The sequence below is a fragment of the Eretmochelys imbricata genome, chromosome 1 (genome assembly GCF_965152235.1).
Source record: "Eretmochelys imbricata isolate rEreImb1 chromosome 1, rEreImb1.hap1, whole genome shotgun sequence".
Lineage (NCBI taxonomy): Eukaryota > Metazoa > Chordata > Testudines > Cheloniidae > Eretmochelys > Eretmochelys imbricata.
The window spans coordinates 163,108,463-163,601,394 of NC_135572.1; the positions used below are offsets into that span (position 1 = coordinate 163,108,463).

At 41.4% G+C, this 492,932-nt stretch overlaps 3 protein-coding genes across 6 annotated transcripts; 2 read left to right on the plus strand and 1 right to left on the minus strand.

Moving 5' to 3' along the window:
• Positions 1-12,824: 12,824 nt before the first annotated feature.
• Positions 12,825-228,603, plus strand: HLCS (holocarboxylase synthetase). 4 transcript variants are annotated; one of them, XM_077818620.1, is made up of 11 exons: positions 12,825-13,076; positions 26,378-26,530; positions 31,974-32,136; positions 36,427-37,391; positions 39,942-40,124; positions 82,007-82,275; positions 201,812-201,879; positions 209,185-209,345; positions 218,375-218,489; positions 222,035-222,248; positions 222,958-228,603. In XM_077818620.1, exons 1-11 carry the CDS (start codon positions 12,825-12,827, stop codon positions 223,127-223,129), a joined length of 2,715 nt encoding a protein of 904 aa, XP_077674746.1. In that variant the 3' UTR covers positions 223,130-228,603. The 4 variants fall into 4 exon arrangements, with proteins under 4 accessions (XP_077674746.1, XP_077674756.1, XP_077674763.1 ...); XM_077818630.1 differs by lacking the exons at positions 222,035-222,248; positions 222,958-228,603 and adding an exon at positions 220,921-221,028; XM_077818637.1 differs by lacking the exons at positions 218,375-218,489; positions 222,035-222,248; positions 222,958-228,603 and adding exons at positions 210,837-210,931; positions 211,512-212,168.
• A 1,452-nt stretch (positions 228,604-230,055) lies between these two features.
• Positions 230,056-301,001, minus strand: SIM2 (SIM bHLH transcription factor 2). Its single transcript, XM_077818660.1, has 11 exons — positions 300,827-301,001; positions 289,198-289,280; positions 284,609-284,698; positions 276,639-276,747; positions 261,735-261,820; positions 259,399-259,598; positions 252,616-252,722; positions 246,708-246,855; positions 245,034-245,202; positions 243,088-243,496; positions 230,056-233,352 (listed from the first exon to the last, which is right to left on the minus strand). Exons 1-11 carry the CDS (start codon positions 300,999-301,001, stop codon positions 232,625-232,627), a joined length of 2,304 nt encoding a protein of 767 aa, XP_077674786.1. The 3' UTR covers positions 230,056-232,624.
• A 157,240-nt stretch (positions 301,002-458,241) lies between these two features.
• Positions 458,242-458,952, plus strand: CLDN14 (claudin 14). Its single transcript, XM_077807248.1, has one exon. It carries the CDS (start codon positions 458,242-458,244, stop codon positions 458,950-458,952), a length of 711 nt encoding a protein of 236 aa, XP_077663374.1.
• Positions 458,953-492,932: the final 33,980 nt, after the last annotated feature.

A 492,932-nucleotide genomic window follows, 5' to 3' on the forward strand; every position in this document is an offset into this window, starting at 1 on the left:
ACGGGGAAAGGGGGGGTTGGGTAGGCATGGGAGTCCCGGGGGGGGCCTGTCAGTGGGCAGGGGTGTGGATAGGGGTCAGGGCAGTCAGGGAAAAGGGAGCAGGGGGGGTTGGATAAAGGGTGGGAGTCCTGGGGGGCCAGTCAGGTGACAGGGAACAGGGGGGTTTGGATGGGTCAGGAGTTCTGAGGGGGGCAATCAGGTGGTGGGAAGTGGGAGAGGGTGGATAGAGGGTGGGGGCCAGGCTGTTTGGGGAGGCACAGCCTTCCCTACCCGGCCCTCCATACTGTTTCGCAACCCCGATGTGGCCCTCGGGACAAAAAGTTTGCCCACCCCTGCTCTAGTGTTTAATTGCATGAATACATAGCATTTCTCAAATAATGGTGTGTGTGTGCATATATAATATTTTCTACCGCTTTAAATAGATGCATAGCATCTTGTTCTGTGCACTACACTTTGTATGCCAATAAAGGATCACTAACAACTTGTATGAAAAATACAGTGAATGGTATTTAAATAACAATGTATTAAGTATACAACATGAAATAAAAGCAAAAATCTGCTGGCATATCTAGGCAACCTAAAAAAGCACTCAGGGCCCCTATTCACAAGGTACTTAAGTATTGCCTGACTTTAAGCACATGAATAATTTCATTTATTTTAATTGAATCAGGGTCTAAATTAGCTTTGTTGTCAAATGCCTACTAAGAGAAGTTGTGCTGCCAGTTGAAAAGGATAGCTGATGACTAAGTCCTTGATCATGCAATCAGATCCATATGGGTAGATGCTTGGGTTCATGTGCCCTATGACGTCAGTGAGACTTTAGCTCAGGGGTGAGAAACTTTTTGGCCCGAGGATCACATCTGGGAATAGAAATTGAATGGCGGGCGATGAATGCACGCAAAATTGGGGTTGGGGTGAGGGAGGGGGTGAGGGCTCTGGAGTGGGGCTGGGGATGAGGAGTTTGGGGTGTAGCAGGGTGCTCTGGGCTGGGATTGAGGGGTTTGGAGAGCGGGAGGGGGAACCGGGCTGGGGCAGGGGTTTGGAGCACAGGGAGAGGCTCAGGGATGCAGGATCCGGGCGGCGCTTACTTCAAGTGGCTCCTAGAAGCAGTGGCATGTCCCTTCTCCGGCTCTTATGTAGAGGTACGCCCAGGCAGCTCTGCGCGCTGCCCCGTCCGCAAGCACCGCCCCTGCAGCTCCCATTGGCTGCAGTTTCCAGCCAATGGGAACTGCAGGTTCAGTGCTTGGGGTGGGGGCAGTGTGCAGAGCAGAAGCCCCTGGCTGCCCCTACGTGTAGGAGCCAGAGGAGAGGCCATGCTGCTGCTTCCGGGAGCCACATGGAGCAGCCCCCATACCCATTCCCCAACAGGAGCTCGAAAGCCAGATTAAAACAGCTGGCGGGCCGTAGTTTGCCCACCCCTGCTTTAGCTGGCAGCAAGAGTCCCCCAATTTGGATTTTACTGCAGGATCAAGGCCCAAATTATTAAAATACAGTCCTTAGCATGAAGAAATGTTACCATAAAACAAATCTCCCAACGATATACAGGACTGCTTTGATTACAGTGGAAGTATGAATTTTTAACAAATCTATTACTCCGTGCTAGACATCTGTATTTAAGGTTGTAGAAAAATGTGAGGTAACATTGCCTTATAGCACTGGTTCAGCAAAGCACTTAACTATGTGTTGAACTTTAATTGCATGGGTAGTTTCATTGGCTTCAGTGGACTATTGACATGCTTAGTTAAGATTGCCTTTGCATTTTGCAGCCTTAACTTTGCATTTCCTGACTTTTGAATGCTTACTTATGCCGCCATAATCTTACTGCATTTTTAGTATGGATTTTAGTAGTTAGCTTTGCTAATTCAGAACTTTTGTTAGTGCTGTTTCCTAACCCTAATTTATGAATCTTCAAAAGAAAGTCAGTCTGCACAGGATGATTGTGGAGGGATAACTAAGGGCACTCTTGAGCTCTAATTGGCTGCATAGTTTTTTAAAAGTACTTACTCTGTTCTCACAGATAAAAGGCAAGTAGAGTTCTGCAAGTGCAGGAATCGTTGAAAGAAGCCGAACCAAATCAGCAGAATTTGTAGTCTGAAATACTGTATCTCTTTAGAAATTGTAATTTTATTTTAGAACTATGTTGTGTTTTGTTGATATACAGCTACCATTTTTTGCCTTGACACATAAACAGTAAAGATGTTAACCCCTAGGGTTTCCTGCCTACCCAGGAAAGCACCACTAAAGCCCAAACATTGAGGGACTAGACTATTGTTACATAAACAGCGCTGAAGACCTGTAGAGTAATGATCAATTCCTTTACTTTGTGATGTGAATAACAGGATATACTATCTGCCTAAACAGAGGTAATCTACCCCTCTGAATTGTCTTGTATATGCATCACTTTCTTAATACCAATATTTTCTTTAATTCCTAATAATTTTTGGGGGGCGGAGGGAGGGGGGTATGGGTCCAAGAGTGGAATGTGTGGACTGAGGAAAATAATTTAGTTCTGTAAAATGGTACTAGCTGTAAAAATGCTGGAGAGTTGGCTTTTTAAAAAAGTCAGCATTAATCCATTAGCAGTTTTCCCATTTTTAAGAAGGGAATATCATTACAATGTAACTATGTTTCATACAAGTGTTAAATTTTGGTGAAGTCTAATGAAGGTAAGGATGTGCAATCCCCATCAAAAGCATTTTGATTGTTACAGTTAATGTTTATCTGTTCATATGCTGTTCCATGCACTGGGGTGGGGATGGGGCATTTCCCATACTTTTGATATTGTCTGAATGTAGCTTTGATAGAAGGGTCTGATTTTGACTTCATTGGGATTTACAGGTGCTCTGTACTTGTCAGGATCAGAACACTGTTTTATTGGTGTTTGGGGACTTTGCTTCAGTAGGTGATTTTATTGCCTTTGAGGAGAAATATGTAAATGTATCTACATTCTTTTGAATTTACTTGATGAATATGTTACTATCCACATCTTTGCATAAATCCTCTCTACTCAGCATCCTTTCTAGTGAAAAAAAATATTTCACTGGGGAAAAGAATGCCTTTCCTCAAATCATGACCTCAAGGACAAAAAAGCACCGGATTTGATTTGGGAGCATCTGCTGCTACCCATGTATCTCTTGGGTGCAGTATTGCTCAGTTTCAAGGTGCAGATTCTTACTGCCTTCAGAATACATACTTGCTCTGAGGTGGGTGGATTGGGGTAATCCTTTGGCTTCAGTTTCTCATAAAAGAATTAGAATAATTTTTGCACCTGGCATTATTTGATAGTAGTTGTACTGTAGCTATAATTGTTCATTAGGGCTCTGATCCTGCAAACCCTTATGCATGTCGAAAGGTCTGAGTGGTAGCTGTGTTAGTCTGTATCAGCAAAAACAACGAGGAGTCCTTGTGGCACCTTAGAGAATAACAAATTTATTTGGCCATAAGCTTTTGAAATTTATTTGGGCATAAGCTAAGGTGCCACGAGGACTCCTTGTTGTTTTTACTTATGCATGTGTTCATCTTTATGCAAGTGAGTAGTCCCATTGTGGGATGACTATTTACATGTATAAGTCTTTGCAGGATTGAAAAAAAAATAGGAGTAACCAAGAACAAAATATAGCCCTAATGTGTTGTCTTAGTCTAACAGGAATTGTAAAAATTTTAAATAAAGATATAGTTTTGAAGACCATCATGTATTAAACAGAAGACAGCACAGAATAAGTCTTTATAGTCATAAATTGCAGACCAAAAAAAAAAATCTCAGGGACAGCTTTTGGCTTCTAGCTCACCCACAGAACTTAAAGTATCAGTCCTGTTCAACTTTATCAGTTTGTAACAACTTCTCTTTAAATACTCTTCTGTTCTCTGTGTCCTAATTGTCCCATAATCACATGGCCTTCATTGTTCTCTGCAGAAGGGAGAGGCAGTAGATTACTCACGCTGGCTTCCAAGTCCCTCTTAAGGCTTGTCTACATTTGGAAATTTACTGGATTAGCTATTTCAGAATAATCATTTTGGTACAAGCTCCAGTGTGGACACTCTGTGTGTATAAGACACACATACACAACACCAAGGAACATAAGTGCGTGCGCATGGGAGCTTATACTGAAATAACTATTTTGGACTAATTATTACAGAATAGCTATTATGATAAATTTCCAAGTTGTAGACAAGTTCTTAATTGCTATAAAATAAAAAGGGAAGCCAGTCTAATTTATTGTTCATAACTTTAATTGATCAGTACTTCCCTGCTTTGTCTTGACAAAGTCTAAACTACACTATAATAAGGCTGTGAAGTCACAAGAGCTAGTCTGGCTTCACACTTGTATAAGTGAGCAGAATTTAGCTCTGATTCTACCCATTTCTTTCCTAAAAGGAAAGTATGCACTTCTAGAAACCAAAGCTTCCAGGCTGCTTTTGGTATTGATATTTTCCTCCCATTCTTATTTTGTATTTTTTTGTTTATTGTTTCTTTTTTCTCTCTTAAACCTCTTTTGCTACTCTATACAGGTATCCTCTTGCCTGCTTGCTAAATGTCTGACTTTAATATCCTTTTGTAGGGAGCCAGGGTGGCTTCCCTCTGACCCAGAGGGTAAAGAGCCACCCTCTCAGCCTGAGTGGGTGGGGCCAGGCCAAGCTTACGCCCATCCCCAGAAGGGGAGGGGTGGGATAGGAAGTATAAAGGGCGGGGCCCTTTGCCCAGTGAGGAGAGCACCAGGCAGGCTGGCAGGCTGCTTCCTCGCGATCCTGCTGCCGACCCAGGAGGAACCTGACCGGGAGGAAGGCCTGTGTCGACCAGGACTGCCAGCCGCTGAATACCCGGAGGACCTGGAGGGGCCCGGCTGTAGGCCAGGCCAGCGTGAGTCCGACACAGAGAGGGAGCTGGAGCTGCCAGCAGCTGAATACACGGATGAGCTGGAGGGACCAGAGAGACCCACTTGAGAGACCGGGTAGGAAGTAGCCCAGGGGCAGAACTGCACCGTGGGGTGGGTGTGTTTGGTCAGCGGGCGCGGATGGCCCCCCGCTGACCAAGCGGTGGGACCTTCGCCTCCTGCCTTGGGTAGCAAAACTGTGCGCTACCAACCCATACCAGCGCTCCCCTGCCTGAGGGGCGCGCTGTGGACTCTGGCCAGCACACCTTTCCTGCTAATTCCCCAGCGCCCGAAAGGTGTGACCAAGGCCTGCCAGTGGGGCCAGAGCTCTCCATCGCCCCCTAGGGGCTTGGAGGACCGACTGAAACCTGTCACACCTTTCCTTATTTTTTTTTTTTTAACGGGAAGAGGGTTTGTTCACTCTGTACGATACATGGGATATCACAAATGAGCAAACAGTGTTCAACTAGGAGACATTTTATTTGTGCACCCTCCCTTAGAAATGACTCCAACAAAGAAAAATCAAACAATTTGTACTTCCTGGACATTTCAGGTATGCTATACTATGGAAGCAAAACACATACACAGATAGGGAACAGGTTGGTTTTGCTTGAATCTCTATTGTATCTGTGTTTTGATTTGTATCTGGTTCCATGTTCTGCTTTTAATATGTATTTTATTTATAATGAATAAAAATGCCATTGTTGACTCTCCCAGGTAAAAAAAAAAGTTAGTTATCAAAACATAGCTGATCACATTCAATGTCACTGAAGGATTAACCTCATGGTTAAACAAAAGTACCTGTCCCATCAAGCAAAGATTAAATAAACAGATGGGGTTTCACAATGTGCTCTGAAGGTCAGCAGAAACCACCCTGTTGGACTAGTGTGGAGGAAGTGAATTCCAGAGTTCAGGGCTCTCCCCGAGAATGTATGCTTTGCTTGTTTTACTCTCTTTTGATGTGCTTATGTAAGTGTTTTGACCTGCGTAGCACATTCTGCATAAAGTAAAATCTCCGTTTCAGAATTAGTGTAGTCCTCTAGTCACAGAACAAGGACGGGATGGGCTGTGGGAGTGCAAGCCCAAGTGTTCCTCCAGTTTGACCTAGTGGGGAGAGAATAGTTCAGTTTTCATGTCTTGGCCTTTCTACTGAAATTGCCAACAGTTTCAAAAGAGACACAAGGTGAGTGAGCTGCTCTGTGTAAGCTCGAAAGCTTCTCTCTCTCACCAATGGAAGTTGGTCCAATGAAAGATATTACTTAGGGTTACCAGACGTCCTGATACTGTTGAGATGGTCCCAATATTAGGGGCTTTGCCAACTATAACCCCCCCTCACAAAAAAAGTGTCCCGATTTTTCACACTTGCTATCGGCTCACCCTAATATTACCTCAGTCACCATGTCTCCTTAATATCTTGGGACCAACACGGCTACAACAACACGGCATACAACAGTTTAAACAGTTTCAACAGTTTGTTGTGGGAGTCTAAAGTTATGTCAAAGGTGCTTTTTTTTTTTTTTTTTTTGCTCCTTACTCTTCATTCAAACACTCACTTTTAGACTGTTAGGATCGAGCTGTCCATTTGTGGTACTGAAGGGCCAAGGTATATGCGCTTGACTGAGCTGAGTGCTGTTACAGCAGAACAGAGAAGCCTGGCCTAGTTGGATGATGCCTGAAACTATATCCCTTACTCCTGCGGGGCATTCTGTACCAAAAAATTAAAAATTCTGTGCCAAAAAAAAAAATTCTGTGCACAATATTTTAAAATTCTTCAAATTTTATTTGTCATATAAATGTGGAGGATCCAGCATGGCATTGGGGAGTACAGGCCACTGGGTGCACAGAGGTGGGAGATCACTGTGCAGCTCCCCCGCCCAGGACACAGACTCATCAGTGAGGCTGCACCCAACCCTGACATAGCGCAGGCCCCAGAAACACCCCAGGGACCTGTGCCTCTGTGCCAGGTGCACCAGGTGTGCGCAGGCAGGCTCAGCAAGGCAGGATCCAAGTGTGAAGGGGCTTAGTGTGGGGGGGATCCAGGTGTGTGTTGAGAGGTTTTTGTGTGGGGCAAACTGGGTTCGGGTGGCTCAGTGGGGGATCCAGGTGTGTGTGGGGGTTCTGGATGCAACAGTAATGGGAATCTGCAGGGGGGTCCAGCTGAACATAGTTGGAGCTCAGCCGGGGGGGGGGGGGAGGGGATAGAGCTTGGCAGGGGATCCAGGGTGTGCGGGGGGCTCAGTGGAGAGTCCAGATGCTGGGGGAGTGGGGCTCAGTGGGGTGGGGATCAAGGTGCAGCTCATTGGGGCTTGGTAGGGTGGGGATCCGGGTGTAGGTGGCTCATCGGGATGGTCCAGGTGCAGGGGGAGTGGAGCTCATTGGGGTGGTCCAGATGAAGGGGGAATGGGGCTTGTTGGGGAGTCTCGGTATGAGGCGGTCTGGATACACAGGGGTTGGGTGGATGGGGGAGCAGCTTCCTGTACAGTAACCCCTTCCCTGCAGCTGAGGAGTGATGGGCGCAGGAAGCATGGGGGTGGGGAAGAGTTTGCAGAGCTTCCTACAGCCGGTGGAGAAATCTGGGGGTGGGTCTAACATGGCCTCAGATGTTGTGCAGTGGAAGAGGAAGTCTCCCTTCCCGTCCTCCCCAGCCAAGCCAGGACTAGCAGCTGAGACCGGTGCCGGGTAGGAGCCACCAGCCGGGTCTTCCCCAGTCCCGCCCTCTGCCCATGGTGATTTACCTCTGCCAGCTGCCCTGGGCACCCGAAACATATTGCTGGGGAGGATCACATGCCTGCTCTTGTGGCTTCTCTTTGGTTCCCTGTCAGAAAGTAATTTTTCTGTGGGGAAGCAAATAAATCTGTGGGGGACATTAATTCTGCGCATGCACAGTGGTGCATAATTACCCTGGGAGTAATCTGTGTACACATGAGCTACTCCTGAAGTAACTAGCATATTAGAATCTACCACAGGAATAAGGAGGGCTTTCTAGGAACCCACCTGTTGCTTCACCTGCAGCTAAAGGAGCATATTTGTAGCATATGCACAGGCAAACTTGGGGTCATGCAGCTTTCCTCACCCATGCTACCTTCCCACAACAGCCATCCTGCACTTTCATTCAGTGTAGCAAACTGACTTATATGTATTGCAACCCTATGTGAAATCAGGCTTATCAGTTTGATTGTTTTGCCCTCTAGTGGTTGGCCTAAAAAAGACTTGGATCTTTAGCTAGATGTAAAGTCTATGATGATGGAGACGCTGTTCCTTTAAGGAATAATGATGCATACTGGGATAGGGCCAAGTGTCATTGTTGTATCCATTTTTAGCAAGGTAAGAGTCAATCCGAGTACCATGTAAGATCTCATACTTGGTAAGTACTTTAGCTATAAAATACAGAATACATTATTCTATTGTGCTTGAGTATATAAGTTGCTATATAACACCAGTGACAGCAAATAAGACTTGAGTTAAAACTGACTTAGACAATAGAACTCAATCTTCTATTCTAACTCTTGCTTACATGTATATTATGCATGACTAGTGTTTTATTTACATCTGTGCTGCACAGACCTAAAGGTGAGACTCTAATCTATTAGCGTGCTGAGCCATTAAATCCCCTGTACCCACACAAAATATTGTATATCAGAATAGTGATAGCACATCCTTACTGAAAGCAGAAGTCAAATCATTCCTTTCTCTCTCCCTCAGTTGCCTGGAAGAAGGAATGTTTGGAAAATAGAATCCACTTTCTGGAGATGTGTTAGTGTTTATGGTTGATATAAAATGTCATTCTTATAGTAATGGTGTTATCCAGGTAGCTGCAGTGATCCGTATGATCGCACCTTCTCCAACCTCCATGGTTACAATGGTGAAGGGACTGAGAAAGAACAGCTCTGAAATACCCCTTATGTTTACTTGATATGGAAGGAGCAAACTAGTAGTCGTGAACCATTCATTAATGGTGAACCATTTGATATACTTGCTGTATGTATCACAACTAGAGTTGAGGAGAAATGGAGGAAAAATGTAAACGTTGGGAGAAAAAATTAGGAGTGGAGGGGCCTCATATCAAGAGAAGGAAAGATGGCTAAGATGGTGGGACTTTAGAGATTTGGGTTCAATTTCTAACTCTGCCAAAGACCTTGGGCAAGTCACTTAATCTCCCTGTATCTAAATGTCCCTTCTATCAAATAGGGATAATACCCTACTAAGTATCTAGTGCGAACAAAATATAAGATGCTCAGATACTACGGCAATAAGTACCTGACAGAGAAACATCGAGCCAATCTAGGCTATAATAGGTAGAAAGGGAAGCATACCACCACTTTCTGTTTGAATTCAAGCACTAGTTATGTCATCCCTGACATCGTATCAGATAAGCAGTAGGACTAAATGTTGTCCTTTTCAATTCTGCTTATGAGCAACCTGTGCATTAAAACAGTTTTCCTCTACAGGCTTGTAGCGTTATTTTAGCATCAAACATCACTTGGCTTGTTGTGATGGGGAGTTCACCCCCATACCAGCCTAGGAAGGCTTAATGAAGCTGAGAAGGGGCCAATTAACCAGGTAGGCCCACATTTTCCCCTCAACTGTGGCTTAAGTAACCCTGGATTGATGATGGAGCCCAGCAGAGAAGGAACCAGTGAGGCTGGTATAAAGCCAGTGTCATAAATATAAAGGGAAGGGTAAACCCCTTTAAAATCCCTCCTGGCCAGAGGAAAAATCCTCTCACCTGTAAAGGGTTAAGAAGCTAAAGGTAACCTCGCTGGCATCTGACCAAAATGACCAATTAGGAGACAAGATACTTTCAAAAGCTGGGAGGAGGGAGAGAAACTAAGGGTCTGTGTCTGTTTGTATGCTGCTTTTGCCAGGGATAGAACAGGAATAGAGTCTTAGAACTTTTAGTAAGTAATCTAGCTAGGTATGCGTTAGATTATGATTTCTTTAAATGGCTGAGAAAAGAATTGTGCTGAATAGAATGACTATTTCTGTCTGTGTGTTTTTTTTTTTGTAACTTAAGGCTTTGCCTAGAGGGATTCTCTATGTTTTGAATCTAATTACCCTGTAAGGTATCTACCATCCTGATTTTAGAGGTGATTCCTTTACTTCTATTTCTATTAAAAGTCTTCTTGGAAGAAAACTGAATGCTTTTTCATTGTTCTCAGATCCAAGAGTTTGGGTCTGTGGTCACCTATACAAATTGGAGAGGATTTTTACCAAACCTTTCCCAGGAACTGGGGTGTAAGGGTTGGGAGGATTTTGGGGGGGAAAGACGTGTCCAAGCTACGTTTCCCAGTAAACCAGTTAGTTTGGTGGTGGCAGTGGATATTCTAAGGACAAAGGATAAAATTAATTTGTACCTTGAGGAAGTTTTAACCTAAGCTGGTAAAAGTAAGCTTAGGAGGTTTTCATGCAGGTCCCCACATCTGTACCCTAGAGTTCAGAGTGGGGGAGGAACCTTGACAGCCAGGAAGCTGGCAACAGAAAAAGGCTGCAGCCAGGGAGCCTGCAGTCACTTTCTGGATATTGGAAAGAGAGGGAAGGAAAGAAACTTTGAGGAGAGGATGTAGGGGAAAAAGCTTGGGGAAAGGGTAGTAAGGTTTAAGATAGTGCAGACCTTGGCTGCTGATTAGAAGGTCCCTGAGATAGAACCTGAAGTAGAAGGTGGGCCTGGGTTCCTGTGCAAGTGGCATCATCTGGGCAGTGAATGAGAAGAATGGTGGAGGCAATCTCTATGGAAAGACATTAATATCCTGGAAGGAGGAAATCAAATAGTGACTTGGATGGAGGGCTAAACCACAAAGGGAGAGCACCCAGGGTCTCACAGAGAGGCAGGAGAACACACAGCAAGTGGCAGAAGTGGGTGTCGGACCTGGAAAAAGCTAATCCCCAGAACAACTAGGAAGAAGTGCCTTAGCAGTGAATGGAACCCCATTACACTTGTGCATGTAGGTTCATATTAATTTTGTCCTATACTTTGTGTCCTCAATTCAGTATCAATAGCATCAGTGATGTGGCATTTAGCATGACGGGAGTTACTCATGTTGCCACTCATTGTCTTTATTCTGCCAGATTTATCGGTTTCTTTTCACTGTATATTGCTTTTGTTCCTCTTTTTCCTATGATCTGAGGAGGAAATCACTGAATAAAGACAGGACTGAAACAAATCACTATTATTGACCTGTTCAAATTTCCTTGATACATTAAAAATAAACTTAAGTAAAGTGCCCAGAGAGGTGGTTGGTGCCTCATAAATCCAGTAAAGATATAGTCACCATTCACCTGGGCTGGAGAACTTGCAAACTAAGGCATCTCACAAATAGTTGCATACATGCCTAACTTCATGCCTGTAAACTTCGTGTCCCAATGACTTGAATAGGACTTCTTACAAGTACAAAAGTGAGTATGTGTACAAGTGTTCACAGGATCTAGGCCTATCCTTTCAGTCCTGCAATAAACTCCATGTGGACAAACCCCTGCATCCTCTCAGAGCTCCATTGAAGCCAGTGGGGTTCCACAGAAGTTTAGTGGTCCATTTATATGGATCTGCTTGTAGAATCAGGTTGGGTCTTAAAATCCAGATTCTGCAATCAAAATCTCATGCCTCTGGTAAAGCCTAAATCCTAAACAAAGACCTTTTTTTAGAATTTGCTTTTAAAACACTATAGTAGCCTTTTGTATTGGAAGGAGGCTTGAATATTTTTCCAACTTCGTCTCCTAATAATGTTTATATTTATTTATGGGTTTGTTTGCTTTTGGTCAGAATGAAATACACAAAATAGTGAAAATAAACTCTCATATTAGAATAGGTCAGCGTTTCTCAAACTGGGGGTTGGGACCCCAAAGTGGCTCATAACCCTTTTTTAAAGGGGTCACCGGGATTGGTGTTAGACTTGCTGGGGTCAGGGGCTGAAGCCTGAGCCCCACGGCATGGGTCCAAAGCTGAAGTCCAAGGGCTTCAGCCCTGGATGGTGGGGCTCAGGTTACAGGCTCCTCCCCTGGGCTTCAGCTTTGGCTCCACTGGGCCTGGGCTTTATACTCCCCGCTCCTGGGGCAGTGGGACTTGAGTGGGCTCAGGCTTTGGTCCTCCCTCCTGGGGCCCTGTAGTAATTTTTGTTTTCAGAAGGGGATCACAGTGCAATGAAGTTTGAGAAACCCTTGAATTTAATTCCTTCTCCTAGTGCCCCCAAATTAATTTAGTTTAGGTTTGATATTAGGAAAAAACTTTTTCACAAGGAGGGTGGTGAAACACTGGAATGCATTACCTAGGGAGGTGGTGGAATCTCCTTCCTTAGATATTTTTAAGGCCAGGCATGACACAGCCCTGGCTGGGATGATTTAGTTGGGGATTGGTCCTGCTTTGAGCAAGGAGTTGGACTAAATGACCTCCTGAGGTCCCTTCCAACCCTGATACTCTATGAATGGCTGTTACTGTACTTCTTTCCTTAACGCCCCCTTCGGGCGTGCTAGACACGTACTTCCACTTTGCATTTTTTGCAGGATTTATTTTTCAGCTATGAAACAAAAACGGGACGACCACACCTGTGCTTACACGGCAGCTCAAATGTGCCTTAATCCACCTTGAGGGTGAAATCGGTTCACAGGGGCGTGGGGCGGACAACAGCTGTCGCTCCCCGCCGCCTCCCACAGGAGCGGAATTGGCTGGCGCCTCGGAAAAGACTGGGCACAAGGGCAGAAGGCTCCCGCTGGCCGCGGGGCGGGTCGGGTCGGGGCGGGGCAGCGGCAGCACAAGCGGCGCCCGAACCAGCTGTTTCGCTGCCGCTCTGCGCAAGGAAGGGAGTGGGCGTGAAGGCACCAACCAATCAGCAGCCGCTTCCTTTGGGGCAGCCAATCAGAGCCGCAGTTAGATTAGCCAACCGGCGAACGCCTCTCTCTGCTGAGGGTGGGAGGGGGTAGGGCAGCCAATCGGGAACGAGCCGGAGCGGGGCGCCGCCGGCCATGCTGATCACGCTGTGCTACCTGTACCTCTGGGCGCGCTGGGGGGCCGGCTGGGCCGGGCTCATCCGACGCACCGTGCGCCGCCTGCACCGCGCGCGCTGCGCCTTCGTCTTCGGCTGCTGCCGCGGCGGCGCGGGCTGCCCCCCTCCCCAGCGGCGGCGGCGGCGCAGGCAGGGGTCGCCCGGGCTGGGCGAGGAGCCCGTCTGCCTCCGGCTGGGGGACAAGGTCTTCTTCACTGAGGAGACCCCGCAGGTACCCGCCGCGCCCGGCCTCCTGCGTGGGCGTCCAGGCCTGGGGTGGAGAGGTGGGGCCTGTTGTGGGTGGGGTATAGATGGGGCCAGGCCTGTGGGGTGGGTGTTTGCGGAGAGCTGGGAGGGGAGTCACCCTGGGCTTGTCCTGGCTGTGACAGGGAGGTCGGCGGAGTGGATAACTCGGCTTGGGCCAGCCTAGTTGGGGGTGGGAACAGCCATGCTTCCCGGGACCACAGGCCTTGGATTAGCAGCTGAGACACTGTAAATTCAGCAGCTGCATCCCCATTGCTGTATTAGTCCCTCTGCCTCACGCCCTCGCCTGGCTCTTGTAAAGCTTAACTCGAGCTGGGGATTTTTGTGTGTGGAGGGGAGTAAGGTTAGGGCCAAAACTGGAGTTAACCTTAAACCGACAATAGAATGAAGGGAAGCTCTGTGTTAACTTTCTAGTCATCTGAATCCAAAGATAATATCCCTGCTCCAGGGCTTCTCAGAAATAGGACATAGGGCCGTAAATATCCAGGATTGAGCATCAGTCTCATAGCTGCAGCTGCTGTTTTTCTAACAGAGAAAAGGTGGGTGAGGTAATATCTGTTATCAAACCAACTTCTGTTGGTTAGACAGATGAGCTTTCAAGCCACTCGGAGCTCTTCTTCAGGTCTCTGTCTCCAACAGATGTTTGTCAGTAAAAGATATTACTACACCCACCTTTTCTTTCTAATATTCTGGGACCGACATGGCTACAACTAAGCTGCATACAACAATATAATTCTAAGAGTCATCAATAAGTTTGGTGCTGTATAAACAAAAGGCTAAAGACTATCTCTATTTCAAAGATCTTGCAGTCTCTCATCAAGATGTAAATAGAACACATTAGTGACTACGGTCTAGTGTATAGTTACACATGAACACCTACTACTGTGGTTGAGTTAAAGCCTAGTGGGGACCCTGGGTTTTAACCAGACCAGTTTAGCCCATGTTAGGCCATATCTATGTTAGGGGAAAAGATGTGTTTTTAATCTGTGTGCATTGAATGTGTTAACATTTTAGTTCAGACAAGGCAAACTATTAACTGGTCAAGGTAAACCACAGAGACAAGATTAAGGGTTACTTCAACTAATTAACATATGTTAAAACATAACTTGTCTTGTGTGCTAGTGTGTTAAAACCCTCGTGTAGATGTGCTTTTGATAAAGTCCAGATCACATTCTCATAAGCAAATTAGGGAAATGTGACCTAAATGAAATTACCACAGAGAGGATGGACAACAGATTGCAAAACTGTATTCAAAGTAGTTATCAATAGTTTGCTGTCGCACTGGAAGGCTATATGTAGTGGGTTCATTCAGGGATTTGTCCTGGGTCTGGTATTAGTCAATGTTTTCATTAAAGTTCATAATGTAATGGAGAATATGCTTACAAAACTGCAGAGGATACTAATCTTGGGGGAAGGGGTTGTTGCAAGCACTTCAGAGCACAGGGGTAAAATTCAGATACAGTAGAACTCCATTTATCCGACTGTCCATTATCCGCCTCTCTGTATTAAACGAACAACCAGCATGCACCAGTCCAGAAGCGGATGATCACTTCTGTGGCCGCTAGATGGTGCTGCAGCCTCGCACTTTCCCATTCTCCAGATTACCTCAATTTATGATGATCCAATCTGACCTCGGTCCCAATTAGATTGGATAAAGGAGGTTGTGCTGTAATCTTGAAAAATTGGGGTATTGGTCTGAATCAATAAGATGAAATTCAGTAAAGATGACAAGTGCAAAGTTTGATACTTCTCAGTGTTGTGAGGCACCTTGCTACAACTTGCCTTTAGTGTGAGGAAGCTTTCTCTGAACTGTGGTTCAGCTCCCCAACTCCATATTTTGAGCATGAGTCTGAGAACCAGGAACTCCTGAAGTCTGTTCCTGGCTTTAACGCTGATTCTTAATTTGAATTTGGTCAAGCTCCGGCATCCCTCTAGCTGTAAAACTTACAGAATACTTAACTAGCCCATATTGGGCTAGGTCAGGGGTCTCTAACACGTGGCCTCTGGGGTTATTTTCTGTGGCCCGCTAGCTCCCCACTCCCTCCAGCATTTACCTAGAGCAGCTCCAGCCTGGCCCAGCACGCGCTGGGGGCAAGGGTAGGTTCCCCGCCTGCCCGCGCTGCTCTGGGAAGTAGCCAGGACCTGGGGGAGGGGGAGCACAGGGGTCTGTGTGTTGCCCTGGCCATGCCTCCAGGCACCGCCCTGAAGCTCCCATTGGCCATGGTTCCCCATTCCCAGCCAACGGGAGCTGCGGGGAGCGGTGCCTGGAGGCGCGGCCAGGGCAACACACGGACCCCTGTGTCACCCTGCCAGGTTCCGGCCACTTCCCGGAGTGGTGCGGGGGCAGGGCGGGCAGGCGGGGAACCTGCCCTGCCCCTGGTGCATGCTGGAGCCCGTCCCCTCAACCCCTTGCCACACCCCTCCTGCACCCCAACCCCCTGCCCTGAGCCACCTGCTGCACCCCTCCTGCACCCTGAGGAGGCGGAGTTGGGGTGGGGATTTCGGGGAAGGGGTTGGAATGGGGGCTGGGAAGAGGTGAGGCAGGGGCAGGGCCTCATGAAAGGGGTGGAGTGGGGGCGGGGATCAGTGATACAGCCCTCAGGCCAATGTACTAGTCCTCATGTGGCCCTCATGGTCATTTGAGTTTGAGACCCCTGGACTAGGTTTTGTGCGACTCAGTTAATGTTTCTTCAGCACCGTATATGAGTGCTAAATTTTATTTATAAATATCCTATTTCTTTCCCCGAACTCTGGTGATGTGGAAGAAGTATACCTGGCATCCTCAGTGCATCCCCCATTCCAAAACGTTGAACACAATACATTTTTTTCTTTATTTGATTCTTGTTTTCTAACATTTCAGGGCAATGTAGGTGTATTGAAGGGAAAGCTTCCTGTGACAAATTTAGGTAGTTTTGTGTTAGTCATATTAAGAAGAAATCTTTATGGTTTAAATGACATTTTTGAAATCTTTTTTATATTTCTAAATTAAATTAAATTAACTATCCTTGAAAGATGCTGGCTTAATATCCATAAGGGTTGAAGACCTCTATAACCACAACAAACAAACAAAACAAATTTTCCTGAACTGCCCCAATTTCAATCTTGTGGTGGCTATCTCTAATGGCAGTTGTTTCCATGTCATTTCAAAATGTAATTGTTTGCAGAGTCTGTAAGCTGTGAAGCCAAACAATGGCTTTTAGTGATTAAATGTGACACAGACACTCGTTCATTGGGAATTGGACTGAGATCAGTTCGTTTCAGACACATTTTTAATACATTAACTACTAAATGTTGATGGTGAGTTTACAATAGGACTAGTTAGCCTGAAATTTTGATTGTAAAATGCAACAATTCAATTTTTCCAAGTTATGTTGTTTAATTATTTATACACAAGGCTACGATTTAGACAGGGAGGTCACGGAATCTGTGACTTCCAGCGACCTCCATGACTTCAGCCTGTGGGAGCAGGGAGCTGCAGGATCCCCCCATTGCCTGTGGGGGGCAGGGAGCTCCCAGCTGCCTCGAATGCTGGGGGACCCCCCTGAACTTCTGGCCGCCGCGGGTGGTGGGGGCCCCTGGAGCTGCTGGTAGTGGGGCAGTCCCCGAGCTCCTGGCCATCGGGGGCAGCAGGGGAACCCCTGAGCTCCCAGCTTTCACAGGCCCCTGCAGCTGTGGACGGCAGGGATATCCTATAGCTCCCCACCCCCGCAGGGGCACCTCCCAGCTGCTGTGGCCATGGGGGAACCCCCGAGTCCCTGGCCTTCGCGGGCCCCTGGAGCTGCTGGTGGTGGGGGTACCCTGCAGCTCCCAGCTGACACAGGAGGCGGGGGCATTCCATAGCTCCTGGCCCCTACAGGCAGCGTGGAACCCCTGGAGCTGCAGGTGGCAGGGGTATCCCGCAGCCCCCAGCTGCTGCAGGCGGCTCCTAGCCCCTGCGCAGCTGCCCCACTTCGGGCACTGTGGGGACATGTACATCCCCATTGTGTCAGGGATATTTTTATTAAAAGTCATGGACAGGTCACAGCTTCCATGAATTTTTCTTTTTTGCCCGTGACTGTCTGTGACTTTACAAAGAATATCTGTGACAAAATCCTAGCCTTACTTATACAGTGCTAAAAGTGTGCTAGGCACTTTACAAACAGGTAGGAAGGCAAGATCCATGCAGTAAGGACCTTAGTTTAATACATTACAGAAAAGATAGATGGGACAGGAATATAAGTTAAAGCCATTTAAGTGGTTTAATTTTAGTCTCTATGTTGTTAATGCTACTCTTTTTTGTTTTGCTTTGTTTTGAATGTTGAGAGGGGTTTTCTGATGTTTTTTCTGCTTCTTCCCTTTCAGGTAGGTACTTGGGACCTATAGGCCTAACAGAAGTATATTGTAAGAAGAAGAGGGTGGAGGCATGGTGAATGATGTCAGATCGAGGCTCCTGGTATAGGTGGGCCATAATCGAAGAAGCTACAGACAAGTGGTTGAAGGATATGAAGGGAGCAGTTACTTAGGCAGGTAGTGCCTTCTTAGTTTAAAAGTGTCTATACTTGTGCTTGCTAAGTGTTAAGAGGTTTAAGACTTGAAGTTAGGTGTGTCTAATTCATTCGGTGGAGAGGTCTGGATTTCTGCTTTGAGTTGAGGTCTGTGGTTGGTCATCCTGTAAATTTAGGACTACATGCTACTCAATCCAAAGTGCTGCTCCAGCTCATAACAATGGGAGGATTTCACAAAAACTGAGGAGTAGAATATAGCTTTTACGTAGTAACTAAACTTTTAAGCATTCATTTGTTCAGTGCCTTATTGTCACTTTCAGCATCACTCAGTAGGGAAAATATGCCCGCCTTTAGGACCAGCATTATTTCTGCCTTTTTCTCACTCTGTCTGCCTTTCTCTGTTTTGCATCCTCTATGTTTTTGCTTCTGCAGTTTATTTCCTGCAATAGCTTCACTCGTGATCCATTTCCTAAAACGATCAGCAATGGAAGAGTTGATACCCGTATTTAAATTCCCTCAGTGGGCTTAAGGGTTCACCTCCCATTGACATAAATGGGAGAAGGGAGAGTTCACATTTCTGAGCCATAGTCTATACGAGCACTTACGTTGGCAAAAATTTTGTTGCACAGGGGTGTGAAAAAAACACCCCTGAGCAACATAAATTTTGCCAGCAGAAGAGCTTGTGTGCACATTACTATGTTGGTAGGAGATTCTCTGCTGTCGGCGTAACATGGCTACATTGGCGCTCTTAAGCTGTATCTACACTGCACTTTCATTGGTAAAACTTTTGTCAGTCAAGGGTGTGAAAAAAGTTTTACTGATGAAGAGGGCTGGGGTGGACAGTGCTCTGTTGGCGGGAGGCGTAAGATGCACAGAGTAGACATAGCCTTATAGCGCCACAGCCGTATCGGTACAGCTGTGTCACTGTAAGCTCATAAGTGTAGACGTGGCCTTAGTTTGCAGATTCAAATGATGGTAGTGCCTTGGTTTTAGGTCAGTTCACTTTTGGAGGGTTTTCTTTGCAGCATAAGGGCTTGAATATTTTTTTGTTTTTAAATGAAAGTTAGATTTTGCAGAATCTGTCCATGCACTATAAGTAGAAAAATTCATCTAGTAGGCTAGGTTAGGCTGGTGGAATGGTTGTGTTAAATTTTATAATTGCATGCTTAGATATGTCCTGATGTTACAATTAGATAAAATTACTGTACAAAATGTTAGGTAAGAAATCACTTTTAAAAATTCAGAGAATTTATACAACAAAAACTAATCCAAAGAAAGATATTTAACACCCAAAGCAACAAAATAAGGGAAAACCTTAATTAAGGAAATGTAATATACCAAGCACAATGGGAGGTTGCCTCAGTTACCTTACCTCACAGTAGCTAAGGTTTATGTCTGTCTTTGATGTTCTTTGCTTTTATGGGTTTGTCTTTATGACTTAAATTTGGGCCCATGTTTAAATTATGTCAAAACAAGTTTTTATAAATTTAAAAGCTAATAGAAATGTTTTTGATAACTTTTTACTGACATTCAAAAGGCTTATTTTAAAACATTTCTATTTCTTGCGAGATTTTTGTTATTTGTTTTGTCTTAGGGCCTAGGAGTCCTGGTAAAGGACCAGACCCCATTGAGGTATAGGTGCTTCACAAACACAGAATAAAAAGAGTATCCCTGCCACACAGAGTTTATAATCTAAGTATAAGACAAGAGATGACAGGAAAGTACAGGCAAATAATTTGATGCTATTGCTCAGCCTCACCACACCAGCAGCCTAATTATTAAGTTTTTTGTAGGCATCGCAGAAATAGAGGGTTTAAAGGAGGATAATGATGTAGCTTTGCGGATATTTATGGGCAGCTTTTCCATAGTGTTAGGGGAACATGGGAGAAAGTGTGAAGGTGCTTGTTAGAAAATTTAACAAGCGGACATTGGAGGCTGGCATCATGGGCTGATCAGAGAGGTGGGAATTGACAACAATAGTAAATGAGAAGATAGGGAGGTTCATAATCTATGAATGATAGGTTGAGGGAGGGATAGGTCAGGAAAGGTGTTGAAAGTGAAGACAAAGCGTTTTTATTTGAAATGCAAATAGTGCAGCACTAAGAAACTTACTTATAAATAATACTGAAAGTAAATTTTTGACATTCACTGTTCAAGCTAAGATTTGCAAACAGCATATTGGTTTTAAAATTGGGTTTCTAAAATTATTTTTTGTAAACCTATTTCTGTATTGCATATTAAAATGATTTAAAATGTGAAGTGTCCCTTTAGCCATTAATGATGGTTGTGTCTGCTTTGATATAGATATATAAAAATGTTTAAAATAGTTTGTGTAGTGGTTATATATCCTGTTTATGATACTGAATATTATATATATGTGTGTGGAAAGGAATGTTTCTTAATCTCTCCTTTTTGGTAGCATTCAAATGGTTCTCTGTACCTGGATGATCACTTCTGGTACTGTGACTGTAGTTGTTGCCAACCATTTAAAAAGGAATGTAACTGAAGTGTTTATGAAGCATACTATTGATTAGGTAGAATTATAGAACTGGAAGGGACCTTGAGAGGTCATCTAATCCAGTCCCCTGCACTCAAAGCAGGACTAAGTATTATCTAGACTATCTCTGACAGGTGTTTGTCCAACCTGCTCTTAAAAATCCCCAATGATGGAGATTCCACCACCTCCCTAGGCAATTTATTCCAGTGCTTAACCGCTCTGACAGTTAGGAAGTTTTTCCTAATGTCCTACCTAAACTTTCCTTTCTGCAATTTAAGCCCATTGCTTCTTTTCCTATCCTCAGAGGTTAAGAAGAACAGTTTTTCTCCCCCCTCCTTGTAAAAACCTTTTACATACTTGAAAACTGTTTTCATGTCTCAGTCTTTTCTCCGGACTAAACAAACCCAGTTTTTTCAGTCTTCCCTCATAGGTAATGTTTTCTAGACCTTTAATCATTTTTGTTGCTCTTCTCTGGACTCTCTCCAATTTATCCACATATTTCCTGAAATGTGGTGCCCAGAACTGGACACAATACTCCAGTTGAGGCCTAATCAGCGTGGAGTAGAGTGGAAGAATTACTTGTGTCTTGCTTACAGTACTCCTGCTGATACATCCCCGAATGGTATTTGCTTTTTTTTGCAACAGCGTTACACTGTTGACGCATATTTAGCTTGTAATCCACTATGACCCCCAGATCCCTTTCCACAGTACTCTGTCCTAGGCAGTCAGTTCCCATTTTGTATCTGTGCAACTGATTGTTCCTTCCTAAGTGGAGTACTTCGCATTTCTCCTTACTGAATTTCATCCTATTTACTTCAGACCATTTCTCCAGTTTGTCCAGATCATTTTGAATTTTAATCCTATTTTCCGAAGCACTTGCAACCCTTCCCAGCTTGGTGTTGTCTGCGAACTTTATAAGTGTGCTCTCTCTATGCAGTGGTGGGTTAATGATTTTGCCGCTCCTACGCCCTGAAATAATTGCCACCGCCACATGAACTTGTGAACGGCACTAATGGATACAACAAAGGAATCTATTTTGCGCATTTTTGCTGTCATTTCTTTTTCCCTTTCTTTTGTATAGCATTTTTTTAACTGAGAACTAATTAATTTCTTCCTTCGGGTCATATTATTAATGTTTAGGATAGTCGCAAGTATATTTACTAAATGGCGTCGTGCCATCATTGGTGGTTTCAGTATGTGCTCTGATTGGTAGAATCGCGGCGTCACTGATGCTTCAGTTTGGTGGACAGTTACAATTATGAACAAACAATGATACAGGCATCCGATGGCCAGTGGGCTTGTGCAAAAATGCCATGATTACAAAAGTGCTGCTATTATAAATTTGCCGCCCCTGCAATTTGCCACCTTAGGCAATAATATGCCATTGTCTCTATACCATTATCTAAATCAGGGATCAGCAACCTTTGGCATGCGGCCCACCAGGGGAAGCCCCCTGGTGGGCCGGTTTGTTTACCTGCTGCGTCTGCAGGTTTGGCTGATCATGGCTCCCACTGGCTGCGGTTCGCCGCTGCAGGCCAATGGGGACTGCGGGAAATGGCGTGGGCCGAGGGATGTGCTAGCCGCAGCTTCCCGCAACCCCCATTGGCCTGGAGCGGCGGACCGCCGCCAGTGGGAGCTGCAATTGGCCAAACCTATAGACGTGGCAAGTAAACAAACTGGCCCAACCCGCCAGGGGGTTACCCTGGCGGGCCGCTGGCCAAAGGTTGCTGATCCCTGATCTAAATCAATGAGGATATTGAACAGAACTGATCCCTGTGGGACTCCACTTGTTATGCCTTTCCAGCATGAAGTACTTTTCTCAAGAAGCAGAAAAGCTTTCCTCAAATTACATGGGTCAAGAGGAAATGTTTTCAGTAAGCCATGAAAAGGCTGCCAAATATTGACTGAGTTGGTCCATAGAACAGTCTCTGTTTCTCTGCTCCCTTAGTTGTGAACAGATGCCTTAATACTTGAGTTTTTCTCTTTCAAAAACCATGGCAACAGAATCTCAGGAAAGTTTTATATAGTTGGTTCAGGTTCCAAGAAAGCGTATTCTCCACTTGACTAGAGGTGGTGGGAGTTATGTCTGTTGATTCACAAGATTATTCTGGATTTACTTGCACCATACATTAAGCTTCTCTTAAACAATGTCATTTTTGTCCCCTCTTTGGTTTGGTTTTTGGAAACACAGATGCTCTTCTGTACTTAAATATTTAAGACGGCTGTGTTATAAGCTTCTCGTTTTTGCATTTATAATTTTAAGAGGTTCAAAAATTTGGTCTCAGCCTTCCAGAGAAGTATGTTTCTTATAAAAAAATGTTTTTAAAAGTTACTTGCCATTTTTGAGTTGAGTTCCAAAAGAGTTATGACTTTTAATTAGCTTGTCAATTCTTCAGGACATGGGACTATTTCTACCCATGTCTGTACGGTGGGCCCTCAAACCTGATTGTAGTGTTATAGCCCTCAAATTTTCAAATGAATATTTCTAAATGTACTCTTTAGAATGGATTCAAATATTACTTAACACTCTTAAAGAGAAAGCTCTTTGCAATCTAATCACTTGTGTTTTTTTCTACATGATTTTTAAGTGCTGATGATGTGACCTATTGGTCACTATCCTCTCTCTCGAATAGTTACATCATAGGCAGCAGCAATATGGAGTTCTCTACATAGTCCTGAACCTTATGGTGAGGGTAGTTCAATCCTCCTACCTTTGACTCCTCTGAGGCTTTCTGTGGTGGGGTGGATTGTCTACTGGGCTCTGAACTGTGATCAGTAGCTTCCTTAATACAAGATATCATAAGGTCGTAAATGGCAGCTTCTAAAGATTACTTCTGACCTTTATCAAACCAAGTGCTTAAGATAATGAAAAGCTTTATAAGCCAATCCTTGTTGACTTTAAAGAGTAGTTATATTGACTCTGCAACTCACTTTAGTAAAGCAGGCAGGCTTTGGTGATATAACCCATTACTAGTCCCTTCAGTTAATTCTTCATTAGACAAGTAATTAAAAATGTTGAAATATTTTCATTTGCATACAGATTGATTGTACACCCTTAAGGCCTGTGTCAGGGAAGTTCACACTTACTCTATTATGTGAAATTAATGAAGATTCACAGCACCTTGTTTGACCTCATTTGCTCCCAGTATGGTTTAGTGCCAAAAAAGGTCTGTGTAGTTTTGTAATATTAATTATATATTCTGTAAATACAACTGAAAAATAAAGTTATTTCAACCACAAAGAAATTTTAAACACAGTTTTTGGTAGAATAATAACAAATATTAGATGGTTTGCTTAAGTGTTCTGATGTTTCAAATCATTTTTCTACATTGCTTGCTGCTGGATGTAGTTACAATATTTATAAACATGCTCTCAATAAGTTGTAGGATTTTTAAATATTTTTTGCACCTGAAATCATGTGATGGAGAAAGGAGAGAGGATAGAGCGTAGTATTGGCACATCAGGAAAATGTTTGGCGATTTTTAAAGATGTGTTGATATAAAAAGAGCAAGCCATATTGTCCGGCTATGCTAGAAGAAGGACAGGGAGGCTGGATGTGGTTTTAATTAGGCTGCAACTTTATTCTTAAAATATCTGGGAGTACCTGGCAGACAAAATTGTACAGTGCTGGTAATTCCATGATGATTTCCCTAGACTTCTTTCTGTTCCATTCTGGTTCCAGTCATCCTGATGATGGGACCCTACCAACCTCTCATGATGGCTAAGAGCACCAAGAAGAGGGGAAGGGTTTGACTTTGCCTGGATGAGGAACTGCCAACTACCCTTGACTACATATGAACGTAGCCACCTCCTTGTTAACATACGTCCTACCCTTGTTGACCTGAGGGGCTTCAAGACTCCCCACCATACTGTGTTGCAACATGTCAGACCAAATAATTCGGACTCCAGGGAAAAGTTCTATCCATCTTCCCCAAGTCCCTCTTGGCTTTGAGCATCAAGTCTACCCCTTTGCACATTCCCAAATTGTTGTCCCCAAGATGAACCACAGTCACATCCAGTGCCTGCTTGTGGGCCACCACAGAGTGTAAAACGGGCATCAGCTGGTCCTATAGCGTGCCCATCCTACCAGCCAGCTCGGGATTGCTTTGTCACTGAGCCTCATCTGTGAACCTCCAGGCAACCCGGAAATCTGCCTATGTGTCCAGTAGACAATACTGTGCCCACAGATCCACACCACCACCATTTACTTAGCCTGTCTGTAGGTGTCGGAGAGGAAACATGAGAAAATTATACCTGATTCCCAGCCTGGGGTCTCATGTCCGTTAGAGTGCCTGTGCCCAATTGCTTGAACAGCCCCAGCCCCAGCCCCAGCCGTGCTGCTGCCCTGATCCAGAGTGAGTGAGAACCAACTTCATGGAGGACTGGAAGCCCCAACCTCGTCAGCCCCTGTCTGAAAATTGTAACAAACTGATATGTGGTTAGTAGACTTGTGTCTCCATGAATAAAGAGGGGCCCTTCCTTAACTGGTCTTATTTCGTAAATGTCGTCACAGGGCAGATCCTGACTGTGCTGCCTTCTTGAAGCATAATGTATTTACCCCAACCTCCCTGGTCTGTCTTTGACAGCCTCAAGGCTCAATCCGTCAACTCCAGAGCCCTTCCTGAAGTATCCATCTGTAGCCCAGCCACTAGTTCGCTGATCCTAAAAGCCCCAAATATGCTTTAAGGAATGCAGCCCTGAACAAGGCCACCTCTTGTCCACAAAGACGTGCTCAAGAATTTGCACCAAATCCCTAAGCATATTAACAGTGATGGGACGATGTGCATCACCTGTAAGGGCTATGCTTTGTGACTGACCCATTATACACCTCCGAACTAAAAACCCGCTGCAAGGATCAGCGTGACCATGAGGCCTACTGACAACTGTAAGAACCAATAAGCAACTGGAGATGGCTGATGATGGCAACACAGAGACTGCCAACGGCCCTGTATATTGAAACACCTGGTCTTCTGGAATCAGCCACATCATGGACAGGCCCACCCTCTTCTGAAATTGCACAAAATTGTTAAAACTTCTCTCGTGGTTCTTAAATGTTCATGGTGCCACCAATCTCTGCACTATACTGAATGGCATCAGATATCAAGGTTCCGGAGTGCTAGCAGCGTCCATTCAGTTCTATTGCATCATTAACTAAGCTGCCCTGTGGGTATGGCAGGGTATCAAGTGATACTCATCCGGGGCTTTCTTAGGGACCAAGCCCAGGAGAGACACCCACAAGTTCTTTATAGGTAAATGATTGAATGGCCCTGCTGTTCTACTAGCCTTCAGTTCTTGTGCAATCTTTTTCTTTACAACATGACCTAACCCCGCTAAGGATTTCAGAGTTTTGGACATGACATTATTTCTTTCCCCTGTATAGGGGATTCTGAACCCTGAAGTAAACCCTTCCCAATAAATATGTCCTATCTGTCTTGTTAGGTTAATTCCAAAGGCGAACTCATAAAACCCCAAGCTTAACCAGAGATGGGGCTTTTGGCGAGCCCCCCCCTTTCAGCTTGCTCCCCCCTTTCTGCACCTTGAATCCCAGACCCTGTTTCTGTACCTGGGGGCCTGTGAGAGGGACATGATTTACCACCTTCTGCAATCTGTCACCATACTAGGGTCTTCCCCAACCACTGACAGCACACACATTGCTAATGTGACTTATAGCACATTTTGCAAGCATGTTATCATTTTCAGATACTCCAAAAACACCCACCTTTGTTCAATGCCCAGCAAATGTCATTACGTGTTTCCGGCTTCTGCCAGGGTTGCTGAGGAATGAACAGACCGCTTTCAGTGTGAACACTAACCACAGCATATGATGCAGTGTGTCCCATCTAATCCTACTTTGCGTTGCAGCCTTCAACCTAAACAGTTCATTGTAATTAAATCATTATATTATATGCCTAAATGATTATATCCATATATTTGAATAAAGCTGGGATTCTGCCTCTGCAACAACACCTGCATAAATCAAAAAAGAAGCTTCCCAATTTTCCCATGATCTAGCAAACCTTGACCTCTTGGTGTCATTACCTGCCCTGCTTGCTTTTTGTCACTACCTTCCTATGTAGCAGGAAAATAATAGGTTGGCTTTAAAGCTGTGTTGATACAAAAAGAACCCATATAAGTAATGGGTTAACTGTTTAAATAGGCAAGTTACTGGAAAATTACTGTAATTGGTGAAATCTTAAAAGCTAAATACTTGCTAATTAATGATTATAAAAATACTTCAAAGCAATTTCCAAAATATATTGATGCTTCTTTGTTTCCTGTTTCTTTTAGTCCCTTGATGATTTAAACAAATGGACTCTACTTCTCATATCTCCTTTTATTTATTCTGATAAAATACTTGATGCAGAACATATAGCATTTGTGACTGAAAGTGTTTCTGCCCAGGCAGATGATTTACAGACTATATCTAGTTCCTCAAAAAAGGTGAGTAGTTCTGTTCATTTTTTAAACAAAGTTGTTCTGACAAAGTGTGTTTAAACTATTTAATACATTTTGAAATTTAAAAGAAGTTTTATCACATGATATAGGTGGATATAGAAATAGTGCAATAAGGAACAAAATATAACTTCCATCCAGATGATCATACCTATCCTTATTCATTGGATTTATAGCCCACCACTACTGTGTCTATGTCTGGAGCAGCACTGTATTATATTTCAGGATAAAAATCAGAGGCATTTTACTAAGACCTTTAGTTCTCAGCAATGCTCTTAAATAGGCTTGTGGATGGTAATTGTAAAAGCAATAGTTTTAAAATAGGAAGAGAGAGAGTAGGTAACAAACAGCCTGATAAAGCTGGCCATCTGGTTATTGTGTTCTGTTAAATTGTAAGGGAGCTAAACACGTAAATACTAAATTTTGGGAGAAATTTGTTCCCCTCCAGGTATGGTGAAGCCATGTAACATGAATGGTAGCACCCCACTTGCACTTCATTGGTGGTGCCTTCTGGTCCGTGTGCCCTCTGTCAGTTCTATTAGGAAAGAAAGATGGTGTTATGATTAAAGCACAGGACTAGGAATCAGGAGATTTGAAGTTTTGTTCTGGACTGCCAGACTTCCAGCATGACCTTGGGCAAGTCAGTTAAGGCTTGATTTTCAGATGTGCTGAGCAGCTACAATGCTAGTTGTAGTAAATGAACTACATACAGTGCTTGGAAACTCTTAAAGACCCCTATTCATTAAGATACTTAAGCACGTGCCACACTTTGAGCCTGTGAGTAGTCCCATTGAAAATGCTGAGTTTAGGCCAAAATCAGGCTCTTAATCTGTCCCTCAATTTATCTTTCTGTAAAATAGGGGTAATACTTCACTCAATCAGTCAATTTTATTAGCGTGCATATGACATATATTTTGTGAATACAAACAGAGAAACATACACAATCTAAAACAACTGCAACACCCATATAATACTTTAAATTGTCAATCAGAACCTAATTAAAACACTCTCTTCTTCAGCACAATGCTAAAAGGACAAAAATTGCCACTGATTAAATTACTACCAAGGACTGAGAAAATACTAAAAACATTCTTTTTGAGATGGTGATAAAGATTATTTTTTGTACCAGACAGGTAAAATCCAGCCTGCTCTCAGAAGCTGGAGAATTCTACAATCCAAAAGATGAGGTAGATTTTCCAGCACTCCAGATTTACATGGCTAAAAACAAAGATGTGAAGGAACTTTTCCATATCTACGTTTTATTGAAACAATTTCTAGTGCTGAAATTTGGCCTCTGAACCAAACTTTGGCTCCATAAAAGATCTGCGATATTGCTTTAGCATTAAAAATTCTTAGCACTGGGGCTGTTCTGTTCCCACCGTATGAGTGTGTAAAACAGAGCACACCTTGAGCAGAGCTAAGGATCTTTTGTTTAAGCCTTTATGATAAGGGGACCAACAGCCTGAATGATGAAACTTTATTCCTAAATAAGTAAAAGCAAAGACTTGTTCTGCAAGGTGATTTTCTGTCTTCAGCCCAATATGTGGAGGGATAATCCAAAAAATCATGACCTTGGCCGCCTTATAATTGAGAACCATATATTGAGAATTACAATAAGAAGAAAAATGAGGTAACAGTTGGAGGCCTCTTAAAGTTTGCAATAAAACAGCCTTGTCATTAGTATATAACGCTGGGATACCCTTTATTTGCAGTGGAGAATAATTATCTTCCGTTAAAACATACATCACATTGTGAATATATACATTTGAAAAGAAGAGGTGCTAGAAGGCATCCTTGACTTACTCCCTGAGAAGCAGGGAAAACATTAATGTATTCAATGTTGACTTTAGTTCTTACCCTAGCTATATTGCCTTCCTGTAGATTCTCCAAAATATACTGAAGTTTTAGATCGATACCCATCTATCACAGGTATCTGGTCTTTGTGAATAGACTGAACCCCTGGACTGGATCAGTTGAGCCCAATCTAGCTAATTAAAGAGGGCTGGGCTATACCTGGGTCTATAAAGGGCTACTAATAGGCAGCTGGAAGGAGAAAGGCCTGAGACAGGCTGAGCCCTGTGAGGGAAAGCCACAGTGGAGTGGAGCTAGCTCCTGTGATAAGTCCCTGGAGCAATGGGCCAGGAGCTCAGGGAAGCAGCCCTCTGGCTTCTGTTCCAGGAAGGAAGCAGAGCTGACTGACACTGGGAGACTGCCAGGAGCTGGCATGCCAGAGATCCCTGGTAGGGTATCCCTGAAGCCTGGGGCCAAGGCCTGAGTTAAGACTATTTTCTGTTTGTTTGATAACCTGTATTTAAGAAATAAACCTCCTTGAAAGACTGGTCATGGCAGTGCATGCTTTGGAACTTGGAGAAGTGAACAGCCAGGTGACACGATCATTCTTAATTTCACCCAAAGATTATCTTGGTTAATAGAATCAAATGCCATCTTTAGATCTATGAAAGTGGCAAGTTAGTACCCTCAACCACAGTATAGTTATAAATAATATACACTAGAATAAAACAATTATCAATTCTGGCTCTACCAGTCCTGAAGTTGGACTGTTCTTCATGTAGTAAACAAGCCTCTAAAGCCCATATTTTCATTTTTGGATAGTAAATATCTAGACTAAATTTTCCCTGCCACATCTAACAGATCGATAGGTATATGAAGCGGAAATCTTTCTGTTCCCTTGTCTTAAAAATAGGAACTATGATACTAAACTTCCAGCCAGCCTGAATCCTTCTAGTGTGATTAATGACTGTCAATAATTTAGTTGAGACCGAAGACCACCAAGCAGGAGTCTGCTGAAGGACTTCAGTGGGGAGAAGATCTTCCTCTGAAGCTGTTTTCTGTCATTGGGCTAAAATAAAAGACATCGGTGTCTGCTATTGAAGGCCAGAGTAGTAAATCAGAGAGAGGATTCCTCCTTTCATCTACTATAGTAGAATTAGGTTTAAAAAAAAAAAAAACTGGTTGAGGGGCATCATTAAAGACCTGGCCAAAGTGTGCTGTTCAGGCTTTATCATTAATATGGGTTCCTCAAACAATCTCTAAGACAAATGCCTACCCACTGCAAGACCACACACAACTGAGGGAAGGGTGGAGTAGAGCTTTGTCTTCAAATCGGGGCCATCCTGCTATTCTCAAAAAAGTGGGAGAGAGGACTCCTTCCTCACTCCATCTCGTCTGCCACTAAGCGATCACTGCTGTGATATTGCAGCTGTCTACAAAGGGGAGAGGGTGAGCTCCTCTCCAAATCCATCAGTGCCAACCACTCTCAACTTCAAAGTTCTGTTTAAACTTCATGAACTCCCACTAGGAAAGAGAGACTCCATACCAATCACACCTCACTCCAACATAGATGATATTACTACCTGCAGAGCTCCCAGGGAGGGAGACTCCTCCCTAAAACTCTTTTCTCCACAGTCTTCACCTCCTCCAGTAAATTCAAACTCCAAGGTTCACTATTTTTGCCATTCCAACTCTCCAGACTCTCCAAGGTTACAGAGCATTATTACTGCATTAAGGAAGCTTCTGCTTATTCACTCAGAGCAGCACAGATTCCCAGAAGCTTCTCCACTACTTCCTGCCTGTGTGGTCTGGGCCCCTCAGATGCTGCTCTCAGTTTACCCCTATGGGCAGCTCCTCCTTCCTGGCGGTGAGCTCATCAGTAATGAGTGGGTTCACTTCACTTCCCATCCTCCTAACTAGTGGCTTCTGAGTCTCAATTAACCCCAGGGTCTGGTGCACACCTTCCCTTACTTGGTAGTTTAAGGCAGGCTACCACACACCAGGGCTCCTGTCTCCAGTCAGGCTTCTGCCCTAATGCCCTTTGTAAGATAGATGAGTAAAGTATTGAAGCTAAATTTGTAATGTTTATAAAGTGCTTTGAGGTCCTCCAGGGATAAAAGACACTAAATTATAAAGTAGAAGTATTAGAAATGTGACAGGGACAATATCCTGTGATAAAGACAAACCTTATGGAATTAAGATAAACTTTATTGAATTAGGTTAAATATCTTTGGGGTCCATTGTGTTAAAAATGCAGTTGTGTATGTGTTATTTTAGAGTTTTATGTAACTCTTTTAGGGGGAGGGGAATGCTAATATAATTCCGCTGGTTATCAGCCCTTTGAAGCCAAACCCTGGGGAGATTTGCATATACTAGATCAAACTGGATTCTACAGGGACCAATAGACAAAAGCCAGATTTTTGGATAAATAGCCTGGTTTTATACAAGTTCAGGACCTTCTTCCTGATCCAGCAAATGGACAGGACCCCTGGTTTGTGGAGGGCCTCCCTCTTTAGGGAAGGGTTTGGAAAGAATGGACCTACTGAGGCCCCCTAAGACTCTATGCTAGTGTTGAGCTTAAGCTGTGATGAACTTGAAAACACAAGGAAACCCCTTGGGTAGGGGTTTGAAGGACTGCTCCTGCCAGAGCCCACGTTAGGGTTGGAGTGAACTCTGGTAAACTTATTAACATGTATGTAGGGTCTCTTTCTGCCTTTAATATGTTTTCTCTGTAGTGCTTTTATCTTAAGAATAAAAGAGGCTTGAAACTGTGGGTCTTTTGTGTGTTAGAATTTTTCTCCCTTTGATAGGAGATTTTTCAAAAGTTTATAAAATGACTTGCTGACTAATTTAATCCACGTGGCTTACTTTTTGCTGCTTGCCCCTGAATCCGTTATGTAATTTTTTATTTGAAAGGCCATGTCAGTGGTGTATTTAAGTGTTAGAGCAAGTGAAGAGCTTCAGCTGTAGAATACAGTGCTTTCCATGCTGCTTACTCTAGGAAGTCCTTTTGTGTGTGCTACCCAGGATTTCCGAAGCTTTGATCTCTGGGAAAGAAGTATTTGTTCCACTCTTCTTTCTTCTCAGAACTGTTTAGAAGTGCTCTTGTTTACCTTTGTCAAGACTGAATGGAAGTTAGTTAACACCTGATACTTCGTACAAGACGTGACCCTTCTTTGATAAGGTTGTTTTGGATGTACTTTTGAGCTTATGTACTATGTGCAGAAATGTCAGTTGGAATTGGGAACTCTATCTGTGTTTATTCCAGGGTAAAATTAATTGCAGTGGTTACTTTTTTTTTTTTTTTTTTTTATTTAGAGACAACATGGTTTTAAGGAAACTGGTTTTGAAAATGATATATTCAGTGATCTCCCTTGGGATACAGAATTTTTTTTTAAAGATCAGTCCTTTTTGAACTGATGTTTGTCACAGAGTGTTTGAATTGTGCTAACTTTATTATTTATGTTTAAGTTAATATTCTCTGTTTCTGCAACAGAGAATATTTTAGACTGTCTCTTTTTAGACTATAAACTCTTCAGGGTAGAAATATCACCTTTGTTTAGTAACGCATGTTCATGGAATTGTATTTTTTTAATTGACCTCTCTTTAGAACGGGAAAATATGTTTTTTATCTTCTTAGGTTATAAAGTGGTCAGACTGTTGTTCACCTTTGGCCTATAAACCCGGAGAACCTTATAAATTAATTGCTGAAGCAAGCGTGGATAACTTCAGTAACCTTGGAATAGCATTCATGGAAGACAGACTTCAAATGGATAATGGAATGGTGCCACGGAAGATTGTTTGTAAGTATCTTCACAGAACACTTCAGTTTTAGTGAAGTATCTTATTGTTTCACTTATTCTAAGTCTCCTAATGAGTTCAGTGCATCTAAACACAAAAAAATATATGCTTTTACTTTGGCATAGGAGTAATTGTTACACTGTCATCAGAGGCAGTCTCATTTTAAAGGGCAGCTGTATTTTAAATTTAATGCCAAATATAAAGAATGTTTAAAAATGTATTTAGACTGCTGTTTCTGAGGTTTTTTTTATTTTGCATTTGTAAAATGCGTTGTCAGAATGACAGTTGAAAAAGTAATTGAATATCTTTGAAACTGTATGTAAATGTTTTTCTTATTCTAGTTATTACTGCTTCATAAACAAACCAATAGTTAATGCCACCATTGACTGCAAAAATTTAAGCTTATTAAGGTAAAGTCCCAGAGTATCCCAGGTATTACTATATAACTCTCTAGAAAGGTTAGTATAAACATCACAAAGATAAGGAGTACTTGTGGCACCTTAGAGACTAACAAATTTATTTGAGCATAAGCTTTCGTGAAACCTATCACAAAGATAGTAACTTTTCTTTCTCTTTTTCCCTTGTTCTTCCCATTTCGTCTGCTCAGAAATACATTTACTTTCTTTGCACTTCCACTTTTTTTTTTTTTTTTAATTTAAACCAACTTCTGTTGCTTTTTTTATTCCTGCTTTCTGGGTCCTGACCTCTCTTCCAGCCCAAGACATTTGGGCTATGCTGCTCCTCCTGCAGACCAGTGGCAGTTCAGATTTTTCTATCCCCTTTTTCCCTTGTCAGTTTTTTGTTGGTTTTTTTTTGCCTCCATCGGCATAAAGAAAGGTGTGGTTCAGTGCTTCCATCTTATCCAATATAATCCTAGGTTTTGTCGGTCAGTTTTGAACAGCAGTGAGCAATGTCTCTGTCCCTTTTCTCCCTCAGGGGACTGATATTTTTCTAGTGGTACTTTTCTCATTTTTCACCTTCCCCAATCATGGTGTAACGGCTGAAAAGATTATGCATCTGGGAGGAGACTCACTCAGGAGTAGCAGAAGAGATACCATGCTAGAGCTGCTCTCAACCTGTTTTGTCAGGAAGCCTTGTTTTCTCAGGAAAAGGGGTCCAAAGCCTGGATGGCTTGCTGAAACCTTCACATTACCCTCATATGGAATTGAAATCCTGAGTACCCACAATTAACGCTGACTTTTGTGGAAGTTATGGTGGTTTGTTCTCTCTGAAAACCGCATCTTAAGTGTTTCAAGTTAGGCACCAGAAATCTAAGGTTTTTGAAACTAGCATACGCTTGTGAAAATTTGTCCTGTATGAATTATCAAAAGTTACAATAAACCACTGACAGAGCTGGGAACAGAATATTTGACTCCTGATTGTGGTAAGAACATAAGAATGGCCTTACTGAGTCAGACCAGTGGTCCATTTAGCTCAATATCCTGTCTTCCAACAATGGCCAGATACATCAGAAGGAATAAACAGAACAGGGCAATTTATCAAGTGATCTATCCTCTGTTGTCCAGTCCTAGCTTCTGTCAGTTGGAGGTTTAGGGACACTCAAAGTATGCGGTTATGTTCCTGACTGTCTTGGCTAATAGCCATTGGTGGACCTATCTTCCATGAACTTACCTAATTCTTTTTTAAACTCAGTTATACTTTTGGCCTTCACAACATCCCCTGGCAGTGAGTTCCCCAGGTTGACTGTATGTTGTTTCAAGAAATAGTCCCTGATGTTTCTTTTAAACCTCTGCCTATTAATTATTTCAGGTTCTCGTGTTATGTGAACATGTGAATAACAGTTCCCTATTCACTTTCTCCACACCATTCATGATTTTATAGACCTCTATCATATCCCCCCTTAGTTGTCTCTTTTCTAAACTGAACAGTTCCAGTTTTTAAAATCTCTCCTCATATGAAACCTGTTTCATATGCCTAATCATTTTAGTTGCCCTTCTCTGCACCTTTTCCAGTTCTAATATATCTTTTTTGAGATGGTGTGACCAGAACTGCACACAGTAATCAAGGTGTGGGCATACCAAGGACTTTTATAGAGGCATTATGATATTTTCTGTCTGTTTATATATCACTTTCCTAATGGTTCCTAACCATTAGTCTTTTTTGGCTGCCACCTGCACATTGAGCAGATGTAGATAGTTCTCTGAAAACTATAATTCCAAGACCTTTTTTGAGTGGTAAAAGCTAATATAGACTCCATCATTTTGTATGCATAGTTGGCATTGTGTTTTCCAGCATGCATTACTTTGTATTTATCAACATTGAATTTCATCTGTCATTTTTTTGCAGTCATCTAGTTTTGTGAGATCCTGTGACAAAATACACTCTGCTGTAGTTACCTTAACAAGGCATACTTCATACAAAGAGATCATTTGAAAACTCATCATTTTCTGGTCATTATTGTCCTGGTAAAATGTGTGGCAACATTGTATGTGAACTTATAAGATTTCCCTATATGGTGGTGGTAATATATGTTCCAAACCCCAGTGCCCTGCCCTAACAGAATTTGGCAAACGTGTCTTTCCTAAACATAGGAATATGTGCTCTTCTTAATTTTGCATTTAGAAGTAAACCGTGTTATCAGGCAGGAAAGCAAAATAAAGGAAGTTCAAACAGGTGAAAAAGCCAGCAGGGAATATCCTTCCACACAGACTGTTTGGCTCCAGGTTCTTAGCTGGAATTGTTATTCAAGTGAGGGACTGAAATTATAAAAGGAAGGTACAAACATCCCAAGGTACACCTCCCCCCCCCCGCCATCGCATTTGCTGTACCTGAAGAGACAAAGGAACCGCGGTTGGACTCTGAGGAAGAGGTCCTCACCTGAGAGTTTGGTCAGTAATCTGCTGGAGCATGTGGTGAAAAAATTTTGTTTTGGAAGTAAGAGAGTTTCTTAAGTAGATACCAGTAAGCATTTTATCTTTATTTTTTCTTGTAATCATTTCTGACTTTTACGCCTCATTACTTGTTGTTAATAAACTGGTTTTATTGCTTTATCTAATCCAGTTTGTTCAGATTAAAGTATCTGGGTAACTCCATGTGAGGTAACAAGTTGTGTGTATGTTAGTCCCTTAAGGGAATAATGAACTCAATACATTTGCCCTGTCCAGGAGGGCGCTGGGCGGCACAGGACATAAATTTCTGCGGGAAAATCTGAGGCTGGGAGTGTGTGGTGGTCACCTGTTGGTAAACTTTAAGGCTGGTAAGAGCCAAGATCTGGCTGGCTGCAGCACCCACTGACCTAGCTGGGAGTGCCTACATGCTGGAGGCTGTTTGTGAGCAGCAAACCATAATAAAGGGCACCACAGGTTACAGGGCAGGGGTGACACAGCTACTCATTAGTCTGGATTGTACCATGGTGTGTCACAGATCCCTGTGTACCTCTTTGCTTTCAGCTTAACAATTTTGAGTAATTTTGTATTGTCTGCAAACTTTGTCACCTTATTTTTTTACTCCCTTTTCCAGATCATTTATGAATATGTTGAACAGTTCAGTTCCCAGTACAGATCCTCAGGCACCCTGCTGTTTACGTGTCTCCACTGCAAAAACTGACTGTTTGTTCCTATCTTTTTTTTCCTATCCTTTAACCAGTTAGGGGTCCATGAGAGGATCTTTCCTCTCCTCCCATGACTGCCTACTTTGCTTAAGAGCCTTAAGTGGTCTCTAACTGCCAGATACGTTCTCCTAGGGATTTACAAAATAGACTTACTCTTTACGTTTCAGGAGAAGTAGGGCCTTAGTGTCTAAAAGGAGGCAACTTTTTAGGAGTGTAAGTCTGTGTTTCTCAACCTCTTCAGACCACTGTGCCCCTTTCAGGAGGCTGATTTGTCTTGTGTCCCCCCACATTTCACCTCACTTAAAAACTTTGCATAGAGAATCAGACATCAAAATACAAAAGTGTCACAGCAAACTGTTACTGAAAAATTGCTTACTTTCTCATTTTTACCATACAGTTATAAAATACATCAACTGGAATATAAACATTATATTTACATTTCAGTGTGTAATATATAGAGCAGTATAAACACATCATTGTCTGTATGAAATTTTAGCTTGTACTGAGTTTTAGTGCTTTTTATGTAGCCTATTGTAAAACCAGTCAAATATCTAGATGAGTTGATGTACCCCAGAGGTATGCATACCCCTGGTTGAGAATGACTAGTGTAAGTGATTTATCAGGAAACTAAATCTAACGCCAAATTGCATACTAGGGGTAGTGACATTCAACATTGCTATTTTTGTACAGCTTTTAACTTTTTTCTTTTGAAATCTCTCAGCTATCCATTTACAGGAATCTGCTCTAAAGGAGCTCAAGCGGATGGCTGCACCTACAGAAGAGAAGAATAGCACTAATAGCATACACATGGATGAAATGACCCCTGCTCCTCCATTTGCAGCTGCAACTAAACAAGGATCAACGTCAACTGATTCTACAGGAGGTGGTGACCAGGAGGTGAGAGAAGAGAAATCCAGGCTGGAGAAAAGAAGTGAGTCTCATGATGAGCCTAATAACCTATGTGAAAGGGAGACAAGTACTGGTAAACATCACCACCTGCACCTTTCCAGCTGCCATGAATGCTTTGAACTTGAAAACAGCACCATTGAGTCAGTCAGATATGCTTCATCAGAAAACATTCCAGAACTTCCTGATGATTGCAGTGCTAGCGTGGAAGAAGTTACTGATGGCTGTCTGGCAAGAGAACTAAGAAGGATAAACCTCACTGGGAAGACTCCCAATGTTTTAATTTATGTGGGCTCTGACCCTATGAAAATCAAATTTGAGAAGATAAAATCCGTGCTCAAGGAGTGCATTCATACAGACAGCTACACCATCTACCAGCTGGTAGAGGAACAAGTTCTGAAAGCTCCCTGGCTTGATAACTCATTGTTATTGGTTATTGCCACAGAGGAACCCATTTCTAAGGACAATCACAAACAGTTCCTGACCTACTTGTCAAGAGGTGGGAAGATTTTAGGACTTTCTGCCTCTTTTACATTTGGCAGTATACAGATAAGGAGCAAAAGTGAACTGAAGAAGACCATCCAAGAATTAGTGTTCTATAAAGCAGATAACAGTGAAGTTAAATTAAACCTTCTGACCAGTGGCAGTGTTTTTGAGCAAGAGGCTAAAGAAAATCACAGCCAAGTGAAGTCGTTGAGTCACTTAAGTAATACAGATAAAGATATGATCATTGTTCACCTGCCATATGGAGATTGTGGAGGAGAAGCCATTCTGTGTCAGGTACTGTGTGTAAGAAGACTTAAGTTGTTTATTGCATTGTATAACATGCTTATTATGGTGTGCTCCTAGATTTCAACTGACCTCCATTATAAGTTCATTTTTGATGCCTCTCTGAAGTCCACAGACAGGAATACCTGCCTCAAATTTGGTAGGCTAGGCAAAGGACTGAGGCAGAGTTTTTTTACCTAGTTTGAAGTTATTTGTACACAGGATTCCTGAATTATGGGACTCGGGTCATTAGAGTAGGAAAATAACCTTTTGTCCATTTGTAGCAAAATAGAAGGAGGGAAATAAAAAATGTAGTTTATTGGGCTTATCTTGTTGAGTTCTGGTGCAGAGAACCAAATGAAACAGAAATACAAGAATATAAACCTTAGAAATGGGCAACCTTTACCCTTATTTTAATTATAGGACAGATGTTTTTGTGGGACTCAAGACTTAAGTGTAGATGTTTATTCTTCTGGTAATATGAGTAATCTTGCAATTACTCCAGAAAACTTCATCAGGGCTTCTCCAAGGTGCTTTCCCCTCACCAAGGCTCTACAGGATGAAGAGATGACAAATTTCTTTTGAACTCACTGAGCCAAAGGCAAATCCCAACATTCCTTGTTTACAGTAGCTGTCAGATTCGCCCTTAGCGGTTTTTAATCAGTCACCTTCCCATATGTCTTTTGTCATAACTTTCCCACCTAAATGTATGGAAAAGGGCATTTTGGGACATTTCTAGTGTCTTAGGTATGCAATGATCAGCTTTACTCCATGTCTCCCAGTATTAAAATATCCTTTTTAAAGCTGTACACGTTTGCCAGTATTACTCCTGAGTGTCACTGCCAAAAGACTATGGCATCTTGGGAAAACCAGGTTATGTAGATCAAATGTTACAGTTTTGTATAACAATTTCTGTCACCCATGTGTTGGGTACTTGAAGTAGAAAATTGATTAGGTACTGTTACTATCCATTTCTTTAAGTTGCATGGTAAAACCTGTTTTGCTGTAGCATTTAAATGACCCCTCTCCTCTAATAAAATTTAATACTGCAGTGAGTTTCCTGAGAAAAAGGGCAATGTGGGGTAGCTTCGGAAATCAGATTAAAAGGATTAGAATATCATTTATGATTTTTACTTGAGTTCCAGTCTGCATCTGAAAAGGCGTATTGTTGTTCTCTTCATGGCTATATTGATAAGAGTATTGACAGTGACATCAACCAGTAAATATTCAGAGTCACAGGGTAGTTATTTCCCTCTTCTGCACTGGTCTAGTTTCATAACATTACCTCTTTAATTCAATAAATTTATTTGGCTGAATGATAGAAAAGTGGATAATGCATACTACAGAGAGAAAATAAAAAGTGCAAAAATGTATGCAAGCACAGTATAAGTAATTTTTATGCCACTTTCATTTAAATGTATTTGCATATAGTAGAATAAAGCAAATGTACATTTTGTATTCTACTAAATGTATTAAACATCTTGGAACTTCTGTGAGATACAATATATAATTTTAGGAGGGCTAGGCTGGACTCTGCATTTCAGCTCTGCTTCTTAAGGCTTGTACACATGGAGAGTTAGTGTGCAGGAAGGTAGGATATGAATGTACAACACTCTAGTTTGCCACGTACTAAATCTCTGTGGATCCTGCTACCGTGCACTAAAAGTTTTGTGATTAGCTTTCATTTATTGGTCTTTGAAGTACTGCTAAATAGTATTTCCAAAGTGCACAATAGAACTTTTACCGTGTGGTAGCAGGGTCCACATGGCCAGTTAGTGAGCAGCACGCTGGAGTGCTGTATATTTGCAGCTTGGCTTGCCGATTTGTGTAGACAAGCCCCCAAAGTTCACCTCTAGTTTGAAAAGTGATTCTGTATAAAATGGCATTGTAGGTTTCTGAGTCAGTGTTCCAGATATAATCAGTGCAGTTCAAAAATAAAAAGATGTTTTTCTAATTTCAATCCTGTGATTCAACTTGGAATTAGTCAGGCTGGGTTCTTTCTACCTTGTTCATCTCTACCAACAAAAATTCTGCAATCAGAACTGAATTCTACTGGCTCATGAGCCAGAGTGGAATCCAGAGCAGCTTCATTTATATAGTGCTAACAGAAGAAAAAAGTAGCAAAAACTTCTTTTAGTCAGTAAGTAGATATGGACTCCAAATACATGCGGGAGACAGACCAACTGATTAAGAAAGGGGCATTTTTACACACTTTTAAGAGAAGAACTGTAGTTTACCAATAGCTCTAGTCTCCTCCTTGGAAGTTAAGGATTCATTGGTCTCTACTAGTATTTGCTACACCTTGGATATATATCTGTTTGACAGGCTTTTAAGATGTCAAAGCCCTATTCATTAATATGTCTTGTTTCTTCATCGTATAAAATATAACCTTATTTCTAACACACAAGTCAAACTGAATTTTACATGGCTCTTGTACTAAATTCAGCTAGTAGTAAGTGAATAGATACCACACCATTTTTAGGTCTGCTTTGCTTTTTCTCTACATCAGCTGCTGTCTTTCGTGTTAGTGACTTCTTTCTTTTTCTTTTCCCATCTCCCCAGATATACTTGGAAATGGATATTGCCTCTCTGACTACCCAAACCCAAGAAGATTTTAATTTACTCAAAATGAGCAATGCCAAGAGATATGAAGTTCTTAAGGAGATCCTGACCTTACTTGGCCTGAGTTGTGAATTAAGCGAAGTTCCTTCACTAACTCCTATTTATTTGCTTTCTTCTGATGAGGTGAGCATTCTACTTCAATTGCAGACATAAGAGATTTAAACTAAGTAGCTTGATGCATGATTTAAAAAAACAAAATAATATTTTTATAGTTCTGGGGTAGAAAGGTCTGCCAAGTTGTTAGGGCCAAGTAATTTTAATATGTACCAAAAATTACTAAAAGTTCATCTAGAGAGAGAGTGTCTCAGTGCCAATTTAGGGATGTGACTTCCACTGTTCGTCACATGGGGTTCTTCACCATGTCTTATGAGACATCATGATTAAAAACAAAACCATCAAATTACTAACTTTGTGTTTTTTGTTTTTTTTTTTTTTTTTTACAAAAAATTGAAAACACAAATAATAAACCATTGTGACTTCAGTTACAGTCTCTTTTATCTGTCTCTCCATGAAGAGTTTTTAACAGAGATTATGCCGTAGAGGGTGGGCCAGTTTTTGGTGGGGGCATTCTTCTCTGGATAAGTCAATACTGAAGAGATATTTTCAAAACTAGTATATGAGTCCTGTTTTAGAGTATCATACATAACTAAAACAGTTTATATATGGGCAAGGGAATTTCATTTAAGGGTAGGTGGGTCCTGCGTGGTTTATCATGGATAACCTAAACTGTTCAAAAATAGGCAAAGGTGAGTGATCTTAATTAAGTCTTATGAAATACTTAAATACTTAAGAAACTTAAATATTTAAATTCAATTACTTTAGAGGCCATTCTAGCAGCTGTCTTGAGTCAGACAAATTAATGTATATTAAGAATCTTAATATTCAAATTAAATCTGTTTCTCTTTTTACTAAGATTAGTTTGTTTCCTCTCCAAGAATAATAGTGTAAACCACTTTGGTGCTTAATGGGAGAAGCTGTTACTGTCTTAAATTACAAATAGCATTTCCATATCTCATTAAAATCATTAGAAGAAAAAAATAAATCTGATTCCTTGGCAGTGCTTTGGTAAACTTTCTCTCATTCTTCGTGATATCATTACGTTGCAGAAGCACTGTTGTGTTGGAAGGCGATTGCTTCTTGATGCTGTATGGTTACTGCTTCTTTGTCACACTACTGACGTTTGCTTGCTTGAAAGAGGTGGCATGACTAAGACCGGAGTGACATTGAGGTTAAGAAACAGAAGCAGGGTATGCTGCTTGCTTAATTCAGAGAGATGTATAGTCTTCACATTTCACAGTTTCACTGGAGGTGCAAGGCACACCCCTTTTAGGGCTCATCTGGATTTAAATATTGGCTGCTGTCACCTTTTCATTGGTTTAAGACCCTCATGGGACAGTTCAGATAGTATCTTCAGCTCATAAATATGAAATTTGTTTGCTATGGAACAGGGTAGTAACTATATATTGTTCTTGTGGAGGGAACTCAAATATCCTTTGTTTTAACTCTTACTTGTGTTTAGTCCTTTAGTTTTATTAGGGTTTAATAGGAGTTTAAATTCTGTTTTAAATAAGTCAAACTTCCTTACTTACATATCTTTTAGCTTTAAAATAGCCTTTCTAAGCTTAGATTAACTTAAAAAGAGTCTTCAATTTAAATCAGGGGTTGGCAACCTTTCAGAAGTGGTGTGCCGAGTCTTCGTTTATTCACTCTAATGTAAGGTTTTGCGTGCCAGTAATACATTTTAATCATTTTAGAAGGTCTCTTTCTATAAGTCTTTAATATATATCTAAACTATTGTTGTATGTAAAGTAAATAAGGTTTTTAAAATGTTTAAGAAGCTTCATTTAAAATTAAATTAAAATGCAGAGCCCCCTGGACCGGTGGCCAGGACCCGGGCAGTGTGAGTGCCACTGAAAATCAGCTTGTGCACTGGTTGCCTTCCCCTGATTTAAATAGTCCTCAAAGAATGCATTGGCTCTTCTTGTAAATTCTTGGAGTAGTGGTTTTTGTGTGTGTTTGAATTTAACTAGAAAGTTGCTTGAACACTGTCAGATCACTAATTCCCCAGTTAGCATAAACATTCTGAACTTAAATGACTTTTTATCGTATTAACCAGTGATGATGATAAATGACCATGTTATATTTATAAAAATATAACAAATATTTTACTAGTTATATGGCAGTTGCATCAGGCTTACTTTTAAATACAGGTCATTTGCAAACAAACATCTCAACGATGCTTGTACATTTCTGAGCATTTAAGGAATAAACAAAGGACTGCTACAAAACATTTCCCAACTTTATATATTTTCCTTAAACCACATGAAGGCCTTAGAGTGTTTATAAAATTTTTAATAAAACTATTCCTCAACTATTTTGTTAGAATTTAAAAATGAAATTTTTCTTTATGAAGAGAGAAAAGGGTGAGAAGGGGGTGAGGCAGAGTCGAGTCTCCTGAATCAGCTTTTTATGGCCTTGGCAAACCAGGTGCTATATATTGCTTACCTTGAGATCCTAGAAAAAATATCTTCACGTTCATTAACAAGGGAGAGACTCTTTGAGCAGACACTCCTGTTGGGTGTTTTGCCTTTTAATCACAGTTACCAAGATTTCAGTCAACAGTCTTTTTACCTGTAGTTCACAATTAAAAACTCTTACCAAACATTCTGTACAAATTAAAAAAAAAATCACGACTAACACTTCAATGTTTTTCTAACCTTATATAAAATAGTGTGTAGAATATTACAACCAAATAAACTTTAAAAACTGCTTTCCAGAGCCTGCGATTAGACCTGGTGGTGATAACATATGTATGGGCCAGGAGGAGGTATTCACTTTGAAGCATTTCATGTTTGTCATTTATTAGGAAAGCAGAAATTTCCTAATAATTTTCTTTAATTACCCTGAATACTTAATTGAATAAAACAAATAATTACAAACCAATATGTAAGCTGCTATTGTCCAAAAGCCATGTATACAAAAGTACTTACAAATATTTTTTCAAATTTAAAAAAAGTCCAGGTAAATGTATAGCAATCTAACATAATAAATTAAAATAGTTGTATTCACTGAAGTCAATATTGAGGTTTACCCCTTATATAGCAAGTAATAAAAATGTCTAAACGACTACTGCTCTTTTATGGTTCTTTAGCTGCTAAACACACTTTTGAGATTTACATTGGGGAAACTGTGGGACTTGAACCTTTTAAGAATTTGGCTTATTGCTGATGGAACATTTTAGCCCCTTGTTAATAAGACATGCATTGTACTTCACTTGTGTCCTTGCACAGTATCAAAATGCTCTACAGAGCAAAACTGTGCTAAGCTATAGTAAGAAAAGGTTTTTAAGAGATTAAAAGGCGTAATTAACTTTATTTCTACTAGAGATAGAGAATTCTGCATATACAGGGCAACACAAATGAAAGAGCAACCCCAAATTATAGAGATCTGATTGGGAAGTGAGGAGGTCAATACTGAAGGACCATAATATATGGGAAAGGCAATATGAGGAGTAGGTAGTCAGAAAAGTGAGAAGGAGATCTTTAATAATCCTGAAGGCATTTTTAATATTTGTGTGAATATTAAATTAATAATCACTAGGAAACCAGTGAAGGTGCTGCAGGATGATATATTTTGTGCAGTGAGAGAATAATCTGCCTATTACCCATGCCCCCTAAAATTTTAGAGCATTGTTATGTATAGGCCTGATTATTACTTGATACATTCTTCACAATTTCATTGTAGACAGCTTTACAAAAACATTGAAATGTGACACCACAAGATCAAATGGCTTAAAGTAAAATGAACAAAGTTTAAACTAGTAAGAGTCCCTGGTTCACAAGCAAACAAAACTATAACTTACATTCTGTTCATTTGCCCAATATTAATTGTAATTTAATATCTAAAATCTCTCAAGAGGAGAACTGTATGGAGAGGATCAAGTTGATAGAATTTTCTCTAATATTGTTGCTCCAATCTCTATATCTTTCTCCCTTCACACCCAGCTTTCAAGTTGTACCATGTAAGAATCCCAACAGTGATGCTAATTAATTTTTGCCAATGCTTGCCATCTAGTGGCATATTTTACATTTGCAGTTTCGTTCAGTATGTTTCACAAGAATCTATTTGACAGTTACATGGTTTAAATTAAGTTTACAAAAAGCAAGTGGGAAATGAAGGGTCATTTGAGGGTTATTGGTTTTGCTGTGATGTTAGGTTTCAAAATGCTATAATCTTTGTATGTGCAACATCATTCTTAATGTTTTTTTAATATACATTTTCAAGCTGATAATTTAGCACATTTCCAGAATAGTATCTGAAAGGAATTTGCAAGTATTTAAGAAGCAATTAAACATCTAAGTATTAGAATAAATTAAGAATAGATAATCACTTAGAGCTTTCTGACAGGTTATTCATTTCTCTAGATGTATTGTGGCTTTCACTTACATAGAACTTTTCATTTGAGGTATTCAAATCCTTTAAAATAATTTCTGATTAAGATTCAGCACTTTGGAGTACATATGTGTAATCTGAAGAATAGTTAAGTGACTAGTTTAAAGTCACACAGTGAGTCAATGGAATGAGAAACGTAGGAGTCCTGACTCCCAGGCATTTGCAGCATTACCAACCTCAACCATTTAAGTCATGAGTCAGGCCCCAAAATAATCATGAGCTGTTGTTCATCGTAGATATTTAAAATCTGTGGCTACTCTTGGTTTCCTTTCTGCTGTTTTGAGGTTTTAGGGTTTACGGTTTCAAACTTTATTCTGTACCCATGAGGATGAAAAACTTTTATGTTCTTTTAAAGTAAGCTGCGATTCTTCTGTGGGAAATGTCACTATGGGTGCTCCATTTCAGGTGCATGTGCGCCACCTACGCCTTTGGGGATTTTTGGTAGCAGTGCCTGTTCGGCCTGTGCATGTGCTCTACGCATACTCGTGGCCTGTAACGAAAATTACTCCCGAGGGTATTCTGTGCCCCCCCCCCCCAAAATAAAATATTCCGAACACAATATTTTAAAATTCTGCAAATTTTATTTGTCAAATAATGGTGGAGGCACCAGCCTGGCATTGGGGAGCAGAGGCCACTGGCTGCACAGAGGTGGGAGATCACTGTGCAGCTCCCCCCTGGGACACGGGTTCAGTGGTGAGGCTGCACTCAACCCCGACACAATGCAAGGACCAGGCCTGCCCCAGAAACACCGCAGGGCCCTGTCCCTCTGTGCCAGATGCAGCAGGTGTGCATAGGCAGGCTCAGCAAGGCAGGATCCAAGTGTGAAGGGGCTTAGTGTGAGGGGATCCACATGTGGGTTGAGAGGGTTTTGTGTGGGGCTGTCTGGGTTTGGGTGGCTCAGTGTGGGATCCAAGGGCTTGTTGGGGAGTTCTGGGTGCAGCGGTAATGGGACTCTGCAGGGGAGTCCAGGTGCAGCTGGTTGGGGCTCAGTAAGATGGAGATCCAGGTGCAGGTGGCTCATCGGGGTGGTCCAGGTTCAGGGGGAGTGGGGCTTGTCAGAGGGGTTCTGCATGTGAGGGGTGTGTGTGTGTGAGGTTTGTGGGGGGGGTCTTGATATGAGGGGGTCTGGATGCACAGGTGTTGGGTGGATGGGGGAGCAGCTTCCTGTACAGAGACCCCTCCCCCGCAGCTGAGGAGCAATGGGTGCAGGAAGTACTGAAGTTTTCAGGGCTTCCTACTGCCAGGGGAGAAATCTGGGGGTGGGTCTGACATGGCCTTGGATGTCGTGCAGGGGAAGAGGAAGTCAGTCTCCCCAACCCAGCCAGGACTAACAGCTGAGCCTGGTGCAGGGTAGGAGCCACCAGCCGGGTCTTCCTGAGTCCCGCTCACTGTTAGGTGGTAGGTAGTTCTAGGTAGGTAGGTTGTTTGTTTGTTCTTTCCCTGTTTTTTATTCCCCCCTTGCCCCCCCCCCATTTCAGGGTTATGTTCGGACTCTTATTACTGGGGTTTCCTTGGCAGTGGCGGAGCCAGGTGGAGTAAACAGAGTGGGAGCGGAGATAAAAAAGGCACCACCTGCTTGTACTCACGTGGTGGCGCTCCAGGTCTTCAGCGGCACTTCAGAGTCAGGTCCTTCACTCACTCCAGTCTTTGAAGGCACCGAAGGATCCCACCGCTGAAGAGCCGCTGAAGACCAGAGTGCCGCCGGGTGAGTAAAAAATAAAAAGGTGCCAGTCCATTAAAAAGGCTCCACTTGTGCTCGGTGGGGGAGCGGCTGCTGCCCCGCTTCCCCCCGCCCACCTACGCTACCGATCCTGGGACTCCCAGGCTTTAAATATTGCTCTTCCTTCCAGGAATCCTTCCTGGGTAGGGATGGACACTCTGGAAGTGCTTTGGGGATATCTATATACCTTCAAAGTGTAAAATCTGGTCTTCATTTAAAAGCACATTCTGTAAGAACCGAGAGATAAAATTCAAGCTCCTCAAGATGGAGCTAGCCCTGAAACCAGCTTCTGATCAGAGCTCCAAGAATCCCCATCTACACAGTGTCCCGTCCACCTCTGGACCCTGGTCATTAAGAGCTTCAATGGGTAAAACTGTTGCTACCCCATTAGCTGCCAGGCCCTTGTCGCTGAAGGCTACCAGGGATAAGATGGTCACTATCATGTCCACCTTGTGGTCTGGTTGTGACGTTCCCCTCTGGTGTTATCTGGACTGGTGATCTGCTAGGTCCCTCCAGTCCTTGACTCTGGGAGCCAGCCTTACCCTGCTCTGCTGTGAGAACCCCCACTCCTGGGCTGTTCAAGCTCAGCCTCTGGCATATTAGCTGCTTCTTGGGCTGTGCAACCAAATGACACTAGCCAATATCTCTGGTCCCAGACGACCCTAGGAATCTCCATCTTGCAGTGTCCACTTATGCCCATTGGACGCTACAAGTTTATGTAAGTTTGTCAGTTTAACTAAGAAATTGATATGTACCAGGCTTGTTATGCCATGGGGAGTTTCTGACACGCTTCAAATCAAATGCACTGCTTCAGGGAGAATAAACAGATTTATTAACTACAAAGATAAATTTTAAGTGATTATAAGTCAAAGCATAGCAAGTCAGACTTGGTGAAATGAAATAAAAACAAAACGCATTCTAAACTGATCTTTGCACTTACAAACTTAGATGCTTCTCACCCCAGGCTGGCTGGTTGCTCTTTAGCCAGGCTGTCTCCCCTTTGATCAGCGGTTCAGTTGCTTGGTGTGGTGTCTGTAGGTTTAGGTGGAAGAGAGAGGAAGAGCATGGCAAACATCTCTTCCTTTTATCATGTCCTTTCCTCCCTCTTGTCTTTGCCCCCTCCCCTTCAGAGTCAGGTGATCATTACTGAGGGCTTGTCTACACCACGCAGCTTTTAGCAACAAGACTGTCAACACAGCCTTGTCACTAAAAGTCAGCGTGTGTGAAAGCTCTTTGCTGGTGCTGAAAGACAAAAGTTCTGTCAGCAACTTTGCAGTGTAGACATACCCTGAGTCTCTCCAAGCAAGGTTGAGCAATTCCCCTGGTGTGGCCTCATGCAGGTGTGTCATTGCATTGTAGCTCCCTTGCTGGACAATGGCTGTTGATGGGTTGTATGACACCCCGCTCGGGCGTTGGTTATTTTCCTTGCTGTTGCCTCTGGGGAGCTAATATCTGGCTGATTCCCCCAATTTACAGCATGTTTTAGTGACAACCATACTACACAATTCTCATAACTTCATATACATTAATGGTACGCATATATGGATAGAGAAATGACTTTCAGCAGATCATAACCTTTTCCCTGATACCTTACAAGGCATGCTTTATGTGTAAGATCACGATTATATGAAAATGAGGCATATGGGGGTTACAGGATGCTCCCCCAAGGTATAGAATGTCACACTGGGTCACCGAAAGCCTTGGGGGGGATGAGGGATCGACAGCTGTGCCTGCAGTGCCAACAGCTGGTAAGTACCGTTAATAGGAGCATGACTTACATCCCCTTTACAAGAGGTCTCTGTCACTGGAGACCTCTGACCCCAAGAGGAGTGTTACTGAGGCTGCAAGTGCGTCTGGTACCACAAAGGTGTATAAGGCTGTTTCTAAGAGCCATGCCCCTTCTGTACCAGATCTTTTTTTTTTTTTTTTTTTTTTTTTTTTGGAGGACCACCTCTGCTAGCTACTGTATGACGAAGAGGTCAGCACAGTCTGGTTCCTCACTACCCTGGGTACCTACTTCAGCACCCTGGACTGCTCCATCTGAGTCTGTACGTGCTCCAGCACTTTTCTTCTGGTACCGCAGGAGTTCCAGGACTTGACAACTGTTTGTACCCAGTGAACCGGAGTCTCCTCTACTGTCCGCGTCTGTACATCTTTTGGTACCGAGATCCTCTGGCTCACCGATGGTACTTTTCTTGTTGACACACACCCGCTCCTGTGATGCCCTAATTTCTGTCATCCAGGGAGAGCACTTATCATTCCCATGGAATATATTGAAGGAGATTCTGACTCTCGACTCTGGGGATCACCTATTTATTCAGTGGGATGTTACTTCTCTCCACTTGTGGAGGAGTGGTGACCTCGACCTCTGACCACCTGGAGTGACCAGTGGTGACTGCCTCCTCTTATGCCTTATGGCCTTGTTGGGATCCATGGGTCCTGTACCTCCAACAGTTTCTGAGGGCCTTAAATTCCTCCTACAGGGAGCATACACATTCTTGATCTCCCATACTTTCACTCCCTCGTCATTTTGGCCCGAGGGCCACATCTGGGTGGGGAAATTGTATGTAGGGCCATGAATGTAGGGCTGGGGTAGGGGGTTGAAGTGTGGGAGGGGGTGCAGTGTGCAGGAAGGAGCTCAAGGCAAGGGGTTGGTGTGCAGGAGTGGTGTGGCAGGGGGCTCAAGGCGGGGCTGACAATCCTGTGGGCCAGATAGAAAGCCCTGATGGGCCAGATCTGGCCCGCGGGCCGTAGTTTGCCCTCCCTTGATGTAAACTCTGATAAATTTAACACCTTTATTGACTATTTCCAAAGGAACATCAGAAACAATTTAAGGCCATCATAAATGAAGGTCAGCTCTTGGCCACAGAGGCAGTTCCACTTCAGCACAGTGGAAAGGGTTCTAATCCAGGTACTTTCTGGTCCCCCGTAGAGCGAGGGATAGAGGCCAATGTTAGATCTCAGGTATCGTAACAACTATGTGAGATTCAGAATAGTGACTCTTGCACTATTGACTATAATTTCTTCTCTAGATTCTGGAGATTTGGTTTTTGTGACTCTTGATCTTCAGGACTTGTATTTCTGTGATATGATGCAGCTCTCTCACAAGAGGTTTCTTCAATTCACAGTTAACCACAACCACTTCCAATACCAAGTGCTCCCTTTCGTCCTCTCCTCTGCCTCAATGGTATTCTCAAAGGTCGTGGCAGTCATAGTCTCTCATATACATCATCTAGGCATAATTGTCTTCCCTTATCTCGATGATTAGCTACTTGGGTCAATTATGTCAGGATGTCGTAGCAACAGTATCTAAAAACATAAAAATGGGCATACTGGGTCAGACCAATCGTCTCTCTAGCCCAGCATTCTGTCTTCTGACAGTGGCCATTGCCAGATGCTTCAGAGGGAATAAATAGAACAGGCCATTTAGAGTGACGGTCGTACAGTCCCAGCTTCTGGCATTTGGAGATTTAAGGATACCCAGAGCATGGGGTTTTGTCCTTGACCATCTTGGCTAATGCCATTGATGGATCTGTCCTCCATGAACTTATCTAATTCATTTTTGAATCCAATTATACTTTTGGCCTCCACAGCATCCCCTGGCAAAAAGTTCCAATAGTTGACTGTGGGTTGTGTGAAGAAGTACTTCCTTTTTGTTTGTTTTAAATCTGCTGACCTGTTTCATCAGGTAATCCCTGTTTTTTGTATTATGTGAAAGGGTGAATAATACTTTCTTGTTCACTTTCTCCACACCATTCATGATTTTATAGACCTCTATCATATCACCCCTTAGTCATCTCTTTTCTAAGATAAATAGTTTATTAACCTCTCTTCATATGGAAGCTGTTCCATAACATTAATTATTTTGTTTCCCTTCTCTGTACTTTTTCTAATTTTAATCTGTTTTACTGAGTTGGGACAACCAGAGCTGCACGCAGAACTCAAGGTGAGGGTGTATCCTGGATTTATATAGAGCCATTGATATTTTCTGGCTTATTATCTGTCCCTTGCCTTATGGTTCCTAACATTTTGTTAGCTTTTTTGACTTCTGCTGCACATTGAGCAGATGTGGATAGTTCTCTGAAAATGATAATACCTTTCTTGAGTGATAACAGCTAATGTAGAGCTCATCATTTTGCATGTATAGTTGGGATTATGTTTTCCAGTGTGCATTATTTTGCATTTGTCAGCATTGAATTTCATCTGCTATTTTGTTGCCCAGTCACCCAGTTTCTGTGAGATCCCCTTGTAACTCTTTGCAGTCTGCTTTGGACTTGACTATCTTGAGTAATTTTGTATTGTCTGCAAACTTTGCCAAGTCATTGTTTATTCCTTTTTCCAGATAATTTGTGAATATGTTGAACAGCACTGGTTCCAGTACAGATTCTTGGGGGACCCCACTATTTACCTCTCTCCATTGTGAAAACGTGATCATTTATTCCTACCCTTTGATTCTTATCTTTTAATGAGTTATTGATCCCTGAGTACAACAACAAGGTCTTTGTTTCACACTTTAGGCCTCCAGATCAATCTCACAAAGTCTGTCTTGATCCTGGTTTGATGGCTAGCTTTTATAGGAGCCTCTCTAGATGCTGTGACAGCCAGGGTTTACCTACCTGTGGACAGGTTTATGAATCTACAGAATCTTATTGCAAAGATTCAGTTAAGCCCTCAGATTTCAGCAAGGAATTGACTTCAGCTGTTGCGCCATATGGTGGCATGCATCTTCTGACCCTGTATGGCAGATTACATATCCAGTGTTTCTAGGGATAGCTCAGGGCAATGTGCATACCAAACAAACACAGTGTCAACAAACAGGTCTCTCTTCCCTATGAGGTTCTGGACTTGCTCACTTGGTGGCAGAACCCCTCCAAACTCTGTGCGAGAGTTCCCTTCTTTCAAGCTCCTCCGGCCATTATCACTTAAGACACATCCGTCTTGATATAGGGCATGCATCTCTGTGCTCACGCCATCTAGAGCAAATGGTCTTCCCATTTGCTCTCTGGCATAGAGACTTCTTCCTCAACAGAAGTGCAACAGATGGTGATAAATAGTAGAAAGGAGTCTACACATCACACTTACCTACAGAAACGGCAGAGGTATCACTTCTGGCATACCCATTGAGAAGTTTCTTTTGCCTGATCTTCTCTTTCTGCTGTCACAGACTACCTGCTGGAATTAAAGACCTGGTCTTTGGTCAGTGTTCACTTGACAGCTATAACAACCTTTCATTTACTGATAAAAAAGGTTTTTCGATTTTTGCTCACTCCACTACGTTGAGATTTCTGAGCCATCTGATTTAACCTTTTTCTGCAAATTATAGAACCCGCTTCAATGTGGGATTTGAATCTTGTCCTTAATTACCCTGTAAAACACTCTTTTGATCTACTAATCACATGTTCATTGGTTCACCTATTGATGAAAACAACTTTCTTGGCAGCCATCTCTTCTGCCTGAAGGGTTGGAGAACTGGGGGTTTTAATGCTGGACCTCCTATTTACAGTGTTCTTCTGGGAAACGGCCTTCTTCTGACCAAATATTAAACGTTTACCTTAAGTGCATTCTGAGTTTCATGTTAACTAGACCATTCATCTCTGTTTTTTTTTCCCTAAACCACGTCACACTCTTCAGGAAGCTGTCTTCTGTATCCTGGATGTTATAAGGGTATTAGCCTTCTATTTGGATGGAACCAAACCATTCAGAAAGTCACCAAGGCTATTTGTTTCAATTGCAGACAGATCCACAATTTCCACGCAATGGCTTAAGATGGATCTCTGGTTGTATCATTTCATACTATGACTTTGCCACCATTCAACCCCCTTGTAGAGTGTTATCCCATTCTACAAGGTAGCAGTCTACTTCTGTGGCATTACTTAAGAATGTTCTAATAGTTGAAATTTGCAAAGTGGCAACCTGGACTTCAATACATACTTTTTCCAAGCACTATGCCTTTGTGCATGCCCCTAGATCAGACTGCAGTGGGCAATGCAGTTCTGTCTTCAGTATTAGATTCTGTTCCAGTTTCCCTCCTCCTTGTGGGGTTACTGGTTGGGAGTTACTGAAGTGGAGCACCTATAGGGACACTACATGAAGGTGGATAGGTTATCCTATGGGAGTTCCACTATCTTGCTTTCTGTTTTAGAGTTTCGTCTGTGGGAATTTGCAGTAGAGAAGGAACTGAGGGCTATTTGCCTTCGCAGACATATATATCTTTGCTCCGGGGCACGCGGATGTGTGGAGCACATGGGGGCTGAACAGACTTTGCTACCAAAAATCTCTGATCAAAGGTGTAAGGGACGTATGCGCACCTGAAGTGGAGCATCCTTAGGGGGACATGTTTTGAAGAACTCCAGTTACTGCACAAAGCGAGTAACCTATCTTTCTCACATAAATGCATCACTGGGGCTTCAGGAAAAACACCAAATACCTCAAGTGTTGGCACTTTCCTTCTGAAAATCAGGACACATTAAAAGAGCCCAAGTTGGGCACACAGAATTGCTAGTCATTTCAGCAAACCTTGGCATGTGCCGTAGTTGAGTCTTGCTAACAGAGGGCCTGTTGGTTTTTATACAAATCTCTAGACTTAAATTTGGAGTTCGGTTAGATGTTCAGGCTTCCATAGCTGTAATCAGATTGGCGGGATTAGCTTTAAATGTGTTATGCACAGTGGAAAGAAAACAGCGAAGTTTTTTTGAATGGATGAGGAAACCAATGAGATGTACACTTGTACACAATTCAAGTAAGCTACATAGTTTGAATGGAGCACCCTTCCTCTGAACTGAGACTTGGAAAGACAGTACCTGCATTTCCTGCCTTTTGCATATGCAAAAACTGAATTGATCCAGCATCTGAGGGAAATTATATTAGGAGTAATCCGTGTATACCTATGAAGTTGAAAGCACTGCATGTAGAAGAGCAGTGTAGAAAATGGGAAGATTTGGGGAAGAAATATCTAAATATTAAAAGTGGCGACATTGAAACTTGCACAATTTAAATTTCATCACTCCAAGAAAATACACTAGGCCTGTGATGACCAAGTTTAAGAAAAAATGTTAAGTGATGGGGTCAGTATATTACAACGTGGAATTGTTCATTGGTTCAGACACTCTAGATTTATGCACTGATATTCTTCCAAAACAAAGCCCAAGGATTCAGCTGTCCCATGTCCAAGTTGGAGATCAGATGAATTGGAGGCTCTCCTAAATAAACAATAAATTTTATATTGTACTGTATTGTTAAAAGTAATAATTTTACATTCTGAAAATTAGATCAAATTATTCACAAGACTGCGGGCAGTGTTCTTTGGTCATTTGTCCGTGGGCAGCTAAGATTCAGAGTTAGGTGTCTGACAAGAAAACATGGTGGTTGTATTTTTCATGTTGTCTTGTTTTGTCAGGTAAAGGAAAATGAGCTACTCTTGCTGCTGTGATTGTCTAGAAGCATTTGTTTATTCTGCCTCTGTTTTAGACTAGTGAAACTAGCGATTGCTGGGTGTACACACTCTTGTTCTTAGTCAGTGTGTGTGTGTTGCTTTTGGCCTTAGGTTTTAGCGTTGTCCTTGTTTTAATACAAATTAAAATGCTACTGCCACTACTAGTCTAAGACTGCGAGATTGAAATAAATTTTAGAAGGGAGACAAATTTACATAAGTTCTAATACCTAAATATTATGGATAATGTCAATCTGATCATATGGACTAGAGCTAACATAATCCTCCACTAGTGCTGCTTGCTGTTGAGTGATCGCTCTGCGTCCACAAATACGTTTTATCCCTTCTCTCTCTTTTTCTCAGTAAAGAATAAGGTAATGGGGACTACTGGAGAATATCAGCACTAGGACCACTTGCGCCTCACAAATCAGACTCCTTATTAAGTTGTGAAGTGTGCTTTGCTTCATACACATAAATGCATAGGCTGTTTTTAATTAAGTTCATTTTGGACAACCCATATTCTGCCATTGCCTTGCTGTAGGACAGTGAAAGCAATATTTGCAGCAAGAACAATATATTATGAAAGGCAGGTTACTTGATAGCTAAAAGTGAAATATGTGTGTGCGCACTGTTTGTTAGTGACTTGGTGGTTTTAAATGTCATTTTAGAGACGGCCATTAAAACCTTTTCCTTCAAAAATGTATAAAATAAAATGGCAAATTGTCAGTTTTAATGTTGCTACAATGAGCAAATTCTTTGTCACTAGGCAGCTGTGTGGGATCAAAGCACTGAAATAATGTGAATGGTGGTTGCTATAGCCTGTTGAATCTGGCATCCACATGTTCAGTTTCAGCTTCATGTATGTAGATTTGTGTGGGGTTTTTTGTTTTTTGTTTTTGCAGCTTTGCCTCTAAAGACTCAGAAATGGTTAAAAGATATTTCAGCTGTAAAGACCAGGATTGTCTTTCATTGCTGTGGGTTCCAGTACGGCATTTTCTGGCTTTTGCAAAGCCTTACAGCAAGAATATTCTCCTTGAAAAGATTAGAGAGACTTCAGTCACAATGGTGATTTAAGTCCATCTTGAAATACAATATGTCAACAACTAAACTTCTTAAAAATGCTCCCTAACTCAGGCTCCCTCAGCCTGACTCAGGTTTGCAATATGTTCCACATGGGTGATAGCCAAATGACAATAATTAGTCATAGCCTACATTAACCCAAAATACATGATGGATTCTCCCATTCTCTGTAGTACAATCTAAATTCAGGACAACCCGTTTTGACTTGAGTTTTTCTGCCTTGAGCCTCAATTCTAAATATTTTTGTTCTTGTGATGCTATTGACTGTCTCTGATTTTAAGTCTTTTTTTGTCAGCGAAAGGAACGTGAGGCTTCCCATCCTGAGAAAATCTAAATTTGTAGGATGGAAACATATATGCTTAGCAGGCATTGTAATAAACCTAGCTTTCTGTATACATTTTTGAGACAATAGCCTCTATAAAGTCTTTTCAGCTCATAGATATTAATATAGATTATAGAACATGAGATTAAGACTTCTTCTGATCTGCAAGTTGTGAAGTATTTAAAAAAAATCTCTAAAACTAAAATATTTAGTGAGTACTAGCTGTGCTAAAGGAGGTTGCAATTTTTTTATCTCCTCATATTTTATTTTACAAAACAGTCCAGTAATAGTAGAGACAAGAAAATAAGAATGGCCAGGCTGGGTCAGACCAATGGTCCATTTAGCTCAGTATCCTGTCTTCTGGCACTGGCCAATGCCAGATGCTTCAAAAGGGAATGAACAGAATAGGCCAGTCATCAAAAATGGGTTTACTGTGGATTTATACAGAGGCATTTTGATATTTTCTGGCTTATTATCTATCACTTGCCTTATGGTTCCTAACATTGTTAGGTTTTTTAACTGTGGATGCAAGGTGAGTGGATGTTTTCAGAGAACTGTCCACAGTGACTCCAAGCCATCTTTCTTGAATGGTTACAGCTAATTTAGAGCCCATCATTTTGTATGTATAGTTGCTATTATGTTTGTTTACTACTTTGCATTTATCAACCTTGAATTTCATCTGCCATTTTGTTGCCCAGTCATCCAGTTTTGTGAGATCTCTTTGTAAGTCTTCGCAGTCAGATTTGGACTTAACTATCATGCATAATATTGTATCATCTGCAAACTTTGCAACCTCCCTGTTTACCCCTTTTTCTAGATCATGCATTTCACATGAATAGCAGAGTAACACATGCAAGGAGTATATGCTAATGGTCTTGAACAGACTTGGAAGGGACCATCCTTACCAGTAAACTTTTTGCACATTTTGATAATTATGCAAAACATTTAGTCTTTCTTACATGACGCAAATGGATATTTAGCTTTCTGTGAAATCTGGACATTTCATTTTAAGTCTTAGTTTCTTCATACGTTGCACTTGCCTCTTGCCATGTGCTTTATGCCTTCTTGGTTTAAGACCTTTAGTATTCTCCTCCTCCAATTAATGATGGTATTTTTATAAAAAACCCAAACACCAGTGTTGTTTAATGTTGTGCAAGCACTTTTACACAGATTTTTAAAATGTTTGAATGTTGTAATCACAACACATATAACCATATTCTAAGTAGAGATTTACTACTCTTCTCCGATCACCCCCAAAGTGTCATATGTAGGCAAGAAGAGGAAAGTACACCTCAGTCTCTTCTTCCCTCTCCTCCTCCCAGCCAATATGACAAAAAGCAGCAGCCCTTTAGAAGTGCCTGTTCCAAGAAGGGAACATGCTTTCTGGGTAGAGCTGCTCAGATTTTTTTTATGTAACTTTTTTTTCGGTGGAAAATGCCATTTCAGTCAAAACTGAAACTTTTCATAGGAAATGGTCAGTTTTGATGAATCCTTTGTTAGGAAGTTTCTCAGCGCTAGGATGGAATTTGTGTGTGTGTGGGGAGATTATGTATAAAGTCATCTCAGACGAGTCAATAAACTGGTGGTCAGGGCTGTCACCAGGCATGTGGGAGACTCAAGTTCACATCCCTGCTCTGCCTGACTTGGAGACCTGGGACTTGAAGCCAGGCTTCCTACATCCTAGGTGAGTTCCCTAGACACTGGGACTCAATGAATATTGAATTATTTATAGAAAGTAGAACAGCTCCTACGGGGGGAGAGCAAAAAACTAACAGCGATTGTATGGCTTGGTGGTTAGGGTGCTCACATGAGATGTGGGAGACCTGGCTTCAAGTCCCTTCTTTGGATCTCTCTCCCTGGTTTTTCCACACAAAGAAAAAGGTCTTGATTTCATCCCAAAGCAGAATGCGAACATTTTTAAAATCTCAGGTTTTTTTGTGGGATGGGAAAATCGTTTTCCACTCAGTTCCATCTCTGGGTGGGATTCAGTAGCAGCAGGCAGTCTGAGAGCTGTGATAAGAATGATGGATAAGGACCAGACCAGCAGGCTGTTTCAGGTAGGAGCTGCAGTAACAGCAGAATAAATCTTAAACAGAGCCTGTGGGAAAAGAACAGAGACTCTGCCTGACTCCCGCACCTTCCACTGCCTTTTTATGTCCTACCTAGAACTCCTGTGGCACTTCCCCATCCATTGTGGGGGAGGTGAGTAAAGCTTGGGCTGCAATTGAAACCTTTGGATTAATTTCTTTTTTCTCCACATACTTCAGTCCAATAGGGTAACCTACCAATCTCTGACAGATTGTTGCAATGATTTACATTTTACCTGTTTTCTGAAGTATAGACTTGGTTTCAAATGAACAAGATAGTTTTTGATACTGATAATAGATGTTTGAGGGAAAAGTTGGGCAATAGCAATCTCTTGCTTTTGTTACACCTGCTTTTCTTGTCTATTTCTTAGGCTTGGACAGGTCTTTGACTAGCAAATAAAACACCTTTAAATCCTTTCTCTTGATGGCCTGATTGCCCTTTGTTTCTTGAACAGATTAGTGGATTTAGTATGATTCTACTCAAATGTATACATTTGACCAGAACAGCATCCTGCCAACCTTTTGGTTTCCTAGAGGCATTATGCATTATGTTGCTTGATTTGTTGAATGAAAACTGTTTTAACCACCTCAAGAAGTAACAGATATGGGTTGCTTAATGGAGGCGGCCTTCTTTAAAATAAATTAATTAAAAATAATAGAGTAGAACTGTGATCAAGTTTTTTTGGGGGGGAGTGTTTTGAGTTCATCTTAAGACAAGAGTGGAAAATTTAGACGGGACCAAAAGTAGTTAAATTTAAAGTTCTTAAAAACAAAAAATACCCCAACCCATTATTGCTTTTTTAAGATGTAAAAGGTCAAAAGATCATGCAAACTCCAAGGAGTCACATATTCCAGCTACACTTTTTAAAGAGACTGTAGAGATAATATCACACCTAATTGCATTGGCAGTCTAACAATTGTTTATAAGATGGAGGGTGAGGATACAAGCATAATGCGAAGCACTTAAGTACTAACTGTTTTTTCCTGCTGGGCCCATCTCTTCTATTCTTGCATGTGAGCAGTAAAGTGAAACATTTTACAGGACTCTTGCTTTTCAGAGCATGTCAGTGAAGTGAGTTCTTATAAAGTTGATTGCCTGCATACAAGAGAGTAGGTGGAGAGCCTGTGGTTACTATTTATGTGTCTGCTACCTGGTGTCAAAGTGCAAACTTCTGATCCACCAGCCTTGATGTCATTCTGGATGCATTTTTATTTAAATTGCAGTTCTAGTACAAAAAGTGATTACAAAAACGGTATCCTGAAGTTCCAGGTTTACTTTCTGACTTCCAATAGAAATTTGCTAAATTTACAAGCAGAGATGATTTTTCTAGTTGTCAGCTGAACTGTACCTCTTTCTGGCTTCTATCATATCAGAAGGCCAAATTCTGTTCTCAGTTATCTGTCCAAACCTGTTGTATTTCAGGCTTCGAGTTGGATCTGCTTTAATAACTAACCAAACCAATAGCTAATAATTAAAAAAAAAAAAGTTAGAGTACAACATTGCAGAATGTTTGATAGTGAATTTCTCAAGGCAGAGACTATGGGCATGTCTATGCTGCCTCACAGTTTGGACTAAGGAGGCATGCATAGCAATGTGCGTCAAAATACTGTTCTATAACTCCACTCTCTTGGTATGAACCTAAAGGTCCTGAGTTTGCATTAATGTAGTCCTCTTCATTCTACTATGTGTGTGAACTACGGGCCTTTAAGTTGTGCCCAAAACATCAACACAGGATTTACAGCGCAGCACTTCGATGTGTGCAACTTTTCATGCCCCCTTAGTCCAAAGTGTGGGACAGTATAGATGTGCATTTAGTCTACTCTTGCTTGTGCAGTGTCCAGCACAATATTTATCAGAACCTCTGGGCACTGCTGAGGGCATTGCGTTAAAATAGCTAGATATCTCTGTAATTTGGGAAAACTGGAGGCAATTCTGACCTGTTCATTTAGATGTTTTATCTGAAGTTATCTTACCACAAGGTGTCACTTCTGAGCTGGATTTACAGAGTAGTTAGTAACAACATTGTAAAATAAGGAGGGAGAATAGAATTATTTCATGATGCATTGTGCATAGGCTTACACATGTTCACAGTGGCGGAAACATTTAATTATATTTGACTTTCTCCAATTGTAAAACTATTGAAATATCACAAGAATTCATAGGGCATGTAATATCAAAATACAGAGAAACCTATAGGAAAGGCCATCTTTATTAAGCATCCTCCTGTCTTAAGAGTTTATCCCAAATGTGGAACTGGACTGTACTCAAGAACACTACCTTTATTAAACTATTTATTGTTGGTCTATTGAGTGTTCAGTGGAGAGAGATTCATTATAATTAATAAGAGAATTGGGAAAAGCTCCTATGATCTATTTTTTTGTAGCTCGGGGAAAAAAGCAAGTGGTGGTTTCCTTTTGAATGGCAGTAATAAATGTATGTTGTATATTAAACAAATGAGAGAAGCTGCACCTTGAATTCATGTAGTATTAGGTATTCGTGGTTGTTTGTATGCCATATATTGGACAATACTTGTAAAAATATATAGCACTTTTTGGAGACATGTTACTTTGGTATATGTTTGAATAATTTGGAAAAAGTAAGGACATCTTATTGGAGCATATCTACATTATATGTAGCAATTTCCAAAAATGCTGTTCATGATACTGTAAGAATTAACATGTTGTTAATACATTTTATCCAAAGTTAGCCCCAAATATTCTTATAGATTTATCTTTGATGTTAAATTGCTACATGCTGACAGCTGACCAAAGTGAGACTCATTATAGATACTGTACTCTTACTGCATTTCAAGGCTTGCTCCAGGTAAACATGTACAGTATAGTGTTTCAATCCTCATTCTCCTTTGGTAGCCCTGTTCTTTACACTTTATTTTAAATTGGAGGACAGAAAATATTAATATAGTTCTACTAATAGCTCACAAGGGTGTCTTAAAATAAGGAAATGTGAGTGTCACGCTCAGGTTTCTATTAGTCAATCACATCCACAATATATAACTATAGTTCAGAGAGTGAATGCTCTCAGTTCCTGAGCTTGGATCTCTCAGATAGTGTGCTGTGTTGTGAGCCATTATGTTGGGCTAAGTCTTCTTGCATTCAGCTTGTCTTTGTTGTGGTTGCAGTGGAGATCTAAAGAATAAAAAAGAATCCACAGTGACAATTAACAATCTGATCTATACAGTCTGTGGTTCTGTGTCACATAGATGCACATGGTTCTAGTGTAATGTAAAGAGAGTAAGTAATAGAATGCAAAATAGTCAGTTTACAACTTTCAAAAAGTCATAACTGAAAAATATCCTTTAGAGTCAGAGTTTTATGGTATTGCCCTAGAACAGATGGGTGGCTTTAGATAGGTAGGCTCCATGACATGTGAAGAACTGTCTGGAGATCCATAGCAATTTGGCAGTGGTTCATTTAACTATGATATCACTGGTAAAGATCTGGCAGAAATGGAGTATTTCCAAACCGACTAAGCTTAAGATTCCCTGGCCTTCAGTGTGACGTGTAGCTAATTTATGTGTGAAAGACCTGCAAAATGAGAACAGGGTTGGCATAATGTGGAGTCTTGTGAAATGCTATTATATTGCCATTGTTCATAAATAAAGGTACAGTCCTGTAACAAGAAAGATCAGTATTTCAGTTCTTTAAATATATAAATTACTGCTTAGATTGTGCCTCTTTAACTAAGATATTGTATAGAACTTAATCAAAACAAGATTTATAAATTATATGCCAAATTAAAATTAGAAAATCCAATTTTATTGTCCCTATAGACTTGAAATATATTGCTCCCAAGAAGAGATGTAACTTAGGCATTGTCTTTATTTTAAACAAACACTTATGACAATGGGGATTTGCTGATCACAGTGAACGCACTTCTGTCTCTGACACCTACCAGTTCTTTGGTAATTGATTTATTCATGCCATAATGAGGAGTTGATTTGATTTTTTTTGAGGAAAAATATCAGGTTTTAGATTGTGGCAAGAATTTGTCTATCATTTTAATCTCTTTAGAAAAAAAACTGAACCTATCCTGGAAAATTATGATCAAGGTTAATAAAAACCTTGCATGACTTCGGAAATGTTAGCAATATTCTTTCATTACTGGGTGGGTGGGTGCGGGGTGGTGGTGGTGGTGGGGATTTAAATCTAAAGTTTTACACAGCGTAATGTTAAGAAGAGATTGAAAACAGTTTTGGATTCTGTTGTATCGATCGCTTGAAGGTTCATTTTAAGAAGTAATTTGAGCTCCCTACAAATTAAGAAAATCCTGAAATTCCAGATGCACTGTGAATGGAATCTGGCATATGGTTGTCTTGTTGGCATGGTGCAAATCTTACAATGAAGGGCTAACTAAATAGCAGCTGTTAGATTAAAGCAAATGTTAAAAAGCCTGGGTACAGTTTTTACAACTATGAATATTTGTAAATGTCTTTTAGCTTTTTTTAGCTTTTGTTGTATTTGGCTTTCTTAACATAAACTGGAATACTCAATTATCAGATATTGAACTGAGGACAAATCTAACAGTGACAACATTACAAGAAAATTAACAAGGAGGTTAACACAAAATAGCATTGAATAAATGTTTTTTATTGTACAAGACTTTGTGAGGCTTTCAGATCCGTTTCCCACCATTGATAACACCAGTTCATCTCTGATATTACACATATTCCTCATAGAATCATAGAATACCAGGGTTGGAAGGGACCTCAGGAGGTTATCTAGTCCAACCCCCTGCTCAAAGCAGGACCAACCCCCAATTTTTGCCCCAGATCCCAAATGGCCCTCTCAAGGATTGAACTCACAACCCTGGGTTTAGCAGGCCAATGCTCAAACCACTGAGAGATTGGTAACCCCTGTGAAAGTGATAAATTAGGTAAGGTACAGTGGACACAAACATTCTTATTACTATATTGTATAGACCTGCTCTTTACAGGATTAAATGACCTGGTACCTAATGCCAGTGACTGGCTTGAGACCTATCTATTCTAGCATTCTCACTTACTAATACTGATTCTCCCCTCCCTCTGCACTCATTCAGTTTTGGCAGCTTTCTTGGTGTGGAAGCTTCATAAGAATAGAAGACCAATGAATTCTGAAGCGTGTGTACCAAGGAATGCTGCTACATGATTGGTGGTGGTGTGAGAATAAAAAGCTTCAGTGAAGCAACAAGATTGCAAGTGATAAACATAAACTGAATAGGCAATCAGACCATCTTAAGCACCTTCCATTAGATCAATCTGGATGGTGCTTGATTTGCAAGAAGGCCGCATCCATTTGGAATTTGCTATGATGATGACTGGCATTGCCAACCTCGAGTATTCAAAAATCATGAGTCAAGTCTCCCAAAATCAGGAGTGGGTCAAAATAGGGTGACCAGATAGCAAGTGTGAAAAATTGGGATGGGGGTGGTGGGTAATAGGAGCCCATGTAAAAAAAAAAATGCCCCCGATATCGGGACTGTCCCTATAAAATCGGGACATCTGGTCACTCTAGGTCAAAACCACATGAAACTTTTCTAAAATAATAAATTTTGTGTTGTTTTTCTATGCCTTCTGGTATTTGAGCCTTTAGGATGCACTTGGGTTATGTTTTCAAGCTTTTCTAATACTCATGGTTATGGAGAAAATTAATTTTTTTAAAATGAAATCTGAGATCTCACTAATGAGTTAAATCCAGGAGTCAGAGGTTTAAGAAACACATAAAATATTATGTAATAAAATGCATAAATTGGCAAAATTGTATTACTGTATGATAGTCTTACTTTGTTTTTTTGAGTTTCTGTTGAAAGGATTTTTCAGTTGTAGCAAGTATGTCTAATGAATCATACCGATACAGTATAATATTTGAAATGGATATTTCAGGGGCATATGTGATTTGGATGCTGTTGCCTCTGCTTTCGCTCAGCTCCTTTGGTGTATGTTTTGGCTACTGTTCTGGCTTTAACTATTGTATTTAAGAGACCAGCGAGTAAATGAGTATAGAAATACCTAAGCATAAGACATTTTTCCTACAAAAAGGCTAGAGACAAATCTGAGGATTAGTAAATGCTGATCAAGGTTAAGTCTACCCTATAGTAAAGGGTCTGCAGTGCTCATGGCATTTTGCAAACCCTTTGGTCTTGGAGAGCTTGTGGTAGCTGGCAGCTTTGTAGCTTCTGCTGCTGCCTCTTACTCCTATGCAGTACCAGCATGAAACAAATCTACCAGTGAACTTTGGCTAAAGAAGACGTGCTGCTGCAATGGGGCCCTACCTGGGAGGAACAGGTATGTGGTTGAGAAAGGTATCCCATAACTGCCTATTGCAGAGTATCTTCCTCTGAAGCCTCTGGTACTGGCCACTGTTGGTGACAGCTGCTCTGGCCCACTGGGGGTATTTCCTGTGTGAAGAGAAGAAAGGAGCGTCTGCTGTAGACATGGCGAGAGGGAAACTGCGGGATGAGCAAAACAGGAGGATATTGGCTGGAGGAGAGGGAGCAGGCAATCCCACATGAGTGGGTTCTTTTGAAAAATTAATCCCCAAGCTCCCAATTTATAGATTGTTGAGTCCCTGAGAGGACTAAATCCAGTGTGATGTATATCTATTATTTTAAAACGTCACTTATGAAACTTTTGGAATTCTATGCAACTGTTTTTCCTTTATTCTTTGAAAACTGAGAGAATGCTTTCAGTCAGGTACGTGGTACTGTCTGAGGTTTTGGCTCTAAAGAATTTTGATGATGCAAGTCTATTGGGAAACTTGGAGCTTAATAGGTTCAGAGGAGGTACCTATCTTTAAGAAAATGGGGCAGGACAGTCAGGAGAGATTTTTTGAGAAAGAAAAGAGAATATACAAACTTAAAAATTGCATTAATTTTGAAATGAGACCAGTTTTTTTTGATGATGTATACTTTTTCCCAGAAAAAGTAAATGAATTTAAAACAAGAAGGGCTGAAGCAGAGAAGGTGAAGGAGGAACAAGGGCATTGGACATGTTGGATAATAGTAAAATAAATGTGATGAAAAATCTAAAACTAAGAGCTGTATATTGTCAATACTAACAACAATATATTTTACTAAGCTTTTAGTTGTTTTACTAATTCTGTCACTGTTTCCCAGACTTTCAACAGACAATTTTATCTTTAATAAGAAACCTTTTTGCTCATTCTTGCTGTAAATAAAAGTACCATAATACTATTAATTTATTTTAACAGAGCTGATCGTATCATATCTGATTTATTGGCCATATTAACTGGGGGAAAAAATTCCCATTCTGTATCTGTATGCAGTACTGCTTACTTTAAGTGAGATATTTAAGGTATCTGTATGCTGTATTAATTGCTTTATATTTTTATCTTAACAATGTTATTTAAAAAAAGCATACTAATCAAATTCTTCCACAATTCTTTACTTTTAAAGTGTAGCAAAAACACTTAGTGATCAATTTACAAGTTTGGAAGGTTTGTGTGCTTTTTTCTTTATTCCCTATGTGTTCTTCATATATTTTTGGGTGTGATGTGTGTATGCACATACATTTGTTTTGCAGTAGAGTTACTCTTCAGAAAATAACAGCTTCACTCTTACTACTACATAGGTGTTACTGCTAAAGAGTTGGTTAATACTTAAGCAAAAAAGAATAATTAGAAGTTATGGAGCTTCTTGTAAATGGGCTTCTTGTTTTCATGGTACAGTAATGTCTGCTAGCCCCTCTGTAGTTAATGATCTGTTGTTGTTGTTTCCATTAATTCCTTATTTTTGGATTATTAGATGCCATGTAGTGGAATTCTTTGCAAGGTAGACTACAGTTGTTCTTATCCTTCATATCTTTCCAATAAAAATAAGTTTTAAAATCTACTGCAATAGATTTACCTTTATTCATCACATCGTGCTCTGTGGTATCACCGCACTTGTAGAGTATGCAGGATAGACAATCCTCTACTAGTTAGTTCCTGAAATACATAGGTGGGAACTGCTGAATGAGGTTTGCGCATTAATTCTTAAATTCCTTTAATTATCTTTCCTTTCAGTTAAAGTAGTAGTATGAATGTGTTACTTGTCTAAGGCACTAAACAGAGTTACCTGGACATGCAGTATCTCGTTCTTCTCTCACTTATTTTTGTTCATGTATTTAAAGATTGTCCAAATGAAAAATATGTTCATAATTTGTTTCAAAAAAATTGCTCTTGGTCTAAAACTTTGCATATCACATTCAAGCCTAGGATAAATCTTTACAAGAGATTTATGAATGCTGGGAGAAAAGGAGATTTACCAACAGCTGAACTTGTGCAGCTGTAATTAAAACTTTTCAAACAAGATTTGAAACTGACTTTGTTTGCTTGACAAAGGATTAAATATCCATACTTTATGTATGATACCGTGTATGATACCTTATTTAGTTAACTCTGCATTAAGATAGCTTTTATATGGAAAAAATGTCGGACTTAAATCTGTATTTAGAACTCCATAAATAACACAAATTGATGTTGACTTCATATTGTATTCCTGAAAATCCCTTCATTATATGTTAGTGAGAAACTGACTTCTCATTCAGTATTAATTAACTATAATATTCTAAAATATCTAAATAAAATTATGTTGCCTGTTAGAGAGTAAAACATAGATTGTATATTGCCTTTTTATACAAATATTTTTTGATAAAAGCAGCCATTTTTGGGTAGTCCTCAAAATCATCATAAGAGCAAATTAGCAAATTTTGCTCATTCAGATACAGGAGTTCTTGTTCAAATAGACTTTTGGCCTTTCAGAATTGAGTATGGTTCTCTTTTATACATAACATGCTGTTTTATTATGCATGTACGGTATTAATTTTTTTAAGGTATGCTTTCAGTTCAGGATGATGTTTAGCCTTTGACCTAGCCACTTTCTTACAATAAACAGTTTGTTGATGAAAGCAGCTGCCAAGAAGATTGCTTCCAGACTATTCTAATGTAGCTGAGGGAGAAAAGTAAGACAAAATACACCTTACAAGGTTGGATGGTGCTGTGTTATCTCTTCTGTGCTTTCATTTTAATGACTGTCATATTTTCTGTTTAGAAAACTCAGTGTTCCAGACATTATAAAATCAGTGTATTTCTCCAACTTAAAAAATTAGCCCTTACAAGGACCTTGATTTCTATTACTTATATTTCTCTGTCTAAACAATAACAAAGAACCTTTTCAGCTTAATATGCCATGAATTCATTAATTTTTGTGCCTCTTAATAATAAATTCTTCATGTTTGGCCTTTTTTCAAATGGTAGGTATTTATTCTTAGTACACTGGAAAGGAAGAGGTAGGATAATAACCTCTTTCTTGTATACATTAAGGAGCTGCACTTAAAGGAATTGTGAGAAAGAGGAAAAGGGTACTGACCTGAACAAAGCCGGGGAGCGGGGGGAATAAAGGAAAGAGGCAGGACCAGATGCAGGGGTGGGGGTGTCATCTTAGCACATGTACCCACGGGTGGGGAGTATTTATATCCCATATGCCTCGGTAAGAATTCTCTTTCTACCTTGGGTTGGCATCACCCACCTGCCCACCCATGGGATCAGAGTAGGACTGGGTTTTGATGATCAGCAGTGAGCATTGTCGTAGTTGCCTTGTTCCTGTGGAGCAGGGAAGGAATTTTTCCCACTCTGCCAGGTTGGGTGGAGTTTTTGTTTTTTTTGTTTTTGCCTTCTACCCAGCTGTTTGGGGAGAGAAAGAGAAAGGAGTAGAGACAGAGAAAGGAGTTAGGTCAGAAATGTTACATCTTAATAGGTAACAGATGCAGCAGGTGTCTTGTGCAGGAACTCATTACAGAAAGGGTATGGTAAACAGAAGTTGGAAGAGGGTTCAGGGGCAAATATCCCCAAAGGAAATTGGGGAAAGAGGGATTGGGGCTCCTAACATCAGGTACAGTGGGGGACCTTCCCTCACTCCTTAAACTTCATACAATAGGAGGAAGGAAGGCAGCATTAAAATCAGTCCAGCAGTTATCTTTTAATGCTTGGTTATTTGATTAGAGAGAGAGAGAGAGGCCTTTGCCTCACAAACAGGAGCCAGGAGATTTGAGATTTATTCACAGCTTTGGAACAGCCTTACTGTCTCTCACTGGGCAAGTAAAAGGTGGCTGCTCTCACTTTACTTGCCAGTACTTCCCTCCGCAGAGAAACAGATGGGAAGAGTAACTTTCCTTCCTCCATTCCACAGAAATTTCTGTGGAATGGGGAGGTCACAGGTGGCCTAGCCTGTCTCCTTTTACTATTCCTTAGAGTTAAGGGTGCTTGATTCAGAACTTTTTTTTACCTCCAGACGAACTGAAGAGGGCCTCTATTTCTTCTCCCTTCCTCAGCTAATCAGCAGTCCTGACGCTTCTTGCTGCGTGCCACCTGCTGTCGTCATGAAGTTGTTACTGTGTCTGACCCTTCTTCTTTTATAAAGTGAGGGTCAGGATATAGCAATACTTGTACCTTTTTAGCGCAGTTTTCCCACTTGATAAATGGAAACGGTGGCTGTGAGGCTAAATTTATATTGTGTATGAAGTATTTTACAATACTTCAATGGAAGGTATTATAGACATGGATAGTTATTTACTTTACTAACATGCAAAAGTGATCAATGGCTCCATGTCTAGTTGGCAGCCGGTATCTAGTGGAGTGCCCCAAGGGTCGGTCCTGGGGCCGGTTTTGTTCAATATTTTCATTAATGATCTGGAGGATGGTGTGGATTGCACCCTCAGCAAGTTTGCGGATGACACTAAACTGGGAGGAGTGGTAGATACGCTGGAGGGTAGGGATAGGATATAGAGGGCCCTAGACAAATTGGAGGATTGGGCCAAAAGAAATCTGATGAGGTTCAACAAGGACAAGTGCAGAGTCCTGCACTTAGGACGGAAGAATCCAACGCACCGCTACAGACTAGGGACCGAATGGCTAGGCAGCAGTTCTGCAGAGAAGGACCTAGGGGTGACAGTGGACAAGAAGCTGGATATGAGTCCAACAGTGTGCCCTTGTTGCCAAGAAGGCCAATGGCATTTTGGGATGTATAAGTAGGGGCATTGCCAGCAGATCGAGGGACGTGATCGTTCCCCTCTATTGGACACTGGTGAGGCCTCATCTGGAGTACTGTGTCCAGTTCTGGGCCCCACTCCAAAAGAAGGATGTGGAAAAACTGGAGAGAGTCCAGCGAAGGGCAACAGGGATGATTACGGGTCTGGAACACATGAATTATGAGGAGAGGCTGAGGGAACTGGGATTGTTTACGGAAGAGAAGAATGAGGGGGGATTTGATTGCTGCTTTTAACTACCTGAAAGATGGAGCCAAAGTGGATGGATCTAGACTGTTCTCAGTGATAGCAGATGACAGAACAAGGAGTAATGGTCTCAGGTTGCAGTGGGGGAGATTTAGGTTGGATATTAGAAAAAACTTTTTCACTAGGAGGGTGGAATGTGTTACCTAGGGAAGTGGTGGAATCCCCTTCCTTAGAAGTTTTTAAGGTCAGGCTTGACAAAGCCCTGGCTGGGATGGTTTAGTTGGGGATTGGTCCTGCTCTGGGCAGGGGGTTGGACTAGATGACCTCTAGAGGTCCCTTCCAACTCTGATATTCTATGATTCTATGAAAAGGGATGAGGATGATAGAATTGTGTATAGCTTCTACATCTCCTGTATATTAATAGCAAGATTTTTAGTGCCATTTTGGCTTTAAAATTAAAAAAAGTATCTAGGCTTGTCTATTCTGGCTCAGTATGAAACATGCTTTTAAAGAACCTGGTTTTAAGGTTGTTTTATGATACATTTTTTGCCTAAACAGGATGACAGTGTACCTTCTTTACAGGAAATTAAAACCTATGTGGCATCAGTGCATCAGGCATCTCCTTGGCCAAAGACAGCTGCCAAAACCTTGACCTCGTGTGCCAGCAGTGGACTTTTTCTGCTGCTGGCTGCCTGTGGGGCCAGTGTTCTGGGCTAGAGTTGCCATCGCCTTTTCTTGGCTGGCACCAATCTCCCTTGCTGCCATATCGGACGCTGGTTTGTTTCTGTTGGATTCAGGGGATGATATAGGAGCCCTCGGGTGGCTAATTTAACACCTTTAAATTTGTGTGGCTGTTAAGCAAAAGCACTGTGTAATGTAGTGGATAAAGTATGTGTGTGTGCATGCATGTTTTTTGTATTTTAAAGGTATTGAGCTCAAATCCTGTAGCCTGTAGTTTTTTATTAATTTCCCCCCCATCAAGGCTATTATAGATGAATTCTTACTCCTTTTCTAAAATGAAAATATAAAAAGGTGATACCTTAACCAAATACTTCACATGTGGAAATAGCCAAGGTAGGGGAAAAAAACAGTTTAACCATATGAAGGTGTGATGTCTATAAAAATAGCTACACTAGAAATGGCTCATTCATACTCTCCTCTAAGCTACTCCTGCTTTTTCCCTGTGCAGTCTTCACAAGCAGTTAAAAATTGTAATAAATATACAGTCTTACACAATATATGGTATGCTCAATCAATACTTCTCAAATATAAAGGCACACACTTTATTCACTAGACAACACTATTTTGGCTTAATATCCATGCAAACCTAAATGTGTTAAACTAGCCATTGGAGGGCTCCCATGTCATTCCTGCAAGCCAGTGGAAACCTATTGAATTACAAGAGGAAAAATAAATTTATATAGGGGCTGTAGAGTTTCAACAGGGTTCTCCTAGTTCACCATTTCCCAGCTTTTTTAAAGCTGAGTCTCCCCTTTTCCCCTTTCAGGAGAAAGAAACCAGTCTCACACCCTTCATCCTCACCATGTCTTGTAAAAGATCTACCCATTTTAATTTACACATCATCCGTGATGCCACTCTCCCCCCTCAGTAGTCCAAGTGTGTCCCACTTTTTGGGAGTTGCTGGTGTAGATCTTCATAATATGCTGCTTTTTTTAAAACATACTTTAGTAAGCAGTGAAGTAGTTCAACACTGACATTTACTATCATCATTGGGAACCTGGAAGTGGTGGGTGAAAGTGCTACAAAAATGCAGCACAGCAAATTACATTTTTAAAAAGGGCTTTAAAAGGAAGTTGATAGTGTTACATGAAATACAGTAACACAGCTGTTTTATTCCTTTGACTTGCAGATGGTGTGGGTTTTGGGGGAGGGGATAGTGACACAGGTGCCCTTTTCCCCAGCCCAGTAGTCTTAACCTCAGGCTAATAGATGTTGAGTAGGGTTTTTTCAAGACCAGAATGTGCCAACTTCCCAGCATTTTTTGTAAACCAGTGGGCACGAAATGGATTTGGGGGGGGTTTATTAGTTCCATTTTGTACGTGTTTGTTTAGATTTCCTTCACCTGTTTGTTCTTAACTGACTTCTGTTAAATTGTAAGCCACTTTACAAAACATGGGGTGTAAAAGTAGCCTTATTGAGTTGTACCCATTACAGTTGAAACTCATTTGATGTGAACTGAAAAAACTGATTTTGGGTGTAGGAATGCCTTTAAATAGGGATTAAGGTTGAATTTAGAGGGTCACATACAAGGTAGACATCTGTATTAGAGCACTAAAGAGGAGATGTGTATCTGGAGAGTACAGTTGGCACTTTTTACATGGTGAATTATAACTGTTTCAGTGAGGTTTAGTTTAAAAACTAAAACATTTAAGGAAATGGGTAAGTCTGTTTTTTCTCACTGAGTTCCATAAGAATAGAAATATTTGCCTGGGTTATTTTATATCATCATTTCTCAAATGTTGCCACATGTGGCCGTCGGGGGCTTTTCTTGCGGCCACAGCTTCCTGGGCAGTGACTGGGGGTTGGGAAGGGAGAAAGCAATGGCTCCTCCTTCAGGGTCACCAGCGGGCATTAGGCCCTGCCCCCCTCTGGAGCCACAAACGTCGTAGAAGGAGGCAGCTAGTGAGTTCCCCATCTTCCTGGGTGTGGTGAGGCTAAGGCTTCGGGCTTCAGCCCTGAAGTGGCAGGCAGCAGACTCCGGTCATGGGGCTTCAAGCTCTGGCCCTGGATTCTGGCTGCAGATGCTGACCTTTGGCTTGTCTCCCTCCTCTCCTCCCCATCCAGGACTTAATTTGTGTGGTCTTTAGATGTTGCTTGTAATTATTAGAATTAGGAGCACTGGCTGTTGGGAGTCTGAAAGGACAGGAAACAGGAGGGAGGGGGGAGGAGTTGAGAGGCTGGGAGAAAGCTACAGAGCGTGCAGCAGCAGCTTGGTAAAGAGGTTTCCACTTTGAAAATGAAGTCCTGTTGAAGCTTGTTAGTACTTTGCCTGGTTGATACAACAGTTTGTCTCCTGGCTTACCAGGGCTCAGTAAGTCTGCTGTTAAAAGTGATATTAACACACATACAAATATTACTTTTTGCTACAGCAGACTTATTAGCTAGCAAGTTTTATTTTTAAAAAAGCAGCCAAAATAGCAAAAGAAACAACAACAAAAAAAGACAAGAATGTGCAAAGCACTTTATTTGTGTTTCTATTCTGTTTAGGTCCAGTAAAGAATAGAGACAACTATACATTATTTTTTATCATTGAGTCTGCGAAAAAACCTACATAAATATCAATAATTTGGATGCGTATAAGTGCAAATTTATCTGTTTTTCCTAAAGTTAATTAGGTATTGTAGGAAAAATTGTGAGAGCAGCCACCAGCAAGAGTTGGTGGCCACACTCTGAGGCCACAATAAAATTTGTTGTGAGAACCTCTCAGGGTGGATAAAAATCAATTATTTAAAAAAAAAAATTGGATTTTTTTGGAAAGGTTTTTTCTCAAAAAGCATTTTATTTAAAGTTAGTTTTAATGAAGATACATTATAGCTCAAAGATATCTCAGAGACTGTTGAAGTGATACTCTCACTTTTAACAGCAGTAGCTTCTTAACAGCTTCTTTAACAGCAGTAGCTGGCGATTGGGGGAAGTCCCGGATGACTGGAAAAAGGCTAATGTAGTGCCCATCTTTAAAAAAGGGAAGAAGGAGGATCCTGGGAACTACAGGCCAGTCAGTCTCACCTCAGTCCCTGGAAAAATCATGGAGCAGGTCCTCAAGGAATCAATTCTGAAGCACTAAGAGGAGAGGAAAGTGATCAGGAACAGTCAGCATAGATTCACCAAGGGCAAGTCATGCCTGACTAATCTAATTGCCTTCTATGACGAGATAACTGGCTCTGTGGATGAAGGGAAAGCAGTGGACGTGTTGTTCCTTGACTTTAGCAAAACTTTTGACACCGTCTCCCACAGTATTCTTGCCAGCAAGTTGGAGAAGTATGGGCTGGATGAATGGACTATAAGGTGGATAGGAAGCTGGCTAGATTGTGGGGCTCAACGGGTAGTGATCAATGGCTCCATGCCTAGTTGGCAGCCGGTATCAAGTGGAGTGCCCCAAGGGTCGGTCCTGGGGCCGGTTTTGTTCAATATCTTCATAAATGATCTGGAGGATGGTGTGGATTGCACCCTCAGCAATTTTGCAGATGACACTAAACTGGGAGGAGAGGTAGATACGCTGGAGGGTAGGGATAAGATACAGAGGGCCCTAGACAAATTGGAGGATTGGGCCAAAAGAAATCTGATGAGGTTCAACAAGGACAAGTGCAGAGTCCTGCACTTAGGACGGAAGAATCCAATGCACTGCTACAGACTAGGGACCGAATGGCTAGGCAGCAGTTCTGCAGAAAAGGACCTAGGAGTTACAGTGGATGAGAAGCTGGATATGAGTCCAACAGCGTGCCCTTGTTGCCAAGAAGGCCAATGGCATTTTGGGATGTATAAGTAGGGGCATTGCCAGCAGAACAAGGGACGTGATCATTCCCCTCTATTCGACACTGGGGAGGCCTCATCTGGAATACTGTGTCCAGTTTTGGGCCCCACACTACAAGAAGGATGTGGAAAAACTGGAAAACGTCCAGCGGAGGGCAACAAAAATGATTAGGGGACTGGAACACATGAGTTATGAGGAGAGGCTGACGGAACGGGGGATGTTTAGTCTACGGAAGAGAAGAATAGGTGGGGGGGATTTGATAGCTGCTTTCATCTACCTGAAAGGGGGTTCCAAAGAGGATGGGTCTAGACTATTCTCAGTGATCGCAGATGACAGAACAAGGAGTAATGGTCTCAAGTTGCAGTGGGGGAGATTTAGGTTGGATATTAGAAAAAACTTTTTCACTAGGAGGATGGTGAAACACTGGAATGCGTTACCTAGGGAGGTGGTGGAATCTCCTTCCTTAGAAGTTTTTAAGGTCAGGCTTGACAAAGCCCTAGCTGGGATGATTTAATTGGGGATCGGTCCTGCTTTGAGCAGGGGGTTGGACTAGATGACCTCTAGAGGTCCCTTCCAACCCTGGTATTCTGTGATTCTTTGATTCTTCTGCCGGTGTAGAAAGAATATTTTCTTCCTTTGGGTTAATTCATTCCAAATTGAGAAATCATTTGGGACCTGAAAAAGCAGGAAAGCTTATTTTTCTTTTCCAGATTATGAACAAACAGGAAAATAAAGGTGAAGATGACTGAGTTAGCTGCAGAAGCCAATATTTTAAGTTTCTCATGTTGACCTGGCTGACATAGTCGATTTAATTTTTGTTTGCTTTTAAAAAAAAATTTCATTAACTATTTTAGTTAAAAAGAATTTTAACAAAAACAAACCTGATTTAAAAAATCTTGAATGTTTAACTAAATTCAAAAATTCATATGCTTTTTTTAAAATATTATGTTTGCTGTTGAAGAAAAAAATACAGAATACATAACGTTGTTGTTTTAGTTAAATAAAACACTTTAAATGTCTGTCTGGTGGTGATGTCCTCCCAACACAGCCTGGCAAGAAAATGCTCCAAATATTAATGATAGTTCACCTCCCAATGACTTCATAAATATCTGCTTCAATTACCTTTGGTAAATGAAATAACCAAACAATCATTCATTTTCTGATATAGCTGTAAAACTAATCTGAAAAGTTTTCAAAATAAATCACTGTTTAAAAATGTATAGTGTGTACCTTCTAAAAATGAAACCTACATCTATCTCTGAGTTGTGAAGAATATGTATTAAGGTTATAACAACCAACAAGAATACATTTTTATGTAGAAACCCGTGATTAAATCGAGTCTTCCTGACTAGTAATTTAAATCATGATTTAAATCAATTTAATTTAAATCAAATCCACCCTGGAACCTCTGTTTTATATAATGTATAAACTGTGTTTATAAAGCTTATAAATTATCCACAAACGCATCACATTTCATCTTATTGATTTTCTGACTCATGCGTAACTAGTTGCCTGGCAACTGTATTGTTTTGACTGTAGCACAGGTAATCTAGTTATTTACAATGAGGCAAGTATGCGTATGTGATATGAGACCAGTTTCAGAAATCTGTTCAGTCTAAGGTCAATACCTGTGTTTTCTGGGAAATGAGCATTTCAGCATGAGAGAGAGAGACCATGTTGAAAGATACAGTGAAGCAAATATCAAATTAGAAGCAGATATGCTCTCTGAAAAAGAAACAGAAATCATTAGTTGTGAAATCAAGACATTGACTTGCCACTTAGGTCCTTTGGAAAGGCTTATGGCATACCATAGCTATATGGTATAGGTAGTTCATGAAGTGGATACCTGGCTTTGCTTACCATGAAGCAGCAGCTAACATGATTTATTATATGCATATTATTGAGGCATCTGGTAGTTCAACAGTTAGAAATTTATGCCATATTTGAAATCTATGTTAGAACACAAACCTAACTTCCTGTTTTTTTTCCAAATATAGGTGGCCAGTTGATGTGAAATTTCTGTTCATTTTTGTGACGTTTGAATCTTGTGTAGTTTTTTGTTTGGTTTCTCCTCATAAATTTTTATTAGGTAGCTGTATGTGTGTGTTTCTGTCTGAAATTTTGCCTTGACAGTCCTACATTCCTTTGACAATGGATATTGTTTTTAAAAATTGTCTATAGCTTCGTACAACTTGGTAGAAGGAGTGGCTCCCAACTATATCTGGTTCCAACAGGTACTTTAAAAAAATCTTAGTTTTAGGAGCTTTTAAAGCCATTATAACTTGAAGTTTGTATGTGCTGTTGCATAAGTCTCATTGGTTCATGGGGCCCACATAAAACTTTCACATAAAGTGCATATAAAACTTTGTTGCTCAGAAGCTATAATTTTCTATCATTTTATCCTACAACAGAAAAGGGTTCACATGCAGCTGCATTTCTGTCCTTCTTGTGTCTCTCCCTTTCCTCCTTGTTCAGTCCCAACATCCTACAGGCATTGAAAAGAAACCTAGGAAATTAATACACAGAAAACTCCATTATGAAGAAATTAGAGTTGCTGCACATACAGCAGACCTGACACAAAGTCTCAAAAGTGTGGAAATGAAAAGTTAAACCACCTTTTATTCCTCCTGCCGCACACTCACAATTACCACTGCAATCTTAACTCTGCTCCTTTTTCCCCCAGGGATGTCAGCCTTCCATCTCCCCCTTTAACTACCTGTCTGTACACAATCGTAATGGTAAGGTGTGTGCTTATGAGTGAAGAGGTTGAGAGTACTCTTAGGTGGCTCAACTGTCCATTTCTAAGCTTTCGTGATTTGTGTCAGCTATGTTACCCTAACTACTTCCCCCAAAGTTTTTTTATATAGTAATATATACTGTTATCAAATATTCAATTATTTATGAGTCTCTTTATCACTGTGTTATCATTTTAGGTTGTTTCATCAATCTATATTACTACATCCTTAAACTGACTTTTTAAAAGGTAACATTTTGAAAGGATATTCATTAGTTATCCAGAAAAATCAGGTGTTTGAAATTTGTTGAATGGTTTATCTTTACCTTCATACTTCTGATTACTATTTTGTACAGTATTAACCTATAAAACAACACACATTTTTAATTGTATAAATAATTTTGATGGTGGGGGGGGGTTAATTCTTGTAGTTGGCTGGCTCAGAGAGTCTGGAACTGTGAAGACCTGGTTAGGATTCTTGTCATAAGTTTATACGGTGGAATTGTTGAACTTCCCATCTTTTCCCTCTTATCAACTTTATTTTAAGCAAGAAGAGGGAAAGGAGACTTTACTTTTGAGAATGTAAATATCAAATGTGATTTTTTTTGTGTGTGTGTGTAGGAACAGAATTTAATATTGCCTTCAATTTAAATTCTTTCTGCCTAATCTGCTACCTTGTTGGGAGATGTTCTACCAACTTTCGGATGAGTTGGTATCTGTGTAAAGATATCGTCTACCTGTATGTTTAACAGAGCATTTAACAAGGTGTTTGCCAAGTGTCTGCTTCCAAATTAGGAGGTAAATAGAATTTTGGTTTGATGGCATGTGCAAGTAGCGGTAGCTGTTTGTGTCCAAATGTGTTAATTGGAGAAAATATGTGTGTGTGTGTGTGTGTGTGTATATATATATATATATATAATATATGCAACTGCTGTTTATTGCATACGTGCTCATTTAACATGTAGATCTGCAAGTACATGTTTTGGAGTCCTTCCATCATGAACTGCAGTTCAATGTAAGTGTTTGCAAGGAATTTTAAGTAGTATCTTACATTGTCCCACAATTTCATGCTTTACACAGCACATCTGATCTGGTCCCAGAGGAATGTAAGTTCAGATATTTCAATAATAGAACCAATACCTTTCATTTAAATGGCCACCAGTGGCTGCTACGGAATGGTATACATCTCTGGAGATACGTTTGCCTTTTGACTATAGTCAGTAGGCCGAAAAAGTGGCTAAAGCTTATTGCTTCTCTTTACAAAACTTCCAAAAGATTGTGTTATATTTGAAAGCAAACGTTTCAATCCTGTTTTGCTCTATATATGTGACAAAATAAGCAACAGCACGTTATGAACAGTCAGCTCTATAATTTAAGAGGTTTGTGTGCGTGGATGAGAAGATAAATTAGAACAGTTGTGACTTTAGAATTGCTGCATGTAGTTTTAAACAGTGAGCCTGGTTTTAAAAAATAACCTAGAAATTATGAAAAAATACCTTGAATACACTCTCTTCAAATAGGTAGAAAGTGTATGACAGTGTGGTGCTCCCTGGGGGTACCCAGGGTTGTGAGGCACTTCACCACTACCTAATCTTAGCATGAAGTAGTCTTGTCTGTGCTTGATGTGGATCAACTCCCTGAAACCACTAGTTTCTGGGAGCACAAGTGCTACTTTCCAGGCCTCGCTCCACCTGTAACGCTAGGGATAGATATAAACCAATCCCCTGAGCCTTCCAGCCATTTCCTATAGTGTCTAGCCCTGTATCCACTGAACACTCACAGCATTACCAGGCTTGCTCTTCCCAAAGGAACAGTACACACCAGCTTGTAAGATTCAGTGCAGGATCTGCACTTTGCTTAATACTGCAGCATTTAGATATATTTACAGTGAAAACAAGAATAGAGATTTAAGTGATAGTGGGTAAGAGTACTCAAAACAAATGGTTACATAGATTACAGAATCATAAGGTGCTTTCTACAGACTCGACTTAACTAACAGGTTAACCTTCTGTCTAAAGAAACTTATCTCAGCCAAAGTCCTCTGGCCTGGTTGAGACCCCATTTTCATGCAGTAAACTAGCTGTCCATTTACTTTTTCGGTGAAACGTGATAGGATGTCGTCATTGTCTCCCAAAAATAGTAGAGCAAACCTTTTGAAGAGCACAGAAAGATAGGATTCCCCCCACGCTCACACTGGTTTCTTTTCTTCCTGTTAGTTTCTTTGTTTGAAGTACACAAAATATTTCATGTGTATTCGGTTTAGACTGGTGAGTGGTGACCCACTGTGAACTATATAATACTTAATTTACATCTAAACAGCCAGATAGATAAACATTTCTTGCCTGACAGAACCTGTTTTTCACCTTTGCTGGTGACCCAGTCCCTAAACACAGACTTTACCAACATATTTTCAGTACATTTGCATAACTCCTTACATACTATCTGTACATACATTTCGTGATATTGATGATCAGAGTGACACAGGCTTTTATTGAAGACCTCACATGATACTCTTTGAGTTTGAATATAAATGCTAGACTCAAGAGATTTCTGTAACCCCTATGCACCTCCTTGTCTCGGCATTAGGAGGTTCTTGAGGGTCACATACATATTCTGTGGAGTACATGGAGTAATATGCTGTTGCAGCTGTGTAAATTCAAGGATTCTTTTTTGTAAAGATTGAGATACTATGAAAAGTGTGCAGGGATTTATGGCAACTAATATCAGTCACTTTGAGTAGCTAGCTAGAAATGTAATTGTACTGTAAGTATGTTAAGAATTTAAGGTCTAACCCTATACACCCTTGCTCAGTGTGAGTTGGAAATATTTTTTCTGAGTTGTGATTTTGATACTTATATTAAGGTGAATATTTTCCTTGGATTTTGTGATAAATGGAAGGGGTGGGGGGTAGTTCTCTTTTATGGACATCCAGCCAGCCAGTTAGCTATAAAATCCCTCTTAGTAGCTGTTCTCTACTTTCTTTACCTGTAAAGGGTTAAAAAGTCTCCCTGCTCTGCACAGGTAAAAGGAAGGGAGTGGGCACCTGACCAAAAGCCAATGGGAAGGCTAGAACTTTTTAAAATTGAGAAAAAACTTCCCCTTTGTCTGTCCGTGTTCTCGGGGAGAAGCAGACAGGAAGCAACTATGCTGTAAGAAGCTTGGGGCTAGGTATGAAAAATCATCAGTATCATACCTAGAAAGTACTCATTTGAAATCTCAGATATGTAAGTAGATCAGGAAATGTCTAGGAAGACACTGTTAGGTTTATCTCTTTTTATTTCTTTATGGCTTGTGGATTCCTCTGTGCTAACCCCAGGTGCTTTTGTTTTGCTGGTAACCTTTAAGCTGGACCTCAAGAAAACTATTTTTGATGCTTAATCCTTATAAGTGGCTTTTTAAATCTAGCAGCAGCCTGAGTTTCCAGATGTATTTTCTTTTTTTGTTTTTAATAAAATGAATCTTTTTTAAGAACTGTCCTAAGAGGTTTGTGCACATGTTGTTTAATTAGCTGGTGGCAACAGCTGAATTCCTTTGTTTTTCTTTCTCAGGCCTTCCATTGAGGGGTGGGGGTGAAAGGGCTCGAGGGTACCCCACAGGAAGGAATTCCCAAGTGTGCTTTCCTGGGTTCTCAAAGGGGTTTTGCATTTAGGTGGTAGCAGCATCTTCCCATCCAAGGTCATACAAAAGTTGTAACCTTGGGAGTTTAATACAAGCCTGGAGTGGCCAGTATTAATTTTTAGCATCCTTGCAGGCCCCCACCTTCTGCACTCAAAGTGCCAGAGTGGGGAATCAGCCTTGACAGATGTCTAGAATGCGATCTAAAATTACATCTGTTTGTAAGAAATTAAAGCTAAGTATTAGTAACAGATAATAGGTTACTACATGTAACCCATGGTAATGGCATATAAAGACTTTATCAGCAGGAGTTTGGGAGTACTACATATTACTTTAAGTGAAGTCATAAGTGCATCACAAAGATCAGCCCGAAGAAGCACTGCTAAAAACTTTTATGCCACTTCCTCATTATTTGTGTATATGCAAAAGCTAAGCATTTGAGAGAGTTTGAAAAACATTATGGGAACTGTTTTTGTATTCTTCCATCTGTAAAGTCAGGTGCCTTCGTTGTCTTGAAGCTCAGTGGGCAGAGTTTAGAGGAGCTACAAAAATCTAAAAATGACAAAGTAGCATTTCTGGACCTAAACATGTCACTATTTAAAGCCTGTTGTCTCAAGACCTTTTGTGGCTAGAAGCTAGTGCTGAGTCCCATTGGGGAAACAAATTTTCCTTACTGCATAGAATAAACTCAAATTTTTCTTGCAGTATAGGATTTCAAGATAATGGACTTCAAAATCATGACTTTAATATAGAAAAAGCTGTAGCTTGCACAGGAAAGAATGGTCCATCCTGAGATTTGAGCAGATGTAAATTTTGGGGAAGAAATTCCATAGCTTGAGCGTGGAAACGGATCCACTATTATTTTTTTAAATAGACGGTGGTATTTGGAATGTTAGATTAATTCCTTGGGAGAAGAATTAGTGGGAAGTAAGCATGTGTCATAGCCAGACATGTATTGATTGTCCTGCAGTTAAGACTCTGGACTGGGTCTCAGGCCAATCGGAGTTCAGTTTTAGCTCAGAAAGGTGCTGTGAAGATAACTTAATAAATGTTTGAGGCACTGAAATACTGCCGTAATGGGGTTTGCAAAGGTACCTAGAGATTGATATCTGTCACCTCTATACATACCTAGTTACGACAGATCTGTGTGCTTTTAAACTTGCTAACTTTGCAAGCGCTTTCCGTTTAGAAAAGATCAGAGCAAGAAAAACAAATACTTAAGCATTTTTGTTAGTAAATAGCGTGTGATTTTTCTCAGTGTTAATTCTTCTGTCTCAGGATGGATAGCATGACAGGAGAGTTTGCTGGGACTGAACAAGTAAGTAGGCTTAGTTTTGAATCTGCTCATTTGTATAAATTGGGTTATTATGCTCATTATTTAATGTCTTGGGGAGTCATTTGTCCACAAGTTTCAGATCTGTACCTCCTCCTTTCCCTGGTGCACCAGAAATGTGTTATGTATAGAGGATTTGAACACTTGGAAAATTGCTTACAAGTTACCATTTTCTTTAATCAGTAGCTTTTACTTCCTTTCCTGCCTTCGCTTCAGTATGTTGCCGACTGGTTTACCTGTGATATAGCTACTTCCATTTTATCTTCTGTTCCTAGCTGATTAATAGATATCTACTCCAGTTTAGATTCATATTTAATAAAATGAGTGGAGAAAAATACAGCAAAAAGACTGTTTTTTGTGTGTGTAGGTGACTGACTTTTTGCTCCTTGTACTTGGCCTAGATTTGGAAAAGTCCCAGCATCTTCTTTTCTTTGGCTGTTTAATAATAGTAGATGTTTTAAAGAGATGGGAAAACATTTCATATAAATTCCTCTACAATAGCATTAGATAAATCCAAAAAGTTTTATTAATGTGGAGTTGCTGTTTCAGGATATCTCACAGGACCCAATTGGTCCCAATCACCCATCTCCTTAATTTTGTCTTCAGTATAATTTATTTCACATTTCTAAAGCTCTGTAACAAAAGGAAGAAAGCTGAACATACAGGAGGCTCTGGGATGAGTGTGTGCTTATACTTTATACTACTTGTGTCCTGTTTGAAAAAATTTTAATTCACAAATCTATATAAACAGCGTCATGAGCTGTGACAACAGAGCAGAATGGTAAGTGCCTTCTGTACACTGAGAATAGAATTCTCTTAATTAGGCAAATGCTTTTATAATGTCTTGCTGGCTTCTTTGTTAATCTGTTTTAGCTAATTCCTTAGTTCATAGAATCATAGAGTATCAGGGTTGGAAGAGACCTCAGGAGGTCGTCTAGTCCAATCCCCTGCTCAAAGTTACCCCCTCCAGTTACCCTGGCCAGTTCAAATAAGGCCTTACCCAGGTTGGATTTAGCAAGATTTAGGTCCAAACTTATCAGTAGTCACAACCTCTTCTTCCAGCCTTCTATTGAGGAATCGTTCACCATTATGGAAATGCTTTTTACTAAGTTGTTGCAACGTTCTCAGTAAAGTCTGTCATAACTCTGGGTCATATGACCTGTAGCACAGAAGCCTAAGTGGTTAGGGTGCCAAATCGCCCACTCAGTGTGGGAGTATCCATGTGTTTTAGATTGGTTCCATACTTGAGTGGGTGAGGCAAAGAATGTCTGCACAGAGTCATCAGCAGAGGCCAGGAAGCTGCAAAGGGGGTTGGGTTGCAGGTCAAGGAAGTGACAAGCAGGCGCCAGACCAGGGCAATCAGGCTGATCCTAGGGAGGGAAAGCCTAGAAAATGTAAGCTAGTTTTTCCGTACTCCTGTAGGAGTGACGCTTTTGATATAAACATTCTCAGAAGAAAGTGTGTGTGCATTAATGTGCAGTTGTGCATATTTCTCTCATTTTCCTCTGCACAGGAAAATCATATTGCTTTTCTGAAGTGGCTTGGAAAAAAAGTAGATGTTGAAGGATTAATAAAATCCAGCAAAATGACCCTTAAGTTTGTCTCCTCTTACAAGCCGGAAATTGAGATAATGCCATCTCTCATACCAGTCGTCACTGTGGGAGGCTTCTCATCTGAACACTTCAGCCTGCAGACATATCAACAGAATCTGCAAACAAAGAAGCTTGGCAAGATTGTTCTGTTTGCTGAAGTCACATCAACAACAATGAATCTTCTTGATGGGTAAGGTGCTGGTGTAGACCATCTCAGATAAACATTTTGAATTGTGATTCACATATAATGAAATACAGTAACCATACAATGTACAGAATGAAGTTGAAAACTTTTCTCTTTGACTTAGCTTTTGCTCAATAACCTCTATATACTGTGACAGGGTCAGGCCAGATGGCTACAGGAGAGTGATAGAAGACAGATATATTAGCCCCAGGTTAAGTAGGTCCCTTTTCACTGGGTAAGGTAACAGGGAAGGTTCCAGAACAATCAGGAACTTTCTGGAAACAATTAAGGCAGACAGGCTGATTAGAACACCTGCAGCCACTCAAGAAGCTTCCAGAATTAATTAAGACAGTCAGGCTAATCAGGGCACTTGGGTTTAAAAAGGAGCTCACTGGAGTTTGTGGCGTGCGTGCAAGGAGCTGGGAGCAAGAAGCGCAAGAGGCTGAGAGTGAGAAGGTGTACTACTGGAAGACTGAGAAGTACAAGCATTATCAGACATCAGGAGAAAGTCCTGTGGTGAGAATAAAGAGGGTGTTGGGAGGAGGCCATGGGGAAGTAGTCCAGGGAGTTGTAGCTGTCACGCAGCTGTTACAGGAGCCACTGTGGACAGCTGCAACCCACAGAGCCCTGGGCTGGAACCCGGAGTAGAGTGCGGTCCTGGGTTCCCCCCATCCCGCCAACTCCCTATTTGATACCGGAGGAGTTGAACTGGACTGTGGGTTTCACCAGAAGGGAAGGTCTCTGGCCTGTTTCTCCGATCCACTAGGTGGATCAGCAGAGACTGCGTGGATTGTTCTTCTTCTTTCCCCGTGCTGGCCAGTGATGAGGCTAACTGAGTGAACGGCAGATTTGAGCCATGAAAATGGCCAAACTGAGGGCTGCCATGAACCTCTGAGGCGAGCAAATCTGCCAATAAGCGCAGGACCCACCAAGGCAGAGGAGGAACTTTTTGTCACAATACACATGAGCTATTTCTCCTACTGACTGAGAAGTAAGAAGGAAAGAGACTGATTGTTTATTTGTAAGTACTTAAGAAATGCTCGATTCTGTGGTAATGGAAGCCTTACAACTATTTAGATGTCTTTGAGAAGGAAAATTTATTGTTCCAATTACTTTGTTGATAATAGGACTTCACCATTGTTTCTCCTGTAGCAAAACGTTAATTGTAATGTTTTGTGAAGGCATAAGCAGATATAGAAGACCCTCGGGATTTTTCTAAACCTAGTTGATAAAATGAAAAACAAGTTTTCTTATTTAAAAAGTAATTTATTTCTTTGTAATATTATATAATTTTTTACATTCTATTAATACCCTTTTAAGTTATATGAATATTTCACTGTCAAATTTCTTTTTTCCCCCCAAACATTCATTAGAGTTTAAAAATACTTTTAAGCAACACATAAATGACTTTAGTAACACCTATGCAGGATGTCAGTTGAGGAAAATAGTTCATTGAGATTTAAAACAGGATTAGAAAAGTACATGAATAACACTAGACCCGATAGTTACTCTAGCTAGGCTACCATTTACAAGGACTATAATTGTAATATTTCAGAGCACAAACTAATCAGATGGTTGAAGAAATACCTCCTCCCCACCCCCTCCATGTGGTGATGTGGCACAGTTGGCCAGATATGCAATCAGTTAAGTCATCTTAGCTGTGGTCACAGTTCATTAATTAATCAGCAAGAAGAGCTGTTGTTCTTCCGCTATAGAGCCCAAACTGTAGGTCTTATATAAACTGAATTTAGAGTATATTTTCTTGGTAAGGGAATAGGTGGATTTGGTTTAAAAAAAAAAAACACCGTATTTTAACAAGAATGAGTCTGTATTAGAATAATTTTATAGTAGTTCAAATTTTATGCTTAAATAGCTAGTTGACAGTGTTCATTAAATGCTAGCAGTCTTTTCTGTGGAATTTAATAGTAATAGATCAAGGGATATTTTTAACCCATGAATTTTTAATACATTTTTCCTGAAATATACTTTAATCTGATTCATAAATAGGATTTACAAAGTTTCTTAATTTATCCAGAAATCCACAATAAGCTAGAAAAACTCAGAAGCAAGTTTTGAAAATTTGAAAGCTTTAACGCTGTTCAGCTAAATTATTTTAATTAAACTATTAATTCTATTAAGTAATTTAATGAAACAATTCCTTATTAAGATGGAGACAAAACCTGTTAATTTTTCTCACTAAGTGTGAAAGATATTGCTATTGAATATGTTTTCCTTTTTTGTTTTTGGCATGCTAATTAAAAGTTAGCTTAAATCTTGGGAGAAAGAATAACTTTATTTTGGCCCCAGTCGTGCAACTGGATCTGTTTGTGGAAGCCCATGCACCTGTGTGCATCCCCGTGGACTTCGTTGGCAATCCACAGAGACACAGGGGTCCATTCTTCTGGATCTTATGCAGGATTTGGTTTTCAATTTTTAGTGTGGGATAGTACCTTTTGTTGTATAACTTTAAAAAACTCACTCCAGGTGAAATAGCAACTCCGACCTGTTAAGATGAAATCAGAATCATCATTGTGTCTGAAGAAACTAAAGACATGATACTTCAGTTAACAATTAGGGATTACATCATGGTAGGGGTCTACGGTAGACCACCAAATCAGGAAGAGAAGGTGGATGAGTCATTTCTAGAACAAATAACAGAAATATTCAAAACACAAGACATGGTACTAATGCAGGACTTGAAATACCCAGACAACTGCAAGATCGGAAAACACAAAATTTCCAGTAAATTCTTGGTCTGTGTTGGGCAAAATGGTTTGTTTCAGAAAGTGAAGGAAATAACCTGGCGGACAGCCATTGTAAACTTGATTCTGACCAACAGGGAGAATTGGTTGTGAATCTGAAGATAGAAGGCAAGTTGTGTGAAAGTGATCATGAAGTGATAGATTTAATTGTAAAGAAAGGAAGGAGTGAAAGCAGCAGAATAAGGACAATGGATTTCAAAAAAGCAGGCTTTAACAAATTCAGAGAATTGGTGGGTAAGGTGTAATGGGAAGATGGTGTAAGGGATAAAGGTATACAGGAGAGCTGGCGGTTTCTCATGGAGAAAGTATTGAAGGTGCAACTGCAAGCTATCCTGATGTGAAGGAAATATAGGAAGAATAGAAAGAGGCCCTTGTGGCTTCATCAGGAGCTCTTTAATGACCTGAAAATGAAAACGGATTAAGGTACAAAATGAGTTACACCTACCAAGATGTATAAAAGGCAGTAAGAAAGAGGTTCTTTAAATACATTAGGAGCAAGAGAAAGACAAAGGAATGTGTTGGTACTCTACTTAAGGAGAGGGAAGGAGAGCTAATAACTGGTGACCTCGAGAAGGCTGAGGTGTTTAATGCCTATTTTGCTTCAGTCTTCACTAAAAAGGTTAGTTGTGACCACATACTCAACACAATTAATATTAACAACATTGGGAGGGGGAGAGGAATGCAAGCCAAAATAGGGAAAGAACAGATTAAAAAATATTTAAATAAGTTAGATTTATTCAAGTTGGCAGGGCCTGAAGGAATTCATCCTAGGGTACTGAAGGAACTAGCTGAAGCAATCTCTGAACTGTTATGAATTATCTTTGAGAACTCATGGAGGACAGGTGAGGCCCTTCTCATGGAGAAGAGCAAACATAGTACCTGTTTTTAAACATTGGAACAAAGAGGACCCAGGGAATTACAGCCTAACTTTGATACATAGAAAGGTACTGGAGCAAATTATTATACAGTCAGTTTCTAAGGGCATAATAGGGTTATAAGAATATCCAAAATGAATTTGTAAAGAACAAATCTTACCAAACCAATCTAATTTCATTCTTTTACAAGATTACTGGCCTACTGGATAGGGGAGAAGTAATAGGCCTGATATGTCTTGATATTAGAAAGGCTTTTGACAGTCTCACATAACATTCTCATACGTAAACTAGGGAAATGCAGTCTAGATGAAATTACTGTAATTTGGATGCACAGCTTGTCAAAAGACCATACTGAAAGAGTTGTAATCAATGGTTGGATTTCAAACTGGGAGGGCATGTCTAGTGGGGTCCCACCTCAGTCAGTCCTGGGTCTAGTACTTTTCAGTATTTTCATTAATGACTTAATGAAGTGGAGAGGTTGCTTATATAATTTGCAGATGACAGCAAGCTGGGAAGGGTTGAAGTACTTTGAAGGACAGGATTCAAAATGACTGTGACAAATTAGAAAATTAGTCTGAATTCAGAAAGATAAAATTCAATAAAGACAAATGCAAAGTACCTTGCCTAGGAAGGAAAAATCAAATGCACAACTACAAAATAGGGAATAACTGGTGGTAGTACTGCTGCTGAAAAGGATCTGAGGGATTAAAATGGGTCACAAATTGGATATGAGTCACATTGTTATATGATGCAGTGGTAGAAAAAGGCTAATATAATTCTGGGGTGTATTAAAAGGACTGTTGTGTGTAAGACACAGGAAGTAATTGTCCTGCTTTACTTGGCACTAGTGAGGCATCAGCTGGAGTACTGTATCCAATTCTGGGTGCCACACTTTAGGAAAGATGTGGACAAATTGGAAAGAGTCCAGAGGAAAGAAGCAAAAGTGATAAAAGGTTTAGCAAACCTGCCCTATGACAAGAGGCTAAAAAAAAACTGGGCATGTTTAGTCTTGGGAAAAGAAGACTGGGGGGCGACCTGATAAGTCATCCAATATGGTAAGTGCTGTTACAATGAGAACAGAGCTGGGCTTAATCTGCATCAAGGGACATTTAGGTTAGATATTTGGAAAAACTTTCTAACTGTAAGGGTAGTTAAGCTCTGGAATAGGCTTCCAAGGGAAGTTTTTAAGAACATCTGTCAGGTATGGTGTAGGTAGAGTCCTGCCTCAGTGCAGGGGTCTGGACATGATGACTTTTCGAGGTCCCTTCCAGTCCTATATTTCTGTGATTCTATACATATGCACTGACATCTGTTTCAGATGATGCAATGACAATAGGAGTATCTTCACTTTTGAATGTTAGGTGTTGTATTGCTCAAACTACAGTTGGGATTTCATTAGCTATCACGTTAAGTAGGATCAGCCCTGGTCAGTATTTAAGATCTTCAAGAAAAAGATCAAGGTGTTGCAGGAAGTGGTGGTGGCATTCCAATGAATGCAACTTTTCCTTCTGATTCCAAACTTAGGCCCTGATCCTGCAGACCCCTGGGGAACTTGAGTTCGTTAACCCACATTTGTCTTTGGTCATATCAGCTCAGCATGATGATGGAACTGAATGAAGTCTTTCCGACACTTTCTGGTTTGTATCAGTGTCACACTGTCTGGAGTGGCTCACAACCATGAGTGCCTGCTTCAGGGCAGACTGTCAAAAACAGGGCAGACACCCCAAACTAGTGGTATGTTCTACAATTAGATTTCACCAATCCAATAACAAATGTGAACTCCTGGATCACTATAACCGTCTTAACCGTGGAGTCACAGACAGTCCCCTTAGACCAGGGGTGAGCAAACTTTTTGGCCCGGGGGTGCGAAATGGTATGGAGGGCTGGGTAGGGAAGGCTGTGCCTCCGCAGACAGCCTGGCCCCCACCTCCTATCTGCCCCCTCCCATTTCCCACCCCTGACTGCCCCCCCCTCAGAATCCTTGACCCATCCAACCTCTCGTGCTCCTTGTTCCCTGACTGCCGCCTCCCGGCACCTCACCCCCTATCCAACCCCCCCTTCTCCCTGTCCCCCGACTACCCCGACCCCTATCCACACCCCTGCCCCCTGACAGGCCCCCCTACCCATCCAAGCCCCTGCCCCACTCCTTGTCCCCTGACTGCCCCCTCCTGGGACCCCCGTTCCTAACTGCTCCCCCAGGACCCCTCCCCCCTTGCTCCCTGTTCCCCCCTTCCCGGGACCCCCTGACCCTCCCCGGGACCCCACCCCCTACCTAACCTCCCCCTGCTCCCTGTCTCCTGACTGCCCCCCCATCCCCGAACCTCTGCCCATCCAACCACCCCCTGACTACTCCCTGGGACATCCTGCCCCGTATCCAACCTGCACTCGCCCTGCCCCCTTACCATGCCGCTCAGAGTGGCAGGACATGCTTATTGGAAAGCCTGGGAGGTGGGTAGGCGCAAGCTGTGCTGCTGCTGCAGGGGAGGAGGAGACGGGGGGGAGGGGCCGGGGGCTAGCGTCCCCTGGCTGGGAGCTCAGGGGCCAGGCAGGACAGTCTGGCTGGCCGTAATTTGCCCACCTCTGCCTTAGACTCTCAGTCTATCTTGTCACCCAGGCAAGCTGGACTTAATTATAAATGGTCCTTTACACTGAAAATCACTAAATATTTAGGTTGCTTTCAGTCCAGTCACTTACCCCAGATCAATTGGCACCCTAAGTCTTACATTAAAGACATTGCCGGTAGCCAATCCTGTAATGAACTATTTAAAGGCATATTAACTTGGAAAAAGAAGTAAGTGTGTTATATATAGGTTAATGCTAGCAAACATATACACACAAATAAGTTTCAATCTATATCCTAAAAGTGACAGAGTTGTAGCTATCTGTCAATTCAAAATGTCTTTCCGGGGAGACCCAGGAGTAACTGCCAGGGATCTCTGCCTTAACTGCTCCGCTGTAGTGCTTTGATGAAGACGCTGTACATCAATGGGAGAGAGCCCTCCCATTGGCATAGTTACTCCATCTCCATGAGAGGCCATAGTTATCTCAGTGGGAGAAGCTCTCCTGCTGATATAGTGCTACTTGTACCAGAGGTGGGGTGTGTTAAGGTTGGTACATAACTACATCGCTCAGGGTGAGAGTTTTTCACACCTATGAACGACGTGGTTATACTGAAATAAGTGTGCAGTCAGGTCCTGGCCTTAGTTTAGTGTCTCTTGCCCTGTGAGAGTTCAGACAGATTTTTCTTGTGATCCTGTTTTATCTTTTGCATTTGGCCTTCCAGTCCAGGAGATGAGCTCTCTTGCATGTAGCATTTCCAAGGCGTGATAGGGCCAATCACCAATCCTTTGAAAAACAAAAAACAAACAAAAAAAAAAAAAACAGGAGGACTTGTGGCACCTTAGAGACAAACAAATCTATTTGCGCATAAGCTTTCGTGGGCTACAGCCCACTTCATCGGATGCATAGAATGGAACATATAGTAAGAAGATATATACATACATACAGAGAACATGAAAAGGTAGAGTAAGAGGCTAATTTGATGTTTCTTAATGGCCCATTTAATCTTGATTGGCCTCCTTAATAGGTGCAGGGGACAATTCCAATGCCTGGATTCACATGTTCAGAGCAAACATTTTCAAAGTTATAAAGTAAAACTTACATTTTTCCTTATAGCATGGCATACAGGCATTACAAGTGAGATTAGTGCATGCAGCTACTTACAAGCATTTCATAGTCTAAACAATAAATATATTCTTATAAGACTAATGCCAGTTTTGAACAAAACTAACATACAGGTGAGCTAGTTTGATTTCCAGCTATGAGTTTGTCAGTTCTTAGCTAACACCTGCAGCCTTGGCCAGAGCTGGCACTTGGTTTACCAGCATCACAACCAGCTTCATGGATTTGTTCATTTTTAAACCTTTTTGTTCTGTGTCACTGTGTCTATCCTTTGTCTTGATGTCTAGGTTCTGTAACCATAGGATGGCCACTCTATCAAGGGAGGCTAGGTATTGTAGATTGCCCTCCAGATATGAGGCTGGGGACAGTCTTCCACCATATGAGGAGTTGTCTGCAATGCTGGGAGGAAACCAGCACAGCGTGGTGCATGGTTGTGGCAATTCTGGTCGAGCCAGAGAATAGCCTGTTGAGCCTGTGATCAAGGCAGCAGGTGTACGATGGACTCCTGACTTTACTTAATGAGTTAGACTCTTTCCCACCAATGCCTCCAGTCTGTAAGGATATATCTTTCAGCTCCGTAGCAATGCTAATTGTTCATGTGTGGAAATGGGCCAGTAGCCCTCTTGTCCAAGAGTGTGTGAGCTGCTGTAAAGGAGTGTTGAGCCGTCAGGTGGGGTGTTGCATCCCGGACCAAAGGAGTAGAATTCGTCCCTTAAATACAAGCAGACCTTTGAGTTAGTACTGGAAGCAATAATGGAATGGCTGTAGCACTGAGATATGAAACAAGACGAGTCATGTTGTTTGTGAGGACAGTGAATAACCTTAGATTTGCAGGTAATCCTGAACTCATAGCGTTGACCAAGGAGGATTTAAGAGAATAACTGATGAGGGAGATTGGGAAAACAACATGTTTGACCCACATGAGTAGCGTCAATTTAGTCAACTACTCATATGCTTAAGTGTCTACAGGGCTGGATCTACAGGACTTTTCTTCGCAATGATGCTATTTGAGGTGTTGGCTTTCAGATGAGATGTAGAACAGAAGTCCTCATCATTAAATAGCTTTTTGTTGGAGAAGGGTGTCCTCCCCAATTCTAGTATGGGCAATTAAATTCTGCCTACTGGAAGCTGCCTTTTTAATTAGCTACGGTATATGTTTTGAAGAGTGTGGCTGGTATTATTGTGGCTGCATTGTTGTAGTCGGTGATATATTCCTTATACATACGCAGCTTGCAATTCAGTGAAGCGCTTTGAGGCTTTAAAAGCCAGCCATTCACAAGTGTCTATTCGAGAACTATTCTGGTGTCTTTAATTGAAAACATAATCTAAATAAATCAAGTGTATATGGTACTTAGCACAGATTCCCAATGAGTCATTATGAAGTCAGTAGAACATGTAGTGTATTGCTTTCTTTTAGCCATCACTCCTAAGTAAAACAAACAAACAAAAACAAAAAACAAAACCAAAAAAACAGTTCCTGGAAGCAGGTTTTATTGGAGGTCCAGGCCAAAGGGAAATCTCAGAAAAAAGGATCTCCTTGCTTGCAATAAAAAAAAAAAGTAGCCATGGAAAACCCTGATAATGCTAAGAGTTCCATTAAAAATAGTGTGTGTTTCAGTTCAGGCTTGCATAAACAGACAAGTTTTATAACTGCAGATACTGGTTTTTGGCACTTTCAAGAAACTTTATCCGATGAAAGCTCTTGATTTTTTTTTTGTCATGATCTAACGAATGCTTTGCACAAGTATTTCAACTTGCCTTTATTTCAATGATTATACTTCTACGTAATACTATTTGCGGCCTGAGTTCTTTAGCTGTGCAACAAATGCAGAAAGGTGTCTATCCTTAGAATAAATGTTTCAAACTCTAGAAATGATAGCTCTTAAAATTTGTTAAATCTAAGTAGACTGAAAAGGTGATATAGAAGTCACTTCATAGGCATTAAACTATGATGAATTAATAAATATGACAAATTGTTAATATGTTGATCACAAGTATGCCATTGAAGTTTCAGAATGTAAGATGATTTGAGGTTTTCCTTTACCTTTTCCACAAGATGAACCTTAGTTTTTCTTCCTTCTCACTCCCCTGAACCTACATATCCACCAAAAATTAAGACATAGAAGGAGAAAGTAGGCTGGAACTAATTTAATGGCTGAGTGACCTCACAGTAGAGAAACAGCCGGAGCCTAATAGAGGTCTTTGTCTACATTTCCACCCTGGCTGGTAACGTGCCAGTCAAAAGTCAAGCAAAAGAAACAGGTGGAAACTATTAGACCTGTCATAAAGTTTGAAAAATTGATTCTGGAGTTTAAGTGAATAGATTGAACTTGACAGTGTTGTCCTAAAGATTCTAAGGGAAAAATCTGTAGTTTAATTTGAAATCCCTTGATTATTCATTAGCTCTCCAGATGGCTTGTATTGATGTTTTACATATATTAATATACACACTGTATTATCGTTGGCATAAATTTAAATGTACTATAGTAACACACAAAGTGTGCATACACCTTTAAGTACCTTAAATTGAAGGGTATTAGACTAATTGTAAAATAAAGATTTGTTTAGATATTTAGACTAATCAGTAATGCTTTTATGGTTTTACATTAGATGTTACTGAATCCTTGGAAAATATTTAAATTTTTTTTACTATTTTTTTCATTATTTATTAAATTAAAATTTATAATGATCATCAGTACTGCAATTTAAGTCCCATTCCAGAGTTTTTGTCTGTTAGTCAAGAAGATCCATCACCAAGTCACCCGAACAGGTTATCCTTTTCACTCTCAGGCCCCACTAGCATGTGTGGGATTGTATGATTTAGCATGGGCTCATTATTTTTAAGGATGTAGCTGGAATAGTGATACAAGTAATGTACTGTAGGGACATATTTGACAGGCCTGGGGCACTCAAGAAATGATAAAGAAATAGGTCTAGCACGCTTTTATTGACTGGAGTAGTTTGGTCAAAAAAAGTTAGAATATTAATTAGGCATATGTGGTGAACTTATAGTTTTATTCTTTAAAATGTTATAGTTGCTATCGGTAATGTTTTATGTTGTAGAAGGGTTGGTTTTCATGTGTATAATTCAACATATGATCTATATTAAATGCCTGAAGATCTGTGTGTGTGTATATATATCTATATTACTAATAAAAATGCTATTGTAGGACATACTCCACTCATATATAATGGGAAGAATGAACTTAAAACACTCAGTATGGTGCAGTAGCTGTGGACAGGACACATGACTTTATTCACACAGCAGGATAGTGAATTTTAGTGTAGGAGCAGAGAGAACTAAATTGTTCTCATATACCTGGTAAATAGGGATATGTAATTAAAATGACAAGTCAAAATAAACAGTGCTCAATGGTTTAAAAAGCCCTGGGGGAAAAAATCCTCTGCATTGCTGGGATCTCATTTGAGTTTTTCTTTAATGCCCTTTTGGGTTCACATAGCATGAAGTTCACCAAATTGTGACTTCACTTGTGCTTCTGATTTTGAGAGGTGATTAGGACTTGAAATAAATTTTAAAACTCTGTTGCAGTTATTTTATTTAAAGAGAATCAACAACGAAAGGTGTATACAATAATGTGTTGCTGACACTTCTGGGAAACTGATAGTGAAGTGAAACTGAAGCAGCAGTTCAAAAGAGATAATTTTTAGATTGGGAGAGAAAGAGTGATCTACAAATACATGGAGACCCCTTTCTGTCTGCCCTCTATCATGCCTTTAGCTTCACCTCCTTTAAGTCCTGTCCTAAAACATACTTATTCCCAAAAGCCTGTAACTATTGCCTTCCCTGCATAGGTAACTGAAAACTTGAAAAGAAGGTAAAACAAATTGTGGAACTAAGATGACCTATGCAAGACTATGCCATACAAGTGCACTGTTTCTGTCACATCCTGTCCCTTGTGCTTACCTGTTTAAGGCACAATCTTGCAGACACTTGCAGTAGCTCTCCCTATGGTTCTATCTACGTAGGCAAAAAGTGTGTCTTTCAATAGTCATCTTAACATGACTAAAAACCTCCTTTAACACTCATGTAGACATAGTTTGCTATGTTTTAGATCATTAGAGCTGTCAAGTTATAGCCTAAACTCAGCTGGGATTTGAAAAGCACCTTTGTCTATGTAGATAAGGCATTCCATAAATAGTTCCACTGATCTCCTACCTTCCCTCCCTTTTCCCCCATAGACATCTTGCAGGATCTAGGCCCTTAGACTGTAAACTCCACAAATCCAACTTTGTCTTCTACCCTGTTTGCAGAGTGCCTAGTTCTTTGATAGTGATAACTGTCATGAAGGTGACAGTTAAAGTGTGGGGTTCTTGTTTAGGGGTAGACAAGGCTAGTTAACTCTGACTGGTTTTTTTTTAAATTACATGAGACAGATTCCTTTAGTCAAATTTAAAGCTTAGATTACCAGTTCATACACTGAACTGAATCTACAGCATCTGTTCTAGAATTCTAGTTAGTACTAAAATATACCCAAACTGTCTCATTCTTGCTTGTAACTGTGGTCTTCCACAGTTACATGATTCTACGTGATAAAGGACTTGGTCACTTTGCAGTTCCAAGTTCTTCATTTTTTATGCATTGCACAGAGTTATTCATCCTTTTCACAGAGTATTGTCTTTTTTTCCCCTTCCATAAATGTTCAAGTTAGTGAGCAGGAAAATGATGTCATGGCTGGCAAAAGGGATAACTTTTACTTTATATGTACCGAAAATGTGCATTTTTACTGGATATTGCCCCTAAACCTCCAGTTTATTCTTAGTATTCTCTTTAGAGTTCTTAATAAAATGTTCAGTGAAGTGCAACTAGAGGAACATCTGATATATGCAAAATAATAATGGAAAGAGGGAGAAAGGTCCCTGGATAATTGCTAGCCCATGGTTCTATTTTAGAGTTACAGGGCAAGGTCACCATGTAAGAAAGAAATGTGTGTAAACAGAGTGGACATTGCAGTTGAATGTCTAGAGGTACATCATTTTAAAAACTACTGATTACTAAAACCCTAGCAAGTTTTAATATTCTTGAATGTATTCTACAAATAATTTAACTTGCATGTAGGGTATGATTGTATAACTTGATTATTGAGACAAGAATCCAACAGAAGTTGGTCCAATAAAAGACACTAATTCACCCATCTTGTCTCTCCTAATACCCTGGGACCAACAAGGCTACAGCTTCACTACAAATAACCTGATTATTGTAAAACACTAGAATTACATATTTATTGGAGGGGGTGGGAAGCACCTTTTGAAGATTCTTAAACCACCAATTCACATCCAGCCATCTTCCTCATTGTTTGGGTCATTATTTTTCTTCAGTTTTATAATTTTACATGCAAGGCTTGTATTTTTTTTATTTTCAGGTCTTTTCTCTCAGAAAAATGTGTGTTTAATACTTCCCTTTCCTGGATTCAGGACAGCTGCTTCCATGTTCTCACTCCAGAAGGATTTTCTAATTTTGCACCCACTTTGGGTGATGCATATTAGATCAGGGAACAGAAAAAGTCTGTTTCCATTTGACAGGTCCTCCTGCTGTTATCCAACAAGCCTCAACAGTAGCCTGTTTGTCCCTTATTGGTTAAGACAGTTCTAAAGGTACAGTATCTCCTGATTTTTTTTTGCTCATTGGTACTCCAGGGCATCATTTGACATTAGAAGGGGCTGTCCTCTCATATTGATAATTAAGAATTGTGCAAAAGTTTTTGTAATAGAGCCAAGAGTCATTTCTTTCCATGCTGGTAGGAAAGCCAAGAATTCGGATGTTCTTGGCTCCGATTTGGTTCTGTGCCATTCCCAGTCATCTTTCCATGACACCAATGTTTTTAATTACATGCTTGCTGAAAGATTTTGGATTTGGATTTGTCATCTCCACAAGCATTTATCCTTGGGTTAATTTTCCCTGCCTCTTTCCACCTGTTTGAAACACTCAGGGTTTGTTCTTAACAATTACATCCCTATTTTGCTGTCACGTACCTTGTGTGTTTGATTTTTCATGGAATTGGAATCCAACTATGTGCCTCTTCCTTCTTACTTTGTGTAAAGTTAGTAGGTTTTCTTCCAGTTAATAAAAGGGGGCCCAGTTTTATGGGTTGCTGAATATTTCGGAGGCAGGTTTGAGGTTCCCAAAGGGGACTGGATCATGAAAAATAGATATCTATTTTGTTGCGCAGAGCAATTATCCTACATTGTACTCCTTCCCTACATTACATTACCCTGATGCTAGGAGTTCTTATGTAATTTCTTGTTTTAGTATGAATAAGTAGGGGTGTTTTGAGAACTCATCATTCATGAAATGCAACTAGTGTGCAGTTAAGGCTGCACAGTTAAAACAAAGTGAGAGAATGCAAAAAGTGTGGTCCCAACAGCAAGGCTAGCTTGGCTGCATTGCACAGTCTTATGTTTTATTCCATATGTCATACAAGACTAATTGTGCATATTAAGCTTTGTAGCTAGCCTTATAAACCAGAGCAGCCTTTCAGAATGAAGGAACCTCAACTTAGTTGGAAGGAACCTCAACTTATTTGCACTTGCTGACTTTTTGCGATTTATCTATGTATGCAGCACTATGCATAAACATTTTCTGGCTTTAATTTCCTTCCTTTTACAAAATCAGAGGAAAAGAGAAATTGCCTGTGTTAACCTAATTGGGACCATTTACATAATATGAAGTTTATACCTCACTGAGATGAATATGGTAGATGAGGAGGACAGAAAGATGGTGTGAATGGCAAGAAGGAAAATCCCATTCCAGAGTTGTTGTTGTTTTCTCTTGTGGACACTGGTCCATTATGACTTTGAGTGAGCTCACCAACTCATGTGAGATTGGTTAAGGGATACACCTTTATACCCCAGGTTGGTAGTGATCAGAAGACATTACAATCTAGAGGGTATTAAACTCGCTTTGAAATTATTTGATTGTCTAGGTCTAATTCTCAGTGGAGAGGTGTTTACGTAGCGAACACTATCCTAATTGGCACTGCACGTTATCCATTGTTTATAACTTCAGCAGAGATACAAAGGTTTAACTCGGGGGGGGTGGGGTGGCCAACCTGAGCCTGAGAAGGAGCCAGAATTTACCAATGTACATTGCTAAAGAGCCACAGTAATATGGCAGCAGTCCCCCATCAGCTCCCAGCGCCTCCTGCCCACCGGCAGCCCCGCCGATCAGCGCCTCCCCCTCCCTTCCCGCACCTCCTGATCAGCTGTTTCATGGCGTGCAGGAGGCTCTGGAGGGGAGGAGGAGGAGTGAGGGCACGGCAGGCTCAGGGGCAGGGCCAGGAACGGGTGGGGTGGGGGCAGGGCCTGTGGCAGAGCCAGGGGTTGAGCCGTGAGCACCCCCTGTTCCCATTGGAGAGTTGGCGCCTGTAGCTCCAGCCCCGGAGTCGGTGCCTGTACCAGGAGCTGCGTATTAACCTCTGAAGAGCCGCGTGTGGCTCCGGAGCCACGGGTTGGCCACCCCTGGTTTAACTGAACAGATCTTTCCAGTGCATGCTACAGCTTTTAATGCAGTTTCATATTCCATTATATATTGTGAAATTACATAGGATGAAAGTCAGTGTAGAAATTAGTTCAGAGGTTTTTTTTAAGGGCACTGCCCTAGACAACAGTTACTTGAACACTGTGATCCCAGTCCACTTTACTCATGATTTCTGTGAAAATTTAGGCTATTCTAAAAAGTGTCTAAAAGCTTCCAGAAAATGTCTTTCATCTTCATCCAACGTATCTTTATTTGTGTTTATTAATCCTTTAGAAAATTGTTTTCTACTCAGTTGCGTTTGGCTTTGATGTTAAACCAACACCTCCCTCTCCTTAAGCTTCCCAAACTTTTGAAAACAAAACATTCTGAGAAAATGGCCAAATTGCAACTTGTATTTAACCTTTCCATATATCTTGGAGAGATCACATAATTTGTGTTTCTCTCCTGTGTTTTTTTAATTATGTAATCTTCCCTCTGTTTTATAACTCTTGCATTGGTAAAGAGGAACCTGTAAAGAAAACGGAAGCCGGGCTGCTTGATTTAAATAACAATAAGAAAATATAGCTGTCAGGTATTCAAATATCTTATGTAAAGAGGATACCCGAGGGCATATCTACATCTAGGAGCAAGCCTCCCAGCCTGGGTCCACAGACTTATGCTAGCAAGGTTCTTGCTAGCTCTCTAAAAATAGCTATGTAGATGTTGCACCTTGGGCTGGAGCCTGGTGGTGGGGAGAGGCTTAAGAGCTCGTGCTCCAGCCTGAGCTGCAATGTCAAACCAACATCAGCAGAGATATTTTTAGAGCTCAGCTGGTGCAAGTCTGTGGACCCTGGTTGGGAGGCTCACTCCATAACTGGCAGATGATATATTGTGCTAATTGGGGAATTCTGCCCACTTTATCCATAGCTGAAAAGGCACTACTTGAAGTGGAACTGGTGAAGTTTCACTGCAGACTGGAGGCTGTGTGCGGGTTTTCCAAATCTTGCTCTACCTCACAGACAGAGAATATCTACTCTCCACATGCAGCAAATCTCAATTCCAAGAGAGCTGCCTGCTTGCCCCAGGCACACTAGGAATTTGGGAGTTGGGACTGACTGGAGGACAGTGGAACCAATGTATTTTTTGGGAGGGGGAGCTCCATCAGCCATTAATATTGCATCAGGAGATGCACATAGAGGCTACTCCAGCTGTTGGAGTAAAATAGGATCTGCAGGCTGGTTATGTTTAATGTTCCATGGCATGGAGTTGGGTGGATGGAGTTGGGTGGGAGGAATCTTTCCCCCAGTCATGGAGGAAGTCATGCTGTGTGCGGAGGCTGGGATTTTGGTCCATCTTCATTATTGGAAACTGGAGTTAAAATCTTTGCTTTGGACTGAAAGGAAGTGCACTTGGTGGCTTCATTTTAGTCTCTCTCTTGCATGTATCAGAACTGCCTTATATTCTGTCACAATATTGTATGCTTTACATTCTCTGTTAAAGAGAGACTCAGAATTACAACATCATGAATAATTGCAGATCAGGAATGAAGTGTGTTGGCAAGATTATGTGTGGAATGGTGCACAGCACTTGTTCGAGCACTGTATCTGGCTAAATATATTGATTTTTGTGTGTTCTTCTGCCAAAAAGTCAAAAAGTAAAGATGAATATTGCTTCAGATTAATTCAATGTTTTTAAAGTTTACGACTTTCAAAGATTGTGTGACATTTGCCTTGAGCAATAAAAATTAAAAAAAACCACAGTGAATTGTTGTTTACCTAAATCCCAGTGCCCTAATTTATTTTCACTTGTACCCATAGTTAAAATATTTTAAAAATCTGTTTGCATTCACAGGAAGACTTGCATTTATCACACTTTGTACCATTTAGCCTGAAATGCCATGAACTGTAGAACAGTGTGTACAAAATGAGGGTTCCCCTACTACAGTTTTGTGATTCCCAGGGTTGCTGTAAAATGCTGCACCTCATGTTTTTTTCAAAAGAATTTACTAGCATTGTTCTTGTTACTTATAACTGTTGGAAATGGATGATCCTCCAGATGTTTTCTTTGTAAACCTAAACTGATTTTTTTATTGATCGTATTATTTTACAATATACATGGCAAATATGTTTAAGGGTCAATTTTAAAACATAAAAAGTCCCAACTCTATAAATATACATTAAAATAGTGATCACAATTCAGTGGATGCCTCCCCTCCTATTTGTGATTGCATGGCCCATCTCCTCTCCCATTCACAATTGCTACTCCTGTGGGAATTGTGCACCAAAAAATTTAAAATTCTGCACCAAAAATATTAAAAATTCGGCACACAATATTTTAAAATTCTGCATATTTTATTTGTCAAACACAATATAATCATGCCAGTTTCAATTATTTTGGTAATTTATTTCAAAATATCTATCAGCAAGTATGTCTGTAACAATACGGACAACAAAAAAGATTCAGGAAATATTTTTTGACAAATAGATTCCTTACTAGGTATATTAATACAGAACTCTGAGTAATAATTTAAACTGCATTATAGAAACGTATTTTCCGCACCCTTCAAAAGCAGTGCAGAGGCTTGGGGGAATGAGGGGGTAACAGAGGAGCTGAAGGTGAGGGAAGTAATTGCTGGGAAGGAGCCTGGGTGTGAATGTGGAGCACTGTGTTGGGTGTAGGGTGGGAGAAGTATGGAATATGTTTTTTTGAGGGGTAGGGAAGGATTGTTAGGGAGCCTGCACCCCTGGCTGACCCCTAGGATCTCTCATTCAGTCAGGCACATCTCCCCCGTCCACGTGTGTCCCTGCACCGTTACTCAGCCACCCCTCCCTTGTCCCCATGTGTTCCTGCATCCCCCACTCAGCCACCCCACCTCCCCCATGTGTCCCTGCACCACATCCTCATGTGGCCCTGCGCCCCCCAGTCAGCTACCCCATCCCCACGTGTTCCTGCTCCTCCTCCCCTGTTCCCATGTGTCCCTGCAACCAGTCACCATTTCTGTGCACCCCCACTACCATTCAGCCCCCATCCCAATCTGTTCCCTCCTTCTGAACTCCTGTCTGTGCCCTATGTTGTCTGTCTGCCCGTCCCTATATCCCATGTCTCCTGACCTGGCCCCAAGGACAGGGCACTGTGAGGAAGGCAGCTTCTTTCTTTTCTCTATTCACAGCTTGGGCTGCTCTTGCCCAGGAGCCGCTGTTCTCTGTTCTGGCACCATAGCAGCCCCTGGTGTGTGAAAGGAGTAATTGCAGTACCTGTCCAGAAGAATGTATTTTCTGTGGGGGGGAAAAAAATTATGTATGGCACATGAATTTTGCATGTGCACAGTGGCTCAGAATTTCTCCAGGAGTAAATGCATAACATCTCTGTTGACCAGATACTTTACCATGTAAACAAACTAACACTAATACATTTTAGTTGTCTTATAATGTGACAACGCATTGAATATGAAAGCCATGAGGAAGGAAAGAGGAGATGCTACTTTTCAAAGAAAGGAGGAGAGTGACGGGGAAAAAAATGAAGAGCATGTAGAGAGAGAGACAGAATGTGCCAGGGATTAAAGAAGAGAAAGGGGATAAAGATATGGAAGTAGGGGGAAATTTATCTTTTATTTATGCTTTTTATATGTCCTTGACAAATGTGCACCATTTGAGGGAAAGAAATTGAACAGCTCTCTTGAGCACTTACGTTAAGTTTAACTATACATCCAGAGCAGACAGCAGTATGAATCAAATAAAATCAAGTACAGCTCACATGTATGCCTACACAAACCACTGCTGGCTGGAGGCGTAGAGGCCCATTGTTTATTTGGTAATTGCCAACTCTTGAAGTATTCTTCAGTGGACATGGGTGTGCAATGTCATGGTTTCACATCTCCCTCAGTCGAAAAGGCTGGTGACAACAACTCATATGATGTGCGGGCGGAGGGGTTGTTTTTTGAAATGGGATGGGGTAGGGAGATGACTGACTTCCTTTTGTGCAGGCTGAAGAATATTCATATTGGTTCTACCAACAATCTTAAAGCTGATTCTAGAGATCACTTGTGTCTGCTTTGCTTTCCCTTCCCCTGTTTTGTGCAGCTGTATGTTGAACTCTCTCCTTCCATCAGAAAAATTGCTGAATAAATACCTAGGTAGAGCTACTTACACAGCTAAAGTTTTACACTTAAATCTGTGCAGTGATACTGTGTGAGAAAAAAGCTACTTAGTAACACGTTATTGTTCGTTTAGAATATCACACAAGGAGCATGGAAGAGTGGTATAAAGTAGAGTGGATTTATGTGTAGGGTTGATCCCACCAGGCTCTCACACTTTCCAACCTGCTAAATGATTAAAAAGAAAAACCTAAAATAGATGCAATTATCAAAATAAGTTTTCATTAACTGACTATTTAAAAAACAAAACCTCATAACTTTCAGATAAGGTTCTGTTGCTTGGGGTGATGTTCTTTATATTTGTACTCTTGGCTCATCTTTTTAAATCAACATATTTCACTAATGTTATAATTAAACACCTTTTAACTCTGATAACTCTTAAAAGAAATAGATTGGTTAAAGTAAACAAAGGTATCTTCTGACTTGGAATGGTTATTACAAAACCAGGTAATGTTCTGGAAGGTGGTCTCGACATTTATACTGTAGTTTACCCTTGAATGGTGAACAACAGCATAGAGTTTATAGTATTTAGACGAGTGATATGTTGTTTAAAAATACTAAGTTGTTGCTTTGCTGGATCAGGTAATTAAACATACATACATATATATATAGTGTTGCCATGGAGTTTGGTTTTCCAGCAAGAGACCGAACTTGATTCTGCTCATACTTGTGAAAATCAGAAGTGGCTGCACTTGAAATAAGGTAGGTAGTTAATGCACCAGTGTAAAAGCAAGTATAAGTAATTCAGTCAGGCCTACAATCTGTTGTTGAAGTGCTTCGTGTTGGCATTGGATGTGAATATATGTCTGATAAGGTTTTTTTTTTTTTAATACCAGTAACATCTCATTCAGGGTATGTCTACACAGCAAAGAAAAATCTGTGGCTGGCCTGTGCCAACTAACTCTGGTTTGGGCTGCAGGACTGTTTCATTGCTCTGTTGACTTCCAGGCTCAGGCTGGAACACATGAGCTCTGGGACCCTCCCCCCAACAGGATCCTAGAGCCTATGCTCTAGCCTGAGCCGAGACGTCTACACAGCAGTGAAACAGCCTGCAGCCTGAGCCCTGTGAGCCTGAGTCAGCTAGCACAGGCCAGCTGTGGGTGTCTAGTGGTTAAATATGGACCTCATCCCAGGTCTAATGGTGAAGAGATGACTCCTCAGCCTTGCATCTATTTTCTTAATTTCCTTGGCTTTTTTTCCCTTCAATGTATTAAGTTAGTGCCCTTGATCTCCAAATAACTTTGTCAAAAACATACAGCTGAGAAATGTAAAGCTTTGCAGAAAAGGCTTTATCATCTCAATAAGCCATCTGTTAGATTTTATTTTTCTTTTACCAAAGAAGCCTAACATCATCGAACAAGTACTGTATGTGGAGTGGAAAGAATAGCATTTTACAATAATTTTAGGATTTTAAGAGAGAATTAGATACAGCAGTTCTAAAAATATTTTTTACTTGAAATATTGCAAATCAGTTCTTCCTTTTATGTATATAAAAATAACCCTTCAAACCTTATATGGAGTACCATACCAGATGTGAGATAAAAAAGAAATTGCTGGTGGCCACCTGCTTAATGCGTATTAAAATCTTGTGTGGTAGCTGATGTCATACAGAATGCATGTGATATGGTCTACTAAAAATTATTCCCGATCAGGTTAGTAAGGGTCAATGCTAGAGGAATGTTTAGAATTTTCCATCACAATATGTCCATCTGTTTTGAAAAATGAGGGATGAAATAATCACTTTAGGCCAAGGGATTTGAAAAAGCAATTGAATGAGTGGGATTTTTCCTGTGGCAGTAGCAAGGACTCTCAGAATTTTCAGTTGAATACAGTACGAGTGCCAAAGATAAGGTTTTGCAAAATCAGCAGAACATTAATGATCTCTTTTCACCTTTCTTTCTATTTTTATTTTAACCTCTTTCTTTGACTATTCAGCTGCTATTTTTCCTGTGGGTTACTCAGTAGCTCTAAGAGTAGTGATTGCTTCTTCTGGAGCATGTTTCTTTTTTTATTTGAGCACTGACAGGGAACAAAATATAAGGAGGCACTGTCAAATAATGTGGTGTGAGTTTGGTGTAAGTATGTGTATATAATAGAAGCTTCTTCTCCAAGGAACTTACTATTTTAAAAGGAGCCCCACACACTAAAAATGCTTCCATAACCAGTTTCAGTTTCTAATGCTGCTTGTATGAAGAAACAATTGTCTCAAACAGAGAATGTCATCTTTCTAGTGTGTCCAACTGGCTAGCATTGACCCTGAGCCTAGGGATTCAAGTTTATTCTTGGATTCCATCTCCCACAAAACCATGTGCTGTAGCCCTGCCACTGGAGACTGATTATGGAACGCTTTGTCATAGATACTCTACTTCATGCTATAAAACTTTTTTCCCTATTGATGAATAGGAAATGAAGTAATCGTTTTGCTTAACAGCCCAAGGAGAAAATGTTTAGTGCTATATAAAATGTTCTTCGTGCTAGCAAGCAATTTGCTTTGTACTGTAGGTGTAAGATTAGATATATGGAATGTAGGAAAATCTTCTATGAAAACTGATGCCATTCCTTAATGGCTGTGAATCCATTGACAAAGACTGAAAATTAATAGCAAATCCACATTTTGAGGAAATGTGTGTCTGCCTGGTTACGTGATTGTAAGATGTTTTATTTCCAGTGCTTTTTACATGTAGTGGTCTGTTCATTTGCCCATTAATAGTAGTAATATGTATTTTGTTGCAAGTGTTTAGCTAAGTTTGGTGTTTGGGGTAGATGAGGCACAGGCTAATGTGACCAGCAGAGAATGCATTTATTGACAGCTCCTGCAGAAACTGCAGGACTCTTGACTTTGTGTTTTTAAAGCACTTTGAGATAGAAAATATTGTGACCATTGTTAGCTGATGTGTAAAATATCACTGAAAATGCTTGAGAGAGTCCAAATAGCCAGAAACAGATTGCCTTTTCCTATGCAATAGATCTCAACCTGGCAAAGAACAATGAATGCTTCTGTCAGCCTCATTGCATTTGGGGGTTTCTTCACAAGGCTGTCTTAAAACTTCTTTTATATTGGTATACTCATTATCATAGCAGTTCTAACTATATCTTGGAATTAGTATTAATTCCTAATGGGTAAATCATTTTTAAAAGCCCCTCTGTGTAGAGATTAATTACATCTCCCCTTTATTGTTCTGCAAAAGTCAAACTGACTTGAAACTTGAAAATTATGAATATAGCTGGTCTGTCACCATGTGTTCACATTCACTTCTCTGCTGTTTATATCAACTTGTGTGCCCAAACTCTTTGGGGTAGGGACCGTCTTTTATGCTGTTTGTAAAACACCTTTCACAAAGGAGTCCTCATCCTTATTCAAGCTACTGGATGCTATTATAATACCAACAAATAGTAGTAATATTGCAAATGAAAATTGGCACATTTCCACAAGCTTCTCTCAGAAAGAGGTATCAGCTGAACTGTGAGGAGTGAATGAAATAATGGACTCTTAAAACTCTGTTGTAAGCAAAAGGTGGTGAGACCAGAGGAAAGGTAGTAATAAAAACTTTACTGCACTTGGAAGTTGCACAAACACTGGGAATAGACAGGAGAAAGTAGTCATAAAAGTGTGTTTGGTATATCTGGTAGAATGGAGGGAAATCTTGTTACATTTAATAATGGTAATAGGTATGAGCTATTGAATGCTCCTAGGTAGGACCATCTTGTGGTGAGAAAAGAATATAGAATACTTTTATGGAAACCAATTGGTACAGAGAGCATGGAAGTCTTTAATTTTGGTGATTGTGTGCAATCATGTCACGTTTTGAGAAGAATGAGAGGAAAAGGAAACCTCTGCAATATAAAGGATTTTTCTGTGAAGTCAGTATTGGTCACTGAAACAAGAGCCTTGTCCCTAGGTATATAACAGTGCTGACTGGAGCAACATTCAGTTTACGTGAGTGCCTGTTGATCATTGCTACGTTGATGAGAAAGGGTTGCTGAAGTTCCACACTCCCCATTTTCTCTTTCATTAGAGGGATATAAAAGGTGGGGGGGGGGAACATTGAATATGCAGTATTTGGGAAGAGAGGAGTCTGTTCAATAGCCTGCTGCCCATCTGACATAACATATGCAGGTTCCAGCATTTGATCTTTCACTGTGGAATTAACATCTAATCTCTGGCTTATTCTATACGACCAATGAGCTTCTGGGAGCAGCTTGGGCAGACCCTTCTCTTCCTCCCCCCCCCCCCCCACCCCCATTCCCATCATGTGAGTAAAGAGATGCCTGTTGTGTAACCAGTTGAAGCCATTATGCCCAAAGTATTCACTACAGTAAAACCATGTAAAAATTAATGTATTTGTATTAGGTTCTAGTTTTAATAAATTATGGTATGTGACTATGCAGGGTTGAAGACTGAAAACTGGTTTTTTTACCAGTTTCTTCGTCCTGCTGTTTGAGAACATGAAATATTGGGAACATGAACAAGATAAGATAAACTTTCAAACAGAGGTTTTTTCTATGTATTTAAAAAAATTCTTTGTCAATTGAATGATAATTTATAAGTTGCAAATTGTTAAAATAGATAATTACCTTCCTCCCTTCGGAGAAATAGCTGAGCCAAAATCTGAAGTATTGAGGTGTTTATTTTAACACTGGAAAACACTTATTACTGTAAATATCCCCCTGCTTGTACATGGTATCTGTTATACCAGATGTGCCACCTACAAATTAGACATGGCTCATAAAATGTGGTAATCCCAGGTTTCTGCAAGGTTTTCCAGAAGTAATTTTTCCTTTTTATCTAACTGTTCCCTATGCCCAAATTAAGGGTTGAGGCGTATCATTTTACATTCCTTAATATTATAATTTTGTGCAGATTTTTCCATTTTATTAACGCATACCTTATTCAGTTCATAACTTAAAAAATTAAGCCCTTGGATCGAATGGTGATGAACACCATGGAAATAAAATTTAACTATGAATGTAGATTCTACATAATCTAAAAACAAGTGCGCTTTTGCACTGTCTGGTAAGTATGCAGCTGTAGGTGTTACCTAGAAAACATTATTCCCAGAAAAGTGAAGATGACATTTACGCTTCTAGTAAACTCATGAACAAACTTGTCCTAATTTCAGGCTGTTGAAGTGTAGGTGGAAAATGGATAAACTTTGACATACAAGAAGACTAAATCTGTTCAGAAAGAGTTTATTTTCCAGGGTTTATGTAAAGATATTAAAATGATGAGCATACTGTAGGAAGTACAGTACAGCCTTGTGTATTTGAAGGTCCCTGACACCTAAAACCAGATCATGTACAATAATTTTGATAAAGGGAGAGGCGGCTTTTGACAGGCTGTGCTTCAGGCACCAACCCTGGAGTTCAGTGAAGAGCCAGCAGCCAGCTTTGCAGAAAGGCTTTGCTGAATATATCCTTTATTGCTGGCTAGGTTGTGAAGCCAGCTGGCAGTCTCAACTAATATGGCCTCTGGTGACGTAAACTAACTGTGGTTAACTGGAGTTCAGTAAACTGGGATTGTACTGTACTTGATAAAGTCAGTTGAACCCTGAATTTCACAAATCATTTTGTGAACATCTGTAGAGGTGACAGGCACTTAGCTAATTAAAAAGTAAAATTGGGGTGATCATGTTAGCTCCCAGTGACAGACTAAGCACTGCACTTTCATTTAAAAACAAATCCAGAAACTTCAATTGTTTTCTTTGTCATACATTGCAATATTTGCAAAGGCCTCTTTTCATAGTGTGATATTAAAATCATTCAGGGAATGAACTGTTAGACAGAAGTATTTGCCTAGTCTGTGTTTTCAATTTTATGTGTTCTAATAAATCTGAGGTGCTTCGTGCTGGTTTTAAGGTTTCAAAATACATTAACTATGTATCCATCACATGCATGGCCCATACCGACCTCATTACAAAAAGGGTAGGAATCTGATCCCACAGTGTGGTTTTCCTAACTAGCCTGCTATTGGTGTGGATGCAGTAATGTGCATAGATTTCTGTAATGGACTGTATTACCTAGTGTATTTGTTTTTCCTGGAGTTGGTTACATTGTAATGTGCTTTTTGTTTGTATTAATTCAGTCTGGAACATTTTGAAACACTGATATTTGTGTTACTAGGTGTGTATATATAATGTAGGGTGTGCATTATTTGTAATTAGTAATTTGACTTGGATTATTGTTTCAGAAAATCTGTCAGAATTATAGAACTAGTTGTATGTCGATTGTAATTCTGCCCACATACATTCAACAACACCAGCTGCATTACAGAAAATCACCATAAGGTTTGATGCTGCAGATACCATCAAGAAGCTCTTGTGTGTCACCTTGCTTGATACACTTTTTTCGTACTAAGGATCCAGATCATCTAATCTCCTGTCAAAATCATAATAGTAAACCACCTCTCCATTTTGTGTGTGCCATTTTCTGCCCTTGTGGGCCATAACTGGAGAATCTGACCTACAGTAGATGAGGAAAAATATTTACTGGCTACTCATCCCTATCAAGTCAAATTTAAATCTCTTGTCACCACTTTCAAAGCTGTTTCACAGCTCCCTATTTATCCTCCTTTGATACTGTGATACAGAGGCCCATCGGTGCCAGATGGCAAAAAGGGTTCACTACTCTGTCAGCAACTCCAAATAGGCCTGAGAAACTCACTGCACCCAATACATTGCTATAATCGTATTTATCTTACTCCTGGGGGAATTTTACCAAAAAAAAATTTCTGCACGTAATACTTTAAAATTCTGCAAAATTCTGCATATTTGTCAGCATAACAATGTAATCACATCGGTTTCAATTATTTTGGTAATTTATTTCAGAATACCTGTCAACGAGTATGTCTAACAATACAGACAACAAAAGATTCAGGAAATGTTTTTTGACAAATAGATTCCTTACTAGTATATTAATACAGAACTCTGAGTAATTCATTTAAACTACAATATAGAAATGTGTTTCCTACACCCCTCAGAATCAGAGGAAAGGCTTGGGGGAGTCAGTGTAACCGAGGAGCTGAGGATGAGGGAAGTAATTGCTGGGAAGGAGCTTGGGGGTGAACCTGGAGTGCTTATTGGGTGTGGATGGGAGAAGTATGGAACAGAGTTTTGGGGGTTGTGATTGTTCGGGAGTTGTGGAGCCTCCCTAATGCAGACCTTGGCTGACCTCTATCCTTTCCCATTGTCAGGCACATCTGCCCCGTCCCCATGTGTCTCTGCACCCCCACTCAGCCACCCCATGTACCCCCCGCCTTCATGTCACCCACGCTCAGCCATCCTCCCCGCCCTCCACGCTCACCCATCCGCTCTCCCCATATGGCCCTGCACCCCCATTTCCATTCAGTTCCTACCGCAGTCTGTGGGGGACATGAATTCTTTCCATGCTCAATGGTACAGAATTCCCCCAGGAGTAATGGAAAGGGTCTTGTAAAGCAGCGGTTCTCAAACTGTGGGTTGGGTCCCCAGAGTGGGTCATGACCCCGTTTTAGTGGTGTTGCCAGGGCTGCTTAGACTTGCTGAGGCCCAGGGCCGAAGCTGAAGCGTGAGCCCCGCCATCTGGGGCCGAAGCCTGAGGGCTTCATCCCTGGGTGGCAGGGCTTAGGTTACAGGCCCCCTGCCCGGGGCTAAAGTCCTTGGGCTTCAGTTTCCTCTTCCCCCCCCCACCCCCCGCATGGGGCTGTGGGGCTTGTGCTTTTGCCCTCCCATCCTGGGCTGCAGGGCACGGGTGGGCTCAGGTTTCAGTCCCCCCATCCTGGGGTTGTGTAGTAATTTTTGTTGTCAGAAGATTGCTTTAGGTGAGAAATTCCTTTAGACAAGTATTTTAACCTGTTAAAGTTATGATTAGACTCTTATAAATGTGCTATATTTGTGCTTTATGTGTAACCATTGTGCTTCCAATATTCTTACTCACTACTCATTTGAATATTTGAATCTCTGTTCTTTAATAAATTACATTTAGTTTTTTTACTATAAATAGATTACAATGCTGTGTTATAGTGGAACTGATACTCTGTTGAATCAGACAAGCTGGTGTGTGTACTATTCTCTTGAGTAGTGAACCTGGTAATGGCTGTGAGTGTCCAGCAACAGGAGCTGGACACTACAGAGGGACACTTGGGAGGATTTGGGGACTGGGGTACATCAGATGTTAACCTGGAAGGCAAAGTAGGTGCTTGCAGAGTGAATGCTTGAGTGGCTGAAGGGCCGGTAGTATCAGGGATCTGACATGCAGCTTCCGCAAGAAAGACTCCCTCAAATTGAAGGCAAGAGGGTAACAAGGTGACTGTCATTCCTGAACACCCTGAGAAAGCATCACAGTTACACTTAGTGTTGTCCATTACTCTACCCATGTTCTCAGCTTCTCAGTCAATCACCTCTGTGTCTTCTGTGCAGTCCCTTAAGAATGGTGTGACATCTCTGAATTTATAGTCGAGGCCCTCTACCCATTTTTTCTGTGGTGAATCTAGTTGACATACATAAAAATTCCCAGCTTGTTGTACCTCTTACTTTAACCTTGGTCTACTTCACCTTTAATTGTGAAATCCAGGACCTGATTTGCTCAGATAACATAAATATATGTTTAAGTTGAGTAATTACATGTGAAAATGGACTAATAAGTAATGGGCAGAAATGTGGTGGTCATAATACTGCTAGGCATAACTTTTTCTCACTAAGTTGGGCTGAATATAATCAGTGACTTAAGAGGAGGCCCCAGTGCAGCTTTGGGATTCACACCTTACTCCCATCTGGAGTTACTCTACTGAAACTATGTACAGTATTAACAAGTGGATCTTCATGGAGGATTAGGGCTTAAATTTAACTACTGCATAAGGGCCATATTCTACCCTCATCCTTTTTATAAACCTCCCATTATTAACAGTGGGAGATCTGCTGTGAATTGAGAGGAGTATATGGCCCAGACTTTATAAATCCAGCCCATGGACCATAAGTGAAAATGTAATTTGAATTTCTCCACTGCAGGAATTTGACTGTTCAGCTTCTTCTTTGTTGAATACCTTTTTTCGCCATTAGTTTCAGAATTTTGTTTCTGAATGAAATAACGTCTTTGCTACAGAGTAAGTTTCAGTCAAATTTATTCGTTTCATTAAAATATTTGAGACCTGATTTTAAAATGTGCATATATACAGCTGAGCATTAAAGTTACATTTGCAGTTGAGGCTTAATTTGAGCATGCAATTTCCAAGATGAGGGAGAGGGGGAATAGCTGAAGTGAGAGATTGAAGAATGGAATATCTTTGTTCTGTTGCATGCTGAGCCAGAGTTCTTATGTGACCAGGGGAAAGTCATTTAAATTTCTGTTTTCATATCTATAAATTGGGGATTATACTTACAATACAGGAGTACTGTGATGCTTAATTCCTTAATTTGAGTTCTTTATAAACATTGTTAGGCGCAGTAAAAGTGGAAAGGCTTATTGCATAAGTCCAGCAGTTGGGTGACCAGTTTACTTCAAATTATGTCTACAATTCTGATAATTCCAGTGCAAATTAGGTGCACAGCTGTACATGCACATTTTGTATTGACACTATTAAAATCAAGGCCTTTATATGAACAGTAAAATACTTTTTCTATGTTGGAAGTGTGTGTGTGTATGTATGTATGTGTGTAAAATTTACATTTGAAAAGTGTTGGCCATCTATGCAGCTAAGTTAAACAAGGTAACGTGGGTGAACTTGGTCACCTCTCCCTAATTCTGAGTTCTGCTGCATAAATTTATTGTCCTACTAAACTTAACCATTAAAACAGCTGCCCCTTTTCTCACATGGCCAATTTAATAGGTATTGCATTTTATAAGGCTGAACTGTTCTATTACACACATGCATAGGGTTTGAACCGAATACCTTGTAGAAATCAGGTCAGTACCATACAATAGGGGTGAGTCAGTATAATGAACTTACATGATCATTACTTTTTACTGATGGACTGTGTTTGTTCCGATTTCTGGAGAAAAGCAATTTTCCAGCTATAGCCCTATGTACTGTAAGTTTTTTAATTATATGTAGCAGATTCATGATGTAGACAGTAATGTTGTTGTGCTAGAGAGAATGCCTCAATATCCCCTTGATAAAATTCTGCTATTAAATAGATAGGAGGCTTAGGGTGACTTCTTGCATCTGATGGAGTTCAACCCTCTTCCAGATGTGGCTTATAAAAGATCTGTCATTTGTCTTTAGTATGGATGAAATTGCACCAAATTATAAGTACTAAAAAGAAAAAAAAACCAGAAGAACCTCAATTATTGCATTTGTCTTTTTTCACCCAGAGCCCCTATTTCAAAGGATAGATGTTGAACGCTATGATATGCTATTGATAGGCTGTGTTTTACAGGAACAAATTATAAACAATTTTGACAAAGTACCCCATTTCTTGATTGCAAAGTATTTGTTTAAAAAGGAAACAAATTATTCTGTTTTCCGGACCTTCACCCTGTGTGTCTGCAATCCCGTGTAGCTCTGGTTCACAAGGTTTTATCGTAGGCTAAAGAAGGACCATTTTGTGGGAGCACTTTCTTAAAATACTGGCTGCACATCACTGAGAAAGTGCTGAAATGTTGACAGTTTGTAGGTTATGACCCATTTTGATTCAACATTTTAACTGTGAGCTGGAATATAAGAATTCTGGGGATTTTTAAACAATTTCTGAATTATTTCAGGATAGACTTCTTGGCATACCTGTTGTTTTTCTTTATAGGAGATTTTCTTGTTCCAGTTATAAGATACATCACTTGAATAAAAGTGGCAAAATTTAGCCTCTGCTTAATCAATGTAAAATGCTACTGATTGTGAAGGCAGTTCTTGCAGGGTTAGGAATGAACTTACAACTTTTCCCCGATACTGTTAACAAAGGAACCAGAGTTGATGCCCTGGCACACTTGAACAGAATACACGAGATGTGACCATATGAAATTATGTTCAGGTTGTTGTTGTACTGCACGCATCGCCATGGTACTTGAGTGCCAAAGGGAAAAAATTCTCTTTGTGACTGAGCTTCCTAATGGTCCTAAAACTGTAGCAGCTTGAAGGGAGATCCATGAAGGGGAGAGTGCTCCAGAGGATGGTGAAAAATTGGTTTTGGGTGGGTTTTTACTCTATAATAGCCAAGGTAATGTGCTGTTATCTCTTATCTAGACCTGGAACATGATGACCCTAAATTTAATTCATAATCCAGTGGTGGTACAGGGAGTAGGAAGTTGATTCCTGTTTATTTCTAATTTGGATAACTGTCTGGCTGCTAAACCAAAAAATAAACAGTTGTATTCTTTAAATACTCTTATCACAGGGTAGAAGGGAAAAATTCACTGGCTGCTCAAGTGTAAACACAAATTCCTTTCAAACCCCCCCCCCCCCGGCCCCCAATCTTGGGATAGGGTTTTACTACAAATATTTTAATTTAGCTCAAATAATACCAACTTGGCAAAAATGTCTCTTTGTATTCCTTCTGTCCAGTTTTGCAAGCAGTAAATTCAGCTCCTTTGATTTTTAGCCAGCACAATTCTCTGGTCTTCTGCTATTCTGACAGCTTCTTTTAAAGTGATGACCTTACATAGGCTCAGCTTTACATAATTTAACTCCCACCTGGGTGTCTCTTTGGCTGGAAATTAACCTCCCAGATATCCTAGGTATCTGTGTTGGTAGAGCCTTGTCCTAGGGACACCTCTGGAACAACGGGTTTCAGAGTCCTTTCCAGGGGATGCCAAAAGTTGCCATTTTGTTATAATTTCCTCATTCCATGTTCCCAGATAGTGATGACTGCCATATTTAGGAAGAGCTAAAATACTGTGTCTCTGGGAAATCTAGCCTCAGCCCCATCTGGAGCCATCTTGACACACATGAGACCTCTGCATAAAATAGATGTGTATGGTGGGCCAGGTTGCAATGAGTATAGTTGATGGTCTGGTGAGGGTTACCATTGATTGTTTAAAACAGCCATACAACTTCTACCAAGCACTTCCGACAGAATTATGGAAGAATGCTGTCCTTGAAAAGAGGCCTAGAGATAAGAATTCCCCAGAGCAAAAAGTACTTCCCTACTGTGTTAGGTGAATTGATAGCTGAAGACGACTACTCCATCTGCATCATGTTAAGGTATGTGCTGACTCAACTGGATGGCTCATTTAAACGATTGGTGCAAGTTTTCTGTCCACAGTGTTATCCCTAGTATAGATGACCAAGTTTAGAATATGTGATAATGGCTGCTGTGTTAATGTGGACACAAATCAAAGCCATGCAGTCTTTTTCATGGATAAACAGCACATAGGTGAGCCACTGTTTTGAAGGCATTTCTCGATGAGAAATGGCACATTGCCCCAGAGAACTATATGGACAGTTTCTTTGGCAGTGGAACTAACTAAAGGCTTTTAATGTCTAATGCGTACAGCTTGATGTTCTTGGTATATACACAGTAGCTCTGCATACAAAATAATAATTATTAGAACAACTGCTTCATAGGGAACTCAGTTGTATTGAGTTGGTGGTAGATCAGCCGTTGCAAGCTGCATGCTAAACAGTTCTATAGCTGGTTCATAATGTTGTGACCAGGTGGAGAACATTACTTTCAACAAACTAGACTCCTGCTGGGAAATAACGTTCATTGTTTGGAAGATCTTGGTGTCAACCTGCTGGCTCCATACTCATAGAGACTGTAGTTGTAACCCTGAAACTGTTGGAGCAGCTGACCTTGGAGAACAGTTCTGAGAGCCTGGATTTTCATGCCAATAACTGAAAGCCTAGATAATGTGCTACAGAGTCTTTCACCTGTGTAGATCCTGAGTTTGAGTCCAGCCCAGTTCATTCTGGATTAAAAATTCTCATCTAATGAATGTTTGATCATCCCACTCTCAGATGAGTTTGATTGGTCTCAGTTTCAGTTCCCACATCAGATGGTCAACTGCACTTTGTGCTAATTGTCAGATACAGCAGAGAGGCAAAATTGCATGGACCATGAAGAAAGAAGTACCCCTTTTACACCCAGATCAGGCTTGAGGCCTACTGGCATGGCAGTATATGCCAGAAGCTTGCTCTGCTGCTGCCCTCTAAATAAACAAGACTTTATTTACCAGGGGGCTCAAGCTGATGCCTTTCACTACCACTAAAGTCACACAATATTTTAAAATGAAGTTGGTCTTAAGCAAAAGTGCCAACTAGCTCAGAATTTTCATGAAGTGTCACATATGGAACTTTACAAAACTTTGTGGCAATGCTGATGATGGTATCACAGTCATGCAATGAAAGATTTTTAGGATTAATTTCACCTTGTTCTTTAATTTTGAAACAGAGCAAGTATATACAGCTCCTCTGTGCCGGACCATGGTTTTAAAATCTGTCTGTTTTGACCAGCTACCACCTATGCTGCTGGGAAATCATGTTATCCAGACACTAATGGGGGAACAAAAGCACAGAGAAGCCAGAACTGGAGATGCTGAAATGAGCAGGCAACAAAAAATTTATACAGGTAGACCAGAGTGGACATAAATGTGTGGAGATGCTGGGAAGAGAGACTGATTCTGTCTCCAATTAATAAAAAAGACAGTGGCCTGGGAATGCTTTTGTTATCTGAGTAAGGCTGCCTGTTCCTTAGGCCTTTAGAAGCAAAACGATTGGAATTCCAGTTCTTTCTCCTATTGTAGTGTTTTTCTTGGAAGTTGTACCTGGCAGTGGTACTTACTGACAGATTGCTCAATAATACAAAGGATATCTTCTCTAACTTGGTAAAATATTAGTATAGTTTTCTTTATTTTAGCTTTTAAAGACCTATTGTAACTTTTTTTCCAAAAAGACGTGTTTTAATATCCAAATTTTATTTAATACTTTATATTTCAGGGGTGATAATAGGTATTTAAACCCTATTTGTCACAGAAGTAGTCACTGCTGTCTCTTATTTCCTCCTTGGTAAATCCAGCCCTGCCAGGAGGTTAGGCCAGGTTATATTTTTTTATGCTATCGAAATTGTTCCAAAACAAACCGTTTCCAAAACAAAATAGCTGTATCATCCTTCAAAGTGAGAAATATATTTGACTGACATCTGACAAATGTTTCTCTACGGGAGTATTCAGTGTAATTTGCAGTGAGCAGGTAAGTACCTAGTGGTGTAATTTGCAGTGAGCAGGTAAGTACATAGTGGTCTCTGTAGAACTTCATCTTTTCTCCCCTATCCCATCCCTTTCTAGAGCAAGTCCTTTTATCAGAAGTGTACCTGTTTCTCTTGCTTTTTTGTATTTGAAATCCAGGTGTTTCTCATGCCATCAGTTTTGTTTTAGGAATCCTGAGGTTTGGTTTTGAACATACGATTTTTTAAAAATTTAATGCTTATGAACAATGTCAGATAAAGAACTGATACAATGAGGGAAGATATTTCTTTTTAATTATTGTAAGTCACCACAGACTAATTGCAGTCTCCTCATGTTTTGCTGTAATCCAGTGTTTTTCAAACCTTTTGTCATTTGCAGACCCCTAAACATTTTTGAAAGGAGGCGAGGACCCTTTTGGAAATCTTACATAGTCTGCGGACCCCAGGGGTTATGTGGACCACAGGTTGAAAACACTACTGTAATCCGTTCAAGTCTCATAAACTGCACAGGGTCATCACTGGTTTGGGGAGACCTATAAAAAATATTTTGATGCGGCTGAAGTGAGTATTGTTGATTCAGTAGGCTGTATTCTTCTGAGCTAGTACTGAACTGATGCCTCATGGTCTGGGGTAATCCTCCCACTCCACAAAAAAAATTTCCTAACCAATTTAATAGAACAGTTCCGGCCTCCTAAACCTGCTCTGTCGTGGATCCAAGTGGTTTTAAAAATTGTTAGAATTTTGGGGGAAATGTCTTCTATATAGACAGGCTGCCAGAGTGTTGGTAGAACAGTCCGTGCAAGTGGAGCCTGCCTTCTTTTGAATGAGACTTAACTGCAGTCATTTTTGTAAGAGTAGCAGTGTTAGCCCAACTACCCTAGCCAAACTCCAGTTTAGGTAATCATATTCTACTTAGCTAAATCTCATTTGACTTTTTTTTTCTTCAAAACAAAGTTGTTTTACAGAATATGAATGATAATCTCAAGGCTCCTTAACTGTAACAGTAGTAGTAAGCCACCCACTTCCCTTACATGAAATAGAGAAATCCAGTTTGTTTAGACTCTTATAAATGCTATATGGAGGTAAGATGATTTGCGGAAAAAAATCATAAGCCATTGAAAATACCCTTGCTACTAAGTTACAGTCAAGATGGATGGGGTGATCTGTTTTTAAAACAAGTGATAGTGGACCAAGCTGAGTAAAGACAAGTCTTTCTTGATTGTTTTCTGGAAGCTCTGTTGTTTGCTTTCAGATTTAGCTGTTGTTTGGACAAGTAGGACTCATGTTACTTGCCCATATTTGAGAGAGCACAGCATCAAGGTTGCAAATACAAAGAACTTTTACACTGTTTTCTCTACAATGGATTGAATATATTTCTATCAATTTTTGAACTCTGTAAGCAAGCTGCGTCGCATTGACAGTTCCATCTTTGTAGCTCTCCCAGCTCAAGAAGCAAGAGACTGAGCTAGAGCCTCCTAACTGGATTTCAAGCAAAACTTGTGAAAGTCACAACATTCAGAGGCTTTCTTCACTTGTAATATTACACTGAGAACAGTTTCCTGTAGTGAATCATAGTAGACAGGAGTAGAATGTATCTTCCAACCTGCCATAAAATGTTGCTTTTTCATGATCTTGATAAATAATACTTAATTGATTTTCAAATGTCAAGTCTTACTATTATATGCAGTGTAGTTGTAGATGAGTCAGTCCCAGGATATTAGAGAGACAAGGTGGGTGAGGGTAGTATCTTTTATTGGACTAACTTCTGTTGCTGAGAGAGACGGGTTTTTGAGCTACACAGCGCTCTTCCTCAGGTCTAGGAAAGGTACTCTGAACATCACAGTAAATGCAAAGTGGAACATATTGTTTAGCATAAGTAGTTAGCACATATTCGAAGGGACCGTTCAAGGTAGAGTGGCCTGTTAACACCTCTGTAGTCTTAGGACAAAAAGAGGTGGTTAGTGGGTTACAGATTGTTGTGATAAACCATAAATCCGGTGTCTCTCTTCAGTCCATGTTTTTTAGTGATTAGCAGAGTAAAAATCATGGGCTGAAGAGAGACACTGGATTTATGGCTTATTACTACAATCTGTAACTCACTAACCCCCTCTTTTTGCTCTGTGACTGAAGAGGTGTTAACGGGCCACTGTATCATGAATGCTTCCTTGCAATATGTGCCAACTACTTATGGCTAAACAATCTGTTCCACCTTGCATTTAGCTGTGAGGTTCAGAGTACCTTTCCCAGACCTGAGGAAGAGCTCTGTGGAGCTCAAAAGCTTCTCTCTCACCAGCAGAAGTCCAGTCCAATAAAAGATATCACCTTACCCACCAGGTCTCTCTGACTCTAACTATTGAATTTACTGTACTTATCAAATTATAGTCTTGCCAGGAATTTTCACTGTTAAATTGTACATACAAACTTCATTTTTTTTATTTACTGTACATGGTGGTGTTCTCCTCCATCCTCTTTGAGCAAGTGCCATATCTGTATTAAAACCTTGAGGATTTCTGTTTTACACCCAGTCTCTCCCACTTACAACCAGTACTTTTCCAGATGGAAGACTCCCTTAATGACTCAAGGCTTGTTCAGTTTTTCTTCCTCCACACTCTTTATCAATGGCTGAATAGAAATGCTGTTAAATTCCTGAATACAGCCAGTTTGAAGACAGCAGGATGAGACTTAAACTAAGGGATGACCAATCATCAGGCTCTGTTTTTAGATCTGTAGAACATTAGCACATTTAGCTTTTTCCTCATGACCAACCATCAACTTTCACTTAAAAGGTGATTACAGCCCGTTGGAAACAGTGTGTGTACCACAGTGCTAGATTTTTATAAACAGTTGTGTTCATCTTTTCTCCAAACAATGAGCACAGATTCTTTAATAAGATACATGTTTTGATTTTAAAAACAAAATCAAGCACCTATGTGTATAACCACCCTACTTATAACCCCTTCCTCCCGCCTTGTGCGTCATCTTATAGAACCTCAGCAGTGTGCTGTAGGTAGGTACAGATGAAGAAGAGGAAGGAAAATGGGTTGTTTGGTGAAGCACAGGGCATATGATCAATGTTTGTTGTTGCATGAAATCACAATCAAAATTGACACAAGTTGCTATTAAACTCTATTTCCTGTGTTAAAAAAAAGTCCGTATAAGCTAAAAAGAAACCTGCAGGAGTAGATTTGCACATAGACCTTAATTGGTCCAATTGACCTTCTGTGCTGTATTTACAATTGCCTTAAAATTGTAAGCAGATGTTTAAGAAACTTTCGTTAATAGGTCCCTAACATCTGTTTCACCAGTGATATTGCCCACCAAAGCAGTTGTAATTAGTAGAGCACCCAATGCACACATCTTTTTCTTACTGGCCTAAATGATCGTATTTCTCCCCTAGGTATTAAAGCAAATTCTTGTTGGCAGTTTTAGTTTAATAAATTCTGCATCATTTCTTTTATACAGAGCAACAGTGTGTCAGCCAAGTTGTGAATAATGTAATAGCTTTTCTCTGTGAAGTATAAAAAAATGTGCAATACACGATCAATACATCCACTAACACTAGACATAATTCTGGATAGTGAAAAATGCAGCTTGAAACATTTGATAGTGGTTTTTCCATTGCTGCTGCTCTTATATATGTTAGAATGTGTTTCAAATCATAGAATCAAGGAATCCTAGAAGATTAGGGTTGGAAGGGACCTCAGGAGGACATCTAGTCCAACCCCCTGCTCAAGGCAGGACCAACCTCAACTAAATCATCCCAGCCAGGGCTGTGTTAAACCAGATCTTTAAAACCTCTAAGGATGGAGATGCTACCACCTCCCTAGGCAACCCATTCCAGTGCTTCACCACCCTCCTAGTGAAATAGTTTTTCCTAATATTCAACCTAGACCTCCCCCACTGCAACTTGAGACCATTACTCCTCGTTCTGTCGTCTGCCACCACTGAGAACAGCCTAGCTCCTTCCTTTTTGGAACCCCCCCTTCAGGTAGTTGAAGGCTAAATTAAAAGAAAAAAATGTTACTCTGCTTCAACTTAGTCTCCTTTTCTGCGAGACATACAAACCTGCTTGCTTGTTCAGTTTATGAAGCAGCTTTTTCAAAGAAATTATGACAATCTGTGAGGATAAAAGTTCAAACTTGTATTATTTGCCAGGCATCAGAGCCATCACAGCTACCTTTTAAAAATAAATTGAGTTGAAAGTTATTTAACTTCTACTTTATAAATTATATTATGAAATGTATAAATTGGAGGAAAGCTTCAAAGCTGCCTATACCAACTTGCTCTCCAATTATTTCCATTGGGATTTAATTGGAGATGAGGGTCTCAGAGACTATTGGCTCCTTTCAAGAAGAACAGGATTTTTATGGAAGTGCTCAGCTGGCTCCTGAAGCAGCTGCTCACTTTCACCAAGTGCAGGATATTTCTTTAAAAACAAAACAAAACCCAAACCTGGGAAATTCAATCATACATAAACACTATATCGGCTATCAGTTATAGTCAGTCTACACATAACATATTAGTTAGTTAAACTAACATAACAGTACGTAACCTCTGCTTTTCCCCTTAGTGTCACGGACTTTACTAATAACACAACCACAAACCATACATCACAACGTTAACTCTGTCCTCGTGGGGAGGAGGAAATTTGGGCAAAGGGATGCTGAAAATCTGACCTCCTACGGGGCAGTGCATGTCCTGTGGTTATTTGTGGGCATGTGCTGTTAAGGGACTCTCTGTTTCTGGATGGAGGACCAAAAGGTATGTACTGTAACTTGAACTGGCATGTTATGTACAGGCAAACATTAGCTGATACACAGCATTTTTTGAGTTAGAATTACATTTTCAGTTTATGTATGTATTATGTAGTGTCTAACAGCTAGTTATCCATCTTATAATTTTAACTAAGAATGTTAAGAGAACAAAAGGGTAGTTCTACTCATTTGGCTAAAGAAGGGAAATATTTTGGTTGTCAGTATTAACAGTCCTCTGTCAAGCTTCCTGATGCTGTAAAGGAGAGAATTTTACACCTTCCCTCAATCCTAAACTGGAATAGTCCCTGCCAATATATTAATTAAGACCAGTATGTAAGAGTACCTTCTCTTTTTGTTTATTTTTTGTGCTGTTATTTTTACAAATGGCAGAACAGATGAATCATGGCTGGAAACAGGTGTCGATTATTGTCCACCACAAGTTCAATTTCCAAGTTCTGTGAAAGCTGTGCAGGTGTGTTGTATCACACTTCAAAATATCTCAATATAACTTCTTTCTTCGCCTTCCTTCCCAAATGTAAAACTGGAAAGTAACCTATTTTCTGATTTTTATGTGAATAGCAGTGAAACAGGTTTCCTTCCAAAGATGCCAAAAACACTTCATTTGAATTCTGGAAGGAGAGACATTTCCCCTGCGCGTACACACACCCATGCATTGACTAATGTGAAAATTTTAAAAATTAATATGAAAAAACAGCTAATATTTGGTGGCAGTTTTGAGACCTTTTTTTTGGGGTGTAATGATATTTTTATTGATGCTTTGGGTGTTATGAAACCAATGAACTGCATATGTGTACTACAGTACGTCACTTCTGATGACTGAGATCCCTTGTCAAATTAAAATACCTTTTTAAAATAAACTAATTTGTTCTTAGAAGACTTACAGCACACTCAGTTTGGATTTTAAAACAGATATTTTTGAGTTGTATGAGCTCAAAGAAAGTGACAACTTGTTCAGGTTTGGCAGGTCTGTTACTCAAAATAGGGCAAATTATATTAAATCAAATTTGGCAAATAATAAAAATTCCCAGACATAGAAAAAGCATGAAGTTTCATCATGAAAACCAAATAAACTTTTGATAAAGTTGAATTAAGGGTCTTGTTTAGGAAACCCTTCTTAATCTTTATCTGTTGCCTGGAGAGGGGAAGATTTTACAAAAGGGCCAAAGGGATATAAGAGCACAGTCAATGGGACTTGTTCTTATAATCTAATAGGGTATGTAGATGTTGCTTTGACTGTTGTGGCTCAGGTTGGAGCTGGGGCTCTCAATCCCACCCTTCCTCGAAGGCCTCAGAACCTGAGCTGCAATGTCTACCCAGCTATTGTTAGAATGCTAGCATGAGCCTGTGAACCCAGGCTGAGAGGCTCACGCCCAGATGCAGTATAGACATGTCCATAGGCATTTTTTGAAAATCTACCCTAGAGTTTGTTCATGTGGCATGGTATCTATTACTTTAAAGGGTATCTGGATTTTGTAACATTTCCGATTAGGATTTCTCTGCAAACTATACTAAATCTCTGTGAAGAAAATCAAATGTTAAGTTGTCATAAATATATGTAAATATTTCATAGAATGTCAATAAAATTCCTTTAAAATGTTTTGTTAAATCTTCTCTATAGATGTATGTAAATGCCATGAATAGGAATATAATTAATATTCTGGAATTCTGATTTTTAAAAGTGTTTTAAAATTGGTAGATTTTTTATATATATATATATATATATATATATATACACACACTAGCAACTCTGGTTTTAAAATTGAGACTGGGTTTCTATACAAAATCACTGCATGTTTCACTTTTTGTGTGTTCTGATAGCTGAAACAGCTTAGTTTACTAAATTCCGAAGCTGAGGATGCCTTTAGGCCTGATTAGAGACAAGGTAGGTGAGGTAATATCTTTTATTAGGCCAACTTCTGTTGGTGAAAGGCACAAAGTTTTGAGCTATACAGAGCTCTTCCTCATGTCTGGAGCAACATTTAATGCTCGTGCAGTTTCATAAATCTGAAGGGACAATGAAAACATACTCATAATATCAATCCTAATGTAGAAGCCAGGATGGCCTCTAAATATTCCAATGTCAGTCATTTTCACTGTCTAAACTTTGATTTATTTGTCAATATTGAAGATTGTGTGTGTTCTGTCATTTCACATTTGTATAAAAAAATTGCTGAAGATTATTGGTGAGAAATCTGAAAACTTTGAAATCATGTAGAAAAAGAAAGTGTATAAAGTAAAATCTCTAATGTTTAGAAATAGAATTTTTGCTAGAAAATAACAGCCCAAATGAGTGGTATCTTTTAATTAAATTTAATTTAATTTTAATCTGTTGTATTTTGAAGATGAAACTATTCTGAACCCTTCTTTCCTCTCAATATAAGTGTTAGTGTTGATGTATGTTTCTTGATGATCTGCTGCTGATATTGAAAAGGCGCTGTAGGGAAAGTTGGGGATAGACAGTCAAGAACACCTGTTACCTTAATGCAAACACCTCTGTCCCCTGGCTGGCCCCACCTTTGCTGGAGCCGAGAGGCCCCCTCCCCCCGTGGCCACCAGCCCTGCCTCCCCCCCCGACACCAAGCACTGGGTGGGCAGCATGTGCTCCCCCCACCGGGCAGAGAGCCCCCCCAGCACCGGCAACCCCCCCATCCGAGCACAGGGGGGCAGCCCCAGTGCCGGCAGCCTCTCCCTCCCCCCCCCCCACATGAGTGCTGGGTGGCGTGGCCCCAATGCCCCAGGACCCCCCAGACCTGAGCAGCCTCAGCTACTCCAAGTCCCAGCCGCAGCCATCCTAGCCGCCCACCCCAGCATGCATAGACGGCAAATTATATGGGCCCACGGTGCCTGTGCACCACCAGTATTTAGAAACGTGGGCCTGGCTCCACCAATGTTTGGGTTTACCACGCTTTGCGGGGCCCTGCACTTCAGGGGCATATGAGGTCCAGGGTGGCCTGGGTGGTTAGCGGGGGGCCTGGCACCGGCAGCAGCAAGTGACCCAGCCCAGCCCGGTGGGATGGGGTGGGGAGGGGGCAGAGCAGGTGTGGGCTGGGGCCGAGTTGCTCGCTGCTGCCGGTACCAGGCCCCCCGCTAATTCTCCAGGCTGTCGTATGGATGGGAAGGCTCTCCTTGGACCCATTATGGGCACCACCAAAAATTATAGAAAACTGGCGCCCATGCCAGCATGGGCAAGCAGGAGGAGGCCTTCTGGGCAGAGCGTGAGCGGGGCCACACTGAGCTATTTGGGGAAGCATAGCTCCCCCTGCCTATGATACACGCCACCTATACTATCCTTCCTTTTTGCCATTTTTGACTGAGTATTAGACCCACAAGCTCTGTGCAGCCACCATTCTGCTGCTTTATTTTTAAATATTGAAATAGCGTTGTCATGCTATCTTTCTGAGAGTGATTGAAAGGTGCAGTATAAAACTAACAAGTGCCAGACCCAGTCTAACTTTTCATTTTGTGAGTATTTGTTGTATAGTGATGGCTATATCTTACTGTTGCTGGCATGAGTGCCATTATACTTGTATGTATAGTCACACCTCTTTATTTGGAGAGTGCCAGGTTTTTTTCCCTTATATTTATTCCCCCTTTCTTCTTTGTCACTTCAGCACTTGCCCAGTTAAACAGAATAGTGAATATGCTATTGTTTCTGTGAATTTCTGGGGAGACATACTAAAGCCAATAGGGGTGATGTGGGGGTTGTATCTCTTTATCTACACTGGTTATTCCCTCTACCGCAATTTTTTTAGAGAAATAATATATAAACCTAAAAGCTTACTGGAATATAAACAGCATCAATATAAATCACCATTTCAGTATTTCCAATCTGAAGTGTGCAAAAATCCTGAGCTAGGTTGCAAAAAATTTATGAGTAGTTTAAAAATCTTGAGGCATTTAAAAATACATTGGGTTCTCTTTATTTGCTTTTTGGTATCTGAGTCTTTAGGTCTCTTGTTTTCAAACTTTTCTCTGCAATTATGAGGGTTGGAAACTTACCGGGTTTTTTAAAATGAAAGTTAATTTTTTTTACATAAAAACCTATCCATGAACTGTGGCTATAAGAAAAACACCAAATTCTGTTAGACTGCTGATAAAATCACAAGAGTTGACAACACTGCAGTTTCCATTGATGCAGCACATCTAGATGAGGTTTGAGGTCAACATTGTTACATTGGTGCACCAATGTCTTAAAAACCGCAGTGTGGACAAGGCCTTCTGAGGAATGGGAAGTAGGAGGAAACTCATACATACTCTTTATAATTATTTTGCATGTGATGCTCTTCAAAATGATCATGGGCCCAGGTTGCCTCTGCAGCAGTACAGTTCACCATCGGGGTGGACTTTGTTTCAGGGATTTCTGAAGAAACTGAATCAGGTGGTAATAAATAATATACTGAAGTCAAAGAATATTCAGATTAACATATTTCGGGTTAAATAACACTATTGTTCTTAAAGTCAGGAAGCAATAAAGTATATAAATAAGCATCGTACAGGTATTGTTAAAGCTTACTTTTCTCTATTTCAGGAAACATGCTAACATTTTGTTTCCAATTTATATGTTGTTGCTCTTTTAAAAAAAAAAAATTGCTGTAGAGGGAATAACCAGGAATCTTGAGTTTACTGAGTAAAAGCTTGACTGATGTATAGAATTTCATGGTTTCACATTGGGCTGTATGGAAAACAGTAGCATTCATTATATAGCTTGACAAAATGTTCATAATTGCAGTTGACTTGCAAATTTCTCTAAAATTACACTTCTGTGAGAAAACAACTCCTTCAATGTGTAAAAATTACCATTCATTTCTTTGGTTTTGACCTCTGTTGATCTTACTAATACTTAGTTATTCTCATATGTTCTAGTCTTGCTGGGAGGGAAAAAGGGACTTTTAAATTTTTTTTATTACATTCCTGCCAGAGATTTGGGGAGATTGTTTTTAAGAGTTGTTATAACAGCGCCCATTAGCTACGTTAAGGATCTATTCCCGCTTCTGTTATAAAATCTTTTCAGGGATTTATTACTTGGCCATTTGAATTCTCTTTGGAATGAAACTTGGCATGGAAGCCCAGATGCTTTTGTGTGTGTGCACGGGTGTATGTGCGCACGCATGTGTGTTTAAAATTGATCAAATTTGGTTAAGCATTTCTAAACAGTATTTAATACAATAATGTTCAGTAAACATTGCTTTCTATGTAACTGTTCTTTAAAACATTCCAGTTTTTAATTTATAACATGAAAACAATAGTCTCAAAGTAATTAAAATAAGATCCTCATCTTAAAAATAATCCCTGATTTTGTTTACTTGGCCTTCTAATGTTCACAGTTTGGTTGGGGGAAATATTTTGAATTACCGCAACAACACATGTAGGTAGATTACAGAAATCTTCTGACCACATTTATAGTCATTGTTTTTGTTTGATTCACCAAGTGAAGTTCATCAATTGCTAAGTCTTATTCTTGAAATTGAGCTTTGCTCTTAGAAGAGCCAGTGTTGCATACAATAAGGGACAACTTAGGGTGCATATTTTGGGCCTGTCTTTGAAGTTTAGTTCCAAAATTGTGGATTTCAAGTAAGCACTATCTGAACTGTGAACCTCTATTTTTCTTGCACTTTTGTATTCTTGTGGAAACAAATCATCTTGGTTTAAGAAATGCATTCCTATTATCTGCCTCTTTCCGTTCCTCTCTCTCTCCTTAGAGAGCCTTTCTATCCATTACAGTGCTTTAAGGACCTGCTATTCCCCCAACCCTTTCTTTCATACTTGTAATTGCTCATTGGAACTACCATTCTTTTTTCCAGAAGAGGACTTAAAAGGGATTCACTTCTGATCTTGTTAACTCTTCTCTCAGTCGATGGACACGATGTTGTTGAGGTCATGTCTACGCTACACCTATTGAATTCTGGGAAAGGGTCCATGAGCCCACCCTTATCAGAAGGCCCCTCCCCCAGTCTATGGGGAGGAGCCACTAAACCCAGGGTTCAACTGAGCAACTGGGACAACCAATGGTACGCTACAAACGTACGTTGACTCAAGTAACGTTTCAGAGTAGCAGCCGTGTTAGTCTGTATCCGCAAAAAGAAAAGGAGCACAAGACTGGGAGTGTTTGTGTCATTACACAAAGTAAAACTATATCCCCATGTTTATTTCCCCCCCCGTCCCCCCCCCCACGGTTCCTCACACGTTCTTGTCAACTCCTGGAAATGGCCCATCTTGATTATCACTATAAAAGGTTTCCCCCCCCCCCCCCCAGCTCTCCTGCTGGTAATAGCTCACCTTACCTAATCACTCTGGTTATAGTGTGTATGGTAACATCCATTGTTTCATGTCCTCTGTATATATAAATCTCCCCACTGTATTTTCCACTGCATGCATCCGATGAAGTGAGCCGTAGCTCACGAAAGCTCATGCTCAAATAAATTGGTTAGTCTCTAAGGTGCCACAAGTCCTCCTGTTCTTTTTTCAAGTTACATTGGCACACAGCCACTGCAGTTAGTACATGGCTGGTGCCTGTGCTTACTTGGCTCCTTGCGTTGGTGGTACATGCACTCACCAGTAGTGCTTGTATCAATGCAGAGTGCGGTGCACCATGAGTAGGTATCCTGGTATGCAACTTGCTACTGTCCACCACACTGCCTTTTGGCCCCATCGTGCATTTCCAAAACTTTCCAAAACAAATGGCACAGGAGAGACTGAGAGCATGGGGTCAACTTCCCAGTTTGCAAGTGTCTCCATCCCATAATGTTATCTGTATCCCATAATTTTCGTGATTTTTTTTTTTTTAAATCCCACAAACCCACATGGCCCTCCTCACTGTTCACCATCTCTGACAGAAGCATGGAGCCTGCATAGCTGTGTGCTATTGTCATGAGCATTGCAGGCACAGGGTGTGCGATCCTGAAATTGCAAGAACCACCGAATGAGTGGGGAACATGACAATTCCTTGGAGGATAGATTGCTGTGGACTATAGCGAGAATTGGTTTTGTTGGTGGCGTTCACGGAGCAACTGCAGATGGTGGGACACTGCTTTTGGGCCTGAGAAACAGGCACTTACTGGTAGGATCTCATTGTAATGCAGGTTTGGGATGACAAGCAATGGCTGCAGAACTTTAGGATGCGCAAGGCCACGTTTCTGAATTTATGTACCGAGCTCATCCCAGCCCTCTAGCACAGGACACCATAATGAGAGCTGCACTGATAGTGGAGAAGTGAGTGGCAGTTACACTGTGGAAACTTTCAATGTCAGATTGCTACCGGTCAGTCAGGAATCAGTTTGGACTTGCGTCACAATGGCCCCACAGTGGATTTCTCAAGTGTGCAGAACCATTAATCACCTCCTGCTACGCAGGACTTTGTCTCTTTGTAATGTGCAGGACATAGTGGATGGACTTGCAGCAGTGGGGTTCCCAAGCTGTGGTGGAGTGATAGATGGCACCAGACCACCTTGCCACTGAATAGATCAACAGAAAGGGCTACTTTATATAAGCATTGGTAGATCACCGAGAACACTTCACTGACATTAGTCTGGGCTGGTCAGGGAAGGTGCATGACACTCTCATCTTTAAGAACACCGGACTTCTCAGAAAGCTGCAAGTAGAGACTTTCTTTCCCAACCAGTGATTACCATTGAGAATGTTTGAAATGCCAATAGGATCCTGGATGACCCAGCTTACCCCTTTCTCCCCGTCTCATGAAGCCAAACTGCCGCCTTGGTAGTGCCAAGGAATGGTTCATCTACTGGCTCACCAGTTGCAGAATGACAGTTGGATGTGCTTTGGGTCATTGAAGGGATACTGTTGTTGTTTGCTCACAAGATTGGACCTCAGTGAGAAAAATATCCCAATGGTTATAGCTGCCTGCTGTGTCCTACCTAATGTCTGTGAAGCGAAAGGGGAAAAGTTTCCACAAGGGTGGAGGTGGAGCAGCTGTCTGCTGAATTTGAACAGTCATATACAAGGACTATTAAAGAGCTCAACACGGAGCTATATGACTCGGAGGCTTTGGAAGACTGTTTTAAAAGTGAGCCAGAGTACTGTGTGGTGGTGTTGTGTGCTCTACCTGGCCCTCCTCTTCTGTGGCCTGGAAGGAATTGTGTGGTGTTTGCTGGTTATGTAGGAATACAACATTACCAATGCACCTATTAGTTTTGTTTGTGAATGATCCTATGAGTTGGAATTGGTTGCTTTCAGAACTGCTGAGCAGTCAGCAATATATGTTTTGAACTAATAAAGATGAATTATGTTCCAAATAATATAAATTTATTCTGTAACAAAATCAGTGCAAAAAAAAAAACATTAAAAACTTAATAAATTAAGAGAACAGAACTTATGGGGTAAAGAACATTCATGTCCATTTCAACTGCATGTTCACCAACTGTGGCTTTCACAGGTCAGTGTATGTGAAGCTGTGATTGTCTTTAATGTCCCCTGGGGTGGAGTGTAGGGATAGTGCGACGACCTCTGATGCCATATGGAATGTTGAGGAGGTGTATAGGGAGCTCCTGATACTGAGTTCTCTATGGGCTGCAGAAGTGAGTCTGGGATTGTTGAATGTGCAGGTCCACCAGAGTGTGCAGTATCTGTTTGCTCCCTGAGAAGCCACCTTGTGTCCGGGTGCATCTTCCCTCTCCTTTTCCTGCTGGGGCGCCTGGGTCTCTCTCCTCTCCATTCTTTCCTTCTCCACTCTCTCTTGTCATGACCGAGGCATGGACAATCTGACTTACTGATCAGAGCAGGAGTCAGGCTGGGTCAGATACCAGGAAGTCGGAGTCAGACAGGCCAGAGCGCACACCAGGAGGCAGGCAGGGTCAGGTTACCAGGCAATCAGGAAGTAGTCCTAAGCAGAGAGATCCAGTTGCATGGACAACTTCCTGTTCCTGTGCTAGGTTTTAAAAAAAGTTGTAAACCAATCATGGCCCCCAGCGTTCTGTCAGTTGGACTCCTCTGTCAGGGTTCAGCTTTTGTTCTGGTAAATTGTTAGCAAGTCATTGGGTGGCAGGTTGGAACTTATGAGCTCCTAAGAGCCCTTAGATCAGGATTTAAGACCTGCATTCCCTGATATTAGTGTTAATCCTTGAGGCCTGTGCTCAGGGTCCAATGCAGCACTTGCTTACAGGATCTCACTGAACATATCATCCCAAGTCCTCGTCTTTCTCCTTATCTGGGTCAGATGTTCTGTGGGTATAGAGGGGGAGACTCTGGAGGCCAAATAGCAGCGGCCACAGATAAAACGCACAGAGAGTTATTGTTTTCACTAAGCAAAACTTAAGATGCTGGAAATCACTCCCCTTGATATCCAAAAGCTATGAGCACTACCTTCTCTCTATTGTTTGCGATTGCTTGTGCACATCGCCAGTCAGAGTGCTAGCCATGGTGACTATGGCCCACCGGGGGTTGGGAAGTGAGGAGGGAATTGCTCAGTTTCATCATTCTAGTAGTGTAGGGCAATGGTGTCTGCTGAAGTTATCTGGCATGGAGGAAGAAATAAGGGAGCCCTCCCTGGAAGTCTTTGGGAGAGGATTTCACAGTACCGCCATGAAAGTTTCTTAGCAAATTCTAAGGAGGATTCAAGGGACACCCTTGTGTACATAAACAGGCTGTTCTTCGAGGAGCATCCCTATGGGTTCTTCACTTTAGGGGTCTTGGCACCCTGTGCCTGTAATAGTAGATTTGTGGTAGCAGTGCGAGGTTGGGCTGCACATGTGCCGTAGTCGTCTCATGCCGCTCTGAGCGGTTACATAGCGGTGTGCAGCCAACTGTTCCGCAGTTCCTTCTCTACTGCCTTTGGCTTGAGTCAGAGCAATCAGTATTGCCCTCTCTTACCTCAGATAAGATTTATAGTAGTCAGTTCGTTGTGATCGTGTTAGCTTACTTGTCGTTAGTTTCTACATCTATTGCCTTCCTTTAATTTCCTAAATTAAAAAAAAAAATCCCCTTTATCTTCCCTATCTATCCCTGCGTCTCTGGCAGGCATACGGCCTTTGCCTCAACAGGATTTACCGATGTGTTTTTTCCCTAAGAGACCAGCTCCCTCAGGCATGCCCGGCTCACCTGGCTTTAAATGCTACCTGACTTGCAGACTATCCAGGCTGGTCTCTGATGGCCACGCTTAGTGTGTCCCCTGCCTCGTCGAGACATATGTTACTCAAAAGTGCCCACAGTGCAGAAAACTGGTAGCTAAGACAAGAAAAGCCAGGGATCTCCAACTGAAGCTTCTCATGATGGAGAAATCCCTCAGACCATCCTCTGAGCCGGAGTCCAGGTCACCCCCTGGCCAACTGCAGCCTCTGACAGGGATTCCGTTTACACATCGGCTGCTAACGAACCTAATTCTAGAAAGGCTACCAAGTAGCGGGCGCAGACATCCCTGCACCGAGAATCGCCTAAACGAAAGCAATTTCCAACAGAAAAATCTGCCCTGGTACTTACGGCTCTGAGAGCATCAGACCACAAGGTACTGGGAACGTCTGGCACTGAGAACATCCGGCACCAAGAGTTCCCAAAGAGCTAAAGATCCTGTGCGGGCAGGCTCTAATGGAGATTCACACAGCAAAGTGAAACATTCCAGCTTGCCCCCACGGAGCCAAAGAAGATCTCTGCACTGAGCAGTACAATGGCGCCACCTGCTGTACTGCACAGCTCTAAATCTTCAGCACCAGTAGCTTCAACTCATGATCCCGGGCTGTCTACCATGCCGTCTCCGTCACCAAGCCTCACGGTACTGTAGCAGTTCATGAGACATGCGGACCTGGTAGTGGCTTCAACACCACCTCTACTCAGCACCGAGTTATCCCCCCATCCTGATTGGTACCTAACCAGCTGACTACTCCCTGCAGGTCAGCCCTCCATCTCCAGTGACGAGGAAGAAGAGGATGATACAGTAATATATACTCATCATTCCTCACCGAAGCCAGAACCATATCATCAACCACCACCTGCAGATATACGAGGATTGTACGGTCACCCATGGGCACCACCCGTATATCATTCCAACCTAACTGGTCATACTGGGATCCATGGGCAATGTATAGGGCCCAAAACCACAGGTCACCTAGCCTGCCTAGGTCCAGAACAGCCCTGGCCCCTTCACCTACTGTCCTTGCACCCTCTGAACCACAAGAGGAAGACACTGAGGAACCTGAGGACACAACCAAACAGTACACTCCACTGCCTACTCACCTCTGATCTTTGTCACCAGCTGAAACCATAATGCCACCACCCCCTGCTACAGGGGATGATTTCAAATCCTTTCAGGACCTCTTCAAAAGGGTTGCTGACTCTCTAGACATTTCATTAGTTCAGAAGCCCAACATACACTCACGGACATACTCGAGGCATCCCCATCAGCAAAGATAGCCCTGCTGATAAATGATGCTGTTGTGGAGCCTGCGAAAATCATCTGGCAGACTCCAGCTACTACACCAACCTCATGTAAGAGGTCAGACAGTAAGTATTATGTGCCAGCAAAAGGAGCTGAATTTTTATTCACACATCCTGAACCAAACTCCTTAGTGATGGAGGTGGTCAATCAAAGGGGGAAAGAACACGAGTCCCGAACAACCGCATACGATAAGGATTGGAAAAGATTAATAGACTTTTTTGGGCAAAAAGCCTATTCATCAACTATGCTTCAGTTCCGCATAGCTAATTCTTCGGCCCTGCTGGCTAAATATACACACACAATCTTTTCTCCAAAATGTCAATCTTTATTTGCCACATGACAAAAAAGAATGGTACAAAGCACACATTTCTGAAAGGGGTCTTTTCTCCAGGGTAGCCCTCCAGGCTTCCCTTGACTCTGCAGACACGGCAGCATGATTCATCACCACATCCATTGTCATGTGCCATGCATCCTGGCTCCATCTCTCCCGATTCCCAAGTGAGGTCCAGGCAACAGTTGAGGACTTACCCTCTGAAGGACAGAAATTATTTGCAAACAAAACCGATGTCTCACTATACACCCTAAAGGACTCAAGGGCAACCTTGAAAACCCTTGGCATTTACGTAACTGCAAACGAAAAGATACAGAGCAGGTTTTACAATCAGAGATTCCGGTCTACACCATACTCCCAGCCACAAAGACAGTACGACCAATGGCATGAACAAAAGCAGAACAGACGTCGGCAGAACCAAGATCAACCTTCGACGTCTCAACCATCCACCTCCAGACAGTCTTTTTGAAAGTGTGGTCAAGGGCACGAGACCTCCACACTCTCTGATTCCAGAACCAGATATGGTCCCCCGCCCATTCAGAGACAGTCTGTCACTTACTACCCAGTCTGGAACACCATCACAACAGATAAATGGGTTTTAGTGATCATCCAGAAGGGCTACTCCATCCCCTTTATTTCTATCCCACCTACCCGCCCACCTTCCCCATCCCTCTTCAGGGACCACTCTCACGAGCACCTGTCATGACAGGAAATACACCACCTCGTACAGTTAGGTGCCGTGAAACCTGTACCATCACAACATGGGGAGAGGTTTTTGTTCCCGTTACTTTCTAACTCAGGAAAAGACTGGTGGGTGGAGACCCATCCTGGATTTACAAAAACTCAACAGATTCATAAGAACAGGACATTTCAAAATGGTGACTCTTAACCACAATAATTCTGGCAATAGAGAAAGGAGATTGACTCTCATCCCTTGACCTCCAGGATGCTTATTTTCATATTACCATTCACCTGTCACACAGAAGATTCCTGAGATTCGCCCTAGGGAAACAGCATTTCCAATACAGAGTACCACCCTTCGGCCCTTCCACTGCCCCAAGAGTTTTTTCCAAGGTTCTCTCTGCATTGCTGCTCACCTCCTCAGACAAGGGGTGATGATATTTCCATACTTAGATGACTGCCTGATAAGTGCACCAATGCAGCAAGGAAAAATAAATGCCATGCAGAGCATGATAACCCTGATCATGGACCCAGAGTTGCAAATAAATATACAAAAGTCCACACTGGTTCCTGTCCAGAAGTTGGAATGCATAGGAGCCTACCTCGAGTGTCTCACAGCAACAGCAGTGTTACTCCAGCAACGCTTCCTCACTCTAGTCAACCTAATTTCAATGGTGATGGACAGCCCACAAACATCATGCTTACAACTCTTGGGGCACATGTCACAGTAACGTTTGTTATAAACATGCCAGACTCCACATGAGATGCTTACAGGCCTGGCTTTGAACAGTGTATATAGCGCACAGACACTCTCAGCAGACGCCTCACAATGCCACACAGAGTAAAAGACCCGCTGACATGATGGACGAAACCACAGAATGTCTGCTCAGGAGTCCCTTTCCAACAAAAAGCTCCAACCATGACAGTCATGACAGATGCTTCCCTAGTTGGTTGGGGGGCACATTTATGCCATAATATGATCCAAGGCCACTGGTGCCCAGCAAAGTCCAACCTGCACATAAACTTATTGGAGTTAAGTGCAGTCTGAAACGCATGCGAGCACTTTCTTCCTTGAATCAAGAACAATGCCATCAAAATCCTTACGGACTATAAAGCATGCATGTTCTATATAAATTTCTAAGGGGGAGTATGCTCATATTCCCTATGTACAGAGGCAATATGCCTTTGGATTGGTGCATCACCAACAACATAGAGATATCGGCATCCTATCTGCCGAGATGTCAGAATACAACAGCGGATCAACTAAGCAGAGATTTTTTACAAACCCACGAGGGGGAGATGGATCCTGGAATTCTCAAAGCTATATTCAAACTACAGGGGTTCCCCACCATAGATCTATTTGCAACAGCTCAGAATGCCAAGTGTCCACAATATTGCTCCCAGGCCGGATTGGGACACCACCACTCCTGAAATGGGAGGCATCACTGATGTATGTATTTTTCCCCGAATCCACTCCTAAACCAATTCACAAGATGAGGCAGGACAAATCCAGGGTCATTCTCATTGCACCCATGTGGCCCAGACAAACGTTCCATACCTGCACCAGATGGCAGGGAAACCGCCTCAAACCCTTCCCTTAGTGCCTCACCTTCTATCACAAGATGTGGGACACATCCGTCACCCCAGCCTCGCAGTACTCCACCTCAAGGCCTTGTTACTCCATGGCTGATAGGGAGTTGAGAAGGACTGTTCTGAGGAAGTGAAAGATATGTCTTTCCAACTGTTTCAGTAGTATATCCATAAGTGGAAACAATTCTGCACCTGGTGCCAGGAGAAACAGATCTTTCCACAGATGGCCCCCGTACTGAAAATCCTCAACTATATACTGAGGCTTAAAAAATTGGGGCTATCCACAAGCTCCATCAGAGTACACTTGGTGCCATCACCTCCTTTCATGACAAGACGGACAGTGTCACTATATTTGCTCACCTGATGATTAAACACTTCCTTAATGGCATAGAAAACACTTATCCCACACTAAGAAACCCTACAGCCATGTGGGACCTCAGCCTTGTTCTAAGCGGTCTTATGGGAAAACTGTTTGAACCCTTTGCAACTTGTTCTGTGTTGCACTTACCAATGAAGGTGGCTTTCCTCATTGTCATCACGTCTGCAAGATGGGTGGGAGAATTAGGTGCCCTAATGGTACACCCATTTTATACAACATTCTGTAAGGATGAAATAATTATACGACTGCGTCCTAAGTTTATACCCAAGGTCATCTCCCCTTTTCATATAAATCAACCTATTTACTTACCTGTATTTTTCCCAAAGCCACATGCTGACAGGAGGGAGGTCTCACTCTACACACTAGATGTTCACAGAGCATTAGCCTTTTACATAGCAAGAACAAAAACATCCAGAAAATCACCTCGACTATTCATTTTCATAACAGAATGCTTGAGGGGTTAACCCAGGGGTGGGCAGACTACGGGCTGTGTCTGGCCCCCGAGCTCCTGTTGGGGAGCGGATTTGGGGGCTTGTCCCATTCCACACATGCCGTGGTTCCGTGCAGCTCCCAGAAACAGCAGCATGGCTCCCCTCCGGCTCCTACATGTAATGGCAGCCAGGAGGCTCTGCATGCTGCCCCGCCCCAAGCGCTGGCTCTGCAGCTTCCATTGGCCGGCACTGCGCCTTTGCGTAGGAGCCAGAGAGGAGACATGCCACTGCTTCTGGGAGCTGCTTGAGATAAGCACTGCCCGGAGCCTGCACCCCTGACCTCCTCCTGAGACCCAGCTCCTTGCCCCAGCCCTGATCCCCCTCCCGCCCTCTGAACCCCTTGGTCTTAGCGTGGAGCCCTCTTCTGCCCCCCAACCCTCTCATCCCCAACTCCACCCTAGGGCCCGCACCCCCAGCCGGAGCCAACCGCCTGCCCCAGCCCGGAGCCTTCTCCCGCACCCTGAACTCCTCATTTCTGGCCCCACCCCAGAGCCCTCGCCCCCTCTCTTACTCCAGCCCCCAATTTTGTGAGCATTTATGGCCCGCTATACAATTTCCATATCCAGATGTGGCCCTCAGGCCAAAAAGTTTGCCCACCCCTGGGTGAAACCATCTCAAAACAGAGACTATCCAAATGGATATGTAGATGTATCAATTTGTGCTACCAAAACCACAATCTGCAACCTCCAACGGGAGTTAGCAGATACTGAACGAGAACGTTAGCAACATTTGTGGCTTATCACTGACCATTTCAAAGCAGCTAGCTGGGCATCAATCCATTCTTTCACTAAACACTATGCTTTAGAACAACAATCAGCAGCAGATGCTCAGTTTGGACTTATGATGTTATCTACTGTCAATAGACTAACTCCAAAGCCCCTCCCCTCCACTGAGGGGCACTGCTCAACAGTCACCTAAAGTGGAGCACCCACAGGGACGCTCCTTGAAGAAGAAGAGAAGGTTACTCACCTTGTGCAGTAACTGAGGTTCTTTGAGATGGTTGTCCCTGTGGGTGCTCCATGACCACATTCTTCCCCACCCCCCATACTTTGGAATTTTCATGCCGATTCCCTGACGTAGAGAAGGAACTGGGGGGACGGTTGGCTGCACACCACTATGTAGCTGCTTGGAGTCGTGCGTGTGGCCCAACCAGGTATTGCTACCACAAATCTCCAATTACAAGCACAGGGCGCCAAGACACCTAAAGTGGAGCACCCACAGGGACAACCATCTCAAAGATCCTCAGTTTCTGCACGTGCACTTCCCCCATGCTCCTTCTGCATGTTCTTCCTCCTGCCCCTCCCCCATCTAACACTATGAATGAAAAGCAGATGATAATGCTACCGGTCTTGGTGGTATCAGTACTTCCTCTCACATGAGTAAATGAATGAAAAGTCAAAAGATGTGTCCTGCTACTTTGGGGGTGCCATCTCTGTAACTGAAAAATTTTCTACACGCTTACCCAAGGTTTCTTCCCCTGCATTGGGCTTGATTGGCTGGACTGAGATGAAATCAAAAGCAGATCCTGGCTCACTGCACAGCTGGATTGCCTGGTCTCCTGTTCCCCATACTCTTCCTCCTATTTCTTGTCCACGTCCTCCTTGCTGTTCATGGCAGAGACCTGTGGCTCAAGCTCCTCAGAGGTATCCACAGTGGGGGGGTGGGGGTGGTCTCTGCCAGATATCGTACGCAGCTCTTGGTAAAAGTGGCAAATCTGCGGCTCAGCACCGGATTGATTGTTGGCCTCCCTGGCCTTCTGGTACATCTGCTGTAGTTCCTTGGCTTTCACACGGCCCTGCTGCTGATCCCTGTCACTCCTTCACCTGCATCCCCTGAGCGATCTGCTCATAGATGTTATTGTTTCTAGGGTTAGTTTGGAGCTGTGCCTGCAGAGCCTCTTTTCCCCATTGGCCCAGGAGATCCAATATCTCTTCTACTCCAGGCAGGAGCACGTGTGGAGCGTGTAGCTGGTATGGTCAGCTGGGCAATTGCACTCAATATCGAAGAGCTGCTAGGTATGCTCACCAAGCCAGGCAATCAGGAAAAGGAATTTTTGAATATTCTCAGGGCTTTGAAAGGGAGAGGGGCTTCCAGTCTCCACGACAGATGAGTAGTGGAGTTCACAATGGTTACCAGAGTGGTCAGTGTGGGGCATTGTGGGACAGCTGCTGTTGGATAGTTAGGGTCGACATAAGTAATTCGGTGTGTATGCTCACACTGCATCAATCTAAGTACAATGACCATGGGTCTGTGCTGTTCAGGGAGGCGGTGTAACTTGCCAGTCCAACTGGGAGTTTACATTGGTGGAAGACAAATTTAAGTGTAGACACATGCACAATTAGGTCAACGTAAGCTACCTTGCATTGACCTAATTTTGTAGCATAGTCTAGGTGTGAGTATCAACAGGTACTCAATTCTCTTTCCTTGGTGCTAAGCATGCTACTTCTGCAGCGTTCTGAGAACTGGTTGGCCAGTAACATACTGGTACGGGCAATGAGCTGGGTTTCCTATACTGTAGTGCAGATTGCCACCAATAGGCAGAAGTAGTTTTTTACATAGCCAGATGCCTAACTTTTAAACAGGGACTGTTATGACTCTTATACTCTCTTTTAGAGGCACACTGGATTGAGTTGAATCTGTATGAACAAAGGCTGTATGCAGTGGTGTTGTAGTCGTGTTGGTCCCAGGATGTTAGAGATACAAGATGGGTAAGATATCTTTTATGGGACCAACAATCTGAACTTTGAATGTATTCCCTTTTGTCAATTTACGTTAGATGCTTGTTGTTATAACTTACGGTGAAAGACCTGGGGCTTTTTTCCATATTTGAAATACGTTCCCCTTGTATAGGAACCTTGAATGTCATGGTAATTCTTCTTCTGCTTAAGCAAGGCAGGATTTGATATCATTCAGAGCTTGTCAGCTCCACTGCTGAGTCCTGTCAGAGTGGCTATTGAGTAAAATGAGGTGGTGTTTATCCCTGTCTTTGACTGGAACAAGGAAACGTCCCAGTTGCTTCAGGAACAATTGAAGAATAGGAAGGAACTTAACACTTTGACTGTCTTACATTTATTTAAATTAGTATCTATATAGTTTAACTACTTTTAAGTTTTTTCTTTGAGCGATTTTTCAGATTAAATTATGCTTTTTCAACCCATAAAGAAGTGTCATCCATACACAAAACTAAAACTGAGGATGTTGAAGCCTGTTAACCTTTACGTTACTCATAGCTAGGAATATGGTGTTACCTACAATTACAAAAACTTGTAATTACTAACAATTACGTCTTGTTTCCTTTATTTGTTTCCTACTACACTGCTGTCATTCTCACACTTCAAAACTACTGCAAATTATCCATAGCACTTAACTTCTGAGAGTTTAGAATCTCACAATTTACTACTACTATGCCCTGGTCTAAACACAGTTTTGTAGCGGTTTTGGGGATACTTTTTTTTTTTTTTAAACTCGTAGTTATATTGGCACAATCTCTGTTCTGGACACTGTAACATTGGTATAAAGGTATATTCCCATATGGGAATAAACTGTACTGATACAAGCACATCTATGCTGATGTAACTGCATCCATATTTGGAAGGTTATACTACTTTAACTATACTAGTATGATTAAAGGAGAACAACTTTTGTATGTAGACAAGTCCTTAGATTAAAAAAAAGAGATATTACTACAGGTCACGTGTGCTGCTTACTTCATTGGCTGGTGAAGCAAATTCACTATGTGGGTACTCATCCTTGGGATTTTTGGTGGAAATTTCTTGTTTTGATGAACTCACCAAATCATGAAGTTGTTGGATTTCTGAGTAAGAGTATGTTGTTGAAGTTCAAAGAAAAGTAGTGATTTTGATTCACTTATCTAAATACTGATCTTACGTTTTAAAGTGTTTTCTTCAGATATAACCAAGAATGGGTTTTTAATCTTTTACTTCTCATATTTGTAAATTATGCTTATGCTGTACTTTGGTCAACAGGATTTACTCAATTAATCAAATTTACAGATTAGTTTCTTTATTGATCACAACTCTTTCATGCTGAAGATCAATGCTAATGTACTTTAAATCTTTAATTGCTAATCCTTTTTTTTTTAATTAACATTGATGTTTGTTGGTATAATCCCTACTAATATAGAATTTAATTTGTTTGGTGCAGTGAAGTACTTTCTGATATCACTTAATTCATTTATGGAAGTAAAAGACCATTAAGAAAGCAATTATTTTTCTATTAAAAAAAATGAAAATGGTGCACTTTAGCAAAAGAATTCATGATGAGTTGAAGTTAATGTGTTCAAGCAACCATATTTTTGTGTGATGTATTTATTTATATATTCTATATAATGTAGAAGGATATAGTGTGTATGGCAATAAAATCATTAAAGTTTGAAATAGGTGGACATTAATCCTGGTTTCACTGAAAAGCTCAATGCCACCTTAATTATGGAGTTGCAGAAGACACCCCGATGACATGTTATGTAATGACTTTGTCTGTTATGACTTGTAATATAAACCCTAGGAGTTATCAGAAAGTACAACTAAGAACATAATAGTGGATAGGGTATTTTTTTTGTTTTTGTTTACACACCTTCACCCCAGCTTGCTCTGTTTAATGATTGGGTAAACTGTGCTATTTTTACATTTTGTAATATATACAAGAAAATATACCACATTTCCATTCTTTTAAATGTATTATAGGTGGGCTAGTAGCGAGTCCCATATTTGATTGCCTAACATTTTCCATTATCAAAGATTCTTCCCCTTTTTTGGGGGTGGGGGAAAGGAAGGAGTTTTATTTTTGTTTTTGAGAAGCTCTAACACTTTCATGTTTTGCAGCAAACCATTGAAATTTGGTGGTAATAAAGCCCTGGGCCTAGACAAGTGCCCTTTCTTTGTCTCAGGAAATTCCATTTGGGCTTAGCTAGGTTTAAAAGTGTTAAAAACAATCATTTTTCTTCTCTCTCTTCAGTTATTTTGGCATCCTTCCAATTTTTTTTTAAAAAAAGGAACTGAACATGGACTTTGGAAAATGCCCGGCCCATTCTGCCACCAAAGCTATAGCAGCAGTTTACTGGGAATACTTGGGATTTATTTTTACCACTGTCCCTTTTTTTAAGGAAGACTTTATGTACATAATTATGTTAAAAGAAAGTTATTTAAGGTTGCATAGTCAAATGCTTGAAGCCTTATAAAATGCCAAATTTACAGTTGCCCATGCATCTTGGTTTATTGCATCCCTCCACCAATTGTCTGGGGCTGCAAGTGTTATTAAATACAGTTTACTATGTAATAGAAACTTCATCCTTAGACTGGCTATAAATTCTTTTTAATACATTAAATAGAACATCTCTAACTGATTTTATTTTTAATTTTGGTTTCCTAAGCGCAGTCCTACTTATTAATTGTGTAAATATGTTTGAAATCTATTCAGTTATCCAAACCTGTGGAAAAATGTTTCACATCTCTGGTAACATTGGGAACACCTTTGTCCCAGGACCCCTCTCTCACCGAAGACACAGCATAAATTGGTGGTGCAAAGGCCACTCACTGCTAACTTCTACCTTGCCTTCATTACGAAAAAAATGTATTAGCTAACTTGAGATCAAATCTTAGTGCAGTGGTTCACAACCAGGAGTACGCGTACCTCTGGGGGTACGCAGAGGTCTTCCAGGGGGTACATCAACTCATCTAGATATTTGCCTAGTTTTACAACAGGCTACATGAAAAGCACTACTGAAGTCAGTACAAACTAAAATTTCATAGAGACAATGGCCTGTTTATTCTGCTTTGTATACTATATCAGTGTTTCTCAACCTGGGAGGGGGTCGTGATTTATTTGATAATTATATGGTAAAAATGAGAAAGTAAGCAATTTTTCAGTAATAGTGTGCTGTGACACTATTGTATTTTTATTTCTGATTTTGTAAGCAAGTAGTTTTTAAGTGAGGCGAAGCTTGGGGTACTTAAGACAAATCAGCCTCCTGAAAGGGGTACAATAGTCTGGAAAGGTGTCCCTAGCCTCTGTTTGTCAGAGGGTGGAGATAGGTGGCAGGAGAGAGATCACTTGATCATTACCTATTAGGTTCACTCCCTCTGGGGCACCTGGCATTGGCCACTGTCAGCAGACAGGATACTGGGCTGGATGGACCTTTGGTCTGACCCAGTATGTCCATTTTTATGTTCTTACGTAAGGGCTGAGAACTAGTGAACACAAGGCAGTTTATAGTTTTGTTCACATGAATTATCAGGTTGAGTTAAACCTTATTAACACACGTGAACACTACAGACTGCCTTGTCCACTAGTATTTTACTTCGAGTTGTGAACACATTTTTCATAGTAAAGTTAAGACTTTTGATAAGTCCCACTCTGGTTACAAGCTTTCTGTGTCAGCAGCACTTCTTCCCCACGCTGGATAGTGTAGGCATTGGTGTCTGCTGCGGAAGATTTGATCTGAGATGGTGGGTCACATTCTATTATCTCCTTAGGCTGCAGCTGCTGTAGAGCTTCCTTTGCACTTCCATAGAGCTTCCATAGCACTTTGTGGGTCATGACAAAGCATGTCATTTTGTCCTGTGCAGCTTTAACAATCTGATTGTGAGAGGCGGGGAGTGACCTCAGCTCCTGTTGAGTCCACTGGGATTTGAGGCTGCTTGGCATCTCATCGGAGGCATTTGGCACTTTGCAGGATTTGGTGCTAAACCAGAGAGGGTCTGGACCTGAGAAATGAGGTGACAAGTTGGTTTAGGTCAGTGGAAGAGTCAAGTGCCTGACGCATCTTAAATCAGATGTTTAGTGGTGGATATTCCTGGATACAATTTTTTAAAGTTTAAGTTAGTCAGCTTTAGCTTCTGTTGGTTCTCAAGCGTTAAAAATAAAATGCAATCAGCAGTACAGGCTTTCATTTTATTTTATGGTTTAAATTATCACATGGAAAAAACAGCCTTATGATATCTAGTTTTCTATATACAAAATATTGTAGATTTAGGTATTGTTTGAGGTGGATGAGAACTTTGCATGTGCTGAAGCACCTACCTAAAACCTCTTATTTCTAGTGATAAACAGCAGACTTTTGCTGAAGTGTAAGTTGCTTGTATTTTAATGGCATACTTGTCAACATGTAACCTTAGAATAGAGACACCATAGCAACAGTTTTAACACAGTCTGTTTAAAAGCATCATTGTGTGGAGCACAAATAGGAACATCTTGACTTTTGTAGTCTTTTACTCTACTTCAAGAAATGCTTTTCAGTCCAACAAAAAGCATATTTTTGGATCTTGTTGAACATCTGTCTGTCTCAGAACAACTTGGAATAAAGAGAAAAAAGTTACAGCAGCTCCTCAGAAGCCATTCTAGTAGCTGTAAGGAAAACATAAGTCATTCAGTCAAGACAATTGTAGACCTTTAAAGCCGGCATGTAAACAGCATTAGTATTTTAATATTAGATTTGAATTAATAAATTAGAGGACTTCTGAAAATATGGATACTAAAAGTTCACATTGCAGTGTTCTTTAACAAAATGTGTTTTGTTTGAAGTGCAGTCTCACTCCAATACAGCGAGGTGCTTAAGCACATGCCTAACTTTAAGCACTTGAATAGTGCATAGGTGTTAAGGTCCATGACTTCAGAGTCGTGCCTAAATTCCGTTCATTGATGAGTGTGTGGCATAATCACCCTCTAATCAAGTGAAAACAAACACACCCAATCTACTTCTCACTCACTAGTTGCTTCGATGTCAAGTGCTTTAGGGCAGGGGCCATTTTTCTGTTACATATATGGGCACCATGGGGCCCTAATCTGTAACTGGGGCCCCTAGGTGCTACTTCAGTACAAATAATGATTCTTCTGATTTTACCAACAAGTAATTCTAACTAAAGGGAACTAATGGCACTTTTTAAATTGTACGTGTAGATTATCACTTAAACATTTAAATTGATCTTGGATAAGGAGTATGAAAATATGTCTGAAATCCTTTTTAATTTGTGGAATGGACACCTATAGTTGTATTTTACAAAATGTGAAGTAATGAATAAACTAATATTCTGCTTCCAGTGAGTCTCTCAAAACAGACTCGTCTCTCTATCGCCTTTCTCACCTCTATACCAGAACCAACTTCCCTAGAACTACTGGGAAGAATATAAGAAACTGAAGGATTGTATACCGCTGATGGCATACAATGAGAGGATACTATCACAGACTGTCATTCATTGTTGAAAGCCTTTTGGAAAACTTGGAAGGAGCGTACAACAGTCTGTTTCATGATAGGATGAAGAGCTAAAGGAATTGGAGACAGTTGTGAAGATGAGGGTCATTATCTACTTAATTGTTAGCAAGAACCTGATGAAGTATTTGAGGGTGAGATTTTCAAAAGCGTGCTTAGCTTTTGCCTAACTGTGCTCCATTGAAATTGAAGGGAGTTTTACCTCTGACTTCAATGGAATCAACAGGCTTTTGAAAATCCCACCCTTAAAGTTTTTTGCCATGTCAGACTGGCAAATAAACCTGTCTGCAGAGTTGATCGTAGGTGACACACCTCAAGAATATTCCCAGGATCAGGAAAGAGGCAGTCTGCCCACACACATTTTGTTCACAGAACATATTTAGCAGTGAGCCAATTTCCTGATCTGGCACAACCTTCACAATTTTATTTTTCACTGGAATCCTAAAGCCCTTCATTTTCTTTTTCTTTTTTTCAAATGTACTGGGAATTTATCAGTGAATATTCCCAAATTTTGAAAAATGGGTGAAAATGGGTAAAAACTGAACAAAGGGCAGTGAGTGAGGGTGGAAGAGGGGTGGGATTTATGATGTAGCAGTTGAAGAAGACTTCTGCTCCCTGTGGCCCTGTCACTACAGTGGTTGGGTGGTCTCAGCTGTTGGTACCTGGCTCCCTAACCATCTCGTTCCCCATTAAACAGAGAGAGCTGACAGGGCCACATTCAAGGGCTGGAGTTTGGAGTGGAACAGAAGGCTGCACCTTGTAAGTACTGGCCTCTCTTCTGGACATAACTTTGTTCTGACCCTTCAGAATACCCCTGTCCATTTCCCCTATGCGGTCATGCTGAAGGGCCAGGATCAGGAGGGGAGCCGAAGGTTGCACCCCATAACCACTGGCACCTCTGCTGGCCATTGTCCCCTGCTGACCTCTGCCCCTCAGCACAGTCCTATTTGCTTCCCCTGAGAAAAATTCCTGGGACCTGAAAAAGCCAAAATCCAGGTGAAAATCAGTAAAACCCAAATACCAGCTTTTCGAAACTTGGGAAATTTTTGGTAAATACAGAAAATCCGTTAATACTAAAAACAACAGACGTTCTTTTAACTGATGATTTTTGACTTCTCTGTGTGCTGCTTTAGTTCTTTTTCTAATACAATTTAAAGTATCTAAATATGTTCAAATATTCAAACACTTCAGTCTGTAGTTTTAAAAACGTGGTCTCATTACCGTAGCGAACCACTCTTAAAGCATAAGATAATGCTTCTTTCCAATACAACCACAGAAATTTTTTGACATTGGAATGCTTGGAAATCCCAATGAAACTTGTTTTAAATTAATCTTTGTTATGCTGTGCTGACAGTTTATATAAAGCCCTTAAAATCTTAAACTGTCCATGTGGGCTGAAGTTTCCTTAAAGGGTTTAGTGTAGCTAGGGTTTAGTATAGGGCAGTAACCTCCTGAAACTTTGGTAACTGCAGCTATAGAATGTGTCCATCCAACTGACAAATCTCTCATCCCAACTGTCTCTGTGGTTCCAGACTCTAGGCCTTCCTGCATATTAGGCTAGTGAAACTTTGCACTTGGATGCCAATGAAATTTCCTTTGCTCCATTGCTCTTAATGAAGCACAGTCTGGAGAAAATTCCCCGAATCAGACTAATGTTGTGAATTCAGTCTACTCTCATTCAACACTTTGTCCTCCCAAGGTCAATGGACGGACTGCAAAGAACTTGCCCTAGTGGCTGGAAAAGTTTCTTTTAGACTGAAAATAAGGGTCTGGTTACTTACCTTCAACTTTGCTAGTTCAGTCCAGCCATGCTAGCAGAGGTAAGGGCCTCTTGCTAGTTAGGATCTGCGGCATTTTAGGAATCTTTATTTTTGTTGCATTGAGGAGGTTTGACAATCCAGGCTATGAATTTGGAAATGTTGTTCTTGACCTTCCCAGTGGACAGGTCATCTACCACAACCTGATGCAGCAAAGTTTTCTGTTCCTTTAATAGATCATCCTGGTAAAGTTGTATGGGTTTGGTACTCTTATTCTGATGAACTGGTACTCAGTAAAGGGATAGTGTGTCACCTGTACACATACCATTTCTGGTTGGGTCTCCGGCCTTTGAGGCCACTTTATCACAAGGAGTCTTCCTTTAGCACAGGAAGGAGATAATGTTGGTGATATTGATTAGCACTGTAAAATAAGATGTTTGAAAACTACTTTGTTACAGCAACAGTTACAGAACTAGTGAAACTTGGCTCTTCCTCCTAAACTCATTACATTTCTCCGTTCATAACAATATTAACTCTACAACTTTGCAGATGTGCATTTGTCAGGGTTCCTTCCACACTCTGAACTTTCGGGTACAATGTGGGGACCCGCATGAAAGACCCCCTAAGCTTATTCGTACCAGCTTAGGTTAAAAACTTCCCCAAGGTACAAACTTTGCCTTATCCTTGAACAGTATGCTGCCACCACCAAGCGTTTTAAACAAAGAACAGGGAAAGAGACCACTTGGAGACGTCTTCCCCCAAAACATCCCCCCAAGCCCTACACACACCCTTTTCTGGGGAGGCTTGAGAATAATATCCTAACCAATTTGTTACAAAATCATCAAAGACCCAAACCACTGGATCTCGGAACAATGGAAAAATCAGTCAGGTTCTTAAAAGAAGGATTTTATCTTAAAAAAAAAAAAAAAAAAAAAGGTAAAAATTAACTCTGTAAAATCAGGATGGAAAATACTATACAGGGTATTCAGATTCAAAACACAGAGGATCCCCCTCTGGGCAAAACCTTAAAGTTACAGAAAACAGGAATAAACCTCCCTCTTAACACAGGGAAAATTCACATAAAACAAAAGATAAACTAATTCGCCTTGCTTGGCTTACCTATACTGGTTGTAATATTGGAGACTTGGATTAGGATGGGTTGGAGAAGATGGATTTCTGTCTGGCCTCTCTCAGTCCCAAGAGAGAATAACCATGTAAACAAAGAGCACAAACAAAAGCACACCCCCCCCCCCGAGATTTGAAAGTGTCTTGTCCCCTTATTGGTCCTTTGGGTCAGGTGCCAGCCAGGTTAGCTGAGCTTCTTAACCCTTTACAGGTAACAGGATGTTGCCTCTGGCCAGGAGGGACTTTATAGCACTGTATACAGAAAGGTGGTTACCCTTCCCTTTATATCTATGACAGCATTATGTAATAGTTTTTCAGTGCACAATGACATTACACTAGGAAATCTGCACTATTGAAAAATATTTTCTTCATATATATACTCTTATATAATGCACATCTGCAAAGTTTCGTGTGTGTGTGTATATGTATATATATGAAATTGTGCATTTAATACAGCTGTATGCAAGACTATCAGTATTTTTGCCAGGCATTGCATAAACAATAAAAATGTTTTGATTGGCAACATGCAATCTATTCTGATATCCCCTGTAAGTGTTTGTGAGCATTTCTATACCAAATGCAGTTCAATCATTCTTACCCTTTCTAGGTTACCACGACCCTCTTCTTCACTGTCACAGTACAGGGTTTATTTCCCATAACTGGCTTATCTTGGTAACCTGATAATAATTGATATTCTGGTATGGAAAATTGAGTACAAATTTTGCAACCATTCAGAAAACTGAGGCTTGAAAATGATGATATCAGCATTGCCTGTACATAATTTTTAATACTGAGTTAAGTTTCCAATTAAAAATTTTAGAAGATTAAGAAAAGGCTGTTTTTATTCCAGCTTTAGGGCATGATCAAATCCTTTGGAATAAAAAAGTGTCAGTCCAAAACGGTGTTGGATGATATATAGATAGATATATAAATATGTCTGTCTGAGAATAGCATGATCTGAAACACATTTGTGCTAAAATACCAGAGACCTAGAGGATAATTAGAAATGTTTTTCCATGGTGGATTGTTCTGAGCAGTGTTTTCCAGACATCTCATGCAGTATGGCAGGCAGGCTGGCTTACTTACCTGTGGCAAGATGATAATATAATTTAATATTTAGGACGTGCAAAACCATTGTCTAAATAGCAGCCAGAACTGTTGCCATCTTCCCAACATCAGGTGATCAGTGTGTTTCTAACATTTAAATTACATGTAGCTCAACTGTATACAGTTAACTGACCTTTCTGTAGTACAGCATTATTCTGAGGGGTTGCAGCATTTTGACACACATTGTGCATATCTTTTAGGTTGTGAGAAACTGAAGCATGTCTCATGAGGCTGCTTGTTTGTGGCATAGCACAGCTTTGGTGTCAAACCAGTCACGAAACAGAGGAGAGACACACCTCTCATTTTACTAACAGGCATGATACCAGATGCTGTTCCTTCCATCCCTACCCATTCCAACTCTTTTCAAAAATCAAATTTTGTGAAAGCAATTAATGTTGTTTGCATCTCTATTGCCTGATGATGTAAAACAATCATAAGAAAATTTTTGCCGTTTTTCTTATCCCAGAAGTGTGAGGTTTCAAAACATATCTAAAGTTCAGGTATAATTTTCTCACTTTCCTTGTGCTGTGAGGTGGGTCTTGTGTTTTGAAATTTGAGTACTGGTCTGAAGAAAATCAGTATATATTTCCTTTAAAGTACATGGATAGTGTTGGTTAAAGATTCTTTTACAGATGATGTCTCATAAGTTGTTTGTTAGTTTATGGGCATGAAGTCCTCTAGGGAATGAAATGGAAATCTCTCATTTAGTTAAAAGTACTGTAGAATAATATGAAAATGTGTTGTAGCCAGCTCCCTATTGACCATACATCTAAAGAGGCTCCAGGAGTTCGTTATTCCATGTACAGTGGCGTTAATTTGAGATCAGATTCATCTGTTTCATATGATATTTTACAAATTAGCATTGGTTATTTTGACTGATTTCCCTAAAGGGGGTAAAAACATACTTTCAGGCCTCTTCTAAACACAAATACAGATCAGGATTTGCCACTTCCATAAGGCTGACGTGTACTCTCAGTTAAGTGCTTATAAACCTATATCAGTAATGCAATATAATGAATATTCATAGTGTAGCTCTGAGAATTGAAGAATGTATGATGGCAATCCATCTTTATCCACCTGGCTATCATTTAGCTAGCCTTTACCATACTGCTTACATATATGGCAATAAGTGCTTTATAAATTAATTAACATTGTGGCATCACCCATAAAAAGAATTTTCTAAAGTTGTGTTCTGCTGCTTTACTATCAGGAAGTTGTTACATATGTGCCTTGAAAGATTGCGTACGCTTATAGCTGTGAACTGATGGTATTTCAGCTGAAAAAACAAGTTGAAATTCTAAGTGAAATCAGAGCTCAATTTTTACTCCATTATTCTCAGGGATTGTTTTCTTTGTTAAATAGCCATGCCATATGACATGGTGCTTTTGGTGAGGGATTCAAGAATGTGCTAAAGCAGAAGCTTTCCCAGCTATCCCAATAAGAGCAGGTAAATTTATACCTGCCCATAATATTGTGAAAACTCTGCTTTTGCATCATCTCCTGTATTTCTAGTGTGTGAAAATTTATTGCCAATATTACAGTATTTCACTAACGCCTCCAATTCTGTTTTTGAAAGAGAGGCTAAATTAATTTAAATAGCTTTCATTAAAAATAAACAAAGTTTGAGCTTTTATTTTCATCGTGAATTTGATCAGTTTGCGGTATTTAGAAATAATGGAAAATGTCAGAATTGTAATTTTCTAGCCTCCACTAAAGTCTCTTCATGATGGGTAGGGGGGTGTGTGTGTGTGTGTGTGTGTGTGTGTGTATTTGTAGGTCATATTGTATTGCAGTAAATCAGATCTAAATGAAATTTAATAATACAGAGAAATAATGGGTTGCTGAACCACTTATCTCCTCTTACACTAGTGAGGGATTCACAGTGTATCATGCATCTCTTTTTGGTTTCATTAGCAGTTGGACACTGGCAAACCATTTTATTTTATATATAAGCATTGAGTATAGAATAGATAAATCAAGCATGATTTCAGATGATCCTGAAATTCTTCTTGCCATAATCTGTTGGCCTAGGAAATTGGATTCCATTCCTCTTCTGAATTGGAGGCATCAAGTAGACAGTCAAACCATAATTCTTGATCATTTGGGCTAGCATAATTTATTTTAGTATTGTGAAACTGTGTACTAATATTAAAGTCTGGTTAGAATATGAAAAATGACTCTGAAAAAATGGCATCGTGAGCTTCCATATTTGTTTCTCAGTTACTCCAAATCAAATTTTCTCCGTTTATAAGTAAAATAAAAGCTTTTCTAACTGCCAGCCAAGAAAGCTTACTCTGAGATGTGAAAATCATAAGAACAAGAGAACGGACATACTGGGTCAGACCAAAGATCCATCAAGCCCAGTATCCTGTCCCCTGACAGTGGCCAATGGCAGGTGCCTCAAAGGGAATGAACAAACAAGCTATCATCAAATGATCCATGCCCTGTCACCCAATCCCAGCTTCTGGCAAACAGAGGCTAGGGACACTATTCCTGCCCATCCTGGCTAATAGCCATTGATGGACCTATCTTCCCTGAATCTATTTAGCTCCCTTTTGAACCCCGTTATAGTACTGGCCTTCGCAATACCCTCTGGCAAGGAGTTCCAGAGCTTGACTGTGCGTTGCGTGAAAAAATGCTTTCTTGTGTTTGTTACCTGCTACCTATTATTTGCATTTGGTGGCCCCTTGTTCTTGTATTATGAGAAGTAAATAACACTTCCTTATTTACTTTCTCTATACCACTCATGATTTTATAGACCTCTATCATATCCCCCCTTAGTCGCCTCTTTTCCAAGCTGAAAAGTCCCAGTCTTATTAATCTCTGCTCATACAGAAGCTGTTCTATACCCCTAATCATTTTTGTTGCCCTTTTCTGAACCTTTTCCAATTCCAGTATATCTTTTTTGAGATGGGGTGACCAAATCTGCAAGCAGTATGCAAGATATGGGGGTACCATGGATTTATATAGAGGCAATATGATATTTTCTGTTTTATTATCTCTCCCTTTCTCGATGATTCCCAACATTGTTAGTTTTTTTGACTGCTGCTGCACATTGAGTAGATGATTTCAGAGAACTATCCACAATGACTCCAAGATCTTAGAGCCCATCATTTTATATGTATAGTTGGGATACTGCCTTCCAATGTGCATTACTTTGCATTTATCAACATTGAATTTCATCTGCCATTTTGTTGCCTAGTCACCCAGTTTTGAGAGAGCCTTTTATAGCTTTTCGCAGTCTGCCTGGGATTTAACTATCTTGAATAATTTTGTATCATCAGAAAATTTTGCCACCCCTTTTTCCAGATCATTTGTGAATATGTTGAAAAGGACTGGTCCCAGTACAGACCCCTGGGGGACACCACTATTTACTTCTCTCCATTCTGAAAACTGACTCTTTATTCCTACCCTGTGTTTCCTATCTCTTAACCAGTTACCAATCCATGAGACAACCTTCCCTCTTATCCCAAGACTGCTTATTTTGCTTAAGAGCCTTTGGTGAGGGACCTTGTCAAAGGCTTTCTGAAAATCTAAATACACTATATCCACTGGATCTCCTTTGTCCGCATGCTTGTTGACCCTCTCAAAGAATTCTAGTAGATTGGTGAGGCATGATTTCCCTTTACAAAAACCATGTTGACTGTTTCCCAACAAATTATGTTCATCTATGTGTCTGACAATTTTGTTTTTTTACAATAGTTTCAACCAATTTGCCCAGTACTGAAGTGAGGCTACCGGCCTGTAATTGCCAGGGTCACCTCTGGAGCCCTTTTAAAAAATGGGCATCACGTTAGCTTTCCTCCAGTCATTTGGTACAGAAGCTGATTAAATGATAGATTACATGTGACAGTTAGTAGTCCTGCAATTTCATATTTGAGTTCCTTCCGAACTCTTGGGTGAATACCATCAGGTCCTGGAGACTTACTGTTTAGTTTATCAATTTGTTCCAAAACCTCCACTAATGACACCTCAATTTGGGACAGTTCCTCAGATCTGCCAAAAAGAATGGCTCAGGTTTGGGAATCTCCCTCACATCCTCAACAGTGAAGACTTATGCAAAGAATTCATTTAGTTTCTCTGCAATGGCCTTATCATCCCTGAATGCTGCTTTACCATCGCGATCATCCAGTGGCCCCACTGGTTATTTAGCAGGCTTCCTGCTTCTGATGTACTTACAAAAATGTTTGCTATTACTTTTTGAGTCTTTAGCTAGCTGTTCTTCAAATTATTTTTTGGCCTTCCTAATTATATTTTTACACTTCATTTGCCAGAGTTTATGCTCCTTTCTATTTTCCTCACTAGGATTTAACTTCCACTTTTTAAAAGATGCTTTTTTGCCTCTCACTACTTCTTGTGCTTTGTTTAGCCACGGTGGCACTTTTTTGGTTTACTTACTATGTTTTTTAATTTGGGGTATACATTGAAGTTGAGCCTCTATTATGGTATCTTTAAAAAGTTTCCATGCAGCTTGCAGGGATTTCACTTTTTGCGCTATATCTTTTAATTTCTGTTTAACGAACTTCTTCATTTTTCTGTAGTCTCCCTTTCTGAAATTAAATGCTACAATGGTGTGCTGCTGTGGTGTTTTCTCTGCCACAGGGATGTTAAATTAAGTTATATTATGGCCACTATTACCAAGCGGTCCAGCTACATTCACCTCTTGGACCAGATCCTGTGCTCCACTTAGGACTAAATCAAGAATTGCCTCTTCTCTTGTGGGTTCCAGGACTAACTGCTCCAAGAAGCAATCATTTAAGGTGTCAAGAAACTTTATCTCTGCATCCTGTCCTGAGATGACATGTACCCAGTCAATATGGGGATAGTTGAAATCCCGCATTATTATTAAGTTTTTTATTTTAATAACTTCTCTAATCTGCTTGAGCATTTCATAGTCACTATCACCATCTGGGTCAGGTGGTCAGTAATATATCCCTACTGCTGTATTCTTATTATTTGAGCATGGCATTACTGTACTTCGAGATTCTGTGGAATAGTTTGGTTCATTTAAGATTTTTTTCTTCATTTGATTCTACTCTTTCTTTCAGTAATAAAGATTCTGTTTGATATGTGAACCAGGAAATACTCAGCTCACTCTACCTTAGCAGTGAATGCCATCACGTAGAATTTCTCATTCCTTATGTATCATTTGCTTTTCGCTGAGCTATTTCCAATAGAGATAGGGAAGTATTAATGACATTGTATGAGGCATTGGTAAGACCTCATCTGAAATACTGTGCACAGTTCTGGTCACCCATGTTCAAGAAAGATATGTTTAAAGGAAACTGGTGCAGAGACAGGCTACTAGGATGATGAGGGGAATGGAAAACCTGTTATCCGGAAGGAGACTAAAAGAGCTGTGTTTGCGTAGCCTAGCAGGGTGAAGCCTGAGGGAAGATGATTGCTCTTTGTAAATACATTGTGGGTGAATTCCAGAAAAGAAGAGGGGCTAATTAAGCTGATTAACAATGTTGGCACAAGAAGAAATTTGGTATAAACTAGCCATGAATAAGTTCAGGCTGGAAATTAGAAGAAGGTTTCTAACCATCAGAGAGGGGTGAGGTTCTGTAGCAGCCTCCCAAAAGGAGTAATGGGGCAAACAATCTAACTAGTTTTAAGATGGAGCCTGATAAACTCGTGGCTGGGATTATGTGACAGTGTCACCTTTGGTAAAGAACTGGATTTGATGACCCAGGAAGTTTCCTTCTAGGCCTACAGTCCTATATTTTACCCAGTTTTATGTGGTTGACTAAATGACTTTCTTGTGCTTATGCATCTTGCACAAAATCCTGTTCTCACTGCACAGACTAAGTAATTATACTGGATAATAATTAATTCCCTGGAAGTGAGGTGGGAAAGAATGGAAAACTTTCATTACACCATTGGAGTCTCTTCACAACCACCATTCCAACCACTGGGCTTGATTAGGTTCTGTGACCCTATTGCCCCAATTCTGTAGATGGTAATGAGCCACTCCCCGTATCTGCTACGTAACAATGCACAGAGAACCCAAACGGAGCGTGGCTTTGCAGCACCCACAAAGTTATGTTCATTTGCTCTGTGAGCTCTCCCAATCCTTCCCTCTCACATCCCAAGGCAGCAGTAGTACACAAGTTTTGTTGCTTTTGGTACCCTCCATATACATGAATGGAGGACAGGATCGTTCCTTCAGAAATATCTTAGCCCATATTTAAATCCTCCTGATTCCCATCCTTTTGCTATACTCACCAGTCCATATGGTCTCATGCATAATAGGTCTCTATTTACATCTATTGCTTCTTGTGTTTCAACATCTTCCACTTTCATCCTCTTTTTACTACTTTTTGATGAGGATTCATGTCACTGATTATTTGTAGCACTGCTAATACTATTGACATTGCAGCAGAACTTGTCTGAATGATACTTAGCACATTTTTATGTTTCCTCGGTGTATAACTTATTGAGGCTCAAACTCCATGGTCAAGATTTAATTTCAGATGTACATTTAAAATGTGAAGTTCTCCAGTAGTACCTTGATCACTTACCTTTTTTATCTCTTACTTGAATCACAAGGAACAAAACACTGAAAATGTGTTCAGACGTGTAGAGTAGCTGCATGAAAAGCTGAATATGTTCTGTACTTCAATTATTTAAAACTGGTTAGGTTATGCTACTGTGTAATAGATGTGCAATGTTATGGAAACTGTTCTCCATGAAAATATTAATGTTGTTGTCATACAGTGCATGCTTAGTTTTATGGCAATGATTAATCTATCTGAATTCTTAGCAATATCTAATATGAGACTTTGGTTGCAGCTGTGTCTCAAATGTGTTGGATATTTTCTATCAAATATATTGTAACAAAAGTTGATTCTTTAAGACCTTGCACTTTTAATGAGCCATCTTATTGTTGACACTCAGAATCTAATAGTGTGCCTTTTGGTGACGTTGTTGAGAATTTTAATGCATTTTAGTTCTCATTCGGCACGGCCTATGTGCTCCTCACAGGAGGGTCTTTAGAAATAGGATTAACTTCTAGAGGAATGCATTAGCCATGACACAGAAGTAGGCAAAGCTCTAACTAGCCTGATAGATTGCTCCACGCTTCAAATCCCTCTAGCTGCCCCTTCCCTTTTTTTATTGACAACTTCTCATTGAGCGGCTAGAAGCATTAGTGTATTTAGGAGTTAGAAGTTTTGTATCATCCTAGGCTGATCTCATATTCGCTTTCTGAAATTAATTCGACACTGCTTTACATGTTAATCCGTAAAGGATTGATTTTGGGAAGGTCAGAGCAGTGCAGCCTCAGAAAATGGAAGAAAAGCTCCACTTAAAACAGCTCATTTCAGTTCCCAGAAGTAAGTATAGATGCCTTTTCATTGTGACACTTAGCCAGCTCTAAGAGACTTGGTCATCTTGCAGAATACATCAAACAGTGTTGTTTGATGTGGTCTGCAAGAAATTTGAGCTAATTAAGTTTAGTTTCATTAACCAATTGCTTTTTACAAGTTGCACAACTGCTCTTTGAAAGTCTTCAATATAACAGAATGTGCAGTCTTCTTTTGGCTGTAAACATAATTGATAATTGAGTGGTACTTTAATAGCAAAAAAGTTTTTAAAGTAGCACTATTTGGTGTTTCCTATTTATTTTTCCTCTATCTTGACGTTCCTTTCAGCATACAGGGAGTTGCATAGTTTAAAAAATGAAAATGGATATGCACAGAAAAAGGACTTCATTATGGGTCATGTTGATGTTGGGTCATTAAGTATAAAGGTTATTCTTTCTTAACCTAGAACAACACAAAAGATCATGAGATATGAATAACTTAGTGCTGTGAGCTAATAACGTCTAATAAAAGAAAGCAATGTAAATATGGAGAAATTTATTTGTAACTATAATTTGCTATAGGTATGCACGCACACACTTTTGCAAAATATAAATAACATTTTACCAACCCAGGAGCAAAATTAAATCACTGGCTCTTTTCATATGCTTACTAATGATAATGAAAAATATATATTTTACTTTCCCCTTTTAAAAAATACTCATTGCAGAAATTTGTAATATATTGTCAATACTTACGGTACTTTTCTCTGACTTAGGACCTTTTGTAATTATAAGAATAAAATGTTTTCCACCTATAAAAGCGCTTTTCATGGACTGTACATCTTTCTAATGCTTATAGGGCTTTTCATTTTTACTTAAACTTTTGCTTCTTTAACTTTTACTGGAGCAAATTATATGCAACTACTTTAAAAAAAATGCCCACTGATTGCGATCCATGTTTATGTTCTGAAAGTTCAGACTGACTTAAATTCCTCTGTTGCCAGCTCATGAACATCTGAATTGAGTGTCGGACTGTCAAAAGAGATATATGAAGAGTCTTTTGTGAAGTTCAGAAATGCTGCCGTTTCTCTCAGTTTTCTAATATGAGAATGGAATGGTGCTCATCCATTCCTATTGCCTTTTAAAATCAGGTATCCAGTTCTGTGCAAAAAATCAAGAGAGATTAAATCCAACAGACCCACTGTACAACAGTAGATGTGCCAAATTCACCACTGGCGTAGGTGGCTGCTGCTACTCTTGACTTTAGTGAACGACTGTTAGCTTATATTTATAGTAGGGCTGTCAACCAATTAAAAAAATTAATTGCTATTAATCGCACTGTTAATAATAGAATGCCATTTATTTAAATTTTTGGGATGTTTTCTACTTTTTCAAATATACTGATTTCAATTACAACATAATACAAAGTCTACAGTGCTCTCTTTATATTTTGGATTACAAGTATTTGCACTGTAAAAAAACAAATGAAATAGCATTTTTCAGTTCACCTAATACAAGTACGTTAGTGCAATGTCTTTATCATGAAAGTTGAACTTACAAATGTAGAATTATGTACAAAGAACTGCGTTCAAAAATAAAACAATGTAAAATTACAAAGCCTGCAAGTCCACTCAGTCCTACTTCTTGTTCAGCCAATCGCTCAAACAAGCAAGTTTGTTTACATTTGCAGGAGATAATGCTGCCTGTTTCTTGTTTACAATGTTACCTGAAAGTGAGAACAGGCATTCTCATGGCACTGTTGTAGCTGGCGTAGCAAAATATTTGTGTGCCAGATGTGCTAAAGATTCATATGTCCCTGGGGGTTTTTCGCCTTCCTCTGCAGCGTGGAGCACGGGTCACTTGCTGGAGGATTCTCTGTACCTTGAAGTCTTTAAACCACGATTTGAGGACTTCAGTAGCTCAGACATAGGTTATAGGAGTGGGTGGGTGAGATTCTGTTGCCTGCGTTGTGCCGGAAGTCAGACTAAACGATCATAATGGTCCCTTCTGTCCTTAAAGTCTATGATTCTGTGTCCCTTCATGCTTCAACCACCATTCCAGAGGACATGTGTCCATGCTGATGACGGGTTCTGTGCGATAACAATCCAAAGCAGTGTGGACCGATGCATGTTCATTTTCATTATCTGAGTGAGATGCCACCAGCAGAAGGTTGATTTTCTTTTTTGGTGGTTCAGGTTCTGTAATTTCCGCATTGTAATGTTGGTCTTTTCAGACTTCTGAAAGCATGCTTCGCACCTTGTCCCTCTCAGATTTTGGAAGGCACTTCAGATTCTTAAATCTTGGGTTGAGTGCTGTAGCTATTTTAGAAATTTGACATTGGTACCTTCTTTGTGTTTTGTCAGCTCTGCAGTGAAAGTGTTCTTAAAATGAATAACGTGTTGGGTCATCATCCGAGACTGCTATAACATGAAATGTATGTCACAATGCATGTAAAACAGAAGTTTAGTCACAAATTTAATAGATGCATAATTTTTTTAACGAGCATTGTCAGCATGGAAGTATGTCTTCTGGAATAGTGACTGAAGCATGAAGGGGCGTATGAACATTTAGCATATCTGGCAAGTAAATACCTTGCAATGCCGGCTATAAAAGTGCCATGAAAATGCCTGTTCTCACTTTCTGGTGACGTTGTAAATAAGAAGAGGGCAGCATTATTTCCTGTAAATGTCAACTAACTTGTTTGTCTTAACGATTAGCTGAACTAGAAGTAGGATTGAATGGACTTGTAGATTCGGAAGTTTTACATTGTTTTGTTTTTGAGTGCAGTTATGTAACAAAAAAAAATCTACATTTGTAAATTGAACTTTCACGACAAAGAGATCGTACTAAAGTACTTGTATGAGGTGAATGGAAAATTACTATTTCTTTTGTTTATCATTTTTACAGTGCAAATATTTGTAATAAAAATAATCACTTTGATTTCATTTACAACACAGAATACAATATATATGAAAATGTAGAAAAATATCCAAAATATTTAATAAATTTCAATTAATATTGTTTGGCAGTACGACTAAAACGGAGATGAATCTCGATTAATTTTTTTGAATTAATCACGTGAGTTAACTGCAGTTAATGGACAGCCCTAATTTATAGTGAATGTGGTTTATGGACTCTACATTATATATATCATTTATATTGACTGCTCTTTTAATTTGAGGAAGTCCCACTGCTTGCTTGTTTCCTCTGGCACAACTCATGATTTACAAAGTAGTCTTTTAATTTTCAATTGTTGGCGGTGATTAGTTAAGCTGTGGATCTTAACGGCCAACATTTCAACCACGGAAGGAATTACTACATATCTGAATGATAAACTCACCCTTTACAGTCAAATTCTAACAGTGAAAATTTAGATTTAATACTCACATGCCATTACCTGTTTAGTGATTTAATCAGGCTGAATTTTCCCAATTCATTCTGGATCCGTACGTGGCAGTGTGGGGTGCCAGGATATAAACTGTTCTTCACCCCGATCTTCTGGGGAGTATGAGGCAACCCTGGCTACAAGGTAACACCTGCCCTGCTCTGCCCGTAGGGTGAAACAAGACCAATAACACTTTCACCCAGTTTCTATGGAAAACTGTGAACTGCTTTTTTTGATTGCATCTTATATGTATTACTTATTTGTTAGCACTGATCATTATTCCAGAAACTTGGCATGCATCTTAATTATATATTGTATTTGCATAGCACCTTATGTTCAGAAATCTCAAAACATTTTACTAATATATGATTATTTGATTTCACACTTAAGAAAACTGATGTACAGCGAGACTGAAGACTGGATCCTGCAAAGCATTGAGTTTCCTCAGTTCCCCCTGGACTCTCAGCATCAGGCCTTAGTTATAGTCACCATAGTCACACAGCTAGTCGGGTACATTAGAGAATAAAATTCAGATATCCCAATAAGTCCCTCATTGCTTATAAATAAATATTGGAATAATTTTGTTTTGACACTAACTTTCTGAAAAAATTGTTTTCTAAACTTATTTTCATAAAAAATTAACTCTTAAAGGAGTTAATTTGTTGTTTGATAAAATAGCCAGCCTTTTCCAGGGCATGTTTTATTGAGATTGGCACATTAGCATCAAAATTATAGGGGAAGAAAAGTTGAGATTCTACACCTGGACAGGAAACTGTGTGGCAGAGCAAATGAAAGTTGCAGAATTGATTCATTTGCTGTTTGGCTATACCCTTTATGTTGCTCAGTAGTACATGTACCCTACACAGAAATAGCGTGGTCATGAAATATGAGTGTATATTTAACACTGATGCCTCGTGACTTCCTGTGCGTTAGACTATAATGTCATAGAACTTAGTCTTACGAATGTCTGAGTTGAGAGTCTGTCCTTCTCAAGACAGAAGAGAGATGAAGGGGAAAGCAAGAACTGAACGTTCCCTTTTTTCTCTTTCACTTATATTTTTATTAATATTTATATCTAAAACTGGTGCTAAGTATGCATATGTGTATATAAAGGGCAATGGTCAACTTAATTTAGGCTCAGTGTTCTTTTTTTAAAAAAGTGAGTGGGTTACAAAACCTGGTTTGCATAGGAATCTTCATGAAGGAAGGAGGAGTGAGGGAGAAAAAAATAAAATAAAAACAACAAAGGCTAATCTCCTTCAGTATTGCTACTTTGTGGAACTAGACTGTGAAACTGACCAGGTAGTGTCCTCATCCAATCTTAGAGTAAAACAGGAAGTAAATAAACCTTATATTGGTTAAAAGTTAATTTTGATCCTTTAGTTTGGGAATTCAAGATATCAGTAACATAGGTTAGGATTTTTTTTTTAAACTGGCTTTCTGTCTGGAACATCATTTTTAGTAGGAAGATGTGAGATGATAATCAGTGAGGATATTGGAAGATCTTATTTAGGGTAGTCTTGAACTTCATATTTTGTTGATCTTTATTCTTGATGTAATAAAAGTAGCTTTGTATAATGCCTTATATCATATCAGTAATGGAAGATTATGTGTATGTTTTGGCAGCAGATTTCAATATGAAAGTATTGCATTTGAATACAACCTGTAAAGAGACACATTATGCAGTCTTGGTCAACAGCTGATATGTTGTTGTGTGATAGGATGTGAACTGAAAACATATGTGATCAGAGTTTTATCTTAGTTAGTAAATATAGTGTAGGGCAGTAAAAGAAGATAATCTGGAATGGGGAGGTTAGCATTTCAGGGTAATTAGTAAAATTTATTTTATATCTCGATAGTGTGTCTCCTTCAGGTTTCTGAGAGGAAAAAACGGTCCCATTTTTATGCTTCGGGTATTTAGAACTGTGGGAATCAGCTCTTCAGAAATGATTTCCCTATCTTGATGGATGAGAAACATTTTCACGTGAAGGAAATGAAACTAAATGGTCTCATATGATCTCTGATTTCTATCTGCTTGTCACCTCATGTTTCCCTGCAGTGATTTTATTTTTATTAGAAGACAGGTGAGAAAGTTGTTTGTTGCTCACAGTATTCAAAGACAAAAGATAAGGAATAACTTGAGCAGTGCAAGGCAAATTAGAATGGTTTTAAGTGTCTTTTTTGTTTTATAAGAGGTTGTAACAACCAGTGGCTATCAAAGGGATTTGAATCTTTTAATTAGTTCTGTTGTAGGAACTGTATGGATAGAAAAAAAGCTCCTCTATTTAAAAATAATAGAATGCAAGAAAGCAATTTTTAAAATAAGTATTTATTTATTTAAATTGACATATTAAAACTGGTGTAAAAAGAATAAAACATACTGACTTCATACCTCAGTACTTAATTTGTTTTATATTAAGGAAAAAATCATGTCTGACAATCCTGCACACTGATATGTTCTCATTTTATTCACAGAAGAGATTCAGCAGAGCAGATACAGTGCAAACTTTCTCAGTGTCCTGGCAGTATGCTTTAGCAAGTTCTGGAGGGACAAATTTTGAGGAGTAGGAGGGTAATTCAATCTTTGCACATCAGTCATAATCCCTGTGTATACTCCTCTAGAGAGCGAGCTCATGGAATATTGTGTTCAATCTGAGCATCCAGGAGTATAAAAGCTGTAAACAAACTGGAGGGAATTCAAAGGATGACAAAGTGATTAGGCTGAAGGAATTGAAACACAAGGAAGATTACAAGAACTAATTTCTGTGTGTGAGGCTTGGCTAAGTGATGATCGAGACTGAGGACATAACCCAATGTAAGTATTTGAAGGGTATGAATGCAATGTAGAAAGATGACTTAGTTAGCATAGATACAAGGAATTAAGAGGAATTGTTGAACTAAATATCAAGAAATACTTTGAGAAAGATCTGTTAGATTGTGGAATAGTCTTCCAAGAGAAGTAGAAGAAGCCCAGTGCCTTAGAACATTCAAAACTAGACTGAACAAGCAGTAGGAATAATATGTTGTAGGGACAATTATGCGTTAGCAGAAGGATGAGTTCGTTCATATACATTTATTACGTAGTTCTCATAGGGTTAAGATTTTCTGGTAATACGTGTATCCATTGTAAAGGGAAATTAACACGGATTACTGTGCATTAATCTTGAACCTTAATAAATGGGAGAAAGTTTAAAGTAAAATAACCAGTTAAAGGGAATGTTCTAGATCAAGTTCCAGAGTAGCAGCCATGTTAGTCTGTATCTGCCAAAAGAAAAGGAGGACTTGTGGCACCTTAGAGACTAACCAATTTATTTGAGCATAAGTTTTCGTGAGCTACAGCTCACTTCATCGGATGCATGAAGTGAGCTGTAGCTCATGAAAGCTTATGCTCAAATAAATTGGTTAGTCTCTAAGGTGCCACAAGTCCTCCTTTACTGTTCTAGATCAAGATATTTTACCTTACGATACATCAGTTCATGTGCAGATATCATAACCTCCCCTGGTTGATGTAAACACAGTTTCAACAATTCCATTGTGAATCTCAGGAAAGGATCAATGCTTAATTCCCTGAAGCTGATTCAAGTCATAACAGCCTGTGTTTTTCCAATTCCAAGGTTCTTAAGCATTTTCTTGGCTCCCTTTATAGTTTGTCTGTTTTGAATCTTCCAGTTCTGCAATTCATCAAGGTTCTGAACTTTGCAGTGAAGAGTCTCCCTAGTTACTGAATCCTGCTGTTCTCCTCAGCCCTCAACCCTGGGTGATTTCTACCCTCAGTATTCAAATGAAGGAGTATTCAGTTGGTGTTTCTGATTGGCTGTTGAACAGTTTTCTTTCAACTCCTGTTAATTCATGCTGTATTTATTAACCCTCAAACTGTACAAAAATGCTCATTTGTTCCTTTATGCTTAAGGTAAAGAACTAAACCCCAGCCCCTTTAGTAAATATAACCAAATAAAACTGTTAAAATGCATACAATAACCATAAACAATCACAAAAGTTATGTTTTCCACAAACTTCTGTGCATCACCACCTGGAGACATAGAGAGAGAAAAACACTAGGACCTTTCGCAGTAAATCTAAGGTTTCCTCCCATCTCTATTTTCTGTGGCTGGCCACTATTGAGACTGCTAATTGTGTGTGTGGGGGGGGTGTCTTTCATAATGTGTGTTCTGCTTTTCTGGTAAACTAAACTGAGGCTACCAACTCCCTTTATATAGGCCACCAAACATGTCTGTGTTTGCTACCAACTTTATCTGGTTTTAACTGGTAACCTAGAAGTAAAGGGCTCCCATACCTAATATCCGTTCCATGAGCCATGTTCCTTGAAAATATTGTTTTTATACCATATCACACATAAATGTTGAGCTTTGAAATGAGAGCCACTTCTCTAAAGTTTTCTTAGATGCAAAACAGCTTTTAGGAATTGTGTGCTTCTTTTCCCCCAGCCTAACACTATTGAGAAAGTTTAGAATGTTGGCCCATGACTGAAGAAACAGTCCATTAACTGACAAGGTTCAAGAACTGTGAGCCATTAGTTCAGTCACAAATAACACATGCAAGATAAGCAATGAGAAACACAAAGTACACATTTTCTGATGACAATGTCTATGAAAACAACATAATATCAAATGACTGGGTTTATCCAACAAAATACTTAATTTGCCAGTGTACTGTGTAGCATGGGGGAGAGGGAGATGGAGACTCAACAAATCTGGTCTTTTGCAGATGTTTAAATCGAGTTCTTGCTATAAGGATTTTGTGAAGGAATCTAAATTTCCACCTCCAAAAGAGATGATTGTCTAATACCTTAGCCCATTCAGGGCCTAGTTCTCCATCTACAATGTAACTACTGTGCAAAAAGATTCAGTGTGAGAGTTAATCCTTCAGGAATTCTTTAGCCATTCTCAGTCTGACAGTTTCCTCAGGAAAAAAAGTATCCATAGAAGTTTAGAGAGCTAATTCAAAAAATACATATGCATTGACCCAAATTAAACTTTTCCAGTTACTATTAGGAGCCACAGGTTTCGCCTACAAGCTTTGTTTCCCAGGCTGTCCGTCCTGGTAGGAATAGATTTATTATTACTTCTTAAAGGTGTAATTATTATTTATATAGCAATTTAACTATATAAAGTAACACATGGTAACTGAACTGTGCCAAGTACAATACAGAATGATACTAACATATGGAATGATATACAGTATAGTCATTATGTCCGGAATGCTTTATAGAATAAGAGGCATTTTAGAATCCTCTAGTCCTGGGGCAGTATTTTCAACATCTGACACTCTAACAAGTTTGTGAAGTTTCCCCGGTACAATTCCAAGCTTCTTATATAGGCTAAATAAAGAACCCTGTTTTAAGTCTACTCTTTCATGTAATAGATCTAACTTGTGGAACATACCATCTTTTAGCTCAAATGCAGCTGTTTTCCATTGCAAAAGAATTGGTGGCTATACAGAGGCTTGAGTTACCATCTTCCTAGAGCAAGCACATGTTGCCTCTGAGTATTTAGCTGTCAAGGGTTCTTAGAAAAAGGGCTGGTTCAAGCAAATCTGAGGCCCATAATAACACCTGATGGGAAAAAAAGGCCGGGGTTGAATTTTTCCTCACTACCACCAAACTGCTCTACCATGTCAACTGTGAAGATAGTGAGTTTGTCCCATGGAGGTGATAATAGGGAGGTGATAATAGGGATTTTGTCTAAAGCTGGCTTGAGATGATGGAGTTAGTGGATGGAAGTTTCCTGTCAAAAGGGGCACGGTGTACAATCCTGCAATGCAACTCAGTCAGGGCTATGACCAAAGGAAGAAGACTTACCTCGGAATTTACCTCAGACTTACCTTGGGTCTATGGTATACTATCCAGTCTCCAATCTAAGCAAGCTTTTTGAGAAATTGAGGTAAAAGTTTTCAGTGCCATCTTCTGATGTCAACATCTTGGATCCCTCCCAGTTGGGATTTAGATCAGGCTCTGAGATGCAGAGAGCAGCACTTGTTGCTCTACTACATTACCTCCTTCTTCTGTATGTAAATGGGGGAGCACTTCCATCCTTGTCTTGCAGCAGCTAATGCTATCGACCACCAAACTCACTCTTCTTCCAAGAAGCTGTTCAGAAATGGCTCCCAACGTGTTGTTATGGGCACTTGTTCTATCTCCAGCCCCTCATGTGGGGCACCACAAGAAAGGCTCAACTCCTTCCTATAAAACACAAACACACACACACATAAATATCCATTAGTAGAATTAGCAAGAAACATAGGCTTATGTGCCAGCAGTATACAGATGATATTCACTTATAACCCTTGGTAAATGTGGATTGCACCATCTCAAAGCATTCTTGTTGCTTAGTAGAGATCAATAGCTGGTTGAAAAAAGCTGGCTTAATCTGAACCCAGCTATAATTGAAATGGTGCTGTTAAGAGGAAACCACTTTGTAGACCTCTCTGCCCCAGATAGTTCACTTTGTCTGTAGACTCGGGGTCCTGTGGGTTCCACTGCATTTGGATGCCCAAACAACCATGGTGCCAAAAAAAACAACAACCCACTCCTGTTTGTGTCTGGCCAGAAGACTCCACCTGAGCTTCTAAGACTTAGATTTAGCCACACTGATACATGCTTCCATAACATCTCAACTTTTAAGAATGACCAGCCTTATCCTGAGAAAGTTCTGGTTGGTTCACAGTTCATCAACCCGGCTGCTCAGCAACTCAGATAATCAGAACCACATCACTCTAATTCTCCATTGCTTCCTATTGAACAGTTCATGTTCACTGTCCTGATGTTCAAATCCCTCTATGTAATTGGTCCGAGCTACAGGAGATACCATTTTCCCCCACAACAGCTGCATCCTGTTGGAAAAGCAAATCTGTTAACTGACAGAGTGGTAGGCTAATGGCCACAGGGGACCAAACTTTTACAAAGGCTGGAACAAGACTGCTGAAGCTAAAAGAATTAAAAAATAACAAGCAAACAAAGCCTTCTGGTTTGAGTCTTTAGTGTGCACTGAGATCACATTTTCAAGCTTTCCTCCCCAACCATCAGAACTAAAAAATTACTGTTTTTACGAAAGCTAAGATTCTCACATAATTGCAAGATTCCTGGAGCTGGGGTTTTAAGAAAAATACCAAATATTGTAAGGCTTCCAATAAAATAGAGATCATTAGCATAGCCACTTGTGCTGCCATGGCTACACTCTGTTGTTACTGTGCTAGCTTGATAAGAGCTAGTGCAGGTATGTCTGAAGCTGGGAATCACACCCCCAGCTCAAAGTGTAGTGTTAATGGCCTAGCGGATGGAGGAGGTGGGGAGAGCTGTAGAAGTGGTATATCTTGATTTTAGTAAGAGTTCTGACACAATCCCCATGACGTTCTCTAAAGTAAACTAGGCAACTGTGGTCTAGATGAAATTGCTATGAGATGGATGCACAACTGGTTGAAAGACTGTACTTAAAGAGTATTTATCAGTGGTTCTGTGTCAAACCTGGGAGGAAGTATTGAGTGGGATCCCGCAGGGTCTGTCCTGGGTCCGGTACTATTCAATATTTCCATTAAGGACTTGGGTAATGGAGTAGAGAGCTTATAAAATGTATGGATGACCCCAAGCACTTTGGAGGACAGGCTTAGAATTCAAAAGGACCCTCCCAATTTGGAGAATTGGTCTGAAATCAATAAGATGAAATTCAATAAAGACAAGTGCAAAGTACTTCACTCAGGAAGGAAAAATCAAATGCACCAGTACAAAAGGTGGTAGTACTGCTGAAAAGGATTTGGGGGTTATAGTGGATCACAAATCGAATATGATGTAGTTGCAAAAAAGGCTATAATTCAGGGTGTATTAACAGGAGTGTCGTATGTAAGACAGAGGAAGTTGTTGTCCTGCTCTGTTTGGCACTAGCGAGGCCTCAGCTGGAGTACAGTGTCCAATCCTGGGTGCCACACTTTAGGAAATATGTGAATAATTTGGAGAGATTCCAGAGGAGAGTAACAAACATGATAAGTCTTAGAAAACCTACCTGGGGTAATCAATAGGTGGACTGCAGGCCACATCTGGACTGCCAGATGCTTTTGAATAGACCCTGAAAGCTTTTTATTTACTTACCATTTTTTATTATTTTCCTCTGAGGTCTGGACCTTGACTATACCTTAACTAAGAAATTTGGACCTTGACAAAAAATAATTGACTACCCTTAACCTACCCTATGAAGAAAGGCTAAAAAAACCTGGGTATGTTTACTCTTGAGAAAAGATGACTGGGGCGGGGGAGAGAGGGGAAGCTGATAAGTCTTCCAATATGTTAAGGGCTGTAATAAAGAAAACTGTGGTCAATAGTTCTCCCTGTTCACTGGAGGTAGGACAACGAAGTAAGTGGCTTAATCTGACCAAACTTTAGGTTAAATAGTAGAAAAAACTTTGAGTTAGGTAAGCACTGAAATGGGCTTCCAAGGGAGGTTGTGAAATCCCCATCACTAGAGGTTTTTAAGACCAGGTTAGACAAACACCTGTGAGCAATGCTCTAGGTCAGCAGTTCTCAAGCTGTGGGTCCAGACCCCAAAGTGGGTCCGGCTCTCTTTTAATGGGGTCACCAGGGCTGGTGTTAGACTTGCTTGGGCCCAGGGCCAAAGCTGAAGCACGAGGGCTTCAGCCCTGGGTGGTGGGGTTCAGGTTACAGGGCCCCACCTGGGGCCAAAGCCCCTGGCCTTCAACTTTGGCCTCCCCGCTCAGGGCGGTGAGGCTTGGGCTTTGGCCCTTCCCCTCCCCCCCGCCAGGGGGCTGGACTCGGGCTTCAGTCCCCCTTCCTGGGGTCATGTAGTAATTTTTGTTGTCAGAAGGGTTGCAGTGCAATGAAGTTTGAGAACCCCTGGTCTAGGTATACTTGGCCCTGCCTCAGCCCAGTGAACTGGACTAGATGGCCTCTCAACGTCCCTTCCAGCCCTAATTTTCTGTGATTCTGTACTCTAAGTCTGGGGTTCTCAACCTTTTTCTTTCTGAGATGTGTCTCAACATGTGCAAAAACTCCAGGGCCCAGCGTGGGTGGAGGGGGACTCAGGTCTCTGGGACAGGGGTGGGACCCTGGGGCATAGGCGTAGTTTGACTTCTGTTTCAGGGGTGGGGGGCAAGGGCCGGCAGGGCTCAAGCCAGCTATGCACCGCGGGGTCTAGAGTGCCACCTCCATCCCCTGACTCATCTCATCAGGCTACCCGTCTGTCTGAGGCTGTGTGTTGGTGGCTAGTCCCCGAGGGCTCTGTTGGGCTCAGAGCTGCCTGGGCAGCTCTGACTGGCTGCATGAGCAGTCTAAAGAAGCTGGGAGCTGCGGAGTAGCCGCAACCCCCAGGCACCAGCAACAGCTGGGGGAATGCCATGGCTGCCTACTCCATGGCACCGCCAGCCAAAGGAACAGCTGCCCCTCACTGCCTGCCTCTGTCTTCCTGATTCGGATCTGGTCAGAGGTTGGGGGCTGAGGGAGAGGAGGAGGTGGAGAGGGTGGAGCTGCCCCCAGGACTACCCGACTCTGGGTAAGGCACTGCAGTTTACAGGGGGAAACACCTGTGTGCCCCCTCAACTCTTCCCATGGGCTGAAGGTTTGTGCCTGTGGCCCTGCTGCTCCTGGCTTCAGGGCGACGGGCAGGAGGAGCTCAGGGTTTCAGCCTTGCACTGCTCTCAGCTGTGCGGGAAAGGCGGGGGCTCAAGAATTCAGCTCTACACTGCTCCTGGCTATGGTGCGGGTGTGCTTGGGGTTTCAGCCCCACGCTGCTCCCAGCTTAGCCTTGCCGGGGGTGAGGGTGGGGAGGTAGCACTGGGGCTCAGGGCTTCAGCCCCAGGGGACGTGCTGGGGCTTGGGGCTTCAGCCCCGTGCCACTCCAGCCCCGTGGGGGAGGGGGCGCTGGGACTCGGGGCACTGGGTTTCAGCAGCAGAGCTCGGCAGCCGCCCTGAAAGGGCTCGTGGACCCCCAGCGGGCTGCAGACCCCCGGTTGAGAACCACTGCTCTAAGTGACCTGTCCAAGGAGACACAGGTAGCCTGTGGTGGAGCAGGGAATTGAGCTGGGTGTTCCAAGGCCCAGGCTAGTGCCCTGAACACTGGACCATCCTTTCTCTCCAGTCCCTGAGGAGGCAGGGTACCTGTGCATGCAAACTTCCTCCAGAAAGAATCTCTACAGCAAATGATTCTGGAAGGAATTTAAACACAAATTTTGTAGCAGCTAAGTGAAGAAATATTATGTGACAGTTTTCTGTCATGCTGCCCAAAAGGATGTGCAATTTGACTCTTCCGTATACCCATAGATTTTATTTTGATGCTGTTTGTGGTTGTGTCTGTGATACCACTAAAACAGGAATAAATAAAGCATGTTTGCCTTAGGTAGAGGGTTTGTGAAGGTAATTGCTTGCTATTCTCAAAAGAAATTCCTATAGCAAGCCCTTCTTTGTAATTTGTTAAAACCTGAGTGCATTTATATTGCCTACCCCAGTTTCTCTGACTTCATCTTTCTTGAAGTGAGCACTTTATACAGTAGGTAACTAAGCAGGGAGGGAGATATTTTCCAAAGGGAAAGGCAGATTTATAAAATGTATAGGTCCTATAAAAATAAATTCTATAATTGTGGGGAAAACAGTCATTCCATACTCTTTCCTACAAATAAACGATGCACAACTTTTAAATAAATCAGATCCTTAAGTATCCTTGTGCCAGATTTGACTTATAGTACCTTGTATTAGGAGATTGTTGTAATGTATGGAAGCAGTTAGAACAGGTAATAAATTTATTTTTGACAGCATGGTGCTAAAATTGGCTATATTGATATGTGGATATGACACATCTGAATTTAAGCAGTAGTAACCTTCCAAGGTGTGTGTGTGTGTTAATAGCTGAAGTGAAGAATTATGAACTGTAGTACAAATCCACTCAAGTATATTTAGCCAATCTTGTCTTAAACAAGTGAAGGCTAGGTATTAAAATGAGATGGAAGACAAAATAACTATTGAATGTAAGTGGAAAATTGAAATGCATTATTAGACTGTATTGCAATCATCTCTTTGGTTGGGACCATCGATCAGCCATTCTTACTTTCTTTGAAAATATGTACTTTTAAAAAAGTGAATTTGATTTTCATGACTGATATTACACAGGCTATTTTAAAGTCTGAAATCCTATACAAAACAGGTACAAGCACAGATGGGAGTATAAGCTTCCCCTTGTTGCTCTTCCAATATGTTTCAAGCATGACATAGGGGAAACCATCTCTGGAGAGGGCCAAGTCATCCTAATCTTTGGCTTGTTTGCTTAGATTGCCTACAAGTGTGGTGGTTAATGCTGTTTGATTTGGTGCTTAATGTGATTTTTTTCGGTGTAAATTGTTCTCTGTGTGAAGTAATCCTTTCAAAATGAGGCCTCACAAACTTAGGAAAGCTGCATGTTGATTGGATGAACACATCCTACTTATTTTGAAATTAGGTAGAAAATCAAGTTTGATTAAACACTTGGTTGTCTCTTTCACAAAACCTTTTCCTTTTCATAGACCAGCTCCAGCTATATAACTTTTTATATTTATAGTTTGATTATTGAAAATTAGTTGCTGGTATTAAGGACTCCATAAACAAAATGATATTTTAGCTTCCCTAATAAAAGCAAATATTTGGTACAGAATTAGTCACTATCTCCTGTTACCTTAGTTCTATTCAAGCAGCTCCCAGTGCATTATCTACTTCCAGTGTAGAAAATTAAGTCAATGTAAAAGTATACTCTGTTTTTTAAAAAGAGGTCACGAATAGCCTTTCTTCCCTTGGTAGTCACCAGTATTCTTATTACGCTTCATTTATATAGTTGGAGGACTCAGGAAGACCAGCTGGGCCCCCTGTCTGCACTCATCAAGAGTTAATTTCTGAAAGAGGTGCTGTTGTCATGAACAAGTGCAGAAGGTACTCTGGTGGTCCTGCCAAATAACAAGAGCTCTTAATTAGCAGCAATGTTCAATCAGGCTGCTTAACCTGCCACAGAACTGAGGAGGTCATGTTCCTTCCTGCTACGCTGCCCCTGTAAAAAGCACCCAAGAACTGATCCCAAATGTTTTTTGCTGTGAGCATGGTTCCTAAAGACAGTGCATGATCTATTAATGAATCTTCATGATTATGTATACGCACACAGAATTTGAACCAGTATTTTTATGTCAGACCTACTGTTAATACCTATTATTAAATTATTTGTATTACTGTAGTGCCTGGGAGCCACGATAATGGTGCCGTGCAAACAGAGCAAAAGACCGTTCCTGCCCAGAGCTTATGTACAGTAGTTTTACTAGCTATATAGGAACAAAGGTGTGATAAGCACTTTGCAAACATATATATCAATGTACTTTATAGTATGCAAACAAATAGCACATGAAGCAAGAAAAATAACCTGAAATAAGTAGTAGGAAAAAAAATTAGTTTTACATATACCCATGGTATATGTTGCACGAATAACATGTTCCTTCAAACAAACTAAATGTGCAAGAATCCCAGTAGCTAGTGAAAGCAAAGGGAAGGGGAAAAAAACAGAAAATGTATTCTTGTAAAACTAGCTGGAAAATTTACCAGCTCAAAGAAAACATCCGCTTGCTTGCAATTTACCATGATGAATAATGAAAGAACTAATGATATTTTGCTCATCCATTTAAAAAAAAATTACTCTCTCATGAAAGTAATATTTTGCAAAGTTAGCGTCAAATTAAATAAATAAGCATAGGATCCAAGAAGAAATGTAGTCTGAGCCAGATCCCTGAGATAATTCAGAGCCAAACCTGTTAGAATTGTAAACATTAATACATAACATATTAACTCTAATTCTGAATGTTTGTTAGACTAGATGATTCTTAGTCTCCAAGATAGTAAAGAAAGACTTTGCTACAGTTAAATGGACACAACTATCAGCAAGGTTGGGTCCAAAATGTGGTCCAGTCATAATTATTATTCTGGTGAGGAAAGTACTCTTGATTCTTGCAACATTAATGTACGGTATAGCACACACACACGTGCACTCTGAGTGGAAGGGGTTGGACAAGAGTTACTCCTTAATTATTGTGTTTAAATGGACCTTTTCAACAGATGACCTTCTTCTACTGAGGGAACTTTTTAGATGTCTCTTTTTTTATATGGCTGGAGAGTTTTGGCTCCAGCTCTTTTGTGCATGTAAAATATTGCAGATCAGACACATTTTCTTTCATTTTAATTTTTAAAAAGTAATAGTTGATCTACAGTTGAATTGACTGAAAAAGTACCAATGTTAGTGAAAACACACCACTACCAAAAATGGTGGGAAATATAAAACTAAAAACAGCCAGCAGGCAAAGCATGTTCAATTTCCTGAATACAATGGAAACATTTTGGATCAGATTTTGCAGTGTCCCTTATTCACATTAAATACTGCCTTATTCTTCAAGTCGTGCAGTTGAAATCAATGGGGCTTTTTGTAGAATAAAGTACTAATAAACTTGAATAAGGGTGGCAGAATCCGGCTCTTTATTAACAAGGAAAAATAATGTATTCCTCTAAAGAGTTCAAATTGTTAATGTAAGTTATATGATTGTACAGAAACCCTGCTAACAAGCTTCTACATGGGTTTTAATGTTGAGGTCATGAATAGGTTCCAGGATGTCTCAACTACCCCTCCCTTTCTTATGGTTATATGGGAGAAGTCCTGGAAACTATGGGAGGGGTCCCAAAATTTTTTAATGTTAGAACATAGGATAATCATATGGAAAAGGTTTGGGAACCACTGAGCTTCTAGAAACCAGCTTTCCATATGCTTAACTTAATGAAAACCAGATTTATGTTTTGTTTTCTTTTTTTTTAAAGTATTTATTTTCTGCATTTCACAAAATTACTTATATTTTGGTGACTGAGATATTTATTAAAAAGAAATGATTCATTTAACACAGGAAAAGTGTTTTTTATTAAACTTGTACATATAAAATATTTTAATGAAAATTTCCCTCTACTGTTGTTTGAAATATCCAGTAAGATAGAAACTTCATCTGCCAAGTTTATTTGTTCTTTGATTTAATTGTCATGGGAATTTAATATAGAGGGAACCTATGTAGCTGTATGAATGGAATAAAAATCCACTGAAAACAAAACTCATTGAATAAGGTTTTTAGAGTTCAAACAGGGTTATGCTGTCACATACTATATATGCACAGTGGAATCAGTTCTACCATCCTTACTCGCACTGAGTAGTACCTTATGCAACAAGCAATCTTATTTTAAATGTGAGTAAGGGTGGCAGAATCTAGCTCAATACTAGGTAAATCAGGCTTACAGCAGGTCTGCTTCAACAAGTCTGTAGTTTACTAAACGGGGAAAAAAAGGTTTCTACATTGTGACTAAATATTTCTCTTACCGTAAGGATAGTAAGATGGTTGTTTACTAGGTTTGTATAAAAATAAAGTTTCAGTGCTTACTGTCGTTGGGTTACTACCCCAGATTACCCATACAGATCAGTCCCATATATTGGTAGCACAGTGGGGATCTGTGCAAAGGGAACAAAAGAGACTTTGTTATACTTTTAAAGCTTTTTATACATAGTAAAGTCCTATGACAGATACCTGTCTTGATGATCATCCACCTTCTTTAAAAATAATGTTAAGATAAAAGGGCTTTTCAATATTATTCTAACATGGAATGTTGAAAATATAACTCTAAATCTGAAGAACTGTTTATCATGCTAATATGTTTTTAATTCAGAATGAAACTGAACTGCAGTGTGGGGGTAGACTCGGGGAAGAGAGAGAGCCTGCTTCTCTCTAACACAGGGGAGGGCAAACTACGGCCCACAGGATTGCCAGCCCCATGGTACAGTGGGGCTAAGGCAGGCTCCCTGCCTGCCCTGACCCCACGCCGCTCCTGGAAGCAACTGGCACCATGTCACTGCCACGTCCCTGCCCCCTGCAGCTTCCATTCGCTGGGAATGGGGAACCTTAGCCAATGGCAGGTTGGGGGTGGTATGCAGGCAAGGGCAGTGCGCGGCAGAGCCGCCTGCCCCACCCCACCTCCAGGAGCCACTGCCGGACATGCTGGCCACTTCCGGGAGTGATGTGGGGCCAAGGCAGGTAGGGAGCCTGCCTTAGACCCATTGTGCGCTGCTGCCACCCTGGAGCCGCTAGAGGTAAGCAGTGCCGGGTCGGAGCCCACACCCTGAACCCCTCCTGCACACCAACCTCCTGCCTTGAGCCACCAGCCCCCTGCTGCACCCCTCCTGCACCCCAACACTCTGCCCTGAGCCCCCTGCCACACCCTGCACCCCTCTTACACATCAGTCCCTTGCCCTGAGCCCCCTCCTGGACACCGCAACCCCTCCCACGCCCCACACTCCCTCCTGCATCCCAACCCCCTGCTTCAGCCTTACATTCATGGCCCTGTATACAATTTCCCCACCCAGATGTGGTCCTCGTGCCAAAAAGTTTTCCCATGCCTGCTCTAACAGGAGGGAAACAAGAATCAAGTCAGTCTTACACAACTTGTTTTTGAGATCTTTGCTCAAGAGAGGCTACTCCTATTCCAAATCTGTGCTGCAGCAGTCTGATGATATATATTCATCTAACTCACCTTTTAGTCACTACTGTGACTTTTATGACAGTGCATAAGAAGAATATCTTATATTTGCATGTAGTTGCACATGGTGTCTAAAAGCTCTGGTTTTAAAATGCAACAGGGAACTAATAAATGAGAACTCCGCCTTTATTTACATCTGTATTCAAAGTATTGCATAGGGTAGGCATATTCTTAATAGATAATTATTTGAGGAGCTTAAGAATATAAGAATGGCCATACTGGGTAAGACCAATGGTCCATCTAGCCCAGTATCTTGTCGTCCGACAGTGAAAAGTCCCAGGTGCATCACAGGGAGTGAATAGAACATGGCAATTACGAGTAATCTATCCCCTGTTGTCTAGGGTCAGCGTCTTAACAGTCAGACATTTAGGGACACCCAGAGCATGGGCTTGCATCCCTGACCATCTTGGTTAATAGCTATTGATGGACCTATCCTCCATCTAATTCTTTTTTTAACCCAGTTATACTTTTGGTCTTCACAACCTCCCCCTAAGAGCATAATTTTAAAAATGAGGTGAATTATTTAGGATTTGTGTTTCTAATAGTTCCACTAGTTCTGTAGGTGTTTGTACTCTGAAAAAAGGAAAATAATCTGTATACATCTACAGTGACTAATGAACAGCTGCCTAGTTGTAAAAGACGGATGGCTGTTAAAGCTGTTCTGTTGACACAACCCCTGTGCATTGTAAAAAGGGACCATACTCTTTTCATAGAGCAAAAATACATTGGAAGTCTTTGTGACTTACTGTGTAAGTGGAAAGATGGTGCACTAATCCTTTTGTACATATATGCTTATCATGGCAACCACATTGTTCTGATGGTTTTGTATAGCTCTGAGAGAATTCAATGTATCTGTTAAAAAGGGATTTTGGAAGAGAATGTTTATCATCGTTCTAAGAAATGTGAATGTTGGAATCTTGGATGAGTTAAGCCAGTCAGCTTGATATTTGCAGGGTGCCACTTATTGTGTTCAGTTTTTTTGTTTTTGTTTTTTGCAATCACTATTTTTTTTAATAATCTGGTTTTATAATTCAGTAGTTTCTGAAAAACAAGGACAATAACAGCTTAGGTACCAACTGACTAAAGAATTCATATCCTGATTATTTTAAAAATTAGTAAATATTTAATAGGTTTGAGTCAAAATATGATACCTGTTTCAGGTTTGTGATAGTTCAGCATTTCTTGTGTAAATTTATGTTATTTACTAAGAGAGAACAGAAAGGGAGGGTTGGAGAAGGAGAAACGAACTCTAGACCTAGGAATTTAATGGAATCTACAAGGACCCTAACCATATCTGTAATATGGAAAGGCACAATGATCTAGTATCAAGCATTTTATCCTCCTTTAAAAAAATTTTTTTTCATGTGTTAGAGTTATCTGGGAACCAAAAATAGATTCTTTTTTTTTTGTCAACTTAAATGTGAAATGCGTTCACATTTAAGATACTAGTTTCTAAATATATCCTTGTAAAAGAACTACTGAAATTATTTTCCAGGACTATTGTTCAGGGGTGGAAGATAACGTGTGTTTATCATGATCCCGTTTTTTTGTCAGAATGCAGCACAAGGTGATTGTTCAGGACGTAACAACAGCTCGAATTGAGTAGTTTCCCATGCCTGTGTAAATCTGTTCATCTAAATCCTACTCTTCGCTTAGTTTGCATCTATGTAAGTCGTAAGATAACGTACATTGTGTTTATTCTCTGCTCATAATATCTTCAGTGTGTAAAAGATGCTCAGAAAAAAATTGTAATAAACATTCTTTAGGAAAACCTGGATTGAACATGTCTAATTTCTCTGCCCACATACGAATAAAAATACAAAACTGGCATCAATGAAAACAACTTCACACCAAAAAATTAGAACAGTAGCACAATAGTCATTGTATTCAGTAGCAGGATAGTGTTCTAAATTTTGGTGAGTATAGATTAATTTAAGGAAACAAAAAATTGGAGAGGAGAAAAAAGGTTTCAAAGTGTATTTTTTGAGTACAAGAGTGTGATTATGTTGAATGTTCAAATGAGATGTAAAGATCCCTTGGTACTTTTCATAAGAGTTAGGAGTTGAGTTACCCTGGCCATATTTCCGGTTAATTGTTCATCTTAGGTAATTACATGCTGGTTACCTAAATTCCTCTTATGGTTTTAAATTGGATAAATCATTTATCACATTTTGTGCAACATACTGTTAAGTAGAGATGATGCTGTGTGTTGTTAAACAATTGCTTTGGTTAACCCCAGAGGAGGTCTTATGTGATTGGTCAATGAAGTAACCTTTGTGTCTTGATTCATAGAGCCCTGCATGAATACAAAATTTGTATTTGATCCGCAAAAATGGTCCATGAATATCTGCATCCGTGGATTTAAAGCAGATATCTGCTGACTTGCAGGACTCTATCCATTCAACTTTGTAAGGTGCTTCTGGGTCTTTTAATGTAGAAGTACTGTTTAATTGTAAGATCACAGTGCTTGTGTGTTTGCAAGCATATAGGCAAGGAAAAAATATATTTTTTAAAATGACCTAGTGCCTTTCATCCAGAGATCCCAACATGCTTGATTTCTTCACCCATCAGTGAAATTCATCTATTTCTGATATGGAGTGTGGTAGTTCTTAACCAAATATGCAGCCACGTATATACAAAAATTCAGGACAGAAGAACACGCAGAATACTATGCCTAAATGAAAATACTTCAGATTTTTAAGTAGGCAGAAAGTAATTGTACAGTTGGAATTTAGTTAAGATATTTGGACTGATATTCCTAATTTGGAGTAGTAGGCATTAATTATGGTTTAGAATAGATTAGATTACCTTGACACAATGAACCATAATGACCTAAAAGAGCAGTTACATTTTATTATTCCAGTGATTCACAAATTATTAAAACTTTTGAGACTGAGGATTCTCTGTAGGTACAGAGATAAGTCTATTGAGAACCTTTTTTGCAATACCTGTACATGAATTTAATGCTCTCTGGGGATGGTATATGTATTTTAAAGTGCACTTGGAACACCTCAAGCAATCTGGTATACACTTAGGGAATGTCTGCACTGCAGTTAGACACCTGCAGCTGGCCAGTGCCAGCTGACTTGGGCTTGCAGGGCTCAGAATACGAGGCTGTTTAATTGCAGTGTGAATGTTCAGGTGGGACCCCACAGGATTTTAAAGCCTGAACATCTACACCACAATTAAACATCCCCATGAGCCCAAGTTATGGGTTTTTAATTGCGGGATAGACCTACCCATAATCTCATCACTGTTTAGTATAAGAACCAAAAAATTATTTTGGAGTCGTATGAGGATCATACCTAATAATTTACTGAGAGGATACTATCATAGAATATCAGGGTTGGAAGGGACCCCAGGAGGTCATCTAGTCCAACCCCCTGCTCAAAGCAGGACCAATCCCCAACTAAATCATCCCAGCCAGGGCTTTGTCAAGCCTGACCTTAAAAACTTCTAAGGAAGGAGATTCCACCACCTCCCTAGGTAATGCATTCTAGTGTTTCACCACCCTCCTAGTGAAAAGGATTGTCCTAATATCCAACCTAAACCTCCCCCACTGTAATTTGAGACCATTACTCCTTGTTCTGTCATCTGCTACCACTGAAAACAGTCTAGATCCATCCTCTTTGGAACCCCCTTTCAGGTAGTTGAAAGCAGCTATCAAATCCCCCCTCATTCTTCTCTTCTGCAGACTAAACAATCCCAGTTCCCTCAGCCTCTCCTCATAAGTCATGTGTTCCAGTCCCCTAATCATTTTTGTTGCCCTCTGCTGGATGTTTTCCAATTTATCCACATCCTTCTTGTAGTGTGGGGCCCAAAACTGGACACAGTACTCCAGATGAGGCCTCACCAATGTTGAATAGAGGGGAACGATCACGTCCCTCGATCTGCTGGCAGTGCCCCTACTTATACATCCCAAAATGCCATTGGCCTTCTTGGCAACAAGGGCACACTGTTGACTCATATCCAGCTTCTCGTCCACTGTAACCCCTAGGTCTTTTTCTGCAGAACTGCTGCTAGCCTTTCAGTCCCTCGTCTGTAGCGGTCATGAGATTCTTCCATCCTAAGTGCAGGACTCTGCACTTGTTCTTGTTGAACCTCATCAGATTTCTTTTGGCCCAATCCTCTAATTTGTCTAGGTCCCTCTGTATCATATCCCTACCCTCCAGCATATCTACCTCTCCTCCTATGTTACAAAGAATCTCAATTGCATCATTTTTTAAAGGAAAAAATATAATTGAAGTGCAAAATCTCCATAGTTAACCTTTACAGTTTCAGTGCTGAATGAGATTTTAATCATTACGTTTTAATTAAGATCAATGGGAGTGACAAGGCAAGAACCCTATGCAATTCTTTGACAATATACTTTGATTTTAAGTGCTTGAAAACTTAGAACTTTAGTTAATACTTTCCTTTCAAGGGTCTGAAAAGAATGCATTTAATAGGATGCTGCAGGACCTAAGGATATTCGTAACATAATATCCTCTCAGTGAGTTATCAGGTACTGTATGATCTTCATACAACTCCAAAATAATTTTTTTGTTCTTGTACTAATAGTGATGACTCAGTGAGATTATGGGTATGTCTACACTGCAATTAAAATTTATATATGTATACACACATTGCAGGGTTATACAGCTTTGGATAAAAGGATTATCACAAATGACTGATATTTTTAAGCACAGTACCCTTCTAAGTCTATAGAATACTGGTGTATTCTGCCTTTCGAGCACCCTTTTTTCATTAAGTAAATTAGTTTTAGAATATTGAATTAAATGTTTTTTAAAACTATTTTTTCTGAATTATTGTGCCGTTTATCTAAGCACTGTATTCTGTTCAGTTAGTTTGAAAGAAAAAATTTGGAGAGTTAAATTTTCATCATCAGAAGGAAATCATACCAATCTAAGCGCTTGATGCTAAATATTGCCAAGGGGTGAGCAAAGTCTTATTTTTGCTTAATGTATATAAAGCTATTCTGTTTTGTTTGTATATTGTCTTGTACAACAGGATACATGTTTTTTTGCTTGAATTCTAGTGCTGTAATCCATTTTAGATCATTCTGCAGACAATTTTACACATACAAATAGAGATAGTATGTGTCATGGGAATAGTGGTGAGGTGTGAACCCTTTCATTTCTAAATCACAGGTTCAAATCCAATCTGAGGTCCAGTCCTGGAAGTTGCTCCATGTAGGAGGACTCATGGTCACATACAGAGCCTAGGGGGTCCACTCATGCAGAATAAATTTCATGATCATACTCAAAATTAGTAGTAACCAAAAGTCAGAAAAACTACTGTACCCCAAAAGTAGCAGTAAACTGTTACATTGCTATAGCATTATCCATATGAGGATCTTAAAGTATTTTACTAACTGGAATAAATTAAACCTCACAAGACCTTTATGAAACATTGTAGATAAATATTATGTGCATTTTAACACAGGGAAATTGAGTTGCAGAGGCTATGACTTTTGCCCAAGTTCACTCCGGTATTTATGGAAGAAATTGCATATATAGGTAGAAAAGAGGCCATGTCCAAACAGAAAAGAATTTGATTTTATATAATGATTCAAGAATCTCAAGCCTTTGAAGTAACATGAAATACTAGAAATGTAGTAACTGTACAGACAAATGGATTTAATAATAGCTTGTCTGCAGTCTTGGATATTAGAAATTATTTTATTGACAGGGAACTCTCGTCAGAACATCAGTATCATCCCCTACCTTTTTTTAAGTAACTTGGGACCTTCAGTGTCAAATACGGACCTACTGGTGTTAACTGTTTGTTTGCTGTATCCATCTTCCTGTTTCTTTTGCTGTAATATGGAAACTTATTGATTCATTTGTTTTTCCATTCAGCTTACATTAATGCTGAATTGTGTCATGCCCATCCCACTGTACTATTTTTTTTTAAAAGTACCTGGAGGCTGCACCACAAACATTCAGGTAAATAAAAGCTTCATGGGCTACAGAATTCTGTGGCAGTAGAAACTTAATCTCAGTTTGTTTGGAAAACTGGTAGCCATGTGAACAGCTGCATTTCACGGGGCCCCATGGCAAGCTGTCCTACAGATAGTGTTTTCAGTAGCTTGCACGGCAAATGAAACCATAAGAAAGAATTTAGTCCAGATATGGTAAGCAGCTACGTCAATCACCTTGCCTGCCAGGCTGCTTTGCCCCCTTTTTCTTTCAGTCCTAACTTTCCAGTACATTCACTGTATTAAATATAAGATATAAACATAAACAGCGTATTAATTTTGGTGGCTTGAGCAGAAAAATCAAATAAACATTAGGCATTCACAAGAATAATGACAAGTAAGGTCTGGAAATGTTTTACCTTTGATTAGGTTAGTTTTTCTTTAGCACCTCATATTCTGTTTAATCAGCAGGTTACTTTGTCCTCTTATATATTACTTTTTAAAAAAAGGTTTAATATTTTAACTTCCAATTAATGCTGCTAGCCTGCTTATCAAGTATTTGATAGTAAAAAGCTGTATTAATAACTGATTTGTCTGATTGCTGCGTTAATAAGTATGCGTGCAAATTTAATTTTGACTGTCAAACATTGTTCAATTGTTTGTGACATAGAATGTATCGGCAGGAGGTGGTTCATGTCTGTTGATGTGTTCCTGTGCAAAATCAGATTTTTATATTTAGTGTGTGTAGATGCACAACTCACAATTAATGTTCTACCTAGAAAGTATCCTGTTACTAAAGAGACTTGCTTAATGAACCTGTCGATCGAGCATCTTTAGGACACTTTTGAGATTGATAGCCTCCAAACTTGACTGATTTTTTTTCCCTTCTGCTCAGTACCATAGTTCATACTGTGTTTTCCTTCTAAAATTCAATTATTTTTCTTCAAGGAAAAAAACACTCCTAAAACCTCAAGAACACAGCAAAAATCAGGGTTAGTAACCATAGAATAATAAATCAACATGCATGTGTGATAGGGAGAAAGTAACTAAACCTATTTTGGCCACTGTCTTTCAAGGAATTGCTGTGGTAGGGAGCAAAAATTGATTTGGAAAAAAAAACTTGCATTGGTAATGGGATATGGAGCCTTTGACCTAGGTCATTGGTGTGAATACAGCCCAGATTTGTATTGACAAGAAATTGTTACCATCTGAAGGTTATTTGTTATGTGTAAATGAGTTAATAATCTGATCTAGTAGACATATGTTCTCATCACAAAAACTGCCACCAGATAGGCTCCTTGACTGGCAATCTCAGAATTCAAGGCTTATTGAAAGGATACACTGTAAGCTTCACTGTTTACCAGAGATTGAGCACACTGGTGGAGCAGTATTTTATCAGAGGACTTATGCTGTTGCTGACCATGCTGTAACCCTTCTAGAGACAGGTAAAGGAATCTGTCTCCATATTGCTGACTGGCAATTTTCTTGAGCACTGAACTCCTAAAATTACAGCAGAAATTAAAAAATGAAATATAACATCGGTGTCCTTTTAATTGTGTAGGAGCCTGTTGATTTTATAACCTCTTGTCATATTCTGGGTTGCAATCCAGACCAGTCAGGGATTGTTACTGCCTGTCCTGTAATGCTGGGTGCCTAAGATGGTCTCCTGCTGAAGCCCTCTTGTCTGAACGCTTCCAGCTAGTGTACAAGTTTTGTGTGTTAAGTAGCTCTGACTCCACAATTCTGATTCCAGCAACCTGCTTGTTACACAACTGCCACACTCTGGCCTCCCCCAGCCTTCGTAACACCTGGCAAGATGATCCCAACGCTCCCCAGTCCCGAATTTTCCCAAAGCCATGTGTTCAAGAATGTCCAGCTTTCTCTTTGACTATTCAGAGAGATATTAAGGTCTGTTTGTTCCCCTAAAGATACAATACCCAGCAGCTTGCCATTTAACTGGAATTAACTTTCAAATTTAATTTCAGTTTAAATCAAGCACAGCACTTGGGTTGCCTAGATTAAAAGTAAAACAAGTTTATTAGACAAGGGAGATAGGATTTTAAGTGAGTTCAATTATGAAGAATAGTGTTAGAAATGGTTACAAACAGATAAAAGTGAAAAACAATTTCTAGAGACAGAGAGTTAATAAAACTATGGTCTTGGCTCAAGGTAACATTCTCATCACAGTACCTTCTGGCAAGGTGGCTGACTAACCCTCTCCCACAAAGTCCAAAGTGCTCAGTTCTTCGTCGTCTTAGGTGAGAGATAATTGGGAGTTTTTTGACTCTTTTATAGTCCAGTAAATCTTTGAAATAGATTTTAAGATTACTCCCAAAGTAAAGTTAATTCAAGCTATGAGGAAGGTGACATAGAGTCTGATGGGGGAAAAAAGTTCCATGCTGATTTCTTCCTCTGCTAAAATGCAAATTCAACGGTTTCATTCAATCTCCTGCCCCTGCTGTGATGCTGAGTGGCTGTCTCCTCCCCTTGTTGGCTTTATGGTCCTGATTATCTTTTATGTAAGTTGTATTCCCATTTTCTTTTAATGTACCTTGGAAATACCTTTCAGGTGGCAAAACCATATTCCTTTGTCTAGGTTGGGGTAACTTTAGCCCTGCCTAGCAGACACACTTTGATAATGTAATTTCCAATGTCTTTATAATTTTGAGTTTGTCCTCGGTTCATACACTGTGCAATAATATTAATGATCAGTATGTTGTTAGTTTTCTATTGCTATCTTACATGACACCTTCTAGATACAGATTATGACATTAATGAGCTGGATACCAGGTACCAGTGAGCCCCTTGCTGTCTTGAATTGGGATGTTGTTAGGTTCATACCCCTCTCTAAATGAACTTAGAATATCTTAGTGAAAGTTTCAGCACCTGAAATAAGTAATTTCTGAAAATAACCTTAGTTGTATTATTCTTAGGATTTATTTTTAATCTTTTTACTTTCATATGTGTGTGCATATATGATGTAGGATAGATAAGATCACATAGATAATTGCCTGTTATGTACAAGATGTGTGAATATGCATATAGCTATGCAACCACACTAACATACCCTTGTTTTTGTTTAAGTAAGAATATTGCAATCAAGCACAGTGTGAATATCACTCTACAAAATGTATCCATTACCCTACTGGGCATGGCAGGTTTTGTTTTATGAAGCAACTTTAAGTATCTCCATCTTCATTTTTTATTTGTAATAAAACACGGAGAATTTCCACGTAGTTTCACTTTGAATAAACACACATAGTTGTCTCAATTTCAAATTAAGATTTGTTTGTTGTATGTGGCTTTGTGTATTATGCATGTCCGTTTTCAAGGGTTTGTATAGAAGTAGAGCAAAAAGACACTAACGCTCTAGAGGGAATGTTCTGTACTTTGACAGAGGTCTGTTTGATCATGTCTGCATTTGATTTCTGAGTGAGTGTCCCAGCTGTGTTGCTTGCTGCATACTAATGAATATAATGTGAAAACATTGTCTGAATTGGGTGCGTCTTGTCTGTTACAGTGCTCTGATTAAGTCTCTAGTTAAGTTCTGATACATTAATTCCATGAATGTATGACTCTGTCCAGCATGATATATACAGCAGTGCACCATTGAAATGCCATGGAAAACACCATTAAAATTCCATGAACCTTATATTCTTGTGTGTTCATGTCTTAATGATAGTTGATTTATTCCTTGGTCTTGGAATACGTTTAGCTCTTCTGTACATTTTAGGGCCTGCTCCACTGAAATCATTGGTAGTTTTCCCATTTGCAACATACATGTTTTGTGAGTATGAGTTAGTTATGTTTCCCTGTAGTGGCTGGACTGCAAAGACCTACCACTGTTACAGTCTGAACTTTTATTGTTTTATCTACATTTGGCCTGGTCAGCCTAAAAACAGCAGGATCCAGGCCCATTATATGATTATCATTATTACTGTAGTACTTAGGAGTTCTGGTCTTGGACCAGGATGCCATTGTACTTGGTGTTGTAAAATCCAGAATGAAATGTTGGTCCCTACCCTAAAGATTGTACATTTGCATATAAAATAAGAGATAGCAGATGGATGCAAACTAGCTGTTTGAGTAGTACAGGGAAACAATGAGACCGTATTGGTCACTATGACGAGCAGTGGTCTCAGCACACCAGAGGGCTAACCATTGTTAAGCTTTTATGTAGACATCACAGTAAAGGTGAGTTTGGAGGAGGATAAAGAGATAATTTTATGTATGTGGACAAACACCTGTCAGGGATGGTCTTAATAATACTTAGTTCTGCCTCACTGCAGGGGATTGGACTAGATGACATATTGAGGTCCCTTACAGTCCTACGATTCTATGATACTTTGTTTATGGGACCTTCCCAAGCATCAGGGGCAGCACAGGAGAAAGTATGAAGATGATTGTTTGAAAACTTAATAAATGGGCGTTGGAGGTTGGCTTCATAGAGAGTACACTGACAAAGTTTGTGGATACCAAGCTGGGAAGGATTGCAAGTGTTTTGGAGGATAGGATTGGAATTCAAACTGGAGAAATGGTCTGAAGTAAATAGGATGAAATTAAATAAGGACAAATGCAAACTACTCCACTTAGGAAGGAACAATCAGTTGCACACATACAGAATGGGAAATGACTGCCTAGGAAGGAGTATTGTGGAAAGGGATCTGGGGGTCATAGGGGATCACAAACTAAATATGAGTCAACAGTGTAACACTTGCAAAAAAAGCAAACATAATTCTGGGATGTATTAGCCGGACTGTTGTAAACAAGACACGGGAAGTAATTCTTCCACTCTTCTCTGTGCTGATTAGGCCTCAACTGGAGTATTGTGTCCAGTTCTGGGGGCGCCACGTTTCAGGAAAGATGTGGACAAATTGGAGAAAGTCCAAAGAGCAACAAAAATGATTAAAGATCTAGAAAACATGATCTATGAGGGAAGACTGAAAAAAATGGGTTTGTTTAGTCTGGAGAAAAGAAAACTGAGAGGGGACATGATGATAGTTTCCAAGTACATAAAAGTTTGTTACAAGGAGGAGGGAGAAAAATTGTTGTTCTTAACCTCTGAGGATAGGACAAGAAGCAATGAGCTCAAATTGCAGCAAGAGAGGTTTAGGTTGGATATCAGAAAAAACTTCCGAACTGTCAGGGTGGTTAAGCACTGGAATGTATTGCCTACGGAGACTGTAGAATCTATGTCATTGGAGATTTTTAAGAGCAGATTAGACAAAGACCTGTCAGGGATGGTCTAGCTAATACTTAGCCCTGCCATGAGTGCAGGGTACTGGACTAGATGACCTCTTGAGGTCCCTTCCAGTCCTATGATTCTATGATTCATGGACTGAGTGGAGGTGGGAGTCAACATCTTCAATAGCGAATGAACGATGATAGGTAGGGTGGGGATAGGCTGAGAAGGGCCTTGAAAGTGAAAGACAAGCATCTTCTGTTTGTTGCAGTAGCCTTCTCCAAAACCACCCCCAGCTTCTTTGGTTTTGGGAGAAACAAACACCAAACTGGTATCTATCCCAGTCAAAAGAGGAGTCTGATACTCTATTGCCAAGTGACCCCTAGAAGTTGCCATCTGTAACCATAGTGTCCTGTGAAATCCAAACTGCAAACTTCAAACCAAAACAAACTGTAAATTCATTAACATTCTCCAACAATAATCACAAAGTGGGGAGGAGAGAGTGGGCTTTGTGGTGGAGGACAGAGCAGGAAGGGATGCTCTTCTTCTTTGCTTGCTAATATCATCTACACTGTGTCTCAGCTGGCCAACTCAAGAGACCTCTTACAGGTACCAGGAGTATCGGATGTGAGCGCTCCTCATACTCTTATTGCCCCTTTGGGTGAGTTTTGCAACAAGACAACCCAAGGGCATGGGCTGCTCTTCAGACCCTACCCCACAATCCCATATGGCTTTCTTCCAAACAACAAGGTCAAACACCACTTAAAGGGACTTTTCAATTTGAAAACTGCTTTTATCTAAAAATTATGTATCTGAAACAAAATTATCTGAAAATTATCTGCAACAAAATAGCAAAAAAAAAAATCTTTTTTCAGTTTACTTTGTGCATTTTGCAGCACTTTGTATAGCCACTTTCACAGCTCTCTATATAGGAGGAGGCCTGCGACTGTTACCCAGAGCAGTGGTGGGATCCCATGGTATGAGGGCAGGTGTGCTTAGTGCCCTGGATTGTCATCTGCGCCTGTCCCTGGGGCCTTCACAAAGTTAAGGGAATATACTCCCTGCTTGCTTTTGGAGAACCCAACTGAAAAGGCTACACTGAAGCCTCTGGATTTACTTGTACCAGATTTGGCAAAGAGAACCCACTATGTTAGGATTTAAATATTAGTTAAGTTTTGTGTTGAGTCTGTGGTATAATTTTACATTATGGTGGCTCTTTCTGAAGTCCACAGTCGATGCTCTGGCTAATGTAATATAACTTCCTTATTTTGAAGCACCATCTTAATTGACCATAAATTTAACTCTTGGAGTCTGCCTTCAAGGTGGCACAATTGAATATTGGGAGTGTTAAAAATATTTTATATATTTTTTGGAAAAAATGAACTTTTTTTTGTGTTTTTGGGCATTGGCTCTTGCAAGAGAGAAGTGCTGTATGCTTTAGTCCTGAAGATAGAAATCTTGTTTTTCGGTTGACATTGGTTAGCAGCTAACGTGAGACTGTTACTTATGGAGGACATTATTTTCTAGTTATTAGGGAGGGACATGGATGTAGAACCCTTTGTGTTTGGCTGTTGTTTTCATTTCTTCTTTAAAAAGAAAAGATCATTGTATTAAAGTAATGTATTTTTTTTAGATTTTTGTCTTTTTTAGTTTTCTTATTCAGACGAGAGCTGAGTGAAAATAAAATTTCTGCCCATGGGAAATTCTGATATTTAAACATTAGTTTTCCTCCCAATTCAAGCAGAAAACTGAAATATCAACATTTTTTGCAGAATAAAAAGTTCTGAAAAAAATTCTGTTTAGAAATGGCAAAACACCATTTCAGTATTCCTGCATTAAAATAGTTCATTTTGGTTTGTTGAACCAAATCAAAATGTTTTGTTTTAAGTCAGCTCAATATAAAACTTCATGTGCCTGTGATGCCATGGTGCCTGATGAAAATTTTAATTCAGGTGCTCCTTGCCCCCACCCTCCCCTCGGGCAGGGTTCCATGACTAGACTAGAGCTCCCCTGTTGCACCTGCAGCCATGTGATTCCCATGATGTGTCACATGGCTTGGTCAGAGGAGAGACCGCATGGAATCATAGGAGATGTAGAGTAGCGAAGAAGCATAGCCAGTAGGGGAAAATTGAACCTCACGGCCCCAGAACTACAACTTCCATGAGGCACGGAGACACTGTAGACAAATGCAGTTTAATGTTGAACTAACTTGAAACTAAAGGTTTTGGTTCAATTCAATAAACCAAATGTTTTGAGCAGGTTGAACCAACCCAAAATAGAAAAGGAGTCCTTGTGGCACCTTAGAGACTAACCAATTTATTTGAGCATGAGCTTTCGTGAGCTACAGCTCACTTCATCAGATGCATACCGTGGAAACTGCAGCAGACTTTATATATACACAGAGAATATGAAACAATACCTCCTCCCACCCCACTGTCCTGCTGGTAATAGCTTATCTAAAGTGAGCATCAGGTTAGGCCATTTCCAGCACAAATCCAGGTTTTCTCACCCTCCACCCCCCCACACAAATTCACTCTCCTGCTGGTGATAGCCCATCCAAAGTGACAACTCTTTACACAATGTGCATGATAATGAAGTTAGGCCATTTCCTGCACAAATCCAGGTTCTCTCACTCCCTCACCCCCCTCCAAAAACCCACCCCCATACACACGCAAACTCACTCTCCTGCTGGTAATAGCTCATCCAAACTGACCACTCTCCAAGTTTAAAACCAAGTTAAACCAGAACATCTGGGGGGGGGGCTAGGAAAAAACAAGAGGAAATAGGCTACCTTGCATAATGACTTAGCCACTCCCAGTCTCTATTTAAGCCTAAATTAATAGTATCCAATTTGCAAATGAATTCCAATTCAGCAGTTTCTCGCTGGAGTCTGGATTTGAAGTTTCTTTGTTTTAAGATAGCGACCTTCATGTCTGTGATTGCGTGACCAGAGAGATTGAAGTGTTCTCCGACTGGTTTATGAATGTTATAATTCTTGACATCTGATTTGTGTCCATTTATTCTTTTACGTAGAGACTGTCCAGTTTGACCAATGTACATGGCAGAGGGGCATTGCTGGCACATGATGGCATAAATCACATTGGTGGATGTGCAGGTGAACGAGCCTCTGATAGTGTGGCTGATGTTATTAGGCCCTGTGATGGTGTCCCCTGAATAGATATGTGGGCACAATTGGCAACGGGCTTTGTTGCAAGGATAAGTTCCTGGGTTAGTGGTTCTGTTGTGTGGTATGTGGTTGTTGGTGAGTATTTGCTTCAGGTTGCGGGGCTGTCTGTAGGCAAGGACTGGCCTGTCTCCCAAGATTTGTGAGAGTGTTGGGTCATCCTTTAGGATAGGTTGTAGATCCTTAATAATGCGTTGGAGGGGTTTTAGTTGGGGGCTGAAGGTGACGGCTAGTGGAGTTCTGTTATTTTCTTTGTTAGGCCTGTCCTGTAGTAGGTAACTTCTGGGAACTCTTCTGGCTCTATCAATCTGTTTCTTTACTTCCGCAGGTGGGTATTGTAGTTGTAAGAAAGCTTGACAGAGATCTTGTAGGTGTTTGTCTCTGTCTGAGGGGTTGGAGCAAATGCGGTTGTATCGCAGAGCTTGGCTGTAGACGATGGATCGTGTGGTGTGGTCAGGGTGAAAGCTGGAGGCATGCAGGTAGGAATAGCGGTCAGTAGGTTTCCGGTATAGGGTGGTGTTTATGTGACCATTGTTTATTAGCACTGTAGTGTCCAGGAAGTGGATCTCTTGTGTGGACTGGACCAGGCTGAGGTTGGTGGTGGGATGGAAATTGTTGAAATCATGGTGGAATTCTTCAAGGGCTTCTTTTCCATGGGTCCAGATGATGAAGATGTCATCAATATAGCGCAAGTAGAGTAGGGGCTTTAGGGGACGAGAGCTGAGGAAGCGTTGTTCTAAATCAGCCATAAAAATGTTGGCATACTGTGGGGCCATGCGGGTACCCATAGCAGTGCCGCTGATCTGAAGGTATACATTGTCCCCAAATGTGAAATAGTTATGGGTAAGGACAAAGTCACAAAGTTCAGCCACCAGGTTAGGTGGACACTACAGTGCTAATAAACAATGGTCACATAAACACCACCCTATACCGGAAACCTACTGACCGCTATTCCTACCTGCATGCCTCCAGCTTTCACCCTGACCACACCACACGATCCATCGTCTACAGCCAAGCTCTGCGATACAACCGCATTTGCTCCAACCCCTCAGACAGAGACAAACACCTACAAGATCTCTGTCAAGCTTTCTTACAACTACAATACCCACCTGCGGAAGTAAAGAAACAGATTGATAGAGCCAGAAGAGTTCCCAGAAGTTACCTACTACAGGACAGGCCTAACAAAGAAAATAACAGAACTCCACTAGCCGTCACCTTCAGCCCCCAACTAAAACCCCTCCAACGCATTATTAAGGATCTACAACCTATCCTAAAGGATGACCCAACACTCTCACAAATCTTGGGAGACAGGCCAGTCCTTGCCTACAGACAGCCCCGCAACCTGAAGCAAATACTCACCAACAACCACATACCACACAACAGAACCACTAACCCAGGAACTTATCCTTGCAACAAAGCCCGTTGCCAATTGTGCCCACATATCTATTCAGGGGACACCATCACAGGGCCTAATAACATCAGCCACACTATCAGAGGCTCGTTCACCTGCACATCCACCAATGTGATTTATGCCATCATGTGCCAGCAATGCCCCTCTGCCATGTACATTGGTCAAACTGGACAGTCTCTACGTAAAAGAATAAATGGACACAAATCAGATGTCAAGAATTATAACATTCATAAACCAGTCGGAGAACACTTCAATCTCTCTGGTCACGCAATCACAGACATGAAGGTCGCTATCTTAAAACAAAGAAACTTCAAATCCAGACTCCAGCGAGAAACTGCTGAATTGGAATTCATTTGCAAATTGGATACTATTAATTTAGGCTTAAATAGAGACTGGGAGTGGCTAAGTCATTATGCAAGGTAGCCTATTTCCTCTTGTTTTTTCCTAGCCCCCCCCCCCAGATGTTCTGGTTTAACTTGGTTTTAAACTTGGAGAGTGGTCAGTTTGGATGAGCTATTACCAGCAGGAGAGTGAGTCTGTGTGTGTATGGGGGTGGGTTTTTGGAGGGGGGTGAGGGAGTGAGAGAACCTGGATTTGTGCAGGAAATGGCCTAACTTCATTATCATGCACATTGTGTAAAGAGTTGTCACTTTGGATGGGCTATCACCAGCAGGAGAGTGAATTTGTGTGGGGGGGTGGAGGGTGAGAAAACCTGGATTTGTGCTTGAAATGGCCTAACCTGATGCTCACTTTAGATCAGCTATTACCAGCAGGACAGTGGGATGGGAGGAGGTATTGTTTCATATTCTCTGTGTGTATATATAAAGTCTGCTGCAGTTTCCACGGTATGCATCCGATGAAGTGAGCTGTAGCTCACGAAAGCTCATGCTCAGATAAATTGGTTAGTCTCTAAGGTGCCACAAGGACTCCTTTTCTTTTTGCGAATACAGACTAACACGGCTGTTACTCTGCAACCCAAAATAGTTAGTTTAGATTTTCCTGGTGGAAAATCAAGTTTTCTACAAAATTGCATTTTCTGTTTTAAAAAAATCATTTCCATGGAAAATTCCCAACCAACTGTAGTATTTTAGAACAATAATATCCACAATGGACAAACAACAAATACTTTACAAATGATGATAACAAAGGAATAATTCTGTGAGCTAAGTCGCTTGTCCCCTTCTCCAGTATATCTCCGTAGCAATCTGATGCATTTCTCCCTTGTAAACCTGTTTTTTCTTTGAGAGAAATTATTCCCATATCACACACAATTCTTCTGTTATGTAGTAATCTTATAAATAACAGCTCATAGGGAGCAATTTCTACCATGCCACGTATAAGTTTCTTAACAGTGAAGGGGTGAAATCCTTGCCCTATTGAAGTCTTTGGGAGTTTTGCCATTGACTTCTGTGGAGCCACGACTTTACTCAAGAACTTTTCTTTTAAAAAAATCAGTCTGTTTACACAGCTAAGGACAATTGCAGTCAGTTTAAAAAAAAAAAAAAAAAAAAAGATCTTCAGTGTACTTGATGGCAAAAAAAGAAATGTAGCTAATATAATTGCGATTCATCTGGTAACTTACGAATCCTTACTAGCTCTATACCATTTATAACACCTGATCAAAAATTTCTAATATTGGTGTATTGCCAAATAATGTTTGGTTTCCAACCAGATTTCCACTCCGCTAGCATACATTGCCCAATATGCCACACTTGAACAAGTGTGGAGGAATACAAGAAATTATTTGTATGAGTTTAAATTGCTTTAACTTAATGTTAGACTCACTCACACTTTTGGTAATATGTAAATGTATAGAAAGTCCATCTATTAATTTCTGAATACTGGCTAACATCATAGCAGAATTTTTGGGATCATTTTTGATCCTTTGAGAACTTCACATACTCAGCAGCTGACTTCCCAGTGGTCTGTCGCACATGGTCCATCCATCTGCTCACTGATTTTCCCCTACTACAATGACCTGACACCATTCCTTCCGTGATAACTTTCTCAGGGTTATTTCCATTTGTATGCCTGGTGTGATCAAAGTAGATAAATTTGTGCATGTTGATTTCTGACAACAGAGTCCACTTCTATTCAGTAATATTTCAAACATAAGTGTTAGTCTTCTTTTCCATCCAGGAGATATGCTTGAGTCTTCGCCCGCACCACATCTTAAATGTTTCAATTTTTCTCTTGTCAGCGGTATTGTTTTTCCAGGATTCACATCCATAAGTCACCATGGAAAAAATTAAGCTTTTCACTGGTCGAATGTCATACATTTTGCGATGCCATGGTTTTTTCACACTTCTGTATTTCATCAAAGCATATATTTAACTCAAATTTCCATCTCTCTCTGAAAAATTGAAAAGCACAAATAGACTGAAGTAGTCTGAGAAACATTGCATAAAGTATTGAGACCAGATGAGAGGTAGATGCAAGTTTTAGTAATAGGAATTTCAGGTCTCTCTCCTTCCATTGAGCGGATGGTGGTGGTGCAGCTTTCATAAAGTTCCTGGACCAGTTGCAGAAAGCTTTCAGGCATCCTGAACTCTTGCAGTGTGGCAAAAATGTGCTGGTGGAGCATGGATCCAAAAGCATCAGCCAGGTCGAGCCACACTATGGCACGTTGTCTCTGTGCCCTCCTGGCCGTGTGGATGACCGTCTGAAGGACAAAGTTGTGTTCCTAGCAACCTTCGCATGACATGAAGCCTTGGTCCAGGTGATGCCATTTCAGATCCAGAGTGAACCTATGATCTTCCTCGAAGATGGGCAAGCATACCAACACTTTGGCATGCCCGCGGGTTTCCTCATCCAGCAGACATCTGAGTGTGCCATCGCAGAGATTCTATGAGATGTGGCCAGGATTTACTCCTCCCTACTGGCACCATGGCAGAAGATCAAACTCCTTGAACACCTTCCTGATCCCCCATATTTCATTCGTCCTGAGGGGATCTGCCATGGTGACGGTACTTCTTAACAAGGCAGACAACACCATCAGGCAGCTAGTGAAGAAGTGGATGTTTCTTCTCCAGAGGGCCAGCAATGAACTGGTGTACATCTCTCACCGGCAGGGCAGCACCAACATCCCTCGAGTGGGTGATCTGTGCAACAGTGCGGTGATCACTCACTCCTTCTGACGTGCCCGATGCCGTGGTGAGGAACATCGTGAAGAGTGCTATGCAGGATGTCATCAGGAAACAAATTGCCAGGACCCCCTCCAACCAAGCTGTCGCCACCTACCTGAGTGGCTCCCTGGAAGGCGAATTTGTAAGAGAGATGGGAAACTGTGCTTCGCTCTGGACTCATGCCCGCAATGCTATGCAATACGTGGAGAAGCGAATTGGTTGCCACTGGACATGGTGCAAGGAACATCCGGAGCTGGGTGTTCTGGTGTCACAGGTGACAAATACAGAGCACATTATCATCACTCAGAGAGCTAGAACCGTGCTGGAGAGGATTCTGAAGGGTGCCATCCACTCGAGTAGATGGAAAACCTGAAATGGAAGCCAGACCAGTGCAAGGCCTTCGAGGTGACATGCAAGTGGGATGCCAGCAACTGCTTCCTCCTTGTGGGCATCTTCTCCCGATTTGCCAGCTGTAGGTTCATCTACAGGGACCGGCTCAGCTGCATCCTGCTGAAGGGAGTCGTCCACCAAGGGAATCGGGACAATCGATGCAGGAAGTGCGCCCATGCCAACGAGACACTACCCCACATCTTGTGTAGCTGCAAGCTCCATTCCAGAGCCTGGCAGCTATTACAAAATGCCATCCAGAATCGTCTAGCCAGAGTCATCCTGCCACCCCCGGGGAAGGTTGTTGTGAATGCCGCCATCGCTGGAACGGACAGCCAACTGCGACCAGACATCATCACCAACGAGGAACGGAAGAATATCATCATGGAGGATGTCATAATGCCCTTTGAAAACAGGACCCTAGCCTTCCACAATGCTCGATCTTGAAAATGGGAGAAATGCACCCCTCTGGCCGACATCTGGAGAGCTAGGGGCTACAAGGTTCAAACTCACGCTCTTATTGTTGGAGCCCGGGGCTCATGGGACCCCAGTAACAAGCAAGTATTAAGAGAATGCGGAATGAGTCAATGCTATGTTCAGCGGCAACTCATGGTGTCAGACACCATCAGGTGGTCGAGGAACATCTAGAACACATTGACAATACCAGGAGAGATGAGCTGGAGCGCCGACCAGAAGTGAAATCAGAAAGTAACTGAAATACTTCTGTGAGGGATTATATCTACTAAGGGACAACCTATCCTAAATGCTCAATTACTGAGTGACAATCTACACTCATTCCTGTATTTGCTTTCTACAACCAATTCTCTGTATAACTTTTCATGAGTGATGTACCCAAGTATTTGGATTCCAATACTAAACTGTATCATTAAACTTATTTAACTAAAATTGGGTTATTGCAGATTATGTGCTATATATATTTTATGACTTTTAAACCAGATTTTGTACTTTTGGATAAGCTCTACATCCAGACGTACAGACACTCTTTTCTTGCCCTGTGTATTATATAATTTTAACATTAGCTTTATTAAATGTATATAGTGACTCAAATGCTTTAGCCCAACAGGAGTGCAGATAACAGAAGTTTCATGAAATCTTAGTTGATTGCTTTCTTAGTTAAAACCCTTTTACAGAAAGAATACAAAAGTGCTTGATAAGTCATTCAGATACAAAGCCACAGCAAAGACCAAAACAAACATCAAGCAACATAGGAAGGATGTTATTTTTTGTTTTTACAATTATAACAGGAAAATTGTTGTGTAGATCTTTAGTCATCAAAGAAGCAATTAAAATAATAGTTAAGAAACATGGGAATGAGAAGAATGGAAACCTAGTATGCTCTTAGGTGTAAAGCACTAAGCACATCAGCATTACTTATCAGACCTGTCAACTTGCCAAGGCTCAAATTTGGGACACGTTTCCTGAAATGAAGGATGCAAAATTCAGAAAAATCATTCAGGAAAGTTAAAATGCTGTGGGATTCTTTTCTTTTAGTGTAAATGACTTTCTGTAGTTTGAGTGTCAGTTCTTTGTCTAATATAAATAATGAACAATGGAGGTGACGATAAACCATCTTTGTGTGGAACATAGGTAACATAGGGATTAAAATGAGTGATGTACCTCATTTTGAGAGATATTTAAGATATGCTTAACAATGGATTTCCCCTTAAATACTTTAAAAGGAACTTTAACTTTTGCAAATTTGTCGTGAAAACCTCTGTGTCAAGGTTTTGTTGTAATTTTGTTCTTGAAAATAAATAATACATTTCTTCTTTGTTCACAGAGATATTTTGTTTGCATTCTTAGCTCTGTAAGATTCTAGGATTGTCACCATCTGTCCTCTGAAACCTATGATGGCTGAGTCAGTGTGAAGCGATGCAAACAGCTACAAGCGTAGTTGAAAGCTTTTTTGGTTTAGAATATCACCAGTTCAGTAATCACTGGGATTTGTAGTCTGTTACTTGCCAATTATTAAATTCTCAGCCATTTTCAGCTTTTTTTTACACTTTATGAATTACATCTGGATGACAGCATGTTTTAATATATATTTTATTTTAATATAAATTGTTTATATAGTGTCTCTTGTTCACAGTTATCCCAAAGTACTTGACAGGCTGTTTGGGAATTATTTCACCCACTGCTGAGCCTCTTCGTGGAACATGACAACTAGTTAACTGCACACAACAGTTCAGGACAGGAAACAGACTGAAGAGAAATTTTGGGAGGCAGAATGTAATTAGCCAAATGGGAATTTGGTGAGGACACTGGGCTAAAACCTCTGTGCTTGGGAAAAAGTGCCCTGCTTATTATCTCATTTGAAAGATGATAGCTGACAATGTTGTATGAACAGTGCATCCTGTTCTGACTCAGAAGGAGTTCTTTACCATCAGAATGCTTGAGTTTCCTAACATCAGATTAAGTTAGTGGATCCAATATTAAATTGGAAGGAAGCATGCCACCTACTGAATCACCAGCACTACCTCCTCTAGTATCTGCCTTTACCTTTGAATGTCTTTCTTCCTGACAGTGACCGGGCTTGATTCTGCTTAGTGTGTGAAGCATGATGAAATTGTAGCTCAAGGTGACGTGGCTACAGACTGCATTGTGTATATTTTAATTATTTTACAGCAACCAAGCAATGTTTTACTCTGGACAAGAGCAGTTAGATCTGTTCTTGATCAATATGTTTATAACTCTCTGGTTCACTTCTGAAGATATTTTTCTTAATATGTTGTGATAAATTTGTTTTATTGCATCCCAATAACTACTCTGTTTGTTAAACCTTGGCACTGGAATTCATTTTTAATGAAATCCATTTCGTTTCCATTTATTTTGTTAGCTTTTCATAATGGTTTCAGTAGGTTTTTTTTTTTTTTTTTTCAAGTAAAGAAAGGTCATGAATTGAAAAGATTACTTTTTTGAAGGAAAAAATTAAATGGTTCAGAATGGGTTTTTTAAATTAAATTGAAACAACTTAAGTCCTAACTTCCCCTCACATCTCCCTTGGAAACTCCCTCCTTTACTGTAACCTTGTGGTCTTGATGATATTCACAGAGACGCTGATGTACTGAATAAAGAAGTTCTTTAAGTTTTGAGTTTTGGAACATTACCAGTGTGTCTGAACCCAGGCTTCAAATTTTACTGGCATTTTTTTGGCAAACCAGTTTTTGGAGTCCCTTCTTATTTGAATATATTTCCTGATACCTTTGGCTATGTGTTACTGTGTTTTACATTCTGTCTCTTTTTTTTAAAATATATACATATATATATATATATATATATATAAATAAAAGTAGAATAAACATATACAAAGAATTAATTTTAAAATATCTGGTATAAAAGTAGAATAAAGACACAAGAAAATTACCAACTGAAAATTCAAAGAGCACAAAAAAATAAGTGCCATTTTTATTGCTGAGGTACCAAAGTAGCAATCCCCTGTCCAGTCAGTGGGCCCAGTCCTCAAAACACTTTAAATGAAGCAGTCACAACTATGTGTAGCCACATTGACTTCATCCTCCTCACGATAGCGCTATGTCTAGTAATAAGTGTTTACAGAATTGGGCCCTACGGTTGACACTCTTGTTGCTAGTACAATCCCCCTACCCCACCCCAGAGTGTATGTAACTGTAAGACATTTGGTTTTCAACCTGTGGTCCCTGGATGCCGGGGATCTGCAGACTGTGTAAAGATTTCCAGAGGGGTCTGCACTTCCATTTGAAAATTTTTAGGGGTCCACAAATGAAAAAAGGTTGAAAACTACACCTGTAAAACAACCTTGTTAGCCCAGTTTCGTTCACAGTATCAGCAGACACAGGTCAGAAAAGATATGATGACCTTAATATGGTAGATACTACTTTGTACAATAAGTGTTTATAGCAAGGTCGGAAAAACTAGCACTGTAAAATTCCAAGTCTTTTTGTAAATCTTTTTGGAACACCTTCATCACTTTTTCTTTTATATATATAAAGAGGATGCAGGAAACGAATATCTGGAGACTTAAGAGACTATTGCTTTAAATGATCACTTTGCATACTAGCACTAATATGGGAAAAGGCTGTTTTATGTGGAAACCACTTGGATTTCTGCTATAAAAGAGAAATTTACTGGCATATTGATGAACTCCAACATGTAATAATGACTGGTAGGGTAGAATGTCTCTGATTGTGTTGCAAGTACTGCACTAAAGACTCAACAATTTCAGGTAGTCTACACTGTGTAGAAATAGATGCCTCTCGAAAAGTAGCTGGGATTAGAGGCCTTTTCTGTGTAATTACACTGTGAAAATAAAGGGTAATGGTAAGTTCAGAAAATCTAGTGGAATATATTGTTAAAGATGAGCTTTTTTTTCCAGTGGAAGGAGTTGTTAACTTGAAAACTGTTCTGCTCACAAAGATGCTTTTGTGTTCCCATAGATAAACTCATCATTTTATTAGTATATTTTGAGTTTAGTTAGAAAAACAAGTAGAAAACCTACAGTGCATAACAACTTGGGAATGGGGTAAAGAGTTCTTTAGCCTGTTGTGAATGGTAGGCAGTACATAAGAGAAAACAGCGTGGATTTTTAGCGAAGAGACTGAATGATTTGATACATGTTAGCCTTGAGTCTGCATTTCCTGACTTATGTGGGATTTAAACTAGACCCATAGCTAGCTTTAATGTAGATTTATTGGGGGAAGAGAGATTAAGTTTTTTTAAACTTAGTTGAATTGTGTACATGCTCAAACAACTTACTTACCTGGTGAATAATTTACTATTTTATTCTTTGAAAGGGGCAAAACCATCTCTCCCTAAAATTTGTTTTAGGACTTATTGTTAGCGTGCAACAAAATGATGTTATGCGGAATTCTGCTACGAAGGGTATTTTTATAAATGTAAGAACTACCAATTGGAATGGAAATGTCAATAGAACTGTCATTTAGAAGTAACAATCTTTTCAGTAATGCATTTTAAGATCTGACAACTTTTCATCCCAGATGCTCCTGGGGAAAACCTGAATTATAAAACCATAAATGGCATTATGTAGCAACGTCTGAGCATTTCTGTGTCAGTGCATTGGATCCTTGATTGACTTATCTTCTTTGATATGGTCCTATGGACCTTTGTAGCTATTGAAAATATTTTAAACTCTGTCAAGAGGAAGGCTTTGTTTCAGTACGGTTTATTCTTTAGAAAAGTATCCAGCTCAAACTGCCATTACCTAAATTAAGATGATGGATTACACATCAGATATCAGGCAGTATAATGAAATATATAAAACATGTCAATATCTACACTGCGAAGGATATAATGGCCTATGGCTACGGTTAAGTAATAAAAATGGAACAGAGAGTTGGCAGGTGACCTCCTTGTCTGAAATATCATAGGAGACTTGGATCAAGTGGCGTATCCTTTTTTTCAGTTTGACTAAAAAATATTATCTTCTAATACTAAGTGTTTCCAATTTTATGGCATTCTCTGTAAATGAAATCATAGTAACTATAATCAAGCAACTTGAAGGATGTGATTTTTTTATTTTTTTTTTAATCCCTCCCTTTCCCCACCCAGGACAAAGACATTCAGAGTTAAGGGTAGAAGTCTGTCTCTAACCTATGCCCAGGTATTTCAACATCTGGAATGTAATGTTTCCTTTTGTAATACCTCTGCAATACTGTAACACAGCAGGGTGCATTAATGAGACTTTCAGCTTTAAACCCACAACATCAATGAAATGTATAGTTGTCAGGCTGTTAACATTATTCAAACGTAGTTTTTGTGGTTTGAATTCCCATTTTATGTTGCTATATACACAAAAGCTATTACATTGGCTCGCTGTGGGGACTGATGGTTCTTTGGCCCTGATATTTGTATGAACCATTTAAGTATTGTTTACTACTTTTGACAACATAGACTATAAATTATGTTGTGGAAAATTATTAATGTGCTAGTGTATTACCATTTAATATTTCAATTGTTTTAAACACCAGAAGTGCCCAGTTCACAGTTTGTCAGGTACCGCAAAAAATTTGTGATGGTGAAGAAAGTTTGAAATGAAATTAAAGCATTTTTTTCCAGAATCACATAAATGCTTTTCTTTGTCCCTGCCTGTTGAGTATATTTAGTTTGAATGGGTCAATCTTCTGGATTCATCAGTGAGGTCTTCTGTCTTAATTCATTGTGCAACAGTGAGAAACACAGAACTTTATAAAAACATTGAAATGAAGGGGGAAGTGAAATAAGAGGAAATGAATGTATGAGATGACTTCATCATATTACATTATGCCATTGATGAACCCCATTTTCCTCCTTCAAACTAATCTGTCACAAATATAATCATTTATTTCTTCAGTGGGAACATCCATAGCTAAGAATGTAAAATCCATCTACAATTGCTTTTTTCTAGTAAAGAAAATTCAAACAACTTTTCTTTTCCAGAATCGAAACAACCCTGTCCACCCCCAAAAAAGCAACACAATTCATTAAGTTCAGAAGCACTTTATTATTGCCATGGAGCTGTGTGGCAATGCCTCCAGGGCTATCTCAGATAGCAGAAATAAATCTGTCTGCCTCCAGTTGTCTCAGCCTAGGTATTAGGAACTTCCCCATGTTGTGTACCTCCTTACAGAATTTCCTCTTGGCCTAAACGGTACAATCTCACTGTTCCCAAACTCTGTCTTGTTAACTGCTGCCAAACCTCTAACAGCTCCATGCATATGTTCCCTTAATCATATCTCTTTGTTTTAGAGGTCTGTGTTTGGTTTCAGAACTAACTTTTTTCCTACCCTGATTTTTTTACCATTTTTTGTAATCTGACTATCTATTGTTTGCCTGATTTTTTGTAACATGACTATCTATTGTTTGCCTGATAATTAAAGAACCTAGATCATATGAACAGAGAGGTGACAGGCAAGTTTGTTTCAGTAAAATTTGTAATCTGTCCTTAGCCCCATTTCCAAATTTAAATTAATGTCCTTGTTGGATTACCATGAATTCAGTATCGTAGTTGAAGTGATGTTAATGAGTACAAAGAACCTCTCTGGCTCTGCTACTGGCTCCCAACACAAGGAAAGGTATACTTCAATACAAAAGGTTGACCATAGATAGGCAATCATAGTCTCAATAAGCAATTTGTCATGTCCAAGAGAAACAATTCTCAAGCTGTATTTCATGTGAAATGGAAGTGGGACTGGCAAAGACATCTTCTGGCTAGTGTTGTTTGAAAATTTTTCACATTGATTCCTGCAATAATGTGAAAAAAACATCTGTTGGACCTGTTAAATCTTCAGTCAGCTGTGGTTCAAGTATTTCTAATCAGTAAAGTGTTTTATAGTCCAAACTTCTCTTTCGCCCTTAGAATAACCTACTCCTTTGATAGTCGTGTGAGCAATTGAATCATTATGCAGAGATGTTCTGAGATTTCAGGAAGTGGTTACTTTTCTGTATTTTTGCTCTGTTTTCTCTCTTATCTAGCCACAGCCATTAATAAAATACCACATTTCAAATTTTTTTTAAAAAAAGGGTGGGGAGCAGATGAATAGCTCCTTCAGTAGCTATCGGCCATAACTTTCATTCCCAGTAGGCAGCAGAAAGTGCACTTCTACTTACTAGTTCCGACTATACAGCGTCATTATCTTGGTTACTGGAGGACGTTGAAGTCCTTGAATCTACTTCCTAAATTTCTAAGAAATAATTTTTCATGCCACTTACTCTTGTCTGATTAGTGCCTAAGGCAGGGGTGAGCAAACTTTTTGGCCCTAGGGCCATATCGGGGTTGCGAAACAGTATGAAGGGCTGGGTAGGGAAGGCTGTGCCTCCCCAAACAGCCTGGCCCCCTCCCACTTTCTGCCCAGTGACTGCCCCCTCAGAGCCCCTAACCCATCCAACCCTCCCCCCCCCTCCCCGGCTCCCTGTCCCCTGACTGCACCAATCCCTATCCACACCCTGCCCCCGACAGGCCCCCCGGGACTCCCATGCCTATCCAACCTCCCCGTCCCATGACCTCCCCCACCCCGAGAACCTCCACCTCATCCAACCGCTCCCTGTCCCCGCCCCTTTATCATGCCACTTAGAGCGGCAGGACAGGCTTATTGGAAAGCCTGGGAGGTGGGCGGGTGCAAGCCGCGCTGCCCAGCAGGAGAGGTGGGCCAGAGCGCTCCCTGTGCAGTGGTGTGGCTGCGGGGGTGGGGTCAGGGGCTAGCCTCCCCAGCTAGGAGTTCAGGGGCCCGGGCAGGACGGTTCCGCGGGCCGCATGTGGCCCATGGGCTGTAGTTTGCTCACCTCTGGCCTAAGGCAAAACCAGCTTTAAGTTAAAAGAACTATTCTTTATTTGCATTAAAAGTGAGATTTTTCAGACTATAAATTATTTACTAGATTTATCTTGTATAGTCAAACACTGGTAACATCATGGGGATCTTTTTTGTCTGTTGTTTAATGTATCTCTTCCCCAAAATTTAAAATGAAATGAAGAAGGATCATAATAGTGTTGAAATATGTTTTAAACAGTTCTCATAGTAAGATTTTTTTTTTTTAAATTAATGTTGACTCATTTGGTGGTGTTCAAGTGTACTTTCTACATATTCCCAGAGGAAAGTTAGTATTCTTTTAAGTTAAACTATTTTAACAGCAGAGCGCAAGCCTAAAACAAACCAGTGTTCTCTAGAGTTCTCAGAAGGTGTAGATTTATTTACTGTAGTTAAATCATAATTAGTTCTCAAGGGATAGTGTATCTTTTAAACTGCTTTATTGCCACCATATTGGTTTTCTAAATAATCAGAAACTGCTGCTGTTATATTCTAGAGTATGAACAAAAATTTGCTCTAAGTAGAAACAAATGTCTGGAATCGCTACTTGTCACTTATTGAAGATAGTGACACAAGTTAGAAGAAATAAGTGCTTCCCTGAGAAATACTGAAGAAATACAGCCATCAGCGTTTTAAAGAGCACCTTAAATGAACTATGGTCATATCTTTTTTCCAGAATTAGAGATTCAGTATTATTTCACTTGATCATTTTTCAGTTAGCTTCTCTTTTTGGATTTTCCATTGCCCTTTTCACCTAATCATAAATTATAACTGAAAATGAATAATTGATTTTAATTTGATGTAAAATATTAGCCTCTATTTAAATGTTGATGGTAGATTTTCATGAACAAAGCTGACTGTTCTAGCTGACAATCTTTTTCTTTAATTGGCAGGTTGATGTTCGATTTGCCTCAGGAAATGGATTTAATAGCCATTGCAGTTCGACAAACACAAGGGAAAGGTAAGTAGGTTTTCTTTCAATACTAACAGAAAGAAGATAGTTTATTGCGTTTAGTTAGTAATGTAGTTTATGTGGATCATTTATAGTAGGGCTGTCAAGCGCTTAAAAAATTAATTGCGATTAATCACACTGTTAAATAATAGAATAGCATTTATTTAAATATTTTTGGATGCTTTCTACATTTTCAAATATATTGATTTCAATTACATCACAGAATACAAAGTGTACAGTGCTCACTTTATTTTTATTTTGGATTACAAATATTTGCACTGTAAAAAACAAAAGAAATAGTATTTTTCAATTCACCTAATACAAGTACAATACCTTTATCATGAAAGTTGAACTTACAAATGTAGACTTATGTACAAAAATATAACTGCATTCAAAAATAAAAGAATGTAAAACTTCAGAGCCTACAAGTCCACTAAGTCCTATTTCTTATTCAGCCAATCACTCAGACAAACAAGTTTGTTTACATTTGCAGAAGATAATGCTGCCCGCTTCTTGTTCACAATGTCACCTGAAAGTGAGAACAGGCATTCCCATGGCACATTCTAGCTGGCATCGCAAGATATTTACATGCTAGATGCTCTAAATCCTTCAAACCCAGGATGAAAAAGGAGCGGGATAATCGCCTGAAAGGGAAAGGAGAGGGCTGGGGACGAGCCAAGACCCGCGCCGGACAGCTCAATACCCCCTTAGGGAAGTCGGGCCCCAGCTCAAGTTGAGCGGTGCAGCTCATCCCATGCCCTGCCTGCGACTCCGGATAGCAGTTCAGGCCTCCGTCAGCTTCAGGTGCTGTCGACACCTGAAGCCTTGCAGGCAGCTCAGGAGATCCTGATACTTGCGTTGCCGCCCACACCGGCTCCAGTGGTACTCTGATCTCGGGGTAAACCCGCCATAGGGCCTCTACATACGTCCCGCCTCAGAGGCACAGTCCCCCATCACGTGGGATGTCCCACCACCGCTCTCCTACCCAAAGCTGTGACGCCTCAGAGCTAGAGGCACAGGCTCAGCAGAGCCATCTTTGGTCCCCAGACCTTGGGTACCAACAGCAGGATTCGAGGCGTACCTCAACCTGTAGCCTGGCACAGACCCACTGAGGCATGCAGAGGCACTGAGACTGACCCCTCACATCGCCAAGAGCTTGGTACAGATCCTGGGATTGATCGGGGGACCGAAGCCACTGGTCACCAGCCCATCGTCATCAGTCTTCAAGATGGCGATCGCCCTATTTGGGAAGATCCTCCCAGCAACCGGTGCGTGATAGCTCCCGGTCCCACTTTACATCTGGTACCAGTTGGGTAGCATAAAGCGTAGATTGCTAGGCTTCCAATGCCAATCCGCAAAACGCTGTCAGTCCCCAAAGCCCAGACCAAGATCTTCATCTCAATCGGACAGGTCTACCTTCAGGCGCAGTGACCAGCACCAGTCAGATAAGCAGGGTTCCGTCACTGTGGGACACCCTACAATACTTGCACTGCCGCCTACATCATCAGCACCAAAACCTGTCCCATGGTCCCAAGCGCAGTGGCTGGCGCCATGGTACCCATGGTACCTTTGGGGGTTCACCCAGCCTTCCCAGGCTGTGCACTCTGTGCCGGGCACCTCAGACAGGTCAGCGGCCTCAACATTCCAACCCCCTCCAGTTCCCGAGACTTATGGGGGAAGGACCTCACAGGTCCAGGAGGACCCAGGGAAGCAGCCTGCTGAACAACCAATAGATGTTGAGGGTCCTGCGATACCGGCAGCCTCATATGGTGAGGATGAGATCATGGAGCCCCCTAACTCAGTTCCTTAGGATGATGCTAAGGCGCACCAGGATCTATTGAAGAGGCTTGCTTCTAACCTGGGGCTTCAGGCCAAGGAATTGGAGGAGCCTTCGGTCTCTGTATTTGATGTCCTTTGCTCCTCAACACCTGCCATGGTGGCTTTATCCCTTCATGAAGGGGTATCGAAGATTACCACTGCCCTGTGGCAGACTCCCTTCTCCTTGCCCCCCATCTCTAAAAGGGCCAAGTGCAAGTACTTTGTGCCAATCAAGGGGCATGAATACTTATATTCCCACCCGGCTCCAAATACCCTGGTGGTAGAGGCAGTTAACCACAGGGAGAGGCAAGGTCAACTCGGGGCTACCCCCAAAAACAAAGACTCAAGGAGGCTGGATCTCTTTGCATGAAAAGTTTATTTGTCTTCCAGCCTGCAGTTGAGAGTGGCCAATCACCAGGCCCGCCTTGGCCACTGTGATTACAACATGTTGCAGGCCATGGCCAACTTCGAGGCTTTGCTTCCCAAAGAGTCCAGGAAGGAATTCTGGGCGATCCTCGAGGATGGCACAGCTGTGGCCAGAGCGGCCCTCCAGGCCCTCCTTGGCCACTATGATTACAACATGTTGCAGGCCGTGGCCAACTTCGAGGCTTCACTTCTCGAAGGGTCCAGGAAGGAATTCTGTGTGATCCTCAAGGAAGGCACAGCTGTGGCCAGAGTAGCCCTCCAGGCAGCTTCGGATGCGGCAGATTCTGCCGCCTGCATCATGGCCTCCGCCATTTCCATGTGGTGAGCTTCCTGGCTGCTCCTCTCGGGCTTGTCCACTGAGGCTCAGCAGTCGATGCAGGACCTTCCCTTCAATGGCCAGGCCCTGTTTGCAGAGAAGACAGACAGCAAGGTGCTCAGTTTAAAGGACTCCCGAACCACCCCAAAAACTCTGGGACTTTACGTCCCAGGCCTGGCATGTACGTGGTTCAACCTGAGCCAGCCTCAGCAGGACCCGCTTCACAAGAAGGCCAACGGCTACAAACGCCGCCTGAGCCACCCTCCTCCACCCTCTGCTCAGAAACAAGCAGGGGGTCAAGCAACTGTTTTGAGGGTGTGCCTGAGGGTGACCTACCAGACTATTCCCTGGATCCATCTTCTGTTTGTTCCATCTGCCTTTTCTTTTTCCTTCCTGCATGGACCACTATAACCTCGGACCACTGGGTTCTGAACACAGGGCTATACCGCCCAGTTTCTACCACCACCACCCCAAAGCTCCTTCCCTGTCGCTCTTCAGAGTCACCTCATGTAGGAGGTTCAAGGGTTACTGCAGCTGGGTGCGGTGGAGGAGGTTCCTCTCGAATACAGGAACAAGAGGTTCTATTCCTGGTACTTTTTAATTCCAAAGGCCAAGGGCGGTCTACAGCCCATTCTGGATCTGCGAGACCTTTAGGTAACAAGTACCTAAAGAAGCTGAAGTTCCACTTGGTCTCCCTGGCCTCTATCCTCCCCTGTCTGGATCCAGGAGACTGGTAGGCCGCCCTCGACTTGAAGGGTGCATACTTCCACATAGAGATCTTTCAAGGACACCGATGCTTCCTCTGGTTTATGGTGGGACCTGGCCACTACCAATTTACAGTCCTCCCGTTTGGCCTAGCAACAGCACTGAGGGTGCTCACCAAGTGCATGTCAGTGGTGGCGGCTTACCTCAGTGCTGGGGTATCCAGATCTACCAGTACCTCGACGGCTGGCTGATCAAAGGCAGCTCCAGGTCTCAAGTCCAAAAGGATGTTGCAGTGTTGCGGGCCATGTGCCACTCCCTGTGCCTAATGGTGAATGACAAAAAGTCAACGTTAGTTCCAGTGGAAAGGATAGAGTTCATTGGAGCGGAGCTTGACTTGTCCTGCGCCAGAGCATTCCTGCCACTACAAGGTTCCAGACATTGGCGGACCTCATCGCGGAAGTCTCTACGTTCCCCCTCACTAGGGCTAGTTTTTGCTTGCATCTGCTGGGCCACATTGCAGCTTGCACATACATTGTCCACCATGCCAGGCTCCAGATGCAGGCCCTGCAGCAATGGCTGGCTATGGTCCATTCCCAGTCCAGGGATCGCCTGGAAAAGATGGTTACCATACCCCCCCGCCCCAGTAATACTCACCTCACTGCGTTGGTGGACCGATCGTGAGAAGGTTCTAGAGGGAGTTCCGTTTGACAACCCCCTTCAGTCCCGAGTTGGTGTCGGATGCCTCAGACCTCAGCCGGGGTGCACACCTCAGAGATCTCCAGACCCAGGGTATGTGGTCCCCAGAGGAGATGACACTATACATAAACTTCAAAGAACTCAGAGCAGTCCGCTTGGCATGCAGGGTCTTCCTACCTCACCTGTCGGGCAAGATAGTGAGAGTTCTGACAGCCTCAGTGTTTTACATCAACAGGCAAGGAGGAGTGTGCTCGTCGGCTCTCTGTCAGGAGGCGCTCCGTCTCTGCAACTTCTGCATCAATCAAAAGATGCACTGGGAGCCTTGTCGCCTCCCTGGCGTCAAGAACACGTTAGCTGATCACCTCAGCAGGGCCTTCTCCTCTCACCACAAGTGGTCGCTCCACCAGGAGGTAACCTACACCATCTTCCAGAGGTGGGGAACTCCCTAGGTGGACCAGTTCGCCACCAGGCAAAACAGAAAATGTCATTGGTTTTGGTCTGGGCAAGGACTCCCTCTCCAATGCCTTCCTCCTGTCATGGTCGGGGAGCCTGATGTACACATTCCCTCTGATTCCACTCATCAGCAAGGTCCTGGCAAAGATCACAAGAACCTGTGCTCTGGCTCTCTTGATCACCCCAGCGTGGCCTTGCCAGCACTGATTCGGCACGCTCATGAACCTGACAGTGGCCCCTCCCTGGCCTCCTGCCCGTCCTAGTGGACTTGCTGTCACAGGACCATGGTCGGCTCTTATACCCCAACCTCTCATCCCTCCACCTCTTGGCATGTATGCTCTGTGGCTGAACCCAGAGGAGTGGACCTGTTTGGAAGGAGTCCAACAAGTCCTCCTGGGAAGTAGGAAGCCCTCAATCAGACTGACCTATCTGGCCAAATGGACAAGTTTTCCTGCTGGGTGTCCGAGCGTGGCATCTCTCCCTCACATTCTTCCATACAATCTGTCTTAAACTATTTGCTTCATTTGAGGAACCCAGGCCTGGCACACTCTTCCATTAGAGTGCATCTCGTGGCCATCTCCACTTTTCACCTGACGATCCAGGGCCTGACGGTGTTTTCTCATGACATAACGTTCAGATTCTTGAGCAGTCTCAAGAGACTCTTCCTGCAGGTACAGGCCCCTGTCCCGCAATAGGATCTTAACTTGGTCCTTTCTAGGCTCACGGGCCTGCCCTTTGTGCCACTGGGCTCCTGCCCCCTTCCCACCTGTCATGGAAGGTCGCTTTGCCGGCGCTGATGACATCAGCGAGACGAGTCTCTGAGATTAAACCTTGATCTCAGAACCGCAATACACGGTCTTCTACAAATACAAGATTCTGCTGTGGCCCCACCCAGCCTTCCTGCCGAAGGTGGTGTCTACCTTTCATATGAAACAGGACATCTTCCTCCCAGTGTTCTGTCCCAAACCGCACAAGGCCAGTGAGGAGAGGCATCTTCATGCACTGGACGTCCAGAGAGTCTTGGCTTTTTAGCTGGAACATACCAAACCTTTCGGTAAATCAACTCAGTTCTTCATTGCCACAGCGGATTGGATGAAGGGCCTTCCGGTGTCCTCTCAGAGGATTTCCAATTGGATCACCTCTTGCATAAGGACCTGTTACGACCTGGCGGGGGTTCCACTGCCACCAATTGTCAGAGCCCACTCAACTAGAGCTCAGGTGTCCTGGGAGGTCTTCCTGGCGCACGTCCCTATCCAGGATATCTGAAGAACTGCAATGTGGTCCTCTGTTCACATGTTCACGGCTCATTATGCCATCACTCAGCAGGCCAGAGATGATGCTGGGTTCGGCAGAGCTGTGTTGCAATCTACATGTCTGTGAACTCCTACCCGCCTCCAATGGTACTGCTTGGGAGTCACCTAATGTGGAATGGACATGAGCAAGCACTCGAAGAAAAGACAGTTACCTGTTCATGTGTTGCTCATGTCCATTCCACAACCCGGCCTCCTTCTCCACTGTCAGAGTTTACAGCAAGAAGGAACTGAAGGTGGGGGGAGCCAGCGGTGCCCCTTATACTGCATCATGCAGGTGCCACTCCAGAGGGTGCCAGAGCTGGTCCCCCAAGGATACTGCTGAGGGAAGAACTTCTGGCACCAGTGCATGTGGCAAGTACACACACCTAATATGGAATGGACATGAGCAATACATCTCGAAGAACGCCAGTTACGGAACAGGTAACTGTCTTTCTTGGTTTTAGTGCAGTTACGTAACAAAAAAAAAATCTACTTTTGTAAGTTGCACTTTCATGATCAAGAGACTGCACTACAGTACGTGTATGAGGTGAACTGAAAAATACTATTTCTATTTATCATTTTTACCGTGCAAATATTTGTAATAAATTATAATATAAAGTGAGCAGTGTGCACTTTGTGTGTTGTAACTGAAATCAATATATTTGAAAATGTAGAAAAACATCCACAAATATTTAATAAATTTCAATTGGTATTCTGTTTAACAGCGCAATTAAAACTGTGATTAGTCACAATTTTTTTTAATCATGGTTAATTTTTTTGAGTTAATTGTGTGAATTAACTGTGATTAATCGACAGCCTTAATTTGTAGACACAGGAAAAAATATTTTTGGAGAGCCCAGGGGGTTGATAGCAGTTTTTTCCCCTTTTACTCTTACTAATTTGAATCCAGTCCAAGTTAGAAATGACCAAAAGTAGTTATCTCATGGATGTTTGGTAGCTTACATAGAATGAATTGGTGGCATTGTTCTAATTCCTACTGAAAAGTCTTCTGTATCACACAAACTGCCATCACCACAGTTGGCACTGAACCAAACCAGAACCAAAACTCCCATTGACTTCAGTGCAGCAGGACTGGGCCTTGAATTGGCATGGAGCAGTAGTTCTCAACCTACAGCCCACTGGTCACTTGCAGCCCAATCAGCACACAGCTGTGGCTCATGTGACATCCTCATGGCCACACAGGGAGCATGTATATTGGTGTGGATGCGACCTATATAACACACAGAATGCTACAATGTGGCCCACAATGGTAAATAGGTTGAGAACCACGGGCATGGAGTCTGTTTTGTGGATAGATAGAAGGCTTCAGTCTCCAGGAACGTTTCACAAGTACATTTTCATTTAAAAACAAACATAAGTAGTTCATAAAAACATATGATCTACAAGATACCAAGGAATTTTTGGGAACATATCGTGTGCAATGCTTTTGATTTCTTTATGAAGTTTTTATAAACATGATTACCTGAACACACATTAACAAACTACATTCAATTTTAAAGTATTGGTTTTTTCTTTGAAATAATCTGGAACAGTTTTAGAGTCCTCTGTGTAGATTTTTCAAGTGGGATTTTTGTGGATTTTTTTCAGGTCGTGGTGGAAATGTCTGGCTCAGTCCTGTGGGATGTGCTCTATCAACTTTACATGTTTCCATTCCTTTGTGTTCCCAGCTGGGACAGAGAATTCCTTTTATTCAGCACCTGATGTCCCTGGCTGTGGTGGAATCAGTGAGATCAATACCTGGATATCAGGTATCTAATTTTAATTCATTTTAATATTCCTATTATTTTCACATTTCATTCAGTTCAGTCTGTACCTGACCTTCATAACTAGGTTGTGTCATTGAAACCATAGATCAATGATACTCAGACCGAGGCTCACAAGCTGCAAGTGACTGTTTAAAATGTCTACTATGGCTCTTTGCAGTACATGATATTAAAACACTGTGATTTAATTATTAACCAATTGGGATGCTTTTGCTATGTTATTAACCAAAAATAATAATACTTGATCATCCATTTTGCTATGAGAATTTATATATATATAATAAAATGTTAAAAACTAAATATTTCCTGTCATACTGTTTAAATATGAATACATAGTATCATAGTAAATGAAACAATAAATTAACACTACTGTGCCTCTTTTGGGCAATGTTGATTCCTAAGTTGTTTCCCGAACCACTGAGGTCTGACTATCACTGCCAATGAGTTTAGCTCTTCAGTAATACTGGATTGTATAATTCCTGTGTGATATTAAAAGAATGGATGGATTTAGCCTTCCGATTTATTTGTATGTGTTTTTAATCGATTCGATGCTTGCAGAGTGAATGCCTGCTATTGATTAGATTGAATCTAGCAAACTCATTTCACTTATAATCTGATGAGCATTTGCGCCAAAGCCCTAGTATACACTAGGAGCTGAGGTCGAATTTAGCAGTGTTAAATCGATTTAACTCTGCACCCGTCCACACGACGAAGCCCTTTTTTTCGAGTTAAAGGGCTCTTAAAATCGATTTCCTTACTCTACCCCCGACAAGGGGATTAGTGCTGAAATCGGGCTTGCTGAGTCGAATTTGGGGTACTGTGGACACAATTAGACGGTATTGGCCTCCGGGAGCTATCCCAGAGTGCTCCATTGTGATCGCTCTGGACAGATCTCTCAACTCAGATGCACTGGCCAGGTAGACAGGAAAAGGCCCGCGAACTTGTGAATTTCAATTTCCTGTTTGGCCAGCGTGGCAAGCTGCAGGTGACCATGCAGAGCTCATCAGCAGAGGTGACCATGATGGAGTCCCAGAATCGCAAAAGAGCTCCAGCATGGACCGAACAGGAGGTACGGGATCTGATCGCTGTATGGGGAGAGGAATACGTGCTATCAGAACTCCGTTCCAGTTTTCGAAATGCCAAAACATTTGTCAAAATCTCCCAGGGCATGAAGGACAGAGGCCATAACAGGGACCCGAAGCAGTGCCGCGTGAAACTTAAGGAGCTAAGGCAAGCCTACCAGAAAACCAGAGAGGCGAATGGCCACTCCGGGTCCAAGCCCCAAACATGCTGCTTCTACTGTGAGCTGCATGCCATTTTAGGGGGTTCAGCTACCACTACCCCAGCCATGTTGTTTGACTCCTTCAGTGGAGATGGAGGCAACACAGAAGCAGGTTTTGGGGACGAGGAAGATGATGACGATGAGGTTGTAGATATCTCACAGCAAGCAAGCAGAGAAACCATTTTTCCCGACAGCCAGGAACTGTTTCTCACCCTGGACCTGGAGCCAGTACCCCCCGAACCCACCCGAGGCTGCCTCTCGGACCCGCCAGGCGGAGAAGTGACCTCTGGTGAGTGTACCTTTTAAAATACTATACATGGTTTAAAAGCAAGCATGTTTAATGATTAATTTACCCTGGCATTCGTGGCTCTCCTAGATACACTCCCAAAGCCTTTGCAAAAGGTTTCTGGGGAGGGCAGCCTTATTCCGTCCACCACGGTAGGACGCTTTACCACTCCAGGCCAGTAGCACGTACTCGGGAATCATTGTAGAACAAAGCATTGCAGTGTATGTTTGCTGGCGTTCAAACAACATCCGTTCTTTATCTCTCTGTGTTATCCTCAGGAGAGTGATATCATTCATGGTCACCTGGTTGAAATAGGGTGCTTTTCTTAAGGGGACACTCAGAGGTGTCTGTTCCTGCTGGGCTGTTTGCCTGTGGCTGAACAGAAATGTTTCCCGCTGTTCGCCGCGGGGAGGGGGGATGGGCTAGCCACGTGCTGTGGGGTGGCAAAATGGGACCTTGTCACAAAAGCACATGTGCTGTGTATGTAGTGTTAACAGCAAGGTTTACCATGAAAGAGTGCACCCATTGTTCTATAAAATGTGTCTTTTTAAATACCACTGTCCCTTTTGTTTTTCTCCACCAGCTGCATGTGTTTCAAGGATCACAGGATCCTCTCCTTCCCAGAGGCTAGCGAAGATTAGAAAGAAAAAAAAACGCACTCGTGATGAAATGTTCTCTGAGCTCATGCTGTCCTCCCACACTTACAGAGAACAGATGAATGCGTGGAGGCAGACAATGTCAGAGTGCAGGAAAGCACAAAATGACCGGGAGAAGAGGTGGCAGGCTGAAGAGAGTAAGTGGCTGGCTGAAGAGAGGGCTGAAGCTGAAAGGTGGTGGCAGCGTGATGAGAGGAGGCAGGATTCGATGCTGAGGCTGCTGGAGGATCAAAGCAATATGCTCCAGCGTATGGTTGAGCTGCAGGAAAAGCAGCAGGAGCATAGACCGCCACTACAGCCCCTGTGTAACCAACCGCCCTCCTCCCCAAGTTCCATAGCCTCCTTGCCCAGATGCCCAAGAACGCGGTGGGGGGGGGCCCTCCGGCCACTCCACCCCAGAGGATTGCCCAAGCAACAGAAGGCTGGCATTCAATAAGTTTTAAAATTTTAAACTTTTAAAGTGCTGTCCTTCCCTCCTCCACCACCCCTCCTGGTGCTTCTCTCCTCCACCACCCCTCCTGGGCTACCTTGGTAGTTATCCCCCTATTTGTGTGATGAATGAATAAAGAATGCATGAATGTGAAGCACCAATAACTTTATTGCCTCTGCAAATGGTGATCGAAGGGAGGTGGGGAGGGTGGTTAGCTTACAGGGAAGTAGAGTGAACCAAGGGGTGGGGGGTTTCATCAAGGAGAAACAAACAGAACTTTCACACCGTAGTCTGTCCAGTCATGAAACTGGTTTTCAAAGCTTCTCTGATGTGCACCGCCCCCTCCTGTGCTCTTCTAACCACCCTGGTGTCTGGCTGCGCGTAACCAGCAGCCAGGTGATTTGCCTCAACCTCCCACCCTGCCATAAACGTCTCCCCCTTACTCTCACAGATATTGTGGAGCGCACAGCAAGCAGTAATAACAGTGGGAATATTGGTTTCGCTGAGGTCTAACCGAGTCAGTAAACTGCGCCAGCGCACCTTTAAACATCCAAATGGACATTCTACCACCATTCTGCACTTGCTCAGCCTGTAGTTGAACAGCTCCTGACTACTGTCCAGGCTGCCTGTGTGTGGCTTCATGAGCCATGGCATTAAGGGGTAGGCTGGGTCCCCAAGAATAACTACGGGCATTTCAACATCCCCAATGGTTATTTTCTGGTCGGGGAATAAAGTCCCTTCCTGCAGCTTTTGAAACAGACCAGAGTTCCTGAAGATGCGAGCATCATGTACCTTTCCCGGCCGTCCCATGTTGACGTTGGTGAAACATCCCTTGTGATCCACCAGTGCTTACAGCACTATTGAAAAGTACCCCTTGCGGTTTATGAACTCGGCAGCTTGGTGCTCCGGTGCCAAGATAGGGATATGGGTTCCGTCTATGGCCTCACCACAGTTAGGGAATCCCATTGCAGCAAAGCCATCCACTATGACCTGCACATTTCCAAGGGTCACTACCCTTGATATCAGCAGATCTTTGATTGCGTTGGCTACTTGCATCACAGCAGCCCCCACAGTAGATTTGCCCACTCCAAATTGATTCCCGACTGACCGGTAGCTGTCTGGCGTTGCAAGCTTCCACAGGGCTATCGCCACTCGCTTCTCAACTGTGAGGGCTGCTCTCATCTTGGTATTCTTGCGCCTCAGGGCAGGGGAAAGCAAGTCACAAAGTTCCATGAAAGTGCCCTTACGCATGCGAAAGTTTCGCAGCCACTGGGAATCGTCCCAGACCTGGAACACTATGCGGTCCCACCAGTCTGTGCTTGTTTCCCAAGCCCAGAATCGGCGTTCCACCACATGAACCTGCCCCATTAGCACCATGATGTCCACATTGCCAGGGCCCGTGCTTTGAGAGAAGTTTGTGTCCGTGTCCTCATCACTCTCGTCACCACGCTGACGTCGCCTCCTCGCCCAGTAACGCTCTGCCAGGTTCTGGTGCTGCATATACTGCTGGATAATGCGTGTGGTGTTTAACGTGCTCCTAATTGCCAAAGTGATCTGAGCGGGCTCCATGCTTGCCGTGGTATGGCGTCTGCACAGAAAAAAGGCGCGGAACGATTGTCTGCCGTTGCCGTGATGGAGGGAGGGGTGACTGACGACATGGCTTACAGGGTTGGCTTACAGGGAATTAAAATCAACAAAGGGGGTGGCTTTGCGAGAAACTGAATGGCCCCCTCAAGGATAGAACTCAAAACCTCAAGGATAGAACTCAAAACTGGGTTTAGCAGGCCATTGATTTCACAGAGGGAGGGAGGGGGCATCTTGCTGGCAGCAGACTGTGCAGTACAACTGCTAGCCATCGTCAACACCTGGGTGCTCGGCAGAAGACGGTGCAGTATGACTGCTGGCCATCATCTTCTGCTAGCTGCAGATTAAAAGACAGTGTGGGACTGAATCGCCACGAGACGAAACAAGGGAAATGACCTGGCTGGGTCACTCCCATGTTTGCCCAGGCACCCGGTTAAAAGAGCACCCAGGACTACGTCGATGACGGGTACCAGTCATACTGCACTGTCTGCTGCCAAAAGGCAATAAACTGCTGCTGTGTAGCAATGCAGTACCACGTCTGCCAGCACCCAGGAGACATACGGTGACGGTGAGCTGAGCAGGCTCCATACTTGCCGTGGTGTGGCGTCTGCACAGGTAACTCAAGAAGAAGGCGCGAAACGATTGTCTGCCCTTGCTTTAATGGAGGGAGGGAGGGAACGGGGGCCTGATGATATGTACCCAGAACCACTCGTGACAATGTTTTAGCCCCATCAGGCGCTGAGATTTCTACACAGATTTCAAATGGGCAGCGGAGACTGCGGGAACTGTGGGATAGCCACCCACAGTGCAGTGCTCCGGAAGTCGACGGTTGCCTCGGTACTGTGGACACACTCCACCGACAACATGCACTTAGGGCATTTGTGTGGGGACACACACAATCGACTGTATAAAAACACTTTCTACAAAACTGGCTTCTATAAATTCGACCTAATTTTGTAGTGTAGACATACCCTGAAGCTGGATTTACCTTTTGCTTTGTCTAACTGTTGGATTTATTTGTTTTGGTTATGAAAATATTGAGGAAAAGTGAGAAGAAAAACTGATAAATGCTTTTTTTGTTGGTGCATTTCAGTGGCCACTTGGCCCCTTTTAAAGGATTTTTTCCAGCTCCTTTTGAAGGTTGAAAACTGATTTTTAAAGAAAAAGTTAAGAGTATTGCTCTCAGGAGGGAATCAAATGTCCTGTCATCAGTGTTCAAATGAAGAACCAATCTTCTTCTTCATCTCATATCTCCTTTTTTTAATATTACCATATTCTAATATTTGCTAACTATAAAACTTTGGTATTTTACAGAAGTAGTTAACTAAAGCACATGTTTCCTATATTACTCAAAATGAATGTCTTATACACATTTACACATGAACTTTATTATAGTGGCACCCGTAGCTTTGCTGTAGTTTAGGGTCTGTCAGCCCTTCTATTAAAACTTCCTATCTTCAGCACTTCATAACTTGACTGTAAAAATTGCTCCAGACTGAAATTTGCAATACAAAATCTTTGGTTGGGGAGGTCAATATTTTTAACTATTGAAAATAAAAGGGGGAGAGGGGTTACTTGTTTAAAGTATGAGTCCAAAAACAAAAATAGACATAATAGTTTAAGAATCTTTTTGTTTCTGCACTCCTCTTCATATTGTGGCATATAGAGTGGCTACTTTTCAATTAATTCTTTTTTTAAAAAAATTAGTCCATTCAGGAGTACTAACTTGATTGAGATAATACATGATAATAGTAACACAGAAGGAATAATTGTGTCAATAACACACATAGCTGAGTCTACCAAGTATACATTTATATTTTTATAATAGCTTGTTCTGACCATAAAGAAGTTGAATTTATCTTGAAAGAAACCGCCCCGCCCAAGAATGAATTAAATACATAGTTGGAGCTATTAAATTCCATCATGTCAGTGATCACTAAATTAAGAGGAATCACTAAATATGCTTTGACAGTTTGTCATCGTCCTGAACTCAGTGGAAGAAAGGATTTTCTGTACTTCCTTTGAGATTTTTTTAAAGAAAGGAAATTAAACACAGACAGTGGATTAAAACAATGTTAAGAGTCTGACTCAAATCTATGAAAGCAAAGAAATTCAAAGTTAAATCTGAAACTCTATGCTTAAATTGACCCTTTGGACCTAGGGTAATGCAAGGCTCTCCACATGGTGGATGAACATATATGCCATATGAGCTTCAGTAGCTAGGAACAATGGGCTAAGTTATGGATAAGGTTTCAATCTTAGCTCTACATTTCCATACATTTTTGCATAAGTCAGACCTTTATTATTACTTTAACATACTTTTAATGTGGTTTGTTATGCTCAAATTCCATTCCAGAATTTTCATACAAAAGTATCAAATGTATGTGTCTCAGTTTATCAATCAGTCATTTTTAGGGCTTTGTCTTTAGTGTTCACAGTTCTAAATGGACAGCAGTTCAAGCTACTGTCCACAGTTCTGGATTCTCAATGGGAAAATCTGACAGTTCAATTCAGTGTTTCATTTGCAGATGACAGTGCTCTGAATACAAACAAACCTTATGTACTGTATATTTTCTACTGTTCCTGTCTCAGAACAATATTTAGGAGCCACTATGTAACTTATAAATAAAAATGACACATGTCACCATTACATGTAACCAACTAAATCAGTGCAAAATAATGCATTGTATTTTATATTTCGACAGTAAATCCTTTGGAAACAATGGTAGTTATGCAGCAGCTCATCTTGCCTCATTATATTACAACAAAAATCTCATGTCACCACTATAGTTCATCTTGAAAATTAGTACTATTGTAGAAATATCTGCTGTTCTCCATATCCAGCAGTTAGTTCCTTAGCAGTACAAATGTCTGTAATCTATTGGCTTATCTACATGGGAAGTTAGTGCAGAACAAGCTGGGGTGTGAATTTAAAGCACAGTTGCTGTGTTGCCCTAGCTCACCATGTGGCACTCTTATTCTGGACTAAGAGTGCCTTTTCGTGTGGTTAAGCTTAAAGTGGAGTTAGTGTGAAATAGCTCTTGTGCTTTAAATTCACACCCTAACTTATTCCACACTAACTTCCCCATGTAGGCAACCTAGCAGTGTGTATTTTTTTGAACTCCTGAGTCTGTTACAGTTCATTTACTCAGAGAGAATGGCCTGCACAGGATGCCTTAAGAAGATCTGTTAATCCTGACATGCTGAATGGCTTAGCTGTGGCATGCTTTGAAAACTGTATGTCCCAAGAATCTTCTCAAAATCTGCATTGAAATGTGGATAGTCAAGTGCTTGTGGTAATGAATATGAACTAGTGATGGTCTGTTACAATTCCTTATGATACCAGAATAAGTTAGCATTTCCTGTACAGATAGGCAGAGACATCTGTGTCATGGAACCCTCCCTGGCCTTTAAATCTCTCAGAAAAGTAGACATAGACCCAGGTGCAGTTTTCACACGCCCTGTAAAAGGATTCTATAATCTACAGGAGAGGGTGTAACCAGATTCTTGTATTCATGGAGCACCTCCCATAATTTGCCTCTTGGGATCCAGTCATATGCAGTTTTTTAAGCTCCAGGAAGCACATTTGCTTTCTTTTTACATTTAAGTAGCTGGTGCAAAGTTTAATTCCGTTCTGTGGCTTTAACAAAAACTTCTCTATTTGCAATGGACTGATGTCATATGATGCAGTTTGTGTTTCCAATACCATGGTATAAATTGAACATAGCTGCATAAAATACGAATATTTTTAGGACTATTTACATAGTTAGTTGTGAACTGGAATTTTCTCCTGACTAGTAAATTTCCTCCCTGATCTTCAAGATGTCATTGCCTCCCTGTCTGACTTCTGCAAGAACCTTGGGATATATTTGTTCTGTTCATTGTGGGCAGTTCTAGATGTGTTTAGCAAAGTTGATTGTCTTTATTTAATAGATCATTTCTATCCTGAAACAGATTTTTATGGTGGATAAAGAAATGCAACAAATTTGTTTGTAGACTAATAGATCGAAAGGCTAGAAAGGACCATTGTGATCATGTAGTCTCACCTATATAACATAAGCCAAGGAATTTCCCTCAAATAATTCTTTTTGAACTTTAGTTTCTTTGCTTAAAAAAATCCAATCTTGATTTTAAAATTGCCAGTTATAGATAATCCCCGTAACTCTAGGTAAATTGTTCCAATGGTTAATTACCTATTGTCTGTGATTTTGAGATTTTCAGGGAAGACCTCTGCCAAGTCACTTTGCAGTCCCTATTTTTGATTATGTATAGTTCCTGTGAGCCATTAGTATCTACTGTATAGCTTATTACTAAATAACTACTCTCAACCCTCTGTGATTGCTGCCAACCTTCATAATAAACCACCACGAAACTTGGGCTGAGTCCTGAGGATGCAGATTCCCCTTCAGATATTTACTTTCTTTGGGGTTGAGGAATAAGCCTCAAGAATGGAAAAGAGTCTTTCGAGGTGAAAATACCAACTTTCTCCTTGATATTTGGATTTTTGGCAGTCATGAGTTTCCATCTTAATGTTGTTATACTTACCAGAGTACCTCAAATGTGTGCTTAGTCATAAAAACTCAAATTCAAATATAGTTCTGTGTCTGACTCATTGCTATGTAAAGCATTTTGATCTACTTTAATTAAGAAAGAACTAAATTATCATGTTCCAAGCTATCAGAGAGAGATGGCATTTGCAGAAATACTGAGTGATGGCAGAGTCTTTATAAAAGAACAGCATAATATGGTTATATACGTATACATTTATTTCTTTAGGATATTGACCTGCGAGTGAAGTGGCCAAATGATATTTACTACAGTGACCTTATGAAGCTTGGCGGGGTTCTGGTAAATTCTACACTTATGGGAGACACATTTCACATACTTATTGGTAAGTGTCTAAATTATTTTCAGGCTTGTCAGGCCATTTTTTCTAAAGCTATTTAACTATTCTTAATGTCCTATACGAGTTCAAACTACAAGAACAAGAGCAAATGAGAAGTGGGTAAACCATGATATTCACAAAACACAAAAAATAAATGTCTTCAGTGATCTATAACATTCCATACGGCTGGCCAGGAGACGCTAAACACAAGCATCAGGACTGATATAGAAGATTTTAAAGAATTAAAAATAACAGGTATGAAAATTTTCTTTCACATTGAGTCACAAAGGTAGGGTACCATAGAGAAAAGTTTACTATATTTTTTTAATGTTTTTTCCTGTCTATAAGCACGCTGTCTCTTTTCCCTTCTCCATGAAGTAAGGAGTAGAATAGATCTGTCATGTGCTCAGGACCAAACTCTGTGCTCTGTAGGGAATTCCAGAATGTCCTGCCTCCTCAAAGCAGTTCTTTAAAGTCTAAAAACTACATGGAAGTTCCTTGACAAATCCAGAAGGTTAAGCCAGGGAGATTATTATTATTGTTTAGTATTGGTGCATAGCACAACATATGTGCACAGTATTTTACAGAGCGAATGAAGACCTGGTTCCTACCCAGCTGGCTTAAAGATCTAAACAAGTTACACAGTTTAAGTCAAAAACCATGAGGAGTCCTTGTGGTGGTGTCGTTTTTGCTGATACAGACTAACACGGCTACCCCTTTGAAACAGTCATTCCTTTTCTCTTCAACGTAGTTGCAGCCATTGCATCTTCTGTTGAACTCATACCTTTGAAAGGCAATTTTCTTTTTTAATGAATTTAAGAAAATGGCGGGATTAATATCAACGGCGAGCGGCTAAACCATCTCAGGTTCCCAGTTGATATAGTTCTGAGAGCTGAAAATACAGCCCAGCTTGAGAGAATGCTTAAAGAACTGAACGCCAAAAGTAGTCAAGTTGGATTAAAAATGAACTGGTCAAAAACAAAATACATGAGGTCAGATATTCTGCCAAGAACCCAAATAACTCTTGGAGGAGAGCAGATCCAAGAGGTTGATAAATACATTTATTTGGGCCAGGAAGTCAACATGTGCCATGATCAAAAAGGCGAACTGTCACGCAGAAAAAAATCTGGATGGTGCGCATTCAGTGACATCAAGGACATCCTCCAAGGAAAGATCAGCAGAACAACTCTTGCGAATCTTTTTAACTCGACCGTGCTTCCAGCGATGTTATATTGCAGTGAAACATGGTCGCTGACAAAGATTGAAGAACATCAACTATCTGTCACACAGTGGGTGATGGAACGAACTTTTTTGGGCATTTCACTCCGCAGTCACATCCCCAGTGAAATAATTAGGCAGCAGTCTGGAGTGCGAGACGTTGTCGAAAGCAGGCTCAGAAAAATGCGGTGGGCAGGACATGTGGCCCAACTCAGTGACAGCTGATGGACCGCAGCTATATCTGAGTGGTATCCATGAGAACAGAAATGGCCATGCGGTCGGCCTCCAAAGAGGTGGGATGACTTCCTAACAAGGAGATATGGACAAGCATGGCGAAGGATGGCCAGAGCGAAAGAAGATTGAAAGACGTGTTGTGATCGGCTCAGTCTCAACTGATGAAGGACCAATGGTCTACGCAGTCTATATGCAAGAGAATGGAAGGTCCTTCTAACCCTAGTTATGAGTGGAGAGAAAGGGAGGGCTATTTCTCCTGTTTTCTGAAAGGGATTCTAAGTCCCATTGAGAATCTTGTCCAAAAACCTTTTGGTTGAAACTATTCCACAAATTCGTGTCAAATTCACAGGAAGTCTTGGATCCACCAAAGCCTGCATTTTTCAGCTAATAAAACAACTGATAGTTTGATACTAGGGTTAGAAGGATTAGGTTATCAGAGGGGTGGCCGTGTTTGTAAGGTAACTCCCTTCTCTTCATATGCCAATGTATATTTATGCCTATATCTGTAATTTTCACTCCATGCATCTGAAGAAGTGGGTTTTTTACCCATGAAAGCTTATGCCCAAATAAATCTGTTAGTCTTCAAGGTGCCATCGGACTCCTCATTGTTTATATCAGGACAAAGATCCTCTCTGCCAGGGTAGCTAGATGAATTTAAGTGTCCATCTCAGAAGCATACAAGGCCAAAGACAAACTCTTTGACTGGCATTACCAGGTTTTCCAACCATGACAGGTCACTCATTTCATATATCCTATGAAGAGATTTCTGAGGCTTCAGTCTGATCCTCCGTTCACGTTTGTCAGGCTCTGTAAGATAGTGGTGATTTCTCTCTTGCTGTCACAGTTTTTGGGAAAAAAAAATCTTGAAATTGATAGTACATTAGTGGCTAGGGTCTTTATTCATGTATATGTTTGAGTGAAAATACCTGTGTTTGAGTTGTTACTTTTTAGCATAGTGTGTTAATTTTTCTCATTTTCTTGTTAGGTAATCCACTTCTCCCGAGTTCCAGTGGTATTGATATGTTTTGGCTGGATGTTACTGTAGATCTTTCTTGTGTGTGCATATTCTAGTTATTGTTTTAAAAAAAAAAAAAAAAAGTAATTTAGTTCCTGAAGAGAACCTTCTCTCTCCAGGTAATTCTGGGTGAATTAATTCCTTGTTTTATGATCTCATCAAGTTTATAAAATAATGTAACCTACAGCTTCCTACAGAAGAAGCCAGTTTACTCTTGAGCCTGAGTGACAAGTCTGGCCTAACTGCACAGGGAAAGGAAAATCCACATTATATGGTGGGAAGGAGGAAATAAATAGTTAATACAATATTTTTTTACATCTCTCAAAGCCTGTTTGAGGAGGATGCAAGAAAGGTCCCCAAGAGCCATATAATAAGAATGGCTTTTTGCCAACATTATCCTAGCTGGAGAGATCTCAGTGAGAAATTTGAAGCTTCAAAAGGATATTATGGCAAGACAGATTAAACTATCTGGAATCTAACCCTGAAAGTCTGACTCTTCCGGGCTTTTCCCAGAAAGCCAATTGCTGGCTTATGAGCTGAGGAAAAAAGACTTATTTTTCAGAATGTGAAATCAGTTAAGTGTAGTAAATAGAAGAGACTGTTAGTCACATTCTAGGCTGCTAGATTTGTAGTGCGGTTAATCGTCTGCTTTCAGATAGTTTGGTAGCTGGCTGTCAATACCACGATTTCAGGGATTTTCAGTTTTTTACTGGCAATCTAGACAGCCCAGCTAGCACTTTCCTTATTCCTAAATCTTCACTTTAGTCACAAGTTAGCAGTCTGGTAGGATGGCATTTTCTTGATGGGACTGTATTGGGGCTATTTGAACTGGCATTGTTGGCAGAAAGGAGTTTAAGGGAGGATGTGGACATAAATGTTAACTGGGCTCTGAGTGTAATTAGCTGCATACATAGATTTGGGAATGCAAGATATTGATGAAAAACTGTACAATGATGGGAAAATCCTTTATGAAAATCTTTAGAAAGCTTTGCACCAAAAGGTTGAAGAAAGTGCAAATGCGTTTGTTATATGATAAGAAATAGTCAACATTTCCTACTCCGCACTCTTGATTTTTCTTCCTCAGGCTGGGGATTTAATGTGAATAATAGCAATCCCACCATATGCATCAATGATCTCATCATGGAATACAATAAGAAAAATATGACAAAACTAAAGTCCTTAACAGCAGACTACCTGATTGCTAGGAGTGTAACGGTGCTGGAAAGACTGATTGAAACATTTCAGGAGAAAGGACCTGATGGAGTTCTTCCCTTATATTATAAACACTGGATACATGCGTAAGTATAGCTGTCTCTTCTATACATCTTTTCCTAAACTCTCCCTTTAGAGAATTAGGAATAACTCATAGATGTCTTGCCTTGCACTGTGAATGTTCCACTAGATAGCCTTTTAAAGCAGTAGTGACTTAATTGGGTTTTACTTAAGAGCATATTTTCAGTATTTATATTGATGTTAGAATAGCATAGATCAAAATTTTAATGTATTGGCATTTGTTACAAAACGTTGCTAGGAATCTTGCATGTATCATCTCATGAAACAATGAGAATATTTAGGGTTTTATAGCTATTTGTTTTGCTTATGTTGAAGTTGTGCTGTACTAATTTATCAAAAATTATGTTGTAAAAATAGTGTGAATTAATCATGCATTCTGCAAAAGGGGTCTAAGGAGACAATAAAGGAGCTCTACTGAAGGTCATTATTATCTCTAAAGATTGAGAGAAATGAGGAATAACACTGTCTTTAATAGAAGAGACTCAGTGCTCTCCCTATACTATTTATCATGATTGCTGTTAGTCATCCTTGTTGAATTGTTTTCATAACTGATATAAAATCCACAACCAGCTCTGGTGAATTTCAACCATTGTTTCATTTTCGTTTTGTTTCAGAGGAGGGAAAAGTTCACATGTAATAATATAATCGATTATTTTTGTGACATATTCAAGTTTATTTTTAAGTAATTAACTGGTGCTTTCTTTTTTTTTGTAGTGGTAGGCAAGTCCGTCTCTGGAGTGAAGAGGGCCCATTAGCATGGATAGTTGGAATCGATGATTGTGGATTCCTTCAAGTTCATGAGGAAGGAAAAGGTGTAGAGTCTGTGCATCCAGATGGCAACTCATTTGACATGCTGAAAAACCTTATTATCTCAAAGCAGCGGTAGACCTTGGATTTGGTGAAAAAGCTGCTCTAAGAAGACTGTTCAGTATTCAGCACCTAGCAGCTGATCTTGGCTATACACAATATATCAAACTGGAATGATTTGGAGGTGAAGTGTAGAAGCTAAATATAGCATTTTACATTATTGTTTCATTTCTGCTGAGTTTTCTAGCCAGTGGCCTTAAGGACCAGTTAGTATTTTCTATGCATTTTTCATGTTGCATATTTTTAAGCATAGAGGTGAGAGGTAGCTTATGATTAGGAGAAATCAACTTTTTACCAATCTCTAGTTTCTTCTTTCTTAACCTGGATAGCTTAGCTGAAAGTTGCTACAAAAGTTAGTGTTATCCCATTACTGGAGACCCATAATCTTTTGCTAATGGCCATTTTTTTAAAAAAAATTCACTTATGTTATTGTTTGTTGTAAGCATTTACAGTAGGGAGGTATTTGCAAAGGAAGATGTTAAGTTCATTAATTCAATATATTTAAGAAACTAAAAAGACTGTATATATTTTTTAAAAAAATGTGTTTGAATAATGCATTTGTTGTGGTTTTGCTTTGGGTATAAGCAGTAAAAAGTTTAAATTACTTATTATGAAATTTTAAAGAAATGAGTTCTGCTTATGTCAGCTGTGGAGGACACGTGGAAGAACTCACCAGACACCCATAAGGGAAAGTGGCAAGAATTCTGCAAGTTTATTAAGTTAACTGTGTATTCACTGCATCCTTAGATAATAGTCCCTCCCACCGTTTAGAAATAATGAGAAACTTTGCTGATTCGGTTCTGCTCCCTGTGCGCTTCTATTTCCTTTCATCATTCTGTAACTGGATCTCTGGCCTGTAGGCCCTTTGCACCTCTCTTATGGTGGCCTTATGCTTGGACATCCCCACCAGCAGTGCCTGTGAACTGGGTTCATTTATAACCCCCCGAGATATAGATCTTTTCTGCTTTTCTTAGCCTGTTAACTAGCTCTGATTCTTAGTAAATCACCCCATGCCTCCTTGTATCATGGTCTTTCTTTCAAGAGCTCTTAACCCTCCACAAGAATTACCCACCACATATGCAATTAGTGAATCACTTAGTTGTCATCCTCTATGTTACTGGCCATCAAATCCTCAGTCCACGAATTGATATCAGTGTTGACTGTACTTCACTCAATCCCTGAGAGGTGAACCGCATCCAAATGATGAAATAAGAGAAGGAAACTTGTTCTTAAGGTCTCTTCTGCTAGCAACTACTCCAGTGAGAAAAGCACAATGAGGGGGCCTCTGTTCCAACCATCTCTCTCAAATCTCTTTTATTGTACTTTCATACTATTTCCCAAAGCAAGCCTCCTAGTCCAGTGGTGTTAATTGAACCCAAGGGATTTGATTGTTTACTTGAAAGTGCCCTGCTGTGCAGCCTCCAACCTTACCTAATTGCTGTACGGGTTGGGTCAGATACAGTAGATAAGACAGTAGGTGACTGGAGGGCATAGGCGAGAAGCTGAACTTGAGCTCCCAACTGCATGGAGATGCTTTCAGGTTCTTCTCCTGGACCAGTCAAATTTTCATTTACAGCTTGGTCACCTGAGCAATGACCTCAAGCCAACCACCACACATCAATAGATGTCAGGTGTGACCTGGCCAATAGCCAGCTATGTCTCCTAATGTGGACTGCCATTGGTTATTACTACACCCTTCCCTTAGGAAGCTTGGCTCAACCAAGTGGGTTCTCACAAATACATTCCTGTCTTTTAGCCAGAAATGGAATTTATGGGTTAAAGTTCACTTCGTAAATAACCAATATAAGGAGATCAGCTCAATTACAAATCCAAGAAATCTTAAAGGAGAATTGGCCTGTAATGGTAGATTAGAGTAATCCTTACTTACTGGGATTTGGCTGCTTTGTTGATAAATTGCTAGCAATTAAGTTTTCTGTGTATTTAAAGTGAGGCTTGTGACCTCCGTGTCATAGTTTCTTTCACTTCTGCCTTCCAAAAGAGTCAGTTTCTTACCTCAGACAGGACTGCACACCGAAAAAAATGATAGAAGTAACACAATAGAGACTAAATATTGAATGTCTTATTTAATAATTCATATTTAATATACTATATGTAAACAATAATACCCAACTTCCCTCTCACAAGACCTTGGTTAGAAAGAAAAAAAGCTTAATTTTAATACTACTTTGGGCTGGGAACTTTTGACTACTGACTTACAGATAGATATACATTTTTTTAATTATTTTTAATACTCACATTTAAGTTTGAGCTACTAATCTTAAATACTGAGAGGAACTCTTGCAGTGTGGTGGTGGTCTCTTCTTCTCTGCCTTTTCTTTATACAGCTTACAAATGATGCATGTTGCTACTTATCAACTGCAGAAGGCAGAATTTTGGTATTGCTTTTTACTCCTTGCCAGCATCCCCAGCTATAAATAGTGAAAAGAAAATTCAGCAATGCTCTTGGTGGTTCTTGGTCTGGTTTATTTCATCATGAAAACCTTCCTTTAATGCAGAGCAGTTACATTCCCAATCTGACTATTGTATCGCTGAATTAATTCTAGAAAACTGCTGTTTGTGCTGCAGTCCTTAATATAAAACCTGACTGTCACTATCAGGGCACAGTCAGGCAACCTTTTTGTGAAGCAGAATTAACATACGTAGGGCCATATCATACCACTGATTATTTTTGTCTAAGCAGAGTTGATCTGAATGTGACTTACATTTGAAATGTGACAATATATGGCCCACCGGTAGTAGTAGGATCAATAGCAACAGTAGTAGTTCTGAAAATTTCCATATGAAATCATAAACTTTATAATAGAGATAAACCTGAACCACAATCCCCTGACTGAAATACACCCAAACTTCAGGAAATTTGGATCCAGATTTGAACGTGGTGGCCTGCCCTGATCTCGGTCATGGACTGATCCAAAACCCTGGATACAAACACCCCAAAACATTGGGAACATTTTGATCAACATCTAGGTCCAAAATGTGCAGTTTAAGCCCATGTAACACTTCACAAAAACCTCTTTCTGCATATAGATGTACTGATGCAGACCTGTATGCCTTCCTAGAGCATCATTGACTTCTTTGGGACTCTGCATAGGAATATAGGCCTGCCCACATGGTTTGGTGGGGCTGCATGGGTATAAATATTCCCTATCCCCACCCACACACACACTGTTTCGGTCAGCAGGAGGGTAATGCAGCACCCTCAACTGACCTGGCCCCAACTGCTTTCTGCCCTTCCTGTCCATACCTGTAAACTTCCCCTTTCTCCTCATCTGCTGAAAGGGAGCCGTTAAAGGGTCAACGCCCCTTTTTCTCCAGCTAGCCGGACAAAGACCCACTTGCATGCATGTTGCAATAGACACATTATCCCAATAAAAAGACTAAGGGGGAAAACATACTCCTTCTTGTGGGCAGAGCTGAGTGTCTATAAAACTTCACTTAGCTGCAATGCCACAGGACCTGTAGAGCAGGCAGATATATATCTTTAACTATATAATAAAATGCCAACAGTTTTTCATAGCTCCTATCATTGATTTTTGGATTTCTGTGGGGGGTTCTTAATGAAAACCATGTTTTGTTTATGTTTTACACTGTAATGCTATTCTGGACGTGTCTGCATCGGAAAATTTATTTAATTTCCTTTTTGTAAATGAAAACTAATGAAGTGTGGACATGTCAGAGCACAAGTAGATCTTGTGGGAATACTACTTTTCCTTTACGCTTTTTAATGGCTTGTTCTTGTATGTACAAGACTGCCTATTGTCTTGAGAGGGAAAAAACAGCCTTCAGATGGATGAAATATTTGTCATAAACCTGATTTTTGCTTCAGATGTACCATAGAATTTTACAAAGCAAATTCCTGTTTTATACAGAACAGCTGAATAAGTCCATTCTGACCAGCAGCTGTTACTGTCAAGAAAGCCTTTTTATTCTACACTCATCTTAAGGTATATGGGGAACACAGTCGGTAATCTCATTGTTTTTGTGCCAAACTTGTAAAAAAAAAAAAAAAGTGTCTCAGAGTTTTTGTATGACAACTACCTTTTTTTATTAAAAAAGCCCTATACAAATTAGATAAAGCATAGAAATATATATGGGCAAAGGTAGAAAGTCAACCATCCCAAAAAGCTAGAAGTATCACACTGAAAATGTGTTCTTATTAAAATGTCCAGATTAGTAAAACACCTATTTCATTTTTAGGCTGAGGTCACATCTCAAACGATTTTCTTGATGAAGTGCTGTCCAAAATATTTCATTATGGTATCCATATTTCTTGCAATTTGAGCTTTTCTCCGCTGGACTCAGTTATAAAACTCATTAGATGTGAAAATAGCTATAGCGATTGTATATTGATAGCAAAACTTCTGTTGAGCAAGTGGGGGTGGGGTGGAGAAGGTGTATGTCTGTCTCTTTGGAAAGAGTGAGATAGGGAGTCCTATCCAGATAGAAGTGATACCATTTCCAGTATTTTTAAAATTATATCAGGCACTTAGAATTAAGAGTCCAAGATCTGCACAAATCTCACTCCTGTTCTGATGATTTATAAGCGTTTGGTGCATTTTGAAATATATATCCTGTGAGATTAATAGACCTCAAGGGCTGTTATCTAGAAATTGTATTGAAAAATGTTTAAATCTTTATGCTGCAGCTCAAGTATTGCAGGTAAGATAATATTTTGGTTTTGGTGGTTTTTTGGCGGGGGGGTAGTTAAAGATATTTTGCTCTTTTTGATTCAGTCACAGGACCATAGTAATTTGAAAAATTACAATTCTGAAACTAGTTGGGAAACTATGATGGGACATATAGTTATGCAGAAAATACAGCTCCAAAATATTTGTCATGGAAAGGAATAGTACATAACTCGTGCTTCAGTTCAGGTGATGTCTTTCAGTGGGGTTAGAACCTACTAAAACTAGCTGATTTCCTGGTGAGCTGTATTTGTGGAGCACACATGCATTTTTCAGCAGTGTTTATGTTACTGTAGTGGGCCGGTACCATCGTGCTAAAGCTGCGGTGAAGTTGTTTTCTCACCATTAACAGATGGGACGTAGGTGAGAACAAAAGCCAAAGAATTATAACAATTAACACATTATAGCCCCACAAATAGTTTAGGAAAAGGAGTTGCAAACAAATGCTGTAAATTGGTGATGGATTTAAAATACTCCATTGGTAGGTTTTATTCAGCAGATAGGGTTATTTTCAGTCCTTAAAGATAAAGCTATTTCTAGAAAACAGCAATGCATAGTTGGAATAAAATAAGTTAAATCTTTGCATTTTATAGTTAGAAAGAATAATCTAAGTTAATGTTGTCAAATCTATGATTACAATTAAAAACTCTACATACTCAAAAAAATCTCCACTGTGTGTCTGTCATTCTTAATGATCCCTTATGCTTGTATTTTAAAAAGATCAAAACCGTTACTCCTTTGACTACAGTATTTATTAACATTTTAACAGTTTTGTTTTATATAATAAGCAAAATATGCTTTATATTTTTAGGAAGTACATACATAATTTTGAGCATTAATAGTGTGTTTGTATTTTTCTTTACTTTTCACAAGTATTTGCCAAATATTTCATTTCTGCATCATATTTTTAAAAAAAAATTTCCAGGAAAAAAGTGGACTCGGACACATTTGTTCTGAGAAATAACTGAGATGGATTGAAAAATTACATTTACTGTCACATTTTGTGAATTTCAGACAAGTACCAATATTCCAGCAGATATCCCATTCTTTCATAAAAATAGCATCTTTTTTGTGTGTGAGCTCTATTTTCTAACCTGTACGTTGTACATATATCACTGTGTTTTAGAATGAGTAAATCTGCTGAATAACTCTTAAGAAAGTTCAGGGCTGTATTCACTAGAAAAGTGTGTCACTGCGCTTACAAGTGTTGTGATAGCTACGCTAACAGCCTACCGATTTTGAGACACTAATAAGTGATTAATGTTTCCAATTTCACTCTTCATTAAAACTCTGTATTTCGCTTTACGAAGTTTCTTTGCCATGCCAGGAACTCCCTAAGAGGTGGAAAAAAATCTGTGAAGTTGCACAATGAAGGTATTTCTGACTCAAATGAATAAGGCAGAAAGAAGGGAAATGAAATGGTTTTTTCCCTAATATATTCTGATTCACACTCCACTTAGATGGAATATTTTCCCTAATAGTTTAAAAAAAAAAAAAAAAAAAAAAGCGTCAATTCTTGTACCATATACTGCGCTGAGTATGCACAGTGAACATCTGTTGTTTAACTGTCTCAAAGTATATATCTGAACTCCTACTTGTTTATAGAATTCTTCATTCATGTTCCAGATGTGAATATGCAATCAGTGTTTCTATTTTGGGGTGGCCAGGGGAAATGATGGACATTTGTTTTTTTAGTCACAAATATATGTTCTGAAACTTAATCCACATTATCATATGTGAATGCACAGTTCATTCTCTATTTCCTCACTATAAACCTCTGTGTCTCAGAACCTCATGTATTGTAAAACATCTGCCAGAGAATGATGGAACACCTCCATAACGCATATTCATTGAGTACAGCCGCAAAGTGTGAATAACTAATAAGATGCTGGAAAGTACTTTGTGGTATTGTACTTCAAAAAAACAAAAACTAAAGTCAAACTTGTACCTTCTGAAATCATGTTTTCACAATGAAGACCCACTCAAGAGAACAGAAAAATATACTAGACTGATTTTGTGTGCAGTACACCGTACTACTGACGTATATAGCAAAATGTAATATGGGAGAGCTGTGCATCAGGTTTCTTCTTGACAATGTAGACAATGTCAGTTTTCTCATTGCAGGACATTTTTAATTTTAAAAAATTAACACACACCAGTCTTGGCATCATTGTACTCTTCCAGGAATTAAGTTGGATACATACATTAGTGACATTAGTTTGGAAGGTCAATTAAACAATGAGAACAAAGCACTTGTAACTAATCATATCAATATCGGTAATAGGATTCACTTGTAAAATTCCCTTAGACCTGGCTCCTTTCCGTCTTTAGAGACGCACAGAGTGCATTTACAGTGAACATTTTTATAAAGGCATCAAAATTCTACTAACTACTACGAAATATTTTTGTTGAGCATCACAGTGAAAGTATGCAGGGGCAGAGAAAAAAGCACTGTCAGCGAATTAAAAGTTCAGTTAACTGTGAACCTGCAAGTGCAGTGCATCCAATGAATTGCAAAATAACGCTTTCTCAATACTATTCATCTTTTAATAGAAAGGCAGTAAAAATACTGAAAATTGTTTTTTAAACACGTCTTCAAAGCATTTGTTTACTTGTTATATCAATTAATATTCATAAAAACCTAGGAAAACGAATGAATTTTGTTGCTGTGTATGAAATACAGAAAATGCTTTATTGATTAAAAATGTATACATTTTATTACATCCTTTAACATATTTGTCTTTAATAAGGTGTAATCCATGAGCATGTATTTTTCCATATTGCACAAGCCATGTGAGTACTTTCTTTAGAGATACTCCTACAGAGCATGAGACATTTATATTTAGCTGTGGCAGATAAAAGCTTTTATAATGTAATCTAGCCTTGAATGGAACTAAAAAAAGAAGCTAGATAATGCTGACTCAACTTTACAATGCAGTCTTCCTATAAAACACCATCTGATTCCATTGTTTGTACTTGTTAATGTTTATACGTGTTATTTTAGGGAGTCATTCGTCATTTTATCAAGAGCACACAGAATTTTTGGGGAGGTGATGGAGAAGGTGGTGTATGCTGATCGTGTATACTCTCTGTAGAACATACATACAGTAGAACCTCAGAATTACGAACACCTCTGGAGTGGAGATTGTTCATAACTGAAATGTTTGCAACTCTGAACAAAAAGGTTATGGTGGTTCTTTCAAAAGTTTACAACTGAACATTGACTTAATACAGCTTTGAAACTTTACTATGTGGAAGAAAAATGTTGCTTTTCCTTTATTTTTTTAGTAGTTTACGTTCAATACAGTACAGTACTGTATTTACCTTTTTTTTTGGTGGTGGTAGGGGGTCCTTTACTGTTGCCTGATTGTATACTTGCAGTTCCAAATGAAGGGGGTGGTTGACTGGTCAGTTCATAACTCTGGTGTTTGTAACAATGAGGTTCTATTGTAAATACATGTGTCTCCTTATTTGTACACCATAGGGACAGGTGAAAATAACTAATTGGTACTTTATTGGAAATACTGAACAAAACTAAGTAGATGGGGATTTTCTGCTAATCTGAAATGCTTTTTCCTGGATACAGTTCACTGTACCTAACCATGAGAGCTGTGCGAAATATTCAGTTCTATCTAACCACAAATGTACTCAAACTGCTTTTTGTAACTTGCAGTGGTTTCTCGTGTCCAAACTGTCCATCAAAGTTTTTTGTGGTGAGAGAGAATCTGTGAAACCTGAATCTTGACTTGGGGTCAACGAGGAGAATTCAACCTTGAGAAAGTCCAGTTTGCTAAAACCTGAACTTTTTCAAAACTTTAGAAAGTGCTGACAAGTTTCGAACCAAGCTTGCAAAGTTTCACTGAATTCTCCTCACTATTTCCTTTGCTGTCTAAAATGAGAAATTTCTAATGTTCCTATCAGGACAGTCTTTTGAATGGTTTGTTTGAAAAAGTGCACAATCTTCTCCCAGTATATCCAGTGGCACACTTGAAAAAATTATTTCTTATCACAGTATTTTTTTATTGGGAGTAATTTTCAGTCCTTGCAGTGTGATCTCATGTTGTGCCAATCTTGCTATGACAAGACTTTTTCATCTGTATCTGTGTCTACTAGTTTGACTTTTGATCATCCCTCTCGAATACATAATAATAGCAACAAGCTATGAATTCCTGACTCTCTCAAAATATATCATAAAGCTAGAATTATCTAACTTTGTTTTAGACTATTAAAATAATTAATAAGCATTCCAAGACCATGTGATTTGTGGTTAGTTCATGCAATTATGTCATGGATATTTAAGATTAATTATCATTTTTTAAACAAAGTTCATTTGTCGGGTTGTTTACAACATGGTTGGGAAATTGCTCTCGTATTTCACAGTGTTTGTCAGATAACATTTAAACGAAATTTTATGGTTTATATTAATGGTAAGAATCTTGAATATATTTTGGAGACCTAGTTTTTTAAAAAAGAAAAAAAACAGTTGCTTCTGTATAATTCTGGGCATAGAACATTTGCCCTTTAATTTTGTTACACACTGTAAAATAACAAAATTTTGATCTTTATATGGCTTCTTACTGGCAGAGTCTACACCAGAGATTTATCTGTGACAATGAAACACTGAAGCTAGATGTGTATTTTTCTGACCTTGAAGGTATTATAACACATTACTTGCCAAGAACACATACAAGTTTGTCCCTCATTGACCTTCTGCTATGCTCAGTAAATGTAGCCATGTTTTCTCATGCTTTTTAGAAATCATTACAGTTTGGGTTTGTTTTTAATTAAGAAATACATTTCTATTATTGTCACCTCCCATTGGCTATTATTACAGAAGTTCCGATATAATGGGGTAGTGCAGTCTCCTTGTGGGTTTCTGGAGAAGAGGCTGATGATGGACTTTGGTTTTTATAAATAAATGTATTTACCTCTTCAGAAGTGTATCCATAATTTTCTGCTACATGTCCTGTTGCTGTACATGATGAGGTTTGAAATGTACCATGTTTGGCTAAAACATGGTGATAGTTCAGAAATACAAATGGGACTTGTCCAGTAGTTCTTGTATCCATCATGTGTTCATTTTCAGAGTCATGGTCAAGCTTTACTGTCATTCTGTCATCATTGTCTAGTTCATCCAGATTCATAGCATGATGGTTAATATGCCCATATTTTGGTTCTTTCATACATATTCTCCTTGTTTGTTCATATACTGTTGGCACTGGCAGGAGATGACTTAATTGTCCAATAGCTTTAGCCTGAAAACATTCTGATTTTGGCAACAAGGAATTAGCTATGGAGTTTGAAAAAGACTTTTCATTGACACACACTTTTTCTTGTAGGTCTCTGCTGAAAGCTAACTTGTTTTCTTCTTTAATGAGATGATGAGATGGATGTATCCTGCTTTCCATTTTGTTGGGTTTCATGATGCTGGAGTTGTAAATATCTTCTTTGTATCGGCTGTTTGGCATGGATGTTGCACAACTTGGAAAGCTGTCAGATGTAGCATCTTGGCTGTATCTTCTGTTTGGTATGGGCGCTTTTAGGGAAAATAAAGAGTATTAATTGCTGATGATTGGAGCTCATATACTATGAGTTGTGTTAGAGACTGTCACTTTTTATGATTTTACATTAATACCAGCTAAGTTTGGGCCTAATCCAAAGCTCATTGACTTCAATGGTTTGAGTCAGACCCTTTATGACTGTACTGAAAAACCAGAAACCGATATGGAAGGCTAGTCAGTGTGTAAGGCAACTGACACTTCAGTTGCTCTATGTTGCAACTTTTCAACTAGGAAAATATTTTGATTGCATTATTAGATGAACTTCTCATTGTTTGTCTGTGTGGCTGTAAATTGGTATCCTCTTTGAAATGGTTAAATCAGGAAATTTAACAAGGACTTAAACATTTGGAAAAGGGATATAACTTTATACTTTTGAAACTCCTGTGAAAGCTTCAAAATCTATCCCCAAAATAAATGTTACATTTTTATTATGTATTAAATTCAGAGTCAAACAGGACTTTATTCTTGTTGCCAATGTGTGTGGGGGGAGATTACTTGGACTCTTGCAGGAGTCATTGACAAATTGAACTAGACTTATGTCCTGTTATATTGGATTTTTAAATTGTTTGTTTCTTTGAAATGAAATCTAGCATTAGATATTAAAAATATCTGTAGCAGAACAGTAGACATGTCACTTGACTACAGTAATATTATACTTATGCTTTTGAGAGAGACTCCGACATGTCAAAAACAGTCCAAAAACTTGGAGTTTGAAGATCAGAATATTAAATCATGGATGAGCCTCAGATGCAAAGTCAGATCTGGATCCAAGGTATCCCAGTTTTCAAGGATATTTGAATGTGGAGTTTTTTGGTTTCATCCCATCTCTCTGAAATACAAAAATGTCTGGTGCATCTCTTCTCAAATAAGCTCTACTCTGTCCAGGGTTTGAGGATTCATTAGCCAATATTAGTTGGTTGCTTTGTTTTCTATTTGCCTCATGCTGCCTTTCTGTTTCATGCCAATTTGCCTACAAATGATTACCTGTATTAGTCCTATCTGATCTAACTAAAGTTATGCAATATTCAGCCAGAATATAAAATGAAGTTTCTAGTTAGTAACTATCTGGGCTTTCTACACTCGGTGCCAAGAAATAAATCTTGGATTTAACCTTTTAATATCAAACATTCAAGTATCAGATCTAAGTATGCCTTAGTCTCATTTTCAAGCCAGTTAGCCACTCAGGCTGAGGGCAAGTCTACAGTCGAGCGCTTCATCAGCACAGCTGCACCAACACAGCTGTGCCGCTGCAGCGCATGTGGTGAAGACACACTATGCCGACAGGAGAGCGCTCTCCTGTCGGCATAATTACTCCACCTCTGCAAGAGCTGGAAGCTATGTTGGTGGGAGAGCATCTCCTGCTGCCATAGCACCGGTGTGGGCAGCACTTAAGTTGATGTAACTTATGTCACTCGGGGTGGCTTTTTCACACCCCTGTGCGACATAAATTACATTGACTTAAGCAGTAGTGTAGACCAGCCCTTAGTCTCATTGGAAGTAAGTGTGAGTTAGGCTCCTAAGTGACTTGAAAAATGGATGGGCTCTTTCAGAAATTTTACCCAACATCTTATAGGTTATGTCTACGCTGTAGCTGGGATTGCTTCCCAGTGCAGGCAGACAGATGTGCTAGGTTTGCTTTTGAGCTTTCATGTGAAAAACAGCAATGTAGCTTGGGGGTAGCCACCCATGTATGTACTCTGGAGGTCTGGGTGGAATTGTACTCAGGCAGCTAGCCCAAGCTGCTGCATCTGTTACCTCCAGCTACACGGCTATTTTTAGCATGCTAGCTCAAACAGAGCAAGCTTGTGTCGGTCTACCCGTGCTGGGAACCACGCTGCCAGCTGCAGTGTAGGCATATCCTTACTTAGGGCTCACCCTATAGTGATTGCTGACATCAATGCAACTAAAATATTCACAGCACTGCTGCAGACAGTAGTGAAGCCATCAACTACACTTAATTTCCACTGATTTCAGTGGGAGTTGCAGCACATAACTAATAGAAGAATTTGGTCCAGAATGCTGGACTTAGTTTTTGATAGATAAGTAAAAGGAGAAACTAACTTTCAAATATTGTTTTTAATGTTTTTGTAAATTTCACACTAAACAGTGCACACACTTTGTTAATAGACAAAATGTCATCTTAGTTCACAAGTGAAAGCAGTGTTTAATTATAACACTAAGGACTTGTCTACACAGGGAAATTTACTGGTATAATTATAGTGCAATCATTTTACCACTAGAACTCCTTGTGTGGACACTCTTATTCTGGAATACAAGTGGTTTTTTGGAGGTTAGTTTGTTTCTTGGTAGCAGTACACTGGTATCGTTATGCCAGTAAATTTCCTTGTCTAAATAGGCCCTAAGATGTAATAAACCTGCCCTCTTTACTGCAGTTTTGGAGCAGAGTTTAGCTCCTGTCCCTATTCTCCTCTATCAGAAGAAGCCCTATTTCCTTTTGCACCCTCCTTTCATCCAAACAAAACTCCTCTCCCCCAATTTAAGAACTTAATTTTAAAGACCTGGGGTTTAGCCAGTATCATAAGATATACAAGAACCCAATCATGTACTTTTGTTTTTTACGTAGTCTATTACATTCTATTATTAATGGCTACAGTTTGCTATTAATTTGTGGCCTTTCTTATTTATGGAGTATGGATTTAAGATAAAGCTAAATCTGTTTAGTTTACCTCCCTGTTTGTAAGCCAACATCTAGGTGGCTTATGGGTTAGGGTAGTCAGTTAAACGAGCTGTCTCTGGAGCAGCAGAGCACAAAACATTGTTGGTCACATATACACTAGCTTCTGTTTTGTTTGCTTGGTCTCAAAACATTTATTGGAACAAGGCTAGAGTCAGCCCAGTGTCTTTGCAAGTCCAAGTCACCCTGGTGGAGGCGTCTCATGGAATGGCCTTCAGTGGGAAATTTAGTGGTTGAAAGCAAACTCAGGGCATCATACTGCCACGGGAAGTAGTTTACACCAGGACTGATTCAACCAATGTTGTCAAACTCATAGCTGCAGGACGCCCAACTGCATCAGAAGCACGGTGAAATGCCTGAGACATTTACTGCTCATTCTCCAGGGTTCAACTGGATGGAGTAGAAGCTGTTTTACAATGGCTAGGAGTCAATGCATTAATTCTGTGCACATTTCCTGTCAAGTTTCTCTTCCCCCAGTGGGAGTGAGTTCTCCCTGTAGGCCTGGCAGACAGTTTGGGAGAGGTGAGACAAAGGATATTGCACAATTAACATTGGGCCTTACAACAGAAAGTCACAATGGCTTTGCAGAAGGGCCCTTGTACTTGCCTCTGTTCACAACCTACACCAGCAACAGTGAATCTGGTCCATTCTGCATCATGTCTCCACTAATCCTCACTGAGTGGTTGCACTCTTTCCCTCACAGACTGGGTACAACTCAAGAGATTTGAAAGGAACCATTGGGGTGTCAGCCCCACCCACTGGAAAGACTGACAGAAGCACCTTACCTCCAACCTTGAGAATGACCATGATTGGTTCCAGCATTTTAAAAATTGCCCCTTTTTAAAATTGCAGCAGTTTTGAGCACTTTTTCCTCCTCCTCCTTCTGTTCTTCTCTGGGGAATTTTTTCCCCACTTAGGAACCACTCTGAGGAATACACTTTTCCCACCTTGAGAGAGTGGAGCAGACCAGAACGGCACAATCAAAGTCCAGATGGTGCTCAATATGCAGGAAGTACCTGCAGCCAGATATTTTATTCTCAGTGTGCCCAACTCACTGAGTTTCACTCTGCTAGCAAAAAGGGCTCTGAAGCTGATAGACACAGTTGCATTCCATTTCAGAGTACATGTTGCACCGGAAGGGAAAGAACCTGGAGCCATCCTAAGCCAAACAGACTCTTACTCCTCTCAATGGCCATTTCCACCTGAAGGGACGTGAGGCATGTCAGCAACAAATTAGATGCAGCCACCTTGGCAGCAAAGAGTCCTCTGTTGCATCCTGTGCGCTAAAACAGGTACTTTTTTTCTAGAGCAATTACCTCAGGATAATATATTGGGTATTATGACTATGGTACAAGTTTCTTATATTCTGAGTAGTTCCTGCTTCAAGTTCCTGGGCAAAGGAAAATGGGATCAGCCCCCAAACAACCTACACGAGCATATGGCTGTCTGCATCTTCCCCCAGAAAGCCCAAGGGATTAAGAAAAAAGGCAAATAAACCAAAAGCCACTAGAGGTCAGAAATTATGGTTTTGTTCTCTTCCTCTACTGAGAGAGGGGAATTTGCAGAAACTGAGGGAGCACCGCTTGATCGAGAATTACAGGGGGCTAAATGTTGCCACCTGCCAAAGCTGAGGCAACAAAGATAATGAATATCACAACGCTAGTGTCCAGCCTGCTGGGCCCTAGCTTGAGGAAACCAAAATCAGGGATGGAACTCTCCTCTAAGATAACATCAGGTACAACCTCTGTGTTTTCCCATTCATGGATGTTTTAAGAACTCACTGCAAGTTTCCAGGTGAGGGCACAATCCAGTCTCTAACACCTGGCAAAGTTTGGGGCACTAAGAAAAGCTCTCTTTGAATAATTTTAGGCATCTGTCATTTTCATACTACTACCTGTCACTATAATGTCCAAGAACCTTCTGTGTAAAATGAATAGCGAAGTTCATAGTGGACTTCATTGAAGTCTCCAGCACTTCTCCCTTTATGAAGCCAAAACTCTACTTGGAGCAGGGGTTGTTTTGACAGGACAGAGAAGGGTGGGAGAGATTTGGTAATTACAGAGGTGATCAAACTGAGCATCACTTATGGTGGAAAGGCCCTCTCACAAAGGATGTGCAGGCATGGCTCTGTGGTGCCCTGCCTCTGTTTCCCTCATCTGAGCCCCTTAAGAACTCTACACAGACTGTCTTGTGTCTAATGACACCACTGCCTGTGGCTGGTTTAATAACAGAAACATTTAAAAACAATCCTTAATATCTCAAAATAAAGTCTGTCATCACAACACAAGTTCATACTCAGCCCTAGTGTCTTCTACCACATCCAGAGCTCTTCTTCTGTCCCAGTCTCCTTTTCACAAAGCTGCCATTCCCAGCTGGAGCTCAGCCTTCTGGCTTTGGCCGAAATCCTTCTCCCACTCAGGGGTTTCCTGATCACTAGAGTTATTCTCTTCTCTGCCACAACTGCTTTTTCCATGCCGTTTTCCCTTTTGGCTCTTTATAGAGAGCAGGAACACCTGCACTTTACCAAGCTCCATCAAAAGGCTGTTATGAGGCACAGGTGAGCTGGACCAGTTCCCTCTTAAAGGTCCCAGTCCTCCCTATGACAGGACAGTGTTGCAACTTTTCCAAAAGATGTTCAGAATCTGGATTTACTTGATCTCCTCTGGAAGACTGTTCCATAGTCAGATTCCACCCCAAGAGGGCTTTGTCCCAGAGGAGCACAGCTGTCATGGTGGTTCATAGATTGAAATTAGATCTTTGATGTAACTGGGGCTTAATCTATGAATTGGTTTGAAAATTAGAAGCAAGACCTTAAGATGGCATTGGCAGCCAACTGGGAGCCAGTAAAGGGACCTGAGCACAGGTCTGAGGTGCTCATCATGGCCTGAACCATGGGGAAGGTAGGCAGCCACATTCTGTACCAGCCGAAGCCTGTGCATCATCTTCACATTCAACTTCAGATGTAATGATTACAGTAATACAGCCTGGAGGTGACACATGCATGGATTACTGTGGCCAGGTGCTCATCCAGGAGGAAGGGATGAAGTTTCCTCACAAGCTGAAGGTGAAAGAAAGCAGCTTTGGAAATGGATACTTCCTGGTCATCCAAGCTTAGCGAGGAGTTAAACAGGACCTCAATGTTTCACACTACTTTGACAAATGGGGGCTGTTTGTCTTCAATGGAAGGCATAGACAATGTCTTGGCCAATTCTTCAACACCTTTCCCCTGGGTTCAGCTTGAGCCATCTGCTCTTCATCCGAGAGCTTACTTCCTCTAGGCATTCTTGACATTTTAGTAGTATCAGTGATTGCATCAGTTGAGAATGAGATGTATGTGGAGGACAGTTATACTATTTACCTTACCCGCCTTGTCTCTATAATCAGCATACTATTGGCAGCTGAGCCTTTGGTATCTTACTTTCTCTCCCAGTGGTCTCACAAAGGTACTGAAGAAAAACAGGATAGATTCCTGCAAGAGAGGGCCATCGGAGAGGAGGAGCAATTTACCATCACCACTCCCTGCGTTCTGCTAGAGAAGAACGATTGGAGGCACTGTAGTGCTGGGCCAGCTGCTCCCTGCTATGTAACGTAGGCAAGTTAGTACCTTGTGGTCCACTGTGTCAAAGACATGAACATGGAGGTCTAACCAGTGTCAGTGGCCATGAAGGGATCATCTTTTAGTGCCCCTAGAGCAGTGGTTCTCAGCCTATTTACCATTGTGGGCCACATCCAATATTACCGGTATGGCCCAGAGGATGTCACATGGGCCGCAGCTGTGTGTTGATTGGGCCACAGGTTGAGAACCCCTGCCCTAGAGCCATGTGTGTGCCGTGCCCTGGTCTGAGCCCTGGGTGTGAGGCATCTAAGATGATATCTGATGTCACATGTTGTTGGAGCTTGGTTGTTATTACTTCCTCAATTATTTTGCCCAGGAACTGCAGGCTGGAAATGAAACAGTAGTTGGAGAAACCTTCAGGAACAAGAGTTGACTTCTTGAGAATTGCATTTTTCAAGGCATTTGGTAAGGTGTGCTTTACTGAAGAAGGCATTGCCTATATATTTACATTAGTAGTAGTCTTAGGTGTTCACTGGTTTTTACTATCCAAGAAGAGCATAGATCTGTTTCACAGGTTGTGGCTCTTAATATTTTTCAGGATACTTGAGTTCAGTGGAGTGGATAATAGAATCTGATCGGGGCTGAAGTTTTCTGTCCTAGTTGGCTCCTTTTGTATCAAATATTGCAGAGAGATCCTCCCTGGCTGAAGACAGTTATGTTCTCTGAAGGGATTTCTTCTTCTTCCCCAGTCAGCAGGAAAGTTGAAGAAGCCTGAAGACAAGATTCTGAGACAGTGTCATCTGATTTGCAGACAGCTTTTTGTGCTACATACTTTTCCAGAGATTTGATGGCTTGGTCTGATGAATCTTAAAAAATAGAATTCATACTGAAAAACACATCTTCCGTCCATGTCCTTTTTGGCAGATGCCTCTATGGAAGTAATGTGCTTTGCTGTAACAGCCATGGTCTCAAACCCTGTTGCCAGATATCATATTTGGTTTTCCTTTGGACTGCCGTTAATGATTCTAAGCAGATCCTCTCTGCTTAAAAGTTGAGTCATTCTCACCAGTCCAGGGAAGCAATAGAAAAAGCAGTAGCTGATAGTGTGAACAAGATCAGACACTCCTTTCTTCCCATTCCATTCAAATCTACGGAAGGGGTCCCTTCCAAGGATCCACGCCTCCTGTTTGCCAATTGCAACATGTCTGATTCTGGCTATGGAGGAGGCAAATTCTGAAATAGGTTAGAAATAAAATCCCCAGTGCCCTCCGGGAGGCTCAACTCCTAACTCCCATCAACTTTTTCTATGAGACACATGAGTGATCTCTGACCAGACCTGAGCTCAATTCCCAAACTTTCTTCAAAACATGTCTGTCTTCAGGAGAGATCCCACATTTTCTGTCTTATGCGCTTAAACCCATTTCAGAACCAGAGACATTCTTGGGTCTCAACTCCATTCTCTTCATTGTGAAGAAGAGGACTGGGAGGTATGTATATGTTATGAAACTAAAGAATATAAATATGTGCATAAGAAACTCAAAGTTTCAGATGGGTCTCCTTTCCTTGAGAGCCACAATATTTTCTGTTCTATTCTTGACTTGCATATACTTATTAGAAGCCTACCTGCAGATACCAAATTCTATCAAAGGTAATATATTTGCCGGTATTCATGTTCAATTTCAATATAAGACTTTTTTGCTCTGGCAAATTGGATGGCCACAGGCTGTTCTGTACATATTTCCCCATCCCCTTAATCCAAAAACAGAGCAAATTTAAAAAAAAAAAAGGAAAAAGCAAAAATGATCAATTTGGTCAAAAAGGCCTTGGCTTTCACACCTAATAGAAATGCACATTGTTATACACCTTCATCCGTACGTCTCTGATTTAGCTCCTCATGATTTTTGTCTATAAGGATCTCTGTTGCTTCTTTCACAAGGACAAAATAGTTCCTAGGGCATCTCTCAATTTTATTCTGGAAATAAATACTCCTTTTCACACCAGTTAAGAAACTCTGCTCTTGTCGTCTTGTGCAAGTCCACATCATTCATCAGAGGAGTCTGGCACACCTTAGATGTCCACAGTGCTCAGAAAATGTATTTAAGCTGAAGAAAACAATATGGAAAACCTTCATTATTGTTTCTTTTCACCTAAAATACAATGGTAAAAAGTCCTCTAAAGCTTCCGTTGCCAGGTGGATTTATGGTTGTATATTGGAAACATGCAAAGTCTCAGGAACCTGGATATACAAAGTCATCAAGGCTCATTCACTGAAGAGCATGGCAATATCCTGGTCAGAGACTGCTGTGGCCTCCATAGAAGAGATGTGCAAGGCCACAGATGTTACTTGATACCCCTCTTTGTCAGGCACAGTAAGATCAATCTTCAAGCACCTCCTTCAGGAGCTGGGTGCCACAGTGAGTGGTCCCAAGTGAATAATCTTGTGACATCTCTGGGGTCGCTAAAACTTTTGATCCTACCTGTCTTTCCCTATCTTTTATTCCTCAGTGTTTTCCATCAGAGGAGACATTCCATAGGAGAATGGAAAACTTCCTTTCTCCCAGTAATGTCTCTGCTAATCAGTCCTAACTAGTTGTGTTCAGTGTATCCATCTTACTGCAGGCTCCCATTACAGCTGTTTTTTCTTTTCTTCGGGGTGGTATATGCAGTTAAACACTGAGCAGAGAAATATTTAAAACCTATTTCACACAAGGATTGGACTGAATTTTCAACTTATTTGATTTGATTTTTTTCATTGGAAGTACACTTCTTGTGAGTTGCCTGGTGGGAAAGGCCAACATCCCCTGTGTTCCTTTCAAAGCATTTGAGCTGCCCCCAGCTGTGTGGAAAGATGGTGCAACTCCCATCAGTGAAGACATTGCCCAAAGAAAATTAGTAATCAAGGCAATTTCCCATTGACTTCAATCCTAAAAACACTTACACTTACTATCATTAATATAGCTAGTAAGGCAAATACTTCAAATATAGGTACATTTTTAAAAGGATGGCCTCCCTTTTGTTTGGGTACAATCATGCCTGTATTTTGGTTTCTGCAGTTGACTTGTAGGTGCAGATCTGCGTACTTCCACTTCTTTCTGATTATGCTGGCACAATTTGAATCCAGATTTTTGCACCTGCAAACTAACTTTCATAAACACGCATGTGAGCTGTGCCTGTAAAGGGAGTCCAAGTCTTGGCTTTTGTGAAAATTTACCCACTGAAGGCTTTAATAAAAAAAAAATTGACATTCTGAAACTGGATAACATTCCTGTTCAAATGTTCAAACGAAACAAAAGTAGGTCTAAATGCCATGACAGTGTGCCTTTTAAACATGCTGCACGTTACACCCCAGATATATTTTTCCTGTCTTCAGTAAACATACTGTATTTCATATTTTAGAAGTACACATTAAAAACATCTTCCAAATGCTATGCAGCTTATTATTTTTAAGATAACACTCACCTTCATAACTCTGTGCAAGATTATGGCGTGCGACATTCATTGGCTGATCGGGAAGATTTTTAGACGGCGACTGGCTGGTAGGTACTAAAGAGTTGGCATAATGCCATTGGCGCTCTCCACTTGTCTGCAACGTACTCAAGAAAAAATGAGCCACTTCGCAAGGTGACCCTTGAGACTGCCCAAATTTGGACGTCAGCATTTGTTTTTTGCTACTGAAGACATGAGAATCTACAGGGAAGTGTCCATAATGGTATGAGAAAGGCAAACTATATGAGGGGGCATATAAAAGTTCACTGTTTTCTGAATGGAAATTCTGTTCTTGGATGGCGCCAGCATTCGCTGTAGGGCTGGATCTCCAGCTTCCAACCTGGCCACATTCCAGTTTGTCTGTTTGGAATGAGCTGTATTGCTGAAAAATAAAGAAAGGTGTTCAAATGCATCCATGTTACACACCAGTGTGGTTGCCTCCAGCCATGCCACCTGGAACTGCGACATCATTAAATCTCATAAACTAAGTAGGGTTGGGACAGATCAATACTTGGACTGGGAAGCTGCAGGGGAAAGTGGTGTCGGTGACTCAGTGGATGACATTCTTCCCCGGAAGTCAGCAGTGAGTAAGTGTCCCCCACAAAGGCACTGTATTAGTAGCTATGATGGCTACTGATAAAACAAGGCTGCTGACCACTTTTCATTAAAAATCTCATGTGACTTTTCACCAGAGTTAGGGCATTAATCCTAGTGTTCAGTCAGAAATCTTACTTGGATAGTTGTGCCTATCTAAAATTTCCCCTGTTTTTAACTGGAGACAGTTAAGGACATGGTGTGAGGAATATTGTAAACCAAATGATACACTCCACCCAAGAGATGGCTGCATTTCAAAGGCAGGTTTGCAACTCTTTGGAGATCCCTTCAGGATGTGAGCTGCTATGTAAATATCATACAGTATTGTTAGGTCACTGAATAAAGACAGTAGCAAAACACTATTTTGATGTAACTTTAGAGTAATTTCAGCACAACCTCAGTCATCCTAATGTTAAGGAATAATTTTGGATAGTAAAAGGTTTTGGTCAATAGTTGTACTTAGACGTCAGAGGATATAATCCTGTTTTGAAGAACAGGAAGTCTTGGTTAAATGACATGAGTGTCATTTACTTATGTTAAAAAGATTTATTTATTAATATGGGAAGCTTTGGAATGGTGGCAAGTCAAGATCTAACCTCTCTAAGTCAGTTAAACACCACAACACACACTTCCTCCAAATGTTTAACTGGCTCCAACTGTGTTCAATAAAGTACATGTGCTAGTTTTTTCCCATTCCTGATCAATAATAATATCCAACTTTTATCATCTGTAGATCTCAAAGTACCTTTACAAAGAAGATTAATATTCTTATCCCCCATTTTACAAATTGGGAAACTGAAGCACTGAGCAGCTAAGTGACTTGCCGAAGGTGACCCAGCAGGCCAGGAATTGATCCCAGGTCTCCTAAATCCCAAGTCAGCATCCTATCCACTAGGCTACCTTCTGCTGCCTGAGGAAGTTGCCAGCATTCATTTGGAACCAGACCTTGGTTAGCAAAAATTGGTACATTTTTACACCAGCTCAGATTAAACATACAGCATCTGTTCTGTGTTACATTGTTCTCTTTTTGCTTAAAAAAAAAAAAACAACCTTAGTTTTTCTAACTAATCTGACTACCTAAAATCTGAAAGCTTTTGAGTTCTGACTGATAACCTGATAATCCTTAAGCCTCTTCTTCCCCCATACTGTGCCTTCTCCATTTCTTCTGTGCCATTTACATAAGATGGCATTCTCGTGCCCCCAAGAGAGGACAAGCCTCGTGTTAACTGGCCGCACTGTACTAGCAGCAAGGTAATCTCAGGATGACCAAGCTATTCCCACAAATGCCCTGTTTACTTGTAGTTGGGTGTTACTGAAAGAGTTACCTGTTGCGGGTAAGGAGTCATTCTGAGTTTTGCCTTCATTTTATTACTTTTGGGTTTTGCTACTCTCCTTGTTTCTTGTGAGGTAGACACTGAGTTTCTGCATGAAAACTGTGACTTAGAAATGGTAACCTGGTCCAGTGATAATTGAAGTTCCTTGTACTCAATATCTCTGCAAAAGAATCATTGTGATAGGTTAAATACTTTAATACATTGCACAGATGAAAAATATCATTTTAAAATGGTTTAGTTTCACAATGTTTTCATTACTATCCATCCAAGATATTCATTTGGTCTGCAGTGGTGGGTGAGGAACGTGAGCAAGGGAGATAAGGCCTGAACCTATTCCCATGGAAATGGATTGAAAAAATTCTACCAGATTACAAACTTGGTACTAAACATCCTTAACATCTGAACTTAAACTCGCTCTCTCTCTTTTTTTTTTTTTTTTGTTTAAGCCATCCTTGTGGCACTTTGCCTTGGGAACCACAGACAATGCTGGTGTGGGGCTGATCTAACAGCAGAGCAAAGATCAGTTCAGTGTCCTCCAATCTTCCTCAAGCATGAGTTCGTCTTTTCCCTGACACATCTGAATATTGGCACAGAGGAAAGGGAACCCAGGTCATTCTTCTGCCAGTATGATCTGCTACAACCAAACCACAGAATCAGCCAGTAGGGTTTAATTTCATGGTGAGGTCTATCTTTTCTCACATTTATCTGTTCAATAGATACAGCAGATTTTTAGACAATATTTTATAGGTAATTGTGTACAAAAAAATAAGGATATTTAAGACTAAGCTGTGGGGCTTCAGTGTTGTTTGGTGTGCTGGTTTGTTTTTCCATTTATTGCTGAAGTTCTGATTTAAAAAAAAAAAGCCATTCCTTTTGGACTTACCAAAAATTTCAGTGGAGGGAAGTGAGAGGGTATAGCAAGAGAGCTGAACATCAGCAATATGAAAGCATACAGTATAAAGATTGAATTTCATGGGTAATGACAGTATTTTCAGTAAGTTTTACAGCAGACAGGTGAAAGAATAACCAGACAAAACCTTTTCCCTCTCTTCCATAGCTAGGAGTCATTTCTGTCTGAGAAAATGACCTAGAACTAAATTCTGCCAACAGATGTGCACAGGCTTTGTGGCAGTTACTTGAAAATACAAGAAAAGAGTTGAGCCCTAACCAGCTGTCGACCTCAGGCAAGTGATTTAATTTCTCTGTGCCTCAGTTTCCTGCCTGTAAAATGGGCATAATACTTCCTTTCTCCCACCCTTTGTCTGTCTTGTCTAGTTAGACTGTAAACTCATCAGGTCATAAACTTTGCCTAGCATACAGGGGCTCTGATCTCAAGTACAGCCTCTGGGCTCCCCTGTAACCCAAATAATTACCAGTAATGTGACATGTTCACCACCAAATTTTTGGAATCCTTCAGAATGCAAGATAATAGTGTGTAAATCTAATCAGAGTGGATACGCACTCATTTTACCCAATATGTCATTCATACGGTCACTTACTGTAAGTAAAAGAGGGAGGTGGTGGGGAAAGAGAAATTGCTGTAGATTGTATATATATAAGATGATACCAGAAGAGATTAATACAATAAACTTGGATAAAGGATTGAATTAGTAATCCATTAAGTACTGATAAATGTCTTTATTGGTACAAAATATTTTGACTTACGTAAGGACATAATTGACACTCACTATGCAGTGAGGCCGAGATGAACGGCTGTTATGCACAATGGTAGCATAGCTCTGTACCCAAACCCAACCTCCATGCTTGGACAGTAGTCGATAGTACTTGGTTGTGACTTGGCCTTTCACCAACACTGTGAACATAATGCAAAAAGTATTTCACATTGCTTGACCTTGTGACCAGCTCCTACAGTGATTTATTTGTAAAGAGTAAACTTGTCCCCTACAAACTCTGAACTTCCCTGCAAAGACCACACTCCTCTATATAGTTTCTCTGGGTTTTGCATAATTGTGTACAAATATCTTATTACAGACTATTTATCTTCATCTGCCCTCTATCCCCCAATTTATTCTCCACTCATATCATAACAAAGTCGTTATTTCTGGAAGTGCAAATAACCACCCCCACCTTTTGGACTGCTTTTTTTAAAAAGGTCTGAAGAATCCAAAAATATTTGGAAACAGAGAGAGAACTGCTTTTATTTTAATTTTACCAAAGAATTTGGAAGCATTTGCAGTTGACTGATTGAAACACGATTGAGCATTTGTAATGTACTTTTGGCTGCATTTCTTTTTCCCGTCTGGAAAGTAAACTTTGTATTTTGAAGACTGAGCTTATTTTTTTAACATGACAAATTTAAAGTACAGTTCTTTGGTTCTTTTCTTAAACATACAAATAAAGAGTAGTCTCAGGAAGCAAATCAGTTACTGGAGAGTTTTTACTGGAGGTGTAAATCCTCTAAACACCCTGCTTGGTTTCTCTGTGAAGGGGTATGCTAAAATTAGAGCTGGGGACAATCTCCAAATGTTTAGTCTGGCTCCCTCTCCACAGATCTCTCTGGTTCAGTGCCAGAGATTTAACTAATGCTTCACAACAAAGCCATAACTCCAGCTCTGGAACATTCTTGCATGACCCTGAAGGCCTTACTGGGAAGCTCCACCTTGCTCCTTTTCCACACAACCAAATATTTGTTTTACGTTGAGCAAAAAGGCAGTAGGTGGTGTTCAAATGCTCCGATTTAGCCAATAGCGGCAACTCGCAGTAGGTTTGTACGATACACTATGAAGAAATAGAGATTCTCTCTTACTCTCTAATGGCCTGATTCTGCATTCCACTGAACTGGATGGTAAAGTTCCCAGATGGAACTAGGCTGATTTTCGTTGCAGGATCAGGCCAATAAGTCGGCCAGACAAGCAATAATTTTCTGCTTTAATCCAGTGGTAGTGAAGAAAACGACCACTTGAAATGAAACTTTTGGACTCATTCGATTACTTGTATTCACAGGGGGTTATTTTGATGGAGATGTATCCAGTAGTAGGGGTGGAATAGAAGAGCACTTTTCTTTACCATTTGGTAGTTAATTACATGGTTTTCAGTCTTTGGACTAATTATGTTTTTGTAAATTCTGACAGTGGTCAGATGCCACGGTGATGTGCATGTTGTAAATACCTGGTTAGAGAGACTGACATACTATAATTGAGCTAGAACTTTGGGTTAAATGAGTCATGGAAGGATTAGAACATTTGTTCTTGGTACTACCCCCCTGAAGTTTCAGAATGCTAGTATCTACAGTATACGGATCATCTCCCATTAGGTTCCTCTCATTTTCATTTACACAGGTGGTAACTCATTAGACTGGATTTGAAGAAAAGTTTATCTTGCCGGAGTTCCTCAGGAAATCCCCTCAAAAATTACTCTTGCAAGATCTTTCTGGCTATGGAGTCAGCTCCTCCTCCACTAATAGACACAGTCCATCTTCGTTCTGAAGAAACCAAGGTAAACTGCAGCATCCTTTGAGAGGTAGACCAGGAATCCATCATGGTAGATGCCAAGCCTCAGAGTCCCTTTTTAGTCATCTGGCTTCTTTTATATCATGTTAGGTTGTCCTATTTCTCTATAACCATAAGCTCAATACATTAATTCAAAGGTTCACGTCTTGGACAAAACAAAGGAGCCCATCTTCAATTTCCTGTTTTAGGATTTAGTGTCACAACTTTGATTAATGCTAGTCTACATCGGTGATGTTACTACTCAGAGTTGTCCAGTTAAATCTCTGTGCATCATGCTTTCATGCTTACCTGTACTCTAAAGAACCCAAAGCCTCCCAAATGGCACACTCTCATTTTGGCTTTGATTTTCTGAGAGAGAGAGAGAGAGAGCTTTTCAATGGGCTCTACTTTTCCAAAAGCAACTTCCTCTACCTCAGAGGATGTCTACACTTGAAGCTGGGGAAGTGAGTCTCAGCTCAAGGAGACATATTCATGCTAGCTCTCATCAAACTAACATGCTAAAAATAAAATGTACCCATAGGAACAGGAGGGGCTAGCCACGCCGAGTACATGCCCATCACAGACACTAAGCGTGTACTCAAGGTGTCTAGCCCTCATCATCGCAGCTACACTATATTTAGTGCACTAGCTTGATCGGAGCTAGCACTGGTATGTCTCCTCAAGCTAGGAATCACATTCCCAGCTCAAAGTGTAGTCATACCCGTAGTCTAATTCTCAGGTTTCTCTTATCCCAAATTCAAATTATCTAGCTACTTAGTTTCCAAAGCATAAATTAATACTAGTAGAGCACTTTCTGTTCCATGTATCCGCAGCAGTGTTCTTTGTGCATTCGGAGTTGTTCTGGGCTCCACCTTTGTCAGTTGCCTTCTCATTTTCCTAATTCCTATTTTAGGTCCTCTGTTAAGACAATGTTTTAAAGATTGCAAAAGAATTGAAGCTCCAGCTTCACTTCCCAAGTATGTATAAGCTGTGTCTCTCCTGTGTTCTTCTTTTTGTCAGTCTTTGAGGAAAGCATCTCGTTGGACAAAGGATAGTGGCCACGATTCTAATACAGAATGTTAGATCAGTTCGCAGTTGACCCTGCATTAAATTGCCCTGTGAGCTGCTGACAAAGAGACCTCAGCCATGTCTTTCTGGGTGAGAAGTGTCTATTACCAAGCCAACTTGTGCAGGCCCAAGTGACCCTCAGTGCAATCAGTTGGATAGGATTCAGCAGCTTTTTACTCTTGGCTGTTCAGTTTACAGCTTTCTTCTGCCATTTGTGAATGGCTGTTTCTCTCTTGTGGTTCCCTGCCTGGTTGAGCGTGCAGGCTGAAAAGATTGGCTTACATGGGCTGGCCGATTTTGTCTGTCATAAATGGCTATTTTAAAAGGCTCCACAGGTTTCACTGAAATGCATCATTCACCAGCCTGTGCTCAAGGCCACAACTACAGGTAAATTGGCCTTTCAATCCTACACTTGCAACAGTAATTATCTAAGCTTCCCCAGATCAGACCACTCAGCAATCCACTGGATTCCCTACAACTGCATGATCAGTGAATGGTGCCCTAACAGAATAGCAGCCCTTTAAAGCTCTCTAGCTGCCTGGAAGAGCAGTGAAGCTTTGCTGAAAGTCTTGAGCATCACACTGGGAGACAAGAGGCTCAAGGTGGTGCAGAGTTTAACCTGCACCACCTCCATTATACTGGGCGTTGTACCCTTGAGGTTCCCTTCCAGGGAGCAGCTGGGGCTTGTACTTTGTCTGCCCTGGCATAAGGATCCAGTTCCTGGACAAACTGGCAGCAATTTGTGGAGTAGAAACAATGAGATAATAACATTTTTGGTGCACTGAACCCTCCCTACAAAGGAAGTAGGCTCAAGAGAAAAGACACAGCTGAGGCTAGGAGTATTTTGTTTGCATTGTAATGGCTTCACTTGTCCAGTTTTGAAGACTCTCAGCTCCTTAGGCAGGGACCCATTAGCTGAGTGGCAAACTTCCTCCTTTGTATAGCAATTCCCTGCACACTGATGGCATTATAGAAATAAGTAAACCCTCTGAAATGTCAACATTTTTTTCTTCAACCTGAAAGCTACCAAATGTTTCAAACAGGAAACTATTTTTATATCAGCATATCTTCAGCAAACTTCTCACATCTACTAGTCTTGCTGTTCTTATTACACCCGTTATACTTCTAGTTTTATTGTTTCCTTCATGGCTCTCTCTCTAATGCTTGTCTTATAGTTTTTGAGTTTATTTTGGAAGAGCTTATCTCAGTATAGGGTTTTGTTTTTTTAATTCCCTAATCAGGTGTAAGATTTTTTTCTCTCCAGATTAACGTCAGGTGACACTTAATCATCAGACTGTTTCATAGAATGCTAAATTGTGTACATTCAGACCTGACAACCTTCTACTGTTCATACTCGTCAGATGTTTGATGATGGATGATGGGGGGGTTATAATAGTGCTCTCTGGAGGCACACAAGTTTGTACATTTTACATCTGTTTTCATCATTCTTATTACTCGCTATTCATGCCATGCTTTTTTACTATTCCTATTGTTCCCCAAGTATTTTGACGTTTTCTCCTTGGCCCTTGGTTACTTTAACTCGTCAGACCTTGTAATTTATATATGTGTCTCTTATATTTCTTCTAAACTTGTTTCTAAACTTCGTAATTTTTTATCTTTATAGTTCAGTTATAGCATCCAGATCAGTATTTTTAACTAAGTAGCTTAGTCAAATCTCTGTATTTTAAAATTCCACTCATGCACCACTCAAATCCTATTTACAAAACTGGACCAAAGTATCAGCTATTGCCTTCCATTGCCAGAATGAGTTCTGATGATCATGACTGTGTTGTAAAGGTAAGATACAGTTTTTCAGAAGAAGATCATAGCTTTATCAGAATTATTTCTACTGTTTGACATCGCTATCTCAAATAATATCAGAGGGGGGAAATGAGCATTGGCTTGTGCAGGTGAGCAGTCAGATGCCATAGGAAGGAACTAAGGATATAAACAGTTTTTGATCTTTCATAAAAGAGGAGACTAAAAATAAGAGCCAGTAGGAAATAATGTGACTTAGCAGGTCTGAGCTTCCACTAATTCTTTGGAAAATGCCAACATATTTAGAGTCCATTTCTGCCTTCCTGTGCATAACTCCCATTGGAGTCAACAGAATTTGATATTAAGTCATTCACTATTGACTTGCTCTAAGTACAGTAAGGTCATCTTCCTATATAGTTCTTATATATATTCCAGATCTTCATTAATATCACACAGTAACATAAGGGATTGATTCTTCTTCAGAGAGGGTAAGGATGGTTTCTTTCTGGTTGTTTTAAACCAATGGTAGCAATCTGGAAACCAATTCATTAGCAATGGTTTGGGTTTCTTTTGTCTTTTCTTTGGGTTGTTTGTTTACATAATTAGTGTATGTGGTAAGAGTTGGGCGTGGAAGTCTGAGCCATATCAGAAAAATTTTCTATTCCCCCAATTTGCTTCTGGAAAAATAAATAAATAAATAATGCTGCTGTATGACTATTTCAGTGCATAAACTAAATACAGATGTTTGAGGAGGTGATCAATTGCCCTCTTGTCAGTGGGGAATTACTAATGTACCTGTTTCTCCTGACACTCTGTTTTCAGAACTCATCCACATACTACTAAGGAACATGCATCTCAGAATTCTTTGGTTTTCCATCCAACATTTCAAACACACACTGATAATTACCAATGTACTTGCAAAAATCAATGGAACTGTTGCATAACTTTTTTTTTTCCAAACTAAGACCATTAAGAGACAGGTTTTTTTCACAATCAGGGACAGATTTTCAAAACAGCTCTGCTCCCATTTGGGCAGCAAAATAGGTAGCCAAATATATTTTGAAAAGAACAGAGCATATTGGGTGATGAGCTCATTTAAAAATCAGACCATTTAATTGCTTCCTGAATGGGAGCTGAGTATTTTTGAAAATCTAGTCTCAATTATGGGTGCTGAGCACTTGAGATCTGTCCCTTTTCAGATTTGTTTTCCTTGCACCACCGTGCTGTTGTCTGCAGAACTCCTGACCCTACTGACTAAGCTGAAGGTTTGAGCCAGTCACTGTATGCCAATTACTTACAGAGATGGTGAGCATATCGTAAATGGAAGACATCACAGCCATGGACATGGTGGTAGAGGGTCTTCTCTATCAAGTCTTGGGGCTCGTATCCAGTTAAATCAGTCACCCTAGAAGAGGAAGGCTGACAGATAAGCAGTATCTCTAGAAATATTCAAATTCATTAAACTAATATTGATTTTGCCAACTAATCAAGGCTAAAAGGCTGCAGAGAAATCATGTTGGTTTGGAAATAGAGAACAATCATCTTTACAAGAAATTAAAACTTTGGTACGCCTGCCAAATACAGGGTGCAGTAATGTTGTACACAAAGGAGTGTCCTAGATATAGTCAAGGAGGAGGATCTGTTAACTTATTTCAGCATTAGATTTTTACTTAGTTTATCTTATTAATAGCAACTTTGGAACTACTAACATGAATGATCCTCTGCACAAAGATCCAGTTGATGATCTGTTTGTGGAACTGTAAAGTAACTTTTTTTTTTAACTATTGACAAATTTTACGCCCTTGCAGATATATGAGCATAGCAAAAATAATTAGTCTACAGTGGCCGTTTCCACAGTCTATAAATAAATTCAAGCTAACAGTCTAAAGGAACGCAGAGGATTATACCGTTTTGGAAAATGGAAGGACAAGGAACAATAGTAATGCCTGGAAGCTAAAGAAGGAGAAGGAAAGCTTAAGTTAGACATGAGGCAAAAAGTTTCTTAACTTTAAGAGCAATAGGATGGGAACTGAGTGGAGCGAAGTAAAAGTATGATCACTGCAGACAGACTGGGAGTGAGGTAGTGAATACATAAGAATTGCCATGCGCAATCAATCCTGAGATATATCTAGTCCAGTATGCTGACAGTGGCCAGCATCAGCCACTTCAAGGAAGGTGCAAGAAACTTTTTAGTAGGCCCTTATAGAAATAGTCCCACACAATACAAGAGGGATCAGACTACATGACCCAAGTGCCCTTTCTGTCCTTGCTACTTGATAGAAAAATATACTCTAAATTACACCAAGGAATTTAACCACAGTTAGCTTTGTTTGTTTATCTGTGTGTTGGTGGCATTTACACTCCCCTGGTCTTTCTCCATCTCTAACAGCAGAGCGGAGGTACTGCACTCAGTTTCAAGGTAACATAGCAATCCTGTAAAATGAATACAAGAGGTGTTACACAGTGTAATCGGGTCTTGCAAATAACTTGAACTCCACTTTTTGTTTTCTCTTTCCTTAGAGCTTCATTCGTTGCTTAGCCCTGCAGAGAAGCAGGTCTTTACATTTATTTTATACTGACACATCAGTTGGAGGGAAAAGGTGCTTTGTGTGTTTCATGATTTCAGGCTTCCTTTGTTGGCTGTGTGTGTGTGTGTGTGCACCCGAGAGAGAGTGAGAGAGAGAGAGAGGGAAGGAGAAAGAAGGCTCCTCTAGCGACCCTTCCCCTAAACACACAATCCCTCCCTACAGATCCCCCAACAGGGCAACCTTTCCTTCATCTGGGAAGGATTTAGATGCATTTTCCTTAGGGGCTGTTGGTGATTTGTACACTGACATGAGGTGGAGGTCTCTTGAGGGTAAAGTGAAGAGCTTCCTCCCTCTGCAAGGTGTGTGTTGGGGGAGGGAGCAGAGGGAGGAGTTGGATGTGGCTTCCACAGCACTCCCACTCTCTCCTTGGTCACAAAACTCAACACCCAAATTCTGCCTAGTGCGCAGTGGTTCTATGACCAAGTGGGAGACATTGGTTTATTTTTCATGAATATGGTGCATACCTGTGTGTGGTTGTTGGATGGGTTACTTGCTATGGAGTTAGATCAAAAGGGGTTGTTAAGGGAACCAAGCAGGAAAGGTAAACCAACCGGCCTACATAAGGAGCATCTAAACAAACACAATGCCCAGGTTTATAGCTAGGAAGAGGAGACTATTCAGCAGCCTTGTTCCTATCGCTCTTTCGCAAGGCTGAGAAGAGAGAGGTCAAAGGGAACACTACAACATTAGAACAGTGGCTCTCAACCTTTCCAGACTACTGTACCCCTTTCAGGAGTCTGATTTGTCTTGCATCCCCCCAAGTTTCACCTCACTTAAAAACTACACGCTTACAAAATCAGACATAAGAATACAAAAGTGTCACAGCCCACTGTTACTGAAAAACTGCCTACTTTCTCATTTTTACCATATCATTATAAAATAAACCAATTGGAATATAAGTATTGTACTTACATTTCAGTGTGTAGTATATAGAGCAGTATAAACAAGCCATTGTCTGTATGAAATTTTAGTTTGTACTGACTTTGCTAGTGCTTTTCATGTAGCCTGTTGTAAAACTAGGCAAATTTCTAGATGAGTTGATGTACCCCCGGAAGACTTCTGTGTACCCCCAGTGGTACACATACCCCTGGTTGAGAACCACTGCATTAGAGGGCCCTGGCCCTCGAAAAGGATGGGGGTTGAGTGAGTGGCCAGGTGGCTGTCCAGGGTATCAGTGAAAGCTGACAGGTTGGCGAGGAAAAAAAAAGACCAGGAAAGCCTACTGTGATCAGGACAGTCTGTTTCTCTCAGCAAGAGATGAGTTGTTAGCTGGGCTGAGGGGGAATAACAAAAGCTGGCAAGGAAAGATTAAGATGTACCAGATCCAGATGTATAGGACTTTAATTGGTTTTATCCTTTGCTTGATGGGTTTTGTACTTTTGGGGAAATGCATAAATAATGCCAATTAATCCCAAGTATCCATGTAAATTGATGGGGGCTAAATTATGTTATCACTCAAGAAAGAGATATTGGAGTCCTCGTGGATAGTTCTCTGAAAACACCTACTCAGTGTGCAGAAGCAGTCAAAAAAAGCTATCGATGTGTTAGAAGCCATAGGAAAGGGATAGATAATAAAACAGAAAATATCATAATGCCACTATATATATCCATGGTACACCCACATTCTGAATACTGTGTGCAATTCTGGTCACCCCATCTCAAAGAAGATATAGGGCAATAAAAATGATGAGGGATATGAACTGCTTCCGTACGAGGGGAGATTAAAAAGACTGGGACTGTTCAGTTTAGACAAGAGATGACTAAGGAAGGATATAATAATAGTCTATAAAATCACGAATGGTCTGGAGAAAGTGAATTAGGGAAGTGTTGTTCACTCCTTCACATAATTCCGTCATATAGGAGTCACGTGATGAAATTAATAAGCAGCAGGTTTAAAACAAACAAAAGGAACAACTTCGTCATGCAACGCACAATCAACCCATTGAACTTGTTGCCATGGGATGTTGTAAAGGTCAAAAGGATAATTGGATTCCAAAAGAATTAGATAAGTTCATGGAGGACAGGTTCATCCATGGCTGTTAGCTGATGGTCAGGGACACAACCCCATGCTCTACATGTCCCTAAACCTCCAACTGACAGAAGCTGGGACTTGATGACAGGGGATGGATCATTTGAAATTGCCCTGTTCTGGGTGTTCTTAAACCTCCAACCAGCCACTGTCAGAAGACAGGATACTGGGCTAGACTGACCACTGGTCTGATCCAGTACGGCCGTTCTTATGTTCTGAAGGCCCCATCTGAGTCATTTTAATCTACTCTCTGGTCACAGGTTCCAGCAGTGAAAGGGCTGAGAGGTGCCAGACTCAGCTGGGCCTGTCACATTAACACAGTTGAGAAACAGCCCTAGAGACCCATCTAAGAGTGGTTGGACCACAAGGTTCCATGCAGGGTGAGGTGTACGAAGCCAGGCTTGTCACGTAAGAAGTGCACTGGAGAGTGATTAAAGAGGATCTAAGGCACAGTTCACCCTGTAACTGTGAGAGGTGCATTGAACGACTGCACCTTAAGCCCTGTTTAGGTCTGATTTACATCAGTCACTCAGATCTCAGTGCAATTAAAATGAAGAGAGTGATTTTCATGTGGCTTTCTTGCTTAACTAATGATCAAAGATGTGCTCTCAAATCAAAATCCTGGAGTTGAGCAGCTCCAGATGTTGGCTCTGTATCCCTAGTTTTGCAGCTACCTCTAGAATGGTCAAACAAATGCCCTGATCTGAACACACTCAGAGTTTGGAAAAGTTTGATTCTGGATCTGAGTTTTGCAGCCTTGGTCTATTTCTACTCCAAACATCCCTGATTTCCATCTTGGGATGTAAAAAGGACTCTGAATGTGTGAACAATGAAAACAGAAAGGGGAACAGAACTGGCCAAAATTATCTCATCTCCCCTCCAGTGTCCCTTGAAACTGAGGGAATGAATGGGTGCATACAGTAAAGCAGCAGCCACAGATGACTTTTGTGGGCGGAAATTAACTTTTAAACTATTTAACACTATTTCTCCTTAAAGCTGATATATTTAGTTGTCTTCTCCTATTACCATTTAGGGCACGATTATGCCCTTTCTGTGGGGTTTCTGTGTGGGTACACTACCGGCAGGAGTCGGAGAGAGTGCAGGGGAATACCTTCCTGTCAGGAGGTAATGATAATTTGGACAGCTGGACTGGGGAGTGCTAGGGGAAGGGCGCTGGCCAGCACTACTGACAATGCTTGATATTCCAGAAGTTCATCTTTGTGGGACAGGGGCAGGACCCCACCCTTGTGCTTCCTGGCAAGTGTGGGGACAGTGCTGGCTGTATCTTTTTCAGTGGTGTAACAGGACCTTTTGTTCACTGTGCGCCGATCAGCGCCTCTGGATAGACTGTCTCTTATGAAGATACTTATGCCTCCAGGCAACTCCATTTAGTATCATAGAATCACAGGATGAGAAGTAATTCTTCCGCTTTATTTGCGCTGATTAGGCCTCAACTTAAGTATTGTGGCCAGTTCTTGGCGCCACATTTCAGGAAAGATGTGGAAAAATTGGAGAAAATCCAGAGGAGAGCAACAAAAATGATTATAAGTCTAGAAAACATGACTTATGAGAGAACACTGAAAAAACTTTGTTTAGTCTGGAGAAGAAAAGACTGCGGGAGGGACATATCAGTTTTCAAGTACATAGAAGGTTGTTACAGGGAGGAGGGTGAAAAATTGCTCTCCTTAATCTCTTAGGATAGGACAAGAAGCAATGAGCTTAAAATGCAGCAAGGGTGATTTAGGTTGGACATTAGGAAAAAATTCCTAACTGTCAGGGTAGTTAAGCACTGGAGTAAATTGCCTGGGGAAGTTGTGGAATCTCTGTCATTGGAGATTTTTAAGATCAGGTTGGACAAACACCTGTCAGGGATGGGTCTACAGAATACTTAGTCCTGCCATGAGTGGAGAGGACTAGACTAGAAGACCTCTTGAGGTCCCATTAGAGCACCTCTTCCTCACCGTACCTTAGCTCTGCCATGTACAGGCATATTGTTGAGCTTTAGCCTTACACTAGAAATGCTACAACGGCACAGTTTCAGCACTGCAGTTGCATCACTGTAGTAAGGGGTTCTTCCATCACTGGAGTAAAACCATCTCTCCGAGAGACGGTAGCTAGGTCAATGTAAGAATTCTTCTGGCGACCAAACAGTGTCTATACCGGGGCTTGGATTGCTTAACTAGATCGCACATAATGCGAAATTTTTCACAGCCCTGAGCAACTATAGTTAACCCGACCTAACTTGCTAGCATAGACCAGCTTTCAGTGCTTAGCAATATTGGATGTATTGCATTAAACATGCCAAAAAAAGAGAGAATTCCTAAAACAAATTGTAACTTGCATTTCAGTACTGGGCCTCATTGATCTTAGCCTGGAGAGACAGCATGCTTTTGAGTGTTTAAATTGCTCTGCAAAACTTCTCCAATGTATTGGTCACAGACTTTTTTACCATTATGTATGAATATCATTTCTTTTCCTTGAAACTCCAGCATGTCACGGAAGTCACCAAGTGGGTCAAATCTTGTTCCACAGTCCTAGTACTGTGGGGTTTGGTTGGGTTTTTTTGGGTGGGGGTGGGGGTTAGAATTATCTGCCTGTTGGTAGTTAAACCTATAAGACTGGAAATTTGCTGGAAGGTTGTTCCCTTGGGACATCTAAAATTGGACCATACAGATCATCACAGTACACTGACAGGCATAATTATATGTTGAAATTATATGACACTTCATGTGTCTCTTGAGCTCAGATTTGTGCTTTTCCGTTGCCCATGTGGGAGTTCTTTCAGGCATCCACGTGGGTTGTATCGGTAGAGTGTGCTGAGATGGTTCTAGTGCCTATTTCCCATAAATCCAGGCATAGCTTGTGCACTAGGCAATCTTGCAAGCTGTCCCAATAGTTATTTTTCTGAAGAGATTTAATGTCTGTTTTTTTTTTTAAAAATGGCCATTTGACTTAATTGTCACTCGTATCTCTTCATAAACCCATAATGTAGGCAAGGTTAAGGACATTAGATAGGAAGGCCGGTCTCACAGCTAAGGCACTGAACTAGGACTTGGGAGACTGGGTTCAGTTCCCATCTCTGCCATGGATTTCTTGTGTTACCTTGGTCAGGTCACCTAATCTCTCTGTGACTCATTTCTCTACCTGTAAAACAGGCATAATAATGCTGCCTTTCCCCCACCTTTTATCTATCCTTGAGGCCTCTGGACATTACCATAACACATGTAACTATAGGTTAGAATCAGGTTCTGTAGGCTTGATACTTTAAAGATAAAACATTGCCTTATTTACTGAGTCATTTTGAAAGTTCCGCATACTTTTACCGTGCTCAAGTTCAATTTTAATGATGTCATAGTTAAAATACACCTAAAAATGAAGTGTATTGAAGTATTTAGAAACCCCTGTAGTTTGACAAAACTTAACTTCTCGATGCTATATGATGGAAACCAAATCATTTTGCTTACCTGGAATCTAGGAATATAAGTTTTAAGTCCAGACTTGCTCTGAACATGAACATGTTACTATGAAGCTTGATCTCAGTGATTGCACTGGGAGGTAAAGATTGACCCACAGCCACCAGTCCTACAATTTGGTAACAGGAATCATACAAGGACATGTCCAGCATATACTGACGTATCTTCAAATAGCCACTGCAGTGGATCACCTGGCATGGAAAGAAAGCACAGTAAATATTTGAAGGTAAAGGAAGAGGTCTTACAGGTCAAGACAGCATCTTGAGAGCATCTATTTCTCAGCCTCTGCTGCACCTATTTCAATGGTGATACAAACAATTTCTCTTAACACCATTTGTCTGTCTGCATAGTTTAAGGCTGCTAAGTGTCTTATTTGTAAGTAGAGATGCAGTCATGCTGTGAACCTGTGTTACTGTCACCAGCACATAGTAATCTGGTGTTAAAATGCAAGGGCCCTGGTGCCATATGGACTGCTCTCCAGTTAATGCTTTAAATTTAGGTTATAAAATATACATTTAATATAGATACAATAAGATAGTTATTGTGCATTAACCAAATAAACTGAAATTTGCCGTTGATGGTGACTTAATCATGCAACAGACATACATATTCCAAGCTATACTTTAACAGCCAGTTTGATGTATCAAAACTACTCCTATTGAATTTGTTCTTCATTATGATGAAAAACAGATACACTTTAAGAGACTTATGAATGTAGCCCTAATTATAAATGATTAAATATCTATTTAGACACATTAAAAGCGTTGCTTCTTTCCAGTCAGGATTATCCCTGTAGACAAATTAACAATGCCAATGTCGAAGGGCCAAATTCTAGCTGGACATACATGTACATAATTCCAGTTGCCGTCCATGAGAGTTGCATGTGCATATCTGATGCTAAAATTCAGATACTTGACTGTAAGAAGGAATAAATAATGATTTGGGTCAACAAAGGTAAATGCAAAATGCTCTTAGAAACTCTTCTGAGGAACATAAATATTCTTAGTTTGTAACAGCTACTATTTGGCTATGCACTCTCTTGCAAGGCTCAGTCCAAATATCATGTGGGAAACTCCACAAGTATCAAAACCACATTCTATATATCCCTCAGTTTATTTGTATATTTCCTTTGTTTTGACTTGTACATTCGTCCAGTAAAAAGGAGCGTGTGTCCACTGCCTTAAGCAATTCTTGGCAATCCATTATCTATATATCTAAAAATAGATTCCTCTTAAAGCTCCCCGTTCAATCATTAATTTATATGATAGTCAATAATAACCCAGTGATAATGTACTTAAAATCTCCCATCAGAGCCTCCTCATTCCCTCACAATTAGGCATATTTAGTTTCCCTTGCACTTAGGCTATTCAGGTGGTACCTTCTGAAGTGCTCAGCATTGGTCTAACCTTTAAGTCATTGACTGATGAGAGCAGAGTTAAGGCAATGCTGAGCGCTCTAGAAAATCACATCTTTAAACAATATACACGGTAACCAGGCAATAGGACTTCAAGGGGGAAAAATGGCACATGACTCCGCTTCCTGACAAATTGTAATCTAAGAAGAAAAACAGAGGGATGCCACCACCTACTCAGTTTTTTAAAAAATTGCTTCAATATAAATTATGGGTTAGAACAATGTACACTGCAGGACAGTTGACCAGCCAGAACTACACTTTCAGGAATAATTGTTCAACTTTAAAAGGGGAGGTAAATGTCTGCACCTTGGAAGAATTCTAAAACAACAGCAGGTCACTCTGAGGTGTTCTTTCTCTTGCTATTGAATAAGTCATTTATTTTCAGTAGAACTGTGTGTAAGGTGCCTTTCTCAGCTGCTGCTTAGGTAGTAGAAATATTTTGTTTAGTTTATGGGAGAATAAATGCACAAAGTAAAGCTGAAAATATATGCTTGAATGGCAGGTGCTCATGTAGGATTACAGTATTTACCATCACCCATGTTCAAGTGCAGTAACTATTAAAACAATGTATGCTAAGAGGTTGATAAATAAACCTGAGACTGTGGTAGACATCAATCCTGAACTGAGATATACAGGCACATGGAGCCATATTCTGATACCCTTACTCATCCTGAACAGCACAGGGAATAATCTCATTCAAATCAATGGGACTACCTGTGGAGTTAGGTACTAGTCAGCATGAGCATGGGTATCAAAATCTGGCCCATAGTTTCAAGGAGTACTGTTGCATTAATAAGAAAATCTGCACCCAGCGGTGGCATTCTGACTCTTTTCAGTAGCAGACTTTGTTTTACAGCTATCCATATAATAAAACCTGTTACTCTTTGAACATGGAAAGGCTTCAGCATGTTACCTTATAGCCGCTACATGTCAAGCCTGCATTCCTCTTAGCCAAGACACACTTCATCCGGAGAAAAAACGATCTCTCTATTTCGTACTCTGAAAGCATAAGCCATAGTATTTTAATTAATATAGGTTTCAAAAATCACCCGTAATGTTTACTTTGACCATTTAACCTAAGTATTTGCAGGGTATTTCAGCCATTTTATATTAACCTTTGATTGTCATTATTATTTTTAGGGAAAGAGGGCAATAGGAAGATGGCTATGACACATCTTTGTCCCCATTCATGGTCAGCTGTCTCTGCCAAGATCGCTGATAGTTGTGATTTATTTTAAAGGTTACAAGAGTTGGGGGCTGTGACATTTTGGAGTTCACTCAAGCCAGTCAGGGGTTCAGTCAACGCCTGCTTTGTAATCCTGTGTGTCTTGTGACTGCAAAGCTCAATTTGATCTCTGTGATGGGTCCTGATCAGGCAAGCCAGTAAAAATCTGGACAGACGACAGTGGATGAGAGAGAAACTGTCTTGAACAAAGAGTGTATCTTGCTAGATTAAGTTTTAGACTTCTAGATGAATGTGTTCACTTTTATTTGCTTGCAACCATCTCTACCTTTATTCCTTTTACTTGGCATCACTTAATCCATCCTCTTTTGTTAATAAATGTGTTTTGCTGTCATTATAAATCATCAGTGCGGGTTCCGTTCAGTAAAGTGTACGACTGTGTTAAGCTGGCAGGTTGGAACATTCTACTGTCTCTATAGAGGCAGCGAATCTAATGCTTTCTCTGAGAGGGTCTAATGAGAGGAACCGGATCCTGAAGAAGGATGATTTTGGGGTGAATTCAGGCTTGGAAAGGTACTAAGGTCAGCTTGCAAGGAGTATCCAACCTGGGCAAACCCAAGGTGAGGCTTGTGGCCTGCTGGCAGGCTGCTGAGGTGAGAGCTCTGAACGAAAGCTGCAGAGTCACAAGACACCCAGGGCTACAAGGCAGACAATGACTGAACCCTTTACTGTCCTGGGTGAACCCCAGAATGTCAGAGGCATTGGACCTCCAAACTTTAAATGAAAGGCCTTTCCCTTGAGCAGTGACATCTTAGCCTCTGCTGGCCTCAAGGGCAGAGTTTACAAATTCAGTCTCTCATATGATAGGAACTGAAGACAACAGGTGAACCATGGATCAATATCTTGGAAGCAGTAAAAGAATAGAAAACTTATCGAAAAGTTCATGTTGTTGTAATCTCACTGTTCATTGCCAGTTATCGGGCCAAAACTTGCAAGCCTAGACACTTTATAAAGTTGCTACCTATTCAGGACACTAACAAGCAGACTCCTCTTAAGAGAGGTTTTTAAGGAAAATGTTTTTAATGGAAAAGTCACTGATGTTTTGTTAATTAAGCCCTGCTAAGGTACATAAATATCTTTAAAAAATTTAAAATCCTCATGTAGCAATTTTTTTTTTTTTTTTGAGAAATACCTATGGCAGTTCTAATATATCCAAAGGTAGTCAATAGTTCTAACCTTTTGCTCCCCAGGGGGCCATGTGGAACTGGGTACCACTGAGCCCTCTCACCATCAGCCTGGGCTCCCTCTCACACTGTAATGCTGTAACAAGCTGCAAAGCCCTCCAGCCTGCACTTTCACCAGCATTCACAAGGGTAGAGACTCACCCAGCTGCAGTTACATGCAGGCTCTCTAACCACCAGCTTCCCAGCCTAGGACCCTATAGCAGTACTGTCCTGCTCTGGTCAAATCTGGCCAGTATTTGGGTTTAATACCCAATCCACCTCTCCCTCAATGTGAAGAGAACAATAGTAACCAAGCAGAGATTTTCCCCAAGCGCTCCAGTCAAAGCTCACTGGTTTGGATTAAAACATAAAATAAGTTTATTATCTACTAAAAGGTTCAGATTTTAAGTGATTTTTAGTGATAGCAAACAGATCAAAGCAGATTACCTAGCAAATAAACAAAAAAACACAAACTAAGCTTAATATACTAAATAGATTGGATATGAATTAGCAGATTCTCTCCCTAAGAGATGATACAAGCAGGCTGCAGATTCTTAAGGGGCAAGCTGCACTTGCTTTACAACTTGGAATCCCCAGGTGTTTCATTCACAGGTTAGAAATCCCTTTAGCCTGGGTCCAGCACTTTCCTCAGTTCAGTCTTTGCTCCTCAGGCCTATTGTTTTTCCTGATGGCCCATTATCCTTAATAGACCCTTCCCCACCCACTATCTCGACTGAAAGCATCTCGTGTAGTGGGCGTTACCCAGGTGTAACTACATTTGAAGTACAGATACATAGTCATTTATAACTTCAAATACAAAAATGATACATAAAAAGAAAAGGAGTACTTGTGGCACCTCAGAGACTAACCAATTTATTTGAGCATAAGCTTTCGTGAGCTACAGCTCACTTCATCGGATGCATACTGTGGGGTGAGCTACAGCTCACTTCATCGGATGCATACTGTGGAAATTCCACAGTATGCATCCGATGAAGTGAGCTGTAGCTCACGAAAGCTCATGCTCAAATAAATTGGTTAGTCTCTAAGGTGCCACAAGTACTCCTTTTCTTTTTGCGAATACACACTAACATGGCTGTTACTCTGAAACCTGTCAAAAATGATACATGCATACAAATAAGATAATCATATTCAGCAAATCATAATCTTTCCAATGACACTTCACATGACTTATCTTGCATAAGATACATCATAATTATCCTATAATCGTATCATAATAGTATCACTACGAAGAATATGGGGTGCAGTGTCACAACTACCATTTTGGCAGGAAGCGACAGAAGCAGCAGAGGAATCTCACTCTACTTCAATGAATGGGCACTTTGGAAGGTGTTTTCAGGTAAGTTTCAACACATTGATTTCTTCCCAGCCTTGATCCAAAGCCCACTGAAGTCAACTGGAGTCTTTCCATTGACTTCAGTGGGCTTTGGATTAGCCCCTAGTATATTGTTCTAACAACCTGTCTTAATTTGACTTTACTGCAAATTTTGTGCTGTGTATTTTTATGCATCTGTCACCCAGTTAACACCTGTAGTTGCTTTAGCCTCAGATGCTACATAGAAACTATTAACACTCTGCATTGTACTCTATTTAAAAATCCCAGTAAACATCTGCAGAAAAAGGAAGCACTTTTCATGTTAGAGCTATGCTTAAAGGAAAAAAATGCAATGGACGTTGCATCTCACCTAGTATCAACCTTCCAAATCAACTGCTTTTCCTGATCGTTGAACTGAAGGCCCAAGAATTTCCTTACAACTTACTGTCACTTCATGCCAAAATGCCACCCTCTGTATTATTTCAGAATTATGGTTTTACTTTTAATGTTCAATAAAATATTTTTAGAAGGCCAATTTAGGATATTTTACAATAATATTAAATGAGACTGGAATTCCAGCAAAACATTGGAATTATCCATTTACCTTACTAATGCAAATTAGTTTATTGTGGGAACAATAGGCACTTTAATGAACTGGCATATCTACTATCAAGTTTAAATACTGATATACATAAATAGGTGGGTGGAAGCTATACAGTATGCATCTCTATGATGGAAGAATGGTCACAGGGTTAAGGCATGGGATTTGGGTGGGTCTGAGTTCAGTTCATGGCTTTGGTACTGGCTCCCTGCGTGAGCTTGAGCAAGTCACCAACTCTGCCTCAGTTCCTTGTTTGTAAAATAAGGACAATTATTTTCCTCCCTCATAGGGATGTGAGGGATAACTTCAGAACCATTAATGAACAGATGGTGATGGGGGGGCCATATAAACACCCAGATGGATGATGAACACCAATTTTTATGACAAGTTCTTTTCTAAAGATCATTTGTGGAAGTGGAAGCAGGGTCTTAAGCAACAGAGGCAATACATTTTAACAGAAATATTTCTGTAGCACTAACTTAACAATTCTATCGAGAATATGTTTTGTGTACACAGTAGTTCCAATACATAGCCTGGTCTTCATGAGTCTGTAACAACAGGGCGGTGGCAAACTAGTAAGGTGGCAGTTTAACAATTTCTCCTTCGTCAATATTAAAAATAAAAAGTTCTCAGTCTCTCAGGTTTCATGATGAGGGATGATTCTCTCCAGGGAAATTCTGCCAAGTTTTTATCTTCTTCCCTGTAGAACTTTGACTTGATGGGTCAGCTTTTCTAATACTCGTATTTCCCATACTTTCTGGGACGAGTCAATTGATTTAGAGGAGTCACATCTCTTCCACCACCTTACAACTATGATTCTTGCTGCAACTATCAAATGGGTAATCGTTTCTTTGTGTCTGTTATACAGCACAGAACTTTTGGGGAAAATTCACAAAAACACCTGTCATCTCCTTAAAGGAGTTTCCAACCTCTTTTTCAAAGTGTCTGAATTTTTGGACAGATCCACCACATGTGAAGAAACCAGCCCACTTCATAACACTCATTTCAGCATTTGCCCATGCCTATACCATAGATGTGTTTAACAGGCATTAGGTACCACTGATAGAGGACTTTAACATAGTCTTCTTTTATGAATGTGTATATTGAGGTATAGGGACTGCTGTTCCAAATACTCTCCCAATCCTCATCCTTAATTTCCTTGCACAAATCAGCATTCCACCTCTTCATGAAAAGTGTGTTTCCTCTAAGCAAAAACTGAAAATAATTTTATATAGGGTGGAAAGTAGATCCTTGTGTTTCATAATAGTGACAAGTAATTTTTCACTGTTAATTTTCTGCTCAGGTTTACCTTTAAGATGGTGGTTTGAAAAATGTTGCAATTGCAGATATTGGTACAATAGAACTTCAGTATTTCTTGCAAGTTGATTTTTCTTCTTCAAATTATCTGAATGTAACGTCTCTGAGTAGTTGCCTAACTCTTGTAATACAAATATGATGCCAGGTTTTAAAGTCTCCCAGAGTTTTACTAGGGTTGAATTTGGTGTTATGTACTATGGACATTAGAGGTGATCGGTCTGATCTTAATTTTTGTTATCCCATTCCTCTATTGTTGCTCTCAAAAAAGGGTGGTTATAGATTAGAGCTGTCAATTAATCAGTTAATTTTTTTTAGTTAATCGCATGAGTTAATTGTGATTAAACAATAGAATACCAATTGAAATGTATTAAATATTTGGGATGTTTTTCTACATTTTCAAATATATTGATTTCTATTACAACACAGATTACGAAGTGTACAGTGCTCGCTTTATATTATTTTTATTACAAATATTTGCACTGTAAAAATGATAAACAGAAATAGTATTTTTCTATTCACCTCATACAAGTTCTGTAGGGAAATCTCTTTATCGTGAAAGTGTAACTTACAAAAGTGTACATTTTTGTTACATAACTGCACTCAAAAACAAAACAATGTAAAACTTTAGAGCCCACAAATCCACTCACTCCTACTTCTTATTCAGTCAATCCCTAAGACAAACAAGTTTGTTGATGCCTGCTTCTTATTTACAGTATCACCTGAAACTGAGAACAGGCATTCGCTTGGCACTTTTGTAGCCAGCATTGCAAGGCATTTATGTGCCAGATATGCTAAATATTCGCATGCCCCTTCATGCTTCAGCCACCATTCCAGAGGACATGCTTCCATGCTGATGATGCTCATTACAAAAATAATGTGTTAATTAAATTTGTGTCTGAACTCCTTCAGGGAGAATTGTATATCTCCTGCTCTGTTTTACCAGCATTCTGCCATGTATTTCAAGTTATAGCAGTCTCTGATGACCCAGCATGTTGTTCATTTTAAGAACACTTTCACTGCAGATTTGACAAAATGCAAAGAAGATACCAATGTGAGATTTCTAAAAATAGCTACAGCACTCCACCCAAGGTTTAAGAATCTGAAGTGCCATCCAAAATCTGGGAGGGATGAGGTATGGAGCATGCTTTTGGAAGTCTTAAAAGAGCAACACTTTGATGTGGAAACTACAGAACTCAAACCACCAAAAAAGAAAATCAACCTTCTGCTGGTGGCATCTGACTCTGAAGATGAAAATGAACATGCATCGGTCCATACCACTATGGATCGTTATCGAGCAGAACCCATCATCAACATGGATGCATGTCCTCTGCAATGGTGGTTTAAGCATGAAGGGATATGAATCTATAATGCATCTGGCACATAAATCTCTTTCAACCCTGGCTACAATTGTGCCCATCCGAACGCCTGTTCTCACTTTCAGGTGACATTGTAAACAAGAAGCGGGCAGTGTTATCTCCTGCAAATTGTAAACAAACTTTTTGTCTGAGCGATTGGCTGAACAAGAAGTAGGACTGAGTGGACTTGTAGACTCTCTAAAATTTTACATTGTTTTATTTTTGAATGCGGTTATTTTTTGTACATAATTCTATATTTGTAAGTTCAACGTTCATGATAAAGTTATTGCACTGCAGTACTTGTATTAGGTGAAATGAGAAATACTATTTCTTTGTTTTTTACAGTGCAAATATTTTAATCAAAAATAAATATAAAGTGAGCACTGCACACTTTGTATTCTGTGTTGTAACTGAAATCAATATATTTCAAAATGTAGGAAACATCCAAAATATTTAAATAAATATTCTATTATTGTTTAACAGCACAATTAATTGCACAATTAATCGTGATTAATTTTTTTAATCACTTGACAGCCCTATTATAGACACATTATTTTTGGTCTATAGATTGTCTTAATTCAAGGAACTGTGTGGTGTTTGATGGTAGGACACTGAGCCTGTTCTATATAGTTCTCGCTCTCTCTCCTGGGTTATCCAATACAGTAAATTTCTGCTTTGGTTTGCTGGATGATAATATTTTAATTTTGGGTAGCATTAGTCCTCCTTCTTGCCAAGGTCTTTGTAGGGTAGCCTGTTTGTTTGACTCTTGGCTCCTTGTGTCCTCAAATGAATTTGTTCATCAGGGTTGCCAATCATCAAGATGTTCCCTGGGATGACTATTGATAGTGTAGGGAAGACAAAATTGATCTGAGGTAAGAATCATTTTTACTTAAACAATTTTCCATAGACGTGAGACTTTGTACTTTGACCAGTTTTCTACATCTGTTCTAACTTAATCAGAGGAGTGTAATTAATATTATAAAGAACCTGCCTTTTTTGATATATATATTCCCAGGTTATTTTAATGAGGTAGTCACCCATTTATATTTATCATTTATGGTTTTTACAAGTTGGGATACCTACCAAAGTCCCAAATTTCAGACTTATTGTAGTTTATTTTTAAACCTGAAACTTTACTAAATTTCAGGTTTTCCTCTTGCAATTCAAGGAGCCTTTTCTGTTTCACCCATATTTCTTCACACTGCCACATTATCCTGTGCATGTGTCTGCTATAATGAACTCTGTACTGTGTGCTTGAATGATTCCAGCTACTCATTAAATACCATATATATGAGAAATCACAAAGAAGTTAATGTAAAACCCACCATAAAGCCAAATAATTATTTGAACACCAGCCTTGCAACAAGAGGGCCAGGTCCTAAACCTAGCAACACATTATGAAGAAAACTCTAGAGAGAATATATTGCTGCTGGAATTTTTTAAATTTAATTTATTATATTTTAGTTTCCACAAAGTGCGTCATTTCAGTTATCCCCCTTCCTTCTTTAGCTAGTACATTAGACAATATGTCTGACTTTGAGCACCATTTAAAAATAAAATGGTCTGTTTATAATTTGGTGATTTGTTGTTTTTGTTGTTAACTGTTGCAAACAGGATAAATATCATGGTGCAGTAAATGAAGTGCATCTGGCTATTTTGGATACTGAATTTATGCATTTGTTCACTCATATTGCACATGAGTGCTCCAAGCATTTCTGTGAAATTATGGTTAGCTTTATGCAACCCTAATTATCCTTGAGGGTGAAAGTATGAAATCCATCTTCATTGCTCTAACTCATCTTTCATCTCTTCTGAAAGAAGCAGCTACTAAAATATGAGTATTTATATTCTTCTTGTAGTATGAGCTTACAAAAGATCATCACGTTTCTTTCATGATTCCCCCTCTCATGCATTATTTTCCACAGGGTAAAGGCTACTACTTTATATCTCTGGCCCATAAGTCAAAAGTTCTGCTGGGATGGGCGTTGCAAGAAGGCAGAGGTGGTGGCAGCAGAAGATCGGGGTCACTGGGAGTGTGGGTGGTGATGAGACGGCTCAGGTTGGCAGATGGCATGAGGGCAGGGGCGGAAGGATGACCAATGTTGCTTGCGGGTCAGAGCTGGCATATAGATACCCAGCGACTGGAGGGGTGGCCTGGAAGTCCTTGTGGGCATGGAAGGTCTCATTGGTTTTATCACTGAAAAGCTTATGGTTGTCAAAGGGGAGGTCCTCAAGCGTAGTTTGAAGCTCCTTTAGGAACCCGGTGGACTACACCCAAGAGTCGCATCAGAGCAATATCGCAGAAGCCAGGCACCAGGATGCGGTGTTAGCGCCATCGACCTTGGAAGGCCACCTTGGCAACCAGCTTGCTCTCATCCAGGAGACTTTGAAAGTCCTGCTGCTTTACCGAGGGAAGAAAGGCTTGGAAGTCTACCAACTTAGTGTATGCCAGGAAGTCATACATAGCCAGGTTGGCCTGTTAACTGGTGATGAGGAACTGGAGACCCACAGTGTGCCCAAGACACAGTGTGCCCAAGAAGGTTGAGTTTCTTCGCCGCCCATTCTTGGGGGGTGGATTTGAAATGATGTTGGCAGGCATGCTCTGTAGCTGCATGGGCCACAAAGGAGTTAGGTGGCGGGTGTATGAACAGAAAGTCCGTTCCCTTGAATGGCACAAAGTACTGTTGTTCCACCCACTTAGGGGTGGGCGAGCAGGAGGCCAGCATGTGCCTAACAGCCTATGTGGGTTGGAGGATGGCATAGTGTATGGGCAAGGCAATACAGGAAGGTCCAGGGGGTTGCAGGATGTCCTGGAACTGGTTCTGGGGACCCCAGATATCCTCCACAGACAGACAGAGGGCTGCCGTCATGCGATGAAGCAGGGCCTGGTACTACACATGGTCATCGGTCAGGGGAGAAAGAGAGGAGGGAAGGATAAGCGCATCATCGGCGATGAAACCAGAGGTGCCAATGATGCTGGGAGCATCATGAGGGTCCCTGTAGGCAGAGGAAGGAATAATGTAGGTCGGGGATAGATGGTGATGCAGGCACAGTGGGAGGCCACAGTGACAGTATGGGTCCCAAGCAGGCCAGTAAGACCAAGCATAGGGGTCACCAAACATCAGTGCTCCCCCTGGATAAAGGAAACACGGATAGGCAAATGGGCCATAGGCCGGTGGATAAGGCTGGCTGCTGGGGTCCGGGTGGGTCAGGGTCTGAAGACCAGTCCAAGTCCAAAGATGGGTCAGGCAAAGGCAGGGCCGTTGGAACCAGCAGCACAGGATGGGACAACGCCCGGTAGTCCAGGAGCAGGAGAGGTTCTGTGGCAGGGGATGGAGGCTTGAGAGAAGCCGGAGGGTCCAAGCTCAGAGGAGAGCCAGCAAACGGCAGCATCAGCTCAGCCATCGCATCAAAGGGGACAGGCATTCTGGAGTGCACGTGGCTGAACGGGAAAGTCCAGACAGTCCTGGTGGTGTGGACGGTGCTGGAGGTGACAGCAGTGGGCCAGTCACTGGGGCAGAAGGCAATGCCGGCAGAGTGTGGTGCTTGGACATCCAGTCCACATGAGAGCTCTTTGGAGCAGAAGCATCTGGATCAACATGCAACTTCTCACCCAATCTGCACGGTCGGGAAGGCTATGCTATATTTACAGGTGGTCCCCACTGGGGACCTACACTTGCGTCCATGCCAGTGTTTCTTGTGTGCCCAATGGGATTTGGGCGGATGAGACAGTGGTGCTGGGCAGGAAGGTCCCAGGGAAGTGCTCACTGCTGGTGTTGGTCAGTGCTCTGACAGATCTGCTGCTGCCGGATCCTATTGCACACATGAGCGTGTAGTCGCCTCCACGAGGAACCTGCCCAGGCGAAGCTCTCTAGTTTCCCAGATACGGGACGGGAAGGAGTGGCAGGTGCTCATCGTTCATGGAGGAGGAGTGGAAGCAAGAAGCACAGTATTTAAACCTGGCTTGCTGTGAAGTGCCGCAAAGGGGTGGAGAGCTAACTGACTGGCCATCTATGCGACGGACAACTATATACAACTAGAGAAAACTATATACAAAAGAAAAAATGTAGAATAGTTCTCTTAGCAAGCTAAGAGCACCGAGGAACGGGGGTTCTGATTCTGGCCATTCAGTAGTAAGAGGGAACTGGAGCGGCGTCGACCCACACAGCCTCTTAAAGCCTCAGATACACCACGCAGTCGACGCACCCGCAGGTCAATGGACACTACTATGAACAGTTCCTGTGCATGCACACCCATGTTTGGAATCCACGTAGGGACCACACATCTCAAAGATGAATTGAAAAATACAGATATGTATGTTCACATTTGATAGCTTTATTTACAACCTGTAGAATATTTTTGCTGATTTGGCAGATTAAACTAGTTTTCACTGGCTAATGTTTTGAGTATTAGATGTGGGACATATATTTTGACAAGTAAAGTTAAATAAGCAAGGCTGTAAGTTAGTAACTTTTAGATATTATGAATTTAAATGACTGCTGTATGGTACTACTCCTGGGAAACTACAAAAAGTAACTTTACATATTAAAACCTTGTAAATCTCTCCAAATTTATAATGGGGAGCTTTTTATTTGGACACGGGACCTGGACAACTTGGGCAAGCTTTAAAGAGAGGGAAGATGACTAAAACTGAATTTAGAGTCAAAAATAACTCTAGGACATAAACTGATAAAAGTAGCTTTAATTTCTAATTTAGGTAAAAAACACATTAGTGGAAATGTCCTTTACACCAGGGATTTATTTGAAGCTAAAGAAGACCAACAGCAGTTTATTTGAATAATAATCTATATGGCAAAATTGATTGATTGATTGACTTTGAAAGTGAGGATTCCACCCAAACACAAAAATTCCCTTGACTTTAGTGGGGCCAGGATTTCACTCTATACTTCAATAATTGAGTCCATAAAGGCATTGAGAATACAAACGTAAATCAGCAATTTGATCTATTAAACAATAAATGCCACTCCATCAGTTTTAAAATGTGATTTAATTAAGCCAGATGCATGTCCTGAAGCAGTGGTTCCCAAACTTTTCAGTCAGGCAACCTCCTAGCTCCATTTTGTGTGACCCACCCTTAGCTCAGGCCCTGCAACCCTAGTTCTGGCCTGTGGAGTGGGGGGCAGGTCAAGCCTACACTACACCAGTGGCTCCTGGGCCCCACTGTCCATTCCAGGCGTTGTGGTCTGACACACAGTGTTGCAGCACTATTGGTTTGGCCCAGTTGCCCTAAAGGGGAGAAGTGTATGTTTGCCTAGGCCAAGACACAATGATGGGTTAATCTGGCCCTGGACATGACAACCCAACTAGAAGCTTCTCATGAACACACTTGTGGTCATGATCCACCATTTGGCAAACACTGTCCTAAGGCCTAGAGCAGGGGTTCCCAAACTTGGTTCGCAGCTTGTTCAGGGTAGGCCCCTGCTGGGCCACAAGACGCTTTGTTTACCTGAACGGCAATGACTTCTTTCCCATTTTAATACATCTACAAAGTTTTGTTTATGTTGAAGGGGGATAAAAAAGAGGAAAGCTAAAAAGTAACTATGAACCATGGCCAGTGGGACCTCTCAGCTGCAGATGCTCAGGTAAACAAAGCGTCTCATGGCCCGCCAGAGGCTTACCCTGAACAAGCCGCAAACCAAGTTTGGGAACCCCTGGCTTAGAGTCATGCCTTTTGCAGGAAGGCATTTCCACCAAGATCCGTAAGCAACACAGGAGGGAAAAAATGCTTAGATTCCAAAGAAGATGTTGGCAACTGTTCATCTTAATTTCCACTAATACATTATAGATTATGAAAGAGAAAATATGCACATAGAAGCTGAACAAATTTGCAAATGATTGGTAAAAACTCCATCTTTAGCACGACCTAGAATCCAGTGTATGATGCTAAAACATCTTCATGTGGAATATAAAGTTGGTAAGGAGCTACACATAGCAGATGCCATTAGCAGAGCAATAAAGAGATCACCTACCACCTGAAAGTAGGTATGTAACTCACCCTGAGGCATGTGTCTATTATGGTGCTACTTATAAAATCAGCAGAATTCCACACTGAAACACAAAGAACTAGCTGTGTGTAAATTGAAATTAACATATTTTTTACAAGGATAGCCCAAAGAAAGAGCATGATTAGATCTCAACCTGAGGCTATTTTGGAAAAAAAGTATCAGTCCTCCAGGTCTAGAAAAATGTAAGCAAGGAAAAGCAGATATCCTGTTTGGGACTGAGATAAGAGCTTCTATAATTAATGTGTCAGTGCAATATATGTTAATTGCTTCAGCCAAACACAAACAAAAAAGCCACAGTCATGAAATCCTAGCCCTAGCGTGACTGAGCCTAAGAGAGGATTTATCTGAATTTGACCATCTATTTCCTATTAATTTATCACTACTCGAAATTGATAAGAGCTTTCACAACTAACAAGCTCACCAGATAAGTGATTACCCATACAAAGTTGTCAAGTGTAAGGCCGAGTCAAGCTCCCCCTGTTGGACACTCACCAGACTGCTGTGAAAAGATCCAACTGCTTAATCCCATGTGCTTTTAACTTGCTGAGTTTGGGCAAAGTGTAGGCACCGTTCCTGGCTTTAGGACTCTCTCTCGGCATACACTCCAAGTGTAAACCTCGGTGTCTGACAGTGGAACCTTGACAGTCCAGTTGCCTAGAAACTGAAATTAGTGTCATCTCCCACCCTAAAGCCTTCCAAAATTCTGTCGGTGTGTCCTGTTTTGTCACTATTGTCCTGGTGGGGATTTCCCACTCTCTCCACTTACCCCTTCCTCCAGACAAGCTTCACTCAGCCTCCTTTGTATACCCATTGTTCAGTCCAGAGCACAGTCATTAAGGTTAATGACTCTCCATTGGAGCTGGTTTGGGATAGACATTCTATAGCTCTGTCAGTAAATGTGGGATTCAACATCCACACAGATGATACATTTTAATCATTTTCATAATACGAGCGTCACACCATCAACCACAATTCACACGTTGTATGAGCAGATTCCCCAAATTATCACAGCCGGGCATGGAATACATGACCATGGATGCTGGTTTTCAAGAGCAGATTTTCAAGAATTTGTGAAGGCCTCCTCATCTGAACTCACAATCTTCTTGCCAAAATAGCCACAGAACACATTGCCTACAAGCTATTCAGAGAGAGAAAAATCTCGTAATGAAATCTAAATATGACGGATACACATCAGTCCCTGAAAGTCCACCAAGAGGGTTAGTTCCCCCAGAACCTATGCAAATTGTCAAACAACCACCTCACTTCTGACAGAAGTTCAGTTTCTCAAGCCCTGAGCAAGTACAAGATGTACAACTATAACTGGAGGAAAGAGAATGAAACACACTGTACTTTGACATAAATACAACACCACTGTCCAGCCTGATAGCTGGGCAGATAGAATGGACAATTACAGCTGGTAGTCAGCTAGTGTTGTTACATCCACACAAATACTGAGAAAATGGACAGCCAGAGATACTTGAGAAATCCTTGAGATTTACTTGATGTACCTGAGACAGCCCAGCTACCCATCAATACATGGGGGGAAAATAGTGAGAGCTTGATTCCTTAAGGAACAGATGAGTGTACACAAGGACCTCTGTTCATTCTGGTGGAGTCACTACAGACAGAGTCACTGTCAAGGTGCAGAGATTTCACAGATTGGCATATAAGCAAAACAGTCCAGTTCTAAGTAGAACTGCAACATAAGTAGCCTGGAGCGTGCCGTGTTATTAGTAGCCATGTCCTGAAAAAACCAATCTAATACTGACAGGACTGAAACTGATTAAGCAATTTTGAAAAATATGTCAAAATGTATTAAACGTGATGAATCTGAAACGTTCTGTTATTTTAAAGTTCAAAGTATTGTCATGGGAAAGTAAATTAGCTAAAAGGGATAAGGTAAACATAAGTATCACATTATTAGTATGGCAGGAGTTATGCTAATGAGATGATGTAATACTAATAAGTGCAGGACGATGCTAATAGTTGTGTTAATTCTGTGTATATGCCCACTGTGCACTAGATATTTCTGGTCTGAGCTGTGTATTTCATCTTGTCAATACAGTGCTTTGCCTTCTCCCCTGAAACACCTGATTGCTTACTAAACTTTACCCTAAGCAGTATTGTGCTAGGTCAGTACACAGTACACCACTATACCTCCGCATGCTTCAAGAAGTAGCTCTGGTGATTCAGTAGATGACTGAGCTGGTAATGAATCAGTGCCACAGTATGATATTAGGGGAAAAATCTGCTCCTGGAGATCTATCTTTTCAGTAAGACACCAAACCTAAGTCATGACTGCTTGTGGTTATTAAAGAACCCATTGCATCCTTCATAAAGGAAAGGGTATTCCCTCTCGTGTCATAGCCAAATTCCAAATTTAACAAATTGCATTGAGACATGTCCTCATATTTTCTATTGGCTAATGTATTCTTCACTTCCTCTCCTAAAATACTGTATAATGCAGCTGTAATGTTCTACCTCAGAGGTGGCTACATAACAGAGGTGGATGAAATGATCCCTGTGTAAAGTTTGAATTGCAATTTAAAACTGCAAATGCTCCAAGATGCTTTAGGATTAATGGTATTAATAAATCTAGGAGTGCTGCTTATTACCTATGCTGCTACAAGCCAAAAAGCTGAGCTACAGTATCAGTTTGGTACCCATTCTGCATTTGTGTACACAAAGCTTTACCGGATAATGTATAAGCTTGCCGTGTTGAATGCAGCTTTCTTTTTTAGCTTTTCAGCTGCAATTTGATCACATCTCCTGGAAGTACCTTGTAAGAGGTGAGGATGAAGAGGCTGGTGTGCTGTAAGCACTGCTGTCATCTCATCATGGTCAGAAGGATGTATATACTCATAAATGCTATTGCCAGTAAGCTCCACCTGTCAAGAGACATATAAAATATTAGGCAGTACAAACAGCCTTTCTTTTAATAATATAAAGCATTCTTCAGTGACCTACGTATACTACATCCGTATACTGTGCATACAGTCCATTACCCTTACAACGTGTGGTTTTTACTGGACCAAAACCATGCACCAAATTATACCTATTAAACTGAATCATTCCTTCTTCAGTGGTAACTAACACTTTAGAAGCTTTTGTGGGAATTTCTGGTGCTATTCTGCACACAGGGGAGTTGCTAGTGGAGAAAGCTGGCAAGCGAAGAGATGATAGAGGAGCTACAGAAATGTTAGCTTCCCACAAAGGGGGGGGGGGAAATCTCCACAAGCTGCATAAACTTTTCTTACAGACAAACATACTCTAAAAGTTTTACATGTTCCCAGAAACCATCATCTAGGTTCTGTCTGTATTTGAAATGTAACAGCCAAGCCAACAAATTGATATATTTCCTGTTACTTTTTTTTTTCTCAGTAAATGCCCTCCAAAAATACAATCCAAACTCTTATTAGGACCAAGTCTACTGCCCATTTAATTCAGTGGAGCTATTCCCACTTATATCAATGAACGCTGGCTCCAGCATCTCCTGCCTCAAATAAATGTGCAGAATTAGAAGAAAAAAAAAAAAAAAAAGACCAGCTCAGCAGGAGTTTTATTTGTCCTTAATTTCCTCAATATAGCATATTCCTATTTCTCACTTGCTCTGAACCTCTGTTCACACGTGGATGTGTTTCTGTCATAGTATTTGTCCCTTTCTGTATATCATGTACATAATAAATATAGTATAGAGGCTGGAAGCACCATTATAACTGGCATTATAAGCACCATTATAACTGTGCTGTATGTCCTTTTTGCTCATTTTATTTGGCACATGTAAAAACGCATCAACAAAAAGTCTCCAGATAGATGCAGTAATGGATTTAAGTAGAGAACCAATACTTTGAGCCTGTGTTTTAAATTAGTGTCAGGCTACCCAATTGTTCATTGTGGCCTGATGTGCACTGGGCCCCAAAGATCAGAGGCAGCTGAGAGGTGAAGTAATTTAACCTATTCTTCTGGGCCAATCCTACTGATTTGCTAAGATGTGTGAGTTGCCTTTTCTTTAGAATAAATGAAGTTGTCTAGCCCACAAAGCAATCTTTTCCCGAAAATGTCTCTCATAGTTCCGTTTTCTGCATTATTCATGGAATGTCTCTTCCCAGCACTATACAAACTAATTCTTTCTAGCCATCTATTCCCCACTGTTCCCTTCCACCTCTCCCTCCCCTACCCACCCCCACTTCCCAAAAAACAAAAACCCTGGTACACATTCAATATTCCAACCACATATTTTCACATTTCTTTAAACAGACAGCTTTCAGTTGCAGAAGGAAAACCAGAGATACCAAATTAACAATGTTAGCTCATATAAATCATTGCCCCTATGAGAAAAAAAGTGGGACCATTCCTTTTCAGGATTATAACAGGTGGGGACATCAACACCAGCTCAGTATATTTTGGCTTTGTTGGCTGGGGAAGGATTGGACGTCCATAAGGATGACTCTTTTTGCAACTTGTGATTTTTTTTCGCTCTTTGTAAAAGAAATAAAACAGGCAAAAGTGGCAGACTGATCCATAATATGTCTATGATTATAAACAGGGCTATGAGTTTCACAAAAACCCTAATACATCGTTTTTAAAGCATTGTGATTTGCATTGCTCTAAGCTCTCAAGAGAACAGAACAAGCAAAAAATCTTATTGGAGAAAGACGGAGTTTGGGTGAATGTTCAAACTGAAATGTGGGAAGGGGGGGGTGGTCTATGGCCTTTCCTGTCCCTCTGAGCTTAACCCTCTGTCTGGCACCATCCCCTCTTAAAATAGCTTTTACCCTTCGCTCATCCGGATATTTCTGAAGAGCAGGTTTTTTGCCTATGAAATGAATCAGACTGTACCAAATGGAATGTAGTTATAAAAAAGTGTTCATAGGAAGAATACCCTCAGATCTCTCTTATCCCGTCCCCTATCTTTCCTCCACCTGCCCTGCAAAGCTAATTACAAACACTAATTAGGTTAATCCAAAAGACTTGCATATTTCATCAATTATAATCATAATCCTCACATGGGGACTAATCCTGCAAAACCTAACTCATGTGGGTAGCCCTTGCTCTTGCAAGTAATCCTATTGACTTAACTGGGACTACTCACCCAAGCAAGGACTAGTCACAGAAAGATTCTCAGAATTGGGCCCATGGTCACAGTTTTACATACACTGAGATTCAGATCACATAGCTTATTTCTTAAAGTTAACATAGCTAGCTTTCTTGAATCTACATATAGGGATAAATTCTATTCTGTTATGCATGTGCAACCCCAGTGAAATCAATGCAGTTCTACATATGTAAGTGACAGCAAAATTTGATCTGTTGATTGTTAAATAAATCTGAGAAACCTAAAACCATCTTCAAAAATCTAGGGCTACATAATAGTCAAACAACCAAAATGTTTGTGCATAATTTTTGAACTGACCACTGTCTCCTGTTATGCATATGTTATAGGTGCTTTTTAAACATGCGATAAAATACTAACAGCTTAAAAAATAAATTATATGGTTCAATCCATAAAACTTCTGCAGTCTCACACATCAGGCTTATTAAACCAGATCCTGGATGAAGCATTTTAATATTTTTAAATACCTACTTATTACCAGTTGTATTTGTTTCCTACTAAGAGCTTTTTTTATGTGTAACTCAGCTGTATATTTTCTTTCTGCCAAGAAATGATTCGTAATAAACAGAGGACTAAATAAATGGATACTGGAAGAAAATAATAATTTATATTTTGCTACTGTTTTACTTTCATCCAGTAAGTATACTAAACTTTAGCAAGTTCAGATGTTTTTGGTTAAATATTTCAAGATTTATCAAAAATTAAATATAACTTTGGCTCCCTTGTGGAATCAGAAAATTGCTGGAGTGCTAGCCCAGACTTTCAAAACTTCAAAATCTATTTTTCACAATAGTTTTCTTTGTTTCTGTTTTAAAAGGGTTTTCCCTGCAGTCTATAAGTCCCGTAAGCAGTAATGTGTATATCTGTGTGCATGTGCACATATACAAGTTGCACTTAAACTGTACAGCCCACATCATACCATCAATTTTTCATCTTAAGTCCTCACAGAATTCACTAAGGGATTCTGCTAGAGTTGATAGCACAGTATGGCGCTGTCTCTTAGATGTGCGAGTAAGTGCATGGCTATGCACTGTGTATTTATAGAACTTTCCTCTTCAAAATGTTGTTATATGAATACAAGGATCAGGAAGTAAAATGATCATATGAACTTAAACGGTAATGGGTGATGCATTGTGCCAGCAGTTTTTAAGAAGAGCTTCACCGGGGAATTTGCCCCATTTATTATTCACGGAGTAAGGACACATAGGGTCAGATCCTCAGCTAGCGTAAATCAATGTAGCTCCACTGACTTTAATGGAGCTATGCTGATTTAAAGCAGATGAGTGTCTGATCCTCAGTATTTACTATTCCTGTTTCAAAAACTGACATGGACTAAGATAGGACTTTTAAAAATTATTGCTTCTGATACTTGTGTGTAAATTGTGTCTAAAAAAACTGAATTAGTGGAAAAAATACAAGTTAAGAAAATATCTTTAATGTTGCTTATACATTTGTAAACATACTTAAATGTGTTGGCTCCCAAAAGCTTAATCAGAAGGTGTAAATGACTCACTGTTCTTTCTGCTGAAGCTATAATCAGGATTGATTGAAGGTACAGATTACTACAGCACATCTCCAAGAATATCTTGTAAAAAAAATGTTATGTATTTTTTTTTATTGATCATAATTAGCTGTTTAAACAAATTGCACCAACTGAAAATTGACTTGTAATCTAGTTTCGTACTGGAAATGGTTCATAAAAAAGGCCTTTTTATAAACATTCTAAAAGATTATCTAAAATCACCATCATCACTCTGAGTGCCAGCCAAGACAAGCTGAGCCCAAACTCAGATATAAGAGCTCTTGTTGAAAATATAGTGTAGGATTATGACTTGGTGAGAGAAATTTGAAGAATTTGCTGCTATGGACCAATTCTGCTCCTATTGATGTCAATGGCAAAACTCCCAGAGACTTCAAGGGAAGCAGAAACAAGACCTCATTTAGGAAAGGATTTTTAAAAAATAAAATGCTGTGAAGCTTGTAGGAGCGACCTAGGTTTACAGTGTTTAAAAGTAAACAGTTCCTTGAAAAATCAAGAATGGAGAGAGATGGTGGGATGAGATTCCACAATAAGGCAAATTACTGCTGACAAGAAGATGGTTTTGTGTTTTTCTTTTAAAGAGAATAAAAGAATGCGATGCATCATTCGGTATCCATCCAGTAACTTTATTTTATGACAGACAGACAGATAGAAAGAATTGCATACTGTGAAATTGTTGGGGTTGGCTACTAAATCTGAAGTGGTGTTTTTTAAAGCAATCACAGTTTTACACTCCCTTTATACTCACTGCCTCTAAGTCAGGGGTTCCCAAACTTGGTCTGCAGCTTGTTGCGGGTAGGCCCCTGGCAGGCCGCGAGATGCTTTGTTTACCTGAGCGTCCGCAGGTACGGCCCCCCGCAGCTCCCAGTGGCCACAGTTTGCCATTCCTGGCCAATGGGAGCTGCAGCAAGCAGCGCGGGCACAGACTGGGCCACTGCTTCCCACACCTCCCATTGCTGGGAACGGCGAACCTCGGACACTGGGAGCTGCGAGCAGCCGTACCTGCGGAGGCTCAGGTAAACAAACTGTCTTGCGGCCCCACCAGGGGCTTACCCTGAACGAGCCGCTAACCAAGTTTGGGAACCCCCTGCTCTAAGTTCACATCTTCACATTCCCTTTGCTCTACAGCTTTCCTGAGAGATCAAGGCAATACCCCACTTCTTACAACTGCAGGATATTCAAGAATTTTCTGGTTAATCTTGCTTCAGTAAACTTTATGGGCCAAATGCCCCAGTCCTTCCCCAAGAAAAACTCCCATGGACTTCAGTGAGAGTGCATAAAGATGTACTTAAAGACAGGGGTGAAATTCACTCTTGTGCATAAGGCCAGCATATATCCAATTTAAAGGTTTTAAACGACACTGAAGTGGTGCACAGGCCTCATGGTGATCCCAGGGATGAACTTCAGCACAGTTTCTTTGAATCTGACATATTCAACTTATTTTATTCTCCGATTGATTCTGTAGTTCTTTGATGTCACTGGGATATATATATTATTCTACAGCAATGGGTGTTCCACCAACCGTCACTGAAGTGTTTCTTCATTCTCTTGTGTTTGTTTTGTTTTTAAGATTGTTTTCATATATATGAAATTTTCATATAATTTAGCAGAGTAACTAACACAGCCTCACACAGATGACAAACACATAGCTGTAGAACAATTGTTTTGTGTAAGCGGATCCGTTTCAATAGCTATGGTTATGATGGATCTTTTTAATAGGTGGGTGGGTAAAGAGGCTTTGAGTAAGGGCTCTAAATGCAGAGTGGAAAATATCGCCTCTTATTTGGAAAATATTTCAGGAAAAGGCAATATTTAAAAGAAATTTAAATATATATGTAAAATTATGAAACAGCAAATATATGCAACTGCAGGCTTAATAAACAGAGGGCTTGAATTAAAAATTCTCCTTGTACGTATTTTAAAAGTTGGTAGAAAAAGGAAGTGCCCACACTGAACCCTGCATAGTGTGTCACAATGTGAAAATTACTTTTCTAACAGAGATTACAAAAAAATAGACTGAGGGTTCCTTCCTGTTTATCGGGGGGATGTTTTCAGAATAGTGATACCACACATTTGCTTTTTCATGCTTTCTAGAGTTGGTTTCCTAATTGCTTCAAACAGTTATAAAACTATACCCAAATAGTCTTCCATTCTTTTCAACATTAATCACCATTATGACTTAAAATACACATTTTAATCTCTATCACATAACCCTTACAGTCTTGGAATAGTTTTGCGATATCTCCGTCCCTCATTGACTCTTCAGATCTTAGTCGCAAACACAGCATACCTCCCTTACCTTTAGCTCTTCATTTCTCTCTGCTATTAATCATTTATCTGTTTTATCAATTCTGCACAGCATTTTGGATGCAGCTGCTATGGAAGACACTTTACAAAAAGGTTAGTTCCTTGTGAGGCTGATGCAGAGCCCAATGAATCAATGAGCACCTTTCCATTGGACTTCAGTGAGCTTTGGATCAGGTATTAAGTCCCCAAATGTGTAGAGTATATTTTCAAACAAACTCATGGAAACCTGCATCTTACAATAAATACACTTCTAATTCTATTTGCTGTTGTATTTACTCTGAAAAGGTAAAAATTTAGAAGTGTCCTAAAAAACAAACAAAAACCTTTTACTTCTTGTGCAAAACAGTAGTAAACTGAGATTTACAAGTTCTATCATATGCATATAAAACACTTTACTGAAAAGATCACTGAACTGGAAAAAACTCAGGAAAAATGACTCAGAATCCCATCTACAAACTCATAAATCCCCCCCAAAAAGCACATTTATGGTAAGACATCTTCCACATCAGATTTCCTCTCTCATAGATTCATAGACTATCAGGCCAGAAGGGACCATAATGATCATCTAGTCTCACCTCCTGCACACGGCAGGCCACAGAGCCACATCCACCCACTCCTGTAATAGACTCTATATTTTAATAATTCTCAGTATCACATACAATCCAAAACATATACACTGGAAATCTCTATTTTTTTTCTTTTGAGATGTACAGCATTACCATGCAGGCAGTAGCTTTGAGTTCCAGGCTCAAGCTCAGAACCTACCTCCAGTTTGCAAAAACATTTATCAACCTTATTAAAGGTAATAGGATGGGGTGGGCAAACTTTTTGGCCCGAGGGCCACATCAGGAAATAGAAATTGTATGGTGGGCCATGAATGCTCTCAAAATTGAGGTGGGGGTGCAGGCTCTGGGGTGGGGCTGGAGATGAGGAGTTTGGGGTGTAAGAGGGTGCTCTGGGCTGAGACCAAGGAGTTCAGAGGGCAGGAGGGGGATCAGGGCTGGGGCAGGGGTAGGGAAAGGGGTGCAGGTTCCGGCTGGGGTTGCGGGCTCTAGGGTGGGGCTGGGGATGAGAAGTTTGGAGAGCAGAAGAGTGCTCCAGGCTAGGATCAAGGGTTTTGGAAAGTGGGAGGGGGATCAGGGCTGGGCCAGGGGTTTGGGGAGTGGGGAGAGGCTACAGGGGTGCAGGCTCCAAGCAGCGCTTACCTCAAGCTGCTCCTGGAAGCAGTGGCATGTCCCTTCTTTGTGGCATGTGGAGGAGCGGCCAGGCAGCTCTGCACGCTGCACCATCCGCAGGCACCACCCCTGAAGCTCCCACTGGAGAGCATAGGGGCCAGAGTGGGGTCATGCCACAGCTTCTGGGAGCCGCATAGTGCAGCCCCTGACACTGTGCCCCTGCTGAAGCGCGGCCAAGCCACCTGGGGCGGCCCCCGACCCAGTGCCCCGGCTGGAGCACCAGAGCAGGGCCCGACCCAGCGCCCTGAGCCGCGTGGTGCACCTCATGGGCTGGCTTAAAACAGCTTGCGGGCTGGATCCGGCCTGCGGGCCGTAGTTTGCCCACCCCTGTAATAGGAAGTAAAATTTAATCAACAAGAAAAGATACAAGGTAAGATAATCACATTGCCGCTGTAAGTAAATGGCTTTACTTAAATAAAACAAAACTTAAGCATCAGAACAAAATTAAAGCTTAAGACCTCACTGCAAAAAACTTAAATCTAGTACATTTACCAAGATATTACTACTGCAATCCAACATCAGTATTTAACAGATGGGCAGAAAGTTACTCCTACCTGGGATAAACCGAGATGAACAGATGCAGTTTCAGAGATATACATTATTTTGCCATCAGATGCTACCACAAAAACAAATCCATCCAATGTCTGTAAGAAATAAATATTTTGGATAAAAATCTCACAGTTTAATTGATAATTTAGAATAAAGTTTTTAAAGTGTTCCCCCTCCCAAGCAGAAATATATTACTAAAAAGAAATATTTAACTTATACTATCACTGTGAAGAATATTAATCACACACAAATTTGTGAAATCTACTTCATTATCCCCTTACAGAAGTTATGCTGCACTTTAAGTTAACATTCTCCTATTAACTTGGCTTACTATAATATTTAGTACAAACCCTGAATTATGAAGTACTTAAGGGAAAATCCAATGCAATACAGGCCATTTTTATGATGTAATGGCAGAATTGAGCAATGTTTTAAATTTCTTCTACTATATTTTTATTTGTGCTTGTGTGGACAGAGAATTGTCTTCTTCATAGCTACTTGGCATTTGCCAGGGATGAAAAAGCCCATGACAGTTTCAGAAAGAAACAAGCCATAAGGGAAACTTCATTGGACTGAAAGTGAAACATTGTAGTCATTCATCACTTGTAGTCATTCATCACTAACATTGCAACCTTATAATCTTAACTAATGATAACATTTAATGCAAACTTGTGGCCTGATCCTGCTAATCCTTACTCACATGAGGTCTAACTTGGAAGTAATGATTACTCATGTGAGTAAAGATTTGGAAGATTTAATTATCCCATAAAGAAAAGATTGATAGGATAGAAATTAAAACTGAACAAAGATGGCCGGGATTTTGTAATGATTTTGGTTGCCTCAATTTTGAGGTGCTTTATATTATATTTTAATAAGGGCTTGATTTTTCAGAAGGCCAGTACTTAGGAAAATCAGAAATATCTAAAATCACTAATCACTTTTGAACTTCCTGGCCAAATACCTGTACACAAGTAGATCACTGAAAAATAAACATGTATTTTTGGAAGGGGGAAACTAACTTCTAAAGTACAGAGATAAAACAACTGCCTTGTCTACCTACTAATTAATATTTTAGGATACTGAACCAGGAGAAAAGCTATAAAATCCTGTAAAAGTGGTGCATACAATGTGGCCCTAATAAAAAATATTCCAAATTATTCTCTGGCCTACTAACTATTTTTACAGCATATAATTGAAACCAGATTACTTTTTAGCTTTACTCTTTTTTATCCCCCTTCAACATAAACAAAACTTTGTAGATGTATTAAAATGGGAAAGAAATCACTGCATCCTTAAATAAAAAGGTCACTTTAAACATTCTTTGTCAACTTTCAATTGCTGTTCCCAATCGTATAGTAAAAGTTGTGTCCATTCTTCCATTAGAATTATTGTTAGGGGTTTCCAACTCAGCTAGAACAATTTTAGCTTAGAGTTGAAATTTGGCAAACAAAATTTCACCCAAGGTGCTATTCTTAAAAAAAAGTTGACAGTAACTGTGTTGATTTAATACAATTTTTGAGCATTTATAATTTAGAAGTAAAATCCATTTTATACATCAGTTATAGGTAATTAGCACATAATATTGCCTAACTGCTTTTGAGACTAAACAAATGTAAAATAACTAAGAGATTAAGTAGCTACTATACAAGCAAAGGCTTTCATAAAGATTTTTATGTACCTACACACAAATTTTCAAGATAGACCAATGGCTCCAAACCAACGGCTCCAAACCAACGTATCAACTAAACTTATCTGAAATAAAATTCAAAGTGCTTATTTAATGAGCTAGATGAGAACATCTCCAGGAGAGCAATCACCAAATCTTGCCTAAATATATTTATTAGGGCTGTCAAGCTATTAAAAATATTAATCACAATTAATCACGCTGTTAATAATAGAATACCATTTATTTAAATATTTTGGGCTTTTATTACATTTTCAAATATTTGCACTGTAAAAAAACAAAAGAAATAGTATTATTCAATTCAATACAAGTACTAATACAAGTACTTGTAGTGCAATCTCTTTGTCATGAAAGTTGAACTTACAAATGTAGAATTATGTACAAAAAATAACTGCACTGAAAGATAGAAAACACTGAAAAACTTTAGAGCCTACAAGTCCACTCAGTCCTACTTCTTGTTCAGCCAATCGCTCAGACAAACAAGTTTGTTTACATTTGCACGAGATAATGCTGCCCGCTTCTTGTTTACAAGGTCACCTGCACACGAGAACAGGCGTTCATGTGGCAATGTTATAACCGGTGTTGCACGATATTTACGTGCCAGATATGCTAAAGAGTTATATGTTCCTTCATGCTTCAACCACTGTGCCAGAGGACATGCATCCATGCTGATGATGAGTTCTGCATATGGCAGAATGTGGGTAAAACAGAGCAGGAAACATACAATTCTTCCCCAAGGAGTTCAGTCACAAATGTAATTAACACATTATTTTTTTAACGAGTGTCATCAACATGGAAGCATGTCCTCTGGAATGGTGGCCAAACCATGAAGGGGAATACAAATGTTTAGCATATCTGGCACATAAATGCCTTACACCGCTGGCTACAAAAGTGCCATGCAAATGCCTGTTCTCACTTTCAGTAGACATTGTAAATAAGAAGCGGGCAGCATTATCTCCCATCAATGTAAACAAACTTGCTTCTCTTAGCAATTGGCTGAACAAGAAGCAGGCTCTAAAGTTTTACATTGTTTTGGTTTCGAGTGCAGTTATGTAACAAAAAAAAAATCTACATTTGTAGGTCGCACTTTCACGATAGAGATTGCACTACAGTACTTTTATGAGGTGAATTGAAAAATACTATTTCTTTTTCGTTTTCACACTGCAAATATTAGTAATCAAAAATAATATAAAGTGAGCACTGTACACTTTTTATTCTGTTGTAACTGAAATCAATATATTTGAAAATGTAGAAAAACATCAAAAATATTTAATAAATTTCAATTGGTATACTATTGTTTAGCAGTGCAATTAAAACTGGGATTAATCGTGATTAATTTTTTGAATCACGATTATTTTTTGTAGTTAATCGCGTGAGTTAACTGTGATTAATCAACAGCCCTAATATTTATTTTATTAAAATCAATAATGTGTTTCAAACCCTTTCATGAAAGATAGTTTTCTCTTTTTAAACAAAGGAGTAAACCAATTTTAAGTTGGCTTTAAATAATAAGGGTATTGTGACCAAAAAAAAAAAAAAAATCCACTCTTCGTGCCATTTCAAATCTAATCTGAATCTACATCTTTTCTAACTGATCCATGCTTTTTGCTCTTCCTTTGTTAATACTGATTATTCACCTTAGCTGCTTTACCTAGCGCACCACGTCTTTTGGGGTTCAATCTTAAAAGCTATTCCAACTGCTCCAAGGGCCTGATTCCATACCCCTTGAAACTAATAAGGGGCTTTTACCATTAATGTCCATGTTCCTATAACTGTAGTTTATAATATAAAAGCTTCAGGTTTTCATTATGTTATTATTCACCTCACTGTATCTTATCTTCAAAACAGTGGGAATGAAAGACAAGAGTGAGCTACAATCCATTGCACTAGAAGTTGTCCGCTTCAACTCTAGTCATATGAATTGTATCAATGTTGCCTACTTCTTAGGCTACTCTGATACAAACTGGAAACAATGAGGAGAATTAATACAATAGCATGGAAAACAGAGTGACAAATTTTCTGAATGCACCTTTAAAATCCTACAGCTCAACAGACACAAATGCCAGTGGACTACGTTAGGAATGAGGTTCTGAAAGAGTTTCCAATACTTACGGATCCCAGGCTGAGTTTCTCTTTTGATTTAATCACTACCCCAGTGTACACTTAAAAACAGCTATGTGACTAAATATTAACCTTCCTCAATAAAACTGACCATTAAATAATTACAATTTATTATGTCTTTAAAGTGGGGGGGGAGAGTTCGCCCTCCATTAAGGTTACAAACATAAAACTCCCTTTGGGTGCCCCGGCCCAACTATTGCTCCCTAAATTCTCTGCTGCATGGGGACATCCACATGGGGAGCAGAAGAATTTCAGGGCAGATCAACAGGATTTGGAACAACTGTATTTTCAGGTGCTAACTAAATAGGAGATCTAATCCAGATGTTCACCTCCTGCTGCAGGAGCCATGCGCTCTTTTAAGGTTTTCCCTATTGAGCAATCTGTGGAGAACTATGATCTCCCATTTACAAAAACACCCTGACTGGATTGTTGATAGTAAATACAATCCACATTGCAATTCACCAGGGGCCGTTTGTAGTACCAAAAGAGATTCCTTAGTGTGTGTGCAGGGTGGGAGGATTTATTTGTAATTGTTGGACTAGGCTTACCAGGCAAACCGTTCTTATTAATGTAGGCTGTTGGTACTGCTAAAATCAAAGAACGAAAATTAAAAGGACTGGCTTCCCCCTGAACAGATGAAAGAAAATCGTGGCTCTAAGTTGTGTTAACAGAATGACCTCACAAAGGCTGCATGCAACAACTAGGCTGGGAGGGCGATAGGGAGGATTACACACAGAGTCACAAAAAATCCCAACGCAGCGAGTAAAACTCGAATAAAGCATCTTCTACCTGAAGCAAATGAGATCCCAGCTCTTTAGCCACATTATCCAAGGGCCCTATTCTGCTCGGCTGCCCCCAGGCGTCGCCCAAACCTGGAAAAGAAGCGACAGGTCAGTTAGAAACTCGGGGATGGGCATGAGCCTCCGGGGCCGCGCGTGTCCCCGGCTCCCTTGGCTGCGGGGCTGGCCGGGCCGCAGGACGCTAACACCAGGGCACGTCTCCCCGCGAGGGCGTAGGTTTGGCTTTTCTGTCGGCGAATCAGCGCCAGGACATTGGGGTTCAGGCTCGGGGCGAGCTGAGCCTGCTGGGGGGGTGGGCGCGCTCCTGCGCCTTAAAATGCCATTTTAGTTCCAGTCCCGCCAGGTACCCTGCCCGCGGCCCGTCCCAGCCAGGGCCCAGCTGCGCCCGGGGACGGACAGTCGCCGCGGGCCCACCGCTGTCAAACCCGGGAGCTGCCGCGCAGCCCGTGTCTCCCCACGCGACTCAAGTGCGCCTGGGCTGGAAGGTAACGCGGACCCCGGGCTCTGGGGGCCCGACCCGGCAGAAAGCCCCTGACCTGCAGCGGGGCGGGGCGGGGGGGGGGGGGGGGGCTGCAGGGCTGAGCCCTGCGTTACTCTGCTCTGCGACCGATGGCCAATGCACTGGGTAGGTGATGCGCCCAGGCAGACAAGCGCCCGGCTCCTCGTTATGTGCACAAGCCCCACGTCCTCGCCCTCCGCCAGATCGTCCCGTGCTCCAAGGGGGCTGTAACCGCTCCCCCATCGAAGCTGGAGCCCCTCAGGGCGGACCCCCGCCGCCGCCGCTCGGGGAAGCCGCAGGGGGACGGGGTGTCACTGGCGCACACGCGGCTGCCCCAGGCCGCAGCCCGGGCGGGCAGTGTGACTGAGCCGCGCGGCCCCGGAGCCGCTTTCCCGCCGAGGCCGCTGCGCCCGCCCCGCCCCGGAGGCGCCGGCTGCAAGGCGGGCGGTGGCTGTAAAGACAGTGGGAAATGGCTGCTTCGGGGGCCGAAGCTGCTGAGCGCCTCTTAACCCGCAGCAGTGACCTACGGGGCTTGACGAGGCTGAGCAAAGGGCCGGGCCGAGCAACCCCGCGGCAGGGGCCCGCAGCGGCCTCTGCTCAGCCTCGCTGCCCCTAGGGGCCCGGCCAAGCCCCCGGCTTCGGGGCCACCCAGGCGGCTCTGCAAAGCGAAGGGCCTCGCTGCGGCCCGCGGTGGAGCCCGAGCTCGCCGGAGGGGCCTGCGTGTGTTTCTTCCGCCATTTTATTTACGATGCGCCCAGACATTTATTTTCTTCCCCGGCGCGAACAATAACAGGGCTGTCTGGCGAGGCGCGGCGGCCAATGGCCGCTTATCTCCCTCTGCAGCGGACCCCGAGGGCGGCGCTAGAGAGCAGGTGCAAAGACACGCCCCGAGCCGGGGCAGGAGAGGTGGCTGACGCTGTCCGGAGTCACTCAGTCACTGCGGCCAAGTGCCCCCCCCGCCCCATAGCCCCGGCAGACGCTGCACGCAGCCCCACTGCCCCTGCCGCCTTGCCTGGCCATGCTGCTCGCACAAGCTAAGGTGAATTCACGACGTCGCCTCTCTGTAGCCGCTGGCCCCGCTCCACACACAAGCACTTGCAAGGGACACTCGTATGTCAGGACTGCTACGGGCTGGGCCGGGCCACCTCTGTTGCACTGAAGGAGACACATGGGGCCCTCGAATCAGATAGTGCTGTCGGGGCCCCTGCTCTCAGCGCGGCCTCCTCTTCTCTCCCCTCCTCCGGGCAATTATTTGTCACTGTCTATTGCTAAAGGCTGAGCAGGGAATGGCCTGGGTTTCCATTTGCTTTGCCTGACTGGCTGCAGGTGAAGCAGGCAGAGGCCTGGGCCAAACCCCAAGTCAAGGGGAGGCTCAGGACAGACAAGGAAGGGAATGGAGGGAAGGGAGAGGGTGAGAAGGTCAGGATAAACCTAAAAAGTTGTGAGGCAGTTGTTGTGCTGGTGTTACTGACCAATATTATCTCATTGTTTCCTCGTGCTACCCCACCTCATACTTCGATTGTGAGCTCTTTGGGGAAGGGGCTGTCTTTTTGTTCTGGGTTTGTGCAGCGCCCAGCACAAGGGGTCTTGGCCCCTGACTAGGGCTCCTAGACCCTACTAATACAAGTGAAGACCAATATTAATAAACAATGGTTCAAGACATGACTGTGCTTATTCCACTTCCACCACTACCACTGACCTTCCTATAACTCAGTCATCCTTCTGCTACTCCTGTGCTAAGGAGCCATATCAATAATTCAGTGTATCCAGTCAGTCCAAGAGGTATGTCTTCTTTGAACATCCACATTAGCCATTGGAGTTGCCTGAGTGTATGCGTCAGTAAACTGAATGGCAGAAGACTTTTACCTTGAAAGGCTGTTTTTGCTTTGGGGTATCTGTCTATATTTTGATACATTTCCCTATAGTGTGAAAATGCATTTTTTAATAAATAGAGCTTCCATTCATCTGCTGCTTTCCTCTATATCAAAGCACTTTACAGACGTTTACAAATTCCACTGCTACATAAAGTATTCCCATCTTTCTCTGCTAAAATGCAACCTTCTCTTGAGTGGAAAGTATCTGCTGTTTAAAGGAGCACAGAAACATGAATTTTCCTTGGCAAGATGATACTAAATTAAAGCGTTAGTAGTTATCTTATTGCTATACAGACTGCCCTTTTTAATGGTGTAAATGATAAAGTCACCTTGAGCCAATCAAACGAATTCACTCATAACGTTACAGATACATTTTTAAAAAACTACTCATGGCTAAGCGGTCTCCTGACTAACTGAAGTACAAAGCAGGTTTGTTCCTTAAGCCAGTCATAGAGAGGATTTTATAATGGTGTGTGAACAACTGTCACTCCAATATAGCAATGCCTAGCGGTGTATTTGATTGTAGCCTTTGGTATTACAGTTACAGTTTTAGCAATGTCATGTCAGTATTTCCATTATTTTTAGCGGAGCCTTCTAGCGCAGACTCACTATTAACATAAAATCTCTGTCCAGCAGTTTTTTTTTCTTTTCGAAATTTAAAATCGGTTTCGCCATTAAAAAATTATATCGAATTTGAATACATTTAGTGGATTCGTTAATATTTTTCCTTGTGTTAAAGTCATTTAATCAGTCGATAAAATATTATTTTCAAAGGTGGGAATAAAGCGAATACAACCTGAAATTCTGAAAAAGGGACCGCTGCACATGAACGGCTCTTCCTAGAGGCGTGCAGATGGGTTTGTAGGTGAGTGGTGCATATGGAGGCAATAAACTCAAAGGAGCTATTCCTGTCTAACCAGTAAACACTGTACATTTCACTCACTAGGCAGGACCTAGCCAAAAGAGCTGCTGGTACAAAGTAAGCATTCTGTAAATTGCTGAAATGCAATGTGTGATTACTTAATAGACCTGAATGGTTCCAAATGACGAGCTTGTAGACTGGTTTTAAAGGAATATTCTATAGCGCAGTTCTCACGGAGTCATTTTTAAGGAAGCTTTTAAGATGTATATTGCATATTTACCTGTGAGAAAGCTGAGCAGCTGGAGGATTTTTTTTTCTGGCAAATATTTAACATTTTTAACAACAATCAAGGGGTTGCAAATTGTTCCCCATTCGATTTTAAATTTATGGGATTACCTCTATCAATTAAGGTCAGACATTTATCTAGAGCGAGAGAGGTTCACAAAGCCAAGAAATTCCAATCCAGACTGAATTCCAGAGCCGGACATTTCTGTGCCACAAACTGAACCCGAAAGTAGTCTGTTATCCAATACAGGAAGCAAATGGTGAAGCAGACTGTCACAGAGAAAATATCTAGCTTTTTTTCTTAACTAAGCTGTATTGCCTTTGTCCTGGAGGTTTGAGTTCTGACTTGCTTCTCCAAAGCTCCTTTATACAGCCACACAGCCATGTTGCGGACAAGTGGCATCATCTCTTTATAAATGTTAACTAGAGGGCTCTCTTCACTTTCTCATGATCTTAATCGTGGTTCTCCTGCATTCTTTTCTCATTTTAATCGACGTGTGCTGGGAATGCAGTGTGATGGAGTGTCCCTCCAGTACCTAGCACATTGGAGCTTCAATTTTTGTTGGGCCTTTGCCCGCTACTACCCCAAGACAAATATAAGTAACAACTGGCGGTTCTATTTGTCTCCCACGCATTGAAGATTTTCTTTAGCCGGGGCGCCTGGACAACTGACAGTTCTACGGTGACTGTTTTCTATGGGGAGGTAAAAAAATCACATGGCAGGACACTTGAAAGTAGAACGAACCTCGTAGAGAAACTCCACGGCGTCTGATTCTCATTTTAAAATGCTCCCTCCCTTTTATTACTAAATATGGACACGATTCTCTCCCTTAATCTGATATCTCAAACTTTGTCAGGACATTTTAATATTCAGCTGGTGGCATTTCTCAGTCTTCAGAGGAAAAAAATGGGTTAAATTGTAACAAAATCTGGAAGCATTTTACGTAAAGAAAAGGTTAAACAAAAAAAAAACAGTAGCTTTTCTGTTTGGAAATCTGCTAAAAGAATTACTTATCAGTAAAGTAGTCCATAAGTATCAGATTGCCCTGTAATTTGGAGTGTTTCCTTTGTGTCTCCACCGTTTTGTGCTCCCACTCCCCTTTAGTGCACGATCCTGCGCGTTATTCAATAGCCTTAATTTAAAGGAACCTGGGTCAACTACAAACATTGGGATTTCATTGCTCCCTCTCCGGTGGGAATTTCACTGGCTGTTGGGCATCCTCCCCTGGCCTTGCAAACAGCTTATGAAGGAGAAAGGCACGTTGCAATTATACAGGAGGCAGGAGAGCGGCAAACCAACCCACACCATCCGACTGCAAGAGACAAAAAAGGAGGTGCCCCCACAGCTTCCTTTCCCCCTGCATTGGAGATGCTGATGGTGACCCTAATAATTCAGCTGTGAGGTTTCTTGTGATCACACACATACTCCAACAGAGAGCTAGGACCTAGCCCGATCCCGCAGTTCTCACGGGAAAATTTCTCACTGAAGCTATTGTGGCACTTGGGACCCATCCCTGAAGTCAATGGTAAAGTCCCTTTGATTTCTTTGGGGGCAAGACCGGGCCTAGACCCACATCAACCCTATTCTCGACTCTGGAACACGGGAAATAGCTGCAGGTGCGCTGATCAAATCGGGTTGGGAATCGGTACACACGGGTTTGGAGACGCATTTCTCACCTCTGCAAACTAGCGTTGCTCCAAGTCATAGCAACTCCCGGGGCTCTGAAATTTCAGCAGTTGTGTCGCCTCCTGCTGAAATACTGTCTGCACACTCACCTTAACTATACGGGGATAGGGGGGGTTGCACTAATGGAGTAGGGGGAAACTATCTTGACTTTCTGGCACATAAATTATCACGACACTTGACAGAATTAGATCGACCGCGTCCTTCAATAGCTCGATCACTCTTAGCTGTGTTAAGTTTGTTGTGTTTTGGAGGTGGCTAGGACCTGGCCGAGTAAGAGGAAAGGATACAGGCCTTTGACTCCTGTTCAAGTAGTGGATTGGAACGCTAAGTATATATGACAAATTATTTTAGATCTATTAAATATGTATTAAGAGATCCACTTGTTTTCTAGCTGTATTTTTAAGTCACGTATCAGAAATATTAGTGCGGTCGGGGTTAAGATTTCTTGAGAAAAAAATGTTAAAAAACCCAGCCCAAACCGACTGTTTTGTTGGAGCCAACAAACTTATACCACAGACTCAAACCCGCTCCAAATCACAAACAAGAGCGAGAGAAAAACCTTCCTGTAATGACAGTATTTAGACGCATTTAGTGTGGCGAGATATTTGAAAGTCTCACTCACAACAAGGGCAAAACAGACAAACCACAGTTCATAATTATCATCTGCGGACGATCGTGCCATCCAGATTTGCTCTAGGAGGAAACTGAAATGCGTCTTGCCGCTGATGTGAAAAGTCCAGCTGCTAAGAAATGATGGAGGAGATTATTAAAATCCCTGGATTATTCTAATCTGCTCCCGATTCCCATATCTTTCTTGCAAGCAGCCCATATACCTGTGACTGCTTCCCAGTTATGAATGCCTCCAACATTCCAGTGATCTTTAAATGCCACCGATTTACATTTAGAGCAAGCCTCAAAGGAAGCCCTAATGCCGTCTGTTATTTTAATAAACCCTTTAAGACCATCTACTACTATTAAAATAGGCACACACGGCTTCATGAATGGCTCACTCTCAGCAGTGTTTGTAGCCTTTAAAGCGAATGTTAAACGTCGCAGATGTACAGAAAAATACTGAGTTGAAACTGTTGCAATTCAACCCGCGTTATATTCCTGGCTCTATTTTAAATACACTGAGGACAAGAAAATATATATATGCCCTTTAAAGAATTATTAAAATGTCTTTTCATAGGAGTAAGCAATAGGTCCCAGATTTTACTGTTAAGACATGATGCCAAGCACAGAAATAAAAGAAAAATTCACACTATCTCCCAGGCTTTTGTTTTGTTTTTCAGTAGTGGTAGGAATAGCATACGCTACATTTTTGAGTCACTTATTAAGCAGCTCATTCCTTTTGGTTTAATCATTAATAAATCCGCAGTGTTAAAGCTAGTTCTTGAAAATGCGTGGAGTCACAATTTAACCTCAGCGCCATAACCTGGTGGATGGGATAATTTCAACTCAACAATAGGTTTCCCGCCCCCCACCTCCCCCCACACACTTCTATTTGTTCATTTGTGGAAAAACGTATTGACAGCCAAGCACCAAAAATATCTCGTAGTGTATTTTTGTTCTGCAGTAATAAATGGTTTGGCAAAGTATCAAAACGCGACAGAGGATGACGTTACAGAGCTTGGGTGTAGGGATATACGCTATGTTTCTGTCTCCTGGATTTTAATTCAGAATTTGAAGGTCAGAGCAAATCCACACGGAAAAAAGATATCATACTGAAGCACGAAATTATACCCTACAAGACTAGCACTTTGGGAGAATAAAAGAGGTTTAATGAATGTAACTCTCCTTTCACGCTCACTTCGGTGGGCCTGTTCCGGATCCTCCCGCGGGGCGTTCCGTGGGCCCAGACTAAACTGTCCATCTTCTAAACATACAGTAACTGGTTGGATGGGAACTCGGATTGCCTCAAGCCCCAAAGCCTAGGGGAGCGTAGGGATGCCCCACAACCGCGGACACCTTTTAAAAATGTATTAAAAGTTGTCTACGCTATGTGCCAGGGCGTTCTTAAACCGTTAGCTACCGAGGCTTTTAAAACCCCACCCTTTTCCTGGCCTACTCAGCAAGTTTCATAGCTGGACAATAATTTCTGATCAAATGTAGTAGAAATTCGATGGTTTAGCAGCTAGGTTGCAGACTTCTGACGTCTCTTCCCCTCACGCCTCCCCTCCCCTCCCCTCCCCCAGTTTAAAGAAACAAAACTGGTTCCGTGTTGTCACGAAGATGATCATTCAGTCCTAAAAGTGGATGTTTACACACATCGGAAAGTGGTGTAGTGCACTTTCCCTCTTGTATTTACAACGTAATTATATATCTCAACATAGGTTATTCTAGATTTGATTCACCTTTTAGAAATTTTGGCACAATAAAAGGAAGCTGGTTTCTAGCCAGGACATATTCCTCTGGGCCAAATTCTGTTCCCATTGATGTGAACAGCAAATTCCCATGGACTTTGATGGGATGCGGATTTGGCCCTAAAGGTATCTTGGTTGTCTGTCAAGCGCGGATGAAAAAAATCACATCAAGTACAGTTTGTAGCCATGTGTCTAATATTTATGTCTCGGAGACACATGATCTCTGATGGGCACACTGAGTCACTAGACATCTGCAAAACCTTGAAGTAATTTTCTGTTACAAGAGAGTTTAAAATACTGACTGCAGACACATCATCTATTCCTCTCAAAAAACCAAGATCTCAGCAAAATATTGAATAGCAGAAAATATGCATGATGGCGCTTTCGGAGATCAACAAATGATAGCTCTCCAGGCTCTGTTTCACTTTGGGGAACTGATCCCAGACTGCACTTGTCTGTAACGCTAACTCTAAAAAGAAGGTATTTCTATTCTGCTGACTAAGGCCACTAAATAATGCTATTTGGGAAAATATCAGGGAGAGAGGGAGAAGTTCATTATAATTTCCTATATAAAAAACAAATTCAGAAACATCAGCTCTTTCCTGAGGAAAGATACCCAACTATGAAGGGAGTTATTGATAGTGAAAGGAATTATGTCCCAACCACTTCCCCGCAAGTGTCTGGCAGAGCGTAGCTCCCAGCTTGAAACTTTCCAAAGTTGAACCAATTTATTAATGGGCATGGCTGAAATAATTTAGTTATCACTTTCCAACAGCTCTCCCCCTATGAGTTTAAAAAATATATTCAGAAACACAGGAGTAAATTATTCACTTCGTCTTTCATATACTATTCTCAGTGTTCATGGTTTTCATTATAATTATGCAGTATTTATGGCAAAAGAATACGTTTGTCATATGTATTTTTAAAATTACTCATAAGCATATGGGGAGTGCAGAAGCACACCGTCATTTGGTCTGAAGAGAATTTACACATAAGACACTGCCATCCTAGGTATATAAACTCGCAAGGCTTTCATCCTCTGGTTTTTAAGTGTTCTTAAAAAGTGAACTGCAGTTGTTCGTTGACACAGTTTGTTCAACAGGAGAGTTTTGTCTGGGAAACCTGTAATATGACCCTGTCCAGAGAAATCTCAACATATGTATTTCTAAATATGTAATTTAGTTATTTTTTGGGGGAAAACATGCGATCGAAAATTGGGAAACCCTCCCGAAATTACTACAAGATATTTCTTAATCGGGACTTTTATAATGACTTAAATTTGCGAAAGTCATTAGCAATATACCAAAGCACTGGGATGTTTTAGTACTATTAGAACGGTAAATGTCTTTATTTTATATGTTTGATAGAACCCTTTCGTTTAAACAAAATTATTGATTTTAGGTAACACTAAGTAAATCATTGCTCATAATTATTGACGTAGCTGATAAAGCTTTTCTCGTTTTTCATTTGTAACCCTTTCATAAGCTCCTTAGAAACTGAGATGAATAACAGACTTTTCATTCTGGAATGCTAATTGTTCCTCTCCTCCCCCATCATCTGTCCAGACAGGCCAAACAAATCACAAAAGAGGAGATTTGGGTTTATTTAACCACATAGAGAATCTTATCCAGCATTTAATTTCATTTCTCTCATCCAGTTTAGTGGTCATACAACATGACATATTACAAACGGCCCCACACAATGTATGTCAATTGGCCACTTCCGCTCAGTGAAAGAAACATTTGAAGTGTGTACTTGTTTGGAAGGGGTGTGTGTGTGTGGGGGGGGGGGTTGGTATTTTTTGGATTAAGTGTTTGGTTTAAAAAAATCTGAGGGGAAAATCTCAAATTTTATGTCCATTGCTCGCTCTCCCTTTAAAGGACACGGTGTTCAAGGTTGAGTCGAGCAGACTGGGGTCTCCACACACGCGAGAGCCAAAGGGCCAGATTCGGATCCCTTTATCCCAGCTGAATAGGCCCGCGTATCCCCATGAAGCCAATGGCGCCCGCTCTGCAGGAAGGCGCTGCTCAGTGGGAGTAGGGGACCATAACTGCTTCGGACTCCGAGCTTTGCCCAGATCTCTCATTTCGCAGCAGATTTTCAATTTCATTGAAAAAGGCCGCGCGTCCTACAGCCCCGGCTCAAGCAAAGACTCCCTTGGCGAAAAAGTCCTACTGGAGATTTGGTCCGAGCCAGGGTCCTCCCCGGCTCTTGCAGGAGCGGGGCACGATCATTAACAACCAAAGATGAAATCTTTAACCTGCCGCTCATTTACAAAAGAGGGTTTATTAGTCTACTTACGGATGCGAATTTTTATGACACTTTTTTTACAGCTAATTTCGCTGCCAGCCCCGTGCTGTGCCGAATAATTCCAACGTTTAAAGGGTTTGGCATGGGTGCAAAAGACGAGGGCGAGGCTAGAAATGCTGAGCTCTGTGCTGGGCGCTGGATCCCTGCAGGCAGGTGGACTGGGCAGCGTTTATACAGCTCGGTAAATGCTGCGTTTTCAGAAACAAACACCCGCCGGGGACACCTCCCCCCCAGGAGAATGAAAACAATTTCCCATGCAATTAGTAACGGCGGGGGGAGGGGGGAGGTCTTCTAGCAGATGTCCCAGCGCTATGTAACTAATTATATCACCCTGCTGACAAGTGGACTCCAGACCAATGCACCATGCCAGGGGTTTATTCGCGCCGGGCCACCTAACGCAACCAGTTCTATGTATCCGTTCGGGACGCGCTGACATTTCGCTGCTGCTGTTTGTTTGGGGTTGAGAGCACATCCCAGGCTGCTGCACGAAGTACGTTGAAGAACAGAGAGAGGCGAAATCAAAATAATCTCGGAGAGGGGACCAAGCTTTAAAGCTGTTAGCACAATGCGCGCGCTGCAATTGAGCAGACAATGTGTGTGGCGGAACGGAAACTAAGCCCCAAGTCATGTCCTGTGTGCTCAATGTTACGTCTCGCTCTTTTGGTAGCAATTTTTATACACTCTGCGCCTGTTGGAGGTGATGTTTGGTTTGTTTGTTTTTTTAAGTCACACCTGCAAGTTTATTGATGTTCATTATATTATATTTATATTATTCATACATATTTAAAATAGGTTCCCTTGTTGTGGTGTCCCTTTTGTTAGATTTATTCTCAGATATCTGTGCCCCTCTCACGGGAGTTCTCTGTCCCTACCTCTTGCAAGTGAGTTTCATGTGAATTTGTGCTCTCCTATTTTCCACATGACCCACCCCCAACTCTCGCTCCAATGTGAGCGAGTGAAGACAAAACACCAACTTGTCCCTAGTGTTATCCAAAGGTATTCTTGGTTCTAGGCCTCACCAATGAAGTGCCTGACCTGCTAGTTGTAGGCTGGATCCCCTCCCCCCATTCTGCCTAGGTCTGATCTCTACACTTTCTATTATCGCGTCCTAAATTAGGACAATCATTTAAGCAGATCTAACCTCGCCTCCCTCCCTTCCCCCCCCCCACACACAGGGAAAGAAAGAAAACAAAATCACAGAATGTACCACGCACAGATCTTGCTTTGTGTTCAGTCAGCTGCCTGGCATCATTTCCCCAAGATCTGAGCAGCCTCATCGCCCGGGGTTGGAGCTCTGCTTCTTTCCCTCCTCCCGGTTCTGTCGGGCTCAGCGCCGCACAACGCGACCTACAAATATTCCCGTTCCAAACTCTGGGGTATTATTTAAGCTTTAAAATAAGCCTGATTAATACGACTGAACCCGTGGCGACTGGCCCCCTGCCTGCTTAGCGCCTTGGGCACAGGTCACAATCGGAAATACAATTCACAGAGACGGCCTGGGGTGTGCGTGGGGAGGGGTGGCTATGTCTAAACAGTCAAGGACAGACAGCCACCGTTTCAACTGCTGTCGCGGCTCATTCAGCCCCCCTTGCACCCTCGAAACGCAGACGGTCGTAACTGCTAAGAGACGGCACCCAATGTGTGCTGTCCCGTCCCCCCGCCGCCCCGCAAAGCCCCTGCCTTAGGCTCCTGCCCTGCGAGAAGCAGCAGGTGCCCCGGAAGCAGCCGAGGGATTTACCTTCTGGGAAGACCGCTCGCATTTTCAGGTAGCTGGTGGTGAGGCGGATGATGGAGGCCTTGTCCAGCTGGGAGGTGATAGCTGAAGGCAGGGGCAGCAACTTGGCCAGTTCGTAGAATTCTCCATTTTCTTTTTCCCTTCTAGTCTTCGCAGCATTCTTGGACTTTTCCTTCATCGCGGCTCTTGCACGGCAATGAGGAGGGTGACACTGGCATATTAGACCCGATCCTTCCGGACTGCTGCGAGCATGGACTTTGACTGTACCGTTAATACTATTTTCTTCGTAAAAAACAGAACAAAAATCAACGCATCAGAAGGGCGAGAGTGGGAAACCACCTCTGTGCCACAAGCCGCAGCAGGTCAGGAGAATGCAGTTCTGGGCTGACTCTGCAATGCAAATGTCTCGCACTTGGAAAGTAGAGACTGAAAGATCTACATGAACCAGGACCGTGGCTGCAGCTGGAAATGGATCTTCTCGTTCACAGAGAGCATATCCCCCTTTTTTTTTCTTTGTTTAGCGAATGATTTCCTGCTCTATGCAATTCTCCCCCCTCCGAAAAACAAAGCCTTCAAGCAACTGCTCAGCAGAAAATAATTGTGCTAGACAGTCTGCAATTTTTTTAAAAAAGGTGGTTGTCCTCTAATGAACTAGTGCAAAGGGATCTGGTCCCAGAGCCCAAGGTGCAGAGGAGAAGACAAGCTGGAAAGGCAGCCCAGGCATAAAATGAAAGTCAAAGCCGGTGAGGAGGGATTGCTCTAAAACCACAGGCTCGCTTTTCCTTCTAGGAGAGCGACCGCTTGTCTTGTAACCAGTGTTGGAGAAATATGCTTTCACAGTACACGTGTGTCTCAAACTGTGTGTATTTTAGACCACTAGTGCAGAACTTGCCTTCAATTCTGCCTAGCACAAGCCCCGTTCACCTCTCATCTGAGATTTGGGGAATAGGGTCTGCAGCAGCCAAGCTGATTTCGCTGCTCCAGCCCGTGTTCTAAATCCGGTTCTCCTAAACAGTTACATTAAAGGATCCATTTTCCTCCAGGCCAGCGCCACTTCAGGGCTGTCAGTACCCAAACAAGTCCAAGTGCTGGCCAAGGCAATTCGTTAAAAAAAGGCTTTTATATTATAAAGAGAGATTTTTATTATTTGACACGTATTGAAAAAATAAAAAGCCGATGCGAAGCGAGAGCTAGTTCACGCTGACATGCGACTAGAGCGAGGACTCTACCTTACAGGAGAAATAAGGGTTTGCTATTTCACCTTCCAAGAGCTGACAGCCGCATTCTCCAAGCGCACCGCACAGCAGCGATCGGAGGCAAATTCCCCACTCTCCCAAAGCCTAACTTCGGTGCTGCTCCCACGCACCGAAACACTAAGGTCTTCCTCCTCCTTCTCCTCCGCCTCCTCTTTTCCAGGAATAGCCAGCGGCTCTGGAGTGGCACCTTCAGTTAATTCTTTGGTGAAGGCTGGAGCAAGCGAGGAGCGCCGCGAGAGGGGAGGGGATAAATGTGCCCCGTGACGTGTCCGCCGGTGCAGCAGCGCCTTCGGCAGGACCCACAGACAGAGGCGCAAGGGAAGGACCGCAATTAGCGCTTGCAATGGAAGGGGGAGGTGGACTGGAGGGGGTGTGGTTGTACTTGGAACAGTCTCCGGCTGGTGCTCCGGACCTCACAAACTCAGCCCATATTACACACCCGCATCTACAGCCAGACACAGAGAGACACACATTTCTGCGGTGATCTGGCATTGTGAACGTATTATAAATAGCGCGGTTCAAAATAAGCTGGTGGGAGATAGGTGCTAATATCCGAGACTTTGAGCAACACGGCAACGCGATAGCCCAGGAGGCTGGGAGAGCAAGTGGTTGAAAGGACCTATACATAGAGCGGGGGCTGGGCTAGAGTCTCTCTCATCTCACACACCATCCAAACCTCTTCTCCTGCCGTTGCTGAACGCCCCGGGTCCGTAGGTTGCGGGTGCGCGCGTGCCCCCCCGCACACACACGAGACTATGTACCCACACGCGAATGTAGTTTCATTAGCCAAGCGCGCAAGGATTCGGGGAATCGCAAACACTCTTTGCACGCAGTCAGTATCAAAGGAGGCCCGGGCCTGACGCTGGGCGCCGAGAGATCTCTGCTGATGGTCCCGGACACTTCTTTGGTCATTAGAGTGGAAAGCATTTGCAGCTAACATCGTGGAACCGTGGGCCCAAAACCTGCGCTCAAGCAGAGCGCCCAGGATGAGTCCAATGGGATGCAGGATCAGACCCTGGGGGAGGAGTGGGTTAGGTTATAGTGCACATCTGGCACCTATAGATCAGTGTCTCACACAACTGCAGCCAAAGTACTCAAGACTTCCCTTTCGGGATTTGTAATCCATCGACATGAATCTGTGTGGCTGGCGATCAAACAACCAGTCATGGGGGAATGGATGAGGACTGAGAGCAGCAGCTCACCGGGGCGCTTTCTTTCGCTCAAGAAGGTAAAACAAAAGAAACAAACAACAAAAAACCAAACACACACCAGCAAGCAAAAAGAAAGGGGGAGAAATCCGGGAGTCACAAATCCGCTTGGCAAGCTAGGCAGGAGTTTAGTGATGCCCATTCAGACCATCCATAGCCCTAGGAGCCGGGGGCGGCATGGACGGGCACTACACGTGCACGCTCAGCGTGAGGCAGGTACACACGCACACAGTGTGGGATTGTCACCGCTCGCCTGCTTTGATTTCTCCAGCAGCGGCTGTGCCCACCTCTCCTTTGTTCTGTATTAAGCAGAAAAAACACCAGTGTGCCGGGAGGAAAAGTCCTGCCCTGGTCGCGCTGCCTTTTTGATCCCCTGATATATCATGCTTAGAGTCCTGGGGGCTCTAGTCTCCCACCTTCCTCCCCCCAGGGCAGCTGCTGCACCCCCATCTCTTCCCCAGACCTCAGCAGCGTGGCAGTGTTCATCATTCACACGCTAGGGACTCCAATATGATTCAACTGAGGTTTCCATATCCTAAAACAAGAGCAGGAGCGAGGGCTCTCTCAGGTCCCCTCTTCCCTCCTGAGAGTCCCAAGAAAGTCTACTGGATTCACATCATTTCTAAGCCTTTCCCAAATTCGGTACCTTAAGCCCAGTTCTCCTGATCCTGCGAGTTGCCGGAAACCCTCAGCCTCTCCTGACTTGTGAGCTGAGGTCGACCCCAAGCACATGTATGGATAATTCTGTACACTGTGAACAGGGGTCGCTACCAACAAAACTGACCAGCCATTGCTCTATTGTAAACTTCGCAGTCGCTTCTTGTGTGGCTGTTACAGCCAGTTGTTATTATTTGTAAAGAACGGTGGTATGTCTCCCCTCCCTCGGGACAAGGTCTCAGTTAAACTCCAGGGCATCGAAAAGGAAGTGTGTTGCACTGTACTCAGAACCTCAACTTCTGCTATGTGAGAGTCTGTCCCTTTGTCAGTGCAGGATTGTTCCTTGTGAAGTTGAATCCCGTCCTATGTTAAGCCCTGGACTTCCAGCCACGTCCACTGGAAGAATTTTCCACAGTCTAGCAGGCTACATATTTTAGCCTGTCTAATGGCACTCGGTTGAAATATGCTGCTCTTTTATTAACATTATTTGAATTTTCAGTCCAGCATACACGTGTGTGACACCCCCACATAAAAATTCAGCTATAGAAAGTCAAAAGATGTCTTCCTGGAATATCTGACTTGTATTACCACCAAAACCCCGGAAGGACGTTAAAGTGAAGTAGGAGTGACCCCCCGAATGCCTAGATCCAGATGTATTGCTTCTATGCTTTTGGGTAGCCTCTGAGGAGTCACCCTGGAAAGTGATTTAAGAGGCAAGTACTGAGGAACAAACGCGAGAGAAAGCGGTTGGGGCAGGGAGAACTGCTGAAGATTTCCCCAAAGTACAACAACAAAGTGAACAGCACCTAACTCACCCGCCCCCCACCCCCAGCCACACCGGGAGGAAAAACACACTGTTACTAACAAGGGCAAGCTCCTTGCATTAACTGCACGTCGCTTTAAACCTAGCGATAATACCCTTCTTCGTTCATATTGTTTTGCAAGGAGGGAAGGACAAAAGTCAGCCGCGACAAAAGACAGCGGATCTCTGTGTGTGTCGCTAAAACATCTGGTCAATTTCCCGTCTCAAATGCCCACAGCTGGTTTCCCTGCACTTTACCTGCTTCTGCGGAAATGTATTCCATTAGAGATCACAGATCCGGAAGAGATAATGCAGCAACGCGCAGATATTTACATCATTTAACCCAACTAACTGTATTATTGTCACTACTGCTCCTGCCGCAGTTCCAGGAAGTCCGGCTTTAGGTAGTTCCAGATTTAAATCAGTCATTAGAAAACCGAAATTTAAAGGAAAGAATGTGCAATTCGCTGTCTCTTGCCAGAAGGAATTGGCCGAAAGGGTGACAATTTTGTATGCTTAGGGATTTACTTGTGTTCCGATTTTGAGTTATTAATCGTTGGTTAGACCCCGTGTGAAAATACATTTCCGTAGCAATAATCAGGATAAAAATAATAATTTAGCAGATCTCCTGTTTGTAAAACACAATAATGATCCTAAAAACGAATCTCTCTACCGAATCCTATCTCGTTGGTGTGTGTGTTTGTTTAAGCTATCTCGCACCTCTTTAATTATCCTGTTACACCAGAATCTGCCCAAGCAAACCATCCTTCAGATAATGGCCCGATGTTGTTTAGGAGAAGGCTGTGCTCTTTAATCTCCAATCACCCTCCTAAAAAGGGAAGTTATATCCCTGGACAGGATTTTGCTGGCTTCAGGTAAATATATCGCTCCCTTGCTTTTCTAACTTTGGTAATCAACGCTCTTTTTTTATGTCCTGCTCCCAATGAGGGCTCCTCATCGGACTGATCTTTTTACCAAACACACATGTATATCTGTCTCACCGGGGCTTTTAATAAAGGGGACCTCTGTCACTTTTTTGGGGAGCATATTTCAAATTGTTTCCTGAGCTGGTGGAATAAATCCCATCCCGAAGGATTTGTTTTCCTTCAGCGTTTTGTGCGTTAACATGGAAACTACAGACATCTTTTAATTTGATGGCCATTTAAAGGTTTGTGCCCTGGAGAAGAAAAGTAAAGGGGGAGAAAAAGGAGCGCAAACCCTCAGTCATACTTAAATAAATTGTATATATAAAATCTCTTTTCTCCTACTACCTATTAAACTGAAGAAGAACCGCCAATATAATTTTCTCAGCGCAGGGACATAATATATTATCTAAACAAATAAGCCACTATGGTTATCATCAGAACAAGAACAAATATAACCGTCTACCACCTTTGATTTGTAAAAACATGAACACACACCTATATATTTGAAAACACTCGTTTGGTCTTTGGATGCTAAAGAGCAAACTGTGTTTGCTAACATTGGCCCGGTTGGTATAAACGTGATTTGAGATCCCACGCCAGCTTTCCCCATACACTCTATATTTTATTCAGCAATCATCTTCGTGAAAACCGATTCCTACAGATAATAATATCAATGACTGGGAAAGGGTTTGTGGTTCAAAGCTGCAAACTGTCCAGAACTGGGAAGGAACTATAATTAGATTTGACCTTCCCTTTCACACAGTATAAAGAAAACCAAATCAAACTGTTACAAAGACAACCTGTGAATACCTAAGTGTGAGCCTGTTTACCTTTCTTGGTAATCGATGTCCCAATGTAATAGGAATGTAAGGAACATACTTTGCACAAATCCTGCACAAACAAGAAGACCATGTTTACAATCGGTTACAAAACTGCTTTTAAGCTGCGTTAAATTATAAAAATGTCATTGAAATTCCCCCCGACAAACCTGAACCCCGCTGATGATTGTCTCTCCCTTTCTCAAACAAACAAACCCAATTGTATTTATGAATTATATCAGAAAAATCCAGCCGAATCTGGCCGCATTAGCAGGGGAAAAACATTTCAGGAGAAAAAATCAAAGACAAGAAAAACGTATTTTAAAATTCAAGTCGACAGGCATTGCATGCTTTATCTCATATGACAACACGTTCCACTGTTTCTATTTTCCAACAGGATATTTTTGATGCAGATTAAAAATAAATATTGTTCCCTAAAGCGTGTATGATAACTGATCATTCCAGTCAATCTTTTGATAGCAAAGGAAAGTGACCGTGCAGTAAATTACATCTTTAACACATAATCTTGGCTGGGAGAACGGCCCGCTAATGAGACGTTTGAAATATAATCTCAAATGAGAAGACTTTAAAATAAAAAAAAATACATCTCTGAAACTGTGGCCCGAACTGTTCAAGGCAAATCCCTACTATACTTGTCTCCTGAGAACAATCTGCAAAATGAAAAGGAGTACTTGTGGCACCTTAGAGACTAACCAATTTATTTGAGCATGAGCTTTCGTGAGCTACAGCTCACTTCATCGGTATGCATCCGATGAAGTGAGCTGTAGCTCACGAAAGCTCATGCTCAAATAAATTGGTTAGTCTCTAAGGTGCCACAAGTACTCCTTTTCTTTTTGCAAAGACAGACTAACACGGCTGTTACTCTGAAATCTGCAAAATAACTCCCAATAAACTTTGGACATTGCTACAAAGATCTTTCTAAATGGTATTTTTCCTCTGTCTGGTTTATTAAGAAATTCCACACATGGGATTCGATAATAAAATCAAAAGAACTCGAGAAACGAGGCATAGTTATTGACCTTGAATTGCACATTTCTCTGACCTTACCTAAACGCCCATTTTAAGGTAACCCGTTGGCTTTTTTTTTTTAAATAGAAGTGTATTAAAGACAAACATTTAGTTTTCGCAGGTTTTAATAAAAACAAAGAACAAAAGCCAACCATTGCAGTCACTCCGAAGCAATTACTGTCTCGCTTCAGTGGAAAAAGAATTACAGTCAAATCAGCAGAAAGCAAAAGGTTTGAATCTTTGGAAGGAGTCACAGGGAAATTGTTTACACGTGTAACTGATTGGAAACTCATTCTTTAGAAGCAGACTGCATGGTAAAGTTGGGCGAGAATTTGGCTGGGGGGGGGGGGGGAAGGAAGAGGAGGGGGCTGAGAATGGCTGGTTGATGTTAGCTTGGGATCTGTAGGAACGAACGCGCCCGAGAAGCTTGCCCGCTGTCCCGCGCAGGACATTGCGGATCCATTGCAGCGTTTAGCAAAGAGCCCGGTCCGGTGACAGCGAAGGCGGGAGATTCCGACCCCGGGCGCTGGGCAGCGCTCCGCTAGGCGAGCCCCGTTTGATCTCGGTACTACGAGCAGCGTCATGTAACTTAAAGTCGCTTCGTAGCCCGGCTCGTGCTGGGCAGCGCTGCAATGGATGCGAGAGATCAAAACTGCCGGAGGCGAGCCGGGACCTGGCCCGCTCCGCGCTGCTCTCCGGAGGCAGGGGGGCCGAGGGGCTGCCGGAGAACACAAGAAGGGGCCGTTCCCACGTTCTTGTTTTCCAGGGTGATTCTTCCCCATGAGCCACAAAAGAAAATCTGCCCTCCCCCCCCCCGCCCCAGGGACTGGCGCGATTGTGGCAGTAAATGGAGTCTAAGCCGAAGGGGGTTTACACTGGCAATCTCTAGCTGTTCTCGCTTTAATGCCGCGCTCCACAGCTTTAGGCTGGGGGCGTCGTTCCCCTGGGTGTGGCTGACGCCTTGTCGCCCAGCCCTGTACGTTGCCCCCTTGACACCTTCTGTCACCTCGCCGCCGCTGGGCTCAGAAAAGCAAATGGCTCGAAATTCGTCCGCGAGCTCGCCCTGCTCGGTAGTAGTTCCCGGCCTGGGAGTGGGTCTCAGGGTTGCAACTGCACCGCACTCCGCTTCGGAAAGCCCGGGCGCCGTGGAACAAGCGCCGGGCTGTGTGGAAGTAAGTGGGGGAAAGAAGTCTGCAACAGGCTAGCAGCCACACGAGTAGAAAAGGAGTTCCGTTCCCTGTGGTGGGGCTGGAGCCATACTCAGCAGACTAAATACAGGTTTCAGAGGAGCAGCCGTGTTAGTCTGTATCCGCAAACAGAACAGGAGGACTTGCGGCACCTTAGAGACTAACCGATGTATTGGAGCAGCAGCTTGCGGGAGCTACAGCTCGACTCCTTTGGGAAAGTGACCCTGTGGCGTACACCCGCTGTTCTTCTCAGCCCAGCGGTGCCTTTAGGCCACCCCTGGGTAGGCTCCTTTGCGCGATGCGGGCGGTAAACGGCAGTGGGACGCTGACTACTCGCTGGTCAGAACGCCACACAACACTTCTATTAGCGCCCGTGTCCCTGTACAGAGCTTACCATGCATGCTGAGGTGTCGATAAGTTTTATGTCCGATTTATTAGGCCATACAGGCCCTAATCCAGCCAGGGCTCTACCTATGTTTAACTGGACTGGTTGAAATCGGCGTGCCTGAACATACGCATAAATCTTTGCAGGATCAGAGACTTGGGGTTTATTTTGTATTCCAGTCCAAATGTGAGACAAAAAGACTCAAATTAAGAACAGAGACTAGAGAAGGCCCCTTAACACTAGGCTGTTTTAATATGGCATAAAGCACAATGTCTAGCACCACGATGCAGTTATGCAAGATGTAATTAATTTAGATTAAGTATAGAGTCCCTCTTGCTATATCTGGAGGCAAATTTAAGTCTAAAAGGAGGAACAGGCAGCGGAGCTGTGTGGCCCGTTCCCCTTTTCTCCTTTCTGCAACCCCATATCAACACCAGGGGTACTGCTCATTGTGTGAGGAGGCCCACATTACAATATTAATTATGGTCCAGAGTCTAAATTTAGGACTATGGACTATCCTCAATCCAGGCCAGAATTCCTCCTGCCTGTTGGTGGTCCTGAGCACTTTTGAAACTCTGGTCATTGGACCCTGAATGGGAGCTGAGCTCTTGAAATGTGGTCTTTAGATGGTGCAGAATTTGAATATGTCACATGGGATCCATAAATCAAGCAAGCAGGCTGGGTATTTGACACTCCTGATTTTAAACAATGGTATTTCTAATATGCCAGTCCACATAGTTTCTAGCTACCAAAGATAAAAACTAAGAACTTGCCTTCATTTTGAACTTGGAGGACCTTGCCCTTTACCTCTCCACATGCTTTAAGCAGTGGGTTTAGAATTAGAGTGTGCAACTGCACAGGAGGGAGAGGGGAGAAGGGTAGGATCAGTGGAAATGGTGCTGTAGGGAACACAGTACAGTAGGAGAGCACAATTACAAATGGAAGTTGGGCTGGACTTCAACAAAGATGGAGAAGTTTCAGTGTGAGGCCCCAATCCTGCCAAGATTTATGCATGTGCCTAACTGTACACACCATGAGTAATCCTACTGAAGACAACAGGACTACTCACAATCCATAACATTAAGCACATACATGAGTTTTTGCAGGATCAGGGTATAACATTCTTACACCTTTGTGTATGTCTGAGGGCAGCACTCATGTTTCTAATTATAAACACAACCCTTAGAGCAGCTGGGGAGTGGGAAAGAACACAGTTCTTTAGCATTAGACATGATGCCAGTTGTTAACTTGGGTCTGTGGTGTTCAACTAACAGAGTGGCTGGCATATTAGAAATACTGTGGAACTACTCAAGTGAGCAAAGTTGATCAGATGTTTAAATGGTTGCAGGGTTAGACCCTATCATGGCACCAGAGTGTTAGCATTGGTATAGCTCAAGAAATAGGGCCAGATCCTGCAACCTGTTAACTAATACTCACTTGTGCTAATAGCTACTGCTCTCAGGGGAACAAAAACATGAAAACAAACAACGCCCCTATACTAATAAAAACAGATTCCTTGGGCCCTGTTTTGAACCAACAGAATTGTCACTCACACGATGATCTCATTTGGACGTTCAGTAGGGTTGCCTGTGTGATTGAAGACTACCAGGTGAGTATTGGCTGCAGGATCAACCTCCTACCTAGTGTGCGACCTGAACCAGATGCTTAAAATAAGGCAACTAACAAACATTGACAAATTTAAAATTTATGATGAATAATTTAAAAGTGTTACATGATGGTGCCAGAATGATGATACTAAGGCCCTGACCCCTACAACTCCATACCAGTACATAAAATCAGGCACACGTGTGTAAATCTTTGCAGGATTGAGGCCCAAGGTTGCACTGGATAATTTTCAGCTCTTTTTGCTGAGTCTCTATTATCACCACTGTCTGACCTCCACAGGGTGCTTGGGACACCATTTGGTAACTGAAGAGAAAATTATTTTTACTGGGCATAAATCTGGAAATAGTCAGCTGGGGTGTGGGTTCCATTTCTGCTCAGAACAGAGGGAGGGAGACATCAGTGCTCTCTCTCATTGCACATGTGGCATTTTTAGTATTTGTTAAAGGCTACTTAAGGTAATTGACTAGAAAATCCCAGCTGTTTAAAAAAAATAAAGGGGACCTTTTTCAGAACTAATCAATTTATTTATGTTTCTGCACTGAGTGTGATCTACATGCTATTGCACTGGAGGAGCTGTCAGTGTTGATGGATTAATGCAAATGGATGACTTTTACAAAAAAAAGTACGTGCAAGTTATATACACATTAACTGCTGATGTTTGTGGGACAAAATCCATCAGCTGCTATTTTTTTATTTTCAGTTTCTGAAGAAAAATATGGTTATTTTGGTCTGGCCAACTTGATTGTTTCATTTGGGCCTGGAATTTGATGAATTTTCGGAAAGTATTGCAAAAAGGGGTTATTAATATTAATTATGTGCAAACATTTGTCTCTGCTGATATAGGCTACAAAGCAATATTTCTTTTAGCTACAGTAGATAGTTTAAAAGGTGAAAGTCTTCCTTGGGAACATGAGAAGCAATATATCAATCAGAGAGAGGAAATATCCATGCTGTAGAAATAGGAAAAACCTAGTTTGAAAAACACACACTGGAGTATTTTTGTTTCATTTGTCTGAAATCATTCCTCTGAACATTATGAAAGTGTTTTTTTTAGTTATGTTCAGTGACTGGAGCTAGTTCTCAGTGACCCTCAGCTTGTATGAACAGTGGGACTAATCTAGTGGGGATGAATAATGAATCTTTAAGGAATATAAGAGATTTTATGCAAACTCTTTTCAGGGGGCGCAGTATTTTATGCTGCTTGGCATTAGATATATTATAAAATGGTTGTCACAGGAACTTTGGTAATACGTTAAGGTAACATTTATAAATACTTTATTCATGATTTAGAAATGATTAATAGAAATTGCTGTTTATACATGATTATATGATGTTTTACCATGTTGCAGGCACATTCATAAATAATTTTATGTATTCCAGTTTACAAATGTACTTTCAAAGGTTGCTATAATATCCTGATTAAATTTTTTTAAATCTGTCTACTGAGCATTTCATTGTACATCCTATAATAACTAACTTGGAATAAGTGTGTATATTTACATATATATTTACAAGAACATAAGCCTGCATAGATACAGTAATTTAATCAAAGAGCAATGTGGTGCTGGGGCACTACTATCTGGGCAAGCAGCGGAAGTATAGGGTCTAGTGATGTTGCCTCACAAATTTAGACCCATATTCTGCAATCAGACCTGCACCAGTTGATCCCTGCAGCCACATGGAGCTCCACTTGGTCTAATAGGTGAGCAGACCCATATGGAACCCCATTGGCTTCTCTAGGACTCTACGCAGGTACAACAGTATTCCCAAATGGGTGCACTGTAGGAGAGGGAAAATTCTGATAGCCCAGTAACATGCCTAGACCCCTGCCTGCAGCTGGAATACCAGTTGTTATGCTCATTGCTGAAAGCAGCTAGAAAGGCCATTTCTGAAGCCTTAGCACAACTAACAGACCAAGAAAGGAGCGGGGAAGTGAGTGTCCACGAGGACTAAACATGACCCTGGGGCCTCCTGACTTGAGCTTTTTGCCAAACCATGCTGCTTTGCAAGATGGAAAGTCTGGCAATAGGTAACTATGGCTATGTGACATACAGCAGGCTGGAAAACACCACACTTAACTTCCGCTCAGTAGTGTTTTTTTTTTTTTAAATTAACAAGCTATGTAATAATAAAATGTAAAAAGAAACCTGAGCTCGGTGGACACTTGGACACTCTCAAGTTCCCCTGCAGATGAAAGGCTGATCACCTCTGGATGTGGAAATCCACTCCAGACCTCCTGAAGACCTTGGGTAAATATGAATCTGGAGTTAATTTGGGGTGCTCTGCTAACCTGTTGTGGACATGTGTAAGTGCTGGAGAATAAATAAAGTAGAAGCTTAAAGTGAAAGCACTTTTGTTTGCCTGCTTGCATCAACTGTCTATTGGCTGGATTTATTTCCTGCCACCGCCTTGCAAAGAGTAAAGTTACCAAGCGCTTTGGGTTCATCAAAACCCCAGGTAACAATACCCACATGGATTGGACAGCCATAAGAAAGGGTGTCTCCTGGCTGGTCCTGTCTGAGCTGATAGGGAAAGCCTAAATGGGGATGGGCTTGGGAAGGATCCACAAGCTCACGCTGAACTGCCACGGAGGGTCTGATGCTGTGACTCCAGGCTATAGGATGGAATAGCAGTCCTGATGGGAGCCTGGTATTCAGCAGCCGCAGTCACTCCTCCTAGGTTTGAGGGGAGTGAATTTCCCTCTCCGACCCCTCTGCACTTTCTTAAAGCCCAATGTCTCAGGCTTTGCAAGGGTGTAATGGAATCTCCCTAGATGTCTTTTCCAAGGTCTGTGGCAGAGCAAGGACATCTGGGTTCTACTCCTGACTTCCAGTGATATACTTCAACCATCAACTTTATTCTCCTCAGATCATCATGACCCTCCTCAGTAGCAGCTAGATTTCAAAGTTGATATTCTTTTGGTACTGCAAGGAAATCTAATAACCACAAAACCAAGAGCACTCATACTGAAGTATTCCAAAAGCATTCGGAGCACATATTCACCACCTTCACATGTATCAATATCAAACTGTCCACAACAAACTCATGCCAGTCAGGGTTTTATATCTGAATTGCTTGATATTCAGTAAACATATCTGAAAGTTCAGCTACTCTCGGTGCAGCAGATTCATGTTATATTTCTTCTTAGTTCTTCCATTAGTGGCTATAACATAGGATGCCTTTTTTCAAGACATTCACACTTTGTTGGCAGCTTCTGGAGTACGTGGATTCTTGACTGAATAATAATGCCAAGGCGAAATACTCTGTGAGGACCAAGTTAAGGCTGAGAAGATATTGCCCTCTAAAACTGTCTGCGTTTTAGTCACTATTCCTGCAGTTACACACTTGTAGACCCATTGACATCAACGGGACTATTCACATACATAAAGTTCATCAGTGTGTATGCAGAATCAGAGCCTTAGTCCGTAAAATCATGGGGTGGGAGGACCATGCCTTGTTATATGTTTACAAAGTGCCTATTGCATTATGGGTGCTAGAGGAAACAAATAAATAATTGTAAATAATGACCCTGTGTCTGGAATTAAAATACTCAACAGGATAGACTTAATCCGTGCCCCCACACTGGTGAAAATTTCCATCCTGTGTGAGGAAGGTAGATAGGGAGTAGAAGGCAATATTGTGTTCGGTGTTGAAGCTTTTAACTACAACCCTCTGAGTTTCCAGCCAGTGATGTGCTGCCATTTTTAACAAAGGGTTCCCACCTCTGGATCCAGGGTGCATGGAATTTACTCATTTGTTTGCTCATTAGAAAAAGTGCTCCTCCATAATTACAAACAAGGTGGGAGGCAGCATCATTTGCCAAAGGAACTTAGTTTTATATACTAATTGATCTGGAAAATATACAAACTTATTTGATCAATACAATTTGTGCAACTTGAAATAGTGTGTTTGTGCAGGAGCCTGTCGAATTTGTAATAGGGTTCAGGGCAAGGTATATTTCTTTGGGGGGGATTTTTAAAAATACCCTTACAGTTGGAGAAATATGGTGCATTTTGAAGGCAAAAAATTGCTCTTTACAATTATTTGTAAGAGCCTTGGCAATATGTCATCTCTGACAAGTGACTTAGCAGTATCCAGAGAGAGGTTGACTCCATCAGAAGCAGGGAAATCATAGAATCATAGAACTGGAAGGGACCTTGAGAGGTCATCTAGTCCAGTCCCTTGCACTCAAGGCAGGACCAAGTATTATCTAGACCATCCCTGACAGGTGTTTGTCCAACCTGCTCTTAAAAATCCCCAGTGATGGAGATTACACAACCTCCCCTAGGCAATTTATTCCAGTATTTAACCACTCTGACAGTTAGGAAGTTTTCCCTACTGTCCAACCTAAACCACCCTTGCTGCAATTTAAGCCCATTGTTTCTTGTCCTATCCTCAGAAGTTAAGAACACCAATTTTTCTCCCTCCTCCTTGTAACAACCTTTTATGTACTTGAAAACTGTTATGTCCCGTCTCAGTCTTCTCTTCTCCAGACTAAACAAACCCAATTTTTTCAATCTTCCCTCATAGGTCATGTTTTCTAGACCTTGAATCATTTTTGTTGCTCTTCTCTGGACTTTCTCAATTTTTCCATGTCTTTCCTGAAATGTGGCACCCAGAACTGGACACAATACTCCAGTTGAGGCCTAAGCAGCATGGAGTAGAGTGGAAGAATTACTTTTCATGTTTTGCTTACAATACTCCTGCTAATACATCCCAGAATGTTGTCTGCTTTTTTTGCAACAGCGTTACACTGTTGACTCATATTTAGCTTGTGATCCCCTATGACCCCTGGATCCCTTTCCACAGTACTCCTTCCTAGGCAGTCATTTCCCATTTTGTATGTGTACAACTGATTGCTCCTTCCTAAGTGGAGTACTTTGCATTTGTCCTTCATCCTATTTACTTCAGACCATTTCTCCAGATCATTTTGAATTTTAATCCTATCTTCCAAAGCACTTGCAACCCCTCCCACTTGGTATCACCTGCAAACTTTATAAGTGTACACTCTATGCCATTATCTAAATCATTGATGAAGATATTGATCAGAACCGGATCCAGAACCGATCCCTTTGGGACCCCACTCATTATGCCCTTCCAGCATGACTGTGAACCACTGATGATTACTCTCTGGGAACAATTTTCCAACCAGTTATGCACCCACCTTATATTAGTTCCATCTAGGTTGTATTTCCCTAGTTTGTTTATGAGAAGACCATGCGAGACAGTATCAAAAGCCTTACTAAAGTCAAGATATACCACATCTACTGCTTCCCCCACTATCCACAAGGCTTGTTACCCTGTCAAAGAAAGCTATAAGGGTGGTTTGACTCGATTTGTTCTTGACAAATCCATGCTGACTGTTATTTATCACCTTATCTTCTACGTGTTTACAAATTGATTGCTTAATTATTTGCTCCAATATCTTTCCGGGTACGGAAGTTAGGCTGATTGGTCTGTAATTCCCTGGGTTGTCCTTATTTCCCTTTTATAGATGCGTGCTATATTTGCCCTTTTCCAGTCTTTTGGAATGTCTCCTGTCTTCCATGACTTTTCAAAGATAATTGCTAATGGCTCAGATATCTCCTCAGTCAACTCCTTGAGTATGCTAGGATGCATTTCATCAGGCCCTGGTGATTTGAAGACATCTAACTTGTCTAAATAATTTGACTTGTTCTTTCCCTATTTCAGACTCTGATTCTACCTCATTTTCACTAGCATTCATTATTTTAGACGTCCAATCGCCACCAACGTTCTTTGTGAAAACCGAAACAAAGAAGTCATTAAGCATCTCTGCCATTTCCACATTTTCTGTTATTCTCTTTCCTCCCTCATTGAGTAATGGGCCTACTTTGTCCTTGGTCGTCTTCTTTCTTCTAATGTATTTGTAGAATGTTTTCTTGTTTCCTTTTATGTCTCTAGCTAGTTTGATCTCTTTTTGTGGCTTGGTTTTTCTAATTTTGTCCCTACATACTTGTGTTATTTGTTTATATTCATCCTTTGTAATTTGACCGACAAATTGTACAAATTTTTGTACAACTCTTTTTTGAGTTTTAGATCATTGAAGATCTCCTTGTTAAGCCAGGGTGGTCTCTTGCCCTACTTCCTATCGTTCCTATGCAGTGGGATAGTTTGTTCTTGTGTTCTTAATAATGTATCTTTGAAAAACTGCCAACTGTCTTCAATTGTTTTTCCCTTTAGACTTGCTCCCCATGGGATTTTACCTACCAACTCCCTGAGGGCTTGTCTACACTGGCAAGTTTTGTCAATGAAACTAATGTCAATGAGGAAAAAAAAATCGACAAAAGCAAAGTCACTAACGCGTGTCTACATTTGCTCCCTCTGTCGACAGATCATGTCCACATTTGGGGCACCTTTATCGACAGTGAGAGCAATGGACTGTGGGTATGTATCCCGCAGTGCCTGGTGACACCATCCATCGATAGGTGTTGTGGGAAGGCGGAGTGTGGCGCACCCTAGGAGGTGCAAAATGTACCGTCATGCACTGCCTGTGTGTCCCACCCCTCCAAAGGTTTCTGACTTCCTTTTGTGCTGTTTTTTTCAACTGTCATTCTTTTGAAGTGCGTGCCAGCATCTGCACTGAGAGGGGATGGATCCTGCACTTCTCTCCTTTGTGCTGTTAGCTGTCGTGAGGACATCGTGCATGGCAGCAGAGTTACTCGCAAAGTTAGCAGAGGATGAATTGCAGGCACCCAAGTGTGATATGGACGGCAGCAACTTATCAGTGCTTTGTGCATTCACAGAGCAGCTGCATAATGGTAGACAGTCGCTTTTGGGCTAGGGAAACAAGCACTGATTGGAGGGATCGCATTGTCATGCAGGTATGGGATGATGACCAGTGAGTACAGAACTTAGGATGTGTAAAGCAACCTTCATGGAGCTATGTGCTGAGCTGTCCCCCGACCTGTGGTGCAAGGACACCAGATTGAGAGCTACCCTTTCGGTAGAGAAGCGTGTTGCAATTGCTGAGTGGAAGCTGGCAAATCCAGACTGCTACCGGTCAGTTGTAAATCAATTTGGAGCAGGAAAGTCCACTGTTGGGGCTGTATTACTCCAAGTATGCAGGGCAGTAAATTGCATCCTGCTGTATAGGACCATGTCTCTGGGAAATGTGCATGAAATAGTGGATGGCTTTGCAGAGATGGGTTTCCCTAACTGTGGCGGGGTGACTGTTGGCACACACATTCCAATTTTAGCACCAGACCTCCTTGCCTCTGAATACATCAATAGAAAGGGATACTTCTCCATGGTGTTGCAAGTGCTTGTGGATCACCGGGGGTGTTTCACTGACATCAGTGCAGGCTGGTCTGGAAAGGTGCATGACACATGCATCTTTAGGAACAGTGGTCTGTACAGAAAGCTGCAGGTGGGTACTTTTTTTCCAGACCACAAGTTCACAGTGAGGGGGGATGTGGAAATGCCCATAGTAATCCTAGGAGACCTGTCTTACCCCTTACAGCCCTGGCTCATGAAACCTTACACAGGGCACCTGGACAGCAGCAAGGAGTGTTTTAACAACAGGCTGAGCAGGTGCCGCATGGTAGTCGAATGTGCCTTTGGCTGTTTGAAAGCTCGCTGGAGGTGTCTCAATGGCAGGCTAGACCTCACAGAGGATAATATTCCCGTGGTCATAGCAACATGCTGCACTTCGCATAATCTGTGTGAATCTAAGGGTGAAGTGTTTGCGCAGGTGTGGAGCACTGAGGCTGCGCAGTTTGAACAGCCAGATGCTAGGGCTGTCAGAGGAGCCCAGAGGGCTGCTATTAACATCGGAGAGGCTTTGAGGAACCACTTTGACAATGAGGGGCACTAACACATGTTTGCTTTGGAGTTGCTTTCCTGGTGGATCCATGTACAATTTTGGGGCCCAAGATCCATGCAACACAATGCTTTAGAAGCCTGTTCCCGAGAGTGAATTGATTGCTGTATGCTTTTGTGGACACAGAATAAAAACGCTGTACCTTTAAGTACCTTAGCCTTTATTTATTGTTAAAAAGGGTAAAACCTCACAACGGTGTGTAGCTCCAGCTATTATTGTGCAAGCTGTGAGCAGGGGTGGAGTGATGGGGAAACTTGGGAGTGCTGTGAAGTGAAAAGGAAGGTCTGGGCATGGGGGGGGGGGTTGGCAAAGAATTATGCATCTGCATGTGCTGCAAAGGAGGTCGACCATGGATCTGCTCAGTCTGCAGCTGTATCAAATACTTGAGCAGCTCTGTCTGATCCTCCATCGCTTTTCTCATCCGCTCTGTCGCTTGCCTAGCAAAAGCAGCACTCTCCTTTCTGTCCTGCCTTTCAGCTTCCCAGCACTCTTTCCGTGCCCTGGTCTGTCTCTCATCGTGCTGCAGCACCTCCTGAAACATGTCTTCTTTGCTGCACCTAGGGTTTTTTCTTATCTGCCGAAGCCAGTCCGCGGGAGTGTGTGGTGTGTTCTTCAAGGTCTGTGCTGAACAGAAGAGAGATTGTTACATTCCAGCAAATGATTGAAACATTTTAGTAAAAAGGGCATTTTGCTAGTAGAAATCACTTTCTCTCTGAAACTCTAGGTAGGCACACAGCTCCGCGAACACCCCAGTCATGGTGAGTGTTCGGAGTGGGGGGAAGATGGTTGTGCGTATGGACAAAAAGGTCACGGCTTGCAGGGACGCTTTGCAGGGAACTCATTCTAAAATTATCCCACACTTCTTCACAGGCAGCCAACCTGCTGGCTGACATCTTGCTGCTGCAGGTGATCAGAGACACCAGGGCACAGCTTCTGAATGCTTGCTGCTTTCACCCTGGTCTATATGCAGCTCAGCTATGTGCTGCTTTGGCCCCAGCTCCAGTGATTACTAAATGGCGTAGTACAGTTTACTACAATGGGGGAACTAACAAGGCTGCAATCCCTTGGAATATGGAGCAGAGGATTAACAAGTACCCCTTTGAAACTTTCCAGAGCCTCTCTCTGGAGAATTTCCTGCAGGTCTTGATGTCCATCGACATCCTGCCTGGCCATGCAGATTAGCTACACAGGGCAATGTGTAGCTCACAGAAAACACTACCTGCCTCCCACTTTTTGATTCCCTACACAAGCCACAGCAACTTACCCAGCATCTCATCTGCTTCCTGCTCCCCATTGAGCACTTCTGGAGTGGAGAAAAGTTCCTGGCTGCCTGTCCCACCGTGGTGCTCCCAGCGGGGTCGCCCATCTTCTTCTAGCTCGACTTCTTCATCCAGAATTTCAACCTGTGGGTTACTCCCTCTTTCTGCTGCCTGCAAAGCATCCATGGGGCTATCAGCCATGAAGGTGGGGTCACCACTGAGGATAGCATTCAGCTCCTTATAGAAGCGGCAGGTCTTAAGTGCACCACCAGAGCGATGGTTCACCTCCCGCGCCTTATGGTACACCTGCCTCAGCTCCTTTATATTTGCTCTGCACTGCTGCGTGTCCCCATCATAGCCCTTTTCACACAAACCTCGAGAAATTTGCCCATATGTGTCCCGATTCCTACGGGTCACTCGCAGCTGCGACTGAACAGACTCCTCTTCCCCATATACTGATTAGATCCAACAACTCAGTGGTGGTCAAAGTGGGAGCGTGTTTGGTGCGATAGCCAGCCATACTCACCTGGGAAGCTCCTCTGGGAAGCCAGCAAGCAGGAAATGAGATTTAAAATTCCCGAGGCTTGCAAGGGGGAGAGGTCGGCTGGCTGTAGGGCAGCAGCGGTCATACTGCTGACCAGAGCAGCAGCATGGGAATTGTGGGATACTTTCTGGAGGCCAATAAAATTGAAAAAGGACCTGTGGTGTCTACACTGCATGTTTGTCGACAATAAAGGGAGGGGAAAAGAAAAGTCTCTCGCAGGGATGGAAGCTTTTTGTTGCCAAAACTAGGCCTTTTTTTAAAAAAAAAGTCACATTGCAGTGTGTGCGCTATCGCTGTTTTGTTGCCAAAAGCCAGTTTTTGGTGACAAAACTTGCCAGTATAGACAAGCCCTGAGTTTGCTAAAGTCTGCCTTCTTGAAATCCATTGTCTTTATTGTGCTGTTCTCCCTCCTACCGTTCCTTAGAATCATGAACTCTACCATTTCATGATCACTTTCACCCAAGTTGCCTTCCACTTTCAAATTCTCAACCAGTTCTCCCCTATTTGTCAAAATCAAATCTAGAACAGCCTCCCCCCTAGTAGCTTTCTCCATCTTCTGAAATAAAAAATTGTCTCCAATACATTCCAAGAACTTTTTGGATAATCTGTGCTCTGCTATGTTATTTTCCCAACAGATGTCTGGGTAGTTGAAGTCCCCCATCACCACCAAGTCCTGTGTTTTGGATGATTTTGTTAGTCGTTTTAAAAATACCTCATCCACCTCTTCTTCCTGACTTGGTGGTCTGTAGTAGACCCCTACGATGACATCACCCTGGTTTTATCCCAACCTTATTTACAATTTGGTGACAGAATTTTAACTAGGGACTCCTCTGTAGGGTCTCCACCAGCCTCTGCCCAGGAAGCTACCGATTTAGCTTTTATGTTAAAATAATATTAGAATGTTATAGTTTCTTAAAAGGCAATATATCATCTTACTTAATTATCTATGAATGTCCTTGGATTTTTAAAGTGGAAAATACCTAATTTGAGTATAACAGCTGTACAGATTTTCCTTGTATTTCGTCACATGCATTTAATCGGTGATGCTCATAAGAGTTACCAGCTCCATTAGCTATGCTCCAAATTGGAGTAAGAGCCAGAAAACATAGGAAGAAACACATCTGAGGTATCACAGAAGTTATAAATGTTGCCAGCCTAACCTGTGGAGATTTTACCCATCCTGAATTACCATGCGCTCTAACTTCAAGTTCTAAACTCTTCTAGCATAGGCAATATGGCTCATGGCAGTTACAAGCTCCCCTGGGCAGCCCTCATGAGGTGTGTAATCTTCCAACAGAACTCAAGTGGTTCTGAACCCAGAGAACAACTGGAACCATTGATGTGGCCCCATTTTCCACTCTTTGCACAATGGACATAGAACAATGCGGTTCCGAAAGAGGATAGGTGAATCTGATATTCCACCCCAGGACTACTGGGTAAATGTTTACCACTTCTGATGAAAAATAGGTTTAAAATATGATGAACCAGAACAAATTAAGGATTTCCTGAGCATTTAGGTTCATATAAATAAGGAACATTGGCTCAAGGGTTTAAATTTGGATCAAGGACTTAAAAGTCAGACCACAGTGCTTGCTTTGTTCAAGGAAAATGACTTTCCTTTTTTTTATCCCACCCCCTTTTTTTGACCCCATGAGAATCAAAGAAGTCTCACAGCCAAGCAGAAATGACAATAATTGTAGCAGCTTCAACATGATTTGACCCAGAACCACATACTTATCTTAACTGGAATGGAGAAACATTTAGAATTTTTGACCTGTGCATCCATCCTATGGATATGCAACACCTCGCCTAAATGTTTTAGATTCTGTATAATGGCTGGTCCACATATTGGATAACAGCCTACTACTGCAACCAGCTAATGGGGTGTCTCCTCAAGTTGAAGGGATAGATGTTTAATTTTGGTGCTAACAATCTTGGTCCTAACTCCCATGACTTGTGATGGGAGAACTAAAGAAGCTACTGTTAAGCTGGTAGCAGCAGTAGATTCTGGTCTTCTGTGTTGACCAGCCATTAGATGGCAACATGACCTACTTAGCCAGTGTCTTACACATGCAATTGATTTCATTATTAAGTTCAATCTTGTGCATGATGTGGAATGAACTATGCAAAAATTACCACGTTAAGACGGTGCCTTGAAGGTTCAGAAATCTGGTGATATTTTTCAGGCAAATGATGTAATGCTCTAATTTGCATATTGAACCAAGCATCACCTTATTTACACCAATGAGAGTAAACATCCCAATTACCAGAACTTAAGCCTGACAAGGCTGCAGTGTGGGAAAAACTCTAGGGGCATAGGAATTGCTGTGCTCCTGACTGCCTCTAGCATCTCATCGGGCAGGAACAAAGCTCTGGCTGCTCCTAGCTGATGGTAGATGGAGAGGGATCCCTGTCTGAGAGGGCTCGTCCCTGCCTGTCTACTGCTTGTAGGCTCCTGCAGCCAGACACAGATAGCTACAACAGTACCGAGCACCACTGGAGTGGATGGTACCATGAGCCTGCCTACAATGGCATGTAGCCGATCTGCAACTGCTATCAGCAAATATCTCCAATGGCTGGTGATGGGACACTAGATGGGGAGGGCTCCGAGTTACTACAGAGAATTTTTTCCCAGGTGTCTGGCTGGTGGGTCTTGCCCACATACTCAGGCTCCAACTGATCAGCATATTTGGGGTCAGGAAGGAATTTTGCCCTGGGTCAGATGGGCAAAGACCCTGGGAGGTTTTCCCCTTCCTCTGCAGCTTGAGGCATGGGTCAGTTGCAGGTTGAAACTAGTGCAAATGGTGGATTCACTATAACTTGAAGTCTTTAAATCATGACTTGAGGATTTCAGTAACTCAGCCAGAGGTTATGGGTCTATTACAGGAGTGGGTGGGTGAGGTTTTGGGTCCTGCAATGATCCTGCATCTGACCAGATGATCATGATGGTCCTTTCTGATCTTAAAGTCCATGAGCTCCAAGTCTGCACCTATGGATGGGTAGGATGGCTACGATGGCTATGTTCTACGCTGCATCACTATGGATTGAGTCCTGGGTTGGTTTCTATGGACAAAGTCCTGGAGAGCCCCTCAAGAGCAGCCCTAGCCATAGAAAGGCAGCATAGAGTGTCTCCTTGGCTCTATAAATCAGGAGGCTTAAATGCCTAGGATTACTCACACATGGCGCAGCCTCTAGCCCCTAGAAAGCCAGAGAAGTCCATGCTTGGAAGGTTCTTTTCTCTCCGTGGAATAGCCCCCCAGTTTTCCTTAAATCACCCCAGTAGTCAATGGGCTGTTATGCTGCATCCTGGTACAAGATATCAACCATCCATTCTTGGTAACCCCCTGCAATAGATAGGTTAGAAACAGGATTTTCAGCTCCAATGGCCCCTTGGTCCCCTCCAAATCTAGATGCCTCTTACTTCATGTAGGTGATCCCCTAAGATCCTTGGTTAAGGAAGGTTTTCCAGGTTTTCCCCTGGGGCAGGAAGGAAGGGAAACTACACACACCACATTGGAAGAATGAGTAGGAAACTCCCTTAAAAACAAACAAACAAACCAACCAAAACCATGTGACATTTCCTCACCCCTCTTCTTGCTAAAGAAAAATGAAGTATGTCAGCTAAGTGTCACTGTCTAAGCACAGCACCACTCAGGTTTGGCCTGGCCACCTCCAACCCCATCATGACGGATGAACAATAGAGCCAAATTTAAGCAAATGGTGTTATGACTTGGCACACTGAGTCACAATGCCACTCAGATTTGGCACTGTGATCCCATGCACCACGTCAGAATGCCTGGATCAGGGAGCCACGCCCAGTCTTGAGGAACAGGAGCTGCAACTGTGGAGTACCTGGGGGGTGGACTTAATTTCCACCCCCTCAACCTCCTCCCCAAGGTCCCCCCTCAATGCTTTTGCACCCTTGATTTTTTGAAAGGGTGTTGGGGCCTCCGTTTCAGTTTTAGCCCTGCCCCCCTGGCTCTAGTGAAAACCTTTAGCTTCATGTGGAAACAAAGTGGCAGCCAGTGTAGATCACAGAGCATAACTGTTGTGTCCTTTATGTGGAAAAAGCTGCATTCAACACTAGCTTCTACTCTGGAGTGATTCTAAAGTGCAGCCCCATATAGAGTGTATTTCTGCTTATCTCAAGGTAACCTAAATAAAGGAAAAATAGCAATCTTTGCTGATCAAGCAGTTAACAAAAATCGCAATACTCATTCGCAGTCTCAGAAGGGAGACCAACCTACAGCCTGCTTTACACTTGCTCTGATCAGGTCCAGGCAATCTGGTGGGGCTGTGTGCAAAGCTTTCAGTGCCAGTCTCCATGCTAGACTTGCTCTATACATAGTAAAAAAGATAAAACCAGACCTGTTTATTTGAAATCCTCAACCAAAATTGACCCTGAGTTTGGATTCAAATGGCATCAGGATCTGAATAAACCTTACTATAAATTTGGCCTCATCTAGAGGATAGAGGGCTCAAGTACCTAGGGCTGTCAATCGGGTACTTTTTGCAAGCACTGCATTTTTAAAAGTGATCCTTATCTAAGATAAGATGTCACTGTGTGATGAACATTGTATGTGCCCTTATCAGTGCCAGTTCACAAATAACCAAGTCCAAGAGACACTTGAACTCTACCCTGGAAAATGAGACTCCCTTGGTTAATCCCAGGGTTTGGGTATCTCCCATGGTAGCCACCAGGCTAATTAGCACAACCACAAGCAGAAATTTCTTGTATTGCCATTAATTTCTTCTTTAGGACCAGAAAATAAGAGAACAGGACTATTTTTCTCCTCCCTTTTCCTCTCTCCTTTATCTTCTGTTTCTTCTTTAAGCTTTGTACATTCTAGGAATTCTCCAAGGGAAACACTAGTGTGTGTGATATTTGAAGACCGCAGTTTACCTTGCATAGATTGTAAGCATTGGACTGTGCAGAGTAGTGGTGTTCGTACTGGAGTGACTCTGCCAATTCCTCTGCGCATGTCCAGTGTGAACTAGAAATACTTCCAGTACCAGAGACAGTGTCAGACTGAGCTGGGTATTTATAAAGTTCATAAAATTGCTGTGCCTACTCTCTTCACAAACCTGACTACTAGCCATCCTGGGATGGAATTTATAGTCAGATTCCAAAAGTATGAGGGATCTTGGGGGCAGAATAGAAATTAAACTGGCCTGAGGAGAGTGGAGGAAGGGAAAAGAAAAGCATGAGGGAAATGGAGAACGAGAACCACCATGTCTGGCTAAAAGGATCAGCTGGAGAACTGATTGACCTTATAGGGCAGATAAAGGAGCAAGGATAGTTCACAGATTAGCGAAGCTAAGGTATGAGAGAAGGTGTTCACCTGATTAAATTAGGTGAAACAAGATAGATATTATGGTAATAGGCCCTAGAGAAAAATCTAACAGCTAAAAAGGAAGGCTGAAGATCTCCAACGGCTCAAATATAATCTGAGATAAGAATTTGAATCTTGGGGGCTTAATAAAACTGAATTTACAATCTCTGTGGTTTGCCCTAATTCTAGTGAAAATGCATAGTTCTAGTGCAGTGGTCGGGACTTCCATGAAAGGGCTAAACTTCAGGAAGCAGTGTCATGGCCTTAGGGTATGAAGATAAAATGTTCAGTCACTGAGGGCTTTTCCAGTGATGTCATGTTTATAACTTGATAGCTTTCTATGGAGCTTTGGTTGGTGGGGAACCAGAGAGAGAACTCAAATTAGCTTTTGCATGCTCGAAGTGGCAGTTAAGCAGTTGAATTAGTTTCTCAGATTCAATTGCTAGAAAAAATGACTTGCCTCTAGACTCCTATTACTACAAATGCAACATACAGATCAGATACTGAATATATTAAACAGGATTCTCTCCCCATATCCGCTTCTGTTTTGGTAAACAGCATTTGTATGCTTTCACCCTTTATGTTCCTTTTCATAACCAAGTCCCTCTCTTTTTGTGAATAAAATGGAAAGAAAAAATGATCAGAATGTGTCTATGCCAAAATGAGCAAAAACAAACATACCAACCAACCACCAAAACCTCTATAACTTGATTTTAGCAGTAAGGCAAGTTAAGGATGGTGTTTCAGCCCTTAACTCTGAGTTTCCTGGGTTTTGTCAGGTTAAATCAGACACTTCAGGTCATTTTACCTTATGCATTTCGGTGCAAGTGTGTGATTTATGTCCTATTTTTTATTACATGAACCTTTGTCTCCATGCTATTTGATTTAGTCTACTAATGGCTCTCAGCTGATTTCATTTTAGTATCTGTAAATTTTCCCACATGAAGCTAGACAAACACAATTAAATTGAGTAATTTAATAAAAAAGCAAGTTCCTGAGAAAACAAGATTTTAACTGTTGATCCAGAACAGCTCTGCACGTAAACAATGGATCTTTGGTGTTTACTGTATATTATTATCGGTCTAAATACAAAGATTACTGTTTTCTCTAGTGTGGCAACTGGCTGGAGGCTCTCACTACTAGTCATTATTAGCAGCAATGACATTAATTGAACTTCACTGCTTCCAGGTGTGTGGCACACTCCAGGGTCACACAGTGCACCAGGATTTCATGTGTATTCAATTACTGTTGCCTTATGAAGGAATGCAACATATCATACATTAAAATGTCAATTACCACTTTTTATGGAATAGCTGGTAAACTGAACCAATCAGCTTTCCCAGTTTGGGTTTTGTCTTGCTATAAAAATTAGGAGGGCAGGGAGAGAGGGAGAAATCAAATATACATCTCCAAGCATTTGTTCAGTATTCACTCATCTGGTACCTCCCATGCCACCAATGATCAAAATTACAAACAACATAATAGTATGGTCTATTGCTAGGTCCATCATGTTGTTGGAAATGGAAAAGGTTAATTCACATCTATATATAAAGGAATTATTTGCTTGCACTTTTTATGGACACAGTCTTTTATAGAGAATAGGTTAACTTTCTGCCTCTGTGCTTTGGATGCAAGGTCAGAGGTACAAAGTTCAGGTGTTTTTGGGGACTCTGCTGTCCACACGCTTGACATTCTGCACTCTGTTCAGCTCAGCGACAATGTCCTCACTAGTCAGCAGACTCTGAAGTTTCAGCCATTTCTCCGGGTAAACCTTCCCCCGCGATACACGCCGGAAAATGGCCTCCTAAGAAAAATACTTCATCATTAAGTGACATTTCTTTCATCTGCCCACCCAACTTATCTTCCTTCTACCTCTTCAGCATCCCCACCAGTGGGATACCATTCAAAACTAGAACAAAAAAAACCTACTTCTTTTATTAGTTTCCAAATATGGAATCTTTTGAGCAACTTTAAACTGATGGGATGCAAGAAAATATATTCTTGCAGTGTTAAACTAGGGAATATTATAATAATGTTCTGGCTTTTTTTGTGTTGCTTGATTGCAATAGGCATGGAATCTTCCTGGTATAATATTTCTAAAACATACTTTGAAAACGTTTGCTGGATGTGGAGCTGAATGTAAGGAATGAGTCCTTATCAGGTCCGGCAATCTGGGTTCTGCAATAGTCATCTTTAAATTAATCAATGACATTTGTTGTTGCATAAATCATAGTTAAGCCCAGTGATGAGCTGCCAAAATCTTAACGGGTTCCCTCCTCACCCCACGAGGGGGTCGTTGCCCACCTCTGACCCCCGGGACTCCTGCCCCATCCAACCCCCCCGCGTTCCTTGACACCCCCCCCAGTCCGATCCACCCCCCTCCCCTGTCCCCTGACTGTCCCCAAAACCAGGCAGGAGGGTCTCATGGGCCACCCTAGTGAGTGCCCACCCCACCCCTAAGAGCCAGAGGCACCTGCCGGGGGGTGAGGTGGGGAGTCCCGGAGGTGCTTACCTGGGGCAGCTCCCAGGAAGCAGCCGGCAGGTCCCTCTAGCTCCTAGGGGCAGGAAAATGTAGCTGGGAGGGAGCCGCCGCTCCCCCACTGATCACATCAAAAGTGGCGCCTTAGGCGCAGACTCCCTGGGTGCTCCAACCCTGGAGCACCCACGGGGAAAATTTGGTGGGTGCAGAGCACCCACCGGCAGCTCCCCGCCCCACGCCTGGCCCCAGCTCACCTCACCTCCGCTCCTCCTCCTCCCCCTCCCCTGAATGCACCGCCCTGCTCTGCTTCTCCGCCCCCCCCCCCCGCCCGGCTTCCCGCAAATCAGCTGTTTGGTGGGAAGCCAGGGAGGGCTGAGAAGCAGGCGGCGGCTTCCTGCTCAGGCCGAGGGTGGCGGAGGTGAGCTGGGGCGGGGAGTGGTTCCCCTGGGTGCCCCTGGGTTACCTGCTGCAGCACGGGCGGCCCTCCTTGTGCCCCAGCTCACCTCCGCCCCAGCTCACCTCCGCCTCCCTGGGCCTGAGTGGGAAGCCGCGGCCTGCTTCTCAGCCTGCCCCAGCTGATTTGCGGGAAGTCTGGGGTGGGTGGAGGAGAAGCAGAGAGGGGCGGCGCGTTCAAGGGAGGAGGCAGAGGCGGAGGCGGAGCGGAGGCGAGCTGGGGCCAGGGCCAGGCCGGGGAGCTGCCGGTGGGTGCTCTGCACCCACCAAATTTTCCCCTTGGGTGCCCCAGGGTTGGAGCACCCATGGAGTCGGCGCCTAAGGTGCCACTTTTGGCCGGTTAAATTTAGAAGCTCTTTTAGAACCGGTTGTCCCTTGTGGAACAACTGGTTCTAAAAGGGCTTTTAAATTTATCAACCAGTTCTAGCGAACTGGTGGGAACCGGCTCCAGCTCACCACTGGTTAAGCCTGTATAAACCGTGTGTTAGCAAGGTTTATACATGTGCCCCCTTATAAGCATTAAGGTAATTAGCCCTTATAATACAGGGTTAGGGATTCTTTTTTAGATTTTTTTTTTTAATACCTTCATATCTGAAATTTTTGTTCATCGCGCACAACACAGGGAGTCTAAATTAGGCCCTGAACCTGGGAACTAGATGGGCAGACTCCTATGCCTGCAAGGAGACCTGTTGAAATCAAACTCCACATGGGTCCAAGGGCCTGTCCGCATACAGCCAATTGCTGGATCAGGGCCCTAAACTGTAAACTGTTCAGGGTAGCGGGACCATGTCATCTGATGTATGTGAAAACACTGTACTTACCTAAAGAACTATATGCTCTGGAAAGACTCCATCTGTGTTCCTGACCAGAGCTTTGGAACAAAGTAGCCCTTTAAGAATCCGTCCAAGGCTTTAAATGAAAGCCAGTGCAAAATGAAATAGGATACAGTTTAGTGTGGTCCTGAAGCCAGGCAGACTATATTCAATAAAAGTTATAGTTCTATTAAATTAAAATGTTAAATGAATGGGGGATTTTAGTTAAATCACCAAGTCTTTATTGACGTAAATGCCTTAATAATGGCTTTCACTGTATTAATTAAAATACCCTTTAACTTTGGATCAAATAATATGTATAGTAGACCCAGAACTGATTATATGAATTGAGTGAATTTAAGTGCCTCAATTTTCCCCATCTGTAAACTGGACACACACAGGGAGAAAATAGGATACTAGAGCTTTCTTTGTCTGCAAGATCCTTGTTTCTCAACCTTTTTGATACTAGAGACTGGCTTGTTGCCTTTCTAAACTGTGTCAAGGAAATCTCAGGGTCCAGCTTCAGTCCACGGATCAGTCATTGAGAAACACTGTGATAGACTAAAGGCATGACAAGACCCAATGGATGGACGTTGAATTCAGCACAATTTAATTGGAAAATAAGACAACTTTTTAATAGTGAGGGTAATCAACCATTGGAACAGATTACTACAGGATATGGTAAATTCTCCACAACTAGGAGTCTTTAAATCAAGATTGGATGTCTTTTCAAAATATATGCTCTGTAGTTCAACCACTAGCAACATGCAGAAATCCCTGAATGAAGTTCTATGGCCTGTATTATGTAGGAAATCAGACTAGATCAGCAGTTCTCAAACTGTGGGATGGGACTCCATTTTAATGGGGTCGCCAGGGCTGGCTTAGACTTGCTGCTGCCTGGGGCCAAAGCCGAAGTCCTAGCCCCACCTCTTGGGGCCAAAGCCCGCGGGCTTCAGCCCTGTGTGGTGGAGCTCAAGTTACAGCCCCCTGTGTGGGACTGAAGGCTTTGGCCCCCACCCCTACCCCTCGCAGGGGTTCAAGGCTTCAGTCTCCTCTCCTGGTATTGTGTAGTAATTTTTGTTAGGGGTCACGGTGCAATGAAGTTTGAAAATCCCTGGATTAGATGATCATAATGGTTCCTTCTGATTTTAAATCTGTGAAATTGCCCACAAGCACACCGGAAGTCTCTGGCAAACCAGGAATAGTGCTCAGGTTCCCGATCCCCTGTGCCTTAACCACATACAATAGTCCGTGTTGTACAGAGAGGAAACATTGTCTGTATTTTTAATTTTAATTCTTATTGATAGTATAAAATATACTGGATCTTTCCAGGCTGTTATTTGAATGTCTATTAACAATATTTAAAAAGTATATAAATGGATCCTGTCAATTCCAAGCTAAAATTAAATGTTATAGAATTGTCACCGCACATCCTAAAGTTCCCTGGTATGAAAAGCAGCCTCATTTTCATGGATTCTTCTTGGAAATGCAATTGCTGCAGGCATTACTTCAATATTTTTATAGTGAACATTTTCTCTTTAAAATTACAAAAACCACCCACACCCATATAAAGTTAGGGAATGGAGATAATTATGCTGAATATCATTAGGCAGAATCAGAGTAACTGGCCATGTCTGATCACTGTGTTTCTCAAACACAACAAAAAACAGCTATTAATTCTAGTTCCAACTCCGCATTTCAAAATGAAAGCGTAAAATGTGGACTGTGACCATGTGATATAGGAGTTATAAATATGTGCTATATATAAACATTAAATACAATTTATTTTTATTTTTAAATTTAGTACAGAAAGGCATATTGTTAATAGACATTCAAAGTATCAGCCTTTTATACTATCAAGAAGAATTCAACTTAAAAATACAGAAAATTTGAATCATCCCAGTGACAGGATAATGGGTCTGAAGAAGCCTGAGACCTTACACAGTGGTGATTCCTGTTATACACAATTACACATCATTAGCATTAGCAAATGAAAGTGATTTAACATCATCTAGTCCTTGGTGCCGGAAGGTAGAGAGATTTATGCAAGAAGGCTGCTCTATCTCATTTTATCCAATTTTGTAAACTACTTTTTCTGCTGAGACTTAAGTGATTCAATTCTGGCAGTGGTTTTTGTGAAGCAGATGCCTGCACATTAAGAACTGGGCTGAGGCAATTCACCGGGCCCCTGAATAGATAAAAAGGCTGTAATGACTTTCAGACACTAGTGACCTTGGCCCCCAATGCAGGAAAGTGCTGAACAACATGCACTGACTTCTGCAACTGTTCACATGAATAAAGTTAGGGAAGTGCTTCAGTACCTTCCTGAATCAGGACTAGATTTGAAATGGTTGCTTGGAAGTGAGGACTTCATGTCACGTTAACATTAACAATTGCCTGGCTATTGTTTTTCTCTCCACAATTCTGTAGAGAGTGGCACATCGACATTAAAAAAAAAAAAGAAAAAAAAAAAGATTTTCATTCCAAAAGGACATTTCCTCCCTCATCTTCTAAGGTTTTAAAGTAGGTCAAAATTGGGCATATGATATTTTCTCTCTGTTTAGCAATAGTACCTAATAAATTATAATGTTATTTTATATTTGGGTTGTATTTTTATCCTGAGGAATCCCAAACCACTTTGGCCTTGATCCTGCAAACACATAAGTAACTAACTTTACAATGTAGCCCAATGGGATTACTCATAAGTGTAAATTTACTCATATGCTTAAAAGTGTTTGGTGGATAAAAGGCCTTACTACATAAGCATCATGTTGGGTTAAATAAATTGAGATGATAAATTATGTACAAATGAGTAATCATGCAATTTGAGAAGAATTCAGGTAGGTGTCAGAAACACAAACTGTTTGGCATAGAACACATAGTGTTCCTTGTCTGTACCCTCACAGCTGTTGCCAAAGTCCTTTTGCAGGAATGCAAACAGTTCCACTCAGGATTTATTGGCAATTGTCACAAGAAAAGCATTAGTAAAAATCAGCACTCATGTCAGTGTTGAAAAATATCACACATTACATCATCAATTTGCATTTTTCACATTGTAATCTCAGGTACTATAACAGATAGCAACTTATTAGGTGTGTGATGATATCTGTATGTTTTACTAGATTCATAGTCCTATTATGTATATTAAGCTGACAAAAATGATTTTGTAACAACAACAAGGATACATTCAAATCAAATAAATGAACAATATAACCTATAATCAGATACACCCATTCCGTATATTAAATAGAGTTTCTCTCAGTATGTTAAGAAATTTTGCCAAGTCTATTTGTTAATCACCCTCTTTCCTCAAGTTCTTTCCCTTGCCTGTTGCTTAATGTCTCCTTTCCTCTATATCTTTGTTCTTTTCCCATTATGTTCCTTCTTATGCATTTCCTGTGTTCCTACATCTCTCCCCACCTTCTTTCCCACTCTCTTCTTTCCTCTCCTGCTCTTCAATTTTTCTGCCATCTCTTTCTTTATATTAATGGAGGAAGATGAGCAAGAATATCAGGTTTGTAAATACCGTAACCAGACAAAGCATAGCAAGGGACAGCAGTAGAAGACAACAGTACAATGGGTGAGTGACACAGAGACTGAATCCAGTGGTTTAAATCCTGGGGACTGGTCAAGGAGAACACAGTGCAAGACAGAAAAGGCGCAAAGAGGATTTTAAGCCACTCTTGCAATCCTTCAGTGTGTACATCTCTATGTGCCTGTCTGGCCTCCAGACACAAATCAGGGCAGACTTTCATTGGCTGCCATGGGCCCCAAGGGCCATGGAGGGCCTTGGGCATATCTTATGGTATGCCCAAGTTGCATTTTAAAACCTTGAGCAGTAAGTCTTAGAGTCCAGGTCTACAGATTCGGGCTCATGCTACAGTGCTAAAAACAGCTGTGTAGACATTTGGGCTCTGGCTGGAGCTTAGCCATCCTCTCCGTGCCAGTCAGGGCAGGGCTGTGGCATGGAAGCCATTATGGTGTATCTGTTAACTGAGGATTCCTCTATGCTGGCAGTGGGACCCCTCTGAGCTAGAAGGGCATCACAATTGCCCTGACACATTAGACCATATGGCCCTTAATGTACAATACTTCATTATTTACTCAAAAGAAGAGTTCCAAACTAATAACTCCTCCTGATCATGTCCCTCCTTTTTCCAGGGAGGGGAGAACAGTAGAAAACTCCTGTGACAAAGCTCTGTCCTTGCCTCCGTGGGTCCCATGTTTCCTGGGAAATTTCGCTAGCTTCAGAGGCTCACTGTGACCCTCCACGTAACCCTTCTCTCTCTAGAGATAAGGGTCACAGTCTACTGAGCCATTTTCATCATAAGCCAGCAAGGGAGGTGAGGAGAAGCTATCCTTCCTTGCACAGTCTCTGTTGTCTCCCAGTCTCAGTGTTTAATCAGGGGCAAAGGTGAGGGGAGGGGAGAGCCCGGGCCCACCCTCTACTCCAGGCTCCAGCCCAGGGACCCTAATAGTATTAGCTATGGTAGCTGACCTTTTAGAAACATGACATGTACAATTCCCTGGGTTACTTCCCCCACAGCAGCCCTCACTTCCTCAAGCTCCACTTCACCCTTACCTCAGGGCCTCCTTCCTTGTGCCTGATATGGTGTGTACTACTCAGTCTCTCCAACAGCACAACTTCCTCCCACAGCTCCTGACATGCACACCCACCTGACTAACTGGGAGGCTTTTAACTAGTTTCAGCCAGCCCCTGATTGGCTTCAGGTGTCCCAATCAACCTAGCATTCTCCCTGCCTTCTGGAAAGTTCTTAATTGGCCCCAGGTGTCTTAATTGACCTGGAGCAGCTGCCATTTCACTTATCCTGGTACCAGGGATTTGTTTAGCCTGGAGCTAATATATCTATCTCCCACTACTTTTCTACAGCCATCTGGCCTTGCCCCGTCACACTCCATGAAGTCCATTAGATATCTTAAATGCTCCTGATAAGCATTTACATACTACATTGAAGGGTGATCTAGAATGCACCAAGACAGATTTCCTCTCTTACCCATTTAGTTCATCCTGACCCTTAAGGAGAAATCCTGCATCTAGTGAAGTCAATAGGAGTTTTGTGATAGACTTCAGTGGGGGCAGGATTTCACCCTTGGACTGAAACATTCCTGCTAATAGGGAGGAGTCTTGCTTGAAAAGATGCCTTTCCCTCATGTTTCCTTTGCTGTATCTGTGGGCCTCTTGTACAGTTCCATCTACAACCAGGGAAATCTGCCTATGGAGAGAGATATTTGGGGCTAAAACTTGGTCCCATTGAAACAGAATGAGACCAGGATTTGTCCATTAGTTAATTCTCATAATTCAGGATGGGAACACCAGCAAAGTCACAGTCATGCCATCAGCTTAATAAGCACAATCTTCTCTTGGATTAAAATATTTTAATATCTGCTCTAATTATTTTTCCCTGTTGACCCTCTTAACTGCTGACAACAAGCTGAAGTTTGTCAAAAGTCATTAAGTAAAAATGTTATTTACTTCACCATTTAATTCTGTTTGCTTTGTTCCCATATTGCTTATTACTTTGCCCACAACAATAAATTACGTTCATGCATCTGGAAATATATCTTTATTCAGTTCTCATTCACATATTGGATGCTGATTATCCTACTCAAGCACTTCTGATTATGCCACTTCAATAGTGATCCCTCAGCATGCTCCACAGATAAAGTAAAAATCAGCTGTATGTATTATTCTGAGAATAGTTGACATCAGGATCAATAACTCCTGACAGAAGCTATTAACATTGTAATGAGTTACTCAGTAATATTCTAAAGGAGTGTTGGCAAGTCATGGCTCCTTTGATTAAGGACAAATTTCTTAGACTACTGTAAATACATATTAAAAGGTCCAGAATGTGAAGCTGTCACTTGTCAATCCAAAAAAAGGGCAAAGAGTCATGAATAAAGAAGCTCAGAAAATAACTATCCCATGCCTATAACAGCTATTGTATATGGTATGACCTTTTAAGATGCCATTCATCTCAACCAAATGATAAATAAAGCTAGATATTAGTTATGGATTTCCTGGATGTTTTTTGTGTATTTAAAGAAATGTCCATGATGTCAGACATCCTTGGATTTTTGTACATTACAGGAGGGAGAAGGTGGGCATGCATGTACATGAGTGAATGGCAAGCAAGCAGGTGCAATCAGTTAGTGGCTGGGTGAATGTGAAAGTAAATAATTGTACAAACTTTACTGAGTCTTATGAAAAGAGCCAGCAGGATTACACAGGAGGTTATTAGGGAGAAATTTACTTGCACAGATATGGATTTTTGCCCTTAGGGCTTGTCACCACTAGAAAATCAGGGAATGGCAGAACACAACTTGAGAAGTTGTGTTAACTAACATTATGTTAAACAAAAACTTTGCAATCAATTTAGACAGGGACTATCCCGTTGAACATATTGGCTGCAGGTTGTGGGTAAATCTGCTGGAGCTGCTGTCCCTGTCTATGTTGACTGCAAAGCCATATTTAACATCATATTAATACGACTCCTCAAGGTTGGTTCCTAACAAAAACTATTTTTTTTGTGATGAAAAGTCCATAGAAAGCAAAAACAACATAAAAGCAGCAACAACAATGCTGTGCAAGCATTATAAGGACCACAGCAGTACAGTCAGAGTGGTGGCCCCAGCATTAGACCATCAGGGCAAGGCAAAGCTGGACAGACAGACAGTTAAAGGAAAAAGTAGCAGCTAGGCTACTCCATAAACATGAAAACAGCCAGAAAAAACATGTAATTAGACAATAACTCCTCCCTTCCTGCTTGCCTTATTCAGATGAGTAGTCCCATTGACTTCAACTTGACTACTTGTATCACTAAGATGTATATGATTCAGCTCAGTATTTGTAACATGTTCTGAACAGGAGAAGCAGTATTAATTATTATTATTGAGATGGGAAAAGGCTGTAAAGATCCAAGAGGTCATGAAATGCTCCCAAAGATTCTGTTTGTTGATACAAAACATGTTGATGACTTGTTATGGTCGCTATGAGTTTCTAATACCTACCAAGAAAAACATATAGTACTAATAGAATTAAGAATAGAGACGGGCAAGAGCCCATCTACTCCCTTCCTCAGTGGTAGGGGCAGCCTGGAAACTAAAGATCTGACGTTTGATGCCCAAATTAGTTACAGCATCTGAAAATAAGTTGGGCTAGACTCCTGTATTATCTCATCTTGCATTCAGCACCAGTGCCACATAATGAAAGTGTTCTCCTGTGAAACATGACTAGGGAGAGGAGATTAAAGCAGGACAGAGGGAAGAAAAAAAAATTATGGGCCTAATTCTGCACTGGCTGGGACCTTCTGTAGTAATTGCTCCCATGCAAACTGGGTGTAACTGCTACCAAATCAAAATTCTCCACTCACTTACACCCTGGATAGCATTTTACACTCACCTAGCACAAGTGTAACTGATTACACACGATGCAAGGTAGTAGAGAATCAGGCCTTATGACTTCATGAGCATGCAGGACATGTTCTATTTTCTCCTATCACACTAAATAAGGAAATGCTTCAGATTTCTTCTATGCATGCTTCCAATACATTCTTTTTTGCACAGAGAAAAGACAGACTATAGGAATTCAGAAAGAAAAAGTTCACAAGTTGGCACTTAAACATCTAGCAAATAGGGTTTTGTTACAATCAAGTCGCTGTTGGCATATGCAAACAAACATGACATTTATTTCCTTCTCTGACTGGCTCTTTTAACACCTCATGACATAAAATAGCATTTATGACCAAGCAAGGAAGACACAAGAACCTAGCACCCGCAGGTTATGTTTTGACTGCAGAGTTATCCTGGGCTAGCTACCATGGGTGAAACATCCTCACTGCTAGACCCATGTTGTTACCCGGAGTTCTTTCAACCCAAAGCTCTTGGTGACTTTTACTCTGTGTGAGGTAGTGTCAGGAAATAAATCAGGGGAGACACGGCAATCCGACGTTAGATGGCTGGCACAAACAGGACAACACAAGAATGCTTTCACTTAAAGCTAACCTTTACTTAGTCTCAAGCACTTACACACATCCACAACAGGTTAGTAAAACACCCCAACCCTTGATAATTACCAAAGCTGAGTGTGGCTCTTGAGTAACACAGTGGCAGGCTTCCAGTGGCCAAATCTTCTGTCTGCCGGTGAGGACTGCAAGATGTATCCAGAGGGAGAGTCCAACTACCTCAAACTTTTCCCCCTTATTTATACATTAGTAATAGAATGACATGTCCCTTAAAGAAAACTTGTTAAGTAAGCAGTTTTAATAGTCAAGCAAGAGGTTCCTTCTGATTATCGATTAACCAAGTGTGGGTTTTTCCAGAGTTTGCAGCCTTGAGGCCCCCAATAGACATTCCTGGGGCACCATCCTGCTCTTCTAAAATGCATGTATGAGCCACTTCAACACAATTCTTATCAGGAAGGACGCGGGGTCAAGCTGCCCTCTCTGTGGCACCCAAAGACCCCCCTCCCCTTCTGCCTTGGTTAAGCTAAGCCTGCTGACTTGGCTGCTTTTAGCAATAAGCCACAGTGGTTTCAGGCACTTTACTGATTTGCCAAAGTCTCCCCATGTGACTCCACGCACACTGATGGCGTACTAGCTCATGTGCTGGAATGGATTTCTAATGGAATATCCCATGTTTTTTAGCAACTGCATTAAACTGGGCTACTCCGTGAATTCATTCACAAGGTGTTCTCTCTCTCTCTCATGCAGCATGGAGCTGCTGTCTGTGGCAGGCACATGAGAACAATACTTCATGTACATAACCTCTGAGTGGAGCAACTCATTAATACAGACAGTTCTGAAAGTGAAGGCAGACAGCATTTGGCAGCAAGGGCTTTTAATGAGAACGTCATTTAGGAATTTGGTCTGCAAACAGTGCAATTTCTTGGACGGCATCTCTCTTCAAATGCTGTAGAAGTGGAGCACACATGGCACAGGAAAACATGGGGCTAAAACATTGAACCAGTGTAGGTGACTTACAATGGGGAAGAAGAGAGGTGGTTGAGAGGATAGTATAGCCCAGGTGGAATTGTGGGATAGCATTGGAGGACTAACAGCTGTGGAGCTTGATTCGGCATCATTCTTACTGCAAAGCAGGTGGGTTGCCAGCTGGAGCTGAAGGGAAAGCTAAGCTCAAGCCTCTATCCTATATTGTGCCTGGTAACCTGGGCTAAATCCTGGGTAAGAGGTTTTTCTTACCTCTTACCTCACTGTAGCTCAGGAAAGCTTATGCTCAAATAAATTGGTTAGTCTCTAAGGTGCCACAAGTACTCCTTTTCTTTTTGCAAATACTGACTAACACGGCTGTTACTCTGAAACCTGAACAGCAAATGTAACTTTTCTTGTTACATAGTAAACACTGGCATTTTTATCTGTTGGAAAAATCAAAGTGGTGCTTTCCATGCCTTCTTGGTTGCAAATATTTGAACCGCTTCCTGCTGAAGGTCCACAGTCTGGGCCAGCTCATGCTTTATTGAGATGGTTGCAAGGCCAACCAGCCTCTCCTGTGTCCTTGTGGAGCGTAGATTTGTTTTTATTAACTTCAGCTTGGAGAAGCTGCGTTCTCCACTGGCAACTTTTACAGGAAGCGTTAGAAGTATGTGCAGAGCAATGAAAGCATTTGGAAAGAGGGTGGTCATCTTATTTGTGCACATATATTCCAGAACAGCCTTTGGAGTTGATCCTGCTGAAATATATCTTGAAAGGGCTTTCAGTTCATCACCTAAATCACTCACGTCAATATCGCGCATGTCATCATGTGTCAACACCGTCTCTAGTGCCCTGCATTGCTGATGTAGATCTTCTTCAGGCATAGTGAGGAGTTTTGGAATATCATACAACATCCCAAATATACTGCTGTGTTCCTTGAGCTGCATGAAATGTTCTTCAACTGACTGTATTGCACAATCTAGCACCTGGTTAAAGAATTCAACTTTGAGTTGTTTGGGGTCTCTTATGGGATTATCCCGTGCCTCGTAATCAAAATGTCATCTTCTTCGGTGACTCTTATATTCTTGAATGGGTGGGAAAATAGCTTCAGTGTGAAGTTCCTCTGCCAACTTCTGTGCACTCTTCAGAACGTTTTGAAATCCCTCATCTGACTGGTAAGACTGTAGGTATGACTTTGCTTTGTCCAGTTGTTCCATTGCTCCAGATATATCAAGGTCAACACCTTGGAGTCTCTTGCTTACAACATTTATTTCAAACAGTATGTCATGCCACAACACTAAGCCACACAGAAATGTGAAAAGAAAAGGAGTACTTGTGGCACCTTAGAGATTTAACCAATTTATTTGAGCATGAGCTTTCGTGAGCTACAGCTCACTTCATCAGATGCATACCGTGGAAACTGCAGAAGACATTATATACACACAGAGACCATGAAACAATACCTCCTCCCGCCCCACTGTCCTGCTGGTAATAACTTATCTAAAGTGATCATCAAGTTGGGCCATTTCCAGCACAAATCCAGGTTTTCTCACCCTCCGCCCCCCCCCCCCACAAACTCTCTCTCCTGCTGGTAATAGCTTATCCAAAGTGACCACTCTCCCTACAATGTGCATGATAATCAAGGTGGGCCATTTCCAGCACATTTACATTGTGCATTTACATTTACATTGGTCAAACTGGACAGTCTCTACGTAAAAGAATAAATGGACACAAATCAGATGTCAAGAATTATAACATTCATAAACCAGTCGGAGAACACTTCAATCTCTCTGGTCACGCAATCACAGACATGAAGGTCGCTATCTTACAACAAAAAAACTTCAAATCCAGACTCCAGCGAGAAACTGCTGAATTGGAATTCATTTGCAAATTGGATACTATTAATTTAGGCTTAAATAGAGACTGGGAGTGGCTAAGTCATTATGCAAGGTAGCCTATTTCCCCTTGTTTTTTCCTACCCCCCTCCCCCCAGACGTTCTGGTTAAACTTGGATTTAAACTTGGAGAGTGGTCAGTTTGGATGAGCTATTACCAGCAGGAGAGTGAGTTTGTGTGTGTGTGTGTGTGTGTGTGTGTGTTCCCGGGGGGGGGGGGGAAGGGGAGTGAGAAAGCCTGGATTTGTGCTGGAAATGGCCCACCTTGATTACCATGCACGTTGTAGGGAGAGTGGTCACTTTGGATGAGCTATTACCAGCAGGAGAGTGAGTTTTTGTATGTATGGGGGCGGGGGGGTGAGAAAACCTGGATTTGTGCTGGACATGGCCCACCTTGATTATCATACACGTTGTAGGGAGAGTGGTCACTTTGGATGAGCTATTACCAGCAGGAGAGTGAGTTTGTGTGGGGGTGGGGGGGGCGGAGGGTGAGAAAACCTGGATTTGTGGTGGAAATGGCCCAACTTGATGATCACTTTAGATAAGCTATTACCAGCAGGAGAGTGAGTTTGTGTGTGTATGGGGGTGGGGGGGTGAGAAAACCTGGATTTGTGCTGGAAATGGCCCACCTTGATTATCATGCACATTGTAGGGAGAGTGGTCACTTTGGATAAGCTATTACCAGCAGGAGAGTGAGTTTGTGTGTGTGGTTTTTGGAGGGGGGTGAGGGAGTTAGAGAACCTGGATTTGTGCAGGAAATGGCCCACCTTGATTATCATACACACTGTGAAGAGAGTGGTCACTTTGGATGGGCTATTACCAGCAGGAGAGTGAGTTTGTGTGTGTGTGTGTGGGGGGGGGTGGAGGGTGAGAAAACCTGGATTTATGCTGGAAATGGCCCAACTTGATGATTACTTTAGATAAGCTATTACCAGCAGGACAGTGGGGCGGGAGGAGGTATTGTTTCATGGTCTCTGTGTGTATATAATGTCTTCTGCAGTTTCCACGGTATGCATCTGATGAAGTGAGCTGTAGCTCACGAAAGCTCATGCTCAAACAAATTGGTTAGTCTCTAAGGTGCCACAAGTACTCCTTTTCTTTTTGCGAATACAGACTAACACGGCTGTTACTCTGAAACAGAAATGTGAAGTTATGTATGTTTCTGGTGATTCCATTTCCCTCTGCCACTGTTCTCCCACGAACAGTTCCTGTCATAGCATTATCCTCCATAATGGCAACTATAGCATCATCTATCTTCCCAATTTGGTGTTTGATAGGCTTTATCGTTTCCACTCGACTTTCCCATCATGTGGCACTCAGCGGTTTCAGTGTCAGAGAGAATGTTCCCAGATGTTGCTTCAAAATTTGCCATCGATGAGTTGATGCAGAGAAAAATACATAGATGCTTTGAATTACATTAAAAAATTCAGCAGCCTGACTAGAAGCTGATGCTGCGTCACTGACCACCAAGTTCAATGAATGAGAACTGCATGGGACAAAAAAAGCTCGATGGTTTAATTCTCGGATCCGTGTCTGCATGCCTCTCTTCTTTCCTCTCATGTTGGCTCCGTTATCTTAGCCCTGACCTCTCATGTCAGCTATCGCAATTCCTGTATCTTCCAGCTTTTTAAGAAGCACATTTGTCATACCAGCTCCTGTAGTAACATCTATGTCAATAAATTGTAGAAAATGCTCTCTGACAGTCACCATTGCAGGGGCATTTTCACTAGGTTCTGTTGTTGTTACAAAATGCACCATTAAAGTCATTTGTTCCATATGGCTGAAGTCAGGTGTGCAGTCCAGAATAACTGAGTAATATCTTGCTGACTTCAGATCTGCCACAATCTTCTGTTTGACTTTTGTTGCCAGTAACTGTACGATCTCATTTTGAATGTTTTTTCCAAGGTAGTGGTGTGTGTACATTTCTTGGGTGGTGACTCTTTTTAGATGCTCCTGGAGTACAGCATCAAACTCAGCCATCAGCTCCACAATTTTAAGGAAGTTTCCATTGTTTGGCACATACAGCTGATCTGAAGTGTCATGCAGTGCTAGGTTTTGGATAGCAAACATTCTCACAATGGCAATGAGCCTTTTCAGAACATTTTGCCAGTAAAGAGACTCTGATGCAGTCTTCTCTTGATGCTGATCATCTATGGTGGCCTTTAACCTTAGTCTCATCTCAAGCTCTTTCCACCTATGGAATGCTCTCTGGTGATTTGCTGCCTTCTCATGGCATGCCAGATTTCTAGCCAGATTTTTCCAGTCCTTTGTTCCTGTAGAACCCAATGTGGCTGGAATATCAGATTGGAAGAGTTTGCAACAAAAACAGTATGCTGCATTCTGGGTTTTTGAGTACATAAGCCATGGCCTCTCCACTTTGTCACCATTGGGGATTTCATGCCAGTAATGTGCTGGATGGAAACTTCTATTTTCATGGTCTTTGGGGACCGTGATGTTTTTCCACTTGCTGTGACCCATGCAGTACAAGGAGGTCCCTCAGGCTACTGCTCAAGTGGGTGCACAGTCCTGGATCATCTAGACTTATGGAACTAAACTTAGCAGCAGCTGTTTCTTGCACCTCCATCACCCTCTTCTCTGATCTACACTTTTCTTCAGGAATGTGCATGGTTACATCCATTTGAGATGGAGATATGGATGCTACAGTAGCTGCCAGGTCACTTGCACTCGGACTAACTGGAACATCAGGCATCTCCTCACCACTCACATCTTCACTGGGGCCGGAAGGCTCACTGTGAACATTTGTGTCTATGTATCTCAGGAGAGCTGCTTCCTGCTTAGATAGAAAAGCTTCCTTTGCTTTCTTTCTTTTTCTGAATGCTGCCCCACTCATGACTGCTGTTCTGTGCCAGCTATAGTGGCTCTCAACACTCAGTTGAAGGGGACAAATAAGCAGGCTGGTAGCAGGGCCTGAGTGAGGGAAGATATCAGCGTCTTAAGGGCCTAACTGGCTCCTACTACTTCAGTTGACTGCCTGTTCTCCTCAAGTGGGTTCAGAGAAGCAGCAGGAAACAGGAAGCTCCCTAAGAAGCTGGTGTTAATCAGTCCAGGTTCCTGGGGGTGCTAGAGAGGTACATAAGAGGCTCCTCCTCCTCTCTCTCCCTGCAGCTCCTGCTGCTTTCTGTTATTCCCTCTCACCTTTTCTCCTGCCTGCCTGTTATGTCTCTCATGCCCTCCGTCCTCCAGCACAACACCCCTCCATCTCTGTGCATCTAGAGCAGAGAGAATACATATATGCACCAGAAGCAGACAATTTTCTATGCTCTGGGTCCTAGTGGCGCCCCCCCACAGTCTGGCACCTGAGGTGGCCGTCTCAGTTCACCTCATGGTAAGGCCAGCCCTGATTCAACTGAACACTAAAATACAAAGAGCAAATTAAGAACCTGAAAAAGCAAGTGAACTCCTGAAATTATGTACTCCAGAAATTGGCCAATGCAAAATGGGCAGCTGACCCCAAAACACTCGGAGCAACCGGTCTTGCCTTGCTTTACTCAGTTGCAGAGTATTGTGCCCCAGTGTGATCATGCTCGAGCCACACACACAAAAACAATACTGAACTTAATCAAGCCTGTAGGATCATCACAGGGACTTTGAACTCCCACACTGTCTGCTCCCACACGACTCCCACACTGTCTGCTACACTATGTCACAGGGATTGCACCATCATTGGTGAGGCAGTATGCCTTCAGTAGAAAGAAGAGGCAAAACCAGGCATGGGATCATAGGCACAGGAAGTAGGAGTGTGGGGGGTGCTGCAGCACCCCCAGGTTTTATGCGGTGCTGCTGGCCCCGCACCCGAGGCTCCACTCCCTGGCTTGGGTCCTGGGGACAGGCCCTGCTCCCCAACCGCTGGCTCTATGCATAAAACCTGTGGGGGCTTTTTGCTCCAAGGCCCTGCTCTTGGCCCTCCACTTACACTCCCTTCCCCAACCCCTCAGGTCCTGACTGCTGGTCCTACTCTCTAGCCTTGTGCCTGGGGCCCATGCCCAGGGCCCCACTCCCAGCCCTGCGCCTGGGGCTCTGCTCTTGGGGCCCCAGCCCCATGCCCAACTCCCAGGCCTCCATGTCGTGCCCGGCCCCCTGCTCCCAGGGCTCCACTCTGGGGCCCCACACATGGCCTCAGCCTCCTTGCCCCTGTCTGTTACCACACACCCGCCCCCTCCGGAGACAGCCCTGCTCCCAGCCTCAGCTGCGGGTGGGGCACGCAGACAGGGTAAGGGGGCTGGCTTTCAGTACCTCCACTACTAAATATGTTCCAGCACCACTACCTGTGATCTGAGACACGCACTGTGTTGACACATTCTATCACCTAAGAGGCAGAAGCCCAGGAAGAGATTTGCTTCTGAAAATGCCCTACCTCAAAATACCAGTGTGGAAGGCTACAGTGTAACAAAATGGTGAGAAATACTGATGATCCTGGAGAACCTGTCTCCTTCACAACAACTCCTCCCAGGTACCAACCTTGAATGAAAATACTGGTGCACTGTAAATCGACGAAGAGCTGGGGTGGCAAAGACTGGTGACAACATAGATTCATAGATTCATAGATATTTAGGTCAGAAGGGACCATTATGATCATCTAGTCTGACCTCCTGCACAACGCAGGCCACAGAATTTCACCCACCACTCCTACAAAAAAAACCTCACACCTATATCTGTGCTATTGAAGTCCTCAAATTGTAGTTTAAAGACCTCAAGGAGCAGAGAATCCTCCAGCAAGTGACCCGTGCCCCATGCTACAGAGGAAGGCGAAAAACCTCCAGGGCCTCTTCCAATCTGCCCTGGAGGAAAATTCCTTCCCGACCCCAAATATGGCGATCAGCTAAACCCTGAGCATATGGGCAAGATTCATCAGCCAGATACTACAGAAAATTCTTTCCCAGGTAACTTGGATCTTACCCCATCTAAAACCCATCACAGGCCATTGGGCCTATTTACCATGAATATTTAATTACCAAAACCATGTTATCCCATCATACCATCTCCTCCATAAACTTATCGAGTTTAATCTTAAAGCAAGATAGATCTTTTGCCCCCACTACTTCCCTCGGAAGGCTATTCCAAAACTTCACTCCTCTGATGGTTAGAAACCTTCGTCTAATTTCTAATCTAAATTTCCTAGTGGCCAGTTTATATCCATTTGTTCTTGTGTCCACATTGGTACTGAGTTTAAATAATTCCTCTCCCTCTCTGGTATTTATCCCTCTGATATATTTATAGAAAGCAATCATATCTCCCCTCAGCCTTCTTTTAGTTAGGCTAAACAAGCCAAGCTCCCTGAGTCTCCTTTCATAAGACAAGTTTTCCATTCCTCGGATCATCCTAGTAGCCCTTCTCTGTACCTGTTCCAGTTTGAATTCATCCTTCTTAAACATGGGAGACCAGAACTGCACACAGTACTCCAGGTGAGGTCTCACCAGTGCCTTATATAACGGTACTAAAACCTCCTTATCCCTACTGGAAATACCTCTCCTGATGCATCCCAAGACGACATTAGCTTTTTTCACAGCCATATCACATTGGCAGCTCATAGTCATCCTATGATCAACCAATACTCCAAGGTCCTTTTCCTCCTCCGTTACTTCTAGTTGATGCGTCCCTAGCTTATAACTAAAATTCTTGTTATTAATCCCTAAATACATGACCTTACACTTCTCACTATTAAATTTCATCCTATTCCTATTACTCCAGTTTACAAGGTCATCCAGATCCTCCTGTAGGGTATCCCTGTCCTTCTCTAAATTAGCAATACCTCCCAGCTTTGTATCATCTGCAAACTTTATTAGCACACTCCCACTTTTTGTGCCCAGGTCAGTAATAAAAAGATTAAATAAGATTGGTCCCAAAACCGATCCCTGAGGAACTCCACTGGTAACCTCCCTCCAACTTGACAGTTCACCTTTCAGTAGGACCCGTTGTAGTCTCCCCTTTAACCAATTCCCTATCCACCTTTCAATATTCCTATTGATGCCCATCTTATCCAATTTAACTAATAATTCCCCATGTGGCACCGTATCAAACGCCTTACTAAAATCTAAGTAAATTAGATCCACTGCGTTTCCTTTATCTAAAAAATCTGTTACTTTCTCAAAGAAGGAGATCAGGTTGGTTTGGCACGATCTACCTTTTGTAAAACCATGTTGTATTTTGTCCCATTTACCATTGACTTCAATGTCCTTAACTACCTTCTCCTTCAAAATTTTTTCCAAGACCTTGCATACTACAGATGTCAAACTAACAGGCCTATAATTACTTGGATCACTTTTTTTCCCTTTCTTAAAAATAGGAACTATGTTAGCAATCCTCCAATCATACAGTACAACCCCTGAGTTTACAGATTCATTAAAAATTCTTGCTAATGGGCTTGCAATTTCTTGTGCCAATTCTTTTAATATTCTTGGATGAATGACTAAGTGCAAGCTGAGGAATGGCCCCACGTATGAATGAGGAGAACTTAGACATCGCATAAACACTGCCAGATGCCATGCCCCTGTCAACATCCTGTACTCCTGAGGAATTGTTTGACATAAATGGTAACACCAGGTCTTGGCTGTGATTCTGGAGTGACAAGCTATGATGTTGACGAGTTCAGGATTTTGGTAGGGTGAGACCCAGGAATCTCTTTGGTGCCAACTGGCAGAGGGCAAAAGGGGTGCATAGGGTTTTACAGGAATCCCTTAGGTTGTATATATGTAAAATAATAAACTGGGGGGGGGGGAGAATCCGAGCCAGCAGCCCACTGATCATCTTAATATTTAAGGAGCTGTATCTGCACTGAAAATTATGTTCTTATGGGAAGCGATCCAGGAGGTGACGTGTCTTGGATAGGTCCCTTTCAAGCAAAAAGTAAAAGACCTTTAACTCCCAGTCTGGTTGTTGTGTACTGAATGCCTTACAATGTATGCCTATTTGTATATTGAGCCAGATGCTGATTAAGAGATTGCAAAATCTGCAAGACTGGAGTACACAGGTCACAGATAGGGACAATAGATTGTTCTGATATATCTGGGGGAGCAAACAGGTATCTGGGATCTTTCACCAAGGAGGCAAGCTGACAGTGTGACTTGTCCCATGAATGAAAGATCACAGCCAAGCCTGGCTGTAAAACACTGGAAGGACTTTGGGTGAGCATTGCTCTATGAGACATGAACGTATCTAGTTAGGTCAGGCTAGGTTCTGGAATGTGTGTTATGATTTTATTTCATACGTAACCATTTGTTTCCAATAATTCCACTTGCTATCACTTGAATCTCTATGTTAAATAAAATCTTACTTGTTTGCACTATAAACATAGCTCAGTGCTGCGTGATAAGCAAAGTGGCAATCGAAGGTAGAACTGGTAAGCTGGAGTGTGATGCCTCTTTGGAAGCCACGAATCTGTGACTGCTGTGAGTGTCCAGCAGAATGGGGACTGGACACTCCAGGGAGACAGTTGAAGGGCTCGAAGCCTGGAGTGTGCCTATTGCTAATCTGTAGAGACACACCGGGGCCTCCACTGACCTTGTGAATAGTGCTTGTGTTGCCTGTGGCTGGTGGAATTGGGTAGCTGACCCCTGACAGGCACAGACGAGGTTGCAGGTGGTAGCAAGGTGCCTTGCAACCCTGGATACCCCCCTGGAAGTGTCATGCTGAGTGAGGGGGGGGTGAATGGTATGTAAAACCATTGACATTCTTCTATACTTACCTACTCCTCTTTGAAAGGTAAACCAGGTATCTATTGTGCAACACTGACAAACACAGGCATAACTTGGGAGCTCTGTAAATCCCTGCTTTACTAAACTGATATACATAGTATAGGACATTATACAAATAATACATACAAATTGTTTGGTGAAGCATGAGAAATTCTAAAGGCATCTCACTTTTGTTTTTAAACAGATGTTCTTTTAAAGAACAGCAATATCTGTATATACTAGAAGAATAAAAAGGTGAGCGCCAAGGTCTTATTCAGAAGATATTTCGAACACCAGGACCAAATTCAGACCAGTTATAAGTGGATGCACTGCTGCTGACTTCAGTGGAATTGCATGCATGCAAGTGAGGTCCTTCCCCAGAGCTCTGAGTCGTCTCTTCTTTTAAAGGCATGTTTTAAAAAAGCATATCACTCTTCTATGGGGGCTTTTCCCATCGGTTTCAATGAGATTAAAAAAATGTTGAGGGAGATTTTAATTAAGCTCCCTCAATCATAATTGTCCTATTTTAAGCGTTCTGAATAAGGTCCTGATATAAAGTTCACTGAAGCTAATGGAAAAACTCCTCTCAATTTTAGGGGGTTTTGGGTCAGGCCCTCAGAGCCTTACAGTACTACTTCCTGTGTTCATTGCGTACTATCAGATACCTTGGGAAGACAGAAATGTTTCAAACACTGATAAAGCCTTGCAGCAATTGTGTCAACAGTTTTCTGGGGGTGGGGGGTTATCTGGTAGACTTTCATTGCAAGATTCTTAGGCCCTGACCTATCAAAACACTTACATATTTAAATTGAAACATTCGAATAGTCCCATTGACTTCCTTCCAGTCTCTCCAACTTTTTAAAATTGCCTTACTGGATTTAAAAAATATATATATCTGCACAGTGCTCAGGGAATTACCTGAGCATTATTATTATTTTTTTTTTAAGATGAGGTGCAGATAAGTGTAAATAAGTGTCACTCCATTGCAGCCAACACAGCAGAGTTACACCAGCCAAGGATCTGGCTCAGATTTAATAGATTAGCTTGTTTATGTTGTCATAGAACAGCAAATTTGGGATTCAAAGCTGTGGCTATCATAGTAAGCAGCCAGTGCGTTCGGCATTTAGTATGGTTTGAAAGGCCATCACAAGGCTTATGAACCACATAAATCCCATCTAATCTCCATTTTGAAGAATTAAAAGGATTTAAGCAGTGCATAAGACTTGTGCTAGCCCACTACACAGGGGTGAATTTCACCTAATTTGAATATTGCTCTGAGTTTTTCCCTTCCCTTATCCTCAAGATCATTCTTAGCAATTTTGGTAAAATGATTATTCAATTCTAATGAAATGGACTATGCCAATAAAAAGCTTCCAGTGAGGCAATGCCAAGATGGTTACTAAGCAGTCCTGGTAAAGAACATTCACTGCTTAACCTCCCTCCTCATAAAGCAGATTGTTATCTGAACAAACAGGCAGAGTTTGTAAGTAAATGCTGACACTACAGTACAAGCATACACTATTTTTCTACTCCTAGATTGCACTTTTAACATCTTATTTGTTTTATGGTAACTAAATTTTAAACATAATTTTATGGTAATTAAGATGATGATTCCTGGTTAGAAGGACTAGAGCAGCTTATCCAACAAATCTTATGAAAACAGAAAACAAGACCCAGGAAATAAAATTTAGAGAGCAGGAAAGGTTTAGTGACTTCACGACTCCAATTACCAGTTGGATATCAGTTTCATCATCAGCAACCTTCAATTTCCTGTTTTGCTTATCATAGAATTACTTTTTAAAAAAAAATGTTTGCACAGCCCATATGGCATCAGATTTACAAAGATTAGATCTGGGACTGTTCTATGATGGATTAAAATACTATGTTTGTTTTGTGATATTTTAAGAAATAAACAAAGGAATCTGCACTGACTGAATAGATATAATACATGCAACACTACTTTATTTTTATCATTGGAAAATATAGTTCATTTTGGAATGTGCATTAGAACTCTGTCCTTAGAGGATTTGTGTTCTGCTTTGGACGTCTTCCCTCTGAGTGAGTTATAAACCCCTCTAGACTCATGGAGCTTAATCATACCATTATATATTTTCTTTAGTCTTCCTTACAGAAATCTGCTTTTTCCCTGTACCTAACTCTTTAAAAATCAATAATTGTGTCATCTCCCTGTACCTAGAAGCATTCATGTTAACTCTGCGATAGGGATGGTCAGTTGCTTTCTCTCACAAAATGCGAATATTCTGCATAGCAACGCTCAGTCGCTAGGCTTCCTAATTGCAGATCATGTTTTGTGTGTAAATATACATTTTCTTGTTTGTTTCAAGCCATCATGCAAACCTGCACCCTGTTTCTTTAAACAGGCCCCATCCCAGAACAATATAGCTATAGCTTTTGGAATCAGCCAAGGTCCAGAAGCCAGCAGATGCTGGCTCAGTGATCATAAGGACTATCCAGGAAAGAGGTTGACCTGACATAGAAACCCTCATTTCTAACAAAAGCTCTGCTGAGGTGCATTGCAGAGCTGCTTAGAGAAGAAACTGTAGAAATTTTCTCCCACGTTCTACACATTTTGTACATTTCTATGCACCTATCTCCATCCCCACCCCCACCCCAGCAGCCACAAAGAATGTGAGAGAGTTATTCCAGGCTCTGTACTACAAAAACCAAAACCAACCCCACTTACCTAAATAAACACTTAAAAAAAATGGCAGGTAGGGAGGCATCTTCCTTTAAGAGTATTTAATCCCTTCTCTTTCCATGGTGTTTGGGACGTCCAGTTACTAAAAAGCTCCCACCTCCACATCCTTTGTTGCTGGTATCTATGGATACCCTTGAGAAATGAGAGAAGGGCAAGATGATCAAAGTCCCACCTAAACCACCTACCTGCCCAGAGGCTAACACACACATTCTAAGAGAACTATATATTCAGATTTAGAATTAAGATGTTAAAGACTTGCCTTCATACAGTTGGCTACTATTTGATTCTGCCTTGCTAAGAGCTACCGGTCTTATTCCAGGAAAAATCAAGTTATGTACCAGCTGTGGTGAAGTTTGAAGAATCGGATATTAATTTATAGCTGGCCAGGGGAAGGAAATACTGGGTCTGGTTCAACCAGTGAGTCTAAATAGATATGGGTTAATATTAGAATTAGTTCCAGGGGATTTGAACAACATATACTTTATGAAACAAGGGTACCCTCACAAAACCTGGCTTCTGGTTGGTTAGCTAATATGAATAAATTCACATACTGGTGTGCCCTGCCTAGACAACTGTACTGTATGCGCAAACTCAGTGCTGATCAACATGTAGAACATATTACACACAAGCTACATGATTTCGGGTTGGTTACTTAGAAGGATATTTTGGAGAGAAAATCCATAGCACAATTCAGGAAGCATTGTTTTAAGCCTCCTCACTGCCTTCCGGCTATTGTCCACCTTTATTGTTTATTTTTATACATAGGCCTGAATGCCAATGTGGAAAAAAGTGGAGCAACATCAGGGGGCAATCGTTAGGTAATAATGAGAAATATGCCAATTGGTTTATTAAAAAACACCTGCCCAAATATCGTCCACTTTAGAACCAAACAAATGGATCTTTTTTAAGGTTCAGCAATGTTTGGATACATGGCTGCCAGTTAGTCAACCAAATTACGTAGCATTTGAGTACTATGTACAGCAAACTCTAGAGTACACAATCTTCAGTTTGGAAAAATTCTTAGTTTTCACTAGTTAGCCAACTGTCCCTAGGGCTTATGAGTGGAATGAAGTACTCTCTATTTTTATTTAAAACATATATAACAAATTTATATCTGTATGCGGTCTTTCCTCCTTGTTGCTGCTAAGGATAACCACACAAAATTAGTCTCTTTTTTTGCCCTCTAACTGTATTTTATTTCAACAGGTGCCCTTTTGTGGAGTAGCAATTCAGCTAGCACTCATGTCCCATCAGGGCACACATATATAGACCTGCAGCTATTTATGGCAAGAAGCATTTGTTCTACTCACTGTAAATTCACATTGAATATCTGCTAGGGCTTAATACTAAAGAAGCAGGACATGCATACGGGAATTTCTGACAAAGGCTGCTTTTAACAGACCTATCAATCTATTGTATATTGTATTTCACTCACACATTATGAAATAAGACTGAGGAAAATGTTCATCTATGAAAGATTCCCTAGAGAGAAGCATGCCAACACTGTTAGTCTTTCTATACTATTATGAATGACATTCAGTGTTTTAAGTATCAACCCCAAACAGAAAGCTCAGGAGCTTTCCACTGATTTGTGTTTTCAATTTAAGTAACTGCATTAGAAGTGTATGATGTATAGAAATGTACAATACACACACACACACACACAGTGAGAACAGTATCAAGCAATATTTCTGTTTCAGAATGCTGGGTGTGACAATGAAATTAGCTGCAGTTCAAAGAATACTCCCTCTTTTGGAGGCTGTCATGACAGCCAAGAATTAGGCTCTTTACATCAGTGATAATGGGGATACTCTTACAGAGATGTGGGGGCTTTAGTATTTCTTATCAATATAGCTGAACCACACACTTCTTGTTTGTTTGTCTCTCTCATTGAACTAGTCTATTCCCCCCCAGAACCACCATATCTACTGAGAAAAAGTTCCACATGTATATAGCAAGGGCTAAACCTGACAACAGTGGAGCCTGTTATGTATTACTGACCAGTAATATACATAGTTTTCACCCTCACAGGTAATTGGAGTTCCCCACCACTTTGTAACTTCCTGACAAAGCTGGTTACTATTATAATTCATGTAGGGAAAAGAATCACTATTTAGGAAAATTTAGCAAGTTTACAAATCATTTCCACACGCATTATTTAGAGATCACCAGCACATTTTTCTAGGTGGCAGAGTATCATCATGTTACAGGATGAATCTCCTTACACCATGCAACATGTTTCTTAAATCTTCCTATAATCACCCCAGAAGGGTTTAAAAATAAAAATAAATAAATAAATAAATAAAATAATTAAAAAAACAAAACTAAAAAACAAGGTGGGTCTGCTTCTGCTTTCAGTCATACTATTCCTATCCCAGTGAGTTCAAAGGAGTTACATCATTGTAACAGAGAAAAATTTGGCCCTAAATCATCAGTCTTTAGACAGTGGGCCAGAGCCTCAACTTGCATAAATTGCTGTAACTCCACTGAAGTTAAAGGAGTTATTTTGCCATTGTGCACTAGCTGAGACGCTAGGCCCGTGTGTGAGAGAATACACACTCAGGTACGCCAGAGTGGCAGGGAAACAGCATTATAAATCTGACACCAGTGGTGCCTAAATTTTTCCTGTTGCACTCCCCCTCGTACTAGTTATGGAATCTGTCTGTGCCCCTCCTCCCTTGCTTCACAGTTGTCTCAGCAGAGGAGCTTGGGATGAAGGCAGAACTGGGGGGGAGGGGCAGGACTGGGGATGGGGGAGGAGCTGGGACTAGAAGCAGAGCCTGGCCTGGGGCAGAGAGGGCATGAGAGCAGAGTCGGGATGGGGGAAGAGGAGGGGGCGGGGCAGGGCAGAGCGGAGAGCTGGGCCAGGGGCAGGGCAAGCAGAGCAATGGCTGGGGGTGGAGCATGGGACAGAGCAGAGCTGTGGCTGGGGGTGGAGCTGGTCTAGGGGCAGAGCAGGCTTGGATGGAGTTCCCTCCCCACTCCCAATGGGTCTAGACAGGGCCCTGCCATGTGCTGCCCCAAATGTTTCTCCATGCCCCCCAGTTTATGTTGTTTGATTGGTTTTTAATGCTTTGTTCATAAAGTGTTAGAATCTGAAAATTAAAATATCTTCCCGTACTGTAGTATGGTATATTTTGTTTTTCCCCCTCAATGTTTGTAACACACTTAGCCAGACAAAGACACTAACAATGTGCCATTTCTGTAGCATACAGACTATTCAAGTTCCATGGACTAGACAGGATCCTTATTTCAACCTACTGATCAAGTGTGCAAATCACACAAAGCTAGCAGGGGTTGCCAATATTTTTAAAATTCAGGGGGATCTTGATAAATTGGAGAACTGGGCTACAGATGACAAAATGAAATTCACCAGAGACAAAATGTAAGATGCTACACTTAGGGAAGAAAAACCAAACACAAACACAGAATGGGTGATAACTAGCTTGGCAGCTGCACTGCTGAGAAAGATCTGGGAGTTGTGGGGGATCACAACCTCAACATGAGTCAAGAATGCAATGCTGGTCTTAAAATTGTATTTGCTTTTTTTTTTTTAGGTTGCACTAATGGAGGCATAGCATGCAAGTCAAGGGAGGTAACATATTTTTAACTGATCATCAGTGATTCCTTCCCCCCCCCACCACCCTCATAGAGGTACTACAGTACTTGAAGCTGGCAAAAGCAATAAGCATGTTCCATCTTCTGTCAGAGGCCCTGTAGAAACAGCTGGGTTTAAATTTTGGAACCTACCCCAAATCCTGCATTTTTTTTTTGAGCCTGTGAGATATTATAAATGTGACCAATGCAGACATGCTCAAAAGTAACTGATCCTTGTTTTTAGTATGGAGGTAACTGATCCTTGTTTATAGTAGGTAGTATGTACATATTCAGATAAAACAAGACCCAACTTGAACATTTCCTCCAAACAAACTGAAACTGGAGAGACTTTTCAGGTTTTAAAAACATTATCTTTTCTTCCCTTCCATCCTGGCACTGCGTGCACAGCTCTGCACTTCAAGGTTTTGGCAAGACCAGAAGTGGAAAAACAAAATACAGCAAGAGAGGCTGTCTATGACATTTCTGGCCTTGCCCGAAACAGTAAAGTCTCATGAGAAATGGGATCTCCTGTATGTCTAGCCTACCAAGACCAAAGAAATTTGAATAAATTGAGAAGTTCTGTGGATTCATTCAGCACATGAGCTGAGTGAGACTCAATATTTTTGAGTCAAAGGTGATCATACTGTCATTGGTTTTGGTTTACCCTGGGGTCCTGAACCCAGTGTTTTGCTTTGAGTTTGGGGTTCAAAATCCAAAAGCAAAAGCAGAAATTCAGTTGCCATCTTGTTTTTCCATCCCAAACCACAATCAGGCCCAGGTTTGCTTGAACCTTGACCTGGTTTTCCAGAAAATATGCAACAACTGCAGTGAACCTAGCCCAAATTTAGGGCTAATTATTTCTAGCAGGGTAGCAACCAAAGTCCCGAGTGTGGTAGGCACTCTACAGACACACAAGTGGATACGGTTCCTGCTCAAAGTACTTAAAAGCTACCCCATGAAACTCCATTCATCACAAATAGTTCATAGAGCTCTAGTGACAAGGAATAGACCTAAATGCTTCCCCGTGGACCAAGTAGTGGCAGAGTCTGTTCTTTTGTGGGTTTTCAAATGAGAATACATCATTTAATGTATTCTGTGAAGAGTATAGAAGGCAAGGGTGTCATGGGGAGGATTTCTTTAGACAACGTATTCGGATATGCAGGTCAATAACATCAGAAGATGTACCAAGAACAAAACATGCCAAACCAGCTTCATTTCATTCTCTGACAGGGTAACTGATTTGGTGGATGGGGGAAATGCGGTGGGCATAATGTACCTGGATTTCAGCAAGGGTTTTGACACAGTCCCACATGACATTCTGATAAGATGGAGAAATGTGAGCTCGACCGAACTACCATTAAATGGATATAATTGGTTAACCAACCACAAACAAAGACTAACTATTAATGGAATGATGTTGGATTGGAGGAAGGTCTCAAGCGGAGTTCTACAGGGATCTGTTCTGGGTCCGGTATTGTTTAAGACCTTTGTTAATGACCTAGATGTGGAAATAGAGAGCATACTGATCAAGTTTTGTGCACACAAAGCTAATGAGGGTTGCCAATATTTTGAAAATTCAGGGGGATCTTGATAAATTGGAGAACTGGGCTACAGATGACAAAATGAATTTCACCAGAGACAAATGTAAGATGCTACACTTAGGGAAGAAAAACCAAACACAAATACAGAATGGGTGATAACTAGCTTGGCAGCTGCACTGCTGAGAAAGATCTGGGAGTTGTGGGGGATCAAAACCTCAATATGAGTCAAGAATGCAATGCTGGTCTTAAAAAAAAAGCAAATACAATTTTAGGTTGCACTAATGGAGGCAGAGCACGCAAGTCACGGGGGGTAACAGTACCGCTCTACTTTGCGGTGTTAGGCCTCAGCTAGAGCATTGTCTAATTTTGGTCACCAATGCATAGAAAGGATGTAAAGAAACTAGAAAGGATCCAGAGGTGAGTGACAAAGATGATCAAAGGGATGGAATGCAATCCATGTGAGAAAAGGCTGAAGGAACTGGGTATATTTAGTTTGGAAAAAGGGGATATTAAGGGAGGATATAGCAGTGCCCTGTCTTTAAATACTTGAAAGGCTGCCGTAAAAAAGATGGAGAAAAGTTGCCCTCTCTTATCACAGAGGCAATGGATTCAAACTTCAGCATAGCAGATTTAGATTAAATATCAGGAAAAACTTCCTGACTGTAAGATTAGCAGGACAATGGAACAGACTGTCTAGGGAGGTTGTGGAAGCTCCTTCACTGGAGGCTTTCGAAAGGAGGCTGGATACCCATCTGTCCTGGATGGTTTAGACACAACAAATCCTGCATCTTGGCAGGGGGGTAGACTAGATGACCCTTGTGGTTCCTTCTAACCCTATGGTTCTATGTCATTGTGTGCATTGGAACGGATACCTATTCTGTATTGTGTGCAAGTATCTTTCTTTTTCCAGGTGTGCTGTTTAGATTGTAAGATCTTTAGGGCAGGGATTGTCCTTTTGTTCTGTTTGTACAGTGCCTTGCACAATGGGTTCCTGGTCCATGACTAGGACTCTTAGGTGCTATAGTAATATAAATAATAAAAATTATTTATATATCATAGTGTTGCCTAGAGGCTCTAGCTGAGAGAGCAGCCCCAGCGTGCTAGGCACTGTAGACAATCCCTACCCCAAAGATCATACAGTCTAAACAAACAAGACAAAGGGTAGGAAAAAGGGAGTCATTGCCATTTTACCCCTGGGGAACCCGGGCACAGAGATTGACTTGCTCAAGGTCACACTGGGGGTCTTTGGCAGAATGGAGAACTGAATGCAGATGTTTCTGAGGCCCAGTCCAGTCCCTTAGACACAATACCATTTTTTCCTGGAGGGCTTGTCTACACACCCCCCCAGTTCAGACCATGGGGGTGTGAATTGCAGGGCTCAGCGTGCACTGTGCGGTAAGTGCCCTGGGTAGACCCCGCAGGCATGAACTTAGTTTTCATTTGCAGGGCCCATCCTGCATAGGTACAGTGCAGGATGCTAGCACCCCCCTCCCTTAGTCTGACCTGCAGAAAGTGTAGACACACCCTTAATACTTCATTAGTGTTTAGTCTGTGGAATTCTGAAGTGTTATTTTCAAGGCAGCCTTTCTTGTGAGGGTTTCATTCCTTCTTTTACTGACTTTCATTTGGAAATGGCACTTTTCCCAGGCCAATGAGCACTTTTGGCACATGGGGTGCAGATTTTTTGGCACACGGGGTGCAGGTTTTGCTTAGGTGGTTTCTTGTCAGCCATGTATGATACAGGCTAACTTCTTTAATCTCCCCTTCAGGGTTTTGTTTTTCCTCTGTTAATTGGTTCTGCAGATCCCATATTTACTTTATGATGAGTGGCTAAGGTACATTTTCCTAACTGGAACTTGGCTGAGTTTTTTTTGGAGCTCTTCAACATGCTGGGTACACTTTTCTACAACCTGTTGTTTGTACCTAATTGCTGGGGTTTCTTTGCATTTGTTGAAGTCATAGCGTCTTTGTCCTTTTTCCCATTGAATGTTTTGAGCCTGCTATTACCCCTCGCTCTTTTCTAAGCTTCACCGATTCTGACAACATGCATTAGAGCTATCAAAAAAGTCACCGGGGTGGGAAATTTGTCAATTCACCCCCACCCCCCAATCAAGAATCAAAAATTGTAACAATTGTTCTTTAAAATGTTAAAAAAACAAAAACAAACCACATTTACCAGTTGTAATAGGCAGATTTCTTATCAGCAACAGCCTGATTTGACAAGAACCTCCCAGGGATAGGAGAGAACATCCAAGGTTTGTTCCCATACTCCTGACATCTCATCCCCCTCTCTCTACATATAGCTTTCTTCTCATGGAAAGTAATAAGGAGGAAGGGATTTCTGGCATGATGTAGTGCTAAAGAGAAGGGGATCTCAAGCACTGGAGGCTCTCCTCACGTTTGGAACTTAGGGCAGGTCTACGCTGTGATAAAAGACCTATGGCATGGCTGCGGCTGGCCTGGGTCAGCTGACTCAGGCGTGCAGGGCTGGGGAGATCATATTGCAGTGTAGGGGTTGGGCTGGAGCATGAGCTCTTAGACCCTGAGATAGGAGAGGGTCTCAAAACCCAGGCTCCAGTTCAAGCCCACAAAGTCTACACTGGTTTCAGAGTAGCAGCCATGTTAGTCTGTATTCGCAAAAAGAAAAGGAGGACTTGTGGCACTTTAGAGACTAACCAATTTATTTGAGCATAAGCTTTCGTGAGCTGCAGCTCACGAAAGCTTATGCTCAAATAAATTGGTTAGTCTCTAAAGTGCCACAAGTCCTCCTTTTCTTTTTGCGAATGTCTACACTGCAATTTTTAGCCCCACAGCCCAAGCCTCACGAACCCAAGTCAGCTGAGCCAGGCTGTTTCAGTACCATGGGTTTATCATCGCAGTACAGATCTATACCCATAGATTCATAGATTCCAAAGTCTCAAGAGACCACTGTGATTGGCGTGCATAGCACTGGCCATAGAACTTCTCCAGAATAATTCCTATTGGAGCTTGAGCAGATCTTTTACAGAAAACATCCAATCTAGCTTTAAAAATTGCCAGTGATGGAGAATCTACCATGACCTCTGGCAAATTGTTCCAACAGTCAATTGCCCTCACGGTTCAAAATTTACACCTCGCTCCCTGTCTGAATTTGTCTAGCTTCAATAGCCAGCCACTGGATCTTGTTATACCTTTGCCTGCTGGACTGAAGAGCCCATTATCCACCCTAACCTCCCCATTTGCCTTTAAATGCGCTGCTGCCACCAAGCTGCCACATAAACGGCAATTGTACCAATGACCAACAATATGGGGTGTGTTAGTGAGCCAGTTTGGAGTAAGTCTCCCATTGACTTCAGTGAACCTGTTGTGCACCTTCAATGGCCTATGAATGAGTGCTTTCCGTTGCTCGAGTAGTATACTAAAGGCTGACTAATGCACAACCGAGCATGATTCATTGCTACTGGAGTATGGTAAATTAATCTAACCCTTCATTAAAAAAAATTCCAAACTTTTTAAATTTGGGAATTTTTATTTAGGAAGGAGAGACCAATGCAATATATCCTTACACTAGGAAAACTAGTTCCTGTTTGAAACAAAGGAAAATAGTAGAAAGAGTCCATATTCAAATTGTTAGAGAGGTGTCTATATTTTTAAAAAGTTCTTAGGACACACAGATAGTGCTTCCCACCTCAGTAAACTCTAAAGACTCTTCTTCCTTCCCTGCCCACCTTCCAACTTGTCTAGAACTATGGCTGCTGCTGCTTCTAAACCTCTCTCTGTGAAGGTTTCCCACCCTGCAGAAAAGCTGGAGGAGCTATTAGGATGCAAAGGAGGAAAAACGAACAAGAGGCTGCTACCTGTCATTTGGAGAAGGGACTGTGTGACACAGCCTCAGAACTCAGAAGTAACAGTTCATATGGACTCAGGATCAGCTCGTCCCCCACTTTCATGTGCTGAGCCCTCAGGGATCTTCTATTCCCGTGGCCTCTTACGAAATTTTGCATGCAGCCGCTATGGGCCTGTCAGAGCCTATTTCTTAGGCTAGGGCAATTGTCTTTTTTTGCTTGTGGTTGTGGTCTGAATGTATTCTAGATGATTAGACTGCTTTGTCCTGCAACTATGTTGGGTACCCATTTGTTATATGACATGTCTCATTAGATCCAGAGATGCAGATGAGGAATAAGTTGCATTATTACTGACAGCAGAAGCAACACTATTATCTGGTCAGCAGTGTTGTGTCCAAAAAAGCCAGGTCAGAATAACCTAAAATTAGCGATGGCAATGCCCTGGTTGCATAGAATTGATAAATGCTAAAAAGGTATATATATGGCATCAAAAGGAACTCATCAGTATTCTTGCTGATATTCTACATTCATATACATTCTATCACAGGTACACGTAGGCTAACTTTTCTAAGTAAATGCTCTTAAAGGCTTCTATAATAATTTTATTTGCCTTTCAAAACAACCCAGGATTTATTAATGCAGCAATTAGTATGCTGATCATGCACAGGATGTTTAAATCTTTATTGGCTGTATGCACCACCAAAAGTTTTAGTTTTATTAAACCTGAGCCTCCTGCACATTGCTGTTTAGTGTGTGTTACAAAACTAAGATCAGCTCTGACTGTAATGTAACCCACATGTTGGACTGCTTGCTTCACTGACTTACTGAAATAGCTCAGGTAGCAAGTATTTTCTTACTACCCCATTATAAAAAATGTGCGCCAGGCACACAATGTTTGCATTATTTGATCCTTTTCAGTTAGAAAAAGGGAATTTATAAACTACAACGATATATTCCATTCTGGTCATTATATTAGAGGCTTTTAAACTGTATTAACAAATAGCATTAAGATACAGAGCATCAAATCATATTTCAGCAAAGGAGATTTGCAGTACGGTAATGAAATGGCTAATTTAGCACACGGTTTTCTTCATCATAGGTAGTGAGATAATATGAGATATATAGTGGTGGTTTTCACAAATCAGTGAAGTGTATACTTTTCCAATGGTAGCTTAGATTTTCAGGGAGGTAGATGGGTTGTAGTAAGTCTGGAGGCAAGCCCCAGTGCACTTTGCACTTCATAGTTTGGTCATTCCCTCACCCCTCAAGATAGAACTTTAGCATGCTAGAGTATTCCCCCGAGAAGCCCTCATTAAAACCCAATTTTCATTTTCAGGAGACAATGCTGTTCTGTCTGCCCACTGGTAGCCAGAGACTAGACCGGACTTGACCAATTAGCAGGTTCCCACCCTCCACCCCTGACATCCGGTTGCTGGGCTTGTGTGGGCATCCTGCAGGCAAGACTAAATCCAGGGTTGTTACGGTATATAAAATATTCACAGCAGGTGATTTAAGAGGGTGGGCCAGGTGATTAAAAAAAAAAAAAAAAAGATTATCCCTCTCCCCAAACTTTGCCAAGCTCATCTCATCTGGAAGGTATTTTGCAGTTCTTACCCACTGCTCTTTTAAGTGGAGATATTCTAGAAACAAATGTAATTTACCTCAATTTTTTTTCTTTTAATTTAAAAAGTGAATTAAGAGCTCAGATTGATAGCCCTGAAAACAGATTTGCCCTGTCTACAGCACAGGAACAGCAAAGGCAGTCACTCCAGGCTTTCCTGAAATGACACTATCACCGTAACCACCCCAGAAGGTCCACCAATAGGCCTTTGAAGGCAGCTCTGGGTCTGTGGCTGATGTACTTGTTCTCTTTCTGTGGAGACTGCCAACAAAGATGACCGCAGGAAAAAAACAAACAAACATGGAGAAACAGATTGCCCATGCAGGGAGACAATTAATATGTGCTCCATCAGAAGGCAAATGTGAAAGTCAACAAAACGCAGGCTCTGTTGGAGCAACTGAGGAGCGAATTCCAGAGGCTAGCCTTTAATTGAGAATGACCTGTATACAGGCCCCTGAACATATAGTTGTGTTAACTCGAGTGCCTCATCACATTTCAAATGCCATGGTATCATACAAAAGAGAAGCAGGCTACAGTAGACAAAACTCACCGTGACATTGTAAAAATGATATTAATGGGCTCTTTGTTGGTTCAGTGACATTCTCAACTGTTTACAAGTAAGAATACATGTTTTTTCTAATTGCCAGTGCTGAGAATTCTAGCTCTGAAATAAATAAATAAACCCAGCTTGACTTTATTTATTTATTTATTTATTACACAATACCACTGAATAATAAAGGTTCTTTAGGTCAAGTTATGGCCTTGCCCTGCTGATCAGCTTTGTCTGGGAAGTTGTAATAGACAACCCTCAGATAGGTAAATATGACATGAGCCAGGCTTTTTAAAGAAAGGGGAAAAAACCTCTCAGACTTAGGGAGCAGAGAACCTGGGTGAAATCGTGATCTCAATGAAGTCAATGGCAAAACTCCCATTGACTTCAATGGGGAAGCATTTCACCTTGTGTCTCCTATTTCTTCTGGATGTTTCTCCCACCCTACTAGAATTACATCAGGATTACCTGGGCTCAGCCTCAGCCAGTTAGCCTACATCTAAGGTACTTATACGGCCCCCCAGCACCACAGTATCTGAGCATCTCACAGTTTTTAAATGTAGGTCTCCTCAACACCCCTTGTGAGGAGGGCAGTGCTGTTATCCCCATTTCACAGAGGAGGAACTGATGCACAGAGAGATGACTTGGGTTACTGTCACACAGGCAGTCTGTGGAAGAGCAGGAAATTGAACCCAGGTCTCCTAAGTCCTAGGCTGGTGCTGAACCCATTTCTCTCAATCAGATCTCTTTTGTGGTTATATATAGAATAAATGCCTCAAATACTCTGCCTAGATCCAATGAAGGGGGTATGTGACATCCACATGGTGGAGGCATTGTAGCTCAGACCATCTCTCCAGGGGATTTCACATATATGTTGAACAGGGGAGCTCTCAGAATCAAACTTGTGGAACCCTTCTTGAGTTCGCTCTGGGAACTCCCTACATGAAGTGAGCTGTATGTAGCTCATGAAAGCTTATGCTCAAATAAATTGGTTAGTCTCTAAGGTGCCACTAGTACTCCTTTTCTTTTTAGAAAAGAAACTGATACTGAGGACAACTCCCCAGCACAGGAAGATCGATACTCACATATTGCATTAAAATATATATCACACGATATGAACAATGTGCTTTTCATGCTCCCCCCCCCCTTCTGTTCTTATCCAAGGGGGAAAAATGTAATGGAGAGAAAGAAGGTCCATTAATAAAATGAGAGAGGGAATGAAATTTATGATTCAGCAACAGCTAAGACACTGAACTCATTCTTTAAATGTCTTCAGTATATAAAGAAATTTGAACAGTTAGGTAGGAAGGAAAATCCTGTAATTGTAACTACTGATAAAGAATAAGGAATACTCAGAAAACATGAACATATGCAGCTCAGTTGGTCAGGATGATATTAATCATCATCCCATTTATTATGAGAGTGCCTAGGGACCAACCAAAACTGCAGCCCCTGTGCAGAGTAATAGATGGTCCCTGCCCTGAAGAGTCTAAATAGGGCTAGACAGACACAAGATGGAAGAAAGGGATTTAATATACAAGCAGAATGAACAATGTGATGGCAGCAAATAACATGTTAATGCCACTTTTTGGGTGGGTGTTAAGCTAGGAGGGGATTAGCTAAATGGAAAGGGAAGGGAGATGGTTAAGGGGGACAGAACAGATCAGAATTGTTGGGAAGGAAGATAGGAGGGACAGCTGTGGAGGGAGACTTATGTGAAGAGAGCGAGATGGGAGTAGGAAGGGGTTGGAACAAATAGTCAGCACCAAACAGACCAGTCAAAATGATAGAAATTGTCTCTATGGTTGCAGGTCCCTGCTTAAGCTGCTTCTGCAGCTGCTCTGCCAGTTTCATTCTTTGGCAGCTCCTTCCTTCAGTTTCTTTCTCAAAGGACACGTGGCTGGGGGAGGGGAGGTATGCGGTCCTAATGCCCCAGAAAGGGTCCCCCCAACACAGTTTTGGGCCTGGCAGGTCCTGGATGTGTGGCCGAGTGGCCCTGGCTGGGCCGAATTTTACTTACTACTTTACTTACTACTGCTCCTGCAGTTGCTTATGTATCAAGATGCTGAGCAAATCAGCCAATGGATTTACTGTAGCCACAGAAAATCTTTTCTGAAAAGTCATGGACAACTGGGTAAGATATTGAAAGACTGGAGAAAAGCAGATGTAGTGATGATGTTTTAAAAGGCATGTGCCTGGCAATTACCATAAGTCTAACTTATGTAGTAAAATAATAGAACAGATGTTAAGAGATTAATCAGTGAAGGCCTGATTTTGATGAACACATTAGAACTGGGCCCTAAATTTCTAGGTCACTATTCAGCATGTTATTTAAGCACAATCCCCCCACCCCCACCAACCACATGCTTAAGTACCTTGCTGAACCAGGGCCAACTATCAGAAAACAAGAAACATGGATCTATAAAGAAAGCTTAGTAAGCTTCTTTTTGCCAGGATTACAAAATTAATGAGCAAAGGAAATGCAGTAGAGTCACAATCCCTGGATTCTCTTCCCAGCTCTGCCAGAGTCATGCTCTGAGCAAGTCACTTCACTTTTCTGTGCTTCCATTTCCCTACTGGTAAAATAGAGACAGTGGTTCTTTCTTTCCTTTGTACAGCACTTTGTGATCTACAGCTGAAGAGTGCTATCCAAGAGTTTAGTAGTATTTTTATTGTTTGGATTTTAGTATTCATTTTACAAGAGCATTTGCCATTACACTAGCTATGGTAAAATTACAGGACTGTCCATTCTTATGCTCCAGGAGATAAGACAGTTGTATAATGTTGAACAATTATGGGTTTAACATCTGCCCCTGAAATACTGAGCAATGGCCACTGGTACTCAGACTATTGGAATTACCATTGATCTGGCCTGGTCTGGTCTCTCCTTTGCTCCTGTACGTTTTATTAAACTCTTTTGGGTCTAACTTATTGAGCACTATGACATTACTTTAAAATGTGCAATTCTGTTGCTTTTTAAAACCTGTTTCCTATATTACAGACAAATTTGGTATCAAGCAGTTGGTAGGTGCTGGTGCACACAGCATCTGTTCAAACATTGCGAAAAAGGGGAAATCCTGCATTTAAAACAAGAGTTTTAAAAACTTGGCTTTATTGATCAGTGAGTCAAGCCTGTTACAGCAGGCTGAGCCATTGTTAGAGAATTTTCTTTATTTGTTGAAGGTTTTTAGTAGTGTGCATGAACGGGCTGAGTCACACACGTTATGTTAGCCTGTTAAATGTACCCTTTTTTGGTGCTCAGGTAGAGCCCAAATTAGAAGTGAGTTTGTGCTACAATCGGTGCTGTTCAGTGTGGCTTTTACCTAAGAAAAACAATTCACCACCCTTCTCAATAAACTTTGAAATTTTCAATTGCTGTCTTCACTTATCCTTCATCGAGCTTTCATCATACATCTGTCCTAAACCTGAGCTGAGAGAGTACTCTGGATTTCAAAGAGATGCTCACTTTAAGAGTCAGAACACAGGCCCAGCATTCAGTTAGTTGTTTGCATTAAAAATAGTATCTCCATTCTATGTTCAATGATCGTGTAGTTTCTCATTCCCTCTTTTTCTTCTTGGCAGTTGAGCAGAAAGTTTCCCCAGACAGCAAAGAAGAGAAAACAAATACATTGCAATAAGATGTCCCAAATCTGGGCCTAGTCCCACAAGATGCTGCATGCCCCTTAACTTCCATTTAAAACATTCAGGGATGGGGAGTGCACACGTTCTCACCTAGTATAAGCTGGTTCATTGACCTCAGTTAGTTAGTGCTGGAACCAAAGAGGTTAGCCTCAATGGAGTTGTGCCAGTTTACACCAGCACAGAATTTGGAGCCGAGCGGGCTCGGCACTATGCAAGACTGCGCCTGATATTGGTAACTGCCCTAAGATTTTTGCTGTGTGTTGGTAGCTTTGTTTCACCTTTGGATCCTTACACCAGGAGGTGCCTGCTGGTTACCAGCTGACCTTTACCATCCGATTTCACTAGCCAAGACATGAAAGACGGATGGCTGACCTCTTTCAGATAGAGATCACAAAGCTGTCTTCAAGCAAAAAGAAGGCAGGCATTCAGATCTAAGTTAGTGGAAAGCCTCAATTAGTCTGTATGTTAGTTTGTCCCTTCAGTTCAAAATAGAGAGCCCAAGGCTATAGTATATTCCCGGCATGGTATGTGACTAAACAGGCCGGATACTGTGAATGCCAACATCTAAGATTATTGTATAAATAAATAAAATAAAAATAAAGCTTTTACCTAAGGTTATGAGAGCGTTTTCCCTTCAACTAATAAGTAGTAAAGCAAAGCACTTAAACACTGTGTTGGGACTTATTCAGCAAGTACCTATAGATATTGATGAATTGGGACCTAAATAGCACATTTGCATTTTCTTTGCATGAAAATAGAACTTCTTAAAATATCTGAGCAAATATGTTGGTGAAACATGACTTCACAGGAAGAGTATTTACCTGTTGGAAAATATTAATTGATTAAAACCCAAAAGCCAGAAATTCTTGACTAAAAAGACAACAAGCAGAACTTTTCCAGTATGGGTTTGCCCCAGTAAATTTCTTCAGTATACAAACCAAGGAACCCCCATACACAAATGTCATTGTAAGTATAGGCTAATAAAAAGGAAAAAAAAAAAGCCACTCTTCTGGATGCTGTAGGGAAATATGAGAAGGGGTGACTAAACCAGAAACTGTATAAACAGATGAAGAGAATACTAAGGGGTAATTTATACATTAAGAACACCTACTGGGACTAATAACTTTCACATTGAAATGCCTGTAGATTTATAATTCCATATAGCACTTCATGCAGATAAATGCGTCAACAATTAAGTAGCTGTAGTAACATAAAAAGAATGGGAAGTTGAACGTAACAAACTTGGTGAAGTACTGAGACAGTCCAATCCTGCCAGGTGCTGAGCTGGAGGTTGGCTTCACTTTGAGTTGAGGGTGATACCATATTCATCTCTCACAGAAAACTACCTCCACCCTCCCCCATCCAGTAGGACTATTTCCTGGCTGCCACTTGCTTATTTGAATTGGAGTGGAACAAAGCAAACTGTAACAACAATTGTAATTCAAAGCCTACCTATTTCTCAATACTACACTATTTGTTTCAACTCATCAACCTCAGCATCACTCTGAACTGCACATACCAGGATATACATGTATGTAGAAGAACTTGATTATCCAGTATCCCAGGGAGATATGGGGTGAAGCTTTCCATGTGCCTAAAGCAAAATTAGGATTAAAAAAAGATTTATACACTTGGGAAAACATGCATACTGAAATTGAAAAAGAATCACAGAATTAAATATCCTTGTATGAGTAGGATATCCTGCTAATTTCTGATTTATTCATGGATGGGATGACTGTTTTGCAGCAGTAGAAAGCATAAGATTAAAACCAACGGTTCAATTTACAGTATCCGTGAGTCACTATTAGCAAAAAGTATTAGTTATACTTGTCTCCAGTATTCATCTTTAAGATTTAACAAAAACTTTTCTTATAGGCATCACCTTTTATGGCTTCAATTAATTACTCTGCCATTTACCTGAAGACAAGAATAAATTGTAATCTATGCTGACACGGTTTTGTTAAACTTCTGTGTGAATATGTCAGCATTAGAGAGGTACAAACTGGCAACTTACCTGTAAGCTTACCCAGTTCAGTTGGTAAATCTATTGTACTGGACTCTGAAGAAAGGATCAAATTAATCTCTGATGTAACTCCATTGGAATTACTGCAGGGGTGAATCTGGACCAATATGTACACTTGAGGACTTGGAGACTGAAGAAATGTAGAGATTTTCTTATAAAACAGGTGGCTATGGGTAAGATTTTCAATAGCCATTAACATTAGCCTAACTAACTCTGCTTCTTTTGAAATCAATGGTACAACTCCCATGGACTTCAAAGGGAGCATGGTTAAGCCAATGCTGAGGGTGAGATTTTTATAAGCACAATATGTGTATGTTCTAAGGCCTTTCAAACTCTCTCAGGACTCTGCAATTCCAATGAAATAAATCATTGGCAAGGAGGTTAGACTGTGGGCATAATGCAGCCTATTAGGCCCCAAAACGTCAACTGCTACACAACAGAAAAGAATACAGAAACATAGGACGGAATCATGGCTTAGTGGTTAGAGCACAAGATTGAGAGTTAGGGGTTCCTGGTTCTGTTCTTAGTTTTTCATCTGATTTGCCATGTAACCCTGGGCAAATCACTTAGCATCTCTGCCCTTCAGTTCCCTCATCAATAAAATGCAGATAATAACGCTTACTTACCTCACAAATGTGCGGTGAGTCTTAATTCATATTTGTAAATCACTTTGTGATTCACAGATGAACTAAATATATATTAACGCTTTATTGCTAGAGACATCAATCAAGCTGGAGACCTGTTGTGCTGGGTGCTGTACAAACATAGTAAATGAAGTCTGTCTACATAACAAGACTTTTAACAGGTGATGAGACAAACAAGCAGGTGGGAGAGTTGGGGGTGGAAGATAGTGGATAGGAAGACAAAAATAATAGGATAACTTGGTGCAGACTTGCGTGCAATCACAACTCGCTGCCTGCCTAGCAAGTGTTTATTATGTCACAATAAAAAACACCTGAATAGTAAGTATTATGGCAGTGTATGGTAATGCTATGGTACTGGAAGTCAGAGATGCTCATGCTAAAGGTACACCTACGTGGAGCTGGAAGGCATAATTTCACTTGGGTAGCCATACTCGTGCTAGTTCTGATTGAGCTAGTGCACTTAAAAAAAAAAGTGTATCTCTGGTGGTCCCACGGCATTGTTGCCCCGAGCAGATTTCTGTCAGAGACCCTAGGTATTTACTGGTGCAGCTAGCCCCTAATACTCCTGTGGCTACATTTCTATTTTTAGCAAACCAGCTTGATCAGAACTAGCACCGGTATGTCTACTCAAGCTGGAAATTACATTGCCAGCTCCAATATGGATGTATCCTAAAAAGGAAGGTAATAGTTATACATCTAACAGATTCCCTTTTTGAAAAAAAAAAAAACTGCACAGATTGTAAAGTAATTAGCATCCCCCTTATCATCCTGTCCCATGCTTGGGGAAGAAGGGAATAGAAATTCTGCTAGAAAAGCCCTGAACTGTCAGAGAGAGGGAAGCAAAGCCAACATAGAACATATATCTTCTCCTCCCTTCCGTGACTGCAGAAACCCCTTCTCCTTTCTGGGCATGCTGTGGTTTGGCCACAGCTTTGACTATAGAAGGCCAGAGCTGGAATCAGTCTCTCTACATGGTATTGCTCCTCAGCCGTATGGTACCACAGAATTTCCAGCAGAATTCTAATGGAAATTAGTATTACAGCATTGAACTCCTACTTCCCACCTTTACATCCCTTGGAGAAGAGGTAGAGTGCAAGCTTGTGTCAGGAGCCAGGAGCATGTGGTTCCGAAGTGAGCATGCTGCAAAGCAAAGGGGGGGGGGGACTTAGGGAGCAATACAAAGGGGCAGATCTTCCATGTGGAGGTCTTTAGAGCTTCAGGATTTGGAACAGGTTCCTTGTGGGTCACCATGCTCTGCATAGTTGGAGGGCCAGGTCCTAGGCCCACAGATCCCTTTCCCCACCCTGGGGGATGAAGATAGCTAGGAAACTGTGGGATGACCCATGCAGGATTTCCCTAGAAAGTTTCCCATGGCAAGGGACAGTCAGGCCCAGCAGCCCTGGGGACTCTCACTGCTATACATCAGTGATTAAATTAGCCTTTTTTATTAAAGTGTTTCCTTTACTTTCATCTCTTCCTCCTATCATTTCTTTACCTTTCCTCATTTCCACTCTCCTTGTAGGCAGCACTAACGAAGTTTTCAATACATGTTATCGTGAGGTTTAGGCCATCTGTCTTGCTGTGTTCTCTCTATAGACCCTCTCACTTACATTGATGTAAATCAGGAGCAGCTCCACTGCAGTCAGTGGAGATTCACCCGTGTAAAACTGGTGTGAGAAGAGGAGATCCAGTGAAGGATATTATATACCTTAATCCAATCCTAAATAGATTGGAAAATTCTGCACCTGAAAAAGCCAACAACATTGAAAAAGGAAGACGACAGGAAACAGAATTTCTTAAACTGTAATGGGTCATATCTTTATGGCCCTAACATCTGAGTTTTTTTAATTAGAAAGCTACTCCTTGTTAAATATGTTTAAGTGAAGCATTTCATTTTTTGTTGTGTAAAGTTTACTAGCCGAATTTTTAAATTTATTTTGAAATTCCATCCAGGACATAGCTTGCTTATTAAAATATGTTTTTATCTCATACCTTTGGTCAGTAGATAAATGTAATACAACAGCTAAGCTCTCATTCCTGATAATTCATGGCTAATCATGCTCCCATTTGAGTCATTTTCTGAACTCACACTGAATCCAATGGGGAGTGAGGGGGAACAATATTGGGCTCCTCATCCACAGCGTGGGCAGAGATCCTGTGTTTCTTTGACATAAATTCTGCTGGTTTTGTCCGAGTCAAAATGAAAGGGTGGGATTTTCAAAAAAAGCTCAGCGTTAGTTTAACTCTGCTCCCATTGGGGTCAACAGCAAAATAAGATTCCCAGAATGCCACTGCTTCCTTCCAATTAAAAGGACAGGTCCCTTTCTGTTTGATTGAAAGCTCAGTGGATAAGGCCAGCAATTTTCATTCTGTTGAAGAGCATGTATTAGAAGAACAAGAGTCTGAACAAATTCCCCCAGCCTCACATTTCCATAGTACTAATTTTAAAAATTTCACAAGTGGTAAAAAAAGAAAAATTACTGATGTATTCACTATTTATAACTGCTCTTGGAATAAGTTAACAGATTTTATCCCATGGACTGTGAACTGTTACGAGTACTTGCACTTTGTGATTGGTCACTTAAGTCATATGGTATATTTTCAGCCCCCTGATTGACTGACATAAGCTTTGTAAACAGCAGGAGTGCCTGAATAAAATCATTGGGACTTTAATTTCTTTAGGACGAGGGTGGACTGGAAAAGGTAGAACCTTTAGAGTGGCAGAGACTGTGAACAGTCCTCAGGAATTTTAAGACACTTAAAATCTTTTCCTGCTCTGTTTTATATTATAGATGTCTTCATACATGGACTCCAGATTTAAAAATCTAGCTAAATTCTTTTCTGACTATGAGAGAGATAAAAAGGGATAAGTCAGAATAGACTTTACAAATCAAATGAATCTGGTCATTCATACAAAGTGATTACACATGTGTAGCCTCATTTGTAAAAAGGTACAGCAAGATCCTCATTGGGATTTAACTCATTTAATGGAGTTAAGCTTGGGAAAATGGAAAGCATATTAAATATAGCTGAATTTTGGGAAGTTCTCTCACTTACAACCTATCTAGTGGGCTTTAAGAAGCACTTGGAACAAGCAGTTGGGAGTTCTCAGTCTTATACAGTGAAGGGAAAAGCCCACTACTAATGCCAAGGGATTCACACCATAATTTCACATATTCGGCCAGGCTCCCTAAAAAGGGAGACCCTTGCATTGGGCGTTTGTGCACCGGGGGGGTGGGATGGGGGGGAAGGGGAAAGAGAATAATTGCAGAAGGGTTGGGTTGCATATTTTAAACATAATTCAAGACAAAGTGCAAGTGACGTAGGCATGCACTTATTTTTTGCACAGTGCTCACTGAAGTGCAAAATGAGAACATAGGAAAAATACCCCAGGGGAATTTGCACGCTAATCTAAGCAACCCTCTGACATCACAAGTGCTGCTGTTTTCCTGGTTGCTGATGACTTGCTCAAGGAATCAAACCAGCATTGTGGAAAACAGCTTCTATGTGCTTTTCATTGTATGAGCTTGTACAATGTTGTATGTGGGAATCACATATTTAAAAATAGATTTTTCAAACCCATGATTTTCTTAGCAGAAAATGCACATCTGTGCTCCAAAAATAAATAAATAATTCAGGTCCTGCATATGTGTATGTTTCTAGATAAGCATAACTGGGATTAAATCCTAAATATTCATACTCTATATAGGCAGCAGGCCTACATTAACTGCAGTTAATTTACAATGAACTTTTAGCCACCTTAACTGCACTGAACCCACTAATCCATCTCTACTAGGACTACTAACTCCAGACTTTTTAGCACATGCTCCACACAGATGCTTAAAACAGCAACAGCAGCACTCCCTGCCCCCCCCACAGAAAAAAGAAAAAAACAAACCAACCACATTTCATATGAAGAATTATCCTCCCAGAGTCACATGGCCAATTAGCCCAGAACTGGCAACATTTAGTCTTGCAACAGTGACAGATTTAAGGACCAATACTGCTGACCATCAGGGCTAGAAGAAGGTGCTTTGGAAAAGGGGAAGTTCCCTTTGGTACAGTTGGATAATGGACTAGCTTCTAGCCATGGGAAAATCAATCACATTTGTGACACTATGTAGAAAATTTACACTGAAAATCTGTGTCTAATACTCTTTCCAACCTCACAAGAACTGTAGATACAAAAATGCTTTCCTTACACAGTTCAAAGAGGAGGTAGAATACAGAACAGATCAAGCTCCACTGCTATTCTGATAAGTCTTAATGAGCAGGCTAGTGCATAACAGTTAATATTAATGCAAAAAGAAAAGGAGTACTTGTGGCACCTTAGAGACTAACCAATTTATTTGAGCATGAGCTTTCGTGAGCTACAGCTCACTTCATCGGATGCATACCGTGGAAACTGCAGCAGACTTTATATATACACAGAGAATATGAAACAATACCTCCTCCCACCCCACTGTCCTGCTGGTAATAGCTTATCTAAAGTGATCATCAGGTTGGGCCATTTCCAGCACAAATCCAGGTTTTCTCACCCTCCACCCCCCCACACAAATTCACTCTCCTGCTGGTGATAGCCCATCCAAAGTGACAACTCTTTACACAATGTGCATGATAATCAAGTTGGGCCATTTCCTGCACAAATCCAGGTTCTCTCACCCCCTCACCCCCCTCCCAAAAACCACACACACAAACTCACTCTCCTGCTGGTAATAGCTCATCCAAAGTGACCATTCTCCCTACAATGTGCATGACTTATGGATGAGCTATTACCAGCAGGATAGTGAATTTGTGTGTGTGGTTTTTGGGAGGGGGGTGAGGGGGTGAGAGAACCTGGATTTGTGCAGGAAATGGCCCAACTTGATTATCATGCACATTGTGTAAAGAGTTGTCACTTTGGATGGGCTATCACCAGCAGGAGAGTGAATTTGTGTGGGGGGGTGGAGGGTGAGAAAACCTGGATTTGTGCTGGAAATGGCCCAACCTGATGATCACTTTAGATAAGCTATTAGCAGGAGGACAGTGGGGTGGGAGGAGGTAGTGTTTCATATTCTCTGTGTATATATAAAGTCTGCTGCAGTTTCCACGGTATGCATCCGATGAAGTGAGCTGTAGCTCACGAAAGCTCATGCTCAAATAAATTGGTTAGTCTCTAAGGTGCCACAAGTACTCCTTTTCTTTTTGCGAATACAGACTAACACGGTTGTTACTCTGAAACCTGTCAATATTAATGCAGTTATCAAATAATGAGGGGGAAACCCTCTACCCTTTGGAGTCTTTTTTTTTTTTTGGACAAAAGTAGTATTTTTCCCTCATGAAGCTTTATTAAAATGATCAACAGGTGCTGGCCTCTGCCAGATCATCCCTTTTATTTACTTACATCAGTAATACTCAGAGCGAGGCTTGGGAGCCGCAAGTGGCTCCTTAAAGATCTCCTGTGGCTCTTAGCAGCCCATGATATTAAAACACTGGTTAATAATTAAATCTCACAATCTATGTTTTTACTACGTTATTAACCAACTGTAAATGGTCAGTCATTTTGCTGTGAGAAGTATATAGTAAATGAAACAACAAATTCACACTACTGCGACTGTTTTGGGTAATGTTGATTGCTAATTTGGCTCCTGAACCACTGAGGTCTGAGTTACACAGGGCTAAATGCACATGGCTGCATTTTCAAATAGGGCGATAGCCTGCAAGGTGATAAGGATTAGAATCCTGCAGCAGGACTGGGATACCACGTGTCCCACTGCCATAATAGCAGGAGCAGGTAAAACGTACTTTGTTGCGGACAGGATTGAGTGGGCAAAAACCAGACTGTGGTAATTTGCAGGAAAACACAAGCTTTATGTTTTTAAATAAGGTTTTAATACTTAAATTTAAGTGAGGGATAGAAAGATTTGAACATTATTATTACAGGAGTTAAAGTTGGTTTTTTTTTAGTAGCATGGGATAATCTGTATCTTGCAGGATTTGCAGGATCTAAGGTTTTTTTAGGATCTAAGGGAGCAGGATACAAATGCAAGAAACAATGCAAGACTGGGTGGGAGTGGGAATTGTGGGGTGGGATGGGAGTGGGGTTAAAAAAAAAGTTCCATGCAGCACAGTGGTAAGCATGCCCAATTCCCATCAAAATCATCGAGGAGAGCGCGCCTCACAGGAAATGATAGTTACTGCACAGGTTTGGTGCCATGATGGCTAACTGGTAGACTTGAGAGTGGGATAACAAAGCCAGTGTGCAGGATTAAATGAATATTTGCATAGGGGAGGTACCAGGTCAGGGAGTATCTTCTCCCAGTAAATGGATGTAGTTTGGTGTCATTCCTAACACACACACACACCCAAAACAAACCCACTGCTCTTCAGAAATATATTTGTAAGACAGGATCGTTTTTGCTCCCACCCCTTCATTAAAGCCCCTCAAAATATCCACCACTCCCATCTCCCAAAAATTCCATATCTTTTCCCTTCCCCCAATTCCATCTCTGCTCCTCAGCCCCCTCGTTTTAATCTCTTGACCTTTTCCCTCCTGATCAACCCCACCAATTCCATCCCCTCTCCTGCACTCAACTTCAATCCCTCTCCTCACACCTTCCTCTGGTCAGGGCCGTTCATTCTATTTTTGCCTGTCTTCCCATAGCATTTAAGGCGTGTAGTAGTCATCTGTGTAGAGCAGAAAGATCCAGGTGCTATCAAAATGAATGTTAAGAAACAGCAACACCCCCACACACACATTTATTATAATCCATCCAGTACCGACACACGATGATCCCGGTACTGCACACATTTGTTGATTTTCTACCAGATATAGCCAGTGGCACTAGCATAGGTACTGGGGTCAGTGGGCTCATTCTGATCTCCTTTTATACCAGTTTCACAACAGTGTAACTCCATTGATTTCAATGGAATTATTCCTGAGTTACACTGGTGTAAGCGAGATCAGAATCTGGCCCAATGTGCCCTCTTGAAATTAATATGGCCGGGATAAAAAACACAGGGCAAATAATTCAGCTATATAAAACATTTAAATGTTGCTTATAGAGCTAGTGATAAAGTTTAGCTCATTTAGGTTGATTGCCTATTTTCCAAATGGGGTGTGGTGAAAGGGTATTCTGTGTCATGCTCCCCACTGGGATGGGAAAGGAAAGGAAATAAAGGAGAAGAGCGCTACAAGAAAAAGGAAGGCGAGCAGTGAAGTAACTAGATAGAAAAGATTAGGAGGTTAAAATCTCAGCCAGTTCAAACTTTTGGCAGTGCACTGCCTCTCCTACTGAAAACTTTCAAATTTAAACCAGGAACCTTTTATCCAGAAAGCTAATTTCTTTTGTTTGCAAAATGACCAGGAAGTCTTGCAGCCCAGCATTTTTCACAGGATTCCTTGAAAGTTTCACTTTGGTCTTAAGAAGATTTCACCTACAAGTACTCTCCTTTTCTGATAGATCCAAACAAGACTCACCCTTTTCTATGAAGATTAATTTAGGTTTTCTATTGCAGAGGCATACATTCCCCAGTCACAGGATCCTTGTTCTTTTGAAAACTAGGTAAAGCCTGTAAAGAGGCAGCTGTGTTCCAAGCTCTTTGAACAGTATCTCTTATAGAAGAGGAGAATGGATAATCTGTCCTGCAAACACTGTTAGTGGAGACTAGTAATCAGTATAGAAGGAGTCTGCACTGGGAATGAATGTATCAATTTACCTCAGGCTGTGAACTCCAGAGATGGGCTTTGCTCTAGACTGGGTGATTTTTAAACTTAGTCTGTAACTAAAATTAAACCTTTTTCTTACTGCAATTTAAAAACAAAAACTTGCAGATTTTTCTTGGTATAAAGTTCATGAATATTCAATTTTAAATCTCGTTTATCATAGATTTAAACCCTGATCTTTTGGTACAACTGAAACAAAATGCAACTCACCCTTTCCTCCCTCCAGATAATCTGGCTATAAACCAGTAACTAAACCTGGCTATAAACTAGTAACTAAAAAGCATGGTTGTAGAACTTGTAGGTTATTTATTTTTTTAATTTGCAAAGGTCATGTGATGCAGATAAAAAGTGGAAGATGTGGAAAAAGTTTCTGGTACCTGTCTCAGTGAGCTGTAGTAAATCATAATCTGCAGGACATCATTCTGATACTTCAGAAAAAATTGTGTCCGTGTGCTAGTTTGTATGGATTTTATCCAGTGCTTGGCAGTGATGGCGTTAAACACACTACTGACTTTAGGGAAGCCAGTATTTCACCCAGGATATCCTACCATTGATTTCAATGAGAGCAGAGCAAGGGCAAGCCTGAGCATTTTTGAAAATCCCACCCTTCAACAGATATATGTCTTCAATAGAGAGACTGCATAGCAATACAAACCAGGAAGGCGTAGGTATGAATATGTGCGAATTCTGCCATTTAAAAAAAAAAACAAAAAACAAAAAACCAAAACAACTATAAAATGGGATAGTTTAAGAAACTCCCGAGAGTGGGTGGCTGGACAGACTGTTTGCAGGAAGCCTTTTAATTTGCTATATAAAATTGCCTGCAGCCAGCATTTCTATCCCTTGCTGTGATCAAGTTTCACATCAGCTACACCTTTCTGCAGCAGGAGAGGTTCTGTCTGTGCCAGCAGGCACTGTGGGGCAAAAGCAGGAAACGGCCCGCAGGTGGGAAAGTCTGATTGAGTTCTCCTTATGATCTCTTTGGAAAATGGGAACCAATGGGAAATTCTTTAAGATACAAAGGCAAACAATGACCTGAGTAAACCAACAATCTATGGGTTTTGGGCACTTGTGGGTGCAGGGGAAATGAGGGTGATATTTTGTAGTTGGGAGATGAGGGCAAATGAAGATCAATGATTTTGCATTGGCCTATTGAATAAAGGAGTTCTGTAAGAAAGGAGAGAACAACAGCTCGATTGGTACGTCTGCACGGCTGTGTAAGCCCAGACTCAGGCTTGAGTAAAACCCCCTTTCATTTACACACAATTCTGTCTGACTCAGGTCCAGGCCCCAGGACTTCATGAGGTGGAAGGTTTGAGCCCACGTCCCTGTGGGGACTTGGGTACTAACTCCATCCTTTTTGCAGGGTGGATACAGCTCAGTTTGGGTCCCCCAAACTCAGGTCCTGAGAGTTGGCCAATGCTAACCCACAATCCCATGGGATTGTGTTCTTTGTCCAGTTGGCTTCCAGGAAACAGGCTCAGTCCCTTGGTTCAACTGCAGCTGCTTAACATTTAATCCTTCCAGTTTATTCTGAACCTTTGAGCTAAAGCAGAGTGAACCGTCTCCTGCATTCGCAATGGCCACCAAAACAAGGAAGTCCTTTGCCAAGTGCTCTGCTAGCTGGTCATGGGAGCACAGCCAGATTTCGGTTAAGCTCTGGTGGGAGGCAAGCAAAGAGTTGGTCTTCAGCAAGGAGTGCCAGGAATGACCATACATACACATAGCAGGAAATAGCAAAGAAGCTAACAGTGCTGGGGATTCACCAGAGTGGGAGTGGATTAAGTGACTCAAGACAGACAGACTACCAAAAAGCCAGGGATGAGAACTGAATCTCTGGGAACTCACCATCATCCTGGCCCTTTTATGAGGAGTTTGACCAGCTGCTGGGTACAAGCACATTCATAAACGCACTATTCTCCCTTTTCAGTTGGTCCATGCAAGTCCATAATGTGGGAGCACACAGTATCCCTGATGGGGCAGGATGCATCCAGGCAACGCACAAGTGTGATAGGGGCACTGTCAGTGTACTGGTTCAGCCATCATCCATTACTATCATAAATCCATTCAGAAGGCTTCACAAAGATTGTGAAATCACAGCAAGCCACTATAAATGACAAACAAGAATCCAAACCAGGTCTGCAGACAGAGTCAGTGGGATTTCAGTCTGCCAAACACATATTCAACCACCATTCTGCACCTGCTGAGAGTGTAAGCTGCTCACAAAGCTCCAAAAGCATAGCTTTCTTTATGCAAAAATTCTGTAACCACTGCTGATCACCCAAGGACTGCATGATGATGTGGTCCCACCAGCCTGTGCTTATGTAACACCAACAGACCCTGGTCATCGGCGGGCGGGATTGAACCGGGACCTCTGGAGCTTAGTGCATGAGCCTCTACAGTATGAGCTAAAAGCCAACTGCCTATTAGCTAAAGCTGTAGAGCAGACTCATTTTCTCTCCACCCCCCCATCCCCCGGTCTCAGTGCCACTAGATAGGACAGAACACCACAACCAGGAGGTGTGGGGGTTTCACTTGTGGCCCTGCTCCAGAAGTGTCTATGTAGGGGGCATCAGTGGCTATACTGAGAGTTCTGAACAGCATCAGCCAGTACAAGTCTTCATGTCTGTACCATCCTTCTCTGTCAGGTGCCTTTGGTAGATCAGAAAATACTGCTGGACCTTCCCAGTGTGTCTTATGGGTGCTCCACCCATTTGCTGAAACAGGAGTGAAAGTGCAAGCAAAAGAAGCTCTTCAAATGGTGACTCCTCCATGTTGCTGGCTCTGGTTGCTGGGAGTGTGTGGGATGCATTAGGAACTTGGTGGGCTGCGACAAACTTCCTGTGACTGTTCACCCTGCACGTTAAGTTCTCCCACAGTGCACTATGAACCACGGTGGTTACAGCTGGGGAGGGTGCTAGGAAGCCCCAGATATGGTGGTTTGGCTCAGGTCTGCATACTGCATTGTGGTGTGCATCCAAGTTTGGGGTCCAGGCTCAGCAATTGTAAACTTTGGCTCACTAATGAGCATGGATACTCAGCCCTAGGTAAATGTAGACATACCCTACGCTTACAGGACTTTGTACTTCTATAGCATCAAGTCACTTTGCAAAGATTAATCAATTTAGCTTCACAATACTCCTGAGATGTAGAGAAGCATTTTTATCTTCTTCTGACATGAGAGAGAGATTAGGGCCCCAACCCTATAAATATTTAGGCATGTACATAATGTCACACATGATTAGTCCCAATGACATGGATGGGACTGCTCACATGATAAAAGTTACATACATGCTTAAGTGGTTGCAGAGATTAGGCAAAAGTGATTTGCCCAAGGTTAAAGGGAATGTAACTGAATTAGGAATAGAACCCAAGCCTTCAGCTTCCTAGTCATGTGTTTTAATCAAAAGTCCATCTTCCCCCCCAACTACTACAAGGAGGTGGAGAAAGATTTTGAAGAAAAGGAGCCATGCTTATTTTAAGCTTGTGATCTTAGTGATGTGTTTTGGAAAACATGTATGTAATTATATAAGATCTAAATTACAAGGCGATTGCTCAGTGGTTTAAGAGCTGTATTGGTTTGAGATATCCCTGGATTCATACGTCACATTCCAGCAAGGTTGTGTTCATCCATTATATTATTGTATTCTGATACAATGTACAGAGAGAAATATAAACCATCTTCCTCCACACTGACATTAGAGATCCCATGACATTGTCCATGAGAATAGAAGTTGCCCTGGAGTCACCTTTCATTCAAGATAAAGAATGGTCTGAAACAATACCTGTAGCCCAAAACAGAGGCACGTGGAAAAATGTGAGCAGAAGCTGAACCTTGTGGCCCAACAGCTTTGATTGATGAAAGAGTGAGAGAGTGTAAAATGAGAAAAAAAGGGCCAGGAGAGACAGAAAGTGGCCAAAGACCATTAAACTCACACAGAAGGACCAGGTATGTCTGTGTAGGTGTTTATGGTATCAAAGTAAATAGGCTTGATGAAGTCTTATCTTTTTCTCCTCCAATTACTTTTACTCATATGGTCATTCAAAACTGGGGAAGAGTGATCAGTGGGGCCCTACCAAATTCATGGTCCTGAAAAATGAGTCATGAACCATGAAATGCTGGTCTTGTGTACTTTTACCCTATACTATACAGACTTCACTAGCATTTCTCAAACTGGTGGTCCCAACCCAAAAGGAGGTCACGGGGGTCAGAAGGTTATTGCAGGGGGCTTGCAGTATTGCCACCTTTACTTCTGCGCTGCCTTCAGCGCTGGGTGGCCGGAGAGCAGTGGCTTCTGGCCAGGTGCCCAGCCCTGAAGGTAGCGCCGCCGCCAGCAGCAGCACAGAACGAAGGGTGGCAGTACCATAGCATACTTACTTCTGCACGGCTGCATTCAGAGCTGCGTGGCCAAAGACTGGCAGCTGCCGGGCTGGAGAGTGCTCAGTTCTGCAGGCAGCAGTAATGGTATTGCCACCCTTACTTCTCTGCTGCTGCTGGCGGCGGCGCTGCCTTCAGAGCTGAGCTCCCAGCCAGCAGCCGCCCCTCTTCAGCTGCACTGCCAGTAGCTTGACCAGAAGTAAGGGTGGCGGTACCATGACCTCCCTACCATAAACTTTGTTCCCCCACACTCACACAAACCCCTTTTTGGGTCAGGACCTCTAGAATTACAATACCGTGAAATTTGAGATTTAAATAGCTGAAATCACGAAATTTATGATTTTTAAAATCCTATGACTGTGAAATTGACCAAAATGGACAATGAATTTGGTAGAGCCCTAGTGATTGTGTGGTCACTTTTCTCCAATTAGATCTTGGAACGATTTTACAAACAAATGTTATATGCAGTCTTGTTGTAGCCATGTTGGTCGCAGGATATTAGAGAGAGACAAGGTGGATGAGGTAATAACTTTTATTGGATCAGCTTCTGTTAGTGAGAGAGACAAGCTTTTGAGCTTACACAGAGCCCTTCTGGGAAACTTACTCAGAGTGTCACAGATAAATACAAGGCAGAACAGACTGTCCAGCATAAGTAGTTAACACATATTTCAAGGGACCATTCAAGGTAAAGAGATATTAAAAGGTATTACTTCACCTGCCTTGTCTCTTTTATAAGAAATGGGCATTTTTAGGGTGGAAGAGAAGCAAGAAGACTGCCTTGGTCCATCCTCCTTTAATTTAAATACAGCACAGCTGAGGTCATGTGGTACCCCCAAAAAAGTAATGGCTGCCTAATTTCTGACCTCCTTATTCATCACACCTTTTCATTTTTAGGGGGCAGAGGGGAAGAGAGAGATTGATTGATTGTTAGGATGTTTTTGTCATAAGAGATAGAAGTAACTTCCTGGATACAATGTCAATAATTAAAGAGATTCCAGGGGCTTGGGGTGGGAGATTACAAAAAACCCAAGCCAGCTGCCTCATCTAAGCAAGCTCTAAAAGGTGAAGCATCTTCATAGCCTAGCTTCAGACCTAACAGCAACGAACCACCATCAGACAGGGAAACTAAAAAAGAATTTCAGAAGATATTAATGGCCATTTTAGAGAGATATGTCTGATGTTAATTCTCATACTTAGAAAACCAATTATTTAAAACAATGAATTTAGAGAGGAAACTACCCCCTTGAAAAATAAAATGGCCAAATGAGAGAAATAGGTTGACCTACGCAGAGGAAAAAGCCTGTAGATAGGCATTATTGAAGACCTTGAAAGGACACTATTCATTTTCTTCCAAAGTTGCTCTCTGATGTACATTTATAATGCCCCCAGCTTCCTACACCTGACCTAGAAATGTTCAGAAAGGCAGGATCTGACAAGTACAAACCCATCAGCTGCTGAAATGTAAAAAAACAAATGAAAGTGAATGCTGATTTACTGTGCCAAATATTTTCAGTATTTCAACTGTTAAAATTATACCTATCAACTGAAAGGGAAGGGTGCCTCAAACTGGCACCTCCTCTTACTTCAGATCCCTTGGAAGCAGAGCTGCAAGACAGCTGAGAATATACTTTATTTCTGGAAGGAAATGGAAGTCAGTAGAAACCACAACAACATAGCAAGCACATTGGGGGATGCTAGTAGGACAGATCACCTATGAAATATGCTTAGACTAGAACAAGAAGAGTGTGGATGGAGAAAACTGTCCTAGCTACTATTACACTGGCAGAATTTTGTGGAGGCAGGTACTATTCTCATCTCATCAGAAGCCTGGTAGATTATCCAAAGTCTGAAATCAGACCTTAAAAAGGACCCTAGCATGGTTACTTAAAATTAAATAACCTTACTCTAGGATCCCAGCGTGCCTCCTGGGTTCCCTGTTTGAGTGCAATGTGCTAGACTCTTAAGAGGTAAAGCTTACCCCCTTCCCCACTCTCATCCTTCCCAACTAGATGGCCAGCTCTGTAGTTGCAGGATCTGGGCCTTTAACTGTACAAAGTATTCCTAGATCCCTACTTTCAAATTAAAGAAATGCTCCCCTCCACAAACATTGGTTTAGGTCTTAGTTTAAGAAAAAAAACCAAAAGAAGCAACCCCCTTGAATTTTGTAAATTCAGCAGCAATTACTCAAGTCACCAAGACTAATATTTCCCCGCACCCTTTCTTTTAAATTGTCATGAGCTGTATGTACGCACAATGATGTTTTTGAGTAAAACGACACATTGTAGTCTGGTTTTTAAAAAAAAACCAACCAAAAATAAAAAGCCCCACCAGATCTGAAGATCAAAGCATATTTCACGAATAGCTCCCATTCAGAGAGCTGCTAGGTGCCCAGCAGTCTTGAAAATTTGGCTGCTTTATTTAGGTGCCTAAGTGGGAGCTGAACTCTTCTGAACATCTGACCCTAAAATCTTTCAGTTGGGGCTTCATAGGAGCACAGGGGTTTGGACTGCCAGGAGCAACATGTAGAATTGGGGACTATATACTTTCAAAATTTGTCTGCACTTATCTGCTTAGTCATCCTTCAATATCCTTTTTTGTTGACTTTTTACATCAGCAAAAAAGCAAGGCCTCTAAAAGTCATTTTTATATTTCATTTGCCCAGCATATTTTTGTGGTGTGGTAACTAAGGAGTAATTGAAAAATTAAACTAAAGCCATTTTCAGTTAACTGCTCACTTTGACTAGAATTGGCTTTATGAATTAAATCCTTTGGCCCTTAATGTCATTCTGTCTGCCCTTTGGAACTGCTAGAGGAGTGTAATATAATTAGATAGAGCAGCATTTCATTTAGGCTGAAAATCTCATTGCTCCAAGAGATGCTGCTCTAGTCAAACAATGTACTTTAATATTAGAATCATAGAAACACACCACTAATATGTTACTATTACTCAAGAATGTCAACTGGACTTACTGTAAAGGGCAGCACTAAAATATATATTTTAATGGTTGTGTGTGTGCTACAAATTTAAACACACACCTTGAAAAACAAGGCAAAAATTCAACATCAGTGGAAGGTGAGACACACGTCTCCATTTCTATAACTATAGTATTTTATTTATTATAATGTTAGATCACAGCTTACCTGTAATGCAAATAGTGATACATCTTCTGAGGTACAATTGGAATCAACCTGTGGAGTTTGTCTGAGACTATGATTCAGGAAATGTAGGGCTACAGCTCCTGCAACCACTGTAATCAGTGGAAGTTTTGCCATTATTTCAGAGGGACCAGGACTGTAGATGTCTTCTCTTGTATTTCTCCCCCCTTCCTCCATTTTTATCACTGTAGATATCCAACCTGTCTTCCTGCCCTGTTGAGCTGACCTGTCACCCCCACCTCTGAGTCCCTCCATTGGTACCCTCTCCTCCACTTCATCCCATTCATATTCTTGTCCTTATCTTCAAGGTCTTGCATAACTCTGATCCCTGTACTACAACCTCCTCTCTTATGGCATCACCCCTCTGCCCTCAGGCTTGCCCAGGCAGTGGCAGAGCTATCTATCTCTCACAGTTATTCCATGTCTTCTTCCATGGCACTTCTACACATGGAATGACAATCCTAAGCAACTCTTCAAGCCACTGCCTTCTCTGCCTTGAATCCCTCTAACATGAGAACTTTAACTCAATTGGCTGATTGTGGCAAGCTTGCGGGTTAACTGGAGATAATCTACACAACACCCAACTCAAACAGTGTACATTACTAGATTTGACGTTTTCAAAACACTGTCAACCACTCTTTGGCCACTTTACTTGTATATTGCACCCCGCCCCCAGCCTCCATCTTTGTCAGTTTTTGCCTTTTTAGATTATGTGCTCTTAGAGGATGGACTATCCTCTTGTGTTTGTACTGGGTCTAGCATATTAGGTGCTACTGGGAACAAATAAATATTAAGATGAATTTAGAGCTCTTCAAAAAGTGTCAGTGTTGGAGAGTGGGGTCCTTGTTTCAGCCTCAGAAAAATTACAACACTGGCCGCAGCAGTTTAAGCTTCTTTACGCTACCCTACTATTGTGCCTCTGTTCGGGAGTGGCCAGTTCTAGAGACAGCAAGTAGCTTAGTCTTTCTAGCCATTCACCCCACAGCCTCCATGCTAGAACTGCCCACAAGGCTACTGCGTGTTCAGATGGTGGCTTTTAGGCTGCAAACAGATGCATACCAGGAAATGGGCTGGAGCCTTCAGTTTATCTTATGTAGTCATGAGAGAGAGAGAAGATGGAGATAATGTCTGGATCTGAATGGAGATTTAGAGTATGGCTTGGGGTTCAATTTAGGGGCAGATTCAAAATTATGGTGAGGATTAGAAGACTTGAGTCATTCAAGGTTTTGGCCCCAAATGGCAGAGATCTCATAAGATTAGGTGTGCTTGTTAGGCTTCCACCATCTTGGGCCAAAAATCTCATGAGATCAGCTCTTCTCACAAAAATTCAAGCACATTTGAACTGGACAAGAGGCCTATTCCAGCTTTGAATCCAACTCAATCAAATCTAATACAGCAGACTCTGAATCTCCCCTGTAACTCAATCTTTAAGGCTGTCTTTCAAGTCATTTATAGATACATTTAATAATAAGAACTGGACAGCTGTGGTGATCGCCAATAAAAGAGTTTAACAAATATTGCTGCAGTCTGCAATTTCAAATAAATTGGTATTTAATCAGTTATACTTAAAGTAAATGTGGTCTAAGTGATTCTGACATTATGGAAAAAGATTTTATTTTTAAATTGACTGGAAGAAAGCACATTAATTCTTGCAGTAATTTAATTTGCTTTGTTTAAGTGTTACGTGGTATTAAATTCATATGTGGGGTATGTGCATCATATTGTCTACGTACACATACAAATTTTGTTGTCCTTTAACAATTATTAAAAGGACAACTAAAAAAAAAGCCTAAGAACTAGATTTAAACTTGGTCGTAACCTTGTTATGATTTAGGAGTTAACTTTAGCAAAATGATTCTGAATATACATAAATCACCAAATTCCCATCTTTTGAGGCAGCATTCTTTAGCATCCATTAATCTAGTGCTGGCTGCTCTCGAAGATCTACATGGGTCCCAGAAGGGATTCTGTATCTCCTAATTGAAACTGTATGCTTAGGAGAATTATTGCTAAAGTGATTTTTAAAAAAAATACTACCCTCTCTTCACAATGAGGATTATAATTCAGATTGCAAAAAAAGGAAACAAGTGGAAGAGATCTTTTTATACATACATTTTAAGAACAAATCATAGCATACATACTGTGATTCTATAAGAAAGCAACACTAGTTTTAGTGGAATAGTTAGTTCAAGCTGTCCCCATTTGTGCAGAAGATGACATATTACATTTGATGAAATCCAGGACTACAGATCAATACACAATGGGATCAAGATATGCTCTGGAAAATGTAATTCCTGCATCTTTAATATTCTCTATTTCCTTTTATCCTAACCTTCAGACTCCCACGAGCTTAATAGTTCTTAGTCAGGGTGGTGGCTTCAATACCCCCTCTTCTTCCTGATGGCAGACATGTGTCTTCCGGCTTGCAGCACTGATGAACTAAGACACCCTAATTTAGAATATAAAATCTACTGGAAAGAGCTCTAGAGGCCAGACTATACATGGCTTTTCAAATTAATTCTGAAGGTAAGGTAGTATATGCAGCATTTGGGTAACTTGATCTAGATTTCAGAGATTTGGTTACATGAAAGTGAGAATATAAAAAACGCTTTAGCATGTAGCGGAATACTATTGCACACATTTGGAAAGGATCAAGTCAAGACTACCTAAATCATTCAATAAAATCTACTACATAAAACATCTAATAAACTGTAATGGCAAAGGCTTGTACAGAGAGGCTGAAATTGCAGCTATGCTCCAAAAAATAAGAGTTTGGTCACAGTCACTTTCTGTTTTTGCTGACTTTACTAGCCACTGGCTGCAAGTGTCCTGTTTCACTGGAACACCACAGAAGATGTTTGGGACCAGTCTCAAAGGAGAAGTTATGTGGATGCTGTGATTTGCTTTATGATCTGGGGGGATACTTTATTAATCCCTGAAGTCTCAAGTCACTTAAGACCATGACGAAAGAAAAAAAGAAAGAGGAAAAAAAGAGGAAAAAAGAAAGCTAGGAAGGGATAAATGCAACTCATTTTTTTAAAAAAAAGTTAAATCACAAGACTACTAGGATAACAAGGAGAAATAAAAGATTTCATAGTAAATGATTGATTTACATTGTGATAATATCTTGCATGGAAATAAAACTTGCTAATTCAGTTATGTACACTATAAATAAAAACAAGAATGCTGCTAGTATAATATTTTTATAATTAGTAAGAACGATTGCCTCACATTCCAAACCTTGTTCTTCACTTTCAATAGCCATCAGCTCTAGTGCAAAAAGAGAAAGGGAAAAAAAGTCTATCGCCTACATACAATAAAGCTGAAAGAGAATATAATCTACCCTATATCCTTCTCCCGCTAAACTGATTTCAAAACTTTCACTGACTGCTGGTTTAGCAAGAGAAGGATCAGGACCAACGGTACAGAAAAAAGTTCTGATTTGAAATTAAATAATTAAAAAAAAAGAATGTAAATTAAAAGCTAAGCATTTTAACAAGGCCAACTGAATAATGGAATAATTGGCCAGGGTAATGCTATAGTTGTATAAAAAGTAGACTAGAATAGACTAAAATAGAAGTTACTGTTGATAACAAACCTGCATTGGGGCTGGTAGAATACATGAGCCAAAAGGTCATTTCTAGTCCTAGACTGTGGGCTGAATTGCCTGATCAGTCCTCTTTCCCTTGAGAAGCTGCTAAAACAGCCCCTGCCAGTTATGCCAGTGAGACAAGGCAAATTGAGTGGTATCTTTTATTGGACCAATTTCTGTTGATGGAAGGGACAAGCTTTCAAGCTCCACAGAGCTCTTCTTCAGGTCTGGGGAAGACAAAGAATCTGAGACCACCAAACTCCTTTGACTCATGCCATTGCACACCTATGAAATAGTTCACTATTAAACTGGGGTGGTGAAAGGTTTGTATCATTAGCAACACCCCTACCCTGAAAAAGAGGAAAGTTCTGTTTATTATTTTAAAAAAAGAAAAAAAAAGGAAATGAGGTGGCAGTGTATGGCTTTTATGACAAAATCCCTTAAAATACCAAATAATCTATAAACTAAAAGAATTAACCTGAATCCTTTGTTAGAGACAGTCATGTTAGAAACTGTAGTTAACCATCTAAGCTTTAATTTGTTAGCATTTAACTTAAATTCCAGATGATAATCTGGAAATGCTGAATCTTTCTTCTCCTCCTTCAATCTCTCTGGTTCCTCTAAATGAGACCTCCAGCTAAGCGGCAAGCTTGAACAACCCTGATATTTTGAAGGTAAAAAATAAGCCAGGATTTCCCCTGCCCCTCAGGCCTTTTATATCAGAGAAGCAAGGAGGAGACCAAAAAACCCTTCCCCCCCTCCCCTTTTAAGGTCATGTTTAGACCAGGTGGGTAATATTACATTATGCCCAAGGGGGAAAAAAAATGTAGAGCAGCAATTTCTACCTAATATTCACTCTTCTTAATGAAGTCAACAGGGGAAAAATAAAATTGACAACCGACTAGGGTTTTTCATTTATATCAAGATAAAAAAAGAAAAAATAAAAAAAAAAAAGACACCAATCAGTGATTTCCAGATGGTTTGTCATAATAGGAAACCCTGATTAACGCAGTAGAACTGAATATTGATTCATGGAATTTACTATCCCAAGCCAAGACAATGTGCATGTCATGTCTCAACTTTAAAGAAATATCGTTCTTTCCTCTGGAATTGGATGAAATCTATTCAACATATTTAGAACAGTAAGAAAGCAAGACCCACATGCATGTGGACCTACATATCCACATCCAGACCATCAGGACTTTCCAAATGAAGCCCCAACCCCCACCAAACTGCAGCAGCGAACGGAGATACAGAATGCTCCACCAGCATTGGTGGGAGGATGTGTTTGTTTATTCATACCCACAGCAAGACAACAGGCAGGATGGGACTATGATTGTTCCATGTAGAAGCTTTATAGTGAAAGGAGGAAGAGGATGATTTCCCTTCACTCTGATAAGGTTCCGTACCCAGTGTTAGTCTGCGATTCTTTACATTGTCATAACAATGGGAGAAAGGGAAATTTGTCCGGGTGTAAATATACAAAAACCCCTACACTTATAAAAGGCAGCTGGGGCTTTTTAAGGTCCACATAGGGCTTCAGATATAATTCTGATGAGTCCACACACTTCGCTTCATGGCAGCTCCGTTTGTGTCTTGAGGATGAGCCCATCTGCTTAAAATTGAACTTGCTAGATATCGTTGCAATACCAGTTCTCTTGTTCCCTGCCCAAGTTTCCTCCCTTGTCCTCCGCATTTTCTCCCATTTTTTTTGTCTTATTTTATTTTGTTCTTTCTGAAAATAACTAAAAAAAGGACACAGGATTTTAGAGTAAGCAAGTAACCATACCAACAAATAGTAGTGACCACAAGAGGACTAAAAATAAGGTTTTTAAAAAGTGTTTTAAAAACTATCAACAGGAACCGCAGCATAACTACAGGTAAAGACTTTGTCAAATGGGGTTAGGTGAGCAAAAACATGGTACTCAGCAAATGCATTCAGAAGGGATGAATGAAGGAAAGATAGATCTAAAGAGCAGCATAAGGTACGAGAAGGTTTGTGAATTTGGACCAAATCCCAATAATTTAGGTGCTGAATATGTTAAAACGTTGCATTTAATATCTTGTGGGAATGCTAATCGTCTTTCTCACCTCACTGGCAGCTAATGCAACTATGCAAATACAGAACTCGTAAGAGTATGACGGGAATGATGGAAAACTAAATGAGAAGTCTGATTTAGAAGTAGTGTCAGATTTGAAAGAACTTGGAAGGTCGGTAAGCTGAGAACTAACTATAGTATATACCAAAGGTTTAGTATCAAAAGTAGCAGGGAGCGTATGCCTGTCTACATACATGCACACAAAAATATAGGTGCTGATCATTGTTAAGGCTGACTTGAGCTTTGCACTCCTCTACACACACACAGGTTAGGCAAATTTAAACGAATGAAACACACATGCTTTTTTTAAAAAAAGAAGTCAATCTAATTTAGAAAACCAAAGATAAAATAAACTCAAATAAGGCCCCCAAGAATCCTTACAGAAGCTGGCTTAATAAATATATCCAGGACATCAAGTGTTCAAAAAGAGGTTAGTTTATTAGAGCCCATAAACAAGCATTGAGTCATCTTATTCAAACAAGAAAAATTTAATGCATCGAGCTCCTGACATCTACTGATAAACTCCTTAGGAAAAAAACTAGGAAAATAGACTTAATTAAGATGATGCTCAGAGCTATGTTCCTGCTGCAATCCAGTTGCGGTTTATCCATTTTATGAAATGACACTCTTGCAAAATAACATCCTTTCAGTGATTTTATAGATTACTGTCTCAAGGTCCAAAGCCTATTGAAGACAGTGGGAATTTTTTGCCATAACTTCAGTGGCTTTTGGCTCAGGAAAGGGGCCAAAAAAAAGTGCTTGTCTTTTCCTGCTCTGTATTCAGGCATAAGAGTAATGTGTGCAAAAACTACGATTTCACTTCCAAGCAATATTGTTCTGGACTGTAAAAATCAAATGGGCTGAGAACAGTGGTCAACAGATTGATGGGAAAAGCACACAACTCTCCCACTGAGCACCAGCTAAACATGCACTAACTGATACCTTATACCACCATTTAAGTCACCACTGACTTTGGCTGAAAGTGTGAAAAGGACAGGAATCTCTAAAAGCATTTTCTCTTCTTGGTTTGGCTGATTTAGCCAGGGGGTCAGATGCAGGAAATTTAGTGGGTGAGAATTGAAGTGGATGTAGGACTCTATAGGATTTCAGACTTAAAGTGCCAAGTAATGCACTGACGCGTACCCTGTACAATCTCATTAACTAAGCAAGCAGTGAGACTAGCTTTAAGATTTAATCTAGTTTTCTGATATACCTATATAAAGAGAGAAGCTAAGATCATATGGTCTGTGGCTTGTTTTGAAGGCACACACCTCTGAATGAGGGGGGCCACCTAAGAGAATTGTGAATCTAATGTTTTCCTCTTCAGTGAAGGACAACAGTCAGAATGACAATATCGCACAGCACAGTGTTTGAGAAACCCTTGCATACGACAAAGTCAGGGCTGGTGCCTAGGGAGGTCAGGCTTTGCCACCACTGCTCATGCTAATAGGGCACGGTGGAGGAGATTGTCAGCAAAAAAAGTGCTTGTGATACAGAGCCCCAGAGCTTAATATGTAATGAAAGAGGTGCTGGTGCTCAAGCAATTTAAAAAACAAAAAATAACCCCCAACAACTTTTGATAACTGATGTGACATGCCCAGAGGTGGGGGGCTATGAACTGCCAAGCCTAGAGGTGCTGGGGCTCAGCCCTGGCACAAGTTAAGCACTGCAGAGCCCAGATGGAAATCTGGTATTCTGGAAAGAGCAACAGCAATACCAGCAAAAAGGGGCGGAAATCATTCACTGTGTGAGACAGCAAGGCCACAAAAACATACCAGACAGGAATCACAAAGGGGAGAAAGGAGGAAGATGAGGGAAGGCCTCAAAAGACCACCGTTTGCATCAACATTTGCAATAACCACTGACTGACTATTCTCTCTCCTAGGACAGGCTTTCAGATTCTGGCACATCATTCTCATGATAAAATATTCCAACAAGAACAGGAAGAGACCGCCCAAATGCATTTTAAACAGCAACTAGTAAAATGGACACACTGCAATTTTAAGATTGTAATCTTGTGGTCTTTCTTGGATAGCTTATTACTCGTCAAAGCCAATTTGACTACTACTATCCATGCTTTTTTGTTTTGTTTTTTGTTACAACAAAAGAGTTTTTTGGAGCACGTTTCAGAAGTCCTAGTTTTCTTCCAATTGGCACATAACAGCAAGTTGCTTACAAGGAACCTCATGACTCTGGGCCGAGTCTTGAAATATATAATCAGTTGCAAATGTTTTGGGGTGGATGGCTGACGAATGCAGTAACTTTATCACTTCTCCCATTTTTTACCATTAGCCCATCTTAGAAATTTCAAGGAAGGCAGCCCTTTTTTTAGCAAAAGTTTTGAGAATAACTAAAACAGCTGCCAGGCACTTTAAATTTGTCTGTCCCTAGTAATAATGAAAGTAGTGATAGTGCAGTAGCATTTGACCTAAAGTGCCACAATCCAGAGTACTGTGATAATTTCTATTGTGATAAAAACCTGACACATGGAGTATTATTTTTCATCCCTTGTAAAAGCACTTTCCTTTTTCCTGTAATCAAGTAGCAACTCCTTCATCCCTCCCCATTGCTATTCATTACATGTTTCAGCAAATATTACAGACTCATTGAAACATAAAACATTCTCCTCTCCAGTCACTAAATTTTTTTTTCTATTCTACTGGGAGGGCAGCCGGTTGCTTCATTTAGATCCTGCCTTCTAGAGTTTCAAACTTGTTTATCATTTACAGTGATACAATTTTTTCCACTCAGCTGGTCACCTGTGATTTATAGGGATAATGAGAACATCCAGGAGTGTATTTGTAAGGATTGGAAGAGTCTGAAAGGCTAAATAGCCTTTTATTTCAGGTCACAAGCCAATCTCTAACAGATGGGAGTGGTTATTCCATAAATTGTCTATTTTATGGTTTCTTACACCTTCTGCTGCAGCATCTGGTGTTGGCCACAATTTGAGATAGAGGGGACTGGATGGACCTCATTTCTGATCCAGTATAGAAATTCTATGACAAATTCTGAAGAAACACAGATTAATTTGTCTGTGAAGAGTTTTAGAACGTTTCATGCTCTCGCTGTAAATGAGGTGGGAAATGTAGGTGATGCTGAAGTATATAAGGTTTTGTCAGTGACTAGTCTAACTGCTGTGGGAGTTTTTCCATGGTGGCGGGGGGAGGGAAGAGAAGATCCAGAACACCTGCATGAGTCATTTATTAGAAAAGCAGCCGTCCATTCGTTCAAAGAAGCTCACCTTACTTTGAGGTTTGGAGGCCAACCCTTTTCTCATCCATTTACATTTCAACACCAAATAAATCTCTCTCATTTTACAGAATTTTTTTAAAAAGCTAAAAAAGTGGAAAAAAGTGTTTTAAAAGTTAAGATAATCGCATTGAATAGTTTAGCTTTTCCTTTAAATTAAAAAAAAAGAAAAAGAAAAAGGAACAGGCCAGCCTTAAGCACTCAACCTTTTCTTTCTCCTGTCAGTTTCTGCTGGTCCCTGAAGAATCTCAGTCTAACAGTTTGAGGGGTATTTAAAAAACTCTAAACAGAACAAAAATATAACTTTCCAGACACAGCGAATATGATAAGGCTCCTTTCATCGAAAATAAATCATAACGGGATTTCCAAACTTGTTAACTGAGGTACACAGCACTGGTTCACTTTGATAAGGTACTGGACTGGGAGTCAGGAAACTGGGGTTGTGTTTTGGGCTCTGCCATTGACCTGCTGTGTAATCCGGGGAAAGCCACTTTACCGCTCTCTGCCTCGGCTTCATTTTGCACCCTTGGTCTATATTCTCCATTTAGAATTGTAAACTCTTTGAAGTAGGGACTGTCTCTTGCTATGCATTTGTACAGCACCATGCACAATGGACTCTTCCTTTCAGCTGGGGCCTCTAAGTACCACCACATTATAAAATAAGGAGACAGAGGGGGGGAAAAAAAGTGTCTTAACTGTAGAGCTGGGTGAATTTCAAAGGTTTTCCTACCCATATTTGCTTATATATAAACCTAGTTATTCAGTTGTGCTTCTGCCTCTTCTGTGCAGCTTTCATGAACATTCATTAATGAAGAATGAATTTTACTACTCTTGGGGCAGATCCTCAGCTGGTGTAAGTTGTCCTAGTTCCACTGACTTCCTTGGAGCCATGGCAATTCACCCCAGCTGAGCCTCTGCCCCTTTGTTCTCAAATATTTACTGCGTACATGCAATGTCCATGGGATGGGGCACTGTTTGCACAGCAGGGGTAGAAGATTTTGAAAACCCCTTTGGCAGAGCCCTGGCACAGTGACAATTAAACAAGCCAGACAAGAATACGAGCACACTTTTGCACATAGTAACTTTGCAGAGTTGAATTTTGTTTCACAACATTGCCACACTGAGCCAATAAGTCCTACAGTGACCTAATTTTTTTTTTTAATATAAATTAGGCCTCAAACAAGTTTTGTTCCCTAGAAGATTTTTTTTAACCTTAAACACTTCAATTCTGTTTGCTGCTGCTACTACTTGAAAACTGATGCTTCTCACCAAGCAAGCAAAAGCCACAGAGGCTTCCAGCCTTTCCCCGCCCCCCAATTATAGAAGAGAGCTGCACTTCCCCAGACATGCAACAGAAACAATGGCATGGACTTACGTGACAAGTCGCAGCCACCCAATAAAGCTCAGATTTTGAATATTGAATACCTGTAGCAGATGCTTCAAGAAAAATCCAAGGAGCAAAATGAAACATTGGTTGACTAAATTAAAACAAATCATGAAGTCATTGCAATTTGCTAGCTGGCATTCTGGAAATTAAAAAAAAGAGGCTATATACATTGAGTAAATTTTCCCACCAAGAATTGTTTGCTCAGCTCTAATACAAGCACTCAGGGTAAGTATAACACTGTAGAATCCAATAGCATGGTCGGTAACATCTGAATTCTGTCATCACGGTGTAGTACATAGGAAATGAAAAAGTTACAGGAGACATGACCAAAACAGGTGCAAGTCCCGGTGGGGAGGGAGAACGCACAAATCTGCGGTCAGCAACCATGCACGGAAGGGCTTGCTGGGACGCAACTGCTGGAGTCCACAGCAAGGCCCCTTTCCTTGTTCACCTTACTGGGGTGGGGGATGGGGAGAGAATCTTATGCTGTGTATGGATTAGAATGTATTACACTAGGTGATCCCTCCCCCATTGGCTGGGTTATAGGTGGGTGCGATTTGAGAGAGAAGGGCCTTGGGAATATGATTGAAACAATCTGTTCTTGGGTGGGTGGTGCTGCCTGTTGCCAGCTCTGGGGCGGGGGCAGGCACTGCTGTGTGAGGGGTGTGGTTGCATTAATAGCTTGTTGGATTTTTAGATATGTAGTCTCACCTCCCTCCCTTCAGACACCGCTGATGTTACAGTATCAGAGTATGAAGGAAAGCTATTCCTTCTTCCTCTTAACCCTTCCCCCTCCAATCTCTCTAGCTCACTCCCCCCTCCCTGCCACCCACACACACACACTGTATGCTCAGTGGCTTCCCCTGGTGACTTTCCTTTCTCGTTTTCCTGTGGATTTCAGGACCTCCCCAGGAGAAGCTATATGTTGTGCCCAGTCCCACACCCAGAAAGGACGTTTTTAAGCAGAGCTGGATGAAATTCTCTCAATTGAAAAAGCAAACCAAACTCCAAAATTTTTTTTTTTTTAAACCAAAACCAGAACAGTTTTCAGATTTCAGATTTTTGGCCAAAACCCAGAATAAATAAAAAATAAATAAATAAATCTCAACAGGTGATTAAAAAGATTGCAAAGTTTCCCATAAAAAACCCTGACTTCTACTAGCTCCGCTTTGTACATCTGAGCTCCTTTAGCATCTACATGAGCCCTCCGATTCCCTTACTGTGCAGTCATTGATGTCTTTAGGAAATGCACGTGGGGGAATTTTTTCCAGAGGCACAAAGGAGAATTAGGTGCGTAACTTCCATTGAATTTCAGTGGTAACTGGCTTCCTAATCCTCCTTTGTGCCTTTGAAAATGCTCACCATGGAGTTCGGTCAATCATAGGTGTGTGTTATGCACCTTGGCTTCATTTGGAGCATTGGTAAAAATGCACTAAATACATCCAAGATACTGCTCAAGTGCAAATATTGATTTTCAAGCCTCATGACTTGGTCAAATCAAAACCATTTCCCACCAACACATTTTAAGGCTCTTATCATTAGAGACTATTTGTCCCTTAGCAAAATTTTCATAATTTTATAATTTGCAAAAAGAACTGGAAGCCAAAAGAGTTTGAGGATTTGGATTTTTATTTAAATTTTATTAGTTTTTTTTGCAAGCATTTTGCATGGCTTGAAGTAAATATGACTAATAACTCCAATTGTGGAATTCAGGCTCAGGATCTATTTAGGCCCTGATCTTGCTTATGCAAGTGTGTAACTTAAAGCATGTTAATAATGGTCCTACTGAATTCAGTTAGGCTAATTACATACCTGCCATTAAGCACATGCGTCGTGTTTGCAGAATTGGGCCTCAGCCTCAGTCAATCTTAAACATTACACGAGCCTCTGGTATTAAAAGGAAACTACTTTTTTGAACTCAAGGCTCTGGGGAAAGAAATATTACTACGTTGTTATAAAAACTACTGTACATGAACACAGTAGTCTGAATGCTTTTTAGATTTAAGAAAATGCGTGAAAAAACTATATTCCTATGCTATGAGTAATGTGGTTTGCCTGTTCTCTTCTGCTCAATTTTATATTCTAGTGAGGAGGAAGCATTTATTTCTAGCCAAGGCCCTTGTATGAATACATATGAGCTTGCATTACAGAAAGGTTAAAATTAAAAAAAAAAAGTCTTCTCAGTTTGAAAACCTGACATCAAAATAATACTGGGTCACTGGTTATTATCTCATGTAATCAAACCCTTAATAATTGGAACAAGCTGCAGTAGCACCAAGAGGCTCCAGTTAGGGATCAGGGCCACGTTTTTCTAGGTAGCACATATACATATAACAAAAAGACAACCCATGCCCCCAAAAGCTTACAAACTAAGGGCTAGATTCACAAAGGAACGCAGGCGCGGCAACGCCCAGCATCACCACACAACTTTTAGTCAGCTAGAAAAATCACAGATTCAAAGAGCTTGTGTTAGGTGCCTACACTCCTATACAATAAATGGAAAAATATAGGCCGCTCAGAATGGGATTGGCAAAAGCCAGCACACTAGGCAGCGCCTTGCCGAAAGAAGCCACTGGGAGGTGACAAGTCAAGAGGTGTGTGCACCAGGGCTGACCTTTGGGGTGAGCCGTATAGGCCACCGCCCAGGGCAGCCCGCCAAAGAGGGCGCCGTACCCAGGATTTGGATTCCCACCTGACCTGCCAAGGGCTAAGTGGGCTGACAGAGGCAGCAGGCAGGTGAAGCAGCAGCATCTAGGAGGGGCAGGGGCAGGAAAGAGACCAGAGCTGCAGGGGGCAATTGGACAACCAGCCATCCGAGCCAGGTGACTCTTCCAGAGCAGGGGTGCCTCTTCTCCCCCCACTCCATGTATGCAGCTACTTCTGTTCTTGTCCCTCCCCTTTCCTCCTCCTAGAGCTGCCCTTGGCCACTCCAGACTGTGAGCACTCTCCTGTCTGCTGTGCCCTGGGAGAGCTGGGGTGCTAAAGGCAGAGTATTCCCCTCCCCCTCACCCGTGTACCCAATTTCCACTGAGCTGGGGTGACGGGACAGGGGGACTCTGTATGTACTGCTGCCTCTCTGGGTCCACAGCTGCTGGCAGCTGCTTGTGTCTGAACAAGCCTTCAGGCTCCTGCCCCTGAGTGCTTTCTTAAAGAGACAGTACACTCACTCAGGCACACACACACTCCCCTCAACACAATACAACACAACACACACACGCTGTGACACACACTTCCTTTGAGCAGGGGGTTGGACTAGATGACCTCCTGAGGTCCCTTCCAACCCTGATATTCTATGATTCCCTCAACACAGCTGGCAGAGAGGTGCTGCAGGTGGCCAGCAGGGCAGCTGGCGGCAACGGACAGAGCAGAGTCTTGCAGAGGGGTGCAGCGACTGGTTGACAGGGTGGCTGGCAGGGAGAGGCGTAGCAAGCGAGTGCCCAAGCAGCGGAGCCTGTAAGGTGCCTCCTTACCCCTCTCTCCACCCAGGGTGGGAGGTGAACTCTGCAAATGAATCTCTGAACTCCGGGTCTGCACTGACCAAGGACAGCAACTGCAAGTGGGGTGCAGAGAAGGGACAGGCACGTTAAAGGGACTTTTGGGTTGCGGGACTTAAGAACCTGAGGGAAAAAGGACACTGCCCAACTTACTTGGGGGTGGGTCTTTTGCTCATGGTTTATGTTTATGAACTCTATTTGAGGTGTTTTCCCAAATTAATGCAGAGATACTTCCCTCCTTTATTAAAAGTGTTTTTGCTACACTCACTCAGGCTTCTGAGGGAACTGGAGCCTCTTAGAGGCACCCAGGGGGTGGTATGTAATTGTCCCAGGTCACGGGGTGGGGGCTCGAGCTGGTTTTGTTTTGTATTGTTGAAAAGGAGCCCCTAGATACTGAATCTGGCTCTTATTGCTGCCAACTCTGACTAGCAGAAGGGTGACAGCTCTAACATACTAAGTAAATGCAGGAATCCATTGTTGCACATTGCATCTGCCTCCTTGTCCATTGTAGATCCCTGTCCAGGCTCGAAAAGTTACTCTGGCTCCTCCAGAGTTGATGCAAGTATGCACCAGTTTGGCCTGGTTTCCACCCTACACTAACTGCGGGGAATTGTTGCAGACCTCTAGAGTGGTTCACAATGCCTAGCCTCCATTGGTAGAAAGGCCATCCTCTGGTTACAGAACCTGGACATCGAGTTCTGATGGCTGCATATGGGGGTTAGGGGGCACGCAATTCTGGATTTAGGCACCTAAAGTGGCAGTTGGGCACTTAGGGCTAGATTCACAAAACTAGTTAAGTATATGACAAGAGAAGAGGCAGACAACAGATGGAGAAGAGAAGATTAGACAAAACACTGTCAGGGATGCTCTGGCTACGCTTGGTCCTGCCTCAGTGCAAGGGTAGAGACTAGATGATCTCTCAAGGTCCCTTCCAGTTCTACGTTTCTATGAGGTAGCAGTAAGACAATCGGGACAAGAATAATAAGTAGTGGTCACACCATGACCACCTAGCCATTGTAGGTATACTTGGTCACACCTCAGTGTCTGGGGACAGGGGCGGGAAATTAGAGGAGAATGGACAGATGACCTCTGAGGTCTCTTCCAGCCCTATGCTTCTATGATTGCCAGATAGTGATTCCCACCACACAGATCCATCTTAAAGTCGCCTCCATAGACACCTGTTTAACCTGCTCCTACAGATTCAAGTCAAGAGCACCAAGAGGCCAGCAGTTACACAGCAAGTGTAAAGAAAAGAAAATTTTGAATAGCAGTGGGATTTAGGTGTCAAGTAGTCAAGATGCAAAATATTGATTAGCCAGGGAAGGAATTCTAGAACATCCAGAAGCTTTCCGTAAGAGTGAATAAAACATGGGGAGTTCTTGGGATAGCAACACACCTTGGTAGTTACAGGTTCTAGCAAGTGAGAAGACCTACTGAAATAAGCAGTAATAGCTTATCCAGAGATTGGCTATTGAAAGATGGAAGGCAACTTGATGTGATGCGTACATCTTGTTTCATTTTATAAAATGAAATGTGAAGTATAAGAACAGCCATGCTGGGTCAGACCAATGGTCCATTTAGCCCAGCATCTGGTCTTCCAACAGTGGCCTGTGCCAGATGCATCAGAGGGAAATGAACAGAACAGGTCAATTTATCAAGCGATCCATCTCCTGACATCCAAGTCCCAGCTTGTGGCAGTCAGAGGTTCCCAGAGCATGGGGTTACATCCCTGACCATCTTGGCTAAGAACCATTGGTGGATCTATTCTCTATGAATTTATCTAATTGTTTTTTTGAACCATTACACTTTTGGCCTTCAGAACATCCCCTTCACAACAGTTAACCAGTTTGATGGTGCTTGTGTGAAGTACTTCTTTGTTTTGAACTTGCTGTCTATTAATTTCATAGGGTGACTCCTGGGTCGTGTGTTATGTGAAGGGGTAAACAACACTTCCCTATTTACTTTCTCCACACCATTCAGGATTTTATAGACCTCTATCATATCCTCCCTTATTTGGTCTCCTTTTAAGCTGACCAGCCCCAGTCTTTTTAGTCTCTCCTCATATGAAGCTGTTCCACACCCGAAATCATTTTTGCTAATCTTCTCTGTACCTTTATCAGTTCTTATATACTTTTGAGATGGGTCACTAGAAATGCATGCAGTATTCAATGTGGGGGGGTGCCATGGATTTATATAGCGGCATTATATTTATGGTCTTATTATCTATCCCTTTCCTAGTGGTTCCTAACATTGTTAGCTTTTTTGACTGCTACTGCAGATTGAGCAAATGTTTTCAGAGAACTGTTCATGAGGACTACAAGATCTGAGTGGTAACAGCTAACTTAGACACCATCATTTTCTTTGTATTGTTGCTATTATGTTTTCCAATGTGCATTACTTTGCACTCACCACTGAATTTCTCCTGCCATTTTGTTGCCCAGTCACCCAGTTGTGTGTGATCCCTACCCTTTATAACTCTTCACACAGTCTGATTGGGACTTAACTCTCAAGTAACTCTGCATCTTCTGCAACTTTTGCCACCTGAGTGTTGACCCCCTTTTCCATATCATTAATAAATATGTTGAATAGCACTGGTCCTACTACAGATGCTTGGGGGATCCAGCTATTTACTTCTCTCCATTTTGCAAACTGACTAGTAATTCCCACCCTTTGTTTTCTATCCTTTTACCAGTTATCTTCCCTCTTATCCTATGACTCCTTACTTTGCTTAAGAGGCTTCGGTGTGAGATCTCAAAGGCTATCTGAAAGTCCAAATACATTATCTCAACTGGATCACCCTTGTCCACACAATTGTTGGCCCTCCTCAAAAGAATGCTAATAGATTGCTGAAGCATGATTTCCCTTTACAAAAGCCATGTTGACTTTTCCCCCAACTTATTTTTTATCTATGCATCTCATCATTCTGTTCCTTACTATAGATTTAATCAATTTGCCTGGTAGTGTAATTGCCAGGATTGTCTCCAGAGCCTTTTTAAAAAAAATAGACGCTGCATTAGCTACCCTCTAGTCATCTGGTAGAAAGGCTGATTTAAACGATAGGTTACACACCACGCAGTTAATAGTTATGAAATTTCATATTTGAATTCCTTCAGAACTCTTGGGAACCTCAGATCCTGGTGTCTTCTTACTGTTTAATTTATCAATTTGTTCCAAAACCTCCTCTACTGACATCTCAGTTTGGACAGTTTCTCAGATTTGTCACCTAAATAGAATGGCTCAGGTGTGGGAATCTCCTCCCCATCCTCTACAGTGAAGACCAATGCAAAGAATTCATAGAATCAGAATATCAGGGTTGGAAGGAACCTCAGGAGGTCATCTAGTCCAACCCCCTGCTCAAAGCAGGACCAATCCCCAATTTTTGCCCCAGATCCCTAAATGGCCCCCTCAAGGAATGAATTCGCAACGCGGGGTTTAGCAGGCCAATGCTCAAACCAGTGAGCTATGCCTCCCTCCCCCCGCACTTCATTTAGCTTCTCTACAATGGTCTTATTGTCCTTGAGTGCTCCCTTAAACACCTTGATCATCCAATGGCCCCACTGATGGTTTGGCAGACTTACAGAATCATAGAAGATTAGGGTTGGAAGAGATCTCAGCAGGTCATCTAGTCCAACCCCCTGCTCAAAGCAGGACCAATCCCAACTAAATCATCCCAGCCAGGGCAGTGTCAAGCTGGGCCTTAAAAACGTTAAAGGATGGAGATGCCACCACCTCCCTAGGTAACCCATTCCAGTGCTTCACCATCCTCCTAGTGAAATAGTTTTCCCTAATAGCTAACCTAGACCTCCCCCACTGCAACTTGAAACCATTGCTCCTTGTTCTGTCATCTACCACCACTGAGAACAGCCTAGCTCCATCCTCTTTGGAACCCCCCTTCAGGTAGTTGAAGGCTGCTATCAAATCCTGCCCTCATTCTTCTCTGCTGCAGGCTAAATAAGCCCCGTTCCCTCAGCCTCTCCTCCTAAATCATGTACCCCAGCCCCCTAATCATTTTGCCCTCCACAGGACTCTCTCCAATTTGTCCACATCCTCTCTGTAGTGGAGGGCCCAAAACTGGACACAATACTCCAGATGTGGCCTCACCAGTGCCGAATAGAGGGGAATAATCACTTCCCTCGATCTGCTGGCAGTGCTCCTACTAATGCAGCCCAATATGCTGTTAGCCTTCTTGGCAACAAGGGCACACTGTTGACTCGTATCCAGCTTCTTGTCCATTGTAACCCCTAGGTCCTTTCCTGCAGAACTGCTGCCTAGCCATTCGGTCCCTAGTCTGTAGCGGTGCATGGCATTCTTCCGTCCTAAGTGCAGGACTCGGCACTTGTCCTTGTTGAACCTCATCAGATTTCTTTTGGCCCAATCCTCTAATTTGTCTAGGTCCCTCTGTATCTTATACCTACCTGCCAGCGTATCTACCTCTCCTCCCAGTTTAGGGTCATCTGCAAACTTGCTGAGGGTGCAATCCATGCCATCCTCCACATCATTAGTGAAGATATTGAACAAAACTGGCCCCAGGACCAACCCTTGGGGGACTCCGCTCGATACCGGCTGCCAACTAGACATGTAGCCATTGATCACTACCCGTTGAGCCCAACAATCTAGCCAGCTTTCTATCCACCTTATAGTCCATTCATCCAGCCCATAATTCTTTAACTTGCTGGCAAGAATACTGTGGGAGACCATGTCAAAAGCTTTGCTAAAGTCAAGGAACAACACATCCACTGCTTTCCCCTCATCCACAGAGGGAGTTATCTTGTCATAGAAGGCAATTAGATTAGTCAGGCATGACTTGCCCTTGGTGAATCCATGCTGACTGTTCCTGATCACTTTCCTCTCCTCTTAGTGCTTCAGAATTGATTCCTTGAGGACCTGCTCCATGGTTTTTCCAGGGACTGAGGTGAGGCTGACTGGACTGTAGTTCCCAGGATCCTCCTCCTTCCCTTTTTTATTAGCCTTTTTCCAGTCATCCGGGACCTCCCCCAATTGCCATGAGTTTTCAAAGATAATGGCCAATGGCTCTGCTTCACATCCGCCAACTCCTTTAGTACTCTCGGATGCAGCACATCCAGCCCCATGGACTTGTGCTCTTTCAGCTTTTCTAAATAGTCCCGAACCACTTTTCTCTACAGAGGGCTGGTCACCTCCTCCTCATGTTGTGCTGCCCAGTGCAGTAGTCTGGGGGCTGACCTTGTTCCTGAAGACAGAGTCCCCCTTGTGGGTTTCAGAACCACCTGCTCCAAGAAGCTGTCATTTATGGGGTCTAGAAATTTTCTGTCTACATCCCATCCTGATGACATGGGATAGTTGATATTCCCTATTATTGGGTTTTCTGATTTTGTAGCCTCTAATCTCCCTGAGCATTTCACAATCACCATCCTGGTTAGACTGTCAGTAGTATATTCCTACTGCTATACTCTTTGTTGAAGCATGGAATTTCTATCCATAGGAATTCTATGGCACAGTAAAAATCTTAAATGACTCAAACTATGTTTGATTCTATGCTTTCTTTCACACATATTGCTATGCCCCCACCAGTGTGATCTACTTTGTCCCCTGGCATTACTGTGTCCCATTGATCATCATCCCAACAAATTTCTGGGAGGCCCATAATATCATACCCGCATTTTTAATACCAGGAGCTCAAGTTCACCCATGTTAGTATTTAGACTTCTAGCATTTGTATCCAAGCACCTGTAAAATTTGTCTGCCTTCATGTGATATAACTGAATGGGTCTCTATTTTGTTGGACTGTTTCTCTTCAGTTCCTACCTGTGCTTTATCAACTTTGAACCTGTCTTCTTTACTAGGATAATAAAGTACACCCTTTAATAAATCCTCCTCTCATGGAGGTCTCTGTCCAAGCATGTGCTTCTCAGCACCTGTTGGCTCTCTCTCAGCCCTTAGTTTAAGAACTCCTCTAGGACAGTTTCAATTTTACATGCCAGCAAGCTGGTTCCATCTTTCTTGTATAAGCTCTTCCTTTCCCAAAAGTTTCTCTAGTTCCTAATAAACCTAAAACCCTCCTTCCAATGCCATGGTCTCATCCACGCATTGAGACCCTGCAGTTCTGCCTGTTGAACTGGCCCTGCACATTGAACTGGAAGCATTTCAGAGAATGCCACGACGGAGAGCCTGGACTTCAATCTCTTACCTAGCAGCCTAAATTTGGCCTCTAGGACCCATTTCCTACCTTTCCCATAGGTCATTGGTACCTACATGTACCATGATCACCAGCTCCTCCTCAGCACAGCACATAAAAGTCTGTCCAGATGTCTCAACCAGCACCCAGCAGGCATTTTATGATGTGGTTCTCCCAGTCATGAAAAACCCAACTAGCTATATGCATACCTATGCAGTTAAGGGCAGGTTTATCTCTGGTCTTGAGGAAAAGATGCAAGGACATACGCAGCAATTTACATCTCAGAAAGATACAAAAAGGGAGCCATACCTGTGTAGATCACGCACACCGATTGAATGTCCCAGTACAGTTGGAAATACAAGAATGATCCAGATGAGAGAACAAGCTGAAATTGGAGAGATGGAAAAGGAAGGAGACAGAGGAATGTGGAGTCAAAGAAGGACAGTGTAGGAAGAACAAGTACAGAGTTGTTTACTTCTTGACATCACAGAGAAGATAAAACAAGACAGTAACTTCAGTACAATTCCATAAGAGGTCTTTTCCAGCAGTTTCAGTACTATAAATTTAAAAATATTTCTCCCTAGACCAGCCCACTTTTTAAACACCACATTCAGAAGCTGCTCTACATCTAAACTATTTAAAAACCTAGCAGTGAGAAGACAGACAAAGTTTGGAGTGCTTGTTGTCATAGCAGATGGAGTTGGTACAGGGTAAGGAGACGCCAGAGGGAGAACCAAGAGCAGGCATTGATCTCTCTCTGGAACATGGCAAGTGAGCTCTCCCTGCTATGTGAATTGCACTGCTGACCTGCACCAGGCTTCTGAAAAGGGGGCTTCTTGGTTTGGAATTAAGCTGCCTGATTGGCAATGGTGGCGGGGTGGAGGGGGAGGGAAATGGAAGCAGCAATGGAAGCCAAAAGAGAGCGAGGAATGCATTTAGGAATAAAGTGAATAATAGGTTTGCTGAATGAAGCCTGGCTACTTGGGGTCTCCCCATCACCATACCCCACATTCCGTTCACCCACAAAGTGTTACAGGTTAAAAAGTGGATGTAAATTATTGGCTATACTTGAGAAGATTTTACACTCAACTGCATTTCTGTCTAATTGTAATGCAATAACTTTTGAATGCTCCAATAGATCAATTTCAAGATTTCAGGGAATGTTCTAGATATCAGTGCACAGAACCCTATTAACTTAGGGGAAGTGAGAAAAATCAAAGTGCAGGAAAACGGGGGAAGACACAAAGCCCGTCAGCTCTTTCACACAGCCACAACTCATTGATGGCACCCAGCATAAAACCCCCTCTCAGCCCCGTTCATCCTCCCAACAGAGTTAAGTCTCATGGTATCAATAGCTTATCTCCCAGACAGTAAGAATAAAGAGGAGAATTGCAGGGAGCCCCTGAAAAAGTGGGGGATGGGAGAATGGCACACAGAGTGCTTGTGAGGGCAGAAACGGAGGAATGCAAGGGCCCCCCAGTAGGTGCAGTGCACTCAGCCAACAAGCTACAACATGCATGATCTTAGTCGTAGGTTCTTCATGTTTTTTTTTAAAATTAGCTCATGGGAAGCCTTCCAATTATTTTGTCTGCAAAACCACCTCAGGAAAAGCCAACTGTCAAGCATTTGACTAGCCAAAAAAATGAAAAACAAAAACCCTATTTTGTTTGCCATGATTTTTCTTTCAAAACATAACAAATTATTTGTCACAATCTTTAAGGGCCAAATCCTGCTCCCAGTGAAGTAACAACAAAACTCCCTTTGAATTTAGGGCAACTAGGATTAGGCCCTGAGTCTAATATAGGTCCAAGAATGAGTCGGTCATACATTACACCTAACAGTAAAATCAAATAATATTTTCCATTGGTGAGTAATAGACGGGAAATGTGAAATGTCATTACAAGGCTGGTTAACCATCTGGTCAAAGCTCCTGTATGAACAGTGCAGATGAACTATATTGAAATATTAAAGAAACATTATCTGAAGCTATTTAGCCTCTCCAGAGACCTATATTTCATGCATGGTGGGAAGGTAATAATGTCCAATTATTCTGGAAACAACTAAACAAGTCACTTTAAAATTATCTCATTTGCAGTGGATCCAGAGCTAAGTATTTTTTTAAAGTATCCATCATTCATTCCAGGTAACACAACCAAATAAACTTATCAATCTCTGAGGAACTGTCCATAAATCAAAAGCCATGGTGAGAAGTTGGCAATTTTTCATTATTCCAGGAGTAATATTTTAAAGCTGACATGCTGACAGGGTGGTCTAGATCTATGAAATTATCACATCTGTGATGACCGACCAACCAACCTTCATGCAATAATCATAGCTTGCTCATTAATTGTTTAATAAAATTTCCTTGATTGTTTTACAAGAAATTTCTTATCCTGACTGATGTTATTTAGCAGAGTTGTACCTGAAAAAGGCTTGGCAGCATTAAAAAAATATATTGCTAATATTACATATGGAACAAGGCCTGGCATTGCAGCTATTTATCTTCATTAGTTCCAATCCTTCACAATAACCGTGAGCTACCTCTCCTGAACACAAATAGAAATTCAGCCTCTCTCCTTGTTCCAGGGCCCAAGGTAACACCCATCCAAATAAAATGGAGATACTTCAATGAATGCTGAATCAAGATCTAAATTTGGAGGTCTCTCCTCTACTGCAATGGATTTTGGTTGATTCCGTTACATGATAAAATGCCAGCACAATATAAGAATAGCTGCCCAGCCCCCTGCACCTTTATTCTTGAAATAGATCCTCTATGAATCTTTTAAACCTCATCAAGAAGCCGAGGCCCAGACCCAATCAACTTTCATCCAGGACTGGAGACTTTTTCCATAGGTTTTTTGGACCCAACCAGCTATTTCAGGAAGCCAGACCCTGATGGAAAAAAGTGGAGAGACTAAACAATTATGGCTTGTAAACAGTTGATTTCTCTCCCGCCTTCTTACCTGATCCTTCTATGAGAAGAACTTGCAAGAAAGGGAAATTTGTGTCAGGATTTGTAAGAACAACATTAACATGGTAGAAGTGTGATTGTGTTCATGTTCTCCTTCTTGTAGAAGGATCGTGTAAGAGGAGAAAAGAACAGGGAGAGAGAAAATGGACAAAAGTGGGGAGATTAAATATTTAAGGCTTGTTATCTGGGTTTAAAATGGATCACAAAATGAGTACAAGTCAGTGTATTACTGTTGCCACAAAAGCAAATGTCATATGGGGATGTATTAACAAGGGGTGCTGCATGTAAGGCATGGGCGGTAGCTGTTCCGCTTTACTCCGCACTGGAGAGGCCTCAGGTGGAGTACGGCATCAAGTTGTGAGTGCCACTAGTGGGAGGCCCAGGTTGTGCGCCGCCCAGCACCCGCGGCCTCCCCAGCCCAAGTTTTAATCAGGGGTATATTGTAAAAGTCATGGACAGGTCACAGGCCATGAATTTTTGTTTACTGCCCGTGACCTGTCCATGACTTTTACTAAAAATACCAGTGACTAAAACACAGCCTTAATTATAGATTAAAAACAAAAGTAAAGTCTCCCCGATGAGAATTCATGTAGTTTTAGTCTCCCCTGACCATCTTCATGGATCTCGACAAACAAGAGTTGCTCAAATTTGACACCATTTAAGAAAAGTATAGTACAAGGGAAAATAAATGTTGTTACTTCATAGCTAGCTACCCAAATACTGCCAGAATTGGTGCTTTTCACTCTATTCCAATTATTTTTGTTCTAGTCTCCTAAATGAATGCATCACATAAGTGAAGGGTTATCTGCCAACCAGCTCAAATGCACCTAATTCATTAATACATTTAAAAAACACTTCAATAGTAAAGACTGCTGTCACCAAAATCCCTGCACGTCAGGACATTGTCACAGGGTTGTCAGGATAGCCTCACTCAATTCTCAGTAAGTTTTGTGCAAAAAAAAAAAAAACACACAAACCCTGGTAATCCCAAATTGTCCTTGTAAGATTTCTGTGTCTATCACACTTAATGACTGAGGACAAGGGACAGAATTCGAGCCAAATCATGGTACATAACTTGATTTTGAATCTGTTCCAATCACACTATTCTGCCTCAAGAAATCTTGATTTAAAGACAGGCTTTGTGGCCAACATCTAATTTTTGTATAGAACTATAGATTTAATGTTTATAATATGGTCATTGTAAAAGGAAGGACCCTGACTGGCTGGTGAAGGTTCCGACGGTACCAACATTTAGTACAACCATGTAAATTGAGACTAAATTACAAAAAGAGTAAAAATAATAAAGATCAAGGAGTAGGGTTACACTAGATGCTTTTGACAAGCAGACAGGCATTTGGTTAGCGTGGAAAGCCATCTCACAGATGGTTGCATGAAGCACAATTTTTAGAAGTGGAATTTAGAGATTGAGATTAAAAATCCCAACAAAACAGGCTTGATTTCAGTACGTAACATGTAGATTATTGCTTATACTTTTATCCAGGATTCACTATTGACACTGAAAATACATTAAAAAGGAGTACTTGTAGCACCTTAGAGAGACTAACAAATTTATTTGGGCATAAGCTTTCGTGGGCTAAAACCCACTTCACTGGATGCATGCAGTAGGAAGATATATATACATATATACACACACACACAGAGAACATGAAAAAAATGGGGGTTGCCATACCAACTGTAACGAGACTAATTAATTAAGGTTGGCTATCATCAGCAGGAGGAAAAAAAAACTTTTGTAGTGATAATCAGGATGGCCCATTTCAAACAGTTGACAAGAAGGTGAGAGTCACAGTAGGGCAAAAATTAGCATGGGGAAATAGTTTTTAGTTTGTGTTATGACTCATCCACTCCCAGTCTTTATTCAAGCCTATTTAATGGTGTCCAGTTTGCAGATTAATTCCAGTTCTGCAGTTTCTCATTGGAGTCTGTTTTTGAAGTTTTTTTGTTGAAGAATTGCGACTTAGGTCTGTAATTGAGTGTCCAGGGAGGTTGAAGTATTCTCCGACTGGTTTTTGAATGTTATAATTCTTGACGTCTGATTTGCATCCATTTATTCTTTTGCATAGAGACTGTCCGGTTTGGCCAATATACATGGCAGAGGTGCATTGCTGGCACATGATGGCATATATCACATTGGTAAAATACATTGGTATCTTGGTTGTCTTGTTTCCACTAGCACAGATCCATCCCACTCTCAGCTGTAGGTTCACTCCACAGAATCTTGAACATGAAGTAGCAGCTGACCAGCAAACTATTGCTTGTTTATTCAGCAATAGTCTGTGTCCATGCTGCTTCATCTTGTCCCCAGTAACCAGCTAGCATAGACGACAAATCTCTTGCCTGAAAACGTCAGCCCAAGTAACTCATCCGTAGCCACCAACTTCAGGCATTACTTCATTGATTACCGGTTTCAGAGTAGCAGCCGTGTTAGTCTGTATCCACAGAAAGAAAAGGAGTACTTGTGGCACCTTGGAGGCTAACAAATTTATTTGAGCATAAGCTTTCGTGAGCTACAGCTGTATATTTGAGTATAAGCTCACGAAAGCTTATACTCAAATAAATTTGTTAGCCTCCAAGGTGCCACAAGTACTTCTTTTCTTCCACTGATTACAGCAGGATTCCCCTGGTGGTGGGGAGTCTCCAGTTTGTTTTGTGAAAAGGTGTTCTACTAGCAGAGACATCACCACCACATTTTACATTTGTTAAACATCCCTGAAAAGTAATCCTACAGAGAACTCATATTTGCTACAAAAACTATTCACCACTGGAACTTTTGCATGGTTCTGGTTCTAAGCTTTTACCATAAATTTTTACCATTCCAAGTACTAGAACCTAAAATCAGGACTCACATGCACTCACCTGAATAATATGACCAGTTAGGTAAGATAGGTTATGGGGATTGCCAACTCCCATCACAATATTGACTGCTGCTGGAGGTAGCATACCAGATTTAATGGACTAGTGACGGCACTTCATGGGATCTTATTTTATCCAGATTCCTATCTATAAACCTGTGAAAAGGCAAAACCGATCTTAAAAACATTTAACTGCTTTGCGTACTACTTCTCCCCTCTTTTCCTCCTATGTTGGCTCAAGGCAACTCCCACTGAAAGCAATGGGAGTGTTTCCATTGACTGTAATGGGAGTTGGATCAGACTTCAAATGATTGTTAATACAGCATCACTCCAAAGTCTGTAGTGTATCCGAAAGCTTGTCACAGCTTTCTGACCATACAATTCTCTTTAATCTGGGCTGCACACACTTTTCCTGCATGTTCTTTGAAGTTGAGGGTGGTTTGGGGAGAAGTTGGCTTTACAGAAAAGTCACTGTTTCAGATATTCTGGTCAGAGCCAAGTTTTTAAAAACTTTGATACTTTGCTCCTATCAGGAAGGAAATTTTTTTCTTTAAAATGACAGATTTCTCATAAAGCCTGGCTCCTACCCCCAAGCTGCCACTATGATGAAAGCTGCAGCAGGCTTTGGAGAGTTACCCTATTCTACAACCGCCATTTAGGGGAAAATCCCTGAATACAGCCTGTAGCTCAAATAAATGAGCTGTGAGTTCTGGGAAATAGACTTGGGACTGAGAAACAAAGTCTTCCAACTTGCAGCAGCCATGATGGAGCCACTGCACAGCTGCTTCTGTAGATACATCAACGAGAAATTAACTAAGACTGACAAATTTGACACCTCCCCCCCGATTTACATAAGGCATCAAGACTCAGGCAGATTGACTCCTCCCACAGAAGAGTTTTGACAGCTGACAGGAGGCAGCAGAAAACTGACATTCAGCTCCTGTGGTTTCTAAGCTGCACGCCATAAAAAGGATTTTGGGCACAGCTAGTCTCAGAGATACTGAATGGAAGGCTCCTCCACACCACTCTCCTGGTCCCTTTTCTTCGCCCTTCCCCCTCACCCAGCAGCACAATGTTCCTGCAAGAGCAGCACTGCTACTGACCAAGTCTTCTTGTGGCTGCTCATCAGAAGCCAAAAGATGGGGGCGGGGGGGGGGGAGAAACACGGCAAGAATTCACGTTACGGAAGGCCAGCAGCTGTTCTGCTCCACTCCCTTCACCCATACCACAAGGGGACAGTGCTGCGAGAGCAACGTTTCCTGCCTCCAAATGAAAAGGTGTTACACCCACATAGAGAGCTGGGGCAAAAGCTGCGGGGTGGTGGAATGCAGAAAACTTCCAAGTCATTTTTGTTCAGCAGGTTCAGAAGAACCATTTTTCATTTACTCAATTGGTGGAAGTATGGATGGAAAGGGTTAGTTTTCAAAACGTTTCATATTCCTCCTGCATCATCCCCCTCCCCCTTCCTACTGAAGAAAACGAACTGGCTGAAATCTTCCCCTCACCTCATTTGTTACAAAAACCAGGGTTTTAAAATAAATCCAGCCTTGTTGTAGCCATGTAGGTCCCAGGATATTAGAGAGTCAGGGTGGGGGACGTTGGTCCAGTAAAAGGTATTACCTCACTCACATTTTGTCTCTGGATTTCTTTTTTTTTAAATTAAAAGTGTTGAGTGTTTTGAGCAACTCCTTCTCATGTAGGATTTCATGCCCCCACACGTGGATATCAGAAGCCAGCTCAGTCAGTCAGTCAAAGTCAGCTTGGGTCAACCAATTGTTGCAGTAATGTTATTAAATACACTAACATTCTTCACCCTTTACTGTATAATTTTAGTAACAATTCACCACATACCCAGTACAGGGTTCCAAACGATACCCCTGAAAATTGTTCATCATTACTAATAATGCTGTTGAACAAGTCAACAATACACTAAGGAATTTGTATTATAGGAAAAGAAGAGCATTTTAACATGTTAATAAATGTAATAAAAATAGGTTTATTCATTTAAGAATAAGGATATTTTCCCTTTATCACTAGAGTCTTTCCTTTTATTTAATTGCAAGTCCTTGGATTTATTAGTGACTTATTCAACAGCTGGTTACAGAGAAAGTTTTTTTTTTTTTTTTTTTAATTTGCAAGTATTCTTGGAGCAGGGAGGAAAGGAAAGAAAAGAAATGGAAGATGATTTAACATTTTAAGCATAGGCACCAACTTCTCCTGACGCTGGTGGGTACTCGACCCCGCCCCCATTCCAGCCCCTTTCCCAAAGTCCCCGCCTCACCTCTGACCCGCCCTGCCCCATTGGACGCCTTCCCCAAATCCCCGCCCCAGCCCCCCCCCCCTCTTCCCCGCCTCCTCCCCTGAGCGTGCCGCATTCCCACTCCTCCGCACAGCTTGTTTCGTAGCGGCAAGTGCTGGGAGGAGAAGCGGGGATGCGGCGCGCTTAGGGAAGGAGGTGGAGGTGAGCTGGGGGTGGGGCAGGGAGCTTGGCTGCTGGTGGGTGCAGGAGTCGGCGCCTATGATCTCAAGCAAATTTTCACTTGAAACAATTAACAGTGGCCAAGACTATTCAGGTGGGGTAAATCAGCAAAGCTCTCTTGAAGCCAACACAGCAATGCTCATTTACACAAGCTGAAGATCTAGCCCTGTATAACATGTAATTTGAATTTCAGTGAGTTCAGCTGCTTTAAGGCTGGGCACAGTTTAAGATTTCTACATTCAGTTTCACACACACAAGCTGGAGATAAGCCCCAGGTAAAACACAGACTTTCAGATTCCTGAATTAATGGAAGTAATGGTTAACGATAAGAAGTTAAGGCAATGTGCAAAATATCATATGGACAGTCTCCATATTCAGGAGAATGAAACATTTGTACCATAATCAGGACCATAAGCACACAAGGGACAAGATGTAGAGAGAGGAATAAGACATGGCGAATGGAAGGAGATTTGGTCATGAAGTATTAGTAAATCATTCGCCATATTGACCTGAGATCCTATTAATTTATTTTAAGCAAATGGATCCAGATTAGTGGGCAAAAACAAAAAACTGGCTACATCTTGAGGAAAATTAAAATTAAAGAGTGCAACACTTAGCGAGTAGCCAAGCACATTAGGAGAGGCTGTGCTACCCCATTGGAATGGGGTCTGTTCCATATCCCACCTCTTCACTACTGGTGGTCTTCAGTACGCTATGCAGGTGTTTCTTCCATTTTCTTGTGAGGATATTTTTCAGAGCAGCTGGTTTCCATGCATATCCCCTTCACTCTACTGATACACACTGCACTGTGTTGTACTTTGGATCAAACAGGGAAAGATCTTTTTCAGGCTGCGTACCTATGGTGCCTATTAAGGACTGGTGAACCCACTCAGAAAAATGCTTCCTCTCTGTTTTTGTCCACGTAGAACGGAACCCATACTGAACCTTTGAGAGGGTTCTTGCACTTCTTCACTTTGTTAGTTGACTTATTTTCCTGTGGTTCTGCAATGCCAGGGTCCAAAACAAAGACTGCTAAAACTCTTTCCAGCCCACCCAGCAGAAAGAAGTACCAGTCGTCTCACAACAAAGCCTCTTCTAACAACAGGTCTAACCAAAGATTCAGATAGAAGGTGTGGATAAAGTTTGCATGTGTATGTAAGCTTTGGGTTTGCCTCAGAGAAACGTGTTTTTGAGCTTCACCCACTGCTAGTGCACCTGTCCTTGTACTGCCACTCCCCACCCCAAGAGCTTTGCCAAAAGATCTTCATTGAGGCATCTGATGAAATGTGAATGTTACATGGTCATGGTAGGGGGAGTGAGGGGGCAAAGAAAAAGGGAAAGCATTTTTCATTCTGACCTCAATTTATGTCAGAAGCTAAAGTCAGCTCTCACAGGTCGAAAACTATCACTTTGCTGCCAAAGTAACAGATTTCAACCCAAGGTCAATTCATAACAAGTCAGTTGTGCTTGGGGCTGGAATTTAGTCATGTTTGCCATATTAAACTTAACATCTGAGGGGTTGCAAGTGCTTTGGAGGATAGGATTAAAATTCAAAATGATCTGGACAAACTGGAGAAATGGTATGAAGTAAATAGGATGAAATTCAATAAGGACAAATGCAAAGTACTCCACTTAGGAAAGAATAATCAGTTGCACACATACAAAATGGGAACTGACTGCCTAGGACAGAGTACTGTGGAAAGGGATCTGGGGGTCATAGTGGATTACAAGCTAAATACGTGTCAACAGTGTAACGCTGATGCAAAAAAAGTAAATATTCTGGGATGTATTAGTAGGAGTGTTGTAAGAAAGACGAGAAGTCATTCTTCCACTCTACTCCGCGCTGAGTAGGCCTCAACTGGAATATTATGTCCAGTTCTGGGTGCCACATTTCAGGAAAGATGGAGGACAAATTGGAGAAAGTCCAGAGAAGAGCGACAAAAATGATTCAAGGTCGAGAAAATGGGACCTATGAGGGAAGATTGGAAAAAATTGGGTTTGTTTAGTCTGGAGAAGAGAAGACTGAGAGGGGACATGATAACAGTTTTCAAGTACATAAAAGGTTGTTACAAGGAGGAGGGAGAAAAATTGTTCTTCTTAACCTCTGAGGATAGGACAAGAAGAAATGGACTTATATTGCAGCAAGGGCGGTTTAGGTTGGACAGTAGGAAAAAATTCCTAACTGTCAGAGTTGTTAAGCACTGGAATAAATTGCCTAGGGAGGTTGTGGAATCTCCATCATTGGTGATTTTTAAAAGTAGTTTGGACAAACACCCATCAGGGATAGTCTAGATAGTACTTAGTCCTGTCTTGAGTGCAGGGGACTGGACTAGATGACCTCTCGAGGTCCCTTCCAGTTCTAGGATTCTATCTCAGAACAGATGAAAGTTTGCCCTGGTTCACATAAACATCAGTTCTCTCATCTGATGGATAGATCTGCTCACTTCTGTCTTGCTTCTTCCCTAGACCTCAGTAATTAACCATAAGTGACCATAAGTGTACATAAGCATCCTGTATCTACCACTTTAGGCAGAAGAAAAGACAACGCCCATTCCTTAACAGTTTATAATCTAATGTAGATTTCCATGCCTGGGTCTACGTGAAGCTGTGACAAGGCTAGAGATGACAATATTGGAGGGATAAAGATAGGGTGACCAGACAGCAAATGTGAAAAATCAGGACAGGGGGTTGGGGGGTAATAGGAGCCTATATAAGAAGAAGACCCCAAAATCGGGCCTGTCCCTATAAAATCAGGACATCTGGTCACCCTAGAGAAAGAAGGCAGGACTAGGGTTTTTTTTAGTAATAACACTGTGCAGTTAACTGTGGCTTGTGATGCACACGTCTTAAGGGTTTCATAATTCAAAAAATAAAAATATACTGTTTTTATGAGGGGAAGACGAGGGTTTATAGGCCTCACAAAAGAAATGAGTTTTAAGGAGATACTTCAATAAATTATTCTTCCCCAATGCCCCATATCCTGTAGCAGACAATAAATTTTACGTCTTCAGAGGTGGTTGATCTTATTTCTCGGCTCCTTCCTCCAGCAGTAACTTTTCAATTTTGCATCAACAGAATTATAGATGTTGGAGACTGAAGGGACTGGCTAGGTCATCTAGTCCATCCTCTGCCAATCCAGAATTGTTCCCTACAGCATCCTAGCTAGTGGTTTGTCCAATCCACTATTCAATGAGTCAAGCAATGGGACTTCCAGGACTACCTCTGGGACACTATTCCACAATCCAATAAGAACACTGTTAGGAAAGTTTTCCTAATATATTATGTATTGATGAGATCAAGAGGGTGGAGACCCGACTCTTCTTAATAAAAGCTGTTTTCCCTTCTGCATTTTGCCTCTACTATTCACTGTAAAGCAGAGTAAGGACATAAATTAGCGTGCATCCCTTGAGCTCTAAGCATTTCCTGTATATCAATAAAAGGAAACTGTCCAGACATCTGACTGATTTGTTAAAAGCTATGTTTTAGAGAGGTTTTGAATGTACCCACACCATTTGGAAGAGGACTAAAACCTCAGTATTTTCTCCTACTTCAGGCCTACCATGGTTTGTTGAATCTGGATTCTTTTATTCAAAACATATAAACACACAGAGCCCAGGTTAGTCATGTTCTTAGCAAGAAATGATCCCTTGGAACAGCATATAATGAACACATTTTCCCAGGCTGCCAAGAGGTGAGCATGTAGTGCCAGTGGGATTTAAAAAAAATTAGGAGTGAAATGTCACAGCAAGACACTATGCAACTGAGATGGGCCAGAAAGCACCGGATTAGAAAAGCGACAAATGCTGTAGGTGCATGGGTGGGGGGGGGGGGGGGGGGAAGCAGGAGAGGGGATTCTGAACCCATATCTGGCTCCTCTCTTTTAAAGTGGCATGAAACCAAAATATCAGGCCCATGCACGCTTGAACTTCAGTGTACGTGTGCAAAAAAAGAAAAGAAAAAAAGATCAAAACTTCAAAAAATGGCCCTGAGAGAACAAGGTGCTAGAGGCACATGTATCTTTATTTTGCACACGCCGCCAACACCAAAGATATTTTAATATTCTCCTAAAATGAAGGAGGCTGGATAAATTCATGATGGAGCCTTTAACTTAATAATAAAAAAAGAATAGCATGCAAAACAGGAATGCATTGCTGGTTCAGGCAAATTGCATCAGGAACTTCAAGGATTTCCTCAACAGTGTGTGCATATTCTTTAAAGGTCAGTGCATGTCAATGAAATTCACAGCACAGAAGGTCACCACTGAATGTTCACTCCCTGTTCTCCAGTCCTGCTGGATTCCAAGAGGGGTGTACATGTAATAGCTTCTGAGATTCCCTTGTCTTCTGAGAACTCTACAGTGATGCAGTTACCTGATTTCGTTTCAGCATTTCTCAAAGTGTTTAGTTCTGCAGCCCACCACGAAGACCTCTGACACTTCCCTGAGACTTTAGGGAAGCATGCAAAGAGGGAACATTGGTGTGGGAAAGACAGGGAGGCGAGATCATGAGGATCTCTTACAAAATGGTCCACAGGAAAAAAAAATATAGGGACAGGGCTTAAACTAACATAATACTGACATCTAGTGGATACTCACAGAACTACTCGATTGTAACCAAGCTGCAGGCAACAAAACAATGTAAAAGGATATCTAAAAATGTTTCACCATAGCCTCGTTTCCTAGTCTGGTTACAGTCAAAGGCACAAAATTTGGTTTTCAAAGCACATGTTTAACACTGAGTAAATTTAGGCTTCAACTTTGGGTCCTGTTACTGGTTTACTTTGCTCCATGAAAGGGTGGGGCTTGTTTAAACTACTCATTGTTTACTCAACTCTACTCTTCAAAATCTGATAATCGATAAGTTTTTATCATCATAATTCACCCATAGATTTCAACATGCTTCACACAGGAAGGAAATATTCCCATTGTACAGATGTGGAAGCAGAGGCATATAGTGCTGAAGCAACTTAGACTCATAGACTATCAGAGTTGGAAGGGACCTCAGGAGATCATCTAGTCCAACCCAACTTGCCTGAAGTCACCCAGCGGACCAGTGACAGAAATAGTTTGGGTGGGAGTGGATTGCTGATTGGATGTGAAGCCTTTTCCACCTCTAGGAGACTGGTTCAAATCCAGGTCAGACTTGCATTGATCATAAACGTTCATAACCCTTGGGGATTCCAAGAGTCCTCTCCCACAATCTGGGTCACACTGCCCCCTCCCATGGAAAGGCTTGGCAGCACACTTGGGAGAAGAGGAAGTCTTTATGCAGGACTCCTTGGAGATTACAGCTGCATGGTTCTACTAAAGAGAAAGAGGGTTTAACCAACCATAGAAGAGTTAGCAGCACACACTGCAAGCTAGGAGGATTCTTAGGAATCCAGGATTATCTCTGTGCCTCACTAGTTTGGGCCTTCCTCCCCAGTTATGACCAGTGCTTGGGCCTCCAGGGAAGATGGAGGGGCTACATAGAAGAGATCACATATGCCCAGGCCATAATATCTTTTCTTGCAGACTCTCCATAGGATCAGGAGAAGGAAAGAGGTACTCCTCCCCAGATTTAGCTGCCTCCACCTCTCCCTCGTACAAATCCAAGGTCCCCAACAAGTTTTGAGTGTGGTGAGACAGTGCTCTGAAGATTCCACACTTCTGCCTGGAATGGGGAAGGAATATGGACAGGGGCAAATAGATCCTATCATGTTGAAATTTAGCAGTCACATTGAAAGGAAAATTAATTAAGACAACAGCCTACCTGAGATGGAGTTCACCTCCTCTCTGGACACCATTAAATCATCCTGTCAGGGATTACTTACCTCTGGTGCTCATCAAAATTCTTCACTATAGATTTTGAATGGATGAGATTGTGCTGAAGAGCAGATATTTTCAAGATGTTTCCCAGTGGGGAAACCCCAGTGGGATCCTCTCCACAAGAGCTCTCAGTCCTGCCCATCAGGTTACACAAGCCAAACACTTTGTTCGAATATATTCTGAGGAAGAAAGGTTTCCAGAATATATTCTTAATGCAATTTTGCTAGCCCAGTGGGGCCTGCCTCCCACAAGGGTTAGGAGAAAGCAGCGCAGACACCCTTGCTACATCTCGGGCAGAGATGGAAAAGATTGTGGGAGTCTCTTGTTACATTATTGGCATCACAGTCAAACATTCTTGCCCATCCCCAACTCATCTCACTTTGGTTACTATAACCTCTTTCTTTCTGGCTTTGTTAACACCTGCGTTACCCTCCTCAAATCAATCACCACCTTACCCCACTGAACAACTATACTGGCCACACCTTTGTGCACTGCCTCATCCTCACACATCAAATTTAACTTCCTGGGCCAGTTACTCAGTTGGGTAAATAGGCAAAGCCCCACTTAAGGAAAGAAGTCACACCATTTTACAGGAGTGGAGGATCTGCCCCTTGATCTCACCTTCAAAGTTTTCTGAAACTCTGCCTATTGCCAGCTATAGGCCTTGTCTTCTGTTCTGTCATCCAGTGACTCCTAGTAGCGTAAGCTTAGTGTCTAATCCTCTGCGTTGACAGTCTATTTAACACAGTGGGTCAGCTCCTCAACTGGTGTGGATGGAGGTATGATGATTTTTACATCACAAGAGATAATGCCATTTTATGGCAGCTGACTCACTGTGTCTATCCTCCTACATTGTGTACCATTGACCTCTACTACTCAGAACATCTTCTCCTTTCGCACTCAGAGCTCACCAGGAGTTATCCTTACAAATGCCTTTCAGGGATCTATGGGATTGGTGCTATGCCCCAGCTTTTACAGTCTCTTGGAGGAACCCCTTCAGTGGGGCTGATGTTCAAGGAATCCCTCTTCCTTCGGGAGCCTCTCTGCCTCTGAGATCTCTGCCTACTGAGTCCAGCTGAGACAGACAGGTAGAGATTTGTATGCTCTGCCAGGACTAATGCACCCCAGCAAGTATTTGCAGTGACACCAAACAGCCTTTTCAAAGCAGAGAAGGGTTTATTAGTCAACTGGAACAGAGCATTGGAAGAGCATAGGTTAACGGAGAAATAAAGGTTAACACAATCCATTCTGGCCATCCCAGCACAATTGGATGGCCAAGCTGTAGTGAGCTCCATTTCCAACTTTGTCTCTATGACCTCCTTAGACAGTCCCAGGAGGAAGCAGCCAGCCTTCTTGAGAACTAGAAGCCCACACTTTATCCTCTGTTGGTCATGTCACAGTCCTCTGTGTTCAGGTTCCCAGTTAAGTTGGGGGGTGGGGCGGGGAGGGGAGAAAGAACCTCTTTTCTCTTGGAGGTTTCCTAGGAGTCAGTGTTTGGTCATTGGGGCTTTTCCCTTGTCTCTTTGGGATTCTGTATTGATAGAGGTCGCTCTCAGCAGGCTCCAGCTGGTTCCTTAACAACTCTATTCAGTGTGGCCCAGACAGCAAGTTGACACCCCCTCCTTATATCCTGTGCTCCCCCACCCCCAAGAGCATATTTAACACTTAAGAGTGCAAAGTGCAGAGGGAAACTGAGGCATACATGGCATTCATAAAATTACTACATAAAATTTCCCCTTCTTCCTCAAACTGCTACCCTGACATTTTATAGTTAGGTCTGGTCAGGTCTTCTTTGGGTGACTCAGATCAAATGCATTAAGGGTCACACTCTTAATAAGAGTGACAGTTGAGTTTCAATGGTGACAACTCATGGTATGGCAACTATACAGCCAAGATGGATCTAAAAGAACAGACGTGTAGTACAGCAGAAGGGAACACAGTTAGAGCTTCAGAGCAAAAGCACTTTGAAGACATTTATTTAGGGCCCTGCGTGTGTCCTCCTTGGGTGGAATTTCCACACAAACAAAAAGATACCACACAACCATTCAATGTTCACCCAGCTCCTCCCACTGAAGGCAGGAACATGGTGGACTTGTCTACACTACCACTTAAGTTGATGCAACTGACTTTGCTCAAGGGTGTGAAAAAGCCACCTTAACCCCCTCCCCGAGCTACACAAGTTACAGCAACCTTAGTGAGCGATGCAAGTTACAGCGACCTAAGCGCTGTCCACACCAGTGCAAAGTTGGTGGGAGACGCTCTTCTCCCAACATACCTTCTGCCTTTCACTGAGGTGGAGTAATTATGTTGACCAGAGCGTGCTCTCCCGTTGGCATAGCATGTCAGACGCGCTACAGCGGTGCAGCTGTGCCGATGTAGCATAGACGAGCCCTTTTATTCTTGACTTAAAAGGGAGTAGAGTTAGGGCAGCACAGATTTTTGAAAATGGAAGGGGTGGGATATTCCAAAAATGTCCGTGTGCTGTGGTTTAGGGTATATGATTTTTTACCCAAAATCAGTGCACATCATGTAGCTAAAACTAACTGCAAGACTTTGAAACCAACAATGCCCTGAGGATAGGCCTGCCACCTGTCCAGGTTTTCCCAGGGATCATCCTTTTTTGAGGTAGCTGCCCTGGGAAGTCTATAAGCGTTCTCAGTATACACAGTCAGCTGTCCACTTTTATGGACTTCACTGAGAATTGGATGTCTCAGTTTTTTAAGCCGCAGAGGTAGCGTCCCTACCCAAGGACTTCCCAAAAGTAAAACCAATATTCATACATAAACAAGCCATAGAGCTCACAGGGTTAAGGAAATAAATAGTTAAAGCAAGAGAACAGGTTCCAGACTTACAGCAGACTAAGCTGCAGAATGCTACTCCCCCTACTGTCTGTAAATAGCAGTTGAATTTACACAAGCAAGCACTAAACAGTAATGAAAGCTTGAGGTTGGAGGCATTTGGATAGAGAAGGTCAGAAAGGTACATCTGACAAAGTCTTAGAAAGGCAGCAACAGCACTTCACAATTCAAACAAACAAAAAAAAACACACACCCAACAAAACACAATTAAAAATATTATGGGATTTGTTAGTGGCCACCATACATTAAGATGAAAGCCAGGCCATTGGAGACACTCAAATATGCTAAGTCTTGCTTTGCAGTGTTACCGCATATTTTCACATTTACAGACCGATTTCTCAGACTGCAACTTCAAATTACATCATGCCAGAGCCTGGCCTGCCAACCTGACCCTGCCTAGCTATTGGAGGGGTGCAGGGAATTTTAAACAGCATAAGCAATCACCATTTGAAAGCCTGCTGAAGAGTAAGAATGTGTGAATTAATTTTCCTGTTTACACTATAAACGTACATTGGTATAACTACATTGGTCAGTGGTGTGACAAATCCACACCCCTGAGTGATGTAGTTATTCAGACCTTAGCCCCCTGAATAGATAGTGCTATGTTGATGGGAGAGCTTCTCCTGTCAACATAGCTACTGCCTCTAACGGAAGTGGATTCACTGTGCTGATGGGAGAAGTTCTTCTGGTGATATAGTAGCATCTGTATTGTAGAGCTGCCCAAAGTCATGTGCTTTTTTGTCAAGCCCCACTCCCTCCTGCCCACATAACAAGAAGCCAGTTTGTAATATAGCCCAAAGTCTTTTGATCTTCTGGAGAAGTCCAAGAGTTCTGAAAGCAGGTGTTACACGTTCTGCACTTCTGGTGACTTTGGACTGAACTTCCCTCATGTCATTCTTTTTTTTTTTTTTTTTTACTATTATCACTGTTTCGTTATTAGGTGAAGTTTACCCTTCCCCAGGCAATGCTGAAGTGACTTGGATTCACAGGGAACTCTGTGGGAGTTGAAGAGGTGAAATTAATCCTCCTAACTCACCAGAAGGCTGCAGAACCATAGCACAACCTTTCTGCAGTTGCTATGCTAGCCAGTGAACTGGAGTACCCTGCCCCTCCAAACTTCCTGTGCAAGGATTTAGGCCACTGGATCTGCATAAGTGAACTGGTGATCCAATAACTCAATCCCCCATTCCATTTGCATTGGGCTTTGCCACTTCAGTCTATTCAGACTTGGTACAGATTTCTCCATGGTGCGTATTGCTCAGCTCATGCCCTGTATTCATGCAGCAATGCACCACCTAAAGATTTTAGTATAGGGAGGCAGGTACAGGCTCCCTCCAGTTGGAGGAATTTCCATCCTTCCTGCCCAGATTAAATGCTAAGTCACAATATGAGATGCTTGTTTAAGAAAGTCAGTGTAAGTGAAGTACTACAGAACAATAGTGTATATTGCATCAAGTGTATATATGCATCAATATTGCATTAGGCAAAGAGTTTTACATAATAAATGAAAGCAGTAAAGTTTCACATGACAGATGCTGGAGAATTAAGTTGGCATCAATATTGACATTCTGTTTCCATACAAAGAACAAAAAGCACATGAGCTCTCTCTAATAGGAGTGATTTCACATTCAGGCACACAAGCAAGCACAACAGTTAAGTCTCCATGAGAGAGCACAATGCACGTTCCCTTTGATCAGGCTGCAGCTTCTTTTGAAAAGAAATTCTAGAATTTTACACCTATAAAGTTCTTGATTCTTTGAAAGAGGCAGTACATAAATAATCACAGCTGCGTACACCACAATATCATTCAAATAATGTGTAGGTCCAACAACATGGCTGCAATTGCATCCTAGGATATTAGCTCATTCCTCACTTCATAGATACACCCTACATCAGAGGTGGGCAAACTATGGCCTGCGGGCCACATCCAGCCCACGGGACCGTCCTGCCCGGTCCCTGAGCTCCTGGCCTGGGAGGCTAGCCCCTGGCCCCTCCACCGCTGTTCCCCCTCCCTCGCAGTCACACTGCCGCACAGGCAGCACTCTGGGCGGCAGGTCTGCGCACTCCTGCAAGGCAGCATGTCTGGCCCCAGCCAGGCAGCAGCCCCTGCCAGACATGCTGCTCTGAGCGGCATGGTAAGGGGGCTGGGGGGTTGGATAGGGCAGAGGTTCTGCGGGGGTGGGGGAGGAACAGGGGGGGTTAGATAGGGGGTGGGGTCCCGGGAGGGGGTGGTCAGGGGACAAGGAGCAGGGCGGGTTGGATAGGTTGGACGTTCTGAGGGGGGCAGTCAGGGGGCAGGGCCAGGCTGTTTGCGGAGGCACAGCCTTCCCTACCCAGCCTTCCATATCGTTTTGCAACCCCGATGTGGCCCTCGGGCCAAAAAGTTTGCCCACCCCTGCCCTACATGTTGCTTTCCCCATACAGTTGTAAGCAGTGTCAGGATGAGCTCCACCCTGACATCTGGTGGTGAGGTGTGGCAAGTTGTGGAAAAGAACTTCAGGGGCCGATCTCATTTGCATAGGCACACCCACCCCGCCTAGAATGAGTCCATAGCTGCCCAGATGGTCACTTTGGCTGCTGTGGGATCCCCAGTGTCTCTGTTATTGGGGCAGGAAGAATAAATTGTTATTACGCTAATTATGGGAACTGTGCTTGGAACTGTACTTGGCCTTTTGTTATGATGGAGGGACTCACCATCAACTAAGTAGCACTCGCTAGGCAAGCGTCATGGGTTTTAAAACTCTGTGAATGGAGAGAGGCTGGGGACAAGTATTAATACTTGGTGGCATGGGCCCCTTGGTGAGGGCCTTACATGCTAATTGCACTTTCTCCTCTCTCCACTGTGGAATATCAGAGCTAATTTTGATTCCATTAGGAGTCAAGTTACAGGTTGCTGAGCTCACTTTGGGCTAATGGTGCACCAGCACTGAGGCTCCCCTACTACAAGCTGAATTCGCCTAAGAGCTGAAATCACTGAGCGTTGTGTTAAGTAGCGGGGGAGCCTGAAGATATATTGTGGAAACAGTTTGCGGGAGGGCTCGAGTGCCTTGTGGACAGGCTGGTGGAGCAGTGCGTAGGACGGCGGGAGCTGCTGGTGGGATGCAGAGCAGTTTGTGGACTGGCTGGTGGAGCAGTTCGTGGGACGGTGGGAGCTGCTTGTGGGCTGCGGAGCGGAGCTGAGCGAAGGAGTTCGTGGGGTGGCTAGCGGAGTGGAGTGGAGGCCTATGGAGCTGTGGGGCAGTCAGCTTCAGATCATGTAAGGTGCCTCTTACCCCCGTCCCATCTCCACCCAGGTTGGGAGGTAAAGCTCCACAGATAAACTTTTGAACTCTGGGGCTGCTCTGACCAGGGACAGAGACTTTTGGGTCATTGGACTTTTGGGACTTTGGGTGACTTGGGGTTGCCAGACTCAAGAACCAAAGGGAAAGGGGCATGCCCCAATTTGCTTGGGGTGGGTTTTTTGCTCATGGGTTGTGTTATGAATCCTGTTGGTGGTGTTTCCCCAACATAATGTCACATTGTTTCTCTCTGTTATTAAAAGGCTTTTTGCTACACTCAGACTATGTGCTTGCGAGAGGGGAAGTATTGCCTCTTGGAGGCGCCCAGCGGGGGTGGTATATATTTGTCCCAGGTCACTGGGTGGGGGCTCAAGCCGGTTTGCATTGTGTTATTGGAATGGATCCCCTAGATATTGAACCCGGCCCTTGTTGCTGCCAACTCTGACGGGCAGAAGGGTTACACAGTAATACAGCAAAGTGAGCTTAAAATACATTCTGCTGTTTTATAAAAGAAATGTGTTTCACTTACCCATTATGATCCTTGTTGTCGCTTACAATCACAAAGATTGAGGGTCTTACTGATGTCACTTACGATGGGATCCAGTCACCCAGTGCTGCTTGCAGGGTCTGAAGTGGCACAGGCAATGCAGGTCCTTGGAAATGTTTGCTGGATGTAGGCGCTAATTTGTATTCCAGTTCCTCCAGAGCAGTCTTAGTCTATTTTAAAAAGGGAGAGTGTTGCCAGCTAGCCTTTACAACTCAGACATGGCTATTTGATTTTCCTCTCTTTAAAGGAGGCCAGATAAGCATGGTAGAGGCCCACCGCATGGTCTGGTTTAGCTGTTCATGTCCCTGAAAGACTCAAGATACTAAAATCAAAGACACATCTCAGCTGCTTCATGTTTCTCCACCAAGAACAAATAGTAAACGTGATTCAAAAGGCCTCTTGAGTCATCACCATACCTAGAAAAGTCTTTTGACTTCACTACAAAGAAACTGGATCACCCTTCACCAGAAGTAGGCATACCTGACAGACAGGAGCACAGACAAGCTCTCAGTTTAAATATCAGCCTTTGTTTTCAAGGGGGAAAAAAATAAGACCAGTAACCAGCCCCTCACCCTTATCCCCCGGTTCTCTCATCAGAGGTAAAAAACAAACATAAAACCTCTCTTTTCTTTCGCAGACTAAATAAATGGTCATTTTTGCCCCTTCCTGTGTTATTTCCTGTTAATGTTATTTCCTGTGCTACCCACAACATACACAAAACCAGACTTCCTCTCACACAAGCACAGAAAAAGGGAAACCTGCCTTACCTTTTGCTTTATATTCCTGATTAGCCACAGCTGGAGATTCTTCAGTCCAGTTTGGCAGCTTCTACAGGTGGGACTCATTATCTTCTTTGGGTCTAGCTGCCACCATTAACCCTTTCCCGTCCTGGAGATGTGTGAGGCAAACACATTCTATTGTAACAAGTTATTAACATATGAATTGCACAGGTAGCTGCATGCCATTCACGGGGTTAGGAACGAGGTCTGTGCAAAATAGTCACAACAAAATGTGAGGTTTCTGCATTTAGTTTTAATTTTGCTAAATTGGTTGAACTTTTTGAAGAAACTCAGAAATTTTTTACTTCAGTGGGACTGCTCATGTGTATGAAGTTAAACATGTATATGACTATCTGCAGGAGCTGGGCCTTAGGACACAGGCCTACTAAGGCTTATGTTTGTGAGTAGTTTTAGACATACAAATAGTCCCAATGGAACTATTCACACGGTTAAAGTTACTTGTGGGCCTATATGGGTTTGCAAGATCAGGGCCTTACATAGAAGAATCAAATCTATTATGCACTTTCATAGAATTCTTTTATTTCTTTCATTGTTATTGTCAGAAAAATATCTCAACTCTGCATTTATTGACTTTTATGGGCTTAAAAATAATTTCAGTGTAGTCTTTGTGATTTAATATATTTGTAGCTCCCATTGGGTCCATTCTGAATTTGCCAAAAGATATGACATATAGATAATTAATTTGTGCAAAGGAAAAGGCAGGCCTTAAATCCCTTCCTGTTGGAAAGCAAACTGAAGTGTGTGCTCACCGGGTTTTTTTTCTTGTAGTCCTTCCGATAAGGAGGAAGGTGATTTGTAAAAGCCCTCATTATATAGGAGTATCCATTTGTGGTGTTTGATGACATTAATTCAAACTTAGACTCCAGGTTTTAAACATTCCTGAGCAGGTTCTCTAATGAGCACTACTGTGCTTCAAATTGCAAGTATCTCCAAACTGTTAAGAGCTCCATGTAAATAACTGCACACAAGACTCTATTTGCAATGCACAACAAAGAAGTTTTCATTGGTCATACAAAAGCCAGGAACTACACCATGTATTCTTGAGCACCAAATACTCATACCTTCTCTATTAGCTAACTATTTCATTTACATATATACAGGCATCTCTCCTAACACAAACTATTCCGTGCTCCTTCCATGTGGCTCAATATGGAAGCAATACAAACACCTAGGAATGACAGGTGGGATTTTTCAAAGGCATTCAGTAAACTCTCCATTGACTTCAAAAGGAATAAAGTTAGTCCATGCTGAGCATCCCACTCGACATGTAGAAATCCCATTGCCCATTAGAGCTGTACCTCTGCCAGATGCTGGTATATTCTGCTGCTACCATACAATGGCATGTTATGTCTCTAGCGGCTCTCCTTTTTTTTTTTTTCTTTCTTTTTTTTTATTGTCCACTGGATATTGGTCACAAATGTTTTCCTGGTAATCATATTCAAGTGAAAGTTCATTGGTCAGAAATGAAAAGCATATCTGCTTTCACTGGGCCAGATTCTGTATCCTAACTCGTGACAAGTAGTACCGTTATGGCAGAAGTCACTGCGAGCACTCTTCAGTCTTTGAAGTGCCATATTACTGTTAGTTTTGTGATACTGTTGTTTTTTGAGGGAGCTATAGCAAGCAGCTCATTGCCTTAAGAGAGTTTGCTCAGTGCCTTAATCTAACAAGAGTAAGTTCTTGCAGCAGAGCCACTTTCAGGGAACTGGGCACTTGTGAAGCAGAGGATTGCCTGCATGCTCTTTATGACCACCTCTGTTCAAGAACTAGGGGTATTTATAGTATACATAAAATATCTATTCTATTTCTATTGGTCACATGGGTATAGACTTGATTATGCACATGCACAAAAAAACAATATGAATGGTTTAAATGCAAAATCCTTAACAGCAACTTCCTTAAGTTGTTTTAAAGAGTATGCTGACAAGCATTTTGCATGCTGAAAGCAGTAGTGAATAAAAATGGTTACTAGCCTCCCATAACTATAGTTCTTTGAGATGTGTTGCTCATGTCCATACCAATGTAGGTGACTCCCAAGAAGCTGCACAGGTGGAGGGTTCGGAGTTCATTGGTATATTGATTATACCACCGCTCGGCTGAAGCCCGCATTGTCTCTAGCTTCCTGGGTGATGGCGTAGTGTGACACAAATGTGTGGACTGGTGACCACATTGCAGCTCTACAGATATCCTGATTTGAAGATTGAAACCATGAGCTTCGCCTTATGATCACTGCAGAAGCCATGGAGAGGGCTGCGAGTCTGCCGCATCCAGTGCTGCCCAGAGGGATGCCTTGGACACTAATTTCCCCTCCTCCACTAGGGCAGAGAACTCTCCCTTGGATTCTTGCAGCAAGAGCTCCCTGAATTTTGCTATTGCACTCCAGGGGTTGAAACCATACTGGCCCAGGAGCACCTGATGGCTGGCCATCCTGAGCTGGAGGCCACCTACAGAGTAGACCTTTCTGGCAAAAAGTCAATTTTTTGGGCTTCTTTAGCCTCGGGAGTCAGCCCCTGTTGTCCCTGTCTCTCCCTTTTGTTCCTCACTGAAACAAGCGGTGAGCCCAGTGGAAGGGGGTGTGTACAAAAATTCATACCCCTTGGGAGGGATAAAATACTTCTTCCCATCCTCTTAGCAGTAGGTTGGAGGGATGCAGGAGTCTGCCATAGAGCTTTTATAGGCTCCAGGATGGTATTGTTCAATGGCAGGGCCACCCACAATGATCCTGAGGTTGCTAAAATATTCACTAGGGCGTGGGAGGATTAGGAGATCTCCTTCCCTTGAATACCCAGGTTCTGGGCTATCTTCCTCAGGAGCTCCTGTTGCACCCTGTTATTGTCTTGGGTGGGTGCATAGCTGTTCCCGCCACTGCCTTGTCGGGAGAGGAGGAAGAAGAAGCCTGTACTGGCCCAAGTCCCTGTACTTCTCCCTCTGCCCCAGATGGATCTCATGCGGGGAACCAATCCCCATTCTGACAAGGATGGCAGGGGAGCTCTTGACTCGGATGTACTGGAGTAGGACCTTCTGGACTAGGGGCCCTGGATTGGCTGGAAAGCCCAGAGATTGCAGAGTGGCCACTGCAGTGGCATTTGCCATTGCGCCGGTGGCCAGGCTGTAGGCAACATGCCCTGGCTCATGTCAGCCATAGGGTGCCGTCAATCAGAGCTGTGTCTGCTTCTGCATGATGTGTAGGACTCTGCTTCTGAATTGGAGTCCATGGAGTCACTTCTTGGCAACCAGGATGGAGTGGTACTGACCAGCGCAGGAGAATGGTGCCAGGAGGGAGGAGATCGGTGCTGCGCCATCATGGCAGACTTGCCCTTCAACAGCACCTGTCTCAGTGTTGAGATGGTCCTTGCTTCCCGTGCTGCCACTGTTAATTCCCAAATGACTGGGGATGGTGGCACCAGGAAGGAGAGAAGGTGCCTCACTGCCTCAAATGCCTCCAGCATCGATGGCAGTACCAGGGCTGTCAAACCCCAGTGGCTCTCCCTTGGCAGGGAGTCCAATGGTACCAGACTCAATGGCTTCCTTCCTGGGCCCAGAGTCAATGTTACCACTCAACCCACTGGTGTCTCCGAGTGGCCTGGCACAGCGTCTCTATCAGTGTCTCTATTGCCTGTAGACCTTGGGGTTGGAGAACGCCCCAGACAGTCTTTCTCTGCTTTTTTCCTCAGCATCGGCAAAGGGGAGCAGTGCTGAGAGTTCCGTGTTGGAGTCGACTACCTTGGAGCTGGGGATGCATATCGGTGCTGGGAGTCCCGGGCTGTTGGTGCAGAGTCTTTCCGCAGTGCCGGGGAAGCAGAACTGCACTCTGCCTCCCTCAGAGAGGCCAGGGAACTTCTCATTGAAGTCAAAGTGCTCGGTGCCAAGTCCCCATGACTCAGCTCCGAAGGGGGACAGAACACTGCCTGCATGAGGAAGAACTTAAATCTGGTGTCCCTGTCCTTTTTTGTCCTGGATCTGAAACCCCTGCAGATCCTACACTGCTCCTGCACGTGGGTCTCTCCCAGACACTTAAGGCAGCTAGTGAGTGGGTCACTAACTGGTATTCGTTTGTGACACGATGCACATGGTTTGAAACCCTGGGACCGAGGCATACCCCAGCGCACAGGGAAGTAGCTAAGCTGGGTTTACTACTACTAGTTAACTAACTAATTAACTTATCTCTAAAGAGTAATTATTTACAATTTTTACAGAACCAGTCCACTGAGAGAAGGTATTTGCAGAAGTGCAAGCGAGCAGAAATTCCAGTGACTATCAGGGGCAGTAAGAAGGAACTGGAGCGGTGGTGGGGTAGCAGGGCCCTCTATACTGGTGCCATGAGGGCACGACTCTAGGGGGCACCAGAGCCAACCCGACGGATACCACTGAGGGAAAAGTTTTCTCGTGGTGGTGCTCAGGGTGAGCACACACCTACATTGGAATGGACATGAGCAAACACTCAAAGAAGAACAATAAACAGGCTGAAAAGGCGGAATGGATTCAATTTTGATCTTCTTCTTTACTATACCAACCTTATCTAAGAGGAATTACTATCTACTACTGAGAAAGATTTTCTTTCCTTTCTTCTTCTTCTTCTTCTTCCTTTTTATGTGTGTGTGTGCATGCTTGCACATTTATACAGGTGAGTTATCAAAATGTACCTTTCTAATTGCAATTGTGGAAGCATTTCCTGCTGGCTTTGAAGTTTTTCTTCACCATATGCAGCTTAATCCATGGCAACTGTGATATGACTGGCTTTGTTGGCTTTCAAGGCAAAAATTATCCAATTCAGTATGTTGCACTGGGAAAAGGCTCATATAGAAAGAGAGGCAAAAAGAGGTGTATGGGGCAGAGGATAATCACATAATAGAATTAAGGGGTTCCTATAGAATTTATTTCACAATTATGATAAACATACAAATAATAGAGCAAAAATATATCTTTGTTGCACTATTGCATTGTCAAGCTTATTCTGGAGGGATAATAAAGAGGGGGTTGGATGTTTAAGCAATTCCTAGAAATAACGTACAAATCTCACGGTTTGATACAGTTGTATCTCCAGCAGATAAAAAAGTATCCAAATTTAGGGATGACAAGAACATAGTTTGCTGTGGATTAATATGATATAAAAGTTTTATACTGTATTTGGTCTATAAATGGTAAGAGGTCCTCTATAAATACCTCTGAGAGATTCTATGGTGAGGGCTGTTATGGAGAGGACAACCCTTATACAGGAAGGGGTTAATGGTTTAACTTGGAGACAGAAGTGAAGCTGGCCTCTCCCTGAAACAACTGTCAGCAATACCAAGCCAGGTGGGAGGAAGCAAGCTTTAAAACTGGGCTGCCCTGGTAGAGGGATCTTGTATATAAGGCAGAGAGGACCTAGAGCAGGGGTTCTCAAATTTCTTTGCACCATGACCTCCTTTTGACAAGAAAAATTACTACACGACCCCAGGAGAGGGGACCAAAGCCTGAGGCCACCTGAGCCCCACCATCCCAGGCGGGGGAGGGGTGTGTGTGTCAAAACCAAAGCCCAAGGGCTTCATCCCCAGAAGGGGGGCCTGTACCCTGAGCCTGGCCACCCAGAGCTGAAGCTGTTGGGCTTTGGCTTTGGCCCTGGGCAGTGGGGCTCAGGGTTCAGTCCCGGACCCCAGCAAGTCTAACATCAGCTCTGGTGACCCCATTAAAACAGGGTCACGACCCACTTTGGGGTCCCAACCCACAGTTTTAGAACCCCTGACCTAGAGGGTAGGCTGAACAGGCCTAAGTTAGGGACTAATTGTAGTCAAGCCTCAGAAGAAGGCTTGGAGAGTGTTTATGTTGTCTTCCCACTCTCCCTTTCATGGAGTCAACTCACCCTCTTTCTGAGGTTTTTGATCTACAAAGCATATGTGGGCTGGTGTCTCAGAACAGGAGGGAGAGTCACCTTCCATAGGGACAAATGATGTTTTCAAATAGGGACCATGGGCCAGTGATACAAAGTTAGGGTCTGATCCTGCTTCACTGAAGTTGATGGCATTGACTTAAATGGGGGCAAGATCAGACCCTTGGACAATAGCATACATTTGGCAATAGGGATAGGTTTGGCTGCTTTGAAGGGGAAATGGAAGAATGTCATGGCTGGGAGGAGGGAGAGTGTGTGTATGTGAGAAAATGAAGGTTCTGGCCATTGGCAGCATCACAAGAGAACCAGTCAATATGTGTCTCCTGTTCTGTAAGATGTTCTCATGTGTTGCACTACCTTTATATATTTTTTAAAATAGGCAATTATTGTTTTGTGTTCTCTCTCAGACATGGTTCTAAAGCAGCTAAACAAATGAAAATATTTCCAGTTTACATGAGAAATTTGTACTGTGCCGCTTGTAATGATACCAGAGAAATTGCCGAGACTCCATTTTATACCCTTAGCCTCCATTTTACATAAGTAAGAATGACTCCATCATTAAATGTAGGCTAAAGGTCACATACTAAAAGTGAAATTGGCGGGGAAAAGAAAATGGTAAACAACAATGATTGACAGATCATAACACTGTGAGGTAAATAACGCTTGTGAGTCTAAACACAGAACTGACAGTTAGCAGAGGGAATGTATGGAATGCATGTGTCCAAAAAGGTCTGACAGGAAGATATTAGTAGAAGTGTCCAGAAAGTTCTGACCGTTGGGGGACAGGGTATAAAGGTCAGTGTGTCAGTGGATGGTTGATCAGACAGCTGAGGAGTTCGTGGAAAGTACATCCCGAAGGAGAATCGGCCGGTCAGAGGGTCATTGAAAGAGGAACTGACAGAAACAGCAGCAGCAGTGACTAAGCAGCAGCAGCAGCATCAGAGGGAGTCCTGCCGCTGAAGCAAACAAAGTCAGCAGGCAGAATAAGCCTGTCAGTGATAGTATAGTGTAATGTGAGTGCCTATGTGTGTATGCCTGGATTAATAAAGAGGAATGTATGTGTGCTGATTGTGAAGGGAATGTGTATATTGTAAAACGTAAAGAACTGTTACCTATTGCTGTCAGTGACCTATTAGAGACTGGCCATCTGTAACAGGGCCCAGCCATTTAGAGTCATCTTCCCTGTAGGTGGTTACAGTTTGGGGGTGCTCTTTAATTTGTAACGAATTTGTGGCTTAGATTATTATTGTATTGGGGATTGTTATTTGCACCAATAAAATGTGTCTCGTTTTGGAAAGAATACTGCTTGTGTCAATCATTTATCGGAAGGTTACATCCACGTCCTCCAGATATTTCCTTAGCAACCCTGGAGACCCATACCTAATGAAAGCAGATTGGTTATAACAAGTGGGCTATTCTCGGGGTACCCTAAATCTGTTTTCAAGGTAAAAGTAACTAATAAATTAATTTATTATAAGAACTGGATATCAGAGACTAAAATCTGAGAGTTAATAGGTAAAAAAAAAAAAATAGCTTAAGGTTTAAAGATGAAATGCAAGAAATCTACAGACGTAGGCCTGTAAGATATTTAGTTTAGCCAAAACAGGCCTTAGGACTTAGAATAAGTTAACCCTATTATAAAGATAAGTTAGCACAAGTAAATTAATAAAGTTGCTGCACTTGTGTCGATGTTTCTATGCTGATAGTTTCAAAAATAACTGCTGAGTTTGGATAATTATGTCTATGCGAGATCAGTAGACACCACAAGATGACTGTTAGTAGCCAAGGTGACTTCCTTAAGGTTGTTACTATGGTGATAAAGTGACTTAAATGTTAATCAGTTAAAAGAAGTATTATGCAAGTGGCCTATCAGCTGAAGAGTCCCCTGATAATATTGGGATGAGATCCCAAACATGGACATGAGGGGGGTTCAACCTTTATGCATATTAATGAGCTTTGGTAGGTATATGCATAACTTAGTATAACTAGGGCCCAGCTGATGGCTGGAGGTTGTCACTTCCTGGAGGTCATTATTTCCTGACCCTCACAGGATCTGGCCACCTCCGCCCTTCTTCAGGATTTCATATGGAGATGTGAGTGAGAAAGAACTGGATAAACTGGTGCTGGGACATTTTGTTTTTTCTAACCTTTGCAATTTATGTGACAGTTCTATTAACTGGGGTTTTCTATGTGATAAGACTTTAAATAAAGGTGCATCTGATTAAATGAGGTTGTCGTTTCTCGCATGCGCCTCAAGTCTCAACTAATGATACTAGCCCACATGGTGGCGTTAGCCCTAATGTTTTCAATACTGGAGTAGCCATGGAGAGCAGACTTTTTTCTAATACTTGAGTTTTAAAGGAGTTATTGATATTATTTAATACCATAACTAATAAAGGCTACAGCTTAATTGTTTTTGGATTAGTTATTAAGTGACTATTACCCAAATTAGTCACAGATGAAAACACTACATCTGGAAGAGTGTAATCCATGTACAGACCCCAAACTTTCACAGAGTGTTTCACATGCTGATCTCAAATGATGGATTTGGTAGCTGACTATCTGAGTTAACTAAAAGATTGATAACAATCATCTATATGCAAACAGTTCCCTCTTGCCTGTTCATCCAGAGAGAATCATTCATATTGTTTATTCCTAAAAGTAAATGGAATATATAATGTAAAAACAATCTGTCTTCTGGGTAGAATTCACCTGTTGGTGAAGGTCTCAGATAAGTAGAGCCCTGTGCAGGTACAAAATTTGTATCCGCATCCAATCCATGATCTGCAAACATGGTCCACGGATATCCGCAGATTTGCAGGGCTCTAGATATAAAATTTGGATCCGCATCCAATGAAGAGCCGCAAACTTGGTCCGTGGGTGCGGATATCTGCAGATATAAAGCAGATATCTGTAGATTTGCAGAGCTGTACAGATAAGGCTCTTTGGGTAATATTTTCAAAAGCATGTGAGTGACTTAGGAGGCTAAGTATAATTGGATAAGTATAACTTAGGCTCCTGAGTCACTTAGGCACTTTGAAAATGTTATCCTCTGTGTCATGGTACACCTTCATGGGATATAGGGTTGTGGGATGAAAAGTAACACAGGGAGTTAGGCTCTGTACTGGTTCCAAAATATCCACCTGATCCACTAGAAAAAACTGGTGGAGCTACTCCAGTTTATGGGTGGGATAGGCCAATCTACAGCACTGTGGACGACCCTGTGTGGCAGGAGGGAGGGTGGAATTTCAACCCCTTCAACTCTTGCACATGGTTCTGACACCAAGTTCTAACACCACATGTATGAATTACAGGTGCACAAGACACCACATTTTTAGTCAGACCACATCTAATTTGTAAGCCTATGGTCTTCTATTGAGAACACCTACCTCCTGACCTGTGAGCCTCATTTAAGACCTCAAGTTCAGTGGGTAAAATTTTCAGAAGTAGCTAAGTGACTTAGGAGCTTAAGTCCCATTGACCTTGAAAGACAAGACTAAGGCTCCTAAGTCAGTTAGACACGTCTGAAAATTTTAGCCATTCTCCCTACTGATCACAGTGGGTGAAGAAGGAACAGATGAGCTGTGAGATAGCTCAGGCAGATTTCAGAGTTTTAAGGATCAGGGATGAGATCCTTGAAGCAAATTCAGAATTAGACCAGGAGTCAATGGGGAGTGCAGAGCATGGCTGAGAAGTGCTTTCTTTGGCATGTTCCGCTAAAAAGAGAGGCCTCTACATTGTGAACCAGCTACAACTTCTGATTGCCTTTAGTGCATTGCAATGGTCGAGGCTGGAGGTGAAGGAAGCATGAGTCAAAGAGCCTAGTTCCATATACGAAAAATGGAAAGGGTACAATTTCCTGGCTACTTGCAGAAGAGATCTGGTGTCCTTGGTCACTGTTATTTTTGATTTCTAGAAGCAGCAGTGACTCAAGTAGGACCATAAGACTGCACGCCACCTCAACTGCGGGCATGCCTACTCTCCTCAACGAGCAGGAGAGCAGATGCTTCCAACAGTGATATGACAGTAGCTCCTGCCATTTTCTCAAATTGTTTCTTTCTGCTACAGTCACATAATCTTCCCCAGATTTACCTTGAACAGGCTTCCTTTTACCTAGTTCCCAACTTCCTTCAGACACTACCACAGCTAGAGAAAGCATTGTCAGTGCTGGGTATGGAAGAGACGTACAGCTGAATGCCACTGGAATGTTAATGGCACTGAAGCCTCAGGGTGGGGGTGGGGGATTTTCTCAAGATCTCCTCTAATGGTTTGACATGGATGACAAATAGGAGGGGCAACAGGACTGAACTCTGCAGAACTCCATAGATGAGAGCTCTCATGGAACAGGGTTAGTCAGTCAAGTTTTATTTCCTCCATCTGTAGTTATTTCAGCTGAACACTGACGAGATTGCTATGTTCTTCACAGAAAAGACTGAATGTCTACTTTGCACACTAAGCCCAGGTCTATGGGATCTGGCCTTGTGGACTTGGAGTTTGCAAGCCCATACTTGAGCATCCACACTGCATTATAAACCTGGGTTTACAATTGCGGGACCCGAATATTTCAGCTGCACTAATGTATCCATGCTGTACTACACTGACCTTCTGACTCGGTCTTAAGCTTCAGCTGCGTCCACACTGCAGAATGACAGGGCTTGGACCCTAGTCACGGTAGGACTTGGACTCTGACCCACAACCCGTAGCAGGGCCCTAGGACCGGGATCCTGAGTACTTATTGGCTAGAGTCAGACTGATTTGTGTGTGGATGGAAGTGGGGGAGATTGGGCTCAAACCTGCAAAAAAACAAACAAACAACTCCTTGCAGTGAGACTCAGAGCCTCAGTCTAGAGACTCAGGCATGTGCTATGGCGCTAAAAATAGCCATGTAAATGTTCCCACTCGGGGTGGAGGTTGGCCTCTGAAGCCCAGCATGAAGAGTGGGTCTCACAGCCCAAGTGGGAATGTCAACCCTGCTATTTTTAGCACTATTGCATGAGCCCAAGTCTGTAGACCCGGGCTCTGACACTTGCTGTTGTGTTTTGGTTTTTTTTGCAGGGTGGATGTATCCTGAGAGGCCCCGAACTAGTCCCTCTGAATCTCTTTATTGTGACAGCCTTGGGCTCCTGATCTATTGTCCTCTTCTGATATGTTTCAGAGTAACAGCCGTGTTAGTCTGTATTCGCAAAAAGAAAAGGAGTACTTGTGGCACCTTAGAGACTAACCAATTTATTTGAGCATGAGCTTTCTGCTAAGGATAGCTGTAGTTTTCTGGGTTCCTGGAGATCCAGCACCTGTGCTTCCAATAGTATGGCTGTGGTGCCATTACTAATAGGCCTGATTGAAGCCTCACGTAGCAAAGGGTACATGCCAAGCCTCCTCAAAAAGCAGGAATCCACCCCACTAGAAAAGCCATCACTTGATTTTCACCACCCTGTCTTAAACTGCTCCTTACTGGAAAAGGTGTTTGCTTTTCAGAGCCAGGTTCACCCCTGTACCAATAACATCCTGGGTATGTTCCAATATGGGTTAGCCCTCCTTTTGTGGCTGAACCCTTATCACGGACAGCAATGAGCTCCTTAGGGTCACTGAACTATTTTGGTAATGCTGCACATTTCAGCAGCTTTTCATATGCTTGCTCATGGATTGTTGCTTGCATGCCATAAGGACTTTGCTGATGTCTCTGAAACCATTCTCTCATGAGTCTAGTCAATCAGCAGTGATGATTTCACAGTGATGAACAACTGTGAGTCTTTCCTACGGGCTTTAAAATTTGCCTTCCCTCGGTCCTCTCATCTGTTACCAATGTTGTTCAAAATATTTTATAAGGCCCCTTGGTGAGATAATTTTAAATATCGGATGGCGTATTGTCAGAATGCTGGCACACAACTGTTACTCTCTTGCTCTCTCACTCATGCTCTGCTATGGAGGAAAGCTTGGATGATACTGCTGCGTGGGTGCGAAAGAGCTCCCTTATTCACAACAGCAGAATTGGTGCTGGTGGTCATCACGGTGTTTGTGTCTTCCCATGTACTGCTAGAGCATGATTTGAGCTAGCTAGTACTAATATTCTTAACTTGGCTATTTTTGACTCTGACCTGTCACTAGAAGGCCAAATACTGGATGGGATATGAAAGAGATTTTTTCCCCTGCTGTCTGCATAATTGCCACAGCCCGTATGAACACTTATTTATCCTGCAGTTATCTCCCAACAGCAACACTTGCCCTCTTGGCCATGTTTTTCAATTGCTGTAATTCTCTTTTGGTAGGGTTCCCAGCTAGTGCAGAATACAGCAGCACATTTGCATAACAAAATAGGCAGCCGTCATAATATTACAAATGCTTCCAATTAAGTAGTGGTTTGACTCTGAGTTGTGCTGTTGGTTTAAAAGAGACCTGGCTATCTATCAGACCACTTCACCGGGCCTCACCTGATGGCTAGCTGCACTCCGCCACCACCCACCTTTTGAGGGTTCCACCAGCATAGCTTAGTAAATCAGAGACCACAATCAAGTCCTGAGAAAGGACCACTGGCAGCATGGTCTAGCTGGAGAGGTCACTGGACTGGGAGTCAGGTAATCTGGGAGTCTATTCCTAACTCTGCCACTGACCTAGTGGGTGACCTGGGGCAACTCAACATCACCACTCTGTGCCTCAGTTTTTCCATTTATAAAATAGAGAGAATGGCACTTACCTTTCTTTGTACAATGCTTTGACATCTATTGGTTGGATATAGTGATAGAGAAGCAAAATATTATTATTATTACTACCTCATTTTGTGCTTTGTGGGATGAATTTTAGAAAGACTCCCCTATTATAAATTTGTACCAATTCCCATTGAGTAGTGAAGAAACACACCCTAACCCAGCACTTTGTTCAGTTATAGTGTGTGCCCAGCCTGACAACCAGACCTTCCCTCCCCACCCCTGAGGAAAAATCCGAGACCTCTCAGATAGCATCTATTCATTGTGTCTTTCCCCACAGCAGCTATCGTAATCTAGTCCTGCTCACCTGACAATATCATTTGAAAACAAAGAAGATTAAAGATTTTATATTCCACAAGCAAACAACGATAAAAGCTTTTACTGACCTATTGCCACTTGCCTCAGGACCTGGAAGCTAGCTACAAATTGCATGCCACGCAGCAGGATATTATACATTCTGTATGCTCTTCATTTCAAAACCAAATTGTTGACTCAAGTCCTGTGCTTTGGCAGAGCTGGCTCTCAGAATTTTTAACAGGAGGAGGTAAGGCAAGGTAAGAAAAAATGTTGTGCTGGTAGGAGCTGAGAGTTTTCTCACACAGCAGGTGACTTTCCCAAGGACATTCTGGTTTGTAGCAGTGTCTATGCAGTTATTGTAATCCAGCCCCAGAAAAGCAAAGCTGAGACTTTTAGACAAGTGCAAACCTTGCTGATCTGTTAACTCTTAGAGTAGTTTTCCTGATTTTCTCTCTATCCTGAGGGGAAGCACTTAAGTATGTTCCTCCCTTGCGACCTGGATCTGGCAAGGTGCTAAACACTCTCAACTTCAATTGACTTCAGTAGGTACTCAACATATCACAGGAGGTGCCTACTACTTTAAAGGCCTAAGCCCTTGATCCAGTTTTATTCTCCTTTTAAACCCCAAATTTATATGAATTTTGTGCCAGATCCGCAGCTTGTGTAAATCAGCGTAACTCCACTGACACTAATTATGCTATGCTGATTTACACCAACTGAGAATCTGGCACTGTGTCTATGGCTCTGCAAGGCTTGTGACAGATACACATACTGAGGGCAGTCGGCAGCAACACTAATGCTGTTTCCAACTCCCACAGAAGTGCCTTTCTCTACTGGCTCTTACATTAGTATGTGTTCCATGGTAGTGAAAACCTATTCAAGCTACTTCCTTCTCAGGTTTTCTCCCTTTGCATAATTTTTCCAACGGGTGACTCCTATGTCTGGCACATCAAGGCACTAAGAGGATGTCTCTTTAGTCAGCTTCGCTCTCTGACCTTTTATTTATTTTTGCAGAAACAGAGTAATATAATAATGGAGGCTTGGAATGCAGATTGCTTTCATGGTATATGAAATAAGACTTAGAGCTGTAATTATTAGAGGATCGTTTTTCATTTTATTGGTTTAACTTTTCTCCAGTATCACTAATTGCCAATAAGATATTTTTTTTTCTGGACCATTGGGTGCAAGTCAAAATAATATGCAGTGTAATAAAAATAGTAATAATTGAATAGTGATTTATACAGATGTGGCTGGTCAGGTTTCAGGGTTATTTTCTCAGTGGAAGTACCATAATTCTATGAGTCTGAATTTGTAATTTACTCTTCATTTTAGAAGTTGCAGTATTAAGTCTAAGAATATGTAGCTTTTACAAAGAGATTATAATAGATATAACATAAGAGTTTTAAAAACAAATTTGGGAAATAAGATTCAGACTTCCAGAATTTTAAAGATTATACTCAAAGCCTTGATGCCAGCTATTCAAAAGTTATTCAGAGACCAGCAAATTCAGGATCAGATTCTGCCATTGTTAATCATAATGAGCATCATTTTACTTCACAGTAGTTCCACGGAAGTACATGAATCTATTATGGACTAAGGCACTACTCAATGTGAGTAAGAGTGGCAGAATTTGGCCCTATGTTACCTGGCATTTTGCGAAAACTGCAAAGTACTAAAGGCATTTAAAACACCTGCAAAGACTAACAGTGGTAAGCGAATGGATGATTAATATCCAGAAGTAATTATTATTGTGTAAAGCAATGACATGTCATGGCCTCACTGATCTTTCTACTACTGTACTAACCAGCTATTTGCCAGAATTTGTTTACATGCAAAAAACACCACATCTCTTTCTATGTTCATTATTTAAAATAGCATGTAATTGTATGAAAGAGTATTTAGTAAATATATGGATCCAGATTCACAGTTAGGAAAAAGCAACATAGCTCCGTTTGCTAAGGATCTCTTGTCCTTTATGTTTTACATAATGAAAAACGTGGGTTACATAGGGGAAAAGAGAGAGATAAAGTCCTGTGTAAATTCAGCATGTGAATCTACGAGCACCTTTACCCCGCTACATACCAAATACTCATGCATGTCCGCATTGTCTAGTTTTGAATTGCCATCATAGTCACAGCCAGATTCATCTTTAGCTAGATTACCAGAAATGATTTTTTAGAGTCAAAGAATGCTATGAACAAATGCAAAGAGTCTGTAATATATGTAGATGCAGGGTTGAGTTGTGATGTATGAATCTGAATCCAAACCTGGATTTGAAACTTTCCAAAGCTCATAGGGAGTATGTAGATCCAAAATTTGGTTTGGTCCCATCTCTTGATTTATCAGAAGGATGCTGGAAGGACTAGATAAAGGGTTATGCTCTGAACTCAAGCTTCAGATTGATGAAAACTGGAAAAAAACACAGATGGGACATGGTTAGTGTCTGGCATATCTTTGTCCATTTGACAAGAAATCTGCTTTGATGATCATGCAAATGGGTCAAATCCTGAATTCTTTTCTCAGTTTTTCCTCAGCCCTTACTCTAGCAAAAGTCCCATTGAACTGAATGAGATTTTTGCCCATATGAGGATATTGGAATTTGGCCGATAATAATAAACAACACCCATATAAGATGCTATCATAGGTTGATATCAAATTGTCAAGGAGAAGAAACTGCCAAACAAAAAAAGAGTCAGAAAGGGATGTTAATGTGTACATACATTACAATCAAACTCTGGGCCAAATTCTGTCATCCTTATTGGAGCAAGAGCTCCCATTTATATTCCAATCAGAGTTCTTCACCAACTGACAACTACAGAACTCATCCTTTTCTTCAAAAAAGTTAATGATAGTAACAATGATGAGAGAATAATCTTCTGCCTCATTCACAATTCAAGACCTGATCCAGCACCCATTAATGTCAAAAGAAAAGCTCCCCTAGAGATCAGCCCCTAAGAGATCTCCTATTTCAGATGTGTGTCCAAGTTGTGTATTAAAAGATCCCCAAACAGATGAGTCATAAAACACCTAAGGATAAATTCTGCTTTCAATTACCTCAAAGAGGTTGCACAGTGAGGTTACAGAGGTGTATTTGAAAGCAGAATTTGGCTTGTAGTCTTTTAGAAGCTATTCTTTTATTTTAATTATTCTTTTTTTTATGTGATTCACCAGTCATGCACCAAAATGTATTGCACTGGTTTATCAATCGACATTCAGATGAACTACTCCTATTGGCCAATTTCAGAGGATGAGTATTCCATAGTACATATTATGCCTCAGAAAAAAGAAGATTTTGGCTTTGTGGAAACAGCTTAGTATTTGTAGCCTTAATAAGGATATAAACTAGTCCTGGAGAATGAAAGAGTTCTCATGGAGAATCTGATACATAACATACAGAAAACTTGATCCTTTTACTGTACCTTTAGTCCCAGAACTGAGCAGCTGTTGTGATCTTCACAGGATATGAGATATTCCAACAATGTGATAGAATAGAAGACAAAACGGAAAGGGTAATGGATTAGATAGTTTAGGTCTCAGAAGCATTAAACAGCCCTTGATAACTCCTGGGAACAATTTATTGATTCCTTCTTTGTGTTGCACATACCCATTAAGTGATTTCATTTCCTCATTTCCTCTAATCACATCACTTGGTTTAGAAGTCTTTTGGTCTCCAAAACCTGTGGATGCGCAGATAAGTTCAGTTTCTCATGTGGTGGCTATACTTTTTATTATATATGAAAAGTTGATACAGTACATGTAACTCCTTGGAGCCAGCAGGTCTGGAGCTTTCATCATTAGTGGATCATCACATCAAGGAAGCACCAGTAGGTTAATTGGTGTGGCAAGCCAAGCTTTAATTCCATTCAGTAAAACTGGGGTAGTTTGGACATGTGGCTTTTTCCACCCCTGTAATGAGTAGTAGTAAGGTTCTTGGAAGACCTGATTTCAGTATGAAAAGTATACTTTCAACTTAGCACTAATACTGAGACCAAATGTAAGGTCAAGTCCACAGTAGTCACCTACATGAGAATGGTGATGAAGATCTCAATTGTGGGGACTAATTTACAATTGCATTTGCTGATGTTAAAAGTAACACGTTTCTCGTTTTTACTAAAGGAACATACACTCCATCTTATAATGGAAAGCAATGAAACGACTCCTTGATTTAAAATAAATAAATAAATAAATAAAAATATTAAAATCTGCCAGTTTAGCAAAATGAAACAAAATATTCCTCATTCCAGCTGACCTTCCTATTCCATCCTATGGGCACTAAGTGCTTTTACTGTTCCTTCTTTAAAGAGCTGCCAGCTGCTTCTCAATAGTCAGGCCAACAGCAACTAGAATGTGGAAAGTTCTCCACAACAGCTAGTTTGTTTTGATTGTTCCTCCATTTGGAACAAACAAAGTCACCTAAGTGTTTTTGCTGCTGTTTCCTGAAGCAAAGTAGTGAAAGAGAAGGTGTGGAGAGAAGAGTGAAGAAGGTTATTCCCCCACCATTCTTCCTGAGTGTAGGCAGAATCTCAGGATCATGAGCTACCTTTTAGATTTTTCAGACAACTTAGGGCACAGCTCCAGGTGAACATAAATTCTCTGTAAAGCTGCAGTGCACTCAAACTGAGCATTGGCACTTCTCGCCTCCAGACATGAAGAAAAAAATCCACTGCTTCACTGGAACAAGAAAGAAATGAAAACAGACATACAGAACATTGGGTATATTTCTATTGGCTCTGGCTGCTGGGCACAGTATATCAGTAGCCTCTGGTTCCCGAAAGGTTCCTCCTTTGCAGATATTTACAGAGGCATCTGTAGCAGTCAACCGGACTACACTTAAACGAATAAAAAATAAATGTATTAAACCATATTTCCCATTCTGTGGAACACAGTAAAAGTGTCTCCTGTTCCTTTCATCACCTAAACCAGATACATTCATCAGCTCATGAAAAGACACTGGCATATGGTTTGGGGAGACTTGTATTCTAAGGAAACGAACCTATGTCACCCAATACTTTCCAAATTAAATAAATACCCCTGTCATTGTATATATTTTTGCAGACTGAGCTAGTAACAGTGTGAATAATTTTCTCATGTACTGTACTAAGCCCTTTGGAAGACCTTTGCTTTTACAAGGGTTTGTGTTCTTTCTCACACAAAAGCTTTCCCTTTATTTAATACAAAACCCCTTAAAGTGTTATTGGCTTCCTGTAGCAACTGTCCCAGTCATATTCAGACAGGTGATTTACTGCCGTTACCACATTTGCTTTAAGAGAGGGATCATGTACCATTTAACTTTAGCAAAAGTTAGTATATGCAGGTATATAGTGCTTGATACCATCTTGCTGTGGTTTTAAAAGGGAGGGGGCAATAAATCCCAGGAAAAGTAACTACAGTGAGCTTTATGAAGGGTCATGCCAAACTGATGTTCATCAGAATTGCATGCATGGATCAAGGAAGCTGGATGGCTCTAAGTTTGATTTCAGGTTTCACATGGAGCTCATAAGAAGTGAAATTCACCCTACTAGAGAAAGCCTGCACAAAGCTTATTCACCATTTAATCCCTTTTTAAGGGGCTTAAGTGGTATATAGTTAGGTCTTGTGCTACCCCTCTGCAGAAGGGTGATTTTCACCCAAGAAGAACAAATAATAGAATAGTTGCCATCTGCTCACCACCCCCAAGAAAAAACAAAGGGGTAAAATTTTCAGAAACTTTCGAATCTTTTGAAAATTGTAGCCAATGCTAGTTTTAAAACAATGGTAAGTTTGCAAAATCAAGCACTCATAAAAGTCTAGACATTTAAAAACTTACTGTTTCTCCTTCAACGTTACCTCAGCAATGGTAAACATATGTACTGGGAGTATTTTCTATTCCTGTTCTCCTCGTTAAATGTAAACTTTAAAGTATTTTTGCTGAGCATTAACAGATACCATAAATATAGAGGATGTTTAATGTTTGCAGTCATCGGAATTTCCCAACTTTTGAGTTTAGAGGGCTTGATTGTGCAAGATTAACTTCACCTTTTTTTTTTTTTTTTTTTGCTTAGTATTATCATTTGTGGGTGATACTTATCCCTGTGCACAGAGGTGAAATTCACTCTCGATTATAAAAAAATAAGACACCTCATATCAAAACTCTTGTAAGGGGTTTGTGAAAGCTTGTGATTTCTTTGGTTAGTGAACGTTCACCCAAGCTTTTCTGAGAAATAGGAACTCTTGTGGTGAAGAAACCACAGTGCTTCCCTTGCTGGCAAGCTAGCTAAGCCTCCAGAACAAATGGGCTCTACCTGAATTAATAACATAGATCTGTTCTGCAAAATGTTTAAAATACAGAATGATGTTTCCAGGCCAGATGTACAGCTTTCCTCAGATCTGTGTGTCATGGTTTCACTTACCATGAAAACCTAAATATGGTGTGATGGTAGTGTTTAGATAAGACAGATGGAGAGTGCAGTGCAAACTCGGTATTGTAGAAATGCTGATCCTTATAAATGAGCTGTATTGCTCAGTGGGATTTTCCTGGCTGACTTTTTAAAAACCCAAGCTCGATTAAATCATCACAGCTGGGGAGAAAATATCAAGAATTAAGTAACTATTTTATGAGTTGTAAGAGTGTGAAAGTTTTAAGTAGTTAAATAATTACAGAGCTCTGTGAGGGTTATAGGGAAGATGAATGAACTTGTGGCAGATGACGTTATTTATTCTAGCTTTATGCTGAAAGATAAATGAAAGTGTCAAGGATGAGGAAAGAATTTAATTCAGAACCAAAGAGATAGCAGTCAAAACAAATAAAGAGCTAAGTATGGTACTGAAAAGTACTATTCATGCACAGGACAAGGGAATGACGACACCTTGAACTCAATACTTCCACAAGCTATTTGGATTCGATTAAGTATCACAGAAATTGTGTAGAAAGTTAAATATGGCCTGAACGGCATGTAACACGGCTGTCAACTTGTTTGTTAACAGCAATGGAATTCCATTAGCACAGGAATAAAGAGCAACAGCATGCATGTTGGTACACCGGACCCTCGCTAGAACATGGGATTTGGGATCCATATGCGGTACCGTGTTAATGCGGGGACCGCATTAAAAGGAGTTGCAATTAAAGTAATTAAATTTGGGCTCCATGGCCGTGACCACGTTATATGCGAATTCGCGCTATATAGACTTGGGTTCTAGCGAGGGTCCAGTGTATGTAGTTGTGGGGTTATAAAACTTCCATAGGATCATCTTAAGTGTCTTGTGAGGCTCTATCCTAAGGTACCTTATGTAGACTGGTAATGGCAAAACCCATCTTTAAATCTGTAGGCCTGATTCTGGTCTTATAGAGGGTTGCCAATTTTGGTTGGACATTTTCCTGGACATTCTCTCACACGATGTAATCTTTAATTAAAGATTAATCTTTGATTCCTGGAGACTCTGGGACAATATTGGAGGGTTGGCAACCTTACTTATACTATTTTTACATGATGCACTTCAGCAGAGTTGACACCATCATAAGTGAGATGAAAAATCAGGATTTGTGGGTCTGCCATGCAACATAGCAAAAGCAGTGAAGATGTGACACTGTCAGCTGTTTGGGATAGAAACCATCTTTTTGTTATGACTATGCAGTGACAAGCACAATTACAAAAATTTAAATAGTAATGATATGGATGATTTGAAACTCTACAGATGGTCACAAAATGAGATACAGAGATTGATGACATGCAGAAAAGTTTGGTGAAGATATAGAGCTACAGGTTGGCTTGGCTAAATGTGCATCCATGTCCATGATGAGGGGCAAACTGGTACAATCAGATGCCATACAAGTTAACGGAGGCACTATCCACGGTCTCTCTCAGCATGACTTGTACAAATATCTTAGAACTGGGGAACTGTCAGAGTTACAACATAAGGAACTCAAAGAAGAAGTGAGAAGAGATTATTACGAACGAATAAGGTAAAACTCATCTCAAATAATTTTATGCAAGCCATTAATATGTGAGCAATATCAGTAGCATGGTACACTGTGGGAGTAATCAAGTGGAATCAATAGAAGAAGAAGAAATTTGATACTCAAACAAGAAAGCTTCTGGTGATTAACAGAGTAATGAATATCAATCAAGATATGGACAGGATGTATAGAGGAAAAGGGTTGCTATCTGTGGAGGAAACAACTGACAATGAGGTCTTTTAAACAATTAAAAACATTTATCAAAATTAGTCGTGAAATTTTTAAAAAATCACGATTCATTGCGGTTTTAATCATGCTGTTAAACAATAATAGAATACCATGTATTTTAATATTTTTGTTTGTTTTCTACATTTTCAAATATATTGATTTCAATTACAACACAGGATACAAAGTGTACAGTACTCAATTTATATTATATTTTTGATTACAAACATTTGCACTGTAAAAAAGATAAACATAACAAATAGTATTTTTCAGTTCACCTCATATGCATACTGTAGTGCAATCTCTTTATTGTGAAAATGCAACTTACAAATGCAGAATTTTTTGTTACATAACTGCATTCAAAACCAAAACAATGTAAAATTTTAGAGCCTACAAGTCCACCAGTCCTACTTCTTGTTCAGCCAATCCCTAAGACAAACAAGTTTGTTTACATTTATGGGAGATGCTGTTGCCCGCTTCTTATTTACAATGTCTCCTGACAGTGAAAAGAGGTATTTGTATGGCACTTCTGTTGCCGGCAACGCATTCAAGGTATTTACGTGCCAGATATGCTAAACATTCATATGTCCCTTCATGCTTCGGGCACCATTCCAGAGGACATGCTTCCATGCTAATGATGGGTTCGACTCAACAATGATCCAATGCAGTGCAGACTGACGCACCTTCATTTTCATCATCTGAGTCAGATGCCACCAGCAGAAGGTTGATTTTCTTTTTTGGTGGTTTGGATTCTGTAGTTTCTGCATTGGAGTATTGCTCCTTTAAGACTTCCGACAGCATGTTCCACAACTCATCCTTCTCAGATTTTGGAAGGCACTTCGCATTCTTAAACCTTGGGTCCAGTGCTGTAGCTATCTTTAGAAATCTCACATTGGTACCTTCTTTGCGTTTTATCAAATCTGCAGTGAAAGTGTTCTTAATTCGAACAACATCTGAGACTGCTATAACACCAGGAGTGAAAGTAGGCCAGTTTGGGCTGGTACGGCATACTGGTAAGAAGTGGCCGCCAGTAATGGCCTGTACACAGCTGATATTAAAGGGCTATCACTGCCCCTTTTGCCCCCACCCAGGCCGCCGATGGGGGGGGGCAAAAGGGGCAGCTGCCCCATGGCCGGGGATTTAAAAGGGCCCGGGGCTCCCAGCTGCCGCTGCTGCTATTGCAGTAGCAGCCAGAGCCCCTTACCCTTTAAATTGCCGCTGCAGCCCCAGGTGGCATGGGCTAGGCAGCTTGAGGCCCCCACACTTACGCCTGAGGCCCAGCCACTTCTGGGAGCCCGGAGCCGGGTCCCCGTACCAATAAGTGCTTAATATTACTTTCATGAAATATATATGGCAGAAATGTGGGTAAAACCACAGGGATAAAAGACATACAATTCTCCCCCAAGGAGTTCAGTCACAAATTTAATTAATTCATTTCTTTTAAACGAACGTATCGGCATGGATGCATGTCCTTTTTATTTTCCACGATAACGAGATTGCACTATAGAACTTGTATGAGGTGAATTAAAAAATACTATTTCTTTTATCATTTTTACAATGCAAATATTTGTAATAAAAATAACAAAGTGAGCACTGTGCACTGTGTGTTCTGTATTGTAATTGAAATCAATTCTGAAATGATCTTTTATTACATTGCTTCTTTCTTTCTTTATGTATTTTACATTAAATGAACATTAAAGGTATGAGGATGCCCAGGCCTACTACAGAGAACTTTCACTCCCTCCATATGTACTCCTGCAGAGATGGCAGGTACAATGCGGCTCTTGAGCTCCCCAGAGCCAGAATGAACTATGGCTTGCATTATAGCTACCAGTATCCCCCAGGCGGCAACAGAACTAATCCAACTCAGGAATATCAGGGGGACTATATACTGCACCCTGTATAAGGATGAAGCAGAGGTGATGCACTCCTGGAGGCATTATGATTGCTTCCAGGAGCTCCTGTTGGGCTGGCCCAGCTCTACACCATCCTATGCTGCAAGCTGGTTCCTAAATGCAAACTGAGCCCTCAGTTTATTATTTAATATTTTAATATATTACATCCAAAAACCATGTTAAAAAAACATTAAGTTTGCAAAGTCAAGCACTCAAAAGCGAAAAATAGTCAACATTAAGGATGTCTGTGCAACCTTAATTTGCCCCCCTTGTGCATATGCATTAATACATTCTTTTATTATATGAGCACATACTATTTTTTCCACAGAACTGCTGGCTTATTCAGTGCACAGGGTGGACAGTTTCTTTTTATCTTCATCATTCATTGCGCATATTCATTATTTACTTCACACCATCCAAATCCACAAGGCTTGTTTTTTTAAAATTTCCTCGTGGCCCTTTCCATTATATTCTCTTTGTAATAGCTTAGTCCTTCACAAACATTGATGAATTTATCTTCAAAACAGCCTTAAAAATTATCCCCGGTTCACACATGGAGAACTGAGGCACAGAGGATAAGGCCAAAATTGTTTAAAGAGTCAACTAATTTTTGGTGTCCAACCTGAAAAGCCTAGGGCCTAATTTTTCAGAGTTCTTAGCATTTCATAGTTTTTTAAAAGGCCAGAAAAGCTTTCCTATTGACCTCAGTTGCAGCTGTGAATCCTCAACACTCCTGCAAATGAGGAACAGACAGTGGCCACCTGTAAAAACTTTGGTTTATGTCACTTGCCTAATATGGCATAGGAACTCTCTGGCCAGAGTTGGCTCCAGCTTTTTTGCCACCCCAAGTGGCGAAGAAAAAAAAAACAAACAAAAAAACGATTGAGCTGCCGCTGAATTGCCGCCGAAGAGGAAGAGAAGGAATGAAGGACTCACCACCGAATTGCCACCAAAGACCCGGACTTGCCGCCCCAATAGCGCACAAAGTGCCACCCCTTTCTATTGGCCGCCCCAGGCACCTGCTTCCTTCGCTGGTGCCTGGAGCCAGCCCTGTCTCTGGCAGAGGTAGGGATAGAATCGAATTCTCCAGGGGAGCATTCAACTGCCCCAATCACAAGACCATCCTTTCTTTTCCTGCAATCCCCTGCCTCATTCCCTACACACCTTTCAACTTCTGCAACAAATGAGGCATGGATCCTCCAGACAACAGGCTATTTCACTTTACAACCCTGATTCACTCCCTGAACATTGTTCATCCTGGGCACTGAATAAGGCAGGATTCCTGCTGAAAAAAATAGTACGTGATCATGTAATTACAGGCTGCACAGAAATGCCTCTGCACAAAAGGGCCAAACTAAGTTTGCACAGTAACACTCACAGATTTTTGCAAGGTCACAGTCAACACCAGGTACACACCCATTTTTGTTGCGTCCAGAGCATCTGTGCAGAAGACAGAGCTTTCTCGGGAGCCAGTCAGACTATGGAATGAACTCCCACAGGAACTAAGGACCATCAAACCTCACGTCCTTCTGCTGCAAGTTAAAGGAGCATTTTTTTTATCCCAGCCTTCTCTAACATAAATACAAAGCAATGTGTATATTAAAACAACCACAAAAACAACAAAACACTCTTCCAAAACAAGACACTCCACTGCACACACTTTTCCACTGAGGGAGAGGATGAGAGAACAAACAACAGATGACAGATATATAGTCATGTTTCTTCTTATGTTTATGAGCCTTAATAGAATAGAATGCTCTTTTAAAGCCATTAATATTATAATATCTGAAAGAAGGAATAAAGCACCTCAGGGCATGAACTGAGTCCTGTAAAAACATTATTTTGGGGGTTGGACTAGATGACCTCCTGAGGTCCCTTCCAACTCTGATATTCTATGATTATTCCTTATATTCTACTCACTTATGTCTCTATCATCTCACTCATCTCTATTATGGATGTTGACACTCAAAACTGGTCACCTTGACTGTATTCACCAATATTTGAGTGGGAAAGCCCTACAGCTTGCTTGTGCAAAGGGACATATGTGTATGTGCCACCCAGATAACTACATACACAAATGCCTCTTTCTGCAGGCATTTATCTGTTTAGGTTAATATGATTTTTCTGTGCACAAATCTTGCAGGTGGAACCTACGGCCTAAATTTAGAAAAGTGACCAGTCATTTTAAATGTCTCATTTTTTCAATACTCAAATTGTGGCACCTTAAAGGGATCTGATTTTCAAGGGTGGATTTTGAGCATTTTAAGGTATCTCAAGTTGAGTACCTTGTGATGCTCCCAACGGTGATGGAAGAGCATGAGTACCAACCTCAGGGTAGACTGTTAAAAACCAGGGCACAAACCCCACATTGGTTGTGAGTTCTAAGCTTAGATTTCACCAACCAACTGCACCATGTGCAAACTCCATAGGCACATCAACATCCTAAACACGAACTCACAGATAGTCCCCTTAGGTACTCCAGACTGTCTTGACACCCAGGTAAGCATATCTCTGTGACCGACGGGTGCTTACCCCAAGAATCACAGCAATGTTTAGGGTACTCCTAATCCCAAAGGCCCAATCACTTACCCCAGGTCAATCTTGCTTTAGGTTTCACAATAGAAACAATGCTTGTAGCCAATCCTCCAGTAAACTATATGAAGACTTATTAAATAGGAAAAGGAAATTAAAGTGTTATTTACATGGTTAAAGCAAGCACACATAGCCACATGAATGAGTTACAGTCTTAGGTTTCAAAAGGTAATATAGGCTTCTATAATCAGTAAGTTCTATTTGTCCTTTAGTGCTAACCCAGGCTAAGCAGCTAGTGATTTCATGCTTATGCCTAGAAACACCTTGCCCCCGAGCAGAATAGAGATCCTTATTTCCTTTGTGTGTAGTCCCCTCCTGCCATGCAAACTCAGCTGATGGGAGAAGTCTACTTGCACAACTCATTTTCAGAGGGAGAAGAGCAGAACAACTATGAGAGTCTTTTGTCCTGTTGTTGACAATTCCTCATCCCAGATGCAGGGAGTTTTCAGTTGCAAGATCCACCCATAGCCTGTTTGGTATCAAAGGGTCTCCTCTTTCGGCAGGGGCATACAAGTTGTGTAGAAGAGCAGCACTTCACACCAATTAATGCCCCTCTCCTGTATGGTGATTCACAGAGGCTCACAATATACCTGCTCAAATATTACATTACAATGTGGTGCGCAGATATTACAAGTCAGATTAATGCATGGACAGCTCGCAAGCATCCAGGAGAGTCTAAACATTTTCTTATAATTCTAATACCTATTTTATCAATATTAATCCACAAGTGAGCCAGTCAGATTCCAGCTATGTAACTGTCTGTCCAGTTGAGACATAGGGACTTTGGCATGAGCTGGCACCTGGCCTGCCAGCATCACACTCCCAAAATCTGAGACTTGAAACACTAGTTACTTATAAAAATTTTGGCCTACGTGCCAAGATTTGAAAATGTAGTCTTTTGGGTGTTCCTTCATCGTGTTTCCATACAGCACTATCCAAAATGTTTCATTCCATTTTCAGTCCTGGTCACTGATCTTTTTTCTTTATGTATTTTCCAGTGGTATCCATCATGTACCTTATTTATGTCAAAGCAGAATGCTTTATTTAAAGTGGGGGAGGAGAGAGGATGTTTTTATGTCATTTTAAAAAGTTAACCTCAGATATTTCTATGATGGAAAAATATGGAACCCATCCAAGAGCATTTCAAAGTCTACAGAATTTGGTTTACAGATTACATATAATCAGTCTGTGTGACAAAAAATGAAATTCAAGAGATACCACTGTTATTTGAACACAAGTATAAATGACAGCTAACCATAGTGGTAGCCAAAACAGATATATGAAAGAACTAATTCACAAAAAATCAAGTAGGTGTTTGTAACAAGGCTACACTACATGTATAAGAATACAATGAATATTGATGTATTCTGGATAGTTTCTTCATTCTGAACTGGAGTTAATCTTCTTGTCAGGCATTTGTCAGTGCAGCAGCAGCGCTAAAGTACTCATTGTCAGCACTGGCTTTAGGACTGTTACTCTGCAGAGGAGAGTGGGGTAGAGTGGGTGAAAGATCAGAGTTGGACACAAAGTGCCTTTCAAACTTATATTGATCTCCTAATCTTTTCTTTAAAAAAGACTAGATTTTTGCTCGATGCCTTGTAAGCCAGCAGTCAGCTCCCAACACACACACACACACACACAGAGTAAACAGTTCTTATAGTAAACAAAGTTGATTTCCATTCCCCCCCCTAAAAATATTGAAACCAGGGCAAGCAATCAAGTGCATCATGGTTACCTGAAACCAGAGGTGGATTAAGCTTTTATGGGGCCCTGGGACAGAGCAAGTGGGGGCCCCTCCCCTCCCTGCTCTTCTGCTGGGGAAATGGGATTGGGCACAGGGGCTTGCCCTGCCCCGCCCCGCCCCCCTGCCCAAAGCTCCTGCTGGGGAGCGGGGTGAGGGCGTGCGTGATTCTTGCGCCTGCCTGGTGCTCCTATCGGAGAGCAGGGACTTCCCCCACTACCCGGCAGGAGTGCTGGGCTGGTGGAGTGGGGCAAGCCCCTGCGCCCTGATCCCGCTCTCGGCAGAAGCGCCAGGCAGTCACACGGAGCGGTTCAGGATGCGGGGTGCCCATTTTTCTGGGGCCCCCGATTGGCCGGGGACCTTGGGCCCGGGCCCCATGGGCTAATCTGCCACTGCCTGAAACACGGGGGATCAACATTTAGGAACATGGTTCCTTACTCTGCTCATACAAAGACGTTATATGCTTAGACCCTAAGGCCCTGATTCAGCAGGTACTCAGGCCTGGTCTACACTAAAAAGTTAGATTGACCCAACTATGTCACTCAGGGGTGTGAAAAATCCACTCCCCTGAGTGACACAATTCCACCAACCTAACCCCCGATGTAGTCAGCACTAGGTTGGTGGAAGAATTCTTTCATGGACCTAGTTACCACCTCTCAGGGAGGTTGATTACCTACACCAATGAGAGAACCCCTGCCATCAACATAGGCAAGGTCTACACTGAAGGGCTACAGCTGTGCCTCTGTAGCATTTCAAGTATAGACAAGCCATTAAACCCAAGCCTAACTTTAAGCATATGAGCAGTCCTATTCACGTCATGTGGGACTATTCACATGCTTAATGTTAACACATGCTTAAGTATCTTGCTGACCTGGGGCCTAGAAAAGGGAGTACATTGCTCCTGTTCTCTACTGTGTTGCAACTTGAAAGTAGATAGTCAAACATGTGCAAAGTGAGTAGAAAATGTTACCAAACCAGTATGGCAGAGACTTACTCCTGCTACTGAACGCTTGAATTGCAGTCTAAGTGACTGTACAAGGTGCAAGGCAGGGGACAGGATGACTCCTTTTGTCTAGTATCCTCATGGTGTGTGCATACAGCAGCACTGACAGGCTACAGAAGTAGCTGTATTCAGCCTTCTTCTTGTCCACTGGAGGGAAATTCCTTGCAATTCAAGACCTTTAGCACTGGGGTAAAAAAGCAGACAACTGAGGGATGCTGGAGTACTCTATAAAGGGAATTTGTTGCACGTGAAAATGAGAGACGAATATCCCACGTAACTGATATTATTCACGTCACTTTATGAACTACTGGAAGGTGCTAAAACAGTATGATGATGAGAGTGGTATAATAATCTATGTAGACCAGAACAAAATATCAATGAAACGGACCTTCTGCAGCTAGACCTTGTGTGAGCTTCCTCATACAGTTCTGCCAATGCATCTCAGATCTGACTAGCATCAAGTCCTGGACCTCTACTGAGAAGAAGCGAGAGGAACAAGTGATACCAGTTATAAAATAAATTCCCCTTTACATATCATACTGTGTTTCTAATTATTTAACTTAAATGTATATAGAGTACAAAAGCAAAGACGATTATACATAGTTTATTTAGCCTTTGCTAGATAGTAATGAAGAGGAAAATCAATAAATTTTTAAAGACACACAAGGAAATAAAGGGACACTACAGTATATGGAGCAGTGGGTTAATACACTTGTGAAGTCCTGAGTTCAAATTTCAACCGAAGGCACAAATGGAATGCAATAATTTCATGGTTTTGATTCTACATACTAATGAATATTTGCCCAAATAAAAAATAAATAAAAACCCCACCACAAACTTTAGCATCATTGCTCACAAAGGCCCAGAAATAACAGGATTTGTTGTGTTATAGATCAGGATCGATGAATACTGAGTTGCATTCTGTTTGGTATCACTATGTCCTTGTTCTGGCAAGAATTTTCAGCATTTCACTTTCATGAGCACAAATTTGAATGTGGTCTTTTCGTTTACTCGTGAGAAGAGAAAGACAACAAAAGACAAAATAATCTGAGCCCTAATGTTATTTTATCAGATTTTCAGTGTTATTAAGAGAAGTTAAAGTGGAATTTGAGGGGTTGAAATGAAAACAGAGTTAGGTGAGGATATAGAGGGAGAGAAAGGAATTATTGGATTAAAAATTCCATTGGCAGAACTTTATTATGAGCAGCAGAAGAAAAGAGGGATGAGACTCACTGCAGTCGGCACAAGAACGAGGCATTTTATGGGTCTGGAGAAAGCACTTGTAAAAGAACAGCCATGAAAGGATGAGATTGATATGGGTGGAGAAATAGTAAAATGAGAAACAATGAAAGAGACATCAGTGAAACCTGCATCCGTCTTTTAATTCTGGGTAAATACACAGATTAGAAACATTGGTTTCTACTGCTTAATTGGAGCTTAATTAGGAGACAGGTCTCCCAAAATGAATACAGCTGTAGTATGATACAGGGGAGAACAAACCAAAAGAAGTATCCTATGTATAGTGAGTGCAATATAGCTATTCCTATATCACACAGGTATTAGACAACATAAAAGTTTATATGGAAAAGCTGGCTTTCCTACCATTTTACTTATTAAATAAAGATGGCATGAGCTGGCATAAGAAAACAAGTTTTTCACAGCTGCTCTTCACAGATTTTCACATTACTTTTTACAACCTTTTGGTTTGCGGATGGGCTGAGTCGTGAAAACTCAATCTGAATGCTGTGCAGGCTGTCCTGCTTCTCCCTCGCCTTGTTTAATTCTGGGCTGCAGTGCAGGGCCTGTTTGGAGTTATGGGACCATATCACTTAATGAAATACCCCAAAATAACAGTGCCAACTAAAACAAGCTTTCTTCACAGGTTGGATTGCTTCTCTGGCCTGTTAAGGCTACATCTCATCTGCATTTTCTTAAAATGACGAGAACCAAGTGTAGAATGGATGGCTTCGCCTATGCTCTAGCATGTAACCTGCGCCCATCTGCAAGCTATTGACTGCACTATTCATTCAGCCATTCACAACAGGACACAGCTCTACTGCTGGTGGCCATGTTCATAGGGTAATCTATTAGAAACAAAGCCATAGGTCAAGGTATTTTAACAAAACGATTGACGTTCTTTGAGATAAAATGTGTTAATTTACAGTTATTTTTGCCACAACTAAGTAAAGAGTGCAAAGGTGTTCTACAGTAGTTAAGCATTACTTAACACTAGTAGAAGTCGGCCGCAGCTAAACACCGAACATGGAAAACATGACGTCAAACAAGTGGGGCTAATTAAGGCCAGTTTCCTAAATTAAAAAGACCTTAAGAGCTAAGGTTTAAAAATAACACCTTAATGATTTCTAAAAATAGCTGCTGCCAAGCCTGAGTGTTTTGACCTCCATTAAATCTGGAAGTCCATTTCCTGTGACTACTGGTGTAAATCACATTTAACTTTTATATCCCGTTTTCTTTGGGATTAACTGCAAAGCCTAATGCCTGACCTTGAAAACCTTTTGCAAACATCCAGAAGTAATCTAAAGTGGACTTGCAAATGGTGCTCAATATCCAGCTATAATGTGTTCATTGATTAATTAGATGGATTATAATCTGGGGTTCAATCTTTATCCATGCATAGGTAAACAATACCAAATGGATCAAGGGAGAAACCGGACAACCATGAAACTGAGACTGAAGGATGGTGTTGCGTCTAAGGAACTGACTAGGAGGCAGGAGACCTGAGCTCCATTTTCAGATCTGTCACGGACTGCCTGTGTGATCTTGGGTAAGTCACTTAGCCCCTTTGTGCCTCAATCCTCCATCTAAAAATGGAGATAACACCACTTCCTGACCCCACAGGGGTGTTCTGAGGATTAATTCTTTAATGTAGGTGGAATTCTCAGGTACTACAATGAGCATCATAGAAAAAATGAATAGATAGAAATAATAAAATATTGCACAGAAAGAAAAACTAGAAATACGGCATTTAAGAGTTTTTCTTGCCTGAACAAACTGTGGTAAATTGAGTATTTTGTATTACTGGAGATTTCCATTTTGTTTGTTCCTATGACTTGCTACATGCTCTGCTTTACCCTGGATTATGTCCTGTTATGGCACATTACTTCAACTCAGCCATGACAGAGAGAAAGAAATCTGTGGTATGATCCCACCTGACACCGTGCAGTGAGATGCAGAAATGTTCAGCAGGAACAATGATGAGGGGAGTTTCTAAACAAAATGCTGTGACTTTTGTCATTATCTTAATTTTATCATTATCAAATCAAGAAGATTACTTAGCAACAACATAAAACATTCCATTGTCATTTAAAAAATAGGCACAGAGGAGCTGAAAGATCATACAGCCATAATAGAAGTTATAAACAATAAAATACCTTCTAAAAGTAGTCAAGCAAAAACAAAGCTATACTTTTTGTTTTGCTCTTCTTTGGTTTTGCTTTTATATTCAAGCCATCATGGCTAAATTTGCCAGTTACCTTTCCACTGATGTCAATTAATATCACCCTCATTCCCACTCTGTATCTATGTATTAATATAGAAACTAAAAATTAGAAAAAAGAATTAACATGTATGACAATGAGTTTATCTCACAATCTTCATTGTTGTGTGCAGTATTGTTGTCGCCGTGTCGGTCCCAGGATATGAGAGAGACAGCACGGGCGAATATCTTTTATTGAACCAACTTCTGTTGGTGAAAGAGAGAAGGTGTCCACAGAGCTCTTCTTCAGACCTGAGCTCATCCACCTTGTCTCAATCTTGTAACCTTTGTGCTTCCGTAAACCACTTAATCCCACCTTTTGTTTGGGTGGATAGGGAGCAAATCAGCACTGATTTTTGACTCTCTGTTACTTCTTTATACCAAAGCGTCTTCAGAGTCCTGTGTACTTTGGTAACTAGTCCGACCAGTCATTTTTTGTGTGTGCATGTATCCTTTAAGGCCCAGTCCCCCAAATACTTATGCACATTCTTACTTTTAAATACGAGTTCAGCCGGTGCATAAATCTTTGCAGGACTGGGATGTAAATTTGCTTCTGTTTCTGAGTTCCTAGCTGGACTTTGATGCATGAGTACTTTATGTATTAATATAGAAAGATTTTGCCCCCACAGATAATACAGACCTTGCAAGGGAGCAATTTAGTATAGATAACTGTAACTAAGATTTATACAGAAGGAAGAGTTCCTATTTCTTGTAAGGGCTTTTTATGGTAGAATTTGTTATGAGATATTCTTCTGAAACAGTGAGGCATTGCTCCTCAGAAGATGTGTGATGCACATCTGGTTTAACATGCTGTCATGTAGCCCACAAACTGAAGTCATAAACTGAGTCTCCATAGGGACTAATGAAAGTTATTCCTCTTTGAGTTGCTTTAATAAAATAAAACCTCAAGAAATACTGGCAACTAGGGTAGGGAAGGAAACTTTAATCCAATACTTGTTATCCTCTTCCACAGATTTTAAATCACTCTCTCTGCTCTCTAGTTTGAGCAAATATACCCTTATTGTTTTTGTAGTCCTGCTATGAACTTTTGGAAATGTTTTCATCATGTAAAGTAGCTTTCAGATGTCTGCTTTATAAATCCAAGTGTTAACACTTGTTAATTTTCTACTTTAGAAAGGAAGTCATGTTTCTCTGAGGAGTCTGTTGGGAAGAAGAATATTTTATTTTAAAATATTTTTTCAATTGCATAATTTGCCTGAAGGTTTTTCCCCAACAGGCCATGGAAGCCTGTTTACATAAGTGAAGAGGGAAGCTTACTTTCCCACTGCTTCCACAAAACATCATTAACCACCATAACTATGCTAATTGCACTTGAAATGCATCTTACTGGTTAGAGAAATAATGCATTTAGGTAATATTTAACTTCTTTTTCCTCAATTACCTTTTATTAAGAGTCCAGAAGGTGTCAGAGTAAAACTGCTGCATATCTCCCAGGAAAAGCTTGTGTTTTCAGAAGGAAGCCAACCAGAGATACATTATTAAAGGGAATAATTAGGACAAACATTAACATGGCAAGCATGGCTGTTCAGTTACTGGGCTTCTTACTAAGTCTCTTTGGTCTAATTGGAACATTAATTACTACTATTCTGCCTCACTGGTGGAGGATGGCACATGTAGGCACCAACATTATAACAGCTGTGGCATACATGAAGGGGCTCTGGATGGAGTGTGTCTGGCATAGCACTGGCATCTACCAGTGCCAGGTCCATCGATCTCAGCTTGCACTGCCTCGTGACCTTCAAGCAGCTCGTGCCATGATGGTGATTTCCTGTCTTATTTCCACACTGGCATGTGTGGTGTCTGTTATTGGCATGCATTGCACTCGATGTGTCAAAGGGGTCTCTGCCAAAAATTCTCTCGCTGTCTCTGGTGGAATCTTTTTCATCCTGGCTGGTCTCATATGCCTGGTTCCTGTTTCTTGGACTACTAATGATGTGGTTACAGATTTTTACAACCCCATGCTTCCCAACGGGATGAAGTATGAGATAGGGCAAGCTCTTTACCTCGGCTTTTTCTCTGCATCTTTGACTATACTTGGCGGAGCTCTACTGTGTACATCATGCCAGAGTGCTGGGAACAACATACCTTACCAGCCACAACCAAGAAGCACAACAAGGGCTGCTCCCTCATATAGACCACCAACTGCCTACAAGGGAAACCATGCTTCTTCGCTGACATCTGCTTCACAGAGTGGCTACAGATTAAATGACTATGTGTGAGTTCCTTAAGATTCACCTGAGAGTCAGAACTGCTCTATAATGGATGTGTATGACATACAACTAATCTAAAGAACACTTATAATTTATGAGAGTTTTGATACAAAGTTTACCATTGTGTATTTATGCAGAGAAACAACATGAAATTGTTTGCTTTGAAACTGGGGGGGGACGACTTTGTTGTATTGCAGAGGTTGCAAATTTCTCCCTATGTGAGGTCAACAACCTTAAGCTGTGGATGTGGTCAGTTCTGATTAAAAGTAAAATTTTTATTTTGATCAAGTTTCTAATACTAAAACCTGCTTTCACAAACAATAAAGGGTTAACAGTAGAGCTGGTTGAAATTTTTTCAATGGGACAGTTTTCTATTGAAAAATAATGTTTCATCTACATCAAAACATTTCAGGGTAACGTTGATTTGGACTAAATTATTCTTTCAGCTTTCTCATTTCATTTCAAAAACATCAAAACATTTAGATTTGATTTGATCATTTTGTTGGCTGTATATTAACATATTAAACTATGATATTATATGATATTATAAGATTATATTTCATATTATACACATATTTGATATTGTGTTATAATGTTTTGACCTTATCCAAACAAAATATTAGGACATTGTCAAAATGAAACAATTCAACATTATTGAAACAAAACATTCTGACGTTTCCTAATCAAAATTGCTTGGAATTTCTGTTCCAAGAAAAATTTCAACATTTTGACTTTTTGTTCTGATTCAGAATGAAAACAAATGTTCTAATGTCAGAATCTACCACAGTACAATGCTATTTATTATCTTGATTACAATAACACCTTTTATTATCTTGTCCCAGAAATTTCAAAGAGTAATCAAAGGTATTAATTTTTTAGTCTCTCAATTATATTACTTTATTGTACACCTCTACCCCGATATAACGCAACCCGATATAACACGAATTCGGATATAACGAGGTAAAGCAGCGCTCTGGGGGGTGGGGCTGTGCGCTCCAGCGGATCAGCGCGTCAACGTGTCTGGCTCCGACATGCTGCTCTGAGCGGTGTGTTAAGGGTGCTGGGCTGGGGCCGAGGGGTTGGATAAGGGGCAGAGGGTCTTGGGGGGCAGTCAGGGAGCGGGGAGGGTTGGATGGTTCGGAGGTTCTGGGGGCGGGGTGGTCAGGGGACGGGAGCGTTGGATAGGGCATGGGAGTCCCGGGGGGCCTGTTAGGGGCGGGGGTGTAGATAGGGGTCGGGGCAGTCAGGGACAGGGAGCAAGGGGGTTGGGTAGGGGGTGGGGTCCTAGGGGTGATTAGGGATGGGGGCATCTCTGGATGGGCGGTCAGGAGACAAGGAGCAGGGGGGCTTAGATAGGGGGTGGGGTCTTGGGAGGGGTGGTTAGGGCGGGGGGGTCTCTGGAGGGGTCAGTCAAGGGACAAGGAGCTGGGGGGGTTGGATGTGTCGGGGGTTCTGAGGGGTCAGTCAGGGAGCGGGAAGTGACTATTAATAACTGAAATGCTCGAGGCCAAAGCAAGTTCGATATAACGCGGTTTCTCCTATAATGCGGTAAGATTTTTGGCTACCAAGGACCACATTATATCAGGATAGAGGTGTATTTGGGGCCTGACTGAAAGCTCACTGAAGTCAAGAGGAGTTGTTTCCATTTACTTCAGTGGGATTTTGATCAGGCCTTGACAGAGAAAGCACGTATCAAGCCAACTTCCAAAACATATAGGGATACGTACAGTTTCAAAAAACATGGATTGTACCATGGATTGTGACTCTTGCTGGACAGAGTCAGAAGTAAAGCCAAGGCCAAAACACTGGTTGAAAGCAACTTACATTTAAAATCATGGCAAAATGAAATTATGCCACAATACATGCAAATAAAAATGTCTGTCCTCATTATATTGCAGGAAAGGCCAACCCAACATGTAATGAATGCACAGTACAAAACTGTCACAAAGAATAAAAGCAGTAGATTTCTGTTAACCCCACTGGAGCAACATATGGGCCTACAGACTAACAGCTAATAGGGGTAAGAAAAACACACTCCACACCTGAGAGTCAACTGAACTTGCTGCACTTCACTTGGCAAAAAGCCTGTTTGTAATTAGTGTCACCTGGCAGCACCTCCACAGCTCAGATTCTGTCAATATTTCCAGTGTTTTCACTATAAACCTTTTTTTTTTTTTTTAAAAAAAAGAGTCTGATCATCCAGCCATTTTTATTCACATTTGGCTTGAAACTTGACATGGACATTTTCAGCAGAGGTACAATTTATTATCATCATTATTATTTTAAACAGACACTTGATTGATAAAACTAATAACTTTATCTTTCAAATTGATATTAGATAGCTCTGCTGGCCAAATATCTATTTGATGTTTTTTTTAAAACTCATATTGATCATTATTTCACATATGGTTAATACAGTCGGCTTTCCCTACTGTCGATATTGTATATTATGTGAAACCCAGGCTTTGTAGAGGGACTTTATTTCAAGACACCTATCTTAAGTAACCACACAGGGGACAGACAAAAACCGGTTGTTTGACACAGGTGGTTTTCTAACAGGTGAAGCAGAACTGTGCTTCGTACATTTGGGGATTCTTTGGGATGGTCTTTTAAGACAAGAGGTAGCTTAATAAAGATTTCTTTTATGGAGATTTTACTGTATGCACATTACAATGGGTCCAGCCAAGCAATTATGATATCAACCTGGAGCAAGGGTTTTGTGCAGTCATGAATACAAGTCCAAGTACAGGAAATGAGCTATGTAGCATGCTTACTACATACTGATAAATTATTCCACTTGCCAAGATGGTTGTGCAGTGGGAATACTAATGTGTAGTACTATTTTTACTGCACAGATTCCCAGCCAAATGGAATGTGTGTCAGTAGTAAGAACAGTTTGTAAACTCCTGGCAAAAAGTCTGGAACTGCTCTGATGTCAATAAAAAGAGAGGAATGGTTTATGTCACAGTGTGTTGTGGACCAGTGGATCTCATTCCATGCTAATGGGATGAATTCTCTCCCACCCCCCTTTTTTTTTTACTATTGGTTTAAAAAGATATTCCTATTTATATAAATAAAATAGAAGGTCTGATTTCAATTAATAAAGGAAAATATAAATAAATACTAAATTTGAATTCATGCTGCCTTTAATTATAACTCACCCTCCTATTATGCCAAGCTGTTGCAACACATATCATTGGGGCAAATTCTGCCCTCAGCTGTACACAAATGGCTCCCACAGAATTGAACAACAGTTGTACATACACAGACCAGGGAAGGATTTGGTCCCATGACATGTAAAAGGATGCACTGCTCTAAGATCTTAGCAGCTGAGCGAATTCCCAATAGCCTCACTTCTTTAAGTCCCATTGTCTTCAGTGGGATCTCCAGGTAAATGACATAAAGTCGGGGGGTTGGTTTCATGGAACACTGGGCTACCTTTTATGAGAAAAAGGAGCTGTACACTTTGGATGGCCTCAATCTCAGAAGTAGGGGAACAAATCTTCTGGGTGACAGCGAAGATAGACGAGTCTGGAAGGCATTAAACTATAGCAGGGGTCAGTGTTGATGGGACAAACAGTGTATCAAATGGAAGGTATCACAAGCAAATTAAATCAAGATGACAAGGGATCTGAAGAGAAGCCAAATGTTCATTGCCTCTATGCCAATGCTAGAAACCTGAATTTGCAAGAGGAATTAGAAATGCTCATGAGAAGAAATTTGACACAACTGGTATTATTGAAACCTGTGGGATGATTCACACAATTGTGATACGCCTCTTTGGGTCACGGCCCAGAGGGAGGGACACCCTTTGTGAGGCTACTATATATTCAACCCAAATTGGTGGTCAGGGAGAGAGTGGGAAATCTGTGGTACCTTGGCTCCTCCCCCAATGCTCCAGCCTGTGCAGCTGCACTGCCACGAGAAAGATGTACTTGTGTCAGGTAAAGGGCTGGGAGAAACCAGTAGGCAGATCGTAAGTCTCCAAGTCATAATATGCTTCCTGGTCTTTTGCTGGGGCAGCACAAAAATGTGCTGACCACAAATGGTGACTGAAGCAAAGCTACAATTAACCTCTAAATATGTTTACTAATTTGTCCTAAAAGAACAATAAGGTTGCATAGTGAAGCACTCAAAATTACAGAAATGGTATGGTAGTAATTACTACTACAGTGTGCCACAAACATGTTTCTTATAAAGAAGAATGGCAATGTATTATGGTATATTGGTTAAGAAATAGAACTGAACATTAAACTACAATGTATGAGCAAAAGAGGGCCATTTTTTTTGAGTGCTTCATTTTGCAAACTGAACATTCTTTTAATATTTTAGTTTTTGTCTGCAATTTCCTAAATGTTTAAAAATGAAAATTAGAAAACAAGTTCCATCATGTGCAAATTATGTGCTAAACAGCATCACAACGCTATGTGATATGTGCACTGATGCAGGAGCCTTGCCTTCCTCCCTATGCACCTGCAGTCATAGGAGTGTTGAGTTCTGCTTTGATCCATTGTTCTCGAGAAAGCCCAGTTGGTTTAGACTGGGCAATAAAAAGGCAGATGAAATTCAGTGTTGATAAATGCAAAGTAATGCACATTGGAAAACATAATTCCAACTATACATATAAAATGATGGGGTCTAAATTAGCTGTTACCACTCAAAGAGATCCTTGAGTCATTGTGGATAGTTCTCTGAAAATATCCTCTCAATGTGCAGCAGCAGTCAAAAAAGCAAACAATGTTGGGAATCATTAAGAAAGGGATAGATAACAAGACAGAAAATATCATATTGACTCCATATAAATCCATGGTATGTCCACATCTTGAATACTGCGTGCAGTATGGTCGCCCCACCTCAAAAAAGATATATTGGAATTGGAAAAGGTTCAGAAAAGAATTATTAGGGGTATGGAATGGCTGCCATATGAGGAGAAATTAATAAGACTGGGACTTTTCAGCTTGGAAAAGAGATGACTAAGGGGGGATATAATAGAGGTCTATAAAATCATAACTGGTGTGGACAAAGTAAAGAAGGAAGTGTTATTTACTCCTTCTCATAACACAAGAACTAGGGGTCACCAAATGAAATTAATAGGCAGCAGGTTTAAAACAAACAAAAGGAAGTATTTTTTCACACAACGCATAGTCAACCTGTGGAACTCCTTGCCGAAGTATGTTGTGAAAGCCAAAACTATAACAGGATTCAAAAAAGAACTAGATAAGTTCATGGAAGATAGGTCCATCAATGGCTGTTAGCCAAGATGGACAGGTATGGTGTCCGTAGCCAATGTTTGCCAGAAGCTGGGAATGGGCGATGGGATGGATCACCTGTTCTGTTCATTCCCTCTGGGGCACCTGGTATTGGCCACTGTCAGAAGACAGGATACTGGGCTTGATGGACCTTTAGTCTGACCCAGTATCGCCGCTCTTATGCCAAACCCCTTGCTGCAGAGTTTGTGAGGCCCCCAATAGAGGTCGGCGTATTTCAAGCATAAAGAAAGCATAACAATTATTTTATTTCATGCATCAATATTAATGATAAAATATTTTGTTTCCTATGTTAAGAAAACAGATAAGTTTGTTTTATGCCTCAAAGGAATAGATACATGCAAGATTCCAAAAGGCGACTGAAAATTTCGCAGTGTTAATTTTCTTTTTATTTGAGTTCATGTTAAATAAACCTCTTAAGCAGTGCACCTTGTTAATTATCTCCTGTTTTAATATACTTTCTTCTTCTTCCATATATATATAAAACTTGTTAAATATATATATTGTATCTAGGTTATGTGTTTCTACTGGTGGCGCACATCCTCATATCACCTCGATATTGGTGCTGCACATAACCAAATTCATTCCACACATGGATGGAAACAATCTGAGGGAACACTGCCTGCATGTCATTAAAGATCTCAATCAATATCTCTACTTTCTACAGATTGCTCCTAACTTTATGATCGCTGTTTGTCAACTAAAAGGCAAATTAAGTACAGATAGCTTTTTAAATATCTTTCACTTTCTTAAGAGGTAATTCTTATAGCAAGACCCTAAGTTCTGATCTTCTCTACAATCTTTCTTGTTCTTACCAATAATCAACTGCAGCACCTCCTTGTACACATTCTCAGTTTACGTCAGCTCTTCTGCTGCTGTTCTATCATCAAGATAAGGAGGCATGTCTGAACATACAGGGCCACTTCCTTGCAGGTATAAATCGGCAAAGCTCCATTGAAGTCAAACTTCCAATTTCCCTCTTTTTCTTTCTCACAAGCAGTACATTTCATTCAACTACTTGATGTATTTCTCAAAACCAAGAAAACTGCTTAGTTTGCAATACAGCAATTCTCACTGACAAACATCTGAATCGGGCATAAAGGTTGCTAGAAAGAAGACATGCAATATACACGGACTGCTCTCGCTTTTCCCTTAAAAGGTACTCCTCAAGAAGGTCTCCTGGGGATTGGGGAGAAAGTTGTAGCTAACTTTCTTTTTTGCTTTCAGTTCATTTAAATGTCCCATCAGCTCATTTAAATTCTCTATACCCTACTGAAATCGCATTGGCGAGGAAATTGCTAGGAAATTCGGTCATTAAAAAATAAAAGAACTTGTGTGTATCCAGGTGTGCTGATGTGATCTGTTAAATATAATATATGGAGAAATTGTGGCTCCATTGACTTCAGTGCCACCCACCCACCTCAGCAGGTGGGAAACTCGATGGGACCATCAGCAGCTGGGACAGGCCCCATTGAATGGAGGAGGTGAGCACACACTGAGGGGATGCAGGGGTCCCTTCCCCTACAGAATCTCTAGCTACTCGTTAGCTGGCTTAGGTATGAAGGGAGCTGGTTGATCCCTCACCCTCCTCTTTCATTACCTTAAACTCTAGCCTGGGCCACATGGAGCCTCCGTTGGCACCATTCCAGCAGCCTCACCCTCCCCTCCGGGTACTGGAAGCCTTGGAGCTGTGTTTTGCCAATGCTGCAGGTCTGACTGACCATCTGTTCTGGGATCAGGAAGGAATTTTTTCTTCCCAGAGAGGTCAAATTGGCAGAGCCCTAAGGAATTTTTCACCTTCCTTGCAGCACCCTGGAGGTGCAGTTGAGTAAAAGAGGACTAGGACTGAATAATTAGGATAGCACTTGGTAAGGATGTTAGCTGGTCGCAACTTGCAGCCAGTTTCCAGTGTGGCTAAAAGGAACCATTCCCAGAACTAACAGAGCTGGGATTTTACTGATTAGCCTTGTGCTCGTGGGATGGAGGAAGACCTTGTAGCCTTCGTGGGCCAAGGTCCCTTCACAGGGGGATGGGTGGGTGGTACGACTCAGAAGAGCAAGCTGAGTCCTGGGGGTAGGCTGAGGAGAATCTACCCTGAGTATGTGTTATAAGGTAGGAGCCCTGTAACCCCCATACTGGAACCACTTAAAATACCTGCTAGGTGAGAATCTGGTGACTAACAGGGTGGACACTACCCTCTTCCCCATGTTAAATTTAATAAAGTTGCGGTCTGCTACTTAAAATTCACCCCTGTGTTTGTCCTCATTTGCCACCATGTCTACATTAATGGGGTCAGGATTTCACCCATAAGCTTGTTATCATCATCAATACTTCCAAGTCTACTGTACAGCATTTAGCTAAAAGACCTCTGCAGCATCAGTAAAAAAATGAAGCCATTTTACTGACTCCGTTTCATATGGAGCTGGACAGTCATTCCTCGTGCCACATGGGGGTTCTCCCTTCCACTTCAGTCAAGGACAATCAATTTTATTTTTATAATGCCATAATCATTTATATTGATCGACAGTTGTGAATGGCAGTGCTTTGGAATCCATATCTGGCTTGGGATAGTGTTACTTTGCAAACATTTTGTGCTCAGTTAGGCAGGCTTGCTAATGCATGGCAGTTTCATTCAATCTCTCCCATGTTCCCAGTGTGAGAAAAGGGCCAAGCTGACCAAATAATCCCACCCTTGACTTGACATTTTACAGTGAGCTGCACACTTTTTTCGTCCATTCAAATTGTGAATGGCAAAGAGTTAGTTATGTATAAGATGCACAAGGACAAAAGTTGAGGCAGATTAATAAGCCTTGAAAAGCAGAATTATGAGGCAATTGCTAGTGCTTTAGAGCAATGGCTTTCAAACTTCTTCTATATTATGAAGCATTTCTTTAAGACAGAGACACACTCGTGGACTATTATAAGTAGCCACTGGAGTTGATGGGTAATGATCCCTGTCATGAGACAGGGATCTCTGCCTTCAGAGCTGTGCCCAGGTCCTGTGAATGGGCCAGTAGGTGAAGTTTCTGTTTCCTGCCAGCTTTCCTGTGTGTAGGGTGACCAGACAGAAAATGTGAAAAATCGGGACGGGGGTGGAGGATAATAGGAGCCTCTATAAGAAAAAGACCCAAAAATTGGGACTGTCCCTATAAAATCGGAACATCTGGTCACCCTACCTGTGTGTCAGACCTTTATTATAGACCAAGTCATTTCACAGTCCTGATACCATACATTCTCTGTAGCATCATATTAGTAGAGCAGCATTAAAAAGACAATATGAAAATAAACTTGCTTAAACACAATGAGTATGGCGGCTTAGCTATGACTCTCCATTTTGCATCAGTGCTGTTCATTTCCTATAGCACTTTTCATTTCCTAGCACCAAAACGCCTCTCCTTGGTTCCAGTTCCTCCAAATTTGCTCTGATCTCTTAAGGTTGCTTTGCAGATTGGTTGTGTCCTCCTGCACATTTTTTACCTTATTAGTTCGGGGCTGCCCAGAAATCTGCACAAGATTGAATTTAGAGGAAAGAAATGCCTGTCATGTAAGACCTGAAGCCATCAAAGCCACGCAGAAGGAAGAAAAAGGTTTGGGCTTTTGGTTGAGTTGGTCAGAAAAAACATCTGAAAAACCTACCACTAGCTGCAAGCCTTACAGTTTGAAGACTGATAGATGGCAGAAACGGCTATACAGACCACCTGGAAATGCCCTATGGCTCACTAGCAGTCTGAAAACCATATTCTGGGAACTTCTGTGGTGGAAGAAGCTGAATTTAGAAAACAGAAGTCTGGGTTTTCATTGAAAACTGAGGAGGGAAAAAAAACACACTTGGAAAATTTCCAAAAGCAATTTTTCATCAAAAAAAAGTTTTGAATGAAAATCTTCAACCAGCTCTACTTTTGATTTCAATGGGAGTAGTATCAGGCCTATAGATAGTATGCTGTACATTTTGCAGAGGAACTTTAATTTGAACCTTATGCGTGTTCATAAACCAGTTTGTGGATTTCATGTGTCACAACATTACTGCCCTCTGTGAATGGTTTGTATGTTATTCTGGTTTTGAAAGTAACTAAAGACTACAGCCCTTTAGCTGTAGAAAATCCAAATCCAGATGTTGCGCCTTTCCCCCTGGTTTGCTTCACCTGCATCACTGCCTTTTATATACTTCAGCTTTAAAAGTTACACTGCACAGCTATTTCACTATTAAAAAAATGAAAAGAAAATTCATAATTCAAGCAACACGATTGCCAATGCCTGTGGGCCATATGCCAGAAAGACTGAGGCTAATAACATACTTTAAACTTCACTGCAAGTAGTTATTAGCATAATAAATACACATATATATGTACCTGATGAAATACTTTAAATTTAGGAATGCCACTGTAAATGTGGTCCACTTGTAAAAACATTCTCTTTTACACTAAGTATCAGCATTCTCCAGTGGGGAAAGAAGTGTCAGGTAATTCATTATAGATTAACTGAAAAGCTTTTATAAAAAATTAAAATGTTGAAGAGCCCAAATCAATAAGGGGTGAAAATTCACCCCTCTGTAAACAGCCAGCACTTAAGCCCACATAACAGGACTCTTCCACTGGCTGCTCAAGTGTGGGGAAAGCTTCTTGTGTCCTATGCACACCCACAGAAGGGCCAGACACATTCAATCTTTTCTCAGGGAAGCTCTGATTGAAGCTATTGGGAGTTTCCCTGCATTCCCACCTCAGCGTTTGGCCATGTGTGTGAAAAGCTAACGGGACATAAGCGCAGTCAGTGACTTCCAGTATTGCACGGAATTCAGTAAGGGCATTAACGTCTTTCTTTCCAGCTCATTGGGAGGGAGCAGAACTTGCAAGGTGGATCTTCAAAAGCACTCAGCTTTGGCCTCATTCTGCTCCTCATTGAAGTCAATGGTGAAACGCTCATTGATTTCAGTATCAGCAGAGTTCAGCCAGTGTGCTGTGCATTTGAAAATCCCACCTTAAATGCACACCATCTTCATCATAACTGCTATAAATTGTGATATGTTCTTGATAGGCCTCATTAACACAAGGAAAACTAGCTGCTGCTCACTACAATGGGACTGTTCCCACAAAAACTACTGTAATCTCCCAGCTACCTTCCACAGTAATGAAACAATATGACGATGTGTCTGTCATGTACACTTGCCAAGGACTAAAAATGAATGTACAGGAAAAACACAAGCTCAGGGTGTATGTGGCAATGTATGGTATATTGCACACTTCTTTAAGGTAATTGTCAATGAGTGCATATTACGTGATGCATTGGGTTATAGTAATGCACACCCCTGGTTACTTAACAGTCATATCCTTTTCTATATGCATTACAAATTGAAAGCTGGAGCTGCTTCTAGGCACTGTAAATTGAGTATTATCTTTTCTGATACATTTTCAAATCTGTACTTCATGCGATAAAGCTGGAACAATATACCATCTTTTACAGAACTCCCTCCCCCTTACTAATCCAGTCGAGTTTTTGGGGGGAATGATCAGGTTTCATTGGGGTTTTTTGGAGGAGGGCAGGGATTTCATGCTTTTTCAGTTTTTGAACATCTATATCACTCTGGATTATTTATGTAATCATAACACTTATTTGAAAGTGTTTTGATACCGGAAACATTAGATTCGAATTTCAATCTGAGAATAAAAACATTATATTAAAATGTTTAAAGAACAAATTCTTTTTTTTTTTTGTCTATTAGAAAACAGTAAGAACATTTCTAAACTGTCTAGAAATTTGGAGACGGGAAACGGGTGGAGTCATCAGAGTTTTCAGAGAGGGACATGGCTAGTGAGTGGAATCAACTGTCATTGGATGGTAAAGGAACAAAAGCGGATGGACTTGTGAACTGATGGTGGGATCTGGTTAGCTAGAACTTCTGGAAGGTGGTAACATATCTGATCACATGGTGCTATACAGAGCTGGCTGGCTAGAGCTTATTATTTTTCAATTTTTGGTCCTCAGTGTCAATTTCATTAAACGGTTTTCTCATTCTAACTATAGTGAATGTGAAAGCTGTTAATCAATACTGCAAATGGATGATTACTATTTTAGTTATTACCAACTAGCAATGAATGAATTCTATTTATTCATAGTATGAATTCTATTTATTTGATTCACCATGCCTAGAAGAAATTAAAGGTGAAGAAATAGAGGAAACATTAAGGAAGAACTAAAAGAATCACCATGAATGTAAGATGGTTGGTTAAACATAAGAAATGACTCAATAGTGGCAACAAAGATCCAGGCAGGGAAAAAAAATCCCCTCCTGATGAATTGATGCTATTGATTTACATCTGAAAAGAAAACTGCATAACACTGTATCCAAATTGCTGAGGTGCAATCCAAAAATAGAGAGAAAAATATGACAAGAAGGTCTTTGTCATTTGCTCAAAACAGTGAAAATACAATGACAAAAATGAGAGACTATTTCAGGGAAAATTATCCTAAACTTCTGTAACATGGGTGTTAAGCACTGTATGTAAATCTAATTGTGCATTAAAGCTGTGTTAGGTATTACTTCTTTCTCAATGCGCCAGTTAAAATACTCTTCTTTAACTCTCATCAGACACCCACTTGGTTGATTAAAAAAGTAGTTGTATGCCCGGTTCCAAGTCATACCCAGTGGAGCTCAGGAATATTGGGTATCATATTTGCATCTAATTACCGTAAGTATACTGAAGTGTGTACTGAGCATGAGGAGGATTTGATCTAAGCCTAACATATTTTGTATAACAAGGAACTCTACAGAGATTCACTACATTTACTAAAGTAACAGAAGGAGGCTTTGGAGGGACTGGGCAGATTACTGATTGGTGACACTATTATCATAGTCTCAGTGAAAATTTGGCTTTATCTAGTTAACAAAAAAATTGAATTATACAGGGTCAAAATCAAAAGTACTTCAGAGAAGCTATGGTACTTTTCCATTACTGCGCCAAATATGACTGAAGCCAACTACAAATAGCCTGACAACAGAACAGGAAGAAAAGCCTGAAATGTAGATGATGGAACATAACACTAATTTTCTCCTTTTTATTCAAGCATTTAAAATTCAAGATCCAGATTCTTACCCCAAAGCTACATTTGTGAAGGAGGCTGTCTCGCTGTTCACTGCCTCATTACAGTCAAATCTATACCTTACATAGAGATTAATCCCCAATAACTGCTCTTTTTACAGTTAATATGTAGCTCATACCTCCACTACCACATTTCAATGATAGCCTCATTAAAAAACACTTTAATGTAATTAGTGTATTGCCTAATATACATCCCTCAACAGTGGGAGCTAGTAGACTTGCTCCAAAAACACAGACCTCTTGGTTTTCAGTAGTGTAAAGCCTATTTATCCTCTTTGTGGGTGAACCGTCGGAGGTAGTATCTTAAACATCTGAGCTGTCCTTTAAACAATGGGAAGGGCTACACAAGTGCAGTAGCCAGTACATTACACCAGTTATTGTATAAATCATTAATCTTGGGGGTGGGGGGGTCTTTAAACTTTATTTTAACTCTTATAGGAATACAACACATCACCTTTTACAAGGTGCTTCAAATACACAATTTCAGCTCATCAAAGGACAGCTAACTTTTTTGTTCACAGAATAAATTTCACTACAGTTATTTCAGACAATCTCTCAGAAAAAAATCAACAATTATTAGTTTGTACTATATTATATTAAATTTGTGTTATATTATGGACGTCATTTCATGCTCAATTTAAATCATCTCACTATGGGAAGGAAGCTGTGAATGAAAGGGTTAGGTGTGGGACTGGTTTGAGAAAGCATTCTGCTGTTAACATTCTAGTCATGACCTAATCCCTGTAAATATTTCACAGACACATCTTCAGTCTGGTACTTTTAATCTACTGTCAGTATCTCCAAGAGTTTTATGAAACCACTATTTTTTTCCTGTACATTGAGGGACCTATCCCCATTCTGCTGCTATAATTAGGGGGCTAGTAGCCAGAAGCTGAAAAGGTTTGGGGTCATTCCTTTCCCCAATAGTACCAAGGAGTTCATTTGTCATATCAAAGGTATATTCCTATTTCAGTATTTCTTTGTTATGCTCCCTGATCTGTGTTCAGGCATTCACCCTGTGCATCATTAGCTGAATACCAAATGTTCTAAAGCAAAATCCGGCTCACCTTATTCACATGGGTACTCTGAAGTCACTCTTCTTCTATCATGAATAAAATAAGCAAGCTTTACCTCCTATGGAGTATAGGACATTTAAAAGTGATCTCAATGGCTTTTCACAGCTCCAGGCTTAAATTCATGATTCCAAGTATCTCTTAAGTTCTCATTAACTCCTAAAAAGGCATACAGGAAACTATTACTTCTATTTCTCAGTCAACTAATGAAGCGGAAACCTGAGCACAGTTCTTGGAAGGTAAAGAAGATAGATGGATTTTACAATAGTTTTAGAATTTATTTACTTATTTTTGATTTTTTAAAAATCTATGACATACTTTTATTGATATGGGATCTTAGGCAGCTTTAATTAATTATATTTAAAAAACATTTCTGCGTAGCTTTCAGTACAAAATTCCTCAGATTGGTGGGAGACTCTTCCATACGTTTACTCCTTTCTAACCTAATTACAGCATCCAGACATTATACATGGTTCAGCTATAGGACTTGCATATCCAGCCCTAACATTCTAATCTGTGGGAAGAAATAGAGAAAATGTCTATAAAAATTAGAAAGAAGGAACATCTACCCCTCCAGGAATTCCCAGTAAAGGCTTTCAAATGGAAAGAGTGGTGAAAAAATTCTCAGGATGTGCTGGTAAATTTCTAATGAAATTTAATAGTAACATAGAAGATGTAAAACACGCCAGGCTGAAAGGGACAGATATTCCGACTGGCCGGGGGTTAATCCTAGTATTTGTTGCTTTATTTATGGTTGACATTTGGATATCAAAGTATGAATGTGGAAAATGTTCCACTTATAAGAAATTATGCAACACAACTTGGTTGAGTTTTATGCTTATGGGCACATGATATTGTATTTTAAAACATTATCAAATATCAGACAAATTACTTTAAAAAATGAAAGTGGATACAAAAAAGAAATTACAATTCAGCTGTTTCCATCTGTCACCTGTATGTGTTCCCTTTCCAAGGCTTTCATCTTAAATTAAAGAATTGTCCTGTGTTGTAACATCTTTGGGCTGCCAATGTGCTGTTCTTTCCATTTTGTTCATACCCTGACATCACTGGCCAGACTGGAAATTTTTCTCCTTTACACCAAAGATGTAAATTTCCATAGTCAGAATAAAAAGTTGTTGTCTGGGTCTGAGGATGGGACAAGTCATCACAGAGACAGGCTGAAGATGGAGCAGGTATCTATAATGTTATAGAAGTCCCTGGTGTCATGATATAAAACCATGCCTATAGGCTATTGCATAGCAAAAATAAATAAAACAATCTGTCTCAGTAAAGTAGGTCAGTGTGATAATCATTTATTACAATTTACTTATGAGGTCATGGACTACTTAGTCTTGTCTTGGGCTCAGTGTAATATAAAGCTTCCAGGAGAAGTTCTCCTATGGTAGTAAATACATGGCAAAGGCACGGATTCGTGACATCTGACAATCCACTGTATTCTTTCTTTCTGTCCATCTAAGCATTTATACAGTGCTCATCACACCAGGGTACAAGTGTCTTCGGCCCATCTAACTTTGTAATTCAATGAATATAAGACACCTGTTTATTTCAGAGTCAGGAAGGAGGAAGCCTTCAGCAACAGAAGGTTTCCATTTGTCTTTATCTCCTTTATCTTTATTTCCTATCCTAGGGAGTTAGTTTGCCTCTCCCAGTGTCTTGTTGCCTCCCTTGTCATATCACATGTGTAATTAGATGGTAAGCTCTTTTAGGGCAGGGAATGTATTTTTTCTCTTTTTTGGCCTGATTACTGATAATACTACGAGTTAAACTCTGTCTCTGTCTGTTTGTCAGCTTAGTGTCCAATCACCTGTTTCCAAGGGCAGGATGTGCATTTTATAGTGTAAGTATCATGTAAATGGAGACCTTGGAAGCACAAATTTCGTAAGTCTCCATTAGCATTTTAGTTCTTATGATTTTTATAGCTCTTTGCCCAAAATCATGGATTAGTCAATGGCATATTTAGATAGAATCACAGATTTGTGACTTGCCTTGATATTCTGTATAACACCCTTCTGCACTAAGCTTTCCTTCCCGGCAGCACGAGCCCGCAGTAGGTCTTCAGCCTCCTGTCCCCTTATCTTTTAATGAAGTGTACATTTGGAGGAGAGAAGGAAGTATTGTACTTTATTGTTAGACTACTAAAATGGACTGCACAGCCAAATGTTAACAATGGCTGGCTTCAAATGTGCTGATTAGAATGGTTAAGGTGGCTGATGGACACTGATGTGAGAAGCATTTTAAACGGTTTTCTCTACAGAAGTTCATAAATATTTTTCTAAAATGACAAAATCAAAAATTCAATTGCCTCTGAAAAAATTGTGTGCCAAATTTGAAGACTAAAAGCAATAAGTAAAGAGAGAGAGTTATTTTAGTCCTGCTTTAAGAGCAAATCTCTGGGCAACCTTAACTATGGAATCACTACAGAAATCATGTGTGTGAGTGTGAGTGAGAAAGAGAACTATATACATGCTTTTTTAACTACACTTCTTTGATGGATTAACACTGATTTTATGTAACAAAGTATCTTAATATAACAATTTTAACTTATTTTTGCTCACATCTTTAAAATAAAACTATTTTTTCTAAAAACTCCCCCATCACCACACTTTCGCATCTACACTTCTCTCTGAGCTTAGAATCATAGAATCATAGAATATCAGGGTTGGAAGGGACCTCAGGAGGTCATCTAGTCCAACCCCCTGCTCAAAGCAGGACCAATCCCCAATTAAATCATCCCAGCCAGGGCTTTGTCAAGCCTGACCTTAAAAACTTCTAAGGAAGGAGATTCTACCACCTCCCTAGGTAACGCATTCCAGAGTTTCACCACCCTCCTAGTGAAAAAGTTTTTCCTAATACCCAACCTAACCCTCCCCCACTGCAACTTGAGACCATTACTCCTTGTCCTGTCCTCTTCTACCACTGAGAATAGTCTAGAACCATCCTCTCTGGAACCACCTCTCAGGTAGTTGAAAGCAGCTATCAAATCCCCCCTCATTCTTCTCTTCTGCAGACTAAACAATCCCAGTTCCCTCAGCCTCTCCTCATAAGTCATGTGTTCCAGACCCCTAATCATTTTTGTTGCCCTCCGCGGGACTCTCTCCAATTTATCCACATCCTTCTTGTAGTGTGGGGCCCAGAACTGGACACAGTACTCCAGATGAGGCCTCACCAATGTCGAATAGAGGGGGACGATCACGTCCCTCGATCTGCTTGCTATGCCCCTACTTATACATCCCAAAATGCCATTGGCCTTCTTGGCAACAAGGGCACACTGCTGACTCATATCCAGCTTCTCGTCCACTGTCACCCCTAGGTCCTTTTCTGCAGAACTGCTGCCTAGCCATTCGGTCCCTAGTCTGTAGCTGTGCATTGGGTTCTTCCGTCCTAAGTGCAGGACCCTGCACTTATCCTTATTGAACCTCATCAGATTTCTTTTGGCCCAATCCTCCAATTTGTCTAGGTCCCTCTGTATCCTATCCCTGCCCTCCAGCGTATCTACCACTCCTCCCAGTTTAGTATCATCCACAAATTTGCTGAGAGTGCAATCCACACCATCCTCCAGATCATTTATGAAGATATTGAACAAAACCGGCCCCCCCCCAAAAAGCTTCCAACATTTCCTGTTCACCATGAGATCTAAATTTTGCTAAACTGATTCAGCCCATCTTTCCTATGGTTATAAGCACTTTGTGATGGATAGACACACAAATCTGGAAAGGCTGGGAGCAATAAAAACCTCCCATTTGGGTGGGAACAAAATAATGAACGCCTGTGATAAGAAATAAAGGGTGATTTTTTAAACTAGATTAGTTCATTAATCCAACTATGTAACACATTTTCAAAATGAGTGGGGGATATGCCTTGCCCAAGAACAGGTTCTAATATCCAAACCTGAGTGAGTACTATAATGTATTAATAAATAGCTAATAGTGGCTCTATTTACATATAATCTCCGCACTATCAATATTTAACACATCACTTTGTAAAATATTAGGCGATATCTGGAGTAGGAAAGTAATATTATTCTGTGCTATCTACCCAGGTACTTACCTGGCTACCATCACTGCAGTATCTGAGTGTCTCACAAACACTAATGCATTTAGCCTACAGCACTCTTGTGAGGGTGAGAAGTTTTGTTATCCCTATTTTTTACAAATGGGAAATGAGGTACAGAGAGAGTAAGTGAATTTCCCAGTGTTACATGAGGCTGCTGGGTCAATTGTCAGCAGCGGGGATGGTACCTTGGACCGCTGGATCTAAAAGCATGAGCCTCTACTGCCAGAGCTAAAAGACACAGGCCTGTTCACTCGAAGGCTGTAGCATGCTCAAACCTCTCTGTATGTCCCAGCCACTAGCAGGGGACAGAGTACCAATTGTGTAAGTGTGGGTTGCACCATGATCACCCAGCATACCAATGAGCCAGGTATCTCCTAACACATCCACAAAAGTATCCCAGCTCACTGCCAAACCCATAAAAGCATGCTTCATCTCCAGCTAAGAAGGGAGATATTTCAGTAGAGGATGAGTTAAATCATCTGATTTGCGTTACTTAGGATTGAAGATTTTTAATGCCTCATAAAGTATGTTACATGTACATTCATATGGAGAAAGCACTAACATCTCCCTATAGATTAATCACAGAATCCCAAAGGATGTAGCCAGTAGTGCTTTTCCTATTTGAATGTAGTGGTTTCAATCTGAATTGGATATTAACTACCTGCTGTGTTTGGCAGATCTCTTTTTTGCTAAAACAAATAATTGTATGAGAAGTCATAAACTGTATATGGGCTTTTTCATTAAAAAAAATCAAAGTAACGTCAGGATTGTAGCAGCCTTACTTATTGCAGAAAATCTGGCTTCTACAGCTGCTCATGTACTGAAAACTTCAGCCAACTGTAACTGCAGTCCAAAATTTCCTTCTTAAAGTATCCCTTACCAAGGAGCAAAGCCAAGTGAATTCTGGACCGGATTAGTGTGTTAAAAATTATGAATGTGCTCTTATTAGAGTAGGTTGCATGTTTTACATTAAATATTCATTCAAATTGTAATCTGGCAAAAAATTTGTCAAGATGATAGTTACATTGGCACAAGGAACAGATTTTCCCCAGCCTCTACCAAAAACTGCCTGTATTTATCACCTATATTATTTGTGGACATTAATGAGGATCTTACTTAAAATCAACTGTGCTCTCTCATTGGGGCCAGGTCCTGTTCCATTTTATAGCTGAACCATTTCAGAAATTACTTAGTTCCCACTAGGGACAACACTTTGACAGGTTACACTCTAGCTTATAAAAAGATAACAATTGCTTTTTCTTGTCTGGCATGCTGAAATCCAGCTCTTTTTGAGCTGGAAGCATACAGGACCTCTCAACTATTTCTAGTTACAAGGTAACATTATTTATTTTGGACCCAACTTCACTTCCACCTCACACAAACCTAATGTTCTCTCATTGTTTGTTACGGTCAACATTATTTTCATTTCACCCTATGCCTCCATCACCCTTCTGTTAACTGCTCTCTGCATTACTGCCTCTCATTCTCAACCCTGAACCTTCTTTCAGGTACACTTCTGCACTTGGGAGAGTCTCCCTCTTCCTGTGCAGAAAGTGCCTTCTTTTGCTTCTTTCAGATCCCTCATTGAAGCCTTTGGCTGTCATGAGGCCTTCCTATACCATTTCTATCACTGGTGCTGCCTCTGCAACCTCTTACATTTGAATGTTTATCTAAGTAGATTTGTCTAAATTCGGTCCTGCTCCTGCAGCGAGCTCCAAGCAGGTGTAGGGGTCTCCCCACGCAAAACAGATTGCAGGACTAGTGCCTTAGACTGAAAATTCTTCAGGGCAGGGAATGTACGTAAAGCATTATGTGAAGATATGGGGCTTGATAACCATCAGAAATGCTGAATCATGAAACTGAGTTTACAGCAATCTTTAGAAACAATTCCTTCATTTTACACTTTTTACTAGTTTTGTTGCTCCCCCATTTTGTGTCTTCAATGAACATTTAAACAGCTTCTAGCACCACACATTTGAGAAGTATAGCCCAATATACAGCTATGTGGTGTCATAGATTGAGGTAATTTCCTGAAATTACACATGTAAGGCGTGGTCAAATACAAAATGTGCATCAAATATATCTGGAACATAAAAAATATAGTCTGTCATGAAACAGATTTCTTGTAAACAACAGAGAAGCTTAAGTATTAACATATAATTTACATGCCTTTTTACGAAACAAAAACATATTGAGCAAGTAAATTATTCAGACTAATAAAAGTTAAAGATTAGCAATATTGCCATCATGTGGCTAGTAGGAGTAATTGTTCAGGCATGAGTCTGAATTCATTAAGTACCAGGAAGCTAATTATTTCCTCTGAGTGCTCCTGTTAACGCAAGAAAAGCAATAAAGTTTTGTTTTTAAAAATAGTTTCTACAATTATGACATTATTAATATCCAAAATTCCCCCTTTTTACTGTAATTTGTACAGAGTGAGGGTGATTAAAATAGTTAACATTGCATCAGTCTTTCTGTTGCAAACCCTATTTTTGTGGATTTGTAGCTCATATGTAAAAATTCACTTCAGGCTGAATCCTGACTGCTTTGATCAGAAGTGATTTTATTTTACAAATTTGAAAATAGTCCTTGTGGCTTTTTTTTAGTTCTAGTAGCTCTGAGGAAAAAATAGTAACTCCAGATGCTCTTTTGTGGTCCTATAATCCAAAATGGTTTAAAGTGAAGTTTTAAAGTCCCTCCATTACTCCAGTATGTGAACTAATGGCTTTGAATTATTATGAAAGAAACAAAGAAAAACAACTTAATTGCTTTAATTTATGAGTGCTATGGGCATAACAAAAGTTTGTTATGATTTTTAGCATGTGGATTTTGAGCACAATCTCAACAAAAGCATTTTAAATTATTCTACACAGGATAAAAAAACTGTAAATTAAGAACAGGTTTCAGAGTAGCAGCCGTGTTAGACTGTATTCGCAAAAAGAAAAGGAGTACTTGTGGCACCTTAGAGACTAACCAATTTATTTGAGCGTAAGCTTTCGTGAGCTACAGCTCACTTCATCGGCTGCCGATGAAGTGAGCTGTAGCTTACGAAAGCGTACGCTCAAATAAATTGGTTAGTCTCTAAGGTGCCACAAGTACTCCTCTTCTTTTTGTAAATTATGGAGCAATTACATAGTCTAACATCACTATCACTTTTTTTTCTAGTTAGTCAACCATGTCAAAGAATCCCTTTCTAATAATGTTGCAAAAAGCACGCCAAATCCTGTGCTCTCAACTCCCATGAACTTTAATGGGAGTTGGTGGAACTATAAGTAGGTTAAAAGGCATTTGCAAATATCATTTGAATAAAAGACAGAATTTACTTTGACAATATTCACAACCTCTGCAAGATTACAAGGTCATTTTGAAAGCTGTTTGAGGTTCTGGGAATATGCAATCAAATAGCAGAAACAATACCATGTGACAAACAGTGTACTGGGTGAAATTCTGTGGCCTGTGTTACATAGGAGCTCAGACTAGAACTAAATGATCTAATGGTACCTTCTGGCCCTAAAATTTATTAATCTTAAAATCTATTTATCTATTACAAATAGCTAATATTCAAAGCAATAATCACAGCCACTAATGCATATTAATGGTCTGTAAAGTGCTTTGAGATTCTTGGATGAAGGACATGGTATAAATGCAAGGTGCTGTTATTATTATAATAAATATACTTTCTGTAACTATGTAGTATTTAATATTCAAGAAAAATACTTGTAACCAACAATAACTCACCTTTATTTGTTATTGTACATTATACTGCACATCATGAAACAAAAGCATTCAGCATTTATATCAAGACAAAATACTGTAATTGTAGAAAGTTTTATGTAACTATTGCACGTGAAAGAATGACTACTTTTGCTTGTTACTGATTCCCAGGGGTTATCTTTTTGTAATAATTCATCATATGTCAGAGATACCAAAACTTCATATGGTCAGACTTACAAATGTTGAGTTTAAATACTGCAGTGTCAAGTCACATAATGCATCTCTTCTACCTGCAGGTTTAATCCACGTGTTCTTCCCCAAAGGCTTGGTCCACATTCAGGCGAGAGCTACACTATTGCATACTTTGGTGTAACTTATGTCGCTCAGGGGTGTGCGTGACGTGAGCGACGTAAGTTGTACCGACCTAGTGGCCAGAGTGGACAGCGCTATGTGAACAGAGCTTCTCCTGCCGACATAGCTACCACCTCTTGTGGAGGTGGAGTTGTTGGACTAACGGGAGAGCTCTCTCCCACTGCCATAGAGCGTCTTCACCAGACACGCTACAGCAGCGCAGCTGCACCGATGTGTAGCTGCGCCACGGCAGCACTTCTCCTGTAGACTAGCCCTTAGACTCCCACCCTACCCCAAATATTTCCAAGTGGTACAGCTCCACTGGTGTTAGCAACAGAGAGAGGAATAGCAAGGTTCCTGCAGCCCCCACTACCTGAGGGTACAGACAGCGGTGCACCACATGAGGTTAAAAAGTGTGATTTTATACCTGCTTACTTAAACCAGTGCCAAAGGGTATGTGGACACTTCACTTCCATTTACATCAGGTTTATCATTAGGCAATTATGAACAGCTCTAAGCTTAACTGAAATAAGCCACTCAAACCAAAATCAGAGTGTCCACACATCCTTTTTCACTGGTTTCAGTGAAACACTGCAAAATTTGCACACAGACAAGGCCTAACACAGTGACATCTAACCCAGAGGAGGTAAGAAGTCAATGCAGGAAGAAGAAAAAAGTGGTAGTAAGATCACTTAAATATTACTCTGTATAGAGGTGTCCGATGGTAACTTATAACAATGAAAGCTCTGTACTGCAGAGGTGATCATTTTCTACTTATGTGAAGAAGTGTCTGACCCATGCAGCTATAGATCCAGTAGAGTAACTTTGCCAGCAAAATTGGAGGAGAAGAGACAGGTAAAATTTACTTACCTTCCCGTAATTTTTCCTTCTCCCTTTTGTGCCATCAGCCCTGAGCGTTCCATAACAACTAAGTTATTCCTTTTCGTCTTCCAAGAACAGAGGAGCTTTTCCTTTTTCAAACCTCTCTCTAGCTTTGCAACATAGTACCAGCAGGTGGAGCTTATCAGAGAGCTGATTGTCTCTCTAACTCCCCAGTTCACTGCTCTACCAGAGAAAGTGAACTATAAATTCTGATTAATAATGAAAGATTAGCTATAGCCAAGCAAGATGGTTAATCTACATATTCCTTTATATTACAAAAATGGATATGAATACTTATGCCAAAACAAGATCCCAATATAAGGCAATCCCAATATTTCTCTCCATCTCTCTCTGCAGAAAAGGGAAAAAAAAAGGAAAAAGGAAGGGATTCAAAAGGAAGGATTAACATATTTCCCTCCAACTAAAAGGTAATGCAAATTAGGTGACACCCTGAATGGTGTCTCATTGGCACCTGGTGCCCATTTCAGAAAAGGACAAATCACAGAAGGGTAAGTAAATTTTCCTTTTCTCCCTCATGGACACCTGGTATTCAGTGATCCCCAGACAACTGGAATGTAGGCAGCAGTAAAAACTAAACTCTCCACAAATGACGGAAGCTTAAAAGATAGAGAAAAGCGAACAAAGAAAAAGCACCTTTTAGTTGAGGATGTTTGTTTATTTTTGTCTTTTTTCTTTCTTCTTCCTTCACCTCTACATGAAGGGTTACAAACCAAGAGAGAGACTGCAGAGCCATGTGTCCAAAACTCAGAACAGACAACAACAACATAGCTATTTGAAAGCAATAAAAAAATGCACTGAAAACCAGGTAGCCAGAAGGCAAAATTACTTGAATGAAGTACTACACTGTTCTACTCAGGAAATGACCAAATGCCTGACTGAGTGAGTTCTCTCAGGAAGGGGATCTTTTATAAAAATGTATAGGCCTGACAAGCTCCTGAATTTATCCATCTAGAAATGGTGAATATGGATGCTTTGCACTCCTTCCTTGGTCACCTGTCTAATTATAAAATTACATCCCATTTTCTTTTAGGAATACTTTGTGTAAACACAATTTGCAACCCTAACCATATCTAAAACATGCATGTGGAAGGGCTTGGATCACAAGAGAGACAAAATAGAAAAAATCTGTTGCAGGCCTGAGACTCACTTTATCTGGGAAAAAATTGGACACAAGGATACTAGATGAATAAAGCTCCCTCCCCCATCAACATAATATTTTTTCTGTTCCATGTAATTGCTACCAGGAAAAACAAAATGGTATTCTTGTCCTTTTAAGAGCACCATGAAATTCAGGTTCTCAGAATCCCTTGAAAACACTCAGATTTGTGGACAGGTTTTAGATTCAAACAAGAAATCTATGAGCTCTCCTGAATATTCATGCTATAGAAGGCAAAATGTCTCACTGTAAATGGTGGATTCTCTGTAACCTGAAGTCTTTAAACCATGATTTGAGGGCTTCAGTAACTCAGGCAGAGGTTAGGGTCTATTACAGGAGAGGGTGGGTGAGGTTCTGTGGCCTGCAATGTGCAGGTCAGACTAGATGATCGTGATGGTCCCTTCTGACCTTAAAGTCTGTAAGTCTATGAGGTTCCAGGTCATTTTGCTCAAATGTAGGTGGCAGTTTTAATAATTAGACGCCTTATTTTGGGAAGCCCTTGAAGCACAAAATGTCCTTCAAGAGGACTTGGTAAGGGACTAGCACACAATCGATACTATTGTAAACAAACAATATAAGAATTTAGAATTCAATTTTTTAAATAATTTCAACAGATCTCAATGTTTGCTTTTAAGCATTTTTCATTTACCAATTTAAACTTTCACAGGCACAAAATTATGGGTTTTAAGCATTTTTTTCTAGGTTTTATCTATTTACATTTTCACAGTTGCAATAAATTATGAAGAAGCCAAGGGACTCAAGAAGTTGAAAGTTCTGGTCATTATGTACAGACGTTCTCTCATATGGTTGGGCTATTAACAAGTAATCTATTGCCTTCCTGTTGTAGAACGGACATGAGACAGACCATCAAAATGGTGAAAAAACGGAGAACAGGGCAAAAGCTTAAGGGCATTGCCTGGAGTTGGAAATGGCTCTGCAACATTGCAAAGTACTCGTAGTATTGGTGACACAGGCAAAATGGCCCATGAGGACAGGTTTCCTTGAAGGACAGTGAAAATCCTGTGGAGAAATCTCTATCAGAAAGTCCTGGAGTTTAGGCAGAAATGGACCTTGCACCAGTCAATCAGCCTGGACAGAATAAGTAGTGGGTGAATTTGTCACTACTTCCTACCAGAAAGAGTCTTGAACACCCCAAAAAAAAAAAAAAAACCTCTCAGGAAAAGGCGTAATTGTTTCTGCTAAAATATGGTTTGTAATGTTGCCCTCCTCCACTGCCTTTTACTGATCCAGAGAAAAGTGGGGTAGGAGGATGAATGGAGAAGGGGAACTTCAAAATCTACAGGAAGATTCTCTCAGATGGTTTTGAGAGCCCTTATGTGGATATATATTTTTTTAATTTGACTTGGGAATCTTGAAAACTTTGGAAGAAAACTCAGTTCTAAAGAGAAAAATGGTAGAAGACTTTTTCTTCTTCTTCTTTGCTTTTGGGGTGCTTTTTTGGTCATGGTACACAAAGGCATCTTATGGAAGGGCTTGAATTAAACTCCTCAGAAATGGTTGAGCAACTCAGCGTACTGAGCCACGCAGCTGTAAAGATTCTGCTTCCACAGCTACCTGTTTTGTTATTGCCCTATCTATGTCCTGCCCCTTGAAGTGCCTTCTTTAAAAAAAAAAAAATTTAAAGAAGCAGGAGCTGGCAGGGTGGATAGGTGGGTGAGAGGGGGAAAGAACAGAGCTGGGCATGAATACTTATACAGGAAGCCCCTTGTTCCTGCAGTAATGCTCTGTGAGCTTTAAAGCTTTCCTGAACTGGTTTTACAGCTGTGCAACAAAATGATGCACGCTCCTCCCTTAATATTGAACTTTTAGTGCTAGATCACAGCCTTTCAGATCATTCACTGGAACTGGAAGGCTGATGGAAAGAACAAGTAAACTTTCAGCAATGCCACTTGGTTGAAAGCTGCTGTCAGGCTCAATGAAAATGGCAGCATAGGCTGATCTAACACACATGGAGAACCTGGAGGGAGAAAGACTTAATCACACCGCCACCTGCACATTCCAGCTATTTTGGTGGTCTACTGGCATATGCAGGCTGGCAGTATGTGTCAGACTGCTCTGCAGCATTGGTAAGTAAAGCAACCAGCAGGCATGGTAAAAAAAGAGACAGGGATACACAGACTTACGAGCCAGGCAAACAGAAGATTTGCTGGGTAAATGAATGAGGTAGATCACTCATGTATCCTGAGAAAGGAAAAATCAGAGAAAGCAGCAGTAAGAGAAAGGACTGGACTAGGCCACACTTGAGGGAGCCTGGGGAATAGAGGGTTAATTAGCAGTATGGACCAGCCCGCTCTGCTGACTTCCTCAGGAAAAGCCAGTGGAAGGAACATGAAAAGTTTGGGGAAATGGCAGGTTTGGCCATGCTGTACAAACCCACGTGCCACAGAGAGTTTGAGGGACAGGATCTGTACTTGGAGCCCTCAGGCTGCCCTGTGATGTAAGGGGAACTAGCACCCCACGTGGGGTTTTGGTTTCAGAGCCTGTGGGAATCAGAGCTTCCCTCAGAGGGAGAGGGGATGACAAAACCAATAAAAGGGATGGGGGGACGAGGGGAGTTGATGCCAAGTGCTGCTAAAGCCCTTTCTGGAACACCTAGGGAAGAAACACCTGGTTGCTGTGGCAGTCTGAATGGGCTGAGGGGTCCTGCATCATGGGTCTTTCCTGCCACAGGCCCTGACTTTTGTTTTGGCCAGTGGGTGCTCCCTCCTATCTGCTCCCACCCCTGTGCAAGTGGCAGGCAGGGCCTTGGGGGGAGGGGGATGTCAGGGTGGAGCAGGGGGCCAGGCCATGGACCAGGTGCTGGGGCCCACAAAAGATTCATCCAGCCCTGAAGGTGCTGAGCACCCCCTTTTTTCCCCCCGGTTGGTGTAGGGTTGCCAACTTTCTACTCACACAAAACTGAATGCTCTTGCCCCACCCCCTGCCCTGCCCATCCTCTGAGGCCCCGCCCCCAGTCACTCCATTTCACCCCCCCGCATTGCTCACTCTCCCCACCCTCACTCACTTGCTCATTTTCACTGGGCTGGCTCAGGGGGCTAGGGTGCGGGAGGGGATGACTCTGGCTGCTTCCTGGGAGCAGTGCAGCACGGAGGCTAGCAGGGAGCCTGCCAGCCCCTCTGCACAGCGCTGCCAACCAGACAGTCAACGGCCCGGTCTGCGGTGCCGGAGCCACCAGGATCCCATTTCGACCGGGTGTTCCGGTCAAAAACTGGACACCTGGTCACCCTAGGTGGGTGCCTGAGCCCTGGAGCACCCACAAAGTTGGCGCCTATATTTCCTGCCCTTCGGCTTACCGGGCTCTTGAAGACTTTCCTGGGTCGTGCCACTTTTCACCCCAGTCAGAACAGAGAAACAGCCAAGGACCTCTGGCCTGACACTTCCAAAATGCCAGGTTTCGCTGAATCTCCGCCCCAAACAGCTTTCAGCTTGCCTGCCACAGTGCTGCAGAGTGGGGGCAACTGGTGCAGTAATGTGCAGCTGGGGTGTACGCTAGAGCCACTTTGATCTTAGCTGGGCTGCTACGCGGCCAGATTTGTCCTCAAATAACCGTTTTCTGCAGACTCCTGTTCTCAAAATCCTCTCCCCACAGCAGGGGAGGAGGACACCAAGGAGAGGGAGAAGAATAGAAAAAAGTGTAATGGAAAAAGCTCCTGCCTGGAGCTAGAGAGAGGCGACGCCTAGAGCAGTGGCTTTTTTCATTTGCAAACCCACAAAAATGTTCAAATGGAAATCTCAGACAAAGTCTGCGGACCCTCCTGGGGTCCGCGGACTGCAGGTTGAAACCCACGGGCCCAGAGGAACCTCCTGTTTCTTATCTTCGAGCAGAGGTGAAACACTGGGGAATAGAGTGGGAGTCCATCTTCTGAACAGCTTCACCTGCTGGCAAGCAAACTGTGAAGCCACAAAGAGAGGCTGGGGTGGGGTGGAAAAAGAGGAGCCTCTATGCTTGGAAGATGAGGAGAAATAACACACGTGTAATGGATCACCAAGATTCCTGTGCTCATGTGGGAGGATCCTCATAAGGCTGAGAGCTTCCTATCAGTGTAAGTTTCCTTCAATACCCTACCGCCAAAAAGACTGCAAGCACCTCCTGCTCCCCAGACACCACCTCCCTTGCCCCCCTTCCAAATTTCTACTCTCCAGTTCCTCACCTACCAACCCCTCTTCCGCTAAAACATACCTTAGTGTAGGGCTGCCAACAGTCCCATATTATAACTTATTTAGATTAAAAAATTGCCTGCCCCATACTAAATTAGCACAAGATCGTGTATTTCGACATATTAAAAATAATATCCCTCTGAAAATATTGCAAGCAAGTTTTTATTACCTTATTTTCCAATGATATTAAGTTTCTAAAACTAGACAATGTAGTACAGAATCAATTCCATGATTTACTGAGCCAATGTACCTACTTAAGTTGAATTAATAAATGGAAATTTTGCCTACCTAGCAGCTAACATTAGCTCCAGCACCATTTACACACATCAGGTAAACAGATTCAGAAGGGTAAATGAAACAGCAAGAACTTCAGACAGTCCTGGGCTTAAACAAGAAAAAATGAGACTGTATAGATATAAAGGTCAATGAGAAAGAAAGTATACCAGAGATAGTTCTGGTAAAGCCTTTTGTACATGAATTTGCTATTGGGCATAGAGGTGAGACTGATGTAAGGCAGCATTACAGCAACTGATAGACATAAGAAAGCACACAGGCCAAAAGTATGACAACCATTAGCAAATTTTTGGTGACTACAAACACTAGAAGTGACAGAATTGTAGCATAGTGTGGTGTTACAACACATAGGAAATTGCAACCTTTTACCATACAGTTAAACACAACCTGCGTTGCAACAGCATGGTCAATGGCAATAAGCTTGCAATTCAAATATTGTTAAAACATTGTCTTGTGCAAGAACCAAGGCAGAGCTATCAGTGACCAATGTTTTGGCCCCAAAGTCTGCGAGGGATTGTTTACAGGATTTATCACCATCACCACCAGAACATCTCTTGTGTACCTCAAGTAAAGGGAACAGAAAGATGTGCTAATGTCCTTGTGATACTCTACCATGTCACATGGCGTTCAGTGCAAATTGTTCAATTTTTATGAAGACGGTGATGAATATACAAGAGGTGTTCATCCACACCAGCCCTGGTGACCCCATTAAAAGGGGGTCGTGCCCACAGTTTGAGAACTGCTGCAGGAAGATCCAGTCTGCTTCTCACATCTGGACCTCCCTCACAGGTAAGGTAAGAAGAAGCAAGAACTGCTGCTGGGCAGGTGGGCTCAGTCTCATGCCTGCCTGATTGAATTCTCTGTTCTGTACTCAGAGCCAGAAGGGGGCATAGAGAGGGAGCTGAGTCGGCTCCTAGGAGAATCTTTCTGCCTGCCAGTGCAGCTGCCTCCTCTCTGATTAGTGAAGGATGAGGGAGAAGCATGCCGAGTACCACGCTAACAAAGCTCAAATCCCAAGATTACCTCCCTTCTCTCCATATGAGGAGTGATAGTAGCAGAGAGAAGCAGCATTGTTCTCCATCTCCTGTGCTGGAAAACAGTGCAGCATAATCTATGGGTGTACATGAGTTAGTCAAAGCCATGATTAGTAACGTGTGATACACAAGACTTCAATTAGAGACAAATGGAGACTAGCCATCATTTACCTGTAATCCTCCAGATTAGAAAAGCACTAATTTTTCAGCATTTTCCAGATGCCTTTTTATTTATTTTCTTAAACAATACAATACAATTACTTGAAATAAAATTCCTGGGCTATCTATGAGTTTGGTAAATAATCTTTGGTTACTCTGGGCCAAATTTTCAATAGTGCTCAGCATTTTAATCTGGACCCAATTAAGTTCTAGGCACTTTCAAAAATCTAGCCCTTCTACATTAAATTTTGAAATGCCGTATTCCCAACTCGATAACTAACTATAGTATTAATCTATTTATGTAAGTTATGACAACCAATCCTATCACAAGTTTGCTATTGCCATGTAACAACATTCCAGAGCATCTGAACAGTGACAGAAAAGTTCTTTATAAATGGAATGTAATAAATGAGAGGAAAAGTGAATGGTGTGAAAAGCAGGAGTGGCTTAATACAGTACAGTGTATTCTGTATGTTATAACTTAAAACATACCACCAAGCTGCCTCTTATTAAATAGGACTGCCAAACAAGCTGGCAACTCATAATGCCAATAAATCAAATACAGCTATAGTATATAGATACCATAAACCATTTTTTAAAATGTGTCAGTATATATTTTTTGTTTAGGTACATATACCTCTGGCGTTCAGTGAAAAATTCCAACGAGAGGAAGCCAAATTCACTGGCAAATCAGGAAACCTTTATATGTAGTCAGCAACAATCTGTGAGGTTATATATTAGTGGAACTGGCCAAAACATTACAAAGTTATAATTTCCCAGAACAAAAAGAGAAGGGTCACATGCTTTTCTGTAGGCCACAAGCATTGCACACACCAGGGGCTCCTTGCATTCTTCCATCTCCCTCCTGCTGCCCCCAAACTGCTTGTGTCATTCTCCCTCTGTTTCAGGGATTCCTCCTGTAACCCCCACCCCGCATCTCAGGGCTTCTGTATAACCTCATTCCCTTCTTGCCCCAGGCCAGGGTCCCCCATTTCCTGCATGCCCCCTCCATTCTTACATCCTTTCTTTCTATCTGGGAGATAAATCATTCAGAGTGTCAACCTTTTAAACTGCATTGGGATGAATGGTAGAGCTGAGATTGGGGTGGGGGAGGGTGGGGGAGGAAGGTAGCTATTCTTGTGCTGGAAGGTGTTAACGGCTGCCATCAAGCATTGTTTTGAACTATGGACCATTATGTGCTCTTTCCAAAGAACAAGTTATGGTCACATTAGTCCCATCAGTAGCCCCAGTGCAGTGTGGAAAGCCCATTATCTCAAAGCCAGCAATTATTCTGATCGCTTCACAAACCTCCATCAGTACAACCCCACCCCAGTTGACTTGCTATCACCAAAATGGTTAGCCATAGACCTGTAGCACTCTGGGGATAGCCTGCTTCCAGATGGCTATAATGATCTGCCTCTGGACCTGCCTGGTCTCCCCTCATGCAAACTGCTCTAGGAACATCTGCTTCTTCATGAGAAAGTTCTGGAACAACTGCTGGTCATCCCAGGTCCACATGACAATGCAGTCCCACCAGTCTGTGCTTGTGGCCCTGCTCCAGAAGCGTCAATCGACATATTGACAGGTTTCAGAGTAACAGCCGTGTTAGTCTGTCTTTGCAAAAAGAAAAGGAGGACTTGTGGCACCTTAGAGACTAACCAATTTATTTGAGCATGAGCTTGGCATCCGATGAAGTGAGCTGTAGCTCACGAAAGCTCATGCTCAAATAAATTGGTTAGTCTCTAAGGTGCCACAAGTACTCCTTTTCTTTTTGCAATCGACATATTGTGAATCTGCAGCTATGGCAACAGGCATGAACTGCATCAACTGGGTTGCAGATGCCATGGCTATACCCCATTCCGAGAAGTGCTTTCGATAAAACAGATACCACTGCTGTAATGTCCACCAGCACCTCACAGCTGCTCTGCCAGATTCCTGAAATAGGAGTGAAAGTGCAAGCAGGAGAAGGTCTTCAACATGGTGTTGTCTCCAGTTATAAGGATTGTGCACACCCAAAAAATGGCTTGGCAGGCCAAGAGCACTTCCAGTCAAGTATGGTGGGTTGGACAGAAAGTCTCCAAAAATGCATTATGAACCAAGCCCTAGGGCAGCTACAGCTAACAAAGGCACTAAGAACCTTGGATATGCCCCTAGAAATCACAGTGTCTTGCAAGCGCAGGCTTGGAAAGAACGGGTTTGCGGGCACAAGTCACGTGGACCCAGTGTAGAAATAAGCTTCAACAAGGTCAATAAGGCTAAGTGTGTTTAACCAGATGCAATGGACTCCATGTGTTCCTCATTTCTCCCTTCTGGTTTTCAGCAAAATAACTAGGGTTCTAACCATTGATATCAAAAACATTCCCTGAAATTTTGGAATTGATCAGATATTGCATTCCAAAATTACAGCCAAACAAAAAATGCCATCGAGTTGAGCATAAGACCTCACTTCACTCGGCAATTTATAAAATAACCTTGAGTATCTTCATTAACCCTACCAGGAATAGGTAATATTTTTTTTCTAAAATGGAAAAAAACCATGTCTTTTGTTACTAGCTATTGCAAGTTACTGTTGACCGGAGAAAAGTCAAAGCTTGAAAACTGGGTTTAGGAAAATGTGGGAAATTTTAGCCATGAAGGAAAAACTAACTAACTAAAAAATTATGCTTATTTATTCCTGAAAATATAAGTGGGTCTTGGTAGCCATCTAGCGTCAACCTTTTCTCCTTAACAGAGTTTTGTTGCACTGTTTATATTTTGTTCCATTTCTTATTTTACTTATTTAAATCTATATAATGTATTTCGTTTGACCCATGTAGCCTTACTTATGTCTTGGCATATAGAATACTTAAGTGAAAGTCATTTACATAGTTCACTTGTTCTAATAAAAGTATTCTATTTTTTAAAATTGCATGTGTTGTTGGAGAGGGAATCCTTGTTCTGTGAGCTACGTGAGATGCTACTCATCAGAAAATAAAAACATCTCCTCCCCCGCCACTATATTTAACTGTAAGGAGGAAGCTCTTGTTGGTAACAGAACCAATATTTTTGGAAGCACATATATCAGAGATAAAATTGTTTACTGTCCTAAAATCCCACAACTCTTCTTAATCCACCATGTTGTTTTGTTGTTTTATACTGCTAGCTTCAATATCTTTTCCCCACATCCCCCAAGATGAAGAACAGTGATATCCAGAGGACAGCTAACCCTCACTTTTTGCTTAGAATTCTCATGCCTGTGTTTCTGGACAAGTTATTCTTCACACTGTTATTATATTATCCACAACTGAATGGTATTCAGCAGCCTAGTGGAAAAAATCCATCATCTTGTTCAACACAAAGATTAAACTGGTAATCAACGAGTAAGGTGAATGGATGACTTGGACATATGGAAGACCTCGAAAAAGGTCTTGGGGGGGAGGGATAGCTCAGTGGTTTGAGCATTGGCCTGCTAAACCCAGGGTTGTAAGTTCAATCCTTGAGGGGGCCATTTAGGAATCTGGGGCAAAAATTGGGGATTGGACTAGATGACCTCCTGAGGTCCCTTCCAACCCTGATATTCTATGATGTACTGACAGACTGCCAATAAGAAATTACTTAAATATGAAATATATGAATCAGCTAGTCCAGTTGATATACATAATTAGGAATGGAAAGAACTGGCTAATGAACTTACCAACAATTTACTTGTGTAAAACAGATGTGGGAGGTATCTAAAAGAAATCATAGTAATATAGTACTGTGTCAAAAAATAAAAAGGGATGGTACTTATTTGAATGTATTATTATTGCTGTTCAGAGATGAGCAATAAAAATGATGTGGGACCTGGTTTTATGAGAAAAGATTAAAAGAGCTAAATACATATGACTTTGCTGAGCAAAGAGGAAGAGAGGGGAGACAACAATCTACCAGTAACTAAGGGCAGTAAACAAGAAAACAAAGGAATTATTGTGGCAAGAGGGAACTACTAGGAATAATGAGATGAAATTATAAAAACAGTAAATGTAGAACAAACACCAGGAAAAGCTTCCAGTCAGGATGTGGAATAGTTTTCAAAGGGAAGTGGCAGAAGCCCTATTTCTTGTGACACTTATGATTAGACTAGAGAAAGCATTAACAATGAGCTGGCTGGCTAATCTACAACCAGTAACTCTTTTCCATATCTGGCTTATATGGTTTTAAGTGCAATGGTTTTTGAGCACACATCTCTTTTAAACCACAGCAAAAATGAAGATGAAGTGAATAGTATTACCCATTATTACTTACCAGTCCTCAGTGTAGAGGGTAGCCTACTTTGTTTAAAATCAGGTTTTATAAAACTGCAGAAAAATATTTCAATTAATGTTTATAAGGGTTTGAATTTAAACTGTCCCTTGCAGCGCACACAACCCAAATATTGCAGCACTATATTGGTCACTGTATACGGAAACCAGAAAGTGGAGATGACTAGTGTTTATAGTGATGACTAGTGATCTTTAAAAATATTTTTAATCGACTGTGTGAACATCTGACCTAGTTTGGTAGTATCTTCTTTCCATTTCCTATTTTATGATGCTCAAGATTTGGATAAATCTAATAAGCTCAGCCCCATCCTCTTCTTCAAAGATCTTGAGCAGAAATGCAAGTAAGATGTTTCCCCCCCGTTTGTATATATCAAACTTCAACAGAAATGTTCAATAGACCCTGATTCAGCA

Coding starts and splice junctions, on each gene's coding strand:
- HLCS (XM_077818620.1), top strand. CDS start 12,825: ATGCTGATCACGCTGTGCTACCTGTACCTCTGGGCGCGCTGGGGGGCC. Junction 13,077..26,377: donor TCACTGAGGAGACCCCGCAG/GTACCCGCCGCG, acceptor TGTTTCTTTTAG/TCCCTTGATGATTTAAACAA. Junction 26,531..31,973: donor TATCTAGTTCCTCAAAAAAG/GTGAGTAGTTCT, acceptor TTATCTTCTTAG/GTTATAAAGTGGTCAGACTG.
- CLDN14 (XM_077807248.1), top strand. CDS start 458,242: ATGGCAAGCATGGCTGTTCAGTTACTGGGCTTCTTACTAAGTCTCTTT.
- SIM2 (XM_077818660.1), bottom strand. CDS start 301,001: ATGAAGGAAAAGTCCAAGAATGCTGCGAAGACTAGAAGGGAAAAAGAA. Junction 284,699..289,197: donor TGGGATCTCATTTGCTTCAG/GTAGAAGATGCT, acceptor TATTTCTTACAG/ACATTGGATGGATTTGTTTT. Junction 276,748..284,608: donor TTCATCTCGGTTTATCCCAG/GTAGGAGTAACT, acceptor GTCTCTTGACAG/GTGGAGCTTACTGGCAATAG.